The sequence below is a fragment of the Python bivittatus genome, unplaced genomic scaffold, assembly GCF_059951505.1.
Source record: "Python bivittatus isolate LINGU-HERP-01145 unplaced genomic scaffold, Pbiv_v1 ctg000700_np1212, whole genome shotgun sequence".
Classification (NCBI taxonomy): domain Eukaryota; kingdom Metazoa; phylum Chordata; class Lepidosauria; order Squamata; family Pythonidae; genus Python; species Python bivittatus.
The window spans coordinates 38,093,682-38,547,540 of NW_028277098.1; the positions used below are offsets into that span (position 1 = coordinate 38,093,682).

Here is a 453,859-nt window from a genome sequence, read left to right on the forward strand (position 1 = left end):
GGTGTAAGCCACTGTAGTCAGGTCCTCTTGCCTAAGTAAGACTGCAAGTGGCACATCAGCTGAAACTGTGCAAAGCTCCTTGTCTTGCCATAGCCTCCACCAGCTGATCCAACAGGAGCCTTGAGTCCTATAGGACCCCCAAGTCATGGACCTGTTACTTCAGGGACAGTGCAACCCCATTTAGACCCAAAGCAAGGGATACAGAGGAGCCCCAGGTTATAAATTCTGTCTTGCTAGTTTAATTTAAGCTTATACTCTCTCATCTAGATCCACACAACTTCCAGGCACTGGGACAGGACTTTGTCAATGTCTCCAGCCTGGCGTGGGGTTACAATGTACAGTTGGGTATCATCAACATATTGGTGATCCTGGACCCCAAACCGCCAAATGACCAACCCCAGTGGCTTCATGTAGATGTTAAATAACAAAATTGATGAGCATTTTAAGTATCCCACAGAACTTCTTAGTTCATTAGAAACAGAATGAGCAGGGCCACTTTCACATCAATTCAAATTTAAAAGGGAGACACTGTAATCATTTTACAAACACTGGATTACTGAATATTGTTACAAGTTCTTTTAAAATTGTTTTATTACATTATAGAATACAAATAATAGCCAAGTACAATGGTATTTATACAAAAGGAACCGGAACCTGTTAACACTGTATTGATTAAGGTAAATTAAACCTTTCAAAATAGAAAACTTATATCAATGTTAAATATGATTTCTGAGATGCAAATGGACAGAGGGTTACTTAAATTGTACAGTTAATGCTGAATATAACATTGATAAAGAGTTGCAAAGTACATTGAATTATTTTATAATATGGAAAAAGTTTAGATCTTTGAGCTTAATACTAAAGGGTTCACTTTATTGTTATTTATTGTTACTTATGAATACTAATAGAAAAAAAGAAAAAGAAAAAAAGAGCTGCTTGGAAAAAATAGAATAGGTATTTAATCTTTAACTTCCCCCTTCTCTGTACTCCAACTGATTTGCAGTATTTTTATATATTTAACCCTCCTTAAAAAACATTCTGTAAGTGTTTGCATTTATCTTTACAGTTACAAGTCTTGAACACCCCTCCTTTCCTGCAAACTATCCCATTCAAAAAGGGTTACCAGATGTCTAGCAAAAGGAGGGCTTGTCCTCATGGTCTCCATCCCGCAGGCATAGCCTTAAAATCAAATATTATCTGGCTTCGTTTTGTTTCATTTTTTAAATGTTGGACTGTTTTCACAACAGTAGTCATTCAAACTTTTATGTATTGTGACATTGTAAATTATCTGCTTGTTCCTTTCCCTTGTCTGTCAAGAGACTCGACAGCCTAGATTTATGTTATTTAATTTATTTTCTGATTCCAGCAATCGGTTTCAGTCTACCCCCTTCAAATCTAGATTTGAGTCTGTAGATCACATGACTCGTCATATATTTCTATGGTGAAATTTGGAAAGTGTGTTGTCAATCCCATATTATCACTAGCATATGTTCTTGAAAAAGATCTGTTAAAGATCTGAACAATATTGTGATTGAAAAGCCAGCATTTCTGATGATGAAAAAAGTAATTTCATATACATGTATGCCTAAGTACATTTTGTTTGCAGTTTTTTGCTGTAATTTGCGGATGCCAAGAAAGTTAGTGTGTTCTTCTTTTTTCCCCCCATTTGACCTCCTTTCCAGTTGTCTGTGTCCTTCTTTGCCTGTTCAGATATCTAGTAACCTTACACTCAAAAGAACTGCAGACAAGGAGTTCCCGCGGAGGGGGGGGGAGGTAAAAAAAAAAAAACAGTGGTCAAAACAATCAAAGCCCCAAAATAAACATTGAAAAAGGGCTTCAGTCACATAATCTTGCCTTTTTCCTCCCCCACTTGAGTGCCCCCAGTTACAGGGATTAAAGTATCTGAGATTCAAATATTGTTTCAGAAATTGGGTTTAATTCCTTCAAATAAGCCATTTCTTTTCAAAATGCAAAGCCAATTTCTTATAAAATTAACATTTCCAAAGACGATAAAAATCAAGGGCAAATACTAAAAATGTACAATGATTTTATATACAGTATATACACAAGATTGGATCATTTAAAAACTAAAAGTACAAAATCCAATAATGGAAAGTAGCATTTATTTCAATCATAGTCTTCAAAACAGAATTAACAATGTGAAACAGTCATATGAAAAATTAAGGAATGAGGGGGAGGGAAGGGAACAATGAAACCCTGAGAAGTCAATTTTCAATTTAAAACAGCACATGAATAAATAAAACATCCTGAAATGTTCTTGAAGAAAAATGTGGCTCTTCTTTTAACATTCTGCTGCATCAAAGCATTGTATTTAGCCTACACAAACATTTCCATTTATTTTTTCTCAAAAAAACCCTACACACATTTTCTCCATGCTCAATTCTTGAGGTTCACAGAATTGCTTTTCCTAGCGTTCTCTAGGTGGGACAGTAGTGATTTTTCCTAGTTATTCACACTAGGAAAAGAAAAATGAATTCCTTGTGATACCACTACTCTGTTGCCACTCACCTCACTTACTCTTGCTTCCTGCTGTCTTTTTCACTCTTTCTTCAGTGACCATGAACAGGCTGCTCTCCACTGGGGACATAAACCAGGATAAGAACCCAATGGGACTCATTCTGAACCCAAAATTACAGTCTGCATTGGCATCCAAAGGGGCTGCATTACCATCCTTTGTCCTGTTACTATAGGGAAATAGGTTGAAAGTTCGTCAACATAATAGGATCGAGCTCCTCCTAACTAGTTTATTTATTATCAAACTTGTATGCCACCCATCTCCCCCAACGGGTGACTCTGGGCGGCTCACAATAATACAAAAGAAAAAACACAAGTCCCTCCAACCATGGATAAAATCTATAAATAATTAAAAAACATATATTAAAAATGCCCTAAAAAACTCCTATAATTTTTAGCCCTAAAAACCTGCAAGATGCTGGCGGGGGGGACAAACCCATCACCCCACCAGCCATCTCCACAGGTGCGGGCCCCCCTCCGGCCCCCAGGCCTTCTGGCAGAGCCAGGATTTAATCCCTTTCCTGAAGGCCATGAGGGAAGGGGCACACCGGATCTCAGGAGGCAGGATGTTCCATAGGGCAGGAGCTGCAACAGAAAAGGCTCTCTGCCTAGACCCCACCAATCGAAATTCCTTGACTGGTAGGGTCTGCAACCTGCCCCTTCTGCTGGACCGAGTGGGGCGGGCTGAAATGACCGGGGTGAGGCGGTTCCTCAGATAACCTGGTCCTGTGCCATGAAGGGCTTTAAAGGTGATGACCAACACCTTAAATTGGACCCGGAAACAAACTGGTAACCAATGCAGCTCACGCATCAGCGGTGTTATACGTGCCTTCCTAGGGGCATTGAGAACTGTCTGCGCCGCCGCATTCTGCACCAGCTGTAGCTTCCAGATACTCTTCAAGGGTAGTCCCATGTAGAGTGCATTACAGTAATCCAACCTGGAGGTGACCAGGGCATGAGTGACCGTGTGGAGGTCCTCCTGATCCAGGAAGGGGTGTAACTGCCGCACAACACGAAGTCGTGCAAAGGCCCTCCTAGCCACGACTGCCACTTGCTCTTCGAGCAGGAGTCGTGAACCCAGGAGAACCCCCAGATTACGCACCGGGTCTGTCTGGGGTAGTGCAACCCCATCAAGAACCAAAGATGACAAGCTCCTAGATCTTGAGGCTCCCCGTATCCACAGCCACTCCGTCTTACCAGGGTTCAGCTGAAGCCTGTTGTCCCCCATTCAGGCCCCCACAGCCTCCAGGCACCGCAAGAGGGCAGTCACAGCGTCACTTAAGGCACCTGGGATGGAGATGTATAATTGGATATCATTAGCATACTGATGATACCTCACCCCATGGTGCCGGATGATCTCACCCAGCGGTTTCATGTAGATGTTAAATAGGAGCGGTGAAAGCACTGACCCTTGTGGCACCCCACAAGGTAGGAGCCGGGAGCTGGACCTCTCGCTCCCTATCAACACCGATTGGGTTCAGCCTTGGAGAAAGGAGCTGAACCAGCACAACATTGTGCCACCCAATCCCAACTCCTGCAGCTGACCCAAAAGGATACCATGGTTGATGGTATCGAAAGCCGCTGAGAGATCAAGAAGACCAAGGATGGATGCACTACCCCCATCCCGCTCTCACCAGAGATCATCTAAAAGTGCGACCAATGCTGTTTCTGTCCCATAACCGGGCCTGAATCCTGACTGATACGGGTCCAGATAATCCGTTTCCTCCAGGATCCTCTGAAGCTGCCGCGCAACCACCTTTTCCACCACTTTCCCTAAAAAGGGGAGGTGGGAGACTGGACAAAAATTGTCCAGGAGGGTGGGGTCTAGCAACGGTTTCTTGAGGAGTGGGCGGACCAAAGCCTCTTTGAAAGGCTTCGGAAACACCCTCTCCTCCAAGGATGAATTAACCACCACCAGAACCCACCCTAAGGTCACCTCCTTGGTAGCTTTGGTAGCTTGGTAGCTTTAACTAACCAGGACTATATCATCCTGGACTATATCATCCGTTGAAACTATTATCTGTCCTGTCCTGTAGCTAAGCCTAAATCCAAAGTTAAATAGATTTAAATAATCCACTTTTTCCAAATATACTAGAGCTGAGCCACTAGAACAAGCTTTAGCATGTTGCAGAAGGATGGAAAATTATATACTATGGTGGCTTCAGAGAGAAGGTGTGGAGAATTATTCCTCGTTGTAAAGTGGTTTCCACTATTGTCATCCTCTCAGCCAATTCCTAACCCCCACCTTGGCACATTTCTAAGCTACGATAGGCAAGGGTTAAGCACACATATGGTAACTTTAATACTGGGGCTGTGCAGATTGAAAAGTATTTAGCCTATCTCACTTATAAAACAATTCCTTAATCTCCTAGTTTATGAATTCCTCATGTACAGTTATTTTAAAAAAGGAATACTACTCCTTCTTTAATTCCTAGTAACTTCTTCCCTGCCCCTGCCCACCCCCACCCCCCATTATGAGTTGACAAAATGTCCAGTATTATGAGCTACCCAACGCCTTCATGTTATTTTTATAGGTCAAACATGACAGCATTTTTCCAAATCTAACTGCGGATGTGGAAAGAAGGGCAATTAGATCAGTGCATTATTAAATCATTGTTTTGGTTCTACTATTGACATTTTAGAATATAAAATGTGGAGAAGTTAACACAATATATACAGTACACGTATTTAGAGATTAATATCTGAAGAAGGAATATTTGAAAGTAATTGAGAATCTGGAGAGTTCAAGTTTGTCAGAATAGAAGGACTGTGCATTTTATAAGATAAGGACATAGTTGATAGTGTGAAGGGAATAAGTTTATAATTCCTGTCACTGGAAAATATACTATCCTATCCTGTCTGTTCTTCTGAGTAAAATGTATAGTAAGTACTGGATGTATTTAAAAGCTTGTTTTTAAAGAAAGCTTCGTTAAGTCTAGGGTTTGCAAAAAGCTGATGTAAATGCCAGAGTTAATGAAATTACAAAGAAGTGCTACAGGGAAACACATATTACACCTCTTAATAATGAGTTTAACTAGAAGACTTCCTCATTATCTACACATTACAAAAGAGATTTAGCGTAAGCAATAACATTCATTTTGGCAAGTTATAATTTCTTACCTTACCTCTCTAGAAACGTGTACAACAAAAAGTCCATTTTTTTGTCAGAGGAACAAAAACAGCAAGATCACTGGGGTTTGCCATTTGATTTATTGTGTTAACAACATGATGTACTGATAACATTTTGCTTTTCTTCTATATTAACCAAATTGTTCTTGACATGAAGAAAACAGACTATATGGAATTTATTTGTATTGCCCAGGCATGAATATTTATATCATATAGCAAACAAGTTTTACAAGACATATTTACAGCATACAGCATATAAATTCATAAGCATAAATTGCAAGCAGAAAATCAGTAGGTCTCACTGCATTCTCGTGCAAATATTGAGAAGGTGAAGAAAAAGTTCACAGATATTTGCTAATTGGTTATTTAACATGTCTGATACTCTATAAAACATATCAATAAAGTTATGAAAGACAGAAGAAGGAAAGGGTCATTTAAATTGCTTTAGAGTCACAATTTAAGAGACTTCCCTGGCCTTATTTTTTAGAAAGTTTTGAAATGTTTCAAATGTTTGAAATGATTAAAAAGTTTAATCTGGTAGTTAAATAAGTATAACAAGAAATGATTGATTGATGAATTTGATGATTCTTTTCCAAGGGTCCAGATAATGAATATATCATTAATGAGTCTTAAGTAAAGTTTTCAGAGGGTGTGGGTTGAGAAAGTATTGTTTAGGTCAGCCATGATGTAGGCACACTGTAGAGCCATGCATGGCTATGCCACTGATTTGCAAATATATGTTGTTGCCAAAGGTAATTATGGGTAAGTGCAAAGTCACATAGTCTAGTGACAAACCATACTGTGTTGACATCATTGATGATATTCTTGACTGCTTGGAGTACATGTTTGTGGAGGATGCTGGTGTATCCGTGATAGCTAAAATTGTATTGTCAGGGATTTCAATTGTCTCAGGAAGTTTGTGATGTCTCTTATGTAGCTAGGAGTGCTGGTGGTATAGCTGGTGGGACTAACAACTTTTTAGTAGTGTTAAGCCCTGGAAACTGTGGTTCTGGAAGGGAGATTTCAGAAGAACTCATACAATAAACACCTTTGGTGCTGTAGTCATGAGCCACCGAAATAGCAGTCTATGTGCTTCTCTACTGTCAATTGTATCATTCCCACATACCATCACATTGTCTCAGTGTTTGAAGTGGTTTACCTGAACTAAGAAAGTTTCACCTGTGCTATGTTCAAATAATCTTTTATTCCTTTTTGTTTTATCTTATTTTGTCTGTTACTTCCATGGCTTATGTTACATAAGGCTGGTTAATAACCAGAATAAAATACTTTTGAACTAGTTGCATCAAGAGTGTATCTTGGAAAGCATGGGCACGGAAGGAAAGAAGTGAAAGAAATGAAAGGTAGGATAACTGCAGAAACAGAAAATATGAGTTATGCATATATGTAAAATATATTAAAAGATAAATCAATCTACCAACAAAATGAATAGAAAGCAAACATTAGGAAAAGGAGTGTGGAATCTACTAGGAAGAGAGTGAAAAATTAATTATGTTACAGAGTGCCACAGAAATGTGTGAGGTATTTCCCAATGGGAAAGCATGCTTGATGGAATGATGAAGTGAAAGAGTCTATGGATGAGAAAAATGCATACAACTGATTGATTGCTGCAGAAAATATGATAAGGCTGCAAGAGTATATGGTATAATAGAAAAACGTTAAAGCATGTGATGTCCTTATAGAATGGCTGTGAAACATTGTGAATGCTGCATTTGTGCCTGACAATCAGAAGAATTGGGGTGTAAATTAGATAGATAGATAGATAGATAGATAGATAGATAGATAGATAGATAGATAGATAGATAGATAGATAGATAGATAGATTCAGGAACATGTGGAAACTGTAAGCTTCCCATCTCTGCCTAAGAAAACATACTAGGAACTATCGATTCATGTGATCCTAAGAACGTTTGTCATCACATTATTGCTGGGACTTATATTGCTTTGTGTGAGATCAATGTAATCTTTAGCTAGCTTTCATTTCTAATCAGACACAAAGTGACACAAAGTAATTCAGGATACTTGATAGAAATGTTAACATCTACTTTTATTAAAGATCAGAAAAATGTGTTTCAGGTCACAAATATATTGCACAATTTCGTATTTCATATGGTACAGATTACAAAAACGTTACAAAGTTTTTATATGAACCTAGTCAGAAGATGCAAAAGAGTTTTTCAAAATCAGGATCCAAAAATATATAGCAGTTTTCATATGCATGTGTAACGGTTGCAGGCCCCTTCTATTAAGTTGGACGCAGTAGCTGTGCAGAGAGGCATCTGATGGCAGGGGACCTTTTCAGGGGCACAAAAGAAACAACAGAATATAACAGAGAGCTTTTTAATTTTGGATTTTTTAATAGAAGGGAGAACAAGATGAGATGATGAGTAAAGGGGAGGAGAGCTCTCTTTTCTGGGACGAAGGTTACCAGTGTGAGAACTTAAACTATGTAAATTTCTTTATGTTCTATGTCTCCCAAAAGGAAAGAGACCTCTGAAAACAGTATTGGTTATGGCAGGTAAAGAATTCCTTTCTCAAACATAAACCGGCTCCTGGGAATTAGTTACACATTCCCTCTCTAGACCCCAGTAATCTTGGCCATCTTTGAAGTTTGCTTTTCTACCAACTAATGAAAACTACTACAGTAAATATCTATTCACAAATAATGGTAGAATGACTAAGTTGGAGATGGCTACTAAAAGCTATTGTCAATCTTTATAAACCTAGCAAATTTGTTTCATACAATTTACTCACAAGAAGGCAGGGGTTATTTAAGTTTATACCAGAAACAAAAAGTTCTTCACTATGATTTATCATATCTTCAAAAGAATGTATTTCCATTTTCAAGAGAAAAGCAATAGTGTAATACCTAGTGAAAAATAACATGATTTGCTATCATCATTATTAAACTAATATAATATACTATACAAATACTATACTTATTTGTGGATGGAAAAGAGGAAGGTATACTGGAGCTTTTTACATTGCAACAAAGATCAAAGCAAAGTATTCATTTAATATTTTTAAGGCACATCTTTACTCAGAAATATGCTTTTTTATATTCAATGAAACTTACTCCCAGGTAAGCATCCATGATTTTGCAACTTCATTCTTGTATTCCTCCTCTTACAATCACTAGCTGTTTATTTAAAAGTATACATGGATTCTGAAACAGTTAAATTGTTGACAAGTTGGGGACAGGTTTTCTGTCCCTGGGAGCATTTTCTGAGTGCCACCTCTCCCCATGTTCTGGAAATTCCTTCAATCACCTGGAACAGATTTGTGGGAAGCAGGGTTGGGTACGGCAGGAGAAACCAACCTAGATTACTGCATCTTTTTACAGTGCAAAAGTGGGATTCCTCTGCTCGATCAGAAGCTTCTAGTGTAGAACAGGAATCTTTCTGCCCACTGGTGGCAGAATCTGGATCCAGTCCAGGCATGTGCAGGATTGTGTCCCATTTTCTTACTCATCCAGAAGGTAAAGAATATCTAGATGACTATTTGCCCTAAATTTAAATAATCTAGCAATTGTTTCTTAAAACTGTATAAAACCTGAGTGATTTAATATTCTAGTTCTTTGAACACACATTTTATATTGAAGGAATATGAATGTCTTTACCTTGAAGGTAAATTAGTATCTTTTGTTATCCTGCTTTAAAACCAAAAGAGCAAATGTTATTCCTAATTCTAATGTTCAAAAGAAAGCCCCCATCATCATAATTTACAAGACAATCCCTATTTGCATAGTTTTTCTTGCACTCTAAAGATACCACCTACTGTGGAAATTTACTTGCATTACATGAAATAAAGGTACTGATATATAAGATACATTTTCTTTATGTTAGGCTAACAATGATCAAAATACTCATACACTAAATACATCAACATATGCACATGTATACATAGTATGTCTATATACACACTAAAATAATGCAGTAAATGATCAAAAATCAAGGAAGGCCTGTGTAAGGTATATAGTGTAGATTAACATCTCAGTAAACTCTACCACTGCTCCCAGGTAAAATCATCTCCTCCGCCAAATAGAACAAAAAACCCTAAAACTGTAAGAAAAATTACTGCGTTTCCAGCCAGCACAAGGCCACAAGCTCCCCACTTGATCTGAAATAGAAAATAAAATAAAATTAACCTTTTATTCATTGATACAAAATGTATGCTATTTTGAGCATTAGAGGAGTCCAAAGAAATACAACATCATGATGGTAAAAGCACTTAAGATAAAACACCAAATTTTAAGGGCCAAGAAAACTAATTATTATGTAATTAGTAGTCATTATAGAACTCATCAACTAATTTGCTAAAACGAACTAACATAAAAACAATTACAAGTCCTTGAATTGCTCAAGAGAGCAATTAATGAAAATTTACAAGAAAGCTCATCAAAACACAAAGCTAATTGTGAAGAATTATTTGTAAGCAATCAGCCAAAACTTTCATAAAACAGAAGTTTCCTGTCATCAGTACAAATCTGAAAGTTTGGATCTTCCCTCTTGCAAGGATTTCCTTACCCCAGCCCAATTTGGACTGAAATTTGAGAGGTGGAATAGAAACAAGATTTATTATTTTTTAAACAAGGAGTGAAACACTCACTTAAATAATGTTATAATATTACTATAAGGTTCATTTTGCTATGCATCTCTTTAAGCCATGATTCCTAAAATTCTTAATTCCAGAATTCATTCATGATTTGAATATTTTTCATATATCAACTACTGCTTTCTAACCCTGATTATCTGCCATCAAGTTACTCTCGACTCTTAGCGACCAAATAAAACCTTTATTATGGCCTTTAGGCCAGAGAATATTACCATAAAAATACATAAACCTATAATTAATAAAACTAAAAGGGAGACCTAAAATACAATAAAATTACATAAATTAATAAAGTAACAATAACACAGATAGCAGTGGCAATCACCAAAATTTGTACTACTTTTCAATCATAGGTAGGATGGGTGGCACACATTTGCTCCATGACTCTAACCCTGACTCTTAAACTTTAGAAAAAGGTTATTTTTAAGTGGCTTGCCACTGATTTTGGTGGTAATGTAGATGGATCTCTTGGAGCTACATCACAGTCTCAGTGAGGTTGTATATCATCCCCTGGCCACAGGTTGCTCCCCAAAGTTTATAATGCAATGAAGTAGTTGAATGGTTATAGTATATAGGATATAAATCAACTTTAGTTGCTTTAGTTACAGCTGCTATGGGGAAGGATCATCAAGCTGGCTTGCTATAAATGATTAGGTGGAAAAGCTGTCATTGTTTATATATGTATGCCAAAGATAATAACATATACCAACTATGATTGGTAGTTAAAAGGCCCATAAAGAAGCAGTGGACATCAGTAAAGTACTGGAAGATCGTAATCAAGTTAACAACTGGTGAGAAATTTTGGACAGTTTTTTTTTTTAAAGGTCACTCAGAAGTCAATTAGTTGTTTGTTAAAAGACGCCCAAAAAGCAAAGGACTATGAGCTATTCTTGAAACACAGCAACTATCTTTTTAGGATGACTTGACATCTTTTATCTTTGTTCATCTTATAAATTTGTCTCTGCTGGTGGCCTGGCATAGTTTCTATAAAGAGAATGTACATTGGTGCTAAAGTTAAAAGTTTTGCAACCGATGCAGCATTCCCCATCTATGAGGACTGAGAACTTTGATTAAATATTGTGCAAGAATGTTAGTATGCCAAGCCTCAAATTGCTGAAAAGGGAAGTTAAGAGGTCAGCCACACTGTTTCATCACCTTATGTTTTGTATCTAGTGGAATAAGTTAATAATGTTTGCTAAGACATCGTTATAGAAATAGTTATAGAAAAACCACAGTGTTTGGAAACCTGTTTCAGATCATAAAAGCTCTCCACTGAAACTTCAGAAACAGAAGCTCTAAATCTTTCAGCCAGTAATTATAACAGAAGAAAGTAGTGTGAGCTAGCATGGTCAAAGATAGATTGATTCAGACATAATTATCCTAGTCCAGGTGCAGTTTGTTTGATCAGGAACAAGCTGTGTGTTTAATCCTTCATCTCTGTTTTTCATACTTCAGTACTTCCAGATTTTGTTAAACCATAATTCCCCAATTCAGATGTCACGGAAAATTGCAATTTAACAAACCAGTGATGTAAAAGGCAGGAGAAAATGGGAGAAGGAAGCATGCACATATGTTATGTTTTCATATCAAACAAGTAAATGGAGAGGTGCTTGAACAAAATATTATGTGGCACAATGCATTTTGGGTACCATAATTAGAAAGTGTACCAAAAGCGTTTTTTTTAAAAGAAGACAGACATATCACTTATGTTCAAACCATTCATGCTTTGAAGGAATACTACAAAGAGTATCATGGAGGCGTAAATCAAGCACACTACAAGGTATAAATCAACTCCTTTTCCAAGAGCATGTTTTTCTTTACATACTTTCCTGTTAAAAGCCAAAATAAAATTATTTTATTTAAAAAAATATTAAAACAAGATGCGTTTTAGCCTCCATAGATTATGGATCCCCACCCCCAAAAAATTATTAAATTTGGTAAGTCTGAGAAGAGGAGGACAAGGAGATGGGGAGGAAGACAATGGATAAGGTGGATGGATGAAATCAAAGCAATCACCTTCCTGAGATGGGAAGCCTTTGTCCATAGAGCTGAGCCCAACACAGTGGTACTTCATTAACTAGACATCTCAGAGACACTTCTGAACAAGGGTGTCTGCAGGGCAGATCAAAAATGTCAAAATGGCAGACAGGACCAGGCAATCAAAATCCTGCCCCTTTTTACACGCATGTGATACATGCAATACACATCTAAAAGGGGTGAGGCTTCAATCCCCCAGTTGTGCCTGCCTTTTTACATTGCTAATCCCCCTCAGAAGCCTCTGCTTCTGGGATTAGTCCCCCAAGTATCACTTACCAAAGAAAACCAGATAATCTATTTCTTTATTAAAATATTGATGATCTCCATTTTTATTTTATTAATATTTTTGGTCAAAAACTGAAATAGATTTAAATACTTGGTGCTACAGTACCTCTGCCTCCAACTCTAGGTCTTTTCATAATTATTTTTCATATAAATAATGCAGCTAAGGGGCTGATAATCTATGAGACTAAAGCCGAAAAAATAATAAACATGCTGGCTACAGAGAAAACCCCATTTAATAAGTGGAGCTTTAGTTCAAAATAAATAAGCTTCAGATTGTCCTATATGTGCCATTGATACCAATCTGATAAAGTAAATGTGCTTGTTACCAAGCTACATGACATCATGCTTTTAATGTTCAGAAATACACCAAATAAATCAACAGTATATCAAGTTATACATTATTCATTTCATTTTCTTATGATGAATCTGAAGATGTATGGATATGGCATAGCTTACATTTCCTCTCCAAACAAAATTGTAAGAAAATGTTTTTCTCCATTTCATATTTTTAACCATTGGCAAAATTTATTTTAGTAAGAATAGGAAAGAATTAGAGCTCTCTCTAGTGGTATGACTGTAGTATTCTTTTTTTCTTATATTGTATCATTCATAAGAAAAAAATACATTTGGCTAAATGTACTAAACAGCAGAAAATATTAGGTGTTATTGCTGGGAAAAATATTCTCAAAAATTGGCTAGATAATTTTATAGCTGCAACAAGTCAAAGAACTAACACTAAAGATCTGGAATTAAGAAATTGAGAAAGAATTCTATAATTAAAGATAAGAAGTTGAAATACATTTATACAGTTATGTTTTAAAAAGAAAGCCCATTATTTAATCATCAGGACAAGCTCAAAAACTGAAGAAATGCATTGTATTGTTTCACCAGGTGTCCTCTTCCGTAACTGGTCCCACTGGGCACTCAGTGAATTACAACAAACATAATTAAAGGAATTACAATAAACAAACAATGTAAACAGAATTAATGTTGAGAACAATTAGGATAGGCTGGAAGGAGACTTATCACTGAATGTAGCAACCAAGAGTAACAAGATATGTAAAACTAATGGAATGCAATAGCACCAGAGCATATTTTTTACCATTGTTGCATTTTCCATTCATTCTAAATGTAACCAAAATCTGTCTGGGCTATCATTGTCTACCATGACTGCATATAATACATTTACTCCCACTGGTGGAAAGGGAGACACAGTAAAAAAATATATACAGTGGGGCAAAAAAATATTTAGTCAGCCACCAATTGTACAAGTTCTCCCACTTAAAAAGATGAGAGAGGCCTGTAATTTTCATCATAGGTATACCTCAACTATGAGAGACAAAATGGGGGAAAAAATCCAGAAAATCACATTGTCTGATTTTTAAAGAATTTATTTGCAAATCATGGTGGAAAATAAGTATTTGGTCACCTACAAACAAGCAAGATGTCTGGCTCTCACAGACCTGTAACTACTTCTTTAAGAGGCTCCTCTGTCCTCCACTCGTTACCTGTAGTAATGGCACCTGTTTGACCTTGTTATCAGTATAAAAGACACCTGTTCACAACCTCAACCAGTCACACTCCAAACTCCACTATGGCCAAGGCCAAAGAGCTGTTGAAGGACACCAGAAACAAAATTGTAGACCTGCACCAGGCTGGGAAGACTGAATCTGCAATAGGCAAGCAGCTTGGTGTGAAGAAATCAACTGTGGGAGCAATAATTAGAAAATGGAAGACATACAAGACCACTGATAATCTCCCTCGATCTGGGGCTCCATGCAAGATCTCACCCTGTGGGGTCAAAATGATCACAAGAACGGTGAGCAAAAATCCCAGAACCACACGGGGGGACCTAGTGAATGACCTGCAGAGAGCTGGGACCAAAGTAACAAAGGCTACCATCAGTAACACACTATGCCGCCAGGGACTCAAATCCTGCAGTGCCAGACGTGTCCCCCTGCTTAAGCCAGTACATGTCTGGGCCCGTCTGAAGTTTACTAGAGAGCATTTGGATGATCCAGAAGAGGATTGGGAGAATGTCATATGGTCAGATGAAACCAAAGTAGAATGTTTTGGTCTAAACTCAACTCGTTGTGTTTGGAGGAGAGAGAATGCTGAGTTGCATCCAAAGAACACCATACCTACTGTGAAGCATGGGGGTGGAAACATCATGCTTTGGGGCTGTTTTTCTGCAAAGGGACCAGGACGACTGATCTGTGTAAAGGAAAGAATGAATGGGGCCATGTATTGTGAGATTTTGAGGGAACACCTCCTTCCATCAGCAAGGGCATTGAAGATGAAACGTGGCTGGGTCTTTCAGCATGACAATGATCCCAAACACACCGCCCGGGCAACGAAGGAGTGGCTTCGTAAGAAGCATTTCAAGGTCCTGGAGTGGCCTAGCCAGTCTCCAGATCTCAACCCCATGGAAAACCTTGGAGGGAGTTGAAAGTCCGTGTTGCCCAGCGACAGCCCCAAAACATCACTGCTCTAGAGGAGATCTGCATGGAGGAATGGGCCAAAATACCAGCAACAGTGTGTGAAAACCTTGTGAAGACTTACAGAAAACGTTTGACCTCTGTCATTCCCAACAAAGGATATATAACAAAGTATTGAGATGAACTTTTGATATTGACCAAATACTTATTTTCCACCATGATTTGCAAATAAATTCTTTAAAAATCAGACAATGTGATTTTCTGGATTTTTTCCCCCATTTTGTCTCTCATAGTTGAGGTATACCTATGATGAAAATTACAGGCCTCTCTCATCTTTTTAAGTGGGAGAACTTGGACAACTGGTGGCTGACTAAATACTTTTTTGCCCCACTGTACATATCAAAATCAAGTTTTGAGACATTCAATATAAACCCTGAAAAATAATTCAAAGTCCAAAATTAAAGAAAATAAATAACTCTTCTTCTTTAAAAATAGGCACTGTATGATCTAAACATATAAATACCTTTTCTACTCTACTTCCTTCCTGTAGTGGTGGGCTAGGTCATGATTTAGCACTGTGTAGACGCCAGCTATCAGCTATAGTAAACAAACTATGGAATATGTCTTAGCAAATAATGGGATTCAACCAACCATGGGGCCCCCTGGCTTGGATGAGAGCAACTGCTGAAAAACAGGTCACACTAAGCCAAACATAGTTTTGCTTAGTTTTGGCTCCTCAAGGTAGAATCTCTGCAAGTACTGTAACCAGGATCTAGTTACTTAATCCCCAAACAGAAAACATCTCAAACAGCTTACTCTCCCAAGGTATCAGAGAGTGTTCATTCTTGACTTTTTAATATTGTCCCTTCAGCAATTCCCATAAGTAGCTATAAAAATACTTCACTGCATGGAACAGAATTGAAAGAGTAACTCATTTTTCTGTATCTCTATAGCGATATCTGTGGCACCTCCTTAATACAAAAAGTTGGACAACTTTTATATGAACTTTTACTTGCAGATAAAGTTCCAAAGCGTCATGGCGAATAGCAAAATTCTGTTTGGCAGTTTGCCAGACATGGCAGCGTTACAAGAAGCAGCAGGACACATAGGAAGATAAAAAGTCAGTTCTTCCCTGTTATTACTGCATATTATTTGATTTGATACCAAGTTCACAAAATCTTGTATCTTTTTCCTTGTGTTATTACCTGAAGCAATGCCATGAATCTTTGGCATTGGTCTGTGACCTTAATAAAATGTATTGATTGACTGACTGCAAACCCAGTCATTATCACTTCCAAACTATGATTTACAGCTTAGCATGACAGTGAACCTAATCAGCTGTGATTTGTTAAACCACGACTTAGCACAATATATGCACTCAGCAATATAATTTAAAATATGAAGTCATTTTTCTCTGTCAATCCTTTTTCTTATTTATGGAGATTCTCACGGCACTTATGAAGTGAGTGCTGAAGAAGCTTCTTCTTGTTGTAACACCAAGAATCTGGTATACAATGTTTTTCAATGACAATGTTATAAAAGTGCTAATTAACAGAAATCATTGGATTACTTCTTTGTTAAGAGTCACTCCACAGAGCAAGAACTCTGCAGACATATACGTTAACTTTCACTGCCTTGCCATAGGACTTACCACTTCAACACGTGCAAGAATGATAGGAAGTCCAAAAGCAGAAACCACAATTCCAGTTGTGAAGAAATATGCCAGTTCCTTGCAAGTATTGCTTGCTGCATCTGTATCATCGCTTACCCTTCTTGCAATAAAGTGAGGAATAGGGCATATGGCATAAAATATCAAGACAAATAATGGCCAATAGGTACTGCAGAATGATAAAGAACAGGAGATTAAGGCAGTTTAAAATAAATGTTTATGCAATATCAACTTCTTTTGTCATATTCAGAAACGCAGCTGCATACATTCACATATGTATGCATCCTATCCCGTATGATAAATATACAAGTTACTTTCTATTGCTTCCTCAGTACCCACTTTTTTAGTCCGCACACAGACACATTTATTCAGTCAATGACTTTTTTGGTACATTTTTGTCAGACCATTTCAGTTTTCCTCTCCTTTCATACCATTCTCAATTATTAATCCCATATTTAGTTCTTCTGATAACCGTGTTTCAGCCACACAAAAGAACTCAAAGTATATTCCTCTACCTATATTTACAGATTTTATGCCAAGTAAATGTGCTCAGAATTAATATACCTGACAACAAAGTATTGGCACTGTATCACTCAAAGTAATATGCTCTTACCCATAAGTTTCTAAGGCACATCCCAACATAAGAAATGTCAAACCAATGACTCCAGTGAACGATAAGCCAACCAAGGCTGGAAAAGTGGAAATAAAAAGAATGTCACTCCGTTGTTTAATTTTAATAAACTAACTTTCACAAATATAATTATAAAATCACTACCGGGCTGCTGACATTCTTTAAAAATAATTCTAGCACATATCATGGAAGCTCTAAGCCGAGATATAAATGATGTGTAGTAGTTAACTTGACCATATAAAGTGATATCATATTTCACCTAAAAATGCCATCTTAACACACTAAAGTTGAGGTTCCAAAGGAGCAAACTTTGATGGTGCTTTCAAAACCACCCTTCCTGATTGGGAGCTTCTGTTATTAGATTTTGGTTGGACTCTTTAATTACACCACAGTGAACAGAAACAGTTCAACAAAGGGGAACAGAAACAGGACACACTGGTCTTGGTGGCTTCAAGAAACCTACTAGGAAAGATACCAAGATCTGCTGGCAACAGAGTGGTCAGATTGTTTCTACAGGTTCGGAGAAGAGGGGGAATAATCAGCAAAGAACTTTGCCTGGCGCCCCAGAGGTCCAGGTTGCACCTGCCGGTGAATCTTTGCTGAATAAGCAGGGGAGGAGACTCCTCCCTTATTTGACGTCTGTTTTCTGTGGAGCTGAAATTTCCTTCAGGCAACCCCAGGCACGACGCAGGAGAAAGCGATACTGCTAGCAACAGCAGAATAGAAAAGGGGTCGAGCCGTCCAAACTAAAAGTTCTTTACGAACAGAGCATGAGTAGCCGGCCAGAAGATGGGGAGAGAGAGAGAGACGGGATGCTGGATATCCTGCGGTAGAGATGCGGTTGCCACAGCGATGGTCGCTATGACGAAAAAGTCGAATTACACGACTTCGTGAAGGCCATCCCTCACGGAGAAGGAGAAAAAAGGGCTCGTACCTTTGATCCCCGCCATGCCCCCTTCCTGGAAGGGGCGATTTTCACGCCTGGGACCGCTTTCCGGACTTCGAGGCAGAGGAGGCGGAGTGTAAGGCCGCTTCTTCCGCCTTCTCTTCACGTGGTCCGCTGCTAAAGCCTGCCCCTTCCCACAGGAAAAAAAAAAAAAAGAGGGGGAAACGGGAAGAACTTGTTTTACAAAAACAGGAAAGCCATATATTCAAAAATACCGATCTCGAGTTCGCGGCACCCCACCGCTTCGGGAGCCTGCCCGGGGTCGACCGATTCCCTTCGCGAAATGCAGGCCGTCGGGCTGCTTCGTGTTCAAACCGCAGCAGCTTGCGAGTAAATCCCCAAAGGGGCTTTTCTCCTCTTCCTCCTCCTCCTCCCCACAGGCTCTGTCCCATGAATTCTCTCAGTAGGAGTTTCTTGCTTCCTCACCGCGCGAGAAGGAGCGACCGAGCCCACGCGTTGGGAACCAGCCGGCTGACTCTGCTGAGCGTCTTTTTAGCAGGAAAGGAGAATTTGCAACTTCAAACGAGCTGTCCTCGGACAGCGCTTTGCTGTCTTCTCGGAGCTTCCGCGGAAACATAGAGAAGCCGTGCAGCGTTTACGCGCGGCTTCAATTTTAAGAGCCCTTTGTTTTTGTAGATCGTTTGCCGAGGGGTGGGGAAAGTTATCTGAAAAATCACGCATGGATTAACGTCGAACAGAATACTTCTAATTCTTATGTTCTCCCATGTGCCTGCTGATATTTAGAAATCATTCTGGTTTTAGAATTTGTTATACCTGTGCAAAAATCTGTCATGGCATAGCAAATGCAGTTTGAGGCCTTCCACACCATCCCAATGTTTACTCTTTTGATTCCTCAAAAGCAGTGTGGCCCATGGTCAAAATGCATAAAAGAGCATGATGACAAGATTTCTTCCTTCCCAGATGGAGAGGGCAGTAGGACAGGGCAAGGAAAACCACTGAAACAGAGCTGCTGCTGACACCCACATTGTACATCCATGTTTGCATTTCCTGGCATTTTGTTGTTTTTTTAAGTGTTGCTGTTAGAGGAAGGAGATGCTGAAGCATCACACAGGAGGCTGTTCATATTTTAAATCCATGTGTGTATTTCCTGGTGGTTTCCAAAAAAAAAGGGCTGCTGCTTTCAGGGGGAGGAGGAGGAGATGCACAAGCCATGCGTAGGACTCTGTAAGAAGCAGGGAGCCAGGTGGGGTGGGTGTGATGGAATGGAATTATGAAGACCAGACTCAGGGAGAAAAACATTTTCTTTCATCGCCTTAGGCGAGAGGGAGAGATAAGAGGATGAGACTGGCACCTCCCTGAGGAATTCACAATGTTGTGGCTGGCATTACTTGGGAACTGGGGTTTCAGTCTGAGAAAATTCTTGCTAGAGGTTTTAGCTAATAAGCATTGCTGGACTGAATTTACATGGTCTCTTGGAGTTCCTTGGGCTAGGCCTGACAGTGGGTGAGGAAGTCCCCATCAATAGAGAAATGGCCCAATCACGTTCTGCAGAGGTGTAAATGGAATAACTTTTTCTGCGGCTCTGTGTGTGTGTGTGTGTGTATGAATAAAATGGTGTCAGATCACACAGGTGCAGAGTTACTTGTAGAGCAGCATGAAGATCCTCATGTGGAAGAGCCATTAGTTCAAAATGTTAGACTCATTTACGGATAACAGGCTATCCTCAGTGAACACACAGAATCACAGAGTTGGAAGGGACCTTGGAGATCTACCAGTCCATCCCTCTACCGAGTATGGGACAAATGGCTGTCCAATCATCTCTTGAAAAGTTCCACTGATGGAACACCCTCTACTTCAAGGAGGCTGTTCCGTTTTTTTTTAAATAGTATTTAATTAAGATTTTAAGATTACAAAGTTAAAAGTTAGAAATGAAAAAGAAAATTGAAAATACAAATTATAAAGAAAAGGAAAAGAAAAAGTGAGATAAAGTAAAAGAAAAAAGACATGAAAAATAGATAGCTTCCAATCTATCTCTGGTCTTAAGAATAATAAGAGTGTCATAAGTGCTAGTTTTTAATGCATTAAGTAGGAATAATTCTTTGTCAAAACATATCCCATTACATTTATAATCTAATCTTCAAATCCCCATGTAAGCTTCGCCCTGCCTGCATTTTGCAAATAGTCCATCAATAGTTTCCATTCTTTAAGGTAAAAGAATTTCTTTTCTTAGTGACTCTGAAAATCAGGAAATTCCTCCTTATTCACGTTTGGATCTCCCCCTGTAAAGCTTCCACTCACTAGTTCTGGTCTTACCACTGGGTGCTATAGAAAATAAATCCATGAATTATAAATGCCTGTTTTGTGCTTTTTGCTCTACTTCTCAGCACTTTTTTTTCAAATAATTTAAGATTTGTAAATGAAAAGAATAAAAGCCAATACGGGCTACAAAAAATACAAACAAAAATCCAAAAGAAAAGAAAAAAGTGTGGAAAAAAAAGAAAAAGTATATATTTTTCTTTTTCTTTTTTTCTTTTTCTTACTTCTCAGCACTATCCATGCATTAGTATGGCCATTTGACCCTGGGAATTTTCACTGGCTCTATAATATAAATATTACATACATTTTACAAGTGAAAGTTTCCTTAAATGTCCACACCTACATGACAAGAAAAACACACATCTGCATAATTTGTCCCTTCATAAAATAGGGTGGTGGTGATAGTCGTTTTCAAGAAAAGAAGTAGGTATCCATTCACTTCACAAACACCTCTTTTTTGCACACACCATAATATTCAAGATTTAAACTGCTCTGAAAAAGAAGAATTGGTAGATCATTTATATCAATTTAGTTTATTGCTTCTTTGACCATTCATACCAAGAGGACATTGGTAGCATTGCAAGCAATCCAAAGGCAATAGCAGATATTCTTTTATAAGGAAAAAAAGAATTAGTGTGGAAGCACAAGAAAGCTATAAATAGAAGAGTGTGTCATTTTGACATCTTCTAAAATTCCGTGAAACAGAGTGATTGTACAAGGAAGTGTCATCTCAAGGTTCCCCAGAATATGCATTCAGAGAATTGCAGAAAGAGACCACAGACTTCTGTGGGCTTATGTTTTAAAAAATGGATTCAGGATGACCACCCCCATGTCGTCATATTTTGTGTATGTGTACAAGATCCGTCCACATCTTGAACCATTTATTCTACAACGAATAAATACAAATCAAATGGACTGAGTTCTTTGAAGTTTTTAATATATACAGATCTTTTGGACTATTCACAGTTCAATGGGCTTACTGCAGATTTACAAAAAAGAAAAAAAATTGTTGATACACCTGAATAAAAGTGTTATTTCCTGATAGCATCAAAAAGAAAGAAGGGGAAAACTTTATCTGGATTCAGTAGTTTTGATACAAAGCAGGTCTCATTTTCATGCATCGTAAAACTCAGCAGTTAGAGGAGGTGTTTAAGCTGAATAGGTTTTTAATGTTGCTGAACTAGATGAAGCTTAAGAGTTCCTTTGTGTTTCAACATAAACTTGAGTTAGCTGGACTTTTAAAATAATAAATTTGATACACTAAGCTAGTCATTGGTGTAATTTCAAAAATGTTTGTTATATGAATTAAATCCATTTATATACAGCAACATAAGCATCTACAGGTGAAAATAAAGGAGTAAAACAATTCACAGGAACATGATCCACATTCCAAAATGTTTTTAATAGACAAGCACATACTTGATCAAAACATTTCATAATATGTTAATAAATAACATCCAGTTTGTTATACTTTTCAAACATCTTAATGTCTTGTATATATAAAAAAGGAGAACTTGATGTTTTTGTTTCACATTGGCAGTAAATGGCAATAAATAATGGATCAATACAACAAAAAGATGGCATTTAATATAAAAATAAGTGTAGGCTGGTTGACATGCTGTATCTGCAGAAAAGGGTTTCTCACTAGAAAATCAGAACAGAAAAACAGATTGTCTTAAAAACACTAAATTGACAAAGATTTTCACATTACCTAGAAATTCCTCCCTTTAAGAAAGAGTGTGAAAACTTCTGCCCATCCACTAGCTTCCTAGTGAAAGTACAGACAACAATTTTTCTCCACCCAGTGTTTTTTAGACCTATCACTGAACAGCTATATAAGCAGATAGGCTATATAATAGATTCTAGTGTGTGACAGGACTGCAGTGCCACCATACATTCAATAAATGAGAAATACCATTTTCAAATGTCACATCAGGATCGATAATACTCAGTCCAGGTCTACGTGGTTGCTCCTGCAAGCTGGCTTAATGACAATTGTTTAGAAGGAAAAGTAGTGCATAATTGCCTGTTACTGGATTTCATTCAGGAAATACCACTAAATAAATTTGCCATTACAAGTTTCTCTGCAGGAAGAAAAATATTTTAAAGTACTATGTAAAATTAGTTTTGTAAGAAGGTGAAAAAACACTTTTATCATCATAGGTACCACATAGATGTTTGTACTTTATTGCTTATTGAGCCAATATATATTTTGTAGGTAGGATTCCATCATTTGACTAAGTTACAAAACAAATTACTTCCAGAGGCTTAGAAGGCGAGCCTGTGTTGTAGTCAAGTTGCATTAAAAAATATTCTGGGAAGTGTTGGATGTTTGATTGGATTCAATTAAAATTTCAGAAGAACATACAGCATAAAAGGAGAAGTCAAGGATTCACCTGTATGTAAGAAGATAATATATCTCAATGGGGAATTTTAAAAGCTTGCAATATAGCCCGCACTCTCAGTTTCTATTAGTGCAGAGCAGTCAGCACAATGCACTACTTATTTTGATATCATCTTCAAGAGATTTCTGCTTTAATATAATAGTTTATTTAAAGATGCACCCCAAATTCAATTATTGTGTAGAATGTCTGCTTAAACCTCAACTTGAAATACAACACTAAGCTTAAGGCTGCAGTAAGTTACCAGAGATATAATCCAGTTACTTAGCTGTCTTATTCAAAACATAATAAAACAAATAATTCAAGGGCCAATTAGGATGAGAAATAGTGTACTTTAAAGAACTGCATATGAATGAGGATGTAGTTTGAGAGAGTTAGTTCTGGATACAAACATTCAAGATCAAGCCACATCCAAAGTGGTAGAGACCCCCTATTGCTAATGGCAAAGAGGCTATTTCCTCTGACTTGTTCCAAAACAAACAATCCCAGTTTACTAGAATGCCTGTTTAAATCTGAAACAATATTATAAATCAGTCCCAAGAACTCCTTTCTCTTTGCATCTGTAATTCATAAGGATCAGCCTTCTCTCTTTTTCCTCTCCATGAAGAATTTTTTTTTTTAATTGGGGCTAGTTTTAATATTTTTACATCTCCAGCCAGACATCAGTTCAGCTGTGAAAATCAAGTGGCAAGGAACAATACAAGCACTAGCACAGATCTACAGCAACGTCTGAGGAGGAATGCTAATACAAAGGCTTCTGGCCTTGGTTTTCAAATTCTGACCAGGCATCATTGAGCTCCATAAAAATCATCTTTGCATATTGTTCATATGGCTGTCCTGTAGCCTGGAAGAAAAGCAAAACAACAGGTCTCATAAACACAAAAATCTATTTGACAAGAATGTTGTTCACACAGAGATATGCAACAAGAATTTGGGTTTGCTTAGGACAAATCTATTTTTCTCTATGGGCTTAAAAAAAACCAACACCTACATCTAGGGCTTACCATTTTACCCATCACCTGAGGTAAAAAGGTTTTCAGGTGATGGGGGAAATGGTAAAATGGTGGAACTGCACTTTATAAAAAAATATAATAAAGTCAAAGGAGAATTAGGAAGCTTGCAAGATAATGTATCTGTATCTATCTACCTAAAGGTTCTGCTAAGGTTTGAACTGGTAACATCTGATGAGTTATACTAACTATGGTATTGCTTCAATTAGGGTAACAGGAAGGTCTAAATGATACAACAGCTAATAGCAAGCATTGACCCAGCTAAAGCCCTTCCTCTGTAAAGTACCCCATGAAGTACCAAGACTAGCCTGCAACCAACTGAAGCCTTCTATCCCAAACTGACAGGAGCCCTCCATGCAACACAGCAGGGAAAAATCTACTTCAGAAGCACAGCCCTGAGGTCACTGTGAAGATGAGTGAGGATTAGTAGAGGGTGACCTTGTCTATTTCTGCCCTCCAAAAAGAGTAGTCTGCCCAGATGGGACAACTGGGCAGTACAGATAAGCCCTTAGACTTATTCAATGACAAACAAGCAGACAACTGGGCTAGTTCTTGTTTTTGAAACAAATCCAAACCATAAAACATATTACAGGTAGTCCTCAACTTATGACCACAATTGGGACCAGAATTTCTACTGCTAAGCAATGCAGTTGTTAAGTGAGTCGCATCCAATTTTACATCTTTTTTTGCTGCGGTTAAGTGAATCACCATAGTCATTAAGCAAATCACATGGTCATTAAGTGAATCCAGCTTCCCCCCCTTGATTTGCTTGTCAGAAGCCCCCTGGAGAGGTCACAAATGGCAATCATGTGACCCCAGAATGCTTGCAACCATCATAAATTCATGCCAGTTGCTAAGCACCTGAATTTTGATCACAGACCACGGAGACACTGTAATGGTCGTAAGTGCAAGGACTGGTCGTAAGTCGCTTTTTTCAGCACTGTTGTAACTTTAAAGTCGTTAAACGAATGGTTGTAAATCGAGGACTACCTGTACTCATTTGTAGTAAAATGCACATTTTTATCAAGTTTGATTATCTGACGAAAGTCTTACTTATCAAAACAATAAGGAAACAGCAATAAAATTAATTTTGCACACATTCCTTTATAGTGGGATTGTTATGCCATAATTGATATATGTTACTCTTTTACATATTCACTTATTCTAGAGAAATACTTGTAATATAGACTACAATATATATGTGAAGGAATGGTTTGATGAAGGCCGCGCTCAGGGAGATAAGCATTCCCTTAGCCCCCAACGGGAGCGTGGGAAGGTTAAGAAGATGAGACTGGCACCACCCTAAGGAATTCACAGTGTTTTGGCTGGCTGGCTTGGGAAGTTTAGATTCAGTCTGGAGAGATTTCTGTCTTTGAGGTGGAAGCTAATAAACGCAACAGAACTGTATCTGTACTGTCTCGTGGAGTTCTTTGGGCTGAACCTGACAATATCTTTAGCTATGCTTATACCTACTAATAATTAACAACCAACATAGCCTTTATTGGCAAGAAAATAATGTTGCTTATCACAAAATCAAACGTTAATCCCAGTGATCTGTGGGGTGCATTATGCATTTATTCCTAAACTGGGGCTATTTGTTTTACAAATCACACCTTTAAAAAAAAAAGTCATTGTGAGAATTAAAATGCATTAAATCTTTTTTCTTTTCTTTTTTTCACTTAATCGAAGCCTATTGGAATTTTTAGACTTTTTTTTTAATATGGAAGAGAAATATTGCAAGTTATCCTGAGACTGCTATAAATGTTTCATACCTTGAATTATATTTCTCCTTCCCTCTCCTAATAGCACAATCAGTTTCAAGCCTTCTCCCTGGGCTATGTAGATCTAGTATGGATGAAGGACTATCCAGATAAATCACACATTACAAACTCCTGTACATCACAAGAAACCCACTCATGTAGAAGATTTTAATAATTTAAAGTAATAATGGTGACAACAATGTGTAGTTGTTTGTGTACGTGAAGCTGCTGCAGCAATACATAGAACTAGAATATTAGTTTCGTAAAACATGAATCCCAAAACATTGTTTCTTACTTTATCAGGATGAACAACAAGTACTGCTCTCCGGTAAACCTTCTTCACTTGTTCTGGACTTACAAGATCTGCCATGCTCACAGGTTTCCATTTTGTTTCTCCTTCCCATAGCACTGTATGCATGGTAGATAACAATGCTCTTATATTTCTCTCCTTCCCTTCAATCCATTCAAGGACCTGTGTAGAGAGATATAGTCCTGAATCAAAGGGCTAAGTTACTTTTACATTAACAGGAGGATGGAATTATCGCTATTAAACTGAAATCGCTTACAGACTGTTTCAAATTTCTGAAAAAAAGAGATTATTTCATCATATGGAAATCTCAAACTACTCTTTTGAACCAGGAATAAATACATAAATGCTACTATCATTATCACCATGCGGATGCTAACATTTTGAAATTAGAAAGAAAAAAAATGCAAAGTATCTTGAGAAGCTGCTATAGCATATTGACATTATTTATGCATGGCATACATAATTAGTATTGCATCCTAACACATCTCTGAAATTTTATTTTAAAAATTTCTAAACTATCTCAATGCTTACTTTTAACTTTTCAGGATCCATCTCTTTGGCCATTTCTTCTTTTCGCATCTCCGCTATTGTTCTGGGGCCCTTTTTGTCTCTATGAGCATTAAAACCTTGACCAGATAAGAGATCCTCAAAATCAGCAGACAGTTTGGGCTTTGAATCTTAACAGTAAAAGAAAAATAAGTATTATTTCTGATTTGAAGTATTACAATATTTCTCTAGCATGATCAAGTTACTACACATAGTTTGGAATTGGAATCTTGACAGTAAAATAAAAATAAGTATTACTCCTGATTTGAGATACAGATAGTCCTCAACTTACAACCACAACTGGGACTGGAACTTCCATCACTAAGCAATGCAGTCATTAAGTGAGTCATGCCCAATTATATGACCTTTTTTTGCCCCGGTCATTAAGCGAATCACGAGGTTGTTAAACAAATCCATCTTCCCTAGTTGACTTTGCTTGTCGGAAGCCCTCTGGGAAGGTCACAAATGATGATCACGTGACCCCAAGATGCGGCAACCATTGTAAATACATGCCAGTTGCCAAGCTCCCAAATTTTGATCACATGACCACAGGGATGCTACAATGGTCGTAGGTGCAAGGACTGGTTGTAAGTCACTTTTTTCAGTGCCGTTGTCACTTCAAATGGCCATTAAATGAATGGCCATAAGCCAAGGACTACCTGTATTACAATATTTCTCTAGCATGATCAAGTTACTGCACCACAGAACTTAAGCCAAAGAAGGTAATATGTGGGCATCTACAGCACAGCAAAACATGGGAAGGAGTTTACAGTTTTTCCTTCAGCGCCACTGTTGCAAGCAGAGCTCTCCACAACAGCATGTCACTGGAGATTCAATTACAGATCTCCCATGCAATGTATAGCTTAGCTCTGCATATATTGCCTTTTCTAGCCTAGCTCTGAATAAGATCCCTCTGCTTTGATTTACCAGATATGCCCAATTTGGACTTGAACTTGCTCGGCAGTTCAAACAATATGAATCTAATTATTTGTTTACATTTGATGAGTTCAGCTCTTTTAAGCTGAGCTGAACATGCAACTAAAAAAATTAATTATAAGTATAGTGCTGTAAAATGGTACACCTGGGTTTTGTTATTCTCCTCCCACATCTAGTGAAATTTACTGTAGAAAATAATATTATCAAGTATTAGAGTTTCCTATATGTAAACCATATCATTGGCAGATAGGAAAACTGGTAGCATCATAGCATATCTTACAGTGATTTTCACTTCAAAACCATGTAGCCTTCAGATGTTGTTAAAATTAAATTCCTATCAGCCCTCGTCAACATTGCCAACAATGAGGAACACTAGGAATTATAATCTAAAATCCAGAAACCCACATGTTGCTCATTCTTGACTTACGAGTCATTGGAAAGAAAGACAAAGCTAAACACTGGCTTATCATTATAAGCAGCAGCACCATTTCTGCAATAATTCAGCCACCCCCAAGCCCTTTACATGTGTTAGGACTGCCACTTCCCAGATCCCCAGTTAACCATTCCTAATTTGGGGAATTATATTTCCAAAACCGATGGAGGACATCTGGCTGGAGCAGACTGACATAGTGCCACTTTTAGGATTGGAATGTCTGGTTTAATTTCAGACATACCACTTACATTATAGTTGACTGAGACTTTGCCATGAAAATATCTCACTTTGGAATCTACCAAGCAATATACTATTTGTTATAAAATATAGTTCAAAAAATTAAAAGTTCAGTTACCAGAACTGCCTGATCCTTTTCCACGGTCATTTTGACCACCAGGTATTGCAGAAAAACTCACATTATAATTCGGCCTATTTTGCGGAGAAGAATGAGGCATGCTTTGTTGAGCTTTAGTCTGTGTTTGAGGCCTAGAGAATCCAGGGCCCTGTGGCCAGCTGCCACCTCCCATTGGCTGGGGAGATGGTTTCTGTGGTGATCCCATAGGAGGAAAAACCCCTCCCATTCCTGTAGGTGTATTGGGTTTGCTTGCAAAGGAAGGACAACCTGAAACATGAAGTAAAGCAATGTGTATTAACTTTGTGTTCAGCTTAGTAAGAAACCAGAATGAGAACTGCTATACCTATAACCAAGTGTGAAGTCTTGGGAGGTAGTAAATAAAATACCAAATTTCCAAGATTATAAATGCTAAAAATTATTGCACTCTGCAGTAGGCTACAGGTACATAGATCTTATAAGAGAAATTTCCTGATAGATTTGGGAGTAGGAGTGGAGAATGGCTGCGCCCTTCAACTCCCAACTTCTCCAGAAGAAAGAAAATGATATGTCCCATTACTTTCAAGTGCAGGATAAAGTTGTGGTTGATTGGCTGCTGGGGGGGGGGGGGGGATCAAAACAAAATGTCATCCAGTCAGCTCAAATACATCATCAAGACACTTGTTCATCATACTTAATGCATCATTCTATTCATTAAGAATATATTTTAAGAGGTCATCAAACGAAATCCTAACATTTTACTTTTACTTGCATCTTTATATCATTTCCCTATTACTGAATTGTGGCATATGGTTTTTAGTGGCCTGGCATAGCTGCTGTTCTGCTGGTGTGAGTCAGCAGATGGAGTGAGGAAAAGGGAAAAGCAGCTCAATTTTGATATTGAAGGATATCTGTGCTGTCATGAGGGCTGATGAGCTGACCCCTGCTAGCCAGAGCTGTGGTGAAGAAATGTAGAAGCAACAGTCCAATTGGTCCAGCCTGGCATATAGGTGTTGGGAACTAGAGCCCTGGGGGAGCACCCACCTCCTCAGTTTCTGGGGGACATGCTGCTGGTCTGACCCAAAATTGGAGGAAGAGAGAGAGGAGAGGTGAGAAAAAGACTGCACAAAATGGAATGGCTGGAGACAAAAGTTGGAGAATGAAGTTATGTGAATGTGTAGAACAGTTGCTAGTTGGGGAGAGAAAAGAAAGGTCTACAGGAACTTCCCTGGAAGCAGGGAAGTGAAGTCCCAGAGCAAGAACATCTTCACCAAGGCCAAAGACAGGAAGGAGGGACCCAGCTGGCTGCAGATGGCATCTTCACACAACACCCAAGACAGGAAGGACAGATTCATTGGTCATTGGTAAAGCCCTGGTCTCTGGGGAAGGACTGGGCAGAACTGGACAGAAGACCCTGAGAAAGGTTCTTTCCCCAATGGAGAAGCAATAGGTGTTCAGCTGAGCAGATCCAGGAGAAAGTCAAGCCATGTTGAGCACATTACAGTAAATCCAACCTATTCCTTTCTTTTCATTCTCTTTTGATAAGCCCAGAAAAGGGGGAGGAAGCAGGAGAGCTAGAGGGGGATATTCTCTGGGAGGGAGACTTGGGAAGAAACCTGGCACTGGTGAACACCAGGATTGTGTTGTATATACCTGTTGTAAATAAATGCTGTTAATAGCTTCACTGTAAATAGTAAAAAAGCATAAAAGCCTCCACAGGCTTGTTTTTCTGCGTCAGTTGCCACCCTTGCAAAGGAAAATACACCTTCAGTTCTAAAAGGACCCCATCACACTGTGACATAAGTAAAAAAGGTAATAACTACATCCCATCAATTATATATTTGGCCTTGATTCTGCAGACAAACAGAAAATTGACCAAGGGAAGCAGGGCCCTTTTTTCAACATCAATGGGAAATTTAAACAAATGAGGCAGCAAGCAGCAGAGAGGAGTGGAAATTCAACTGTTACTATCATAATAGACTTTAAGGATTAATGAAAAAGTGGGGGGTTTAGAAAAGGGGAAGAGGGTTGAAAAGGTATTGAAAAACCGACAATTCCATGCATCTTATGTTCAGTTGATTGGGTTGCATTGATATATGTTATCTACTCAATTCCTCAGTTGTGTTTGTTTAGGTGCACGATTTTTCTCATAGAAAATTAACCCTGCAATGTTAGCCAGAATGAGATATGTGACTTCTAATTGCTCCACTTTTAGATAATATACTGGTCAAGATCATTAATCATACTATTCATGTAATATATTCAATTATCATTTAAAAATCTGAACGTATAAGAATTCCTGCCCCTAGATATTATGTGATTAATCATCACAGATTGCTTGAACTGATTCTGGAGTCAATTATATAGGTCTGAAGGGAATCACTGCAAAGCCATTCACACCTAATTCAGACAAAACTTTGGACAAAACTTTGGACAAAATGATATCATAGTCTCTCTCTATCTCTCCTAGAAACTCATCCCACTGGGCTACCAAGGGAATCAGTGCCAAAATCAGGTCAAATGAACTCCACCCATTTCAGCATCTTCTCCAGAAGAAGTCATAAGACTATAATTATTTGGATATTCTAGCCCCAATGATCATTTTTCCAGCAATAAATTCAATATAGATGCCCTTAATAAGTTTTTTTTTTTTTACAACTCTTTCAACTACATATAATGCCATGAGGTCAAGAGGCAAGCAAATCGGGGGCTGGTAAAAATCTACCATGCACATTGTCCAAAATTCAGAACTGAAAGACTAAAAATAACAGGTTGGAGCAGACCCATGAAATTCTGAGCTGCTTCAGAAGATCCCAGCATGGACATTGCTGTCTCCCCAAAGCTATCATTTGTGAAGTCCTTAACACCAAGTCCAATACCACTACTTTCTGCTAAGCAGCACACCTACAAAATCCCCAATCTGCCCCAGGCATCCAACACATGGTACACTCTAGATTGGCATTTGAATGGACAGGAAGCCTAGACAGAAGAAAAAGAATTGTTCAGAATTCTCCTTCGAATTTAGATTAGAATTTAGAATTCTAGTCTAGACTACGAAGAGCACCCAATTGCTTACAGTTCGTCTAGGACACCGTATGAAACATTTGGGGCTGGGGGAGCAGCAGTATTTTGTTATCTGCACTCATGGGTTGACTATGGTTATTCATTCTGGAGAAGCAGGCAACAGGCATTAATAATAGCATACGCCATATAATATGCACTTCTGAATATACATGTTTTTTGACCATGCAATCATCAGTCAACCTGCTAGATTTGCTCCAAGAGCCCCCAAGTCAGCAAAAGGATCCAGAGTCTGTGGTTTGGCTTGATGTGTGGGGGTGTTGTGCAGTGATCCTGTAGGGCTGGAAGCAGTTGATTTGCTCCCCATGCCTAGACAACGTAAGAAGAGAAAAAGCAAGTTTATGAAATATAATTTAATGTCCTCAGAGCTAAACATTGCACAACCCTACTACATAAACTAGTTGGTTATCTTAACACAAGCAAAGCATACCATTAATAGAATTGTAATTTAGAAATATATCTTTCTATAAAGTCTGCATAGAAGATATATTCAAACAACATGGTTGAACAAGTCCCAACAAATACTCAAATAACTTTTGACAAACCAGAGTAGAAATAATAAGAACTAGGTTGCTCCCTCATTAAATTTTGCTAGTAAGTGAACAGAGAATAAAGAAGTTAACAATTCTTGTTCAAAATTTAAGGTATTAAGGTTAAATGTGTTGTGTCCATTGAATAAGCATGTTTTCAAAACATAAGTAAGTTGCTGGAGGCTGATCTCTTCTTACATTCCTGACAGAAGTCTAATTAGTGAAGCTGCTACTTCATTTGGAGAGAGCCAGTTTGGTGTGTTGGTTAAGGTACCAGGCTAGAAACTGGGAGACTGTGAGTTCTAGTCTTGCCTTAGGCAAGAAGCCAGCTGTGTGACCTTGGCCAGTCATTCTCTCTCAGCCCTAGGATGAAGGCAATGGCAAACCACTTCTGAAAATCTTGCCAAGAAAACTGCAGGGACTGGTCCAGACAGTCACCAGGAATCAACACTAACTTGAAGGCACCCAAAAAAAGAAATACTGCTATGTATGCCACCTTGAGCTCTTGAAGGAAAGGTGGAATATAAGTCTAACAAACAAATAAATAACTACTTGGAAACTGATAAGGAATGTCACAGTTCTTAGGTGAACACATTTCACATAAATCATCTTAAACACATTAGAAATTAGTTTCAGACAAACCTGATTTACTAGGCCACTCCCAGTCCCCTGGAATATCTGGCTGAATGGAAACAGTTGGTGTACTGGAAGGACCTAAACAAGATAAACATTGCCATTTAAAATACTCCTTTCTCATATATTAGAGCAATATTTTTAAAACAGTAGTAAAAAGGGTTTGTTCATGCATTTGTTTTAACCTTTACCACATTGTTTCTGAGAAGTTCACAATGTGTCCTCATTAAGTAAATATATATGCAACTTTCTCAAAATGATCAGCTTGTGAGTACTAATTTCAGCAGAAATGAATACCTAACAATATTCAAAGTTCATTTTCCAGAAAATCAATACATATGATGTCATCTAGAAAATTCAGGTTCATGAACTTTACATAGGAGAAAGTTGTCATGCAATCCCTAGAGACTGTCATGCAACAGTGCCTATTAAGAATGCTTAAACCACAAGTAGCCAACATGTTGCCAATGGACACCAGTGTGCTACCGTGCTCCCAACTCCATATGACTTAATTTTTAAACATTGCAAACTTCAATGCTGCAGAACAAAGTGCTAGCTTCTAGCAACTTATTTATTTCTAAGAATGCATGGAGGCAAAATGCATACATATTTATTCAGGAGAAAGCATTGTCTCCTTCAACCAAATTTGCTCCTTCCCAATTGTGTATAGTGGAAGGATAGATGAAACTGCTGTCCAATAAAATCTGAGGGACACAACTCCCTGAATATTGGCCATGCTAACTGTTGTGTCCAGGTCTCTCAGGACCTTAGAAATTTTAGATTTTTTTTCATTTTTTTAATCCTTTCCTTGTCCTTAGCTGTGGATGCATAGCCCTTGCTTTGACAGTCTAGTACAAATCCTGCGGTGGATCATATGTGCTTAGCCTCAACCATTCTGAAATATTGGCAAGGTCAAAGATCAAAGAATGATTAGTGTGGAAACTGGAGTTCTCACTGCAGAAATATCAGTTATGCCAACAACCAACAGGTCATTGATGAAAATTGATTATTGATTATGTGCCATCAAGTCAGTGTTGACTCTTAGAAACCACACAGATTTTCTCCATGATGTTGGGCGAAAAGCGGAGGGCAAAATATTAAGCCATGGGAAGGGTTGGGAAAATAAGCACCCAATACTGTGAATATAAGAAGGGTCTCTACTTCATGTCAACAGAAGATGTCAACTACATAATGGAAGCAATAATTTCTCATCCAGCCATGCCACTTTGAGTGTCTGGGAAGGTTGAGCCAAATCACTGAAGTTGACCAGATTCCACATTTCTTGCAAATAAGATTGCAGTCTTATTCACATTTTTTAAAACATGAGAGTTTTCCCAAAAGGCTTACTGATACCACACAATTTTATACTCTTTGACCTGCAAACAATCTGAAGCCTGTGGTTTATTACTCTTAATTAAGTGAACATGGTATTTTACTGCTGAACAGATACAATCTTTGGTACCCTTTAAGGAAATTGGAAAATGAATAATTTTACTTGTTCCATGTGCAAATAATCTACATTTCGGGGGGGGGGGAATGTCAGCACTATTAATTGTTTTTCTCATAATTAAAAATAAAAAAAGACATCCTACCCATGTTAAAAGGGTCCCCTTGCACTGTAGGTGAAGGACTCCTTGCTGCTTGAAGAAAAGGATCACTTTTGGCATTTGATGAAAGAAAAGAGCCTAAAAGATCTGGGACAGGTTGCTTAGGACTACCCCCAAATGGGTCAAAGGCAGTTGCTGGAAAAAAAAAAAAAGTTAGTTCTAAGAACATGCTTCCCCTTCTATTCCAATTTTGGGCAATATACTTGTATTTTAGAGTAACAGTGTAATATTCCTAACTTTACATAAATTGTGTCATTAACAGTGAACCAAGAATGCCAAAACAAGTGTAACAATTCCTTTAATCTAACTGTAAAAATGGAGGGGGAGATCACAGCAGCCATTAGGGTGAGGAAAACAACACTGAACTCATGCTGTGGTGATGATAGATGACACACAGCTTTCAGCATGTACTAATCAAGAATGTATGTTGTCACAATGTAAATAGGCAATTCAGATTGCATAGGTAAAAGATTATATGTGTAAGGATGTGCCAGTAGGTGTCATAACATGTCCTGCCCGCTTGGCATATACAATCAGAAAAAGGAAACAGGTAAATAATAGCTGGTCAGTGTTATGACTGATTAATAGAATTCACAATTCTTTGGAGAAACCAAGCAACCAGAGTGGCAGTAGATGCAATCGACAAGAGCCTAACAAAGAATTCCTTGTTAGAGGTGGATTTTTTTCATCTCATAATCCTGATTCTCTCCTAGCTATCCTTCCACTGTTAAAGGATTACTTGTTGGGATCAAAATAATACAATGTGTGGTTCTGAACTAAACTGGATCTTATTATATCACACATATTCATTCTCTCTCTCTCTTAAAACACACGACTGAGTCAGAGAAGATTGAAGATTCATACAAGGAAATTCTCCCATCCTCTTATCTCCCACTGCAATCCTGTACCTATCGTGCAGAAAATCCAGAAACTTTCCTGAGTACCATAAAATTGGGGGACTGAAGAAACTGCTGGCAAATGGAGAAAATTGGCGAGAACTAAATGGAGGCACTTTACATCTCTGAGTTCTGAGGAGGGATAAAAAAATGATTCTTCTATCCACTTGTCTTAAAACATAGCAATTGGTAGTTGTCCAAACTAATAATCACAGAACAGTAATTTACAGATCCAATGATCTGTACAGATCCAATTTACAGATCCACAGCTCTTTTTCATGAAGAATCTTGTTTAGCAACAATTGCTTAAAGTAAATTTATTTGTAAAATAATGTTATGGTTAAGCTTTTTTACCTTCTCCTACTCTTGGGGACAAAGATGGGGATGCTGAAGTTGCAGGCCGCCGTGGAGTTGACTGTGCGGAACCAGTTCCACCCATCTGAAAGACATCTTCAACAGTTCCCTGAACACCTTGGCTTAGTCCTCCAGAATTTCCAACCCCAAAGAGGTCACTCAGCAAGTCTGAGTTAGATGGTGGTGCAGTGGCTGCTGCTGGATAGTTCATAGGGGTACCATCCAAACCTAGAAGGTCCACATCCTCTTGTGGAGGTGGGCCTGGCTGCTCTTGATGCTTTTTGCTGTGCTTTGAAGTACCGTGAATTTTGTCAGTGCTAGTGCTGCTGTGCTGACTGGAGAGGGATAAGAGTTCATCATCAGATTGCTCGCTTTCTTCGTGGACCAATGCTGCCCTGTCCTCAGAGCTGGGATGGGAACTGGTTCTTTCTAGCTTTTGATCTAAGTAGTAAAAACAGCTCAACATTAGCTAGCAACTTTGTTGATCTTCTAAGGCAGAAATAAATCCTTGAAAAAAAAGTCATATGTGAAAGCAGACAATATTGGTAATAATAACAGTTATTCTTAATTCAAGTACTTCTTTAATTCTCAATGCACAATGGAATATCTAAAATATAAACTAATGTATGGTGTTTGCATTCAAGTGATTTTCCAACCATACATTACTATATACAAATAGCAAGAATAAAAACTAGCTGACTCAAAAATTTCAAATGAATTCCATGCACATGCCAGTATTAGCCAGTTTATTTTCTATAAATTAAAGGGTGCTTGCGGACTGTGGCATAATTACAAGCTCCCTGAAGACAGGCAGCAAGATGAAGGAGGGCAGGAAATTAATATATGAATTGTGAGTTCTGAAAGATAGATTACTTGAACAGAAATCATATGTACCTTGCCAGCTGAGAGATGACAAGAATGCACCCTGGCCAACATTCTTTAGGTTATCTTGCACTGCATCTACAGAACTTCTACCTATAATGTAAAAGGAGTCAAAATAAATCAAAGATGAGTGAATTGAAGATAGCCAAGCTTGATATTTTCATGAAAGCTGAAACTTCTACTCCAGTCTTTGGCCATGCTGACTGGGGATTTTATGAACTGGAGCTCATCATATTTGTGGGCACCAGGTTGGGGATAATACCCCCAGATGAAAATAATGCATCCCTTACCTGCCAGGGCAAGAGTGTCTTGATGTTCCTGATGTGATGAGAAAAGAATGCTTGGATTGATATCTTTTGTGGTGAAATTCTCCCACGGAGGAGTTAAGTCAGTCTGCCTATCAGTAGAATCTATTTCTATCTCCACAATGACATGGAAGAGTTGGGGATATTTTTCTGGTGAATCGCATGCATCCAGCTCAGGTCTAAAGATTGACAGAAAATTCTTCAAATTAAATAAAAGAAATGGTTTGAAGATGACCTGTTAAATCATATCTTGAGCCTGAATATAGTAGCAACAAGTACTTATACAATATAGTTAATTCTTTTTAAATAAAGTACTAATGTTACATGACGATAAGCAGGAAGTCCAATAGAATTTCCCTAGGAAAGATTCAACTAATGGTTTTGCTACACACTCAAGATTTAAGTATCTGGAGCCTTGGAGTAAATTTCTAATTGGAAACAAAAAGGGTGGTTTGGACTTGCAGTATCCCCAAAGTCCAAATGAGTAAATACAGAAAGTATTTCATAGATATCTGAAGGAAAAGATATATACAGTCCTTTTAGAGCAGATAAAAAGGTTCGTTCACATTTAAAGTTTTCTTTGATGAAAACCTATCTCAGCTTGAGACATTTTTACAGAAATCTATGACACAACCTAAACATTCACAGAAGAAGCCATGATCCTTCTAGCCTATTCAACACCTCTGCTTCTACAACTCGATTACTATCTCCTGTGTGTTACCTGACTTCTTCAGCTAACAAAAAAGAGAAATGGGGTCATTAGTGCATCTGAAATGACTGGAGTGGGATTCTCTGGCTGAGTTAGCAACATTAGCTTCTGTAACTACCCTAAATATATAGGGGCCGGTTTACATGCTTCTGAATGCTGAACCTTGATTAGCCTTGCTCACCACTCACATCTTACATGAATTATGTACAGTGTTCAACTCTAATGCAGAAGGATAAGCTTAAGTTAATTGTAAATGCCCATGTGGTCTAAACCTTACCATAATTAGCTGCTGTACTGTGAGTTTATTCAAATCTGCTGGTGCTTAATTTGATTTATTAATTATTAGTTTTGATATATTGAATGGTTTACTCATTTTTTTCTGCTGAATTTACTCCATTAACGCATTGTAATTATTCTCACACATTTATATTCTGTAACCTATTTTGAACAATTCCTGTTTTGGAGAAGGAAAGTGAAGTAAATATTTCTTAAATCAAATCTACAGTTTCCACTTGTTGGATTTTTGAGATAATTATTACAATAAGTGCTCATGTTTATGTATCAGGATGAACATTATGATATCCACTTATATACAGTTCAGTGCTCTAGGAATACTTACTTAGTAAATTTTAATACTGTTGTTCCCAGAGCTATGAATCCAGTGTGAAACTGAATCTGGAACATTTGTGTGTTTGTCATCTATAGGAAATATTAAAAACATAATTTTAAAATTAAAGAAAACCACAGCAAATTTCAGTTGTATATCATGGAAGAACTACTAAGTCAATTCTAATTCACTTCAGGTTATTACAATAGGCACCAAAAACAAACAACCAAAAAATTTAAGCAACAAAGGAAAACAATCATTCATTCATTTGTTTACTTAAGGTTTTATTCAGACTAGTGGCACATCTACATATTCCCCCCAAATTAGGATCAAGGTGCCTCACTAACTGTTCTTTAAGCACAGACCAGTTAACTAGGCCAGAAAACATTGGATTTTTCTGACTGGTTCGGGGCCAGATAAAAGCCATCTGATGCCCTAAGCCAGTGTTGTCCAAACTTGGCCACTTTAAGATGAGTGGACTTCAACTCCCAGAATTCCCCAGCCAGCCTAACAATAGTGCCCCTTGGCCTTTCCATTGCTTAACTGACAATAGACCCAATAAATGCTGAAAACCTAAGTCGAGTTTGGCAATGAAAGAGTTAAGGGCATGAAAGCAAGGGGAAAATACTCTAGGGTGCCCCCCTTCCACCCCCTTAGGGTGCCCTAAGCACGTCTTTATTTTGCTTAATGGTTGATCCAGGGTTGGAATTGTTGTGGAAGCAGTGTTTTTCATCTTACTCCTGCCGCAACCTTTGCTACATCCATGATGTATTGCTTCTGCAGCAACCATGGTAATGAATGAATCTACTCAGTTCCTATGTTCTGCTTTTGGCTGCTGTGACATACCCATCCTCTCTAGACATTGCTGACCTCCCTCCAAGCTGACTATTTTGGTTTATGCTGCTGGACTGATATGACCCGAGGAGTGGAATAACAGAACCAAGACTGCTAGGGAAAGCTGTAAACCAAGAATGCACTATAACATTACTTATATTTGTGACAGATGCTTTAACCATCTGGCAAAAATTGTCCCCCCCCCAACTCCTCCCATATTAGCACAACCCATATGTTTTCCCTATTGGCAGGGAAATCCAACTTCCCTTCAGTAAACTGTTAGGACAATACCAATCGTCATGTAGAGGCCAGCTATGTAGATAGAGCAAATTACATTGGCATACTTTGACAGACCTCACCTCTCCAGACTGAGAACAGCACATTAAACCAACTGTCTGGTTTTGCCATTAGTCATACTAACAAACAAAAAAAACCTTAAGATTTCAATAGAATAATTCTAAACATAACTAAATCTGGGTCCATTCTACTATATATACCTAAACCATCAACATAAATGTATGTTTCCAAGATGGCTAGCAAAGTAAAATCGAAATGCATAAAATTGAAAGCATACAAACTAACTCAAAAACTAAAACAATTCATATTTTGTCTAGTGCTCCCCTAGCCCCACTGCTGAGATTTAATGATACAGCATGCTGCAAAAATTCAGTGGCAAAACATTGAGATGTCATTCTTTAATTTAAATTACTTTATTCCCCAGACCCTAAAATGATGCCATCATTCAAGACATAGTGTCTGGGGCATTTTAGCCTTTAGCTAAAACAAAAAACCTTCAGTGCCACCTTTAGGCATTCAAAAATTTGCTATTCATGTTTTAAGTGACATCAAGCAGTTGTATGAACACAGTATTTCAGCAACATTGTTAGAGAAAATTTGTTCCTTCAGCTACCAAAGAGCTTTCAGTAAGAAATATCACAACTTTTCTAAATGTCCTTTTACATACCCTAACCCTTCAATCTGGGGAAATTATTCATTGCTCAGAGAACCTGTCTTTCTAAGATGTTTAAATCCAATTTTTATGACACAACATCAAAGTATTTTGGATCAGCTAATGATCTTGAAAGTTTAACCTTGCATTTAAAAGTATCAAGTCATACTTTAGCCTGAAGCCGTCCCCCAATGGTTGATCGCATATGGTAGAGAGAAACAACTACATCACCATGGACAGTGACTCCTACTGGAATAACAACTTTTCCTTCTTGAACACGGAATTCCCTAAGGAAAACAACAAGCAGAACATCTTACCTAAAGTAGTATTCACAAGGAATCATAACATAGAATTCACATTGAACAAAACATTGTAACCCAGCATAAACATTGCAGTTCAGTGTAGTTCAGTTGGGTGGATCCAAAAAAGTTCAATGCTGGGATTAAAATAAAATGCTATTTATTTTTATTCAGACTTCTAAATGTAATGATCATGCTATATTCTCAAAAATTGTTTAATAGATTATACAGACAACCATTCATATAACAAATTCTATACAATCCGCATGTCTTTTACTGCATCTACATGTAAGCTGTTTATGTTCAAATATTATTGTGTACTAAAATACTATCAGCAGGAGATGTGTGACATTCAAGTTGCTCAGAAGCAAAATCTAAACTTCAGAAGCAAAACACAAAATACCATCAAATGTGTAGAACATGTACAATGGATGCATGAAAGGATTGGCTAATTGATGTCAGTCTGAAGGGAGATGCATATGGATAGATGAATGTAAGATATCCTTCAAAGGTATGAGAACTTCAGGCAATTCTATCTCCCTGAAAGAAGCAGTAGCTGTTGAGATCAAATCAGCATCAATCATAATTGATTGAAAGTCAGGATGCCTAGGTCATATAGAATTAGCCCATGTGTCCTACTATGGGTACCCATATATATTAAATAACCAAACTGGGATTTTATTTGCACAATATTCACAGTCAATACAGAGGGACTCACTTCATTCTTTCATACTCCTGTGATGTTGTAAATATTCTGGTTTCTCCAATAAGGATGTCACAGAAAGGCCGGCAGCCATTTCTTTGCTTGTTGAAACAGGGCACTGGGCTGAGAAGGACTGATTTGATGGTTAGAGGCTTGCAGTGAGGCTGAATAGGTTTGTCTGCTATTAGATCACAAATATATCCTAAATACCTGCAATGAAAAAGGGGATTCAGAAGAATCTACTTGCATTACTGCTTGTACTCTTTGGCTCTACAGGGAATTTGGTTAATTTTTATAATGAAGTTTTTTCAACAGCATGTCCTACTGTCATGAAATAACTTCTTAATTTTTAATACATGCTTGCCAAAATTAAATAATGTCAAGAGTGCAAATCCAGTGAAGAATCCTTAGTTAGTCAAGGAAGAAAACAAGTAAAAATATAGATTTGATACATTTGACTTGAAAGCTACAGAAGCAAGCTCTTCCTGCCCTTAAGACAAGAGAATGAGTACCTAATATAGAAAAGTAGCAACAATTTGCTACTTAGCCTCCCATTTGTTGCTCCTTTTATGGAAACTATGAGGCTTCCCTTCCCTTCCAACAATTCATGTCTCAAGCTACCCATCAACCAGCTGGTTGGCAAGTTGCCCAGGAAGAGCACAGGTCCCAAAATAGGCTGCATGCAGCTCATGCTCAGCCTTGCCATAGAATCTGACTAGTTTTCCTTACCCTATTCCCCCACCCCACCCCATGTTTTATTTTGAGTTCCACTTGGGAAGAGAGAACCAGGTTTAGGAAGCCTGGTCTAGATGAATCTGTCTGAATAAGCAAATTTTCTACTTTTGAAAAGGTGACCACTTCCTATCTAAAACCATATCTTTATATTCTTTAGGAATAACTGAAGATTCTCATTCCCACATATTTTAGAATAGCCTAACTTTAACAGGTCTCACTCAAGATATGTTTGAGAAAGCAGATGTAGAAACCAGAAGTGTAAAGCCTTCAGTAAAGTTGAATGCTTGACACTATCATTGAAAACCTTTGCGGAACACTTGCCAAGCTTCAACCACTCAGCAAAATTTGAAAAAACTACTCCCATTGATTTCAGCGCAGTTAGGAAGCTGTTAGAGAGCCAGTTAGGTGTAGTAGTTAAGGTCCAAGACTAGAAACTGGGAGACCGTGAGTTCTAGTCTTGCCTTAGGCACAAAGCCAGATGGGTGATCTTGGGCCAGTCACTCTCTCTCAGCCCTAGGAAAAGGCAGTGGCAACATTTTGCCAAGAAAACTGCAGGCAATCACCAGGAGTCAAGCTGACGCAAAGCCCCCCACAAAAAAGTAGCTGTTGGTATTGAAGAGGGATGAGATTGACTAAAATCTGACTCCAAGAACTAAGGAAATTAGTATCCTCCAGTGTACATTGCACATGATTTGGCCAGTCATAAAATACATTTACTATACCTTCTGTGGGATGGCCAGAGTACTACTCCAGGTCTCTTTGAATTTAGCAATTGAATAGCAGAAGCTGGATTAGAGAAGAGATGACAGAAACAGAACATTGCACTGACCAGGACTGCTGACGCTACACGACCATCCTGTCAGACAAAATGCAAGACCATCAATGAGGAAAATTCCACCTTCCAAATGAGCCATGTTTCTGTTAAACACACACAAGATCCTATAAATAAGAGCTGCTCAGTGCTGCTTTGAAGCTAAAACAGAAGCTCCACAGAAACTCTTGAGATGCTTTCCTCTGAAAAAATGTTCATAGGATTAAATTGATTAAACAGAAATAAACATTTGACTGAGGTCAATACTAATCCATCAAAGGATGTTCAAGAAACAAGTGTAAAAAGAAAAAAAAAACTTACACAAGTCCTTCCTATACAAAGAAAAGACCACTGGATACTGACAGTGGAAATTCCTTCTGGTTTGGTGTGATGGAGGCATCCAACAATGGGTTAAAAACTAGACAGGGATCATGTGAGATATAGGGTTATTTTTATACTTGGCATGTGGCTAAGCTAGAGATAGACTACAACAATGGTGAACTTCATATATCGTATTAAACCATAATGTTATAAACCCATAAAGAGTGGTTCATGGATTAGTGTGATGCTTGAACCAGACCACAATAATCTTGCTTTAGTGTGTTGTGCGGATCTACCCATGGTCTTTCACAGGTCTATGGAATTTATTTTATCTTTATTTTGCTTGGAACTCTCTCAAGTCCCTAAGTAGATTTGTTTGATTGTTTAGCAAATTTATATAGTCATCCATCTACCTAAGGAACTCTGGGAGATGAATGGAAATAAAACAACCAATTGTACAGATCCACTAAAAAGAAACTGGGTTGAGGCCACTAAAAATCACATTATCAGCTCATCAAACAAACCACATCCATACCAGAATTACAACAACTTTCTGGCCCCAGTGCCTGGTGGAAGAACCAGGTCTTTATGGCCTTCCAGATAGGCAATGGGGTTGGGCCATCAGGTTGGATGAGCACAGAGAACTCGAGATCTCTGCTTGTCTTATAAGATTCTTCAGTTACACTGTCACTTTGGTTATTTTCTTTTGTTCTACTGTCCTAGCTATATCAGCAACACAGCTTAAGACATGCATGCCTCAGTATATGAGGGACAGCTCCTGCCTAAATCCCTTCATGTTGTTGCTTACTTTTTTGGGGCAGAAGCCACATCTTGAGCCTTTTCTGTGTATAGCTTCCATGCAAATTATACACTTCCATTAAACTCTACAGCAGGTGTATCCATTCTGAAGCCTTCCAAATGTTTTTAATTACCAACACTATCATCTCTAACCATTGGCCATGAAGGATGGAACTCAAGAATGTTGTAATCCTGAACATTTGGAGGCCATAAAGGTGTCTATTTTGCTGTACAGATGAAAGATTTGGGAAAGGAATGTGACAGAATGATCTTCCTCTCAAGATATTGAATTACTCTGAGTGCATCCCACAGCTGGATGCCATTCCCAATCAAACTGATTATCAGAGTACTGGACACTTACTGTCTGTAGTTTGAATGCTTCTGGTTTGTTGTGACGGACACATTTAAACCACACTCTAATAAATGGTGACTCACTTCTGGCATAGCTGGGAACCATCACCTTCTGATTTATAGTTTCTTTACTATAAAATACGTAAATAGATTTCTAAAAGACAATGAGGTATGATTGCATGTTCTCCGTATTGCAATTTCAGGACTGCACAACTAGCCAGGATTTGAGTGACAAAAAGTTGTTTACTGAAGGGAAATAATGATTAATTTGTTTCTGTTGCATGGATCTGTAAGAATCATGGTTCTCTTGCAAGTAGGCACCTTTGAAGAAATGGAAGAACAGTGTCTTACTTCGTTCACTGGGATTTTAGGACATCAATAACTTATGAATCACTTATCAGAAAGCTGAAGAAAATGGTGTTTGGGGAAACTGCTGATTACTAGAAATCTAATAAATGTCAGTATTATGAACTGAATTACAAGGGTAAGGACTTTTATTCCACCTTGACCACCTAGAGTTCCAATGATATTGAAACTGGTCTGTAGACTAGAGTCCCTATACCACTTGGCATTGACAAGGTCTCTCCAGATAGATTTATGTATCTGGTTAATAGTGTCCTAGAGACAGGATGTCTTCATATGGGTTACAAAAAGTCAGCAACAATTGGAACAACAGCCTTACCTCTGGTGGCAAGTGACATCTTTGAAGTTGCTTGGGGGCAAATCAGGAGAATCCATTAAAAGAGGCAAGAATGCCAATGTGAGGGTGATCTCCAGACAAAAAAACTTCAAGTCTAGGGTATGTCAGGTGTATCATCTCTGCAACTTGGTGGACTCTGATGGCCAGCTGTCAAAATTCTGTTGGTGGAGAAGGGGATTAACTTGCTTGATGTGTCTATCATGGCTCCCAAATGAACCATTTGCTAATGACATCATCAGCTGTGATAAACTGAAGAAGTAGATGCCATACTGATAAGAGGGGATGGTGCTAATAAGCAAAATTTAAATATTTGGGATGTGCAAATAGCCTTATGACAGATCTAGAGAAAAGTATTGTTCTGACTATTTTAATGGCCTGTTTGCGAAAATGTAGATTATCAGAAACTTGTTGATGTACTAACAATCAAGGATGGCTCCAACATTATTCCTCCTTTTGTGACCCCCGAGAAAACTGAATAAAGTATATGGGATCTTACTTAGAGAAAGCATTATTGTTTTATATTTATTGACTTCACTTATGGGTACAGAGGTTGAAGACAACTGAAATTTATTCTTGGTCTTGGCTGGATCATTAACCCTAAAATTTCCCTGATAGCACTGTTGTTGGTGAACAAAGGCCCTCCAGGTATAGAAGGATAGAAATAGCCTTGAATCATGGATGAGCAGGGCAGACATGCCAAGTGAAGAACTAGATGGCATGCCAGTTTATGAAGCCTGTATTCAAAAATCTAGGTCACATGAATGTTACCTTCCTGGGCCATAGAGAAGCAAACCATTGTTACCTGGTTTGCTTCCCCAGGGCCTAAATTGTACACATAGTTTCCTTAATGTTTAGGTGGTCTCAATATCTGGTCAAGCCGTAAAGCCAAAATTCTGTTTACAGTCAATAGCTCATGTTTATAGTGAAGCTGGCACCCTTGCGCTCTACAAGGAAGTCAAAAGGGAAGTTTGGTTGCCTTGCAAAGTCAGCCTGGCAGAGAAATGGGGTGCCTTCACTCTGACACCCTTTGCTCAGAAAATTCTGGTATCATTAGGGAATAAAATAAGAGTAATCTAAGGCAAGCAGATGTGACTTCCAAAACTGTGCAAATATACTCTCAACCTTCCAATTTACATTGCTGATTGCTGGGAATTGGGAAAACAGTGACAGATTTAGCAGAAAAGTATTGGCATATCTGGATATTCTTACTGATAGTATAGGAGATCACCAAATTTTTTTGCAATCTTTGTTCAGGAAAGATATTAACAATCAAGCCATTGAATTATGCAGGGCTGTTGCCCTTTAACTAATGCTGTTCTTCATTAATCATGTTTATCCCTTTAGCTTTTGTGTTCATATGTGATAGATGGCATTATTTTAAATAACTATTGGCCATCACAACTCTTGACAGCCTTCTCCAGTGCTTTCAATATGCTCTCTCTGCCTTAAAAATCTTCTTTCTCATCCTTCATTACAGCAAATACGACTTAAACTAGAAAAATCAGGAACTGGCACAGTACTAAATTGATAGTGCTGCTCAAGTCAGTAATCATGTTCTATCTAAATTGAAACTGCTACTGATTCTTTTTAGTAGAAGACACTTTTTTAGCTGGAGCTTAAAAACCTGACTTCCTCTATTACACTTAACTCCACTGCAGCTATGTTGCCAGGCATGTGATTACAAGAAGTTGTTTCATTTTCTCTGAATCTGCTAAAATCTTCAAGGAAAGGATAACGTGTGTTTTAATGCTACACTATTAAATCTCTTGCCTGCTTTGCTATGGCAAAAAGCTTTGCAGTGGACTTAGTCTTTTTTTTAATTATTTTTCTGCTTTTCAGACTCCAAGCAGAATTTTGTGTAGGCTGCATTAAATCACTTCTCAAAATACCCCTTTCCCCTGTCTTACTGAAATGAAGGTGTTAAATGTATTAAATTCTCTGCAGACTGCTTAAGATCTCTGCTTTAGTCTGCAAACTGTTAATTGTAACTATGGAACGTTTAAATGGTAATCTGATTGCTTTCTAGGCCATTCCTTAATAAAAGGCATTGTTTGGCTTTTAATTATAGTTTCATTTTTGGACTTCCTGAAGACATAAGTCTGTTTAATAACTTAAACAGTCCCACCAGAATTAACACTGTGGGAGACTCAGGTTGGTTACAGCATTGTGGATATCTCCTCACATCAAATGTTTATATAAGACATAAAAGGAATTGGTTACAGAGATCAGTAATGCTCAAAAGTACTGCTCTAATGTGCACATATTCTGTGTTGCCTATACAGGGTGCAATGCCATTTTAAGCCTTCAATAAAGATACAGAAACACATTCTATATAGTAGCACTCCACGTGGACCCTGGCATTTTTAAGATTTAGTGCAAATACCAGTCCAATTTTTGAAAGAGCTTCTATTACAGCACTGAATCTCTTAGGAACTAGAAGGTCTGGTATAAAGACTCTCCATGCAACTGAGTAGGTGGTAAATACTTTCAGCAGCCTTCACTCTAATTCTGATGCATTAAGAAGTATACCAAGCATTATATTACTGACAGGCTGCATTTTGTCTTCTTTTTACCATTCTTACTTGGCTTTGTTGTTGGCATACACAATTGTGGAGCTCTATATATACATAAAATGACAATTTTTGGTCTTTAAGAATGCAATCCTAACATCCTCAGATGAGAGTCAAAAGAGAGATTAGGAGGGAGAACAACTGTTCCTCCAAGAACATTTGTAAACTTTCCAAGAGCCACCACATAAAGCTCCCTGGAGATAAATTGTCCATCAGTGACAGACTCCAAAACCAGTCATTTTAGGACATTGCATGGAGGAGGTGCTTTGGATACAATGCATTCAAGACCCCTCTGCTCCTCTGGAACATCCATGATAAGGTCCATTGCCTATGTTAACATACGTAGCACTTTCATTTCTCCTGAAATGAATAAGAAGGAACATTCCAGAAGAAAGCAGTGAGGAAAAACCAGTATCTTGAGTTTCATGAGGTGAGTTGCAAGACTTTGGAAATGATACGAAGTTTACCAGTTACCATCCCCAAAATCCTATTGGGGCACTTCTAAATTCTATAAGGATACATTTCCTATAAACTAAGCAGCCCAATTTTAAAAAATAATAATTTATTATTCACATAGTTATAAAAGTGAGATATTGCAAGTACCAATAGGGACCAGATCTCCTCTTTAAAAAATTTGTCTTCCAAATATATTGTTTTATTTACTGCATATGAAAATTGATGAACTTTCTGGACAAAAAAATACAAATTTGACAAATTGGGATCAAATACAAAAAACCTGCAAGAATAAAACTACAGGAATAAGTCATTTCATGTCTCCCACTTTATCATAATCAAAGCTATAAATATCTAGCTAGGCTCTTATTGAGTTGGACAAAGAAGTATCCCAAAATGTTGCAATATCTGTCAAGTTTAGCACTGCTATTCAGAATACAGATTGTCACAAGTCAATTTTGAGCTCTTCTTTGTATTGTGTATACTCTACATCGGTTGCTTTTCAACAACCAGCTTTACTCATTTACATCTTTAATCTTTTCTCATTAAAAGAACAATAATCCATGTCAAGCTTTATCTTTCAAATAATTTTTTTCTCTATCATCTACATGCAAATAGTTACTTACTGCTTGACTTACCATACAGTGAATGACACAAACATTTTTGGGATTTTGCTGCAACCAGTTATGCATATTCTTACAAACAGCATAGAGATTGTGGAGACTTGGTGCTTGTCGAATTGGCCAACTACATTCAGATACCTAAAGAAGCACAGAGTAAAAACAGGTCAGATCAGTAGTAACAATCAGCTGGATTTGCACAACATATTAGAAAGCTAAAAAGAGGTCAGGTAGTTTGCAATTTAGCATATTTTAAGACCCAAGTATGTTCCATAAACCAAATCATCACACAATATGGTTTCTTTGTTTAGGCGTGGTCAGCATCATCTGCAGTGATGGTTACTGGCTTCAAAAGGCCAGGAGATCAAAGGCCTACTGCATTGCTCACATGTAAAAAAGGTCTTGGCTGTACTGGTTGCACCCACCATTTTGAAACAAGTGACTGTCTCTGCTATTGCACCTGAGCATGGCATGACACAGAAATGTCAACTTAGATTTAGCAATGTGTATGAACCAAGCCAGTCATATAAGGAGGAACAGGCAATGCACTGATTCCATACTGTTGTTACTATAATTCATATAACTTTCTGCAAAATTGGGTTACTATTTAAAAAGAAAAGTAAATCCATCATTTGGAATGGGGTCTGTTACATTGGTAATACAAAGATTTTAAAGTTCTGTTATCAGTTTCATGAATCCCTTTCCCAACTTTCCATCTGCTAATTAATCCTTCAAGGTATTTGTTTGATTAGTTTAATTTTTAAAATTATATGACTTGTTTTGTTTATGCATTACTGAAAGAAATAAAAAAAAACTCTTTATACATGTGAAGTACAGTGATTCTTTAGTACAGTGATTTTTTTCCACAAGAGTCAGAAAAAAATGGACACCTCCCCCCGCAACCCAAAAGAGTAGAAAAAAGTTTCTTCTGAACTTTTACATCTCTAGATGGCTATTGATTAAACAATATGATCTCTCTGCAGGAATAGATTGCATAGGAAACAACCAGACCTGAAAGATTCTGTTATTATAGCCAATATAATACAGTAGTTTTAAACTTCTGTGGAGTTACTTGCCGAACTGAGATGTGTGTGTGCCTTTGAGTCAGTGTTGACTCCTGGTGACTGCCTAGACATGTCCCTGCAGTTTTCTTGGCAAGATTTCAGAAGTGGTTTGCCATTGACTGCTTCTTAGGAATGAGAGAGAGTGACGGGCCCAAGGTCACCCAGCTGGCTTCATGCCTAAGGTGGGACTAGAATTCATGGTCCCCCCATTTCTAGCCTGATGCCTTAACTACTGGCTCAGAATTTAGACTAGCCCCTAATATTTAATCATTCTGGAAAATAAATTAGGCATATTTATTTTATTTATTTACTGTGCAATTTGAAATTGTTGGTAGTTTTAAAAACATTCCTTTAATATTACTACCCTATTCATTTTTTGCTTTTTAACTTTTGCTATACAATATCTTAATAACATTGGTCCAAAGATGGATGGATGGATGGATGGATGGATGGATGGATGGATGGAAGTTATAGACTGCCCCAATCTGTCATGATTCTGGGCATTAATATGGCATTAAGTACTGGGCTTCCTTTTCAAAGGCAGATGGACATGGTACCAGCCCCATCATTATTTTTATATCACGGCTTTACCATGGTCTTTGTCACATCATTGCATCAGCAAAACTTACCCTATTATGAAACCTTGTAGTACGATAAGACTTTGGTGACAAATTGAAAACTGTGTAATGATCAGGATGCCTTGAATCAAGAAATGTCCGCACATCATCAATATGATTCCTAAATCCCAGTTCGACTCCTTCACCCGGAAATGACATCACTATCAAGAAATGTGGGGGAAAGAACAAGCATATACTCTGAAGTGAAACACAAATAAAATGGGCAATGAAAAGTTGGAGGTTGCTGCATTGCTTTATTACTTGGGTAACTGACCACTTACCAATAATTCTTGAGGTAATATAAGAAATATCTAGCTCTCCCTTGGTATAGCTATAAAAGAAAAAAGAAGATAGCAAGAAAATAGGTTCTGGTTAATACATATACAACAGTCTGACAAAAAATATCAAGGATATTTTCTTTACATTCACTGGATATTCCAGGGGCCAATCACCTCCCACATACTTATGACAATCATAGAGACTAAACACAATCATATTACCTAATAATAAATCTCTAATTATTAGGAGCAAAAGAAAAACCAAACAAACCCGAATTTTATATTCATTATGGTGTCCAGCAGCCTCTCCTGTCCTGTCCTATCTTATCCTTTCCTATCCCATCCTCTAATTATTGAAAATCTATGTTAGAAGAACTCATTATTTCTCTGTAATGTTCCACACTTTTCCAGTCAGGTTTCAAGCCAGGTTGAAACCTATAGTACAGAGATAGCATTGGTCGTGCTTGTTGATGGCCTGTGGCATCCATCCTTTAGTTCCTTAATCTTTCAATGGCTTTTGATACCATCTACCAGGATGTCCTTCTGGACCTTCTGGACCAGCTACAGGGGTTGGGAGTGGGAGCACTGTGTTACAGTGGTTCACATCCTCTCTTAGCAGTTCGTTCTGGTCAGTATTGACAGGAGGAGAGAAACAGTGCCTGCCTCTCTTCATTTGTGGGGTGCCTTAGGGTTTGACACTCTCACCACTCCTGGTTAACATCTATAAGAAACTGTTGGGTAAGGTCATCCATCAGTTCATGGTTCAGCATCAGTATGATCTCAACCCCAGGCTGCACAAGGGATGCTGTCAATATTCTGACCCAGTGTCTGGAAGCTGTTTGCATCTGAATGGGGAGGAACAGACTTTGGCTGAATCCTGACAAGACTGAGTGGATGTGGCTGTTTGTGCCCCCTGGGTTGAAGACTTTTCACCTTTGATCTTGGATGGAGTTGCACTTCCCCATTCAAGACTGGTGTGTAACTTGGGGGTCCTCCTGGACTCACAGCTACTGCTCAAAGGGCAGGTGACAGCTATGGCCAGGAAGGCCTTTGCGCAGGTTTATCTTGAGTGCCAGTTGTGCCCTTTCCTCACCTGGGAGGCTCTTCAGATGATCACTCAAGCCCTAGTCATTTTGCAATTGGACTATTGTAATGCGCTCTACATGCGGCTCCCCTTGAAGGCCCTCTAGAAGCTACAGCTGGTTCAAAATGCAGCGGCACCAGCAATAACTGGCACTTCTCATTATGCTCATGTATCATCACTGCTACATGAGCTGCATCAGTTACCAGTTGGCTTCCAGGTCCAATTCAAGGTGCTGGTCATTACCAATAAAGCATTTCATACCATAGTGCCTGGTTATTTGAGGGATCAGCTGTCTCCAGTTGTTTCTGCCCATCTGTAGCATTCAGGCAGAACAGATGCACTCTAGGTCCCCTCAGTTAAAAACTGCCATCTTGTGGACGGAGAAAGCATGCCTTCTCTGTCTCTGCCTCTACCCTCTGGAAGAGTGTCTCCCCAGAGATACATGCAGCTCCCATTCTCCAGGGCTTCCAGAAGTCCCTTAAGACCTGGGTCTGTTCCTAGGTATGGAGTTAGGGTGTCTGTGGGGCCCCTGTTGAGTCTTTTTTTTTTTTTTTTAATGTTGAGGAATGCTTCTTTTAGTCAGGGTACTCATGGTTTTAGTTGTTTTCTTTAACTTAAATGTATTGGATATGTTGTAAGCTGCCCAAAGTCTTTCTATGGTTGGGCAGCCTCAATAAATCAAATCAAATAAATGAATAAATAGCACAATAGAAATAGAGAAAGAGAAGTTACTCTCCAACCTGGTGATCAGTAGAAATGTTGGGACTATGATGGGTATGATGGATATACGATGGAGAAAATCTATCTGTGTGGTCTTTAAGAATCAACACTGATTGCATGGCACATAATGAATCAATCAATGATGGTACTATGAGACTAGACTAAAGCTGCCATAACTAAAGATGAAGCAGGCACATAAGCAGAGAGGACAAAAGGCCAGAAATCTTGTCTAAAAGATCCCTTCAGGGAGGTAGATAAGAATGAAATAAGTCATTAAGAAAACAAAGAAAAAGATGTCACCTGAACCAGACAAAGGAAGTTGGACCTCAGCACATGGAAACCTCCCCCTAATCTCATCAACAGCTACCAGATTTGTAAATGAACAAGGCTAGAGTAGCTGCCAGCCTTGTGAATCAACAAAGCAAGGACATTTGGGGATAAAAGGAGTTCCCGAAGCCCGGCCACTCCTTGAGACATCTTTGGATCCAGACTTGCGGGCTTCTATCCCTCTAGCTAGTGCCTGGCAGCCTAGCTGAGAAGAATGTGGATGAGTGTGGATGAGTGTGTGTGCACATGTGAGAAAGAGCAAATGTACATTGTGACCAGTAAAGGTTTGCTGTTACTTTAAATTCACTGGGTCTCTGTGTATTCCAAGAACCTGTGGTGTCTCAGTGTTGGATTGAAAGTGTGTGTGTCCCTAATTACTTCCCGCCTGTTACCCAGTGCTGTGTGTCTTGTCTGCTTTAGCCACACCTATCTGGAGAACCCAGGTAGAAAACAAGGGGGGCTTACAAGATCCGTGCTTCAACAGGCTGTGAGCGTGTGAGTGAGTGACCATAAGCCGAACCTGGGAGCACCTGTAACAGTAGCAGGTGGCTGTGAGCAGGGATGAGGCTGTATGATCCCAGTCTTCCACTAGAAACACTGACAAAAGTGAGAAAAGCAACATCATTCATAGTGCAGCAACAGTGACATTTTCGTCCATGACTGTAGGGGTCATTGCATCCTGATCCAGCAGAGCTCTTCATTCATTTATGTACAAATACTTAGGAAAAGTGTCTTATTTCAAAAAGGTATCTCCTTAGTTTTAGAGGAAAACAAACAAACAAACACCCATCAACAACTCACATTTAGAGCTCTCACTTCTTGTTCAAGAACCTAATATGGATCTAACATTCCTGGGTTAATTGTGCCATGTATTTCAGTGGATTTAGAACATGACAATTTAATTGTAAAGGGGTGCAGAGATAGCCTTGACAAAGGTATGCAAGAGCCATTAAGAGAGCCATTAAAAGAAAATAAATGACAACTCAGTCCTGGGAAAGGAGGGAACATGAGAAATAGACTCAAAATAACCTTGCCTTGATTCTGTTTGATATAAAGAGGACAGAGAGAAACTCTGGGAAGCTGTCAGGATTCTGTTATTATACCCTACAACAATATAGCACATCCCTACACTCCTGGTGGTGTCTGTTTCCTGACCTGGCCTACCTTGAAGGACTAACACTAATTCACTCACAGGTTAAAGTACATTCTGAATCACGATCTTCTGACAACTCTTCTACAGGCTATATCAGTATAGCCTATCTTGTGACAAGTCAGCCACCACTAATCCCAATAGCACGGCCTTTTAAAGAAATGCCATGCAAAGAAGAAAATGCCACTCCTTCTGCCTTGAAAATCTTTCAGATAACAACTAAGATTCCAGTATGGCTAGAACCGTGCTCTGTAATTTATGCAATACTTAGAAGAATCTGCATGATTTAACTGCAGCTTTAAAAAATGCAGCTAGGTAACACTCAGTCACGCTCTATCTTGTCGCCATTTAAGATATCAGTACTGAAAAATCAGAAATTATCAACTACAATTACACATTAATATTCAATTGTGTTTGCATATTGGGATAAGATCTCACAACTGACACCACAACAAGCATCATGATATACAGAGACACATTGAGAACTTTAAGATTTCAGTCTTAAAACTTTGCTAATTGTTCAGATTAATTATGCACTTCAACAAAATAAACCCGCCTGGTATCTAATCATATTTTTCTTACTCGAAGACAAAACAAATCTAATATGAAAAAGAGAAATGAAGAGACCCAAGTAGAAGAATTAATGCTAGTGAGATTCATACATTGTGTTAAACTATAATGTTGCCAGTTGTGTTTTATATTATTTTATTTCATTTAAATTATTTATATGACAGCTCATCTCACATGATATGTGAACTTAGACAATGCTAAGCCAGATAGCTTAACAGTCTAAACCTGTATAAAAGAACAATTATATGTAATCTGGTTGATTTATACAGTCGTGTGAAAAAGAAAGTACACCCTCTTTGAGTTCTATGGTTTTATGTATCAGGACATAATAAAAATCATCTGGTCCTTAGCAGTTCTCAAAAGTAGGTAAATACAACCTCAGATGAACAACAACACATGACATATTACACTATGTCATCATTTTTATTATGTCCTGATATGTAAAACCATAGAACTCAAAGAGGGCGTACTTACTTTTTCACACAACTGTACATACCTTCCCATTACTTTCTCTACCATACAGGTAGTCCTCACTTAAGGAGCACAATTGGGATGGGCATCTCTATCGCTAAGCAGCACAGTTGTTAAGTTAAACATCATGTGATTGTGCCCGACTTACGATATCAGTTCTGTTCCAGTCATTAAGTGAACCACCTCCAGTTGTTAAGCACAGTGTCATGTGACCGTGACTTGTGCCTTACTGCTGGTTTCCCCATTGACTATGCTTGTCAGAAGCTGGCTGTGGAGGTCACAAATGGTGATCACATGACTGCAGGATGCTGTGACTGTCATAAATGCATGTCAGTTGCCAAGTGCCTGAATCATAATCGCTTGACTGCAGGGACGCTGCAACAGCCACAAGTTCAAGGACCGGTCATAAATCTACTTTTTCAGCACTGTCATAAGTTTAAACAGTCACTGAACGAGGCAGTCAGTAAGGGAGAACTACCTGTAATCATGTTATCTAAATTTCAGGCTTCTATATTTCACTTTAGTGAATTGAGTTTAATTAATAAAATGCTTTTCCATTTTACTACTCTGTTGCTCAGTAATCAAATTTAGGTGGCTTTACACAAGCCTCCTAAAACCTAATCATTTCTATAATAGGCATCTTAACAATGACTATGTTGCTCGTTGAACACTTCAGATAAATGCATTTCATAGTACCTTGCAACAGATTGCATCACTTTAGTAGAAGTGTCTTTTAGAGTGTCTTTCAGGTTATCCTTTAAGTTGCTGAAGAGTCTCCCTGCACCACCTTTCATCATGTCCAGTAGGCCTCCCCCATAGCTAGACTCCATGTCAGGAGATGAGGCACCTTGAAAGAAGGAAAACAGCCGTAAGGACACTCAATAAACCAAGGGTTCTGAAAGAAACCAAGAAATTTAACCACTGCAGCAGATTTTAGGTTAATTGCAATAATGTAGTTATTAGAAAGGGATGAGAAAACAGAGGTATTGGGCGCAACCAAGGTAACTCATAGTGTGACAAAATAGAACAGAGCAATATTATTGTCCTGTTAAAACAAGGCATATTAACATTGACTATTCTTTTTTTTTTCCAGTTGGAGCTGAACAAGATAAAACTGACCTAGAATAGAGAATAAGCAGCAACGGGAAACAGGCACAGTAAGAATAGGTTTAGATAACAAAATCTGTCAACAGATTGCATTAGTTTTGCAGGACCTGGGAAAGTTCCCAAACAAATGGATATTTGAATTATTTCAATCATAACATACCAGTGTAGGGATTTCTATTCCTAGAACCACATGTCTCAAGTTAAGTTGCAACTTTTTTTACTTTTTTGAAACTCTGGTATTTTACAGTGGCTTTGAATCACAAACAAGTAACTTTGCAAAATGCTCCTACAATAAAAAGAAGTCACATGGAGGAATAAATTGTCAGTCTTATGATATGTAAATTTAAAGAGCTCAAAGTAGCTCTCTGTCTGTCAGTCCACAGACACACACCAAGTCTGGGGCATCACATGTTTCAGGAAGTGAAATCACTATCTATTCATGGCACTTGGAAATACCGACTGATGGAATTAAGTCAAGAAATGCTACTCTGAGATACATTTAGACCCTACTTTTACCTCTATAACTCAAGGATAGATTAGTATTTGCCAAAATTTGGTTGGACGAGAATGAAACTGAACCACCACTCTAAGGCAATAGCATCATTGATGAGTGATAGGATTTCATCTCCTTTAGTGGGTTTTTGTTAGAGGAGGATTTCTCTTTCCAGTGCAAGTCTTTGAAATGATTTGCATGAAGGAGGAAAATCTTTTGCTACCCCCCCCCCAAAAAAAAGAAAGAGAGGGAGATGAAATCCTCCAAGAGCCCCAGAGTGAAAGAGTCTTTATGATGGTAATCTTTTTGGCAGAAGTTTCTCCCCCACCCCTCTGCTCTGCAAATGAATAGGAATATGGCTTTATTTAATTCCATTTGGAAAAATTGCTTGATGTATGCCTCAATATATCATACTTTGAACACATTATGTGAAGACCTAGCTCTCTTGAGAGATTTATAATGCTGGGAAAGGTGGAAGAAAAGGGGGGGGGGAGATGAGAAGCAACAAAGTGGACGGATTTGATTACAGCAGCGATTGATGTACCACTGGAAAATCTGAAGGACCAGGTTGTGGTCCTGGAGAAAATCTATGTGGTTGCAAACAGTTGACACCAAGTTGATGGCTCATCAATCATCCATGTATCAGTGCAACATGGAGTTGCAGTTGTCAACTACAGTCCTTAAAACAGATCCTTAACATTCATTTTGTTGCTTTTTCTGTACAAGAGTCTGCCATTCATTCTGTGGAAACTACAATGTACGGTCTCGCTGCAGTTTTATCCTCATCCCATCTAATGGAGAAAAAATATCCAAATAACCAAGTGAATATGCATCTTTGGATTTGGGCATTTTTAATTACAAAAGAAAATAAAGCTGAGATTCTCATAGCTATGAGAGAATTGTTTGGCATCTTTCTTCTACAGAATTATAATAGCTGCAATGGCAAATTACCATCTAATTTATTTATTTATTCATTTATTTTATATAATTCCTATGTTGCCCCCATTACAAAACTGTCCATGGCCCACAGAGATAAAAGTGAAACAGAAAAAAAGATAAGCATATAGAAGTGAAAGCAACAAAATTATAATACAAGTACATCTGTTAATTAGCATATTAATTCTTTGTGGTGAAAATTTAAGAAGTTTAGTTACAGAAATATTTTACTGTTCCAGCTGTTAGTGTCTTACTGGAAAGATTATTCAAAGGAAAAAAATAGAAAGATTAGGGATAGTGCTCATTATGTTAATCCTGCAGGATTTCACCAACCTTTTCCTAAAACATTGCTCATATTTAACTCTCCCTTGTGCCTTCTCAAAATGGACTACACTATTTTCCTTAATCACATCTTCAAAGTATCAGTTATTGAGAAAAACCTGACATACATTGTGCTCAAAAGTGCTATGTAAACCACCATGACAGAAAACAGAGTCAAGGGCAATTATGAAGCTAAATGAGAAGGCTGCTATGACCAAAGCTATGTGGATGAGCGGGTAATGCCATTCAGCTCCCAGAAACAAAGAGGCTTCTGAAATGTACTTTTCTCTTTTCAAATAGCCCAAGACAACAGACAGATCAGATATTGTTTTAAGAGATTGCATTGTTTTGTTCTCGCAGATATGGAGATATCTCTTGGGTTCTTCATAAACAATTACTAAGACATAAGAGATTTTTATGTCTAGAAATGACCTTTTAAGAAAAGTTAATGTACCTTAGTATACTGATAGCTGTTTCAGTTAATCAACATTAGTTCTTCAATCTAATGTTTTCTAAATATACCAAAGTCTGCTTTTTATGAAATTTTCCTGATCTGAAGCTATTTTGAGTAACCTTAATATTTCTGGGAAATATTTAAAATGTAGGCAATGCTGAAATTCCACCTGTCTGGTTAAGATGATGAATTATTCATAATTCACAGACTGAGAGTTTGTTTCATGAAAGGGAACTAAACACAGCTTGCTCCTGTGTGAATTTGCTTGGACATTAAAAGCAGCCATTCCTTTCCATGTTTCAGAGGCAAGAGTGTTTGGGAAGTCTTCTCAATCATGGCACTCTCCATTGACATGCTTCTGACTCTCAGTCTGACTTTTTTCCAGTGCCATGACTAAAACAAACAACATTCCCAGACCTTTTCAAAGTCTTTAACCTGACTGAATCCTTACAACAAAGAGGTTGTCTTCATAATTTCAAGAATGACAGGAAATGTAAAATCTTCTGTCTGGGTTTTAAAATGTAATCCACAGCAGAGTTTGGAAAGTTGGGTGCAAAGTGAGAAACAGTTTAGAAGCAGCTTATTTTAGGGGAGTCAGAGTTTCAGGTCTTTGATTTAGTTGAAATGCACTTTTAGTATCAGAACTCCTTGTTCTGATAAACCCTGGTACATTGGACTAACTCAGCCTATCCCAACCTGACAGATATGTTGGACTACCAGTCCTATAAGCCAAGACAAGTATCGGTGAGCTGTTAGCTGAGAATTGCTTCCATTAACCACAGCTTATACATGAAAATAAAACAATTATTATGAAGACACTATATGTCTATTTACTGTCCCATAAAAAGAAAGATAATCTGTTGTTGCAATCCCAAGACAGTAAATACAGTGGATTTTATTTGCTAGTAAGTTTCTCAATCTGTTTTGGAATGTAATTCCCATAATTCCCAAATCCATTGTCCATATTTGCTGGGAAAGGTGGAAGGACAGAGAGGAAGACAATGACTAGTAGCAAGGTGGATAGACTCAACTACGTGGCAATAGGTGCGTCATTGGAAGTCCTGAAGGACCAGGTGGGGGAAAGATGGTCATGGAGAAAGTCTATGTCAGTGTTGTCCAAACTTGGCCACTTTAAGATGAGTGGACTTCAACTCCCAGAACTCCCCATGGCTGGCTGGGGAATTCTGGGAGTTGAAGTCCACTCATCTTAAAGTGGCCAAGTTTGGACAACACTGGTCTATGTGGTTGCTAAGAGCTGGCATCAATTTGATGGCACACAACCAATCAATCAATCAATCAATTCCAACATATTTGAAGAGTACAAGATCAGAGTAGGCTGATTTAATCCAATGTAATAGGATCTCATCTAATGAGTATATTAAATTGATTTTTCTGAGCAACTATTGTATAGGCATAAAACACTTTGTCAATATGCATTAGAACTGCATTACTGAAAGCAGTGGAAATATTCAGTTTTCATACCTAAAAAGAAATAGGCCCTTCAATGTGCAAGAGTATGCCTAGTTTATACAACTGAATTATTTCTCTTGGGTTGTCTTCAGTTTGCAGAAAATGTATTATTAGAAGTAATAAAAGAGTGATTGGAAATGTGTGCCTTCATCATAAAATGAAAGATTAATAGAATATATATTAAGTACTAGAGCTGGGGTTGCAGTGCCTATAAACTGTATAGAATAGCTCACAACAGACATTTCTAAAATGAGAATGTAGCTAAATGAATGAAAATAATTTTAAAAACTGAAAGCATCCTCATCTGACTTTTCAAGTGGTAGATCTTACAATAACAAATGCTTGAATGAGGAACAATTTACAAGTCTTAGATGCTTCTTAGTCATCATATTTATTAAGTGTGAGTGTTACTGGAATCTATAATAGCTTTTACATAAGTCTTGAGACTTAGAAAAAGGTTTTGCTGCTGTTGTTGTTATCACAGACATTAATTTTGGAAACATGGGGATTGAATGCATGTATAATGAATGCAGGAATACCCAAGTGATATACAAGCTACCTCTGAACAACTCCAACAATTTGAGCTGTAGAATGCTTACTACAGGCTGTACTAGGCTTATATTTTTAAATAAAAATTGCTGGCTTTCATATGATCAACATCTTTTTATTATTCTGGTATATTCAATATGATTACTTTTGAACTCTACCAACAATAGAATACGCATAAAAACATTCATGAGGGTAGATGAAAAATACTCATTCCCTTGGCATTCCTACAAACTGAACAGCGGGAGCAGGCAAGTCTGGGCAACTCATGCAGCCCTTGGAAGTCCCCCTGCCCATGATTGCTAAAAATAGCATAGCTTTGGAGTCCTTGGTGCTCTCTGAGCTTGGTTGTTTGCTTGCAGGCATTTTATTATCCAACTAGGTAACATCATCAGGGCTAGTGAGTGTGGGGTTTTCTCCCAGTTTATATACAGCGGCTTGCCCTGCCAGTGTTGGTGGGGATGTGTTATTCTCCTTGATAGTTTCTTGATAAGGATATTGTTTTCTGCTTGTTTGTCTGGTGTTAATCCCTGCTTATCTGGGTGTAGGCTGCTGGAGAGGATGTCATGTTGTTTCCTTCTTAGCTTTTTTATTTTTTGAATGGTGTGTAAATGTGGTTTATCTCTATGTGTCTATTGATGTGTCTGAGTGCCAAGCTTCCAGGAATTCCCTCTAGTTTTTGGATTTAGCTTGGTCTAGGATGCTCACAGTTTGCCAGCTGAAACTATGGTTGAGTCTGTCCGTAACTTGTGAGATTAAGGAGTTTTCATTGTGTCTTCTGACTGCTAGTTGGTGTTCATGGATGCCCTCTGCTAGTCTTCTGCCTGTCTGTCCTACATAGTGGTTGTTACAGTCTTTACAGTGTATGTTGTAGATGACTCCTGTTTTTTTCTTCCTGGGCTACTGGGTCTTTTGGTTTACTTAAGATGTTTTGGAGGGCTTTAGTTGGTTTGTGTGCTATGGTGATGCCATGTGGTTCGCTTCTATTGAAGAGCATAGCTTCTTGATATTCTGAGGTCAGGAATAGTTTGATACTTTGGAATAATAAAAAATAAACAATCCCCAATTCTCTTTCAAAACCAATTTCACCTACATATTTGAGGTTGCTCTACCCAATTTGCAACCCTTGCCTCTCCCTAAAATGTTGACTGTTGCCCTTGGCCACCAAGGATTGCTCACCCCTACAGAGAAGTCTTCTTTATCATTATATAGATAGCCGGAGGGCCAGTTGGTGTAGTGGTTAAAGACACTGGGCTGGAAACCAGGAGACCATGAGTTCTAGTCTTGCCATAGGCACAAAGCCAGCTGAGTGACCTTGGGCCGGTCACTCTCTCTCAGCCCTAGGAAGCAAGCAATGGCAAACCACTTCCAAAATCTTGCCAAGGAAACTGCGGGGTCTTGTCCAGGCAGTCGCCAGGACTCAACACTGACTTGAAGGCACATATACATATACATACACACACTCATTATTATGTAATGATGAGGCATGTGAAAACTAGCATTCCTGATTCCTGATAGAGTTCCACATTATTTTCTGATATTTATTTCATAGATATTCATTAGGCATGAAATTCCAGGAAAGGAAATGATCCAAAGTAGATAAAACCATGTCTTCCAATATTGCCAAAATGACTAAAACTGGAATCTACACAAAGGTATGAACATCTAGGAACACCTCCCTTTGCTAGTTTTAAGAAATGTATTCAAAATTCCACATAATTACATGGTTTTTTTTTAAAAAAAGAAAGTATTTGCAAATGGTTTAGAAATGAAGCTATTTAACTTTTTTTTTTTTTTTAAACTATGGATCAACATTTGAAGACTGTTTCCAGGAAATAAAGTATCGCAGTCCTTAGGTAATCATCTTCTATATCCCGAGGAACCTGTCACCCTTCAGATGTTGCTGAACAACAATTCTCCATACCTGAATATATTGGCTGAATCTGATAAGAATTGAAGTCAATTGAAGTCTGGAGTTCCAAAAATTCCCCATCCTTGTACTATGCTAAATTATTTTGCAACGTTATAACAAGATCCAGTAAGAAGTAATATTAAAAGCCACCAGTTAATTTTTATCCTTTTCACAGAAGGTTTTATAACAAGAGTCGTAACAATAGCCTCATACATATGAAAATAAGCACAGATATATCATGGTCCATATACAGGCATTTAGTCTATTAATTGCAAAACAGCATTTTGCATTTTAGATCAATCAATATTTTCATTTTGATCCACAAAAATTAGCAGTAATCTACATATTTCAAAGTAAAATTTAGATTTTTAACATTATTTTAATCTTATTCCTTCATAAAGTAGCAGATCAATCCAAGATCTGTATCTGGTGAAGTCTGCATAATTTCTGAGTTTGCAAAGTATAGTTTGTCACTGCCATTCTTCCAAAGCAAACAAAGAGGAAAGAAATAAAACCTCAAAGAGAAGGTAATGTTTAATTGTTAGTAAGCAAAGATACATTCAAACCCTGATTAGTAGCTGATAGGATACCACTTTCCTGTACAAGAGCAAACTAAATATAATTAGATCACACAGTTATTTCAATATAGATAAAAGTTAATACTAAATCCTTTAAAAATGCTATGCATGCAACGTGAGATTTGGCCTTCCCCTGAAACGTATTAGTATTTTCTCAGCTCTTTGTGAAATAACCTTATATTGGTTGCCAAAATTCTGAAAAGCGGTACTATTTCTTTCTCCCTCAGTGTGAAATTGATACAGGGGAAGTGTGGTTTTATGAAGCAATTCATTCAACTGTATAGTATTAAAAACTGCACATCCTACTGTTTGAGAGTTTGGAATAGGCCTGAGTCTCCCCCATCCCACCCCTGACCACTCAACAAGCTTGGGCACTATGTCAAAATAACTGAATACTTAGAGACTATCAAATTCTCAGTCTGATCATGATGCTTTGGGATTCAACTCCCCAAGAAGTTTTTTTCCCCTCTTAATGGAGCAGCAGCACATCATTTGATGGAAAATGCTTATACATCAAAAAATGTTCTTTAGTGAGAAAGGAAGACTTCATCAGAAATGAAACTGAACTATGAATATATTTCTTAACATATATTGCTAGCTTTCAGTGGCATTGAAGAAACCATGTCATTTAAGGAAATGTGCCCATCAACCAATTTGAGAACATAGCAGGTAATCCATCAATAACTATCCTCAGCAGTCCAGGATAATCAGAGGTCAGACATCACAGTGAAAAGCTTATTACCAGTCCTATAAACCATCCAGCTGTCTACTTAGAAGATTTTATAACAGAAAAAATATACAGCATCTTCATCTCATCCTAAAGGACTGACTATCAGCATTTCCCATGAAGACAGATACACCTTTCCTTTTTTGCAGTGAGGAAAAAAAGGTGTGTCGCTTGATGGAATTTTTTTTAAAAGTAACATGCTGCTTTGGTTTTAAGCTTCACCCAGCCTATGATAGAGGAAGAAACCAGCATTGGGGCAGCCAGTTAGCTTTTAAAGATAACAAAAAATAAAACTTGCTTTTTATTAGAGCCGAGCCTGATAGTTAAATAAGTGAACCCTTATTTAACAGTGTACATTTTCAAGACAGTATAAGCAGCATCAGCTTTATATACAGATAGGTAATTTCCCAGAGCAGACGTTCACTGGTATGATGTTCGTTCTTTCTTTCTTTCTTTCTTTCTTTCTTTCTTTCTTTCTTTCTTTCTTTCAATAAATATCAATCAAACAAACCCCTTTTAAGCAGAAGATTTACTGGCCACAGACCAAGTATACCTTTGAAAATATATATTTGCTCCTTTCCAGGGTTTCCCTGAAGAGGTCATTACTAATAGTTTGGTCTCACACCAAGGCACACTAGCAAAATAGCCCGAAGCAATCTTCCATGCAGCTCCCTCCCACCCACCCACCCACCCACTTATTCACAAGCACACACGCAGCCCGAGAACAATACACTGATCGGCGCGGTTCCTTTGCGTCCCGCCCCTCCTTTCCCCCTTCAATTAACGGAACAGCGTGACAGGAGGGACAGGTTTCCTCATTAGCCCCTCTTAACGGCTCTTTAAATTTGCAGCAGCAGGCCCTCCAACGTACCCTCGCCTTAGAAAAGACGGGCTGGTCTGGGCCAGGTCCGTTCCAGCCCCGCCACCCCTCTCCAGCGCTCGCCCTAAGTAGATCTCCCCCGCTCTCTCGTCCCCGCGCAGAGGCAACCTGCTACCTGAGCTGTCCATGGTGCTGCAGTCGAGCGGCTGATGCTGATGCTGTCGCGCTGGGCTCCTCGCTGCTGCTACCACCGCGGGGATCACCCCTTGTTTGCCGAGGTTGCCGCCGCTGCCGACGCCGCCGGATCGCTCCCGGCTGCTGCAGAAGTCACCGTTGCTGTCCACCAGCTGCAAAGATTCATAGCCATCACTGTTGGTCTTTTTCCGGTAGCTCCCGAGGAGACTCATGGGCGAGTCAGACAGAAAGAGTCACCGTGGACATAAAGACGGGAGAATCGCAAACAGCTCACCTTCCCCGAGAGGCGGAAGCAGCCACACACCCAGAGCGGGGCTGCAGCCCCAGCAGGGCCTTACTTGCTGGCTGGCTGGGTGTGAGTGCAGGCGGTGGAGGCAGCGACCTCCCCGCCTCTCCTCTCCTGTCCCCGCCTCTGCCCGGCAGCTATTGGAGCAGCCTTGTGAGGCACACCTTGCCTGCTGCTACAGACACTAGTTGGGCCCTTTAGTTTGGGAGCCTATTGCTTTCAGGAAGCAATGCCCGGAAGCAATGCAGAAGGCCTCGAGCGTGCCCGCGCGCTCTCTCTCCCGCTTGGCTTCTACACCATCCCACTGCTTCTAGAGACCTAGAGGAAGCAAGACCAAGCAGCCAGAAAGCAGCAGCATGGCAGATCATCTTCAGCCCAATTTAAGGCACTCAAAGAGCCCAGAGAGGCAGCAGGCACATGCAGGAAGTGGATAGAGCCCACCCCACTCAAAACCCTACAATCAGAATCACGCAAGCAATAGTTTTCCCTGTGATGCTCTATGGAAGCATAAGCTGGACTTTGAAGAAGCAGGATAGAAAGAGTATTAATGCTTTTGAACTTTGGTGCTGAAGAAGATTCCTGAAAATACAAGGGATAGCCAAGAAGACAGACAAAAGAGTTATCAAACAAATCAACCCAGAGTTCGCACTTGAAGCACAAATGACCAGGCTCAAATTATTATACTGGGGACACATTATTCAAAGGCTTTGCTCTCTGCAGAAATCTATAATGGTGGCACTGGTGGAAGGAAAGAGAAGAGGATGAGCAGCAATAAACTGGATGGACTCAAGTACAGCAGCAATGAGTGCACCATTGGAAGTCCTGAGGACCAAGTTGGAGGCAGATCCACCTGGAGAAAAATCTCTCTATATGGTCACTAAGAGTCAACACTTGATAGGACATAATCAATCCTTGAAAACCTCACCTGGTGCTCTGTTCTTTGCAAGAATGCATTGTAGCCTAAGCCTCTCCTACCATTGTATCCTACAAAAAGTGGAAATTTGGCCAACTCTCTCCCATCCAGATGCTAGTCTTTCCCAAAAGACAAAAATGTAGAAGATGCAGTGAACATATCCAATGAAGCATCTAATGAAGACTTCTCTAAAAGCCACCTTCACTAGATACACTTATTTCATTCAAGATGTTACAGCATTTTCATCCACATGATACATGCTAGTGGTCTTTGCAATAGGATGCTACTTGAAATGCAGATACAAACTTTTACTAAGATAGGACAGCTTGGGTAACTATAACAACTATGTTTTTATGAGTGCAGCTCACTGCAATAATATAATCATCTGTATTTGCTGTTATTTACACCAATAATTAATAAGCTTCCAAGGAATGGTTTCTGTTTCACTGATTGTAGTTGGAGTCCTTTAAATTATATCTCTAGGATTTGTATAGATTTGTATATTTTATAGTTCTTATCCACCTCCAATCCCGCCCCTTGATGCAATGAGAAATTCTAGATTCTACATTTAATTAAAATTGGTTTCCTTTAGGTAACTCTCAGAGGTGTTTCATTTTGCTTTTATTTGAGCTTATTTACAAATGTAGAAGTCAGGCATAGCGGCAGGCACAATCTAAATACCCACAATCAAAATCCACTGCTTTTGCATCAGATTCCAAGAGAGAGGGAGACATTATCCCAAAATGCTATTGGCTGGTATTTTAGACTCTGCATGCTTTTTCTATCCTTGCTTGATCCAACCCTACTTAAGCTAACATTTATAAGTAAGGAATGGCAACACACAACCACCAGATTCCAGTATTCAGTGGATATGTCTGCAGCTTACATTCTCATAAACATGTCTAAAATCTTATGTAAAACTCTATTCTACCAGATTTCTACTTGTACAGACTTCCAGTTGGGGATGTTATGGCAGATCTAACATTCTGGAGGACAGTCAGAGTAGGACTAGCACACTGGACTACATCCCTTCGTGGTGTTAGTGAACTTTCATGAGATGTAACATCTGAATTGGGCTTCCTGAAAATTACAGTCTATACATCTTTTATTTTAGAGCCATCTATATCACATCATTCTCAACTGCAGGTAAGACTTGCTTCTACTCCATACCAGACATCAGGTCATCAGCTTTCAAACACAATTATCCAAGGTTCATTTTAACATAATATAACCTGGTAATTTTGCTTCCAACATTTAACAGACTCTCCACTGATGCTTCCAAGCTTCCAACTGTTAACACTCTCTAATCCAACCATTTCCCAAGTTTATATTAATATTTTTAGCAACAAAAACAAGTAAAGATGACCAAAAAAAAAGGATGGGTATATAATATGAAAGGTGATTAGGAGCAGCTGCTCCCAAGTGCATTTTTAATCCAGTGTTTAATCCATTAGAGTGTTTATATATCAAGGCATAATATCTTCAAAGCCCTGTTTTTTTGAAATGCAGATGGCAGACCAAGTCAGAAAAAACAATCTGAGTCTAGGCTTAGTCTCCCAATACTCAACTCTTACTTCAGAGCCATTTTTGTATTATTTGATTTTCACACCAACAAATACCATGATCTTTAAAGACACATCTAGAAATGGGTTCTCAAGGCATGGTTAACTATAATACATCTGCTTTTTAACTATTCAGTAGTTATTAGATCCTAGAAATAATCAGGGTTGTTTTAATGGTTTGAATATATTGGGCAAGGAACCACATTACAATTTTCAATGATATTATTACAGGTAATACTCTGATCCTGTCACCAACCCCAGTGACACAGTCAGAGATATATGGACTTAATCAGAGGTCCAAAGAGCTGACTTTTTGTCCTTCTTATAAGAACATAAGGGAATTTTTAAGTTGTTCAGGGATTGGGTATCTTATCCTTGTAGAAAAAAGATATATATGTATCTTTCATACATACTCTTTTAACCTTTCTAAAGTTCATGCCTTTCATACATGTTGGGCCACCACTCCTTTCAATGCCAGTCTTAGCCATGTTAAATATTAGTCCCACATGTGGAGCGCACCAACTTGGAAAAGGCTGCTTTCCTATCATGTGAGAGCTATTACAATAGAAAGCATTTAATATGCAATTCTGAACTATTTAAGAAAACAATCCATATTTCATTCATCCTGTGATGAATAGACCCATGAAACATATACCTTATGGGAGAGAAGCCAACATTTTGGCTATTGAGTAGACTCTTCATTCAAACTACCATAATCTTTTTCTAAAATCCTTTTCTAATATTATCAACATCCCATCACCCAATTTCAGTGTATCTCCACTGTTTTGCTGAATCAATATTTTTCTTCCCTTTTTATCAGCGTGGCTAAGTTAAAAAAAAAAGTAGGATTCCTGTGCCTTTTACAATTTTGAGACAGAAAGAGAGAGAAAAACACCACACATACCAGGTGTAGCTTATCATGAAGCTATGCCTCTTGCAATTCCCTGTTTCTTAACTATTAAAGGAACAGCAGCCCTATTTTATATCTGTTCATTCTAATATTTAAGAATGAAATATTAGCTACAGTGTAATTTCAGTCTACGTATCACACAGTTGTTTCTCCTCTTCACTCAAAAGAATGCAAGTAATTTGATAGAGAATATACAAGGGGAGGCAAGTAGAAAGAGGGGGGGAAATCAATGAATTCTTAAAGAATTGTTAAATGGAGCCATTTTGTTGTACTATTGAATTTTATAGAACTTTATAAAGATGTACTAATGGCATTGTTTCATTTTTTAAAACATGGGGGAAAGTTAATTTTGGTTAAAAAAGTTGTCATGAAGCAGCCATTTACAAAGGATTTTGGTGCCAAATTATTTTACCCAACCTTTAAAGGTTTCTATATTGATATAATATTCAATATCACAAAACCCAAGTCAACTAAGCTTGGAAAAGGAATTATTTGTTCTTATCAAATCAGTAAGAGGAATATGGGCAAAATACGCAGGGGAGGACGACAACTTATGTCTGAGCTTGTGGTAGTTCATCCCAATGTATTATGGTATAAGTGTGTCTAATAAGAAAATAAAACATAAGCCACAAGACAGATTTAGAGCTGGGAAATTTAGGTAAACATTATCTAAAGGGTTTTCACATTTTATCCACCCCATTAGCAAATTACTCGTCTTCACATAGTCTGGGAATATGTAATTTATGGATACACTGAGGAAAGTTGTTTCAAATGTTCTGTTCTCTTAAAAGTTAGAAATATTTTCCCTTCCCTTGCTTTTCTTATAAACCCAATAAGCATACTTGTCACTTTTTCTGCATTATTCTTCAGCAACACAATGCCTCCAGATGTGGTGAATTGCAATTCCCATTATCTCCAGCCAGATTGAGGAAGGCTGTTCCATATGTTTACTTGGAGGAAGTTGCATTGTGGACTTTACTTAGGAATATGCTATTTGTAAGATTGAAAAATATTGTGTCTTTGACTGCAATTCTTAACCCTGCACAGTCAATTTCTACTGATTGGCTGTTAAAGTTGTGACTGGGTTTTAGTGCCCCTAAATGAGCATTCAACAGACACAGCATCCCACATAACTGCATCTCCAAGTATAGCATTAAAGCTAAAAGATAAGTTACTTTCCAAAAACCTGAATGCATGGCAGAGATGGGATCTGAACGTCAAAATTTAACCTTTTCTCTTAAATCTTAAATTTTCTGTTCTATTGTCCATTTCACAGAAGACAATCAGATTAGGTTTTTTGCCAAGAAATTGAGTAAAGACTGAGCCCAGGATGATATACCATATATTCATATCCACAAAGCAGAGTAATATAACAATTTTCACACATAGGCAAAATAAAATTTACATAAAAAGATGACTTATGCAAACTTACATGCACACACAAGCCATATATGCATCAGTTCCAAACAAATCACAGAAGCCCATTGCTACCCACCACCACTACCAAAAAAAAAAAAAGAACAACACACATACACACAAGTCAAAATAGCCTTCTTTCACTCCTAACTCCTTACCAGCCCCCAGAAATGCTGGCTGCAAGTTATGAGAGATATAGTTCGACATATCTGGATAATTATATCTGGGGAAACCTGTCCTATTTTTTTTTATTGGCTGGACTAAGATATATATCTATCTCCATCTCCATCTAGTTGTGGGGGGGGGGGATTGTAAATAATGAGATTAGAAGAAAATTAAATATAAGAAGTTGAAAGAACACCAAGTATACTGAAGTCTACTATCTGCTATATATACTTACATGCTTCCAGTTTCCTCTCAAGAATGCACCACAAAATGGATTGTCTGCAGCCTAGCCTTACAATGCTGCTGCATTTGTTCAAGCTTGTCAGATACTCTCAACCAAGGAATTTAAATCAAGCCTTACAATGCCAGGCACAATGGGCACTCAATGAAGTGTGAAAAACAGATCAATAGAGTTATACTGGTATCCAAGAAATATTTGTTACAGGACAGACTCAAAAGGCAAAACAACAGAACTAGTACAGTATCTATAGTTCCAGCTAAAACTTCTCAAATGTATCATCAAAGATCTCCTGTCCTTCCTACATATAAGGCAATTCCACATTCCATTCTTGAAGATGACTTAACAAATTCTAGTCCAGATTGCAGTGGCTTGCCAATGGGGCAGGGTTGGCCTTATGCCAAACTATGAGTACTGCAAGCCCTGATTGATCATTCCCCACTTCTTGCCCTTCTCATCCAGGCAGGGAAGGCAAGTTGCACTGGCTAGCCTCTGTGTGGACAGGTCTACCTGCCTAAGCCTTTCAGGGATTGCTCCCTGATCACTAGTTCCTGTTCTTAAACTTTGCTTTCTCAGATGTTTGCATGCATGAATGCCTTTGCACCCCATTTCCACATTTTCTTCTTTGACACTAAGGGAGGCTCTTCCCCCCCCCCCCTTTACTGCAGTATAGTTGCTCTGATGCTACAATGACCAAAGTTAAAGGAACAGGACATTTCTTTATTCCTAAGTTCTGCTGTAGGTTCCACAGAAACTTTGTGGCAAGAAAGAATTAATGGTACAGATTCATAGAAGCAACAGAGAAGCATTCATTGTTCCAATAAGCCTATGTTGCAACTTCAGGATTTAAAAATAGAAAGGGAACTATTGCAATATAATAGGCATAGGATAGGAAAATAAGAGTATCCTTCACTCAACCTGGGCAGAAATCACAAGGGTGCCCCTTGGGAGATGTAAGGATGGCATGGAGACATGCTGGCAGAAGAGCTGGGAAAAATATGTTAGCCAGGAGATTATACCATAGTCTTTATGGACCATTGTTAGATCAACTGGATGAAAAAAGAAGAAAGCTGCTGAACAGATGAGAACAGAGTTGGGGGAGGGTGTGTTGTTTTACAAGAGCCATGATAAACAGACAGGGCAAAGGGGGCTTTTGAGTTGATGAAAGGTGAAGTCTCACTGATGATGTTACCTAGTTAGATAATGAAACATCTGCAAGCAAACCACCAAGCTCAGAGAGCTCCAAGAACTCCATGAACAACACTGCCAGAAGAAACCTTAGGCATGAAAGTGAAGGAATTGGAAATACAGTTCGTGTTTTTGTCAATCTTTCCATGTAAGGATTACAATACAAGAAGAGAGTTCTTGAAAGTGAACAACTGGATTTGGATTCCTCAGCTACGGACCTTGCTAGTGATATGAAGGACTCCTGGCAACAGACAGGTTACACCTCATGAAGGCTGTGCTCAGGAGGTGCCTTGCCAATCTCATCAGGAGTAAAAAGGGGAGGATCTCAAAAACTCAGGGCCAAATATACTGTCAAAGCCTGGGGCCAGCAATGCAGGAGATACAGTAAAGGGAGGATCATGAAAGTGGGTGGGAGGGAAGCTGAGGGAATGGCAGAATACTACAAAAGGAAAGCCAGGAAGGGACATCACTAACAAGCTCAGATGTTTTTACTCCAATACACAAAGCATTGGAAACCAAGAGGGAGAACCCCGAAATCCTAATACAAGAAGACAAATAAGATGTCACAGCCATCACTAAAATTTGCTGGGATAACACATGTGATCAGAACATAACCCTGGAAGACTAAACTTATTCAAAAGGAACAGACTCAAGAGAAAGGGAGGTGGTATGGAATTGTCCTGTACGTTAAGAAAGTATATGCTTGCATAGAAATGCACAAATTAAGGCACAGAAATCCCATTGAAAGTTGGTGAAAGGAAAGAGAAACAAAAGTGATTACATCATGGGAGTTTATTATTGACTGCCAGATCAACAGAAAGTACAGGTAAGGCCTTTTTGTGTCAGATGAATAGGCTTTCAAAAAGGCATGTGATAGTGACAATGGGAGATTTCAACTGCCCTGACATCTGCTGGAAATCAAACACCAGAGCGAACAAATTCCTGCCTAGTATTGCTCAGGGCTGCATTTGGGAGAAGAAGCAAAAAGGGAGTCTGTTATCTGGACCTATTTTTTACCAGTGAGGAGGGATTGGTTGAAGGAGTGAAAGTGACTGGAACCTTGAGGGAGAATGGGCATGCTATCTTGGAATCAAGAGAAGAATCAGACTTGTATATCAGAATTTAGAAGAGTAGATCTTAATGAACTCAGGCAGCAGGTAGGTCAGCTGGAAATCCTGAAGGAGAGACTTGTCTAGAAATGATGGGAAAACCCTGTGAAGTACTGAAGATAAATGAAGGTGCAATCATAAACAATTCCTAGTTTAAATCAATTCACATCTTCAGGGCCAGACTAGTGCATCCTAGGGAAGTGAAGGAACAAGCAAAGGCAATCACAGAACTAAGAGCAATCTTTGAAAACTGAAAGTGAGGAAAAGCAAGGAGAGCAAATGTCCCTATCATTATCATCATCATCATCAAAAAAAAAAAAAAAGGAAGTAGGACCTGAGAAATTACAGGCCTGACATTTATACAGAGCAAGGTCCTCAGCATATTTGTGAATACTTGGAAAGGAATGCAACAAATAGCAAGAGGGGTAGCACGGGTTTGCCCCGAACGAGTAAGCTTGTGTCTCCAAATATTTGGTAATTTTATCTTTAATAGCAATTTCCACTATCTTCCCTGGAAGCGATGTTAAGCTGACAGGCCTATAATTTCCTGGATCTCCCAGCGAGCCCTTCTTAAAAATTGGAGTTATACTGGCCCCTTCCAGTCCTCAACTACAGAGGCTGAGTGTAGAGACAGGTTGCAAATTTTAGTTAAGAGTTTCACAATCTCAGCTTTAAGCTCCTTAATAACTCTTGGGTGGATGTCCCAGGACCTGATGCCATCAGGGCCTGGGGAACCCCGTGGACATAAAATACCTTGATGTCAGCAAAACGTTCAGCATTCTGTTATGATATCCTCATTAATAAAATAGTAAAATGTAAGATATATATTATATGATAAAACAGTTATATGGATTTAATTGTAAAACAATAGAAAGAATGGAGAAAAAGTAATCTTATTGTTTCTGAGATTCAGATGTGACTAAACAGATGAAGAGAGGGAGATATCAAGTGCAGTGATCTGTGCTGTTTGTCATTTTTATTAATGACCTGGATGAAGTGGTTAAGAGGGTGATTATCAAATTTGCAGATGACCCAAAACTAGGAGGAGTGGCTAACACTTCAGAAGAGAAAGAGAAGATTCAGGAAGACCTAGACAGGCTTGAACAATGGGCTGAAAAGGATAGGTCATTTATCAGGGAGATATATGAAATCTTGCATCTGAGGAGAAAACATGAATAAATATTGGATGGGGGAGACATGGCTTGACAGTAGTACATGTGAAAAAGATTTGGGTGTTCTAATAAGTCACAAGTTGAACCTAAGACAATGGTGTGATACAGCTGCTAAAAGGCAGTTGCTATTTTGGGATGTATCAACCGTATTAACAGGAGCACAGAGTCCAGATCACAGGAAATACACTTTACACAGTACACAGATCACACATTATTCTGTCTTGGCCAGGCCACACTTGGAATATTGCAATTTTAAAAGGACATTGACAAACTGGAATAGGTTCAGAGGAAGTCTACCAATATTACAAGGGGACTGAAAACCATGGTCTATTAAGAATGGTTTAAAAAACAGGATATGTTTAGCCTGCAGAAAAGCAAACTAAGAGGAGATATGATACATAGTATCTTTCAATCTAAAAGGTTTTCATAGGGAGGAGTAAAATTTAGGTTAGATAGTAGAAATAATTTCCTGATGGAAAGAGTTGTCAGTTAATAAAACTGATATGTTCCCTGTGAAACGCTTTAGTAGACCCTGCACTGAGCAGGAGGTCAGACTAGATGACCCTGAAGTTCTTTTGAGCACTAGGATTTTACAATTAGTGCTTGTATCTGTCATTTGCTATTGCAAGTTGTCAATAGCATCTGTTAATGGCTTTCCTAAAGAACTGTGGGGCTAGGTACAACATGAAGTTTAGGTAATCTAGCTTCGTATACCAATCATGCAATCCTAGGTGCATTTGCTCAATACTTAATTTCCCTACATGCAGATACTTCCGTAATTAATTAATTAATTAATAATTCTGTAACGTAAGTCACACAACCATATTACCACTTATGACCCTAACAAAATGCAGCAAGAAAAAAAATGATCATGTCAAAGGCATCCATAAAAAGGAATAAGTTTATGTAATATAGCCAGATGGCTTAAGCAAATGACTCATCTCCCAGGAAAGTGCCCCTTTTCTATTAACCAGCCATGAGTCATATGCCATGCTAGGGGAGAGTGACCCCCTCCCACACAGATACTAACCATTTCGCCATTCCAGCAGCGAAGGTTCCCTTGAGATCCCAAAAAGAGGTGGGTTGGTTAACACATTCAGCACCCAGCTAGGTAGTAGCACCTGGCTGACTCTGATTGATCCAGAAAAGCTAAGCATTGTCAGGCCTGGTTAACTCTTGAAGGGGTGGCAAACATGGAATCCCAAGGCTATAAGTTAGATTGGTAAACTGAAAAAGCATCCTTGTTAATCTTTATTGTTGCCAAAAAACCTACATGGAGTTGAGCCTTTATCTTTACCATCAAGTTGTACCATTACAGATGGGAGGGTGAGTATGCTGGGTATGGCTCCTTGTCCAAAAAGCACACACAGAGAGGATGAGCCATACAAACCAAATATATGCGCAAAGCAAAGGGAGAAGCGGTCAACATTTAGCTTTTTCCTGGATGTGCCAGGGTTTTGTACAAGCAGAAAGGATTCAGAATTGGGAAGGAACCTTCAGATATGTACCCCTGGCAACTGAAAATGATACAGCTCCAGAAAAGCACTGCCTTTTGGCTGTTCTGCCAGGACTAACCCTTTGAGCAGACCTCTTCACTGACCTCATTAATGTGACATTATGCCAGGTGCAGAGATTATTACACTGAGAGAGACAAAATAGAAAGAATTGCAGTGTAATTCTGCTCAAATGGGCAGCAAAGGTATTCTGCAATGTCTATAGCAGCCTCCTCCAGTCTGGTGCACTCCTGAGGAGATGCAGCCCCAATACGTTTGAGGGCATGACATTGGATAGCTGATCTGTCAGGAAAATCATTTCACTTTCACTTACCTATAGATACCCAGATATATAGAACTATTTCTATATATCACTAGAAATAGTTCCCTCACTTGTACTTTTAAATTTGAATTATTTTTTGCCATCCCAAGCTAAGAATCATTTTTGTGGAGTGCACATATGTGAACATGATGAATGACTGAGGGTATCTGCTTAGAAAAAGAGGGTGGGGGGAAAGAGCTGATAGAATTGCAGAGCCGATGATATATAGGCCTTCTTTTTACTCTGAGGATTAATTTGCAGCTGGATAAAAGCTCTACACGGAAAGGATCAGCAATTTGCTTGTACTTCCATTGGCATGCAGGAAAATAAACAAGCATCAAGGGCAAAATATTATAGTTCCTCCTTAAAGATTAAAGAGATTTATAAAGACTGGCTGTATCAGCTGTGTAGCATATCTTGGGCCTGAAAGAAACACACAGTTGGCTAAATATAGTATATCTCTGCATTGTCTTCAGGCTGCTATTGGTAGCCTTTAAATTACAAGAATGACAGAGCTTTTGTCACGAAAATGAAGCTGTGGTTGAGATTCACAGCTCCCTTCCCCTTTAAGGAACATGAGAAGATGGAGGCTTCAACTATCTCTATCGATAAGGTTCACTTCTTTGTTTGCTAGAGGAATATTTAAATTTTGTAAATAGAAAGCCTTACAGCAAAGGCCAAGCTCTTCCTAACCAGATTTTGGAACAGCCATCTGGCATTAGAACGGTTATCTCGCATCCCAGCATCCTGTTAAACAGCCTTTCCTCACTTTTTTTGAGCAGCTGTGGATTTCAGAGCTGGATTAATGTAGGTTGCATCCTGAAATTATCTGCGATTGGGAATTAAAGATACGCTTGGTAAAGAGAAGGTGATGCTTGATCTCAGACTATCACACTGATTCAATTATAAAGGTGATTCAGATAGATGCATTTAAAAAAAAACTTAACGTTTTTAATATTTGTCTTCTCTTTTAAAGGGAAGAGAAGTATCTACTGCAGATCAGATGCTGCTGTTACTATTTAAACTTCAAGCCATCCAGTTAGTCTTGGCTGATATTAATATAATATAGTAGCATTAAAGTACACACACACTCAAAGATTGAAGAAAGCTTTAGCAACATAGAATAAATAATTTTTTTCATAGTTATGTAATAATGGGTACTAAATGGTACTAATATGTGTATCAAATAGCAAATCTGGAGATTTTGGGTAAGATATCATGCAGTCTTTTCTCCACGATATTATATAACTGCATTTATTTCTAAACAAGACTTCTTTTGCTTTCAAGATGCAGAATTCTAAAATGCCATTTTTAAAAAGGTTGCTCTGCAGAACAAACAGCAAACATTATAATCCGATACATATATTTAGGCATTTATTTGCAACATTGGATACATTCCCAGTTACAGGTTTTCCTTACCTTTATTTTCTGACTTTTTCATGCTCCCTTTTCTCTCCTTGCTGCAGTTCAGTAGGGGGAAAAAAAGAAAAGCCCAGCTGATTTCTAAAATGCTGACTTTTGATTTGTCATTCACAGCCAGTCATAGGTTACGAAGGCCGCGTTGCTCCATCCAGGATAGTGATGTGATGATAATTTGTAGGGAACGATGCACAGTCCTGGGTTACAGTTTGTATTATAGAGAATCAGAGGAAGGATGGGATGCAAGAAGACATAACATATTTAATAAAATCTGGCATGGAGCAGGATCTGGAGTCAAAAGGTTTTTCTCAATTCATTTCAATAGATGCTATCTCACTTGTTCATTTAAAAGGAAAATGATAATTGGCTCTTTTAATTAATTTCAACAAGAACGTCAGATGAAAGAAAAGGAGCCCTAAGGTTCTTTGCTGTGGCAAAATATATCAAATTCTCATCTTATGCTGAGTTGTACTTTGAAAGCTAGAATCTCTGTGCTTTAGAAGTCATGATGCTTTCTAGTTTCAGTAAGTCCCTCCTGAAACTATTCCAAAACATATTAAAATACCTAGACCTCCTGGTAAGAAATAACTAGCCTCTTTAGCAACCATATGAAAGTCTAACCTAACAGAGAATAAAGTTATGCTTGCTATGCATCTTACTTATCAGTAAAGAAGTACAGGATTTTCTAGCATCTAAAGTGTTGCATTGGTTTTAATTCCCATTATTTTTGCCTATGACAAGACGAGCGTACAACTATTTCTACAGAGTATTTTCTTCCTTATTATTTGGGTACCCTCCTCAATGCAGCATTGCCTGATAAATATTACAAAAGGAAACCCTTTTTTTCACTGTGGGGAAATAAAATCCATTCAGCTCTATTTTTTTTTTAATTGCAGGTATTTCTTCTAGTGTTCTATGAAGTGCTGCAGAGGTGAAGTCAACTCTACAAGATCATCGAAAGTTCCTAAGGTTAATTTGGGATCCTTTCACCTCTTGAAAAGGATACATGGATGGATGGATGGATGGATGGATGGATGGATGAATATTCCCCTTGTCATTCATGTACTGGGAGACTAGTAGAGAAATGAGTCTGGTACTGAGAGCTCTGCTGGTTTCTTTCTGTGACTAGAAAGCCAGCATTAAAAGAATTTCCCAAGTTAAACACAGTTTCTTCCTATTTTATTCCAGAGAGAAATGGTGATATTCACTACGCCTCAGACTTTCAGACAGTCATGCAAAGGTTAGGACATCCTTCTGGAGGAAAATTTTTAGCAAAAGTGATGTCACGGAACATCCCCAGTTGGCAGATGGGCACCAACATTGCCTTGGCTGTCATTCTCCCAGCTAGATTGTTTATCCTACTTCTTCTGCTTTTGCCCTCCTTGACCTCTTGGCCTTTTAGTTGTGTCATGCACGTTTTGTAATTTTGTGGGGCCTCTTAATGAGAACAACATCTAATATTCAGTGCTGCATGAAGACATTTAAAATATGATTCATGAAAACTTCCGCATATTGTATCCCTATAATTTTAACCCAGCTTTGTCAAATGCAGGTTAAATCCAACTTGTCAAACACAGTATATTGTTTTAATTTCCATTTTTTCATCCTTTTTCTGCATTCGTGACTTGAGATACATATAAGTCTTATAGGAGAATATGTCATGCAACTGGGTAAAGTACCATTCTTGAATTATTTTGATTCCAGATGTCAGTAATGGTTCTGGGTCCTTTCATGTTTAATTCTCCAGTAAAGTCATGTAAACATTTAACTGAAAAATCTATTTTCCTCTTTTAATATATGCATCCTTGTTTACTCAAAAGAATTCAATAACCCACTATTATTTTAAGCCATTAGCAGATCCATATTAACCTACTATGTACAAGTGTAATTAAGTGTAATTATCAGAGAGGTGAACTAGAGCATTCCAGCATAGGTCCAATTCTGAATTTTACATGTTCACCCTTTGCATGTAGCATATGTATTTATTTTTCAGGTTTTCTTTTCATGAAGAACTACATCCACAGGAACAAAGTGGTTGTTGTTTAGAACTGATGGATTATGGCAAAACAGTTAACGCTTATTTGCATCTTCCTCGGTCTCTTCTCCAGTACATTGGAATGGACCACCAACTGAGTGACATAGCCAAATGCTTGCTGTAACCACTTGTTCCTTTTTAGATCACTAGCTACCATACTGTAAGAAGAGTGAAGGTTGTGTTGTTGTTGTTTTGGTGCCTTTGAGTCAATGTTGACTCCTGGTGACTGCCTGGACAAGTCCCTGAAGTTTCTTTGGCAAGATTTCGGAAGTGGTTTGCCATTGTCTGCTTCCTAGGGCTGAGGGAAAGGGACTGGCCCAAAATCACCCAGCTGGCTTTGTGTCTAAAGTGAGACTAGAACTCAGTCTCTGGGTTTCTAGCCTGGTGCCTTAACCATTACACCAAAGTAATACCATGCCATATATGACCTTTATTATTCACTGCAAGAAAGAGCATGATGAAGAGCATAAGGATGTAGTTTTAGCAGCAATGTGTTCTACACTCATCCTAATCTACTATAATAAACATTTAAAAAACCAGATGTGCCTTTCATTATTTAGCCAGGGACAACCAACCTTTTTGCAGTACAGTAGTCCACACACATGGAATTTTGAAAGCATGCCATAAATGTTCTTATAAAATGGCTGATGTGGTGGTGAAGGAACAAACACACATTGATCAGAAGCAAAATAACAAGGTTGCTTCCTGCTGTCCTCACAATGAGCCTAAGCAGCTTTTTTATTTCTCCAGATTACTTTTGTATTTTTTTTTCCTTTTTAGGGCAGAGAGTCACACTTCCAGAAACCAGGTATTGGTTAGCAGCTTCCCACCATTCTTGTTTTCTAAGAATAGCCAGGAGGCTAACATAATGTCAAGAGGCATTCTTGTAAACAAAGACAGTGTTAGAGGTGCAGGACACCAAGTTTCCATTTATTTTTTAGTTAGAAGAACTGAGAGAAAATTGAAGCTAAGGCAGGAAGAAAACTGGCCAATTCCCAAACAAGGGTTTGCAGGTATATTTATGCATACAGGAATCACATTGCCTGTTTTTATTACATTCATCTATCTACATAATACACACTTCTCAAGGCATGGACTAAGTTAAAGATAACTTCATTAACATATAACAAATGCTAATACAGCAACTGTATAGAATTTGGAGAAGGGAGAGAGAAGACTCTGCAATACAAAACAAAACTGCCTCTCCCATGACATTGTTCTAGACAAAAACTGTTTCTTAAGACACTTGTCTAACCAAAGAACCCCTTAGTTCCAATATGGTCTCACTATACAGTCATTATAAAAACAATCGTTGAGTTTAGAAAACGCATCCCATTCACAGTAAAGTGCTAACATCACGAGGTGAACACGATGGTAAATTACAGAAGGTAATGATTTTGGGGAAAAGGTGTCACAAGAAGACAGTAGCATTCGAATATTCTCTATATGGAGTGAATGGGTACAATTCAGAGCACCAACCAGGTACAGTATTTTAATCCTGTAACATATTGACATATTTAATTACATACACTTGCTGAAGAGTCACAAAGCAATATAATGTGTTTATATATTACCCCTCTGCCATAAACACAAATTTTGGAGTGGAACCCTCTCTGTAACCTTTACAAGTCAACATTCTTAGACATACTATAGACTAGTCAGAAGAGTGCTTCTATTCTCCTCCAATATTTAAGTGTATATTCTCCTTCAAGGGATGCGCAACACTGACTCAATGGACATACCTATGTACTTTGCTTGGAAGATGGATGTTTACCATTGCCTTCTTTCAGCAGGCTTTTTCAACTTTCCAATCTAAGCCTATAGCCATGGTATACAGTATCTTGGTGGTCTCCTATCCAACTACTAAACAGGTCAGACTCTACTTAGCTTTTCAAAATTAACAAAGGTAAGCTACATGCTGTCACAGAGCCAAGTGATATATGTACTGGGCTTCTCTATTTCATTCTTTCAAATGGAACTTATTGATCACTTCATAAATCTCTTTGGAAGATTTTTCTCCAACTTATTTTGATATGCAGAATAAGACAATGGATGGGAATACAGAATTGGTTCAAATTAATAATCCATCTAAGACCAGCATTCTGTCCATCCTTTCTTCAGAAAATCACAAATCACTGTGGCATCATCTGCTATTTTCACTGTGTGCTTGGGGCAAAGAAGAAATGCGGATACCCAGCCTTATGTTTAAGGTCCCCTGCTCATAAGCTGACACTAATTAGACACTAAGCAGAAAAAGTTTGTAGCAGAGTAGAAAGCTAGACCAATTGCCTGCTTTGGGCTAAGATGTGTGAATTCACCCATTCTGACTTAGGTTTGGTTACATGTGAACTAGGCCATTAAATCCTGGCAATGTATAAACCTCACCATGGAAATCAATGCAGGGAGTTGTCTCCAGAAACAGCCACTGAAATCTAGATTCTGGAAACTAGAAAAGCTTTTATCATTTCTTGCCCATACACCAAAAATCACTGTTGACCTCACCCAGCTGACAAACAAACAGCTTCAAATACTTGGGAAACATCATCTCAAACGATGGGTCTTTGGACAAAGAAATTGACTCCAGGATCAGCAAGGCCAGCCAGGCACTGGGGCGGCTGCATACTAGAGTGCTCAATCAACACAACATCTGTATCTTCACAAAGGTGAAAGTCTACAGAGCTGTGGTTGTCTTTTCTCTCCTATATGGATATGAATCCTTGACTCTGTCCTGAAGGCAGATCAAACAACTGGAGAAATTTCACACGTACACTCTTCATTCCATCCTCAACACTAGTTGGCAAGATCGTGTCTCCAACCTGGAGGTTTTGGATTGTGCAGAGTCCACCAGCATTGAGTCCCTGATTATCAGAGCCCAGATGCGGTGATGGGACACGTCATCAGAATTGATGACCACCGTATGCCTCGCCAGTTGCTCTATAGCGTACTGGAGTTTGGGAAGAGACCTCAAGGTTGACCACGCAAGTGCTACAAAGACACTGTGAAAGAAACCCTACACCACTGTGACATCCAACCAAGGAACTAGAAGCTGCGGCTGCTGACTGAACCCACTGGTGAGCCCTATGCTATGAAGCCTCCACCAGCTTTGAAGACAGGTGCCACTAAAAAACGATAGAAAACTGTGAGTGATGTCACAGTTACTACAACAATGGACTTCCAGTCCCCCTATTGTGCAGACTGGGACTGCAAAGCCCCCTCCGTGTACACAGATGAACTGTACAACAGTGTATCTCCTTTGAACCCAAAGGACTACCATATACCTTGGTTACTCCAGACATTCAGCATGAGTAGGTTAAAAGGAAATGAACCTTCTTTCTATATTGAGAAGCTATAACAAACTTATCTTCCTATTGCAAATAGCCAATGCTTTGTTACATTCAAAAGAGTCAATTTATACATAATGTGTAACAGGGTTACCTTTTTCTCTTAAATATGCTGCTTACATTGAAGTTTCTAAGCTTTATAAAACTGCAACAAGGGTAATGCTTTGAATTCCACTTTTTGATGGTATCACGAAAATACCAACTCCCAGAAGTACCAACAGTGAGAGTTAATGGGATTTGGTGGAAATGATTCAAGGTCTTTTAATTAAAAAGAATACCAAAATATCTTTGGAAAGCTGTATTTCCAAATATATGCTGTGATGGGTAGTTTGTTTCCCTAAGCAGTTCTAAAACTAGCCATGATAAAATCCAGTAGATGGGTTGTATCTACATATATGGGATTTTCAATTATTGAGCTGTCAGAGACACTGAAGCTCTCAGAACACCTAACTAGTAATCTAGCTCCAATCCAGACTGCAATCTAACTATTTTTATTACAGAATAAACAAATTGGGCTGGCTTCAGACATGCTCATTCTTCATTAATAAAATGACAACCACCATTGCTTCATATAAATACTTATATCAAGTACAGCCTACTGTTGGCAGAGGGATAAAGGGAAGGAACAGAAAAGTGTTTAACTGTGCATGTAGTGTTGCATTTAATCATTAAAAAATAAGAGTAACTGGCAAATATAGCACAGAACAAAAAGCCAATGTTTTTAAAGTTTCAAGCTATATAATAGGTAGAAATTCAATAGTATGCTTGAGAGTTAAACAGCACTAATTAATGGTTTTTATGAGGTATGGTCATAGTGATATGGTGATGTAGCTATCAGCCAAAAGCAAGATTCTGCTTTTTAAGTAGGTTTGCTACAATTTTGACACAAACATGACTCTTGTGGGCTACATGCACACTGTGCTATGTGAGCACAGGCTTCATAATTTAAACTTTTGAAAGTACTCTACTGTAATGCAATGGCCTTAATGTTTTGGATGGCTTCTAGTTCAACTGCTATCTGTGAAAACAATGAATGCAACAGTGAGTAGCTAACTCACATTTGCATACTCACACATAAGTAACTGCTACAGTACACCTTTAAATGAAATTATATTAACAAGTAGCAAAATAGTGTATTGATAACAATATGTCTATGTAAATTTTAAAAAGGCAAGTGGACAATGCTATGCACACCTATTAATGAGACCCACAGAACTCAATGAAACTTGCTCCCAGGCAAGTGTGGACAGAGGACTGCAGCCTGGTTCTCCCTCTAATACTTGGTGTAAAAATAAAATTCTTACAAAAATGAAAAACAATTTCCTTCTATTGTCTTATGCAGATGATTGCCTGCTCATTAATATAGAAAAATGTTGGAAGAAATGAGTATCCTCTCTCAAATGATTTGTATATCATTACAAGGTCAACATGAAGATCTTCAAAGGTAAGACTACCAGATCTGGGCTCAAAATCTGCACAACTACTAGAAGGTGACTAAGAGTTATAACTTTTCTTCATCTGCTGATATCTAGAGATCATGTAATTATTGCAGCTTAACTCTTGTAACCCTATTAAGAGTGCTACTTACTGACATAGATGGAACAAGCTTCCCAATCATGGAAGATCTGTAAGTACACTCAGAAAAGATCTTATATGAAGATTCAGATCTTCACCCTAAATCTGTAAAGATCTAAAAGTAACCTGGACATCAGGCTGAAGAGTGTAGCAACATATCTTCCTGTGTAAAACTTATGTAGAAAGGTTGAAATGTACTGTACCAACACTGGGGCTTTGCCAATTCAATTTTGCAAATATTAATTGCATTGCCATTTTTTCCCCCTGTGTATAATCTAATGCATAGAGTGTTTGTGTGTGTGCAGACAAAATGGCATTAAGCTCCAATCTTACATTAGAGATATTAGGAAGTCTTTTGATTTATTTTGTTATGTGTGGAAGTTAATTCTATACTGTCAAAAAAGCATAATTTTGATATCAGCAGCAGAGTTACAGGAGAAAGTAACAATTCAGTAAAAGTCAGATTAATTTATTCAAATATGCTTCTACTCCACCCCTTTAATAATCTATAAAATAAGGCAACAAGACAATTTAGTGAAGTTATGCTGTTTTTACGTATTATATCAGACAGTGCAGTCCTAAGACCTTTTTAGACAACTGTCTGGAGGTATTAGGGTAAGGCAGAGATATATGTCCATCCTGGCACCCCTAGTATATTTCTGCGAAGCTCCATGGGTAGTGACACCACCAATGATATGGAACATTCTAGGGTATAATATGGACAGCTTAGGTTTCACTGGAAAGCCTATCTAGATTCCAGATTTGGACCCTCTAGCTAAACCAACATGGAATTGTCCTAATTAATTTTCCTTCCATTTCAGAAGTGAAAATCCAAAGAAAGGATACAGCTTAATAAGGTTTTTCAGGCTGGCCCAACTTCCTCTCATTCTCACTCTGCCTGATGGCTACATCTGGAGAGTGGTAAAAAATGTATCATTCTACTCCTGTTCACAATCAGAATTTCTCTAAAAGTTACAGTACTTACTTCTAGTTTAAGGAAACCATTGTATGAATTATTTTATTGCAAAAGAATAAAAGCCAAAGGATTTATATTCAAATAGCAAGGTTCAAGAACATTAAGAAATATAGAGAACTCCCATACATTTTTCATCCGTTTCAGAAACTATTTTTAATTCTTAGCAGATAAGCAAACAATTGAAATCCTATTGATTTCAGCAAGATTTGAGTTAGCTGTAATTTCTACTTAAATGAATGAAACTAACTTGCACTGGATCCAACCTGGCATCTAAAAGAATGAAGAGAAAAAGCTTAGACATCTTATAAATGGTCTATTTCATTTGAATCTTCTGGGTACCCTCGAAGCTAGCTTCCGCAGCAAGATTTGGAATGGCAACCAATGATCATGAAATATACAGAGAAAAAGAGGTTAAATTTTAAACATTCAACAATGCAATTTCTGCTTGCATGGGCCAACATCAAGGACCATTAGCACCATCTATCAAAAAATAATGTTGAATCCTACATAACATGTAGAAATTCCTACAGTAGAGCCCCAGTTTTTCCATAATCATTGTAGAGTAGAAACTGGTTCCTTGAGAAAAGGTAATTTTGAGCAAACACACCAAAAGTTAAATATTTCTATTCAGTTTCTGATCTAAAATCAACTGACAGAAATTTGGTCAATACTCAGGCTAACTGCACTTAGCAGCATATAAACTCAAGAACAACATTGTAACAGCAGAGTGAATATTAACGAATAGGTGCACAGTAGTCAGATTTGTTTTTATTCAGCCAAATCTTTATCTTACCTGCAGCTTCAGTCAGACGCTGAAGTATGGCATGAAGCGATTAGCAAGGAAAGGAAGAGGACACTGGAAATACAGGTTGAGGCAATAAAGTCAGAAGTCTCACTTTTGTAATTCCTAATGCAGATTTAAAAACCAACCAGGTAAGCCTGGTAAGTTATATATAACAATGATTAAAAAACAACAACTAATTTACACCTATTCCTAGAATTGCAATTCTAATAGCAATATAGAATCCAAATGAAAACTCTCAACCCTCCTAATCCAATTAAACTAAGTCTTAGTCTTGGTATACATTTTTTGCACAATGTGATCAAGCTTCATGAGTTACTTGGACAATTTCAAAATGTAGACCCAAGAGTCACTAACATATAACTGCAGAGGCGTTTTTCCTTACCTCTGTAGTAATGGATCTTTGCTATTTATTGCATCAACCACCAACTGAGTCTGACATTATGTTTGCCCACAGAATCATTTGCCTGGAGGGCACAATTGGGACAATTTTACAGAGGCAAAACATTGAGATATTGCACTTTTAGTGACTGGTGGTATTATATTATAACATTAAAGCTTTAGAACTACTAACCATGTAGTGCAACTTTTCTTAGATCTAGAACAGGCCCACTCTTTAACAAAGAAAGGCCTAAAGCCACTCCAAATTTAAAAGTCTAGTTTTATTTCACAGCAGCATTTTTATAACAGATACTTTTCTAAGGTTGGCTTCTTAGCAAACCAAGATATTGAAATCACCATGATTCTTCTCAGTTTATGAAGTACTCAAAATATACATTATTTGACCTGTATAATGCATGTATTTTCCACAGTGCTTGCTGCGTTGCAGGTACACCTAGAATAGCGTGTGTGTGTTTCAATAGGCATGGAGTGTTAGATTAAGGATCCACAAAAATGCACACTGAATATAGAGAAGTACTAATTGTAGCTGGAGGGACTGAACAACGGGCTCTACAGATCTGCTCAGGTGTAGCTGTGTCTGCATATCAATTACAATTACTTGAAGTCCATGCACAAGTATTTATATGCCAAGAAGTAGAATTCCATACAGAATAATCATTGAAAGATGTCGTTCCACAACTATTCTCCAGTAACATCAGGGAGAATAGCTACTCTTTAAAAAAGAGCAGAGCACAGATACAGCACATCAGAAACAAAACCAAAATCAACATAAAATTCTTATTCCCATTTTAAGGATGCTCAGTTAGCTTCTTCTACATGGACTGGAGGAATCTTGCTGGACACCAAAGTATAAACGTAAGGCCAGATTTTGTTGGTCTCTGTCCCAGAGAATGAATGTAGGATCCCTCTGTTTCTGAAATACAGATCAGACATTTGTATTAGTGAATGCATAATTTTAAGGAAACCAGTATTGCAAATTCTACTGCATTCTTTAAAGACAAAAGGATTAGATAACAATATAAAACAGGGCTGACTGTTTTATATTTGTTGGTATGCATACCTTTTCTGATAAATAATGTTACGTATAATTTTAAGAAGGCAACTGGTTCAGAATTCCAGGAGCCATAGATATCAACAGAAGTATAATAAAAAGGAGACTGAATAAGTGGCTTATTAAAAGGACAACTTTTATTTAACAACCAAGCTGCAATTTACTTTTCTAAATAAAACAGAAAAAAGTAGTAAAAGCATTAACATCTTTTCTTATCAGTTGGTCAACCACACACATATATATATTTTTAAGTATCCGTGCTACTACATTGACATGATTGTAACATCTCTCTCCCCCTTACTTCATTTTTATATGTGGGTTATATATCCAGATCTAAACCTAATTTCACACAGTTCTCAAGATAATTTTAAAAGCCAGACCCTTTCCTGCAGCTTGATGATGACAGACAGAAAAGGTATCAAAAACAGAATTAGAGAATAACAGATAGAAAAGAAGACATGTCAGCGAAAGGTATCTCATCCAGTTTTATTTCTGACCCACTGTTGCATTCTTCAGCCTTGTCTACCATGTAATCACCAGAGGGTGTAGTAGTATCTTTATTCTGGTTATCAATCACTATAAAATAGCATTCAGTTATAAAACTACAGGCATCCCGTTGTGACAGCTGTATAGTCGAAACGTCTGAACTTTAAGCTTTAAATTACTAGCACAAAGTATAAAATCATGGTAAGTATGATGCAGTATAGGTTTATATAATTGAAATATTAACATATAAAACTATGGAATAATAACCTACAACTATTAAAATAGCTAAGAAAATATAAAATCAGTATCTCACTAAAATCTATAAACAAAACTGCATTTAATATTTATATCGTGACCAGATAGTAGGGTGTAAAATTAGGTAGTACATGGAAAGGAATGGCAATAACACTAAGAGGGTAAAGAATTAAAAATAACCAATAAAATACAAATCTATGAGCATAGTCTTTGTCAGTCTGATGCTATTTTAAGGAGCTCTTAGGCACATGTTATGACTGTGTCCACTAGTAGTTCTTATTGGTTATACATTATGATGATGATAAATCAAGCGCCTGGAAGGAAGTTAAGGTTCAGAAATAGTAATGTGTTAAAACAACACAGTAAAGAATTAGGATGTATCAATAGTGAAGAACTTTGAATAAATTCTGCCTGAACCGTGGCAAAGAAAGTGATACTGTCCCCCAGGAAATTTTTGTGCGCTAATTTCTTATTAATTACTAATTTCTTGGTTCTATTATATTTGTCAATTCTCTTTGTTTCAACAGAGAGTCAAATTCGGACAATATGATTTTTATCATCTAAGTTTAGCTCAGGATTTAAAATCTGAATAGTAATGATTTGTATAAATCCGTAAAATTTTTATACTGAAGACAAGTAGCCATATCTCAAACCCTTAGATTTTCTCTTTTATATACAGTACATTATTTATATAATAGTGTTATAGTTTACATATAAGTTTATTGTGTTATCAACCGTAACATCTTTACAAAACTAAAAAACTTATAATAAAAAAGACATTACACACTAAACTGTAAATGCACGGTTCCTTCATCATCTCAGACACCTAATCTGATCATTAAAACAACAACAACAAAATCTTGCATTATTTACATCAGCTCAAAGCTGCAGTACCTTTATGATAAGATTTTGGGACAGATATCCAGGGTTAATCTCAACCTATCAGTAAGATGACCACAAAATACAACATGGCCAATTTTTATTTCACTTCCTTGAAAATGTGGTAATACACATTACAATCTAAAGAGGGGGCATGGGACCATTAAATCCAGGATCTAAAATATGCATTAATTGAATCTTTTATTTAAACACTTGCATTAGTACAAGACCACATTTTTAGAATCAATTGAAATATATCTGCATGATCAACTATTGATGATTTTCATTTCAGTTGTATTAATTATGTAGGTCTTTTAGCAACTGTTGAATACAAATTGTGTGTAATCATGATTAAACCATTAGCTGATATTCCCAGAGGTCTCCCAGGTTGTGAAAGACATAAAATATTTGTAACTGAACAAAGAAAATAAAGGGCATTTCTAATAAAGATCTTCAAAGTGGAACTATTTTCCATCTGTGCATACATTCACATGTCAATTGGTGTAGGATAACAGAACTAAGGGAAAACATTATTCAGTAAAAAATTGGTGTTATTGTCCAAAGCCATGGGGCTATCTGTACTATATCCCATGAATTTCATCTAGTTTTAAATATTAAAAAAAATGTATATTGCAGTACAAAACATTTCTTAAAACCTGCCTAGATTGTCATATCTTGCAATTAATGTAGACGCTGATAAGCCATACCAACTATTGCTTTCCTGCATGTATAATGTAAGATATGTGACGTGTATGTCCACAGCAGAGGAAAACATGGAGATACATGGGTTTCTACATGGAAGAGTTTTGCATGTTGAAATGCAAAATGTGATGTGGTTCATGCTCAAATGAAACAGAAAAGGCTGCTCTTTTCTTCCAGGGAAGAAATGGTGAACTGAAGACAGCAGAGCCAACGACCACGGCAGAATGAACAACTGACAAGTAGACTGGCTCTTCGTAATTCCTCTCCGGACAAGGAGAAGACTTGAGATCACCCACAAGTGCTCCAGATAGTTGCTCCTTGTGATGAGACTGCAAGATTTAGAGCTTTGGGAGATGAGGGAATAGCCATGTTGCTCAAACTGCAGTCGGCACCTTTAAAAGGACACTAGGTTTGCATACTTCCTTTTCTAATCACTTTTGGAAATTGCTTGTTAACTGTTTTTCAGCTATTAGGAACCTTTGGATTGACAAGTTTTACAACACCAGGTGAGTTTCCTTCAATCCTTAGTGAAAGAAGTTTTAAATATAACTTTAAAGACTTAAAAATATTTTATTTTGGAAAGAAAGCAAAAAAGGGGATTAGAACTTTGATTTTGGGAAGTTATAAATGGACTAAGGGTCCAGATGGATTTGAAATAAGATTTTGGAATTAATTATAATAATCCTTCCTTTGGGAGAATGCTTTTGTTTTGAATTCTCTTTAAAAAAAATATGATAGGCTGAGACTTCGAAGGTTGGACACTAGAGGGAACCAGATGGAACTAAAGACTATAATTAAAGGAGAAGAACATTTAAATTTGACTTACTAATACAGAATGGAGCAAAATATTTTAACATTGGACATACTGAAGGATATTTTTGAACAATGGACCCAGAAGTTAATTTTAAGAGTGTCTACTTCTATAGATAGACTGTGTTTAAAAGATGTTATGGAAGAGGAACAAGTTTTACCAGACAAGACTGACCGATCTGAAAAAGAATTTAAAAGTGATAGGCTACAAGAATGATATGAAAAAAGATGCTACACCGGACACGCAAATGAAACCAGCTGATGTCTTAATAATTAAAACAGATATACAAATAACAAACCAAAAGAGTGACTTGGATAACTTTCCTATATTGGATTTACAAAAGAGATTTTTTAAAGCTTTGAAGAATTTTGTGAGAAAGGATAAAGAAAAAATGAAAAGAAATCCAAGTACTAGGACATTATTTGAAGGGACTAAAGATTAAGATTGTTAAAAGTAAAAGGAAAGAATATAAAGTTGGTTTATTTGATCAAGGTTAAAATATATTATCTCTCGTAACCCTTAACAGACTTTTGCTGATCAGGACTGAACAATGAGGCTTTAAGGATTTGTTTATAGATAAGAGATGGGATAAGAGGATCATTTGTTGTATTTTAAGAGAAGGTGATGAGTTACTAAAATTGTTTATACTTGTGATGAAGAGGGAAGTAATTTCTTTATATTTTTCTTTTTCTTTATTCTTATTTTTTCTTTATTTTTCTTTTCTGCACTTGCTATTTTTTTCTTTTTATTCTTTTATTGTTTTAGTTTGTATTCATTTTTATCTCTTTAATTGTAATTTTTAATAAAATTACTATTAAAAAAAATAAAAGACTGCTCTTTAGCCTTCCAGAATAGCTTTATAGGTTACTAGGGGATATGGAAAACCCATTTTGTATGCCCTTGTGCTGTTTCATCTGTAAATTGAATTTGAATTTGTGGGCTTCATAGCTATTCTGTAACTTTTTATTACTTGATTTATGCTGGTCTATGACTACAACAACATTTTGATTTGATAACTACTTGATTAAGAAGAAACCTTATACACAATTAACCAGACTTGGAAATTAGCCTGAAAAAGTGACTAGCCTCCAATTTGACTAACCTGCTTAGTAGCTCACATTTTGATTCTGGATATAGGTGAGTGGGAACGTGGAAACAGAGATCACTACTGCTTCAGCAGGCTAATAAAAAATATGCTGTTTTCCACTAAACAGATTGGTAGAGAGGTTTATTCCCCCTCCGACAACTATATTTCTGTAATGGCTGTGGAGGAAGGCGCTTTCATTCCCCTACAGTTGCATAAAAACCAAACAGGCTGCACATGGAAGAAACAACCGCTAATGATTTGATCATGATTTGTACTGAAACACTGGCTAAAATATGATCAAATCGCATGTCTGACCATTTACAGTAAATAACAGAAAGGGTTGCATAGCTGAAAAGTTGGAAGGCAAATGGTGTGGCCAGAGCTGTGGAATTCCAAAAATTCAAAGCATTCCCTTTAAGGTTAGATTCTGCATTTAAAGACTTTGCTCTTTCTTTAGATTGCAATGGGTACCACACATACTGTAGATGTTCAAGGACATGAAACAGCGCAGAACTCCAGAATGGACATGACTCAGTATTAAAGGAAATGCCTTGCATGCAAAAGATGTGTAATGTTTGGCAGACAAGAGATGTTCAGCCTTTAACATCTCCATGTTGGGCTGAAAAACTCCACTCATAAACCCTAGGTAGGCACTGTCAATCACTGCTGTTGTAACTGGACTAGATGGATCACTGTACTATACAAAGCACCTTATGATCTTAGGAGTTATGGCTGTTTACAGCTGTCCAGCAAATGCCTGCCTGCTGCTGTTAGAAAGGTGGTTATCTCTGCAAACTAATAGTTGAACAATTCTGCCTAATCAGAGGCAGGCAGATTTCTTGCTGTTCACTAAAACCATTTCACTTTAAATTAAGATTAAGAACTACCCTGCACAGCTCCATTAACTAAACTATAATACAAATAGTTCAAGCTTGTAATTAATAGTTTAAGTTTAAAGCTAGAAGGCTGAGCAAGGTAACTGCTTTTTAGATAATTTGAAAAGTCCACTAACATACTCCATGTCTTTTTTGTATTGTTTTAAAAATTGCTTATATGGTGTTTGGATTCCAACTCACTTGTACAATTCCATTACAGGCTTTGCAGCATCCTTGTATTTTCTTAGTCTAGCAGCAACAGCTTCAGGTTTATCATCTTCCCGTTGGATTAATGGTTCACCAGTAATGTCATCAATACCCTGTTTTAAAAGCATGATGTGAATTACACTGTGTGGGAAACTAAGTTTTAAATGCCAATCAGTTGAAAAATTCCTATCTCTAGCCCAGTGACCAATCTCTCCATTGCAGAACAGTCTTGCTGCATCTTAGTGTTTGCTCCCACTGGTCTTACCTATTGAGGGGGGGAAAAAAAAAAAAAGACACACATCCTAACTTACACCTCTTGCTAGGCTGCGACATGATTAATAGCTCATCACCCCAGATCTGGAGGTCACAATTCCCTATCACTTCTGACTGAACAATTCCCCTGCTGCCACTTGAACCTATGGGAATAATGTGCAGATATTCTTGAATCTAAGTTTTGGAATCTCTTTTTCACTCTACCCAGTGCAAGCTGTTTAAGAGACATACACACAGACACACACCCCTTTCCAAAGGTTGGAACTAATATTTGGCTGACTTGTGTGATTTGGGTCCTGGGGAAGCCTGCTGAAATCAACAATGTAGCCCTGCGAGAGACTTCAGGAGCTAGGCATCTGAAGTTATTTGATTGCATAGATAGATAAATTCGGTTACCCTCCCACCCACCAGCAGACGGGGGAAGTCAGTGTTCCCCCTGGATTGGTGAAGGTTGAGGTCTCTAACCCATCGCCAGGATGTTCTGCATCTCTTGTGATCCAAGGGTTTGCTTTGTGTACAATATGGGCTAAAGGCGTAAGACCTTGTTCCCCTTCCTTTCACCTTTTTTGCTGGATATGAGCAGAACTTTCTTTTTGCAAAGAATCTTTATTAAGACCTCTCGCAAGGCATCTCTGAAAGCTTCCTGCCCTTGAGCAGGCCCAAATATGAGTATAAATTTAGTCTGACTTATTTTCCAGTTCTTCCACCTGAATCGCCTCCTGGTGGCTGCTTTGGACAATTTATTCATGCCCTGTCTGAGTACTCTATGCTCAAAAGGGACTGTTTGGTGCATAGAGTAGAGATAAAGTCAAAGTCAGACATAATGAAAGTGACCCTTACAACTAGGGCTGTAGCCTCAGGAGATCTGCACTGCAGAATCTTCATCCTCTTGGTGCTTGCTGGTATTCTCCCCATCTTTAGTTATGGCCCCTAAGATCAATGCTGCTACTGGGACACCCACTAAAGGGCCCTTGGAAAGCTCTAGAACTAACTGAGGGAGATGCCAGCTTTCATCCCCAGCCAACCTCTTAGATTCAGTAACTATATTAGAAGTCTCAGGAAAGTGGAAAGATATGGTAGGATTGTTAACTTCCAAGCGTATTTCTCCCTCCAGTGGGTCCATCAGGGGACTCATGGGGGCATGTGGTTCTGGTTCCCTCAAGCCTATCTTGCAGACTTTGTGGAAAATCTATTCTCTGAAAGTGGCTCATGGATTTAAGGGTCTTTTAGGGAAATACTCCTTTTTTGACTGGTCCTGAGGGAAAAAGTCTGAGTATTATGTCAAACAAACAAGGAGGAGACTAGCAATCTCTCCCTCACTTGGAGGTGATGCTCTTTCTCCTACAAGGTTAATCTAGCACTTGTCCCTCATGGTGATCTGAAGAGTAGCACCCAAGGACACAGAGGGGTTATATGGGAATTGGTGTCACCTGTTTCCTCTTCCTCTCCTCAAGCCCTTCCTATAGGCCTGTAATGGGCTGTAGGACAAGGCCATTCCAGGTGGGACTTTCTTTTTCCTTCCTCTTAAGGAAGGTGGCCAATAGGGTATTCTGGGACCATGAAGTGGTTGCATATCATTCCTGAGGTGCTCCGGAACAGAGGATCCTTCAGAAGGACATGACCTGACACTGCTGTTCCTTCAGTAGAGGACAGGGGACAGGATTGGGCTCTCAGTGCTACTGACTTCCATCTTTTCCAGTGCCTGTTTGTCTGAGTCCCCAGAGAAGCAGTGATAAGCCTGCTAAAGGCTATGAGTAGTGCACAGCTTGTGAACTACTTAGCTGAAGGGAATGCAGCAGCAATATGGGGGCATGATTTGCACTAGGGCCCAGTTTGCTTGCTCAACATCTAATGTTCTCTTCCCTTGGGCACTCATGCCCTGGTCATCTCCTGCATGGACTACTGCAATGTGCGGTACATGGGGCTACCCTTGAAAAGCATCCAGAAGTTGCAGCTGATACAGAATGAGGCAGCATGGGCAGTTATGGGTACCCCCAGGGCTGCGCATATAACACCTCTGCTGCATGAGCTGCACTGGGTACCGGCCTGCTTCCAATTCCAATTCAAGGTGTTAGTTATGATCTTTAAAGCCCTTCATGGCATGGGCCCAGGTTACCTGAGGAACCACCTTGTCCTGGTTACATCAACCCGTCCCACCCAGTCCAGTAGGAAGGGCATGGTGCAGACCCCATCAGCTAGAGAATTTCAGCTGGCGGGGTCTAGGAGGAGAGCCTTTCCTGCCATTGCCCCCACCCGTGGAATATCTTGCCCCCTGAGGTGAGATTGGCCCCCACTCTTTTGGCCTTCCAGAAAAGCCTTAAGACCTGGCTCTGCCAACTAGCTTGGGAATCTAATGGGGACTCCCAACACTGAGGGTAGTTAGTGCCCTGAGAATGCAGTCTCCACTTTTTAACTCCATCTGTAGTCTTTTTAATTTTGTTTTGTATTTTTAACTGTTTTTATGCTTTTTGTGTGCGCCACCTAGAGTCACTTGTATAGTGAGATAGGCAGCATACAAGTTTGATTTATAAATAAATATATAAATAAATGTCAGATGATGTGTCCATGGATGAGTCAGTATTCATGAGCTTCCCAACCATGCAGCCTCACATTAATTTAAAGTGAAGGGGGAGAGAGAAAAACAAATGCTCTATATCTTATAGATTGGCTTGGTCCTGCAGATGGTTGGTGGAGCTTGGAAGCATACATGCTTTCTGCAGGAAGACAGGATATCCCCTTCCAGAGGAAGTAGCATGAAAATATGTCCTGCTCCCAGAACAAGGGAAGAGACTCACTACAGCTTGCCATAGTTCTGCTTAGGAAAACCGATAAAACTTTCTAAGTGCATTGTTTGTTTGTTTTTCAAACTGAAATCAGCAGTTTATTGCCAGACAATCATAAAGTGGTACAGATAGTCCTCGCTTAACTAATCACTATTGGGACCAGCAACTCCATCGCTAAGCAATGCGGTCATTAAACAAGACGTCATGTCACCACAGGCTTACGACCTCACTTCTGCTGCAGTCATTAAGCAAATCACCTGTGGTCATTAAGTGAGACATCACGTGACCACAACTTTCAATTTTACTGCTATCTTCTCCATTGTCTCTGCTTGTTGGAAACCAGCAGTGAAGCACGCAAATGGCGATCATGTGACCGCGGGACACTGCAACAGTTGTAAATGCACACTGGTTGCTAAGCACCAAAATCTTGATCATGTGACCATGGGGATGCTGCGATGGTCATAAGTGTAAGGACCAGTCGTAAAGTTATTTTTCAGCAGCATAATAACTTTGAACAGTCACTAAACAGGGCAGTCATTAAGCAAGGACTACCTGTACTTCAAAATCATTTTTAGAGGTAGCTGGACATTCAGTTGGCCATACTCACTCCCCTTGCCCCTCCCCCAGTTAAGAGTTTCCTACTGGTTTTGCTTCTCCTTCATTTCTTCAGAACATGTAATCTAAACATGTAAACCTATCAGAGTGAGGCCATCTAAAAAATTCAAGACATAAGATAGAGAACTATCTGAATGCCTATCCTTCCTCTTATCAAGTCATAGTTCATTATCTTACGTGCATCTGAGGTGGATTGAATTCCATATTATATACTCTTCCACTTGCTGGGTGAATCCAACGAGCACTGAGACGGTCTTTAAGAGTCTCAAATGGGATATTCAAACTTATCACTAGATCCAGTTCACATATCCTGTCAAGTGCTTCAGCTTGACCCAATGTCCTTGGAAAACCTGTATGAAAAAAGTGAATTAAAAAAATAATAAATTCTGGAATGAGCTTGGAATGTTATCAAAAAGCAATTATTTTATAGCTTTAAAAATAGTTTCATAATTCCATTTATTCATTATCATGTTTTTATAATATTTATATATCACATGCAAGGCTGCTCTAAAATGTGCACAGCATGAATACACCCAATAAAATATAAAATATATAACATAATATTTAAAATGCAGTCTTAAGCACTGAAGCAGTAGCATCACAAGGAGGCAAATTGATAGAAAATAGGTTAGGAAGCTGCAATAGGCTTCAGGAATAGGTTGGTCAGCTCTGGATGGATGTCTATGAAGGAAACATCATGATATACAAATATTAGACCATATTTAAATATCATACAAATCTCTTATTCTAGCCACAGTGAACAGAGTAGCAACATATTTTGGTCTATTCTCTAGAGTCTCCCATTTCCTCAGTGGCCAATCCCAGTAGATCCAGAAGGCCAAAACAGGATTTAAGGGCATCAGCAGTCTGTTACTGCCCAGTGAGTGGTATTTAAGAACATGTCTAGACTGGACTACTTATTGCTTTAATTTATTGAATTTATTTCCTGCTGCAATCTCATGGTTCTGGGCAGTTTACATGAGATGCAAAAAAATGAAAACATCCACAGTATGATTAAAATGACAACAACAAAAATCTCAAAATTAATGAACAATAGAAGTGTTGTTATGCTATAAAACATAAATCTATAAAGCAAAAATAGAAAGTAAAAAAGTAAAACATAGTGCAGTAGGTAAGAATCACTGAAAAGTTCTCGGGAAAAGCTAATTTCTTAAACAACCTTTTGAAAAGACATCAGGGAAGGACCATTCTATAGCATTAGCACTGCCACTGAGAAGCAGTGTCTACTAGTTTTGGTTCCCCTCATCTCCCAGAAGTGTGGGGCCACAAAGAGTTTCTCCCTCAATGATCTAGTACATCAGGCTGATACAGGTGGGAGAAGGCAGTCCTGCACGTACCCAGGTGCCAGACATAAAAAATTTCATAGGTTAGAACCAGCATGTCAAAGCATATTTGGAAGGGAATTGGTAACTTTTGCAGAGCCTGCAGTATTGGTTTACATGCTCCTAGTGTCAGGTACCAATTAATACAAAGGTTGCTTCATTCTGGACCATTTGTAATTTCCAAGTGTTTAAAGGCAGACCCATGTAAAATGGATTGCAGTAGTATATCCAGGTAGTAATGAGAGTGTGAGTTATTGTAGCTAGGTCCTCCTGCACAAGATAAAACTAAATTGGAGCACTAGACAAAGCTCCTCTAGCCATGGCTTCTACTTGTTGTTCAAGCAGAAGCCAGAAGTCCAAAAGGACCTCCAAATCACAAACCTGCTCCTTCACAGGTAGTGTTTGCTTGACCAGAGATAATACTGGTGTTGATGGAAAATCCCGGTGTAAAAATAGTAACTCTATTTTGCTTAGGTTCAGCTTTAGCCTGTTCTCTCCCCTCCAGAACCTTACAGCTTCCAGGCACCAGACAGAACATCAGCAGCATCTCCTCTACAGCCCAGGGTGGCAATGTATAATACTGATAATATCACACCCTTAACTGTTAGATAGCACCTGTAAGTCAGGGCCATTGGGCTGACTTCTGATATCCCACCACAACAGACTGGAACCATCCACTGAGGAAAGAGTGGAAACACTGTAAGATACTGCCTCCTATCCCCAGCACCCATAGGCAGCCCAGTAAAATACCATGGTTGATGGCATCAAAAGTCACTGAAAGAATTAGGAGAGGTGCATTACCCCCATCCAGGTCCCAACAAAGGTCATCTAGGACAGTAACTAATGCTGTCTTAGTCTCATAACTAGGCCTGAACCCTGACTGAAAAAATCCAGATAATCTGCTTCTTCTAGGGTGCTACACAGTTTAATTTACCACCACCATGCCAACAATCTTCCTCAAAAAGAGAAGGTTGGAGGCTGGGCAACAGTTATCTAGGACCTAGATCCAGGGAGGGCATCACAACCTCCTTTAGGGGAGCTCCTCCAAGTGAGTAAGAAAGTATTAACAATCTCATGGACCCAGGTGGTCACTTCTCTACCCATTTCTTGGCAGCAGCCAGGATGAGTAGGACCCCAACTGCACGTGGAAGAGAATAACCTAGATTGTACCCTATCTATTCCTCAAAGTTCACAGGCCAGAAGGACTCTCAGGTAATAATGACAAGTTGATGACCTAATCACCACCAAAGAATCTGCCCATGAGGAGTCAAAAGTTCGGCGAATCTGAGCAATTCTGTCATCAAAATGCTTTACAAATTTATCACAGTGGCCAGGCAGTTATATCTTTACAAATACACCTCCCTAAAAGAAGTGCATTAGGCCCCTTATTCTTCAAAAAAAGGGAACAAATGTACTGGAAAAGATAATCTTGTATTTCTGCATTCAATCAAGCAATATGTTGCAAAAGTTCAAAGCTTGTAATCTTATACCTGCTTATATATGAACTTTAATTTAGTGACATCTTTGAGTTCAGAACATCCAACATATTTTAAGCATGAACTTAAATTATATAGGCATGTTCATCATAAAGTGCTTTTAAAGCCAGGAGCTTTGCCTCTTCCTACGTGTGCAAAATGGCCCATTAGTCTGTGTGTGCATAAAGAAGGCAACTATTGAAAGAACCAAGGTGGCAAGAAAGAATAAGTTTATGGAGAGAGCGGAGCTTGAAATAGAATAAACATGTTTTTCTCTCTTCTCTTATAAATACACACAGCTTTCTTTTTCTACCAGCATCCTTGACTCATTTTATGTCTTTTCTTAAAACAGCGAGGATTACTATACAGGGAAATTAAGCATTAATCTATGTCATTCATAAGGAAACAACAGGTTCTTTCACAAAAATGCCACAAGCCATGTACATCAGCTCCCGGGGCCTCAAGCCCACACTGGTTTCATTATATACCAAGATGGCAACCCTGGGAACATTTCCCATTCCATCAGCTGCAGTATTTCACCAATGACAGACTGATTCAAGTCAAGTGCCACAGATCTGCACTCTTATTTTAAAAAGGGGGAAAGGCAACTATTCAATTAACCATAAGCATGCAAAAATAAACCAAACATATTCACACTCAGAGCTTTGTCTAAGTTATAAGCCACTTTGATAGAAGCTTCATTTCATCAGATGATATTAGCCTGAAACTGAGTCAAGAGCCAACTTTTATTTAACCAACTTCTGCTGAGTCAGAGTTGATAAATACTTGGATACCTGTTTGTTCCCAGATGCCTGCTAACCTTCTATTTTATTTTTAAAGTTATTTCTTTGGGGCAGCTGGGAACCCCACTCTTACTTACAACTCTCCCTATTTTCCGTTAATTATCCTGGGCTTCACACAGCCATTTCTACTGTCTTTCATACAAATTAAAGAAAATCATCACCTTCAAGGAGGGGACTAAGGGTCCTCCCAAAAACCCCACCCCTGAAGCCATTATGTACCCATGTCTTAAAGAGCACACAGACTTCTCTAACAGTACCAGACAGCTTTTAACAATTTTTAAGTGATGTGAGGAATTGCAGTTTAAGAATGAATTAGCATTACATCAGCTTCAGTCATCTGAAGACTGAACCAAGTGAGAATCTCGTTCGTATACCAGTGAAACTTTTCCTTCTACATGACAAATGGTTTTTATGCCCTTTCTCTAAACATATGCGGAAGGAATCTTTCCATTATGTCACCAAAGGCTCTCATTATTAATTGTCTTAGGTAGCCTGAGGCAGCAAAAATTAGTCAACTTATGTTTTTTATTTAAAGTCACTTCTGTTCTATATATGGACAAATACTACTTTTCAAAAATGGATTTATTCCATCTTTTAGAACTCTTTATTAAATCTGCTTCACGACAGAATCAGGGTTCTGAAATCCAGTCTATCCAATTTTCCAATAGCAATTTGTTGAAGGTTCAAATTATCTGTAGTCAAATAAAGTTTTGTTTTTTAAAAAAACATGGGTGAGGTTTCTCCTTTTAAAATTCAAGATGCATATTAGCCAAAGTGAGCTATCCCTAACATTGTTCATAGCATAAAATGATATAGTTATAAGCAATGTATCTTGGCTCTCCTCTTTCCTCCCACCTACCAGTTGCTACTTGTCACGCTCTAGAAACACATGAAGTGTGCACTGTTTCATGTAACAGAAGGCAGATCAAGGAGTCTAACAGCTTAGTCACATTCCCAAGCACTTACAGGAGGCTGGAGACAAACAAGATACTGACGTGCCACTTCTGGGTAGAAAAGAAGAGAGCCAGCATGATTTAGAGGTTAAGATGTTAATCTAGAACAGCAGTTCTCAATGTGTGGTCTGGGGACACCCGGGAATCCCTGAGATCCTTTCAGGGGACCCACAAAGTCAAATAAATAAATATTTTAAAATTTCTCAGTTTTAATTTCTAATAGATTAAATATTGATAGATATAACCCACATAAACCAAAGCTCTTTGGGGTCCTCAATCATTTTTAAGAATATAAGGGGGTCCTGAGACCAAAATGTTTGAGAACCACTGAAGTAGGGAAACCCAGGCACTAATCTACCTTTAGCACTGGAAACTCACTGGGTGACTTTGAACGATGCACTCTCTCTGAACCAAACCTATCTCATTGGGTGTCGATGTAATGGGGAAAAATACACCCCTTGAACTCCTGAAAGTTGAAGACAAATCTAATTAATTAATTAAAAAGATGAAGAAGCCAAAGGGTTGTGTTTTGGAACTATAATTACAACTTCCATTTTTGGGGACGATGTTTGAGGAGGTGGTGGGGTGGCAGCTGCAAAGGACCCTTGAGGGAGGTGATTATCTAGTCTCTTTTCAATTCAGTTCAGGTCAAGCATGGGACAGAAACCATATCTGAGACTTACTACTCCAAACAGAATCTCCCTATCCAATACATGCTAATAGCGAGAGTATGTTGACAGTCCCCATCTACTGAGAAACGTGGGAGAAGACAAGCATTCTTGAGGGGAGGGAGGCTCATATAGAATAGCTTGTCCCACAGGGCAAGATTGGTCTCTTCTCTGGTGTTTAGAAACCTGGTAAAGACATGGTTTTTCAAAAAGCTTTCGGGGAAAGATGATGTTGGTGATGTCATAGTATTTGTCCTAAAACAGAAAAGTGCTGGATATCTTTTGATTATGTTTCATTGTATTGTATTGTATTGTATTGTATTGTATTGTACTGTATTATTCTGTTTTCTTCTGTTGTTGCCATTTTACATAGCATTCTAAAATGTCTCTTAGAGTCAATTTGATTGAGGCAGGATAGATGTATATAACAGCACATACAGAATAGAAGTATATGTTTATAAATAAGTATTTATCTAAAGTAGTAGATGAATCAATCTTTGTCAAAGGCCAAACTATGAATCCTCTGTTTCTAAATGCTTTCAAGATGTTTTCATTTGTCTTCCTACTTTATTACCAGCTGCTAAAAATATTGGTTCATACTGGCACAGCATACTATCAACTGTTTTCAGACAGTTCATGACACTACATGATAGAGCATATATTTAAGTGAAATGTTTAAGGGTTTACAGCAGAAAAAGGAACATTTTTTTGTTACCTTAAAAATAAAAACAAGATAATTACTTACCATCTAGTAACCAAGGCTGAGTTTGCATTTTCTCCAGTTCTGTCATCATTACACGTGAAATTACATGATCTGGTACCAAAACACCTTCCTCAAGATACTGCTTTGCCAATATACCGATATCTGTTTGTGGGGGGGGAAAAAGCCTGTGAGCATTTAACCAAGGTATTTCTAACGCTCCTTTTGCATTTGAATGGGATTTTCTCTCTCTCTTTCCTCTGCTAAAATACCAGCGCAGACAAAGAACAGCACATTCAGAAATGAGAAATAAATTACCTGAATTCGGAAGTTTTATTAAGTAATTACTCCTGAGCAATCTCCTTTTTTTTTTTTTTTTTGGGTCTAGAAAACTAAACCCCACAGAGCAGGCATTTAGGTAAGCTGCATATTGGCATCACTAACCAATACACCTGCTGCTTCTCTAATTTCATTAGCAAAATCCCACCTCCCAACAGTATCTGACAATAATTTAGTAGCATGAATTTTTACTTAATTATTTTAGGGGAAGGATCCATAGTGGCGGGTTTCCCCTTTGTGAAATGACAATCTTGGAAAAGCAGGAATCTCAAGTATGGGAAGTATAATGTTTAATTTTACATGTGAACAGCAATTCAAAGACTTTCTACCAGTGCATTCATTGGTCACAAAGTTACTTTTTCATCACTGTCATAACTGCAAACAGTCACTGTCCAAGGCAGTCACGAAATGAGGACTACCTGTATAAGGTATCTTAGAACTGGAATCTTTTTTGACTAGAAAATTTGTAGGAGTGGCACAGAGAAAAGCTAAGTAGGAAGTACCAATCATACCTAAGAAAAAAGAAACAGAAACTTGCCCAACTACCTCAATATTATCCTGTTCTCCAGGATATCCAGGAATGGAGAGACCTGGGATAAACTGAGATCTTTTGCATACACAGCAGAGGTTCCACCACTGAACTACTATACAGGCTTTTATCCATCTTGGGACAACAGATCGTCCTCAACTTATGGCCACAGTTGGGACCAGAACTTCCTTCACTAAGCGATGTAGTCATTAAGTGAGTCACACCAATTTCACAACCTTTTTTGCAGCGGTCGTTAAATGAATGGCCGCTGAAACTGTCGTAAATACATGCTACTTGCCAAGCTCCTGAATTTTGACTACATGACTGAGGGTGAAAAAGTCACTTTTTTCAGCACTGTCGTAATGACTGTAAACGGTTATTAAATGGTCGTTAAGTCGAGGACTACCTGTATTAGTGAGCATTTTGCAAAATGGGACACTGGAATCCATGAAGAATTCCATCTGCAGTTGGCAGAGGAATAAATGGATATATAATGTGGATATACAAATGGAAGATTTGGAATTTATTTTACAGTGTTGATCAGCTACTTCTTTTTCTTCACAATACAAATACTACATTGCTTGTATTTTATATTGGAACTATATGGTGGTTCCTGGAACTACAGGGTTTATGTCTGTCCATTTAATTTTAATATTTCAAAAGGCCCAATATTATCAGAAAGTAAGTCTATTATTTCTAGTAGCAATGCATGCAGCAGGTCTTCCAAAACAAACAGCTGTAACTTTGAGAAACTAGAAACACTAAATATATTTTCCCATAAGTAGGCCTGGGATCTAGATAGTATCTATTTTTGCCTAAAATCCTCAAATAAAGTAACAGTCCTAAAACAGTGCTTCATATTACTCACAGATTGGATTATTTATTTACTGTATGTATTGGCAGCCTGATTCTTGGTGGCATGCAACACAAGACAATTAAAAAAGAATAATACAGAGATTGTACAAAAACACCAGAAAAAGAAACATCCCTCAAGGGGTTCACTATCCACTATAGGCTGTTCTTATATTCTACACATCTTCATACTATCTGACATAAACTAGATTGTCTCCTTGAGAAAGGCTCACATAGAGATACGTTTAAGATGGCAGGCTTCAAGTCATACAGATAATCTTGGTTGGTTTACACTGAGGACTTCATCCCAGGGAAACATTAATTTGCTTTTTTAATGGTTCATACATGAGTATATATCCTACACTATTATAAGACAAAAGTCAGTTTTCAAGTCACATATTATACATTACACATATGCGCTGTTAAGTAGAGAAAAAGTTACTAAATTATACATTCAGAATGCTATCTATAGGTGAAGTAACCTTAACCTAATCACACATCTCTTTTAGCAAGCCCTTTCCTGCAAAATTCAAGCAACCTATGAGCAAGAAATCCACATAATTCTGTTTATATGCTGATTTGATTGACAAATCCTTAGATGAAACGGAAGCTTTAGGAGAATATCTTATCTTCTACCAAATATACCTTTATTAGCATATAGACAAAGAAAAACTAATTACTGAAAGTGTTTCTGCAAGAATCATGAAGGAAAAAAAAGCGTATTTGCCCCTAAACTAAACTTTGATTTCAGAGGAAAGATTTAATATGCCTTATACAATGATAATGTAGGACTGGGTAAACATAATACGCAGGAGATTCATTAACAGAGTTTTGCAAAGAGAACTGTTGTTTTATTGTCAACAGCTGCTTCAAGTAATATGTGGACATCACTGGAGGCACAGCATCACAAACAAAATGATTATATAATAGTAAACAGAAGACAGGAAAATGCAATCCAATCAGCTAGGAGACTTTTAGGTGCAGACTGCAGAACAGACTGTGATGTACTGGTGTCAAATATACAAGTTTTCAACTTAGCAAATTAAAAGAGAGTAGGTGTGACAAGACAATTTCACCTGGAGGACTTACAATCAAAATATAGATGAGCATAAAGAACATATTAATTCATGAAAAAAGTGAGCCTAACATATTAATTTATGAAAAGTGAGCCTAATTTGCTATTGGAAAATATAAGGCCACTGTGAAGACCCAACAGAAAGCATTATTTCCAAATTTCAAAAAGGAAAAGAAAGATGAAAGCCTTGGTAATAAGGACAGTCAACAGATTGCAGCCTTTCAGTATAAAGCAAGAAAAGAGAAAGACATATTACTCAAGGATAGCAACAAATAGAAAAAAGGAACACAAAAAGGAAAATGAGAACAGGTTTTACGAAGATCTGAGAAATCACAGGAAAATGTATAGTTAAGTTGGGGCTACTCAGCAGCAATCATGGAACAGATCTAATAAAAGCAAAGGAGGTTAAAGAAAAATGGGAATACAGTGAAATCTTTTACAAACAGAATTATACTGTAACAAACATTTGTAGAGAGATAATACATTCAAGAACTGGCTCCACTAGAAAGTAAGGTATGAGAATAAACTAGCTACCCAGTTGAAAAGTATCAGGAGCTAATGAATGTGCACAAGAGACAGTTAAAGTACTCACAGCTCAACATCAACAAAGAACAAGAATGTGTGACATAGAGTGGGAAAGATCAGTGCAGTTAACCATACTGAAGAAAGGAGATGCAAAGGAAGACCCATCTTTTGTAAAACCCTTGCACTACTGCAAACAAAGTCTTGCTTATGACTTTTTTAAAGCATAGAGCCATATGCACCGAGAAAGTCCAAATGAAGAGACAGGTTTCAGAAAGGGCAGAGGGACACGAGATCAGATGTGTGAATGTAAGCTGTATACCGGAGAGAGCAAAAGAATTTAAGAAAGGGGTTAACCTTTATTTTATTGACTGTAGCAAGACATTTGATTGATTAGATTGTAACAGAATGTGACATGTATTAACGCTGATGGGTGTGCCAGAACTTCTGATTATTCTTCTGAGAAACCTTTGTAATGAACAAGAAGCTACTGTAAGAACTCAGTTTGGAGAAACAGAGTGGTTCAGAACAGGGAAAGAAGTATATTATCCCCATATCAGTTTAATTCAAACAGTGAATACATTATAATATGATATATCCATATACAGTATATGTATATTTATAATATATATACATACGTTATAATTTACAAATAATAAAATATAAATATATTATAGTGGATTTGAGGAGAAAAGAGCATGAATCAAAATTGGAGGATGAAGCTCTAACAATACTACTTTGTTGGCTGAAAGGCTCAGAAGAGCTCATTAGTAAAGTAAAAATGGAAAGTGAAAAATCTGGGTTAATATTAAATACTGAGACTACAAAGATTTGTCAACTAGAAAGCTTAATGAATTCACAGTTAATGGTGAAGAAAAGAATGTGGTAGATGATTTTGTTCTTGTGAGGTCAAGAAAAGACATAGGTGGGCAGTGTGCTAGAGGAGATTAACCCTTTGGAGGAAGGAAATGAAACTTAGACAAGTTCATGAGGGATAGAATTATTTCTATGACAACAAAGAACAGAATATGGTTTCTGGTCATTATATACTGCTGTGAAATAAATGGCTGCATATTCATTTTTGGCTTCTGACAGCCTCTACACTCTCCTTTATGAGTAGTTCTATGTATTCCTCTTTTAGCACCTTATTTCTTTGGGGGAATAATTATTCTAGATTTCCCTAATAGGTGTAAGGTTAAAAACTGGTCCCTTCTTACTGAAATAAAGGGAACTTGATACTGTTTCAGAGATCCTGGGCTGTAGCCTGCTTTCAAAGAACAAAATATGCTTAACATGTAGCCTTTAAGCATGTTTGCGGGCTTGTTTCCAATCCACCCCCCCCCCAAAAAAAGCAGATTTGAGTTCAACATTCCTTCTGGATTCAGTTCTGACATCAGATATCCAAGTAGCCACTCTGCCACTAAATCCCACTGTTCCCAGTTATAGCTGGATGAGTAACTGCAACTTAGAATAGGCAGAATAGTCTGGCTTGGTTAACCAGAGCGAATCAATCTCCCTGTGGGATTTCTACAATATACCATACATGGAGCCACTGTTGGAAAAGAACTGGGAAGCTTCAACTCATACAAAAAGAGAGTGGCCAGACTGTAACTGTAAATGAAGCTGACTGGTTCATACCTTTTCTGTTTTGGAGGCCTGAACTGGCTGTATGTTGGTTTTTAATTCAAGTCCTTCCTTTCAAATCCCCAGATGGTTTGAGACCTAGGCAACCTCAAGGCCACTTACTCCCATGCTAAACTCCCTATATTTTAAAAAGGGTCTGATTATGGCTTTTTCCAAATGCACCTTTCTCAGAAGTTGAGGTATATTAATCTAAGAAGGCTTTTGGGCCCTTAAATCCTACCACATAATGCTTTCCTTGTAATCTTTATGGAGCATCAGCATTTTTTTAGGTGCCTTAACATTTTTATCCATCTACGCATTTGATTTTATTTATTTATACCATTTATGGGCCACCCAACTCCCAATGACTGGGCAGCTTACAATTAAGAATAGAATAAATTATTATAAAACACAAAGAAGAAATCATGAACATCCCTCAAAACCACATATAATCAAAAAGAAACCCATCCAACAGGACTTGCTCTTCATTCCATCTACATCTTCAATGACCGTTTTAGGGCTGCATTCTCATTTATTATATTATTGCTGTGAATGGCTCAGGAACTCATTTTAGTTACTATTTAAAAATAAAGAGTAAAAACTTTAAGACTGACACAGTGATTAGGTTCTTGTATTAATCACTAGCTTGTTTAAACACGGCGTGCTGTTGTTTATTTAATAAGCTCGCTCACTCACACAACATAACAAGCCAAGCCAAACAAGCCACATTATAACTTATGTTCTGTGAACCAAACTAAAACTGAAATGTGTTAACAGCTTATAAATAAGTCTATGGTCTTGTAGGAAGGTTCCCTTTAAAAAGAAGGCACTTCAGAACATAAGGCAAAGTCCTCTAAAAGCAGCAGTAACCACGACAACCAAATGAAGAAGACCCACAAATCATTAATGTTAGTAATGATAAAAAGAACGTGGAAGCCAACAAACTAGAAAATCCTATCTTTGTTGTTGGGAATGCTTATTTTAATACTTGATAGGTATGGACACAGGAAAGAAATTAAGAAAGAAAAATCAAGAATCCTATCAGTAAGCTTTAAAAAGATCCGTTCCGATCACTCTAAATTACACTGTTTATGTTGAAAATGATATATCAGGAAAACTGGTAGCCAAGTGAATAGCAGAAGGGTTAGTCATAGGTTAAATAAATAGGAGTGGCATTAAAATCACGGCAAGGGATGGGAGTGTGCATATTTTGTCACTGAAGAACTGTAGAGACTTTTTAAAAAAATTAGAGATAAATCCACATATCTGTGCACATGATTGTTTCTTACAGCAATTCATACCTTTCTTTGTAATCCTCTTACAAAGCTTGACTCAGATCACTAGAAATAACAAGCAAAATACAGTTATGCAACACATGACTGCAAATGACCTATAATAACACTTTGCACATGCAGATTTTTTTTTTTTCAAAACAATGTATGTTGCAAGCCTGTTTTAAAATAGCATAGGCATATGTTTGTATATATACCCACAGACTCAGGTCTGGGAAATAGCTATGATCTGCCTGTTGAGTTCCAGCCTCAAGTATTGCTTCCGTATTGAAATAAATACATCCTTGTAATTATTTTTGACATTTTTATTATAAAGGCCTTGAGGGTTAATAGACACCTTTGATTATTCACTTCAAAGCACTCAGTCATCACCTATTAGAGTATAACATCAGTCCTATTTCTATAGGAAAAAACTTCACATGCATCCTAAAGACTTTTGAATAAAAGCAACTTCGTGGTTGGAATAAGGTCTCACCAAGTTCATCTCGCTCTAAGAGTGGTGGGGAAAGTGAAGTGTATTATTTCGTAACCATCTTTCTGTGCTTGATGACTATACAAAAGCAGAATCTAACATAATCAAGTATGTGTTGACATATCTGGGGATTCAGTAAAGACAAAAAGTATGAAAAGAACCATCAGCCTTAATTTTTTACACTACTGCCCATCACTCAGTACTCATGTCAAAAAGCCAGAGTAAACTATTGGAAATAGTTCTCTGTCCTTTCTCCAACTGCCAGAATATGTAACATAACTGTAATCTCCAAGGAGAACTGGAGGAAAAAAATCTGCAACAATCAGAACTTCATCATTATAGGTGATGATTACTGCCTGTCAAATCTACAAAGAAAATGATGCAGCATCTTTGAACATCTACATTTGACTGAGAATTAGAGCAATCATAACACACAAACCGTGGGCTATATCAGAATGGAAGCGAGAATCCTTAGGAAGCATAACTAAGTACAGATTTTGACACCCCTACTATAGCTACTTTACAGAATTATCAAAACAACTTTCCAAAGTTTAAAACAAAAAGAATGCCATGCCACTATAAGGACTAACAAATGTATTTTGGTATAAGGTTTTATGGATTATTCTGTGCTTCATCTGTTGCAGATCCCTGAGATAGAGCTTTATATACATGGTATAATTAGGTGGGGAATAAAATGAAATACAGAGAGAAATTAAGCAGAGAAGATATAGAAAAGGGCATTCGTTTTTCTAGCAGCAATTCATAAAACATAGGAGTGTTTCCATATCTTGTGTCAGTATACTTCATGTTCCTCCTCCTGGTGTTGGTGAGATGCGGACAACAGAAGGTTAGCTTTCAAGATTATCTCTCTATTATAGATTTGAATTTGCATAGAATGTATGAGCACATTTGGGGAGAAAATGGGCCTTGGACACACTGGCCAAAACTGACCAGTACTATGCTTATTGTTAGCAGGGAATGCTGCACGTAGCATAAGTACAATTAAGATTGATAACCCAGCCTACATCTTCTCTATCTCACTAAAAAAAATATTGGGTGAAAGGTTCAGGTGACCAAAGTCATGATGGGAGGTGGTGGTCAATATTTATTGGTCCATCCAAGAACGACCATGGCATATGGAAAAGTGTTAACTTGGAAGTTAAGTTATCCAAAATTGGGTAAAAGTGGTTTATCTTTGGGTAATGACACCCCCCCCCATTGAATAGGGGAAACACTCATCCAGCCAGCTGCTATTCGCATCAACAAAATAATGGGGGGGGGGGTCTGACCAAGCACGAAAAGTGGCAGCAGTGCCATTGTCAAATAATACTGTTAGTCGCCAAATTGCAATCACTGCTGGAGACGTAAAGGCAGAACTTATTTGCCATATTAATCAGAGTGGTAAGTTTGCTATTCAACTGGACGAAACCACAGATATCTCCAATGACTCGCAGTTGATGGTCTAAGTCCATTATAAGTTGAAACCATGATTGAACAAGATCTTCTGCTCAGCAAGCCTTGAAAATTAAAGGAATTGATATATTCAACCCTATTCATGCATTTTTAGTGAAGAAAATTTAACAAGGGATTCCTGTGTGGGAATTAACAGCGATGGTGTTCCCTCAATGTTGGGTCTGTGTTCAGGCTTTATAGCTACTGCAAAGAAGCACAACCCAAAAATTCTGTCAACACATTGTACAATTCACTGCCAAGCTCTGGCTGTCAAAGATCTTGTTCCTGGACTAGAAGAAGTCATGAAAAACATCATTACCATAGTGAACTTTATCAAGGTAGAAGGTTTAAACACAAGTCTCTTCAAATCCTTGTCTTCCAAAACTGATTCATTACATAAGAACTTTATTTTCTATGTGGAAACCCATTGGTTCTTAAAAGGGAATGTTCTGAATCACTTTTGGGATCTAAGAACTGAAATTGAGATTTTTTAGTTGAAAAGAAGCATGCTCTCATTGAAAGAATTTCCAACAAGAATTGGTTAGCTCAGCTTAGTTGATATTTTCTTCCACATGAATGCACGTAATCTGCAACTTCAAGGAAAAAAGGAAAACAGGATTTCTGCAAATGAAAAAATAACAGCGTTTCAAGAAAAGCTCCAATATTGGCTAAAAAAGGCAGAGCAACATAAAATTGCATCCTTCCCCACCCTTTCTTTGTTCTTGAAGAATGCTGATGGGGTTGATTTCAGTGAAATCAAGGATGATGTGATCACCCACTTAACAAAACTATCTTTGCATTTCAAGGAATACTTTCCTGAACTACAAAGGTCTATATATCAGTGGATTGTAAACCCATTTCTGTGTGACTTGACTGAAATCCCTGATACGGTTAATGGTTTTGCAGAGCAAATGATTGAGCTTAGGTCAACCAGTCAGTGCAAAGTGTTATTTGAAGAAAAGAAGGACCACTTGGAGACTTTCTGGTTAACAATTCACGATGAATATCCTGTGGTAGGTGCAAGCACCTACATGTGTGAAGTAGGATTTTCCACTCTTGTCTTCATAAACAGCACAAAACTAAACTGTTTGCTGAGCCCCGAATATGATGTGAGGTGTGCTCTGTCTCCAATTGCTCCCAATTTTGCAGAACTAGTAAATAAGATGGAGAAGTAGCATTTTTCTCATTAGATGGGATCTAGGTGATGAACTATTCATGGTGAATATTTACTCATTTTTTTTGCGGCTGCTAGAATATTTAGAGATGTTTAAAATAATACATTGTTTGCTTCCTATTTTCTTACCAATCTCTCTTCACTTGTCATACGTTTTTCTGTGCAGTTACCTACATTGGGTAAAAAGGCTTTTCTGACAGATAAGCATTTTAGGGTAATGAAGAAAAACGTTTGGGAAGCGTGCTGTAGAGTGAGATCAATGAATACGTAAACCAAAGTGTAGGATTAATAATGAATGAAAAGGCTAAATTATGTCAGAAAGTAGTTTGTTGGGGGCAAATACTAGGAGTGTGCACAAAATGACAGAATTTCTGGAATTCAGCATTTTGTTTCAAACTGGGAACCAAGACATATTTTCCAATCTGTTTCATGCCAGGAGCATCTCTTCTGAAACAAAACCTGTGTTTTGTCCCTGGGATTCAGAACAAGCCTCTGCAAAAAAAACTAGGTCATCTCTAGGCAGCACAAAGATACAGAAAACTCGAACAGCAGCCCAAATCTGGCAGCCTTATCCTTAGTCTTCCCCCTGCTGACCCATGCCTTGAATGCTTGAAAGCCTCCTATACCATGCTGCCTTCAGGCCCACAGCATGCCTGCTGTGGTGGTGGCAGGCACTTTGCTGGTGCATCTGAGCCATTACTACTGGTGCATGCCATGGGCTCAAATTAAGGAACCTTAATCAGTAACATTGGCACTGCTCTCCTTCTGACTAGCCCTCTAACTAGCCTAGCTCTCTAGCCATGGCTTGTTTGGTGCAGTTTTAAAGTTGTGGGGGATGGTGAAGAATTGATCTAGGTAGCCACAATTGATCTAGCGGCCTTTCTGGGGGCGGGGGGAGGAGAGGAACCTTAAAGGCAAGCCCCTTTTTAAAAAGAAAAAAGTACTCTATTTAATAGGTATGTATCAGTGACAGTATATGCACAAACTTCTATATAGAAGAATGAATTTATTTGTAGGGAGGAAGTTTTGGAGAGGGGAAATGTTAACTCAGAAAGGGGCTGATTTGGAAAGCAAGGGAATGGCGAGGGGTGGTGAGGCCCCCTTGTTCTATATCCATCTGTCTAAAACTACATGAATCAAAACTTAAACTAAAAAAGAAAAAGACAACAAAACAGGATTGGGGCTCTGGACACTGCCTCAGAGGCAGGCAGGTAACCAGTTACCTATACCAGTCACTGCAGCAGAAGGACCAATGCAGCACTAAGTTCAGTGATCCCTGACAACAACCTCTTTCTTTGTTGCTTACTCTCCAGACCTTCTCCAATGGCAGTTACTACAAAATGCCTGCCATTAAATGGCCATTGCTTCACTCTAAAACTACACCCAGATAACCCACTAATCAGTCTAAGCCAAACACAAAAGCCACGTGATCAGTTCCTCCTGTGTACTGGCCCAGAAAGAAAAATCCCAAAGGCCATTACCCAATTGGAAAAGACAAGACAACTTCCAATACAGCAGCTAAAACCAGAACAGGATATTCAGAACGCTTCCATCCAGAACAACCATGTTTTAGACTACAGTCCATTTTCAGACTGAGATTGGAACAAAACATGTACGTCTTGGTCTGGTCATGGACTATCCAAAAGGAGCTGTTCTATACATACAAGAGTTTGTGCACAAAATTTTCATACTTCCTCTGTGTCTATGAAAGTAGACGCACATGGTGGCAGTTGCACTTTTCATTCCAGTAAATGGTGATAATGAAAGAGAAAGGGATGAATTCTTAGAAAACAATGTACAATGTTCTGTACGAATGTGTTCAAGGGAAAAAGTTATGTCGGTGACATGAATGGATAGCTGGGAACAAACTAGGAGAATGCAAAAAGGTGATTGGGCCATTTGGAGGTCCAAGAATGAATCCAAATGACTGATGAGTATCTGCTTAGAAAAAGATCTGTTTGTTTGAATATGTATTTTAAGCATAAGTCTATTCATGCATACATATGGCAAAGGAATTAATGTAAATCTCAAAACATGCTTGATTTTATTGTTTACAGTAAAGACTGAAGGACTTAGTGAAGGATTCAAGGATCAAGAGAGTTTCCTAATGTGTGTCAGGCTATCAAAAGCAGAACTTGGAGGAAAACAGACAAAAAAAAAAAGAGGAAAGAAATGAAAGTAAAATGACAAGAAGAAAAAAGTCCAAGCCCTTAATGAAAAAGCATGAAAGATAATTAACCCCTCAACAAATTGAATGGGAAGTGGACATAAACAGAATATGTAAGCTGTATGAAACAGAATGAAAAGAATGACATTACAGAGCATCACAGATGTGCATAGAGCAGTGTTTCTCAACCTTGGCAACTTTAAGAAGAGTGGACTTCAACTCCCAAAATTCCCCAGCCAGCAAGCTGGCTAGGGAATTTTGGGAGTTGAAGTCCACACCTCTTAAAGTTGCTAAGGTTGAGAAACAATGGTGTAGCATTATACTAGTAGGAAATATGAAAAAAAGATGCTTGGTGGCATGACGACATGACAGATACCATGGATAAGAAAATATGTGTGCCCTTTTTCTTAAAACTTCTCCACCCATTTGCCAAACTTTAGTAAAACAAGCTAATACTGGCAGAACAGTAATGGGTCATATGTGGTCTGTTAAAAAGAATGAACATTAATTGAAAGAAGTGAAAACAGCTGTATATAAGGACATGTTGCTGCCTACTTCATTGTACAAAGTGAGAATGAGTATTCTCAGGAGAAACAAAGAAGTTGAATGCAGTGGAAATGGGTTCTTGAAAAATGTGGGTGGTGAAATAAGAACAAAATGAAAGAGGCTGAATAACTATGTACTGAATACAAAAATGAATTACCTGTATGAAGGCTGAAGTGCTTCAGTCATAGAGAGAAACTGAATGAAGATCAAATCGCAAAACAAGCACGTGTAGAAAAAGAATGGTTTCAGACAAGAGGAGGACCGACGGATTTGTGATTTTTTGAGGATCTTAACAACTCCAAAGAAAGAAGTGAGAAGTTTAAAGAGCAAAGGACAATGTACACATCCATGTATGAACATGGTGGAACAAGGATGGTTTACAAGGATAAAAAAGTACAGAAAGAAATAGTGAACTTAGTAGATTTAGTTAGATTTCCTTTTTTTTGCCTTGTTTTTAATATCTTTTTTCCGATTAGTTCTCACTTTTTCTGTACTTTGCATAACACTGCTTACCCAAAAGTGAATCATATGGCAGACAGACAGACATACAGTATGTAAGAATGTAGAAACACATAGTAACAACTATGTCTCTGCTATGATGTTGCATAAGGCAGCTTTTCAGACAACTGTTTTATTTTAGAATAAAGGATACTCCTTTAGCTTAAAAGGATTGTAGCAATCCTACTTTTTTTTTTCATCTTAAATATATAACAGTTTTCTGTCCATTGTGACCTAGTCCAAAATCTTCAAGAGAAAACATCTTGAAGGGAAACAAGAGCAAGCTATTGATTTAACCGGCTTGTACATTAATGAACATACATGCGCATTTGCTGTAGTTAATCCAACACCAGCCAAAGTAAATAATGCACTAAGAAGGTTACAGCTCAACTATCAAAACCAGCCACTCATCCTGGAAGTCATAATAAAGGTTCTTGATGCTGTTTTCCAGTAATACGTGTCCTAGTGGGCCTAAACGAAAATATTTTGTAATTGTAATTTAGATCTTACAACTTCAAAGTGTTTTCCTAACAAATTATAACTAGATGAGAATTTAAACGTGCACACAAACACAGAGAGATTGGGAGGGAGAGAGGGAGGGAGGGAAAAAAACTATTCAGAGAGAAGACAAAAAGGTGGAAGCCAATGACTAATTTTCCCCCTAAGATCAGATAGTAAACAACACTTAGATACAAAATAAAAAGACTATCTGAGAAGTAGTTTCTTTCCAGAAAAATAACCATATTTACTTCTTGTAGCAAGAGTAGCACATTTATTCTGTCATAAACTTTGGTGGATCAGAGCTCACTGCCTCACTGTGTGGACTCTAATCCTGAGAAAAGAGTATATATACGCACAGCCATTGCTAAAAAAAGGAATGGAGGGGAATGGAAATGGAGAAATGAGGGACAGAATTATGTATAGATGGAGTTCACTAACTGAACAGTAGTTAGTTGTGTGACTCATACACTGTTGCATTAATGAGCTGTTAAACACATATAGAATAAGAAAGCGTGGTTTGTTTAATCCACTAAATTGGTACAAACATTCTTCGTGAATTGCATAAAAACTTATGAGATAATAAGTGTATCAGTTTTTAGATGCCATAAGACTCTGTAATGTTAGAATTAGTTACACACCAAAAAAAACCGTGTTAGTTGTATTCGGTGAACTGTCTTGTGTTTTTAAGCTCTAATTGGCTTAAGCAGTTTTCCAAGTTTGCAAACGTCTTAGTGATTAAATTGCACTAATGCTGAGATTATATTCCATTTTAATTCATGGTTGTGTTTATAGGGAGAGTCTCTGGAACAGTCATTTATAATGCATGTATATGGGCAGGCAAGAAATCAGGCCTGAGCTTGGTATTATTGTAAAACAGCAACCGCAACCAAAAGATAAAAATCATTTGAAATATATATCCCAGAAGTCTATACAAATTTGGTTTGAGCACAGAAGTATAACAAATCAAACAGCAGATGCTGTTCAACCTCAGTTTTTGGCTCTTTGAGAAAGACTCCAGAAAGCCATAATATTAAAACTTTTTGTTTTTGTAATACAGCATATCAAATGAAATGAAGTCTGAATTTATTACCTCTCACTTGTATCATTCAAAGTAAACACTGATCAACAACAGAATGTTGGTGTATGAAAAATTATATAAAGTTTATAAGTGAATAGATCTCTTCCCAAGGTATCTCACTGGCTGAAGAAATCTCAGAGTTTCAAGTTATGACAGCAGCCCTACTTGTCAGAATAGGGAACAGGAAAGAACCATGAGAATTATGGCTGCAGAGGTTGGGTTTAAAAGTAGTACAGTACTAAAAAAAGGCCCAAGATGAGGCCATTTCAGAGAGAAATACATTTATAGGAACAATTATTTTTAACAAATGCCCGTCATGAAAAATCAACCTGATGTTGCTGGATTACTCAAATACTAGAATCATTATAATTAACTCTTAGTTGGTTAACCATAAACACAGACATCACAACTGACTCCACAAAACTCTTACTTCCATGAACACACACACTGGGAGGATTTGCCATTAAAAGGCAACAGGCCTTTATCCAACCCAGAATACTATAAGCCTGAGGATTCTCCTCACCTACATGTCTCAAGGGGAACAAGACGTTACTGAAGAAATGAGTGAATCATATCCCTAGAAGCTGCTTTGCCGATGAAAGATGGCCTACTTCTGTTTCTAGAACTGTAAAATGCGCAATTCTGAATAGTTTTGTTTGGCATCAGGCTTCACATTCGATACACTGAATCACATTAGGCCTCCCAGAGTCCCATTAGAACCAAAAATAAAACTGAATGCAGGCAGATGCAAATGAGTAATCAAGCCTTTCCATTTAAAAAATAAACTAAAACATTAGTTTATCTAAGCCACTAAGCTTTATTTAACCAGGAAAAATTATATAGCATAACTTCTTGGTGCTCCAATGTCAACATTTTCTTTATTTCCTGTCTCAGTTTTACAAGATTCCAGCATGCTTGGGTTTACTAATGCCATGTAAAAATATTCTCTCTCTACTCCATAAAGAATGGATGGGAAAGCAACTTTCCATAAGCTGGGTTCAGGATGTGATCTGAATGGTTCTGGCTTTTATTGTATGAATTTAGCCATTATGACTTGTAAATCATTATGACTTGTAGGAATTTATTTATTAATTAAATGTGTATGCCGCCCATCTCCCCCAACAGGTGACTCTTATAGCTCAGTGCAAACCCAGCCAATTGTGGTTTCTTCAATTTTCAAGCAAATCACAACTTAACAACGTGCAATAACCTCCTCAAACATTCCTGACCATCCAGGTTCTCTGGATCACACAAATGCTTTGATCTGACTGACATTTCCCATATAACTAATGGCAGTAGGACGACTATGTAAGCTCCCATTATGATTCAGAGGTGCTTCAGAACTCACATGAACAAGCACCTCTCTGCTATTCATTAAAGCAGCCTGTTCACACAAACCTTTTAAAAAAAGATGCCACTGTCCTGAGAAGTTGACACATTAAACCACATGACTCTTAAAGCAGCCCATTGTTTAGGCTTCCTTGGGAAGCCTCTTTTTTGGGGGGGCTACTTTAATTAGTGAAGTCGATAGCCCTTCTCCCAGCCATAGTGAGTACTTCTCTTTCAGATGAAATGAATTAAACTCACTTTCTTGTACAATTAGCGAAGAAGATCACTATAACATTGACACAGATATAGTACCCATGCACAGAAAAACATAATTCACAGAACTGTTGAGAGAAACAGAGAGCCAGTAGGTGTAGTGGTTAAAGGCACTGGCTAGAAACTGGTACACCATGAATTCAAGTTCTGCCTTAGGCACAAAGCCAGCTGGATGATTTGGGACCAGTGCCTTTCTCTCAGCCCTAAGGCGGCAATGGCAAAACCACTTCTGAAAAATGGTGCCAAGAAAACTGCATGAACTTGTTCATGTAGTTGCCAGGAGTCAGAGTTACTCAAAAGCATCAAAAAATCAGGGAGAGAAGGGACAGGGGGAGAGAAAGAGAATAGTTAGGTTTTATTTTTGCTAACAAGCTCTGTCTACTGACTGTCAATACTAACATATTTTTGATTCCTACTAAATGCAAATGTCAATTGATTTTTTTTATCCCTACTTAATCTTACTTAAAGCAGTTGGACATTCAAGGATCAGCAAGATATATATGATCTTTTCATTCCAGCTTACTCCAAAACAGCTGAGATGTAATTAAGCACCACCACTCTGTCTAAGAAGGTTGGCTATTCTTGACTTGATACTAACCAATAAAGAAGACTTAGTTAAGAAAATGGTAGTGGCAGCTGAGTGTAGTCAAATACATTATCCTGGTCCCCAAAACATTTAATAAATTCACAGCAAGTGTAAGTAGGATTTTATGGTAGAAGAAACTAGCATGAAAAGTTGCTCAAGGCAGCCCTAGAGAGTAACACTAGGGAGTTCCTAAAGAAGAGTGGATATGTAACTGTATTGTATCCTTTCTGTAGTAGATGTGATGCAAAGACTTATGATGCAACAACTGTTACATGCAACGCTAGCAAGATTTAGAAACCATACCAAAGTGTATGAGCATTAGATGTTATGGATCTATTCTAAAGTGCTAGAAAGAGCCACGATCTGCTCTGCTTTAAGAGTAAGACAGGGAGATGTTCTTGAATACTACCAAGTCCTGAAAGCTTATTTGCTGAAATAGTGGCAGCAAAAAGTAGCAACAGCTACATCTGATCTTGTTTTCTAAATCTGAATGCAAGATGTATGACTGTACATGACATAGACAATTTTCATACCAATAAAGAAGAAACTTCACACTTCAGGATCCATGCAACATGCCCTATTTATTTCAAAGTTTGCATTTTTCCAAGGATTGTCTTCACTGTACTTTTAACACAACATTGGCTAATCAAATGGGAACCATTAATGATGCTGAGGATAATTCAACATTTGTACATGCAATAACATAAAATTGATGGTAATGCAAAAAGACAAGAAGACTACACACAAACAGAGATCCAAAATGACAGGGATTCCGAGCCTAAAAAAGCTTTCGGTGCAAAACACAATTTTAGAAATGCACATCACCACCACTGTATATAATTCTAGATATCGCATAGCTTTCAAAAAAGTCAAAATAACAGCTCCTTACAAACTAAATTAAATCTGGTTGCCCAAGCTGGGAATCTAATGTTGCATAAGGCCCTAAGGCAGTTCTAAAATGCCCAATCGTATTTGTAATGCAAGAAAAGGAAAATGATTCATTGCACAGAGAGTAATCATGTTAACTATATTAAATCAGTTACTTCTAATTTAATGTAATGTTTCCCTTGTCCACCTACTTTCTGGAATACAACTTCTACATGGAACAAAAAGGCCAAGTAAGACTCCAGATTCCAAAGACTTGTTTAATCATGTATTTACAATATGCCCTGTATTTGCTTGTTGCGTGGCTAATGTTACAGCATTGCATAATTCCAATTAATTTCAGCATAGAAGAGGGAGAAAGAAGAGCACACACAGGACAATTTTGACAGCCTGAATTATAATTCTATCCATTGCTACTCAGCAGTAAACCCTGCTGAAACAGTAGGGTCTACAGGTAGTCCTCATTTAGTGACCATAATTGGGATCAACTCAGCTGTTAAGCAAAGTAATTGCTAAGTGAAACTGACTACTTATATTACTTCAGCTTTCCTTTGCTTTACAGACCTGCAAGGGCTGTAAATGCAAGGACTGGTTGTAAAGTTACTTTTTATCACCAGCATAACTGTGAACAATTGCTAAATCAGGACTACCTGTAGTACTAATAAGCAGTTATTAGGAATACAGCTAGTTACTAAATGTCCAATGTTAAGCTAACTGAAGTAACTACATTCCAAGTTGGAAAGGGTACTTCCTCCATATTTCTAAGCTCATTTTAGAAAAATACATATAAGATTATCTACTTTTCAAACATTTCCATAAAGTTGTTTCATTTAGAACACAATCTTACATGTGCCTATGTAGTACTAAGCACTACTAAGTTCAGTGGAGCCCACTTTCGGACAAATGGATGAAGGATCGCAGCTAATTCTAGCAGTCCAGTAACTTAAGCTCTCTGGAGATATTACAAAGTTATTTAATAGAGTGGAACCATCAAGGAGACATTACATTAGCAAGAAACACAGAATGCATTACTGTACTTTATCAGCATATTACTAGATATATATGAAACAAATGCATTAGTATGAAGTACGGGATACATAATACACAATACAACTGATTACATCCTACTGTAATGCAAGCACTCCAGATCAAAGCATTTTAAAAAGGACAGCTCAAGAGTTATTCCATTACCCTTTGCAAATCCTTCGAGTACCGTCGGTCTCTTTAACTTGCCTTACTGGTATACTTGCCCGAGTTCCAAATTGGCCAATATTGTGAAAAACAGCAGGCTCAAAACTGTATAAAACAGCACATACACACTATTTCCCTCCCCACATCCAAAGAATAACAGGCCAGTCCGCTGATCTCTTCCAAACGCTACAGATGCACACGCGTTTTTTAGAAGTCAATGCAGATACCATCTATCGCTAGGTCTGATCTGCCTGAGATCCGCCTGCATGCAAAGAGGCACGTACTCGAACACAAAAAGCGGGAGGCCCCGTCCTCTCTCGTGCACTTACTTACCAGTGTTTGCCCTGATGTTTTCCCGTAAAAATTGCCCGCTGGAAAGATGCTTGAGGCCAAAGCTCCTGGCGATCCTCTCGCACACAGTTCCTTTGCCGGATCCCGGGGGACCCAAGACGACGGCTCTCAGAAGCTTGGAAGCCATTGCAATCTACCTACGAAAAAGAGTCACACAGTTAAAAACCAGGATGCCGATTCAAAACCTGAGAAACAAAGACAGAAGCCCGCTCCCGTTCCTCCAGGGAGAGAAGAGTAGACCCCCCCCCCAGACTCAGTTTTCCTAACTTCCCCTTGTTCCAAGCCGGAGAGCCGTTGGCCAACCCAGCGGGTCTCAAGTCACTCCAAGCCTGGCATGGTAGAAACCAGGAGCGGAGCTCGCGGCGAGCTGTTGCTGCATTATTTCGATGACGTTGATGAAGCTAAACTTTATCTTCCTCGCCTCCCCATCACCCCTGGATGCCGAGGAGGAATGCTCGCCACACGGCGGCGGCGGCAGCGCGGAAGGCTGAATGGTGGTTTGTCACTTCCTGATGTCTTCTCCCCAATCCAGCAAGACTCGCGCCTGGGGGGAGAGGAACGAGGTGGAAAATGTTGCAAAGTTTGAACTGAAGGGACGCCGGGCACTTTCTCTTGAGTTGCATGTGAGCAAGTCTTCCAAAAGCGCCTCTTAACGACCGGACCGGTTCCCTGGAAGTCGCAAGAAAACTTTCTTTGGGCTGATAAGAGTAAAACGCTAAAGTTACAGCATCAGGCACTAAACACCTCCGAACACAGATGATCTGGTTTAAGACTCCTGTGCAAACTTTTAACTACTGAGTGTCACTCAGATAAGCACACGCCCTGATTAAAATAACTCTTCTGTTAGCAGACAAAACAACCAACTCACCACTTCTTTGAGCAACTGAAAACAAAGCACAGATCCTAAGAAGGAAAAAAATAAGCCCGCAAAATGGCGTTTTTAAAATAGTCAACTGATTGTTTCACATATTCGCAATCTTCGTTCAATCAAAAAAAAAAAATGCAACACTTCACAGTTCCGCCTGCGCCTTTAAGAGAAGCGCGAGAGAGTCTCTTCGCAAAGGCAAACTGTTCTCAATTACTACTCCGCTCGCTTGCACGCAGCAGCAGCTTCAGTACATCATAAGGAGGAGGGAGAAAATCCCACCAGTTGTAGTCAACAGCAAACGAACTCCGCCCCCATAAAGCAAGGCGTCTTGGGTTCTGTAGTCCTGAAATGTATTTTATCGCGTGGTTTTCGGTAAACTTTGCATCTCAGTTCGACTACGTCTCCCAGAAGCCTCCAAAGCTAAATGATGTTCCAACCTTTTCCATCCACCTTGCCATAAGGACTAGATGGATAGGCTGGAGTGTAGGTGTAGCTGGGCCGTGCGGGGAATTTAAAGGGGGGGGGGGGAGGACAGGATAGGTGCTGCCGTTTTATAATGTTGGAAGAGATGCGCATGTGGGAAGGGGAGGGGAGGTTAGCCACGCAGTAATGAGTCAGATGTGAACTTCGTAGTTTTGTTACAGATATTTAAAAAGCATTTTTATTTTTTTATTTTTTAAAAAAACTAAACCTGAAATGTTCTTCCTCACACAGCTTTTTTTTTTTCCTTCGTGATTTTTTTTTCTTTTATTCAAAGTCTTGGAAATACATTGCTGGCAAGGAAATCGAAGGGAATGATTAATGAGAATGAATAGGGAGCTCAGGATTATGGGTAGAATTGTGTTTCTTTAAAAGTGTGTTTAAACCTGTTTCTTTTCTCTGTGAGATTGCTGCCAAATGGACGAAAATGTAGGCACTTACTAGGGAATGTGAGGAAGTTTTTAACACACAATACATTTAGAGGCCAGTTAGATCTTTTTCTCTGAAAATACAATCCATAGATAAGTAATTTGTTCAACTGCATAACATTTGGGGTCCCAAAGTCTTTAAGAAGAGCATAGGAAGTTATGTTAAAAAAAAAGTGGCTAAATTGGCCCCACAATTTAAGAATATATATATTGTTATTGTACAGAAACTATTATATATATCATATTAAAATTAGATTTTGTTGACAAATGCTAAGTTCTGTATGTGGTCCTAGGGGCTCAAAGTTTGGTTTCTGCAACTTTTACAGAAATACTAATCTATTTAGTATTCTCAAATACTTGGACACATTATGTGAAGATCTAGCTCTTTTGGAAAATCTATCATGCTGAGAAGGGTAGAAAGAAAGAGAAGAGGATGGTCAGCAGCAAGGTGGATAGACTCAATTACAGTAGTAATGGGTGTGCTGTTGGAAGACGTGAAGGACCAGGTTGTGGACAGATCTTCCTGGAGAAAATCTATCTATGTAGTCTTTAAGAGGCAACGCTGACTTGATGGCATAATCAATTCCCAAATTTAGGAACCTCTTCCTTCAAAGGATATGCCCAGATTCTATTTCACCCTTATGTTCAGAACTTCCTTCTCAATTATTGGTAAATAAGTTGGTAGCGCCTACCAATCAGGGGTGTCTGCCAGAAAAAAAGAAATGAAAGTCTCATTGCAAATTTATTAGATCCATGCCTTCATTTGATTACTGATTAGGTCTGCCACTACACCTGAGAAGGTTATTTATCAGGTCAAAAGGACCTTAAAAAAAACAACTAGTAGTGGCTTTATTTAAAAAAAAAATTCCATAATGACTAATTGGAATCAAAACCACTATGGAAGGTATAAGTTGGCTTAACTTCCCCCACTTTATTTTTCTCCTCCTTTTACCTGCCCTGGGTAAAGGTGGGTGTGCTTTAATGCAGGCACTGAAAAGAGAAGAAAAAAAAGAACATGCAGTTGTAAGAGCTGATCCATTTTGTTGAACTTCGGTTGTTTCATCTCCATGTCCCTCTATTTGAAAGCTGGAGAAGCAAGCTAACTTCAAATTAATGCAGTACTCTTGTCAGGGGACAGAGTAATCTTTGAGTTTGGTTAGTTGCTCAATTATTAACTTTGGATACTCTTGAGTTTAGGGTGAAGTACTTATTTGCTGAGTGTTTTATATCTTTAGTGACTGAGCAGGGCTAAATCTATTAAATGAAGAGAAAAAAGTTTAAGATGCTTCTCCTTGAAAACAACCATCTAAAATAAGACTCCATGTTCAGTTTTGTGTAACTATCAGTCACTGAAAAAAATGTAAGATTTGTTCCAGTTTTGGAATTACTCTGAAATAAGTAAAGGATTGCAGCCTTTTAAAAAGCATTTATAGCTATAACCTAATAGTCATGCTAGTGATGGTGCTTTGATAATGTATTCAGGCTAGGCATGTCCTGAAGCCAAAGGATAATGCCTCAGTTCTTATTGGAAAGATAGCATTTATAAGAGTTATTGCTTTATGAACTTCTACCATAAATTGATTCTAGATAAATGTTTGGCAAGCTGACAAATTTCAAGGATGTTGCACTCTAAACTTCCATCCATAAAATAAAAGAATGGTTCAGAGTTCCATTAAGCCAGACAGGGCATGCCCGTGTGTGTTTGTTCCAATGATCCTTTACATTCCATAGTTTTTACAGGTTGTTTTCGATTTACAGCATATTTGTTATAGTATTTTGTACTTTTGCAGCTTGATTGTGCTAATAGCTCCTACTTTTCCAAACACTCTGCTGGGGCAGAAGTCTTCCCAAAGAAAGTGGACTATTAAAAGGAGTGACAAATTCCTAATTAGATATAAAACACTTGATATCTCATGCTGGTGGTGGCCAAATGTAATAAAAAATCAATGACAACCTAACTTAAATAAAAATGTATCTGATTGAATTTGCTACTGAATATTCTAAGAGTTGGTTCAAATCAACAATCATATATGCGTCATAATATTTGCTTACAGGTTTGGTAACTTTCTTGCTACCTTGAGTTCAGCTGCTATTACTCATTGATGAATGGCAGCAATTCAGGGACAATTCAATTTCAGGTCTTAGAAGCCACATCAAATTGCACAGAGTTCAACAGGATTTAATAAATAAATTTACATAGCTTTATTGCCTGTTTTATCTTTTATTGCCTGGAAAAAATTTGATAGCTAAATAGCTTACTGACTTTTCAACTGGCTGCCATCTCTGAAAATTTCCCCCTTTCCCTTGTTTTATTTTATAACTTTTTGAAATATTTCTTTAAGGGCTTTTTCATGCATCTTAAAAATGACACAATAATAGCGAAGTAGATTGATTAGCAGGAGCTAAAGAATTGATAAATCAATGTGAACAAGCAGGATGGAAGAATTTTAATTATGTTAGGTATAGGAGGGGGGGTTCTATATGATCTGGAAAAAAAATCAATGGAACTAAAGATATTGGTAATCGAGATGGCCAATTGTTTATTATAAGGGTTCTTTTCTTCCTATACGTACATTTGATACACTTCCAGTTTTCTGACAAAACAATTTCCTTTTGCTAAAGTTCTGTTATTCAGCTTTTACAAATATATGCTGCATTCATAAGTGATTATTTTTAGAAAAACAGTTCAACATCTGAGACCTAATATTGAAAAACTGCCTGTCTGAGCTGGCATATAACAACAACAAAAAAAAAACTCGGATTGTCTGGTTTTGTAGCATAATAAATGTGTGTAGCATTTCCCATCCACATCAGAAACTATGTTTTTGCGCTGAGACTCTTACAGCTGAATTATGGGGACCCCAAAGAAGAAACGCCAATGTGCACGTCGGAATGAATTCTGGAGCGGCAACTTCATGCCTGTGAAAGTTTTTCCCGTACTAAACAGGTGCTGGGCTGACAAATGTGTGTGCCTAGTATCTGAGGGTTTTAACATCTCTGTGAGTCTCTGCGAACGAACCGCGAACGAAGAGTTTCGTATCTTCTGCCCCGTTGCTATGCATTTCAGTAGCAATCATTCACCAAGGGAATATCCAAGCGATACACGCAGCCTGTATGCAAACTGGTTCTGTATCTCCAAGATGCTAATAAAATTTTCATTCTCAGGATCTGCAAGTCAGGAAAGTGTGTTTCCAATATCGCTCCTTAATACGGTGCTGCCAAAACCGTGCGGGCGGTCTCTTCAATTGTCTTAATCTGTACGAGTTGCAGAACTCACTCCTGATCGGAATGGAAAACATTTCACCAAGTAGAACCTGTTCTGATTTGATTCCATCTTAACTGTCATCCTCCAGGACAATAACTGAGGCAGGCGCTGCAGGCGATACTTTTCATGCGCGTTGCCTATTTGTCACCTGAAACTCTTCCACTTGGCGAAAAGCGAGACCAAGGCGCGCGGTCTGCGTTCCCCAGAAGTTGCCTCGCTCGCCCACTCCCCGCGCCCCACCCCCGCAACCCGCTCTTTGCTTTCCTCTTTTTATTTTGCTTTCCCTAGTCACGGAACCCGGAAGTTTGTGTGTGAGCGCGTCTCTTTCTGCGTGGTGGTTGGCGTTTCATTTTTTTTTTAATTTCTATCACATGGCAGTGTGCGAGAGATACAATAAAAACAGAAAAATGGCGACAGTCACGTTGTGGCGACTCTATGCTGCGTCATTAGATAATCTTCATGCAAAGAAACCTAAGAACAAAGAAAAGAGAGAGAGGGGGTAACAAGCGCGTCTGGAAAGGTGGGTGGGCAAGAGGCAGTGACTTGCCACAGCGCGGGGAGGGAACGGGGGGGGGAGACGATTGGGGGGATGAGCGAGTATCTTTATTGCAGGGCACCGGGTTTGGCATCCCAACTCCCCATCCGCCCGCTCTCAGTTCGGCTTTACAGAGCCTCGGAAAAGTCCTGCTGGAGGTTGGTTGATCTTTATGCGAGGGGAAAATGTTTATCGCCCCAGGGAGGAGGGGCGGCGGAGGCGGCGGCAGGCGCTCGGGCGAGATGTCGATGCCTTTCCTCCTTTTTTCTCTTCCCTTAGGAAACGTGACCGCCCAGAGCAGCGGTGCGCAGCTGGGCAAGCTGGCTTTTGTGGGCGAGGATTCCGCTCTAACTGTTGGGTGCCCCGACCGCCGGCGTACTTTGGCGAGGGGAGCGAGCGTTTGTGTTTTGCCGTGCTTTGGCGCGCGAGGGAGATAGAGAGAAGAGGATTGGGCCCGGGGCTTGAGAGAGCCGTCCCATCCCTGCCCGACCCCCTTCCGCGGATGGAGGCTTCTGAGGAGGAAGACTGGCTCGGTGGCGAAGGCTGGAGAGAGCGAGAAGGGGCCGCGAGGGAAGGAGGCGCGAGGGAGGGAGGCATCTGCTCCAGAGGGCGTGTGTGCCTCTTAAAACGTTGCGCACTATTATTTTCCTTAAGAATCCTGGCACTGTTCGCTTCCAGTCAAGTGATTGTAAATATAGCCTGGATGTTGTTTACATGAAACATCCAAGGGGAGGAGCGCAGAAAGGAGGAAGAGGAAGGCGGAGGAGCCTCCCAGGCTGGCAGGGGTGAGTTATCCCAAAAGGAGGAGCTACCAGTTAAACTAGGGCCGGAGGCTCGGGCGAGCTGTTTGGTATGTGCGCTGGAGGCGAGCGCCTCCCCACCAAGGCTGTCGCTGCTGCTTCTGCTGCCCTCCGCGCCGGCTGTGGTCGAGCTGCCTGGCGGGCAAGTCGGTTGCTGTGACGTGCTGGCTGTCCTCCAAACTGATCTCGACCTCTTCCTTTTCTCTAACCCAGTCCTTTCGGTTTTGAGCTGCTAAGGCTGGAATGGCTTAGTAGGTTCCCACCAATAAAGCAGCTGCACCGAGTTGTTCTCTAGAGTAAGTATAATTAAAACCTTTTCTGACTTGGTGCCTTCCAGATTTGTGGGACTGCAGATCCCCAGATCCCCAGCCAGCGTGGGTTTTCCCAGTATGCCAAGAAGGCACCATCATGTTGGGAAAGGGGGCGGTGCTGCTTGGGAAAAGGTTAGCCTTGGTCTCTTGCCTGGTTCTTGGTCCTCAGTTGCAGAGAAGGTCCTGCCCTCCGAACAGTCATGCTTGCCTTTTTTAAAATGGATGCAGGGACAGCTCCCTGCCTCCAGCATTGCCTCCTTGCCCCGCTTTTGCATCTGCCAAACATAGAGCAAAATCATGTCATGCTCATTAAAGTAACCAGGGAAGGACTTAAACCTGAAGGGATGTTAAAAAGCATCCTTGCTTCTTGGTAATATCTTGAAGAGATCTTAACAAGCTAGGATTAGTGGGACTTTTAAATGCTGTCTTTGCCGAAAGTCATGTGCCTGCCCAACTCCTGACTGTATCAGAGGACTCCAGATGTTAAAGAAAGCCGATGTCACTGGTATGAGCTGCTTCAACATTCTTGGCATTTTTACTCTTTCCAACCCAATGGAATGTTGGAGGGAAAGTATATAAATGAACTCAGGACTCTGTATGTCCACCCATCTCTCTGTCCATCAGCAGGGATCACTTTCCAAAAACAGAATGGATGGGACCAAATTTGGTGAATGGGGAAAAATGGCTGGCAAAAAAAAAGATCGAGTTTGAAAATGGGCCAGATTTGCTTGGAGGATGTGGGGGGGGGTCCCCCAATGCATTCCTATGGGCGAGGGCTTGAGTTTGGAACCTTGCCAGCAGTTCCATTCTTAAGACCCCCCTCCTGCCTTCTTCCTGGCCACATGACCCAGAGTGAATTGTTAGGGCTTAGAAAGAATTCCAGAAGCCATGTTCTGCGTGTGTTCCTTACCTTGTTCTTTCCAGTCCAGCAAAATCCAGGAAAGAGATTACTGTATGTAAAGAGACTTGGGACTCTGTTCATCAACAGGATAACTCTTGGAAAACAAAACTGGACCAATTTGTTGGCAGAAGAAAACCAACAGAAGAACTGTGAGCTTGAATATGGGCTGGATCTGGTCAGGAACTGCAGATCCCCAATGCACCCCTATGGGAGAACCATCCCCCAGTGGTTGGGCAGTGGCTCAGAATGTTGTTGGCTCCTCATTCTTAGCCCCCTTCCTTCCCAGAGTGTAGCTTAAGGCTTTAGAAAGAATTCCAGAAGCCATGTTCGTCGTATTTTCCTTATACTTTACAATAACTTTTTACCATTGACTTACCCAAGCTACCTAGTGAACATATGACTGAGGGGCAATAAGTGTCAATATGTCTCAGTATTATTTTTTTTTAACAGTATCACACTTTCCCCACAATCGATATGAAGTGCTAACCACCCATTCTGGAATCCACAAAGAGCTATATACAGTAGGCATGAAATTTGCTATCCCCATACAGATCTCTAGTCTCCCTCTATTGCCTCTGATTCAAGTCACTGCCAGCCACCTAACTTCCTGTGAGGAAATAGATGGGAAAACTTTACAGATTTTATATACCTTGAGTGGTGTTAGAATGAGTGGAAATATACTGTTTAAATACCAGTAGAACTAATTTGTCTCACTCACGGGGTAGGAACAAGGTGAAAGTGATATAATGGAGATACACCAATACAAAGATGTTGCCAAGCCATGTTTGGCTAAGTATAAGTAGGGAAAGACATAAAGCCTTGACATGTTACGGGGAAAAACCTGACATGCTGACTGATCCTAGGTATGTTTACTCAGATTTCAGTACAATAAGGGGTCTAGGTTTGCATTTACAATTGCAGGCTTAACCTTAAACTTGTTTTAATCTGCGGCATCCCCTAAAGTATCTTTCCATCACCCAATGATTTGCTATCGTTAGTTCCCACAAGGGAATTTAGTTTGGCTTGAGCTCCTGCACCTTTCATTCTAGAAATTACTGTATCTAAACAAGTCTTAGCTGTTTAGATATTTTTTAAAAGATTAATAGCCTTTGTCATTCTGATATTAAAAGTAATGGATATTAAGTAGTTCCCAGAAACATTAACTCAAGAATCCAATTGACGTTTCCATTTTCTCTTACTGTTTTTCTGTTGCAATTTGTCCTTTTATGCCTGAGAACGTGCATCTCACTATCTTATACAAACCATCTGTATTATCTCCTGTAGTTACAGTTTGCTTTATAACAGGATTTTTAAAATCAATCTAGTAAAGTGAAGGGTTGTCCAGGGCCTCCCTTGTTCATATCTAGAAGCAGAATGGCTGCAGTGCTGGGATCGTTAAATCAGTTTTTTGCCTCACAATGATGGAATAGGTTATATTTTAACAAAATATAGGAGTGTTTGTTCTCTCTGGCCAGTAAGTGACAAAAGTCCAGGTCTATGACCTTGATTCCTTCGTTGCAGCATCTGTGGTTTTGATAGAACTTTTCTGTAAACACAGAGAACAAGTTCTAAATTTATTTGTGGATAAAATTTGACTTCCCTGTATTTATTAGTCTTATTTTCCCTCTCCCTCTTTTACCACCTATAGGTAATGAAGAATCAACACACAGCTGTGAAGCACAGAAGATACCATATGCCTTTCTCTGAGGAATGCAGCTGTTGCCAGCTTCACATTTGTAAGTATCTGTACGTAGACTTGTTTCTTTGGGCTATGAGGCTTCCATGGAAAAGAAAATACCAGGATTACTTGCATGTGAACTATGACTGACACATAAATAATGTGCTTGGGAGATGCATCAGTTGAATTACGTATTTGTTTGGTGCTCTTGACAAGAGAAGTCTCATTTAGGAGGAATGAGACTTCTCTTGTCTCACACAGAATTCTTAATGAACAAATGCTTAAAAAAGATGTAGTTGAAGAGAGTGGAATTTTAAAAAGCAGAAGCTAACATGAAGTATATAGAAGAATATTTTACAGATAGGTGGTGCAGTTGAGATTTAGGATGTGATGTCTGTATGATTTTGTGATTTATCAATGTTTCTTACATTTTGTTCTTTACATTGCAAACAGTGGCCTTTTTAATACTGCAGTCTAGTGCATGCTTGACTTACAGTATTTCTGAGTAGATATGCTATAGGTTTGACTTGTGCAGTGTGGATCTTCAGTGGTTAAGATGTAACCCCCAGTTTGGTTACAGTCTTTCCAAAAATGGGTTTTTTTCTCTCTCCAGCAGCTATTGCCTAATGAGGGAAGGGGGAAAAAAATCAGATATGGGAAAGGATAACTAAGTAAAAATATAGTATGTTAAAAGCAACATGTAAATGAAAGAAATCTTAATTGTGGGCTGATGTTTTAAGACTGAAATTTTTAAAAAATTGAATATGGCCTGAAGGGTTTAAAATATTTTCTTATATGGGAGAGATCTAGCTCATTTAAGTTTATAGAAAAATACATGGGCTTTGATTACATTTATTGAATGTCTGTCCTTAGAACAGTAGCGTTGCTATGAGTACATCTGTGTTCTTCACCCCTAACTCATTTATCAGCTTCTATAGATTTTCTTTTTTCATAGCACCCATAGTGCTTTCAGGTCTTAATATTAATACATACAGCAGGCATAGGTTGCTGGATTGGGAACACCGTCTGCTCAGACCTCACTGAAATGAATCACTTATTTCAGTAGAGCTTGCACACAAGTTCCCAGTGGATATCACTTCATATTTTTGCAGGTAATTCTCAGTAATCATGCTCTGATGTATTTCTGTGTTGTAAGTATAAAAGTTGTTAAGTATAAAGATTGAAAAACTTGATGCTGCTATGGAGAAGGAAGGACCTGTACTTCTGTGGAAATTTAGAAGCAAGATAAATTGTGCATTTAAAGGCAGAGATGCAGTATCCTATTCCGTCGTACTACCTACACTTTGAAGCAGGGTAGGAAGAGACTGTAAAATTTATAGCTCAAAACTGTATAAGGATTGTCCATCCTGGCTTTGTGCATATGAATTAGTCAGAGTAACCACATTACATTTCAGTGAGGCAGGACAAAGAGCTTAGGCAAAAGATGTGGTAAGATTTTCACCAAACTTTAAAAAATGGCTCTCAAATATTCCAAATTACATTGTTTGGATGGAAAGAGCCCACCCTCAGGGTATTTTAACAACAGTTGTTATGGTTACTTTTTAATCTCTCAGTATCACTATAGCAACAATATAAATGAACGCTAATCAAATATTTGAAGGACTTAGATTTGTCTTTGGCACATGCCTCCACGTTTGCATACTTAGCTGCATAATAATAACCATTGGGTAGAACCAGAGATGTAGCTAGCGATGGTGAGAGGGAATTCTGGGAATTAAAGTCTTAAAGTTGCCAAGATTGAGAAACTTTGTTCTAAGGAGGAACATGTGGTTTGTAACCTGAGAGGGAAGAGAATCTTATCCATCCTCAAACAGTTTTCCTGAACTAAATGTCAGACATAACTACCAAATAATATTTTTCATGCATGTGCCTTTGAGTCGGTCTTGAGTCCTAGCTCCCTGGGTATCTTCGGACCAGCTCAGTTAAACCTACCTCACATGGTTGTTGTTATGGTGATAAAATGGGGAGAAGGAGCATGGTATGTGCACCCTTGAGTTTCTGAATGGAAGGCTGGGTATAAAACTAACAAAGAAATAAAAGTATATGTAATGCAAACCCCAGGCCATAGTGACTGGGAATACTGGCACTTCCTCTCCTAAAACAACTAAGAGGTCACCATGTTCAGAAAGGCTGCACTGAATCATGATTTAATATTACATGAATGAGCTCCCAGTCCTTTAGCAAGACTAAATTGAAGACATCAGCAGTTTTCCATTTCACTTTTTAACCAGAAGCAATTTAATGTTACATCCAAACCTAGATAAACTATGTATATTAATGTTTGGACTTAAAATACAAAAGAAAACTTCAGTTTCCATGAGCCATGCTGAAGGAGGATTAGATAGACATGGTGTTGGAATCTGAGTGTGTTTTACATAATTTTGATCCATAACTTCTCAGCATATTATTTGGAATCATATTATCCAGGCTACAGTATGTGTAGGGATGTAGGAAGCTGCTTTACATCAAATTATATCACTAGTTTATTTATCCTAGCATTGTTTGTTCTGAATGGAATTCTTCAGGCTTTCATACAGGAGCCTCCCCCAGCTCTATCTGAAGATCCACCAACTGGATATGGAATCTAATACATATAAAGAAGTAGGTTACAATGAGTGTTTCATTGTAGAGCAAAAATTTGCATCCAGTCCAAGTACTACAGTTTAATTTAAACTTTGGGATGCCATTTCAGAGCTGGGGAAAACCATAACCTCATATTGTTATAATTATTTCCATAAAATGTCAGCATCTTCTGAAGAATCCTTTCACAAGTTTATATGTACAGTCCTAAACAATAACACTTTTTCATTTAATGAAAAAAAGTATTTTCACAAATGCAAGCCTATTTGGGTTTAAGGAGCTGCATTTGTCTGTGAAATCAAAGCAAGCTGTTTTTATGAAGTCCAGGTGCAGTTTTGATTCAGCCTCCTTATGATTTGCAGTTAACAGTGGCTAATTGTTTTGCACAGGTGTCCATTTTGGGGGGGGGGGGAATGAAATGGGTAGCAAAGCTTTCCTCTCCACTCTAAAATGCATTGACTAAGAAAGTTCTAAGTAAATTTTATGTGAAGCTTGATACTTAGTTACTAAATGATTGCATGAATTGTGATATATTGAGGTGATTTGGAGCAATGTACTATGTTAATTTTCAGGGGTTTTTTCCTATTTGTTCAATTGTACTTGTTTCTTTTGTATTATAACTTCATAACTAATGATTTCTTCTAAGTGTATATATTGCTTTTTTAATTTGTTTCAGTATATTCTCTATATTTTTTTTCTTAAAATTGCAATTAAAAATAAGTCTTTGTTGTCTTTTCTTGAAGTTCAGTGTTTCAAGTCCAGAATATGAATCTTTAGAAGCAGTTATTTATTGTAGCCTGTACTTCATAAGTAGTTAGTATATATGTGTGTGCGTGTATGTTTATATACACAAGCACATACATATAGGAATCCAATGCGCAGGTGAAGGCAGAGGAAAGAATAGTGAAATCAGTTGCATGTATCAACCAGTGAGTTTGATTTGTGGAAGAGTATACTGTGAATCACAATAGGATGTGATAGCATCTAGCCAACCTTGGCTGATCTCCCCAAATCTAAGTAGTATTGGACTTGTCTAGTAGTTGGATAAGACATTTCTAGAAAATCTGAGGACTATAGGCTAGACCGAAAAGTTAGCTTGGAAAATTAGCTTGGGAAAAAAAGGCAATGGCAAACCTTTTCTTTATTTTTGTCAAGAAAATTGCATGAACGTGTGTCTATCTGGTAACCAGAAGTCTGGCTTTATTCAAGGAATGGTTTACCTTTATGCTGTGAACTATGCTTCCTTGTGACTGCATTTGCTCATAGAGTTAAGCCAGAATTTTTAAACATAGTTTGTTGACTAAATTATAATGACCTGACTTTCATATGATGCTGAAACATAATGAATGGTTTGATATGTCACACTAAGCCAAAAGCAAACCACAGCGTGGTTTAACACATGATATGAATCTAGCCAATGAGATCTTTTAACGCCTTTACCACTTTTTAAAAAGACATTTGTTTCGTTTTTCTTTTGCTGTAGGTTTCAAGTGAGAAAGCCCCCACTTTCTGAATGTATTTTCCAGCTTTTCCATTTTTTAGCAGCAAAATATGCCTGGACATCTACAGATATAAGAAGGTGAGTGAAGACCATGGACAGCATACAATTGTGAATGGTTTGTAGAGGAATAAAAGGACGTTAACTTCTGCTGACCTACTTTTTTTCTAGTATAGACAACAGATTTTTTTTTTCTGTTTTTCTGCATTTATGCTAGTACACTAGAGAGTTTTTATAATTTATAGCTCGTGAATGCCTAGGGAAGCTCAAGTTTCCTAGTGACATATTTTGTCAATGAGTTTATCTCTTTTTGTTGTGTAATCTAGTGGTTAAGGTGTGGGAAGATCCAGGTTCAAGTCCAGCTTCAATAATGTAAACTCACTGAGTGACTTTGGGTCAGTCACTTTCCTTTAGCACAACTTACTTCACAGATCATCATGAGAATAAAATGAAGATTTCCACATAAGTCACCTTGAATTTCTGGAGAAAATGCGGGATATAGCTTTAACAAATACATATATAAATGCAGATTAAAACTTGCTGCCTTCAAACCCATGTGTTATCCCTTTACTTGATAGAATGAATGGCAAGAATTTTAGTGACAAATAAATTGACATAGATCCATCATGGCATTGGTTTGCAAAGTACAGGGTAAGCTGATGACACTTTTTAAAAAATGACAAAAATATATCATATAGAGCATCAAAATAAAAGGATAAATAAATGAGTTATTGGTAGAGAAAATAACTAGCTAGGAACATAATAGTTTAATGTGGTTTGGTTCATTTGGATGAGTGTTTTTCAACCTCAGCAACTTCAAGATATGTGGACTTCAACTCCCAGAATTCCCCAGGCAGAATGCATGCTGGCTGGGGAATTCTGGGAGTTGAAGTCCACACATCTTAAAGTTGCTGAAGTTCATAAACACTGGGTTATGTGATAGAAAACTCATCCCAAAAGCACCACAACTGAAGAGGGTCCAAACAATTGTTACATTCCAAAGCTAGCAAGTTACAGTAAGTCACTGGTCTCCTGCCCCCGGGTGACCAAGCATGCACAGGTCTTATATAGAATGTTAATCAAAGACTATTCAAGCAAGCATATACACCAGATGAAGATCCCAAGTCCAGAAAGAATTGCTTTACAACTGATAAGGAAACAAGGTAGCCACAAAGAGAGAGATGGGGCATCCTTCATGGTATGAAATCATTAGAGAAACATACCTAGAAAGGAGACATAGTAGCTTTAATATATATGTTGAGCCGAGTTATTGTTGGTTATCCTGACTCTTATTCTAGCAGGCTGACCCTGTGCTTACAGCAGGAAGGACTAGGGAGGTCTGACAGCATTTGTCCTTCAATCCTTTCAAGGCGTGAACTCTGTAATCAGTTAGTCCTTATCAGGCAATCAGTTTATTACAGCCCTAAGGCCAGATACAATAATATATCTAATAGTAGAACTTCTATTTCTATATAACAGAAAAGCAATAAATATAATCGGATCTAAAAAATAATTAAGAACAGATATAATAAAATAAAACAGAATAAAAATAGTATTATAAGAAGTTCCAAACTCAATTAATGGTGCAGTGTATTATGTAAATGGTAGCAAAACTGGGAGACTTGGGAAGATATTTTTCAGTCCTTGTCTGAAAGAAGTAACATTAAGTAGAAATCACACTCCCCACCTGGAAATTTCTTCAGGATCAGATAAATGAAGGCCTGTCTAGAGTCCTTATATAGGGAGCAGCATAGTAGCACGTGCCTTAGAGTTTCTATTGAGCCATCACCACATGGACATAACCGAAGATTATGTTGTGGATATAGGAGTACCTTTAAAATGTCCAAAAAGGACTGCTGGGGGCAATGCAGCCCAGCTAAAGTGAAAGCCTCCTGAAATTTCAGAATTGTAATGGATGATAAATAGGAGGCTGGAGGTGACCCTTTTGGAAGAATGTGATAAATATTGGGGTGTGACACCTTGCTTAAATTTGTTTGGAGATCTACTTCCCAGATTCGTTGTTTGAGGGCAATTCTAGCATTATCTTTTTTATAAATATGATTTTTACTGAAGTTTAAAAACACAAAGATAAAAAACTAATACAAACTAAGAAAAATATAAAAAAGAAAAAGTAAAAAGTGCAGAGAGAAAAGAAAAAAGGGGTAGGGAAAAATGTAAAGAAAAAAGATATATAAAGAAATGACTTCCCCCTTCATCAAGACAAGTGCAAACAATTTTAGTAACTTATCACCTTCTCTATCATTTCAACCAAAAATTTCTTCATCCCATATTTCACCTTTTATGTATTAGCAAATAATAAAGCCTCATCATTCAGTCTTAATCAGCAAAAGTCCATTAAGAGTTACCAGAAATAACAATATGTATATTTTAACCTTAAACAAGTAAATCAATTTCATACTCCTTTCTTTTACACAGTAACTTATAATTTTCTCTAAAAACACAACACCAAAAATCTCTTCTTCCCATATCTTATCTCACATTTATAAACAAATCTTTAAAGCCTCATCGTTCAAACTTAATCAAGAAAAATTCCATTAAGAGCTATCAGAAATAACAATATATTGAAAATCTTGATCTTTAATCCCTTCAAAATAATGTCCCACATATTAATTTCTTATCATTTTTTCTTTGTCTCCTCTCAGAAACTCATTCACAAGTTTAACACTTTCCTTCAATTTTAACACCATAACTTATCACTTTTTCTAAAAATAAAACAAAAAATCATCTTCTTATGTCTCATCTATAAACAAATCATTAAAGCCTCATCATTCAGTCCTGGTCAAGAAAAACCCATTAAAAGCTACTAGAAAAAAAATTGTATATACTTTAACCTTGATCGAATCGGTCAACTTTATAAACCTTCTTTTTGCTTTTAAAAGTCTTGATTTTATTCCCTCTAAGTAATGTCCCAAAAGCTGATTTCTTGTCATTCTGTCTTTATCTTTTCTCAGGAACTCCTTCATAAGTATAACACATCTCTTTTGTAGGTCCAAAATAAGAAAGTTGTCCAAGTCACTCTTCTGAGTTGAAATCCACACATCTAAGTCACTCTTCTTATTTATTATTTGTGTGCCCCTTTTAGCTATTAAAACATCAGCCAGTTTCATTTGTAGGTCCTGTGTTACATCTTTGTCAATATCATTCTTGTAGCCTGTCATTTTTAAATCCATATCCAAAACAGACTGATTTTCAGTTGTGTCCTCTTCTATCTCCTCTTTTAAACCCATTTTTATAGTAGCCAGCAAACTTAAGAGAAAGTTCTGAGTACATTGTTGCCAAATATCCTTGAATTCTTCCAAAGTTAAAATACTTTTCTTCATTCCGTATTACTGGGTCTTCTCCTTTAATTATAATCTTTAGTTCTTTCTGGTTGCCTCTAGTAACCAGCCTTCAAGGTCTCCTCTTACCAAGTTTTTCTCTAATCCACAATATTCCCATGGAAAGATTTCCTACACTTAGATTCAAAATCTTCATACATTTTTAATAGGATTTTAAACAACCCACAGGAAGGATTCTTATAATTAGTTTCAAAATCTTATTTCCAGTGAATCTGGCCCCTTAATCCATTTATAACTTTCCAAAATCAATATTCTAATCACTCTTTTGCTGCTTATTTCTGAATAAAAATTTTTAAGTTCTTCAACTTACATGAAACTTCTTTCACTGACAATTGAAGGAGAATCACCCAGTATGATGAAACTTGTCCTTCTGAAGGTTCTTAGTATCTGAAAAGCAATTTGCAAGCCATTTCCAGAAGTGATTAAGAGAGGAAGTGGGCGAACCCAGTGTCCCTTTGAAGGGTCCAAACCACAGCTTGGGCAAAGCTGACTCTCCCAGCTCGCAGAGCTCTAAAACCCACTGGGGGCCACTGTTTTACAGTCTCTTCACAGGAAGCATCTGTATGGAGCACTATGGGTGATCCCAAGTCCTCCCCTTTGTCCAGGGAGGAATTTTGAGGCGCTGATCTGTTCCCCGGCTCCTTGTTCTGCCGCTGTCATTAACTCCGCTGAAAGCAAAGCCATCTTCAGTCTGCCATTGCTTCCCCAGAACAGCCATTCTAGTATTATCAAATGAGCACAAACTTTCCGTAGAGAAGCCCAGTAAATGAATTCTATCTTAGGCCGTTTTTAAGCCATGATGATTTAAAATGATCTCTAAGTACTAATGGGGCCAAACCTATACAGAGTAGGATTAACTTTAGCCAAAAGATAAGAAGAAGAAACCTTGCTCTAGCATGAATGAATCATGCACCTGAATAAGTAGGAGCAGCCTTTTATCAATAGTAGGCTGCCTCAGACTGTCCCACAGTCGTTCCCTTAGTATTCGGTCAAAAGCTGACTTAAAATCAACAAAAGTTGCAAAAAGGGTTAGGGATAGGCACAGATTGGCACAATAATAATTCCATTCCTGCATAGAAGACACAGCAAAGACCTTACAAAGCAATACATAATATATTCATTCAAGTAAGCGTAAGTGTGATTATACAATTGATTCCATCTAACTCTTTACAGCTACTGGTTGTCAGATATCAGAGAAATCTAAGTTCCAGGTGTATTTACATATGCTTTAATGTGGGCTATGTATAGATGGAGTCAATCTTCTTTGTGTTGGACAGCACGTGTACAAATCCTATTGATTGATTATGTGCCATCAAATCATTGTCAGCTCTTAGAGACCACATAAATAGATTTTCTCTGCGATGATCTGTCCCTAGCCTGGTCCTTCAGCTCTTCCAAAGGTGCATGAATCATCACTGTAACTGAGTCCATCCACCTTCCAGGTGGTCATCCTCTTCTCGTCTTTCCTTCCACCCTTCCCAGAATTAGAGCCTTCTCCAGAGAGTTACGTCTTTGCATAATGTGTCCAAAGTAGGATAATTTGAGCTTGGTCATTTGTGTTTCAAGTGAGAACTCTGGTTTGATTTGTTTGATGATCCATTTGTTTGTTTTCTTGCTGTCCATCTGAAGACTTGACCTTAGGTTGTGTGTAAGTGCCCACATCCCCATAGTTGATCTCTGTCTGAACAGAATATTTTGCCTGCAAATTCTGTGGGAAGAGAAATAAGGGAAATCCCTGCCTCTAGTTTATTTACACATGTTGATTTTGCTTGGAGCTTTTGCATGGCTGTCTCCTTTTGCACTAAAATGGGCTTTGGGGAAGGTACACATGAGTTTACCCAAGTAGGATAGTTGAATCCTGCCAGGTACTAATTAACCAATTCAGTGGGTTCGCTTGTCTTTTGTGTAACATTTTGTAAGGTTGAGGCTTTTCAGATAAATTTCCATCTCATTAGTGCCCTCTTGTGGTTTTCTAAAACAGTGCATTGTATATGATAGGAATGTAGTAGTACAGGTAATCCCCAGTTTAAAAGTGGTTTAAGAGTTCCCTTCCCAAGGTCTATCCTTAAGTTGAATTTGTATGTAAGCTGGAACAGTATTATTGTATAATACTGTATAAGTAGTATTGTGTAATTAACTTGAACCATTGTGTGTTTAACTCAAAGTTTGCTATAATAGGCTCCGTTCTTAACTATGGGTCGTCTGTAACCCAGGCATTCTTAACCCGGGACTCCATGTATTTGTGTTTTATACATATTTTCTTGACTCTGACAATTTTAGACTTTCTTGTAGTGCACAACCTCTGATGCTCAATTGTTAAGATGTAATTATATGTACGACTGAGCAGATCCTGAAAATGAAGTCATAAGATTCAATTGTGTTAAATATTCATCTGTATCTTAACAACATTTTTAAATTTGTGAAGAGAAGATCTGATTCTTCATTAGGGTCATTGTTAATATGAATGTCAGTAGTTATGCTTTATTTTGATGTTATGAAACCATGTGCTGCTCCACCATTTTCCACTGGAGTGTCTTAATCATTTGTCATTGATCTAATTTAGGGATGGGCAGATTTTTCATGTCAATCCTGGGTGTATATTTCATTATTTTAAAAAAAAAATTAGATAAAAGTGCTGCCTTCTTATTTGTTTCTTCTGTTTTTAATCCAACTTTCCATTCAAGCAATGACTCAAAGCAGGTAACCATAATTAAAATATAAGATACAAAATGTTAAATGTAATTCCATAGCTTGGGGTAAAGTCCTTTCCATGTATCAGAGAAGAGATCCTCTAAGTAAGGGCCTCTTGCAGGCCTTAGCTCCCAGAAAGGTTGGTAATGGGAGAGATGGTCCCTCAGTATAATAGTTAGGTCTTAAGCCATTTAGGATTTTAATACCAACACCTTAAATTGTACCAAGTAAGTACCCACCAATATAGGCATTATGTGAACCCTATCTTTTATTCCATGTAGCAGCCTAGCTGCCATATTTTGTATGAGCTGCAGTTTCCAAACACATTTCAAGGATGGTCTCATGTGAAACACATAGCAGAAGTGTATGAAATGCTTCTAGTTCAAAATATCTCAAGTTCAGAGTGTTACATTCTGAGTTCAGAGCTGCTGTTTTGACCTCACTGGAGGTGTTCTGAACTGCAAAACAGAAGTGTTACAGTCTGAGCTCATAACACCTCTTTCAAACTCACAACAGCTGTTTTGAACTCAAAACACTTTTTGGAATAATCAGATGGCCTCAGAACACTTCCAGTGAGGTCAAGATATGTTCTGAGTTTGAAGCATTTCAGATTTTAAATATTTTGCACCACCCTAGTAGCGAAGATGCAATGTAACTGAAATGTGGTTACGCTCTAATGATTTTTAAGGCAGCTTACAGCTTACACACCTGGTGGTCTTTGGTGCCCTGGCAAAGATTGGAGCTAAGTTGTGTTTCTTTTCAGGTGTGCATCACGTGGCAATGTTCAGTCAGAACTGGCTATTTACTATCGAGAGGAGAGGTGAGTTTCCTTCTACTTTCCTTCCCTGGACTTCTGTCCCAAAGTCCTGTCCTAACAGCATAACTGGCCACAATTAACAGATAATTAAGCATACCTTATGATATTAAGAGCAGGTGAATGCAATCTTTTGGTAGCTGGAACTGCACTTAAAAACCATTAAGATACCAAAAAGGACCACAGTAGTGTAGATACTGATGTAAAGTAGGAGGGTCATGAAAGGCCCAGGGGAGCCATTTGACAGGTGAGGTGTCTTTTTTTTTTAACTAGGTGAAACTATTTCAGGTTTGTGTGCGTTTCTCAGCTCAAAATTGTAGGAGCCCCAAATTTAGCATTAAATTGTATTTTCATTCTGTTTGTGATGTGCCTTGGGGATTTTTGTTTTGGGAAACCCTATAAATCTGTTTAAAGCACTTGGCTTCCCTGTCTTGTGTCAGAAACTGGCAGAGTTGGGCATCTTCTGAGGCCCAACATCCTTCCAGGGGGCAGCCATCTCATTTGCTCTTTTGCATTGGATCTGAAGGGGCAAGTGAGTAGATCAGTCCCCTCCAACCTGGATCCTTTCCAGATAACTGTACTGGACCTCACCTCCCAGAAATCTTAGCAATGCCCATGCTGGCTGAAGCATACTGAATTAAGGTCCACCCGTCTGGAGGGCATCCAGGTTGGGGAAGATTGAAGTGCATGATGGCAGTGAGAGGAGGAGTAATGCTTGCGACTCTTGCTTGCTAATTTATTTGTCAGTTGTCTTTTTAATCTGACAAAAGACCAGCCAGAGATAGTGAGAAAAAGTAGAAGCAGGACTGTCAGCCCTTCAAGGTAGACCAGATTAGAAAGCCAGGATTATGAATGCTAATACTACTTTTATTATAAGGTTACAGTACAGAATCATGCAAGTCTGAATACACTTCCCCTCTCCCTCCCTCAGTTTATCTTCATGAGAACTAGGGAGGGTCAAGTCTGAGACATTTTCTCAAATTACATTTCTGCCCCAGACTCAAATTTATTTTATCTGAACACTGTCTTGGTTGCAGCTCTTCCTCCTGTTTCTCAAGGTTATTCTTACTGCCCATTACAAGGACCAGCAAGGGCACCAAGAAAAGAGGATTCTATTAAGCCTCTCTTGTATAAGAGCCTCACCAAACCATCTTCAATTTAATATGAACTGGTGGTTATCCTGTAGTCTTTTTTTTAATGGTATCCAATGCTTTATATATATTGACAATAATAGCTAAAGCCAGAAACTGATTCCATCCAGAGGTTTTGAGTTCCTATGAGCCTCAAAATGAGAAACGTACTGTGAAATGTAATATCCAAAATATTTGAAAGATACTTACCTTAAAGAATGGAAACCATTGATGGACTATTTGCAAAATGCAGGTGGGGCGAAGCTTACACTGGGATTTGAAGATTAGATTATAAATGTAATGGGATATGTTTTGACAAAGAATTATTCCTACTTAATGCATTAAAAACTAGCACTTATGACACTCTTATTATTCTTAAGACCAGAGATAGATTGGAAGCTATCTATTTTTCATGTCGTTTTTCTTTTTCTTTTACTTTATCTCACTTTTTCTTTTCTTTATAATTTGTATTTTCAATTTTCTTTTTCATTTCTAACTTTTAACTTAGTATTTTATTAAGATTTTAAGATTACAATCAAAATATTTGAAAGATACTTGGTAGCCTATACCAGCCTTAAATCCATGTTCTCCAGCTATTCATGTGGCTAAATCAAAGGTAGGCTAGGTAAGTGGTAGACACATACGTACAAATAATATTGCAGGCAAGCTGAGATTCATTGAAGTATGTTTCATTTTTCATGCTTCCCCTATCCTCTGAGTTCCCATTTTTAAAACTGGGTTTTGTAAAACACAGATCTGCTCAGAGAAACAGCAGAATAAGCCATAATTATTAGTGCATTCTTAAGTGATATTAATTTCAGCAAAGCTGTGAAAAGAATATCTAGGGCCTATGTTGTGGATATGTGTGGCAGAGAAACATTAAGTTCCAGAGATATTTTCCTTTTCTCTCAACAGAAATCTGTGTTAACACTAATCTGGATGGTTCAGCTACCATTTTATCAATAAATATACTAACAGTGTTTTGTTTAACAATGTTCTATTTAGTTATCTAATGCACAATTAACTAGAGAGCCTGCAGTGCAGTGAATGAATATTGGATAAACTATTCAGGGAAGGCTTCTGCCTGGATGTACTTTATTGTATGTGCCCTAGATTTGTCTGAGACAAGCCACATACAGCGTTCAGAAACTGAATTTGGAGTTCATTGTGGTCTCCTTTTTTTGAACCTGCAGCTGTGGAGCAACTGATGGAACCTGCACCTTGGGGTCATCTGATGATAGTATATGAAGTCAGTAATCCCAAGGATAGGCAATGATTGACAGGCTGCCCTGGCTCAGTTATCACTGTGCTGATGCTGTCTATACTAAAGGTACAGTACTGTGATAACTGAAGGATGGTAGCCATCTTAGCTTCAGAGAAATTCAGCATGTGGAGATCAAAGACATTACTCGATTCTGAAAACGTTGTGATGCTTTACAAATGAAAACCAAAGAGAGCCCATCTGGATGCTGGAAAAAGATGTTTGCAATTTTATGGCTTACCATTTCACTTCTTAACGGGATGATACATTGTGTTGCTTAGATGTGCAATGATAGTTGAAAAAGGAAGGGTATAAGGTGCACTTTGCTTTGATTTTCATATTTGGAGAATATAAAGTAAAATGTGGGGCTTTTCACTGTGAATGTTAGTAAAGTGAATCAGTCACCCCAAAGATGATGTCTCTCTTTGCTGTACTCTAAATAAACTCTGAAAGGGGTCTTTTAACAGCTCTGCAGCACCCCATTTTTAGGCCCATGAGCCCATCAGAGTTAGGGGCTGAAATGTTCACATCTGTTTTTAAAAATGAGGTTTGGGATTGGGTGGAGTCAAGGGGGCAAAACGCCTTCTAGATCTTCATTCTAATCCATTGCTCTTTTACATTGTTTTCCAAAACAGTTATGGAATCAAACAAAGCAGCATGATCTCTGCAGATAATTCCTTAGGTTTGGTACAAATTTAACCCTGACTATCCAGTTAGGATGGATGGGTTATAGTATATTCTCCGTCAAAGATATCTATAGCTACAATTGGCAACACCATTAACTGTACTTAGGGCTAACTTAGGTTAGGCTTGGTACAGAATCTGAAAACATTACTGTATTAGTAACTAGCTCCAGATCCTAAATTAAGCATGAATTAGTTTATCTTAACCACAGTTAAGTTGCATTGCTGATTAATGTTTAATTGCAATTTAAAACGATTGAGGGATTTGTGCTTCATAATATGGATTTGTGGGGACTGGGCTGTGTGCTGTTCTGCTTTTGACCCGTTTTTTATTTTTAAGCATTTTTACCCCGTTCTTCAGCCACAGATACCATGGTGTCTTACAAATGATCAAGAAAAACAAGAGAGGTCGTGGTTGCAAATGTATAGTCCTTGAAAGCAAAACCAAAAGAAAAAGGAATGGAATAAGCAAACTCAGATTTTATTTCCTAAAGATAGAATTCTGCCAACCTGAATGGCAGCTATTTGTTGTTAAGACAAATAAAAGTATTTTTCATTGTGTTTTAAATTTCATTAAGTTTTAAGTTTCCTGTTCTGCTTTCCTGATCTCACTACCATGTAATGATGTATTCTGCTTTAGTCTGTTAAAGAAATTGATTTGGGGTTTGCATGTTTGTGTTGTTTCTTATTTAAAGCAGAAACTCTGTGATTAATCTCACGGTGCTATCAGCTATTTTTCAGCCATAGTGTTTTGTTTGTGGCCAAGTGGGTAATAATACAATGCCATACATTTCCAGAGAAAATGTGCAGGTTAAGTAACCATTCTGTGTGTATAAGATAGCAATTTAATAAAAGTTGGAACCTTCACAACAGTAGTTAGCAAATAACAGTGAATATTCCTTTTTACTTACTTGTAGAATATGCACATTTGCCATGTTCTGAAAATGCATATTGGGAAAAGGCCGAACAATTTGTTTCAGTGCTAATAACAGAAATGTTGCAGTGTTACAGTCCTGCTGACGTAGAGCCCAATATCACCTATGCTGGCTGGGGATGATGGAATTTGTAATCCAAACCATCTGGGTATACTAATTTGGGAGGACTGATAGGCAGCAAGAGCCAGTTCACAAATAAGGCAGAGAGCACTGTCAGATTCTTTGAGTTGGATGAACTGGAGAGACGTCCCACAAAATAATCCTGGATGGGTAAATCTACCAAGTGTGCCGTTTGTATACCCACTGTAGTCACTGAAACAGTGTGAGCAAGTGAAATTTACTCCTGTTCCTGTTGCGATTTCTTTTTGAAGATGGCGTTTGTGTTTTTAGTTCCATATGTTTGTCTGTTCTGTTGCCATTTTCTCATTAGTGATTTATGGTATCCTCCAATTAACGCTGTGCCAACGTAACAGTAACGAACACAAGTTTTATATTGCTGCAACAATGGTTGACTGACGCTGTACGATACTATAAATTAAAGCTATGCAAATCCTTTGGGGGAGTGTTTGGACACACAGGGGCACATACAAAGCACCCCTTTTTGCATTGTTAAATGAGACTCGTGGGGATACTTTGGACCCTGCATGTTCCAAAGTCCTGCCTTGGAAGGATTTGCACAGCCATTTTCTAAATCACCAGTGAGAATGACCAAAAGGCTAAAGAAAAATCCAGTGTATGTTTATCCTGCCTGCTAGAGTTCCCTTTCGTGTATTTCAGAAGAAACGTGAAAAGACAAAGCACTTTTTGATCCTGTTTAGGGTATTTTTTGGAAAGTCCAAAACTCCTGTCAAACTTATATATGAACTTCCTAAAAGAAGTCATGTTGAAAGAAGTTCACAAAAATAACTTTTTTTTTTTTTTTTTTGGCCATCCAAACCTGCAGTGTTCAAAATGGAACACAAGAGGGGGGCAGAGCATCTGTGTTTTGCAGTTCGTGATCCTGACAAATCTACATTTTACTGGGAAGAATCTGAAGAATGTTTGGCCGCTTCAGAGGAGCCACCAATGCATTCCAGGCACAAATAATTCAAAACAGATATAACAGCATTTCCATTCAATGCATCTTTTATAAAGGGGCGTAAACATCAGAAAAAATAATTGCTTTCTGCAGCCTAAGAGGTGTTCTTGTAATTCAGCTAAATGACTCTTTAGAAAAAAGTCTAGTGGGGCAAGGAACTTGGTGAAAACTACAGGCACATTAGTCATAATCTGCAGATGAAAATGATTTTTTTTTAACCATCTGTCTCTCACAGATGCTTCTGGTCAACTTTTGGATTGGCCAGAACATTGTGGCACTCTGCTCTAAACCCCCTCCAATTTGAGAAAGAGCACTGTTTGAATTTGATTTTCAACCAGCTTTACATCCACCTGAATATATTGTTATTCATTCTATATATAGTTAGTCTATTAATGAGATAGGGAATTTGGTCAGTTGCTTTGATGAAACTAAATATAAACTACACTCACCACTAAGCTAGCATACCAGTTAAAAGAAGTTGTACAGTAATGTTGGTGTACTTATTCTTGTCTTCCTGCTAAGATGTTTACAAAGGGATTCTTTATAAATAGTTCTATAATGTTCTCAGGCATCCAGATCAAATGGATTGATCTATAGTTCTCCCAGGTCTTTGTTTTTGGGAAGGAATGGAGAAACATTTGCCTATCTCCTGTCCTACATCACATCATTCGGGCCTTTTCTATGGTGGCGGGGGGGGGGGGGGGCTTTACCTTCTGACTTTTCTATGTTATGTAAACATCTTTGAGTTTAGCTCAACCCATGATGACTTAGTAAAATTGTCTGCATAGAATACAGAAGTGGTTCCTTAGGTCTTCCAGGTTTTTTTTATTTCCTATTTCCCAGCTTTGTTTACAGCCCTGGGATTACCCGACATTCTCTCATCTAAGAGCTAATCAAGTCTAATTCGGCTTAGCTTGGTGAGATCAGCCAGGGTCAGCTAGGTGCTGCCATTGCTAGACAGCAGTTCATCTGCCTCTGAAATCTTTTAACGTCTTTACCAGAAGTACTTCCTGATTAGTTCCTTATAAAGATAGCTGCAAGCCTAACTCCTCTTAGTGCCTTCTCAAAGAAGCCCTGTCTTTTGGGCGGGCTCACATGGGAGCCAAACACTCACAGGAAAACAAGTGATGGCATTAAGGGTACTGTTTGGATTCAGTGATCTTGCCCCAGGGGCCTCCTTAACTCAAATGTGAAGATTCCTGGGACCAGGCAACCATTGCAGAAGCCTAAGAAAAGGTGCCACTTTAAGGAGGCGTGGACACCTGCAGCCATTGTTCCCACGCCTGCTCCACATCACTTTTTCCACTCTGGGTCCTATTGTTTCTTTTATTTTTTATCTGTATTTTTAAATTTCCAATAAGGTTTTTGTACAGCCACAGTGTTATGTACATTTTAAACATTTTTTGTCTTTTCTCATTGAAAGTAGGATTATGTTTTAACAATTCCAGCAGCAATTCCGACCAATCTTGGACCTCTTTCTTCACTCTTGTGTTGAACTCAAGCCTTAAATGCTCCACCACCCCAAAAGTATTGACATATTATACCACATAACATGTTGTTGTTCACCAACATTTCCTGTACATACACCTGTGAATAATACCACCTCCACTGCTACACTTTAGCATTCTCTATTTTTAAAGAAGGCTCTAATCATAGAATCCTACCTAGCATGTCTCTGAACTTACGAATCTTGAAATCCAAAGCCCATACCTGGCTCTGCTATCTTCTACCTTTGCATTTTACTTTAACCCCTTTGATTAGCTTTTTACAACTACTTAAGAAAAGGTCAAGGAGATTTTTCCTTTTACCTTTGGAAAGATGATGTTAGCAACAAAACAAGATGTTGAGAGAGATGCTGCACTTAGTAAAATTGGACTTGAAATACATATGAGCCTATTCAAAGTGCCCCATTAATATTTCTCTGAAGCATAACTTATTTCACTAATGTATCATCTGCATTCTGCTCTTGGTCTATCAGTTTTAAGAAACCACTAAAATTGTGTTTGTTTTCCTTTTTTTTTTCTTTAGATGATTTTTGCAGGCTACAGTTCTTGATTGGTTGCTTCTCATCAATTTTTGTATCAATGTAGCTACTATAGTTTTTTTTTTTGGTCTCTCCCTTTTTGTTATGTTGCAGTAGATAAAGTTGTAATCCATTTGAAAATGTTTTATCAAAGGAAACCAAAACTCAGAACTAGGTTTTCATGTAGAATGCTGATTTTACAGATCATAAAATATGTCATAAACATGACTGATTTGGTCAAATGAATTTTATAAACAGCTGCTTCTGGTTCCAACTAAAAGAGAAATACAAAAATAAGTTATTCCAAAAGGCAGCGTAGGCTAGTCTTTGCACTAATGAGGGCTAATCTTTCTTGGAGTATGCAGTAAACAAATACAATAAATAAAAATATTAGTTTTGTAGCACCTTAAAACTAATGGCTTCATTAACACATAAGCTTTTTGAGACATTTTCAAAGCAGTTCTTGCGGAAACTACTGATCCTAAAAATCTGAACAAACAGTACGATGAACCATTTTAGATATTCCCACGATAGTTTTGTTAGCTCATTAAGTATGCATTGGACGGCAGAAAAACTAAGTGGATATATAACTGGCACAAAAAAAGTGCTCATGAACAGTTCATCACATTGACGAAAGTTGCCAAGTGGAGTGCCCCTAAGATCAACCCTTGTACAATCCCAGTATTCTTCAATATTTTTTTAATGACATGAATGAGGAGATGGAAGGAATGCTTAGCTAATTTGTAGATAACACAAAATTGGATGGAATAGCTAGTACTTTGGAAGGCAGAAATAGCAGAATGAAATTTAACAGAAATAAATGCAAAGTTGCATGGCTTGTCATTAGTACTTTTGTAAAAAAAAAAAAAAGTTAATAGTGTGAATGTCGCTACAGAGTTGGCAAGTGGCATTTTAGGCTACCTCAGCCAAAGTACTATTTCTGGATAAGAGGAAATAACAATTTCACTTTATTGTATTTAGCACTAGTCAGACCCTACCTCAAGTATGTATACAGCATTACACTTTAAGAAGGGTTTAGACAAATGAAAACATATACATCTTTCCAAAGGTAAAAGCAGCTATCAGGGTACAAAAAGGTAAGCCATCAAGACAGACCTATGAAGAACCTAGGAACATTTAGCCCTTGCAAGAAAAGACTTGCAAAAGAAAAAGAGAAAAAGAAAATTCCCTTTCAATCTTCAGTTACCATAAGATTGTCCTCTTCCAATTTTGTAATCCTCTGAACTGAAGACAAAATCCAGTTTCAAATTCTAAAATGCTCCTCTTCCCATTTTTACATAAATCATAATAAAAATGAAAATACAAAGAATCAATTGACTATGTCTTGTGCAACTTTACTGAGATACTGTCTCATGTTTCTTTTTTGCAATGAAGCACTTCCTTCCTGCTACACTTCCTGTAAAACAAATAACATGATAAGAGTAAGTTCGTTTCTGTACTAAATTAAGGCTATGTACTGTATCATGAAATGATTGCCCTTATTTTTTTGCTAGAAAAACTCTGTGCCTCAGCTTCAACCGAAGTTGGAATCCTTTTCTTTTATAGTTTCTTTTAAGCATATTATCAACACTTTTTAAAGCTAAACCTTCAAAATACGTTCTTAGCGCTGTTGAAAACCAGGATTGGACAGTGCTAAGCTAGATGAAGGCTAATAAACTAAAGCTGGATCCTGATAAAATGGAGGAGCTGTAAATTAGTAGCTTTCAGGAACCAGGGAGACAACCTGTTTAGCAACAGGTAGTACTCCCTCTAAGGGACATGGGGAAGCAAGACTGTCATCACGTGTTCAAGTGACTTCAGTAGTGAAATGTGTTTGTGCCCAGCTATGATTTACTCCTGGTAGCTTTGCTAACCCATGCCCTACATTATCCCAATATGTTCTTCATATTGTGCTTGTGCAGAATGCCTACTGTCAGTGAAGAGTGGAAATGGGATTACCCAGGGCTGGATTAAGGCCAACTGATGCCCTAAACACAGGCCAACAACCCTTGGCCCTTCCATTGCTAGTTGAGTAGACATTGAGTCTCAATAAGTGCTGAAAACAAAGTCGGGTGTGGTAGTGAAAGAATTAAGGGCGTCATCATTAGAGGAAAAAACTCCGTGGTGCCCCACTCCCTTGGTGCCCTAAACACGTGTTTAATTTGCTTAATGGTTAATCCAGGGCTGGGATTATCTAGCACTATTTTTGAAAGCACAACAGTGGCTACCAGGTTCAATTCAAGGGCTGATTCTAGTATATATTCTGTAGGTTAGGGTCACATATTTAAAAGCATACTTGCCAGTGCTAGTCAAACTCTGCTTTAAGAAGCCTGGAAGGCCCTGCTTGTGGTCTTTGTAATATGACTCTGAAGATAGCACTTCCTTGATGCCCCATTGATGAGACTCCTTCTCTGTGGATAGCCCTGACTTCTTTTTCCAGATTTCAGTGCCATCTGAAGATACATTTATTTACCCAGGCTTTTGATTGAATCCATGATACTCCATGTCTTTGTAATTGTTTTGTTTTAATTATTGAAATTGTTCGCCATCCAGAGTCACTTGGATTGAGATGGGTGGCTATAGAAATTGCATAAATAAATAAATGAATAAATACTCTGTTTTTTATGTTTTAAATGCCTTGTAGTTATTCTACTGTTACTGTATTATGGATTAGAAATGGCTCTGGACAGTGGTTGGAAGATTGTCTGGGACTCCCATATGTATGCATGGAAGACATGTAGAATGTTAATGCACTACATAAATATTTTTCTCCAAGTTGGGCCCACAGCATGACTACAGAAAATATTTGCTTATTTTTCCCATTTGTCATTTCATGCATTTAAAGAATACATAAATATATACATATCATGCTATTCCCTTTCAGACTAAGCAATGTTATGTAAAATACCAAAAAGGAGTATGAAATATTAAGCCAGAGAAATTAAAAGCTTGAGATAAGACCAAAAACAACAGAAGTAAATACAGCTAAATCTAGTCTACACCAAACCTATTCACCATACGTCTCCATATCTTTCTATCCTTGCAAACAGTCCTTGCTTCTTCTATTTATTGTAAATATTCAGAATAAATAAAAAGCACATGCCACAAGGATACAGGGCATTTTTGCTATAAACAATATTAAGCATTTTCTTCTATTTACTGTGATTTTATTTTTTGTTTGGCCAGTCACTCCTATAGCTCTTCATTTGAGTTTAGTCTGCAAACAATTTTGTTTATAACCATGCTATAAAAATTATTTTTTTGCAGCTCAACTGAAAAATACAGGAGTAAATAAACCCTCTTGTGTTGGAGAGGGGGATTAGAAATCCTAACGTGACTATCCCATTGGATTTATTTTTTTAAGCCATTCAATATTTTTATTTCTTAGAAGGAAAAGTGTAGAGGGAAGAGAAAATGGTCTTGAGGGACAGGAGGAAGAGCCACTACCAAGACAATGGTCAGATAACAAAGGACTGAGTATGGGGCAGGAATGTAACCCGAGTAAACATCTCAGACAAGACCATCTCTGGTTCTCATGAAGATAAACAAAGGGAGGGGAGAAGCACATTCAGACGTGCAAGGTTCTGTTACTATAGCTTTACAATATAAGTAGTACTGACCTACATGACATTGGATTCCTAGTCTGACCTAGGGCTCTTCAAGGTACAAAAGACAAAAAGAGACTTTTTCGAAGGATACCCTGGTTAACTATGCGCAATATATTATATTCAGATTGCATCACTGTGCTCATGCAACTCTTTGCATTAAGACATGCTTGCTATGTTTGGTAGATGCTTGTCAGTACCCCTGAAGGAGCCTGTCAGTTACGGTGTATCTCATTTCAAGCACATCTAGATGGACAAAGTAAAAGTTGGTGGTGGTTTCTAATTGTTTTCTTCCCAGGGTGATCATCTTGCTTTGTTCCTTATTGACTACTCTTCTGCCTTAACTAAGTTTGTAAGTACGTGGGAGATGTTAAATAATTCAAAATGGACAGAGGGAATGGAGTGACATAAACAATTATACAACAGCCAGATCCACTTAGATTTTATTTAAGCACAAAAAGTCAATGTCCAGAACAGACTGCATTTTACATGCCTTAGGTTTCCCTTTTAAATTTTTAAAAATAATTTTATTAAAAGTTTTACAAAGGAAGATAAAAACTAATACAAACTAATATAAAGTAAGAAAGAAAAAAGAAAAATCAAAGAGAAAGCTAACAGTGCAAAAAAGGGGAAAAAAGGAAAAGAAAAATAGAAAAGAAAGAAAAAAGATAGAAGTGGCTTCCAACCTTCTTTACAGCAGCTATGTATAATTATAATTTTACCTCTTTCTCTAAAGTTACAACACATCTCTCTTCTTTCTATAATCTGTCCTGTCTAATCATCAAACGATACATCATAAATTCATTTTTTTCTGTTTTCCGCAAAAAGTCCATAAGGGTTTTCCAGTCAGCAATAAACGTAGATATTGGTTTTTTTCTAGTCAAAGAAGTCAATCTGGCAATCTCAGTGAGTTCCATCATTGTCGCCAACGATTCCTCCACTGTAGGTATTGCCGAATCTTTCCATCTTTGTGCATACAATAATCTTGCTGCAGTTATCATATAGAAAAACAAAATTTCATGACTTTTTTCCAACTGTTGGCCATCAGTCTCAAAAGAAAGACCTCTGGTTTCAATTGTTTATTAATCTTTAAAATCCTCTGAATCATTATATGTATTTGAATCCAAAATTTTCAAGCTCTTTTTACACGTCCACCAAGCATGATAAAATGTCCCTTCTTGTTCACATTTCCAACATGAATTTGAAGTGCCTTCATATATTCTAGACAATTTCTCTGATGACATATACCAGTGGTACATCATGTTATAAAAATTCTCTTTAGGATTATATCATAAACCACATATTTTCTCATTTTTCAATCTGTATATTATAAACAAGAATTTTAACTCACTTTATCATACATTCTTTCATTTGTTCTTCCTCTGTTTCAAATTTCAATAGAAGTTTATACATTTTAGCAATTACATGTTCATCATTTGTACACAATTCCATTCCAAACTCAGTTTTACAGTGTTCAAAATTATAAACTTTTTTTGTCTACTTTAAATATTTCTAATAACTGTAAATAAGAAAACCACTGGCAACTATGACCCTCTGCCACCAGTTCCTCTCTTGATTTTATTTTGCATTCTCCTTGACAAAATTCCACTATCTCATGATAAGTTAGCCGTTTGTGTTTGCCTGTTATTTCTCGCCTAGAAAATGCTTCTTGTGCTGAGAGCCACAAAGGTGTTTTCAGGCACAACCTGGATTTGTATCTATTCCATATTCTCAGTATGGCACATCTAACAATGATTTTTAAAATCCACATTAACCTTGGATTTGTTATACCACAGAAACCCATGCCACCCAAATTTCAGGTCATGTTCTTCTAACTCCAAAAGCCTTCTATTTCTCAGCAGCACGCACTCTTTCATCCAAACCAAACAGCAAGCTGCAAAATACAATTTCAAATCAGGTAAAACCAGTCCTCCTCTTTCCTTTGCATCTTGTAACACCTTATATTTAACTCATATGGGTTTTTTTCCCATGCCACACAAATTTAGATATATCCTTTTTGCCTCTGTTTAAATGATGCATCAGTTGTCAAAACAGGTATTGTCTGAAACAAAAACATCATTCTAGGCAGGACATTCATTTTTATCACAGAAATTTTCCCCAGCAATGACAACTGTAGTTTCTCCCATCTTAACATATTTTTTTTAACTTTATTCCATGTCTTAACATAGTTATTTTGAAATAACATACAATTCATATCTGCCATAGTGATACCCAGATATTTTACTTTCTTCTCAGTCTTAAAACCCATTTTATTCATCAACTCTGTTCGATCTATTTTCATATTTTTTGTTAACGTCTTCATCTTCTGTTTGTTGATCTTAAAACCTGCTAATGCACCAAATTAGTTTAGTTTTCCCATTAATGTTTCAATTCCCTTTAAAGATCTTCCTAAACCAACACCCTTATGTTTCTTTTAAATCTTTACTTCCACAATTCTCTCATCTTGTCTTATATCTCTATTCAGTATTTCAAGAACCAAAATAAACAAGAGAGGAGACAGTGGGCATCCCTGTCTTGTTCTTTTTTGTATCTCACAAGGCTTCGTTAGATCTCCATTAACAATTATTTGTGCTTTCTGTGAAGTGTAAATCGATCTTATCCATTTTATGAAGTTCTATCCAAAATTCATATCTTCCAAAACTTTGAACAAGAAAGCCCAGTTCAAATTGTCAAAGGCCTTCTCTGCATCCAAGAAAATCAATGTGGCTTGTTTTTCATTATGTTGATCCTAATATTGCAAAATGCCCAACACATTTCTAAGTTTGTCCTCTAACTGTTTTTTAGGTAAAAGTCCATATTGATCCTCATGAATAAATTCTTGAAAAATTATTTTCAGTCTATCAGCCAGAACATTGTAAACAACTTGTAATCATTATTCAAATAATGATATCAGCCTATAGTTTCTTGTTAAAGTCAAATCTTGTCCCTCTTTAGGTGTTAGTGCTATATTGGCCTCTTTCCAACTCTCTGGCATCTTTTTCCCTGTAAGACAGAGTTCATCATATTTTGTAAAGGTTGTAAAAGTTCATCCTCAAACCATTTATAAGAACCTGATAATCCATCAGGTCCAGGCACCTTTCCTGGTTTAATCTTTTTTATAACTTCAGAAACTTCCCTTATTGTTATAGGTCCATTCATAATCTATTTCTGTTCCTCTGTACTCCTCAATAAATTGTGTTTCTTTAGGTATGCATCTATTTTCTCCAAAGAGATGTCACTTGCTGTATACAAGTTAGAATAATACTTATGAAATGCTTTTTGCATGGCCACGCTATCCGTTAATACAGTATCTCCCTCTTGTAGTTTCAACATCATTTTCTTTTCTTTTTCTTTTTGTAATGTATATACCAACCATTTACCTGGTTTGTTTGCAAATTCAAAGTTTTTTTGCTTTACATAGTTCATTTTTATTTCCATTTCTCTTACTGTTAACATAAATAACTGTCATTGTAAAAGCTTAATTTGTTGAGAAATACTTATCTTCTCTGGAAATTTCTTTAATTTGTCTTCTTTTCTCTTTATCTCATCCAAATAGCTTGTGTTTTCTCTTGACTCTTTTTTTGAGTTCACTATTATGTTGTATGAAATAAATTCTGATAAGAGCTTAACTTGTGTCCCAAACCATTCTTAAATCAGTACTTTTGTTTAAATTATTTTCATAAAATTCTTTTAATTTCTTTTTACAATCCTCCACTATTGCTTCTTTCTGTAACAACATTTCATTTAGTCTCCATCCAAAAGAACTGGATTTCCTTTTATAAACCAAACTCATAGGATTATGATCCCTAAAAGTCTTTGGTAATATCTCTACTTTAGAAAACGTAGTAGCCAAATTCTAGGAAATCTGTATCCATTCTTGAAAAGGATCTATGTGTTTCAGAAAAGTAAGTGTACTGTCTTGAATTGCCATTTTTCTGTCTCCATGTGTTCACAAGCCCTAAATTGTCCATCAAATCAAAGAAAACTTTTGGTAATTTGCCTTGAGTGATTTTAATGCTTTTCTCAGAAGCTCTATCCAGTTGCGGTGAATTCATTCCATTTCAATCCCCCATCAAACACCAATTTTCATAAAAGAAACCTATTACTCTCTCCATAAGTCCTTTATAGGACATTATAAAGTACTTATACTTTATCCTCATTTGGGGCATAAATTCCCAATATCAGAGTCTTTGTGAAGGAATGGTTGGATGAAGGCCATGCTTGAGGAGATAAGCATTCCCTTAGCCCTCAACAGGAGAGTGGGAAGTTTAAGAAGATGAGACTGGCACCACCCTAAGGAATTCATGGTGTTGTGGCTTGCTGGCTTGGGAAGTTAGATTCAGTCTGGAGAGATTCTGTCTTGAGGTGGAAGCTAATAAACACAACAGAACTGTATCTGCACTGTCTTGGAGAGTTCTTTGGGCTGAACCTGACATCAATTTCTCCAGACTGAATCTAACTTCCCAAGCCAGCAAGTCACAACACCATGAATTCCTTAGGGTGGTGCCAGTCTCATCTTCTTAAACTTGAGGTAGCCCTCAACAGGAGTATGGGAAGTTTAAGATGATGAGACTGGCACCACCCTAAGGAATTCACGGTGTTGTGGCTTGCTGGCTTGGGAAGTTAGATTGAGTCTGGAGAAACTGATGTCAGGTTCAGCCCAAATGGAATGCTTATCTCCTTGAGCTCATCCAACCATTCCTTCACAGTCTTAGTCCCATGCATCAGTCCCATGGTCATTACTCAATACAAGTTCTGGTTTTAGTTGGGGATTTATATACAGAACAACTCCATTACTTTTTTTAGTTCCTTCTGAAATAAATTCTTAATCCAAATTTTTATAAATCAAATATTTTATGTCCTTTTTTCTAATATGTGTCTCTTGTAGACAAATTATATTTTGTTTTAACTGTTTTAAATAATGATTTTTTTTCTCTTTTGAGGAGCATTTGCTCCATTTATATTCCACATTAAGGATTTATAATCCATAATCAAATCAAAAATTTAGAAAAGTCACTGTTCAGTTTCCTGTTGTACTTGTTTCAATTTTTTGTGTAATCTCATCTGACACTTCCATTTCAAACTCTTCCAATTCCTCTTTAAATTTTTCTAGAAATTCCTTCGCCTTCTGGACAGAATTTAGTCAAAACCTCTGCTGTTTAAAAGTAAAAACACATCTTCCAATTTATCCCATCGAAATGGAATCTTTTTCTGTTTTAATCTATTAGTGAAATAAGAATGCTCTTCTAACAGGAATTTCTTTAAGAACAATTACATCTGTATTATCAAATTTCAGTCTTGTATTAAAATGCTGCTGCAAAACTTGATCTCTTGTCTTTTTCCTGACAAAGTACACCAAGACATCCCTTGGAACATTTCTTATTCTCACAAAACTTGTATTTATTCTATATACCTTATCAATTTCTCCCTCTATATCTTCCTCATCCAATCAAAACAAAAAATGGCTAAACTAAACCTTTAATAACCTTTTCTCTAATATCTTCAGCAGAATCCTATGGAATTGCTCTAAATCTCAAATGAAATTCCTTTTCTCTCAGTTCCAGTAGGGCCAAATTATCTAATTCTCTTTCCAGCTCTCTGTCCATAACTTCTATCTTAACGTCCAGAATTTCCACTTTGTCATTAATTTGCTTTACATCTCCAGACACTTGTTTTACAAAGCTTTCCATCTTCTTGACTTCTTCTTTCAGCTCCTCTTTCATCTTTACAAGTCTTTGATCCATTCTTTTTTCAAAAGCTATCAATTTAGTATTCAGTGATTTAGTCAATTTGTATCAAGTGATTCAGCTAATTTATTGCCCAATTCCTCAAACATTTTCTGAAGTAAATCTGGTGTAATTCCTCTCTGCAGGTTGCTCTAGTGATCCTCTCCTCCCCTCTGCTATTTTTGCCACTTTTCTGGTGGTTGTAATCTGAAAGTAAAAGTGTCTTAATTGCAAGGGAAAGAGTAAAAGGCAAACTCCCCCTCATCTTTTTCTTCTGTTTTATCTTCCTGTGCCCTTAATACTTTCATCTCAAATGGCACTCCGTTAGAGCCAGCATCACAGTCTGGCTCATATTGCCTTTACTTTTGTTTTGTAAAATCCACCAACCATCTACACTTTTTAATAGTAAACAAAAAACCCACAAAGGTCTGGTTTGTTTGTCTGTTTTAATTCCAATTTATTCAAAAGCACTTTCAACAAAAACATAATATTTCAGAAAATTATCCTCTTTATTAGTTTTAAACTCTTACATCCACTCCTTGTTAAGCTTTTTGCCAAAAGTTTTTAAATCTTTAAACCCCCCCTTTTTTCCTTTTTAGTCCAGAAAGAATGTTGGCTCACCAAGTGGAATTCTCTTATCCTGTTGCTCAGAAAATCTCTCTTTAGCTGTAAATTAATTCCATCCAAAAGTGTTTAAGAAAGTGGGGTTTGTACGAATCTTTTGTCCATATAGGCTGCATCACAGCTGTATTTGGTTGGAATCCAACCAAGCGACTCCCAGCCGCTCAACTCACGAGTCAACTGCAAAACCCTCAGTTCCTGCAGTGTACTCACAAGGAGTAGCTGTGCAGAGGGCAAGCGGGCGGTCTCATGATTTCTCCTTTATCCAGAAAGGCAGACACTGTAATGGATGGCATGAGTGGGGAAGATTCTGGAATGGAACTTCAAGGTTGTCAGGAGGGGGGAGAGACATTCCAGGGCAAGCGCCTCCTCAGCCCGCAGCAAGAGTGTGGGAAGATGAAGAGGATGAGGCTGGCCCCTCCCTAGAGTCTCACGGGTTATAGCCACTAGTTGCTTTAGCATAGGTTTCATCTGGTGAGATTTTGTCTGTTAGGTGCGAGCTAATAAAGGAACTGAACTGTTCTGGGTTGCCTCATTGCTGTTCTTGGGTTGGTCCTGACAGCCACCAATCTTCACTGCAATGTTGTCCCCTATCAGGGACATCTAGTCTACCATAGATCCTCACCTGGAAGCTTTTTTTTAAGAAAAAAAGGAGATCGTGGATTTCTTATAAACATTCAGAGTAAATATGCTAATGAGCTGGTGACAAACATGAATGGAAGGATTTTGTTGGATCTATATTAACCTGGTTGGCCTGGGTACCCCTTTCTTTTCCTATAGACTTAGCCAATTTGCAATCTTTCTTGCATGGATACTAAGGTATCTAAAGAATGTTATGTGGTTCGATGGGTTGATCAACATTTCTGACAGAGCTGCAATACCTTGGCCAATTCTGTGTTAGGAGAACAAAATAGTGAACTTCTGGACTGCAGATACTTATGGTACAATATAGGGAATGAGATTTTGTTTCTTTCAGTCTGTTATTCAGAACAAAACAATGAAATAGCACACAGACTAAAATAAGCAAACAAAGGGTAGGAAATGTCCTACTCATCCAAGTTTGATCACCAGTGATCTTTAAAAACTACAGACCTTTGGGATTAGCTAAGGCCCTATCCAAACATTTCAAAAGGATGGAAGCTGAAGGAACTCTACTTGGTCACCATGTTGCACTGTAAATCAATTTTTTTTTTTTGTCTGCGCTCAGTCATTGCTGACCCTGCAGTGACTGCTTGGACGAGTCCTTGCAGTTTTCAAGGCAATTGTTTTTCGGAAGTGGTTTGCCAGAGCCTCCTTCCTAGAGCAGAGCCCAGCTGGCAAGCGCAGGAGGCGGGGTTTCCGTTGCTTCGCGCCCTTTTTGGGCACGCACGGTTTTTTTTTCGCGCTTACCGGCAACTGCTCCTGACTCCTTTTGCAAGGCACCGCCAGCATTTTTCCTCCCACCGGAGTGAGAGTACCCATTTGTCTACTCACGTGAGTTTTCAACCTGTTGGGTTGACAGGAACTGGGGAGGAAACAGGAGCTCACCCTGTTAACGCGAAGGCTGGACTCGAACCACTGAAGCGTCGACCATTTCTGGCCGGCAGCTTTCAGCGTCATTAAGCCACTGCGCCACTGTATCCCCTTGTAAATCAATACAAAATTCTAATGCACGTAAACTGCTCCTGATTATATTAGGGCTGTTGATCTAGAGGGGTCAAAGGGGAAAAAAAAACTATTTGGAACATACTCATCTGTTGGTGCCTCCTTAAATCAAATGCATCTTTTCCTGGGATTGCAGAACCCAGCAAAACATGTAGCTTCTTTAAGGAGTGGAAAGAGGTACTTTGTATCATCTTTTCTGCTTCAAATCTGGCATGAATATGTGCATTCATTTAGACCAGTGATGGGTAACAACCTTTGGGGGACACACCCATTGATCTCTCTGGTACTTTTTAGTGGTCACCCAACATGGGTAGGACCAGTAGGTAAGGCCAGGATACCCAGAGACCAATTCTCTTCTCTTACACATAGGATCTCATGGAGGGAGAACAACAAGGTTTAAACTATCCTTCAAGGTATGCTCATTAGAATTACTGTGGTAGCTTTAACTTCACCCATCTTTCCAATTTCTAGTGAAAATTAAATAGCTATTTATTCCACACTACTCAGCTGAATTAGAACCAATTCTGACATTACAGTGACAAATTGAATGGCATAGGAAGTGCTTCTTCACTGTCATAGCAAATGGTTTTCACAAGTGCAGCACTACATTGTTGTGTAGAAAGAGTTTCAGCCATTTTAACACAATAGGAACAATTCTTCCCTGGAGTTTGCCTCAGTTTTTGATATGTTTTGACTAAAATTCCCAGAATTCCCTCCAGCGTTGCATTTGAATTAAGCATGATGAACAACTCTAGTATAAATAAATATGCATTTTTTCCTTAATTTTCAATAAATAACAGTTAAAAAACCCAGTTAAAAAGTAATTTAAATGATTGTGCCAGTAAATAAATATTATCAGAAGCACTCTCTCTATATAAAGCCTGTCATCTTTACATTAATAACAAACATCAGACCATTATGCTTTACGTTAGCCAGACATACCCAATAAAAAGTGAATTAACTACTGTTAGCTTTTTCCCTTAAGTTCCTAAATAATTCTCAAGCCATTTCAGTGGTTAAGAATTTTGTAGATAAAACTTGCCTGCAAAACACTGTTGATAAATGCCACGGTTTTATATCATATCATAAGGTTTTAAATGATTTATATTATTAAATGCTACGGTTTTATATGATAAAAGCTAATTTTTATATTCTAGAGTCTTAAATTCTTGTGCAAAATGGCTGCCTGTGTAACTGCTCATTCACCAAATGGCTGTTGGGGCATAAACAAGTTACAGTATAATGGTTTAGCAGAAGTCCACTTCCTCAGCTCCTACCTTGTGCAGAAGGTCCTCTACTACCCTTGCTTCCTTCTGTCCTTTTTTCTGAGCAGGTGAACAAACTTTCAGACAAAGTTCTGGGCCCATCAGCATTCTTACAATAAAGATGATAGTGGTAGAGCAATTTTATAAATAAAGGCCAGGTGAACTAAGGAGCTTGAACAAAGCAGTTGTCCATGGGAACGCAGCACTCCCAGGCACCACCATTAAGGGTGTCATATATTCACTCATCATTCACTTCCTTAAGCATTTCTGTAAAGTATGAAGAGCTAAACAAGATGATAAAGAGAGAAGCAAAAACTTGTGGCACTGTGGATGTTAGGCACATAAATACTTCAGAATTATTATTTAACATTTCCAGGTAGAAAAATCCAGGGTAGAAAGGCTAAAAAATATCCATCTGAGAGACTAAACACCATGGGAAATAAGATATTAATATCAAAGATTACACCAAGTGAGTTTTACTAGCTGAAATTCTTTCCCCCAAAGAACTGGAAGATGCCTTACTAGTCAGCTGAATTATTTGGTAGCCATCATCTCTACCGGAGCTACCTCTCATCTGATTTCCCAGTTTTGGGTCTCTATGAAACAGGAGATGTAATCTAGGCTCATGTTGCATTAAGCCATAATGTGGTTTGTTTGGCTTTGGCTTTGTGCCTTAGATGACTTCTTCATTCTCTCCTTCAAAGAATGATGGCATGGTACTGTCCTCTGAGCAGGAGGCTATGAGTGCAGAACTGACTGCCACTCTTTTGAGGAATTCGTGCAGGGCCATTCTTATCTGAGTCTGCTGCTCCTCTTTGAAAGTCTACTTAATCACCTTAGATACTTCATGCTGGCTTATGGCTGAAATAAACTTTTAAAAAATGATACTTCCCACATCCCTTTTTCTTTTTTCAAGTAATGACATTTTTCAAGAGAACAGAAATAAATTCTTGTGCCTTTGAAAAAAATGACCTTTAGATTGAATGACCTTCATTGAGCTTTAGATGAACAAACTACTTCAACACCACATAATTCGGGCAGGGAGAGAACATTGTCCTTACAGGCTTACAAATTGCAAGCAACTTCCATTCCCTCAGGAGTAGAGCTCCTGCGTTCTTGGTTCTTTAAAAGCTTCATGTTCCTCAAGGAACAGAGAACTATAAGCATGTTGTTACCAGAAAGTACATTTTCTGTAAAATTATGTATACTGCAACTTGATGTATTTCCTTGCTATATTCCAGTAATAACTGGATTGCTTATGTGTGGGAAGGAACATTTTCTGCAGGAAAATTATCTCCTGATCCTGTTAACTTATGTATAAGAAATGGCCTGATGCTCCTGCTGTGCTTACTGAGCCATTAAACTGTTTTTCCCTGCCCAGCCCCATTTTTTATAAGACAAAGATTCAAGATGAATGTGACTTTCTGAATAACTCCTTGCTTAGTAAAATGAAATTACTGGATTACTAATTCTAGTGAACATTTAATAACCAGGAACTGTGCAAAACATCAAAATAATGCATGTATTATTTACCAAAGTGGAGGAAAACAGATCTTCACGAGAGAACAGCATTGTGAATAGGAAACAAGCAGCAGCAGCATTGATAAGAGGGAAAGATTATTTTAACCAGCAACTGTCTCTTGCAGTGTTCTTATCAGAAGGGCCCTGAATTATATAGATCTTCCCAGAAAATGCGCATCATTGTAATGAACATGCAGATAGTTGTGAAGAGATATCGGTACCCACTACTCATAGAGATAGGAAAAATATTAAACTCCTTCACATCACAGAGAAATCCAAATTATGATAGTTTGCAGTGTGCCACAAGTTCTGGCTGAACCACTACATACTTGTGCAGTCCTAGATATTATGTTTATTAGCCAGAAAGAGAGAATGTATGCCCATTTCTTCCTTAACATTTTCATTAAAAGTTGTCATTTCTTAGGGTTAGGATTAGTGAGACAATTCTTAATTTTCCTATGTAGCTCTCCATCTCCTTAATCCAAAGGATCAAAATATACAGAGATTTGCAACAGACTGCCACTGTTCTATTTATTTCAGTAGGCCTTTGAAAAATTGGTTGAAATTCCATCATAAAAAGAACCTTGTCAGAGAAATTAGATGGTTAGGCAGGCCAAAATTGAAACCCCAAAAGCCAGGATATAATTATATTTGGCAAATGAACATATAACATTTGAGGATGAGAAAAAAGGCTTCCGGAAAAACAAAATAATATCAACATATATGTTCCACTGTAAGAACTTTTTTCCTTTTGCTGGAAGGAGATAGGATCTATGCCACATACAGCATGCTGGATCGGGATGCTGGAGATTATAGTGTTATATAACTGGAGAGCATCAGATTCAGGAAGATTCCCCTAAAATGGGGGCACCAATATTAATCTGGATTTGAACAAGCCTTTTGGCACTTGCACTTAAATCAGAATGATAGAATGCCATCCCCAAGAGCCAAAAAAACTTGGGAATCTATCGAGGGGCCAAGTTTGAAAGTGCCTCCAATCTTAAACCATAATAGACTAAAAAGGCTGAGTCTAGAGAATACTAGGTCTTCTAATTGAGCATGACTCGATGTCTTAATGGACACATCCATGTAGAAATGGTTATTGCCTTCCTCCTGGGGTTTTTTTTTTTTTTTTGGTCATTTACTTCTCAGTGTATCCTACAGCATTTTTCTTTCAAGAACTAAATAGATCCAACCTTACTTAGCTTTCTGAGATTAATTAATGTTGGCTAAGTCTTGTCATCATTGATTTTAAGATACAGATCTTCTGTTTTTCAAATTTTCAGGTAGCTAATGTTTCCAATTTTACTTATATTACAATGGATCTCATATAGCAATTAATTAAATCCATCATTCAGGAGGAAAATGTGGAAAGATTTTAAGCAAACAATTCCAATAAACTCTAGACCTATAAAAGTTCCCATCATCATAGGATGGATGTCCAAGTATTTTTAAATTCTTATACTGTGGTTTAATGAAGTACAAAATCTTAAGAACTCTAATGTGGAATACTGTCTATAGATGATACTTGGAAGATGATGGAGTGGTAGGTTTCTTTTGTTGAAATTGTCCTATCCTTTCTATTCTCATATATTCATTGGTATATCCTTGGCTAGAGCCTCAAAGCACGTGACACAATAGTAGTCTATGAAGACTGCAATATCTGGCACACACACTGCTTCAGTTCTATAAAGAAAAGGTAGGATAAAAGTGAAATGAAAACTGAAATACAATAATTTGCAAATCAATGATGCAAAATATTAATTGCAATGCAGTGTGATTCTAGACGTTGATTTTATTCCAAATTCAGTTCCATCCTGTTCAATGAAGATTATTTATAGTTTTGAATCAACCTGGAAGGAAGTCTTGATGCAGGGTTCTATTCTTGTCCCAATGTTATTCAACAGCTTTATAAATGACCTATCAAATGAAAAAGATGCTTATCAAATTTGCTGATGACACCATGCTACAGTGATTGGCTAACAGTTCAAAGGATAAAAGACAATTCAAACTGATCCTTACGAAGTTGCACATTGATGTTCAACTGTGATATGCATATGGTCTAGTGTCTGGATAGTAACATCAGATATTCAGGTTGAGAACTAGGGATTCCTGGCTTGTCAACAATGCCATAGAAGAATTAGCTAAACATGAACAGGCAGTGTGATGCAGCAGCTAAAAAGGCCAGTGACACCTTAGGTTACATTAACTGCATCAATGTCACAAGAGGCAATCATTCCATCTACTCTGTATTGATTAGATATACTATGGAATACTGTATATTTCTATGGAATACTCTCCCCCCAGAGGTGAGGCAGGCCCCTACCCTCCTAATTTTGCGGAGGGAATTGAAGACTTGGCTCTGCCAACTTGTGTGGGGCAAAGAAAGATACAATGTACCCTGGGGATGGCTGGACACCTAATTAACATCAGCCTCTTTAATTAATATTTATCTATTTTAATTAATGTTTATTCTACTTTTACTGTAAACCGCCCAGAGTCACTCCACAGTGAGATGGGCAGTGACAAATCTGAAATATATATATAAAAAAATTAGACTACCCTATTCTACACATTGAAAGATACATGGAAAAACTGAAGTGGGTTCAGATACAGTGATGACAAGGATACTGGAAACCATAAGGCACAGAGAAGTTTGGCATGTTTAACTTGCAAAACAGAAGCCTAACGAGATAAGTAGTCTGAGAAGCTATCATGCACAAGAGGAGCGGACTTCTTCCTGTTGAAACTGAGGACAGGATAAGAATCAGTGGGTTGGTATTAAAAGGAAGGAGATTCAGTTTGAGTATTGGTAGGATGGTAAGTGCTATTAAAGAGTGGAAAAGTCTGTGTGGAACAATGGTGGACTTCTCTCTTTGTAGTTGTCAAACTTGGGCTGGATGTGGCAAAGATAGTGTAGTAAATTCTTGCAGTGACTGGGGGATTGGACGAAGTGACCTTTAGGGCCTTTTCCAACTCATACATTCTCTGAATCTATTTTCAGTAAGCATGTATGCAATTGTCCATAAAATGTGGTTGTAAGGGGGGAGGGCAGGAGAATGAGAAGCCCACTTTATAAGCAATCGATGAAAGATTTTTCATAAATTGCAGAGAATGAAAACACAAGCTCTTTCATCTAAATCACTGCCCAGTCCCAGTTGTTCAATTGGGCATATTTATTGATTTTAAAACATGTTTTCCAATCACCACTTCAGTTTTACCTTCAACTTTTATTGCAGTTCCCTTTTTGATTTCTACTTAAGAATGACTAACAAGCAGTACTGGGATTTCTCGTCGATGTACAGTTCATTCGCTGAAGTTTTCTTTTGCATCATTATTCCTATAACTTTTATTTTCCTGGAAGAGCCGTGAGTAATTTTCCTCCTCCGCTCGCCCCAGACGGTTGCAGGAATAGATCTTGGCGAAAGGTTAGCAGCCCCCGATTGATCTCCTCTCTGCTGAAACCTGGGAAAAGAATCGCAAGGCGAGAATGGTATTGACATGCATGAAACCTGATCTGCTCATCTCAAAACCAAATCGATACCTGATGGGAATTCCAGGATATCAGATTCGAACCCAGCCCAAAGGATTCCACTTTCGGTAAAGCCCCTTTTCTCCCTAGCAGATACGCCCGCCTACTTTCCATTTTCTGGCAATGACGCAATTGCACACGCAGCGCTGGGAGCTGTAAGGCTCCACCCCGTTCCCTTGCAGACTGCTGTGGCCGCTGGGTCCTAGCACGTGCCCTGTTTTCCAAACCTTTTCGTTCCGAATGCGACGGACGTTAAAACAGCAGCATTTTGTGAGGACGAATGCGCGGTTGCGGCAAAGCAATAAACGGTTGGCAGAAAGGAAATGTTAGGGTTTAAAAAATGCACGTATCTCCCATGATTTTTATATGGGGGCTGCCTAAAGACGTCATCAGTTTGCAAATCACATCCAATTTGCAAAGAATCACCCAACGAACCTTTACAATCATAGTTCTAGCACTTCTGAGAGCTGCTCTGAGATAAAAAGTAGAACCAGAATCAGGGCACGGATTTTGATGCAACCTTTTTGCATTTTATGTGGGATCCAATGGCAGTTACTATCAAAGGCAGACCATATTTGTTTGCAAAGTTATGGAATATGAACATTATTATTTATAGATTTATTTTTGGTGCTGCCATGGTACATGGATCCTAGGTATAGATCTTCACGATTTTCTGTGGAATCAATCTGAAACCACATTCAAAACTCGGATCACGTCTGCTTGCGCAGAGGGAGCAGTTAAAATTATGATCTGATGGCTTCTGGCAGGTCTGTGGCAGAAAAATGGCACATTCCAAAATGGATCCATGGCATGAATTCTCATGATTTTGAATGGCAGCCACCTGCTATTACTGTCAAAATACAAGTTAAATCTATCCACACCCAGAATGAGCCATTACAATTACAGTACATATGCTGGGCAAGTTCTAGAATTGCAAGACTGAATTCCTGGACAATTCAGAAAGCATCAAGGGTGGAGAAGGCTGATACCAATCTAGAACCGATTTTTGAAATCTACAAACAAGCAGTAACAGAAGGCTTAGTTCTGAATCCAGTACTCTGAAAATAGAAGAATTAAATGTAGTAAGGAAAAATGTGGGCTATTACATTTTAATAAAGGTGAAGAGAAACAGGAACAGGTGTAAAGGAGAACAGTGGGGATGATCAGAGGACTGGGAACTAAATAAGTCATATCAGGAGAGAATGGAATTCTGGGAACTGAAGTCCACACATCTTAAAATTGCTGAGGTTGAGAAACGCTGATTCAGACAACTCTTCTAGATTGTAGAAGAGTTACAATCTAGAGTACTAGATTGAAGAGTACTAGATAGTACTCTTCAAATTTCTGAAAGGGTGTCACAAATTATGTGTGTAACACTCTTTACTTGGGGCTGCCTTTGAAGACTAGTGGGAAACTGCAGGTAGTACAGAACAAGATTTTGCACTGGCTGCTACTGTTCAAGCCTTTGATGGCTTGATCCCTGGATATTTGCACAACTATCTCCTTTGAACTGAATCTGCCTGCCCTGTGATCTAGTCAAGAAAGGTTGCTTAAGAAGTTAGAGGGGAGATGGTCCAGGCCTTTCAAATGGCTGTCCCTGCCCTAAATTTCAGGTTACATCCATGATGGATATCTTGTGAAAGGTTGTCCAAACTGAACGGTTCCACTCAATATTCTGGGCTTAATTTTGAGGGTTGCGCTACTCTATCTCTTTTCTAACTGAATACAATATGTTTAGGTAGACTGTAGGGAGTGTTTTGAGATTTTTTTTTTTTTTTCATTGTGAACTGCCCAGAATTTTAGATTGGAATGATCTATTTAATATTGCTATTAAATAAATCATATAAATTAAGCTAAAGGGAGGCTGATTTGAATGTTAGGAAAAACTTTTTAGCAGTAGGAAAAGTTTAACAGTGGAACCAAGTGCCAAGGAATGCAGAGTCTAGATAGCTTTCTGTTGAGGATGTTTAATTTGGATTCGTACATTGAGAAGGGCATCGGCTATGCAGGCTGAGATAGTAACTTCTTAGAATTAACGCTTCACAGAATGGGTTCTGCAGTCTGAAGCAGCAAAAGCTCCAAAGATTCTATAAGTACACACCAGGTAAAGAATTATAGGATTTGCACATCAAAACTGACATGCTTTCAGTAATCTAAAGCTTGCAATACTAGAAACTTGGCATCTAATAGATATTGATAAGAATGGGGGGGGGGATGAATGAGATGGTTTTCAGTAAAATGAAAGAGTTGGAATGGAATATTACTGTGCATACATCATACAAACCATTGCTCCTGATCTTCTATTGTTTTTAAAACAAAATTATTTACATGGTAAGTTCAACAAGATTTAATAAAAGAAGGAGCACATTCCCTATAACTCTTAGTAATTAATTTATAGAGGAATTATATGTCCTGTGGAGTCCTTGGGGTTCTCTGAGCTTGGTCCTTTTCTTGCGAACGTTTCATTATCCGGCTAGGTAACATCTTCAGTGCACTGAGGATTGTTCAGAGCATTGAAGATGTTACCTAGCCGGGTAATGAAACGTTTGCAAGAAAAGAACCAAACTCAGAGAACCCCAAAGACTCCACAGTTCAACCCTGAGCTACACATATTCGCCTCCATTGCTAATTATATGTCCATATTACATTCATTCTTCACATTTTAATAAGTGCATCCTCTGAAGGTTGGTGTATGTGTTGTTGTTTTTAAAATTTTCTGTTAGTTTTGTACATACATGTTGTGCACTGGCAATTTCTTGGAGTCTACGTAAGGCTAACCCTTTGTCACTTTTCACAACATCTAATTGGCTGCTGCTGCTGCTGCTGCTGCTGCTGCTGCTGCTGCTGCTGCTGCTGCTGCTGCTGCTCCTCCTCCTCCTCCTGAGAACCATTAGCTAGGTCCTCTGAAAGTTTGAAAGGGCTATCTTGAATTATAAGTATACTTTAGTCCATAAACACTTACTTGGTGTGTTGAATAACTTTGATTTGCTTTAGGATGGGTAGGTTGGAAATCAGCCCTAGCATTAGGCAGAGTGAAATGCAGGATGTCGGAAGAACAGAAATGGCAGCTCCCAGCTATGCCTCACCTCCAGACCCCCATAAATTACCCTGCTCTCTCAGGAGTGGTAATAGATACAATTGTACCTCACTGTTGAAATAAGATTTAATTATCAGTCCAGTGGTATGGGGAGGGAGGTGCCATTAGCAAGTATATTACACCCGCAAGTTAGCTGATAGCTATAATTGTATAAGATGGCCAACATACAGTCCTCCAGATACTGGCTTGCAGCTCCCATAATCCTCATGGTTACCATGGTTCTCATCATTACAAACACTGTACAGCAGGGTTCCTCAACCTTTGACCACTTGAAGATGTGTGGACTTCAACTCCCAGAATTCCCCAGCCAGCTGGCTGGGGAATTCTGGGAGTTGAAGTCCACACATCTTCAAGTGGTCAAAGGTTGAGGAACCCTGCTGTACAGTACCGTACATATACTGCAATCACACTTGGACTTTTTTTTCCTGAATTATTTTATAAGGCAGTGTTTCTTAAAATATTTTTCTCTCAGGATCTCTTCTTCCTTTTAAAAATTATGGAGGACCCCAAAAGAGCCTTTGTTTGCATGGCTTATATTTATTGATATTTACTGTGTTAGAATTAAATTTATTTATTTATTTAAAACGTTTGTATGGCTACCCATCTTAAACGCAACTTTGGATGGCTCGCAAAATTGACCCATTCACTGCCGCTACCGCTTCTCATGATGTTTGATGGGATTTTAATATTGTATTATTTTTTAACATAGACTGGCAAATAATTTTGATTTAGGACCACACGTTGAGAAACACTGGTATAAGTGATTAGGCGATGCGTGTCTTGTCTGCCTCCTCCCTTTCTTGGTTTATATAATCCCAAGGGTCTATTCATTGCAAGGTGCATATTATGGAGTCAGCCTGAGCGTGGGGGTCTGCCTGGTACTTTTGCCATCCTGAATTTGATTCGATAGAAGCGGGAGCGGCAACAGTTTGCAGGAGGTCTTATCAGCTGACAGGCGTCTTGCAATTCTTATGCTTTAATGCACCACTGCGTGCTGATCCGGTACAGGAGAGAGGCTGACGTCGGGGTAGGTCCTTCGGTTTAAATCTTGGGACGCAGATATCCCTTTAAGAAATAAGACGTCCCGAGGTGAAAAACCAGAAGCCCGTAAGCTTTGCTTCGTGGCCTTTAGTGCGCCTGCTCTGGGCAATCCCCGGCGCATGCGCAGAGGCTAACAGCGGTGGCGTCTTCCCCTAGACCGAGCAACGCTGGTGCTTGGTGGGTCAGTCGGCATCCAGCGGGGGCGTCGTCTTCGATTTCGGATGTAACGCGGTCCGGGGCTGCGACCAGCGACTGGAAACCCCCGCCGTCTCTCCGCCACCCAAGCGGGAGAAGAGGGCATGCCGGGCAGGGAGTGAGAGCGGGGTGGCCTGCACCCTGTTTTCTTCGGGGAGGCGCCCGCGGTGGTGAGTGCGGGGGCGGAGGGGAAGCGGGACTTTGCCCTCGCGTCAGCTGGTGGCCTGCAAAGGGGAAGGGGCGGGCAGGGACCCCCAGGAGAAAGCGGGGCGGCGGGGCGGGCAGCCTCCTTCCCTCCCCCCGCGGGGCAAAGGGCGGAGCTGCCTCCTCACGACCCTGGGCAGAAGCGTCGCGGATCAGACTCCTCGCCTTCCCTCCGCGGCGCAGGCATTCGCCTGCTCGCCCTCCCTCCCTTCCTTCCGCTCCATTTTGCTTCCCCACCTTCGCTTCCCTGGGGGGCAGGGCTCTTCTCAGAAGGCGGTCGCTTGATCCGAGGTAGGAAGAGCCAGGTGATTGGCGGACTCCGTGGGCTGGGGAGGTTGGTGAGATAAGAAGTAGCGAAAAGGAAAGAAGAAGAAGAAAAAAGAAAAAAAAAAGGAAGCGAACCCGCTTCCTTCCCTTTTACATCTCTGCTCATGCAAGTTCGCTTACTGTGGCTATAAACAGCCCCGCCAGTGGGTATGACCGACATCCTGTTTATAATTGCCTTCTTCTGACTGCGTCGTCTTCGAAGTCTCTCTCCCCTCCTCCTTTCCTCAAACTCAGTTTCTTCATGCCTTCTTGGACTTTGCCCCACGAGGATCAGTTCTCACCGCTGTTGCAGGTTGTCACTTTTTCTCCTGTGGGTTGCTGTTCCTCTTCTCATGATCATGATGATGTTCATAATGGTGAGGAGGGTGGTCTTCACTAACTGACAACATGATTTATGTAGGAAATTTATTTAGCTTTTCCAGTCACTTTCTCTTTCCTTACTTATCTTTATAGGATTTCGTTTCCTGAACATCAGTCAGCTTTGCCTTCTCAGAAGTCAACCATAGTTAGGTTGTCATATGTAGTAATTAAGGGGATAAATTAAAAATAGCAAATAGGGTAGGTCAAATGTTCCCGCCTTTTGCAGGAGCATCCCCCACCCCAAGATCAGTTAGTCTGCCTGCCTTTAAAGGTCTGTGTTCCCCCCCCAAGTGAGTGTGAAAGTAGATGACCTGCTAGGTGAGGGTTTTTTAAAGTTTTTTTTCTTCCAGCACTTATGTGTATCTATGTTGTTATCTTGCTTTTTTTTTTTTTACATTTTGTTTTATTATGTGGTCCATATTGATTTTTACTGTTAGTGATGATGTACATGTCCTGAATTATGTGCAAAGTAGGTTTAATAAAAATATTTTTTAAAAAATCCCACTAGGAAATTCCTTATGTATAATGGGAGGAAGGGAAGAAATAATCCAGGACGAATGGGGGAGGATAATAAGAAAAAGGAACCAATACCTTTTCAGTCTTGCATAAATAGGAATTATGTCATAGAAAAAAGGCTATGTAATGCTAAGCCAAAAAACAAAAAGCACCATTCCTCTCATGTAGAAAATGATACACAGATAGTACATTCAACTCTAGGATGTATTTTTCAGTCTGTGAAACTTAGTTTGGGGAAAGGGGTTGTTCATCCTGGCTGTTATTGAAGTGTACCAGAGGTGGGCAAGTAAAAAAATGCATGTTGCTACCTAAAGACACAAACTCCTACTCCATCTGTACTTGCATACAATGCCATGATGCAAATAAAAAAGTATGGGGCTCGTGTCATGATATATCACAATACACATTTCATCATTTTGGTGTTGTCATGGCTATCTGTGAACACTTGTGTTAAAAATAGAAAATGTTAAAATGATATTGTTAATTGCTAGAAAATGGCAGAATTGGGTAACTTTATTAGTGTACTGTATAGTAAAAAAAAATGCTGTTTTCTATCTCTTTAAATTTTTCTAGTATAAATTGTTAGAAAATTTAAATTATTGAATTTAGGAACTCTTCTTGTAGACCTCTACTGAAAATAAAGTTTAGACTTTGTTTCTATACCAGTTATCTTGAATTATATCAGGCTACTTTCCCTGCATATCTACTTTGTGCATGCCTTCAAGTCAGTGTTGACTCCTGGTGACTGCCTGGACAAATCCCTGCAGTTTTCTTGGAAGTGTTTTGCTGTTGCCTAGGGCTGAGCAAGAGTGACTAGCCCAAGGTGGCTTGGCCGAAAGTGGAACTAGAACCCAGAGTCTCCTGGTTTCTAGCTTGGTTCCTTAACCGCTACACCAAAGGTACCTTTTATCATAAAATGCTACTGTATTGGGTTAATGCTGTGAATAATGGCTGTAACACACATCCTGCGAGCTTCCTATCTATTCAAGTATATATGTGTAATTTATGAAGAATGCTGCTTATTTTTATATATGTGTCACTGTATTACAGCTGCCTTTCTGTGAAAAATAGATGTTTCTTCTTTTTAAGGAGAAATATAGGAAATCAGACTTCAGGTTGAAGCCATTTAAATGTTGTTATAAAACAGGAGACTTGCTTGATTGCTGTGCTTTTGCTGGACCTTGAATTATGCTATGGGTTTCTGTGGAAAGGCTTTCTGTAAACAATTCTGTCTTAAGATAATGAATTAGGCCATGTTAAAAGGGTTCATAATAACCTATGTTGATGAATAACTGTTATTATAAATAAGAAGTTTTCATGTAATTTTACATAACTGCTCAGTCCTTTTTCAAAGGATAAGTTTGAGATTCCCATTTTATGTCATATGCTAATATTTATTGTTAGTATATACTAATAGTTTTTGTTCTGCTTTGTTACCCGTAGGACACTAAAATACAGATAGCCCCTGGGTTAAGAATGCCTGGGTTACAGACAGCCCATAGTTAAGAACGGAGTCTGTTGTAGCAAAATTTGACTTAAATACATAATGGTTTGAGTTCATTACACAATACTACTTATACAGTATTACAGAATAATATTGTTCCAGCTTACATACAAATTTGACTTAAAGACAGACCTTGGGAAGGGAACTCGTTCTTGAACTGGGGACTACCTGTAAATCATTCTTGTATTCGTAATCTGGGTCATTTAGGTTTATACATTGTTTAGTACTACTAGTTCCAATCTTCTAACATTATGAAGAAGAAAAAGTACTAATAAATGAAAAATTAGTTGAGTGTGGATCTGAAATATTTTGTAGCAGTAAGGCAGGAAAAGCAGGTAACATCTATGAATTACATCCTGTTATGGGGGCTGAGACTTCATTATATACAACGTAGTATTCTAATTGAAGTTCTATTTTCTGTTTTAGAGAATATCTGATGAAAAAATTAAACATGATGAGAATTTGTCTATAAGATATTGATTTAAAAGCAAGGATATATGTTACGGGCAGTTCTATAAACAAGACTGCTAATTTAGAAAAACTGATTAAATTTCTAAAGTGATAAAAGCCTAAAAAAGAGTGTGATTAAAAAAAAACATCATAGATGTGAGGAAAAACATAGAAATGAGCAAATAACAAACTAAGTGATATGGTTGAAGTCTTGTCCCAGTGCCTGGAGGCTGTAGGGGTCTGGATGGGGAGCAACAGGCTTGTTGCTCCCCATCCAGCTGAACCTTGGTAAGACAGAGTGGCTCTGGGTTTTTGGGCCTTCTGGTTCTGGGATTTTACCATCTTTGGTACTGGATGGGGTGGCACTGCCCCAAACAGACCCGATGCACAATCTGGGGGTCCTTCTAGACTCAGGACTCCTGCTGGAGGAGCAGGTGGCAGTTGTGGCTAGGAGGTCCTTTGCACAGCTTCATATTGTGTGCCAGATGTGTCCCTTCCTGAACTGTGAGTCTCTACTCACAGTCAGTCATGCCCTGGTCACCTCCATAATGGACTACTGTAATGCGCTGTACATGGGGCTCCCCTTGAAGACCATCTGGAAGCTTCAGGGGATGCAGAATGCGGCTGCTCGGAGAGTTATGTGTGCCCTTAGGAAGGGACACGTTATACTTCTGCTCCAATGAGCTGCGTTGGTTGCCAGTTTGGTTTTAGGTACAATTCAAGGTACTGTTTTGACCTTTTGTCAGGCCTAGCCCAAGGAACTCCAAGAGACCATGTAAATTCAGTCCAGCTATGTTTATTAGCAAGAATCTTCCCAGACTGAAACTCCAGCTCCCAAGTAATGCCAGCCACAACATTGTGAATTCCTCAGGGAGGTGCCAGTCTCATCCTCTTGTATCTCCCATGCTCCTCAGGAGATGTAAGAAAATGTTTTTCTCCCTGAGCCTGGCCTTCATAATTCCATTCCATTCCATCACATCTTTAAACCCTACATGGCATGGGACCAGGTTACTTGAGGGACCACCTCTTCCCAATTACCTCTACCCATCCCACCAGGTCAGGCAGGAGGGGTATCCTGTGAGTCCTGTCTCCAAAGGAGCTCCATCTGGTGGGACCTAGATGTGCCTTTCCACCCTCTGGAACATCATTCCCCTGAGGTGAGGTTAGCCCTATCTGTACTAACCATCTGGAAGGCCCTTAAAACATGTTTTTTTCAGCAGCCTTGGAGATCCCAGGTGGTTGTATGAAATCATGTGATGTTTCTTCTCTCACATTCTTGGGTTTCATATGTTTATTTATGTTTGACTGTTTTTAGATTGTTATGGAGTTTTTAATAGTTACGTCGTATGCTGCCCAGAGTCACAGTTTTGTAAGATGGATGGCTATATAAATATGCTAAATAAATAAAAAATAAAAGAAAGTAGCAAGAAACCAAGGAAAGGGTAAATAGGAAACTTAAACTACTGTGAGAATTGAGGACTGAAAGGAAAACATGCTGTACGATATGTAGGTTGTATATGTTTGTAGTCACAGTGATACAAGGAATAATTTAATAAGGCATACATTTTGTGTAAACTCTGTGATGTCTGGTTGAAAGAGATGCGAGATTAAGTTTTGTATTTTCCTTCCTAATAACTTCACATACTTTGGTGGAATGAGATGCAGAAAAATAATTTCTAACACACATTCTCAGTTCTATATATTAACACTAAATTGTCTTTACCTGTTGGGCATTTATGGCATTTTATTCAAGATGAGAATCATGTTAAATAGCTGGCAAAAAAGAAAGTTTTTGAGGTAAAACATGGGTCTTGAGTCACAAACCTAAATTGCCACTTCCATAGTTTTCATGAATTAGAAATTAGTAAGTTGCACTTGAAATTTTTTCAACTGAAATTGCAATGCTGGTGCTTGGATGTGTATTGCCATGGCGCTGAGGGGAGAGAGAGAAGATCCAGTAACATGGGACTCTGGAAGGTCAGATCTTGAAACAAGTTGAAGAAGAGTAGGGAGGCAGACTATTCCAGTAACTTAGTCTTGTAAAAGCATGGGCATAAAGTAGATACGGAAGATGCCTGAAAACCTCAAGCTGACAGTGAGTAATGAGGTAAAGAAAAATGTTTCATACCCGTGGTAGAATTCCATATTCTACTGGAATTGTCAGTGACTTTGGATGCTGTCAGCTACTTTATCCTTCTCAGTTTCTCACCAGGTTGGTTTAAGGCATCATTTTATGAGGATTCTAAACTTTGTTAAAGGTCAGGTCTCAGGATGTAATAACTTGGGATTGCTGTTTAACTCCATCACCTTTAGCTTAGAAAGGTTTTCAAGGTTCTATCTTGAGCCTTTTAATATCTCCTCGAAATTGCTGAGAAACATCATGCAGAGTCCTGCAATACATTGCTAATAGTGATGACAACTAAGTTTATTTTTTTCATGTCTGGAACTTCTAAAGCAGTCTGCAGAAATATAATGAATTTTAGCCACCTTTAATTAATTGAGATTTAGCCCAGGCAAAGTAGAAATAGCTTTCATTGGCATGACAACTGGTCTACAGGCAGATATACAATTCAAAAGATTTTAAATGTTTTTGGAAATTTCATGTAGTACAATTGTCAGCTGAACAATACTATATTCTGATCAGTTTTGTATTCTGAACATCTGACCTATTTTGTGGACTCCATACTGGCTTTCTTTTTGGTCCTAGATCTAATTAAGTGTGCTGCTACATAATTTAAAACAGTAAATTCATGCCGGAGCCACTATAGATCTTCTTCAATACAGGTAGTCCTTGCCTAATGGTAATTAGGACTGGAATTTCCATCGTAAAGTGTGATGTCATGTGACCGCATTACTTAGCAACAGCAATCCCAGCAGTCCCATTGTTGTCATTAAGCGAAGATCATGAGTTGTTAAGCGATGACCTCCTTTTGACTTCCTGCCAGCTTCCAATAAGCAAAGTCAACAAGGAAGCTGGCAGGAAGTTGCAAGTCTTGGGTGGCTTGCAAGCAGGCAGCTGTGGCGCTGCGTGAGCGTGGCTGGATGGGGGTGGCTTCTGCCAAGTGCAGGAGGGTGCACAGGTGCCTGCTGTGACACAAGTGCAGCCAGGTGGGGGGGGTGGCTGCTGCAGAGTGTGGGAGAGCACACAGCTGGCTGGTGCGGCACAGCAAGGCTGGAGGTGGCTGCTGCCAAGTGCAGGTGGCTGCTTGGCATGAGCACAGATGGGTGGGTACTTCAGAGGGCAGGCAGGGGGTGCACTGGGCGCATATTACAGAGTACGAGATCCCTGGAATTTCGTACTCCGTAGCCAGGCTCCTCAGGAGAAAAAGCAGCAAGAGTGACTTACAGGAGCAACTTACAACCTTCCCTGTCTGCTTCCCCACTGAGTTTGCTTGTGGGAAGCCAGCAGGGAAGGTCACAAATGGCGATCATGTGACTGTGGAACTCTGTAAGTGTTGTAAGCTTAAGCCAGTTGCCAAGCGCCAGAATTGTGATCATGTGACTGCGGGGGTGCTGGGACAGCCAAAACTTTGAGGACCAGTCGTAAGTACTACTTGTTCAGTCCCATCATAACTTTGAACAGTCGTTGAACAAGTGGTCATTAACCAAGGACTACCTGTATGTCATTGATCCAACTTCTTATTTTAATTGAATTTTCCTGATGAGAGCTAAAATTGAGTGTCATTATCTGACCAACCTCTGACCTTTTCTGTGGCACAACAGTGTCTTCTAAGACATCTGGTAAGGTGATCCCCACACTAATAAACCTGAGTAAATGGAATTTAATTGTTTCCAAAAATGCCTTTTTCATGTAATCCCATTTATACACTGATATAAATGCTGAAAACTTCATCTGCATTTTTATCTTAATGCCAAGGTCATTATAAAGTTTAGCCACTGGATAATACGGATTTGCTCACTAGAACCAGGACATTAGGGATGGAACATTTTTCTTGATTTGGCAAAGCAACAGTCCATCTCTGCAAACAGTCTGGCTTTCAGTTATTCTCTGCTTTTTATAAAATGAGGATTATGTTCAAAATGAACAGCAAAGGGGGTCTGCCTGACAACAACCCAGGAGGCTCAGTTAATTTCTCTTCAGCTACTATCATCTGTAGTAAACTTTGAACATGTGCTGGAACAGAGAATAGTTCTGCTCTGCCTTTTGCATGAGAACTTTTCAAATATTTGATGACCACTAGCATGTCTCTTTAGTTATCTCCAGACTATGAATTGTTCTTCAGTTTTCTTAGTCATTCTAGTCTCTGTTCTCTTAATATACTCCACTATGTTATTGGCTTCCTTAAAATGGGTACTCATACCCAGAACTCCTAATGTGGAATAGAGCAGAATAATTACTTTCGTGGTCTCACTTGCTTATCTCAGAAGCAAAGTGGGGTCAACCTTGTCTCCTAATTGGATGGGAGAAAACCTGGGAATTCAAGGTCTGTTGGTTAGAATGGAAAATTGAAAAAACAGTAGCAAGTCACTTCCAGTATTATGCCAAGAAAATTGCATGGGTGTATCCACAGAAGTCACCAGGAAGGACTATGCAATCTTTTCTGAAATTCTTCCTTAATGCTTTGCTCTTTTTTTTCCTCATTCCCAAGTTGAGGTCTACATTCTTTCACAACACCTGGAAGTAATTTTATTTCGTATTTCTATAACTCACAGTGCTTATGTTAATGAAGCCAGAACAGTTTTAAATGTTGGATTATGAGAGGGAGATCCTGTTCAAGTTTTCCTTAGTCATTGACATTCAGTGGATGGCTTTAAATCAGTTACTCTCTCAGCTGAACCTATTTTGTTCCAGTGGAGTTGCTCTTGTGGAGATAAAATGTAGATAGATATCTGAGTTAGCCGTATTCAGCTGTTGGAAGAAAGGAGGGATATAAATGAAAGAAATGCCCTTTTTGGTCAGGATAGTACAAGGCTTGTTAAGTTCTGTATTTTTGGCTTTGGTCGGGAAGATTCAAAGCACTTCCTTTCTGCTGTTTCTTAGGGCTGAGCTGAGGGGAAAAGTCCTTGGTAGAAGAGCTAATAACTATCAGCTGGATAGGTGGAGTCAGAAAATTCAGCTTTACTAGTGGCAGCCTAATGTAAGTGTCTTTTAACGGTGTTGTCTTATAATTTTGTAAGCTGTTTGTTATAATCAGACCACTTCCTGATAAATGTATGTTGATGAGGGGGGTCATGCTTTCTGAATGTTCTAGTAGATTTTCCTGTTATTATTATGACTTTTTTCCCTTTGGAAACTTGGTTTCACTGTGAAATGTCAACATGAAAAGGGTAGAGAATTGGGTAGTACTGTGATAAAGCTAGATAAATTGATAGAATGAGGATGGTGTTAGCCCCATCATTTCTATATCAGGTACAAATGGGAACATATAATCATTCCTGCTGTGATGGTGGGGCAGTGAAGTAATTTTATTTTTCTGCATCTATAGCATCTTTGAGTAATTGTTCAGCAGAGTTCTTTTAAATTATCATGAAATTATTTCTCCTAGACTCTGGAAGGATATATTGGAACCCTCAAAGACCTGTTGTAACAAATATGCCAGTGTTTTGAGGGTAATGGTTCTTGTATTTACTATGATAAACATGCCATCTTTGACAAAATTCTAGGGAAGATATTCAAAGCACTTTCTAATGGTTTTTTATGGGGTTATTAGAGCTTTATTGGACCTGGAGATTTCTTACAATAATCACTCAGTTGTAAATATCCTCACTGCTTTTTGGAGACTTTACTGAGTCTGTTATAATGAAAAAAATTGAATGATTTTTGTCTTTGATTTGTGATAACCCATTAGTCATGCTTACTTATAAGGTTATTCAGGAATTTTACTAAGCCTAACTCTTTACTTCTGCCTTATTAGTATTAGGTGATGCTGATTAGGGCATACTGGATCATTGTCCGGGTTTAGTAATGGACTAGATAAAGACCAATGTAACTGATTTTTTTTAGAAGACTGAGACTCTGTAAATTGCCTGTTCCAAGATCCAGGAAGTAAGTTACCTGATTTGGGTGGGGTTGCACTTCTCCTTAAAGTGGTCCTTAGTGGCCTAAGTGGCATCAGTATTCAGAGCACCTTGCCAATTACATTTATTTTGTCAGCTGCAGCCTTTTTTGTTTACTGTGATCCAAGAATTTTTGTGTTATAATACTTAAATGCCCCATATTTATTTGATTTATATCCCACTTTTTTTATTCTTAAGATGGTGTATATAATGCTCCATCCTCCTCTATTTTTTCCATAACAACAACCCTGTAAGGTAGGTAGGGCTGAGAGAAGGTAACTGGCTCAAAATTACCCAGCTGGCTTCTGTGCCTAAGGGAGGAACAGAGCTCACAGTTTCCTGGTTTCTAGTTTAGTACCTTAACCACTACACCAAACTGGCTCTCTATTATTATATAAGAGGATGCCCTTAAATTAGGACTAATATTTTTCTGATTTCTCCAGTCTAAATGATATTTAAATTGCTTTATATTAGCTATATATTCACTGAGCCAGTTCAGTTGTGCTTGTGCTTACTTTTAAAATTCTAAATAGGTAGGGGCCTATTTTAAGAAATATTTCCTTCTCTGTTAGTGGTCTCTTTTCAGTTCCAAAAGAGAAATGTGCTATGCATCTACAAACTGTAGGGTCTTTTCTATGGTAGTACCTAGCTTTGAAATATCCGTTTGAGAAAGATTGTTTGCAATTGAGACGTAGCTGTTATTCTTCTAAGTTTAGCGAGGATTTGTTAAGAAATTAAGAATAATTAAATAATTAAGAATAATTTCTTAACAGACAGAAAGGCTTAATCATATTGTAGATTAATAAGCCAGATGATCTGCATGCACACTAGAAGTAAAGCTGTATCCTCAGTGGATTTATTCAAATATCTTGAGGGCTATTATAAGTTAGTTAATTTTTTTCCTGTATTCTTAGAGAAAGCTGAGTATTCCCAAGTATAACTATGTTGTTGATAAATCACATAAATCTAAAAGCTACAAGAGAAAAATAAGAGTAAAACAAGAAAACCAGTTTTAATGTTCTCATTAATGTTACAACAAAATCAGTGTAATGTTGTGTTGCTGGAAGCTCTTGATATTTTTAACTTGGTTATAAAGAGAAGAGCCTCAAATCGCTGGAGTCTCAGCTGAACTGATAATGCTTGTTCCCCCTCTCCTTCCCGCTCTAGGCTCAAAGACTGAAAATAGTGTTCAAAGTTCTCTTTCAAAGATTTTTCTGTAGACTGACCAGTCTTTAAGTTTGTATCCTGAGGACTGTAATAATAAGCAAACGCAAACAGGAAGAGTGTGGTCAACATGATGCTGCAAAATAAATGTTTGGCTACTGAAAGAAGGTATATGAGTCCACTGTGATGACTATACAGCAGATTTCAAAATGTGTGCATGTTATTAAGTAACAGGTGTATCCCCAAAGTAAAATAATGATTCTGGGGCAAGACTGATATGCCATTTCTTGCCCTCCCCCAAAAGTACAAACTCCACATGATTTATACCAGAGGAGCCTTCATTCAACAAAGTAAGATAATAGGTGAGATTTACCCATATAGCTTTGACAGCCTGATTTAAGGATGACCCATAGTTAAGAACGGAGCCTATTGTAGCAAAATTCGAGTTAAATACACAATGGTTCAAGTTAATTACACAATACTAACAGATAGTTCTCAAATTACGACCATTTGTTTAACTGTTCAAAGTTACAACAGTGCTGAAAAAAATTACTTATGGCCAGTCCTCACACTTATGACTGTTGCTTTGTTCCCATGGTCACATGATCAAAATTCAGGTGCTTGGCAACTGGCATGTATTTTCAATGGTTGCAGCATCCTGGGATCACGTGATTGCCATTTGCAACCTTCCCAGGGGGCTTCTGACCAGCAAAGTCAGTGGTGGAAGCCGGATTTGCTTAATGACTTAACCGTAGCAAAAAAGGTAATAAAATTGGGTACCACTCACTTAACGACTGCATCACTTAGTGATGGCAGTGCCGGTCCCAATTGTGGTTGTAAGTCGAGGACTACCTGTATACAGTATTATACAATAATACTGTTCCAGCTTACATACAAATTCAACTTAAGGACAGACCTTCAGAACAGAACTCATTCTTAAACTGGGGACTACCTATATCCGAGCTGCACTGATTCAGAAGGAAATATTTGCAGTGAAAACAATTTTTTTGTTAATTAGTCTGGACTCAGGTCAAAGTTCTGCTTCAACATGGTTTGTATCAATTAATAAGCCATTGGTAAAAAACACATGAAAATTGGATTAAAGTTATTTCAAATTTACGAAAAAAGAAAAGGATTAGAACTCAAATGTAGAAGACAGCAATCAGTTTGACAATTCTAGAACAAAGAGGTGAGTGGTAACTATGAATCATATTTGGCCGTTTGGGGGCCAAAGTTAACTTTATGTGTTCTTGCTTGAAGAGAAATATTTCTCTGTCCATTGTCAGAAATTAAATTGTCTTGCCTTCTCTCATTTATATAGTGCAAGGAATACCGACAGGAGAAAGACAGCTTGCCATGTTATCTAGTTGTTTGCCTGTTATGCAGGATTATTTCTGGCCTATAATACTTGGTTACTACTAATCACAGATTAATTCTAGCCACCAAGCTCTTCTCTTATCCCTATAATTGATTTCAATACAGTATCTTGTCACTAAATATCAGTACGTTTGCTTTTTCAAGTAATGATTTGTCTACCTCTGTGATGAACTCAGTGCAGATGTAACGTTCCAAGTTCTTGTACTCTTATCTGCATAACCTGTTCCCAGTCTCACTTGATTTAACTGTGGTAAAATATTGTGTTCATAGCAGTGATGGACCAGAATTAAGGTCTCAAAATATAAATTAGCTTTAATAGATTTGATCAGTATCCAATAAAAGTTTTGTTATATCCATTCTGAAATATATAGAATTCAAGGACAATCTCAAGTTGAGCTCAACTCCTAGTTACTGCATTTATGCAGTTTGCTTGGAAGTGTTACAGAATTGGTTTGCCACTGCATTGTTGCAGGATTTTTATTTATTTATTTATTATATGTATTTTAATTTATTTAGTAGACTTATCCCTGCCCATCTCCCCACAATGGGGGAGGATGATTTTTTGACTTCACAGTCCAGCCTGCAACCCGGGGAGTCCTAGGTTTTCCAACAACAATCAGGAATGACCTTTTTAGCTTCAGAGGTCAGTGCCAGCTGGGTGATGTCATCTGCTGAGGTTTGAGAGGGCATATTGATCATTATAAATATTTTGCTTATATCATTAGCAATCTGAAAATGTACCGTGGGAAAGCTGTTGAGATTTACAATTGAACTTACTGACTCATTGTGCTAGTAAATAAATGGCCAAATTAAGGGATCAGGGAAGATATCTCAAAAGTAGGTTAGGTTAGTTGTAAATTTAGAGGTGACTACTGGAGGAATGAAATTGATTTGACTTTGGGGATTCAGTGAAATTGGAAATTATTATAATACCTATTTCATAATCCAGCTGCTTCCTATAACTAGTTTAGTATTATCTTGAAACAATTGTTTATCAATGTAATGTAACTTCTATTTTATTAAATGAGCCCCTAATCAAAATATTAAGAGAAAATGCTTTCTCGTGTATCAAAAATATTCAGAAGCTTTCAGATCTAGATACAATCCTGTTATTCTTTCTTAAACAACAGTATAGGATGCATATAATTGTCCTAGATTTTAAGAGAATAATGTTCTGCTGCCTCATAAACTCACTGCTGCTTTTTCATATGCCATTGTAATGACATAGGGGCCATTTGTCAAACAAAACCCAAGTATACTCTCTGAATAAAATGTCCAGGTGGATAAAGACAATTTCACATATGTTTCTGATTTCAGCCCAGGGAGGTGCAATTATGGGAAATACTACAGTCTACAGGTCTGGCACTATTAAACAGATTGAATGCTATCTATCTTTCCATTCCATTTTCTTACTGAATAATTGTCAGGGGCTTCTTCTATATACCTATAGAGTTGGAGATACATTTTTGTTTCTAGCAGATTACATTGTGTCCCAGGAGAGATTGTCCTTAAAAGCGATTTAACTTTCCTAGGTCAATATTTTTATGCTGCTCTAGCACAAATGCTACTACAATTCTATAATACAATTATACTACAATTCATAATACAATAGAGCCAGTTTGGTCTGGTAGGGAAGGCTCCAGGCTAGAAATCAGGAGACTGTGAGTTCTAGTCCTGCTTTAGGCATGAAAGCTGGCTGAGTGACTTTGGGCCAGTCACTCTCAGCCCAACTCACCTCACAGGGTTGTTGTTGTGGGGAAAATAGGAAGAAGGAGTATTAGGTATGTTTGCCGTCTTGAGTTATTTATAAAAATAATGAAGGCGGGATAAAAAAATCTAAAAAGTTGTCTACTAGGTTGGTACAACATTGTGTAGCAACTACATGCTTGGGGGTTGTTTTTATGGACAGAAAATGGTCAAATTTCAGTTTCATGTTTTCCAGAAAAGTTAAGGTTACTTTTGTTATTTGCTCTTGAATTTTCCAGTTTTGATTGTTAAAATAGGGATTTTGAAAAACAGTTGAATTAACCAATCGGTATGGCATTGATTGCATAATTTGAGATTACTACATAATATTATTTAGAATAAAGTTCTCCTTGATTTTTTGTGGGCCTTGCTGTTAAGTTCTGATGCAATTACATGTTAAGACTGCTGTTTGCAGACTTTGAAAGGCCAGAAGCCATAATCTGGGTATTGATTATTAATTTAAGCTTTGAGAAAAAAAGGGATTGGTACTATAAAATGTGGTTAAAATATAGGTAATGAAATTTTGGGCTTTATTTTTAAAGAAGTAAACATCCAACAAAACAGGATCAGGTTTCTTCCTTTACTCTTCCCCTTCCTGCATTTTCCTAAATCTGTTCCTGAGAATCCTCCAGTTCTGAAGAATACTGCACAATAGAAAGGAGGTAGTTTCCTCAAGCTGTATCCATTCTATTAATAGATAGACATTCTTGGGGAGAGAGAAAGAGATTGTATATTGCTAACTGACTCTGTGTAACCTAATTGCTGCAAGTGTTATCTCTGAGGAGTTGATCTTAACAATTGCAAACTGATAAACCTATCAGATTTTCAGTGTTCCATGTTCTATCTTTTTACCTGGCGTTTAAAGGTCATTGATCTTATTATTCATCCTGAGTTTTAACTGATTTAGTTTTGTATTTTGTTTTTATATTTTGTAGTTTTTCTGAGGTTACTGTATATAAGAAGAGCTTTTGCTATTAAATTAAACTCTTTTAATTTCTGAGTGAGAGAGAAAATGAATAGATGAAGAAATCTATGCATGCATATATCCATTCTGCATGGAACACATGCTATTTCTGGAACATCTTGGGTTTCAGTCAAGAGAAGACTGGCATGAATAAGGCAAAGTTGGTGTACCATGTCATTCTCTCCTCTCCTTTGTGTGACCTATGCACCAGCCACCTATTAATCTTCTCAGTCACCATCCTTGCCCTTACTGCTGCCACACTTGTATTCACTATAGCATACCCAACTAACCTGCCCTCCAGCTTTTTCCCAGTGCCTGTTTTCCCATTAGCTGCCTTTGGGGGGCTTGAATTTAAGGGCAGTAAATCAGTGAGGTCACTAGGAGTTGGCCTTGGATCAAAGGAGATCCGCTGATTCTCCCAGAAAATAAGGTTAATATATATAGTTGTCCTGCATAGTTTTAAAAAAAAACAGGAAAATGGAGAACATTTATTAATTATTTTTATTTTTACCCAGATATGTAAAAAAGAGGAGGAAAAAAAAAAGGGGGGGGATCCCACAAAAATAGGGAAAAAAACACCACACCACAAATGTATTACGTTACAGTTTTGAATGTAGGCTGCTTGCCTACATTGTCAGACATACAAGACACATTCCCTTGAGTGAGACTTGGTTCTTTGTCACATACAGTCAGTTATCATAGTCCCTCCCTCTGCTGGTGATACAAAAGGCTTAGGCAGAACTCCAGATAAATCTTTGAAGAGAAGGTGATAAATTACTCTTTAGCCTCTGAGTAACAGATGGAATCTCCAAGAAGCTGGGGGATTTCTAGAAATAGCCTAGGTTTCTATGCTCTAGAACTATGTAATTTCTGTTTGGCTGGGAATTGTGCTGAGTTCTTGATTTCTGTTTTCTATGCTGTGTTAAGTTTCATGTTCTCCGTTTTTCTGAATATGTTAAACAATGTTTAATATCAACCTTCATGCATATCTCAGGCGGTCCTTGAAGAGACAATATTTTCTTTATAATTTTCTTGAGATCTGTAGTATTTTGAACTCTGCCTTTCTGTAGTATTTGAGGCAGTGAGTTAAGCATTTGTAGCAGACCAGTACCATGCTATGATCTGTCTGGAGCACTGGATCTCCTTTGGGGTTTTTCTTTTTTTAACAAGTTGGGAGGGTTGAATATAATAGCTCTATAATTTATCTTTTTCAGCACTGAATATTTGAGTTTTAATATTTAAAATTACAGTAAAGAAAATATTTTAAAGTTAAAAAGGCTCCTTATGTGTTATTCTTTCTTTTTTAAAATAAGAACTTTTTTAGTTCTTTTTTTTTTTAAGAACTTTTAAAATAAAGTTTGATTTTGTTTGTCTCCAATGAGATTATTTTATCTCCCACAGGGAAAATGAAGGAAAATGAAAATAATCCTCTAGTTAAAGTGAACTGTATAGTTAGGAGGTAGCGTTTTTGAAGTTATCTTGGTGTTTACATTTTAATAGCCAGAAAGCCAGCACATGGTGTGTGTCACACATTGGAGTTAGAGATAGATGCCAGTGGAATGCCCTTTAGGAGAGAGGTAATAGCAGCAGGAACTACTAGGCCACTACCCCAAAGCAGGAGGTGGGAATAGGGCATGAAGACCCAGAAAACTTCTGGGAGAGGAAGTTTGGTACCTCTCTACTTCCATCATGCAGAGCATTCTGTCTAATTTTTAAACACATCATTAAAATTTGGTCACATGAAATATTGATGGTTTTTCCATTATGCTGATAAACAACTCATAAAGAGAAAGCAAACGCTTATCCGTGATTCAGGACTGTAAATCTGGGGTTACGTTGTTTTCAAAGGCTGAAGAGTAATTTGTTTTGCTGTCCCCCGTGCATGATAATGGGATTTTTGTAATCAAACCCCTGTGCCCAAAGGGTTGTAAGACAGGCAGTTAAATGAGTGATATTTTAAAAGATGGTGTAATGATGGAATTGTTATAAGTTGGAAACTGAAATAGGGAACATTCCACTTAAGCAGTTGAAGCTTCCTATGGAGCAGGAGCTTTAGTATATTTAGGATCTTGACTATGAGTTGCTACTTAGTACCCTAAAAGGAAGGAGGAATGAGGCTTTTGAGATATATTCTGATTGGGTACATAGCTGAAAATGTTTCCAGCACAAAACAGCTACAGTCAGGTCCAGAAATATTGGGACATCGACACAATTCTAACATCTTTGGCTCTATACACCACCACAATGGATTTGGAATGAAACAAACACAATGTGCGTTAACTGCAGACTGTCAGCTTTAATTTGAGGGTATGTACATCCAACTCAGGTGAACGGTGTAGGAATTACAACAGTTTGCATATGTGCCTCCCACTTGTTAAGGGACCAAAAGTAATGGGACAGAATAATAATCATACATCAAACTTTTCCTTTTTAATACTTGGTTGCAAATCCGTTGCATTCAATCACAGCCTGAAGCCTGGAACGCATAGACATCACCAGATGCTGGGTTTCATCCCTGGTGATGCTCTGCCAGGCCTCTACTGCAACTGTCTTCAGTTCCTGCTTGTTCTTGGGGCATTTTCCCTTCAGTTTTGTCTTCAGCAAGTGAAATGCATGCTCAGTGGGATTCAGGTAAGGTGATTGACTTGGCCATTGCATAACATTCCACTTCTGTCCCTTCAAAAACTCTTTGGTTGCTTTTGCAGTATGCTTTGGGTCATTGTCCATCTGTACTGTGAAGCGCTGTCCAATGAGTTCTGCAGCATTTGGCTGAATGTGAGCAGATAATATTGCCCGAAACACTGCAGAATTCATCCTGCTGCTTTTGTCAGCAGTCACATCATCAATAAATACAAGAGAACCAGTTCCATTGGCAGCCATACATGCCCACGCCATGACACTACCACCACCATGCTTCACTGATGAGGTGGTATGCTTAGGATCATGAGCAGTTCCTTTCCTTCTCCATACTCTTCTCTTCCCATCACTCTGGTACAAGTTGATCTTGGTCTCATCTGTCCATAGGATGTTGTTCCAGAACTGTGAAGGCTTTTTAGATGTCGTTTGGCAAACTCTAATCTGGCCTTCCTGTTTTTGAGGCTCACCAATGGTTTACATCTTGTGGTGAACCCTCTGTATTCACTCTGGTGACGTCTTCTTTTGATTGTTGACTTTGACACACATACACCTACCTCCTGGAGAGTGTTCTTGATCTGGCCAACTGTTGTGAAGGGTGTTTTCTTCACCAGGGAACGGATTCTTCGGTCATCCACCACAGTTGTTTTCCGTTGTCTCCCGGGTCTTTTGGTGTTGCTGAGCTCACCGGTGCGTTCCTTCTTTTTGAGAATGTTCCAAACAGTTGTTTTGGCCACGCCTAATGTTCTTGCTATCCCTCTGATGGGTTTGTTTTGTTTCTTCAGCCTAATGATGGCTTGCTTCACTGATAGTGACAGCTCTTTGGATCTCATCTTGAGAGTAGACAGCAACAGATTCCAAATGCAAATAGCACACTTGAAATGAACTCTGGGCCTTTTATCTGCACATTGTAATTGGGGTACTGAGGGAATATCACACATCTGGCCATGGAACAGCTGAGAAGCCAATTGTCCCATTACTTTTGGTCCCTTAACAAGTGGGAGGCACATATGCAAACTGTTGTAATTCCTACACCGTTCACCTGAGTTGGATGTACATACCCTCAAATTAAAGCTGACAGTCTGCAGTTAACGCACATTGTGTTTGTTTCATTCCAAATCCATTGTGGTGGTGTATAGAGCCAAAGATGTTAGAATTGTGTCGATTTCCCAGTATTTCTGGACCTGACTGTAAATTCAAACGCTTTTTTAAAAATGTGTTCTATATTGCAATGTGTCTGTAAAAAACTGCTTGAATTGCTGTTGACTTTAAAAAAAAAAGGCATAGATTGTTTTCTTTTTTAATCCCTTCAAGGGATCACTTCCACATAGGTAACTGGACAGAATACAGTAAAATGAATAACTTTTTATCGTGGTGCTGGTATTGAATTTATAAATTTGAGTTCACAGTTTTAATTGAAATTTTAACTGTCCTAGGTTGTTTTAAGGACATGTGAAGATGCTTGTACAACGTGAAATCATTGGAAAATTGATTTGAAATCCTGGCTTTCTAAACAACTGGAAAAGTATTTCTAAATACTGCTTAAGATTGCTCTTTTGAATAGAGATTAGAAATTAATCCTATAAAAGTGATGTATAATGATCAGGTCCTGTTTTTTCCTTTGGCTGGATTGCAGATGGGTTACCTTTGTTAACAGCTTTCTTAAAATCTTAAACCAGGGTGTTTTTGAAGAAAAGTAATATTAATGTGGCCTAGCCCACTTGATTTTTCCAGTGTTACAATGGGCCATTTTGATTCCTAGAATAAACTGTCATTTACTTTGGCTGCCTTCCACAGAGCTATTCACAAAAAGTCCATCAAGCTCCTTGGCTAGCAACTTTAGTGGGGCAGAACAATGCATGTTTGCTTACACCCAACTCAAAGATCCTTTTTGTTATTTTTATTTTTGTCTCTTTTTTGTCTCATCAAAGAAATCCTATCTGTGTTCTCAAAGATTGATGCATAGAACTAATTAGACTAGTGCTGTCATTCTGTTGCATGAAAACTTTGTGGAAGCCATGAGAGTTATGAAGTGTCTTTTTGTTACTCCATGAGCCTATGTTTTATTGTTACTATCTGTGTGCATGTGTATTCTAAGTATTTGGGCTGTATAATTGCGAGGCCACAATTGCTGCTGCTCCATATGCCCTAATATATGTGTGATTGATATTGTCATTCTTACCTATCCTTAAATTTAGAAGTTTCCAGAAACAAAATACAGGGTTTCCTTAAAAAACTGCAGGAAGACAAATGATCTTGGTAACTAATGATTTATTTATACAACTGAATAGGGATAGAGACTCTGAAAAGACTGGAAGAAGAATGATATCTTTTGGTCTAAAAATGTTATTTTTCCACCCCCTAATCCTTATAAATTCATGATTTTAGTGACTGCCCTTGCAGATTTCTTTCTAGTAATAAAATATTATTCAGCACCATTAACATAAAGTAGGTATTTTGGGCAAGACTATAAATTTTTCATGTTGGCCATAGATTTTTAGAAATCATATCAGTCCTCTAAAATTTCCTTCCTATATTAATATTTAAAATTAGGATTATATTTCAGAATAATGCCATATTCTTTAAGATTTTGCTTAGTGGGAAATAGTTGTCTTTATAACATAAAGTTCTATAATAGGCTGTTTGCCTGAATAAAGTGAATTCAAATGCTCCCTACAAAATTAATCAACTGCTTCAAGAAGATTTGTTCTATAACAATGTCAAGTTTTACCTGGGCTGTAATGTTAATAGTTTTCAATCTTGTTCAGGAAAGCCAGCTCTCAACTGATCTTTTGTTTATTCTGGCACATTCATATTAAATATGAATTACTTATAATGGCATCTCCACATTTTTACTAAGAATTTGAAATTATCAGGTTTATTCTGATAATATTTAATGATAATTATTGTATTTACACTATCCAATGAAAAAGTTGCCAAACGTGCTGCAATTATATTGTCTCTGATCCCAAGTATCCCATACATAAGCAGAAGCATACTGTATATTCTGTATACTGTCACTTCCCAACACTTTCTCACATCTTATCCTGACTCCACAGGATGTTGTGTACCCCACAACAAAGGTAATTGGGGGGCATAACCAAGAGAAGTCTCATTCCATTCATGTTTCTCTGAAGGCAACCCAAATTTTTCTCAAGTTGAGTAGAATGGAAGCAATACTTCCTAATGGAGATATTCTAAGTTGAATTATTTTTTTCAGCATTTTATTATTCCCCCCCCCCAATATTTTTAAATATTTATCCTAAACAAAATGCAGTAATATGATTTGGAGAACTTTACACATTGCTTATATTCTTCAGTGCTATCTGAATTCTGTTATAAATTTATATACTATTTGCCACCTATAAACTCATTCTGTCACGCATTTTCATCTTATAGTTCCAACAAAATATAATTCAAAATAAAGTAATTTGTACAATAGAGGAATCTTCAGGATGGGACAAGGAAAGGCAAATTACAAAGCTGTGTTGCACTGTCACAATGCAAGTTCAGCTCCGTTTGAACATCCATTATTATAATATTAACTTATTAAACTTGTATGCCGCCAGACTCAGTGACTCTGGGCAGCTCACAACAATAAAAAATTACAATCAAATCAAACATACAAGACAAACATAAAAGATGGCAAGCGTGATGAAACAAAGCATCTCACTCTCCTCGACAAAGGCCTGGGTCACAAAGCCAGGTCTTCATAGCTCTTCTAAGCAACAGCAGAGTGGGGGCCATCTGGATCCTGGAGGGAACCTTGTTCCAGAGGGCAAGTACTGCTACAGAGAAGCCACACTTCTGTGGTCCCGATAGATGGTATTGTTTAATCAAAGAAACATGGAGTACACCAACCCCACAGGACTGAATTGGCCAAGCAGATGTTATGGGAGACAGGCAGTCCCTAGGCCATATGCCATGTAGGGCTTTGTAGGTATCAAGCAGCACCATGAATCACACCTGGAAACAAACTGGCAACCAGTGCAGCTCACAAAATGAGGTATTACATGGGCATGCCCATTATTGTTTGTGCTGCCATATTCTGGATCAGTTGAAGCTTCTGAGTGGTCTTCAAGGGCAGCCCCATGTAGAACGTGCTGCCATAATCAAGCTGTGAGGTGACTAGGGCATGAGTGACTAAAAGGTCCCCCAATCTAGAAAAGGGTACAGCTGGTACACCAGATGGAATTGTGCAAAGGCCTTCCTGGCCACAGCTGACACCTGCTTGTCAAGCAGGAACTGTGAGTCCAGGAAGACCCCCAAATTGCATACCAAGCTTAAAGGAGGACGTGCTACCCCATCCAAGACCAAAGATGGAATATCCCCCGATCTTGGTAGCCCTAAACACCCACAGCCACTTGGTCTTGGTAAGATTGAGTTGGAGATAGTTCTTCCCCATCCAAATCCACATAGCCTCCAGGCACTGAGACAGAACCTTGATGGCCTCACTTGGCTGGGTTAAAATATCTAACTGGGTATCATCAGCATACAGATGGTACCAAATCCCAAACTGGTGGATGACCTCACCACCAAATGACCGGGAAAGAGAGAGTAGAACCCTGCAGCACCCCTTGCAGAAGGGGCCTAAGGAGTGATCTCTCCCCTCAACCAACACCGACTGGAACCAGCCCCAGAGAAAGGAAGAGAACCAATGTAAATCCCCAGTGTGAGTAAAAAAAGAGCAGAGCTTGTGTTGTGATGGTGATGAAGGGTTGCAGAAGATTCTCAAATAATAGAATTGCTGCATTATACTGACACAGTGCCCAGGAATATTTAATCAAACATTACTTATTGACTGGATATTGTTGTATCCCACGTAAGCTATAGTAAAATACTAGCACTGGTTAATTTTGTATTTCTAGAATGGAAGCTCTGTTTGAAAATAAGATGAAAGGGTGAATCATAGTATAAAGACAGTACTGGGAAACAATAGTTTTGGCTTATGCTAAGGTTTATGAGGAAGCTGTATGTTTCATTATCTGTGTTTAAAGCAGGTCTTTTTTTAATACTACTGCTTACATATTGTGTGTAGCATACACTTATTTTTAGATTGATTGACTGATTGTGTCAAGTTGATGTTGACTTGTAGAGACCACATAGATTACAGTCTACCCCTAACCTGGTTCTTTAGGTCTTCCAACGTGCACCAGTGGTGCTATAACTGCATCCATCCACCTTGATGCTGGTTGTCCTATTTTTCTAATTTTAGGTACATTCCTTATTAAGGTGCTACTAAAAAGTGACAATTTCCAAAAGGTTGATTTTTGCCATTTCTGGAAAGAAGGACTCGTTTTGCTATGAAATACTGTAGAATGACATATTGTGATATACCTGTGCTTTATGAGTAGTAATCATGGGAAAATGTAATAATTCTGTAATCTGTTCTCCATTTTACATTGTGAAATTGCCTATCTCCTTTGTTTCCAGATGGCTTAGAATCAATAGAAACAAGATGTGAATGGATGGACATCGGGAAAATCTGATGTAAGCTTCTTTAATTAGGACCCTTTCTGCATTTACAGGAGACTCTTTTCTCCCAGGGCCAAGCTGGTAAGTGTTGTTTAAATTATAATGAGTTCTCATAACCTTCAGCAGATATATAACAACATATTGCTGAACCTAAATCCTGACTTTTTATTATTTCATGTTTAAATGTTCTTTTCTTTGTTTAAAAATGAGAATCTTGTCCTGGCAGTAGGTGTTCTGAAACATTATTTAGGAGGAGAAATGAGAGGGAACACATGGAATCACAGGATTCTGAAATTTAATAGATCTTTTGAGGTTATCTTGTCCATCCTTATATAAATTAATTAATTGTTAGAAAATGCCTAAGCAACATTTTTGCTGCTATGCATACCTAGTTCACTTATACTAAGCCATGCTTCACTTAATCACAGTTGGTTGAACAAGACATACTTAGTAAGGTTCACGCATGCTGTGAAGACATAAACAACGTGTTACACATTTTAGTGGCTATGTTTATACAATATGCTAAGTAAAAACCAAAATGTATGAAACCAGGTTCTGTGTTTATAACCGTCAGCTCTGAGTCTTGAGATTTATCCATTCTATTTACACCTAACAGGCTGAAAGGAAGTCTTTTAGTTCTTTTGTTTTGTTGATACTTGACTGTGAAACAAGAACTGTGATAGATCTCATCTTAACTTTTCCTAGATATTCATTCAAAGGATTACCCTCTAGTCCTGTAGCTTCTGTAGCTCATTCTTTTATGAATTGATTCTATTTTTCTTTGCTTTTAATCAGGTTCTCTTATATTTTGAAAAGACACCCATTTTCTTGCTGGGAAATCACATATCCATATAAATGCAGGTAAGTTTTTTTCCGTAGAAATTACTGCTGAAGCATTTTTTTGGTAATCAATACAGTAAGTGTAAAGCTGTATCTTTGCATTTGACTATTCTTGCATTATTTTGCTACACATGTCAATATGGAAATGTGTCCTTTTACAAACCATCTGTGTGCCATGTTATAGAACATCTACATAGATGGTTTACTAAGTGGTAACCAGAATTGGGGTGTGGAACAGCAAAGCAGAAAAGAAGCTCATACTATACTTTGTCTTATCAAGAAAATGAAATAGGTGTTTATCCCTTTAACAAGATCCTTTTACTAGTCATAGATCATATGTAGTCTTCAGTCTTCTGCCACTGCACCATGTTCTAGAATTGCTCATAGGAGCTGATGGCAGTGAACTTACCTTCTCAAGCTTTGGAATTAAAATTATACTAAATTAAAGTACTTTGCAGAGAGATGCATAATAAATACTGATAGAAGGCTGCACTGTTTCTTAAACTTGTCCAATTGACATATTTTTGTTGTAAAGTAGGGATAAGAATTAATTTTACTCTTAATTTATTGCTTTCTGTGTTTTTTTTCTTTCATTGTTGAATTTATGTCATAATCAATTTTCTAGTTCTTTAAGATGCCTCAAGAAACATTATATGTATCCCTTGCTTTCAGCTGCAATAAGAGAATATTGTTAATGGATAATATTTGATAGTTTGTCTACTTCGTTGTGATAGTTTTCCTTTCTATGTATGTAGTATATGTATGTAAAAGAAGACTGCAAAGCTATGGCTTTCTGTGCAAAAATGAGAAGTTCAAAGAAAAATGAAATCAGCACAGAAGTTCAGGAGCAAGGACTGGAAGTAATCTTCTACTTACAAGAAAAGCCTTCCTTTTGTTATACACGTGGCAAGTACACAGCAGAAGAACTTTGCATTGAAGCTGCACAAAAATGCTGTGAGTTTCAGTAGTAACCTCTCTTATTATTTAGCTTGTTTAAAATAAACAGGAATGATTTTTAGACTCATCCATTTAAAGGGAAGTTAGAGAAATTCTTGAATAAGGGCTTCAGTGGCTTCTAATCGTTAAGTTATGTTATTTATTATTGCCATGTTATACTATATTTTTACAGCAGTTTGCATTGAAAAGATAAAATTAGAATAAAATATATTAAAATAGCACTTAAAAATTAAATTACCTCCAGTATCAGAGCCTAACCTTGAATGATCTAAATTTTTTTTTAAAAAAGATAAAATCCAAAAACAAAAATCCTATGCAGGGTGAGGTTAGTAGTTGAATGGAAGATTGCCATGAAGTCACACAGCTAGATGAGGAAGTCAACAGAACATCATGGAAGAAAGTAATAGCAAACCATTCCCATGCTGTTGCTAAGAAAACTACATGAACGTGTCCATGAAGTCATCAAGACTTAAGCTTGTCTTGAGGATCTTTACTTTATCAAAAGTTGGATCCCTCTGAATACCCTTCATTAGTAAAGAAGATTGCACTACTATGGACTGCAAATATGGCCTTGCCCTGTGAACTCTGGTCCTAACAGGAACTATGTTGCTTTTGACTCAATTTATCACTCTGCCTTTACCTGTGTTCTTAAATATTTGCAATTGCTGGCTCCAACCTGAGGGGGTCAAGATGGTGCTTTTCCCACAAGCCTCTCATTAACTGTTGTGTGAGTAGAATGTTGGATGAGAAAATGCACCATAGGGTAATCTTTGAAAAAGTGCCTGAAAGCGCACATGTGAGTTATGGAAAAGGCAAAGCATGTGTGGAAGTTGCTAGTTTCTTTCAGAGTTTAAAATGCTATATGTACTCTCTTAAAATTCTTACAACTTTGACCCAAACATCTATACTACATCATTGTTTTCCAGAATCAAGATTAATCCCTTTAAAGTACTTTCTTCCTGTCATTAATTATCCTGTTTTAATATTTCATGTCTCTTTGGTATCATTTCTTTCCTTACTGTAATTACAACTGCAATTAATGAGTTATCACTGCTTTTCTGTGAGCCCTATCCATTAATGTGGCCCATCTCTCCAGGAAGTTCTCCTGCTTTTTGCTTCTTGTTTCTGGATAGTAAAAATCACTTGGACAGACTTCAAGAAGAATTCATCTACTTATTCTGAATAACTTTTATTATAAATTGCAGTGAACATTTTAAAAGCCTATGTATTATTCATGCTAATTGAGTTTAAAGGCTGTGTGTAGCACAGTAGCCAATAGTGCCTGCTTCCAAATTGTTTAAAAACTTAAAAGTACAATGGAGTCATACTGCTGTGAAAAATGACCCCTTTTTATTGTATTTCTTGCTAGTGTGTACAGATGGCAGTCTGACTATATTTTACTGAAATTATACATTAGTTTTCTGGTTTTTAAAACTTATTTAAGATCTCGAGTGAATCTTAGATGCAGTAAATTGTGAATAAGTTTTGGCTTATTTAAAGCAGGATTCTCTCAGTTTGTCCTTAGAACCAAAGGGCATCACATGCTCAAACAAATGAAAGATCCACCAACCTTAGTATTCCTCTGTGTGTGTGCTTGAGAGGAGAAACTGTGGAAAAACACACAGAACCTGCCCTGAATCTTGCTGCAGGAATATTTGGAAACAGTCCTTAGCTTCTGGATATTATCTTTTCTAAACTTGTTGCTGTATGTATAGTACTGTGCAAAAGTTTTAGGCAGGTGAGAAAAAATGCTGTAAAGTAAGAATGCTTTCAAAAATATATATTGTAATGGTTTATGTTTATCAATTTACAAAATGCAAAGTGAGTGAACAGAAGAAAAATCTAAATCAAATCAATATTTGGTGTGCCTACCCTTTGGCTTCAAACCGGCATCAATTCTTACACTTGCACACTTTGTACACTTGCACAATGTCAGGGATCTTGTAGGATTAGAGTCAGGTGAATGATTTACCAATTATACCAAACAGGTGCTAATGATCATCAATTTCATATGTAGGTTGAAACACAGTCATTAACTGAAACAGAAACAGCTGTGTAGGAGGCTTAAAACTGGGTGAGGAATAGCCAAACTCTGCTACTAAGGTGAGGTTGTGGAAGACAGTTTCATGTCACAGGTCATACACCATGGCACGACCGAGCACAACAACAAGACACAAGGGAGTTATACTGCATCAGCAAAGTCTCTCCCAGGCAAAAATTTCAAAGCAGACTGGGATTTCAAGATGTGCTGTTCAAGCTCTTTTGAAGAAGCACAAAGAAACAGGCAATGTTGAGGACCGTAGACACAGTGGTCGGCCAAGGAAACTTAATGCAGCAGATGAAAGACACATCATGCTTACTTCCTTTTGACATTGGAAGATGTCCAGCAGTGCCATCAGCATAGAACTGGCGGAAACCAGTGGGACCCAGGTACACCCATCGACTGTCCAGAGACGTCTGGCCAGAAGTGGTCTTCATGGAAGATTTGCAGCCAAAAAGCCATCCCTCTGATGTTGAAACAAGGCTAAGCGACTCAACTACGCAGGAAAACATAGGAACTGGGGTGCAGAAAAATGGCAGCAGGTGCTCTGGAATGATGAGTCCAAATCTGAAATATCTGGCTGTAGCAGGAGGCAGTTCGTTCGCTGAAGGGCTGGAGAGTATCAGTAATGAGTGCCTGCAGGCAACAGTGAAGCATGGTGGAGGTTCCTTGCAAGTTTGGGGCTGCATTTCTGCAAATGGAGTTGGAGATTTGGTCAGGATCAATGGTGTCATCAATGCTGAGAAATACAGGCAGATACTTATCCATCCTGCCATACCATCAGGGAGGCGTGTGCTTGGCCCCACACTTATTCTGCAGCAAGGCAATGACCCCAAACATACAACCAATGTCATTAAGAACTATTTTCAGCGTAAAGAAGAACAAGGAGTCCTGGAAACGATGGTTTGGTCTCCACAGAACCCTGCTCTCAACATTGAGTCTGTCTGGGATTACATGAAGAGACGGAAGGATTTGAGGCAGCCTACATCCACAGGAGATGTGGTTAGTTCTCAAAGATGTTTGGAACAACCTACCTGCCAAGTTCCTTCAAAACTCTCTGCAAGTGTACCTAGAAGAATTGACGCTGTTTTGAAGGCGAAGGGTGGTCACACCAAATATTGATTTGATTTGGGTTTTTCTTATGTTTGCTCACTTTGCATTTTGTAAATTGATAAACATAAACAATTACAATATATATTTTTGAAAGCATTCTTACTTGACAGCATTTTTTCATATTTGCCTAAAACCTTTGCACAGTATAGTATGTGTACTGTGGATTGTTGCCAAACTGCAGTACTGACTGTAACTCACATGCAAAAGTTGTTCTGATGCTTTGTGGCAAACGTGCATTTATTGAGGCAGAAATGCAATAATTAATTTGGGGGGCAGGGAGAGATTGAATATATATATATTCAAAATCTCACTGCCCCATCCAAAGTGCTTAGCTTTAGAGTTCTTATAGTCAGGGTATTTTCTCTCTTATCCATTTTTTTATGGGTAGTGCAGTATGTTAGCCATTGAGGGGAGGGATTATTGTATTATAAGCTCCACCAATGTTTCTCTTTCCTTTTCTGCTGTATACACTGATTGGCTCCTTTTCATCTCTGTTCTTTTTTGTTCACTGTGCCAGTTGCCTCTTCCCTCTCCAGATTCTTCTGACCTGTGTCCCACATTCCTTATAAGGAAGTCCCCAGTTAACCCTGTAGTTGCTGTAGTAGACACAAATAAGCTACCATTTTATCACATATAATCTTATGATAAATATTGCCAAAACTGTGTTTCTGCTTTATGGTCTAATTGAATAAAGACAAACAATAACAGCTATAATCTTTATTGAACATTTTTATATTAAAATGTAGCTACTGTATAATCGAAGGCACAAAATAATTTTAACAGTATATTGTTATTGTAAGACTTGCATAAATGCATATTTTATATTCTTTAAAATATTCACTGAGCTAATGGCTTCTTTTTTTATTTATTTCTTTTGCCAGCTATTTCTCCTTTGTGCCACAATTTGTTTGCCCTCTTTGATGAAAGTAGAAAGCTTTGGTATGCACCAAATCATGTCTTCTGTATTGATGACAAAACTTCACTTCGTGTTTATTATCGCATGAGGTAACTATGATCGTCTCTAATACAATTGGTGTGATTGTAACTTTGTGAAGAAGTGTGGCCTGCTTCTGCATTTAGTATTTAATTCACTTGATTTTAAAATACTTCCAGTCTTCACATTGTTGCCAAGAAACCACTGCTAAAAAGTATATCATATTAAAGTGGCTTTGAAAGATTGCAGTTTTCTTCTTCTTGACACAGATTAGAGGAACAGCAGGTCTAAACTGAATAAACTCCCCAGTTATTTCTATTGCCCCATCCAATCCAGCAGGAGGGGCATGCTCCAGGTATCATCAGCTAGGGAGTGTGGGCTGGTGGGGCTCAGGAGGAGAACCCCTTCTGTCATGGCACCTGTCCTCTGGAATGTCATCCCTCCAGAGATTAACCCTAACCCTGTTGGCCTTCCGTAGACGTGGCTCTGTGCTCAAGCCTGGGGCCCCAGGTGTGGTATGCAGATTCCTTCTTGGTTGCGTTGAATATTTGATTGTGGTTTTTATAAATTTTTTTGGCTACTGTGGGTTTTATGTTTTCTGTATGTGTTTATCATTTTTAATATTGTTAGCTGCCCAGAGTCATGTGTTTGTGATGGGCAGCCATATAAATCTACTAAATAAATAAATATAAATAAATAAACTGGACAATTCTAGAATAATTAAATTAATATAGAAATGATAGCTAAGTATATGACTAATTCTTTACAATCACTGTCTATACAGGAGAATTGAAAGGGAATTTTTGAAATATTAAGAAGGTTGCTTAAAACTTCTTTGAATACTGAACATATGTTTGGTGAGATGTGGGCAACATGTTGGCTCACAGGTAATCTCCAGATTAGAGATGGTAGCTTGCATGAATAGAATAAAAGAGAGTGATGCAAAAAATGAGAGGGAGAAAAAGGTATGATATGGTGAGAAAAATATAACAGCAAAGAATACAATCAAAGAGAGCAAGGGAACGGTTAAGATTAAAACGTTAGAGAAAACATAAAGGCCTTTGGGTTGTAAAGAATAAAAAAGAGAAAATGCGGGTGAGTTGGGAAAGTGGGTGAAGAGGGTTAAACCAGGAGCCTCTAGTAGAGTAAATGAAATTAAAAATGGAAGTGATTAAATGATTTGGGATTAAATTGAAGTCAAAAAATGCTGGAAGGAATATATCACAATTTGTATGGGACTGATAGTGGTATGTTGAAGAGTAGAATTGAAATAAATATTACAATTGTTTCCAAGAAAAAAAGGATGAAAAAGAAATAATAAATCCTGTGAGAATATTGAAAACCAGTAAAACTGTCAGTATAGATGGAGTGACTGGAGGAATATAAAAATATGGATGTGGTTTGTTTTCAGAACGGCTATCTGACTTGTTTAATGTTTTTGAAGACTGCATCTATGCCTGATGATTGGAAGAATGCCATTGTTCCCTTGTATAAAGAGAAAGATAGCAAGAAAAGCTACAGGAGGATTACTTAAGTGTGCCTGGGAAAGTGGGTTTGGAAGAATTCTAATAGAAAGTGTACAAGAGGTGACAGTGGGTGAAATTTAAGAAACGCCATGAATGAAATGAAATGAAAGTGCAGTGATGCTTTTTGCTGGGCAGGGGAAGTACAGGCCAGATTTTTGCTCTTTACCAGATCCTTAAGAAATGTGAAATAATTTGTCTTCCTCACATTCATACATTTGTTAACTTATAGAAAATGTATGATAAAGGCAATCAGTTTAAATTATGGAATGCTTTGGAGTTGAGGGCTGGTTGCTCAATGCAGTAAGAGCAGTATATGTTAGAAGAAAAACATGCATGAGAATGGAATGTTTAATAAATGGTTTAACGTTGGATAGGGAGTAAGACATGGATCATCTTGGTTATTTTGTATATTTATTGATAAATGTATATAAAATGCTTTTGGTGATGGTAGAGGAATGTTGGTTGGGTACATGGATATACATGTACATTTTATGCAGTGATGCTGTAATATTGGCTAAGAATCCAAATGATTTGCAGCTGCCCTTAGGTTGTAAAATGCAATAAGGAGTATAGAACTGAAAATGAATAAATCGAAGACTAAGATACTCATAACTTAGTTTCACTTTATTGTTTTATTCATCCAGTTAGTGTTGACATATGAAACAACAACTTCAACAGATACCTTTATTATGTTTGGTGTTTACTATGGTGTTTCTGTTGGGACTGAGATCTTTTCATAGTCCATCTTTCCTTCTTGTGAGGTACTCATGTTAGACAGGAAAAATGGAGTGAACAATTACAAATTACTATAAGTGTTATACAGCAAGAGCAAGTAGAGGATATTTACTGAAGGTAGGAAGATGGATAGAGAAGTTTAAGATGTGCTAATGCTGATAGAAAGGTAGTGAGTAATAATGTGGTGTCTTATGAAGAATGAGTGTTGGAAGAATAAAAAATGGTTGAATATAAAAATGTGCTTTTGCCCACTTATACAGGAGAAACAAAAGTAAATTGACTGCAGTGGGAATGGGTTACTTACAGATAACCACTAGGAGGCAGTACATGATCATTTTCATCCTTATTTAGAGTCTTCAGACATACATAGCTAGATGTTATTCTATGGGGTTCAAACCCTCTACCAAGAATTTAACTCATCTTTGCACTTTAGATAACTATATACACTTAATTAGTGTTAGGAGCTATCTGGGCCCTGGCCCTCAGCAGTTTCAGGAAGGGATACATAGAAGCTATTCAAATATACAGTCTACCTTTAAGCTCTCAAAGCAGAGAAATATAGGTGTTACATTATGTCACAGCCACATATTCAGGGTTTTACATGACTTCCAGGACAGATGGTAAGGTAAAACAAGAAGAAAGAGGACCAAGAATGAATGAGTACTGAATGGATGTAAGTATAATGCAAAAGTGAGGGGCGAGTACAAAGAAGTACACTAAAGGGTTGGTCATAGGGAGAAAATGAATGATCAAATTGCAAAACACATGACGAAGAGTCAAGGAGAAGGGGAAGACCAAGAAGGTCCTTATTGAATGGAACTGATGAGATCCTCAGAGGTGAGAAGCTTAAAGAATAAAAAGCAATGTATGAAGTAGTACATGGACATGAGAGAACTAAGGAGGGTTTGCAAGAATAGAAAGATATGGAGAAATATAGGAAATGGTGTTGGTATAGACTTAATTTTTTTGTTGTGCCTTTAATTTCTTTGGTTTACTGTTTCTTACTCCTTTCCTTTGTTCTGTATAATGTTACTTAACCCAAAAGGAAACAGCATGATTGGTATGTATGTATGTGTGTTCACATCTCTCTCATTATGCTGCAGTTGCTCTGTTTAACTCCATGCAGAAAGAACGATAGCACTTGTTTATTTAAATAGGCTTTTATTACTTTCCTAATAGCATTTTATTGCATTTGTAGAAATATTGTTCCAGTAAAAGATATGAGGACTTCCTGAATAATCTGTATTTAATATTCTGAGCCAAGCTCAGCTATGCTATATTGGCTATTAAACTGTCCTTGAAAAACATAAGCAATTTGAGTTTCAGTAAATATCTACAGCAAGTGAACCTTATAATTATTGGATCAATTAGTCATTCAAACTATCATAAGTATTCAATCAAGCATAGATTTTTGAAAGGAAAAAGTAAATATACTTAAGCCTTTAAAGCCTATAAAGAAGCAGAGTTGAGAGTTGTTATAATATATTTAGGGTGCCTGCTCAGAAAGCTCCCAAAATAAGAGTCATTTACAAAAACATTTGGACAACTGAGTTTAAATAGATCCCATACATCAGGCAGGAAGATTAGCAGAAGGATACCTTGCCATTGTTTTCAAATTGATTCAATATCAGGTTATGCCCACTGATAGGTATTAGATGGTTTAAGCCTTTGAAAATAATAGGTCTGGGTAGATTTTCTTCCTCCAGCAGTACATCACCAATGAAATCCTAACCTGTTCAGGTTTTTTTTTTTAACTGCTTTTCTTTGCAGAATTGGCAGGTACCTGGAAAGAAATGTGATAAGAAGTGGTACTTTAGTACAGTCCAGACAAAATGTTAAAACTTTCAAATCCCATTGAGTTTGAAAGACTAAATATGTGCTGAACAAGATCTATTTTTGAATATATATATATTTACTGTCAAATTAATCCTTGTGTGGCTTTTATTCTGATCAGAAATATCTCAGGGAAGCCGTTGCTGGAAAGGACTAGTATCAAATGGGAAATCCTGTGTTAGAAAGGCTGTGCATCGCATTTTGTTAACTAGACAAGAATGCTATGGTTGTGAGGCCTGAAAGGACCCTGTAAGGACCCATTGTCCTTGGGCTTGCTATTATTAGCGGATATGACTGGATAGCCCTGAAAAAAGTTATCAGCTCTTTATAAATTACATGTTTGAAAAATTGCTGGTATTCCTGGTTTCCTATTATCTAGTTATGTAAAGTTCAATTATGCATATAATACCTAAGAGTTTAATTTAAATCCTTATAATTATTTGCTCAAGGTTTTACTTTACTAATTGGCATGGAACAAATGAAAATGAGCCATCTGTCTGGAGGCATTCTCCAAAGAAGAAGAATTCTTATGAAACCAGATCAGTACCAGATGGAACACCACTCCTTGATGCAAATTCATTAGAGTATCTCTTTGCCCAGGCAAGTAATTTGTAAGGGAATTCTAACTCATTTTATGTAGAGTATTATAGTAGTACTTACATTTCATTATCTTTAGAAAGCACTGTTATTTCTCCGAGATGGAATAGGTATGATCATGATTATTGATATATATAAACTCTAACTGAATATATGCATAAACTCTAACCGAAGATCTATATTTATGAAAGAAAGACATGTTGAATGTTGCCCCAAATGTTTAGCAATGTTGTTTTTCTATTGCTTTATTTTAGTAAAGTCTGCGTATTTGCAGAAAGGCAGTCCATAACAAGATAGAAAGCAAAAATGCATTAGGGTTTAAAACTCTCTTGAATAATACCTCTTCACTGAGATATTATTCTGTGGTACGTATGTGACTTTATTGTCTCAATTTATGTTACGTGTTTGGGGGAGGAAGAAGCAATACTCTTCTGTTGTTTAATATATCAACTGACTTTTATATGGAAGGCTCTGTTTCTTGGGTATTTGGTGAATGAAGTGAAATAACTGTGTTTATTGCTAAAATAGATTTATCTCACTGTCCAATATAGGGTCAGAATGACTTGGTAAAAGGTCTTGCGCCTCTTCGGGAAGCTAAAAACGATCAAGAATCACATGAAATTGAAAATGAATGTTTGGGTATGGCTGTACTTGCAATATCTCACTATTTAATTAAAAAAAAACTGGGGTTAAAAGAACTTCCCCAAGATATCAGGTGAGTCTGAACTATTTGAGTGTTGTTCCAAATAAGCTTATTTCTTCTGACCAGTTGGTGTAGGAAACATGAGGCCGAACTGTGTTCAACGTGAGGCTGAACTGATTGATTCCACACTTTGTTATGCACAAATGGCCTTGTTTGTGGATAAAAAAACTCTGTGCAAGGCAATACAGAGAATGTTGGCTCTCAGCACAGAAAAATGATGTCTTGGCATCTGGGATTGCTCAAGCTAGTGAGGAAGTGACCATATCCAGTCCAGATCCCTGTCCTATGAGGACATATAAACTGTGGCTGAAAAGCACATGCCCAGTTCTTAGTATTTATATATGCCATGCACAAGCTTTAGCATATCAAGCAAGAATTATCTTAACTAGTTCTACATAGAAGATGCTGAAATGCCACTATTAACAATCATGAAACGCCCTGGTGTTATAAATGGTTTGATGGTCATGGTATATGACCATAAAGCTTCAAGTGTTGATGAACAATTTCCATATATGTTTTATTATAATGGTGGACTTTATTTCCCTTTCACTTTTCCCTTCAGTTAATTAATCAATTATCTTGTATGGCTGCCCTGCTCATACAATTTAACTCTTGGTAGCTAATACTAAATTTAAAAAGCACCAAAAACAACTGAAATAAAAACATAGTGCATTCAAGACCAATCTGATTTAAACCAATAATTCCTAGAAATTAGCTCACCTAGCACCCTGGCCCAATGCCTGAGGTGGGAAGGGGAAATTTTCAATACCTTACAACAGAATTGGGGCCATCCTAATCTCTTGGAGTAGGCTATTCCACAGGGCAGCACAACAGAGAATGTGCTTCTTCTATGTCCTATTAGATTACCTTTTTTAATAGAAGGGACCAGGAGCATTCCTATTCTTATGAGATGAGAAAAAATAATCAGAGATAGGCTGTCCCATAAGTAGCCTGGCCCTGTGCCATAAGTGGTAACCAGAACCTTGTATTGCACCTGGAAGCCAATTGGGAGCCAGTGCAGTTTACTAAGCAATAAAGTTATGTGTGTACCATGGTGCACCTGTAACTACCTGGACCACTGCATTTTAGAACAGTTATACAGTATCTTCCAAATAGTCTTCAAGGATAGCCACATATAGAGTATGTTGTAATAGTCAATTGAGAGGTGATCAAGGTATGAGTAACTGTGAGCAGAGGCTCCCAATCCAGCAAGGGGTCCAACTGGTACACAAGGTGGATTTATGTGAAAGCCTTCTTGGCCCGGGCTGCCACCTTTGAGTAGGAGTAAAGAAGACCTCCAAATTCTGCCTGAAGGAGTGCTACCCATCCAGAATTAATGATGGAAAGTCTCTAGATCTGAGGACCGCTAAAGCCCACATCCACATCCAATCAGCTAGGGTTAAAGTGAAACATGTTCTTCCCCATCTAGATTCTCACAGCCTCCAGACACTGAGAGAAAACCTGGACAGCATAACTTGGTTGGCCATGAGTAAAAATGTGTAGCTGAATATCATCAGCATATTGACCCATGCTGACATCACTCAGCAGCTTCGTGTATATGTTAAGCAGCAGTGGGGAGTGAGTAAAGCTCTGAGGAATTTCATATAGCAGGGGCTTAGGGCTAGATACCTACCACCACCATTGCAACCAGTCCTGGAGGAAGAAAGAGAATCACTGCAATACTATGCCCCCCACTCCAAATCCCCTAAGTCATCCAGAAGGATATCTTGATAAATGGTATCAAAGGCCACTGAAAGATCAAGGAGGGCCAGAATGGATGTACCACCTCACCTACTAGAGTTTATCAACAAGTGCAGTCATTGCTGTTGTGGTACTACAACTAGGTCTGAAACCTGAATGAAAAAGTCCAGATAATCTGTTTCTTCCAGAGCTCTTTGAAGTTGCAACCTGACCAGGTAGGAAAAGGAAGGTTAGAGGGCAGGATGAAAATTGTCCAGCACCGTCAGATTCAGTGATTGCTTCTGAGTTGAGTTCGACTGCTGCCTCCTTAATTGCTGGCAGGTCCACCTCATCACTCAAGGATAAGTGATCCCATTCCTGCAACCACTAAGTGCTATCATCTTGATGCTAGTACCTTCCAAAACACCAAGGTCAGGCATCACCCATCACTGTTACTGCTCTGCTGGGAGATCAACATTTGCTGAACACACAGCTGTTGCTACAACCTAGTTAAGAAATGTTACCAACTCCATTGCCACTGCTGCTGGATCTTCAGCAGCTGATTAGCAGTATTTCCGGCCCTTAGCCTAACACAAGCATTGCTACCACTCTTCCACTGTCTCTCCAAATGACCTCTTTAATTGTGTAGTCCCATCTGATTCTCAATATATCACAGGGCACCAAGCCCAGGAGATCAGTCTGGAGACTCTGATTGTCAGTCTGTCCTGCAACCAGCACAGACTTCTGCAGTACCAGCCCACAGCTCAAAGGGGATCCAAAGACTCCCCCAAACTTTCTTCAGCCCCTCACAACATAAACATGGCATTTCTAACCTACTTCACCAGCACATTGCTATGACTTGTCACTAGCATTCATTCAGCCTCGGTGCCTTTATGGAGAAAAAAAGAGGAAGAAGTATGTTGGCAATTCAGACTGTTGTCCAGAATGACTTTTAACTGCAATTGATAGCTAAGTGATGCTGTTTCTGAAAAGTAAATACTGGTTTTGCTGGAGCTGCAAGTAAGATAATAATGTAGCCTGTAGTTCTTCACCATGTTGTTATCCAGTTCATTTAGTACTGCCTTTTGGCTGTAAAAATGTTCCCTGACCAGTTTTAGAATTCTAGACATTAAATACTCACTTATAAATCATATTGTAAGAGAAGTTGTATGTAGGCCAGAGAAAGAAATCATAATAGATGAGTCACATATTCACCGCAGTCTAAGTTTTCAAATATGTTTTTTTGTTTTCATGTATTTTGTCTCTATGTGTATGTGTATTTTTTAAATGAAATATCCCTTCTTGCAATTTATAACAGGCTATTGAAAATGAATATGTACTTTTTTTGTGCTATCTCATTTCAGCTATAGACAGTATATTCCAGAAACATTGAACAAGAAAATTAGACAAAGAAACTTCTTAACGAGAATACGAATTAAAAATGTTTTCAAGAACTTCCTCAAGGAATTTAACAACAAGACCATTTCTGACAGCAGTGTTTCTCCTCATGATCTGAAAGTGAAATATTTAGCCACAATGGAGACATTGACAAAGCATTATGGAGCTGAAAGATTTGAGACATCCTCACTGCTGATTTCATCAGAAAATGAGAACTTTAACTTGGATGCTTCTGAAACAATAATTCCCTGTTATGAAGTGATGGTGACAGGCAATCTTGGAATCCAATGGCGACGTAAACCGCTTGTGAGTATCACAAGTCCTTTGACTACTAACAAGGTTAGTTAGAGTCAAATGAACAGAGTAGTGTTTTGGTTTTTTTAAAGTTTTTCTTTGGTCAGAATATGAAAGACAGGGAACTCTCCAGAGGTACAATGTAAACAACATCCTGGAAAACAGCAGCAGGAAACCAGTTCCATATTGTTGCCAAAAAACCTACATGGACACATCCATGAAGCCAGCAGGAGTCAAGGCTAGAAGTTTCAACTTGGGTGTAGCTATTTAATCTGGTACTTTCAAATTCAGCAAAATGTACGTTGGGAGCAGGAATACAGCAAACTACTTGGGGGAAGATATGTTTCAGGCTGAAAGTGTTGTGAAAATATTGCTGAATTAAGTGGAATGAAAGAAACTCTTAGAGCAAGGGTGGGAGCATACCTGGCGTCCCTGAGAATATGGTGTGGTTCCTGGAGCTGACTTGTCTTTTGCAACTGACCTTCAGTGGTAATCTGCTTGGGAATCGTACCTGGTTATCAAAAAAAATTAAGATGAGGGGAATGTAGTGACCGATAAAATATCCAGGATAGGTGATTTATCCATTGTTTAGTAACAGAAATATTTTTTTGCAATACAGAAGTTTAAAAAAGGAGTGTGCAGAGTTAGATATATAAAAGAAATATGTGTGTCTGCGTGTGTGTGTGAAAGAGAGAGAGAGAGAGAGAGAGAGAGGGAGCGCGCCAATGTAATGTAGTGAATAAGGTATTGGATTAAAAGCTAAGAGATGCATATTCTAGTTCACCTTCATCCACAAAATATCACTGGGTGTCTTTGAGTGAGCCACTTTCTTGGTCTAACCGACTTTATAGGAATGTTATAGTAGGGAAAAGAGAGCACTATGTATGCTGTCTTGAGCTCTTGAAGGAAAGGCAGGAGATAAATCTAACATAAATGTACACATATGTATTTATTAATTGGGAACACACATACATGAATACGTACATGATCTTGAGGAGGAATAAAAATATTTTAGTCATCCTTATTGAATTTGTCAGTCCAAAATGACATTTGTGCAGCCAAGGGTAATTTATTAAGGAAAAATATTATTAATATTCCTTATATGGTGGTACAACTTTATGCTTCATTGAAGGATTTTTCATAATGCTTTGTGTAGGTTGAATACTACTGATGTGGTGAAAGGTGCATTTTGATAATGAATAATGAATCTAACAGCTACTACAAAGAACTGAATCCAAGCTTGTGATATCTGTCTGTCTGTATGTGTGTGTGTGTGTGTGTGTGTGTGAGAGAGAGAGAGAGATTGGGAGGGAGATTTGAGAAGATACTGGACATGCGATAAATCAAATTATTCAGAGTGTGCATGGTAATATTCACCAGATTATACAAAGTGAAGAGGAAAAACAAAAAATTAAGAAAAAAAAATCTGACAACAAAGTGGAGAAAAATGAAGAAAAAAACAAAAGGGAGGAATGGAACAGTTTTTCTTACTTTCCTGAAATAACTCATCTTGTGATCAAGGAATCTACAGTTTGCATCTACAAACAAGATAACAAGAGGTTGGTAAGTATCTGATAAAGCCACCTACATGCTATCAGAGTTAATGATCCCAAAGTAGTATCCCCTTGATTCTGTAGCCTCAATCACTAATGCAGATTAGCAACCTACTATGTTAATATACTGTGTGTTGATCAGTCCTCTCTTTATACAGCAGCATTTTGCTTATGTATATATGTGGGCTAAACCTGTTACCAACTTCTATTTGATAACAAAAAGGTTGACTTGTGGTCATGGGTGCTGAGGTTTCCCTGGCACCTAAGGTGAAGCCTGAAGCAAAAAGTGTGTATAAAATAAATGGAATTTCTCATGAGATTTCAGTGTACTTGTTACGGGTCTCATGAGATTCCAGGCAAAAATACTAAAATTTTGCAAGCAAGGTTTGATGGTTTAGTGAGTATTTGTGTGATTAGGGAAGAGGTAGCACCTATATCTTTTGCTATAACTTACATATGAACTCATTATTATAAGGATATACATATTTCCAAATTGTATATGAAGTAGAAAATGTATATTATAAAAGTTGTAATTCAAATTTAACACATGCTGTCTCATATAATTTATGTCTAGATCCTTGATCGCTTTGTCATTTTCCAGGAGCGATATTGGAAATATAAGGAATTCATCTCTCCCATACATAACTGTGTAGATTGTCATTTTTAGTGCTGAAGTGAGAGGTTCCCAGTATACTGAAAGTTAGGCTTTCTGTGTTGAAAGCTGCATTCTCATGCATGTTTGATGTCAACAGAAAGTTCCATTAAGATTTGGTTAGGTGTCCCACGAGGAGGATTCAGACTGTAATCCATGAGGAGTCATTTCAGGAAGAACCTGCATTGGTAACCTGTACTTGACATTTAGTACATCTAAATCAAGAGAAGGCCAACATAGTTAGAAACAGATCAAATTTAGAAGAGAGGGTGCAGCTATCAGTTCAGCACAATATAGATAAGACATTATTCCTGTTTTCTTGTTTTTATAATACTATTTTCTTCAAACATTTAGAAGATAAAAGATGTACATTTTACTGAATTGAATTTAAATCCTTGGTAAACTTTTAGGAAGTGGACAGAGCTAGGCAAAGTAGGCAAATGTCAGACAGCAGACACTAAGAAGCAGCATTTCCAAGCCCCTGAGACAGAATGGCCCCCAGCCATTCTCATTTTTTAGAACATTTTTTATGTCAGAAAACCTAGTCTATTGTCTTTAGAATATCTCATTGTCAAGCCTGGTATAGATTTAAGTGCTATTCTGGTTAATCTGTGTACTGGGATAGAGCACACTTTCCTCTTTGCTTCAGCAGCCAAATGTTTTTGACCATCCCTGTAGGTCTATTGTGACTATTGTGAACCTGAAGTGGAATAATTCTTTAAAACATTATTTTTATACTCCAGGAATTTAAACTATCTTCACATGAAGAAGCTTTGTCGTTTTCTGCTTTGGTAGATGGATACTTCAGGTTGACTGCAGATGCCCACCACTTTCTTTGCACAGATATTGCACCACCTCTGATAGAACATAACATTAAAAATGGCTGCCATGGTCCAATTTGGTTAGTTAATATCTTTTGTACGCTCTACTTTTTAAAGAGAGTCATCTTGATATAAACCTGTATGCTTTCTTTAACAAATGTTGCAGATTAATTTAAACTGAACTGTTGAACTTCATTAAGCAACATGACTGGAAGTATAATTAAAAGAAGCTGATAAGCTTCAACAATGAAATAATTTCTAAAATCTAGATCTTCTGATACAGTATGATACCCTGTGTCTAATCAATTCAACTGGTTAGTATAACAATATTATGAAGCTTCTGAAGCAGGCATTATGTGTTTTTTTAAGAAGCACAATTGTGTTCAATTAGAAACTAAGGCCCAAATTGTCCTTTTGTCAAACAGCTATTTCCCTTCAGAAACTGACCTTAAAACAGTATTTTTTGTGAACAGTCATTATAGATTGTAAAATATTTGCCTTTTTAAAAATATATTTTATTAGTTTATTTTTATTTTAGCTTCCCTCTTTTGACACTCCCAACTTTTGGGTTCATGAAAACTGAACTTCTCTGTTCTCACTTGGTCAGAGAAAAGCCTTTTTGTAACTTGTAATGAGTTCTCAGAATTCCAAATATATTATGTCTCCTACCATTATATATCTAACAACAAAGAACAGTTTAAAAACAAGCATGCTTTTGAGGGAATGGTCAGTTGTCCACAATTACTAAGCTTTAATCACTTATTTTTCTCAAACCTCTTTTAGCACAGAATATGCTATTAATAAGCTGAAACAGGAAGGCAATGAAGAAGGGACATACGTATTGAGATGGAGCTGTACAGACTTCAACAACATTCTCTTGACTGTGATATGTATTGAATACTCACAGGTATGATGGAGGTCCAGTAATTTTCTCTTTAAAGGCCTTTGATCTGGGGAATATAACTTTTGAGGAATTGGGTTGAGAAGTGATAATCTCACCATTAATGATTCCAAAAATTGTGTTTATGGATATCCAGAATGATTGTGAAATTTCCTTCTTACCAAACATGGAGTTACTGAGCTTCCTGTAAGTTTCTAGGGCTGTAACTAGAAAATTTAAGCAGATTCTAAGCTCCGTAATCTATTTTTCTCTTTGGATATAAATACTGACAGGGATTGCCAATCCTAGTCTTGTTTTGGATCTAATAGGTTCTTACTGGAGTGCAAGCATATGTTGCCAATATATTAATTGCAGGTTTGGTAACTATTTATTTATTTGAATAAAGCTATCTGGTCCGGTTGCAATAAAATACACTAAAAATACAGTTTGGGAAAAACATACAATAAAATTAAATAAAATGCAAAATAGAAATACCATACAAATTAAGGAGCTGCAAGGCACTCATTCAAAAACTAAAATAATAGGAATTAAGATGCAATTAAAAGCCAGTTTAAAAGCCTGGGAAAATAGAAAGGTCTTCACCTGGTGCTGAAATGATGCTAATGGAGGCATCAGAGAGGCTTCTCCAGGGAGGGAATGCCATAAATGGGCGGCTGCCACAGAAAAAGCTCCCTCCCTGTAGAGGCCCACCTCGCCTCTTTTGGTGAGGGGATCTGGAGAAGGGCCTCATTAGATGATTGTAAGATCCAGATAGGTACATAAAGGAGAAAGTACTCCTTCAGGAAACCTAGTTACCTAAGCCATTTAAGGCTTTAAAAGTCAAGACTAGCAACCAGTGTAATAGCAAAGAACTGACATAATACGTTTGTATCAGCAAGTCCCAGTGAACAGTGCAGCTGGTCTGTTTTGAACCAACTGAAGATTCAGCCCACTAATAAATCATAAATTCCCTGACATCCATGTGATTCTTAATTTATAGAGGTGTATATTAAAACTATTGATGGACTTGGTTTTTGATTATAGAAAATGTTACAGTTGTGTAACTATCTGGATTCGAGGCAAACAGACATGTACAAAGGGCAAAATGTGATTTGAGGCAAACAGAGACATGCACATAGTACTTGTTGGGAACACATTAAAGCAACTATGTCTTTCTTGACCCAGACAGCTGCCTTAACACATTTTTTAGTCTTTTCAAGGTTTCCAGTATGGTGCCACCAGATGGAACTGAAATGCTGGCTAGATCAGTCTCAAGTGGGATTTCATTTCATTCTGTGTACTCTCTTCAGGCATGAACATAGATCTACATTTTACCTGAATTCACTTAGTGATTTCTTTTATCTTTCTTTTCCTTCATTCTCCAAAGCACTCGACGAATCATCCCAAACAGTATAAGAACTTCCAGATAGAAATGAAGAAGGATGGATGTCTCTTGCATGGATCTGATAAATTCTTTCCATCACTTAAAGAGTTGATGGACCATTTAAAAGGGCAGATCCTAAGAACAGATAACATAGTCTTCACTCTCAAGCGATGCTGTCAGCCAAAACCAAGAGGTAATGTTTTCAAGTTAACTTTATGTATTCATCTTAACATTTTTTTCATGGATAATTATATATTGATTTCATCATGATCCTATTATTTGCAAATATATACATATTCTGAATGATACATGGTTTTGTATTCTTGAAGTGAGATTGCCTAGTCCCAAACAGATCAGTCCTTTTTAAAGTAATTTGTTCAGAGCTAAAGGGCAGGGCTGGATAGTAAGAGTGTATTTAATGTAGAAAAGAGGGAGTACATTATAAATGTCTGTCCTTCAGTTGTAGCTAATGATCTCAAGAGCTGCAACAAGTGCCTAAACACCCATGCCTCTGGTCCCGGGAAAGAGAGAGCTGGCGCTGCTGAGGTCTTCCAGTCCAGTCATGCCTCTATTTATCTTGAGCAGCCAGTGAGGAACAAGGAAATGAATCTTTCTGGATGTTTCCAGCTTGTTTTATGTCCTTCTTCTTAAAATTGGGCAATCATGAACAATAAAAACAATCTAAAAGCTTATAGAAACATTGGATTAGTTTTAATTCATTAAAGGTACTTGTGATTAAGAAGCAGAGGCAGGTAGTCTGAAAGTGACTGGGTACCACATCAAATTATGATCCTTTTTGATCTTGGAAGGCTGCAGAGGATGTCCTGTAAATGCAGTGATGTCATCAGGTGGGCAGGACTTAACATTTTTGATCCTTTTGTAAGGTTTTGAATTTTCAGGGTCAAAATTGGTATGTGAAGCCTCATGACTTTGTGCGTCCATTCTGAACTCAAATGGTGGAAATTGATGGTTCTCAAATTTCTGTGGTTGCTCTGGAGATACACAGGAACTGCCTGCAGTTGGAGGGTTGACACAGCCTTTAAATTACATTGAAAAGGCTGGCACATGTTTTAAGTTCTCATCTCTGAATGATGGTGTCAATGAGGTTATTTAATACCTACAGGTTGTTTAAAGTTATAAATAATTAAATATTCAAAATGTGTGCTTGATATTTCATTTTTACATTCCATTCCAAGGAGAACAAAAGAATGGGAGTGGTGCACAATGAATATTGAAATGTGCAGACTTCCTCTTCGAAAGCTGTGCTTGAAGATATAAGCAAAGGACTCCAGGGGAGACATTTTGGCTCCCTCTGTGCCTCCAGATTCCACCCCTGGTGGTTTTGTTGAGTGTTTTGCCTCAGGCTGTCGCTGAGCATGTGGAAAAGAAAGCACCAGATTCAGAGGAATTCTGGAAGAAAAGGGACTTGTCTTTTCCAGCCATCATCTGACTTTCAGAAAAGAAAGGAAAGGGAGGAAAGAGATCCCATGGTTACTTGCTATCCTTGATGGGTAAAGAGGGTAGCTCAGGGTATCATGTACAGTACTGTGCAAAAGTTTTAGGCAGGTGTGAAAAAATGCTGTAAAGTAAGAATGCTTTCAAAAATATATATTGTAATTGTTTATATTTATCAATTTGCAAAATGCAAAGTGAGCGAACAGAAGAGAAATCCAAATCAAATCAAAATTTAGTGTGACCACCCTTTGCCTTCAAAACAGCATCTTGGTACACTTGCACACAGTTTTTGAAGGAGTTCGGCAGGTAGGCTGTTCCAGACATCTTGGAGAACTAAGCACAGATCTCCTGTAGACGTAGGCTGCCTCAAATCCTTCTGTCTCTTCATGTAATCCCAGACAGACTCGATGATGTTGAGATCAGGGCTCTGTGGGGGCCAAACCATCACTTCCAGGACTCCTTGTTGTTCTTTACGCTGAAGATAGTTCTTAATGTTTGGGGTCGTCATCCTGCTGTAGAATAAATTTGGGGACAATCACACGCCTCCCTGATGGTATGGCAGGATGGATAAGTATCTGCCTGTATTTCTCAGCATTGATGACACCATTGATCCTGACCAAATCTCCAACTCCATTTGCAGAAATGCAGCCCCAAACTTGCAAGGAACCTCCACCATGCTTCACTGTTGCCTGCAGACACTCGTTATTGTACCACTCTCCAGCTCTTCGGCAAACAAACTGCCTCCTGCTACAGCCAGATATTTCACATTTGGACTCATCAGTCCAGAGCGCCTGCTGCCATTTTTCTGCACCCCAGTTCCTATGTTTTCGTGCGTAGTTGAGTCGCTTAGCCTTGTTTCAACGTCAGAGGGATGGCTTTTTGGCCGCAATTCTTCCATGAAGACCACTTCTGGCCAGACGTCTCTGGACAATAGATGGGTGTACCTGGGTCCCACTGGTTTTCACCCATTCTGTGCTGATGGCACTGCTGGACATCTTCCATTGTCAAAGGGAAGTAAGCATTGTGTGTCTTTCATCTGCTGCATTAAGTTTCCTTGGCCGACCACTGTGTCTACAGTCCTCAACATTGCCTGTTTCTTTGTGCTTCTTCAAAAGAGCTTGAACAGCACATCTTGAAACCCCAGCCTGCTTTGAAATTTTTGCCTGGGAGAGACCTTGCTGATGCAGTATAACTCCTTGTGTCTTGTTGCTGTGCTCGGTCTTGCCATGGTGTATGACCTGTGACATGAAACTGTCTTCCACAACCTCACCTTAGTAGCAGAGTTTGGCTGTTCCTCACCCAGTTTTAAGCCTCCTACACAGCTGTTTCTGTTTCAGTTAATGACTGTGTTTCAACCTACATATGAAATTGATGTTCATTAGCACCTGCTTGGTATAATTGGTTAATCATTCACCTGATTCTAATCCTACAAGATCCCTGACTTTGTGCAAGTGTACAAAGCATGCAAGTGTAAGAATTGATGCCGGTTTGAAGCCAAAGGGTAGGCACACCAAATATTGATTTGATTTAGATTTCTCTTCTGTTCGCTCATTTTGTAAATTGATAAACATAAACCATTACAATATATATTTTTTGAAAGCATTCTTACTTCACAACATTTTTTCACACCTGCCTAAAACTTTTGCACAGTACTGTAGGCGCTGCTTATAGGAAGATCTGTGAGGGTGGACTTTTTGCACTTTAATGGAGCCAGTGTGTCACTATCCCAATGATACACAATGCTTTTCATTTATAAAAGCTGTGCAAGATTCAGAGACAGAAGATTGCCTAAACAGCCTGTTAGCTGTTCTGAGTGCCTGTAAGGAAATGTGGATTTCCATCAAGTTTTGAAAGCAATTATGAGTATCAGCTTCATTTACTGAGAGGACAAGAATAGTCTCATGGTGTAATTAATTGCAACCTTATATTACTCCGTCATTTTTAAAACACATGAAGCCTCTTCCTAATTTAATATATGAGGAGCTTCTTTTAAAACATTCTTAGAGATATTAATTAGCATGCTAATTTGATGTTAATGGCCAGAATAATGATTATAGTGCATTTCAGATCCTGATAGGCATCACAGATTCAATGGGATATTCTTAGTTCAGCCAAATATATCTTACATTGTTTCCAGTGAGGCTAAGCAGCCATTCTGATATTATCTAGAGAAAAATAGGCTATACATTTAGCAAAGTAATAATGGCTTATATGGGTGCAATTGAAGGAGGTGAATATTCTGTATGAAATATTTCAGTAGAAACCATCTGTTCTGTGGTAGAAGTACTCTGGTTAGCAACTGTTCCTTTATATTTATGTTGAAGTTGGATCGGGCATTTCATTTAATGCAGCCGCCTTGAGATAAGAAGTTGCATAGAAAGAGACAGTGGCTTATAGCAAGCTATTCAGTAAAATTTGTAAGTGAAAGTTGATTTTCATAATGAAAATCAAATTTAGCATCTACCGTTTGTGGAATAGATTTGATCTGAAGATATATTGATATTTTACTTGGAAAATATCCAGCGCCGGCAGTCATTTGAAGGATTCTTAACAACTGATTTTGTTCTGCATTCCTGTAATAGATCTGGATGACAATCTGTTTCAAATATATTTGAGAGGTTTCCTTTTTCTTTCTAGAAATCTCCAATTTGCTAGTAGCTACAAAGAAATCCCAAGAGTGGCAGCCAGTCTGTCCTTTAGGTCAACTGAGCTTTCATCGAATACTTAAAGAAGAAATAAAGCAAGTAAGTGATTACTCTTAATCTTTTAAATCTTTTAAAATTTCACAAATGTATTATTTCATTAAGACTTGCAGTAATGTCAAAGAAAATGCAGCAAAACTCTTTACATAATCTATTTACTCATATTAAATAATTATGAAAGTTTAGGCAATTGTGCTTCTGTGTATTTTTTAAGTGATAGAAATATTCCCTGAAGTCTTGCAAGAAATTTTATGCACTACACTTACAGGTTAATGTTTTGAAAGTGTTATAAAGAATTACTTGAACTAGGGAATTACTTGCCAGAAAACAAAAAGGAAAATATTGCATTCATATCAAAATGTATGTAATATTCAAGATCTTGCTAAATACAGATACATAGGGATGATCTGGACATGCAGGCAGTCCTTGCTTAACTACCATTCATTTAACAATGGTCCGGAGTTATGACGGCCTTGGGAAAAGTGCTTTACAACCCCTGCAGTCATGTGATCACGATTTGTGGCCTTTTTTATGACAGTTGTTAAGCAAATCGTGTGGTCATTAAGCAAATTCCAGCAAAACGTCCATTGGGGAGCTGGATTTGCTTAATGACCATGTGATTCACTTAATAACCACAGTGATTTGCTTAATGACCATCATAAAAAGGTTGTAAAAGCCGCTCCAGTTCACTTAGTGACCAAATTGCTTAGCAACCTAAATTCTAGTCCCTATTGTGGTCAGATAGTGAGGACTACCTGTATGTTAAACCATAGCTTAATGTTATTATAAGATCAGTCCTCCCAATTTCCTTTTTTAGCACTATCCTGAGGAGGAGTTTGTAGCTTTCAGTTTCTGTTTAAACGAACTATTTATGTCTTGGTCATGACAATCTGTCATTAATTTTCTCTTTGGCTTGTTTGAACAGCCTAACTTCAAACCATGAGTCGTGAAGTTAACTTCTTTTAACAGCTAATAGTTAAGATTAATCATAGTTTAATGCTCAGACAAAAGTAAACCACTTTCCTCAAACTGGGTACCCAATAGCTATATGGATTTCAAGTCCTGAAATTCTCAGTAGTGGCCACATTGATTGAGAATTCTGAGCATTGAAGTCCACACACTTGAAGGGCAGCTAGGTTGTAGAAAAGATGGATTAAACCGGTGTGTGTGTGTGTGTGTGTGTGTGTGTGTGTGTCCTACAGTTTTCTTGCAGCTATGTCAGAAAGGAAAGGAAGGCAGGAGGCACAGGAGATCAATGTTTGTTTTGGCGTGTTCTGAGAACATAAACATTGATCCAAATGGAGACAGATAAAACAATCTTCCTGAAATTACCAGGCCATTCTTGTTACAATCCAGTCATAGCCTTGAATATAAACCAGAGTTGGGCAGCACTCTGCATATAGACACTCCTCTTCTGAGATCATGCTATCAACATTCAGAGCAACTACAGACCGTTTTATTGTTGGGGGGGGATATATGGGTGGCAGTGGAAGTGGTTTGCCTCTCAGAATCTTCTCCTACCCCCCAGGCCAAAACTAGGCTGAGAAATGTTGCCATGTCCCTTCTGGTGATATTGCAGCAACATTGAATGGTCTTCTACAGCCCTTTAAGAGGTCAGGATGCTGGCTTGTGGTCCACCAATCCTTCAGAAATTTCCCCGATTTGGTGTAACGATTAGCATAAAGATTTTTCAACCAAAGTAATTGGCAACAAGAAAAAGACAATAACAATTAGTTTTAAAGTCCCATGAATATAATATGGAGGTAGCTATTCATTAAATATAGTGTCTAATTTTATCTAACACCGTCAATTCATTTAAAATTAATACCAGTTGACCATTTCTAACATTCTGTTTACCAAAGAGTACTGTACATTCATTGCCTCTTATAATGAAAGTTTAAAACGTTCATTTAAGTCTTTTTTCCCCCTTGCAGGACTAGCAGTCACATATGTACATTCCTAAAAAAAACCTCCCCAAACATGCATATTTGATATAGTTTGCAATTGCTGGGTTTATCTTGTATTTTAGGATGAACATCTTGGCAGAGGAACAAGAACACAGATTTACTCTGGGATTCTTAGCTATAAGGACGATGAAAGTTATCAGGGGGAAATGCAGATTAAAGTTATCCTGAAAGTCTTAGATCCAAGCCACAGAGACATTTCTCTGGTAGGTTTCTCTAAGTTTGCTATTTAAAAGTCTGATATCGCTGATGCTGGTTTTCTTTTGTATGCTACCTTTAATGTTGAGGTTGGAACACAAAGCTATAAATATAAACTGAGAACAGTTTCAGTCATTTTGTCCTTGAAGTGTGTAACCATATATTCATTTGGGTTGTGCAGCTATCCAGATCTGAAGAGGAAAAGGTGACTCAGAAGGCAGGGGGTCAGGCCTGAGGCACCTGTTGGCAACTGCGTAAAGAAGCTGTGACTTTCCCTGTGACAGCCCTTCACAGTTGCAATGCAATCCTGGGAGAGATGTATTCTTCCAAGCCACTGATGACAGATGCTATATATATGCCCATGTGAATTGCAGAGCATTTTTCTATGAAGTATATGAAGTGCTGCAGAGCCCTAGTCATAATTTGTGAGGATGTTATTTAAATGCTTTTGAAGATATACCAGTATAGAACAAAATGCTCTTTCATTAGATATATTTGTGTTGGGAACCCCACCTCTTAGTATTAGAAGGGGCTGTCTCCTGTTACTACAGTTAAGTATGAACCTTCCCAAATTTTTAGTAGGGGCTGATATACTTATTGGGGAGATGGTAAATCTTTTGTATCATTCTTTCAATTTTGTTGATGTCACCCCTGAAATGTGTGTATTTTAACAGGCATTTTTTGAGACAGCAAGCATGATGAGGCAAATATCCCATAAGCACATTGTCCTCCTTCATGGAGTTTGTGTACGTGATGTAGAAAGTAAGTAATCTCTCTGAATACAACCTTTCAAGCAGAAATGATGACTTAATTAGGTGTAGTGATAGCCCATGACTGCAAGGGGTCTTCAGTTAATTTCACTCCCTCCCAATGATTCGTTTTTGGAGTGATCTGTTTCTTATCTGATAGTCCACTGGGGTTTGGGAGAGAATGGAACCCCCAAAAAGGACATCAGATCAGATCTCCAGAAGGATCAGATCAGCCTATTGACAATGGTCCTACCCCTGTCTTGAAATCTCCCTATGTATTCATCTTTCCCAAAATTTAAATAAATTTTTACATACTGAGACATATATTTTAGAATGAAGCTTTCTTGAAAGTTCACTTTTTTGTGATTTCTCTTCCTAACCAAAATGCTCTGAAGACTGAATGACATGAACTTTATTTTTATCTATTTTTTAATCCAATTAATCTGTATTTTTTTTCTTGTGGCTGTAGACATTATGGTGGAAGAATTAGTTGAGTTTGGGCCTCTGGATCTTTTTATGCACCGCAGGAGTGATGTTCTTACAACACCTTGGAAATTCAAAGTAGCAAAACAGTTGGCAAGTGCCTTGAGCTACCTGGTAAGCCATATATATCATCTACCAATAGCAATTCGGTCTTTCCTGTTTTTGTATCACAGATTGCCCATTTATAGCTGCTAAACAAGTCTTTTCAGGTTTTATTAACTTACATTTAGTATGTCCTGTGAAAAGACAGTAAATTGTATATTTATGATCTTTGCCTTTGGTTTAAATTGGCCAAATTCCTTCACTTCTGTAACTGAATTTTCTACACTGTCTAATGTAGGTATAAGAAGGACCAAATGGCCAAATATTGCAGCATAAGATGTTTTTTCAGATTTCTAGGCATTCCATTCCATTCCATTCCCTTCCTTTGTTCTTCCCCTCCAATATGTAACCAACGTTCTGTGTTCACTGAGCATGCTCAGTTCTTGTCTAGAAATGTTGAGATGGAATTTTTAATACATCTGCAAATGTTGGAGACATTACATGAATGGGGGAATTTTGGCTGCAGAGGGAATGGCACTTAGACGCTTGAGTTCTAAGTTGGAATATAAATCTTTAGTATCTTTTGCAAAACCCATTTTTTGCACTAATGATGTAATATGCTGTCGTCAGGGTTGTATCATGTTGAAAAAGACCGTTTCTAGAGAGCAACAATTGTTTACTTGGATCCTAAGATAAGTTAAGAAAGTTGTGAGAAAGAAAGCTTCCTATATGTATCTCTTCCCCACTCCTTACAGGCCCTTTTGATTCCCTCAAAGTCTTTCAATAGAGTATTGTCGAAGGCTTTCACGGCCGGCATACGATGGCTGGTGTGGGTCTTCCGGGCTGTGTGGCCGTGGTCTTGAAGTTTTGTTTCCTAACATTTCGCCAGCACCTGTGACCAACATCTTCAGAGTGCAGGAGCAGAGACAGGAGCAGTTCTCTCTGTGCTCAGGGTGAAGTGACCCTTCTGTGGGTATTTATAGAGATCTGGGGGGGGGAGGGGGCGATGGGTGTGTGTGGGTGGGGTTGAGTTACTGAGTGGCTGCTTGTTTTGGTGTCAGCATCTGTGTGTATCTTCCTGGGGATTAGGCAGGGTTTTTTCTTCTCCTGAATTGTTAACGAGGGGCTGCTGGGGGTGATTAGCAAGTTCATTGTGTGAACTGTTCACACGTCCTGGTGGTTGAGCTGAGTTCATTGACCTTTTGCAGGCTGTATTTTTCAGGATTGGTAGCCAGGTTTTGTTGATTTGGTATAGTGGCTGTTACTTTTCTGGTGGGTCTGAAGATTGTTTGGAAAGAAAAACACAATTTCCAAACAATCTTCAGACCCACCAGAAAAGTACAAGAAGTGCTAAAATCAGCAAAAGACAAAAGGGATCCCCTCACCGCTGCAGGAGTATACCGCATACCATGCAGTTGCGGGCAAGTATACATCGGGACCACAAAACGCAGCATCCATACCAGGATAAAAGAACACGAAAGACACTGCAGACTACAGCAACCAGAAAAATTTGCAGTAGCTGAACATGCTCTCAAGCACACTGGACACAAATCCTATTTGAAAACACAGAGATACTGGACAACACCAACAGCCACTATACCAGGCTATACCGGGAAGCCATTGAGATTCACAAACACCAGCACAGTTTCAATAAAAAAGAGGAGAGTCTAAAAATCAACAAAACCTGGCTACCAATCCTGAAAAATACAGCCTGCAAAAGGTCAACGAACTCAGCTCAACCACCAGGACTTGTGAACAGTTCACACAATGAACTTGCTAATCACCCCCAGCAGCCCCTCATTAACAATTCAGGAGAAGAAAAAACCCTGCCTAATCCCCAGGAAGATACACACAGATGCTGACACCAAAACAAGCAGCCACTCAGTAACCCAAACCCCCCCCACACACCCCCATCCCCCCCTTCCCCCCCCAGATCTCTATAAATACCCACAGAAGGGTCACTTCACCCGGAGCACAGAGAGAACTGCTCCTGCACTCTGAAGATGCCGGTCACAGGTGCTGGCGAAACGTTAGGAAACAAAACTTCAAGACCACGGCCACACAGCCCGGAAGACCCACACCAGCCATCTTTCAATAGAGACTTGAACACTGGAATCATCAGGAGAAGAGAAAAGGAAACAGGAAACATTTCTTCTCTGAATTTTGATTAGGTAACTTCTCTTAGGATCCAAGCCATGTGTTTTGTGAACTTGTTTCTTTAAGCACCTTTTCATGCTGTCTCATACTATTCAACACATAGCTGAAACACTGATTAATCTCTCTGAAATGCAGGAGGACAAAAACTTAGTACATGGAAATGTGTGCACAAAAAATATACTATTAGCAAGAGAAGGAATCGGAAATGAATATGGACCTTTTATAAAACTGAGTGACCCAGGAATTCCAGTTACGGTGCTATCTAGACAAGGTAAAACTACTTATATATACCAAGATACTGAAGAAAATAACCTCTAATTTTACTAAAATACTAGCACCGCATTTCTTCTGTATGTCAGTACTGTCTCATTCAGTCTTTACCCTTAACTAACTCTATTATTCCTTGCTGACATTAGTTGAATCCAGTACCTTAGAGATGTTCCAACTCGGGAAGGTGGGTAAAATTTTCTAGCAACCTGCTCTAAATATGGGGCCATACTTCATCCCAGACTACAACATGTTTGATGTAACCAAATAGAAGAACTGGTATTGCTTCCACATTCAGTGACTCTTTTTGTTAGTTCTGAGCTGATCACTAATAAACTTCATCAGATATTGCTGCGCTCCATTGTCTAGTGAGAGGCAGGAGAAAAAAGTTCCCTCACATTTTTTCAGTGATGCTCTTTTATTTCAAATAATGTAAGATACTTGGGATTCACCCATATGGGTATTAAACCTTTTAGAATATTAAGAACTGAGGAGTGTGGTGAAAAACAGCACAGCTTAGAGAGCTCATTTGGACATAACAACAACTGCCCTGGAATGTATTTGACATGTGATCAAGAGACCATGTTCATTAGAAAAGTAGGAATGTCTTGTAGTATGGAAACTTCATTTGCTGATAGTTGTAAAAAATCACCATCCTTTCACCCACCCTACTCTCTTTCTCTGTGTGTGATAGACAAAAACAGTCCAGATCTATAATTTGTCCTCATGCCAAGATGTTCCAATTGCTGGATTCTTTCTGTTGTTCTCTCTCAAAAAAATTCTGTGACAGAACTGGGATAAAAAGATAATAAATGCTGCACACTGTTTCTTCAAATATATCTGCTTCATAGACAAATTTAGTATAATGATGTGTGTCATTTTATTTTCAACTCCTGTAAAGTCATTCTTAACACCAAGTTGGCCATTGGATATTCTGGAGTTGGTACTTTCAATGTACTATCACAATCCAAGATTTTGCTACAGTTTAAGAGGTCCTCTTTGAAGTCTTCAGTTTTCTTACATCTCACCATCCTTGTTTGTATCACTGTTTCGCCTTGTCTCCCCACATGCCAGGACTGTGAAAATACAGAGCTTTTTGTTTTATGCATCTTCTCTTCTGAAATAAATATGTCTATGATAGCTTTGTGGTTGTATATTTATAGAGTTTGAGATATAACCAATTCTTTCTTCTAAAAAACACTAATTAATCCCTACTAGATAACCACATCAATTCTTTATTACAGTCATAGACTGGCATAAGAAGGGTGGGGTATAGTCAATTAAAAAGCATAGAAGATACATCAGAATAAAAAAAAATTATGAAAAGCTAGAAGATATAAAGAAATATATGTGTTAAAACAGAAAGTATATATAAAAATGAGTCTAAAAGAATCTAAAAGGAGGGCTAGGAGCATTAGATGGGTGTAGGGGAGCATAAAGGTTAGTATGTGGAAGACTATCAAATTACAGAGCACTCTAGTATGGCGAATTAGATGCTCATTAAGTCTAGTTTATGGCACAGGTCATCATATGATTAATTTTAAGCACTGCTGCTCTGAACCTGGCGACATTGCATGCTGTAGCAGGGTTGGTATCTGAAAGCAGCAGGGAGGTGTAGAATTGTCCTGTGAGCCCTGGGTATTTATGCACTAATGGTGAGATGAGGCTAGTATGAATGTCTCTATAATACAGGCACTGGAGAAGCACATGCTCTGTTGTTTCTGTGTGTCCAGAGTCATGGGCATTGTCTCTCCAGGTAAGGAATCTTCCTGTATCAGCCTTCAAGGACAGCTGAGGGGAGGGCATGAAATCTTGCCATAGTAGAGGCCCTCCAGTGTTTAGGGACTTTGAGTAAAGTATGCCATCTGAGAGTCAGAGTACCACTAGATAACAGTTCATTCCAAAATTTCTTCCACTCTTTCCTTTAAGAATGTGTTGAACGTATTCCTTGGCTGGCTCCAGAATGTGTGGAAGATTCCAAAAATTTAAGTGTGGCAGCAGATAAGTGGAGTTTTGGGACCACTTTATGGGAAATTTGCTACAATGGAGAAGTACCACTTAAAGATAAGACCTTAGCAGAGGTAAGGTTCTGGGAATGCCAAGCAAGCATTCTTTTCTTGTGACTTGTTAGCAAAGTAAGAAAAAAACTCTTTTCTTGGTTGTCTTTAGTCTGGAAACTCCTTTTAGTTCTCCCACAGAAAATTGGTAGGACAAGTGGAATTGAGTGAACTTTTCCCCAAGTGCAACAGATGTTACAATACTGGCATTTAGTTAATATGTCCAATTTCCATCTCATTAAAAATTAGTATTTGCTGGCAACTTTAGAAGGGGACTTTACTCGGTGCTTTCTGGGGAATCAGAATCTGAATCACAATGGGGGTTTGAAAAATCTTCAGTTCTCTGATAGGAGTTAAGCTTCAGAAGACATTACTTGTAGATTTATTTTGTGGAATTTTTATTCAGTGGTTTATTTCCTAGTTCTATGAATAGTGCCATTGTTTCCATTTCATTTTGCAGAAGGAGAGATTTTATGAAGGTCATTTCACACTTCCAGCCCCATCGTGCAAGGAGCTGGCTGACCTGATGAAGCAGTGCATGCACTATGACTCCAGTCAGAGGCCGTTCTTTAGAGCAATTATGCGGGATATCAACAAGCTAGAAGAGCAGAGTAAGGATGACTCCTCCCCCTCCCCTCCCCTCCCCTCTAATGATTGGTAAATAATACCTCTACATAACTAAATGTGCAAATACCATCTCAGCAGGATTCAAACAAACAAATCCTTACTGTAAAGTTCTTTGGAGGCAGAGAAAGTACTGCGGGTCAGCAAGTATAAGTATAATAGACCCATATATTAAGGATTGGTAATATCATAACTTGCATTCTATCTGCCATGGAGTAAAAATCTACATTTCAACAGTTCTGGAAGCAACTTGCAGAAATTAAAAATAAAGATGTCCAAGACCCCTTCCCTGAATACTGTACAGTATCCCCATTTGTTCCCCTTTATTGTATCTTTTGCCAATGCTTGAAACATTGAAATGCACCTACTACACTAACACTCAATACACAGTGGGTCTTATATATTAGTTTTGTTGTGATTCTGCTGACTTGCTGCAACAAATTAGACTGTTAGTCGGTTCTGGAAAAAGAACACAAAGTTTAATCTGCCAGGCCAGGTAGGAACTGGTGGCTTCTGATCGCTAGCCTCATACTCCTTGTTTCCATTGCCCCTTGAAGCTGCCTTCCTTCTGAAAATGATTTTCTGTCACATGAGAGAAAATGGCAGCTGTGGTTGGCTGGGAGTATAGAGCGGGTCAGTAAACTAAACGTTGTACATCTGCACAGCTAGCAGCATATGAGGTATGGTAGGGATGTCTTAATACCTGTAATCCAAAGTCTGAGTGCTTATTTACGTTGTGCTGAAATTTCTGTCTCTGTCAGATCCTGATATTGTCTCAGAGAAGAAGCCTAATGCAGAGATTGATCCTACAATATTTGAAAAGCGTTTCTTGAAGCGGATCCGTGATTTAGGCGAGGTATTATTACAGTATTATTACAAACAGCAAGGATGTTAATCTTCTTCCTTTAGGCTTATAAGAGTAGTTTGACAAAACGTAGCTATGTTTTGTTTTTACTGTGATTAGTCCACTATAGTTTGCTCCTTCTATTTCCAAAAGGTCTTTCCTGAAAGGGGAATAGTCTTGTGTGGAAATGAAGTAAACTTGTCTACATCTTTATGAGTGGGCCAAGTATGGAATATGCCCTCTGACAAATGTGATTATAAATAATATCAGTAGTTCTTGTGAAGGCTTGTGAGGGCCAAAGAAGAGTATTATGATTGATTGATTGATCACATTTATATGGCCATCCATCTCACAAGAAGCGACTCTGAGTGGCATACAACAATCAATAAAACAACAATATATAAAAAACAATCATTATAAAAATATAAAAAGTTGCATTAAAAATGAAAAAAAACCCACTATAAAATTTTAAATATACAAACCACGTGGAGAGAGTAAAAAGATCAACCATAGTGGAGCCATCTAAGAATATCTCTGGTTCCCTGGGATCCCCAGGCCTGGTGACATACCCAGGTCTTGAGGAACTTCTGAAATGATAGCAGGGATGGAGCTAACCTGACTTCGGAGGGCGGGGGGAGAATGTTCCATAGGGCAGGTGCCACAGCAGAGAAGGCCTGCCTCCTGGGACCCACCAAGTGTAGGTCCCTGGCAGATGGTACCCACAATATGCCTTCTCTGCCAGATCTAACGGGACAGGCTGTTGTAATTGGGGAGGGGTGTCCCTCAGATAACCTGGTCCCATGCCATGAAGGCTTTAAAGTTTAAAACCAGCACCTTGAATTGGACCCAGAAGCAGACTGGCAGCCAATGCCGCTCACAGAGCAGAAGTGTAATATGTGCTCTTCTGGGAGCACACATAACTGCCTGTGATGCTGCATTCTGCGCCAGTTGAAGCTTCTGGACACTCTTCAAGAGCAGCCCCATGTAAAGTGCATTGCTGTAGTCCGATCTGGAGGTGACTAGGGCATGGGTGACTGTGAGCAGAGCCTGCCGATCCAGGAAAGGGCACAACCTGCCTGTTAGAGAGAGGTGTGCAGGGCTCAAAACTCTCTGAATGTCCTGCCATCTCATATTGGTAAATAAGGAAACAGTTATGTTGCAAAGCAGTTTTGTGACTATAAACCATGGTATGAAATAGCCAGGAGGATTTATTAAGTGGAAAACCAGAAAGGATAGGGCTTTTTAAGGTTGCTACATCCACATGGAATAAAGATGTGGGGGGGGTAGTTTCTACATGACTGTTTTAAAGGCTATTTATGCACTATTGATATGTTAACTTGCACATTGTCTTGAATAGAAGGACACAAAATATATTTCAGATCAATACTTATTTTCCCTTTTGAAATCAGGGCCATTTTGGCAAAGTTGAACTCTGCAGGTATGACCCTGAAGGTGATAATACAGGAGAACAAGTAGCTGTAAAGTCACTGAAACCTGATTGCGGTGGGAATCACATTGCTGACCTTAAGAAGGAAATTGAAATTCTAAGGAATCTTTATCATGAAAACATTGTGAAATACAAAGGAATCTGCACTGAAGATGGTAATGTCTGGAAATTATTTATTTCCTTCTTCCAGGCTTTTAAATTAATTGTTTTTTTTATATGATGTTCCTTTCCCAAATAAAAGGATGACCTAACTATTGATGAGAGAAATCCTCCTTCCATTTCAGTTTAGCCAGTGGCTCAGTTAAAATATATTATTTTCAGTAAATGATACCTGTTTCACTACAAAATTCATATTCTGTTGCAATGACAAGAATCCCTGTCGTTGTTACTTCTGTAATTTAAGCTACAGTTGTGATTATACTGAATACTAGTACCAAGTTTCCGTTATGCTCAAGAATTCTCTTTTAATAGTGCCCAGAAATACTAATTGTACCTGAAATTTCATGTACTAGATTATTCAGGAAATTATTGTTGTCTCAGGGCTACTTCAAGTTTCACAGAAAATTAAGTTCCATTACCCATCCCTCCACAATATGTAGAAGAGAGCTTCATGATTGAAAACATAATATGCAACATTTGATTCAGGACCTATTCGTCACATATTTTCTTGGGCATCATCCCTTCAGTTGTTTAAAGTGGCGATTGGAAAATGTGGTAAACAAGCATTTTCTTCTGTCTAGTGAATGTGTTATACGTTCCTTTATCTGAAATCTTAATGGATACTTCTGTCCTATTTTAACTATTTATTATCTTGTACACCACCTGGAGTTGCTTTGGCAACTGAGATGTCTAATAGATTGATTAACTAAATTAAATGAAAGAAATATGAAAGATTGCATGACAGAACATCAAGAAGAACATTTAAACTAGGCAGAGGTATTAATTCCTATACTCGGTTGAGATAATTTGTGTGTGTGTGTGTCTGTTTTAAATAAAAGGTGGTAACGGAATTAAGCTTATCATGGAGTTTCTTCCTTCTGGGAGCCTGAAAGACTATCTCCCTCGAAACAAAACTAAGATCTTCCTGAAACAACAACTGAAATACGCTGTACAAATCTGCAAGGTAAATGTATACTTTAGTGTATTTAATAGCAGACACCAAGACATTTTAATTTCAGTTAGCATATTCAGTAGGTGTTTGAAATAATTATTCATAAATAACACCTTAGTTTCTTGAAGAATGTATATTTAGTGTATTTCTTTGTTTAGGGTAAGTCCCCATGAGGCAGTTTACAGTGTAATCTTTTAAAAAATAAATCAAATTAAAGAACCATGAAGACAGTATTACATGAAACCATATCTGTAGGCAACAGTAAGATTAATAAAAGGCTGGGTTAGAGGAAAACCAGTTTTAGGGACTGTCAAAAGCCCACAAGAGTAAGAGGCTGTAAAGTTATGGAGAGAAGTATTTGTGTAAGTAGGCGGCTATCACAGAAAAGAGTCTGCTTCTGATTCCTTCCAAGATGCTTAATGTTAATGATAGGCTAAATATAGAATACTGATTTTGTGACCTGGCCCTTTACCTTTTCTCAGCTCTCAGCTTTTTATTCTTCAGGCAGTCCAACTAATGAAACAAAGGGATTTGGCATAATCCTTTAAAGAAAACCCTTTAAAGAAAATGTTCTAAGTGGTTGGTGGAACCAAAGTCTGTAGTCAGTGGAAAATGAAATTGACTTCAAATGTCTGTTTTTTTCATTCAGGGAATGGATTATCTGGGATCTCGACAGTATGTTCATCGAGACTTAGCAGCAAGGAACGTTCTAGTTGAAAATGAGCAGAGGGTAAAGATTGGGGACTTTGGACTGACTAAAGCCATTGAAACGGATAAGGAATACTACAAAGTGAATGATGATCGAGACAGCCCTGTATTCTGGTAAGAGATGGCCATTAGGAACCTAAGCAATTTTTTTCTTTCAAGGAATGTATTGGCTTAAAGTGAATGAACCCCCTGTGAGTCACTGTGGACTATTCTGATGTATAATCCTAGGCTTCCTGGTCCAGTCATACCTCCATGCTATTCTGTAGTCAGTCATTGAAAAGTTCCTGAGAATGGAGTAGAGTAGGCAGGAAAAGTATCCTCCCTTTTCATTGGAAGGAGTGATTGGCTAGAATCAGTTGAATGAATTAGGTGGGTTGGGCCTAATAGATTATGATATCATCTATTTCAGTCTCACTCTGATAGGAAATTGCTTACATGGACATCAGTACAAATATGGGCATAGCATTTGCTTCCATTAATGTTTAGATGGAAGTAAGCAACTAGGGCCCTCAAAATGCTTTGGACTACAAAGTCAACTTTGAAAGTGATAATGGTGCCAGGGCTGTTGGAAGAGCATCAAAGTGCCTACCCTACTGTAAGCATAGAAATTGTTTATAGAAACCTGTGAATTGGCCCTTAGTGTCATCTCCTAAAAACATTTTTTTTCTTTTCTGCTGTAACAATTGCTTATTTTCAATTTGTCCTTCAGCCCTTTGTTCTGGGGTCAATTAATAGTGCATGTTGGGATGACATTATCACTGCAGCCCAGAATTGAAATATTTCCCAGTATAAATTGGCTACCAATATTGGGCAACAGTTTTAAATAATGTCATTTACAATAATAATAAGTAATAAACCTCCTACCTTTACAGGTATGCTCCTGAATGCCTATTACAGAGCAAATTCTATATTGCGTCAGACGTTTGGTCTTTTGGAGTGACCCTCTATGAACTTTTGACTTACTGTGATTCTGAGTGTAGTCCAATGGCAGTAAGTAGCAGTAAAAGAAAATGTTTTTCCTAATGTAATGCTCATGATCCCACAGGAGGTTCTTGCCTGCTGGCAGTTTCTGAGCTGTTGCATTGCCCATAATTTCTTAAAAAGAAATGTTAGATTAAAAAAGGGCATTAACATGCTGGGCATTTTTCTGGAAATCTTTCTTTATCCAGCAAATGTTTTAATGTTTGAACTTAATAGTTTGAATTGTCCAAATAACCCTTTGCTGTTCTAGACATTTTAAGCCCAGCTGATATTTGTGATTGTATTATATTTTTCAATTTATTGGGGGGAAGGAACAGCATCCAAGAGGTTGTCAACATAAAGTCTTGCTACATTTCTTAAGATCATCATCACCAGCTTCATTAATGCCCATCTTATCAGTAAATTGGATCTCTCATCAGGAGGAAGGATATTTAGTGTATGTTTTTGTAACGTACAGGAATTCTTGAATATGATTGGCCCAACTCAAGGCCAGATGACAGTCACACGGCTAGTACGCATATTAGCAGATGGGAAACGGTTGCCTTGTCCTAAAAACTGTCCTGAAGAGGTAAGAATGTTTTCATCTTTGTTTCTTTTATAAAAGAACCTCTGATTTTAAAGCATTTTTAACTGTGCATTAGAATGTTTGAGCACTAACCTTGGCAGATTTGTGCAAATCTCAGGCTAATTTGTAAGGTTCCCTCAGGCACAGATCATTGAAGGAATTCAAATTCACAGATTCAAATTCAATGAGGACAGTCCGTTTTTATATGCTCTCTGAAAGTTCCTTCCCTTGGCCATAGGAAAACCCCTCACCTGCCCCAAATTCAAATTATAGTCACAAGGTGAGGATGGATCAACTCCACTCACTGTAATTGAAGTATTGGTTCAATTCACTGTAACCCTCCCCTTTTCCAGATTAATCATACAAATGATCTACTCCTTGTTCCCTGTTCTGTACCAGAAATACAGGAACTTCTGCAGAACTTTGGCTGAGTTGTGATTAGCCTCCAGGGCTTGGGGTGTGTGGGGGGAATGAAATGCAGTTTTTAAATCCATTGATCACAAATGTGCAGCATCTCATTACTTTTTAGACAACACATTCAGAGGAAAATAATACCCTATTTATAATATATTTGAGCATTCCAGACTTGATAATTTCCCCCCAAACATTTCGGTACAGAACAGAAACTTCCATTCCACTGGTCTGCTGAACTTTGTGTGTTTGTGTGTGTGTTGTTAGCTGTCTTGAGCTGCCTTCCTTTTTTGTGTTTTTAGTTAGAAAAACTAACTAAACAGGGTAAAAATACATCAGTGCTCAAATAGGATGGCAACAGTCAGCTTCTGCAAATCATGTTATCACTGTAAGAAATCACATGCAAGATATGTAAAAGATTAGACTGAAGAATCTGATTGCTTTGGAACAGCTTCATCCAAATCTGAAAGTCGAAACATTACATTTGAAAGAAGTCCCGTATAAGTAAAAAAACGCATAATTTTCTAAGCATGGATTGAGATGAGTCCCTTTTGTGACTGTCAGAGGCCCTCTGAGGGGAAGGTAATGGCTCTTCATTCAACCCTCCAGCTTAAGACCATTGGCCTCAGTTGGTGTAGAAAGCATATTGGGTGAGCTTCATCTTTCTTCCCAGATCCAAGAGGCAGGAAATCATGCAGACTTTTATTCTTCTCCCTCCTAATGAAGTTTCAGCAGTTTAGTTTCCTTCCTAAACAAACAAAGAAAAAACCCCCGAACTACCCTATTCCTTATTTGCTTAAACTTTTCTTCGATATTCCTCCTTCCAGTTGTAATTCTGTGCCTGTTATTGTTACAAAGAACTGTATCCAACCAAACCCTCAGCTCTTCATGTTCCTGTGGCTTTTTGTCCCCTGCCTCTGATTTGCTTGTGGATTGTAGCAATTAGAAACCAGGCAGGGGGCAAGTTTTACCAGCGGCGAGCGTGGAAGTTATTGACCCAAAGAGCCGCATGTCCTCTGGGTTGGAGCAGTTGAAAGCCCCAAGAAGGCGATTCTCCTTCCCAGCCCCGCCCAGGCTCCCAATGAAGGCAATGCCTGCCTGCACCCATCCCATCGGTATTAGCTGCCTTCCATGTTTTGCAGACTCAGCTGCCGCTTTTTCCTCAGCTCTTCAGAGCTAGAAGCCAGCCTCTGCCTCCTGGGTCTTTCAGACCCCAGGCGCTTAATGCTACACATTCCGGTGGCAATGCCATTTTATGCCACCCTGTGTCAGCAGAGTACAGTGATAGCCTCCACAGAGCAGTTCGCTTAGAGCCACACTTTTGCTTCTTGCACAAGGTAAAGATAATTCTGGAGGTTTCATATCTAAATAACTATTTATCCAAAAGGGGGAAGAAAAAGCTCCTAAAGGAGAAACACTTCTCTCCACTTTGTTCACTTCATCCAGCTTTCCTCTAAGCCTTCAGTTTCTTCAGGGATGATTTGGATTATCCTTTCAAAACCCAATGAAGTCAGAGGAACATCTCCCCTCCAACTGTGAAAGGACACAAAATTTTGCAAACACAGAATATGGCTCAGGTACAGATGTAGGTTGAAGTCAAATTAGCATTCCATTTCTTTTTGTGGTTGGCTTCTGTTTGGATGAGAAGGCTTAAAAGATACCCTTGCAGAATCTGAGGGCAACTTTAAAGCTTTGTTACATCTCAGGGAAAAAAAAAACAGAATGAAAATATTTAAACACCCTTAGAGTTCTTTCCTCCCTAGTGATTTCTTTTTCATTTCAGAAAAACAGGTCTTCTTGGAATAGAGCTAGACACCCTTAACTGTAGAGGAGGCAGGCAGAACTTTTGATGCTATGATTTCTTTGGTAGGTAGGAGTCTTCTCCAATTCTTTTTCCACTTGGGAAACCTCATCAGACAATTGATTTAAAAAAAAAAATAGTATCAAGCTGCAAATCCATTCTGTTACCAGCTGCAAAGTGTACTCAAAGCAGCACACAATTAGCCAAGCCATAAAGCAGAGAAGATGTTCCGCTTGCTCAAAATTTCTTTGGTGTTTACTCTGTCTTTGCCATTCCAAAGAAGAAAAGACAGTGGAGAGCAACAGTGGGCTTGATTTGTAATATATCTGAAGTTCAGAATGGCAACCATAATTTTTCTCAAGAAGCTCTTTAGAATGGGGGTATTACTACAAATACCAACATTTTTGGTACCCCATTCTCTCCTCTGGCCTCTCTTCTATCCCAAAGGTCTCTCTCAAGATTACAACCTTATTGTTAACATATTTGGCTTTTTATGGATGTCATTTATCTTTATCTTGATAACCTCCTCCTTAGCTCAACTTCAACAGATAAGGCTCAGCAAAGTTTACATGAAACACTTAAGTGTCTGTTGAAATAACAACCACTAACCATCTCCCCACATCCAACATCTAGAAGCAACTATAGATAGTTATATGGGGCTTGTTTCAAAAGAGCAACCTCAAAGAATTAGAGAGGCCCCAAGGCCAGAAGCGTCTCACAAGAAAGGAGTCTGATAACCCCAGGCTTGATGATTTTAGCGTAGGTATTGTTTCCTGGTCTCTGTTCCACTGACCTACAGTGGTTTCTCCTACCTCATTTTTAAAAAAAGGTAACAAAAAAAAAATGTCATGCTATCTTTGAACTGGAATCTCAAGCAGTACTTCAGATGTTGGTGGCTGAACCCACACCAAGATAGGACATTCAAAGGGGACTGTGATACACTGTGAGGCTATGTGATTGGAATTCAAAGGAAACTTAACATAGCACCACTCAAATTTTGTAGTCCGACTTAGCTTAGAATCCATGATTCATCTCATTTCACAAGATCATGTGTTGACCAGAACACCTCTACACCAAAGGCCTTCAAAACAAGGAAGAATCAAATCTCATCCTGAAAGCTAGAAACGGTCTGCCCTCAGGAAAGCATCAACCAGTGCTTCTAAGGCTACCTGAAATGCCTTTGCCTGATGCTGTGAAAGAAAGTAAATCTTCCCACAAAAGATTGCAAAGAAATTGTCCTCCTTTGAGAAGACGTATTAACAGATCTAAAACCTAACACGCTTAATAGATGACACATACAGTCTTGTGTAAATTGGCATCCTTCTAGTAGATAACATCTCATCTTAAAAGATTCATCATTCTTGTCACTTCACCAACTGAACCCAGACTTAGCCTGACAAGCTGTGGATTCCATGGGGTTCTGTGAGCCCTGCAAAGGACTCCATTTGAGCTACTAAAGACTACATCCCAGAATTGTACTACCTTAGGTAGCTTCTTAGCTGCCATATTCTTTAAATCTAGTCTCAAAAATTAATGCTCTCTCAGCCAGTAAATATACTTGCATTTTTCACTAAGACGGAATGAATCTTTGCCCAGACCCTACATTTTACTTTCCCTTTCTCCCTACCTCCTTGTTACAAACTGGGTATTGCCAGCAGTCCAAACATTCATCTGCTCCATGCCTTCCTTCAGGTGGTCTCTTCATTTTTTTTCAATTTCTTCATCTAGCATGGACCACTGGAACGAAGCATGTAGTACTGTATTGTAGCAATTTTAGCATATTCCAATATCCTTACGAATTACAGCACACTTAAGCATAAGAGTCTCTTAAATGGGTTCCCTTGAGATAGTTATAGAAACAAACTCCATTAGGGAGAAAAGAAGCAAACGTCAGTCACGGGATTTCCTGCCTCTTGAGCTAGTATAGGATGTAAAAGTGTGTTTTGTATGCTGTCACAGCATCAGAAAGCAAATTTCCTGGTAAGGACCCATGTCCCTTTTATTTTCTAGGTTAACCAACTGATGAGAAAGTGTTGGGAACAGGACCCTGGTGAGAGGACAACTTTTCACAATCTGATTCAAGGCTTTGAAGCACTTATAAAGAAGTTATAATCTAACATTTTTATATTGTTATCGTTAAATAGTTCAAAAGATAATGCCTATTGCTACATTTTGTAATTTTGCAATTCACCCTATTAATTCTTTTTTGCTTGGAAACAAGACTTTGCTACTCAGTCACCCCAAGCAGTAAAAGCATTGAGCACTTGGCAGTCAACATCTGTGGGATGGCCAGAACTGTTGTATTTCAATCATCTAGGTTCTGACTGGTGAAAATAAAATTGGTCTACGTAACATTTGAATGTTATCAAAATTTTTAAAAGGAAGCAGTAGTTTTGTCAGAATAATGATTCAGGCCTTAAGGTATGCAGCCTATTATATTACTTCTTCATGAACGCCTTTAAAAACGTATATTATGCAAAAATGCTAATGCTTTTTTTTGCTGGAAGAGCCACACAAATATTCCTATTCATTGAGAAGGATTGGATCTGTACTCCTCAAACTCAGCTATCCCATGTAACTGAGTAGAATATTTTTGAAATCATTTTAAAGTGAAAATGTTTATATTGTATTATGGACACTTGCTGTTCATAAGAATAAAATGGAAGAAATCACTATAAAGCATACTGTTGGGGAAATCATCAGTTCTTTAGATCCCAGCCTGTTTCTTTTTGTATATTGTGTATTTGTAAACTTGTTTCCTGTATGCTCGGTGCCACCCAGCCCCCATCACATGTATAGAGCAGAGGCTTCCTCTAGTCATTCATCCTAGGACATTGTTGATGCTTTCATTTATTTACTTCCCTTTAAATGGAAAGCTGAGGAAAAGATTTGCTTGAAATGGTCCATCTAAATTTGTCATTCTTGGTTTGGAGGAGAATGTTGGATTAGGGCTTTTGGGCCATGGCCAAATGCCAATGGTTGCTCCTTTTATTATCAAGGGAAGTTTCTAAATAAAATACTCAAATAACTCCATTTTTTTTTCATACAGTGGGTATTCTGATTCTTATGCTGGAATGCAGGATTTTTATACACCCATCTTTTATATGTGAGGAAAATAGGTAAATGGAAGAGCATTATGTCAATACTGAAGTGACACATGCCTGATAATATTTTCAGTAAACGTCATATAGCAGATCAACAGACTAAGCAGCTAGCCACAAGAAGTGATCTGTGTGTATCTTTATTTTGAACTGCAATGCCCTCACTGCATTGAGGATGTTGCCAGAGATAAAATATAACTTCAACAATAATGTATGTATTATACCTGCAGTTTATAAAGGATATAGTAGTCAGAACTTTACAGGTTAGGAAAGACCTTGAGCTGGATCCAGGTTTAATCACAGTTAAAGAATGCCTCTTGATTTCATTGGTCATTTCTAAGTAGACTTGACCTAATCCATTGAATCTAAATAATACTTGTCCCTTCTATTTTTTGAGTTGGAGGAAAATGGCAATATGCATATATGTGGAATGGAGCCATATTGCTTGATTTACCAGATTGTCCTTTTCCTATGTCAATTCACTAGTCTTTTTAGGTTAAAAAAATTAGGGGCATTCTTTAAAGGGAAGCTATTCTTTCCTAAAATAAAATAATGCATTTGCAAAATAATTCAGAATTTGCAATAATGTAAAATGTAATTTTAACCCTAACCCATCTTTCAAATTGCCTGTTCTTTTCTGTAATCTATAAATATTCTATATGCACTTTGTTATTCTTTATTAAAAAAAAAAACCCTGATTTTATCCAGGAATGTTTATCCATTTTTAAAAAATGTTCTAAAAAAGGGCTGTGTGCTCAAGCCTGTACTTAGCATGCTTTGAAGTGATTGTCTGATCCATTTCAGATGGCCATTTTTGTGTTTTGTCGTGTTCATGTCCATTTTCCCTATTTTATTTCCCTATTCCATTTTATTGATTTATTTGCAATACAGTACAAAAACATTTACTGTACAACTATTTATACATACCAAGTTGAATGCCTTGGAAAGTCAAATTTGTATGTTCTGGCTTACATACAAATTCGGCTTAAGGACAGACCTTGGGAATTTGTTCTTAAACTTGGGACTACTTGTAAAGGCTACCAAAAGTGGCTTCCTTCCCCCAGACCACCCAAAAGCACATTGGTCAAAACCCATTGGTTAGTGTCAAGGATGACTTTTAGGTCTAATTCTACAGAATAGCTGCCTGTTGCAGTTAAGCTGCCATTGAACTCAATGACACAACCCTGATAACATTTCAACCAGACTTAAATACATGATTATGCCAAAGCCACCGTAGGATTAAAAAACAAAACAAAAAACCTTCATAGAAGCTATGGGGAAAGGGTGCTACATGTACTTCTTGGGGACGTATGTTCCAAAGCATTGGAGGCACTATAGAGAAGTTGTATATGACATATTTATATGGTTTTTCATTTATTTAATAAGTCCATCTCACTCATTTGGATTATTTTTGCCTCTACATGATACTGAATCAGTTCAAAATCTGCATGTAAATATATGTAGATACAGATGGATATACAAGTAGGGGTGATTATTGCTCTGTTCCTTCTACTATTTCATAAAGAACTGCTGGATATTAAATGTTTGGTCTACTACTGGATACATACTGGAAATTCGGTCTAGTTCCAACACAAGACCTCTGCGCTGACCACCACCTCCCATAATCTATATAATGAAGCCTTTTATACAGCTGCTCAGGGTTAAACCAAGGAAGAGTAGTCATCATTTGAGGTGGTATGGGTAAAGGAAGAAGACACTAATACAATTTATTGCATTTCTACTTTTTTCCCATTCACATCTTACATATGTGTAGAAAGTTGCAATTTCAGGGCATGGACAGAGGTAATTATGAATTCATGCTATTGTGATATATTAATAGAGCTATAACATTAAGGTTGTGGACAAAGGCCTAGATACAGATTTATATTAAGCCAGTCAGGTGGTTGCTCCCTTCTACTCTCTACTATAGGCATACATTAGGGAGGGGTGGTTTGTAAACCATCTAAAGAACTAACTTGGTAAAGATACAATCCTGCAGTAGGACTTTATCGTAATTGCTTATATCCTAAATTTCCGAAGACATAACACTATTGCAGAAAAAAAGATTTGATTGGTTGCCAAATTTGTGCATTGTGCCTCTCTCCCTTTTCCTTCTTCAGCTGATTTAACCTCTTTCAATATTAACAAGGTGGAATAAGCTAGCCATATAGGCTTGTAAGAACATTAACTTGCCAGTTTATTTATGAAGAGCTTGACTGGTCAAAAAGTAATGGAAATGAAATGAGACCAATACATAAACAAGGCGGGTCCAACTAAGATTGCACTATACGGGTAGTCTTTGGGTTAAGAACACCTGGTTTAAGGACGACTCATAGTTAAGAACAGAACCTACTGTAGCAAAATCTGAGTTAAATACACAATGATTTGAGTTAAATACACAATGGTTCGAGTTCATTACACGATACTACTTATACAGTATTATACAATAATACTGTTCTGCTTACATACAAATTTGACTTAAGGACAGACCTTGGGAACAGAACTTGTTCTTAAACTTGGGACTACTTGTAAAGGCTGCCAAAAGTGGCTTCCTTCCCCCAGACCACCCAAAAGCACATTGGTCAAAACCCATTGCTTAGTGTCAAGGATGACTTTTAGGTCTAATTCTACAGAATAGCTGCCTTCTTGCAGTTAAGCTGCCATTGAACACAGTGACAAAACCCTGATAACGTTTCAACCAGACTTAAATACACTTAGTTTTTTATGGGTAAAGCCATATTACAATCGAGCACACAATGGTAAATAGCCTGTTTCAAACACACTTTCACTCACAAGAAAAGTAGACCGGTTAGAAATAAGAGCTAGGATATCAACAGAAGCATTTCATGTATGTATAAAGTATTACTTGTGGTGAGCATCTCTACAAATTGTCAAAAATAATAAAGTGCGACAAAAAAGTTTCCAAGTTGGAAGTGAGATAAATCAGGTGTCTGTAAATACAATCTGGAAACCACATTCAAGTTAAATGCAAGTGACTGTAATAAATTCAGCTCCAACTGGATATTAAATATATATTCACACACACCAATGTTGAAAATATATTTAAATATTGCCTCTAGATTTAGAACTTATAGCCCTAAAGGCCACCATCTACAAATGCAAGACTAGTATCAGTCCTTCATTTCCACAGAAACTTTGTCACACGTACTTATATTACCAGCTTTATACTTCAGCAATGTTGTTATCAACAAGACGTGTATATTGACATTTTCCTAGCCTGCTGCTAGAAGAGTTGCCTAATTTTATTTACATTTGAATGTTGTATTCAGTCTAAACCCAATCATCTCAATAATGGTGTATTATTATTACTGTGAAACAAGATAGAATCAATAATGAATACTCTGCAATCAAGAACCTTAAGTCCTCAAAGAGGTTTCTTGTAATATCGCTGACCAGGATCATTGCTTTTTAAGGGTATCATTGCAACTTCTCAACAAGCTAGTAGGAAAGTTCTGTTATTTCACTGCTTTGAAAGAACTTGTCAAACCATAACATTGCTATTCCTTTAAAACATATTACTGTTATCCCAAACAAACAAACAAAAATTAGTCTGGAAGAAGAGAGGGTCTTTCCCATACCAAGTTTCCTTATAAAAACTAATTTCTGCAATACTATTGCATTGATCATCTACAATATATATTAAAAGATAATGGTGACAAGAATGCCACAAAAAGTGACTTTGATTTCAGATTAGATAGAAATCTTAATAGACACGTTTTCTTTTAAGGTACAATTCTGTATAATGCACTCCCGAGCCCTGAGTATGTGGGCCAACATATTCCACTGGGCTGTCTTCTGGATTTGTGACGAGGTATGAAGAGCTCCTCTTCTCATTTTTTACTGGAGTCATCTAAGGATTATAAAATGTCGGTTATTATAACAATGTGCAGCACTTAAAGAATGTTGAATTTGGCATTCAATAAACTCTTTAACCATGATTTACATAAGGAATTAATCTAAACAGACATAAATGGTTGGTTCCGGAGCTTTATCCCCTGAGTTATGTATTCCTGGATGGAGTTGCGTTAAATTCCTTCTGCTGGAAATGGGATCTAACTCTAGTATTTTCCCACTACCTGCAGCTTCCAATGCTGCCCTCCCACTATATTGGCTCTGAAGGATCTGCCAGTTCTTTAGAGCAGAACTAGATGAGGTAGGTGAAACTGATGTAGGATTTTTCTGACCACGGACGACCTATGTTGATTCCAATTTCATGGTTAATCTGAAAATGTTCCATTACCAAAATAATGAAGACAAATAGCTTTCACAGCAACTCTAAATAGCACTATATTTTCTCAGAACTCTTGATGGTAGCACAAGGTCTCAACTGAGAATACACAACTGTTCAAAATGTAGGATCTTATGTTTTATAGTAATGAAGAAAATGAATTACAGCAGATTTTATTAAACTCTGCCCTACTTATCCTTCAATACATCTCAACATGATGCAGTGCTAAAGGACTTGGAAAAATTGTAGCTACCTAAATGTTGCAACGTTGGCTATCTTTGATGCATTCAATAATTTTAGACTGCATCAGAAATATTTCTTACCTTCAGGGGGTTTTGAGGTGTAAACGGCAAGACGCTTGGATGGAAGAATCCTTGGGCTGCAGCATAGTATGAAGGCATAACCTGTAAATAGGTATTATAATCACCATAAACTCCTCTATTAGATTCCTACAGAACAAAACATAAAAAATATATATATATTGTTATGTGTTTGGAAGCCGATAACTAATTCAGAAATTATCGCAAGAAATTAATGGTCATAACATAATTTTCAGAAAGAGAAGTACTTAAAGAATGACAGAGGAGATTGAAGTCTGAGTTCCTCTTGATCGTAAAGCTCACTAGATAACTTTGCCCCCATTGCTATAGCCCGGTTTATGTTAGAGCACTGTTGTGAAGATAAAATAGCTACATAGGCACTGCCTTAAATTCCCTTAGAAAAACCACAATATAAAATAATAAAATCTAGGTGACAGAAATAGATGTAATCTCTAAAAGCAAAGCTTTTCCAGGAATCTGTTGCAACAAGCTTCACTAGGAATCTCCTGTTCATGCCTTAATTACACCATGACTTTGGTATTTCAATTCATCCTGCAAAGGATTAGTGCTGAATTTCTAGAAGCTGCAAGTCATGCAAAATTGGCAGATAAGCTGCTAACTGGTGCCTGATGTCTGATCCCTGATCCACATCATGGAAGTAGAATTAGCTCAAACTCTGGACGAGTCCATTTCATCCCATCCCCACTGCAAAAGACATTCCCCGGAGACTCTACTGCTACTCTCTACACCAGGGTTTCTCAACCTTGACAACTTTAAGACATGTGGCGTTCTGGGAGTTGAAGTCCACATGTCTTAAAGCTGTCAAGGTTGAGAAATCCTGCTCTACACAATCCCTTACAAGATGATGGGAAATGTTGCCCAGGGCTGAGCTGCTGCTGCTTCACAGAAGAAAGAGAGAGATTTAATTCCTTGATTCTCTAGGCAGGGTTAGGAAAGACTCCAGTATGAAACTCGAGTTTGCAACTTGGAGTGTTATCTATACACAAATTATAATAGTACACAGCTTTGCTTCCCACCTTACCCACTGGGAAAAAGTTCCTCTAGAAATACTTGAATTAAATTTCTTTCTCTAAGACTAGAGTGAAAATTATGAAGTTTGGAGGAGCAGCGCACCAGCAGTTTTTACTCCTGCCTCCCCACTGAATTCTGAAGCCAGCTCTGAACTATTTCCTAACACCCAAAGAGAAGCAGGTTGGAAGTGAGGCAAGGGACATGGATCTGCTAGATCCAAATTTCTCCTGCTGCTTTACCATTTACCCACTCCTGTGGAACATTTAGCTCACATGAATTTAGTTGTAATAGGAAGAAAAAAAACCCAATGGGCCGTTTCTTTGAACTTATGTAAAATCAGAGAATGAAAATAACAAAGCTATATCTAATTTTTAAAAGAAAGGTCCTATAGTTGACAAATCCTTACTTATATACATTTCATTAACGCATTATCTGCACACAAAATCCTACTAACAGGGAAATTCAGGATTCCATGAGACATAAGGTTGAAGTAGTCTCTCATTTTTTTTCTTTATTCTAAACATTCGAGTCAGCAAAAAGTCACCAAATTTGCAAACTGGCATTTCTCAGCACACAGATACCCTTGGGATGCTGAAAGAATTTTACAATCAAGTAAAAAGTCAATGCAAAATGATAAATAATATGTTTCTGGGTTGTATTCAAGATCTGTCATTTACTTTCGTGTGCTAGAAATAAATTCGGAGTCAAACACACTGAAGAGAACACATACAATAATAATATAACCATCCAGACTCGTTATGAAAAGAAGCACCATCTTCAGCCCCTGAATGAAAAGCAGGATATAAATCCCAACAACTAAATAAATAAACAAATGAAACTAACTTACATCTGAGCCACTGTTTTCTAAGTCTCCTACTTTAGTTTGAATGGTATGATAAGCCTGAGCATACTGCTGATACCACGGCGGGACTGGATCCTACAAAAGGCAAAGCCATTTTTTAAAATTTTCTGTCATTTTTCATGATTATTTTGCCAATTGCTCGCCAATAAAAGAGTACAAGGTTCATAAACCAGCAACCCCAATTTTCGTAACTTCAATCTCATTTCATTTAAAACAATCAGCAATATTTACATTACATTGCATATAAATTAATACATAATCGAACACTAACCACAAAGTAGTATTTTTTGCTGAATGGTATCAAACTTCCAACATAACTTTCAAGACTGCCAGGTTATTTTTCTCAGAAGTTGTACATAGGCCATTTTTTGCCTAGCACTGTTATCCTATAGGTGCTTTGGTAAATAGAGAGTACTAACTTCAATTTACAGTACAGTGTAGTACAAGTGGTCCCATGTGGTCCCATTAAGGAAGAGTTTACTTGATCTATTTTTATGGTTAATGTTATGCCTATTTTTAACTTGTATTAGATTGGCCTTACAATCTACAATGTTCTATTTGATTTATTATACCCAAGTTTTTTTTTTTAAGCAGCGTGTTGTGACTTACTTTACATAATCTGTATTGGGTGCTTTTTTAATTAAGTCACATAAATCCCTGTTGTGTATTTGAGAGTTGATTCGGGAATGTTGGATAGCTCATAGGCTAAAGGAGAAGGCTTCCCAACAAATTTAAAATATTCAGAATCTGGAATCTGTGGCCTAGATTAAATAAGGGTGAGCCTTCCCTGGGTTCCTCTTGGGAATTTGAAAAATATAATTTCAAATAATCATCCTGCTGAATCAGCTCGTTTCACCAATGCCGTTCATGGTTCTTATGCATGCCACAGCTATACCACACATCAGTGATAGAAAGTTCTTGTAGAAGCAATTATGGTTGTAGCTCTGGAGCTGATTCCAAGGGTGCTAACAGTAGCCCCACATCAGTTGAGGACCATCTGCCTCTCTGGGCTTCTGCATCATACAACAGAGTTTCTTATAGCTGTTGGCAATGGGATTCTGAATCTGTATTAATGAATTGTACACTTTACTTCTTCCCCTATATTACCTACAGAAAGGTGCAGTTAAGTTAACAGCTAGAACAACTAAACTGCTAAAAGAAACAACTAAAAGAAACTTTGACAACTAAAAGAATTAACAATGACAACTAAAAGAAAGTTGTCACACTATACCAAGTATGACTTGTATTTTGCAGGTCATTTAATTTCTTATTCACATGAGTTCACTATCAGTACTCTTTTGAATATTAGTATCATATGGTTAAGGTTTTTTCCCAGGACAGCGATATCACTATTTATTTGCATTCCAGTTCTTACCACTGGAAATCTGACTTGTTCTGTAAATCTTGCTGATTTATGGTTCTCAATTATCAGCAGTCTAGAGAACTCAGCAATGCTTTCATAAGAAGGGTACACAGTTATCAGCTGCAGTGACATTATACATTTCTCGCATACCTGTGTGTAATCACTATACTGTCGTGAATAGTTAAAAGAGTTTTCCACTGCTTGCTGTGATGTGTTTCCCTGAGCACTTGCACTGTTGACTGAGTTACTTGAAACTACAGATTGCGGCTTAGTATTATTGGCTTTGTTGGTGACTGCTCCTAAAAGAATAAGACATTATCATTTACATTTATCCATTATATAATAACAACAACAATAATAAATTATAAGTACTTTTAAATCCCTTTGCTGCCCCCAAGAGCCCTTAGAGGGATACACAATTTCTACATGCACACGGTACAATATTAAATAAATTTACAACGAAAGAAAGGTATAGAGCTATTCTTTTGAAACAAAATAAAATAATCCACCATTTAGCCTAATTTAAAGGACTTAGGGCCAGCCACACTCTCTCAGCCCTATCTTGCAAACCCACACTAGACGTGCATGGTAGATTATGGTCCATAACCTTCAATGAAGAGACCTTCATCCTGCAGTGGATTGTATCATAATCAGCAGCAGCAGCAACAGATGATCTCTGTATTATAAACTCTTATTTAAAGGCAACTTCCAGATTTAATTAATACCCAACAATATAAAGTGTATTATCTGCAAGTATTATAATCTCTTTGGCCACTCCCTTGCTTACCTGAAAGACACACAGAAGGCAGGACACTTGCCAAGTTCAAGTAGGGATTTGTGCTAAGGTGTATTTCCTTAGGCGGTTCTCCGAGTAGAGAGGTTTGATTTTTGGAAGAACTCTATAAAATAGACATATTTTATCACATAAGTGCAACTGAAGTACAAAGTAATTTCCCATCAGAAAACTTCTCACGTTACTAACTAGAACTGCTGTTATCCTTTTTAACTGTTATTTATTTATCTATAAATTTATCTTCTGCATTTCCACTATTTTTAAAGGAAAACAGAGTAATTACCACTCCAGGCACAAGAAAAAGAACCTATGCTATAAAGTTATTATATTTTATTTTTCAAGCTCTTGTTTATTTATCTGAAATGGAAATAAAAGACAAATAAAAGCACTGCATGTGTAGAAAAAACAATATACTGCTTTGGCTATTCTCATCTTACAATACAAATGTCTGTTGGATTTTTGTGACTTTTTTTCCCCAAGTTTTCATCAAACTATAAAAGCTTGAAAGCCCGAAGGGTAAACTCTCTTTCTAAGCTGAATTGTTGGTATTCAACAATCTCCTTACCAACAAATGTCTCTTTCTTTTAGACAACAAAAAGGTAGCATTCTTTTCTGTTCTACTGAATAGGAGGCAGGATATTTTCAGCTGAAGACTAGCCTAGGAGCCAATATGGAATATGACTCTTAGTTCCTTCTTAAAAGCAAAACTAATGACTAAATAATTTTCTTTACCTAAAGCAACCTTAAACCAGACTGGTAAAACCAGACTAGTCAGTTACTTATAGGCTGGGAAATAGATTTTTATTTGCCGAACTACTGAAAGGAAAATAACTATACTGTCTGTGGGGCCATATCAAAACAATGTCTATATATACAGGGAGAGGGAGATACACCAATTTGATATGGCACTAAGGTTAAGTAATGCTACATAAAGAGACAGAAGAGGAAAAAGGGAATGGAAACTGCCTGAAACAGTGAAAAAGCTTACATTACAAAAAGTTTGCAAAATTATAACAGAAAGTATTAAAAAGTAAGCTAAGTAAAAGAAAACGAATATATAAAAGAATAACTGCTGCTGCAAAAAAGTGGTAAGAGGAAGATGCTATAAAATAGAGGTGTGCACAAAACAAACATATTGTGGCTTGGAAGTTTGATCAAGCTGTTCTGGATGAATCAAGGTTCAGCTGAGTCAAAATTGACATTTTAAAGCATACGAATGCTGGCAGGAAGATAATGGATAGCATGCGGTCTGTTGTAAAGAATGAGTATTTGTTGAGAGAAGCAAAAATGGTTGGATGGTCTGCCCTCTTTATTACAGCACGTATGTAAATATGTGTGTGTTTGTATGCATGTGTGTATGCCATATTTTATCTTTATTTTTTACATTTTATTGATTTTATTGTAATTTCTTTGATTGTTGTGAGGCACCCAGAGTCACTGAGAGTTGAACAGCGTACAAGTTTATTTGGAAGTGAGTTACGGATACATCAGAAGAAATATAAAAGAAATGTAAATGCAGCATGTGTGTAAAACAAGAAGAAATAGGGTTGAGACTGAATAGGTTATAAATGAATATAGACTGAATTCAAAGGTAAGTATGAAAGAAGATGTGGTTTGACCATTTAGAGAGAATGAATGTGGATCAATTCACAAAACAAATATACAAAGGAAGAGTGAATGGGTTGAAGGAGAAGGGGAAGTTCAAGAAAGCTGTGATGGGATTAGATGAGCCTCTTAAAAAGAGAGTAGTGGTTAGGGTAAACAAATAAATGATAATGCATGAAGTGGTATATGGATGTGGTTGAAGCAAAAATAGTTTGCAGGGATAGAAAAGTATGGAGAGATATGGTGAATGATGTTGATATAAGCAAGATTTAGCTACGTATCTTTTTCTTTTCCCTTATCTTCTGTCTTTAATTTCATTGCTGAACGTTCTTACTTTTTTCTTGCATGCTGCATAATGTTGCTCACTCTGAAAGGGAACAGCATGGTAGGTATGTATATGGAATATGGAATACATATGGAATACAAACTAACTCATGGCTGAATTGAACACTGTGGCCAAGGCATTAGTTTGATGCCCTTCACACATCTTAAAGAGAGCTCAAGGTGTGCCTGCTTCTTGGAGATTGTAATCCATTGAAAACTCTGAAGAAGCCTAAAGCTCTGCCCTGAGATATAGATGAGGAAGAAATAATACTTGGTATTAAGTGTGGCAAGAGAAAGATGTGTTTGGAGAAAAGGGAGAATTGTTTTTGAAACACAATAGTGATCAAGATAAAAAAAAAATCATATGTTACAATGGAAAATACAGAAAACTGTGGTGATGGTTCTGTCAGCATCAATCACATATGAGTAAATGACCTATTCCAAGAAAGAAAGAAAACCCTCAGTTTGATGTTGCTCATACATGGACTTGGTTAACACATAAATTATCCAACTGAATTGCCAAGTAAGAAGTGATACACCCCAAATGAGATAGTTTATCGCCCTTAAAATGTAACTCAAGAGGAAGTGAGAACCTAAAGATTCCATATTTGCCATTTTGTCAGAAGACTGTCAAATTTCAGAACTTGCCCAAAACTGTTAAGCAATTCCAGATGAGCCACAATCAAGGATGACTGTAAACAGAGATAACTGCTCCATCTTAGATAAAATAAAATGGTAAGGTACAAAAGGGACTCTTTTGGACTGACGAGACTGCTTTAGAGATAAAACCTCTTCAGAGTCCGCTTAGGGTGAAGGAAGAGACTGTGTTTCTAAGGGTCTGTATAAACTGTCTGACCCAGCAACAGTCAAATCTGAGATCTAAGATAAGCCAGCTACATACAACTTGGCCAGCAAAAAGGTACCAAAACAATGCCTAGCCCATTCTGCTTTGATCTTGGCTAAGAAATTGGACAGAAGTAGGAATTGGAAAAGCAAAACTGGATAGGGATATAAGTGTCATACACTATGATACTTAATCCTGGAGAAAGTTACCATCCTTTGCAATAAAAGGTATTTCAAAAGTGACTAATGTGATTTTTGAGGTTAAAACATTATTTACTTAAAGTTTAAGACATCATCCTTTCTGCTGAAACACTGCTTTGATGGCTTAAATTCTGCTACTCTATCCACCTGAAGATCAGTACAGTCTCTTCATTAAGTGCTGATAACTGACACCACACATAAACAGAAAACAGACTGGAGATGTTGTATAAATCATGTTTCTCTTTGGAAAATGTCTGTAAATGATTACAAAGCAAAGCTGAGCCTTTGCTTGGAACAAAGCATTAGCAGGCTGCTCTCTTCTTCATTTCATCTTCCTTCTTTCCATGGAATTCCTTCCTTCCTTCCTTCCTTTCAACAAAGAGCCTACTTCCAAACATTATGTGAACAGGAAAAAAACTAGCTTTAGGAAGAAAGAGGACTTGCTTATCCATTTACAATTTCCTTCCTACCACGTTGAGCAGAGTGTACTTAGCAACTGGAGAATTTGATGTACAAAAGGAAATAGATTCTTGGTACCTAGGCTAGAGATAGAAACCGCAATTGAAAATATTAATTTGGAAGTAGGATCCACTCAACTCAATGGGACAAACTCAAAATGCATAGTACAGTGGTACCTCTACTTACGAACTTAATCCGTTCCATGACTCTGATCGCAAGTCGAGTTGGTCGCAAGTCGAAGCAAATTTTCCCATAAGGTTCAATGTAATTACCATTAATCCGTTCCGGCGTCCGCGGACCATGCGTCAGGGGCGGAAAAACAGCCGCTGACCACGCAGCAGGGCGGAAAAACGGCTGCAGACCACGTGGCATGGGCGGAAAAATGCCTGCGGACCACGTGGCATGGGCGGAAAAATACCTACGGACCACGTGGAATGGGCGGAAAATGGCCGCGGATCCGGTTCGTAAGTCGAGGTGAGTTCGTAAGTAGAGGTAAATTTTTGGGGCTGGAGCTGGTCGTATCTCGAAAAATTCGTAAGTAGGGGGGTTCGTAAGTAGAGGTACCATTGTATTACACTGCTGATAGAAAACAGTGCAGATGAATGTAATAAATATTGTGTTTGTGTATGGCAGAACACAAGACAGAGAGAGAAGGAAAAATGGGAATAAAAAGCTATTAGTATGAAACAATAAACAATAAAAAGCTATTAGAATGAAACAAAACAAAAACCACATTTTAAACAGTTTGTGTATTTGATTGAATACATCCTAAATTGATGAAAATTGTGTGCGCCTTCTTTTTATCGCAGGTGATATTTCTTGAAAATGAAGACAGAGGCAGAATGAAAAGTTTCACAGGTCTGCTTGCACTTTGTACATCAGTGAAATACAGACATATTATTCAGCAGTTGCCTTCTACAGTAAATCACATACATGCAAATTATGTATATAATTTAACCAAAGATAAACCATGATTTAAAATGTATTTCTAAGCTCTAAATTCTGGGATTATACCAGTTTAAAGATAAATGTATAGAAACCTCTAGGCTTATAAAAGTAATCTTAAATCATTCCTGCCATAAGTAAAGCTATTCAGGTTTCAAATTTTGGTTAAGAGCGAATTCTCACATTAACTGCAATTAATCTTGATGGCATTGTATGTCATGCTAGGTCATGGTTTATTTCACCAAGATACACTGAGTAAACCTTAACTGACTTTTTCAATGGCATCTAAGCAATATGGTTTGCAAACCATAAAACACATTATGGCTTAGCACGATAGGCAAATTTCATCTGTGTGGTATTCAACTATACCGCATCCTAATGCAAATAGAGCAATTCGTTGCAAATGACAGGAAGCATTTTTCATTACATTTATGCTTTTTAATGAATAATGATTAAATATTAATCATTAATAATATTTATGATATTATGATATTAAAACAGAATAATAAATCTGTTTTAAAACGCTTTTTGCAATTAAGACTGAAATGCTGATGAAGCAATTGCAAAGCTTCTCCCTGGCTCAACCGTAACGAATGTAAAGTACAAGAGAGAAATAAGAAAAGCTAAATCCAGTTTCCTTACACCCATGCTGGAGTCAGTACTCTTTGGCGGGCTCTGTTGCTGGAGATGTCCTCCCTGTAGACCTCCCGCAGCAACATTTGTTAAGCTCTGTAGATATGCTTGAGATGCTGGGCCAGTGCCTTCTGTCAGTCCCAGGGATGACGGCAACTTCTCTTGGGTGTTATTTTGCCTTGGCACTGCTTGCCCAGTTACATGCTGGTTTGGAAAGAAAGGCAGCAGGCCAAACCCTGCTGCAACCGCAGTTTGAGCTGGAGTCCGATGAGATACTGTAGAACCAACCATAAATAGAAAAAAGTGTTACGGAACAGAACACTGGGTTTACTACATGAAAAGCACTAAGGATCACTTTGATAATTGCAACGAATTATCAAAATAAACTTACCTACTAAAATAAAATTAATGAACATTGCACAGAACTAAGCCTATTTAGCAATATATATTCATACCGTATTGTTCTCATTTTATACACTAATCTCTGAAGTAACTTCTGCTTGTGATCTGCCCTAAGAATGGAATTCTGGGTGACAGTAGTCATCCTATTTTTCTATGTGCAAAAGAACTATTGCTGGTCTCTTTGAGACATACAATAATATTGAGTTTGATTACAAATTAATAAATAGCTTCTATAAACCACCTGTTTCCTCAAATACTGTTAAGGATAATTATCTTTTAAATTATACAGTAGTAGTTTTAAATTTCTGTTGTCTCTGATAGGGGAAAAATATAAAATAAGAGTTTTTATTTTAGGTCTAAAATTTCTGTTACAAATTGCTCAACACTAAAGCATACTTATCTGAGAGAAAGTCTACCAAACACACTGCAACTTCTAAATAAATATGAATAGGAGGGCATGATATAGGGTGTAAATGTAGTGTACATGATAATGTGTAATGTATAAAGTTAGAGCCATTGTTTCTGCCACTGAACAAAAATAATTAACTCAGATATACATAGGTTCAGTGGATATACTGGAAGGAACAGTTCAAAATATAGAGTTTAAGAGATTTAATACTCAGTTGTGTCCCTAAAATTATTTCCCTTATAATATTATTTGATACCAAACTTATGTAATCAAGAAGCTCTGAAGAGGCATATGCATAAGCAGCTCATAATAACTCAGTAATAAGTGTTGTAATATTTCATTAAGGACGCCAGGAAATTAATCTCAAGATAATTGTGGTTGAGGATGTCAGCTACATTTCTAAACAGGTAATTCAGAGAACTGCAGAACCAATTAACTATTTGTTTGTTTGTTTGTTTGCTGTCTATCTCACTTTTCCAAGTGACTATGGGTGGCATATAACAGGGTTAAAATACAGTCGATAAATAAATTAAAAAGTATAAAAAATATAAAAAACTAAAACAGAAAATAATAGGCAAAGGGATGTTAAAAATAATGGAGCCACCTCACTAGATCACCTGTCCCCTGGAGTCCCCAAGCCTGCTGGCACAGCCAAGTCTTAAGGAACCTCCAGAAGCTCTACAATGACAAGGCCAACCTCACCTTAAGGGGAAGAAGATTCCACAGCATGGGCGCCACAGCAGAAAAGGCTCTCCACCGAGAGCCTGCCAAATGTAGCTCCCTAGACGTTGGAACCCATAATATGCCCTCTCTGCTGGTAGGATGGGCAGATGAAATCGGAGAGAGGCAGTCCCTCAAGTAACCTAGTCCCATGCCATGAAGGGCTTTAAAGGTCAACACCAGCACCTTGAATCGGACCCAGAAACAAACTGGTAACCAATGCAGCTCATGAAGCAGAGGTGTGATGTGAAGCACACATAACTGCTCACACCAGCTGAAGTTTCCAGATAAGAGTACATTGCTGTAGTCTAACAAGAGTACATTGCTGTAGTCTAACAGGGCATGAGTGACCATGAGAAAGTCCCCTGATCCAGAAACGGACACAACTGGTGCACAATACGAAGTTGTGCAAAGGCCCTCCTAAGCACAACTGCCACCTGCTCATTAAACAGGAGTCACAAGTCCGTGAGGACTCCCATATTGCAAAAAGGGACTGTTTGGGACAGTGCGACTCCGTCCAGAACCAAAGATGGTAAAGTCCTAGAAGCAACTCAATCTTGCCAGGATTCGGTTGAAGCCTGTTGTTCCCCATTCAGACCCTCACGGCCTCCAGACACCAACATCTCTTAATTCGCCAGGGGAGGAGCTGTACAATTGAGTATCATCGGCATACTGATGATACCTCACCCCATGGTGATGGATGAGCTCACCCAGTGGTCTCATGTAGATGTTAAATAGGAGAGAGCACTGATCCTTATGGCACCCCTCCTAGTAGGAGCCGAGGGCAGGATCTTTCCTTCCCAATCACCACCGACTGGAACCAACCCCATAGAAAGGAGGAGAACCAGCACAACACTGTGCCTCCCATCCCCAATCCTCTGAGTCAATCCAGAAGGATACCATAGTCGATGATATCAAAGACCGCCAAGAGGTCAAGTAAGGCAAGGATGGATGTACAACCACCATCTTGCCCACAACAGAGATCATTCAAAAGCATAACCAATGCCATTTCTGTATCATACCCAGGTCTGAACCCTGACTGAAAAGGTTCCAGATAATCCACTTCATCCAAGGTCCTCTGAAGCTGCTGTGCAACCACCTTCTCAATCACCTTTCCAAAAAAGGGGAGATTAGATACTGGATGCAAATTGTCCAGTATTGTGTGGTCCAGTGATGGCTTTTTGAGGAGGGCGCAGACCAAAGCCTCCTTAAGAGGCGAAGGAACAACCTCCTCACTCAAAGAAGAATTCACCACCTCTAGAACCCACCCACATGACAACCCATGAGCCACTTTCACAACCCAGGAATGGCATGGATCTAAGGAGCAGGTGGCCAAGCTCACAGTCCTAAGGACCCTGTCCACTTCCTCAGATCCAACAGGTTCAAACTGTTCCCAGATAACCGGGCAAGACTCCACCCTAGGCATCTCCCCTGTACCTGCAGCAAAGCCAGCGTCCAGCTGTGAATGGATCCGAGTGATTTTATGCAACAGATGCTGAGCAAATTCCTCTGCATGGCCCTGCAAAAAGATTTCCAGGCTCCCTTTACCCAAGAGGGCTCATATCACCTGAAACAGGGCTGCAGGGTGGCAATCTGCGGAAGCAATACGAGCGGAGGAATATTGTCACTTCACCACCGTTACTGCCACAAGGTAGGCCTTAATAGTGGCCTTAACTTTAATTAATTAGAGAGTTTGTCCAAAATCATGGTATACAGTGCAGAATGGCTGTTCACCTGTCTACACAATAGATGGGTGTCTATTAGTCATTGTTTTTAAACACTGACTGCTCTAAAGTTTTTCACTGTAATATTCTTCCTCTTTTTCTGTAATAATATTTTTGTAACTTATGAAAACTCATCAGCACGTTTACCAAATGCATTTTAAAATTATTATTACTACAAATAAGCTGACTATCAACAAAACACTCCTGTGCCAGTAGTACATTTCATTACCGTAACTTTGTTTCCTTTTCCCTACATTAACATCTATCTCAACCTTCAGCTTATCTTTTGACTTGCTTTGTGTTTTACTTCTTTTTATAATAGCCCACCCAGAGACCTTTGGCCATCATGTAAATATTGTAAATCACCAAAGAATTCTATAGCCATTGAACATCACCGATCGTTATTGCATGGTTTTTAGTGGGACTTCTCTTTCCTCCCTATTTTGGGGGGGGGGGTTACTTTGGTTAACCTTGGAGCTTTCCAAAGTTTGCTGATACCTTCCCTTCTCTTATTTCCTTACATATTTAAATAATTATAGGATGTTTTTCAGGCATTAATATCATAATCCAATGCACATTTTATTAAAAGCAAAATTCGTTAGAATTACTGTGAAGCCCAAAACACCATATGTAACATTTGAATTGAATATGATAAGAACTCACATTTTGTTGATGTTCAGTCATTAAGTCATATCTGACTCTTCGTGACCCCATGAACCATATCGCGCCAGGCCTTCCTGTCCTTCACTGCCTCCCTGAGTTTGCTCAGTTTCATGTTCATTGCTTCAGTAATGCTATCTAACCATCTCATCCTCTGCCATCCCCTTCTCCTTTTGCCTTCAATCTTTCCCAGCATCAGGGTCTTTTCCAAAGAGTCCTCTCTTCGCATTAGGTGGCCAAAGTATCTGAGCCTGAGCTTCAGTATCAATCCTTCCAATAAGCAGACAGGGTTGATTTCCTTTAGGATTGACTGGTTTGACCTCCTAGCAGTCCAAGGGACTCCTAAGAGTCTTCTCCAGCACAATTCAAAGGCATAAATTCTTCAGCGCTCAGCCTTCCTTATGGTCCAGCTCTCACAGCCATACATTGCTACTGGAAAAACCATAGCTTTGACTATGTGGATCTTTGTCGGCAAGGTAATGTCTCTGCTTTTTAATATGCTGTCTAGGTTTGCCATAGCTTTCCTCCCAAGGAGCAAGCGTCTTTTAATTTCCTGGCTGCAGTCTCCATCTGCGGTGATCTTGGAGCCCAAATAAATAAAGTCTGTTACTGCTTTTATTTCTATGCCTTCTATTTGCCAGGAATTGATGGGTCCAGATGCCATGATCTTAGGTTTTTTAATGTTGAGTTTCAAGCCAGCTTTTGCACTCTCTTCTTTCACCCTCATCAAGAGGCTCTTTAGTTCTTCTGCACTTTCTGCCATTAGGGTGGTATCATCTGCATATCTGAGGTTGTTGATATTTCTTCCTGCAATCTTAATTCCAGCTTATGATTCTTCCAGCCCGGCATTTCTCACGATGTACTCTGCATATAAGTTAAATAAGTAGGGTGACAATATACAGCCTTGTCGTACTCCTTTCCCTATTTTGAACCAATCAGTTGTTCCATGACTGGTTCTAACTGTTGCTTCTTGGCCCGCATACAGATTTCTCAGGAGACAAGTAAGGTGGTCTGGTACCCCCATCTCTTTAAGAATTTGCCACAGTTTGTTGTGATCCGCACAATCAAAAGCTTTTGCATAGTCAATGAAGCAGAAGTAGATGTTTTTCTGGAACTCTCGTGCTTTCTCCATGATCCAGCGAATGTTGGCAATTTGATCTCTAGTTCCTCTGCCTCTTCAAAACCTAGCTTGTACATCCGGTAGTTCTCGGTTCACGTACTGCTGAAGCCTAGCTTGTAGGATTTTGAGCATAATCTTGCTAGCATGTGAAATGAGAGCAATTGTGCAGTAGTTTGAGCATTATTTGGCATTGCCCTTCTTTGGAACTGGAATGTAAACTGACCTTTTCCAACAATTCGCATATAAAACAGCAATATATAACTTTTGCAGCTGTAACCGACCCCTTCTGGCTGGCCTTCCATTTTTAAAATGTCTTCTGAGTGAGCTGTGATAGATATGCCTTTCCTCTTCTCCCTTTCCTTCCCAGTCAGCATCCTTTTGCAAATACAAAGACTGTCTGACATGAAGATTGCTTTTTCCTTGCTCATTCTCACAAACCTAAATAAACTCTGACAATAATTGTCTCAACCATCATTCATCTAGCTTACAGATACTAGATCTGGACTAAAAAATCCAGATGACCAGTTTGTTGTTGTTCAATCCTGCAGTCACTTCCAACTCATGACCCAATGAACACCAAACTGACCCAAACTGTCTGTCAATAACTACTTCTCCAAGTGATTAATCTCATGCTTCTGTCACCAGTTATACCAACTAGCCACCTTGTCTTTTGCTGGGCCTTTTAAAACACTTTCAGTTTTCTCAAGGATCAGGATCCTGTAATGACTTTTGCCTTTACACTACATGTCCAAAATATTTAAGACCAAACTTCATTATTATTATTGATATTACACTAAGCAGTTTATTTTTACTTTATCTAGTACTGATTTCTACTTCTTGCAGTCCAAGATATTCTTAATTATTTCACCAAGTACCATAATTCAAAGGCATCAATTTTTCTTCACTTACTATTTTAAGGCCCAGTTTTCACAATCATAAGTTATAACTGGGAAAACAGTGACCTTACAATATGTACCTTTATTGTGAATGTGAGGTTTCTTTGCCTTAACTGTTTTGTCCAGATTTGTCATAGACTTTCTTTCAAGTTACATACATCTCTTTATCTCATGGTTACAGTCATCATTCCTCTGACTTTATGACTCAAGGAAGGTAAAAGTCTGTTATTATTTCAACTTTTTCCCCACCTATCTGCATTGTGTTGGCTTTGCCTGTGGACATACTGTAATCTTAGGGGTTTTACTACTGAGCAGCAGACTGACTTTTGTATTTTCTTTCACCTTCGAGGGATTCCCTAAGTATACCTTGCTTCCAGTTACCCCCATATCTGAAAGTGTTGATATTTCTCCCAGTAATTTTAACTCCAATTTCTATTACTTCTAGTTCAGTTAGTCTCATGAGATAATTCTGCATACAAGTTAAACAAACAAGTTTACAATATATAATCTTGGCACTTTCTCAATTTTGAATCATTTATTTTTTCCATATTCTACTAATGTCTACTCACATCCAATCAGGCCAGGCAGGGGAGGCATACTCCAGGTTCCATCTACTAGAGAGTATCATCTGGCAGGCCCAGAAAGAGAGCCTTTTCTATTGTAGCGCCCACCTTTTGGAACATCATTCCTATAGAGATTAGATTGGGCCTGATCCTGCTGTCCTTTCACAAGGCCTTAAAAACATGGTTTTGTCACCAAGCTTGGGGGTCTGAATGTGTGGCAGAGCCCATTCTATGGCTGTGTTGATTTGTTATTGGTGGTTTTGTTTTTACTTTGGCTGCTGATTATATGTGTGTTGCTTTTTTAAAAAGCTGTTATATTTTTTCATGGTGTATTTAACTGCTTTTAGCTGTTCAAAGTCATGAATTTGAGATGGGAGGCCATATAAATTGGAACAAAATAAATAACTATTCTGTTCTGGTCATCATACACGTTCTTCAGTAGACAGATGAGGTGACCTAGTACACCAATGTTTTGCACAGCAAAATGCCTTTGTATAATCAATAAACAAAAAACTCCCTTGTTTTTTTCATTATCCACTGGACATTAGCTATATGATGTTAGGTGCCTCTGCTCTTCTGAATTCAGTCTGTACCTCTGACAGTTCTCATTCCATGTTTTGTTGAAGTCTGGAACAAAAATTTTTTAGCACTATCTTACCAGCATGTGAGCTATGTGCAATTGCTCAATAGTCTGAGCACTGTTTAACACTGCCCTTTTGGTTATTGGAATAAAAATGGTTATTGGAATACTAACTCTAACTCTGTTAGAGGAGTTAGAGGTTTGGCTATTGGAATACAAATGGATCTTGCCCATTGCTGTGATTTTCATGCCTACTAAAAAAATCACATGGAGCACTAATTGCACTATTTACAAGATTTTAAACAGTTCTGCTGGTATTCCATCAACTCAACTTCACTATTAATAATAATTTCTAGGGCCCATTTAAGTTCACTTGCCAGAATGTCTCACTGCAGTGATAAAATCCTCCACACACTACATCACGCTACAACAGCTACTCAGGATGTAACTAGATCCACTTTCCTTATATGGGGTCACATTGGTGTATTTGTTAAAGGTTACAATAATTGACAGCCACTGATGCCATTTTTAATTCCACTGATGATGCCAAGTCCAGAAGAACTCCTAAGATGTGAATTTGGATCTCTCAAGGATGGTACAAACCTGCCCAGAAGTGGTTGCACACTTCAATCCAGATATAATTAGCACCATAATTCTTCTGTCTTATCTAGGTGAATTTCAACTTCTCTGCCATCAACCAACTACTAATTGCCTCAAAAAGCTATTTAGGATATTTACAGCTTCCTTGGAATTCATAGATGGAAAAGGCAAAACTGCACATCACTCACATGTAGACATTACTTGCACTCAAACTTAAGTATCAATAGTAGTAGTTTCATATAAATATAAAAAGATATAGGAGATGAGAAAGAATCCTGAGGTACCTCCCAAAAACAAACACTCACTATAATTCCATACCCGAACTCACTACTACTACAGTACCATACTGTGACAGTACATTATTACAGTAAACTTAAGGATTTTAAATTAATGATTCCATAAAAGTACAGAAAACTATCAGGCAAACAATCATAGAATTATCTTAGTTTCAATTAATTTACCCAGTACATTCTATCAAAGCAGAGGCCCTCTCAAACTAACTGGCCAGACAACATTCTTAATTTGAAAACAAGGCACTTACATTGCCCTTTGTATGATTCAGACAACTGAGGGTCATTCAGTTGGTTTCCTATATGTTTATATCATAGTAGAGACAAAACTTCTGGTATTAAAGAGGAACTGGAAAGAGTGCAGAGAAGAGGGATAAAGATGGATGATGGACTTGGAGGACTATGAAGATGGTTAAAGGAAGTAGGTATGATTAGCTTTAAAAACAGAAGACTAAGGGAAGACATGAATACCTTTGAATATCTGAAAGGCTGTCATGGGAAGGGAGGGTTGGATTTATTCTCCACAGCTTGTAAGGGTAAGATGAGAATCAATGAGTGGAAGGTTTACAGAGCGAAATCCAAACTCAAAATAAAGAGGAACTTCCCAACTATGAATGCTATTAAGCAGTTAAACTGCCTGCCTCCTGGAGTCATCAGTACTCCATCACTGGAAATTTTCAAAAAAGGTTGAAATTGTTTTCAAGCCATTTGTCTGGAATAATATGAAGTTCTGGGTAGGGGGTTGGACCAGAAAACCTACAAGGTCCCTTCCAAAACTCTGATTCTATGATTCTAAACATGGTCAGCAGTGCAGCCGAACTGGATCTTGGAACCAACAGCCATGTCAGTTCTAGAAGTCTTAGCAAGAATTAAGCGTCACAACTGATGATGGGAAAACGTTGTGATACTTAATTGCCTTGTTCTTCTGTTACTTCCTAAGCTATGTAGTCCATGCTTATTTTTTGCTTCTTGCTCCTTGTTAGCAATTTTCTTGCTTGATTCTGTACAATGTATTCTAAATTAACAATGCACTATAAAGATAATGAACATGGTACACAACCATACTAAATATGCAGCATCTTGATAAGCATATCTACAAAATTACTGAATAGGTTACATACTGACAAAGTTGTAGATGGTTATGGCAAAATAAAAGATAAAGGTGAAGTCTCTTGGCTAGAATCAAGAACCATCCAGAGCCAGAATTTAAACTAATATAAATTCAGTACTAATTATTTAAAACAGCTATAGTTGACCTTGATAGTCTTTACAAGGTTGCTTGAACAATTCTAGAGTATTGTACATAAATATAAACATTTTATACAGAATCTGAAGAATACAGGTAGCCCTCGGTTAGTGAACACAATTGGGACCAGTAACTCCATCACTAAGCGCCACGGTTGCTAAGTGGAAAATCAACTGACCACAACAGACTTAAGATATCACATCCCATTTGGTTGTTAGGCAAGTCACCATGGTTGTTAAGCAAAACATCACATGACCGCAATGTGTGAGTTTACTGCCGGCTTCTCCGTTAACTCTGCTTGTTGCAAGCCAGTTGGGAAGCACACAAATGGTGATCATGTGTCCATGGGACACTGCAATGGTTGTAAATGTGTGCTGGTTGAGAAGTGCCTGAATAGTGATCAAGTGACCGCAGACCAGTTGTAAATGCAAGGATTGGTCACAAAGCTGTTTTTTTTACACCATTGTAACTTCGAATGGTTGCTAAATCAGCCAGTAAGCGAGGGCTACCTGTATTTTCAAAGTTAATTTCTGCTACTATAATAGGAAACAAAATGTCACTTGCAATTGCATGGTTCTCCTTGATTCCCTATGTCTGTGGCCACTTGTGGTAAAGGCCCCGTTCCTAACATGGTCTGAAGCAACATAGCTGGAGGCTCTCCAAGCAAACTTGGTTTCTGCAAAGAAAAAGTATTATAGATTACTTTTTAAATTGTATTTTATTAAAATTGATCCAAAGATTTTCGGTGCATATACTTTCTCTTACCATATTAGCTGATCACAGAAGACAAAGAAAAAGGAAATAATACTAGTACTATTATTATTGGCAACAAAAAATATGGACTAGAAGATATTTCCACTTTCTATTTTATCCAGGACTCTGGCCTAAATTGTAAGTACAGGACTTTTTAAATTATTTAACTCACACTATTAGCTTGTATATTCTCAATCTTTGCTAGCTGTGCCAGATGTAGATGTGATAAATTTTGTAGCAACAAATTAGATGCATTTCCAAAAACAGAACCCTGTAAGATTGAAAGAAAAAGGAAGAATTATGTATGAGTTACATACATATGGAACAAATATTATTCCAAGCAAGAGAAAGACATAAAGAGAAATTTATTTCATACATCTGTCACCAGCTATATGATTCAGTCTTCAAAATTCAGAGTTCCTTTCATCATTAAGGATGTGTCAGATATTTGTGAAATGACAACTACTGGTATAGGTCACTGCATATCTCTTTGGGCTATCTATTATTTTCATACTGAGAACTGGTAAACATACCCTTATTTTTCAATTTACTTCTCTAAAAGATGGTAAATGTGTAACCTATAAGTAACAGATTAAAAAATGTAAATATGTTCCTCTTAAGGAAAACAATGGTTTTTACCTCTAATGGGTTTTAGTTTTTCACTGAAAATTTGGTCTTGATTATTTTACAATATTGGGAAGAAGTAATATCATAACCTTCCTATTTCAAAGAATGGATATAAATATAAATAACTAAACATTAAAACTAGCTATTTTTCAACAAGAGGCAGCAACTAACCTTGTCTGGGGTAAGAAGTTAAGTAGGATCAGTCCTAGTTTTTATCTGGATGGGAGACCACCAGTAAATACTAGGTCTTTAGGTTAGACTGGGAAGTTGAAAAAACACCCCCGAAGGTGGCCAGGTGGCCATGGCAAACCACTTCTGCATTATTGCTAAGAAAATTACATGGGCATAATTTGAGGGAAACTACTTTTTAAGCTAGCTGCACCATGTACAGTGGTACCTCGGGTTACGAACTTAATCCGTTCCGTGACTCTGGTCACAACCCGATTTGGTCACAACCCGAAGCAAATTTTCCCATAAGGTTCAATGTAATTACCGTTAATCCGTTCCGGCGTCTGCGGACCACGTGTCAGGGGTGGAAAAAAGGCCGCGGACCATGCAGCAGGGCGGAAAAACGGCCGTGGACCATGCGGCAGGGGCAGAAAAATGGCCGCGGACCATGCAGCAGGGCGGAAAAACAGCCGCGGACCACGCAGCAGGGCGGAAAAACGGCCGCGGACCACGCAGCAGGGTGGAAAAACGGCCGCGGACCATGTGGAACGGGCGGAAAAACGGCCGTGGACCATGCGGCACGGGCGGAAAAATGGCCACGGACCACGCGGCAAGGCGGAAAAACGGCCACGGACCACACGGCAGGGCGGAAAAACGGCCGCGGACCACGCGGCAGGGCGGAAAAACGGCCGCGGATCACGTGGAACGGGCGGAAAATGGCTGCGGACCACATGGCACGGGCGGAAAAATGGCCGCAGACCATGTGGAATGGGTGGAAAATGGCCGCGGACCACGCAGCACGGGCGGAAAAATGGCCGCGGACCACGCGGCAAGGCAGAAAAACGGCCACGGACCACACTGCAGGGCGGAAAAACGGCCGCGGACCACGCGGCAGGGCGGAAAAACGGCCGCAGATCACGTGGAACGGGCGGAAAATGGCTGCAGACCACGTGGAACGGGCGGAAAAATGGCCGCGGACCACATGGCACGGGCGGAAAAATGGCCACGGACCACGTGGAACGGGCGGAAAATGGCCGCGGATCCAGTTCGTAATCCGAGGTAAATTTTCGCAGCCGGAGCTGGTTGCAACCCGAAAAGTTCGTTAGCAGAGGCGTTCGTAACCCGAGGTACCACTGTATTTCCAAATATATGCAACTAACAAACAAACGATTCAAGCCATTATTTAAAATCATCACAGAAATCCCTATTATGTAAGTTTAACATAGGGCAACTCCTTATAGGTCAGAAACTGCAACTTCCAACCCATTAATAGGCCCCTTATGGCTTTCTGGTGCTGTGACGACATTACCAGAAGGGGCAGGGCAAAAGGTTTTTGATTCTTTTCAATGGATTTAAAGGTTTTAAGAGTTTAAGAATTGCATGGGGAACATTTCAGTTCCCAGAGACCTTGGGATCCCATTCTCTCTCTCTCTCCCTCCCTCCCTCCCTCCCTCCCTCCCTCCTTCCTTTCTTTCTCTTGAAGTTTTTAATCCCCAAAACATGGTGCCAGGATAAAACAACTTTGCTGCCAAATTTCAGCAAGACAAACTTTGGGCTGGTGCCTACATGCAGCCTACAGATGGCTCTTTCCAAGTTTAAGGAAAGATATCTTCTACATTACTAAACAAGTACATTATGTGCTATGTCACTATATAATCTTGAAAATAAGGTTTAATATTCCACATCTTTATTAATAAGGATTAACAAAATCGATTTTCTCCATTATTAACTGATGACCCTTTCCAATATTTACCATCTAAATCAACCATTTTGATTCTCAAACATTTAAATTTGTTTTCCTTCTATGTCTATTCTTTTCAAAACAACAGTGAAACAGTGAGTGTGAAAACTTGAGCCTGCTGGCTGGGGCTGATAGGAGTTGGATTCCAACACCGTCTGAAGGGGCTGTAGATTTCCCATGCGTAGCTGAAATACATTTTAAAGCAAACTAACATTGGGGCAGAGCACTTATTTGGCCAATTACAGGGGGTCACTGTGTTCCAAGGAAACGTTAGCAACAATTTTCCAGTATTTAAGTATAAAAACAAAATATTCCTCTGAAGATATCACAATTGCGCTCTGATAGAATATAGCCAATGACATGATAGCTAACTTCAGTTTTTAGGTCTCTTTAACGCCAGAAACCTTCCTTTTTACTGTTCTACTGCAAAGGGGAAAAAAAGTTTGTTTGTGGTATAAGGCATGTCAAGCCCAAGTAAGCTGCTGAAATAATAACTTTAGCAGTAAGATTTCTATTGTGTACAAAGTATTTCCCTTCAAGCTAGAAAGACCACAAACAGAACCCAGAGATGAACCAATGATCCAGTTCAGCTGAAAACAACTTTTTACATGTTCCTTATATTTGTTAGTTTAATAAGGAAATCAAGATCATGTTCTGCCTCCTTGCTCTCTGAAGAACAAATTCTGGAAACTAACTTTTAGAATACATAGAACAGATATTTCAATTAAGAAGTCAAGATAAATGCTATATTAATTTAGCATTTTATATTGGAGCATCTAATTATATCTTACTGCTATTATTATTATAATGCACTAAAATCTGAACTCTTATTGTTCATCTGCTTCACTAATACATTATAAATTATCTATAAACATACCTGATGAACTTTATTCAAATGCAAAAAGGCTGGGCTGACTGATGAACTTACAAGGTGAGGCACATTCATGGGAGCTCCTAGGACTGTTTCAGAGAAAAAATGTTACCAAATTTATCATAAATTTACTTATAATGCCTATGTTAAGACAACATATGAATAGCTAAACATTATTTTAAAGGACTTATATTTTCTGTATAATAACTGATCATCAGCGCAGTTGCTTGAGACTGTTTTCGCCTGTGAAGGCAGACTGGCAGCCATTATAATTTCTCTTATGGAAACCCTCCTGTCAGTCTTCACTGCTTCTATGGCAATGCAAAATTGATGCACACAGCAATGCCAAAATAATGAACATGAACTTTTATACAGAACTTTTGTACCACTTAGGATTAGCTTTTGCCAATGAGATAATATGAGTATCACCTTTTTATATATTCCCAAATCTGCAAGGGTGCACATCTTAACAACTAGAAAGATGGATTTCAATATGCACTTTTTATTGCTTCCCTTCCTCCCCAAAGAGGCAAAAAGACTTTATGAAACTGAAACAAAAAACATGAACTTTGCAAGCTTTGCTCATATTTTTAACTTCAGCAACATATGTGACAATTTGCCTTCTGCACCTATATAGCTAATTTCTAAGGACCAATTGATAGCTTCATTTTTAAATTTCAAACTTTATAAAAGTGTATTATTTCCATGTAGTTTCTTATTCGAATACAGGAACAACTTAGAACCTCACACAACCTTTGGAGGAAGCTTCAGTAGGGTGCCAATGAGATAAGGGATGTTCACTCCTTCTTTAGGGCAAAAAACAGGGTTCAGCTCTGCCTATACTTCACCTGAAGTACCCCGTAAATCCTACAATATCATCTGAGATGAGTTTGAATTTTCCACACTTAGTGGGAATGCACTCTGAAACTCCAAAAGTGATTTAAAATCAATGCTAAATATATACATTTTTAAAAAATGGAAAGAGTAAATGTGTGTAATTGCTCTGGCTCCTTCCCACCCAAAGCTGCTGTTTTATTAAATCAACATACAATGGAAATTCCACATAATTTCAGAGTACGTATATCAAACCTTACCAAGTTTATTAGCACATCCATGCATCTGATGCTGTAACAATATCTGCCACATGGCTGGAGTATTTAAGCTTTTCATGATTTGCACAGCATTTGGTTCTGGAAGTAACCCTTTTCTGTTGTTTTTCATCTTGAATAAAGGAAATTAAAAGAAAACTGAATTTCACAGTAAAATAAAGATATAAAATATCTATCCATTTCAAGTGGTTTCATTGTGTACAAACAGCAAGAATAGCTATGTTAGCAATGATAACATCCAAAATCAGCAGTGGCAAAATCTTCATTAGGATAGCTGAAGCTTTAGAGAATCATTGAAGCTTTCGAGTTTCAACATTTCATCAGGCAAACTGGTTAGAAAAAAAGGGAAACAAATACGACTGATCTTGGAGCTATACCTGTACTAAGTTCTTTTTATATGAAGTAGCAGCTTTTAGACATACAAATTGGATGCAAAGCACATTAGGAGTTGTGGTAGGGCACTTTCAAAATTGTTGGGAAGAAGAAAGAGGCAAATATTTTTAAACTGTTTGATGGTGGGTGTGTGTGTTAGTTATCTTCTATGGTTCTATGTACAATCTGATGTGGTTCTTTTAAAAACAAAAAAAACAAATACAGGTAGTCCTCATTTAGCAACAGCCTCATTTAGTGACCATTCAGTTACAACAGTGATGAAAAAGTAACTTTATGACCAGTCCTTGCATTTATGACATTTGAAGGTCTGTAAAGCAAAGGGAAGCTGAAGTAAGTTCAGAAGCAGAGTCATGGTTTCACTTAGTGACCACTTTGCTTAACGACTGAGTTGCCAGTCCCAATTGTGATCGCTAAACAAGGACTACCTGTACCTAAACATTATCATGGTTGTGGAGGAAATACAGGATTTCTTCACTAAGATTAGAACCCAAAGTTCCTGTTCCCTGCTCAACTAATCACTATATTGTTACTCCTTACTACTTACCTGGCAATTTCGTTTCTTGCATTTCTTCACATTACTATTTTAACTATTGAAAATAAAACCAAAACTGGGAGAGAAATGAGTAGAAGTATATCCTAAAGCACTTTGGGGAAACATAGTTTTATTCTGTTCTGTTCTATTCTATTCATAATATATAGAGAGCTTTATTATTAAGCTCTATCCAACAAGGATAACTTTGTATCTTTATGATTTGATTTGATTTGATTTATAGAGTCACCCATCTCACAGCAGTGATTCTGGGTGAGGTGCAAAGATTAAAACCACCGCAACATCATGTAACCCATGTTGTCCTGGTTAAAACAACAAACCCCAAAACAAAAAGCAATATCAGCAGCAGAGCTCACTTAATCTCCTGAGCCAAATGCATTACATGTGGAATAGCCAGATCTTCAGAGCCTTACAAAAGTTTCAGGGCCATCTGGATCTCGGGGGGTGGGGGGGCGGTGAGGTGCTGTTCCACAGGGCAGGCACAGCCACAGAAAAGGCATGACTCCAAGGTCCAACAAGATGGCATTGTTTGATGGAAGGAACCCAGAGCATGCCCTTCCTGCTAGACTGGTGGGACAGGCAGGAACAATCGGGAATAGGTGGTTTTGCAAATAGGCTGGTCCTACACCATGTAGGGTTTTATTGGTGGTAACTAACACCCTGAATTAGACCCAGAATTCTATTGGAAGCTAGTGCAGCTTGCAGAACAGCAGTGTTATATGAATGCATCAAGAGATGCCAAAAACTGCCTTCTCTTCTGCATTCTGGACCAGTTGCAGCTTTCAAATGTTCTTCAAGGGCAGTCCCATGTATAGCGTGTTACAGTTATCCAAGCAGGAGGTGACCACAGCATGAGTCACCGTAAGCAACCCTCCTGATCCAGGAATGGGCCTAATTGGTGCACAAGACAAACCTGTGCAAAGGCCCCCCAAGCCAGGAGTTGGAGATATGAGTCCAGGAGGATCCACACCAGCTCTGACTAGGGAAGGGCACTCTCAGGAAGAGTTAAAGATAGAAAATCTCTGGAGCTGGATGTTATGGAGATCATAAGAGCTCTATTCTTAAATTAGACATGAAATTAAGCCAACCCCATTTTATTGTTGGTATGATATTTACAGTACTTCTTTTCTTTATATGATATAGTGACACCTCAATTTAACAGATCAATTGGGAGGAAAAGATGTTCATTTTTTTCAGGTATGTCAGAAGCAAAAGGAAAGCCAAGGAGATAGTATGTCTTCTGCAGAGAGAGAAAGGCAGAACTTCTCATCTCCTATTTTGCATCTGCTTTCTCTCAGAAGGTAAACAAACCCTTGGCTGGTTCTTACTCTGCCACTGGGGTGGGAAGTGAACTGAAGCTCAAGATAAGCAAAGAGCAAATGAAGGAATTCCTAGCTAATCTAAATGAGTTAAAGTCTCCAGGGCCAGATGAATTACACACTAAAGTATTGAAGGAACAAGCAGGGGTAAATGCAGAACCATTCTCTGTAATCTTTGCAAAGTCCTGGAGAAAGGCAAGATTCCAGAAGACTGGAGAAGGGCTAACGTTCCTATTTTCAAAAAGGGGAAGAAGTAGGACCTGGACTTGTGAGCTTGACATAGGCATTGGGCAAGGTCCTTAGCAGATTATCAAACAGCATATCTGTTAGCTCTTAGATAGGAAGTCATTAATTAACAGGAACCAACATGGATTTATGCCAAACAAGTCACACGAGACTAACTTGATCTCCTTTTATGATAGAGTTACTAGACTGGTTGATCAAGGAAATGCTCTGGATATATCTTGACTTTAACAAGGCTTTAAACAAAGTCTCTCATAGCATCTTTGTCAACAAAATGGTCCAATATGGGTTTGACAATTCAGCCATTAGGTGGATCCACAACTGACTCAATGACAGTACTCAAATGCTAAGTTATAAATGGCATATCTACCTGGAGAATATCTTGAATGGGGTTCCACAGGACTCTGTCCTGGGCCCAGCACTGTTCAATGTTTTTATAAATGATATGGATGAGAGAGTTGAGGGAATGCTTACCAAATTTGCAAATGATGCAAAGCTAGGAGGAGTAGCTAATACTTGGGTGGAGGGAGAAAAAAATTCAAAAAAGATAGGCTAGAACAGTGGGCAGAAACAAATACAATGAAATTTAACAAGGAGAAATGTAAAGTCATGCCTCTAGGTAAGAAATAGGAAAGAGACATGTACATAATGGAGAAAATCTGGCTCAAGAGGAGTACACATGAAAAGGACTTGGGCATATTAGAGGTTCACAAGGTCAACATGTCCCAACAGCGTAATACAGTTGCAAAGAAGGCCAACATCTTGAAGAGCATCAAGCAGAGCAAAGAGTCCAGATTGCAGGAAGTAATTTTCCTGCTCTACTCTGCCTTGGTCTGGCCTCACTTGGAATAATTTGTTTGGTTCTCCACACCCCAGTTTAAAAAGGACATTGATAAACTGCAGCAAGCCTAGAGAAGGGTGGTGAAAGACTGGAAATGAAGCAGTTTCAGTCCTATTGAAGCAGTCCTACAAGGAGCAGTTAAAGACCTAGGTATGTTTAGCTTGCAGAAGAGGGTGAGAGGAGACATGATAGCTGTCTTCAAATACAGTATCTGAAGTGGACTTACTCTCACTTCCTCCAGAGGGTAAGACTAGAACTAATGGGATGAAACTTCAAGGATGTTGATTCAGATTAGACATCAGGAGAACTTTTTGACAGTAAGAGTTGTCAATCAGTGGAATAGGTTATCGCATCAAGTGGTTTCTTCTCCTTCACTGGAGGTTTTCAAATAGAGACTGGACAGTCATTTATCAGGGATACCGTAGTGAGTCCTGCAGCAGGCAGGGGGTGGAATTGACCGACTGTCCATTAAATAACACAGTATACATTCATGGTGACATTACATAAATAGAGCATAACACCTTGTGTCATTTTATGTCATTACATAAGGACGTCATTAAGCAAATTATGGAAATTGATGCAAGATGACATACTCTGCTTCATTTGCATGATGCTATTACACATGATATAATTACATCTTTACACAAAGTACATAAAATAAAATAAAATCTTTGTTATGGTCATAGACCAGCTTATATAAAATAATGTAAACATGCTAGATATCCAAAGTCCATTGCATTGAGGTACTCTAAATCAAGGCTTCATTTTATTTACTACATATGCCCATTAGCACAACTTTTTTTTAAAAGTGACATAGCTTCTTCTTATTTAAAAAAAAAAAACTTTGTCAAAATTGGTTAATTACAGCTCTTTCTGGTCTGTTTCCTTTTTTCTCATCTATTTTTATATTATTGTTGGTTGCACAGTCAGCCAGATGTTTAGACTGGATCTGCATTTTTATCTACCTATCGAGTCTTCCCAAGGACCTGGGACAGGCAGATGTTGTTTGATGATGTTAAAGATATTGTTGCAGGATATAAGCTGTTCCAAGTAAAGCTGCCTTTTGTAATTGACTGATGGTGATTTTGTCAATGCTAATGGTATTTAAGTGGTGCTCTAGATATTTTGGGATTGCATCCAAGGCGCCTATTACTATTGGTACTATTTTTGCTTTCTTTCGCCATAGTTGTTCTATTTCTATTTGCAGGTCTTTATATTTTGTGATTTTCTCCAGTTCTTTCTCTTCTATTCTGCTATCTCAGGTATTGCAATGTCCACTATTCAGGCTTTTTTGTCTTTCTATCAACAATTGTTAAGTCTGGGTTGTGTGGCAGGTGCTTGTCTGTTTGAATTCTAAAGTTGCAGAGCACATCAGCTTCTTAATTTTCTATTACTTTGTCTGTTTTGTGGTCCCTCCAGTTCTTGCTTGCAGGCAAATGCTATTTCTCACAGATATTCTAGTGCACCATTGTTGCTACTTTGTCATGCCACTGTTTGTAGTCAGTCCGCCTGATCTTCTCGCAGCAGCTAACTAGGTGGTCCACTGTTGCTTCAGCTTCTTTGCAGAGGCGGCATTTGCTGTCTGTTGTTGTTGTTATTTCACCTTTTTTATAGGCAGCAAATATACCTAATACTCTACCTCCTATTTTTCCCACAACAACCCTGTGAGGTGGGTTGGACTGAGAGAGAGTGACTGGCCCAAAGTCACCCAGCCGGCTTTCATGCCTAAGGGAGACCTAGAACTCATAGTCTCCTGGTTTCTAGGCCAGCACCTTCACCAGTACATCAAACTGGCTCTCATATGGACAAAATATGATGATACCTCTGCAGCTAAACTTAGTCCAGAAAGGCAAACATTGTCAGGACACAGATAGATGCCTTTGACTCAAATTTCAATTTGCGATTTATAGTTTTGACTCAGAAGAAAACTGGGCAAAAAAAAATAATGTTATGTACACACTGAGCAAATCTTATATTCAGAGAGACCATGAAACAGAGAATAGCCACAAGTCTACATGGAAAATTAATCTGAATCATAGATCTATTAACTTTGGGCTCTACGTAAACATGGTAATATTCATATGTAATTAATGTAATAAATGTTCTGTATTTTCTTTTAACAGTAGAAACATTTTTACCATTCGTTGTGCTGCTATAAGTGTAGCAAGAGTACTGCGGCCTGGAGCTCCAGGAGCACAATAAGACACGTGGACTCTTTTTTCCTTGATAGTCAAACCATCTGTGCCTTGCTGTACTTCCTCTGCTTGTTCTGCTGTTTCATACTCAATTACTCCAAAGCCACCAACAGAGCTGTCTTCATCCTGAGCAAGCTGTAAGGATATTTCACAACATAGTAAAAAAAAGTCTATCCTGTTCCAACTGTTCCAAAAAGCATTGCATTATTCCAACTCTGTAATATGAACATCTTACACAAGATAAATTAACTTGTAGATCATTCCTCATACAAGCTTAATTTAATACACAATATCTGCTGCTGATCTATACTCCCAATCTCATGAAGAACCTGAGCTATAAATGTTTTTGGCAGTTATCTTACAGAGCATTAAGAAACAGAATCACATTTGGAAATAATTTTTAATCACGAGCACATTTTTCTTAGAAATTTCATTCCTACTATGAAATGCATACTAGTGACTTTTAACTGCAATTTTTTAGTATTGATACGCTTTCTTATTTTAAAACATGAAATGCAATTACATTTTACTTGATTAGTTTTTATATCTAGATGTATTTTTATGCAAGATACAAGTTTTGTTTGTTTCTTTTATAGCATTACAATAGAACTATCTCCCCAACAGATACCAGAATCTAAATACCCACATTCTAAAAGCTGTTTGCATTCAGCAGGAAATTTATCTTACTGGAGAACAATAGTTTTATACAGAGCAAATGTTTCACTGGAGGTGGTGCCTGGATACATCGCTAGGTGATCATGTCCAACTGCCATCCTTTTAAGATCAGCCTCATGTGCATCTGTTTTATGAACTTTGAAATGAACACAGCATGACTGAATAGTTTGATGTTTATGTTCTCATTTTATTTTTATTTATTTTACTGGGATTATAGACCATTCCAGTTACAAATGACTTTGAGTTACATATATTCCAATTTATCTTACTGAGGCTAAAACAGTACAGTTAAAACAAAGCCTGTCAATACATACATACATACTGAGAACATTAAACAAGTTAATCAATTCAGTCAGCCAAAAAAGAAACCTTCCACTGCCAGAAGCAACAAGCTTACAATTTTAGAACCTCCAAGGTTTAATGGAATAACCACATTTTAATGGCCTCCAGAAAAACCGATAGGGAAAAGGCCATTCAGGTGCCTGGGGGAACGCTCTTCCACAGAAGGTCAGCAGCAATTGAGAAAGCTTGCTTCTATGGTCTCTGGAGGGGTCATTCTCTGAATAAAGGGAACTGGAGGGACCGCATGCTACCAGATCTTATTGGACCAGCAGATACCACTGGAGTCAGAAGTCCGATAGATATTCCTGTTGGTTCTATGGCTAGTTAAGCAGCAGAATCACAGCTGCCTGAATGAGCAAGTGTCCTACCTATTGGTTACTGCAGGTCCACAGAAGAGGTAAAGTAGAGCACAAGCAAGGAAATAGCAGGTATAGCTTTTTGGCGGAAACAAGATAGTGAAAACAAGTCAGATTCTTTGCGGTTATGTGGTCAGTTTCTTGGCAGTCTATAGCTGCAGTCCTTCCTCTTGCTCCCCTCCCCATCTAAAGTCAGCCCGTGTTGATAAGACACGTAAGACTGATTAAAAAAACTGGTACACTTTTGTTACTGAGCCATGAGGGAAAACTAAGAAAGCAAGGACTGGTGGATACTCACACTTCCTGTTCTCTCACAGCACTGAGGATAATTTCCCTCCTTGTCAAAGACCAGGAGTAAGTTGCAGTAAGACTGCAAATGTACATTCTGTTCTCTGGATGTAAATCTCACTGAACTAGACACTGCACTATTGAACTCTTTCATATTTTCTCTATGTCTGTGTGCAAGACATGCATACACATATCTGTAGTCAAAGAAAATATACTGTATTTCACATATCTTTTTCAAAGTGAAAAAGAAAGACTAAATAATATCTAAGAAAAGTGGCCATGAGTAGTACACACATCCCTTTTTCCCTTCTGTCGTTTTCCCATCATTTCGTATTCACCTCACTGCTCTTTGTTGATGCTTTCATTTTTTTCACTGGAAATCTCCACACTTGAAAATAGTTAGAATTTAAGTCTGCCTCTGATCCCTACGTGCAGGAAAGAGTGGAAATGCCAAAGAAACAAGCCATGCACATTTATCCTCCCAATTCCCTCTCCCTCTCTATTCTTTGATGTTTAAATATGCTCGCTTTGGTAGTTCAATTCTTGAAGCCCCATAATCTTCCACTTGGAAGAAAGTCAGATCAATCTAAAAATGAACAGGAGAAGACAAACCAAAAAGCTCTTTGAGGTTCATTTAGGATAAAGAATCATAATAAAAAAGAATATGGTTCTTGAGAAATTGCCCATCATTGTCAGATAGCACCTTGACAGCAGGCTGTATCTCAAGCAGTTACTTTTCACTGCTATAATGGCTGTTTTGTATTTATATGTAAATATATAAATACATTTGCAACATGCATATAGATTAGTATACTTAATTTCTCCTCGTGGGAAGGTGCAAATCCTTTTTTGGACTTTTCTATACCATTCCACAAGAAAAGCATGAATGGCATTGTTTTATGTAATTAACTAATTAAAGGCAGATATTGTTCAAAGTGTGCTCCCCCTCATGTTTCAGTATTTAGGAAGAGATTTAACACGCTTAATAAAAAGAGCCATAAAAATTGAAAAGTGTCAATATTTATATTGATATTGCCAGTCCATAATTAATAATGACATAGCAATTTATTTCTCCATCACTTTCAAAAGATCTTAAAGAGTCTTCATCTGCTCAACCCCCACAGGACATATGGAGCTCAGCAGTACTCATTTCATGCCAACTGAGAACTTTTGCCCTTTGATAAACAAGCAGCAGCTGTTCATTCTGTCCTATAAACTCTCTCTAGAACAATATAAAAACATAAATAGGTATAATCCACCTGTGCAAACCTTGTCAAAGTGGATGAAAGTTCCCAGAAAACAATGCTAGCCACTAGGATCGTTCCAAAATAGATCCATAGCAAAATATTAATGGAAAAAATGCAAAATATATCTTCGAATAATAACATTCTGCCACAGAACAAAACACAGTGTATAAACAAAATTAAGATAATGTTTAGAAAAATAACAACTGTGACTTAACACAGCCTGCAGCTGAAAGGACAGTTATGATAGATATATTTCCAACATGCCAAAAGAGGAGCAAAGACAGCTGGATCAAATGAAAGTCTATCTAGTCCAGTATTTTGTTCCCACAGTTGCCAAGTAGATGTCTCTGGAGAGAACACAAGCAGAACATGAGTGCAGGGACATCTTTCTACACTTGTTCCCCAACAATTGGCACTAAGAGGTACACTGCCTCCACTTCTGGAGGCAATATATGGCCATCAAAACTAGCAGCTTTCAATACCTTTTCTTCCATGAATATTTCTATCACTATGCCTTGTAATTGTGAATTTCACTGTTTTAATCTTACCCTGATCAAGACACCCTTCTCTATATTTGTCCTGAATTTCCTAGCTTTCAGCTTTCAATGAAGCATTCAGTTTCATTGGACAACACTAGTTTATTGTATGATGAAGGGACAAAAACTCCTTACCCTTTTTTCTCCAGAGTGCACATAATTTCATATATTTCTGTCATACCCCACTCTTTATTTCTTATGCTTAACACTTGGCCTCTTTCTATAACTTTTTAGATTTTTGAAGAAAAGTTTCTGAGACATGGTGATAGAACTCTATGTGGTATTCCAAGCACAGTCATACAGTAAATGTATATAATAGCATTTCTTTTCTGGTCAATCAGGGCCAATTCACATCCAACCTGCTTATAAATGTGAGTTGGATTTGTTGCTTTACTTGTTAAGCCTTAATACTGAACTGCAATTACCAGTTTAATATCTGTATCTCTAATTCAAATTGTTTGCCCATAACCAGATAATTTATGAAGAAAACAAATAGTACCAGGCCCAATACTAAATTATTCTATTGTGAGAATGATAAAATATTAGATATGTCTTTAAACACATTGGAAAAAACTGGCTATATGTAGGAACTGCCTTAAAGGGAGATAAACCATTGGTTTTTCTAATCTAGCATTTTGCTTCACTCAGGTTTTAGATGGAAAAACTTCCAGCTATGATTTCCAGTAGCTTTTTAATGGAGATGCATACTCTGTTACTTCATCTTAAGAAAGGGGTCGATAACTTTTTCAGGCAGAAGGCACCATTGCACAATTTTGTACAATGTTGTGGGTGCCAAAAATAAATTTAAAAAATCAAATATTAAAATTTAAGAACCATTTTTGAAACAAAATGTAAACGAAAATTCTGCAAATGTAATATTTTGATATAATGAAGGAGCTTTATTTTTCTTACTTCATCCCCCAGAACATTAGAGATCCTAGATTTAATTTTTAAAAACTCCCAAAGTTTCTCTTGAATAGCAATTTTATATACTTTGACATAAGTTACCGTTATGTCAACAGCATGTTGGCTGAGACAGACATTTATGTAATTTCCAGGTGACTTACAGATGGCAATCATTGTCAAATCCAATAAATATTGCATACAGCTACAAATATATAACCACTCATTAATATGAACATATTAAGCTGCAAATCAAATCAAGGAAAGTCCATGCAGTGTCATTAAATCATAAAATTTGCGAAGAGAGCTTTCACTTTTAAAGACAAAGCATTTTACTTACTTGGTAGAACACAGGTTTATAATTAGTTGAGAAAGTTTGCAAGAGATCATCTCCAACAGTACAGTCTATAGGAAGGTTTTCCACACAAAGGCACTTTGAATGTACGAGTTCTGGAGTTATTTGATTAGCATCCATCCACTGGGCAAAAAGGACATTTCCACCTAATTGTTTCCCAAGAAGGTCCAACCTAGCCTTTGCTGCAGAATCCTTTTTCATGTATTCCACAAAACCATAGCCCTTGGAATAGCCAGTGACTTCACTGTATACCAAGAAGTGTCTCTCAACATTCCCATAAGGTCGCACCAGCTCTTCAAACTCTTGCAATGTATAGAGAGGGGGCAAATTGGTAATGCAGATCAGGGCATCAGTTGGCTGAAGCTGTACTGATATTTCTTTTCCTCGAAGGGAATGTTGGTGAAACAGCCGTATTGCATTCTGAGCTTGCTCCCCATTCAGTAGAGTAACAAAAGCTGAAAGACAGCAAATCAGGCAAAATGTTTATGTAAACTCTGTGACAGGGCTGGGCAGATTTTAAGCTCATGGGATCTACTAAAACCCTGTGATTTCTAAGCCCAGGGATATGCTTTGAGTCCTGAAACTGATATTACTTCACAATCCTTCCACACAAAAGTCCATTCCGCTGCTTTCTCCATTTCAGCAATTATCACCTAGGATGGGAGGTGTCATTTTGTTCTGCCTTTTACCCACAGCTGTGCTGCCACAATGAACTTTGAGCAAAACCTTTTGTTTGCTCAATGAGTCTTAGACCAAGAAAAGCACAAAAAATCCTTACAAAATAGTTGATTAACTTTTGTGATATTCCAACAGGAATATGTACAGAAGGCATAACATGTAAATCTGAAATAGTGTATCTTTTTTCTTAATTTAAAATGAATATTACAAATTCATGTATTAGCCATCTTCTCTCACCAAAAAGTAGAAATTTGGCTCAAGTGGATTCTGTCCATTGGATTTTTCAGGATTTGCTATACTACCAATCTTTTCCTGTGGATCCACCTCAATAACAAGTTCATTCAGTATACATGGGATGGGAGGCTGGGGGAACACAGTATGGAAGAAGGAAAGGAAATCTGTTTATATGACTGCTGCACTGGATATATCCCAAGATGCCATCTTGTTAAGCCAATAATATACAATTTCCAGTTTTATAACATGACATTTTACGATCATAGTATAAGCAGTGCTGATATATAAAATAAAATTATATTCATATGTTTTAATACTATCAGGTAAACTCTGGGAATAAACCAAATTCTAATCTAACATCAATGTCTGTTCATTCTCATCAGCTATTCTTTCCTCCTTATTATGTTTTGTTAAAAATTGGCATGATGTCATTGGCAGGTGAAAGTGTCGCCTGGCACAAATAACCTTTTAAAGTTATTGCCGATATATCATATTCCGATAGACTTTTCCTGAAATTCAATTCCAGGAAGCTCTGGTCGCAAGATTACTGTTTAAAACCAAAAACATATTTTATTCCAGTACGCCTATTAATCATCTGTTTTTACTGAACACCAAAACTTAAGTGGAAACGAAATAGAATGGTAAGACAACACCGCTGAGAATCAGGAATGTTAACATCTTCTTTCAAGCCTGAATAATCAAAGGTTATACTATCCTCAAGTCTACTCAAGAGGTTTACTAAATAAAATATAAATGCAAGTCTCATAGAAAAACTGGTTTGAATGAAAGGCAAATTACTTATATCAGGGGTGTGCAACCAACCCCTCTAAGTCCTTTCAAAGTTATAGCTGAAATGACTTCTGAATATAGCATAAGAACATTTCAAAAACATAGGAAGTAATTCTTTTAATAAAGACTCATAACAGCTACATGGGCATACCCATTTAATTTTTTTGACAGCAATACAGGATTCATTCAGCTTCCTAGTCAAGTTTACTGCCTTTGAATTCCTGGAGGTTTCCTATCTAAGTTAAAACCAGGTCTTAATGTTTCAAGATCAGCCAACAAGCAATCATATTAATGGTACTTAATAAATCTAATTTAATTTTTTCATCTTATTCTCACTCTTATTGGAATGCAATCCTCAATATGCCAGTCAAATACCAAACACAATCTTTATCCTGAAAAAGTTTTATTTATATACAATCCTGATTTATTTGATATAAAGAGAAACTCTAGCTAATAGGAATGCAATGGGATTGAAGAATCACTCCAAATCAGGCAGCGTATCTTTGGATTGTAGGCAAGGTTCTCAGTGTGAAACTATTCTCCATTTCCATTACATCCTTGTAAAATACAGCCCTTGATATCCATTAGGTCCTCTGGAGAGGAGTGAAAGGATCTGTGATGATATGATGATGAGAGGAGGAGGAGGAGGAGGAGGAGGAGGACCACTCAGTGCAGAAGTTGACCTTGACACTGAATACCATTCTATACAAATAGATTCCAATAAATACTTATTTTTTTTACTCATACAGAAAACATGCACAAGGGCCATTTACAAAAATAGTATCAGTTAATTTTGATGGTTAAGTTACCCACTGTAATTGTCCAACTGTAATAAGAGTAGGCAGTATGTTGCACTTCAGAAGTTCTGAACTACAACTTCAAGAAATTTCAACTAGTTGTTGCCTCCAAACTATGAAAGGCCTACACAATTTTGCCATCATTAAATAAATTCTATTCCTATGTATCAATAATGCAGAAGCACTTTAAAAATGGATTGTCACTCATTAATTTTTTAAACAAAGATTATAATTGATTGATGGTACATACCAATAGCCTAGTAATTACAAAATTCAACGTGACATCAATTTAGAGGAAAGATTTGTCAGTAGCATTTTCTCTTCAGTGGCCACCTTGCATATTCAAGCTATCAATATTGAACAATTAAATTATGAATATACATTTCCAAACTGATCCCTAGAAGAATAAATACTATAGACTGAAAATTTGTTCCTAAATGCAAAAATCTAGGGTTTCCAAGATTTCCTAATGCCTTTCAAGTCCAAAATAAAAAATGGTATTTATAAATCTCACTATTTTAATGTTAATATGTAAGAGTATAACTTCAGATTTAATCATATTAGGCTGAATCAAATACAATTTTTAAAAACCATGTTCTGATGACATGAAAACAAATATTTGAACATATTTTCCTTTCATGTACTTTAATTCCCATACACCTCTTTTTTGGCTTACCATTTGTTTGTTATTCAAATAAACTAGTACAGTATGATTTGAGCATCCTAAGAAAAGAATCAGTGTGCAGGAAAGAAACATGAGAAAAACATGAGCTTGATACATACACATGTACACACACACACACACACTAGCACATTGAAGCAACAATTTAATGTTGTTATTAAATTGTGATAAAAAAAATTAATCAAAATAGTCAAATCTATTATCATAAATATTATATTGCAAGTTTTTACCTGTTCTTTTATGTTTGTCCACATAACAATACTTCAGTTCAAAGTCTTTTAATAAATCATGGATTTCCTAAAAGAAAAACAATGCATCAATAAATACCAACTCAGTGGAATTATTCTTTTTATTTCAGCTTAGAGATCTGAAACTGGTCCAAGTAAAAAATTATTCTCAAGACATGCTGCCAAGCAAATATTAGTTAAGTATCAGTATGAGCATGATGCAGTTCAACAGCAAACAGGACTCTCTAAACAGCAGAGTTCACAATATCTTATTTTAAAAATGTCAAAATTTGCCAAAGGTTCGATTGTAAGCAAAATTCTGAAGATGAAAGGCATTTCCTCACAGTGACATTTTCTATTCAGCTACATCACCATGTTCTTTGTAGAAAGAGAATACCAGAAATGCAGTCTTGAATCTAAACTTAACCAGTCATGTTTTCATGAAATGCATGAAATTAAACACCAGGCCAATTAGCTGCAACAATATCTATGGTTACAGGGCAACCCCATCTGCTATCAGAATTCTACATCTTGCATGACGCATTAACATTAAATTCTGAAAGCACGCTTTTCATTATTGTGAATCAAGACTGCACAGAAGTAGAGAAATTTCCCCCCATTTCTATTAACGTTCTCTTCTGCTATGAAGCATTTTTCATCTTCTATGATTAGGTAGTATTGTGCAAATCCTCATGGAATACAATGACTAGCATCTGCATCCTGTTCCTCTAGAGTATTGATAAGAAAAAGATCAGCAAAGAAAAACATTTAAATGCTGTGGCATACAGGGCTGGGCTCCCAGCTAAATATTAATTTTATGCTTACTGAGTCCATAATTCAAATAAATCACACTGATACTGTTATGAATTAGCACTGTTATTCTTATACAGGCCCACTGATATTTATGCATTTTATGTTTGTCTTAACTAGATAAAGTGTACTTGTTGCAATTCATGTAATTATCATAGTCATGTTGGTAATATCAAGTTAATTTGAGAAGGAACATTATTTTTTTAAAATTGTGTTTTTATTAGAGTTATATTTTGCCTTTCCTCCAGACACTGAACGTGCTTTATGGGGCAGCTGGGGAATGCTCTTTCATTTTATCTCCATTACAACAAGCCTCTGAAGATTGGGCTAATAGAGAATGATCAGCACAAAGTCACTGGGTGAGTTCCCATGGTTTAGGGTGGTTTTGCTTCTCCTCAGTCCTTATCTAACACCTTAACCATTATATCATCTGGCTCTTTTATGCTGGGTGGGCCAGAGCTTTGGAGTCTTTGATTGACAGATTATGTGCCATCAAGTCAGTGTCAACTTTTAGCAACCACATAGATTTTCTTCATGATGAGCTGTCCCTAACCTGGTTCTTCAAATTCATCCATAGCGTACCCACTGGCACCTTAACCGAGTCCATCCAGTGAATCTCAAATATAAGAGGTAGAGAACAGTCAGATCTCCTATCTGAAGAAAAATCTGACTTTGCTACTCTATGCCTCAGCTTCCACTAAAGTGGAAGAAAGAGCACTCTCACTGTATTCCAGCAAGAATACAACATTTCAAATGTTACAGTAATTTCAAAATCTTTACCCTTCTGACAATTGTTAACTTATATGATTATGAATTGGATGAGATTTAACATATATCTAAAGTCCAGGGAAAAAAAGATGGTAAACTGTGGAGCAGCCTCATCTGATACGTTAATTACACCATCATCTAAATAATCTGGACCTCATCCTTTAGTTACAATAAACTGCTACGTGCTTAGATTTTATTACATGTCATCAGAGATGTAAGGGATTGGAAATTTTGCTTCTTATTCTATTTATGTTATTAAATTACACTGCTGAAAACTGTTGCATTTGCCACTAAATGCTTACAGTGCAATCTGTGGGTATTCTGGGTGCTACAAAATGGGAGCTGGGGAATTTCATGTTGCTTGTGTGTCTGCTGATTGTCACCTCCTTGTAAACACCTTGTAGGTTGGCTTTACTGAATGAAGATTTAATGTTATGTATTCTGCTTTTACAGAAGTCAATACACAAATGGTCCAGTTGATAAATGATTGTTTATTTTTGTAAAATAGTATATTAAGCCACTCAGTGTTCTTCATTTGATGAAATTCTGTCAGAATAAATTAAAATTATTGTTACCCAGATGAGTCTCCTGCTAACAGACAATGTAAGTTATTTGATACTCCATTTTCTTGATTTGTTTTAACAGCTAGAAACCCTAAAGTCAAAGTTGCTATGCAGTTGTGGTTTCTTGATATTATACGTCATTTTGGTCATATTTGCTTTTGTAGATTGTATAGATTCACTTGACTGAAGTGGCACAGAAGCACCTGTAAAAAATGATTGAGTAAATATGTGGTGATGTTAAGGTTGAGAGAAAACAAGGGCTGTACATCTTATACTTAAGATAGGTCATTTGAAAAAGCTGGGGAACTTTCTGGGGAAAAGTTGGGGAACAATTTCCAGAAAATAAATTAATAGACAATTAGGAACTGTCTATTTAAAAGGCTTAGGAGATATCTGGTCAACAGTAGTGGCAGTTCACAGAATATAAATAGACTAATTTGCTTTCTTATCCAGCAGTGTTAGCAAATCTAACACAATTTGGGTAAGATTTGATTTAGACTGAATTAGATTAGATTAGGATACCTGAGCTGAGATTAGGTTTTTGCATGCAAATATATGAGTGTGTGTGGAAACTGTGATATAATACTGAAGTAAAAGAATGGGCAGATTAAGAAACACATTTTAAATTGTCTCAAATGCAAGTGTTATGCTAGATTTCTATTGTTAGGATTTTTTAACATGGGATGTTTTTAAAAAATGTCCCCCTTATGGTCTGTACTATATGTATGTATAGTTTTATTTACTTATTTATTTCACTTATTATTAATTTTATACCCTGCCTTTTTTCTTATATAAGCACTCAAGGCAGTTTTACAACAATTAAAAAACATATGTCAGTGAAATCAATACAATCCAAATTAAAAGCAATACTATCGATAACAAAAGGTTGATGAAAGAGATAAATTTATGCCATTTAACCATTTCCCTAAATACTGGGAGTATAGGGGCTAAACACATCTCTCTGGAGAGAACATTCTATAGCTTGGGAGCCATAGAGGATATGTATAGCCAGTAGCTGAGATTCTGGATATGGGGGCATCTTCAGGAGGGCCTCTCCTGCTAATCTAAGTAACTGGGCAGGTTCCTAACAAGAAATAATCAGGTGCTAAGTCATTTAAAAAATAATAATAATTAATCAACTAAATAAACAAGCAAAGAGGTTCATATATTTTGAGATTCTTTGCCTGCAAAAATAAGCCAAATACTGACTACAGTTTCTAATTTGAATAACAATCCAAACTTTGGGCAGAATTATACAAATGTCCACCTGTGAGAGTTGGAGAAACTTAGTCATGCTGCAGGGAAGGCCAAAAGACATTGGGAAAATGCTCAATCTCAGATGGTAACTAAAAAAAGATCACATCAGCACTTGGACTAGCTATATTTTTCCTGCCCTGCTCTCAACCCATTATGAGACTGTCTGGCAGTATCAACAAATTATGATTGGGTTAATGCACTGCATTAACCAATGGTTTGTTTACCCATGAGTTACTGAATAAGCCACAACTGACTAGGTTTACACAGATTTAACTAGTCTATACAACACTTAAAAACAATACCAAATAAAACACATTATGTCTGAATAAGTTGCATGATTTAGCTTGTATCTTGTTACGGATCAAGTGCAGAGTGAAAAGCTGAAGCCCTAATCAAAAGAGCTGTTTACGGTATAAAAACACATATAAAGAAGTATATAAAGAAATATTATATATTTCTTTTCTTTTTGTTTACTATAAAAGAGCTGCTTATGCTCAGTCCAGCATAAAAAAAATACACATTTTTCTGCATATCACAGACTCCATACAGAGTTCACATCAGGCAAAATGGGAATGAGACAAGCTGTATACTGCCTGTCAAAGAGCAATCCAAAAGTTAGTATTCACACCTCAGTATACAATTCTGGAGGAAAATAATAGCTTTATGTTGTTATTTGAAAGGAAAACTTGTTTGTGCAACCAAAATAATAATTTATCTACTTTTCATGTACCACATCCTAGTAAAGATTGGGCTCTTATATCCTGCATGGCCAGTTTTACGTATATTAGCTAAAAGCACTTTTAATGCCAACTGTGGTATGGTACACACATATGTACATCTTCAAGGTCATATGCATGTGCTCCAGATACAGCTGTAGTAAATGAAGTACCTGAGTCCAAGATGACAATGCACTCCTGTTTTGCCATCTGCTAATTCAATATATATAGTTTAATGGCAGGATCAAGTATCTTCTTTTTAGTCAAATTGAACACTAGTCTCTTATTTCCTCGGTTAACAGCTGTCAAATGCTATATTAATAAAACATGATGCTGCTTTCTGGAGGATCTACAGAGTGATATTGTGTTACTGCTGTTATTCAGTAATCAACCAGACCTGCCCAATTTTCTGTGAGAGAGCAGAATTGTAAAAGAGAAAGGGAAATCTTATTCATAAGGACATGAGTGAAAAGTGCTTTCCATTAATGGCCATTACAGAAAAGCTTCTTTGGCTATAGATGAACTATTTACCATTTAAAGACATTGTAGAAAGCATGCCTCAAACTTGCATACCAAACTACTTTTGTTACCATGCACCATTCTTCTGAGGATAGTCCATCAAATAAATAATATCCCGCTGACATCTATAAAATCAAATTTTAAAAAGTGATTTACGCAATACACTAGCTGATCTGCTAAGTTTATTTTTAGATCATGGAAAATATGCTATGCTATCCAGCAACTCACAGTGTAGCTAAACCATGTTGTACAGCTTGGTAGTCATTGTGTTTTTACAAATACAGCTGTCAGAGTCTCCAACTCTTGAACTGCAGATTGCAACTGTTATTTCAACAGTTCCAAATAAGGGACCATAAGCAATCAGGAATTATGTCTCAATCTGATATTAAAGTAATAAAACAATGGAGTTGGTGGGTTTGTTTCTACCCTTTTTATATTATGTCTCTTTTAGTCCATGTCTGTTGCTTCACTCTCTCTTCCCCACCTGTATATATTTGTTGGACTTGCATGACATTTTTCCTCCAGGAGTTCAACCTGGCATAGATATCATTTCTTCCTCCATTTTTTCACCCTAATAAACTTGTAAGACTGATTGAGCTAAGATTGGGCCAAAGTCACCCAGAGTGTTTGAGAGATGAAGATGGATGTGAGTCCCCCCAATCCTAGCCCAACATCTTAAGCACTAAGCACACCAGTTCTCCCACACAGCTGTCATGTCCCTGCGCCCTTCCATCTATTAACATTCCGTGCCACTGTGTCCTTAAGGGGCTTCTGGAAAGTTCTCTCCACAGGAATTCTTTTCTGTATATCTGTATTTTGAGATTTGTCTGCTAATGCCTCCCCCTTGTGCATGAGTGGACCTATTTTCACTAAAGGATAGGAAGTCTTGAATCAAAAACATATACAAAACCACCACAAAGCATATCTGTAGTATTTCCTTAAAACAAGATTGCATCAGAATTCAGTTTAATCCGATGCACACCTACTTGAATTGTCATGATTTCAGTAGGACTGTCTTATTTGTATGTGTGCAATGGGATTATAGTTTTAGATTTCACTCCATCTGGTAAAGAAATATATATTTCCTTGCTAGATCAAAAACTGCCAAAGGGAAATGAACCCATAGTCTTGCAACATGCACAAAAGGAAGCACATTTCCATCTTGCCTTAATATGTAAATTCTTTACACATACAACTCCATCAGTTATTTTGGGGCGGCATATTCTCACAATATTTAATTGTGACTGGCTTCCTCTAGCTTTACACACACACACACACAAATATATATATAATGATTTAATATGATGGACTAAAATATCCATCCATCACAGTAACAGGAAGCCATGGGATGTATTGTGTATTTGTTGTAATTATCACCTGAAGTGGTGCATTAATAGTGCAAAACTTATTTTGCTACCTATTATTTGATCTTATTCCTATGTAAGCCAGTGTTTCTATCCATATTCAGGAAAACAACTGTGATAAAGAATACACTACTGTATGAATGTTTTCAGATCCCACAGCTAATAAAAATGGAAACATCTGGCAATTAACTCTTCTCTTCTTACAATCTACAATCTAAATCCTATTCCACAGGAAGACTGATGCTGTCAAATTATATTTTAACACATCTATTAAGTAGCCCCACCTAATAAAGAAATTCTGCTTCAACCCTGGATGCAACAAGTGTTTTTCATGGGCCACAGAGATTTAGCCACATCCTTTCCCTTCCCATCAGCTCTGCTGAGGATTTCTGCCTTCTCCCTACCATTAGCAGAAGAAAAACAAGGATTGTAAGGAGGACCCTTGGAAGAAATATGGGTTCACTGCTTCCCCTTCTCAAGCTCACTTAGGTTCTCACTGTTAATCACAGTAGGAAAGCAGTGATGCTGAACAGATTCTTTGGAAGTGGAAGCCTTGCCCTCCTCTTTCCAAGTGATTGTTCTAAAAATATGCAGATTTTTAATTGCCATTATTTTTCATCATCAAGTATCTGATCAGCTGGGCTTTGAGAGGAAGCACCAGAGTACTCTGGTTCATATCAACGGTGGCTAGGGGTTTTATGCAGCCAAAGGACCATAGGTTATTATTATTATTATTATTATTAGATTTTTATCCTGCCTTTTTTTTTAATTTGGTCAACTCAAAGCAGTGAACATACTTAATATTCCTGCCCCCTATTTTTCCACTACAACAACCCTGTGAGGTGGGTTGGGCTGAGAGAGAGTGACTGGCCCAAAGTCACCCAGCCAGGTTTTATGCCTAAGGGAGGCCAAAAACTCACAATCTTTTGGTTTCTAGGTCAGTATCTTTACCACAACACCAAACTGGCTCTCTCATTGGTTTCCATCTCTGAACTAGTAATTTGGAACTGTTTTCCTGTAAGTGTCAACAGTAATAAAGCAGAAAGTGTAAAACTTTAAAGTCATACCTAGGTTGCTTTAACGTCCCAGTTTGCTTCATGGAGCCAAATCACACAAGATCAGCAGGGAATTGCGTGCTTCCTCTTCAGAATATGCAAGTTTGCCATTCTACATAAGGCTAAAAATGAAGTTTATTCAAATTCTTCTAAGTAAACTAAATCTAACTGACCAACTTCGGTAGCACCAGCATCTACATTTTACTAAATAATGACTAAACTATACTGACCATGAGATGAGGGAATACAGAAGTGTTTATTGTGATACAAAATTTTGAACTGAAGTTTTAAAATTCAAAATAAGATACTTTTATAATTATTTTTACCAATATTAAAAACTCAGGCAAAAGACCTAATGAAACTAGTGTTCACAACAAATGAAGGGCATTGGAAATATCTCTTAGTGGAGCATTTCCCACTCTACAGATATACTGGAGTTGGCACTTAATGGAATAGAACATTACTAAGTGATCATTAGCCTTATATCCACAATCTCCATCCTGGGTGCTTGCAGTGTCTCCTTCACAATAAAACATAGTATTATGCAAGGAATAGAGGCATAAGGGTCTGGGGAAAATGAAGAGAATTAGCTGCAACATTTACCTTAATTAGCCTTCACCCTACATCTTATTTATTAAAACCAGAATTCTTTCTTCACCTTCGTCATGGATATCCTGCACAACTAGTTCCACATTTCAGGCTTAAGTTTCTTAAATTGTAATCCTCCCACAGTCTCTTCAAAAACAAGAGATTTTTAAAAGCCATTTGTTATATGGGACAAAAGTTTGCAAAAATTAAATATCATTCTTGAGGTTTTGGCTGTACAAGCACTTCATATTATGAAGAAAACATTGTGGATTTTTAGTATAACCTACATGCACTATTTCTAAAAGCAAAAGCAAAACTAGATTTGCAAGTAGCCAATTGCCCAATTGCTCATGGAGACTATGAATCTTTCCTAAACATAAGACAAATATTTTTTTGTACATTTGAGAAGATGAACCAGCAATTACAAATATATGTTTAGGTACATGGAGAGGGTAGCAGAATGTTTGTCCATCAGTAATTTAAGGAAATTTATAGGGAAAAATAATATATTAATGCCAAGATTTTCTGCAATCTTAATTGTTAGTTATAACAGGACTTAGAAGAGAATTACAGTATTTCAAATTGTAATATGATAGCACCTGTCAACTCTAAAATTCTTTTACATAGATGGGCCCCATAGGTTTGAATATTTTTCTATTACCAGTATATTTTATAATCATATATAAGTAAAATGACAGTAGAAACATGATCAGTGTTAGCAATGGGAAGTTATTGGAAGTTTATAAATTCACTCATGTAAAATAAAATAAAACTCTTGAGAACTTGTATTTCTAACGTGAATTAGAAAAAAGAGGATATTATCTCAGAGACAGTATAAATAATGCTTTATTTGGAGAGAAAGAGAACATGCAAGATGCATTTCCAAAGACTCAATAAGATAAAGTCCAGATATTGAAAAGAGGATACATCTGCTATCCAGGCAAGAGAACAGAAGTATTTTCCTTTGCTTCTTTTTTACTATTCTAGCAGTCATAAATCTTGACTGCACTTCCATTTATGGATGTCTGTCTTAATCTAAAGAGCGGAAACTCATATTTGTATTATTCAACAAAATATAGAGCATAATCCCCCAAATACAGAGAAATAATAATAATAATAGTAATAGTAAAAAAAACATTTGGAGCACCTCTTGAACGCCATCAGCATTGACAAAATCACCGTCAGTCAATTCCAAAAGGCAGCTTTACTTGGAACAGCTTATATCCTGTCACAATACCTATAACACTATCAAACAACATCTGCCTAACCCAGGTCCTCGGGAAGAACTCGATAGGTAGATAAAAATGCCAAATCCAGTCTAAACATCTGGCTGACTGTGCGACCAACCATAATAATAATAACCTGGAGACAGCAGAAGAGAAAGAACTGGAGAAAATCACAAAATATAAAGACCTGCAAATAGAAGTAGAACGACTGTGGCAAAAGAAAGCAAAGATAGTACCAATAGTAATAGGTGCCTTGGGTGCAATTCCAAAACATCTGGAGCACCACTTGAATACCATTGGCACTGACAAAATCATGATCAGTCAACTGCAAAAGGCAGCTTTACTTGGAACAGCTTATATCCTGTCATGATACCTTTAATGTTATTAAACAATATCATTTGCCTAACCCAGGTCCTTGGGAAGGACTCGATAAGTGGACAAAAATGCCAAATCCAGTCTAAACATCTGGCTGACTGTGCGACCAACCATAATAATAATAATGGTTCACACTTGCTGTTTTATTTCCAGAGAACTCTATAGTTACTGAGAAAGCTGGAAAGAGCTTTGCATATTTCACTGCCACTAAAGCCAGTGATAGTTTCTTTGGCATACTGCATCCTACAACAAAAACTGCAAGTGTGGCCAACCTACTTTTCCATATCTATGACTTTCAGGGTTGGTATCTTTTCCTAACTGATCTCTTCTCCCCCAAGAGAGATTCCTACTCACACGGCTACCTAAACGGGATCGCCCCTTATCTTCTCCTCCAGAGATTCAAAAACTTACTCCTCTCCTTGTAGGAACTTGGGCACTCATGCCCCTTCCTCTATGGGGGGCAGTTGCCCAACTGACTATCTTGTTTTAACAGGGCTCAAAGAACTCTCTTCGCTAACCTATGGGAAGCTGGATGACATCTATCTCCACAGACAAGGCTCCCTTCCCGACTGAGCATGGAAAGCCCTCAAAGTTTCTTTTCCCACACTGGGACGGTCCCGATCTTTGGGCTACCAGTCCAATAATCCCCAAACGTCAAGTACCATAGCGGGAACTTAAGGGAATTGTAGTGCAAAACATTCGGAGGGCACCAAGTTGTCTCCGCTTGCCTTAAGAGGTCCCCGTCGCTGTTCCCACCACCCCTCCGGCTCCCGAGCCTCATCTCCCCCATCTCCGGGGCTCTGTGCCCTGCGCCGCCCTGCCCCGACTTCTGCCGCCCCGCTTCGCCACCCACCTGGCTGCTGCTTTCGGCGGGCAGGTTCCTCAGCAGAATCTTGCGCCTGTTGCTCAGTTCCCGCCTTGTGCTCTGCAGCCTGTGGGCGATCTCCTCCGGGGACAGAGGACGAGGCGACCCGCCCGCCTCCACGGCGGACTCCCCCAGAGCCCCGAGCAAGTCGGGGCCGGACCCCGCAGCTGCCGCCATCTTGCCGGCCCAGATGCGAACACGCTCTCCCTACGCCAGGGGAAGCCGGTGGGCGGGAGGGGAGCCAGGGCGGGCGGGCTGGAGAGCGGGAGGGGCGAGGAGAGCGCAGCAGCCGGCTGTGGTTCGCCGCGGCTGCCTGGGACACAAAGAAAGCGGCGGGCGGGCTCGCGCGCCTCTTTCCCCGGCAGCCGATGCCCCCGGGCGCCGAAGCTCCTCGCTGCGCTCGCGCTCGCTCCTCGCCAGAGGATGCCTGCAGGGCGAAGAACCCAGCGCGCCGTGGTTTTTGCTCGGTCGCCTGCGGAAAGGATGAAGCACAAAGGCAGTCGCCTTCCGCGTCTGTTTGGAAATCCTGCTAGGCAACTCTTCGGTTAGCCAGTTGCTTTTGATACGTTATAAATAGAGAGATGCACCCATCGGCAGAGCAATAGCTTGCGGGCTTTCTATCGTTAAGAGCTGCGTGTCAGAGCAATTAAGGGAAGTGGCAATCGAGATGCCACGATAAGGGAAAACGTTGCCTGTTGAATGGCGTGGAGCCCAAAAAGGGAGGCTGGCAACTTGAAGCGAAAGTGGATTAATGTTTCACCAGAACTAGGATGTTACACAGGGATCTTCTTAAGTTTTTTTTTTACGCACTGGAGTTTAACACTTCAGAAGGGCGGAGTGTTTTAAACAAGGAACAAACTTTCTCGCACTTAAAGACCTTGACCTTCCCTCTCCTTTCTGTTATTTTACTGTGGGAAAAAAAGATGAAGTTTCTGGGGGAATCGAAATAGGTTTCCGGACGTGCACATGTAGCACGTAAAAGATTGGAGATAAAAGGCGTTTCTCCACCCTCTTTGTAAAGTAATGTTGGATTTTATATTAACTCTCTAGAGTTCCCTCTGCTTGCGTTGTTAGGTTCTACTGTAACAACAAAAACACGTTAGAACTTCTAGGTAATATCGGGTGACAGGCTGAATTAACGCTGACCTTAAACATAATCCCATTATTCATAATAACTAATGAAATCCTCTTGTATTACAACAGTTCTCCTAGGAGAGGATTGAAATAAAAGAGATGGAGGCAAACAAGCATTTTCACTGGTTGGATTCACATATGACCCAAAGGGCCTCTCACCACTTGCCTCTAGCCGTGAGGTAAATATGCCTTGGCTTCTCTTTTCTTTTGTGTCCCTGTGACTCTGTCTTCGCCTCATTCCTAGTCCATGAGTGAGAGTTAAATTGTCCTTAGCCTAACAGGTGGTAAAATAGTATTTTTCTCCCTTGTTTCAACAACAGCCAAAGGCAGCCTCAAACTATTTAAAATCCGTTATGCTTTGTCACCATCACCTTGGAGGAAGATAGGCGATTGCAGTGACTTGAGAGATCAGCAGTGTACGGTTTCTGCCAGCTCAGAGTTGGGTGTATAGTATTTCAACTCAGCAAGAGTCATAAGGCACAGTTGGTTGACTGGCTTTTGGTTTAGTATGTTGTGTGAACCCAGGCACTTATTTAACAAACTGTGGTTAAAACAAACCATGACTTAGCCATTTGTATCGCACTGTTCAACATAGCTTTGTAGTTAAGATCGGGTTAAATAAAATTGGATCCCTTTGATGTACCAAGATGCACGTTGGTAACTAACATTAATATTTGGGATTGTCCATTGGTGCTGGTATTTTTTGGGAAGTCATTAGTCAGAGGCTGAGTGTGGCTGCATCAGCTAAAGGCTGCTGCTGAATCCTTTCTACTGGAATTGCTGTAATAAGCCTGACTGCACTGATCCATTCTGGGATCAAATAGAGTAGAATCTGTAACATCCCTAAATAAACAGCCTCCATGCCTAATTGGTTTATTTACCACAGCTGCAAATTGTACATGGCCTGTATTCTTATAGATCTGCAATTATCTTAGTATTCCTTCAATTTAGACGAGCATGTTTTCAAATATTATTTATTCAAGTCTGAAGCATCTGAAATATGAGATGTTGCACATAGCATGATTGGCTAAACCAGGATATAAGTCTGCCATGGCTTAGTTCAGGGTTCTTCAAAGTGGTATCAACCCCAAAGGGTCAAAGGGACTATCCATTGTTGTTGTTGTATTATGTGTAGTACTATTAGTTAAAGTACTATTTGTTATTTTCATATAACAAATGTTTGGGGGTTGATGAAGAATCTGGAACTTCATGAAAGGGTCAATGAGCTGAAAAGTTTGGGGACCCCTGGTTTAGTTAATACTTCTGTATGATTTCTGCTGAAGCAGATTCTGTCACACAGGACAGATAAAGCAGAAGAAAATCTTCTCCACCAACTATGAGATTTTTCCGATACATCCAATGTGCTTTCCCACCACCCTCAAGATAGGAAGAAAGTACACTGCTTTGAAAATGTGGTTGTTGGTCACAATAAGGGAAATGCAGAGCAAATGGCAAATGCAGCAATGGTTAAGGAGCAGGGAGGGTGAAGGATCCCTGTCTCCCTGTCTTTTTCCTCTTCCCCACCCATGCGAGGTAGGTTGGGCTGAGAAACAGGCCCAAACTCACCCAGAGAGCTTCCATGGCTGAGGAAGTCCAACACCTTAACTACTGTGCCACATACAGATACATTATTGCTAGGTTGGGCTTCAACATAACAGGAATGCAAAATTAATTATTCATTATCAGCAAGAACTTATATATCCCAATCATAAGAACTAGCATGATGGAAAAATAATTAGGACCAACATGAACCAATAACTGTTACAGGTGACCAAAACATTCTGTACAGAAATGTCCCACGCACAGAATTGCTTGTGTTGGGTGCTCCATGCCCAAACTATTTCACATGCTTTGGTCCATATCAGGAACAAAACTGGTATAGACTGAACCATTATTTGGGGCAGAAGCAATTTGAGAAGGGGTAAGAGTGGAAAAAAGCCACATCTGAAGGGTTTCCTGGGTAACTTGCCTTATTCTCTCCATAGAATAGCAGAGATTCTTCTGGAATTTGTTTCAGCTAAAATTTCAAATACACAAAATGCTCCAGGTTTTGCTTCTGCCAAGCTCTGATGATCTAAAATGGTTCAGCATAACTTCCATTAGCTTCTGCTTTGAAACAGAATGTATATTCCATTTAGTACACATCCCTAGTTTTTAGTTTCTTTTTTATAAGAATTAATATGGATTCTCTTGGACTCACAGTTCTTGCTTGAACAGCAGATGGAGGCTGTGGCCAGGAAGGCCTCCATAAAATTACATCTTATGTACCATTTGTGGCCATTTATATAACAGGAAGTGTTGTTCTCAGCCACTGATACCCTTTGCAATTTGCTCTACGTTAGGCTGCACTTGAAGTCCATTCAGAAACTTTAGCTGGTTCAGCATGCAGCAGTCCAAATAGTTACGGAAGTACCTTGGTTCACCCATGTTACACCAGTACTATGGGAGCGGCATTGGCTGGCAGCTTCAGGGTGCAATTCTAGTTACATGGCTAGGTTCTCAGTAACTTGGAGACCTCTTTTTCTGAATTGAATCTGCCCAACCAGTGAGATCTAGTACAGAAGGCTTTCTGAGGGTCCCAATGTTGAGAACGTCATCTACAGTGACCCCATGTTTAAGCCTTTCCACTGTGGTCCCTGCTTCTAGAACACTTACCTCCACATATTTGGACTACCAGCTCCCAATTATATTTTCAGTCTAGGAAACACAGCTCTTCAGGCAGGCATTTTGAGATGCTTGAAGAACCTGCTGCCTGAACCATGACACATCAGGGCCTTGCTGTTTATATTACTTTGCCATTGTTAGTTATTAACAAGTCTTGGTAATTATTGTTAATTAATAATTGTTAATATCTTTGTAATTGTTTGTATTTTACATTGTTTGTAAGCTGCTTGAAGCTTTTGGAAATGGAACAGCATATAAGCCAAAGTAATATACATATACATACATTTTTTAACTATATAAAATCAACTGCTGGCTTGGGTCGCTCATCACATGAAGCCACTATTTGTTATTCTTGCTAAACTGGAAAAGGCTGATAGGAATCGACAGGATGGCACATGGGGCAGATGGGGCAATGGATACTTTAAACCCTAACTCCACCAAATTAAAATGAATTACTTTAAAATTTTAAAAAGGTCAACATTTGGCAAATGTTTGTGATTTGAGATTTTAGCTGGGTCTGCAAACATGCCGAGTCCTGTACTAAAACTATTTTTATTTATTTATACCTTGCCATTCTACTCAAGTGAACACTCAACAATCTACGTTACAGTTAGTCTGTTGCATGAATAGGGCCACTATTTTACTTTAGGTGTTATTGTACAGTAAATTGCTTCTTTTGACCATGAAGCAATGAGCAACCCATGTATATGGAAACAGCATTTACCTTTGGATATAATAAATAATGCTTAACCAAGAGAACAGGCCAGTATCCAGAATGTATAGGAACTTATGTCTATGAGCTCAAACCATTTTTTTAAAAATTCAGCCTTTAGTACATCTTGTTATTCCAAAAGTTCTGTAAATAGTTCTGCTTACAAGGTGTGGCTAGGTACAAGGAGAGTAGACCTGTGTCAAACAAACTCTGTTACAGTACATCACAAGAATTTTGGAATAATTCATCCTGGCCACCCAACACATCAAAAGCAGTATTAACTCAAACATTGCCTATCCCTCCTAACTGTAAAAGATCATCAGTTAAAGGCCATTCATCACGGACAATTAAAAAGACCTAACTCTCCATTACAACAGGGAAATAGGAAGAGAATCAGGCAGGATGTCAACAATAACAGCAACAAAGGATAGAAGATTTTGGAAATACAGTCCATTGCCAATCTTGGCAGGTCCAGCATCAGCATTCAACAGCTTAGTTGGGGGTGACAGCAGCAACTAGCCATTAACATTTCATACAAAATCCTGGAGCTACACTCTGTTGCAACATTTGAGAACAGCAGGGAATTAAAATGGTAACTGGAACAAGATATGTAGTATCAGAGATACTTTGGAAAATTCAAAGGTTTGCCACTGCTGTCACTTTGAAAGTCAGAAACCTATCAATCACAGAGGGTCTGTAGGGTAAATAACCAGAAAACACTTTACCAAAGACCTGGACTTTCATGTAGAGACCGTAAGTATAATATCCAAAATATATTTGAGTTAAGAATCTATTCCTTTCCATATTTAAATGTGACATGCTGGAGCTTCAAGTCCTAGTCCCACCTTAGGCGTGAAAGCCGGCTGGGTGACTTTGGGCCAGTCACTCTCTCTCAGCCAAGGCTGGTTTGAGCGACAAGCTACTCGGTCAATTCCTGTTGCAACCAACGGATCAACATTTGGTTGATCCGAAAAAAGCGGACCCTGCACACATGGGAAAAACGCTAGGAAGAGAAAAAAAAAATGGTGGAGTTTTGAGTACAAAACCCATTACATGTAAGTAAAAAGAATGTGAATGATACACAAAGTAGTTGATAGTATTGATAAACACATAATTCATTAAGCATTACTGGCAAGTGGAAGAGCATCTAGATAAAGAAAAAAATGGTGAATTAAGTGCTTGCTGTTTTAAATAGCATTATTTTTCTCAAGTAACCTTGAGAAATATAGTCATTTATTCAGACATTTTGGCTCTTGGAGGAAGTTGACTTAAAACAACTTTCTTTTGAGCGCAATGAGAGTTAAATTCCTAAGATCCTGTGTGGAAGTGTTTCTCTTTTTCAAAACCTCTTTTTTCCTTCGATAACAGACTGAGATGTTTGAGTGAATATTGGCAGAGCAACTTAGATCTTTCTTCCTTGGGACTGCTTCTTGCTAGGCATGCATATGGAAATGGTAGTTCATTAACTTTTTAGGGAAAGACCAACCTCGGGTGCCTTCACGTCTTGACTCCTGGCGATTGTCTGGACAAATGCATGCAGATTTCTTGGTAACTTTTTCACATTACTTTCTTTTTTTTAGGGCTGAGAGAAACTGGCCCAAAGAAACCCAGCTAGTTTCCAGGTCTAAGGCAAGAGAGTTTCCTGATTTCCAGTTCCAGTGCCTTTAACCACTACACAAAACTAGCCCTCAAGAAAGACCACGCGGGCAGAATATTAGAGTTCTATTCGTTTGGGGAGATGCCTTTAAAATCCAAATGAAAATAGTAACACAGTATGTTTAGGATGCAAACATTTTACAACTATTTCATTTAACAGAAAACGTTCCAGGGGTTACTTCTAGATTGGGTATATTATTAAAAAATATATATTCAAGGTCAGTAAAAGTGTGTTATTAATGTAGGCATTTCCATTTATGCATTTTAAAATGAAATTACAAATTAAAATCTTTGAAATCCATATTATCCACTTCCCATTTATACAGATACAGTCCATTTTCCATTGTGGTTACTTTCAGCCATTATAAAATCCTAGGAATTTTAACAGTTTCCCAGTATCTGATTAACACAGTTTTCTGCAGCAACTGAAACTGAAAATTATCAATTTTTTAAGTATCATAACACAGCAACTGGAATTATTATAAAAGTGTGCTCATGCGGTGTTTGGACTCTTGGAGTGTTTTGTTTAATTCTAAGTACTAACAATCAAATGACAACATCAAAACCACATGGGAAGAGAAGCTTTCTAATCAATTCCATAAAGGCCATATCCTGTTCACACAAAGATTCCTACAGTGAGCACAGATTGTGTCTCAGCTCATATCAGAAAACTCTGGAATTCACATGCAGTTCCCCACTGCTATTCTCAAAATATCTGAGAGTCTGAATATTTGGAAATAAAGATGACAGCTGGGAAAGAATACCTAATGCTGAAGAATTTATATAACTGAGTTCCAAGTTAATATAAAACATTTTATGCCAAATTATGTTTAGACCTGTCAAAAGTAATCCATAAATCCATACTTTACATAATTTTATTCCACTAGAAATTGTGATTTTATACATAGTATAAAGGGAATCATGATAGCACACATATACTTTACTTTACTATACTGTTAAAGAACCATTTTACATAACTATTAAGTACCCTATTATTAAAGCAATATTCAGTTATCTTTTTAAAAACTACATATAAATGAATGTTTATCATATGCACAGTGCAAAAATGTGTTCATAATATTTTAGTCACTTTAAACAAAACACTGTGATTTAAAACTAGCTTAAAATTATATGGCCCATGTGTCATCAAGTCAGATGTTATTCATCTCCTATGAAGAACTAAAACAGTGTTAAATTCAAGATAAATGGGAGAGCAGTTTTATCATTACATCCTGATAATAAACTTTTCAGTGATCAAAAGTTTAAAATGTATTCAATTAATCTCGCAATATTTTTTAATTTTTCCATCATGGGAAAAGGGAACAATTAGTATTTTCAGTTTATCATTCATGAATGGTACTGAACACCGTGTTACTATATTAAATGGAATCTTGCCCCCAAGCTGGAAGATAAGATGGAGGGATTCTTCAGTGCTTTAGCCAGGAGTCTTAGTATTGGTATCACTCTTCATATATATAAATATATATATATTTGTGAAGAAGGGTGATATATATAAACACAACATGAACAAGCCATGTTTATAGTGTACAAAATGACCATGGAAACGAACCCTTAATTATGTAAACAAATCAGCACACAATTTCTTCATTTTCCCTTTATAGCATGGTGATGGAGGGGGTTGAATATCAAGTCTCTTAAGAACCACAGTGTCACCAACACAAATAAAACTTTAGGCTGTATTCACGGAAAGTCTGTGATGCCTTTACTCCCTCCCTTTCCTTTCTCTCAGAGTTCATGAGTGTTTTGAGTTCAATAAATAGTACAAAAATAATCCTTTATTTAAAAATCTCCAGATGCATTGTCCTAGATCCTATACAGCAATTTGTAAGAGCAATGAACTTTTTTTTTTAAGGAGCCCAAACAAATGGAAACCCTGTGGCAATGGCTATTTTTGGATCCAGCACCTTCCTTGTCTCTGGCTGCAATTTCTGTTCTTCCCGTTAAGGAAAGCAAACGTCTTCCTCGCCTTCATCTGAGCAGACTCTTTTCTTGGCTCAGATTAACAGAGTTCAAAAGGCTCAGCTTATTGTGTAAACCTTTCTTCTTGTGTTTGGAGGGCGAACATTCCTACTATTCCATTTAACTGAATGTTATGGCAGGTTCATTCATCACATTAACATCTCCACTTCAGAGCCAGCTTTACATTTTAGAAAGAGAACGTTTTCATCCGAAACAAATCTTGTGATTTTCACCAAAACCATGCCTGGTATAAAGGATGAACGTGAGTTGGCCCCTTGTTGCTTGTCTCACTAGCTGCATTTCCCCCCCAAGGTCAAAGTCATTAGCATTCTGCATCTACTGTGTGTACCGTCACTGCAGCCTGTAAGTGGTGACTATGATGGGGGGCTGGATGGTGCAACCGGTAGTGATGGAACTTGTGACTCAAAAGGGCAGCAGTCTGAGGAGGCGTCTCCAGGTCTAAATCTTCGTCATGATTTCCGACATCTACGCCAGCTGATAATGGATCATTATTGCAGGGAGGGTTTTCACTGTCTTCCTGAGGACTCATGGTACTGTAGCCTGAAAAATAAAGCCACGTGGATCAGGAGGGATGCGTTTGAACAAAAAAGTTCATAATGCTTAGAAATAATCATTCACATTCCTAATTCAACACACTGCAGGAGGGAAAAATCATCACTCAGCTGTGCTGACTGATGCAGGAGTGTTATGTTATTCTAACAGAGTTTAATTTCTTTTCCTTCATATTTTTCTTTGAAATTTCTGATTCTGTACAAAAAAAAAATGTCAGAGCACTCTGGCAAGATTCAAAAGGCAAACTCTGTTATATACTTATTAATTCCTTTGCCTGTGATCATTTGACTGAACTAACATAACTCATTAAGTTTTGAACTAGATATACATTCAGTCAACCTCCTCCATGTTGAAAATGATCACCATAAAACATACCAAATACTTGTCTACAGTGTTTAATATTTCATGTTTTGATTAGCTAAATAAAGGCTTCAATTAACTTCCTATATGGCTGCACAAATATGTTACCTTCAACAGCTTCATTTACTGTAGAAATGATGTAGGTAAGATTTATTTGAGTAACATCCTCAATTTACTGGATTTCAATTTGGTGGATTTCAAGCCACAGCGAAGAGAATCCGTTCACCATTTTATCTACATATAAACACCATTTACACCTGCATAACATCCTATTTGCTATTTAAAAGGCATTTGGGTCTAATGGAAATTCCATCCTCCTGTTAGTTCACAAAACTGAAGATTTACTTTATTCAAAAAAACCCTTATGCATAAATGAATTCCTGCTTCAATACTCCGATGAGTGTACCTCAAACTGTTAGTTTTTTTCTGAAAGTGTATTTATCTTCTCTACCAACTTAGATTTTCAATGGCTTTAGTCAGATTTTTTTAGTTTTAAGTTAATGAGTTTAGAAATAAAATAACCAATATGTTATAGCATGTGTCATACCACTAAAAATATACTTTTTTTCCATTATGAAAGGAATTCTTTGGTATATGCAGTTGCCTGGTCCTAAAAAGCTGCAGGAATTTCAAACTCAACACTATCATGGTAAACATATTTTAAGCAATACAACTATACTAAAAGTGTATACAGTAAGTTTCAGTTGTAAAGTTATCCATAGTTAATTTGGAGTAAAGCCTGTTGCTTAGTGAAATTCACTTTCAAGTGAAATATGCACAAAATTGGGTTGTCCATGTTTACTATTATAGTTTGGACTTTTCTATCTTTCATGTACAAAGTTTTAGTCCATCATCAGCCATGGAAGCTCACTGGGTGACTTTGGGCCAGTCACTCTCAGCCCAATAACTCCCCTTATTGTTGCAGAGAAAAACAGGAGTGGGAGCTTCTGAATCAAAGATAGGTTCTAAAACTAAGAAATAAACAATAAATATCTTACTTCAAATGCATGATGAAAGATAACCTAACATACAGGAAAATTCCTTTGGAAATTATGCCACAGTAAATCGGACATGCCACCACTGAAGTCAGGCTTAGAAGTTCACATGCTCAGGAGACCAATGACAGAGTAGGAAATGACTGCAGGTAGTCGTCGACTTACAACCATTCGTTTAGCGACCATTCAAAGTTATGCTGGTACTGAAAAAAGTGATTTACGACCAGTCCTTGCACTTACAACCGTTACAGCATCCCCGCAGTCACATGATCAAAATTCGGGTGCTTGGTATTTATGATAGTTTCAGCATCCTGGGGGTCACATGATCGGCATTTGTGACCTCCCCAGCTGGCTTCCACAAGCAAAATCAATGGGGAACCATGTGATTCACTTAACGACCACCTGATTTGCTTAACCATGTGATTCGCTTAATGACCACAGTGATTCACTTAACCACCACAAAAATGTTGTAAAATGAGGTGCAGTTACGTAATGCCTCACTTAATGACTGCACTGCTTATCAATGAATTTTCCGGTCCCTATTGTGGTCATAAGTCGAGGACTACCTGTAGTCTGCCTGATCATCTGGGAAAGCCAGAAAAGTACAAATAAGTAAGTCAGTGGGGAAGCCAGCAGAGAAGGTTGCAAGTTGCTGGGGTAAGTCTCCCCCACCCACACACCCTCCCTAGCCTATCTGTGCTCGTGCCATACTGGCCACTCGCACACCCCCACGCACCCTCTCCAACCCACGCAGCACCTCTTGTGCACCCTCGCACACACCCCTCACTCCCTCCCCCACCTGGCAGCAGCCACTTACCTTCCCGCCAACCTGGGACTTGCAACTTCCTGCTGGCTTTTCTACTGTCTGGTTGTGGGAAGCCAGCAGGAAGTTGCCTCACCTAACGACCGTGAATTTCAGTTAATGATGGCAACCAGGACTGCAGGGATTGCTGTCACTAAGCGATACGGTCACAATTTACGATCGCAACGCTTAGTGATGGAAATTCCGGTCCCAATTGTTGTCGTAAGTCGAGGACTACCTGTAGTTTTGATACAGTCATACAGAGTGGGGCTACTCTAAATCGGATAGATGATTGAGTTGCAACAAGCAAAATCAGAACCAGAAATAGACAAACAGTAATCCTCATCAATTTAGCATCATATTAACAATCCTAACCTGGCTTCTCTTCTGAACTTTGCACTTAACAATCTATGATAAAGAAGCCACATTGGAACATACTATAATATATAGCAATCTGAATCAATATAATGAACAGAATTTCTCTTTGATAAGAGAAATTGTTCTGCATCTGCTGAACAATTTCTTCAATACTGTAATTGAGACAGTAGTGTTATCACAGAGAAAACAAAACCAAAATAAATAGCAATTTAAATCCCCTAGGGGAACTCATTTGAGCTTCCTTTCATCTAAGCTGATACTGTAAAGCCTTCATGTGTCTTTAGTTATTGGTAATATTGACTGGAAACAACGCCATTAAGATCCAGAATTCTAGAGTGCATTTCAGCCCATTTACTTGTACTTTGCAACTTTTGAAGTCCCCCTGCAAAGAGTGCAAAAAATAAATGCCCCAAATATGTAAAATTCAGAAAGTTCCTGTCATACGGAACTGCCACCATAAGATGTATGAGTAAAATTGCATATTTAGTAAAATTAACAAAGGGTAAATAGATTTTCAAAGTAAAGTAAGAAAAATAAAAATCACATTGTGAAAAAATGTTACAAATGCCATCTTAGAAGTCTAAAAAATTTAATTGAATATGTGGTTAGGGTTAGGGTTAGGTTAACTGAATTGCATTAGTGCAGCAAATTTATAAGTGTAGGAAAACACAGTCTCCTTTATTAAATATATGCAATTCACCTGTGAAAATACTGTGATTCCATCATATTTTTAGAAATAGTTTTGGGGATTATTTAAGGGTAAGTTAATATAAAAGGTTTGTTTGAGCTAAAGTAGACTCCTGGAGATTTCACAGACATGTCCATGTAGTTTTCTTGGCAACAATACAGAAATGGTTTGCTTTTGCCTTCTTTCAGGATGTTTTTTAACATCACATCTAGCAGGTAGCCCTAGATCAGGGGGCCCTTTAGACAGTCACTCATGCTCTGGTCACCTCACAGCTTGAGTACTGCAATGTGCCCTACATGTGGCTATCCTTGAAGACCACCCAGAAACTTCTACTGTTCCAGCATGTAGCAGTGTGAGCAGAGATGGGCATGCCTCAGTCTGCCCATATAACTCCTATGCTTCGTGAACTGCAATGGTTGCCAGTTTGCTTCCGGGTATGATTCAAGGTGCTGGTTGTTACCTATAAAGCCCTTCATGGCACAGGGCCTGGTTACCTGAGGGACTGCCTTTCTCCCATAGTATCTGCCTGGCCAATCGATCTGGCAAGGCTGGCACACTCCAAGTTCCTTCAATTAAGCAATGCCATCTCTCAGGACTCTGGAAGTGTGCCTTCTCTGTAGCGGTGCCTGACATCTGGAATGAGGTTCCCCGAGATCCAAATGGCCCCTAACCTGCTAGTGTTTCAAAGGACCTTGAAGACTTGGCTCTTCACCCAGGCCTTTGGTGAGGATGACTGAATCCTCCTTTTAACCAGGGTTGTTTTCCTTTGTTCCCATCTGGTTTTGGCATCCTGCCATCTTTACCCTTCTTTTTGTTTCTTGTTGCTTTAAATGTTTTAAACAATTTGAAAACTGCCCAGAGTCACTGGGAGTCGGGTGACATATAAACTTAATAAATCATCAGCATCAGCCTCTGGTGATCTTCCATCTAACTACTACTCAAGCCTGACCCTTTTTAGCTTCCAGATCCACACAGGGTTGGCCAGGTAATGCTACCTGCTTAGACTTGAAGAACAGAACCACATATCAGTAACAGTGGGATACTACTATACTGCTGGTTCAAATGGTTCTTGCTCTTGAAGCCATGTTAGCTATCTTCAGATGTGTTTGCTGTACATGTGAGGGGTGGAAGGTGGCAAGACAGGATGAATATGTCATCCCCACCCCTATTTTTTCTGCCTTTCATGTGTTCAGACTAGTAGTCAAACATGAATACAGTTCCCCATAACCCTGCTTTATTAGAGCTTAGAATTAACAGGGAATTGCAGTCCAGTTAATGCAACTAGCAGTCTTCATACATATATGCAGACATGGAGATTGGACAAAGTAAAGTTGGGACTATCCTCTGCATGCTTTCAAGACCTCATAGGTTCAGGTGGACATCTGAAGAAGGCTAATATTACTGATCAGGCCATTCAGAAAAGGAGAAGCCAGTGGGCGCAGGGCTAGTTAGGAACAGATTTCCTTTAATAGAGGGTCACTTTTGCAAAACTGAGAAACTCCTTCTTACTTCTATATTTATGCTTTCCTGATTTTACATGATTTATGATGACCCTTATTTATTTTTCATCTGCATGTTCTAGTGCAGTGTTTTTCAAAATTGGCAATTTTAAGATGTGTGGACTTCAACTCCCAGAATTTCCCTGCCCGCGTGTTGTTTTCCCATTATTAGCTATATTTACTTTTATGCAATAAAACTCTTTCCAGCTGTTGCCTCTAGATTTAATTCTTTGTTCCTCCCCCCAATGCCAACAAATATGTGTAATATTTTAAATAGCATTGAAGGAAAACAATTCCTTCATTATACACAAAGTTCATTCAACATATTTTTTGAAACTATTTCATACATATCAGGTTATTAAATGCAATTTAATTATGGTAGAGCAGAGAGGAGGACCTTAATTCTAGTAAAAGCAGCTAATGAACATGTTAGCCTCTAATCTTCTGCCATCCTCTGAAAGTAAAAGGAAGTAAGCAAAAGGAAAAGAATTGCAATCCAACTGTTCCGAGAGGCATTCAAAGAGACATTCCAATGGTGGCACAATCAGAATTACTGGCTATTGTTTAAACTCACTGCTCTCTATGTTGCTTCTAGGGAAGTACCGAGGAAAGGAAATTATGCAATGCATTAGGCTATTTCAAATATTAATTTTACAATCACATGTAGCGTACAGGAAAATTTGTCAAGGAAGTATTATTGTCTAAGCTCCCTGTCAGAAGTGTATGTTGGAAACAAACCAAGGTTTGATCTCTTAGTTATTAGGGACCAACTAAATCATGCCATGTAATTTAGTTTTCTCATATACTCATATGGCCTAAAACTTGATATTTTTTATAAACAGTACTTAATGTTGCCACAGAAATATAGCATAGCATTTACATTTTTTAATTTTAATTTTTAATGGTACTAAAGAATACAATTCTGTATCTGAAGAATACATGAAAGCATCTAATCTGGCTTGGGTAGGGCTGCCATTTTTCTTTTTAAAATTATGAAACTTGTCATGGAGTACTTTAAAAATACATTATTTATTTTTACCAGGGTATTTGTTGCAAAGATTTTTACATGTATGCGTTGCAAGGATTTTCTACTTTCTGCCTTTTCGATGTAGTGTTTGTATTAACTAGAAATATCACAGGGTTTGCAGTCATATGAAAGACACAAGGGCCTGCATGTTTCAATCAGTGATTACTGTCACATACTGAGGGAACATCTAGAAACATTCAAGGACTCCAAGAAATCAAATACAAAGTCCTCATCCTGCCCTTGCAGCACATTTAGTATATCATACTGTATTTATAGTGAAAGTGATATGAAGATACAGCTGATAGCCCTGGCAAAAAAAATATGCCAACCTGACATTAATCCTCTTAGTGGACTCATCAACTTGATACAAGATGGAAGGTTTAGCAACAACTGTCCAGCCTTACTGGTGATTGCTCAATTATGTGGCAAAAATCATAGTTAGTGACGGAGGAAATGTCACAAAAGCCCAAATCCTATTTCTTTAATCATTTTATTTTTATGTTAACCAAAGGAGAACTGTGTTTGCAGTAATTCTATGCATCACAAATCTTCTTATGAATCATAATGCATACCAGTAAACCAAGAAGACATTCAACCTTTTAAAATTTAACCCAGGCTTGATTTAACCTAGCAACAAGAAATAAACTCTTGGTACTCTTGGCTTAAAAGTAAACACTGTTTTATATAAAAAAGAAAAGAAAGAAATCATGTTATTTCTTATCGAATAACCCAAAGTTAATGGTATAAGTATTAAAATACATTTCAAATTGACCATAGGAGGAAAAGAGAGGATATAATTTCTGTAATACTTTACTTTTTGTAAGGGTGCAGATTCATATAACAGTGTTGATGCATCAGTGACTAAGATGCTAAGTGGAGAGTGAAACAAAAATAGCTTCAAAGCTGGCAAAGTGCCTTGCTCTGGAATGGAAAGCATCAAATTTGTTTTAAGTGAAAAACAGCACTGGGATTGCTTTCTTAGAAAATGTGTTGTATTGCCAAGTAGCACATGCAAGATGAGTGAGCTCTGTGATCTTACCGTGATCACTTTCTGTTCCTGATCGTCCCCAATAACGGCGTCTACGCTCAGGACTGTGTGCGTGCCGTTCAATAACTGCTGCTATAAACCGAGTGTTACTGACTACAGTGAGCAGAAGAAAGAAAAAAAGAAAAAAAGGATAACCCCATATACTCATCAAGCAGTTCACTTTTAAGACATTATAAAATAGCTTTTTATTACATTGTTGTCAAATTCCAAAACTGGTCAACCTTCTAAACCATAGTATTAAAGAATAATAACTGGTTTTGATTCCCAGACTGCACTGTAAATTATTGAGAATCAATCTGATAACAAACTGCATCTAGAACTCTCTTTAAAGTGTATTAAAATACAATACTTTTGCAAAACTGCAGGATGTGTTAGTGGTAGTTAAAACCTGGTAAGGAAAACATAGGAACATATATAGAATGACAGCTGTGGATTCCATCTGCTACATTTTCATATAGTTTTCAAACCAGTCGTTTATTCGCAAGGGGTGGGTGGGTGGATCTTACTTAACACAGGACATTACATGGTTCTTGAAAGCAAAATGAGGAAATCAGCAACTCAAGGCAACTAGATTTCATGAATTGTCATCTAAGAATTGACTAAGCCTGGAAGGCAAGTGTATGTTCTATAGCATATTTGGTCTATAGAAGAAAATATTAAGATAGCAAGTGGTGGAGCAAAATAACGGACACAGGGATAAAGCCCTGCTCATAAATCACTGAGGTAGGAACTCAGTGAATTGGGTGTGAGCAAGTCAATAATTTTTTATAGTTATGTTCAGTCTGTAGAAAGGCAGCAATGTATAGCCTCCCTTCAAAATTCCTGTCAGAATGACTGGGGCCAAAACTGTAAAGCACTTTGCCCTCTTGAAATGATTACAGAGGTGAATAATGCTACATGTTTGTAGTAGGAAAGGCTGCAGGAAAAAAAATGCACGCAGCCTCTCCCCACATTTTCCTGCCCAACTCCAACCAGAATGGGATTGCTAAATACTCACTGATTCCTCTGTCTTCATGACTGTCCTCATCCCTTTCATCTCTCTCATTCTCCAGGTTGGACATGCGGACTGACATTTCTACACACCGTTACAAACAGAAAAATGCAACTATTAAAGAGAAAGAAGTTGCATTAGCCTGTAAGAGTGCAATGTTTTGGAAATGGCCCTGGGTTGCCCCTTTTCGAAAGACAAGGTAGCAGAGGCCTAGAAACCGTATAGCAAGCTATTTGAATATTTTAGTTGAGGCTAAGGCATGAAGCTGTTAGCTTCTCTACCTCTCTCTGTCTCCCTTTTTTGAGCCAGCAATATAAATGTACCACTTAACTGTAAAATATACATGACTCGGCAATATTCATAAAATTTTGTGAAATAGCAGCTCTGGAGTCCTTGATGCTCTCTGAGCCTGGTTGGGTGCTTGCAGACGTTTCATTATCCAACCAGGTAACATCATCAGTGCATAACCAGTGCAATAACCAAGTTCAGAGAGCACCAAGGACTCCACAGTTCAACCCTGAGCTACATATATTCTCTTCTATGGGAAATAATACCTCTTTTAGAAATGTTGGAAAGTGATGGCCACGATTAAACATTTTTCCTTCCACTTACAGCAACACTTTCAGAACTCCTGTCTGTATTTCCCAATTACTTGTACAACATCAATTAATGTTTTTATGGAACTACATAGATCAATGCTAGAAAACGGTTAGAATTATAATCAGCAGTAATGTGCTCTCTTCTGAGTTTTATTATTAAGAAGGCAAAATGCTAAACAGTGAACACTGCAATGTGTTTATATAAAAGGATATGCCTAGAAAATGTTATTTGGTCTTCTGTTCAACTGGAGTAAAACAATGGATTTAGAACTTTTTAAAAATCACTACAGGTGACAGTGAAGAAAGTGGCAGCATAAGACATGCACATCTACCCTGAAAAACTAAAAACTATGCATATCTGATATACCCTAGAATCAGCTGAAGGAATAAATATTTACAAGATTCTAGGAGAGACTTAATGAGGTCAGTGCAACTTTACCTTCTATATCCAGCAGAGGGCAGTGCTGCCTATTCTACATTACCAGACCAGTGTGAATCATACATATATTGTAGGACACATGCTTATAAATCAACTTGAGATCATCAGAAGGAGTGCACCAAATCAAACAGTCAGGGCCAGAAAACTCTATAAGCAAAACATTCACTTAGCTTACCTTGTGCTGCAAGCGGAGACATGTGCTGGTGACTTCTGCGGTGGATCTGGTGACGATAGGCATAGACGGCGAGAACCAACACCATTATGCATCCCATAATACCTCCTGCTACAGGACCAACTGGAGCACTTTTTATCATGTTCAAAGCTATCACCTCATCTCCTTTCATTTCAGAGGGAGAAAAAAAAATGAAAGGACTGTGAAAATCTCCTAAAGAAGTTCAAATCCTATCAGAATAATCCAGATGCTGCCCAAAGCCTAATTTTGGTGACAAAAACACTTCTAAGAGGAAATCACGCCAGTTTTCAAAACAAGACATGTGTCCCTTCCACTGCTCCGTGTGTCTATTCCACGCTCATGTATTCTTACATAAGAATATATTAAAAATTGTTATGAATATACAAAATTCCTATCCTGATCAACACCATAATGGCACTTCATTTACAGACTGTATGGGCTAGAAACATCTCTTATACAGGATTAGTCCAATATATTCTGCTTCTCCAGCCCAAATTCTCTTCTGATACAACGATGCTGGGCCACAGCTTCACACCACATGCTTCTTCCCTGATCCCCATAAAAACACAGTTGGGGTTGTTTATATAAATTATCCTGACCGTATCTCAATGTGTAAAAAGATCCAAAGCCATCCTTACCAATGGATCCCAAGTCATCCGCATAGGGGCTTTTGGCACCCACAATACCACCAAAGCAGTCTTTCTGAAGAGCACAATAGGATTTATCAAGGTGGGTCTTTCCATCACTATCCACCATGCACCACTCACAGTCTAAAACACCAAAACAATCTCTGCAAGAAAAGGCAGTGAAAATTTACTTGTTACAAGATTAACAAACTTGAGACAAACACATTTGTGAAGTCAGTCTTAAAGTTTCCCAGGTTAAAGATCTTCTTTTCTTGAAAGTGGAACAAGACAATTTCTATTCTTGCTACCATTGCTATCCTGATTAAAATTTGAGACCCCGAGCGAGTTTCCATACTGTCCATCCAAGAATCCCCAAAGGAATTATTGTCTAGATCTCTTCAGGCTCTAGGTTAGGGCAAGCCGCTCTAATTTAATTTCCTCACTGTTGTACAGATCATTTTAAATGCTTTGTAACTTTCAGTGGGTAGAATCTGAAGCTGCAATGAAGAGGTGCAGTAAGTTTACTAGGTTAAATAAAGATAAATATAAATTCAACTGATTTTATGATAGTTTTTAAAAAAATTCTATATGCAGTTAAAAATACCTTCCTTGTTGATTCCTTTAAGGGGAAAAACAATGTAACTTACCCACTCTCCATTCTTTGATTACACTGTGTATTGATACACTGAGGAAGAGCATCCTGTAGGCTGGGATCCACAGCAGTAAAAGTTAGAGGTTCCTGATGGACTTCACAACTAGGGTTCCTAAAATTTGGAAAACAGTATGCAAAAATTAGATTTCCAAAATGCATTAAATGGTTATGTTACTTTATTATCTGAATGATTACCCTTAAAACATTGTAATTGTCCATCTAACAGCATAAACAATATATGTTAATGTAAAATTATTAATAAGTTGTTAGCTATACATACCTGCTTTCTGCATTGGTAAGGTTGCCCGTACATTCATTGACTTCTAAAGGACACTCACAAGGGCATTCACATTCATTCTGTTCCATTCTTCAGGAAGAAAATAAAGAATAAATATTTATTATCTCTCACTGCCTTTTTTAACTCCCTGTATGCTTTGCATGCTGGGCTACAAAACAACTTTAGCATCAAAGAGGACCTTCTATACTAATGAGTTTACAAAGATGCCTTATAATATATTCCCTTTTTTCAGTGTTGTTTAAGTTATATTGAGCTTATTACTAATGCAATTGCTGGAAATATATGTAAAGAGTCCTTTCCATATTTTACAAAGATTTCAAAATCCAAAATGATATCACCACAAAACACACAAAGAAGCCATAAGGACTATAACTCTCTCTCCTCTATCGCTCAGTAATACGGTAAAGTCATGCAAAGTAGCATGTAACTACTACAATTAGTAGTCATTAGTAGCCTCATTTTCAACAAATGTGGAAAATCCTCCTTAATACCTCAAGCAGGTGGTGGCAGCAAAATCCAGAGTTTAACTTAGCATTATCCACAATCAGTCATCATTCAGCTTCAGTGGATGTTGCTGGGTTTCGGTATAAAAGAAGGTGGAAATTCTCTGCATCCTGTTTCTTCTCACCAGGCCTGTTTTCATCATGGGCTTTTTAACTTTTTAACATTAAGCAACTCTAAAAGTAAAGTCTTTTCCATTCTTTTTTCTCTGCAACTCATTTTTGACACATGATGACCAAGGCTCACTGAAGTAGTACCCAGATATCTAGTACCACAGATTATAGATCATCTAGCCACAGTATATGAAGCATTTCCACTATACTGAGGGAAATGCATAAAGCTTCATCCTGAACCAGACTTAACCTGTACAGATTTAAACCAGACTAACTGAATTCACCCACTAGTTTATTCACTCAAAGATAATATATAGACCGAAAGCATCTCTAGCAGAGGTAGGCAGGAACTCCTCATGTGCTGACTGACAGGCTGTACTCCAGATTGTAAGAAATGTAAACCAGTAGTAAAGGAGAAGACATGGCTTCTGCTACACACAGCTGAGCCTTGCTCCAGAGAAGTGCAGCTCTAGCTTGGTGATCCAACAGTTACCTGACAAGCAGGTGAGGTTACATGATATACCTGCTCCTTCAATATTATAAAAGGGAGTACAGCCCTGTCTTCTAAGGCAGCTGCAGCAAAAAAGAAACCAGTCTGTTAACTATACAACAGCATATAGTCTGGAAGAAAGCGGGAGAATCTGCTGGATTTTGCAAATCAAATGTTTGGATGTCAAAATGACCAGGTATAGCTAGGAATGTTTTGGCTCTTCCTTACACAGAATATTGAGAAGTACACTACACAGTAAATAAACAATGTGCCTATGCATTTTGTAATAAGACTTAATATGCCTAGGAGTCACATGCTGTCACATTCAGCTACTATAAACCAAATGCACATTATCTGAGGCCCTGCCATCCCTCCATTTTAAACAAGTACAATCCAATCATCATGCCTCATTTCAAATGTTCTCTTACCTGTGACAGTTCAGACAGAGCCTGTCTACCATACTACAGGCACAGAAGGCAAGTGAGTCACAGGTTTCATTTACTATTCCAACAAAGGCATTGGTTCCAGGTATTCTTGTCAGCTTGTATTTAGAACAGTGGCTACCGTGCACAAGATTTGTCAGATCACCCTAGGGGGGAAGGAAAACGTATCAGGCATGTGGCAGAAAACATGCTTCCCAGTGAAGTGAATTGTTCTTGTTACCGCAAATATTATCTGCTAGACTATGGGCCTAGAGTGTCCCACTAAATGAATTCTCATCAACAGGACATCCAAATATTTTAACATACAGATTAGCCCAACCAGATAAAAACACAAATAAACTGTATGGAATAAATTGTTCTGACTAAAGCAATGTAAAGTCACTGGATGCCATATAGTTTTCTATGGGTGAGCAAACATGGAATATACATCTGTTATCTTACCTTTTGAAAACAACCTTTGTAAATCAAGAAAAAATCATGAGGCCCTATCATCACCTGGCTAGCAAGCTTCTGATTCAAAGAATAATGCTGAAATAACAATAATCTATTATGTAGTTCCTCCCACCTCTCCCAGTCATTAGAGAAGGAAGAATTAGATTCAGTAGCTGGGATACACTTCATTTCAGATGGAAACACAAATACTCACTTATGTTAACCTTGTTCATTAATGCACTCAAATCATAATACTATAATTACAGTGTCCCATGCTCCATTTCAGACATGTATCCAAGCACTCTGTTGGATCCCTGCAAAGGCTCATCTGATCCAGCACCCTGTTCTCCACAGTGGTCAACCCCTTGAGATGTTGACATAAGGTCTACAGCACCCTCCTGCTGCTGTTTTCTTGCAACAGGTTATTAGGAAAAGGTGCCTCTGATCCTGAAGTCTGCATGTAATCATCATAAGTAACTAGCACTTCTTTTCATTTCAGGTTAGAAAGTCCTCAGTGCCTTTTCTCATACAGAAACCATACCTGCCCTCTGATATTTTTAGATCCCATGCATTTCATTTTTTCTAGTTTTGCAACAGCCTTTGAAATGCAATCAGAACAACTGTGCACAATATTTTAAAAGCGGTTCCACCACAGATTCATATAGCTAATGATATCACATTTGCCGTAGGATACTACCTAAAGTATCAAATCTATGGTTTGCTCTGCACAGCTAAAGTAGTAACCTTTAGAACAACTTAATGCCACTTTCACAACTGAATGCCCTCTACATGAGTTTCATATTACCAGTCAGGTAGGCTATTATATGGAATGACATCATCAGATACAGTTTCCATGTTCCCAAAGGTGCATGGAAAGCATGCAGATGCATAACATTCTCAGGAACTTATACTGAGAACTACTGTTTTGGCAATATCCCTGTAGTGAAGAAAACATGTGTTTCAGCACTGAAGCTGCGGAGCCAGTGCAAATCAAAATTCACTGTAATTTGCTGATTGCATTTTTTAAAATTTTGGTCACAAAATTTTAGCAGCCTGCCTAAAAGTTCACCCATAACACCTAAGCATTTAAGATATCTACATAAACTGCTCCATGATCTACCAGACCACTGCTGCAAAATAGGTTGGCATACTGTGTCTAATACAAGCTAAACAATGTCCTATTCAGATATAAGCAGTTTAATGACTGGGTTATAGTAAATGAAAACAAACGTACCATCAGACTAGTATTAAATTTATAAAATCTCTGGACAGTTCTGTCACTGAAACTGTTACACAAATTTTTCTTCACAAAGTTTGGATGATTTAGGATATCATTTGCCACCAGAGGTTCCTATAAATAAAACATATAAGAATGTTAGCAGTTTCATAGTTTTACAAAGTATCAACAGTGTATGTCTCTTGTTAAATTAACAGTTATATCTGTATGCAGGTAGTCACTGGGTTACAATGGAAATTGAGACCAGAATTTCTGTCGCTAAGCAATGTGGTCAGAAAGCGCAACATCACGTGACTGCATCACTTAGCGACAGCAATCCCGGTAATCCCGGTTGCTGTCATAACCCCAGGACCACACGAGTCAAGTGGGAGGAGGCAGGGTGGTGGATGCCTGGGTGCCACGGGGGGCAGGGGGCACTGTGGGCAAGTGCTCCAGAGTGTGGGCGGGTGCTGTGGGGGGGTGGGAGGTACTGCAGGCAGGCACTATGGAAAGCGGGCAGGTGAAAAAGCGTCAGGAGCAACTTCCAACTTCCTGCTGGCTTCCCCATTCACTTTGCTTGTGGGAAGCTGGTAGGGTACATCGGAAATCACAATCACGTAACTGCAGCTTGTTGCAATGTCATAATTGCAAGCTGGGCACCGAGCACCTGGATTGCAATCACGAGGCTGCAGGGATGCTGCGACAGCTACAACTTCACAGACTGGTCACAAGTCCCCCTCATTCAGGGCCGTTGTAATTTTAAACAATTGCTGGACGAGTGGTCATAACTCGAGGACTACCTGTACATCAAAACATCATGATGCAGCCAAACCTTGTGTGTAATGTGTTGTTGTTCTACTGGAGCATGGCCTTTAGGATCAATAAGAGTTGGATGTGCCACAAGATATCCTCTATCTTCCATAATAAAGCACCTATCAAAAAGCAAACAGTAAAAGAAATCACAGATCAGAATACCTGTGTTCTTAGGCAGCAGGGTATATCTATAGTTTGCCAAACAAGTGTGTGTGTGTGTGTGTGCGCAAAAGGACATATATGTTTGTTTACTTATTTATTCATTCCATTTGGATGCCACCCAACTCCAACCAACTCTGGATGGCTCACAACAGCAGAATAACATAGGAACAACAAAATACAAAAAATAACCAGAGAAAGTCATTAGGGATATTAGGGATACATAAAAGGTTGCAAGTTCTAAACTTCTCAAGCTTAAAACAACTTTTCCAAATGTTCCAAATTTAAAACAAACATATTGTTTTGTTCTGAACTAAAACAAAACAGGGCCAATTTAAGCAGTAGAGCTTTGTGCATTTCAAGAGTCCTAAGATTGGCTTCTTATGAACTTAAGCTTTTTTAGAAGGCAATTTGTAAAATGCAGCGCACTGCCAAATTACGCTTGGGCTTTTCTTTCCTTTTCTTTTTTTTTTTTTACTCTTGCAGCCAAGGCTAGTTTCAACATGAAAAAAGTAGACACTACACTCATGCATTTGGAAGAAAGTTCTCCCAGCTCTACAGCCATACAGAAATATTATTTGAGGGAGGGGAGCTGTTGTTGTTCATTGGCTATATTAAACTTACTTTTAGCTGGATTAAGTGTTGTTTCATATTCCAATAGTTCCCTGTAGTGGAAATACTCAAGATATTTTGGGGTCTTGTTCTACTGGAACATACATCACTTGAGGTTTTTCAAATTTTATTCAGACAGAAGGTTCAGAATGGGGCTGCTTTTCACTAAGCTTGAAGCAAAATACTACTAAAGCATATGTAAATTATAGAATCTGGTGCCAAGCAAAAAAGGAATTTTCCAGCATGAGTTTCCAAGATTGACCCTCCAAGAGGAACTAAAGCTACCATAAAACCGTATTGACCAGGTTTCCAAGTAGCCTAGGAAGATATTAGTTTCAGTTGGGGTGAAAGTAGCTGAGAAGTCCAGTAATCACATCAACCCATCTTTTTGTCCAGTTACTAGTGAGTGTGGTATCACCAAAGTAGCCTCTGTCCCACAGCTAGGCCTAAAACCATACTGAAATGTATTGAAATGTTTTACTTTATCCAAAAACACCAGTGGTGAGATGAGTTACATCCTAAAATGTGTTAACTTTTCATTATCTTTAATTGAGGATGAAGGATAGGGGCAGAATCTTCTTTCTTTTTTCTATCAATTACCGGGCAACCGTAACTCATATAATTGTGGGAAAGATACAGAAAAGGTCTTTGTATCCTTTTTATGTTCCACAGTTTCATCAATAAAGCTGCAGTCTTATATACACTTATCCCAGAAACCAATGGTTAGTATTTCTAAGTAGAGCTGCACTGTAAGCATAATTTTGGGGTGTTTCGGAGGTTGGGGTTGAAGGGGGAAAGGGGAGCAGTTTGCTTCTCAAAGGTCTCTTGTTCCCATTTCTAATCTTACTTTGCAAAACAAAAAAATCATGCCATGATCAACAGCACAATCTTGAAGTGGCTGTGCTTAGAAAGACAGCAAATAGCCTGCAGGCTACCCCTCCCTACAGTATAGGTGCTTCTGGAGCACAAGAGATATAGTGCTTCATGTTCTTTCATTCTAGCTTTCTCTGCTAGATATTGCATTCTCCCTTTTTTTTTACTATCTGTCTTGTCTTCAGCAACTATTTCTTCTCATTGCTCAATCTAGTGCTGTGCTCCTAGAGACCAGATTTCCTTTCCTCCAGCTTGTTCTGAAGCTTAAGAATCAGATGACTGTCGGACAGAAGCAAGGAGCAGGCAACGTAGGTAATATGCCTATGGACAATAGGCTGGTGCAGAAGGAACTCTGACAGCGGTTAACGCTGATCATTTAATGCACTGAAGCAGGAGGAAAAGAGCCAGTCTCAGGTTGCCAGACTGGAAACCAAGCAATTCTTCAGATCTGAATAAGCATTACAGGTCATCCTGACATCATCAGTTTTTGTTCATTTATGCACGTAATTCTTCACTACTTAAGGCGTTTCCCCATGCTTTCATTCTCATGCAATATTCAATTTAGTCTTCCAGTTTTATATACCTATTAAATATACACCTTAATATATTCCATAAATCAAATAACCTCTTGGATTAGGAAAGCAAATATCATTGTGAACTAGTTAATTTCTAAATTGCATTGCAACCTATTGCCTTCTTGACACTAATTAAAAGACCTTCTTTCAGAGTTTAGATTTTTACTATTTTAATTCTTCTTCTAACCTAAAATTTCTCTCAGACGTAATGACTTTAAACTGTAATGTAGTGAATTGAAAAAAGTGGGTGTGTGTGAGTGTGCGTGTATGAAATTGTAAAGTAAGTATAACATTAAAGCAAAGAGACGGTATATAATCTTACCTTATTTTATTGCCTCCATCTTGGTTGCAAACTGGTAACAGGTCCATCAGTACTTTGTAGAAATATCTCAAAGTAAAATCAATGCCCATTACAGCAACAGAATGGCCAGAAGACATCTGTGAGCTACGAGCATAAGAAGCACAGGTAGATCTTTGAGAATTAAGAAATAGCCAAAATGCTGCTTATTTTGTGTCCACAGAATCATGAATTTAGATCAGTAAGGAATCTGCTCCCTGACTTCACAAATTATAGCCTATTAACCTTGGACTTTCACAAACAACAGGAGCAAGCATTCATAGCTTTATCTCAGCAGATTCTCCTTCAGGGAACAAAACAAACAAAAACATCAGAAACAGCTTTGTATGTGTCTACGTATGTGTACACGTGTCTGTATTTCCTGCCTTCTGCTGCATACCATTCCAAGTGGCAACCGATACAAAGCCAAAGCAATAAAATAAAATAAGGGAAAACCAAGAACAAGAAGAAAAAGTAATTGCATAAAAACAATATAGTAAAAAGCAGGCCAATACAACAGATGAGAGTCCTGCAATGCTTTGAATTTCCTGTAGAAGAGGTGCTTCAGAATATATAGCAGCAGGAACAATCAGCTTCTGTGGCTCATTAAAGCCTCTGTGTCTTTTTTCAGAATTATGTGGCTGCTGCAGGGAGGCTTTCACTGCAACTGCATGATGCCAAAAAAAGATGCAGCTGCTTTAAAGAGTTTTGGTCTGGTGCTGTAGTTGCCCTCCTATGCACTGTATTCTGAAACACCTCTTCCAAATCAAATCTGAAACAGTGCACAGTCCTACAATTGATAGCATACTTATATCAGCAGTAAGTAAATAGAAAGCTTTTAAGAAATCCATAAAAGGCCTCCAGGGATGATGCCAACCTTTGAAGCAGAGAATTCATCAATTTGGCTGCAGTGGTAACCAGTAGCTAATTTCACATGACAATCTAAGCCACCAATCTGTTTAAATGTATCTTCAATTAACTGGTTAATACATCATACTAGACTGTAAGCCTTAACATATTGTGGTAGTTTACCAACCATGTTATGCTAAGCCAAAATCAAACAAATAGCTTAGTGGGATGTGTGAATGCATATTTTTTTCATTAGAAATTATCATAGGATTCAACTGATGTGTCAGGATGGGAAAATAGTGAATTAATCAACTGATATGAAATAGTATTTGGCAGGGTGTCTTCACTTTTATTTCCTTCTTTCCAATCATATCAGAAAATATTACCTACATGAAAGAATCATGAGATATGTCACTAATTTTCTTTAAAACTGAATTAAAGTTTCACTTGGCCAAATATTTCTCAAGTCAATCAAGGTAACCCTTTTAGGATTAGTGAGGCCTGTCCTAATGCAAATTAGAATTTTACACCTCTCATCTCTTGAGCCTTATACATTAACAATACATCAGCATGTTGAGCAGAATACTGTTTTAATTTATCTTTTAATTGTTTTAATTTGTGCACTATATTTCTTAATCTGAACCAAATTCCCGGCCAACTTACTAGCACAGATAGGAAATGTCCAACTCACAGATTACCTAATGTGAATAAAAGGAAGACAGGACAAGACAAGGAAAGTTCTGATATAGTTCTAGGAATTCTCAGGAAACTATATAAGCATGTACTTTCCAGAACGTTTGCTACAGCTAAGTGAAGAGGTATGCAGGGGAAAAAGCAAAGCACATTTAATTTAATGGAAAACCCTGGTAAAAGAGGTTAAAGTTAAAAGACAAACCCAACCTTTGTATCTACCAGACTATCAGAATCCAACAGGAAAAGCAGTACCATAACACTTTTTTAAAAACTGCATTTTATCCGGTATTCCCTGCCGATGCCAGAACTCTCATCTCTCAGAAAACCTTGTTTTTCAGCATCCCTTATACTTTTGTATGAATAACTAGACACGTGAGAAGTAAAATACAATCTGTTTATAGCATTTTTTTAATCTGAAACCTGATCTTTGCCAAACCTTATAAAAATATAACACAACTGCTCTGTCAAAGTTGTAAGGGCAACTGACTTTTGCTTTTCTGAAATTGGTACTGGTCTTCATTAAAATATAATGATGCTAGATAAACTTTAAAAAAAAGAAGAGCTGAAATGTACACAAAAAACAAAGCCATAAGTAGAATCCCTGGGCTCATCACAGCCTTGAGGTCCCCCACAGCATTCTATCAGCTACAGAAATATAGCTTATATTCTACCTTATGTGGGTAGATGCTGTTTAAAGAATCAGATTCTTTTCAGCTTGTGGGGAACTGCCTGGCCTTCAGACCTTCTGCCTATTAAAATTCTTCACAGCTTTTCACTTCCTCCCATCATGAGAGAGGGAATATGAATTCCCTGCAAAGATACTAAAATTCCAAGTAGCTGAAAGGTCAAAAGCTTTGGTTTAGGAATGAATATGGACACCTAATTGCCCATCAAATTGGTCAGGAAATTTGGATTTAAACCTGAAATCAGCTTATATTCAAATGTTCCTTTAGGGGATAAAATTTGGCTGGTGGATAAAAGTATCTTTTCTGAAAAGATAATTGTATCAGGATTGCCTTGTCAAAGGGTTTTTTACTTTGCGGTAGAGATTAAGGATCCATGCAGGAATGTGAAAGGTAGGTCCTTTTCTGGCAAAAAAATCTAGTTTTTATATGTTACCCCAGAATGCTGTAACACAAATCTGATGCAGTATTATGCATCCAGTGTTCTCTCCTAAGCTACCTGGGGCGGGGGGGAACAAGTTGTAATTGAAACTTAAAGGAAATAAAACAGCAATATAGACAGAAGCATCCCTAAATCAGTGGGAAATAGTTATCCCAAGCAGAAACCTTTACAATCTTTATATAAGGCATACCTGAAATATAAAATGAATAACACACAAGAGACACACACACAGCGTAGCCAAAAATCCCGAGGAGTCTAGTAGCCCCTTTTCAGACTAACACATTTTATCAAAGGCATAAGCTTTTGTGATGCATCTGATGAAGTGAGCTGTAGCTCATGAAAGCTTAGGACTTTTGATAAAATGTGTTAGTCTGAACAGGGGCTATCAGACTCCTCCTGATTTTTGGCTACGTGGGCTAACAGGGCTCTCCTCCTATAACGTATATTCTCTGTGTGTGTGAGTATGTGTGAGTGTGTGTGTGTTTTCATCAACCATCGGTGGCATAGATTCCCACCAATTTAGCCTGTTTCTGAATTTGGATGACATGCATACCACACACAATTTCACTTTGTTGTGCATTCTGAGCCTCTCCTCCTTCCCACTGCCCCACCCACGGACAAAAGTCTATGGTAGAACATTTATCAAATTGGAGCCCAGGCAGAGAGTGGAAGCACAATAACCAAAGATTCTAGGAACTGAAGACTAGTTTATATATTCTTTTATTCTAGGTTCTCTGTATCATTATAGTGCTATTTTGTTTTTGTTTTTTTAATTAGGTAGGCTTTACATTGTATTTTTTCTCTATAAGCCACCATATTATTTAATTACAGTGGCACAGAAATATGTTAGATAAATGAATAAATTCCCTGCAGTGGGAGAAACACTTTCCTAAGGCCATTTTTATATGGCATCATTTTCATTCCCCAATCCTTCCAAGCATTTTGAAGCCACCCTTGTGATTATCTTCATTCCCACCAACTTCAGAAGATCAAGGATGGCATGGGAAATTTTGAGCCACACAGTTCCCTCCAGCCAACTAACAGAATAATGCAAAAACCATCATCAATCAGTATCCCATCCCCTGAGCTATAGCAGCCCCCAAGTAACAAAAATTCTCTAACAGAAAGGATAAATATTAAATTGCTAGTCTCCATTTTCAGTGCATTCAATGTGCATTTGTCTGACTGCCTGGCAAGAAATCTGAGTTGCTGTTACACAGAACAAGCTGCTTGCTCACTAAATGTCATTCTTCCTGCATACAAATTTCGACTGAAACAATGCTAGTTGTTTCAGAATTCCTAGTGACAATGCTAGGAATTCAAACCATACAGTTTTTTCGTAATGTGAAATTGAGTAGAAACTATCAGAAGATTAAAACCTGGACCCCTATAAAATTGCCTAGGCAAGCTACTAGAGTTCAGGCAATGGGAGGAGTGATGAGACCATTCCCATGAGACCCACCTCCAAACCCCATGAATCTCCAGCACTGCTAGTATTACCAGAAGGAGATGCCCCAGGAAGGCATCATAGGAACACAGAAGTACAATATCCATGGTGATTGGCATAAATGCCATGTGTGGAAGGCTCTTAGGATTCATCCCATTTCAACTGTATCTAACAAATCAGCCTTTCTCAACTTGTGTCAGTCTTACGAGGTAGTACAGACAAGAAGCATGCCCAGATGAACTAATTCTACTTTATTGTTAGGTTATATTAACAGAATCTTGCAAATCTGAAAGTACATCTCTCCCCCCGCCCTCACCTTTACAGTCCAAGAAACTAAGGAGGATCCCTTCTAAGACATTTGCCGTACCCACATTCCTGCTGCGGGCTTATCCGACCATTCTCTTGGCTGCAGCTCTTCCTCGTCTTCCAAGATCATTCCCACATACCATTACATTTTGCTACCCCCAGATGTGATTGATTATTCCCACTTAACATTTTTATATTTTCATGAATAAGACTCCCTACCCACCCAACTACTAAACTAGGCACATCATGACAATCTAATCAAGCCATAGCCATACACAAGCCCAACAATTTAAACTGGAGGCACAGGTCCTTAAAGATACTGGGCATACGTTCTGTATACTGAAACTTAAAAGATGCAGGAGTAGCAACAGCAGCTGTGAATAAATGATAATATCTTGCCCAGACGTGGAGGTCTGTTGATACCCATATTTTACTCCATAGCTCAAGATTGCATATTGTTGCCTTAGCAACTGACACATGAAAGGGCCATAAAAGACTGTCTTCGAAAGCCTATACTTGCATGTATTTACAACAATGTGCAGAAGGAAAAAAAAATCCACCCTCAGTCATCTGCTACTAGTATAGTACCTGTACCATTCTGATGAAAGTATATAGGAGTACACTGCTGAAGGCTTCTCTCCAATATGCTTGCAGATAATCACATTTTCACAATAAACCATTTAGGGCAAGAGCAACACTCCCTTTGAAATCCTCTGATTTTGGCATTTTGGCATTGAAATGCAGGAGACTGGAACCATGCCCTTTTTTGCATGCAAAGCCCAGATACAGACTTTTTTTCACACCCAGACAAAAGGCCCCTCCCTCTAACCTGAAATTTGCTTAAACATTCCAGATTCCACTTCACCAGCAATCACATCAGATGGACACCAAATTCCACACCTTCCACAAGAGCCAACAGTAGTTAAACATGGTACTAATTTTACTTATCCAAATGAAGTTCAGGGTGGCACACAGGAACAGGCCCAATTAGCCAATCTAGCCTCCAGATGTTTTGGACTATAACTCCTGTCGCTCTCAGCTATCGTACTCAAAGATCAGAGACTACAGGAGTATATAGTCTGAAAGATTTGGAAGGCTACAACTGTATGCTATATTTTCTGAAGATATCATATGCCAGCCCTCTAGTACCTAGTCCCCTCCAGAGGTGTTAGCACTACAGCTCCCAGAAATCCTGGCCAATCAAGTCAGAATCTGCAAGGGAGCAGTTTGGGAAAAATGATCGTATGAAATTCAACATTCCCAATCTTTCTGCTGCCTCCCAAAGGTTGGGACCCACTGATCTAATTGACCTTGACATAAATGGCTAGGTGGGCTAATTTATTTGGAGATCAAGATATGATCATCATCTCCAAGTACAAATTTTACCTTGAGGAATGCACGGTATGACTGATGGTAACCACATAGCCTGCTCCTCCAACATCTAAATATGGCCCAGTGAAGGTAATTAATCCTGGATTGGCCACTGCATGGAGGTACCTATCAGAAAACAAAATAATCACCTTTAATGTAATAGAATAATTTCACATGACATAAAGAATCTTGCAATATATGAGCTAGACCTCCGGAATACAGAAAATTGCATAAATCCATACATGTGCTGGCAATGATTAAAATCAGTTGAAGTCACTTATCCCTTTGGAACCCCATGTTCCATTTCAAATCTGTATCCTGCATTTCATTTTTTTTAAATGCCAGATGTTTTTAGGATTGGTATATGTCAATAATATTATGATGAATCTATAATTCCTGAAAGGTACTGGTGAGGATCATTTTAGAGAATCATCCTAATAAACAGTTGCACTGAAAATATGAATGGCATTTTTCCTGTTTCAAGAATCATTTCTGGAAGTATTTAGAGCCTTGATATTTCTTGCTACTGTTGGGACAACCCTTCCATTACCCCACCCCACCCCCTTCTGAACAGGGTGGCTGTAACTACCTTGTTATAATTGGGCATGTTGAAATACCTGAACTCTAAAGAAATGGCTATTTCAATTCTCCTACACTTTGCTGTTTCAGAAGATAAAAACAAGGAAGAAGTGGATTGACAGGATTGGCAGAAGTGACTGACAACATGAGAACATGAGAATTTTGCATTAGGTTAAATTCATTGGCTTCTGCTTTCATTAGCAGAATGGATTAGTTCTCACAGAGAATGTGGAATGGAACACATTTAGGAGTTTCCTCATGGTTATTATCTCATTTACAGTGTATACAAAACATTTTCTTAAGCCAAGCTTGTGCATAATTAATAGACGACTTAAAGGATTACAGCATAGGAAATCTACACTAACAGAAAACTGTTTCTCAAAATAATAGAAGAAGCAACAACACCATGAGGATCTGAAATTCATAAAGAGAACCACATAAGATAAGTGATAATGCATTTTGTAAATAACAGATTTTAATGTCCACCTGTATTTTTCTTTATTTGCTGCTGCACCAAAGGGCAAAGAAACAGAATTTGCCTTTTAAAAAGCAAGCAGCTAATCAGAATTTAAAACAGTAACACATGCTATATTATCTCACTTGAAGATATTTCATCCGTCAGGGATTTTTTTTCTATAAATCCATCACGGAATATTCACTCTCATTCAATATTATCAGCCTCAATGGTTTTCTTAAACCTTTCATAATGGGATCCTAAAACTCACCATTGTCTCCTAGTGGGATCAAATGCTTTGTCCATGAGGGAACCAGGATAAATTCTGAGCACCCCATTGGGCGTTGCTATGTAACGGCGGACAATGTAACTGTTCAAGCTACTCATTTCCATTTGTGTCATCCATTCATCTGTGACGTGACTGGTAGCCATTACTTCATTTCTGACAGAGAACTGCAAAACAAAGACAGACCTAGCAGGGTTCCTTTAAAACTTGACTGAAAAGATAATAAGCTGCTTGCAGAGTTTCTTACAGATTCATCGGAGATAATCTAAACCCAATTACTACTTTAAAATCTTCTCTCACCAGATGGATCTAGCAAATTTTAATTTTTTTTAAAGTAAATCCTAACACTAATGAAATACTGTTGCCAGTATTCACAACATTTAATGTTTTACTTTTAGTGAATCTAAACCCTTATTGTACTTTTAATTTTCTATACTTTTAGAAATGAAGAGCATTTGGCTTTTTTCAGTGTTTGTAACACCAACCCGATCTTCTTATTGTTCACACTGCTATGTCAAAGCTTTTTTCCCCCTGCTGTTTGTTTTACTTAGATAAACAATTTGGGAGCATGATCCTAAATCATTAATTTGGAAATCCATTTTGAAATATAGTGGCTTAGATTCTTTTTTTAAAAATGCCTTAGTCAATATTGTTCTTTCTAATTCAAGCAAGAAATATTCCAACTTTAAATGTACTAATTTTTTCATGTTGCCAAGAACGAAGTACTCCTGACTTCAACAATTAATAAAAAACAGAACAAAGAACAAAAAAAGAGGTACAATCCCAAAGAACTATAATAAAATCCGCTATCTGATCAAACAAGAATCCAAAAACCTAGCCAAATATTCATGAGAGGTCCTCAAAGTTTCTCCTTTCAACTCTCACATCAAAGAGTCTCAACGAGTAGCATGAAATGTCTAAGGAGGAAAGCATCATAAAAGTATGGAAGGCAAATAGGCAAAAAAATCATACTTTCAGCCCAGGGTTGGCAATGAGGCGGGTGTTGTCACTGAGATATGCTGTATAGTGTTCCACCATCCTCTTGGTCTCGGGCTGACTTAGATGTTCATATGGAGAAGAAAAACCACCTGCAGACAACATCACTGTAGGGCTTTCTGGAAAGACAGCACAGATAAATGGTTTAAATCACAAAATGTCCTCTAGAACACAGCCATAGCAAACCTCTGTTACAGAACCTAGTTGGAGCCCCCCAGCAGAATTGCAATATATGAGCATTTGCAATTTAAGAAAAAGTTCTCAAATGGAATGCTATTGTGCTAGTCACCACCAGGGTGCATTGTTGTAGCAATACTGTACTGTACTGTTTAACATTCTCTTAATTCCCTACCATTTCTACACAACAAGAAGACGAAACAGAAGAAACACCTATCATGCTTCAGGATGTTATAGGAAGATGGAGCAGCTGGGGGGGCCAGAGGGGGGAGGATGGCAGACGGCTACCTCGACTGTAATAATGTGAAGTCCCTTCAAGTCATTCTCAGCTCCTGCTGACTTAGGGAGCTTGTCCATTCAATTTTCTTGATAACAGTGTGAAACTGGTTCGCCTTTGACTTCTTTTGGAATATGAGTTTTGATTTCCTTGGCCAGCCTCAAGTTCTGGAATTCCCAGAGGGTATCCCACCCAAATATTAACTACATCATGCTTAGCACACAAACCCAGAAAAGGTCACCCAGATATTACCACTTGCTGAGGTGGTATTAGTGTAGACATAAGAAGATCAGCTTATTTCAGGCCCCTTCCACAACCTGTCCACCTTAAAGTAGTAGTAAATATTTACAATGTATCCATTCATGGAAAAACAGCTGTCAAAAGCCAATTGGATGGTCAGAAATAAGCCTGGATCTACACTGTAGAATGTTAGTTCTGGTATACTGAAAATGCCAGCAAATTCTCACCGGTCTCTGATTGCCAACTGATGTAGAGGGAAGTCAGTGCTGATCAGCTAAGAACAATAGAGATGGTAGCCTGGCAGATACTGTGATTTTTCAGTGTATGCATCAACATTCCCCAATCTAGTGAAATCCAGATGCCTTGGAATTCTGCTCCCATGATTCTCAGCTAGCATCTGGAAGCCACCAAGTAGGAAAGTACTGGTGTACACACTGTATTTAAGGCAACATGTTTAATGGAAAAAATAAGCTGACAATGTTTTTTCCTCATCTTCATACTGTTTATTAATCTTCCTCAGTCCTTTAAATGTACAGAAATAATTTTAGCACTGAAGATGGTACCTAGCCGGGTAATGAAACGTTTGCAAGAAAAGAACCAAGCTCAGAGAACCCCAAGGACTCCATAAAAATAATCATTACAATAAACTATTTTTGCAAGTAGTTTTCAAACAAGCATTTTAATTATGCATGTTTAAGGGATAACAGGAAAGAGGGTGAGAAAGTCTTTACAAAAGGAATTAAAATGTAAGAAAAATGTAAAATTCTATGGTGAAAAACCTTTGTTTCAAAAACAATTTATTATTTCTACAAGTTTAAATTTCCTATTTCAGCATGACCTGGAGCAAACTTCTAAATTGAATGTGTCTGGTTTTACTGTATAAATCTATTCTGATTTCTTAAAAAAAAAAAAAAAAGACAATGCTCCACTGAATTAAAAAGTTTTAAACAGTTTTTAATGTCTCTGAACTTGCCAATTAAAAATATTTCAAAGTCTATTCTCTCCAGAGTTCTGGCTTCTTTTTAGAAGGATTGACAGTATTAAATATTTATAGCTAGGAATAAAATCTGCATAATTCCAAAATTACTAGGATACACCATGACTGGCATAGACTTCAACGTTTTCATGTTATTGCTAATGATTTATTTGACAGCCAGGAGAATCAAGCTCAGCTTTGAAATAGTGTAGCAACACTACTCATACTTAACACATTCTGTTTTCTGGAAGGTAAGTTATGCAGCTGTCTGTTTCCAAGGTATATTTATTTTACAGCTTCTTAAAAACAAAGAAATAGACAATCCCAAGACACTTCATTTCACTCGTACATTTAACCAATTTGCAGCCGAGTCCATTTGACCAATAGCTGCTAGAATTTGCTAAAATATGGTGACTGAAAGGAAGACAAACCTTATACTGAATTAGACCCTTTGGCCTTCTGGCTTAGTGTTCTTGATACTGACTGCCAGCAGTTTCCCAAGGTTTCCAGCTAGTTTTTCTAACCCTCACTGAAGATGCCAAGGACTGAACCTAAGGTCTTCTGCATACAAAAGAATGTTATGATTCTCCCTGTTACTCTATTATCCATTAAGAACATTTAATTATATGCCAGAGTAAGGCAATCCTACTGAAAACAGAGCACGAAGTCAAATAGTAGGATTAGAAGAAAAAGATGTATCAAGATAAAATGTGCAGGACTAAAGTCTGATCTGTTTATTTCCATTTCTTGCTGATGGGGAAAAAAAATCACTTTTCTATATGCTTTCATCTTGACATCTCCCAAAGCCTAATTCTCTGGCTCCTGAGCTCTGTAATCTTTGAGTTAGCTGGGAAGCTCAGCAATGCTATTTCTGTGTTTGTCTGAGTAAAATTGTGGAAATTCTCCCAACCAGACTGAATTAAAACTTTGACAATCTCTCTTCATTGTCCATAAATTTCCACTGGCCTCCTATGATTGGTAACAATTCTGCCCTAATGCATAAACTAATAATTCCAACATGTGGTCCCCAAATGTTGCTGAAATTCAACTCCCACCAATCCAAACCAGTGGATGTCAGAAATGATGGGTGCTATGGTCTGGGGACAGAAGTTCGAGAAGGTTATTGGCTTAGTATTAGCTCAACTGAGCTGGCAATTTCTCCAAAACTATGTAACAGAAGCTCATAGGATTGATGGTTTCCTTGTCCCCAGTATTAACTAAGAGATGGATACTTCCCTCAATACGTTTTAATAGTTAGCCTTCAGAGGTCTACAGGATTAATGTCTAAGACTGGGACAAAAATCCTGGGATTAGTGCTCAAGATTTGATTAAAAGGCAAGGAGATGCTTATTATATATTGCACAAGGACCAAAGAGACAGAAGGAACAATTGGTCTCTACTGTTAAAAGAGAGGCCAAAGTGATAGTCTTTTGGCTAAGATCAAGGGTTGTATTTATTTATTTGTCACATTTATATAGCCACCCATTTCACACAAAGTGGGTATTAAGTGTGTGTAACATGAGCTCAGTTCAGAAAAGTTTGGGATTATGAAGTCGTATTTCATTTCTTTAAGGCTCTTTGTGAAAATTATAATATAATTTATACTTTTAAAAGCTACCTGGAAGGTAATCTAAAAGACGGTCCTGGAATAATTGTTATCCTAAAATTATTGAAAACATACCTGAAAGGATTTCAAAAATGGATAAACAGGGATTCTGATCATTTATCAGAGCTACTTGAACTTACATAACAATGGATGGGATAGATTTTAAAGAAAAAAATGCTTTACCTAAGGTTGCCAGTTGTTTGAAATGCAGACAAGCATTGGGCTGACCTAAGAGATCCAGACGATGATAAAGGAGTTTACTACTGGGTATGGTGTTGAGATTTTTAAGTTGTCTAACAGGTATTTCTGGTTGAATTACAACTATACACAAAATGAAGGATGTATCTTGAACCTAAAATATAAACAAGTGTGATTTAATAAGGAAAGCATTCTATTTGAAATTAAGAAGCAAATCTGAAAGGTTTATAAACATTTTAAGTAAGTAAACATTTCTGAATCACATTTTAAAAGACTCACACTTTCTTTAGACATTCCTTTTTCTTAGGCTTTTTAAGATTTGTGACTTCCAATTATAAGACTGTAAGTTATACAATATTCCAGATCAATTCTCCAAATTAATTCATCTTATTAAATTTATAAAGGATTTACACACATGTTGACTATCAAATCATGACTAATACAGGCTTGACATTCTTTTATCTGAGAATCAATTGAAATCTTCCAAATTAACATGATCAATCCTTGCAGCAATCTTTCTTCACAGGAATGGATCACATTAATTTCTGAAGATTGGATGACACAGCAGTTATAAACAGGCACAACTATAAGCAGTTTTCATTTTTTAAAATGTACATGGTACTTAAGAATTTATCAAGATACAACTCTCAGACACAGCAAGCACCAGACTTAAATCCTGATGCTGAATGGCCTGGAGGTATGTAATAGACTCCAATTGCTTGGAAATCTAAGAAAAAGAATGCCTGTTTTGCTGCAATTAAAAAATGCCTTTAGCTTCAATATATTATCATATCTTCAAGTGTCACTTACCATTTTCCAGGCATAACTCACATTGTAGGCATCTTTCCCAATTTCACGCAATTTGTTGACATGCCAAGACAGTGACGAATTCACCGGGACTGTAATAAGTTGACTGCCGAGGGGGAGGCTAAATTGGCAACAAATAACATCCATCAACTACTTAAAATGGGAAACAAACTCAGTACTGGTTTTTACTTTAAAGTGAGATCACTCAGGGAAGGGCTGCATGGAATTTATTTTTAATTAAAATAGAAATAGACTGCTTTGCTACACCCTATTTACTGTTCATACTCAAAGCCAGAATGCTGGCTCTGATCATATGAATTGGTTGCAGATGAAAAATTTCAATGCCAATATAAGGGGAACGAAACCACCAAAGCCACTGGTTGTAGCAGAAATGGTACAGTTGGTTCCCTAGTTATTCACGTGGCCAAATGACAATACTTCACCTCATCTGATAGATAATGAACTCCTTCAAGGGAAAGAAAGACCCAAGCACAAGCAGGGCTGTCCTTCTTCATGCTGAAAAGCAGGGCATTTCCACCAGCCAAACTCCATTCACATTAAAGGGACTGAAGTAGGTCCACAAACGTTAGAGCCTGCAATCTACTCAAGGCTGACAGAGGCCACTGTTCATTCTGCAACAGTCCACTGTCTCTCTCTGCTGGATACAGGGGGGTGATGGAATCTTCCTCCTCTCCTCCACCAATCACTTCACTCGCCTGCATGCATTACTTTACCACTAATGCTTAAAATGCAAGGCAGGAGTGTAGTGTCCCCTCTACAGTCAAAAGAATATTGAACTTTATTGTTCTTGCCTTCCTCAGGCTTCAAGTGCCAGGAAAGACACTTGCAGTCACAATCTGCAATACGTGACCAAGACAGATGGTGTACTGATGTCTTTTTCAGCAGAGATGGAGGGAAGAGCAGCAGCATTATTAAGAAATAATAGAAGACCAAAATTTGCAAGACTCAACAGTAGTATCTAGATCTATGCAGCTTGAAACGTCTTGATGCCCTTGTTTTGTTTTGTTTTTACAACCAATCATTTTCACGTTATTTTAGGGCATGTGGTTTTATTCTGTATGTGTGAAGCAGAAGATAAAGCCAATAACGCAAGATGCTATACAGCAGCAAAGACAGAAATTATGGAAATTATGAATTGCTCATCACATTAGGCATTTAGGATCCCACACCACAAATGGGTCTAAACAAGTAGCTTGACTTGAGCCTACAAACTATCTACAGAAATGTAGTTCCTGCCAAAGAAGCAACATGAGCTTGGGCTTGTTTATACCCTGACAGGCTATACCATTTTTAAGGCTCCTTTAAAGAACAGCACCACAATATTCCATGCAGAGGGAATTATAAGCATTCAGTTGTCCAGGGAATTTATTGATGTGGTTCTAGAACTCTTCCAGATATTAGGACCTGAGGAGCTACCTTTCAATCATTCGTACAGAGTTTTCTAAAACATAATTTATCTCATTCTCCCAAAAGACTTATCGCGGCAGTACAGTTGTTCTACTGTAAATCTTATTGGTAAAGTTAAATGGTTGGTAGGTTTACAGCTTTGTAACTGAAACATTACTGTATTACTGTATTACTTTCACTGTGATGACAAACAGCAATAAACCAGGGAGGCCAAGACAGGATAAAAAACACCTACTTGGTATTGTAAGACATCATAGAATAGCCCACTGTTTCTTTTTATGTAAAACTCCAAAGGAGATAAAGGCTTTATTTATATTTTTTATACGGTGATTGTACAGATAGAAGTTGAACTATTTTTTCCCAGGCCCAAACACCATTATTTTTATAAATCTACATCTAAAGCCAAGGAGCTATGAAGGAAGAAGACTTCCCTTTAGTTTTCTGCACTAAATTCAATAATCTTATGCCTTGTCTTTTGTGACTGCAGCGAAGGAAACATTTCAGCTTTTGGCACCTCAACATTAGAGATAGCTTAAATTAGCCCAATGAACTGCTGAGAAAAACTATGAAGAACGTAGTTTATTAAGTAAGCATACACTAAGTTTGTATAAAGCATCAACTCAAAATCTTACCTGAGGATATTCTGTCGAACCAGTTCAAATTTTGGAATATTTTCATAATGTATTATATCTGTGTGAAGCGGTGGTTCAGAAAGTAAGTAGGGTCTGGTAAGAGAGGGATGCATAAGAGTATACCCTAAAAATAAAAAGAGAAATTGTCATACATGTTGTTTTGCATACATTATATTTATGTGATATTGGAAGGATAGAAAATGTCAAATTAAAAGTTAATAGTTACTCCTACAATGAAACTGCATTATCTTTCTATGCAATAAGAATTATACTATTACCTTACCTTTATCATCAATCAGAAATGTGTACGAAGCCAAAGAATCTTGGTAATAGGTAACATCTTCCAAAATATAGGCCAGATTAACATCAACTCCAACAATTCCTAACAGTAGGTTTCCAAAGTAACATGGTTTGCTGACAGTCATTATCAGACCTGTTTAAAAAAAAAAAGAAGCACAGACCAAACATTAATAATAGGAAATCTAGAGCACTTGAGAACAAGCAGCTTATGATCCAGCAGGACTTCCAAAATAACTACGTGTAAGATTTCAGCCTTAATGGCTGGGGAAGTCCACCAATCCCTTTCAGTAACATGACCCGCAATCCAGCACCATTTGTCAGTCTTGTTTCAGGACTGGCAATGAGGGGTGCTCAGCTTCCAAGAGCAAGCTTTTTGGCTGCTTCAAGGACTGACAGACTATGCGTGAACTCGACCATTAGGAATAGGCCTTCAGAATGTGAGCCTAAGGTTGCAGCCTAAATACCATAGTTTTTTTCTAAAATAATTTTAGCCATTTTAGTTATCAGTTTGATTGTAATTTTCATGCCAATTGGGATGGTGGGGCTGGGGTGGGTGGGTGCGGAGAGTTGGCCATGTCGTGGGCTAATCTGGTTCAATCCATTCTGTCATCACATAATTACGCATATCAACAGAATTAGAGTAAACATTTACATTTCTAAACAAAAGGGAAGCTGTATTTTCTCAAAAGAATTGGATGAAAGGAGTAATGCAATATTTTTAAACCGCTAAAAGATGGGCATAATTCATTTTACAGTAAGCTGAGGAATCATGGCCACTGCATTCAAATGAAAGTTCAAAACAGCCAAGAATTAGTATTATTTGGAGGAAAAATACTGTATAAGGATTTGCATTGCAAATGAATATTCACTTTCTCTGGGTATTCCTGCATATTCCCCTATTCCCTTCCAAAACAACACTGATACTTCACTTCCCAAATGACAGCAACAATTCTGAATAATATATTGTACTATACATAAGGGTATTATAAGAAAGGAAACTATAATAAATAATTATATGTATATATTTACACACACACACCCTTCATCTCAGGTAGATCAAGACAGCATGCACAGGAGTCCCAGACTAATCCAGGCACTCCCTGAACACATCTAAACCTGTTTAGCTTCAATAAAATCATTGCATCACATCTCCAGTTTTTGGAAAACAGGCTGCTTCATTACATTCTTTTTGACAAAGTAAATCCCAGTATAGCAACTGATATGAAACTGTAAAATAGAAGCATACCAAAATTTTGGAAGGTCTTGGAGCTTAAAGCTCTGGAAAGTATCTACTATTTTCTAAACCTTTGCCAGTTAAGATTGCCACAGTCCAGATGGCATAGAAGAGTTCTCCAGAATATTCTCCCTAATCTGTTCTGCTGCCACATCAGAAAAATATCTGGAAGCAAGCTGCCATTTCTGATAGTACTTCAATCTTCATAGCAAAAAAACTAATTATACTCAATAAATAGCATACAGGTTTGAGTGAAGTTGCATATATCCAGAAGTGACTTCAAAATTCCTGCTTACATTTACGTACCCTCTTTCGTGCACACACTTAAGGCATGCATATCCAGTAACGTTAATAAACAAACGGTACAAAACGTATCTTCCACTATTATATACAGCAGTGATTCTGACTTTGTGGTCCATGCTGTGCACTACAGCCATCTATATTTCCCAACTAGAGCCTGTTTGCTAGCTCAGATCCTGCCTCCCTGTGTCCAGAGCAAAGCCATTTTCACTTCTACTCAGTCCCACTGATGTCATACAGCTCGTCCAGAGCAACAACATACAACTTACACTCTGTCAAAAGATACCTCTCTCTGGAGATCTCTCTCTCACTGATATGAAATACCTATCACTCAAGGATTTCAATCTAAGAACATTATAGACCAGCAAGTTTGTGTTAAGAGCTATCATTAGTATATGGCTATTATTCCATGTGGTAAATGGTAAATACATTGTTTTAGATTTAAAATGTCTGTGTAAAATTACCAAGTGCAACTGTACAAAATTACCAAATGCAACTGTAATTATCTCATTCACTGAAAAGCATACAGTCCCATGTTCTTAAAACTGAAAGCATAGGGAAGAGGTCTTTGCTTGCTTATTTATTTATGAAGGCTTCAATGCCACTAAATTCCCATAGGCTCTGAGAAGGTTGCAGAATGCCACAAGGCTGAAACTACAAATAAAAAAACTCCAACACATAACACTTCACAACACATGACAGTGTCATCTTGCAGGGACAGACTAAATCACCACATCCTGAAATGTCTTCTGAAAAACCTATGCCTTTACAGGTATTTGGAAAGAAGACTGGATATCTGGAGGTAAGCTGTTCCAAAGGACAGCCAAGATGGCTTGCCCTCAGGGTACTCTTTGAAAGAAAAGACCCTCAGCAAGCCCTCTCTTCCTCATCTCACTGGGTGGTCAGATTCAATCCGGAGAAGGCAGTCTCATAAGTATCCAGGCCCCAAGCCATGAAGAGCTTTAATGGTGACAATCAGCACTTTGAATAGCATCCAGGTTTAACAGGGAGGTTCCCGCATTTTCTGAATGTTTATTCAGGGATCCAGGAGTGCAAAAGGTTTGAGAAACATAGACATACAGCCTTTGAAAGTTAAGCCTTGCCATTTAAAACCTGTATATTCTGCATTTCCAAAGTTTTAACATGCTTTCAACAGTCTAAAAACAGCAGCCATGAAAAATCAACACAAAAACATCAATAGCTCCAGAAACATTAAGCAATCCAGAAGAGATATGTTTTACACCCTTTCTTTAAGCTACAGATCTGAAGCAATCTCACCATCATTACATAGACTATTGTACAACTTTGATACAACTAAGATACAGGCCTTCCTCTCTTAACATTTTCACTGTTACTTCACTGTTATGATGGCACATAGAACAGGGACCACATCTATCTGAGGTCCAAGTACATTAAAACACATAATATTGCTGATTAATATTATGGGCATGTTCCTACATTCTAATATCTGTTAAAAGTCAAGAAGCAATGATGGAAAGGAAGAAATTATTTAATTTCCCCATCTTGTGTGCTATACATCCCTGATCTGGATCAGGAATCCTCCTGACTTACTTTTGAATAAAGCACAACTACACAGAGCTACATACTGCAAATTTAACGTAGCATGTAGTTTGACTTTAAGTTATCCTCATGGTGTCATCAAATATAAAGTTATAGTAGTCTGTACAAGAAGTAATAAAAGTCTGGCTCAAAATAACAATAAGCTTATTTTTTAAAAAAGGGGGAATAGTTTATATATCATGGCTGGTGTGGGTCTTCCGGGCTGTGTGGCCGTGGTCTTGAAGTTTTGTTTCCTAATGTTTCGCCAGCACCTGTGACCGGCATCTTCAGAGTGCAGGAGCACAGACAGGAGCAGTTCTCTCTGTGCCCAGGGTGATGTGACCCTTCTGTGGGTATTTACAGAGATCTGGGGGGAAGGGGGGATTGGGGGTGTGCCTTCGACAATACAAGTTTATATATCAGTTAAAGTTAATAAAAGAAGCTTCCACCCCCTATTGTCACTTGCAGGAACTTGTAGCAACCTGAACCTCATAATATGCTTACCACAGGAAAAATGTATCTTGCATAATTTTAGGAATGGATATTATCACCATCCTTTCTGAGCTGAACTTCATCTGGTTTGAGCCACTCAGTAGATTTAACACTGATTAAGAACCAAAGTGGCTATTTTTAGGTTGCTGACTGATAACCTCTAATACCATCAGTCTAGATAAGCCTCTGAGTACCATATTAAAAACATCAATGAGGAATCCAGAGGAATACAAGCTCAGCACTACACATAATTTCATGGCTGCATTTTGAGTAAGACAGCAGTGAGATCCACCTCCAATGTTAGATATCCAAGCCCTATTATTAGAATTACATTATTTTGGTATAATGAGAGGCCCAAAAATAATTTGTTAAGTTTTAAACATAGGAAGATATGGATGTAGATCAGCTGAGTGAGTATTCTAACAAAATAAGAGACAATGTTCTGTGATCAAGTAATCACAGTGGCTGCTTAAATTTCTTTCCTGACATCATTTCTCTCCTGGATCTCCCTTCCCATAAACTAGGTTTCTGCTACACACGTTTCTCATACATTTATCCACATAAATCTATGTCTAACATTCCACAAAGGTGAGCCGTACAACAAAAAAAGAAACACGCTATCATGACCATTAGTAACTTTCAATGCACAGAAATAGTCCAAGCTATTTCTGCAGGGCCAAAAAAAAAGTGTTTCACATTCACAACTGTCCAGAGAACATAACTTTATTATCATCGCTCATTTGGAGGACAAACCCCCAGATGAATTTCCACCTCCTTAGCCTCACTAAAATCAAACAACTCCTTATTCTTACTGCCTACAGAAAGCTTCATTTGGCCTAGGTCTCATACTGACTTCATACTGAAAGCTCTTAATTCATAAGGCATGTACAAACACTACATGTGCCTTTCCACTGTTTTTTTTTTAAGGATGAAGCTCTTACCATCTCCCATTTCATCAGAAAAGGGCAAACTGAAGACTGCTTCATCAATCATGTGGTTTGGGAGATTTGTATAAAACCGTCCTACTGTTGTTTCCAAATTGCTCAGCTGGTTCAGGACCATCATACTGCCCTTAGTTACAGGAAAAGCTGTTCGATCTGGCATTCCATACTTTGCTGAGTTTTGTTCTGCTAGATCTCGAAGAAATGCTAATTCTTTTAAGCCTGTCACTCCCTCTGCAAAAAGAGACATTGCACATAAATGGAGAGGAAAATTAAAGCACATAATTTATGAAATTGTACTGAGAGCTCAAATGTGGAAATTATAAACTAATCATTAGACAACTCAGTACATATATGAAAAATAATTTTAGTAGTATAGCCAATGCCTTCTAAAAACACTGAATACACAACTGAAAGAGCCTTAACATTCTAAACATGTCTTACCATTCATGAGAGCATAAGTAAGGATCATTACAGAGTTGTTCAGCAAACTATTTTCTTCATTGATGACACGAAGTGTTGTCTTTTTACTATCTTCAGATGAATCCCTTGATGTTACTCCAGCTGATAAGTATATTATGACTGTATCGGTGCCTAAGGAATATAAGAAGAGACCTGATGCACATATAATCTAACATACTACAGAGAATTTGCAATAACAGATTCTCAATATTAAAATCATGGTTGTAATAATAAGTTGACTAGATTTCTCTTTGTCTTAAAAATAAAGTTCTATTCCATCCAAAATCTAATGCCTCTAATTTTGGCATCCAATAAAAGAAACCTAAGTAAGCCAATGCTGGCCTAATTTCACCACCAAATTAAACAGAAATAAACTAGTTATCCAAGGTTACCTACAAAAGACATATATGTATGTATATTCCTCAGAAAATTATTACAACATCTAAAATAAAAATATACCATCTTTTATTAACAATTTCTTTGTGTTAACTTTCCATTTTTAGGCTGGGGGATAAAGATTTAGGATCTCAATAAGGCAGTTAAGCCAGAGGCAGTTAAGCAGATTGTGTTCTCATCTTCTCTTTTTGACATTTCTAATTTACTGTTATACATGCATGCATTTACTATGGCCCTTTGAGAAAGCAGGAAAAATTTGGAATATTTGTAAAAAAGTAAAAAGCTGTGTGTTTTTTTTTAAACCATCCTTTTCAATACAATACCTTTGGGGAGAAAACACTTCAACCAAATTAACTTTGGATAAATTGGAGGAGGAGGAGGAGGAGGATTAATTAAATTTATGTGCCACCTGACTCCCAGAGAGTCTGGGTGTTTACAATTGTTAAAACATTTAAAAATCAGAAAACAATACAGAAAACACAAAAACAGCAGGAGACAAAGGGACAACCATGGCAGAGGGGAACAGAAAGAAAGAAAGCGGTATCAATCATCCTCTCCAAAGGCCTGGTGAAGAGCCAGGTCTTTTAAGGCCTTTTGAAATCCCAGTAGGGTGGGAGCTGTTCAGATTTCGGGGGGAGCCTCATTCCAGAGGGCAGGTGCTGCTACAGAGAAGGCATGCTTCCAGGTTCCCAATAGGTGGCATTGTTTAATTGATGGAACCTGGAGCATGCCAACCCTGCCAGATCAAACTGGTAAGCAGCATTCCTATGGCTTCCTCACAACTACTAAACAACAGGTCACGGAAAAACATTATGTGAGTCAATGCCTGGAGAACACACCATTAAGGGAATGTAACTGACATCAAATGGGTTACCAAACACTACTAGTGTTAATATTCTTATAGCAGTAGTCTCCTCTTTATGGTTTGATAACCAGTTCCCAAAAATTGTTCTTTATCGCAATTATATACATCTTAATTTGAATTACTCATGTACCAAAGTAGAATTTGATGTACTCCAGTGTTTTCAGTCTCTCAGCATTAATTTTCTAGCATTCACTAACTATATCCCACCCAACTATTGCCTGCTGTTTTGTTTCTTTTGACTTACTGAATTACAGTAAAAGTTGCATTCCAATTTATAATTTTTGAAAGCTTCGTGATGTCCCTAGAGTTAAAGGAATTTAAGGAGCTAAATTAGAGGATGCCCCTGTTTTTAATAGCTGAAAGGTATAAAAAATGCCCTATTTTCAGTCTCATTTCTTATCTCTTGTGCCAGGTATTCCTCAACAATGTTTTGTATTGTAACTCTCCATTCAGTGGATTTGTTAATGTGCACGTTGAGCCTGCTGAGAAAGCAGGATGTTAAAAATCTCACAGTATGTGGGAACGACCATTTTTGCACTAGAAATGACAACAATCAAGAAGATTGTTTATAAGGAAATGGAAGCACTTTGCACATCCTCTTCTGGAAGGACCAAGCAGTATAGCTCCTCAGGACTATTGTCTATGCCAGTATTTCTCAACCTTATGTATGTGGACTTCAACTCCCAAAATTCCCCAGCTAGCCATGCTGGCTGGGGAATTCTGGGAGTTGAAGTCCACACCCCTTAAAGTTGCCAAGATTGAGAAACCCTGTTCTATGCTAATCTACAATACCTCAGATGTAAAACAAGGGGAGATGCTTCCAGAGTGCACTTTAAAAAGCAGGAAAAAATGATTATAAATTATAATATAAAGTATTATTTAAAATAATAAAAATATATATTTAGAAGAGGAAAAAAGAGAGAAATATGCTTCTTATCTTGAGCTCAACAAGGAAGAGTTCTAAACCCCAAGCACTTTAAAAATACAGTGCAATGAAACCTCAATTTAGCAGATCTCAAAGCAACTGACTTTGTATGCAATGGGTCAATTTTTCACACCCAAAATGTGTGAAAAATGTAATCATCATTAATGCAAATGACACAGATTGCTGTAATGGTGTACTTTAATATCTAACAGATATTCAGGAATACAAACACCTCCTCCTGCTTAGACTTGATTAATCAAAATTTTGTTATACAGCTTTAATCAGTATCTAAACCAATCTGACCCTCCAACATAACTATAACGGTTGAGAAAGCTGTGGTCTATCATACAGTTGTGCATGTTTCAAAAATGATTTGGAGGAAGTTGTTTGGATTTTGTGCAGGTGTGAGTTCAGCACCATTCTGCTATTTATTGAAGCAGACTGACATTTTTCAGATTTCCATGTGAATCTGAAAAATGATGCTGCTGCTTTAAGAAGTTGACTCATTATACTATTAAATGAACTGCATTATTTTTCAGGTTCATGTGGAAGCCTGAAAGGGCTGCTTTAATAAATAGCGAAAGTATTGTGCCTACACAAGGTCTGAAGGCTTTCTTCCAAGTCATTTTTAGGTGTGCATGTTCATAATTCATCAACACATGCGGAAGGCTTGCCTGCAGGGTTTTTACGCAGGCTTTTAAAAAAAATTGCAATTCAGATTGCACTGCCAAAATTTAGCATCAAAACTACCTGTTTTCAGTGACACAATTTTATACATATGCAAAACCAACTGTTTCATAAATCAGAACTCCAGAATATATATATATATATATATATATATTGGTCCTTCAGATCATGCCAATCTGGTTGTTCCAGGGCTGATCAGTGAGTCTCCAAGAAAATAATCTGACTTCTGGAAACCTACCAGGCCACCCCAGAAGCAACCAGACTAGTGTATTCCAGAGAAGAAAAGGGAAAGGATTGCTACTGGCATCCTTCCAGATACATTGGTGAGGCCCACCTGCTTAGCTTCATGCTGGAACTACATTTCATTCCTCCACATTATTCTTTGGAGTCCCTTTTACATGTGGTCTTTGTACAACTTTAAATATTAATTGGCATAATTAAACTTGGATGATCTCAAAAAGCTAGGCAAGATTGTTCATAGTTAGTACTTGGATGGGAGGCTACTAGGACGTAACAAGGCTGTGGGTTTGAAAAAACACCCCAGAAAAATGGAACAGCAAATAACTTCCATACTGTATCACCATACTGTACTTTTATATTACTAACAGTATCTTATAATCATTAAGGGATGATAAATGATAAAGAGAAGTTAGTAGGCGGTGACAATAAATGGAGTTTGAGTTGCCACACAGACTATGCTAAAAACAAAGCATTTTGTAAGTAATCTAGTATTTAAAATGTTCTCTTCTGCCCTGTTAAAAAGAAAAATCCAACCCAAAGGAGGAAGGAGAATGAATAAAAGATCAGGTGCAAAGATATTAATATTGTGTAACAATACACTTACTTGCTTGAAGTTTAGTACTATTATTTGTATTTCGCATCAACTGAAATGCTTTCTGAAATCCTGCTGCATGCTGGGTAGGGCTGTCAGATGATTTGGTATTGCTAACAAAGGTGGACATTTTCCTTTTTGTCTCACTGGTGGCAGGAGACAGAAATGTCTTGTAGCACTGATCCAAGGAACAAGTTCTTACTGTGTCTGCCACAGTTAACACAGAGATCTGAAGAAGAATAAAAGAAAATTACTTCCTGTTTAGTATACTCTTTTTTATGTTGTGCTACAGCACACAGTACAATAAGACAATAGAAAAGTGTATTTGATTTTAAAATTCAATTGTTGAATCAAAAATACTTAAGGTATAAATCTATCAAACTCGAGTATAGTTAAGACTTATGAAAGATCTGGTGTTGGCCTTTGATTTGTCAACAAAGTATTAATTCATTTCTTATGTAAAATGTTTGCAATAATACTGAATTAGACTGTCACTGAATTTCCAGGTCCTAGCAATGGAAACATAGATCACAATAGCATATTATTTTAAGAAACAGATTGTTTTAGGGAACAAGAAGGAGTGGGGACCCTAGGTTTTATGAGACCCTTGAATGAAATTCAAAGAAACCATCTTGTTTGCAGGAATCATGGAAGTAAGTTTGTTTATGGAAAATAAGTCCATCTTTTTCTCCAAAATATATATCAGCAAGAGGCTATAACCTCACACGCCATATTAAGAGTCTCTCCTCCAACGTCACTTCCAAAATTCAGTATGAAAGGAACTAAATCTGTCTCATTTTATTTTTTTCTCTTCTTCTTTCAGATATTCAGATTATATCCAAACCTCCTCCTTCAATTTTGCCTTGCCTTATTTGAAGCTTGAGAGAAAGAGAGTGAGGGGCCACTAGTACTGGCTCCTGAACAGCCGCTGAGCACTTCTATAGCAAACTAATGAATGACAGGGCAATCCTAAGGTTTCGTGGTAGCGGTTTACTGAAGAAGCAAATCACTTGCCACTTCTCAAGTTCCTCGGGTTAAGGACTTCCAGACAGGTGGTATGTATGTTGAATGGACTTATTTTCCTTATTTGATCTCATTAACTGGGTTTCTATCTATATCAAAGGGATAGACATTCTTTATGCTAAACTAAGACTGGCTGGGGTAAAGAAGAGGACTATCATACAGCTTCATAAGACAATGGAGATATTCTAATTCCTGTCCCTCCCCCTCTGAATATTTGGGGTCCAAGCAGACAACAGGGGACTTTAGCATCATAGAACCTTCTGTGGGCAATTATATATGATTCATCCCAACTCCAATTCCATTCCCAAAGTTGCTCTTTCTCCCAATAGTTTTGCCACTTAGACGAACATCTGAAGGATCAGAACTAAATGTTGACTTACCATTCTGAGTTAACTCACCTTATCATGTTCATCTATTGAATTCAGAATAACCTGGGCTGCATCTTTAGCAATCTGCAATTGTGTTTCTGTAACTGAAGCTCCATGATCTATAATAACAGCTACGTGCTTAGACTGAGGTCTAACTGTAGAGACGTAGACAGGCCTAAAAGTAAAATTACAGGATGCTGCACTTTAAATTCATTAAGAGAATTACAACAGAATTGACTCAAGAAGTTTCTTACATTGTCCAAAGACATTCATTGAATTAACTGTGTGCTAAGCTTATGTTTATGAATTTATTTTGGTTTTGGCAAATTACAGATCAGCCATTGACTTGCTTGCTTTCCAGAGCACCTCATTTCTAAAAACTGCAATAATAGTGACATACCAGGATTTTTGAGAGGGCAAAAATGGTAAAGAATTCAAATATTAGAAGGGCAATGTTCTGGGCAGAATTAGCTGAACAGCAGATTGACTGGCATGCCAACAGTGTAACCTAAAAATCTTTACTCAGAAGTAAAAATATAACATTTCTGGACATTTTAAATAACTAGGAAAATGTTCTTCCTGTTCCCCACTTCCAAAGCTGGAAATGTTGGGAATAAAATATGGCAATAATTTTTCAAAGCATCCTTTACAAATAGTAACTTTTTTACTTCACAGCATGTATTATGTTTGATAATTAAACCTTTATTAATTTTACTTTTAAAAGTTTTCAGTTTCTGTTCCAAGCAGAGCTACATCCTGCTGAACCCAAGGAATCCAGCATGTCTACGCTTTTGCATGCTCAAGGGATGCAGGCAAAAACTTAACCCTGAAAACAGAAGAAACAATTGGCATTGTAGCAACGCCAAAAGATGATTTTCTTCAGATACAGAATGCATTAATTGTCACTGGAAAAAAGCTGGGGGGCGATTTTAAAATGCATGTGTTTTTGCCATGAAATCCCAACCAATCTAATTTTCTAAATCCCAAGCGCTAGTTTCCAGTTTTTACTTATTTTTATGATTTTATAATTTTCATAGGAGTTATGAAAACTGAAGTTTCGCCTGCATTCAGACAAGTTTCTCCATCCTTCCACATGTTAGTTTATTTCTAGAGTCAGTGCATTTCCAAACATAGATCAATCATATGTTGACTATTTTATCATTTAAAAAAGAAAACATTAAGAAATTTTTCATAATTTATTTTCTCTCCAAATGTTGGTCTTCACATTTCCACTCAGAAGTCCTGTTGTATTCTGTCCTCTTACTTTCATGTAAATAGGTATCAGTTGATACCTTCTACAATCCAATAATATTCCAACTATACTGGGATGAGTTATACTGATTTATCTCCTTAATACAGCCTTTGGTATCCACTTTAGTAATAGTACAACTAATTATAGTGTTTAGATCATTAGAAACATTTTTTACAAATAATAATTTTCATAAAATAGAATTGTAAGATATTCCAGATGTATATCTGTATCATCTGATGCACTGATTCCAAATTAGGCAGAGAAATGAATACAATGTAATATAGTTGCTGGCATGTTAAAAGACTGTGCAAAGAGTGTAAAATTGTATTACTGCATTAGGATTAAGGTTTTTTTTCATCACGAATAATAGTCTGATGTCAAGACCAACTTTTCTATTAGCAGTACGGAATGTAATCCATATAGGACATACTATGCAACACTTTTATCTGTGTAAACTACTTTTTAAAAGTTTATTATATTTTTTAAGAGCACAGAATATTTCCATGTTAAAAATGGTATAAGGGAGGAGAGGACAATTGCCGTTTATTTTATCCTGGATTGAGAAAGCTAAAAGAAACTACAGGTGGTCCTTGCTTAACAACCACTTATTCAGTGACTAATCAAAACTTGCGACAGCACTGAACAAGTGATAGTTATGACCAGTCCTCAAAGTTCCAGCTGTCGCAGCACCCCCACGGCCATATAATTGTGATCCAGGTGCTTGGCAACTGGCCCAGACTTCCGACTACTGCAGTGTTCCAGTCACATGATCATGATTTGTGATCTTTCCTGCTGGCTTCCCGCAAGCAAAGTCAACGGGGAAGAGGCAGGAAGTTGGAAGCTGCGATCACATGAGGTCCTCACTTAACGACCCACACGGTCCTTGCTTAACAGTGGTAAACTGGAGACTGCCAGAACTGCTATTGCTAAGTGATGTGGTCACATGACATTGTGCTTTACGACTGCATCGCTTAGCGACAGAAGTTCCAGTCCCAATTACGTCATTAAGCAAGGACTACTTGTAATGTTAATGGAGGAAATTAAAAAGGCAATCTGTATCTTGTACACTGGAAGATGGTGGTAGGCTAAACTCTGCATGAGTTCATCATGTTACTCTTGTCATATGACGTGGTTAGAAGCTAAATTCTCTACTGGAATGAAGTTACTAATACAAGCTATTTATATCTGTAAAATGCTTGTACTGAATTCACCAAAATCATACCTGCTGCGGTGTTCGTAATTGCCTTTACATCGAAATTTGTGAGCTGGAAACACAGTAAAAATGCCTTCTTCTGAACTAAAGTACTGCCATTTAATTCCAGGATTTGATTTCAAATTGTCAGCAAGGACTATTAAAAATAGAATAAAATAGAAGAGGAAATTAACAGTATTATAAGGAGAGGGGAAAAAAATCTTAAATGCTGTTTGATTAAGTTTCCTTAGTACAGCACCAGGTTGTCTGAAATGATACATCATCTAGATTATTTTCAGCAGGAACATATGTGCATATTCAATTGTCATTAACCATAAACCTACTTTATTTTCATGTATTTAATAACCTATGATGCATGATGTTTCCCTCATTAAAATCGGTGCACAGTTCCTACTGTTATTCTTTTCAGCAAATATTAAGGTCCAGAGGTTACATCCAGATCTGCAAGACACAATGCTGAGATAAACCAACAAATCTGGACGATTATCTTATGGGATAAAGAATGAGGGGGACTTCCTTGGAGGAAATTTTTTGGTATCCTGTATCTCAGATTCTATACCATTACAACAGAACATATATTTGCAAAGTAACAGGGAGGTTATGTTATGCTAATATGTGAAACAAAGGAACTTTACAAACCTTTCTGATAAAGGACCAAAACAAAAAACAAAAAAAACACAACCACATTGAGGAAATCAAATTTTAGGATTTGAGAATAATCTGCTTGCATTCCTGACTCTGAACAAGAATGAAAATGTTCATCCAAATAGAGGTTACATCATTTGCTATATTTCAATGCTGCTATTATAGAGTTCAATTTGCTAGAATACGAACAAGCAGACTGTTGTAAGAGGAATGGATTTGGTTGATTTAAAGAGGAACAAGGTGGCTCTCCAGTCCAGACTAGTTTAGAAATGGCTGAGGAACAATAAGATGCTGGTGACCTGTGCAGCTCACACCACCCTTGATCCATCAATGCTGACAGCTATACATTTTCCTCCCTGTGGCTATGTAGATACTGATCCTTCATAGACAGTCAACCTTTCCAATACTTGGTGTCTTGCTACTGAAATAAGCAGAGGCAAAGTAAGATATCTAATAAGCAACTGGCTGATTATCAGCATGCTTAAGTAAAATTCTTCATGGGTAGCAGAAATGCAGACCCTAAAATCCCAACAGTCCACTCTAAAGTATACAACCTCTTCCCCAATAGCTCCAAATGAATGTTCAAGAGCTGATGTTGGCTGGAAAATAAGTTGTCAGAGGAGGAATGAAGGAATCAATCTCGCCTGAGACCCTAACGATTCATATCTAAGGAAGCTGACCTGACTTCTGCAGGAACAGGAACATTCCAGTTGAGATGGTAGGGATACATTCTCATAGTTCCTGCTTGTTCCAACTCATACATCTCAGAGATCATATATATGCCAGTTTACCCAATGAAAAATGGGACTCCTTTGTAAACAACATTAAATTTACATTAAGGAGTAGGTAATAATTCAAATCCATGTTCAAACGATAGCTACGTATTTACATTATATCAAGTTTCTTCTTCATTTCTCACTTTTGTCACATTCCCATTTTAAATGGTTATGTTTCTTCTTTCCCCCAAGTATAACTCTTTCTCCAAGTGTCAAAAATCCATTAGAAACAGACGACTTCCTTCTACTTTCCACTAGAGTAATTCCCACAAGGAAAATATTCAGGTTTCCTTCACTGAAATGAAGGGGAATGTAGTTCTAAAAATTGGCTTTCTGGAATGACTGTGGCATGTTTTAAGATTTGCATTCTAGCTTCAAATTAACTGCACCTATTAAATATCTTTCTTAAACAGAATGATAAAAGTAATGTTAGATATGAAGATATGATCTTCTCCTTTCATGTAAATGCATGTTCATGAACACATATTGCACACATGGGACAGTATTATTCTCATCTTACAAATATAGAGCTAGGTACAGAAAAATGTAGAGTAATTTATCCAGAAGCTCAGAGTGAACAAAGCAGCCGAGCAAGTAATATAAGCTTTAGGGAATTTCCTCCTAACTCCAAGTTCAAGTTACTAGCTCATTCTCACTCATTTTTGTAGACTGTGCTTTCTTAATTATTCAAATAGAATCTTTTCAAGTATTGGTTTTTAATTTATGGAGTGAGACATGATTTTAGTTGATATTTTAGCCTGGAGAAGAAACAGCTGTTAGATACATTTTGCCGCTTAAACACAAGCTTCACTAGTGTTTATTTATTTAGTCTTTCTTAGACTAAATAATAATAAAAGAAAAGCAAATCAGGTTAAGAAACAGAACTCCTGTATGCCCAATAAGTCTAGAGTTAAAACAAGTTATTGATCCCAATATTAATATTATTTAATACATGCTAATTTTAAAAAATCAAGTATACCAAATGGCCTTTAACCATAAATTCACTTCTAAAAAAAATCCTAGTTATTTAAAATACAGCCATTAAAACAAAAAACCATGAAGGGCTTGATCCAGATACACACATATGTGCATTCACCAAACTCTGGCAGGTCTAAAAGCAGTAATTACACCAAGGATTCTCAAAACTGTCCAGTATCATGCCCCTTTCGGATTTTTTTAGAAACCTCCCACCTCAGTGTCCATTAAATCCATCACCCATTTTGCACAAGCATTAAAGTACTCGCTGGGCCTTCACCTTCCACCTTCCCAGTGATCTGCCACCAATCTTCCCACCACAAAACCGCTGATCTTCCTGCATATCTACCAATCTTCTCAGCACCTTCCCATCAGCCCATGATCTTCTTCCACACCCACCAATCTTCACAGCACTTTCCTTCCCTCTCTCCCATCAGCCTGCCCAACCCTGGTAATCTTTCAAATCCATGAGATTGTCATTCTAAAATTACCAGCTTTTTTGTGCTAATAGTTCTTCTAAAAGTTTCACATCTTCATACTCCTCTTTGGAATTACCCAAAACAGGGCATTCTCTCAAAGATGACAATATGATCTGATAATGAATGCAATGGGGTCACGAAGAGTCAGACACGACTTAACGACTGAACAACAAATGAATGCAAAGAGGCTGCAGTTGCCCAAGAAGAAGAATATATAGCCACTTCTTGATTATATGACTACAGCAGAAAGCATCACCCACACAGTTGAACTTGCTTTGTAGTTAAATGATTGTGTACTGTCTGTTTATATGCTTCTGCACATTGCCTATGCCAAGCATACAATGAACGGAACATAGTTTATTTTGTGTTTCTACAGCAGGTTACTACGACTGCTGCTGCGGCTACTAGTAAGCCGCAGCCAGCTCAACCTCAAGTATCTGGCAAGAGTGCTTAGCTACCTTACTCTTTATGCCATCAGAGAACACACAGGATGAGGGAACTAATGACTTGCACCTCACTGCTTTGCAGCATCACTTATATAATCGCCGGAAAGCCTACAACAACTCCACAGCCCAGCTGGATCAGATGGAAAGCCACTTGGGGCCTTCCTGACCTTACAGAACTACTGGCTCAGGCTTGACTTTGCTCTCCAAGAAATATGCCTGCTAGAGTAATTGCTTTGCTGAACCCTGACTACAGCTTTATCTTGCTGACAGGGCTGCCTGAACTGTTTCATTGCTAAACTCAATAGGCTCCTGGCTAAAAATCCAGCCATTCACTAGATCAATGCAAAGTTTGCAGTAGAGCAGTTACTGTTAAGAAAAAGCCAGCGAAAGGGAGGGGCTTTTAAAAAACATATACACACCCAAAACTACTTCCTTTCAGTGACTTCTGAGAGATAAAAGAGTTTCCCATTCATAACAAAGGCAGGAAGTATTATCCTCAGTCTGAAATGGATTTGTCACACCCATATTGTGCAACCAAATATAAATACCTACATGGCCAAACTATGATGTTACCGAAGTATTACATGACCTGATTCTTGGTAACCTATTATCTCTGCATGAAGGAACCTATGTAAAATATTATACCAATACCAGATGCTTGCTCTAAGATAAATACAACAAAATTAAGCAAGACAGAGTTTCTCATAATAATTTAACTGGTTTTGGTTTTGCAAGACTACTTATTCTTGGCATAAGTAGAAATACTCAGGGGATTAAACATGTAACCTTAAATATGCACATACATAAAGCCTAAATTATGACAATCCTATACATTAGTCACTCACAGCAAGAATTTATACACTTTTTTTTTTGCTTGTCCCTTCTATAAGATTAAAGCCCCAGCAATGGAAGATTAGACATGAAAACTCTGGCCCAATCTTATAACACAAGGGCATAGTTGAGGCATTGTAATTAAAAGAACCTATGCCAGTGTTAGATATAAAAGCTATAGATCCAATGGTATAGATGATTTCCATTCTGCAATAGATTGGAGATTTGGGTGATTGGAGATTTCCATTCTGCAATAGATTTGTTCCTTGGGTTAGCATTAGCAAAAGATTACGCAAGGAACAAATCTTCCACCTTGACAATTTTATATCTTTGCTAGACTGATATTTGTTAGAATATGAAATCCACGTACTGCAAAGCTTGCTAATTGCAAGATAAGAGCATTAAGCTAGAGCTGTTTATGTGGTCTTTGGCAGCAGATTCAAATTTAAATCTGGTTGCTAAAGCACTATTTGACCATAACTCCGGACTATTTCATTTCAGACAAAAACACATATGTAAATACGATTTGATTTTGAATTAAGATTTTTCTGTTTCTGCTACCAGAACAGAAATTTTCTCCTAAAATTACTATCTCCTTTTGATTGTCTCTACAGAGCATTGATAACATGTATATACAGTATGCATATATAAACATATGAAACAGGCACCACTCTCTTTGCAGCCTATGGCACCCAACATTAATACTCAATAATAACTTATTAAAGTAACTGTCCTGTAATAAGTAATTATGCTCTGTTTTTAGTACATGTTGGCACTGAAAATGAATTCGTTAATTGTTTCAATATGTTGTGTGTCTTGGAAGTGTTATCCTTATGTACTAAACGTTATTATTTTCACAAATCTGTCTTTATACAAGATTCGCCTTTGGTTCTGTATTCCACACTTTGACTGAAATTTATAGCAAGCAAGAACTGGTATCATTTTATGCAAGATTTTGTAAATCTTTATTATGAGTCCAGAGGGACTCCAGGTTACAGACTTGCTCCTTCATGCGAAGTGCCACCAATGATTTAAACCCAAAACATGCTGGACAAACAGCAACTCCATCTCACTTGGGTTCAATTTCAGCCTGTTTGTCCCATCCAAATCCCAATGGCCTCCAAGCTCAGGTCAAAGCTTCCACATTATTTCTAGCCTAGACAATGTACAGTTGGCAATGTACAGTTAGTATCATTACCTTCTGGAATGCTAAGAATTAAGATTCAAATTAATGATACTACTGAACATGAGTTAAATGTCTTTCTTTTACTACTAAAAGAGTGAAGAGTTGTGTGGTCTAGTATTAACTTAGATGGTTTTGAACCTAAAGACTGTGGATACTACTGGACTCTGTCCCTGGCCAATATGTCCAATTGTTATAGATGGAAGATATAGATAATCTAGAGACCTAAACTGGTAAGCACTGTCTTTCACTAGAGTATCAATTAAACGTATAATTCAATAGATATATGCATGCACATGACAGCAAATATTTACACATATTGAAGTAAGGAAAAACAAAATAAACAAAGGAATAAAAACTGAAGAATTCGTATGTTAGACATGAAAAACTGTTCATCTATTTCCCAGAAATCATTTTCACAGGATTTTTGTAAACTCTTTTAACTAGTCACTGCAACTCTACAGCATAGATAACACCCAATTCCAACATGGCATGATTTTTTGGCTTCCAATATAAGTTGTTTTTTCCTGAAATAATCTTACTACAAGACATTCATTAGATATTGTTGGCTAGATTACATGCAAGAGCTATATTGCTATACTATATTGCTATACAGTGTCCAGCATTAGAAACAGAAAATAAATCTGATTTGCTTAACTTCTAGCTTATTATGATTACAAGGCTCATGCAGCATCTGGCATAAAATTACAACTGAAAATCACAGCAGATTTCTATACAGGCATCAGTTAGCTAGTGATTCTTGAAGTAAAATGCAGCTTGACAAACTCTGTTATAACTTGAAAACACAGTTAGCTTGCAACACCTTTGTCTCTTGTGAGTATGGAACTTCTTCCCAAACTGGAAGATATTAAAGTACAGAGATGCATTTTAGAGATTAAAGGGGGTGGAATGAGGAAAAAAAAGAGTCCTCAATCATATCTCGTAGGGTTTGCAGTAAGGAACAAAGTGAGGCATCTCTGTGGGGAATTCTTGCAGAAGAGGAGATGGAAAATAAAAGTGCACCTGGAGGGAGGAAGAAAGCACATTTTTTCAGCTGAAATAGTCCCTGCTTATCTCACAAAAGACTATACACTGCGGTCATAGAAAAAATAAGCACAGGTTTATGGCAAAATTGGTAGTTTTCCCAAGGGAAGGCAAAATTAACTAAACTAGCTGAAGGGAGGGGTAAAAAGCTCAGAATTTTCCAAAGATAAGGAATAAAGCAATTAACTGTGTAAACCTGTTTAACTTTCAGGGACAATCTATCTGTCTGAAAAGTGACCACATTATTCAGGAAGTAGACAATGGTTTCCCTATAGATTTCATGTTATAATCTTTTATCTCAACTGGGGAGGGGGCATTTACTCTCTTTCCTCCTCAAAGACAAAACATACAGAAAAGAGTAAATTCCAAACAAGAACAACAAAAAAGGTGAGTTCTTACATTTTCATCCTGATCTCTAAAAAAAGGTTCACAGGAAAATAATGCTTCTTTTGAAGCTTCATTGAAACAAGCTAAGGTACAACTCCCTAAACCAGGAGTGCAAAAGGATGAAGCCGAGGCAAACTTTTTATATCATGGAAACTCCTCCTAGAATGAGATATTACAGCCTTTGGGAGGGGGGCATTTGGGGCTGGGGAGTTAGAGCAAAATGGATGTACTTAACCCTGGCTCATTTGGAACTTAACATGCATGCAGTTATACTATCAAAGGCTTTTCTTATGCAGGTATCATTCAAGTGATATCCCTGGTGGGTAGGGCCTAATCAGTGGTTGAGCACATCTATTTTGGGAATGCCTCAACCAGGCTCATATTAACCCAGTAGGAGCAGAATGGAAAGATGGAAGCAAGAGAAGCCCTGTCTCTCTATTACAAGCATGCATTCACCAGCAGATGGTCAGAGCTGACTTGTAAAATTTGGTGACACGAGACAGACTGACAATCTACACCAAGCCGCTAAGGATAAAAACAGACATAGAAATATGAATAATGAGTCATGAAAGGCAATGAAACTGACAGACGGGTATACCAGCAGACCATTTCCAATAGTCAACTCTGCCCCTTCTCATGTTCAGTCACTACTGCTGGTGTTACCACTTCTGAAGCTGGAAAAAGGTAACAAAGCACTTTAAAGCCAGGATGTGACTTTACTGCAGTTTGATGTTTCCATATCAAAGACTCTGCTGCAGGGTACCTTAATTTCCCTTCATTGGAGAAAGAAGTGATGATAGTCCAGGAAGTAGGAAGCACAAAAGGAAAAGAGAGCAAGATTGACGTATCAAAACACCATTTGATTTGCTAATAGGCCCAATCTTCACAAGAATGTCTATTTTTATCCTAAATAAGGGATAAGTATCCCTATCAGTATCAGTAAAAGGAAGAATGTAAAAAATTGGATTCTCCCAAACCTAACACATCTTAGCCTCAGCTTTGATCTGCACGGCTCTTATCCTGTCTTCTGCTTCATTTTCATTTATGGAAAAAGAGAAAAAAACATTTTAAAGTAAAAAAAAAAATTATAACATGGTACAACTGTCATCTATAGTATTAGATGAAAAAGACTGCCCCTTTTTCACAATACATTAAAACCATTCATTATCTCCATTTGAAAGCAATGCCAAAAAGTGAAGTCTACATTAGCCAAAGGTTGAATCTTTTGTGAAAGTCTTACAGCCTTAGACAGGGACACCACCCTCTTTTAAAAAGTAGCAAACAAATGGATCCGTTCTCATGACAGAAACCTCATGGTGCATCAAAGAAGTGAAAAATTTGAGGCATCTTCAAACATCAAAATTAAAGGTGATGACTGCAGAAGAACAGCACATTAAATAGAATTTTCTGAGATCATAGGCATTTTGCACTGTTGCTACTGGGAATTGACATAACTGATGGCAGAGCAGTCAGAGAAGATGGAACAGGAAAAAAAAGAATTCACTATAATCAACAGCAGATCTTATATAGAATATTGAAAGAAATCTATAACTAAAACCATTACTGTAGGAAATAATCTTTCTATCATTATATCTTAAATGAAAAATAATGCAGCAGGTTCAGAGGGGAGTAAAACCAGGTTGCTATGGCACTTGGTTCTAATGTTTGGCAGTAAAATACAGCAACTTCTACAAAACAGATGCTTTACATACCAGAGTTTAAATCACGCCCAGGATTGAATGCTCTGCTATTCACGGTGGTAGACAATCTATCACAGCTAATGGTTCTAGACACATTAGTGTTAAAATTTCCATCAAACCTGAAATGAACCCAAGAGAAGAATAAATTAGACAAATAAGCATATACGCTTGTTTCAAATTTTTATAGGGAAAGACAGTTTTTCCTCCATTGCTGCCAATAGCCTTAAATACAGAGAAGACCGGTCAACTTGATTTACAAATACAGAGGCATCTTGGAAACAGACATCAAATAAGTGGAAGACAACACCAAATCTATCTAAAAGATCTGTTTAACAGTGGGATATATCAGCCACATTTGAAGGAAGAAAAGCATTGATTTGTAGCAAATTCTACAATACATCATTTTCCTTTAAATGGAATAAATGTTCTGCAGGAAAGATGGGGATACTCCAACCGTAGGGAATTTTCATCTGGTCTGTGGGGACATCATCTTTCTGACCCAAACTTTCTTCTTCAGAGGAAGGGATTTCTTTTTCGCTAGCAGAGAAGTGTCGCAAGTTACAAATAAAGCACCAAATCCAGATTTGGATCATGGTATGAGAAGTACAGGCACTTTAACCCTCTGATACTTACAAAGATCCCTAGACTCCTATCTATACTAGGGGGGAAGTCTCTGTTGGGAGGTATCTTTCAACTACAAGTTGCAGGTATAGGAGAAAAAAGCAAATAGGTAAAGTAAAGGTGGCTTTATTATTTTATCCCTGATCCAAAAAGAGCCACATACAAATTTTACCCGATCCAGATCAAGCCTAAAATCTTAATTGCAGTGAACCGATTTCATTCTTTCAATATAAATAGCAGTTGACATCTTTGTGTGTGTAGGAGGCTGGATGGGAAAGCATGGGATGGCTTTTATTTATGTATGACAATGACATATACAGAGATGGATGTGCAGAGATGGCATGGATGAATGTTTGGGATGGCAAGGAATACATATGGGGAATGGAGAATGAATGTGCTGTCAATAAAATAAAACATGAAAGTTCAATAGATCAATTGGGCTTCAGGGCACAAAAATAGGGTTTGATGTTGCCTCTGTTCTCTGCTAAGAGCCAGAAAATATGGACTATCCCACCACATAATTTCTTCCCAAATCAACATTAGTAGCAAGATGGTATGATGGTGGAACAAGACTGCAGTTTGGCACATTTCATACATTCCATATTGAACCCAATCTTCAATAATTTGCCAATGAAATTTTGTTCTGCACTATGAAAGATTAGTTTTCCATTATTTATCTATGGTAATATATGATCAGAATCAAAGAAGGATGAAATTATGGGAGGATAATTTAGACAGGTTTTTACTGAATTTTCAAAACAAAAAATGTTGAAAACAAATTCAGAATTTCTCGGATGTGAGCTGTATGCAAGTTCACTTTAAAAAAATCAAAAACATTCCCAACCTTTTATAGAGTCATTCCTCTTCCAAATGACATTGCAAAAAAGGAAGGAAAAGCATAAGTCCGTTTTGCAATATCTCTTAACAGGTCATGAAGGCCATTATTTATCTATCTGCACATCCCAATGTGTATTTTGGTTGCGTTCTTGTGCAGAGTTATGTTTATGTAAGGACTGAATAAAATGAGCAGTGCATGCCTCAGCCTACTCAAGTTTACTTAGAGTTAAGTCAAATTTATCTTGCCTGGATATACATTTCCCCTTACCAGTTAGGGTGAAGTGCTACAGATTAGTATAGGTACCCTCGGTGCACCCCAAAATTGTCCTCTATAAAAGGGAACGGAGGATGTAATCCCTGAAGCTGCTGCATCGTAGCTATTGCTTCCAACACCTTTTCTAAACGCTAAACCTGCTATCATAGTTAATCCTGCTGACTAAATCCTGAATGAATTAAGTATATCTTTTGTCCTAAAAAGTGTACACAGTTGCATTAACATACAATACTTGTAAAAACTAAATATATATCACATACAAAACACAGAATGAATTTTCAATCTACAGCATTTAAATACAGAATTTATACAGATCCAGGAGTTATTTTCTGCTAATTAATACAATGTAGATTTACCACACAAAGTTGTTAATAACAATTTTTACAACAATGGGGGGGGGGAAGTTGGTGTTAAATAGTTTCTGCAATCTGAAATGATGCTTAATGTTGGCTTCTAGAAAAAAAAATCCACCCCCACCCCAAATAGTCTTTTCTCCTCCTTTTCTTTTTTCTGTACTACAGTATATGAAAACTCTTCCTTCTGGATTCACTTTAATGAACAACTGGTCGAAACTGCATCCCGAGGGGGAAAACAGAACTGTGACTCCCACTTTGATCTCTTCCCCATGGAGAAATTCGCTCCCTGCCTAGCTTGCAAGATGTTCATTTGATTGACGTTTGCTCTGATGTGCAAAGCGCTTTGAACTTCAGACATTTAATTCCCATCAGGCAGCAGTCATTTTTATTCTCCTTCAACAAGATTTACAAGCAGAAGATCAGCAAATGGAGAAGATAAAATAAATTTGCAGACGCTTTGAATCTTACATCAAAATAGTGTTCATGTAAGCTCCAACTGGATTTTATTCAGCCACTATTCACAAGTAAATCAACTTGTATGCAGTTTTAGTTTTATAAAATGAAAAAAGAGAAATGGGCATATAAAAATGCTACTCATCAGCTGAATGTGATCACTATATTACAATCCCCTGTTATTTTGTCATTCTTTCTTTAAATTTCCATGAAGATGTTTCATTCTCCTCCTTCTCAATACCAGCTGCAGAACAAGGTCATTCAAAAACCACAGCTTTCTTTACAATGCTGAAACTAATATGTTTTATTAATGGCCAGACATGTTCTTGTAATCAATATTTTATTTGCATACCGCAGAACTAAAATATATAAAGCAAACAGCATTTTTGAAAAGTTCCAACTGAGTCTTAATCTAGGCTAATAATGGAGGCCTGCTTTGAAGGCATGTAAGTACGTCAACATTCATCTGACTCACTAAGGGACTCACTAAACATCTGGATAAAAGAAATGCAGTTCTGTGGCATTACCCTGATACTAGATTAGTATAAGAAAACCTGATACTAGGCATTCTGTTGTATTATCAAATTCATTTAGCAATTGGGGGAGCTGAGAGAGAGTAATAATCACTCTGTGGTGGCATGTTCTCGCTCTTGTTCCACCATAAATGCATCCTTTGTTAAATATTAGCAATCATGCCCTTCCCTAAATTTTAAACACAACCAAACATGTCCAATAGTTAGCTCTTATGGAAACTGTAACTTAAAATATCTGCAAGGTTTTAGGTGGTTTATGTCTATCTATCCTATGCCTTTCTTATCCTACAAATTAGACTAGGTTACATAAATCCAGATGACCACTAAATGGCAGCAGAGTTAGTTTCTGCTGTTATCTAATAGTTCCCAGATTTCTGCAGCCCAGACATTGTAGCCCTAAATTAAATACTATAGTTTAACTTGTGTCTAACAGTATAAATATACTCCCCGAATTTATAAAATCATCAGACTTTCTTACTCTCTGCACCTACTTTTGCAGAGTGTTGAGATTATCCTGTACTAAAACCAAACCATTTTAGCATTCCTGACAATATAACTGCATAAACAAGTTGAAAGATCCGTATAGGAATTTCCTTATCTCTCCATTTCACAGCCCACAGAGGACAGGTAAACAAAAAAGAGAGCAGTGATAAAGCTAAGCTGCAATAGCAAATATTTAAGCAGCTATTTTATAAGAGTGAGCCAGGCCACTTCTGAAGGCATTATTGTAAATGATCTTCAAAAATAGATCTATAGGTTTACCTATGTCATTATTACATTAATGTATCCAAGACAGAGTGGTCAAGTAATAAGTTATAGAGGTAAATGTTTCTCCAGTGCAGGTTTTTTCATCAAGTGAGATAAACAAAAGCAATCCTTAAGATAAATCTTTTTTAAAAAAAATCATTAACATTAATTAAAGTACAGAAAACAAAATGTAGGCTGCGTGACTCTGGACCAGTTACTCTACTTTGGCCTTACAAGGGCGCCAAGGGCAAAGCAATTCTGAAAATGTTGCCAAGAAACGTGCATGGAGCCAAGACTGAGTTCCATAATAAAGAACAATGCCTCCAAAATGCACTGGGCAATCAAAATAAAGTATCTATAAAGCATTCAGCACAGTTTAATCTGGTTAATTTTCTTGGAGAAAAACCTCCACAGGAGTATCCCATGTTATTTAGCTAGTTCTACAAAATTCTTTCCAGCATGCACAAAACATTTGGCTCCTTTTTTTTCTGGGCTGGAAAGAAAGAACAAACCTTGTTATCCCAGCTGTCTCTTCCAGCTCTAAGGAGCAAAAGAGAACCTGGAATAGTATTCTTTATGAAAGATGAAAAATATAATTGATCTTGTAGAAGTGTACCTCAAGTCTTTCCATCTCGCAATATTTTTTCAGATTCTGTGAACGGTCACAGGTTGTTGCCCAGGACTACATGAAACGAACGACTGCAGTGCAGTACGAATACCTCTACTCCAGCCTTTACAACTGTGTTATGTATACCCTGTCCACAATTCAGATATATTTACTGATTTCTGTACGACTACTTCAAAGCCTCCAGTGAGTGCGTCTGGACACATGCCTGAATAGTAGCTCCTTTAAGATTAGTCTCTGCTATTTTTGGCATGGCTTAAAATAAGCTGGGACAGGTGAGGTTTTGATCTTCTCAAAACTGCCATTATAAACCAACTCAAGTCTATTAAAAATATACAAATAACAGAATTATTTGTAGTAGTTTTGCATTTGTAGCAGTTTATCATTCTAATTCAGGAAATCTTAAGCTAGTAAAACAGACTGCATAAAAGCAGTATGTTTATAGGAAATGCACTTGCAGACCCTGGCAGATGTCCACTCAGACACTGACAATTAGTGCAATACATAACTGCAATAAGGGACATATAATTTCTACTACTGCCTATTAATATTTAACCATTTAGAAGCCACTTTTAAGCTCTAAATAAAGTGTTTAAGCAAGGTAGGGCAAGACCCTTTAATGTAAATAACCTTAATCTAGTGAGATTTTTCATGAGTTATACAGGTAGCCCTCAATTTACAACCACTCGTTCAGCGACTGTTCAAAGTTACGATGGTGCTGAATGAGTGGTACTTATGGCCAGTTGTTGAAGTTCCAGCTGCTGCAGCACTCCCATAGTCACATGATCATGATTCAGGTGCTTGGCAACCAGCTCGCATTTATGATGGGTTGCAGCATCCTGCAGTCACATGATCACTATTTGTGACCTTCCCTGGAGGCTTCCCACAAGCAAAGTCAATGGGGAAACCAGCAGGGAAGGTTGCAAGTTGCTCCCATAAGTTGCTCCTGCTGCTTTTTCTCCTGTAAAAAGTTTCTCCTGTAAAAAAAGTTCTTGTGCTCTGTAGCTTCCCCCTGCCTGCCCACACTCCATAGCACCACCCACTGCCCCGCCAGCCTGCCCACGCTCTGTAGCACCTTCCACCACCACCCCCGCGCTCCTTGCCTGGAACTCCCACCTCTTCCCACTTAATGACCTGCATGGTCCTGAGGTTATGACAGCAACTGGGACTGCCGGGATTGCCACCGCTAAGCAATGCAACCGCATGTGACAGCATGCTTTATGACCGCATTGCTTACTGACAGAAATTCCAGTCCCAATTTCCATTGTAACCTGAGGACTACCTATATTACCTGTTTATAGATTTTTTTTGTAGGCTAATCAGACTTCATCAGCCAATGTAATCACTTTTATAGCACAGTCTTTTCAACATTCAGGCTGGCATTATTTTAAAATAACCAGAACTAATCCTGTCATTAAACAAATTTGTTATATGTCAATGATTTTTAGAATTTGTGATTGATTGATTGATTGATTGGCAGATAGCAAGATAGATATTTCTATTCCTTGAGAGCTAGTGTGGTGTAGTAATTAGAGTGCTGGACTGGGACTAGGGAGAGCAAGGTTATAATTCTCTTTTAGGTACAAAACCATATAAGTGACTTCGGGCCAGTCATTTTCTTTCAGCCCTAACCTGGGAAGTAAAAAAAAAAAAAGCTATCTACCAACCTGCATTGGATTAGCATAGTAGATTATGGTCCATAACCTTCAATGAAGAGGTCTTTATCCTGCAGCGGACTGAGCTGAGCTGATAGTAATATATTCTTTATATATACATCCTAAGACCAATGTATTTTCCTTGCTATCACAATATATTTGCACAAGTCCATGGCACAATATTGTACTTGTATTCAGGTATAAAATAATCCATGTATATGCAGATAAAACCCAAGATCTTTTTCCATTCATAGAGCAGTGGAATCTCTTCTTCTCTCCTATGACTAATGAAGCACATTAGGTTGGTACAAGAAAAGAAGGAAGCGCACATGAGTAACATTTGATTTCACCCCTGGATTCTCCATATCAAATATACCATTTATTCCATACCATTTAAACTGTACAGATGACTTTCAGCAACTCATTCTAGAGAGATTTCATGGAAGACCATAATCCTATACAATCTTTCCTTGTTTGTGATTCCCATGTTATCAACATTCAACGTGGGACCACTTCTGATGTTTCTCCTCAAAGCCCTTACAACAGTCTTTTTAAACATGGTCTTCTTGGTTCTTTCTTAATATTGACCTTCTTGGTCCAGTATCAGATCCAATGACCACAAAACTAACAAGCAAAAGGCTTTTTCCACTCTAAGTCAACTCTCAATAGAAAGCATTTGAATACTTACTCCATCATAGATGGTGGAATGGTGCAGCAGTCCTGAATTGCTGTTAGGGGGGATGTCAAGTGAGCAGTGTATGAAGCTTCCACTACATGCTTGTTTCGATTTACCACATCCAAGTAACGGTTAAACTTTTCCCGAATTTTTTTTGCTAGCTAGAAAGTGTAAAGAGAAGCACAAAATCAAAACTACTTTTCAAGATTCATATTCTATATTCATAATGCAGAATCTGCTCAAACTGCAACAAAAAACAATACATCCCAAATCCTGAAATATGTTTACTTTCATATTTATATTTAATCTTAATAAAATTAAACACCTTATAGACAAACTATCAAGTATGGCAACACTGGAAGCAGATACATTGAAATATTTTCAGGCAATACCATCTACATTTCACTTTCTGTTTGTGTGTGTATTTAAGATCTCCAGATTTTTAAATTCAGTATGTCTTCTGACATAGAACTTAAACCAATCTCTCATTAAAACCAAATAGATACCACTTATAAATTCATTCTACCGAAATCTAATGAATTTCCAAGCTGAAAAAAAGAATGGTACATTCCACATCCATCAATATGATATACATCATAGAAAAAAAGTAATGGTAATACCCTATAATATTCAAGTAGAATTAACAATTGAAGCAGATCTTTTTTTAAAACAGTGGTAGTATCATAGAAATTTGCCATGAAAATCTAGGCATTTCCATGCTAACTCAGAATGTACTGGTCTGTACCATCTGGAAAACATTCCCTCTCCTGCCCCTTATTTGGTTCTTTCCAAAGTCAGGAAATCCTAGCCTCAAAACGCCTCCTCAAAAGGTGCAGGAAGATAGGCAGAATAAGAATCTACTGGATCCTCAGCTCCACTGGCCTAACACCCAGTGAGTTTAGAACTCCATTTCTAGAACATCTACATTTGTTTGCTTCTGACTTCTGCTCTTCTAGCCTGTTCAACTTGGAAATGTTGAATCACTGCAGCACACTCAAGGAGGAGCGTAGGTTTGCTCTGTAATATAGTTTACCAACGGTATTGTACAGGTACATAATCCTTCCAAACAGAGCACTGTCATTTATCCCAAATACTACAGCTGGTTGAATTGGACAAGCACAGTCAGCATGGGTGATACAGCTACCATTGTACTGTACCACAATGAAAGCAGTAGCTCGTCAGCAGGACGTGTCTTTTCTTTGAATAGTTTCCTTTTGCACATCTTGTTCTGCACAAAAATACATCTGTAAGCAACTTGTTAAAACAAGAATATCCTCTGTATGTGCACACACACACACACGCACGCACTTGTGTGTATATGTAGAATTTTCTGCCCAGTTACTAACTAATCCTGTTACCCGACCCAGCCTCAAAAATTATATGGTTTTCCTTAGTCCATTTGAAGTTTTCTTCATAATTCTTATTCCTAATTCTTAAGATCCCTATAGAATATAGCCTAAATGAAGAATAATCTTTCAACAATTTACATTCTGCCTTCAGAAAAAAAGCAATTTAATTAGCATTGTGTAACCAGCTGTTGTCTGATACTTTTTAATCCCATCATTCTATCCCTCCATATACCTAAAATTCACAAAAAGAAATGACGTAAAAATACAACTCTATCTGTGTACACAAATACGTAATTTGCTTGTTCATTATGTCTGCAATTGACAAATGTCTTTCCTAACTATTAATAACAAGCCATTTCATCATGATTTACCTTCTTATGTGAATAATTAGGCCTACAGCGATAAGAGCAGGGACCCTGTCTCAACTGTTTCTATCAAATTCTACAACTCAATTAAGGGTCTCCAAGGGACACTGTTTTTAACAAAATGTTGTTCAAATAAAATGACTTGTAGTATTATATTTAATTGCCGTTACAGAATGATTTATTACTAATACCCCAGAGGTTTATTGTCCAACCTAAGTTATGGATCTAAAACTATTAAATTTCTTTCAGCTAGAATGCCACGTATAGTTGAATGGTTCTATGGTTGAGAATTGATTTATTTGCCAACTTCAATACTGCCTCAATCAGAAGTGACTTACACATTAGGATTATAATATCAAGTAGCTGTTCAAAACAAGCATGACAGAATGCATGGGACATGTTGGGGACAGCAATATGAACATATTCCCCACCATAATACCATCAAGAAGGAAGCCACTCTTCCTACAACACAGCCTGATCAAAAAGCTAGGTTTTAACAACTGTATGGAAGCCCAACAGGGCTGGGCCATAATGTTCTCAGAGGTCTTGATGTTGTACAGAAGAGGCCCAGCTACCAAGAAGGCATGTATCCTAGATCCCACAAAGTGACAGTGCATTATAGTTGGGATCTGGAGCACATCAACTCTTCCAGAGAACAAATAACAAGAGAAAGTTGGTCCCCAAGGTAACCAGGACCCATGAATGGCTTTATAGGTGACAATCAATATCATGAATTGCACCCAGCAGTCCACCAGGAATCATTGCAAAGCTCCTGAAACATGCATTTTTCTCAGTATGAGCAAACATAAACCATATTTATTAATAAATACAGGTCAACCTGACTCCTGCATAATTTGTCAACAAATGATAGGCTATGTAGAACATTGGCTAAGTTCAAATATAATACTGAATTATACAGTAATTACAATGATCTTAGCTGAATCCCAGGCTCATGTGTCTCCTTCCCAGCTAAGTATCAGGAATTAACAGTTTTTCTTTTTTCTTAATTGTGTGCCTGTAGGTTTACTTTGTGTTTTCTGTCTGGCCTGGCAAGCTATGGTTAATGTTAACAACGTTAAATATAGATTAGCAAGGAAACAATTTCTCATTCACTTTATAATAAACAATGGCTTAGTATTGTGGCAAAATGTGATCAGTGAATCCAGAGTGTTTCTCCTCCTTCTGATGCATAAGGATTACTTTTCAGCTTTGTTTTGGTTCTAAGAGATTTTGTTTGCATTAATACCAATTGATTAATCATTATTTTAAAAAAATAAAATTGATCACGAAAAATAATTTTTAGCAAAATAGCAGAATACAAAATTCTATCCATGGAATTAGAAAGTTTTCATTATAATTTAATGAAAGGCACAAAAACTGAAATACTCAAAAACAAAATTGTATATTAAGATTCCAGCAGTTCACTTTGTAAATCATCCCATTAATTAGTTTAACAGAAAAAGTAGATATTTCACTGCTTCCTATATAAGAAGGGGATTCATCTGATAAAACATTATCTAAAAAAACACTGCAGCAGTATTTTTTGGGAATAGCCTGATTCAAAGCCATTGGTCCTGTTGATTGATTTATAAGATTTTCACTCCCATTTTTTTCATCCTTAAAAACAATCCCAAAGCACACTGGAGGATAACATACGCTTTTAAAATGCTACTGCTGATCTTGTCAATGTTCATTTTAATATCATGGAATTCCTTTTCAGTTTCTTCAGAGAAAGCTTACTCATTTGCATGCATCCCTTAAGCTTTAAAAACTCTCTTTTTATTGCCTCTCTCTCTTTTTCTCTCATATTTTCTTTCTCCAATTCTTTGCCTCTTCACTGGGGGGGGGGGGGGGAATACTTTAAAATATGCTTTACTTGTGCCAGCTGTAAAAAGTGTTATAAAGTTCTATTCAGAATCAGTATAAATTACTCCAACACTTGCTTATGAACTCTTGATATGACTTCCAAAAACAGTTTCGCCAGTTTGTTTTTATTTCAGCAACCTTCTGAAAATTGGACTGAATTTTACACAACATATAACATACCCTTTCACAACCTTACAACTACAGACAATACTAGGTTATCACTGACAAAGCCATGATGAGCATATCTTCTGTAGCCACTTATTGGTTCCTAAATTCCCTAATATAGCCATTGTGGTATGTAATTCAAACTGGTGTGTTTGCTACATAACAACAATTTGACAACATCTTCTCTGAGAAGCGTTTTGGCAAGCAATATCTAATGTCATCTCTTTAATTCCTAGATGACTTTAGGAAACATCCTCATTCCCTATTTCAGTGTTTATCAACCTCAGCAACTTTAAGATGTTTGGATTTCAATTCCCAGAATTCCCCAGTCAGCATGCTGGATGGGGAATTCTGGGAGTTGAAGTCCACGCATCTTCAAGCTGCCAAGGTTGAGAAACACTGCCCTATTTGATGACAGGATGAATTACAATCAGGAGATCTATGGGAATGCCTGCTGTCTATCAGCTGTTTCTTTCCATAAGGTACAATGCTAACACTTTCCTCAGTGCTACAATTAAGTCTGAAATGTTAGCTTGTTTATTCAATGGTGACATTTGCTGACCTTTCAAAAGCAGATTTAAACAAGTTGTTATGTATAAAATTACTAAGGCTGATTTCTGTAATTGTGTATCAAGTAGCCTATTCCTCTCCATTTTCTTTCTTAGTATATCTTGCATTGTCATAAATCATTGGTTTATGTGTGTATATAGGAAGTGTCCAATAAAATTACTTTAAACTGAAGAAAAAAAAAATTGTACACCTCAAACCAACTGAACATCATTGTAAAGATTTATATTTATATAGTTTTTCCACCCAAAAACCAAGAGCAATGCAAAGAAACAACTTTTAACATGTAAAAAAAATGAGAATTAAACTAAATAATACAACTGTTGTTTACAAGCCCACTTAAGACTACTGTAATATACTATAGTAATAATCTAATCCTGGAGTTATTTTATCAGAAAAAGCCCAGTGAATCAGAAAATCCTTACCTTTTTTACTGCATTATAAGAATATATCCAATGTCTAACACAGCAACAGCTTTACTTCTAAAAGGCCTTAATTGTTCATAATGTTGGATAGTTAATACTTTTTCACTGGTTCAGTATGTTCATGTCTGAATTCTTGGATATAAGCTGCCCAGAACTGTCGGGGAATCAAATTTTACAAAATAAATAAAGTCATGACAAAGCACATTTTAATGTGATAGAACTCCCTTCCTTGGTCCAGACTGATGAAGAATTTGAAATTTCAACTTTAAAATTGTATTTTGCATCAGTCCAAACTGTAACACAGAGTTGCTTGAAACAAGCTGGCCAGATTCCACCGGTTTGGAAAAAATCTACAAAGCTTAAATACCGTACAACACAACTTATCTACAGTTTAGATGTAATGCTGAACAAAAAAAAACTTTTTTTTTTAATGTGTGAATGTTTTTAACATAAAAATAAAAGTTTCTCTCCTGCTGGGAGAGAAAAGCACACAGGCTTGAAGCTCATCACGCATTATTCTCATTCATCATGCTGAAGAGCAGCATCGGGAGCAAATGCAGAGAAAGAATGTAACAAAAGAACCTGAGTGAGTCAACAATCTGCCTAGCCAATGAATTCAACAACCCACGTTATATATCAATCTCCTGTCTGGCCTTATGAAAATATTCAAAACATTTTGTATACAAATTGCTAAAGATACATAGGAAATAATAAAAATGTCCTCTTTACAATATATAACAGGACAGCGAGTTAGCAGGAGAGCCCCCACTGCAGGCTCTCAGTTTCAATCAACATTCAAGACAAACGAGGCAGAGTTGAAATCACAGAGTCAAGAAGATGATTCCCAACATTCTACCTTTTGTTGAGGTAGAAAAACTGTTTGTCTTTTTAAAATTAAGGCATAACCCAGAAACTGAGGCTGAGAAGAGAAACAGGGTTCATTCCTTCTTCCCAGCAGCTTCAGAAAGAATGGACTGGAAGTTTAGATGTGGAGCGGAAGACCAGGAATAATTTAAAACAGAGGGATATCTGCTTCTGGCAGAAATCTTTTTCTGAAAAAATAGGTGAACATTGTGTAGCTAGAAATATTGCACACAATTCATTTTTATTTTGACTGTGTGGGCTTAAGTCTAATATTTTGTGTTTGATGCTTATTTTCTACGTACCAGCTCAGTAATTTTGTGTGCTTTTATTTATTTACAATATTTTTATACCACCATATTTCCCAAGGATACACGCAATTTATTTTTTTCAAATAATTTTATTAAGAATTATAAATGGAAAGAATAAAAGCTAATACAAAATACAAAAAAATACAAACAGAAAAATAGAAAAGAAGGAAAAATAAAAGAAGGGAGAGTTGTGGAAAGGAAAAAAGGAGAAAAAAAAGTCACTTCCCACTTCATCCCAGCAAGTAAAGTCAAATTTAATAGCCTATGACCATCTCTAAATACAACATAGTCTCTCATCTCCCTATAATTCATCTCTTAAATAAAAAAACAAAATCCAAATGCTTCATCAATCATTCTTTGCCAGCAAAAGTCCACTAAGGGCGGCTATGGGAAGGAATACAAGGTCAGTTTGTTCAATGAGGGTGAAAAGAGAAAATAGTTATATCTGGATACCTGCACTTTAGAACCTCATCCCAGCAATGTTGGCTCTAAATTATGAACATCATCATCTTGCGGTTTGCCCAAAACTTTACATTTCCTTTATATTCTTTGATGGAAGAACTTTTTAAATTGTGGTCTGCTATTTAAATTGCACTTTGTCACCCTTGCCATGAAATGCTTTACATGTACAGTAACCATTTAAAACTAAAAAGGGGGGGGTGACATTCTCTTTTTTAAAAAGTTTGTACTGATCGCTTGCAAGAATGGTCTGTTTCCCAAAATAGGAGCTGATTCTGCTGGTTACATGCTTCAGGAGGTGGTGCTAGATCTTTTCTTTTCCTTTAAAATTTTCAGAAAAGGAACCACGGGTTAGGAGAGCCCTATCTTTGCCATACATTGTAGTTGCAGTAGCCAGTTGAGACAACACTCGATAGGTGATGGCAACAGTAACTACCAAACCACACACCAAGGTGGAATGTGAAGCTAGGGAGCCTTGCAGGAGTAGAGGGTTGTGACCGCCAATCTTTCACCCTACCATCTCAGTCACCCTGCTACAACCACAACAATAAACTGTTTTTAACTATTTTTCTGCCTGAGTATCACCAAAAACACACACCTGTTATATCCATGGAATCCATGTCCAGTATTTATTTTTCTGTTACAGAACATTCTCAAATCGTAATATTATGAACAGGTCTACTGTTATCAAGGCATCCAAGTTATTCTAAAAATATTTTCACCATGGTAAAGTTATGGCATATTCTGTTATCTGAGGGAATTTAACTTTTAAGGAAAAGCATTATCTCCAATATACAATATCTCGATTACGCAGACCATTTGTAGGATGCTATAGGCATGCCCTCTCTCCTCCAGTCCTTAGCCACTTCCAGGCCATTCTGCTTCACACACTGGGAGAGTCCATTTATTTCAAACCATATCTGCCAGGTCTCTGGGTTGCTTCCTGGCTAAGAGACATGGTTCAGTGTGAACAGCAGCTGATTAGTCATTCATCACTCTATTATTTGTAAGTGAGGAAAAGCAGCTGCTTCTGACTCTGTACTAAAGATGTGCAACCTTTTTGCTGCAAGGACCCCCAATTTTATTTTTTTAGTTATCTTTATCAGCCTTTGGGGGTTAAAAGGAGTATAGCTATGACTGTAATAAAGGCGCAGTGCTAGAATTCCTCCCTTCTATTTTGGGAATTTACAGAGGCATCCCCCCGCTCAATAAAATGGCTTTTAGAGGCTATCCTCCTTCTCATTAAAAAAAAAAATGCATAAAGTTTATTTCTATAATTTAGTTGGAGGCATTCTGAAATCACAACAGTGTGGTGGGCACCCTGTGCAACATTAAGCTTGCCCATCCTTGTTCTACACAATGTGAAGCCAAGTAGCTGTTGTAGTCCCAATACCTAGAAATGATATACAGCCATAACTTGTGTTTTCTTTTCCTGAATAAATTTATCAGCCCTGTTTTACAGAAAGCTGTTGCCACCAACGTACAGTGTAGCCAGCACTGTCTTGATTAATATGAAACAAAGCTGCATTATCCTTGTATTAAAAGCAAGTAGCAGGAAAAAAAAAGGAAGGAGATGTGGTTAATTTAAACTTAGGGTAAAATGGCAGCAGACTTTCTTTTCAGTGTTTAAACTGGATTTGATTTGATCAGTATGTAAAGCTGAATTCAAGGTCTATGCTGGTCTATGACCATAATAAGAATTTGATTTGATTTGATTCAAGGTAGACCAAGAATCAAATACTGAGGAATCTCATGAATAAATAGAAATCAAATAGAGCTGCCCAGTAGAAATGTTATAAAGGTCAGAATGAATTCTACAGTGATCGTGAAAGATGAAGCAGAGCAAGATCAAGACCAGGGCCCCAGCAGTGAGTGCAGGGATTCAATCCAAGGGAGAGACAAAGGAATTTCAGGTGCATTACACAATTCTGTGCAATAGGTGAATTTATGGTTTCCCATTACAAATGAATGGCTAGGTAATTACTGCAATCCCTCAGTTCTTAATGCAGAAGTAAGTTGATGTGAAAGGTATTTTAACTAAAGGAGATATTATTTACATGGGCATATAATTCTTTATTTTGAAAGATGGGGTTGGCTTTCCTGACTAAGTTCTTCTCACTTTCGAAGACAGTTCATTTAAAGTAAATACTCTGTAATTGCTATTTTAAAATGCTGCCAGTAAAAAATTTTCTCCCTCTTTGAAGGGAGAAAATATTTATTTTTTGTATGCTCTATGTAGCAGAAATTGATGTCAGAGGTTTTCTACTATTATGTGAGACCCACCTATGCTGCATGCCATTTTCTGTTCAAGTTTTTTTTAAAACGTTCAATATTTCTTAAAACTCCATATGATTCTCATAGTCTGAAGTGGTAAAACCCTTATGGAAACATTGCACCTAATGGCAGATAATTCCAACTTCCTGGACAACAAATCATAGGTTTTACCCTAAAAATGCTCTTTGGTTCTTATTGACATGAAATGTAATAATCATTTTTGCACAAGCCAACAGCTGTATTTCTTCACTGCTTTTGTTTTCAGAAATTTGCTCCTCCATTTAAAGACATGATAATGAACAAAGAACCTATCAGAAAAGTTTTTAGCTGATGAACCAGCAACATGTGCTTTTAGGGTGATGCTTCAGAAGAGGAATGACCAACAGGAAGAGGACCGGCTGATAGAGGATTAGGTTTGCTTACAATACGCTCACATTTGTTTTAATATGATTGATTTGTATACATTACCTTTACTCATAAAGCTCTAGTACTTGTGATTCATTAGTACTAAAAGACTTCATTATTATTAAAACTGAAGTGCTCACTTACTCTTTCGATCTTTTCAATCCTGAGCTTTTAACCATTGTAGTTATACTCTATGGGACCTCCTCCATCTTCTCTGACGCCTCAGAATTCATCACAATGCTAAGAATGTTTAGACATTTATTTATATCTAGTTAAGAGTTAACGTATGCATCTAGGGATGTGGTGTAAGCAATACCTATTGGAGGCTTTACCAGAAAACCCCTCCAAATCATTCCCTTCTTTTAAAACCCCTTGTATAATTTAACCCATATGATTTTAAATAGTGTGCAGACCACCCACAAAATTGTAGTGAAAGGCATTATTCTTCAAAGAAAGCCAGCAAGACCGTCTTTGGAAGATCAAAATGTTTCCAAAGCGCCTAGGTTTTATAGCTACTTCAACAATAAGTCCTTTTAGCTCTCAATTTCACACAAAATTCTCACAAATTCTCACATATGCACCAATGTGACATGCTCCCAATAAATGCACAGTTACCTTGACTACAATTTTCAGTCCCACACAAGGCAGTCTAAGTATCTCAAGATGTTTTATAATTAGGTGAGTGACCACCAGATTTATTTATTTTATTGGCTTAGATTTAAGCATTCACCTGAGAAGGAAATGCATGCAGGTGAATCAGCAAATTGACAGAGGAGGAAAGGACCACAAAGCAGTGCAGCAAAAGGAACAGATGTTCTGCCATAGGAGTGAGTATCAAATCAAATCCTTATCACGGTCATAGACCAGCATATAGTAAAAAAACATTTAGTAGGTTTACTTCTAAGAGTTTATTAGGACAATGTTTCTCAATCTCCACAGCTTTAAGATGTGTGAACTTTTTTAAAGCTATAGGGGAAAAAGCAATTGCTGCTAGCTAAATTCATCAGTACATTTTAAACATCATTTCAGATTTTCTGGTAGAGAAAACCTATTGCTAATTTTAAATTCTGAACATAATTCAAATTCTTGAAATAAATATGAAAACATTAAGTTAGATTATTATTTTTATACCTCTATATTAATTATGTATATTAGCCTTTTTTATAAGCTGCTAGATGTTATTTTAAGGTTGTCTTGGCACATTCTTTCATCCTGTTGCTTGGAAACATTCTTGCAGTCCCAAATCCACGGCCTTTAATTCTTCTGCCTCTGGTGTGCCAGAAGTCTATTATTATAATAATTTGTAATTCTCATCCAGGACCAAGCAAACCAGCAGGAAAACAAAGCCCTTTAACTATTTGCAGATCAGGCAAAGAAGTCAAGATCTTGCCACAGCAAAGTCTGGTGCAACAGACAGAAAGAAAAGGTGATAAATTATATTAAAAAGGCTCATAGCAGCTCCTAAAATCTCTCAGAGAGTCCTGTAGTGATCCTGGACCCAATGCTACTGGTCATAATTTTGTGTGTGTGTGCCTTCAAGCCATGGTTGACTCCTGGTGATTGCCTAGATTAGTTCCTGGAGTTTTCTTCACAAGGTTTTCCGGAAGTGGTTTGCCACTGCCTCCTTCCTAGGGCTGAGAGAGAGTGACTGCCCCAAGGTCACCCAGCTGGCTTTGTGCCTAAGGCGGGGCTAGAACTCACAGTCTCCCGGTTTCTAGCCTGATGCCTTAACCACTACACCAAACTAGCTCTGCCATAAGTTGTTAGGTTAGCTCCTTTTATAAGGCAAGCTTCTATTCTGCTTAATTTATGAACCCAGGTATGCTTCATGCTTAAGTTCTATTTTAAAATTAAGTCCTAGCAATTTAAGGTTTTCTATCTTGCAAGCCAAATCTTCTCATAAAATAGGGGGGGAAATGTAATGCTTTAAAAGTACAGGAGCTTTAAAATCAAATATTTTATTTATTTAAGCAAGAAGACAAAAGACACATTTATGATTCATTTCTCACATTCCTTTTCCAGCAACCATTACAAGGCGAGGCTGAAGGAACTTCTGAATTGGCCCCAGATGAATGCAAAAACTGTTACTCTCTTCTCATATGCTTCAATTACTGTTTTCTTCATTACATTAGTATAGCTAAATATTAATAAATACATTATTTAAGTAATATCTTATAATATGTTGTTTAAGAAATATCTTATACTACATTGGTTACGAGAGGCCTCTAGTTTAATCTGGAATCTCATACATGGATTAATGGTCTTTTAAAATCAAGAATATACACCTCCCTTTCTATTCTCTTAATACAAATAATTCTTGGATCAAAGATCATCTAGTAAAAAGAGTAAAGGCTGAACATAATTGCTTTAGATTAAGGAATTCTCCTCCTCTTCTTGGAATTACTGTTTGTAAATATGTCCCTGAAATGCAACCTTTGGAGGGTTTTCTACATTACCCTTTAAAATGTCTAGCATTTGTCACTGTTAAGAGTTTCACTACTTGGATGGAATAACAATTGTTATTATGAGAGTTTAAGCATCTGCTAGTTCCAGTGTCTCCAAGGTAAGTCAATCACAGCAGGCTATTCCAATCTACATTAAGCAACACTTAAGTGTTTTTGTTAATTTTTTCTATCAACAGAACATGATCTGCCAGTAAAAAGAACTGTATTCCCTAAGGCGAACCTCAAACTTCTGAGGGCTCTGTTCAGATTTTCCTTGCTATCTTTCTGTCATGCAGACTTATTAGGACTACAGTAAGTCGCTTTCTCTGTGACATTCTGGCATTTTCCCTGGCAAAAAATGATTTTTTTTTTAGGCTCTTACTGCCTCTTCTGATGCTGTGATTCCATTTTAGGCTCAAAATATTGCACATATCTGATTTATTTCATATTGGTTTAGAGTATTATATGAACCTAACTACTGTGTCTTATTCAATAAATCATGGATAAATCACTCCACAGCCTGGGCCCACTCACTGGCAATATTTGACATTAGCTGATTTAAGAAGGAATAGTGGATTCCTCCTGTCAGTTCCCTGTTTGCAAGAAGAGAACTACAGTGATACCTCGGGATACGAACGCCTCTGCTTGCGAATTTTTCGGGTTACGACCAGCTCTGGCCCCAAAATTTTACCTCAGTTTGCGAACTCCGCCTCGGGGTACGAGCCATTTTCCGCCCGTGCCACGTGGTCCGCGGCCATTTTCTGCCCGTGCCACATGGTCCGCGGCCATTTTTCCGCCCGTGCCACGTGGTCTGCGGCTGTTTTTCCGGCCCTGCCGCGTGGTCCGCGGCCGTTTTCGCGCCGCGCCAGGCTGTTTTCGCGCCGCGCCGGGCCGTTTTCGCGCCGGGCCGCGCCGGGCCATTTTCGCGCCGCGCCGCGCTGCACCCGGCCATTTTCGCGCCGCACCACGCCGCGCCCGGCCGCTTTCCGTGTGGTCCGTGGACGCCAGAACGGATTAACGGTAATTACATTGAACCTTATGGGAAATTGCCTCGGGTTGCGACCAAATTCGGGCGGAGGGCGGAATGGATTAACCGGATTTACATTGAACCCTATGGGGAAATTTGCCTCGGGGTGCGACCAAATTCAGAGGGCGGAACGGATTAACCGGATTTACATTGAACCCTATGGGGAAATTTCCTTCGGGTTACGACCAACTCGGGATACGCCCAGAGTCACGGAACGGATTAAGTTCGTATCCCGAGGTACCACTGTATATCATCATACAACGATTGGTGCTTTCAATAGATTGGTAGTATAACACATCTTCAGGGATGATGTTTGAATTACTAAGCAGCAACATCTATCTATCTATCTATCTATCTATCTATCTATCTATCTATCTATCTATCTATTTTATCCCCGCCCATCTCTCCCTAATGGGGGACTCTGGGCGGCTTACAACTGATTAAAATAATAAATAAAATACAATTACATAAAATCTAAAGCTATGTAAAACAATCACTAAAAAGGTCCAGGAGGCAGATGGTTCAGAGCAGCAAACGCCAAACATAATTATTTGGGTCTGTTTGTTCATTATTCCCCTAAGCCATTCTGATCAATTTCCTGATCAGAAAGTGTAAAGATTCTAACTAGTTATAATGGTTAACTCCAACTCTGTTATATAAACTTCAGAATTGGCCTTCTTACATGGAGAATATATACCAGCACCCTAATATAAGAACGAGGTAAATACATTTTTGTCTACTTCATAAATAAAATCTACACCACAAAATGAATCTCAGATCACATGCAGAGTCAAGACTACAGTGAATCTATTCAATTTTATCAATTGAATGTTGTCCAAAACTGTCACAATAGCCTATGGGAGATCATGCTGAAAGGGAATCAGACTCAAAAAGGGCTCGGTCTCCAAACAGAGCTGCTAGGGCAGAGTCTTCCAATGCAACAGAGGTGGAGGGTAGAGAAGTAAGAAAGTTCTCTGTCCTTATGGCCACAGTGGAGGTGCAAATGTGAGGCCATGCCTGTGTTTGACCAAATTTGCTTCTGGTCTTTCTCCACAGGGCTCCAGAAGTTGCAATTTTGTTTCATCTCCCTGACCAACTGTGTAGGAGGTCATTAGGAGCTTGAATATCGCTAGTATTTGGACACAGTCCTTTATACAACTCCATTTAGTGTGCTAATTGTGCCCATTCCTGGATCAGGAGATCCTGCTTCCTGCCACTCATGCCTTAATCATTTCTTGGATAGAGTATTGCAAAACTCTCTATATGGGGCTGCCCTTGAAACCATATGGAAGCTACAATCGTCCAGAATGCAGCAACTAGTAAAAAAAAATAGTAAAATTTACTCCAAATTATAATTTAAAGGAAAATTGGTATGAAATATTTTATAAATGGTTATAGTTATACAGTTATATACTGTAACTCTATCAATAATTACCAAGACAGACAAATCATATAACAATAAATGTTGGAAATGCCTAACAAAGAAGGAACATTTGATCATATGTGGTGGTTGTATAAAAAAACTCAAAAGTACTGAAAAGAAATACATCAAAAATATTCAGAAAATCCTAAAAATAAAATTTTAACTGAAACCACAAATATGGTTATTAGGTATAATTCCAGAAAACATAAATGAAAAATATTCCAATTTACTAAGATATACTGTATGCTAACAGCACAAGAACAAATTTGGTACAACACTGGAAAAGAAGAACCTTGCCAACGATATTAGATTGGTTGACCAGAATGGGAGAATATGTGGTAATGGCAAAATTGAGAGTATATATCCATAATAGAAGTCTAACCAAATTTAAGCAGGAATGGCTTCCTTACATCCTACACATCACATAGCAAGCCAAATTTAGGCACTTGGAATATTTATTTAAAACATTTGTATAGCCATCCATTTTGTACCAAACTCTGGGTGGCTCACAACCAAAAGATAAAACTACTTACAATAAAAAAAATATTAAAACTATAAATATTAAAACCAAAAAACCCCCAAAACCCTGGCACCGTAGCTAAACTTTCACATGCAGGCCACAATAAGTTCATCTCATCAACCTCACCCTATCCCAGCGCTTGGGGAAAAGCCAGTCTCAAATGCTTTTTGGAAGGTTGGGGGCCCGCCAAACTTCAGGGGAAGGGTGTTCCATAGGGCAGCGGCTGCCACAGAAAAGGCATGCTTGCTAGGTCCCATAAGATGGCATCATTTAAGGGAGAGGGCTAGGAGTGTGCCCATCCTATCCGATCTGGTAGGACAGGCAGATATTCTAAGGGAGAGGAGTCCCACAGATAACCTGGTCCCATGTCATGTACGGTTTTAAAAATAATAACCAGCACTTTGAATTGCATCCAGAAGGAAACTGGGAGCCAGCGCAGCTCATGCAACAGGGGTATAATGTGGGTAAACCTAGGGACGCCCATCACTGCACACGCTACTGCATTTTGGATCAGTTGTAACTTCCAGGTGGACTTCAAGGACAAACCCATGTACAGCCCATTGCAGTAATCCAAACAGAAAGTGACCAAGGCACAAGTGACCATGAGCAAGGCTTCCTGGTCCAGGAAAGGGCATAACTGCCACATAAAATGAATCTGTGCAAAGGCCCCCTAGCTACAACTGCCACCTGCTCCTCCAGCAGGAACCGTGAGTCTAGGACAGTGATGGCAAACCTATGACACATGTGTCAAAGGTGACACGCCACGACATTTTGGGTGACATGCCAGCGTTCACCAACACCTGATAGCAACTATTCTCTCTGTTTGAGTTACCAAAAAAACTGATTTTGTTTTACTTGTATTTCATTTTTGTACTTACTTGATGTTTCTTTATATAATACATAGCACCACACATGATTGGACTGTATTTTTTAAAAAATAAATGAATATGTAAATTGTTCCTTTTTTGTTCGGTGGGGAGGATGAACACCAGCAGAGTCAAGTTAGGCATTTTCCAAATTTTTGACATGCCAAGCCCAAAAGGTTCTCCATCACTGGTCTAGGAGGACCCCCAAATTACACACCAGCTCAGCCTAGAGGAGGGCCACCCCATCCAGAGTCAAAAATGAAATATCACCCAGGCCTGGGGGTCAAAAACCCGCAGCCACTCCATCTTGCCAGCATTTCCAGGGTTGAGTCAAAGCCTCCCCATCCAGATCCTTACAGCCTCCAGGCACTTGGCCAACACCACAGCAGCATCACCTGTCCAGCTAGGGGTAGAGATGTATAACTGGGTATCATCAGCATACTGATGATACCCCATGCTATCAGGTGACCCTCCCAGCGATTTCATGTAAAAGTTAAAGAGGAGAGGCAAAAGGCTTGAGCCCTGAGGCACCACACATTGCAGGGCCATAGGGCTCAACCTCTCCTCCTCCACCAACATCAACTGGAACTGGCCATGGAGGAAAGAGAACTACTGCAACACAGTACCTCCCACTCCCAACCCCCGGAAGAATATCTTGATTAATGGTTCTGAAAGCTGCTGAGAGGTCCAGGAGGGAAGAATGGTTGCACCACCCCCATCCTGAGCTCTCCAAGGGTCATCTACAAGTGGAACCAATTCTGTATCAGTGCTGTGCCTCAGCCCGAACCCAGACTGAAAAGGGTCCAAATAATCCACTTCATCTAGGGCCTTTTGTAGCTGAGCACCAACCACCCCTTCAACAACCTTCCCTAAAAAAGAAAGTTGGAGACTGGTCTACCACTGTTAGGTTCAAGGCAGGTTGTACCACTCCCTCCCACAAAGAGGCATTAACCACCTCTTGGACCCAACCACATGTCACCTCCCAGGACACCTTGACCAAACAGGAGGACATGGGTCCAAAACACAGGTTGCTGAACCTCCAATCACAAGGTTTCTAAGCAAAAGGTTATGAGACCAATGAAAATTAATAGATAAAAGGACTTAAATACAGGTAGTCCTTGAGTTATGACCACAATTGAGACTGGAATATCTGTTACTAAGTGATGCGGTCGTAAAGTGAGACATCGCGTGACCACATTGCTTAGCAATGGCAATGTAACTTCAGTCACTGAACGAATGGTCATAAATCGAGGACTACCTGTAGATACTAGCAATAATCTTCAATGTTCAGTGTAAAGCATAAATATCCAGGTTGAAATCAGCACTTGGAGGAAATAAATGGAAGGGAAGGGGAGAATGTGTCACTAGTTTTCCCATAATGTTTTTATTTATGCTTAGTACTTGTTTGTTTATTTCACAGTCACTTTCTAATATAAACTTTTCTTCCTTTGTATTTCATTATTCTAACAATAAAAATACTTTTTTAAAAAATAAAAATAATAGTAATCTATCCTCCTCAAAAGTCTAATCTTTCCCAATTTGATGCACTCCAGCTGTGCTAGATTTCTTATCCAGTTATAGCAATCTGGCATATGGCTAGATTAGATGGGGTTTACAGGTAGTCCTCACTTAACCACTGTTTAATGATGGTTCAAAGTTACGACGGCCTTGGAAAAACTGCTTTACAACCTGTACTCACACTTATGACCATTGCAAACTGTAGTTAACGACTACATGATTCGCTTTACTGCCGTTGTAAAAATGGTTGTAAAATCAGGTCCACTCACTTAATGATCACCCCACTTAACTACTAATTTTCCAGTCCCTATTGTGTTTGTTAACTACTAAGGTTGAGGACTACCTGTATAGTTAAATCTATCCATAGACTAGGTAAGAGCTAAGTTAGGTAAATGCCTACAGATTAGACTGCTTCCTCGAATGGTTAATATATTTTTACATACATTCTTTTATTATCTTGTGTAAAGTCAATCTGGTTTAACCAATGGCAAAAAAGTACATTTGCTGACATAATTACATTAAAGGCTTTACAATAAACCATTTAAGTGTTTAAGTTACCAGTTACATGTATAAAATGTTTCCACTGCTCCTCAGCAGGATATGAAGATAAATCTGTTATATAATGCCTTCTAAAAACACTTTTTTGAATTTTTCTGTGTGTTGCAGTCAACCCAGCTGAATTTGCTTTTAACGGGGTTACAAAGAAACTTTTGAAGATGCATGTAATAGAAAATTAATAACACCAAACAGGTGTCCTTCAACATCAAACTGCACTGCCAATCTATACACACAATAAGTGGCTCAGAAGGTACAATGTTTGTAAAGCTCAAACTTTGACACTTAAGCACATGTGTTCTTCTCCATGTCCAATGAGTGTATAGGAATGCCTAGAGTAAGCACTATATGCTACCTATCATACAGAAAAGGCGACATCTGTCTCAGAAAACAGAATAACAAGGTATTTCCATATCTCCCCTAATCAGCACAGCCAAACAGACAATGCAACCATCCTCTGGCACTGACTGGGGAAAATTAACCCAGTTCCTTTTGGGTTTTTTTGGGTTTTCTGCAGGTTTTGGATTTCCAAACAGTCCTCTGTGGGCTCACGTGGCCTTCCTCATTCTTGCATTCTTTGATCCGCTTTCCCCCCCACAGGCAGAAGAAAGGGAAAGTGTTTCCAGATGAACTATCTTTGTTTGGTTTGGTCTTATTTACACTTCAGGAGGTTTGAACACTCTTTTCTTGAGAGAAAAACTTTACTAGAGAACTCTGAACTACTTTGAATGCACTATAACCAGCATTAACATGAAACATTTCACAACCAGCATTAAATTGAAATGTTTCACAACCATCAAGCCTATAGCTATTCAGTTAAGAAAAAACACTTTCAGTAATCCATAAGCATTTTCCAATGCGAAAATATATTCAATTCTCAATAGAAACATTGTAAATTCTTATTAGCAATTTAACATGGTGAAATGAAAAAAAGCAAACAAACAAGAAAAAGAAAATAACTACTGAAAGTATAGACCTGGAAGGGAACATTAAGAAAAATCATTAGTATAAGTATTGTTGTAGTAACGGTCTTTAGGCAACAAATTCCTACCTGTTGAACTTCACTTTCTCCATTTGAGATCTTTTCTGTGTACACAAAGGAGTTGAATATCCGCTGAAACAAAATTAAGAATGACCACTTAGACATCATGGCACAATAATCATGGTTTTAACATATTCAGAAGAAAAAGCAGCTGTATTCAGAACAGGTACTATAAGGCAAAAGATTAAAGTTTAAAAGAATTATCATAATAGAGACTGAAAAACCACACCAGTTTTATTAGACACATATATGCTTCCTTAATTAAATTAAACACATGTTTGTGTTTTGTGGAAAAAGCCTAGGATATTGCATCCAGAGTGCTTGCTATTGAATTCAAATGGTATAAATTTAAAAGAGCTATGCTTTACATCTGAAATCTGATTTTGGCCAAGTATAGGAATTGTTTACATATACATTTAATTCAATACAGCTCTTTCAAAATGCCTTCCCCCTCCCCAATGCCTTTACTTTCAAGTTTTCTTCCCTGTTACTCTCAATTCATTAGGAACCAGTCTAGACTTCTAAACTGCTTTTATTTAGCATCAAGAAGTAGAGGCCCCATGGTCATTTGCCATGGTGGGAAGGGATGGGCTTATACTTTCTTCTCCCAGTGCTTATGTTCACGTGGAATGCCACCACAGGCATAATGCATCACCCCAGTCTGAAGCAAGGAAAAATGCAGATTCACCGATGACCACTTTTGCATTGCTCTTTTTTCTTCCAGTTCAACTCCTTTTACTCTTTTTCCTTTCTCTCTAGGTTAGTACCAGTGAGGAATATAAAATAAAATTTAAAAACAGTTTCTATTATTATTTATAGGCCTTAAATTATTCCTCTGGGAGGTCAAGGCTGGCATATGGTAGTCTTCCCTCATTTTATCCCCCAAGACCTGAAAGGTAAGTTGGACTGAGACAGAGCGCAAATTAAAACTGGATCTACCCAATAGAATAAACCAGTTCACCATCTGTATTCATATTTCATTGGAAGAAAGGAAAGAAGTCATCTTCTTTCTTAGGCCAAACTAACAAAACCTCAACAGAAGCAAGAAATTGCTCACTGTTCAAGCATATCCCTGAACCAGAAACCTCCTAATAAGACTCAAAAGCATACAAACAGTAAAGATGGGGAGAAAGTCACTCTGGGGCCTGTAGGCACCAGGAACCTTATGCTCTTGTGCCTTCTTTGCCCCATGCCTTCAACAAACCTGGGGCCCAAAAGAAGATGCAGATGAGAAGCAGCATGGGTAGGAAGAAGCTGGTAGGAGAACCTTCATCTTCCTCTTGCTCAGCTGCCAGTCTGAGTGGGGATTGGAGCCTCAGCTCTCTCACCTAGGAGGACCCCATCTGAGAGTGCGCCTTAGGGAACTGAGAACTCTATTAAGCCCCAGCTTAGGCCAAAGGGAGAATGCAGACACTTGCCCTTCAATCCCTGCCTATTAAGAGCCTTTGTTCACCACCTTTAAAGAGGAACTGGTTATTTATAAAGCAAGAGGAGAACAGTGTCTTGGATAGGGAGCACATGACATCATATATTGGTCCAAAGGTTTTCTTCTTCCCCACAGGAAATGCAAATGCACAGAGGTTCGGTTATCTGCTGCCTCTTCTGTTTGCAACCTCTTTCATATTCATGGATTGACTAAATCTAAGGCACATGGGCAAATCCAAGGAAAATATATACATTTTAAAGCTCATATACATATTGAATCACAAAGAATTACATTTACATTTGTAAGAGTTTCTGAAATGCAGATACTTATGAGAGTTTTACATTAAAAAACCTAAAGCTGTACACCTGAATTTACTTTCTTTTCAGTATTTAGGTTCATGAATTGATATAGTTACTAATCTTATGCAACTAAGCACTGCTGTAATTGGTGCTAAAAAGGAAGAAAAACATTTTAAAACAAGATCTTAGAGCCAATTTAATATTTAAAGCATTATCCTAGAACCAGTTCTAAAACAAGGATATATTTAATATAGACTTACCAAAATCTACATACAACTCTTAAGACTGAATCCGTGGTACTATATATATCCCCTCTTAGGATAAATAAACAAGTGAATCACAGATAAAAAATACAACTTCTGAGGTTTTTATCCAAAATAAGTTGTGCGCATTTTATTAATTATAGTTAAATATTTATAATTATCAAACAAATAGCATAAACGCTTTTATTTCATCTAAGGGAGAAACACTTATTGACAGTGCTAATGGAATGCATATCTTACTTAAGCTATGCCTTTCTTCAATTAAATTAACATACACACACACACATACTGTATATCATATAAGTTTTATATATATATAAAATCTTAAGCCCATCTAGCATTTTAAGCAGAGGTAATTCTGTAGAGTAAAAATATACCTTCTGGCTCTAAAGTCAGAGGCTTAAGATTAGGTTTATACAGAACATCATTGCAAACTAATATTTCTAATTTTAATTACTGAGAATGAACACACATTCTTGTTCAGAAATATAAAGTGAGTTATACCAACAGATGAAACTATAATTTACATCACTATCAAAATAAATTATTTAAGTAAAATAATTATTATACATAATCAAAGTAGCCAGATAGAACTAATAATGGTAATTAAAGAAATAATGGGATGGAAGATCAGTGGAAAAGAGTATTTTGTAGGGAAATGGACATGGAACAAACCTATGCAAAGATTTTGTTCTTTTCCACGTATGCAATTTTGTTTCCTTGTCTTAAGTTTTCCAGTTCAATCCTCTGACCTCCACTTTATACTCAAGACAAGGAAGCAACTGTTATATATCAGCTACATTTAACATCAAATCAAATGAAGATATAAAAAACAGACTGGCTAGACAATATATCCCCAGCAGTCTTTCAGCCATTATTCAGAGCAGAAAACACAATTTACTGTGAAATAATCTTAAATTTTGTTCCACTGAGCTGATGATTGTCACTTTCCCTGATTTCTTTCCCTCTTGGGGATTTCAGGAATTTTAGAAATTTGAACTCTTGATTTCATGGCCACCCTTGAAGAGGGCACCAGTAAATCTTCTGAGTTTTCAGGTTTCAGTTAGCTTAAAAGGATTAAAACAGTAAAATACAACTATTCTAAATGAGCAACACTGAAATGTCCTCGCTCTGATCAGTCACTAATACTATAAACATGTCTCCACCTCACCCCATTAAGTTATGAACATAATTTAACATCAGAAAAAAATATATTAAAGGGTGTCATTTTGATGCAAAATGAAGTACATTTTCTTTTCTTTCCACAAATTACTGAACCTCTGGACATCAAAAGAAACAAGGAAATAGTCCCAACTAACACTATGATTTCCATCTATAGCTAGCCTTTCACCTGAGCCTTACATTTAAAAATGATAAACTTGTTCTTTATAAAGGAAGAAGAATCATATTCTTTTTATTTTCACTAGAAAACCAAAGAAAACATGAAGTCCAAATGAAGGGGTCCTATGGAACAGAGAAGGCAGAATCAAATGATTGTTATGCAACACAGTGCAATAAAGTAATGAAGCAGTGTTAGACTTTCCAAAAACTTCTATAGGCAGATTCATACTTTGGTAAACTTGACAAATAAGGCAGTGACAGAGGAGTTCTTCATCCACTTACTATCAATATATAAGATAAGGGCTTTGAATACTTTGAATATGGTTAAGAAAACTACCACAGACAATAACTTAATGTACAAACAAGAAGCAAGCTAGCATTGGAGGACACAGCAGAGATGGCACACTAGTATATCTGACACAAATACTTTTATGAAATATATTCAGGCATCAATTTTTCGAAAATTATGAAGTGAAGTTAGCATTTTGGGAAATCCCCAGGAATAAATGGGGGGCGAGGGGGGAAGAAATATAATTTCCTTATTGCTAATATATTTATTATACATCTCTGAACCCAATAAATATTGTCCTGTCTTGGGAAAGTTGTTAAGAATTTATTGTGAACTATAGAACGTTTATGTATGTATGTGTATGTATATATATAATTGTATTAAGGATTTTAATTACAATAATTAAATCAGGAAGGAAGGAAGGAAGGAGGGAGGGAGGGAGGGCGGGCGGGCGGGCGGGCAGGCAGGCAGGCAGGCAGGCAGTAAAGAAAGAGAAAAATATGTATAGAAATGACTTCCAACCTTCATCACAAGTATAAATATTTTTTGTAACTCTTCACCTCTTATTTATAACCAATGATCTCTTCATTCCATATCCCATCTCTTATCTATAGACAAATCCATAAAGCATCAACTTTTCAGTCCTAGTGTCAGCAGAAAGTCCCTTCAGGGTTACCAGAAATAACATATCTTATTTTAACCTTCATCAAATAAACCTACTTTATATTCTTTCCTTTTACTTCTAACAGTCTTATTATTTAGTCCATTCAAATAATGTCATAGAATTTTATTTCTTTTCATTTCTTCTTCGTCTTTTCTCAGAGATTCTTCAAAGCATTAACAAGCCTCTTTTGTACATCCAATATAAAAAAAATATCCAGGTCACTCTCTTGGTTTATTTGTATTTCCCTTTTGATTTTAAAACATCAAATGGTTTCTTTTATGTGTCCAGTTAGATATCCTTTTCCATGTCATTCTCACAGCCTGTCATTTGTAGATCCACTTTCAATATCATTTCTGTCTCGTCAAAGAAAACTTGTTCCTCATCTGAAATTTCTTCCATAACACCTTTTGGACACAATCTATGCATAGAAGCAAACATTGCTATCAACATTGTTGATACTAACTTCTGATTCCATTTTTCAAAAGTGTCCTTCAGTATTTTCAATGTTATAATATTTTGCATCATTTTATAAGTACCAGTTAATTAGCTGTTAATCAGGCTTGTATATTTTTCTCCTTTAATTAAAATCTTTAGTTCCCTCTAGTGTCCAATTTTTAAAATTACTTATCTTTATTTTGTCTTGGAAAAGTCAAAACAAATCTATTTCCCATGGGAAGAATTCTTTATAATTAATTCCAAAATCTTATCTCAAATTTATCTGGACCCTTAATCTGTTCATAACTTTCTAATATGAAAGTCTTATTTGGCTTTCTGCTGTTTATTTCAATTTTTTTAAATACTTAAGCTTATGATTAAAGTTTTCTTTCATTAAGAACTGAAGGCAAACTCACCCAGCATTTTCAGACTTGTCAATCTGAAGGTCTCTAATAGCTTAAAAGTAGATAACAAGCCATTTCTGAATGTGATTAGAATATGAAGTTTGTGAACTTGATGTCCTTTAAAAGGCACCAACCATGGTTGCGAGCAAGATGATTATTCCTGACATCCCCCAGTGCTCAAAACCCACCAGGGACCATTGTCTTGTGGTCTTCTCGCAAGGAATAACTGTTCAGGGCACATGTGGGTAATCTCCCATCCTCTCCTTGTCTAGAGAGGTTCCGAAGAACTGGTCTACACCACTTTTCTTTGCTGCAGTTGTTGGCTCTGCTTTTCACAAAGCTGTCTTCAGTCCGTCATTTCTTCCTCCAGAAATCCAACTGTAGAATGCTCTTGAAAAAGCAGATTATTTAGATTCATTACAATCCAGATTCAGACCTGGTCATGGGATGGAAACAGCACTGGTCACTGTGCTTGACTACCTTCATCGAGATCTGGAGGGAGGGAGTGTACCCCTTCTAGCCTTTTTAAACAACAGTGACTTTGGATGCCACTAACCATGACATCCTCCTAGACCACTTGCAAGAGTTGGAGGTGAGCAGATTGTGTCTCATGCTGCTACAGGAGTGGGCAATACCAGTCAGTAGCAGTGGGAGAAGAGAGGTCAGCCTGTGATCACATATGGGGTTTTTTCCTCCCCTGCTATTTAATAACTATATGACACCACCGAAAGAGGTATGAATTAATAGGTATCTATTAATTCAAAGTGAAATACTATCAATGCTGTATACTGATACTCAGCTATACATTTCTACCCTAGGCAAAACCAGAGATACCATGAAGTCTTGAACTGCTGTTTAGAGGTTGTTTAAATCTGGATGGGCTACACTGAACCCAAGCAAAGCAAAGCAAAGCTACTGTTTGTGCAGAAGGAATCTGCACTGTCTCTGGTGATGACCCCTCAATGGGTAGTACTCCCCCTAAAAAAGCAGATGCATGATTTGGACATTCTCCTGGACTTAAGGCTAGTATTTGATAGGCAGGTAGAGGTTGTGGCTAGGGAGTCCTTCACCCAGCTGCAACTGGTACACCAGTTGTAGCCCTACTTGGATCAGGGAGCCTCTTATCACCACCCATTTAGATTATTTCCTTAATCAACTTTATAATACTTTACTGCAACATTGGGCTGCCTCTGAAGACCACTTGGAAGCTGCAATTAATGCAAAATGCAGTCCCATATATTAGTGAATTAAAGTTACTATAATATTCTAATATTTGTTTTATGTTTATTGCACTGGTTCCTGTAAGTTTCTAGGTACAATTCAAAGTGCTAGCTTTGACTTATAAAGCCCTATATGGCTTGGCACCAAGATACTTGTTCATACAGAAGAGACCTGCCCAACTTGTCCAGGGTAGACACATTTTCCATCAACATCTTTTAATTGTCCCCAGGTAGGTTAGGTAAAGAAGCCTGGGGCTCACAGGCAATGCTTTTCTGTTGCAGTCCCCTTACTATGGAACTCTGGAGATAAGGCGGGTACACTTGTTGTTGGCCTTCTGAAAATTATTAAAGACAGATATTCTGGAGGGCCTTTGGGGAATGAATGGTCACCACTGCAACTCCTCTATTATGGTAGATTTGTCCTTTTACTGATCTTTATGATGTAAACCATTGGGAGTTCTTTTCTGAGTTCAATGGTATGTAAACACTATAAATAAACAAAAAAGCTTACTAAAGGATTGTAAAACCTGAGAGAAAATCAAATTGTCACCACTATAGATAAACCATATTCATAAAGATTGCTCTGTTGGGCTTACTGTCCAAGAATGTGAACTGTCGGGGCCCTCAACTGTGAAAAGTGTTTTCCTTTTCTAATAAAAATAAATATCCGTAAAAGCCAGTGGGACAAAGAGAATAATTGCTCAAAGTTAGACTAATACTATAATGAAAGACTTCTAGAGTATAAAAATCAGAGGGAAGCCCTAACAGAGGCACTATATTTCTAGACATAACCTCTTGGAAACTCTTATTTACCCTCAATAAAGAAGAGCTGGAAATGTACCAAATATGTCATCAAGGTACTTTTTTAAAGCCAAAAGAAGGGAGGGGGAAAGCAACAAAATTAATTCCATATGCTAAAACGATTCAGCATTTAGTATGTGTAATTTGACTAATGTTATCGTCATGACAATGTACATGGCAATCTTTCAGAGAACTAAAGCTGATGTTATGCAATCTTGAAATACAAAGCAGATGGTAGGGCACCCCTCCCCCCGATACACTATTATTTGTCATCATGTTAAGATTGGGAGTAGGGAATGAAGAACATTTATTTTATTACACTCTACAACAGAACAGTAATAATTCTCCAAAAAGATTCCTGTATCCTCAGCAGAGACTAAGAACAGAGTCACGTAAGATGTGCAAAGTTATACAAACAACCAGAGTCCAAACACAATGTCAAAGAATACAGAAACTAAATTAAATTATTTAAATGGAAAAGAGACGAATACATTTTCAAAACAAAATACATATTTTCACATTAATAATGTCTTTATCTCATGTGACAAGATGGCTGAAGAGAAAAGCTGAATCCATACCAACTTCTACCTGTTCAGTGATAGCTAGTGCTCTGAATTCCATGCTGAATTCAATTTTTGGAATGCGACCAATTTATTTATTTATAAGCCTTTAACCCTTCCCCCACCCCAGTTTCCAAGAGGCTTATAAAAATTAGTAATATATTCCATTGCTCTTGTATTTAAAATCTAAGACAAGACACAAAAGAATGAAGGATGGGAAAGAGATGGAAAAAGGCAAACGTTTATTCTTAGAAATAAATAAATAAATAAATGAAAACTATAGTCATCAGGTGGATCAACTTGAGGAATAGAAGGATCAAGGTCAGAGCCTGAGATCAGACAGGTCCATTACAACAACAACACACAGATGTCAACCCAACCCTCCCATTGAGAAACAACGAATTCTCAGTCCATTTAAGCTGTGCAGGTAGGAGAAAGTGACTAATAATGTGAATGTCACACACACACAAATACATACATATCAAAGAGCTGTGTCCTTGAATCTCTGCCTGCCACCCAAGTTTGAATAACTATCTGGATGAAGCTTGACAGTAAACACGTTTTAGAAAAAGGAGCAAGAGTTAACAATTTCTTGGGCGAGTGGAAGGAGGGAGTTCAAATTTATGGAACAATGACTATTGTTGGATGACACTTAAGGGAAAAAATGGTGGAGCTGACTTCTCAGCAGAATTGATATAAGGACTCCTGAATTCATGTTAGCAGCAGGAGAGAAATACAACTTGCACAACTTAGCCCAAGCAGAACTCAATCTTGTCTAGAATTTGCTTCAAGTTTCCAGAACTTTTACTAATCATTAAACTCACTGAGAGAACAGACCCTTGGTTTCTAGCATTCATGGAAGTGATGATGAGCCCCAAAACAGGGCAACCACATATTTTAGCTGCTATCGTCACAGAGCAACTGCCAAGAAGAGTTAAAGGATCACTTGCAAAATAGCAGTTACCACTGACTATTGCAATTCTTCTTGGAAATGACCACATCTATAAACTAGTAATGTATTTCAGCTCTAAGACCATGAAAATGATCGAATGATTATGTGTCATCGAGTTAATATCAATTCTTAGTGACCACACTGACAGAACTTCTCCAGGAACAACTGTCCCCAACCTAGTCCTTCAGGTCTTCCAATGGTGCACTCATCAGCGCTGTAACCAAAATTACCACCTTTCTCCTGGTCATCCTCTTCTTCTCTTTCCTTTCACATTTCCCAGCATTACAGACTTCTCCAGAGTCCTAAGACTGCATATAATGTATCCAAAATATGACACTTTGAGCCTGGTTATTTGTGCCTCAAGTGAGAACTTTGAATTGATTGGTTCTATGATCCATTTGTTTTGGGCGGGGGCTTGTTATCTTTTCTCAGCAATAGAGAATTTTCCCCAACAGCAAAGTTCAAAATTTCAATACAGGTAGTCCTCAGTTTACATCCATAATTGCGACCGGAATTTCCATCACTAAGCAAAGCAGTTGTTAAACAAAACGGGATGGCAGTTCCAGCAGTGCCAGTTGTGTGCATCAGGCAAGGACCACATGCTTCTCCTGCCGTGTGCGAACTGCCTCTGCTTCAACTTCCCCCACCCTTCTCCCCACCATCTCTGGCCTTTTGGCCACCCTGCACTTCACCACCTACCCCTGCCACCACTGCCACCCCCACCTGACCTTCACCATCTTCTTCCTCCCACTGCTGGCCTGGGATCCAGGCACTGGGTGAGGGTACAGCCCCAGGATGTACGCAGCAAACACGGCAGGACCTTGTCTGCCGAAGGGAGCTTGCTGGGCCTGGCCGGAGAGGAAGTAATGGACAGAGCCGGCAGAGGAGGCAGGGTGGCAGTGGAGATGGAGGAGCCCCATCTTCCATCGCTGGTACCAGGAGTAATAGCCAGAAGACCATGGAGAGCACAGTGGGACAGGAAGTGCTCCTGGAGAAATGGCCTGCAGGCTTCAGCGAGGGGTGGAGGTGAGCCCAGCACCGGCAGAGTCTACCCACAGGCCTTCTTCTCACTTGGCCCAGCCTTCCTCCTGCAAGACCTGGCAAAGGGCCAGCAGCTTCCAATATGAGCTACAGAGAGTGTGCTACTCCTCCAGGAAGCCCTTGTCCCTCCACTTCTGCCACCATCCCAAACAATGCTTCCTGCATAGCCACCACCTTTGCCCACCGCACTCTCCAGAGTCTGTGGGCTATTGGCCCTTATGCCGGCGGTGGAATACAGAGCTCCTCCACCCATACTGCCACCCTGCCTCCTCCGCCAGCTCCGTCCCACTACCTCCTCCCTGGCCAGGCCCAGTGAGCTCCCTGTCCTCTCCCAGCGCCTGGATCCCAGGCCAGCAGCAGGAAGAAGACAGCAAAGATCAGCTGGGGGCAACAAGGATAGGTGGAGGAGTGCAGGGCAGCCAAAAGGGCAGAGATGGAAGAAAGATAGGTGGGGGGGGAGTTGAAGCAGAGACAGTTCGCACAGGACAGGAGAACATGATTGTAGGACACTACAACGGTCATAAATGGGGGCTGGTTGCCGAGTGTCCAAATTTTGATTACATGACCACAGAGGTGTTGCAATGGCCAGAACCTCAAGGACTGGTCATAGCTACCATTCATTCAGTGCCATCCTAACTTCAAATGGTCACTGAACCAATAGTCATAACTTGAGGACTACCTGTACTCTTTCTATCCTGCTTTTTCATTCCAACGTTCAGTTCTAACAATCATGAAACAGTAACACTAATTTTATTTGTTGCAGCAACAGAAACGTGACTTGAAAATAACTCAATTTTCTTCTGTTCCTCAAATATGAACCAGTTCCCACATTTTATTACAAGTTGTATGACGGCTACTATATTATTATTAAAAAAACAGAATATGAAAAAAAAACTATCAGAATTAATCACATAGGAATGTGAGTCTCAGAACTCTGTTCATGCCAAGAGATTTTGTTCTTGGTGATTTTTCTATACTTTCTAGAACAATCCATCACAAGAGAGCATATACACAGCTGTCTGATGAAAGAAATATTTCAGCACGGTCTGTGTAACTTCATACAGCACGGTCTGTGTAACTTCATTCAAAAATAACATCTAATGTGTGTGATGCTTTGTGTGTTGTAAAACTGGCCAGCACAATCAAGAGTCAGAAGCATATAGCTTTTAAAAGCCCAACAGAAAGAGCCCTTTAAATGTTCTCATTTATTTATCTATTATATAAATAATATGAAATAGCTTGGAAATACTTAATATATGCTAAGGCTGATGTCAAATGAAAACACATAAGGATCTGAACAAAGAGTTGCTACAACAACTCTTCAACACTATCCAGTGAGAAGTATAGACTTCTCAGGTTTGCACAGACCAGCTTTTCCTGTGTTGCTACTCTCCAGATGTGTTGGAACCCTAACTCCCAGAATTCTCAGCCAACACAAACCTTCTGGCTTGCAGCCCTAACAATGCAACTGTAATTGCTGTAAAGGGCGTGTACTCTAGTTTTCTTCAGTTAATCAGTGAATATATTTCTGGTTACCAGGTGCTAGAACATCTTCTTAAGAGTATATTGCATTGCTTAATTTTATTTATTTATTAGTCATTTTGCTTTTTTCTGCCTTTTTCTTCATTAAGAGATCTTTTGGACTACTGGTCTCAAACTATAAATAAGTCAACAAATAAACAAACAAGGTTGGGGAAGGCTGGCAAAACCAAGACAACAAATAATACTCTGTAGCCAGAACCCCCTTTCTTATCTTTCTTATTGTTTTCAGCAGCCAAGAGATGGAGGAGGCATAACAGTGACATAATAAACATCACTGAAGGGATACAAGTTGGGAATTTCAGCCTTTTTGTCCACTTTTGAGTGAAGTTGTCGGAGAAATTGTAGGAAATGTACTAATACTAGAGATGTACTATCTGCTTTCTTTGATTCACCACTAAAATCGGTGAGAAATTGCATCACTGTAATTCAGTGATGTTCTACCAACGTTCAATGATGGGGATTCAGAACCTTGTAAAAAATGGGCTTAGGGGCTGTCACCATCCCTGTTCTACATGCTCCTTACACTGACGTCTACAACCTGAAAAGCAGCAGAGTCACAATATATTGGCTCCATCTGACACAGGATGTTGACAAAATTATTTAGTCAACTTGAGTGGTTTCCACTGCACACCTTTGGAATGCATATACTTCAGTCTTTCACAAGTAAAAAGAGTTTCAGTTTCCTCATCTAATATTAAAGAGGCAATACAGTATACACAGTGAAAGACACAGACACACCTATCCAGATGTAAGATTAGAGAATTCTATTTCCATGATAAACATGATACAAAGAGCTACATATTTTCAAGCAGCCTTGAAAATTACAGGGGTACAAGATACCCCATGGGGTTGAGAACCATTTAAAATAGGATTGCAAGGTTTTTTTAAAGACTGACCAGGCTTGGTGACATGATTGTAAAGTGCAATGCCACGTGACCACGCCAACTTATGACAGTGGTTGCGGCAGCCCTGATTGCTATCATTATCCTGCACGGTCACAGCATCCCACAATCACATGATCGCCATTAGCAACCTCCTGCCAACTTCCCTATTGACTCTGCTTGTTGGAAGCCAGCAGCGAAGGTCGCAAATGGCAATCATGTGACTGCAGGACTCTGTGACTGTCGGAATGCGAGCCAGTTGCCAAGCGTCCAAATTGCAATCACATGGCCACAGGGATGCTGCAACAGCCGTAACTACGAGGAACAGTCATAAGTCTCCTCATTCAGCACCATTGTAACTTTGAATGGTTCCTGAACAAGTGGTCACTCAACAAGGACTAACTGTATAGATATACAGCCACTAAGGTAGCTTATTCCATTCACGTAAAAAGAAAAAAATGACATACCACTCTTCAGTTAAAATTTTCACTGCCAAGCAGCCACTTTTGGCAGCAAAAGCCATCTCTCATCAGTTTTATTTCATGAATAGATTTAGTGGGTTTTGCCTTTTATTTTATTGTTCAGACTGAGTAATTGTAAGGCAGAGGTCCATATTACCTTATAAAAATGTTCTCCATCCTTTCCTTCCACCCCAAAATAAAGATATTACTCTAACTTCTGTCCATACTTACAAATATTAACAGTGCAATATTCTAGGATATACACTGGGGGGAAAACAAACAAAATCATATCCCAAATCTTGAAGATATACCACATTTGGGATAAACTGTACCCTTAAAAAAGGAAGCATTACCATTTAGAAAAATATGTAATGTTTTTGAGAAGAAAGCATTCCCAAACAAATTAAAATCAGTCTATGAAAGCGATGCTTTTAAACTTAAAAATTAATAAGAGAAAGCCTGAGAGGAGCATTTTCAATAATTATCAATTACATCCAACAGCTTTCTCTCTGACAGCTACCTTCAATTACGTAACAACTGCTGCTTTTGACAAATTGCTACAATTAAATAATTTCAATTACAGATGGGGGAAGTACGGCACCTGTCATTTTGCCTGTCTAATGAACCAAATTAACAACAAAATAAAATAAATATGTGAGTCTCTAGAGAATGCATAGCAATTTATTTAAAGCAAATCCTTGCTGTTCAGATATACCCTTGCTGATCACGAGTCCAATGTATTCTTAATTAAAAACAATTTAAGATTCCCCAGCACACGTTTACTCTTGAAATTCTAAAACTTCAGTTATTCAGTGTGCACCAAGGTTTTGTTATACTCATTCATATTTAATTTTTGAGGATGGTTCACTGCACATAAAATATTTATAACTCAGAGGTTTTTGAAATTGGAATGCTAAAATGTCAGCCGCTCTCTCAAAATAGTGCTCATTTTACAGATCAGCAGGGCTCTTGTTTTTAACCACCTCCAAAGCAGGAATGACACCGTAAAATCTATCTGTGCTGACTACAAAGCTAATTGCAAGGGAAATGAAATGCAAAAAGAGCAGAATTGATTTTTCTAAAGGCAAGCTGCAAGTCAAATTTCCCCAAATGCAGCCCATTCTGTTAAATGACTTAGGGCTGTTTGGTTCCTAAACTGGTCTTAGGCAACTGATGGAAAACAACGTGAATCTAATTAAAACCAGAATGTCATCCTCTCTTGATTAGCATCTTCTTTTTTATTCTGGCATAGGAATTCTCTGAATCCCTACACTTGATTTTCCCCCTTCTATCAATGCTCTTAAAGGCATTCTTAACTTCCTATTTGCAGTGGCTTCTGTAGATTGATGCCCACCATCTTCTGCCACCATCCTTTTCCCCCTTTGTTAAATTGTAAGCCTGTCTCTCTCTTTAAAAAATCATGGGAGAAGAATTCTTTCCATCAGAGGGAGGCTGCAGGGATACCATCTGAAATGTGGGTTTAGAAAAGCAAGCTAAGTGCTATACAGGTAGTCCTATCCTCGACTTACGACCATCCAAAGTTACAATGGTGCTGAAAAAAGTGACTTGGTCCTTGCACTTACAGCTGTCTCAGAGTTCCTGCGGTCATGTGCTCAAAATCTGGGCGCTTGGCAACCAGCATGTATGTACAATGGTTGCAGCATCCTGGGGTCATGTGATCACCATTTGCAACCTTCCCAGGGGGCTTCCAACAAGCAAAGTCAATGGAGAAAGCCAGATTCACTTAATGACCACGGTGATTCATTTATCCGTGGCAAAAAAGATTGTAAAATCAGGCACGACTCACTTAACAACCGCGTCACTTAGCGATCTGGTCCCAACTGTGGTCATAAGTAAATATATATGAGCATGTACTCCTTACCATTGCTTTGCAGGGTCTGGTAAAGGGTTCCAAATCTATGGCAATTCAATAGTTGGAAGAGGAAAAAAGTTTTAGAACTTTTTTTTTTTAATTGACTACCCATTTCATTTGTGCCCTACCATTTTGGGGGTAATTCTGTGATCTTCGCACTTTCAAATCAAAAAGGAACCTTCTGTCCTATCTATTCCAAATACAAACAATTCAAAAAGAAGACCAAAAGAAGATGACTCAGAGCAGAAAGAAGTTTAGATAAATGAATACAAGTTATAGAAGGAAAGGTCCTCGAGGTATGAAGACTATGAGAAATTAGGTAGTCTTTTCCCAATCTAATATCTTCCAGAAAGGCACAACGTTGGAGAAGCTGACTTAGATGCTTTTTAAGCAAAGAGCCAGAACATTTCAGAATATTTTGCTGCTGTTTGTGAAAACGAGGGACGAACGAGTTGCTCAGAATCTGCAATTCTATAAGCCTGCCATTTTAGGAATTCATAGAAATAATGACAACTTTACACAGTAGTTACGAGCCTCAAGATTTAACCGTGTGGAAAACAAGATCACAAACAAGCCCTTACTAGCAATGTCTGCCTTTCAATATGTAGAAGCATAGAAAAGGAGGGGCCACCAGCACATCTGCGCCAGCAGAAAGAAAAAGCTAGTTGCTTCACTTGCTGAAGTATTTTGCAGGAAACATCAGCAAATAAACTAGGCCAAGTTACAGAGTTTACCCTTTAGACCAGTGTTTCTCAACCTTGGGAACTTTAAGATGTGTGGACTTCAGCTCCCAGAATTCCCCAGCCAGCCATGCTGGCTGGGGAATTCTGGGAGCTGAAGTCCACACATCTTAAAATTCCCAAGGTTGAGAAACGCTGCTTTAGACCTTTAAGACAGACCAGAAACGGTTCAGAAAGATTTCTGAGCGACTCCTTGCTTTGATTTTTGTCTTAAGTTATATGCAATCTGGCTACACAGATTGAGCAATACATGGCCTCACATTCTAGAGCATAGCCTCAAATTCCTCTCCGAATCACTGTTACACAAATTCTATACCCATACCTGATAGGAGCATTCAACTCTTTAAACTAAAAGGGTCTTTTCCCAAGGTAGCAGATGAACTGCAGAAAATAATTACCGATATTCATTAATTATTATTAGCTTAAAAAAACCCACTGTGGTAAATAAAGTAAAACTGGCCAAGATCATTCATTTACACAAAGAGAAACATGCTCCTATTTTACCCACATGTCCCCAGCATAACTGCAAACAGGCGAGAATAAATTAGATTCTTCTGAGATCAGAAGAACTTACAACAAAAGTTTTAGCTAAGAGATGCCAATTAGGTATGTACCAGACCATACTTCAAAATAAACACCTATGCATCAGCAACCAAAAACTTTGCCCACAGGTCCCTAATAAGACAAATGTTCAATGGGATACTTCGGAAAGCACACTGATGCAAGCAAAGCTTGCCTCCTCAAAGTGTTGAGAAGACCGTATCTTGTAAAAAGTTTGATGCTGCTGCTTCAATGGCTTTCCCAGGTTGGCTGCATGCATATTTACACACACAGCCATCTGCTGGGACTTGCAGTAAAGAGAACCTGGTTTAGCCACCTGTGGAAAGAAAGGAACAAAATGGAAGCAAAACAGCTGTATGTACCAGCACCGGCTCATTCATAATAGATTAAGATAATCTTACTTTTTCATTCTATGCAAATTAAGGGTTAACATCTAAGATTCTAAGCAGCCGGGCCGGGCCGGGGCTGGGCTTCACGCGGCCACAAAGGGGCTTCCTGGCACACCACGGCTCTGGGGCTTTTTGTTTTTTGCTGGGGCTGGGCTTTGCACAGCGCATAGGGGCTTCCTGGAGTGCCGTGGCTCTGGAGCTGCAAAAAGCTTGCAGCCCCAAAGCCACGGCATCCCAAGAAGCCTCTAAGCCACACCGTATTCTTTCCCCAGCCTTCCTGAGCTCGCATCACACCACAGCACCCCCTCCCCCAACTCATGCACAGCCTGCACCAGCCCTCCCAGGCCTCCCCCACTTCCCTGCAGCACCCCCGTGCTCCTTACCTGGGACTCCCACCTCTTCCTGCTTAACGGCCAGCGCATCTTGGGGTTATAACAGCAATCAGGCCTGCCCGGATTGCCATCACTGAGCAGATGCGGTCACGTGAAATTGTGCTTTACAACCGCATCACTTAGCAATAGAAATTCCAGTCCCAATTGTGATTGTAAGTCCAAGACTACCTGTATTGGTCTCAGTTCTCTAAAGTCTTTATCTTTCCTGATGCTGCTAAGCTACTCCTGAGCTTGGTAGGAAAACACATACTCTCCATGTTGAACAGCAATCCCACAGGAGTATAATTGATTTTTTGCTACAATTTTTTTTCATCATAACCAATAATACACAATGCATTTCACTTGTTCACCAGAGGTAGCTGCTCTTGCTATTTGATTCTGAATTTCTCTGCTGAAGCTGTCGTGTGTAGTTTAGAATATATGCATTAAAATCCTGGGAGGTAAGAGAAATACCTGTGGCATTATATTTACACATACTGATCTCTTTCCATTCAGATTATGATATTCTTATGATGCTTCCATTCTGCATTGGGGGGGGGCTCACAAGCTCTTTCATCTTATTTCCCCTTGAATAGCAATAGACCAGGATTGAGTAAGCTCCCTCAGCTCAAAGGCAACAACAGGCTTTGCAAAGCACATTGAGGGCTGTACTTAAAAAAAGGGTGAATCTGTTCCATAAGGGCTCTTCTGGAGTTTTAATGCAAAAAAATGGGGGCCAGTTTTGATCCCATCCATTCTAGACCATAAAAAAGGATGCTGACAAGATTGTAGCTTTTCATCCCTGCAATATACTGCTGTAGAATTTCATAATGATTAAATAGTACTAGAAGCCATAAGCATACCCACCTGGGAGTAAGAGCTTTTGAATACAATGGGGCTTACTAATGGAATAGGCATACATAGGTCAGCCAAAAACAGCACAAACACTTGAGGCCAGCAAAAAGGCCTACGAATTGAATTTTTTGTGTATTGATTTGTCTTGTCTTAGCTTCCTTGTCATCCTACCTCTTCCTCTCACTTTATCCCATTTTGTTCCAGTTTAATTTTGTCTTTCTTTCTTTTCCCCTTTTCCCATTACCCTATTTTTTCTCTTCTTTGCTGAAAGGATGTATATGAATATTTGTATAAGTGTAAGTGTGTACGTATATCTGAGTGTAAGAGTAGTTTGCAGGTGCATAATTAATGTAATAAATGAAGCAATTTATTTAATCATTATTAATTCAGTTTATAACAATTAAATGTTTGTCTGCCCCTGCCCTTTCTTTGAAGTTTGACCTCTGGGTACTGTGTACATACATGTACATTTATATGGGCACATATGCAAGTGTTTCACAAGCATATATTAATTGGGAAGAGAGAAGAATCTCCAAGGTGGTTTCAGTTGGGATTAGTAACCCTAGATCATGGCACAGAATTTTGTATGAGTTTTGACTGAATATATAGATTTTTTAAAAGATCATCTGAAATTCTGGGCAATCGTCCTTTTAGATTAATACAGTGTTCACAGTAGTAAAGCAACAAGTTTATTGACAATTTTCTCAGCTCTGTAAAATTAAGTAGAAACTTGTTATAGCATTATACCAGGTGGACAGAAGGGACAGAAGTTAGACCAGATGGGTGCACAATAGTTAGTCGGTTTGAGCTTTGAATGAACGGCTATACCAGATGGGTAAACAATTGCAAACTTTCCTCTAATTTTAATGTGAAGCATAAAGAGCACCCATTATATCAAATTGGTGCACCAAGGCTGACATTTATGCAGACACTGAGCTGCATAAATGACAGAAATAAAGTGATTTGATGGGATAAGTTATATACAATAATTCAAGGATTCAAAGTGATATTCAGTGTAACTATTTGCTAAAATATAGAGTCCTTATGAAAATTGCATATGTAACCTCTTCTGAGAATGTTTTCTAAACATTGAGAATCATTCTTCAGTGAAAAATTAGAAGAGCACCGCAAATAATAGAATTCAACATCAATAAATGGCAAACAATTGATACCCAAGTATTTATGGATAAGCAGAACTGAAGCTTCTGATATATACTTTACATATACACCTAATTACACAAAAACATTTAAATACATTGAACCTGACTTTGGTCATGAACATCCCCGTTGCTTTGAATAGAATATACCATGTAAACTTAATAAAAATGAACTTCACTATCTCTGCTATACTACCCAGAAATAACTCAGATTTCTAGATTAATTTCAATTTTACTTAGCTTGGTTAAAAAAAATTATTTGGATAGGGAAAAAGATCCCATAAAGGTATTTCATGGGTAGAGATAATGTGATTCTCACTGCAAATATGCTTTAAAAAACAGTAACCGTGTCCTTTCAGTGCTTTTAGAATCTGTGTATGTTTTAGGCTCATTGAGGTCACTTTGTCCTTGGAATGTTGTAACTGAGGATTATAGGTGTACACAAAAACACAGCTGTTCTGCTTTTCTCCTGTTTTTTATTTTTTCTGCATTAAATCTCTCCCACTTTCAACCATCCAATTAGTTGCTCGGTATCAAAAGACAGTTATATCCTTTCATCTTCCTGAAAACTAGATACGACTGAAGGGTGTCATGGCAACTGGATTTAAGGTCATTTCCTGTTTCAATTGTTTGCCATTCAGTAAATAAATAATATAAACTGATTTATAAAATGGGAATACATGAACAAATGTGATTCCATCCTACAATATACACAACAGCCCAATATTGTTAATTCTGATTTTCATCTAAAGTACAGTACTGTAATATGTACGTATATAATACATTTAATGATATTATTTGTAGTATAGGTCTTACAGATTAACATTGTCACTACAAAAGGTCTTTTAAGCAATCGTTGTATTGAAACCTGACTATTAATTATATGGCATGTTTTAAACAATCAGCTAATTCTGACTACAGTCTATGAACCCTTGTATTTTAACAGATTATCTAGAAAAAGTATAGCCAAAGCAAATCATCATTTGCTTAATCTCAGCAGTTTAAGTTAGAACAGCTAAAAACTAAGCAAGAAACCAAAACAGCAATGGCTGCCTTAGTTTGTGAAAGAACTGAAGAGCTAAAGATAAATATCCTTTGGTGTCTGCCAATGAACTTCTGTCTCGCTGCAAAAACCTTATGATAAAGAAAAGGTTATCCTGGCCTCACCCAATGGCCATATAAGCAGCTCAAGGTAGTTTGCTAATTATCTTCTTGCCCGAAAGACGTCCAACTGCTAATTGCCCTGGGACCACAACATAAGGAAAATTTCCTTTGCACCTATCAAAAGATAGTTTGCTGGCTTCTGTATGTGTGACTATACTGAGATTAATTTTTAAAATATGACTGGAATACTGAGAATCATAAGGTTTGAAAGAGAAGATAAACTTTTAATAGATTCATGAGGAAATCAGGCCATACAGATAAAAACTGGCTAGGAGGCACATATTATGTAAACAATTTAAAATAAAACAAGACTTTTTAAAAGTTTCCAAGTGTTCTGATAAATATTCACATTTCAATGCAGGCAGCACTGCTTTCATACTCTTCACCACTTACACAAACATATGAAAAGTTTCCATACATGATCAAATCCCAGCCCAGACAGAAAATGATTTCAGATTTTCTTTACTTCAAAAATTCATTTTGGAATTCACAGAGACAAATGACAGAGATCAAGGAATTTAAATGGCTTGGTTCTATACATGCTTATTTCTAAGTAAACTTTACCAAAAGCCATGCACTAAGTATCTTACTAATCAAGAATATTAATAATGTTTGAAGGACAGTGGACAATGGTAAATTAAATCAAAAGAACTTCTTAAATATTATAGGAAACTTCATATCAATTAAAATAGGCTTTCTTGAATGTCTGAAAAAAAATGCAGAATTAGAATCTGATAGCTTGATACTGTTTCAAGGTATAAAAATCATCAAATTATCAAGAACTGAACATACACATAATTCATAAATGGCACTCCTCCTCCTTAAATTTGCATTATATTCATCCAAGCCTTACTAGATTGAAGGGATTATAATGAAAATGATACATATCACCATCTCTTTATGATAATGCCCATTCAATTACTTTTACTTGAAATTTTTTTTAGTGTCTTTAACAATGTTAGTGCAACATCATTTCCATTTCCCCCAAAATACTAAGATTTATTAATATTTTGTCACTGGCTGTAGATTTACTATAAAAAAATTGGAATAAATGGTATTTAAATATGAAGCATCTGTGAAAGTCTTGCAGAGGTTCTGTTTTACAAATGTCCGTAATACATGAATAAAAAATGAAGCAAAATGCAGCCAGAACAGAGTGACAATGCTTCATAATGAGGGATTGGGGAAACAGTACTGTACTGGTGGCTATCTTATAACTGTAGTTGCTTGGAAGCTAAATATGAGCCAACACTGTGACATGGCCACACACACACACAAAAATTCAATTCTAGGACTGGCAACAGACCTACATTTTTCAATTTTTACAGAAAGTAATAATTCCTCTCTGGTCTGCATTTGTTAGATTTTACTATGAATACTACATACAATTCTTGGCACCATCTTTTAAAGACATTCCAGGCAAAAAAGGGCAAGGACAGTCAGGAGACAGAAAATTAAATCAAGGAAAGACTGAGGGTACTGAGTAGGTTTAGCCCTGAGAAATGACTATTGAAGGGAATATGACAGTAGTCTTTAAGGGCCTCACAGATAAAAGCCATGAGGTGTATCACCCCAGAATGTATTTTTCACAAGTCAGTAGTCTTGGAATACTGGATGGCAGATTCCCACTGAATGTAAGAGCAGTTTAACAGTAGAACCAAAACTTTAGCCAGATGGTAAATTTCCTTCCATCATTACATACAGTATGTTGAAGCAGAGGCTTGGGAAGAATCTCCCAAGAATGCTTTAAATTGGATTCCTGCACTGAGCAGACTCAATCTCTTCCAAATCTGAGATTCCATGAATAGGGCTGCTCAACAGGAATGCTTGTTAGTTCACTGAGTTGGTAAGAACAGATGCGTTACTTATGCACTTCATGCACATGCCTGTGGATAAAAGTAAGCAACCTTGGCTTCCCTATTTGTTTGGGACTTCAAAATCTATCAGTCACAGCAAGCAGGCTTGGTGTAAGGGAGTGTGCAAGCTGAAGTCTCAAAGACTGAAGTGGCATCAGGCTGCCTATTTCTGCTATAAACAGACTGTGACTACCTTATTCACACATTGAGCTTAACAGTCAGTGCAGAACTCAGTACCTTGACTTCTTAAGTGTTCCTCAAAAGTAGCATTCCCATACTTGACCAAATACTTTGCCCCATTTTCAACCTATCATCATTACAAACCTTTATTAAACCCAGTTCTAAGGCCTGCTGATGCTAGCACCGGAGCTAGCAACAACTGCGCATCAGATGGGTTGAGTTTGGCTGTTGCTAGTTACTTCTGCAACTGCCATCTACAATTCCACCCAGTTCTTACCCAAGAAATTCAGCTTCCCTTTCAAATGTTCTACTAGTTCGTCCCTGCCTCCATTCTCTGCCGTGCTCATCAGTTGGCTGCCATGCAGTTACTTCTACAGCTACTTCTACCAAAGATGTTTAGCATCAATATGAAGTTGCCTAGGTCGCTATTTCTTATGAAGCCCCACCACCACTTTTGTGTTTTGCTTCAAAATGTTAGGCATGTGTTGTGCACACTCACAAAGCAAAGCTTCTGCAGGATTTTTACCTTCCTGCTTCATACCTAACATTCATACACAAACAAAATCAATCAGTTTGTGAGGGAAACACACCACCTTGGCTGATAGGTAATGCCAGAGCCAAAAGAAAATAGATGGGAGAGGGGTTAGTTCAATAAAAGTCCACTTTTGGACCCTACAGAAACCAGGTAAGACTGAAGTGGAATTCTCAGTAGTCAGGAAGTAGGTTTTGTTTCCACCTTCTCACTGATAACCAGAAATAGAAACTTAAGCAATAAGTACCGTATTCACATATTATAAGGAACAATGTAATGCTTAAACATAAATTTATATAAAGCAAAGTCTGGTCAGGGAAACTATTAAGAGGTGCACAGAGGTAAAAGGAACAGTATATAGAGCCTGACTCCCCACAAAAAAAGGCATTTTTCCCCCAACGGTGTAAGTTAAATATCAGTAATAAGCATCAGCCTATAACACACAGAGCTAAAAATATTTAATCACTATGGGGAACTCCGTGTATATCCTCCTAAGTAGGTTTTAAAAAGACTAAGATATTCTACCTATTTATTTTCCTTTAGTTACAACTGATAACACATCTTGTAGAGCTTGGCAATTCCTTAAACGGAAAACTACTTTTTAAAGAAGCCAAAATATGGAATATTAGGCAAAAGATAACATTTTTGCCAGCTTAAGCACACAGTATCCTTAGCGGTCTGGACCTGTTATGAAAAAAACAAATGTTCACTTGCACTTAAAGATCAGAAAGCTCTCTTCTGCAAATCCCAAAGTTTTATTTACAGAATGAAAAGGAGGAAATGTTGACATCACAAACGTCAGCACCAAGGCTCTCTATGTTGCCAACCACAAATCCCTTCCCCCAGCCATGTCTTTCTTTATTTCCCTCCCCCTTCCTCCCCCTTTAATTATTCTCCAGTCATGCTTCAAATTGGGAGGTTTTTTTCCCTCTCGCTCTGAGTCAGAAGGACTTGGGAAGCTCCACAGGAACTGCGACAAGATCCATAACTGGACAATGCTTTCCTGCACAAAGCATTCTTTCATCCAGGCAGTGTATATCTATTTAAAACACCCCCTTAACGCTCACCCATTTTATAAAGAGATTATGAACAACAAACTCACACACTGGATCACCCACAAGATCAAGATTTTGGGTTCAATACAAAAGGGCGAGGAATACAAAACTTATGAGTAGTACATATGAGAAAATGGAGCTGTTTCACCCCCAATGCTTCAACCGTGTTTAGTATTAGATATATACAGGATCTCAGCTACTCATTCTTCTGGTATGTTGTATCAATATGATCAAGACATATATTAGAATGTCAGTGTTTGGGGTTATTAAGGGATAGGGTTGGGGAAGAGCTATATGGACAGGAAAGAGTAAACTAAGGCTAGTAGCCAAACAGTTAGAAGAGGCTCCAGCTGGTGGGTGGAGTTACTTGTACTCCACTAGCTGGATAGAATGGCCAGATCTGGGCATGAATTGTAGAAAGCCCCTGCTTGCAATCTAGCTGGCACCCAACACCAAAGCTTTCTATAAACCTTTAAGCTCACTTGCAAACATAGTACATTGAGACAAGTACAAAAAAAGTACAAAAACTGAGAATGGTCCTAATCTTATCTATCTTTTTATCCAATCCTATTTCGCTCTACTATTGTATTTCTTGGAAGATGTAAAAGCAGTTAATGTAAAAGCAGTTAATTGTAACAAGGAAGCCTGACCTCCTTGCCACATGAAGAAAAAGTTATTAGAAATAAAAAGAAAAGAAAAATTTGGCTGACACCTATAAACAAGAGAAAGCAGCAAATCACTTGACAATTCTTTTCCTTGAATCCCAACTGTTTGCAGTTGTTTAACTTTTGACTTGGTAAACATAATTGAAAAGAATTTAAAAATCATTTTATCTCCACTGTATTGCAAATCTTCTTACTGCTTATGTTTAAAACTGGAATTGGCAACTTTTTCAGGCGGCAGACACCACTGCACAATCCGGACAGCACTAATATATATTTTTTAAAATCTCATGAGATCTCAAATCTTGCAAAATTTTTGCAAACTTACCCTAAAGTCTCACAAATATCCTGAGACTTTCCACCCTTTACAAAAATTTCTATTATTTTTAAAGTTAATTTTGGAACTTTGTGGGCACCATTTACGTAAATGGTGCCCACAAAGTTCCAAAATTACGAATTTACATTCGTAAATGTCAAATGTACTTTGCTGCACATATGCACCACATTGTTCATAAATTTTAAATCCTGTACTGACAATCTTGAAATGATAATACTATTTCAATGTGAATATCATATCGGCATTCATTCAAGTTCTATCTAGTCCCCAAACCAAAATCTTACATTACAATAAAGAAAGGAACCAATTCATAACAAAGGGCAAAGTGGCACTCATTTGACAAAACTTAAATAGCTGAATAGCAATTATAAAAAGTTATTTCATAACTGAATGCAACTAAAATATATTCTATAGAAAATATAGGCTACAAATCTGTTGCAAAACTATTTATGCTTTGAATGACCAATCAAATAGAAATTTGCTACGGTAAAAGTGTACAGAGTAAAGCTTAGGTGGATGTCTTCATTCAAGCATTTGAGAGATCCCACGCACAGGTTGCATTTTCCCAATATATACTCACCACATTTACAAACATAATCAAACCTGCTTACTTTAGGGTTAGTTCAGACTAGCTTCATAAACTGTACTTTATTAAATACAAGTATCAGATCCACATACTTATCTTTGCCTCTCCTCTCTCATGCTAGCTTTGCTGTTTCTATTAAGCCCAGTTCCTCACTGAACCAAGAACGTGTGTTTTAATATTGTCTAGGCAAGATATGAAAGTAAGAAGGGAAATAAAGACAGACATTTATTCTTGATTGTCTAAGAGAGTTAAGGATGTGTAGTATCTAAAAATTCACACATTTGCCATATGAAATATCACGGTTTCTGTGATAGCATAGAAAAGATCTGCTTATGCAAGTAATAAGTATAGGAAACCAGTTTTCTGTATAATCTCTCTTCTTACTGACGCACATACTTTGTTTTTCTGATCAGTCTTGCACACATTAAGACTAGTGATAGCATTAATTTTGCTAATGGTTAATACTAGCCAAGTATTAAGAGAGTTTAACCTTACATCTAGAAGTCACTTTACTGATGACTGGTGAAGGCTGCCTTAAAATACTTGATTATTGCAATACCTGGATTTGGAGCAAGCTATTTTCCTCTCAACTATATCACAAAAATTGTTGTTTTTTTAAAGGAAAACGGAAAGAGAAAACACAGAAAATGTTTTTTTTTTTTTGCATGAGTGTAGAAGTATTTTACTGCAAACATGTATTAGAATGAAATTTCAAACTGTACTGATGTTCTGACATGCTCCTAAGTGATCCACAGCATAATTCTGTACTTATAATAAAATGCAGATTTTTTCCCCTAGTTGGCAAGCAATTCTATTTATATTTGGTCCTGAATCTACACAAGATCCTAGTAATAAATTACCAACATTGACAGAGAGCCATATTGTGGGAAAACAGCAGGACCTAAAGTGCCTCCAATCAAAGTGACTTGACGACAGTCCTGGAACTAAAACTACTTTCTCTTCCTTCAGGTAACAACTAGAGGATCATACGAAGGCCAGATTTGAGCAAGTGCCTTGGGTGCAATCCCAAAACATCTGGAGCACCACTTGAACACCACCGGCATTGACAGAATCACCGTCAGTCAATCGCAAAAGGCAGCTTTGCTTGGAACAGCTTATATCCTGCGATGATACCTTTAACACCATCAAACAACATCTGCCTGTCCCAGGTCCTTGGAAAGGACTCGATAGATGGATAAAAATGCCAAATCCAGTCTAAATATCTGGCTGACTGTGCGACCAACAATAGTAGTAGTAGTAGTAGTAGTAGTAGTATGTCACCTGAATAGAGTTACTGTCTTCATGCTGTATCTGGGTTTCTTGGAAGCACTTGGCTTATCATGGGAGGAAGCAGGATATCAAGCTGGACAGACCATTCAATGGATCCTGCAGGATTCCTATATGTATTCATTACATTTATATGGTGTCTTTTTCCTAGAAGCTGTAGAAGACAGGAACATTACAACCCTATGTGATAGGTTACCAACTGTTGTACAGGTAGTCCTTGCTTAACGATGATAATTGCGACTGGCAACTCTGTCGCTAAGCAATGCAGTTGTAAAGCACAATGTCATGTGACCGTACCAACTTACAATGGCAGTTCCAGTTGCCATTGTTAAGCGAATCTCGCATGGTTGTTAAGCATGATGTCACATGATCACTATTTGTGACCTCCTGCCAGCTGCCCCATTAACTTTGCTTGTCAGAAAAAGGCAGGGAAGGTCACAAATGGCAATCACGTGACTGCAGGACACTGTGACTGTCATAATTGCAAGCCAGTTGCCAAGTGCTCAAATCACAATCATGTGACTGTGGGGATGCTACGACGGCTGCAACTACGAGGAACGGCTGTAAGTCCCCCTTGTTCAGCCCCATCGTAACAATGAACGGCACTGAACAGGTGGTCATTCAACAAGGAGTAATTATAATGTCACCCAGTAAAACTGCATTTAAACCAAAATCTCCTTGTTTCTAGTCCCTAATCATCGCACCATACTGGGATCTTTTTTTTTCCTCATACAAGGGACCCAAGAGTGTGTGTAATCCATATGAAGCATATTTTTCATTCAGACATATTAGGCTACAGGTATCTGCTACCCTGATTTGTTGAGACTGTCTGGGCCAAAGCAATTCTTTTGATATTCAAGAAGGGATCATTACAGCCTATACTCTTTCCAGCTGGCTAAATTAATAGTCCACATCTTCCTAAGAAGCTGCACCTAACATTTACAGTACTTATTATATATGTGCTTTCTTAACATAACGTCTTATCAGCCCTGCCATAGCTGAAGTGATTCCAAAAGTGCTTTTGGATTTTCTCCCAGTTAATAACTCATTTTCCTTCTCTTCCTTTTTTTTTTTTTTTTGGTGGGTACATGACCGGCATGGTCCTTCAACATAGCAATAAAATGGGACAGCTAATTATCAATGAATCCACCTTGCTACACCACGTTTGGCAACTTTTATCAGCATAGGACAGCTGCATTCTCTGTGTTTGAAGTGAAATGTCACACTCTGCTAATGCAACAAGACTTACATCACTAATGATGCCTTGATGCTCCAAAGAAACAACTGAAGCCTAATTAAAAATTCAGATTTGTTCTCCTAAGCATAACAATATTAACTGCTTTTCCATCAGGACCTTGTTACATCTTTCCAAAATGTTTGGTTATCAAAAATAAAAAAAAAGTAGAAGAGGAATAGGATGAAAAACTGTTGTAGACTTGGGCATTCCTTGGAGCATTTTAAAAAGGCTGTTATGGTTGGAACCAAACCAACACACAATCATATAAACCAGATGATTTTTTACTTCACTCCTTCAATTCTAATTACTATACTGCATACTGTTTTTGTAAGAAAAACGGTTCCATAAAGATTAATCAGCTGTAACGCTTTTGGTTTCTTTAAATATCCAACTGATTAAAAAAGGAGGAAAAATCTGCAGCAACCAGAAGCTATGAAGAAAAAAGACTGTGAGTTATTAAACTGGCCCATTTCACTTGATGTTAAATATTTGAAAATTAATGTAATCCAAGTATACTCCAAAGTTCATAATGCAAAGTTTAATTTAGTTGATAAAAAGTTAATTTCAGAAGCTGCTCAAATAAAAGTTTTAATATAATAAATGTCCATATACAGTGGTACCTTGGTTCACGAACTTAATTCATTCCACGATTCTGGTCGCGAGCCAAATTGGCCGCGAACCGAATCAAATTTCCCCATAAGGTTCAATATAAATAAGGTTAATCCATTCTGACCCCTACGAATGTGGTTGCCAACCGAATTGGTCACCAACCGAATCAAATTTCCCCATAAGGTTCAATGTAAATAAGGTTAATCCATTCTTGTGATGGAATGGACTTATGAAGGCCAGGCTCAGGGAGATAAGTGTGTTCTTAGCCACCAACAGGAGCATGGGAAGTTCAAGAAGAGGAGGCTGGCACCTCCCTGAGGAATTCACGGTGTTGTGGCTGGCTGGCTTGGGAACTAGGGTTCAGTCTGGTGAGATTTCTGTCCTGAGGTTGAAGCTAATAAACGCACCAGAACTGTATTTGCATTGTCTCTTGGAGTTCTTTGGGCTGAACCTGACAGTTCTGAACCATATGTTGTTTTTTTTAACCACAAAAATATGAAACAAAGTACAGTACAGTACAGTATGAAGAGAGAGAACACTAACCTTGCTTGAGGCAACACCAAAAAGCTTCACAGCAAGTGTCTGTCTGCGACCATGATCTCGCCTAGAGGAAGCCACGACCATGTGTCAGAGCAGGGAAGATGGCCACAGGTCATGTTCGTCACCCGATGCGGAGTTCGCAAACGGAAGCAATATTTTGCGAACACTGCTGTTCGCAAACCGAATTGTTCGTGAACAGAAGCATTCGTTAACTGAGGTATTACTGAATTGACAAATAATTCATCATCCACAGCCGTCTCTTGTAAGTCATGATGATGTCAAAATGACTTCCATACCATGTCATTACACAAAGCTTGTGATTATGAGATTATATAATGATGTCAGTATGCAAGTCACATCATTTGCATGACGACGTCATGATGCATGAGCTATCATCTGCCCTCCTTATCCCCTGTGGACACCCACACATAAGTCCCAAGCAGATGATTTGTTCATAAAATCTCTTTTAAAAGTTATACCAGTTCTTTGTAGTATCACCATCTGTTTCCTAATTCCTATACTTATTTTTGCACACTTGTACATCATTAATACAGGGCATTGCATCTTTCCCACGATTTCAAGCTGGCTTTTTTCAAATAAGCTACAGTTAATTGTAACCACAACTTATCAGTTTGAACAGAACAAAGGAAAAGAGAGGTGATAAGCATGCAACAAATGTAGGCTGATTCATATCATCTTAAACTAGGTTTAATGATACCCAACCCAATTTGTGAAAACAGATGATTGAACTTCTGCAGTGATTATATTCTCAAAATATAATGAAGTTCTGCTCTATTCCAAATTATAGGCATCTGAAATTATCATATATTCTGATAATTATAATCTAACTTTCTGTAACTAACATACTGAGGAAAAGGTCTAATTCTCATGTTAGAGAGTTGTTCAATATCCAATTCATCTTCAGACTCATGGTTCAATTCAGCATCTCTTTTCATATTTGGAAAGAATAGCATTTTCATTGCCACTCTTTTTGTGGGTACAGATACAAATGGGTTTTAATAAGTGATTCAAATAAAGTATCACTTTTGGTAAAAAGTAATGCCTATACAAGGATTTGTAAACGTTTTTATCTATTCATTTTATATTATCTGAACTTTGTTATCAATTACTGTAATATGGAATGAATCGCCAGACTCTAGGAAGTTATACCTCAACATACTTTTGCACTCCTGATAACAAATGGATTTTTAAAATTCTGGTTAATGTCATTGCCCTGACAGTCATTCAATTCCTGACATATCATTTTACTAAATTTTAAAATGCAAAATTCAATCAATATTCATCACTCAAATACAAGAGTATTTATTCCTATACAGTTAAGTTACTTACAAGTCTATTTACCGATCTTTAAAAGAGGAAAAAATACAAACAAACAAAATGTCCAGACTTATAAATGCATCTTTCCTGAAAATTCCAGGGAAGAGAATACTTGTTCAAATATGGAAAACAAACTTATAAATTACTAATAAGCCAGCTTCTCAGTATTGAATATTACTCTGATAATATATTATTCTACTCCTTTGACATACTGTCTTGTTTATGGATTTGAATGAAAAAGGCAATTTGTTTTAGGAAACAAAGTGACTGGAGTTGAATTGACTATGGATATGACTCATCTATTTCTTCCAAGTCCTATAGATCAACTGATAGTTTGTGATAGCATAGGAAACTGATCAACTCCCTTCAAATACTTGAAGCAAAGAATCAAAGAGCCTGCAAGTTTCACATACCGTATATCTACCAATCAATATAGAACCGTGGATCAGGTTTTTGGATCATGTTGTAAGTCATAACATGAACTCCAGTATCACACTTTTTCTGTGTATACTTCATTCAGTATCACACTTTTTTCTGTGCATACTTCACTCAAAACCTGGTATCAGCAGGCATTTGATGAACTTCTCTTGATGATGCAATTACCTTCTAAATATGTTTCTAATTAGAAATGAATAGTGATCAAAATTACACTTTCAGAATAATATCAGTCTTTCACCTACTAGCTATTATAAGGAAAATTTGCATAGCACTAAGGATGAGAAATTTTATTTTCCAGCCCAATGTTATTTTTATCAGTGCAGTAAGATACCTAAATTCTATTTAATTTAGACTTAAGCAAAAAAGCTGCACACATAATGGATCATCTGTGTCACATTCTAGCTTTTTAAAGCATTTTCCCATTTTTAGCATTTCCTTTTCATTTTAGAAGGTATGGCATTAAATAGTCACCTAACACCTAAATTACATACCAACAATAATGCATTTATTTTAACTGTTTAAGAAATAAACATTATTAAAATACATTTTAGTGCTCATTAACACGTTCTGTGACCTCACTCCCATATAGTACAATATAGTCAGGCTTAAATACAAATAAAGCAATAAATACAAAACTATCACTATATCACAATCTGTGAATCATGCAAATTGTACACAAACTGCAATCATGAATTTATTTGCATGGTTGATATTTTCATGTTCCCAAAATGAGCATTTTTATAGAATTGATTTTGAAAAAATTACTAAAAAATAGGATGTTTAGGATTTTAAATAAAATATGCACAAAATAAATCAAACAGCTGTATGAAGTTCATATCACCTTTCCCAACTGGATGCCCTTCAAATGTTTTAGATTTCAATTCCCAGAATCCCTATGAATTCTGCGAACTGAATCAAACCTATTCAAAAGGTATCAATTTGGGGAAGGATGTTCAAATTGTTGGAAAGTCAAAGATACACCCCGAGATACAAGTATTTCTGTTACTGAGCTTCAAGTTTTAATTTTAATGATCAAGACAGCTTAAGACAAAACACTCAAAAATATACCTTAAATTACCATAATGTTGATGATTATGTATCATCAAGTCATGTTCAACTCCTAGCAACCACATAGATAGATTTTCTCCATGACAATCTGTCCCTAACCTGGTCTTTCAGGACTTCCAATGGTGGCACAATGTTACAAGACCTTATTAAGTATCTGTAGGGTAAAATACAGGCCCTTATTTATTATCTCTAAACAGACAAGTCAAGTATAAGGAAACCAAGATAATAAATTTGTACACATATTCTGGAAAGGGAAGTGATCATACAGGGAACAAAGTGCCTTTATATGTGAAAAAAATATAAAGTTTAATGATAAAAGGCAAAAGCATACATTAAACCAATGAGAAATGGACACACTGTGCTATGCAAGTTTGTAACTACTGAAACCATCCCAATGTAGGACAGATCCACAACTGTTGATAAATAAACTTTTCTCTTTACCTGTTGGCCTCCTCTACTCATTGGGTTTGGAATCGTTATTCCACAATATACAATACCCTCAGATGATCACACCATCATTTTAAAAGTAAAAAAATCACATCACAATCTACTTCAACCATTTACTATCAGAAAAGAAAATGTATTATGGTGGCTGCAATTCCACACTATCCCCATGGATTTGGAAATCCTAAATAAAAATATATTTTCTAATTCCATTAAAGGATGGGCTGGTTAGTATGAAGCAAAATGGTTCAGTATCAGATGCACTATCTGAATTGTTTACACGTATTTGTGATGACATCAGGAAATAGTAAAATTTTCTGTGCTGTTAAATCTAATTGCCCAAAACTGTAAGCAGATTTCTCTTTCACACTATATTTAATATAGGAAGTCCTCACTCAGTGACCACAATTGGGACTGGCAACTCGATCATTAAGCAAAGCAGTCACTAAGTGAAACCACAACAGTGTGGTTGATCTTACTTCAGCTTTTCTTTGCTCTACAGATCTGCAAAGGTCATAAATGCGAGGATTGGTCGCAAAGTTACTTTTTCATTGCCACTGTAACTGTAAATGGTTGCTAAACAAGACAGTCTCTAAATGAGGACTACCTATATACCTATGCAGCCATTATCTGAAATGTATATTGATAATGCATGCACTATAGCTGTCTTCATTTTCTAAGTACATTCCCCATAGTTTTCAATTTGTCTGATTTTTACAGTTTTAACCCACTGTTTTATATTAAAAGAACAAATCCCAAGAGTAGAAACAATTAAACGTATCTTACAATTCCAGAAATGGGGTGTTTCTATCAAGAATACCCTAACTTGGGGCTATCACACAGCAAATCACCCACCCAAGAGGGCATCCTCACTAGGATCTAGGTTAATGCACAAGAACATAAGAAAGCAGGTCTATACTGGGCTTTGTCACAAGTACCTTGAGTTTCGCTTGACAGCAACCAGCAGCCAGAGCAGCTCTCTTAGACAGGTTTACTATGGCTAAGCAAGAGCAGCTCTCTAAAACAGGTTTACTATGTTCATAATGGTTGCTGCCACCGTCAGCAATCTGGCTACAGTAGTTTACACTAGCTATGGCTCCCCACCTACAAACTCACCTTGAGGTTATGAACACATGGCTTACTGAAGCGTCCAGTAAACTATGTCCAGAAGCCAGCTCAAGCTGGAAAATGGCCATATTTGCCATGGAGTCTACTTGTACCTTCACTGCTAATGATGGCTCTAAGAGGAACCCTAGGCTTACATACTACCTGCTCCTTCACAGCAATCAAAGCAGCCAGCCTCCCTAATTTCCAGGTAAGGAAGCCATCTATTCACAGTGCTTTACAACAGCTACCCAGTTCCCAATTGCAAACAGAATCTACTAACTGGCTGAGTTGCTGGCCACATCAATCCTTCATATGCTTACACTCTAATCTGTTTCTAGATGTGATTGTCCTTTGACTGGCATTCCAGAACCTGCACTCCAAAAGTAAGGAAGTGGAGGAGGATCAGGATAACAACCACATTTGACTGGATTTTATGTAAATTAAATACACGACTACTCTCTGTGTATTTGATCATTTCTCTCTTCAATTATATTATTAAAAATGAAAATTCAGTTTGGAAGTCCTTTGAGACTCTCACCCAAGCCTGTACTCCTCACCCTTTAACTATACTATAATGCCAAGTACCACATAACAGGAAAAAAATTATTTAAGGCTAATTTATATGTTAAGAAGACACAGTACCTACTTGAGCAATTTTTAATTTTAGTTATATACTTAGTCAGCTGTTGTAGGATTACAGCAATATTCATTTGATCATTTCTGCCTATTTTTATTTATTTGTCGCATTTATATAGCCACCCATCACACACAAAGCGACTATCACATAAAACTTGACTGTTTGGAATAAAATAGAATAATTTCACTGATGCCAATAGATGGTCCAAGTATTGCAAAACACATAAAACAAGTGAGCAAGAAACAAAAATGTTCCCTTCTCATATTTCTTTCGGCTTCATTAATGTTCAAAGTGGGTAAATAATGTAATAGCAGTGCATAAGGCTTTGGATAGAAACACAGCGAATGTATGCAGAATCCCTTTAAGCCAAACATATTTACTAATGTTAAAGGCAGTACTATGTCAAAAAGTGTTGAGAATTTTTGGCAACCCAACAATTCTTACTACACTAAATCTCCAGCCAGCAAAATACTTCATCCTGTACTCCCAACTTGGAAATGAACTGCTGACCCTTATATATTTCAAACCTATTTCTGCTTTATTAAGTAGAAATCTGAGGCAGTTTAGGACTATACTGTTACAATGGAATACTACTACTTCAAACTTTCCCTTTCTAACCTGAGCTAGGCAACACTAGAAACTTATTATGGGCTGGAAAGGTGCAGAAGTATAAAATAGGAAAAGAAGATATAACTATCACGTAACGGAACCCACTAAACATTTTGCAACAGTTCTATGAGAAGTGTACCCTATTTGGTTAATAAGGAGAAGAAATCTATAGGATCAAGCCTGAAGCCTGTATATTCTTGCATTGTTTCTCAGGACTGCTGACCCGATGCCTGTCAAGACAATACAGGCAAAACCCAAGTAACAGCCTTCTGTCTCAACACATGGCCCTTAGAATTAAAAAGCCGAGGAACTAACACAAATACTTGACACCCCTTCATTGTGCGATCTATCTATTTAATCTTATTCCCGGCTTTAGTCAGTTAGTGATCCTCAGGAAGACCCATTTTATATATTTATTTACTGGGCTCATATGCTGCTTCAATCAATATCAACCCTAACCAGTATTTTATCTTGTGACCACTCAGGAGTCATCTCACTAGACAAGCAGATTAGCAGAACTGAATGCTGCCATGTTTCACATTATACCAAATGATTTAATCCCTATGACATCTTGCACTGAAGAGACAGTGGGGCAGCTCAGAATTACAGTAATCCCATCCCATGTCTCATGATGACACCCAAATCAGGAAATTCCTGATACAAGTATAACAGAAGTATCAGAATATTCATCGGCCTCATTTTCCTCCCTACACAACAGAAATTTCCTGGCCACTGCAGTCCTTGCAGCAAACAAAAGATATAAATATAAATCCAAAACAGTGAGTTATTCTAACATAGGTGTCAAAGGCAATTATTTTCTGGGCTGTATACACTTTGACAATGATTTTAAAAGATGACCTTGTCTAAAACATACGGCAGGATTAAATCAACATGAAATGACCAATTCTTACAATACCGACATCGTGTGTGACCTTTGTATACGCTGCAGATCCATCTTGTCATTGCAGTAAGCAAATTCTGTTCTTATAATTCCAGGACTGGTATGTGAACTAGCTGAATCAACTTAAAAACAAATACGAGGGAACAGCCTCCAGAGCTTTAAAAATATAAATGGGAAAAAAAAGTTGCAGGTGATTCCCAGTCTGATAGAGAGAAAGAGAGCAAAGGACTTCTCTGATGTTAGAAAAGCAGGTCACATTCTAAGCAGAACACTTAGTATGAAAAGAATGGCCCATCTACCTTTCTTGGAATCAAGCTGGGAGTCTCCAGCAGCTGCTTTTCATTATTTAGAAAAAGAAATCAGCAGACACACATGCCTCTCCCACAGAACAGTTATGTGTGATGTTTCCTATGATGTCACATATATGGTTATCATTCTGAACAGGCAGCATTTAGTATAGATATGAATGAGAAATGAATTGCTTTTGTTATCATCCAGTACCAATTCAAATAATGCCTTTCAGGGTAAACCATGCACCTATTCAGCTGAAAAATCAAGAGTTTAAGTGATGTATACACATGTAACTAGCATGTTAGTTAACCCACCTGGCCCTATGTATGCTTACTTTGAAGCCAGCCTTTCTTAATTCAGTGGGACTCATTCCAGGTAAATATACAGAATTCACATGTCACTACGTTTCAAGAAACAAATGTCCTTATCATTAGTGGAAAATGCTGCCATGTGTCCTCTAAGTATATATGTCCAGATGAACAAAACTTTTCCAAAGTGCAAATTATGTACTGTATTTCAGCAACAAGAATTGCTACTTTTAAAGTGGGGGGGGGGGGGGGAAGCTTTAAATGCCCATTCAAGTTAAAAGTTGCAGACATTTTTAACATACAGACGCATACATCTAATGGCCAACAGTGTTTTGCCACAAGCTTATGGGTGTGTAATCTATTGTTAATGCTAAGCCATGCATTACATGTTGTACAAACTTTTTCAAAAGGAAGAATGGAGATTGGGAAAGTTGGCATTTTACATTATATTACAAAGCAATATTTGTGTTTGTGTGTATATACAACAAGCATTATTTTGTATCTAATGAGCAATCTTATATTGCTAAGATCTTAATATCACTTGTTTATAAAGCTCAATGAACAAGTTAAAAAACCATGAAAACATAGAATACATTTTACATTCCCATTATATCAAGCATAAAGGATATCTTTTACAAACTTTAATCAAAAATACAGCGCGAGGTACACAAAATCTAAAAGGAGCTACACAGTTATTTCAATAAACTTGATCAAAGCATTTATCTGTATTTAAAATGTCACATTGAAGTTAAGCATTAATTATACTGTCATGAAAACATAAACAAATCTTAATCGCAGCTTACCATTTAGGATAATATATTCCTGTTCGAACCCTAATTTCCTGTGCAACAAATGTGAATATTTTCCACTACTCTATACAGGTATATGAATCCTTATCATTTGAAGAAAAGATGTTATTCTCTCAAAAAACCCTCCACCTTTCATAATTACTGGTATTAGAACTGGAATACTGCATTAAACACAAAGGGTAAAAACTACCACTGATAAACTATAATCTAGGCATAGAGTGCACCTAGTTTCTAAAAAGCATTCTGCATCTTACAGTATTTTGTTCTTAGAGACATGTTCTCATCATGGAAGTTTCTGACACAGAGTATTCCCTTGGTTTTCCTTCTCACCTTTCCAGCTGTTCCTTCAAGGAGAGATTTGGCCATTGTTCTTCATCCATTTATGGGGAGTGGAGAACATTTGCTCCCTCACATGCTCTTCATAGGCAATCTTGATAAAATTTGCATATATGGTATGGGAATTGTACAAGTCAACCTCCCAGTACACTTCCCCATAATCATAATATGTCAGTTCACCTCAGTGCCTCAACAGAATCAAAACACAGTTTACTACTCTTCAAAGTTGGAATAAATATCCTGATACCTTTCATATTAATTCAGCTATAGTCACTTAGAACCTCTCCCCATTGGTCTCATGAACTTGGGAGTGGTTACCTACTTTCTTATTTTCATCTTCTGTTTGTATCACATACAGTACTTCCCCTTCTTTACCTTATACAATTACCTCCAGACCTTTATCTATCTTAACTTCCCCAATCAGCTGTATCCATACTGAATGTTCAGGGTTAGATTCAAAACGTCTACGTATTTTTTTCTTCAGTACTACGTATCATCTAATCTTATTCATTCAATTATACCACAATTCAATCTTCTCCAGACCTCATCCTTATCATTCCTTTTACCTCCATTAGTCCATCCATCATTTTAGGCTTTCTTCTATGCTGCCCCAACTACTCAGAGCAGACTCATAATTGAGTAAATGTCTGCTCTTCTAAATCTGTTTATCTATTCCAATTATAAGATATCTGACCACACTTAGAAGTATAGGGCAATCCTATCGTATACCGTTGTTACGACTGGAGATTTTCAGTATAACAAGAATATTTGCCTACTTATTACCATACTGGGAGTCAACAAAATTACAGCCTTCTAAATTAACACACTTTCTACTTCAGAAATCACAGCCTTCGCTCATTTCAAGCAGAAGCATATGTAGTACAAATAGGTTCCTCTAAATCGAACACAACACAAATATTAATGTAACTGCTTTAATGTATTGAGGGCACCTAGCTTTAAACTTTTCCTTTACCAACAGCACACTATAGTTAGCATTTACACTGGGTATTTTTCTTGAAACTAATAAATCTTCAAAAGCTGCCATTCTTAAAGACAGGTATTTTATTAACTAAATATGCTGAAATTATACATTTGAAAATACTCATATAATCAATGCATATGTGGTGAATACACCTTGATTGGATTAAAAGGCATCTCATACATACCCAAAGATATGCAAAGTTCCTAAAGTGAGGGGATTCAGTTTCACTGTACAGTATACCAAAAAAAAAACAAAAAACACCCAACCCTGTAATAATCCTTAACAGATTTGCAACAGATCACAGAGTATATAGAGGCTTCTCAGAGGGGGAAATGGGTCTTTCGGTTCTTGCAAGAAGTGACTTGTGAATTCTCCATAGTTCAGTATATCAATAATTTACTACTATCTACTTTGTTAAGCGAAGTCATTTTAATGCATGGCTTCTTACTATAAAGGCCGGGAAGAGAAGAACTGACAAAGGCTGAGCCCCAGGAGGGAAGCGAAACAAAAATATTTCAAAAGATAATGGAAGGGAGCGGGTTTGAAGAAGATAAAGAGCCATTTGGGCACAGACCCCTGCTGCTTGATAGAAGTGTCTCCTTTTCAATCTAGGAAGCTTTAAAAACTGTCTTTGCCACTGACTACTTGCATTCGCAGGGTGTTTGGGATCCAATTTCACCTTTTGTCAGGGGAGCCCGCCCTTGGTCGCAGTAGCACAGCTATTAGCCTTCTCTGCAGCAAGCACAATACTCAAACTGTCATTAATATGCAACCACAAAGGCAGAGATAGACCATAATTACTAATCATCTGGCTCCCTCTGAACTGGAGCAAATTATCCAGGACCAGGAAATGAATTTTTGCAGGAAACAATGAACTTGTTAACTCAGATCCTCAAATTAGGAAAGTAAATTATTCCTATCTTAAGCATATTTCCATTTATAAGCCTGACGTTTTATATTTACCCTTTCTTGCCATCTCAATCTGTTGTTGACTCTAAAGTATGCACGGAGGTCCACCATGAGACTATTTTTCAAAAACAAGGCCTTCATTTCCCACCCCTTTATCAGCCATCGTAAAGTGTTCGATTTAAGTAATATTAAAAATAACTAAGCACTTGCAATGCAAAAGGGAAATCACAATCCTAGCATAATTCACTCCAGAGTAACTCCCAATAAACATGTTTATAAAATATCTGAGTAACCATGCAGAGTTTAATACTTTTAATTAACTTTCTTTCTGAAGAAAACTTGGTCACCATAATGGTTTCCAAGACAAAGTAGCACTTATCAACAATGAAACCTCATTCCACTTTTTTTTTTACACTAAGTTGAACCTTAAGTTATTTGTGACAACTTGATGTTTTCCAGTCAGCCGAATCCATGTACAAGAGATTCAGGTTTCCATATCATCTCTTCAAGGTTAACACATTACACCAAATCTTTGAAGGCAGATGAAAAATATACAGAATACCCAGTTGCAAGCTTCTCCGTTGCCTCCCACCCTCCAAAGTATCTCTGCCCAGGGGGCAGCAGCCTAAATCCAGGAGATCATGTTTCAGCATTCATCGATGCTCTTATATGAAAGGGTACGGGAGGCTGCCCGTATCAGAAGTCAGCAAGCAATCGTGAGAAAACGCACGTCCTTGCGATAGAGAAACTTTCCTCTGCCCCCCGTGGCAACAAGGGATGTGGAAAGACTTCAGCCAAGAGATTCCCTCCGTCTCCCGACAAGTTGAGAGACAGAGGCTGCTTCGATCCCGCATTTTAAGGCGAGAAAGGCAGAGGATTTGGATAAGCATCAACACGCTAAAGAGGGAAGGGGGAAAGTAAGACAGAAAACGTTCTAGTAGATGGAGGGGAAAGGGGGGGGGGTGGAAGAAAAACAGGAAAGATGAAGAAAAGGGGAAAAAAGAAAACCAGGAAGAAGGAAGAGAAAACGAGAGTAGCCAGGAGGGAAACAGAAAATATGACTTACCTGCATAGTAACGACGCCCAGCTCCTCCGCGGCTAGTTTTCTCATCTGAGTGGCTAAAACTTGCGCCTCATCCAGAATGGAAAACTCCGAATCGGCGGCGCTGAGCCTCCAGAAAAGTGCCATATAGACGATCCACAGGGGCCGCTGTCCGCCGCTGTCCCTCCTCCGGGGAAGAATCGGGCCGCTGGAGGAGCAGCGAGCTGGTCGGGCGGCCTCCTCAAACCCCGCCGGCCTGCTCGCCATGATGCTGAGGGCGACTTTTGCAGCGCCCTGCTGGGGACAGCGGCTGCCTCCCTGCCCAGAGCGCGGCGCGCAAACTTTCCCAAACGCTTCCCAAACTTCGGTGCGGGGTTGCGGGAGGGAGGAGCAGGCGGCTGCTACGCCTCGGGGCTCCGGGGAGAGGCGGCCGAAACCTCCATGCAGAGGCTAGCAGTCACGAGCCCTCGCCGAGCCTGGTTCCAAGGGAGCGGATGAGCCCAGTCGAGGCAAGCGCCCGGGAAGCCCCCTGCCCGCCGAGACGCGTAGCCAGGCGCTGCGCTCGCTTGCGCTGCAGGGACACTGGGAGCTCCGCTTCGGCCGCCGATTGAAAACAGCGCTGGCTGCGGAAAGCGGCAAACTGCGGAGCTGAAAGAGACGCGGGAGCGGCAGGGCCGGGATCGGAGTCAGCGAGGGGGAAAGGGAGGCGTCTGGTGCCACCAAGCTGCGCGCTGGCTTTTCTGCACAACAATGAGTTGATTAGAATGGCGGGGCCGGGAAAGCCTCACGCGCTTCCCCTCCCACGACATTCACAAACTTTCCACTTCACCCAGCCTGCCGTTTGCAGAAACCACTTCTTAAAAGCGCCTCTCACCTGCTGGACTGAACATTTAACAGCTCTCCGTTGGGAAACTTTTCTTAAACTCCCCCCTCGCTCCGCCCAGGGTACCGTACTAGAGCGAGCGCCTGTTAAGGTTTCATCCCGTGCCTCTGATCAAGGGATCTCCAGAGCGGTAGCGGTGTTCGCCTGTTGCAGCAAAACCCGCAAGGCTTCTGTCCACGCTTTCACGACTGGGAAGTTGATTATCCTGTACTATAAACTATTGTGAATTACACTCCGCTTCATCAAATCCGTGCAATGGTTGTCCATGGTTATGTTCGTTCAGCCACACCACATTTCAGCCCAGCATGTTGTGCAAGATCAGCCCCTGTGGTCAGCTTATGGTTCAGTATGTGGTCTGGATCCAGAAAACGGTGTTAATTCAGTACACAGTGGTTAAAATGGGGAAGTGTGTGTGGTGTGCACCTAGCTTAAAAACAGTGAGGTGAGAGATAAAGTAAAATCAGTAAATCAGTAAGTAAACAAACGGGAAGCCAGAGGGAAATTAAATGTATAAATTGCAGACAGTGATAATTACCTATAGTTAGTGACTATATCCAAAACGGCTGGGAGGTCACACCCACTATGGCTGTAATACAGATATTATTGCATTATAACCTGATTAACTCATGGAAATGTTTAAAACATCATATTCTCTGTTTAATCAGTAAGATTAAACCTTCTAATAAAGCTCATGAAAGTAAATGGCTTAATAAAAATGATAGTCTTTACAGTACTGCAAGACTCTAGAGCAAAAAATGTGTTGCTCACTAATGGCTCCTCTAGTCTTTCCTGGGAGAAAGGATGCTAAGTGAATGAGGTTACTCATAACTGGGCTCAGAGCAGTTTGCTTTAGTATCAATGGATGTCACAGATGCAAGAATAAAGGAGGTACCTCAGACACATGGGGCAGAAGTGACCATTTTTAAGCACACTGAGATGGGATGAGGTAATTCTGTGAATGCTGGCTCCATGAAACGCTCTTGTCTATGTGTGTTGTGAGATGGAGGCGGGAAAAGACCAACTTTTTCTGCATTAGAGGTGTAGAAAGAGAGAGACTGTCCGTGCCAGCAATCACTGAGACCATCCTTTTTTTTTAATCTGCGCTCAGTCGTTACCGACTCTGCAGTGACTGCTTGGACGAGTCCTTTGTTTGCAGTTTTCAAGGCAAGGTGTTTCGGAAGTGGTTTGCCAGAGCCTCCTTCCTAGAGCAGAGCCCAGCTGGCAAGCGCAGGAGGCGGGGCTTCCGTTGCTTCGCACCCTTTTCGGGCGCGCGCGGTTTTTCGCGCTTACCGGCAACTGCTCCCGACTCCTTTTTGCAAGGCGCCGCCAGCATTTTTCCTCCCACCGGAGTGAGATTACCCATTTATCTACTCACGTAAGTTTTCAAACTGTTGGGTTTACAGGAACTGGGGAGGAAACAGGAGCTCACCCTGCTAACGCGAAGGCTGGACTCGAACCGCTGAAGCGTCGACCATTTCTGGCCGGCAACTTTCAGCGTCATTAAGCCGCTGCGCCACCGCGTCCCCCAAGACCATCCTTGGCAGTATGAAATGGAAGGGAAGTTGGGATTTGCTTTGTTAGCAACCTATTGGGTGAAAGAGAACTTCATGCAAATGGGGGGAATAGTCGCTGCTGTATAAAGCTGTGACTTGAGTAAAGAGTTTGATGCAAATCTTTGATCAATTAATAAAAAACACTATTCACCAACTTCAGTACTGCTTGAGAGAGAACACTTTATTTAACACAGTAAATCCAAACGAAAGCTGGCCCCACTTGCCCTGCCAGCATTATTAGTATCATAACTCAGAGAACAGGTGGCCTTCAGGTATCACTGAATGACGCCAGAATGCCCCAAGCCAAAAAGCTAAAGATAATGTTTAATAATAGCAATATAATATCCAGCAGTCCCGATCAGCATGGCCTAGAAATTTCTGGAGGATCACAGAGACTACACTCACGTCTTCAAGTGATATCTAATATATATATCACTGAACCCGTAAGCATGACAAGGGCATTTATAGCTCTTAAAAACTGCTAACTGCATATTTCATTGTTAGAAGATGAACGTTGTCAAGGGTTTCCCTCAGTTTCAAACCTGCTCTTGAGAAAACATGGACAAACTCTAGCAAGAAAAAAAGTGAATATGTGTAAAAGTGTAGCTGATTTAGCAGCACTCAGCAATATCCTCCATCCTGGGACATGCATCTTCAAAGAGTATCTGAATGTAGTACAGGAAAAAGAAAACCCTTCTAACTTTTCAGAGGTAAAGCACTTTTCTGGGAAGTAAAAAAATACGTATTCTTGTCATGCAGACTAACCTCTTTAACCCCTTAGAGATCTGTTGCTATTCACTATAAATATTGGCATTCATAGCCCCCCAAGAAATCTCATCCAGGGCAGCAGTAAACAAAAATTCTTCTGAATGTAACTTTTTTTTAGATTTTTTTTAATCCCACCTTTATTATTTTTATAAATAATTCATGGTGGTGAACATACCTAATATCCTTCCTCCTCCTACTTTCCCCACAACAACAACCCTGTGAGGTGAGTTGGGCTGAGTGAGAGAGACTGGCCCAAAGTCACCCAGCCGGCTTTCATGCCTAAGGCAGGACTAGAACTCACGGTCTCCTGCTTTCTTTCCTGATTATAATTATTTCTTATATTAATCTTGAGCAACTGTGCCAGATCTATGCTGCAAAGTCTCCTGAATTTCTTTGCTGACACAGAGTTGTTCCAATTCTTGCAGTCCAGATCTGGCAGCCCTACCTTTCTGAACAACCTGTACAGCCTTCCTGCAAGTAACTTTGGATAGTCTTTCCCAATCTGCTGCTTACAAATGTGCTTAGACTAAAGTTTCCCAGAATTCCTAGCCTGCATGGCTATTAATTCTGGAAACTGGAAAAGGAAACTTGCCTATGGCTTTATAGCCAAGAGCATTCTTTCCAGTAAACATGTACAGCTAAACTTTTTTTCCAATGCAAACCACAGAGTCATGTAATTTCTAAGTATAGTCTTTGGGATTGCGACATATCTGGGATACTCTATTGTACAATTATAGGCTGAATTATTGTTTAAATTAGGACCACTGGCATTATTGTTTAAAACATGCCTATTTAGAAGTAAGTGTAATGAGATTTACTCTCAAGAAAGAATCTGCATAGACAGAATTATGTTCTGATTCCATCTACTACTAGCAGTTCAGTTCTCACCACTGGGTCATTCATATCCCTATTCTAAGGACAATTTTCCACATCTTGGACATTGTAGGAGGACACCCATGTTAGTCTACAGTAGCCAAGAATCAGAAGAGTTTGGTAATGCTTTTTCAGACTAACAAATTTCACCAGAAGCCTTAGGTTTTCATGAGCTATAGATCACCAAAGCTTGTCTTTCAATAAAAATGTGTTAGTCTGAAAAAGTGCTACCAGATTCTTTCTGGTTTTAGATTTCCACATCTTGGTTTCTTCCAGGATTGTTAAACCCAGCCTGTCTGGAAGGCAGTCAGTTAGGGAAGACCAGTTTAGGATTTCGTTACTATTTTTTTTTAAGTACATTTTTTTTAAAACGATTAGAACACTTGATAGCTGTTATCTCATAGAGAGAGACTGGGTTCACACGTCATGCTAAGCAGTTATTTATTTTACTTATGACTGTTTGAACAAAACTTAATGGCTGGATTCACAGAATGTGCTAAGATCAAAACCATTAGGGAAGGATGTGCTATTCTGTACTTTCAATTGACAAGAATCATTCTGCTAATTCAGCAGAGGATGACTATAAGAACCTCCTTATCCTGGAGCATCAGACAGAAAAGTGATTTAAGAAAAATTACTTCTCTAGCCACTTTCCTCAGCTATAGTTATATTTGAGACTTGAGCTGTCTTCACATAAAAAAAAATCCCATGGTTAACAGAACCATAGCTTATTTAATTTATTAATTGCTTGGATCCATGCAATACACAGAACCTAGCCAACTATATTTTAGCCAAAATATTGTACAAACCAGGCATGGTCTTCCAGCCCAAGGGTAATTTCAGGAAATAGGCAATCAACACCTTCCAGGAACCCAGGCAGGTAGAGTAAGAGGCGTGAATTGGACAGATTTGTTATCTGACAGAACTCAGCAAGAATTGCATGACAAAACAGCTGTCTTGCAGTGGAGCTACTGTTCGCTGGGCCAAAGACAGTAAGGCTCAGGAGTGTGAGGTAAATTCTTTTGCACCAGATAAAACTGAAACCATAGTTATCCTTTTCAAAGCAGAATTGTCATTCTGTGAATCTAAAACAGGACTCCATACTAGTCCTACCTGTGTTAGAAGCCTAATAATATTCCATGAATGCATTTGTTTTTCTTATTCTTTGGATTCATTATCTGATTTGATTCTTGTTATATACATTATTGCTGTCTAATTCTGTATTCCATCTGTTTTCTAATTTCTATACAGTAGTGCAATCTTTTAGACTTCATTAAAACAACAACAATGTCAATGGATAATAAATTCCTTCCCTTCTCCAGCAAATAATATTAGAATACTTATCCATCTTGCTCTGCAGTGCAGATCCCTTTCATAGATCTTTAGTTTCATCAGCTAATGAGAAAGGGAAATAGTCATCTCCCACTTCAAGACAACCATCCCCCAAAACAGTTAATCCAATGCCCGTTACAACTTTTTTCTGCTTTATGTAGTGTCATTGAGTTGTTAAAAAGATAATGAGGCACAATAGAAAAAAAAATCTCGTTCTTTGTACTTACAAATAGGGCTGAGCAGGAAAGCATATAAAGGAATTGTTTCCCACTTTGGGATTGTTCTTCACAAGGAATGTGCACATTGGACATTGCATTAAAATAAAATAAGTAGATCTAAATACATACAGTAGAGTGAGAATATTTCAGGTATGATTTGCTTCCATGTGGGTGACATGAGCATCCAGGGAGGCAAATCACAAGGCACGTGTCATGTCATAATTACATAATTGTGTCATTTGCATGTTGACATCATGGGTGCCAGTGGGAGGCTGCGTTCATCCTCTTCATTAAGCCATAGTTTGTTTGACCCTAGTTAGCTGGATTCACATAACACAGTAAGCCACAAACAATGGACTATAAACTTGCAGCGGCTGAGTTCATGCAATACACAATCAAAACAGACAAACCCCATTACAGCTTAGTTGCTGTGTGAAGCCAATTGTAAAGTGGTGGAGTTGGATTAAACACAGGTTTGTGAAAAATATGGGGAATATTTTTAAAGGGGAAAACTGCTCCAGGGAATTAGGAGTGGGAGCAATCTTGGAAATGCCATAACAGGCTAGCCAAATTAGCATCTGGCTCTGCCTTTGAGAGACTGATTCTTCTCTTCCTTTGGGGGGTGGGGGGATGGATCTACAAGTTAGTCACAGGCGCTGATTATACATGTTGCTATTTGTCTGGATGCTAAAAATATTGTCAAGAATGGTGTCTAAATTAAAACTTGAGAGTAATTTCCCACTTTAAAAAACCTCTAATCTTTGTCAGATTTCTGGTATCCTGTATACATTTATTTATTCTTTAAATAAATGATTTTCAGTTAATTTGTCTTAACTTTGAGGCATTTGACATTATCAAATAAACACCTTTCCAAATGTTACAGAAATTTTTTTCAGTGTGTTCATAATTGACTGTGCAGTCAAATATAATATATGCCTAATAGAAGACTGAAAAATCAAACCCAAAAAAGTATTAGTTGGTTTTAAAAGATGCAACATCTAGATTCAATGGAGTCTGGTTATTTCAAGAAATTAGACTTTTCCTTTCCTTTTTCTTTTTCCTTTTTGTTATTCTAAGGAAAGTATCTTTTAAATTGGACTGAGATGTGTTGCCATACAGTACTTGTTCTGCTGCAAGAAAGAAGGAGCAAATGATCTTGGAAAGAGAGGAAAAAACTCAGAGCAGATCCTTTAGTTTAGCACTGAGCATGAATTACAATTAGGTTAAGAATCCAGAGGGATTGCAATGTTTATATCCATAAATAATCTGCATTATCTGTGCCACATTTTTTTACTGGCATACTACAAAGCAAGAATGCATAATGTTTTTTAAATGTGTTGTGTGGTATGAATGAATAAAAAACAACTAAGTATCAAGTATTTAAGTATTACGTTAAAAAGTGCCTAAATTTAAAAGGTCATATCTCTGAAATGGTGTCCTTGAAAAGATTCCATGTTTATCTCAATTCAAGTGTAAATACTGAAAATGTTAGATGGCCTTGGAATGGATTAAAGGGAAGCGAGGAGGAGGAGGAGGAGGAGGAGGAGGAGGAGGAGGAGGAGGAGGAGGAGGAGGAGGAAAGAACTGGGTATTATAAGCATACAAATATCCTAAATTTCTGCATAATCTCACCTCCTGTCTCATAAAAAAGAAATCCTCCAGGAACTTTTGTGTAACACCAGTCAGGTGGAACAGCATAAGAGCCTCCTGGATCTAGTCCAGCATTCTGCTCCCATGGTGGGCCAATTGCTACCACTGGGAAGCTCAAAGCAGAAGAAGAAAAGCTTAGAAAAGTAATGTATCATGGACTCCAGGAAGACAGGTTCAATAAGCTCAGGCAAAAGATTAGAGTTTTGGGGGGTATGTTTAAAATGAGAGTCAAGGAGGCTGTTGGGTCAGGAAAAAGAAAAGGAGAAAGTAGAATTGCTTAATACCTTTTTATGTCTTGCTTCCCTCAGAAAAGCAAGAGTGCTCTTTGTAATATGACTGTGGATCTGCAGTAGGAATAATTGTATCAAAAGCCTATAACTGGTTCTGCAGCATCATGAAAGGAAGTATTGAGTACAGTCTCTAGGGATTAGTCCAGTGCTATTCAACATCTTTATAAATAACCTAGGGGACAGAATAGAAGGGATATTCTCAAATCTGCAGATAATTCCAAGATAGAAGGATTGGCTAACAGTTTAGAGGACAAAATCTCAATCCAAAATAACCTTGGCAGACTTCAACACTGGGCCAAATCCAACAGGATAGATGATATTTAGGTCAAACATGAGATGACAAGATTGAACGTCGATATCTTGGGAATCAGCGAACTGAAATGGACGGGAATGGGTGAATTTAATTCGGGTGACCATTATATCTACTACTGTGGGCAAGAAACCCTTAGAAGAAATGGAGTTGCACTCATAGTGAATAAGAGAGTGGGAAAGGCAGTAATGGGGTACAACCTCAAAAACGACAGAATGATCTCAGTGCGTATCCAAGGCAAACCATTCAATATCACAGTCATCCAAGTCTATGCCCCAACCACTGATGCTGAAGAAGCTGAAGTTGACCGCTTCTATGAAGACCTACAACACCTTCTAGAACTAGCACCAAAAAAAGATGTCCTTTTCATCATAGGGGATTGGAATGCTAAAGTAGGAAGTCAAGGAGTAATCGGAATAACAGGCAAATTTGGCCTTGGAGTACAAAATGAAGCAGGGCAAAGGCTAATAGAGTTCTGTCAAGAGAACAAGCTAGTCATAGCAAACACTCTTTTCCAACAACACAAGAGACGACTCTACACATGGACGTCACCAGATGGTCAATACCGAAACCAGATTGATTATATACTTTGCAGCCAAAGATGGAGAAGCTCTATACAGACAGCAAAAACAAGACCAGGAGCTGACTGTGGCTCAGATCATGAGCTTCTTACTGCAAAATTTAGGCTTAAATTGAAGAATGTAGGGAAAACCACTAGACCACTCAGGTATGACTTAGATCATATTCCTTGTGAGTACACAGTGAAGGTGATGAATAGATTTAGAGGATTAGATTTGGTAGACAGAGTGCCTGAAGAACTATGGACGGAGGTCCGTAACATTGTACAGGAGGCAGCAACTAAAACCATCCCAAAGAAAAAGAAATGTAAGAAAGCAAAATGGCTGTCTGATGAGGCTTTACAAATAGCTGTGGAAAGAAGGAATGCGAAAAGCAAGGGTGAAAGGGAAAGATATAAGCAACTGAATGCAGATTTCCAGAGAATAGCAAGGAGAGATAAGAAGGCCTTCTTAAATGAACAATGCAGAGAAATTGAGGAAAACAATAGAATGGGGAAGACTAGAGATCTCTACAAGAAAATTGGAGATATGAAAGGAACGTTTAGTGCAAAGATGGGCATGATAAAGGACAAAAAGGCAGGGACCTAACAGAAGCAGAAGAGATTAAGAAGAGGTGGCAAGAATACACAGAAGAACTATACAAGAAAGATCTTAATGTCCCTGATGTCCACGCTGGTGTGATCACTGACCTTGAGCCAGACATCCTAGAGAGTGAAGTCAAGTGGGCCTTAGGAAGCATTGCTAACAACAAAGCTAGTGGAGATGACAGTATTCCAGCTGAGTTATTTAAAATACTAAAAGATGATGGTGTTAAAGTGCTGCACTCAATATGCCAGCAAGTTTGGAAAACGCAACAGTGGCCACGGGATTGGAAAAGGTCAGTTTACGTTCCAATTCCAAAGAAGGGCAACGCCAAAGAATGCTCAAACTATCGCACAATTGCACTCATTTCACATGCTAGCAAGGTTATGCTCAAAATCCTACAAGCTAGGCTTCAGCAATACATGAACCGAGAACTACCGGATGTACAAGCTGGGTTTCGAAGAGGCAGAGGAACTAGAGATCAAATCGCCAACATTCGCTGGATCATGGAGAAAGCACGAGAGTTCCAGAAAAATATCTACTTCTGCTTCATTGACTATGCAAAAGCCTTTGATTGTGTGGATCACAACAAACTGTGGCAAATTCTTAAAGAGATGGGAATACCAGACCACCTTACCTATCTCCTGAGAAATCTGTATGCGGGCCAAGAAGCAACAGTTAGAACCGGTCATGGAACAACCGATTGGTTCAAAATAGGGAAAGGTGTACGACAAGGCTGTATACTGTCACCCTGCTTATTTAACCTATATGCAGAGTACATCATGAGAAATGCCAGGCTGGAAGAATCACAAGCCGGAATTAAGATTGCAGGGAGAATCATCAACAACCTCAGATATGCGGACGATACCACCCTAATGGCAGAAAGTGAAGAAGAACTAAAGAGCCTCTTGATGAGGGTGAAAGAGGAGAGTGCAAAAGCTGGCTTGAAACTCAACATTAAAAAAACTAAGATCATGGCATCTGGACCCATCAATTCCTGGCAAATAGAAGGGGTAGAAATGGAAGCAGTAACAGACTTCATTTATTTGGGCTCCAAGATCACCGCAGACGGAGACTGCAGCCATGAAATTAAAAGACGCTTGCTCCTTGGGAGGAAAGCTATGGCAAGCCTAGATAGCATATTAAAAAGCAGAGACGTCACCTTGCCGACAAAGATCCGCATAGTCAAAGCTATGGTTTTTCCAGTAGTAATGTATGGCTGTGAGAGCTGGACCATAAAGAAGGCCGAGCGCCGAAGAATTGATGCCTTTGAACTGTGGTGCTGGAGAAGACTCTTGAGAGTCCCCTGGACTGCTAGGAGGTCAAACCAGTCAATCTTAAAGGAAATCAACCCTGATTGCTCATTGGAAGGATTGATAATGAAGCTCAAGCTCAGATATTTTGGTCACCTAATGCGAAGAGAGATCTCTTTGGAGAAGACCCTGATGCTGGGAAAGATTGAAGGCAAAAGGAGAAGAGGACGGCAGAGGATGAGATGGTTAGATAGCATCACTGAAGCAATGAGCATGAAATTGAGCAAACTCAGGGAGGCAGTGAAGAACAGGAAGGCCTGGCGCAATATGGTTCATGGGGTCACGAAGAGTCGGACACGACTTAACGACTGAACAACAAAGATTCTGAATCTGGGAGGAAAAAATCAAATCCATTGATACAGGATTGTGGAGATCTGGCTTGATGACAGTGCATATGAGAAAGATATAGGAGTATTAGGATCAATATGATGCAGCAGTTGAAAAGGCCAATGCAATCCAGGACTGCATTAATAGAAGCATTCCATCCAAATCATGGGAGGTCATACAGGTAGTCCTCGAGCTACGACGGCAATTGGGACCGGGATTGTGGTTGCTAAGCGATGTGGTTGTAAAGGACAACTCATGTAACCCCATCATAACCCCAAGATGTGCGGGTCACTAAGTGGGGAGCAGAGGGAGTCCCAGGAAAGGAGCACAGGGGTGCCATGGGGGGGTGGGGGAGGCTCTGAAAGGCTTGGTGCAGGCTGCAGACGAGTTGGGGGAGGGGGCGGTGTGGTGCGGCATGAGCAGCACAAGCAGTGCAAGTGCAGGAAGGCTGGGGAAAGAGGGCACGGGGTGTGTGCAAGCACAGGGAGGTCCGGGAAGGAGGACGCTGGTGGGTGCATGCGTGTGTGCGAGCGCAGGAAGGCCTGAGAATGAGGGCATGGGGTGCATGTGAGCACAGAGAGGTCCAGGGAGGAGGGCGCTGGTGGGTGCATGCATGTGTGTAAACACAGGAAGGCTGGGGAAAGAGGGCACGGGGTGCATGCAAGAGGGTGCAAGGTATGTGCAAAAGCAGGGAGGCCCGGGAAGGAGGATGCTGGTGGGTGGGTGTATGTGAGTGAAGGGGAGAAGGAGGGCACAATGCGTGCATGCATGCAAGTGAAGAGGGGAAAGAGGGGGCAATGCATGCGGATGAGTGCAAACAAGTGAAGAAAGGCCAGGGTGAGTGGGGGAGACTTACCTAAGCAACTTGCAGCATCCCCTGTCAGCTTCCCCATTAACTTTGCTTGTGGGAAGCTGGCAGGGGAGGTTGCAAATTGTTCACGTGACCACGGGGATGCAATGGCTGGAACTTCAAGCACCAGTCATAAGTCCCTTCCTTCAGCACTGTTGTAACTTCAAACAGTCGCTGAACGAATGGTCATAACTCGTAATGTCATTATACTCTACATGTTGGACTGAAGTTAGAGTACTGTGTCCAATTCTGGGCATTGCACTTTAAAGAAGACATCAAGGAGGGGGCATATTCAAAGAAGAACTACAGGTAGTCCTCACTTAGACTGTTCATTCAGTGACTGTTCAAAGTTACGATGGTGCTGAACAAGCTGGCTTATGGCTGATCCTTGAATTTGAGGCTGTTGCAGCATCCCTGCTGTCACATGATCTTAATGACTGTGCAGGATTCACTTAACGAGCACAACTGGAACTGCTATTGTAAGTCGGCACAGTCATGTGACATCGCACTTTACAACTGTGTCACTTAGTTCACCATTCCAATTACCATCATTAACCAAGGACTACCTGTATCAGGACGATCATGATAGGTCTAGAAATGGTTCAAGGTGCTGGTATGTTTAGTTTGTAAAAGAAAAGACTAAGGGGAGATATAATGGTCTGCCAGCACCCTATCTAGAAGCATGCATATATTTCTAATACATTTATATTCTCCACTGAAACTGAAAGCAGGACAAGAAACTACATGTTAAACATAAAAATAAAAACTGAGGTTCAACATGAAATTTTCTGACCTAAGATAGACTCCCTCTTGCTGGAAGTTATCAAACAAATGGGGACTACATGGCCTGGCCACCTGTGGTGATTCATACTTTGATCAGAAGCTGGACTAAATAATCTTCTGACTCATACATTCTTACGTGTACAGTGGCAATGGGTCACGCACTCCAGAATCTCTTGTTGAGAGTTCCTATTTCCTGTGTTATTGCTCAAAATACTATACATAGCCATAATACTATTCGCCATCCCTAGGCTTGTCCTCCAGGAATTTGTTTCATCCTTTCTTAATAATAGGATCAGGTAAACAGTACATTACAGGGCACATGCGTTCATAAAATCAGTTGGGCACATTTTTGTCAATCTAAGGATGAAAATAATGAACCAAAGCTATTAGCTTAGTAGGGACTACAAGTCTAGTTAGACAGTACAGGATGACTCCATTTGCCCTGCATGCTAAGTCCAGGATGGGCAACTCACAGACTGTTTATAACTCAGTATCCCATTTGAAGCCCATAAAATGGTGGAGCCAAAAATGTCCTTTTTGGTTTTAGAGGACTGGGATGGGAAGTAAAGGAACGAATGCCCTAAGTATTGTAATCAGCCCTTACAATCTACTGCAGTCAGATGACTCTTTGAATAGGTTAAGCCTGGAGCAAGAGCCAGCTTCCTACATGAATCTCAACTGTACAATCTTTGCACCCTTTAGAACTAAAGAAAGATGTTGCTTCCATCAGACAGGATAGCTGCAATTTGGCTGATAATGAATTATTCCCACACCAATTATTTTTTTGATTCAAGACCGTAAAAAGAAAACACAGGTCTGGTTTCCAGGCAACTGAAAACGATACCATATTAGTATTTTAAGCACAACATTTGGACACAGACCATTTTTTCCTCCAGCATATATGAAATAAATGCTTTGAGATTCTTTAAACCAACAGCTATTTTTAATGGATTCTGGTGAAACCAATTAACAAGTCTGAAGAAGAAGAATTCCAAAGATATACAAATGTGGCTACTCAGGGACTATTAATGCAATCTGATGGTTGGACTATCTGAATAGATCAGGGACCCAGACTGAAATCTTCATTAGGTGTGAAACTCACTGGGCAAATTTGGCTCAGCCTTTGGATTTTCCAAGCTAGTCTAGGATTGTTGGAAGGATAAAACGGATTGGGTATAAGGCAGTTATATATACAGTACGCATACTGCTCAGCCTTTTTTAAGGAAAAGCAGATTAAATATATATATATTATTGAAAAGAAGAAAGAAAAAAACACATAGAAAGTGCTTTAACAAAAAAGTGAAAGAAATACAACAAAGAAAAAAATGTTAATGCCATTATAACAGTAAACAATTACAATTCTATACATACTTATCTAATGCAAATACTATTCAAGTACGTATATATTTCTAATACATTTATATGACTATCATGTTTAAGGAAAAGCAGGATGTAAATAATAAAAGCAAGCCTCAAATCCTCTGCAAAAGAGGAAAGCTTTTAACAACACATCACATCCTTATCCTGGAATATGCTCCCTGATAAGATGTTTCTAGCACATATTTAACAAGCTGATAGATGTTAAAATAAGACAGTATGAGCAATATTTACCCAAGCTTTAAAAATGTTGATAGCATTTTTACAATTTCAGGGTAATAGTTGGTTGATTTATATGATTTACATACATTGCATTCTTTCCTGGAATCTTATTCAATGAGGAACAATATTAAAATGTTCTCAGTAAATAAGTAAGAGTCTCTCTTCAATTTTGTAGAAAAAATCAGAAACTATTGTTAATTGATTTCACAGTCCTTGCTAGAGGAATTGGTGGAATTCACCTTTGTTGCTTTTTGAGTAATTGATATATTATGTAACAGGATTAACAGAGAATAGGATCAAAGTAAAAGCAGATGAGATAATTTATGTCTGAAAGAGATAGTTTATAGAAGAGATAGACACAACAGGGAATGTGGAATAGTGCCAATACTGAGGAATGCTCTGCAATGTATAGTTTGGCAAGGAGGACAGAAATTGTTTGGATGGAAATAAAAAGAGCGAAAGAACGATGATAGAAAACTATTATGAGACCATCTGGCTCAGATAAAAGATGTCCAGAATATTTATATAGATAAGGGGGATTTCAAAGAGTTCAAGGCAGGCCAAGGCCAGCTTCTAGATATGGCCTGGGCCAGCAAGAAATGCTGAAATTTACCCTGTAATGTTTTCCAGATTCTGTATAAGACAGAGGAAGAAGCTGTTAGTCTTTCAGGACTATAAAGGGCCTGGCTTGTCAAAAATAAAATCTTCTTCTTTTATACACTAGCATGAAATATGAGAAAATGCATAAATAATATTTTGTTGTTCTGTTTACTTGCTTTATACATATCCCCACAGACACAACATACCACCTCTGTCCATATCATCACTGCCAGCAATGGAACTTCTCCAATCCAGAATGAATCTAAAGCTCTCAGCTAAGATCTGGGTGGAGGTTAACACAAAAGGCAAAACATCAGGAGAACCCTGCACCCAAGAGAAGCAGTGTCAAAAGCAGCATCACCAGGAAAACATTGTTACAATGTAGGCCTTATTGTCCTGGGTAAGATTTGATTATGATTTATTATGTACCATCAAGTTGGTGTTGACTCTTAGCGACCACATAGATTTCCTCCAGGACTTCAGTCAGAGGTCCAAAGTTTTTATGAGCCAGACTCTTGAGTAATCACCTCCATCAAGTAGTGATGGAGTCAGGACAAAACTTAAAATCTGATTTTATTTTGTTTACAAATCAACTTTTCAAATAGGGTTAATAAAAATACTATTTAGGCATGTATTTATTCATTCCCCTTGTGTTGGACTGGAAATTATAATTTGGCAACCATAGTTGGCTACCACTATAGACCACATCCTTGATGCTTAGGAATGGGGTTGAAGCAATGTACCTCTCTACTAGGTGCATCAGGAATGCTTTCCTAACCCACTCTGGACAATCTAGAGCTGCAATGATATTCATAGGGGGAAAAGAAGCCAGAATGGAAAGAGTTCATGGAAAATGCCAGATTATAGGTTGACATTCCTGGTTGAAATGGGAAGGATGCATAATGATATATCAAAGTAAAATGGCTCAAATAGAACGTTTTATACAGTGTTCATGCAAGAGAGCACAACAGAGGTTAAAAAGAAATAAAAAGAAACAGAAGAACATGGCTTCCAATAGTGGACAATAATAGCATAGTCAAGGCCCAGTCAAGAGTAACCCATCAAGGAAGTCTAGTAGCAGCAGCCAAAAGTCAAAAGTCAGGGTGTCCATAAAGTTGCCCAAGGCTTGGAGTCAAGACACATAGACTGTGACAGAAGATATTTTGGCATTTGACTTCTCTCAGTCTGAGGCTTAAATCTGGAAACCTTCTAACCTCCACCTAAATACAACTGCTGCTGATCGGTCGGTTTCTTGAAGACCCAATTCCCAAGTAGAGCACTACCTGTGAGGTTTTCTTCCAAGCAGTCTGTCTTTCCTTTTCTTTCTCTCAGGCTTGGAAGCCATATTGATGTGGAGGTCAGATTCCAAGGCTGGGAAAAGGATGTATGTCTGCCCTGTATGTTGGTGCACAATGGAGAACGGCTCTACTCTTCCCCCTCCTTTTTGGAAGAGGACTCTTCCAAGGTGACCATGGACATTTGGTTCTACAAAGGCCATCTATTATTCTATCTTAGAAGATCATTAAAAGCCGTTTCGTATTTTTTTTTCCTGAGAATCTGAAATATGCTTGGAATGGTTCTTTAAAAAGAAGCCGCACAATTTCAGACTGGAGAGGAGCATGATGGCCCTTTTTTTTTTTTTAACAAGTATAAGACAGGGTTCTCAGTGCAAAGAATATTATTTAGGAGTTGGTTATGACTGTGCATAAATAAACATCATGATGCCAAGAGAAGTAACAAATTACTACAGGAAACATTTATGTTACTGACAATAATTTCTTAATATTTTTCCAGGTCAGAAATTACATTATGACCATATAACTTTGTAAAGGAATGACTCTCCTTACATATTACATTTGCAGATGACATGGTGAAATCACCTGACAGTCCTTCAAGGTAGATCGGACTTGGAAACCAATGCCATATAGGTCAGTACTAATTTTATTGTAAAGTTATTATAACAGAATTTTGAATGCACTTCCCCCCTTCCCTTTATCTTTGTGTGAACTAGGGAGGGCCTTGTCTGAAATGTTTACTCACATTACATTATTGGCCTAGGCTCAGGTCTCTTTTATCTAATTGTTGCCTTGGTAATGGCTCTTCCTTCTGCCCTTCAAGGCCTTTCCCTCTGTCCTCTATATTACTTGGTGTAGTTCTTCCTGCTTCTTCCCCATCCCTTAATGTTTGCAAGTTTGCATAATGAATAATTTTGAGGAACTTGAAAACTTGCACATTTTTTGACTCCATTTTGGTTACTCATAATAAGACAATTACCCAAGTATGGATTTTGGATTTTTTTTTCCTTATTTTTCTACATGGTTATTATGCTTTGGTTTAGTTTTACACAATGTATGTCAAAGTTAACTGAAAAATACACTGGGAAGAAAAGTTTCAGACATTGCTAAACTCTATAAATGATGTAGACATGAAAGAACACTAGCGTTTGCTTCTTTTTTTTTTCATAATAAATATGATAGTGTATTTACTATGAAATTGCTAATATTGATGTTTTCTCCACAAATACCCTGTACCACAGATATCTTACTCATTGAACTACAAAGTGAAGATGACCATGTAATATACAACATGATCATCCATGTAATATATAACATGGTCATCAATATAATTTTTGTTTAAATTTTTATGTTTTATCTATTTATCTGTATTTATGGTTTTAATGTTTTGTGTGAACTGCCCAGAGTCCCCCATTAGGGGGAGATAGGCGGGGAGAAATTTATTAAACAAATAAATAATAAATAACCTAGTTTCACCCTCTGAATGTAAGAGGATCACATACTGGTTTCTCCAGCTTCATGCTTAAAGATTGGATCACATCGTCTTTTCACAGAACTTTTTAAAAATTTTGCTGTACTTCAGAGTTCCCCGGTGGATATTACAAAAAGGAAATGATGTGACTTAAATAGCCACATTTTTAATATGACTATAAATCATCCATCAAAACAGGTTTGTTTCAGGGCAGCTGCCACTTTTGCTAAACATGCAAGATCAGAGGTTTTCCTTTCCTCTCCCGCTATTTAAAACAGTAAATAGTTCTGTCGAATTTCCATGTTACGGAGACATATCCCTGCCAGAGAAAAGATGTTTAAGTAATTTCATATAATGAAGATGGAAGGGCAGCAGCACTCTAGTTTGGACACTGAATCCAAACAGGGTATTTACACACTCATGTAAAGAGCACAAGCCCACGCAGAACATTCTGCCCATATGAAGACAAACCCTTCCTCAAACTGAGCTTACTTCATTATGTTTTCTTGGCAACAAATCAGAAGTGGTTTGCCACCTTCTGGTATGGTTTCCTGACTTCCCAACTTAGACTACAGCTCTGGGATTTTCTGGCAGTCTCCCATCCAAGTGCTAAACCAGGTTTAATCCAGTTTAGCTTTTCAAGATCAATCAAAGTCTGCAGGCCACTATCACCTGCTGTCCTTGTTCATATTAGCTTATCCTGAACTAGCATCTTAAATTAGTTCAGTCTCCTAGATCAAAATGTATCAGTTTCTTAAAAATTGTGTCTTCTTATACAGCATCTCTCTGAATATGGCTACTGTAGCTATGGAAACACATCAGGCATCTATCATTTCCTTGAGAAGTTGTGTTCCACCATCTTTAAAATGAGAAGAGATGCAGACTATATTTGAGCAGAAAACATAACTAATTAAATATCTGGATGTCTTATATTTTCTCAAATTAAATAAATCAGGAGTGATCCATTATAAGTAAGTGAATAATAAAATACAGTATGTACATAATTCATATTGTATTTCAAGAATAGATATTTTTGTTTTACTTAAAGCACTATTGTAAGAAGCTAGGGATGTTGGCTTGAAAAACAAGAAAGGCAAGTTGTAATAATGGAAAGTTTTAGAAAATGTGAAACAAAATACAATTGAAAATAAGCAAGATGGTGAATTAGCCCCTCTCCAATTACCATTATATTACTATGTAGCCCAGTTAACTAATAGGAGTTATTAGAGAAGACTAGACAAGATACATAACATCACAATGATTTTTTTGAACAGCATATGATTAAACTGCCCTCGAAGTATTTACCGTAGGCAAGAGAAAAAGAGCTGAAAATATAATTGTATAATAATGAAATAGAAAAAGTAATTTTGAATGTTTTGAATAAATTAAATCTCCTCCTTGACAGTAGATTAATACTATATAAAGGAGTTGATGGCAGATTATGAACCTTTGGGGCACAGTTCTAATTGGAATATATTGAAAAAGAAACTAAAATATATCAATCAGAATCTTTGAAGGGGAAATAGGAGGTATATTTGTTAAAGCTTAGGTGTTGTGTAATTTGGGAAAATGACAGCATTCAATTAAATTGGTAGAATATTTAGGGAAAATAAAAGAAATAAATAATGGAGAAAGATTATCTGTTCTATTCCCAGATCCTACCTACTAGCATTATAAAGGAATCAAGTTATTATAACTATAATAATTAAGTAATGCAAAAAATGCAACGATGACTTTAACAAATAGATATCAGGCAATACCTAGAGATATACTGGACTTACTTTGATAAGATTGCTATCTTATGTTAACTTCAAAAAGAGCTACTTTAATGTATATTTGCTAATGAATTAATAATCTGGTAATGTGGAGATGCATATAACCACATATGATCAAAATGTTGATGTTAGAATATGTGCATGGCCAGTATTATACACACCAATGCTGTTCTAGAATTCGGTTGTATTGGAAACAAATATTTTAAAAGATAATAAAGTTTATAGCAGTACCCTTAGCCAAAGAAAAAGCGGTACCATTAGGTGAAATGAAAGAACTTCATTCAAAATATGAAATGAAGCTCATATATATATTAAGTAGCAATTATTATGATTTTTGTTATGCAATTTTGGATATAAAATAAAGAGTACTCAAGCAATGGAAAAATAAACCTTGGTGAACAATTAACATTTTGAAATTAACATGTTAATATTTCAAGTCTGGGCAAAATAGGTATACAAGACCTATCTTGTTTTTATTGTCAAGATTCATAGCTAGCCTGAGACATCTATTTATAATCAAGAAATAATATACCCCTGAACATATGCTCAGAAACTTGTTTTCAGTACCAGAGTTATGCTTATGATCTTTTCAGCCATACGTTCATCATTGTTCAGTTGCTTCCAACTCCTTGTGACCTGATAGGCATCGTTTCACCAGGCTTGTTTGCCACTAACTGCTCCTTTCAGCTGTAATTAGCAATAGTATCTAGCTACTTTGTGTCTACAGTTAGCTATCAGTTTTCCCAGCATCAAGGTCTTCTCTGTGTTCCAAAAAATGTAAGCTTCAACTTCATTATTAGTGCTTCTAGTGAGTAGTCTGGGTTTATTCATTTAGCACCAGATGATTTGTTCTTCTTGCAGACCAAGGTAGTTTCAACAACTTTCTCCAACACCATAATTCAAAGGTAAGGGGGAAGGAGTCATGGAACTTCTAGTTCGAAGGCATGACACAATAGCAACTATGTCTCTGTAGTCCAAAAGCTTAAATAAGGAAGATGTGCACCCATTGAATAGTTCCAACTAGGTAAAGAAGAGGTAGTAGGAACATAGAAGCTTAGAGTGAGTCCAATCACCGGCTGCCTTATTCAGGAATTGTCAACGCTGATGGCAGTGTTGGCAGTCCATGATTTCAGGTAGGATTTCTTTCCCTCACTTCTGCCAGGACAGCCTTCTGAACACAAATAATACACTCTGTATATTAATTATAGCAATCCAACTGCACTGTAAACAGGGTTAACTGCACCCAGGTGAACTAGCATACGTAGCTATGGATTTTGTTTAGACTGGTATTTTGCAGGCCAAATATAAAACCCTTCTCTCCTTTTGTCTGTGAATGAAATGAGCACTCTGAGCAGGTCAAGACAGATGGCTGAAGCTGTGTAGGTGCTGCAGGAAAACCTGGCTGTGTTCCATTTGCATGGCTTGACCAACGTATCTTAGCATAGGGACCGTTTTGCCTAATGCTTATTGAGAAGTCTGTGCACAGCTGTGGCACAGCCAAATTAGGTGACATTGTAATAGTGGTAGAAATTTTATAACATTCGTTTATCTACTAATCCGACAGATGGCTTTTATAGTATTGCTCATTTAGCTAACGTTCATAAAATACTGCACTGCCCTCTAATGAAAAAGTGCAGAAGGCAACAAATTGTCAAAGTGTCTGCTGATCTCATGACAAGTGATCAACAATTGCAAAAAGTTAACATAAATAAATCAAAACCAATGCTGATTTAAAGATGTTGTAAACCATAGGAAATAAAAATTGAGATAGTCACATCTCTCTTTACCATTTCTGTTCCTCTGATTCAAGTTTTTTGTTTTAATTTGCATGCATGTCTCATAGAGGGTTTGCTCAGGAGCCAGCTTGCGTGACTGGAGGATGCCTGCTTGTTTTAGATGCTAGATTCACGAATGTCCAGGAATTACACTCTACCAACAAACAAATATCTTCTGGCATGGTCAGTGCTAGTGTGCCCAAATAAATTCTGAAGTTGTTTCTAGAATCTGGAATGAAAGGTAGCTAGTAGCATGCTGAAGTAGAGGAGAAAATATCCCCTGAAAATTCTATAAAGTAAAGGCAAGATCTTTTGACAAATGGAAAAAGGGAGCCATAAGAAACATTCAAGAGGCCACATTCTTTTCAATCAACTCTTTATTATCGCAGTTACAAAAGTATTGTCATTAAAAACAAGCCACTACAAATACATTCCAGCAGTTTCATCCTATAAATGTTATTTACCTTATTAGGTTTTAGGAAATGATTAAAAACAGAACTATTTAAGAGGGCCTTTCATGTTTGAATGTAACCATCTAGCCATTTATTTCTTGTTCTTTATTCACTCTTATTGGAATGTGTGTGTGTATGTGTGTGTTTATGTGATTTTGTGATTTTAATTTTTGAGCATTTGATTCCTCAGAAGACATTTTATTGAAATATAAAAAATAAAATACAGCAGAGAAAACCTCTGGAAGAATTATGTAATTGGGGACAACTGCTGAGAAGATCCACTCTGTTGTCCTTGCCTTAGATAGTCACAACTTGTCAACATATCCTCCACATATGGAGATAGAGAGTGGATATTAAGCCACAGAAATCTTTAAACCAGTTTCCCAGGGGAAAACAGACTGGGAAACTGAAATAGACACAGCATACACTAGCTGTAGAATGGTAATAAACCTAGTTCCAGTTATTGCTCAGCCAACCAAATTCTGCGGAAACTACAATGATCAATCAGCCTTCAAAGAGCAACTTACATATAGCCCATTACAGAAGTCTATCCTGAAGATAAATATAGCATGGATAATTGAGGCCAGAAATGGTATTTGCTTGCTTCTGCATAAAAATAATCAAGGACAAAGTGTTACATCCATTTTGAGAAACCCTACTGAAAGATGATGAAAGATAATGGATGATTTCAGGGATTTTGTTTGTTTGTGTCAGTGTTGCTCAGCGTCAGACATTTTCAAAAGTGTGGACTTCAGCTCCCAAAATTCCCCAACCAAGTGGAAGTCCATACATGTTAAAGTTGTGGAGGTTGAGAAACACTGGTTCATTTCACTTAGATGTTGTCGCGTATCTAGTTTCAGCTTATGCTAATGTCCACTTTGTAGTTACATTTAAAATTTTGTGGGAAGGCCTGGAAATATTAATGTAATAATATAGTAAGTATTACATAGAGGTATAATTCTTATAGAAAATAAATGCAAATGTTATCCACTCTGTTATGAAGAGTCTACAGAAGAAAGTAGTACTTTTTTTCCTGCTTTGTCCATCCTGAAATCTAAAAAGAAGAGAACATTTAATGTTTCCTGACTGAAAGGGAAAAGTCATTGGATTTTCATCTGCCTTCTGAATTTATTTTGAAAGTATTCTAATTTATTTTAAAATAAATAAAACTACATTATCAAAGGGTAATTGATAGATACAGACTGTCAAAACAATTTAGCCAACTATTATACTGGTAGTTGTATTTACGTGAGCTGTTATAGAGTTCTTTTCATACTGTTATTTTAAATTAAGTTGCATATAATATTGTTCATTTTGTTATTATGTTATTGTAGTATTTGATATGTGGTTATTTGTGTAAAATGGGGATCTTTTTCTTATTGTTTATGTTATTAGAGCACTTTTTAAAAACTCCAGCTTCCTGAGTCTAATACTTTTTGTCAGGAGCATTTCTCGGTTCTCTTAATCCCAAAAACTGAAGAGGAGCGTCCTAGAAAATGGTACACAGTTTCAAAATGAGATACGAATAGTTTAAGATCACAACGTGGTGCATTTGCAAAATAAATAAGGAGGATGAGAGATACCTCTGCTTTTCAGTAACTGATTAGCAGTTTCCTGGTCTGGGACTCAATTTTCTCAGCAACAAAAATGACTGTAACACTAGCTTGTATGTAGACAAATAGCCATAAATGGAGTTGTTAAAAGATCATTCTTTGGGGAAAAAAAAAAAGAATAATGCCTAAACCACATGCATTAAACCAAAACTGAAACAACAATCCTAAAAACTGAAACCCTGACAGCGTATGCCAGGCTACTTCCCACCCACTCAAAAAGGGAAACAAGCATTTTGGTGTGTACATTGTGACAGTTTTCTCTTATAGAGAGCTACTATAAGAATTTGTGGGAAAGAAAGAGAAACAGAATATGCTCAAGATGGCACAGAATATGAATTGGCATGTACTTTCTTTTCCAGTCTTACGAATAGCAAGCATATTGACTTGATCATAAATAAAGATGCATTTCTAATACGATAGTTGAGATACAATTATCTTGGCCTTATTAAATAAATTGCAACATGAATGTAGAAGACTAAATGCAGATGTGTACCCACCAGCATATTAGCATTTTTTTAAAATGATGAACAGGGATGTGAAGGAGAACAAAGGCTTCATTTCCCAGTGCATGAGCAATGAATGAGGATGTGGTAATGAGACATCCTATTAAACTCAGCTGGAGCTTTGTCTTTTTCTTCTTTTATTTTTAAAAGCCTATCCAGACTCATAAATCTGGATTTTTCAAAGCCAAAGTTGGAGGGTGGATGTTTGTATGTATGTAAGAAGAAGAAGCCTTCAGAGAGCAAGGCTACTGCTGCAGAAGCGGACCTAGGTTGACCTTGGCTGTTTCCCAGCATTTCTGGCTTGCTGCTACTGGTGCCTCCAAAAAAAAAAACCAAAGAAGCCAGCCAGGACCTCTTTGCCTTCTGTATTTGACAACACTTGTAAAATAGCTAAATTAGCTGCAATGGGGAGGTGTAATGGGAAATTTGGCCTGTAAATGCTGTTCTATACTTGTCATGTAGTCATATTTATTGCAAGTTTGCATTTACTTTGTATTCATTGAATTGCATTGAATATTTGAATTAGCTGATCAGTTGTGGAAGCAGTGTTTTTTTAAATCACATTTTAGCAAGTTGTTTCTTATTGTGAGCTGCTTTTGGCGCAGGTCTATGGTGAAAAATCTGCTACGACCAAAATCAAATAAGAAAGCCCCTCCCCTGAACTTAATATTTTGGCAGAGAAAAGAAATAAAGTCATAATTGTCGTTAGAAGGACACTGTGAGAAGCTGAATAACAGGAGAAGGTTGTGCAAGGCAGTATGATTTATAGCTAAACTAGCTAGGATATTTGAGAATACTTTAGGGTTTGGGTCTGTGTACATGCATGAGAATGAAAAATAACAGGAAAATGGATTCTTCTCAAAAATGGGTGTATATAAAATTAAAACTCAAGATTACATTTCATGCATTTGATGTAAGTGTGTACAGTATTGTCCGCAAACACATATACCATTTGTTATTCTTTAAAAAGCCCCAATAAGACTTTTTGTTGGTTTATTGAACGCCAGTTTTTCAGCTTGAATATACATCCTAAATGAATGGGGGTTTTTTTCCTCCTAATAAGGTTGAATTTGTCCTTATGCCTATGAATTAATTTTAAAATAATCCTGCTTTGTAGTCTCAAATTCATTTAATCCAATGTTATAATAATTTCTCTTAAAGACAATGAACTGATTTTTCTGCAGAGAGATAAGTATATACTGCACTCCATGAAGAAAGTTCCTCTAGATATCTTTAAAATGAGATGATGTCTGAAGAAGACAACAGTCTGGGATATGCTTAGGGCTGCCTCATGCTAACTCTGAGCAGGTTATTTGAATGGGGGATAATTGGGTTAAAAAGTTGGAAAGGGAGATGACAAAACAATTATCTATACAATATAGGATTGTTCAATTAATGTTCCATTTTGGATTTATATTCACAACATTGTTAAGGGTATTACAAAGATCATTATAGTTTTAGGGTGATTATGCATTTGAATTATATACCAAAATTTGGAATTCATCACCGTACAAAGACTTATGGGATTATTGTGCTTGGGGGTAGCAAAGAAGATAATTATTCAATGTTGAAAAGATAGAATTACTCTGGATTTTAATTACAGATATGTGCTTAATTCTGTTCCTAAACTGGTACTTTATTGATGGAATGGAAAGATGGATACTTTAATGATTTATTTAAAGCTGAATGATATCTTCTGTATGTAATATAATATGTTTGTGGGGGGTACACATAATATAATAAAAACAAAAAGCAAAGCAAAACAGCTATAATTATAATCTCGGTTAGTTTGCAGTACTGCTGAAATCAGTTAAATGAGTTTTAAAAAATGAAAAAAACAGCATTATCAAAGTTTGGAGTACAACAATAAATAAATGGCAAAACATTAAAATAAATTGAACTTTAACTATGGATAATTAATAGTCAATAAATAATTTTAAAACTACATACATCTCCACATTTCTCATAAACAGGAAAGTTATAGTTATCTTACATGAAGTCAACAATGATTTGAGTCTTAATCAGGAGGCTATTCTGGTTGCTGGGTGTGGCCATGCCAATGATCCTAACTAATATCCTTGTGAGTACTTTGGGATGCACAAAATGTTCTCAAATTAAAATTTTAGAAACTGTGATATGTAGTTTTTTGGAAATCATTGTCTACTAAGGCCATAAATCTAAACAGCCAAATTTTAAACATAGTTTGAATAAGCCACAATTATCTCAATTCACACAACATGCTAATCTGTAAACCATGATTTGCAAACCACAGTAGCAAGGTTAACACATGCTAAGTCAAAACCAAACACCTTGTTATGGCTTGTAAGATGGGTAAAACCGGCATTTAAATTGAGTCTAGAAAAATTGGAAGATTGTCCAGTAGAAAAGTTAGATATTCCTTCTGGACTTTCTTCATAGATAGCCCAATATTGAGTACCTTATCGAACTGCAGATATGTTGTATCTCATCTGGCATGTATTATCCTAGGCAAATATTCCATTGCTGGAATGGAGTATCTGCGATGAAACTTTTAGTCTTGTCTCACAATCTCTAAAATAGGAATAATAGTCACCTACTTTGTTAGAGCCAGTTTTGGTGTAGTGGTGAAGGCATCAGGCTAGAGACTGTGAGTTCTAGTCCTGCCTTAGACACAAAGCCGTCTGGGTGACCTTGGATCAGGAAGGAGGAAATAGCAAACCACTTCTGCAAAACCTTGCCAAGAAAGCCGCAGGGACTTGTCCAGGCAGTCACCAGGAGTCAACACTGACTTGAAGGCACAAAAAATATAAACTTTGTAATTACTATTACCAATTCTCTACTTGATAGCAATACTATCAATTTTAACAGCCCACATCAGGAAAAGTCCAAATACAAAACATCAATCAGAGCTGAAAATATCAATCAGGCCTTCAAATACTTTCAAGCTGGTAACTTCATAGATACATCCATGGAGTAGGGTTTGTGCCAGTATTTAAGTAGTTGCTATCCACAAACAAGCCCGGCTCATATGGGTTTTTTTAGTGTGTCTTTTTAGCCTTTAATTTTCCTGTTCATGAAGCTACAGGAAAATAGTAATGCAGCTACTAAGCAGTGCCCTGAAAATTGGCAGATACCCTATTTCTAACCAACCCTTGTTATTAAGCATTGTGATACTACCTAACTGAATTCTTATACTTATTAGTCCCCATTTGTTTGGGTTACTGTGATGCAAGAATTCCCAGATATTTTTTTCTATTTTCTGGTTGATGAGTGGATTATTTCCTAACACCCCACCCCCCCTTTTACACCTTTTCTTTAAAGTTGAAAATGATCCATAGTTTCTTCTTTCCTATTTACCGTTCCTAGTTTCTTTCCACAGAATTCTTTTCACATTCTTACGAGGATAATTGGGGGGAAATCCCCACTTTAAAAAACTATGTACAGTTAATCTACTAGGAACCTGCTGAGGGAGGGGTGTGTATATGTATATTATAACCACACATACACATATATAGTTTGTAGAACTGCAATCATGGTAACAGATTACTGTGTGTGTCTGAATGTATATATACTGTATGTAAGGGTGGGTGATTGTATGTCTGTAGCTATAATTATGATAATTTGCTGGTATGGACAAGCCCTGACTCATGCCTTTCTTATCATTCCAGCTCCTGTAATACATTTCTAGTGTTTGGAAACTTGCCACATCATGACTAGCGAGCCACCTGCATCTAAATACCCCAAGTTGTATTAACACTTCCAATCTATATACTGTTTAGCATGCAACATATCCAGAGTTTTCTTCACATTGAAAAACATTGTGTGTGTGTGTGTGTGTGAATGAAAGCTGCACCATAGGAAAATGGGACAACTAAGACCTAGACCCATACCTCTGTGTAAAATTTCTACCTGCTAATTTAGATACCTGGATGCTTATTTGATCTGGTTTTAAGAGAAAAACACTTTGAGTTCCTATAAACCTTAAAGAGTCATTTGACGAGATGGGCGGTGACACATTTGATGTTCAAATAAATACAGTATATAAAAAATAAATAAAACCTGTAAACAAAGCCTAGTGGTTTGTGGAAGTTAACTTAAATTAAACTAAGTTAAGTTAAATGGTTAAGGAGCACACCCATGTAACTCCCCAGAATACAGAGCAAACCAAACCAGCTCCATTTGGACCCTCCCTTTCCTCACACCCTCCAGCCCAGCAATGTTGATTAGCCAACATTGCCTGCTTTTTTTGTTTTAATTAAACCATGGGGGGCCAGTTGAGAGCACAGCCACTAGCATACCTTCCCTACAACTCTTTATTTTGCACAATCATTCTCATAGGGATGAAAAATAAAAGCGGAACTAACTCACCACAAGCAATGGTCACACATTTTGATTCATGCTCTTCATAATGGAACATAGACAGGGTTTGAACAACACTATAAGCCAAAGACCAACAGGTTCAATATTTCATGCAAATATATTCTAATATTCCTGCTATTAGGACTTTTTCTGAGCTTTTGGATGATGTGGGTTGGGCCATAACCTCCAATACTTTCAGGAACAGCAGTACTGGTCCTCTGTAGAACAACTGCAGGGATTAGTCATAAATGCCAGGTGTTAATATGTGTTATATTGTGTGCATCATACGTAGCAATTGCATCGTTCATGCACTTGCAGTATAAGTTTTCTTATACAAAGCTTAAGCCAACCATAAATGTGTTGAACACTTTAATGGTACCCTCTTTCCTTTTGACCACAATGTATTTTCTGTGAACAGAAACATATATTTGCATACATGCAAAAGTATGCAAATACCTCCCCAATGATTGGGGGAAGAGTTCTTAGCCATGGTTTAATTTTCTGATAGGAGCTTTTAAAAAAGAGCTGTACAAGAGTATAATTCCTTTGAGCAAGGGCAAAGTACAATCGCTTCAAAGGAACTATCTTACAGATGATATCCATTTAATATTTTTAAAAGTTTGATTGCTATATCTCTGGGTAGGAAGGGGCATTAAGGAAGGTTACCTCAGAGAGGCGGTGGTTAACCATTTTCTCCCAACTAAAATTTCAATTAAATGGAAATAAATCTTTATTTTGCACAAAAGCTTTCTAAGGGAAGTTGCCATGTGCGGGATGGAGGTGGATTTCAAAGTCAGTTCCTCCCTCTGCAGCTGTGATCTCCTGAGAATCCCCCCCCCCAAGTATTTTTTCAAAATGAAAAATACCTTCTATTTGTGACACTGCCCGTCTCCCCACTCCCAAATCTCCTTGTCACATGAGATTTTCTGGAATTGCAATATATGAGGAAGGGAAATTAACAGTTCCATTCCCAGCTCTAATCTCTCCCCAAATAATCCCCACATGGCAAGTACTTAGGGGAAGAAAACTTCCTTTGACAGCATTCTTAGGCCTTTGGGAAAGAAGTTAATGTTCAATAATACTCATGCAAACAGAGGGAAAGAGTTGTGCCTTTTAGGAAATGAGGCACTGTTACTTACTCAGTCAAGAATATGGAGCCGTATTAAGACCCTGGTGCTCTTATGGCAGGATTTCAGGGCAAAACCTGAAGGTCTCATTTATCAAGATGAACAATAAAGCCCCAAATATAAAACTGACTATCCCATAAAGATCCTTAAATTCAGAGAGCCTACAGGCACCTAAGGCATCCTTGCTGGAAGTAAACCACACCTGTAGGTCTTTTATTATACGAATGTATTTCTCTGCATGGGGGAGGTGGGCAAAGATGTCTGTAACATTGAATAAAGTCCATGTCTAAGCAGTGGATGAGGGATTACACTCACATAGGCTTTTCTGCAGTGAAGTTAGCCACATGCCACCAATCTTTACTTGTGATCTATGACCATAATAAAGGATTGGATTGGATTTTCTTGCCCTATTTCCTCCAGTTGCCATGTTTCCTTCATTCAATTTGCGCAACCTACCACTGGTTCTCAGATCACCTGTTGGGGAGACTTTATTGGCTCCAAAGACTTGGCCACCCAAGCCTGCACTCCAGAAGGAGTGGGGAGGTCCCCAAAGACAAAGATCACTCTGCCTCTTTAATTAGTACAGCCTGGGTTGTTGCTTCTGGCCTGGCTTCTCAAGAAGGTTGCCAACCACCCAGAAAAGAAAATTTAAAAAGCCCTGAAGGCTGTGTTCTTATGCTTTTTCAGGTCAGTTGCCAGAAAAGCAAGAGACGTCTCCTTTCCACTCCCCATCCAGTCATTTTTTAAACTTTAGTTGCATTTTTAGGTAAATAAGTTTCTGGATGGAGGGCTGTCTGTAGATCCATGAGAACTTGCTTTAAAGAAATAGTAAACCACATGAAAATATTTTGCTATAAGGTGGTACAGTATTCAAGAATCTTCTACCTAACTGGCTGGAAGAAGAAATTAGGCCCTGCTGAAGGGATAATTAGAAGTATAATAATCTCCTCCCACTTTGGGGGTAGGGAGAAATCATGGTTCAGATTTCTTCTCTCAGGCCACTTGAACCAATGAGTTGAAGGGAGGGGAAGAATAACTTTCCCATAGTCAACCAATTCAGCCTAAATCCCAGTCCTTTATGCCAGCTACTTCTAGCCCCCAAACCTAATTCTAACCCTAACCCTAACATAGAGCAGGGTTTTGTTTTGTTTTTTAACTTTTTCAGACCACAGAACTTAATAAAAAATCCTGAACCTCTGACCAAGAGGCAAAGCACTAAATGACAGAAAATTAACAATAAAATGAAAAATAAATTGTTTGTTGTAAATGCAAAATTAACATTTCCACTGAACAAAAAATAAAACTTGAATTCTGCAATTATTTGGGAGATTTATGTTTTAACCAAATAAATTAATATTCAGTGACTGGGATATGATTACTTTTCCACAGATAAAAGTTCAATGTTTGGAGCAATTGACGTTACTTATAAGCAGAGATCATCTTCTATATTTAGCCTGTTTCCATGCTTATTTGCATAGAAAGAGAGATTCTTTCACAAAGACATGTTGTTGTAAACAGCATATTTCAGTACTTGACTGGCATTTTCACAATACCCTTTAAAAATATTTATCCTAAGTTCTACATGAAGAAATGTTTGTAATGTGAAATCATTCCACTTTTATTTTAATTTCTCAAAACTTGTGCCATAAGAAGCAGCAACAGCAGCTTTGAAATGTGCTTTGCTTTTTCTGTTTTATCTTTTTTCTCTTCTGTCAGCAATAATACCATTTTGTAACTAAGGATCCATATCTGGAAAAATGTTTACATTACATAACTATTTATTAGGCCTAATGGAAAAGCAGAATAAAAATAATGTGCTTATACTGACGGGCATAGATCTAAGATAGATCTAGGATGAGTGTTGATGGCTTTTTTTTTTTCCATCGTGAATGCCTGGTTGAAACCACTTAAGCGCCTTCTTCTTCCTGCCTGCCTCTGCAAATATGATTTTCATATTTGGTTACTCCAGAAGTAGTTTCAGTCTCAAGGGATTTGAGACACATGCAGTGCAGCTGAGCAATGCAATGCTAAGTTTCTTTATTAATTCCTGCACAGATCAATGGGACTTATTCCTAAGTAGGCGTGCACAAAATGCCATCTTAATTTTTGTGACATGTATGTGTCACAAATTTTTGTGACATGTATGTGTCCCCAAGAGGTCTTAATGTGACCTCTTGGGGACACATACTGTACATGCTTACACACAAGTACTGTTTGCAGCTTGGAAAGTGAAGAGGAAGGGAGGGACTCCCTGGATCATTCTTGCAGAATCAGAAATCAGAGCCCTAATCAGCGTCAAGCTTGGCCACAAGCCGGCCTCACAAGCTGATAAATGAAACCTCTCCTTGCATCATGCATTGATACCTTCGCTGTATGAACTAGGTGATCACAGTGCAAAAAACAAGAGGACCCACAGCCATGTAGGACAAAATCTAAGGAGAACAGCAAAATATGCAAACAGACAGAGTGAATGTGTGCCAGGATTGAAAAAGCCCTCAGAAAGGGGTCATTCATCCCCTTTCTTCTATACATCACAGTCGCTGTCCTGCTTCTTCTTCTCCCCTTCCTCACATTACTATACCACAGTAGACAGCAGCAAGAGAAAAAAAAGGTGTTAAATTCACCTAAAATGTCCACCTCCAGTTGATATTTGCATTAAAGAAAAAGCTGTCTTTAGATAATGGCTTATCAATGGCTGGATTCATATCACCCTAAGGCTTCCTTTATTTGAAAGATGGTTTGCTAAACAAGACAGTGGTTGGGTGCACACATCATACTACTGTATTGCATTTAGTGTTCATATAATATGCTGAACTCAAAGTAAAACACAATGTAGTGTGGCTTGGTGCAGTATGTGAATTCAGCTGTAGTCAGTCACTTCATTGCTCGTCTTATCTGCCCAACCGAATGTAAAAATGAAAGAGAAAACAGGGCGTATTTAATTATTCATTTATTTCATCTATATCCCACATTTAATTCCAGGAGGTCAAAGCAACGTTCAAAGGACTCCCTCTTATGGCAACAGAAATTAACCTTGGTATACAACTGCCTTATACCAGCTACTGATGCTTCCATCTCAAAATTTATTGCCTCTTGTGGTAGTTGGGTGTTTCTACAGTGAGAGGGGACTTGGATAGATATCTCTGGAGTTGCTCTATCAAAGCTATCACTGCTAGATTTGCTTTTTTCTCATACCTCCACTTCTCATAACTAAACTTCACTTCTCATAACTTTTTTCTCATAACTTCACTTCTCATAACTAAAACATGCCTCCTCTATTTAGCTGATTGATTAGCACTGGTAGAATGTTAGTTCCTTACTATCTTTTTTTTTTGGTATTTCCACATGGGCAGAGGCAATGCAAGACAAACATGGTATCATTTAAAGGTGGGCTATAGTCATGTAATAAAACAACACAGTTGTCAAAGCATGCCAGACTAAAGAGGAAACTTGAATATAATTGTTTCAGATAATCCCTGGACCTACATTATGGTGCCACTCCCCCAAACAGCCTTCTCTCTCAAGGGCCTTCATGGTTTGTCTGCTGTTGTGGTAGAATTCCAAGGCTTAATAAACCTATTTTACTTAATTTCCTGTTTAAAAAAATGCTGTTGCGATGTGGCAATTTGCCACCAAATTTTGGCTGAGTCACTTTGAGGGTGCTAGAGACCACAGATAAGGAGATTAAGGGAGACATGTCATCCGTAACGCATGGGCTGTTATTTTAGTGTTAAATTGCATCAAATCTGAAAGAAAGGGACACTATAAATGGTTTGATTCACTTACTCAGTGAGAATGCTTCAAGAATTTTCAGGACCAATAAGGTACTATGGATCAATAATCTAAGGTATTTATTTGAGATTTCCTATACTGACCTATTTCATTCTACACCAAATGGTCTGGATTGGATAATTAGCATCTAGCCTCTCCTCTCCTGAGCACATACATGAACATACAGGCTGAAGTAGAGAAAAGATTGGATGTGAATATGGGAAATATCAGTACATGTCCAACACTGACCACATTTTTTACTAATGGAAATTGGCAACTCTAGTCACAGTCAGTTTATACATGATCAAGAATGATATGGTAATTTCACATGAACTTTGGAAAGTTTCAGCTTCACTAGGAATAGGATTTAAGAATGTATTAGCTGCAATTTTAAATCTTAGGGAATATGATGGCCTACTTGCATCTAAGCTGATTTTATTATTTTTGCTTTCAAGTTGTTTGAGTCAACCCCAACTCTTAATCTAGTGCTGAACAGGAAATTCAGTAAAAGAGAGAGACACGGAGAGATTTGCAATGTTAAAATATGCAACAGATTTTATTATTTAAAAACAATGGGATTAAGTTACCAGGCCTTGGAAAAACATTGTCTCTTTACACAGATGTTCTCAGTTATGGCCACATAAAAAGCAGAAAGAAAGAGTTCATATGCATGTTGTTTTATTTGTTTGCAGTTGTACTGAGTGGGGCTTTGAATTCAAATATTGCACTGGCGACAGTCAGGTTTGATCATTAAACATCACACCTTTCAGGATAATATATTCCCTGGAACCAGATGCATTTTAGATATGTAATATCAGTAGGTATAGCAACTGGGTAGTCTTTGGCCTCAGAAGCCACACAGGGTTAAGATGGGTTAATACTTGAATGGAATTCCATTGGAAAATACCAACACAGTAGGCTAGACTTCCAAAAAATGGCACGATCTGTGCTCGGTGGTCACCCTGGAATTGAACTTGACTCAAAGGTGTCTTTGTTTTTTTACAGAGCAACTATATCCAGTAATTTAAAAAGAATATCCAGAATAAGAAATAACTGACTATAGATTTAGTATTAACCCTCAAACCTCAGCTTTTCTACTTTCTTAAAAAACGAAGTTGATTTTCCAAGAAAAGTCAGAAATTAATTTCCATTTTGACATGCAGACAAATCAAACTCTTTGTGTGCGTGCGCACCAGAATAAAACTATAGCTGTCCAACACATTAATGTATTAGGGAAGTACCTTGTCAGGTATCAAACAATTCATTTGATTTCATTCAGCAGTGTAATCTAATCTAAAGTGTAGATTAGGAAATTCACAACTACAGATACTTGGATCTCTGTATCTCTATCTGGACACAGTGGCCAAACATTCATAGCATGTTATGATGTGCATGGCTGCTCTCATAGCAATTATTTTGCAATGTAGTGTTAAGTGGCGCTCTGAGACATGAACTCAAGAGAGATGGTCTGCAAGGGTTCTAATGTAGCCTCACCTCTCCTTCAGATGAATGGTAGCACCCTTTCTCCATTGGCTGCTGCTGAAGTTTGTTCATTCTGCACCCATTTGGGCTGCTGCAGACAAGCTTGTCCTCCTCTTGTGCAAAGTTTATCATTTAATAATAACTCTGGCAGAATTAGCTAGAATTCTTCCTTTGTCAACAGCTCTGTACTCTTCAACATTTGTTTTCCACCCTGCCGTGACTAGCCTTTATTACTTGTTGAATCAAATGTTTATAAGAAGTGGCACAAAAAATGTCTCATATGGTTGCTTCTCTCTCATTTTTGTCTTTTTAATAGGCATTCTTATATAAAGCTAGCTTTATTTCACCGTGACAAAAGGTGCTATTAAATAGAAATAAATCTGGAGAATATGCAAATCTTCCTCCCTTTTCCTCCCTCACGGCTCTTTTTGATAGGAACACATGAGGAGAAGAAGGACCTCTTTTCTAAGCTCATCTGAAATTAGGAGCTGGGAGATTCATCATCTTGAAAGGAAGAAATGTGCCAGATAAGAAAAAGAGAATTGCATTGAACTTGCTTGAAGCTTTCCCCAAAAGGAGAATAGATTAACTCAATAGCAGATCTTAATTTTCGCATGTTCACAGGCTCCTGTATGCACCGTTTATCACACCTACGGAGTAATGTGTAGACAGACATGCCATCTTTCCTAGATGACAAAGGAGCCTGTATACATGCTAAAATTTAAGATCTGCTATTGAGTTAACCTGTTCTCCTTTTGGGGAAAGCTTCCTCAACATTTTTCAACAGCTTTCATTTATTCCACTTTTAAACAGAAGAGTGGGTGGAGAACAAATACACATTTAATTGAGGAAAAGTTCACATCACACTTACAAAGAATGACTCTTACTGAAAGACTCATCAGAAAGGAAAATGTCTGAGAACTGAACCAGTCTGTCTGTAATTAGTACATTTAAGTACATTTCCTCTTTACAGTGAACAAAAATGGAAACTGTGTTCAGCCTGGCAGGAACAACTCCTATAGCATTCTATGTATATAAAATCTTTGAGACACTTTATAATATTCATTATTTCATATGCTACACATTTATATGTATACTGCAACTAATGATAGTTGCCTGTCCTGATTAGAGGATGACTGTTGGCCTCTTTGTATTGACCTGCATTCTTAAGCACTGAATCCTGCAGTGACAAAGTAATAGCCATTGAGAAAGCTGTAAGAATTAATCAGTGTTGCTTGAAATTTTGTGTACTTTATTGCATTTTACCTTTAGAATCTAAATAAAAGGCTTTGTTCTTGGAAAAATGAATAACTTGGGAGTACTGAAGACACCCGTATCCCTGTCTAGCTTCATCCTCAAGTTGTTTATATGTAATTGGATTTTAGTATTTAGTTAGACGTATAGTATTGGATCTTGGGATGTGAAAAGGACAATAACACATGTAAAGCCTCCAATAAAAAGCAAAACAGGACAAAGTCCCATCCCAAATGGCTGCCAAGGTTAAAGTCATCATAATCTGGCAGAACAAAATTGTTTAAACTCATCTCAACCTGACCCAGAAGGGAGCCAATCTAGTACTACAATCAAGACATTATGACAGAACAATCTAGCTGGCCTGCGTGAGGGGATAAATAGCAGAGCTTTCTGACGAAGTGTATCACATATAAATAATACTCTGTCATGGCAGTGATAACTGATACAATGTGAATTTTATTACATTAAATGTAAATATATGCCTTCTGGAATTTGTTCACACAATATACCTCTGAATGTTCACTTTCAATTCATTTATATTTTTTTAACAAAATAAAGTGAGGAAAAAATAAACATGCAGATAGAAAAGACCTACTAATGGGTTTAAAATGTAAGCATACTTTTTACTGTTAATCTAAAGTATTTCTCAGAAATATTGTTAGAAAAAAAAATTAAAAATCTTCCAAATGCCATGACAATCATACGAATGAGAAAACTATACTTCCACTGTTTTTTAGTGGACTGTGAATTGGGATGCACTGAACTATTCCATTATAAATCTATTACAAGTAGAAATAATAAAAACAAAAAAGAACAATCCCTGGGAATTTCCTAACCATTTTAACGCTTTTATCTTAGTATGAGAACAACAAATACACAGCTATTTCAGGAATATTAATGGAACAATATCGACACTGGATTTGATTATGATCAATTTTAAATTAACTAAACAGAAGTTAAATTACTTATAGTGCAGCCTCATGCATGTTTACTTAGATGTAAAGTATGATTTATAACTGCTAGGAAGATAAATCAATTGATGAAATTTGGGCTAGTTTGTTCTAAAGATATACAAAAACTTCTAAGGTTTAAGAGATCAAATTTATAGCTGATGTATTCTAACATTTATTGAGGAGAACCTGAGACTGTGGCTCCTGCAGATATTGACAACGAAGTACCGAAATGAAACAATTGCAAGCATTAAATAAGACATACTTTTTCTTCTTAAATGCACACAATTCACATTGATTCGTTTTGGAACGATTTAATTTTTTAATGTTTTTTTAAATTTCAGTAGCCAAGAAAATTATAAGACAAGGATAATTGTAAATGCTTAACACGATCTGCCATCAATTTCTGTCATGCAGCTACATGAGCAAATGCCGCATGTAGAAAGAAAGAAGAGATATACTGTAGCAAGACATTTTATAATTCTAATTCATTTCACCACTCGCAAACTGGCAAAGTTATGAGGGCAGAAATGCAGCTCAGTTTGACTTCACAGAGTGTGGAATAAACTGTACCGGAGGAATGAAGTCTTGCCAGTGTAAAGGAACAATAGTTCTTCTAATCCTACTGAATTTCTCATGAATTTTATTTTTTAAAATGTCCCTGATCTATTACACTCAAAGAGTTGAAGTCCTCTGATTCATTCTTACACTTTCATTGGCACTTTTAGGTTAATTTCTTTCCTTGTAAACTTTTGGGGACAAACTGCTCACTTTTATTTTTACCTTTCTAGTCTGCCTTTAACTTGTTTTACTGGGCATCAACTCTAGTTGGATGACCAGGGAATACTAAAGCCCCACTAGTCTGTTGTGCATGGATTGCACTGTGTATTCTCCAAGAAGAATTTGCAATCTGATCGAGATACTGTACTTTCATTTTCTTCAGCAAACTTGCTAACTCTCACAAGATACAAGCAACTGCTGAAACTGATTAAAGTTCTATCGCTGGCTTTAATGAAGGCAGGACTGCATTTAAGAGGAAAAAATTCTACTATGCTTTTAAGACTAAGTACTTCCTCTGTGAACAGTACTAAATCATGCCGATGTACTTCATTTAATGTTCTTGAAATTTTATTATGCAGTGATTTCATATGATTACAGTAGTTATATATGTATATGTATGTGCATATGTATAAGCATATTTGTATAAATATTGTTCCCAGGAATTTTAGATACCAACGCTTTTCATAGGATAACATATTTCATTTTTAAAAATGATAGGCTTATTCTCATACCATCATTCTGAGCAAAACATTCTCCTACACAAGAGATGCAGTATGTTGCATCAATAATGGGTCAAGTTTTTATTTTAATCTTTAAAGACAGTAAAAGCAGGAAAGTGTTCAGGATAGCTACTTTAAATCAATTCATTAGAATAGGGCAGGAAGAGCTTTTCAAAAGAGTTAAAATGTGAATATAGCAGTGAAATAGTGCCTTCTACAGGACACTGAGCTTAAAAGTACTTGCTGAAATCAAATTCATACTAACATAAAGCTACGAAATCATGGAAGTAGGTTTTATCGGTAGATTTACACCAGTAAATTTACATAGGAAATTATTTCTTAGTGTAATTTATCTATAAAAATATCCAGTTTGCATCCAGATGCATACAAGTTTCTTTTGTTACCTTAAGATAGGGACTGGATTGATCAGTTTAAAAAGAGTGCAGCAGCCATTTTTGTCAGATGTGGAAGAAAAGGTATTTCTATGTTCAAGGAAGCTTAAAATATTGATTCCTACAAAATATAAGGAACAAAATTATGTACGCTTTAGCATGACTTGAGGTTAGGAAGACAGGTTAATATGCTTGCCTTGTGAGTCAATACAGTCAGGAGTTTCACATATGGATCAGAAAAATAGAGGGTTCCAGACTATGAGTCAGTGGTGTCCATCTGTTCCTGGAATAGCATTTGTCAAGGGAACAGATTATTATAATTTTTTTTTTATCCTGCATCTTACCCACAAACTTCCCCAATTGGCCTCAGAAAGTTGGGAGGACCTTGAAGCAAATTCGGGAAGTACGCAGGACACACAGAGAGGAGTAGCAGATGTCTATTAGCATAATGTTGGATGTAACTCATAGTCTTCTTGTCTTCAAACAGCACTAGCAGCACTACTCTATTACCATAGCAGCGGCTGTGAATTTAGAAACATTTTCTCATATTAAAAAAGGTTAGCAATACCAAATTCTTCCTTAGGAAAAAAAAATGCAGTTAAACAAAAAACACCAGTCAACACCAACTGAACAAAAATAAAACATTAACCATTTGCAGTCTAATTTTGTGCAAAGCTAGCACTGGCTAGTTTAAACATGCATTTTATCTAATTCTGTCCAAGATTAGTTGGTTAATTGTAGGCATGAAGCTTCATCAACTACTAGAGGGACAGAATGTTCTGAAATTAAGGAAAGACCAGATTAGTTCATAGCATTTGCCCGCTCCTTTCCTATATTAGCATCCCCAATAGATTGTGTTGCTAGTTTCATTTAACAAAGTTGCTACTTGCCTGCATTCAGTTGAAGTGCTTTTAAAACAAATAATATGTTTTCTGAATGATCCCATATGTGCATGGGGAGCTCTGTTCAGCTTGACACTGTTCCTCCCACATGCAAATACTGTCTATGGATCCTTTTTAAGCCTCATGATCCTAGGACTCATAAAAAGAGCCCGCAATAAAATAGTGCCTATAAAAAGGTTCAAAATGGAAAAGCTTGGTTCTGCTCGTAGAGTTAGGCTTGTGTGTGTAAAACCAATTTATGATTAACTGCTCTTGATGTCTTTTTTACTTGGAATTGACAGAACTCTGATAATAATCTCCTTCAAAATGTTTAAATATTGGCTTGCCGCACTCAATGCCACTGCCAAATTAGTTGAATGAGCTGAAAGATGAACACAGTCACTTTGAAAATAATATACTTATGGTGTAGTTGTTTTTTGGCGATCTGGCTTAGATCATAGCCCACTCACATTAGGTTCTGCACAAAAACAGGCTGGAAGAAATGTTGCCAAAAGAAGCTGCCCACAGGAAGGAGAAAATAACTGGAAAAGAACTCAAAAACTTTACTGCCCATAGAGTTGGATACTGGTTACAGGACATTGAATGGCCAGTTGTGCTGGAATGTTGT

The 453,859-nt window shown here is 38.0% G+C and overlaps 6 protein-coding genes and 3 long non-coding RNA genes across 19 annotated transcripts; 3 read left to right on the plus strand and 6 right to left on the minus strand.

Annotated features, from left to right (window-relative positions):
- Window positions 1-7,710: 7,710 nt before the first annotated feature.
- On the minus strand, window positions 7,711-18,445 carry LEPROT (leptin receptor overlapping transcript). Of its 2 annotated transcripts, XR_003084899.2 has the most exons (5): window positions 18,288-18,445; window positions 17,336-17,411; window positions 16,705-16,891; window positions 12,310-12,405; window positions 9,671-9,801 (listed from the first exon to the last, which is right to left on the minus strand). XR_003084899.2 is itself a non-coding variant. In XM_007429936.4 (4 exons), the coding sequence occupies exons 1-4, from the start codon at window positions 18,301-18,303 to the stop codon at window positions 9,685-9,687; spliced, it is 396 nt and encodes a 131-aa protein (XP_007429998.1). In that variant the 5' UTR covers window positions 18,304-18,429; the 3' UTR covers window positions 7,711-9,684. The 2 variants fall into 2 exon arrangements, 1 of the variants encoding a protein (XP_007429998.1); XM_007429936.4 differs by lacking the exon at window positions 12,310-12,405 and having other exon boundaries at window positions 7,711-9,801; window positions 18,288-18,429.
- A 3,061-nt stretch (window positions 18,446-21,506) lies between these two features.
- On the minus strand, window positions 21,507-64,104 carry DNAJC6 (DnaJ heat shock protein family (Hsp40) member C6). The gene is made up of 19 exons (XM_025167775.2): window positions 63,873-64,104; window positions 55,030-55,180; window positions 50,015-50,064; window positions 49,746-49,894; window positions 48,071-48,193; window positions 42,151-42,284; window positions 40,709-40,903; window positions 39,861-39,978; window positions 37,921-38,000; window positions 36,578-36,771; window positions 36,300-36,380; window positions 35,406-35,846; window positions 34,141-34,290; window positions 32,558-32,629; window positions 31,569-31,694; window positions 28,329-28,595; window positions 26,590-26,735; window positions 26,044-26,220; window positions 21,507-23,822 (listed from the first exon to the last, which is right to left on the minus strand). Exons 1-19 carry the CDS (start codon window positions 64,102-64,104, stop codon window positions 23,721-23,723), a joined length of 2,988 nt encoding a protein of 995 aa, XP_025023543.1. The 3' UTR covers window positions 21,507-23,720.
- A 12,041-nt stretch (window positions 64,105-76,145) lies between these two features.
- Window positions 76,146-121,018, minus strand: AK4 (adenylate kinase 4). Of its 4 annotated transcripts, XR_015798376.1 has the most exons (7): window positions 120,786-121,017; window positions 119,900-120,054; window positions 101,228-101,347; window positions 95,418-95,590; window positions 91,564-91,682; window positions 84,806-86,129; window positions 76,146-76,282 (listed from the first exon to the last, which is right to left on the minus strand). XR_015798376.1 is itself a non-coding variant. In XM_007429934.3 (6 exons), the coding sequence occupies exons 2-6, from the start codon at window positions 120,042-120,044 to the stop codon at window positions 86,015-86,017; spliced, it is 672 nt and encodes a 223-aa protein (XP_007429996.1). In that variant the 5' UTR covers window positions 120,045-120,050; window positions 120,786-121,018; the 3' UTR covers window positions 78,663-86,014. The 4 variants fall into 4 exon arrangements, 3 of the variants coding, with proteins under 3 accessions (XP_007429996.1, XP_007429995.1, XP_007429994.1); XM_007429934.3 differs by lacking the exon at window positions 76,146-76,282 and having other exon boundaries at window positions 78,663-86,129; window positions 119,900-120,050; window positions 120,786-121,018; XM_007429933.3 differs by lacking the exon at window positions 76,146-76,282 and having other exon boundaries at window positions 78,663-86,129; window positions 119,900-120,461; window positions 120,786-121,018.
- A 4,214-nt stretch (window positions 121,019-125,232) lies between these two features.
- Window positions 125,233-143,890, plus strand: LOC112540844 (uncharacterized). Of its 3 annotated transcripts, XR_015798425.1 has the most exons (6): window positions 125,233-125,478; window positions 125,773-126,278; window positions 129,154-129,241; window positions 133,268-133,363; window positions 140,096-140,152; window positions 142,470-143,890. It is a non-coding gene; the product is annotated as an uncharacterized LOC112540844 (long non-coding RNA). The 3 variants fall into 3 exon arrangements; XR_015798426.1 differs by having other exon boundaries at window positions 125,571-129,241; XR_015798424.1 differs by having other exon boundaries at window positions 125,773-129,241.
- A 17,655-nt stretch (window positions 143,891-161,545) lies between these two features.
- LOC112540845 (uncharacterized) lies at window positions 161,546-165,304 on the minus strand. The gene is made up of 3 exons (XR_003084900.2): window positions 165,183-165,304; window positions 164,860-165,103; window positions 161,546-163,558 (listed from the first exon to the last, which is right to left on the minus strand). It is a non-coding gene; the product is annotated as an uncharacterized LOC112540845 (long non-coding RNA).
- A 4,117-nt stretch (window positions 165,305-169,421) lies between these two features.
- On the plus strand, window positions 169,422-236,536 carry JAK1 (Janus kinase 1). Its single transcript, XM_007429931.3, has 26 exons — window positions 169,422-169,673; window positions 192,201-192,323; window positions 193,038-193,103; window positions 193,838-194,036; window positions 198,075-198,198; window positions 202,671-202,821; window positions 203,370-203,533; window positions 206,566-206,905; window positions 208,274-208,456; window positions 209,842-209,999; window positions 210,703-210,826; window positions 212,187-212,376; window positions 216,276-216,382; window positions 218,370-218,510; window positions 219,177-219,264; window positions 219,721-219,848; window positions 222,069-222,204; window positions 224,130-224,281; window positions 224,718-224,868; window positions 225,643-225,737; window positions 227,135-227,327; window positions 228,171-228,295; window positions 228,933-229,105; window positions 229,864-229,981; window positions 230,430-230,540; window positions 234,760-236,536. Exons 3-26 carry the CDS (start codon window positions 193,098-193,100, stop codon window positions 234,859-234,861), a joined length of 3,459 nt encoding a protein of 1,152 aa, XP_007429993.1. The 5' UTR covers window positions 169,422-169,673; window positions 192,201-192,323; window positions 193,038-193,097; the 3' UTR covers window positions 234,862-236,536.
- On the minus strand, window positions 235,975-288,057 carry RAVER2 (ribonucleoprotein, PTB binding 2). Of its 4 annotated transcripts, none has more exons than XM_088153637.1 (14): window positions 287,703-288,057; window positions 277,612-277,678; window positions 274,187-274,656; window positions 269,443-269,634; window positions 263,944-264,070; window positions 262,856-262,938; window positions 259,615-259,713; window positions 259,254-259,365; window positions 249,489-249,754; window positions 244,464-244,575; window positions 243,827-243,975; window positions 242,299-242,388; window positions 240,423-240,503; window positions 235,975-239,721 (listed from the first exon to the last, which is right to left on the minus strand). In XM_088153637.1, the coding sequence occupies exons 1-14, from the start codon at window positions 287,889-287,891 to the stop codon at window positions 239,575-239,577; spliced, it is 2,184 nt and encodes a 727-aa protein (XP_088009763.1). In that variant the 5' UTR covers window positions 287,892-288,057; the 3' UTR covers window positions 235,975-239,574. The 4 variants fall into 4 exon arrangements, with proteins under 4 accessions (XP_088009763.1, XP_088009761.1, XP_088009765.1 ...); XM_088153635.1 differs by having other exon boundaries at window positions 240,423-240,548; XM_088153639.1 differs by lacking the exon at window positions 259,615-259,713 and having other exon boundaries at window positions 240,423-240,548.
- A 123-nt stretch (window positions 288,058-288,180) lies between these two features.
- LOC148214176 (uncharacterized) lies at window positions 288,181-294,051 on the plus strand. Its single transcript, XR_015798397.1, has 3 exons — window positions 288,181-288,258; window positions 288,918-289,027; window positions 293,805-294,051. It is a non-coding gene; the product is annotated as an uncharacterized LOC148214176 (long non-coding RNA).
- A 176-nt stretch (window positions 294,052-294,227) lies between these two features.
- Window positions 294,228-415,692, minus strand: CACHD1 (cache domain containing 1). Of its 2 annotated transcripts, XM_088153633.1 has the most exons (27): window positions 414,388-415,691; window positions 374,584-374,646; window positions 356,145-356,293; window positions 349,368-349,474; window positions 340,899-341,025; window positions 338,455-338,599; window positions 337,046-337,262; window positions 333,311-333,460; window positions 332,867-333,100; window positions 328,323-328,472; window positions 328,040-328,163; window positions 325,983-326,100; window positions 325,158-325,326; window positions 321,675-321,817; window positions 320,688-320,869; window positions 319,399-319,509; window positions 313,578-313,700; window positions 311,056-311,155; window positions 310,242-310,358; window positions 308,561-308,721; window positions 307,011-307,097; window positions 306,726-306,842; window positions 306,091-306,242; window positions 305,435-305,596; window positions 304,228-304,305; window positions 303,222-303,323; window positions 294,228-296,421 (listed from the first exon to the last, which is right to left on the minus strand). In XM_088153633.1, exons 1-27 carry the CDS (start codon window positions 414,628-414,630, stop codon window positions 296,183-296,185), a joined length of 3,870 nt encoding a protein of 1,289 aa, XP_088009759.1. In that variant the 5' UTR covers window positions 414,631-415,691; the 3' UTR covers window positions 294,228-296,182. The 2 variants fall into 2 exon arrangements, with proteins under 2 accessions (XP_088009759.1, XP_088009760.1); XM_088153634.1 differs by lacking the exon at window positions 304,228-304,305 and having other exon boundaries at window positions 414,388-415,692.
- Window positions 415,693-453,859: the final 38,167 nt, after the last annotated feature.

Excerpts from the sequence above, each read along its gene's own strand:
- LEPROT (XM_007429936.4), bottom strand. Across the intron at positions 16,892-17,335 it reads TGTGCCTTAGAAACTTATGG|TACCTATTGGCCATTATTTG; the intron begins GTAAGAGCATAT and ends ATCATTCTGCAG. Across the intron at positions 9,802-16,704 it reads TTCTTGCACGTGTTGAAGTG|ATCAAGTGGGGAGCTTGTGG; the intron begins GTAAGTCCTATG and ends TTTCTATTTCAG.
- DNAJC6 (XM_025167775.2), bottom strand. The coding sequence starts at position 64,104 with ATGAGTCTCCTCGGGAGCTACCGGAAAAAGACCAACAGTGATGGCTAT. Across the intron at positions 55,181-63,872 it reads CAGCACCATGGACAGCTCAG|GTGCCTCATCTCCTGACATG; the intron begins GTAGCAGGTTGC and ends CCTTCTTTCAAG. Across the intron at positions 38,001-39,860 it reads GGGGACGGCTTCAGGCTAAA|ATGACAAACACACAAATGTT; the intron begins GTATGACTTGAT and ends TATTTCCTATAG.
- AK4 (XM_007429934.3), bottom strand. The coding sequence starts at position 120,044 with ATGGCTTCCAAGCTTCTGAGAGCCGTCGTCTTGGGTCCCCCGGGATCC. Across the intron at positions 95,591-101,227 it reads TCAGCCTTGGTTACTAGATG|GTTTTCCAAGGACATTGGGT; the intron begins GTAAGTAATTAT and ends TTTTTCATACAG. Across the intron at positions 86,130-91,563 it reads CCTGTAATGGAATTGTACAA|AAACAGAGGGATCCTACATT; the intron begins GTGAGTTGGAAT and ends TCTGTATTTCAG.
- JAK1 (XM_007429931.3), top strand. Across the intron at positions 216,383-218,369 it reads TTAAAGAAGAAATAAAGCAA|GATGAACATCTTGGCAGAGG; the intron begins GTAAGTGATTAC and ends CTTGTATTTTAG. Across the intron at positions 224,869-225,642 it reads CAACAAGCTAGAAGAGCAGA|ATCCTGATATTGTCTCAGAG; the intron begins GTAAGGATGACT and ends TGTCTCTGTCAG.
- RAVER2 (XM_088153635.1), bottom strand. The coding sequence starts at position 287,891 with ATGGCGGCAGCTGCGGGGTCCGGCCCCGACTTGCTCGGGGCTCTGGGG. Across the intron at positions 259,366-259,614 it reads AGAATATACAAGCTAATAGT|AAACCAAGTTTGCTTGGAGA; the intron begins GTGAGTTAAATA and ends TTTTCTTTGCAG. Across the intron at positions 243,976-244,463 it reads GCCTTCTGTGTGTCTTTCAG|GAGCAGTCACCAACAAAGCC; the intron begins GTAAGCAAGGGA and ends TTATTCTTTTAG.
- CACHD1 (XM_088153633.1), bottom strand. The coding sequence starts at position 414,630 with ATGGCGAGCAGGCCGGCGGGGTTTGAGGAGGCCGCCCGACCAGCTCGC. Across the intron at positions 308,722-310,241 it reads AATTTAATACTAGTCTGATG|GGTGATCTGACAAATCTTGT; the intron begins GTACGTTTGTTT and ends CTTCCCCCCTAG. Across the intron at positions 304,306-305,434 it reads GTCTCCGCTTGCAGCACAAG|AAATGTCAGTCCGCATGTCC; the intron begins GTAAGCTAAGTG and ends AACGGTGTGTAG.